At 42.0% G+C, this 439,284-nt stretch overlaps 4 protein-coding genes and 1 pseudogene across 12 annotated transcripts; 4 read left to right on the top strand and 1 right to left on the bottom strand.

Moving 5' to 3' along the window:
- Window positions 1-8,603: 8,603 nt before the first annotated feature.
- Window positions 8,604-306,722, top strand: Cmss1 (cms1 ribosomal small subunit homolog). 3 transcript variants are annotated; one of them, XM_021185162.3, is made up of 10 exons: window positions 8,604-8,812; window positions 280,967-281,046; window positions 290,741-290,815; window positions 292,409-292,538; window positions 295,970-296,029; window positions 297,320-297,422; window positions 301,245-301,305; window positions 301,769-301,856; window positions 304,935-305,023; window positions 306,439-306,722. In XM_021185162.3, exons 1-10 carry the CDS (start codon window positions 8,752-8,754, stop codon window positions 306,520-306,522), a joined length of 831 nt encoding a protein of 276 aa, XP_021040821.1. In that variant the 5' UTR covers window positions 8,604-8,751; the 3' UTR covers window positions 306,523-306,722. The 3 variants fall into 3 exon arrangements, with proteins under 3 accessions (XP_021040821.1, XP_029326143.1, XP_029326142.1); XM_029470283.2 differs by lacking the exon at window positions 8,604-8,812 and adding an exon at window positions 160,095-160,125; XM_029470282.2 differs by lacking the exon at window positions 8,604-8,812 and adding an exon at window positions 251,256-251,344.
- Filip1l (filamin A interacting protein 1 like) lies at window positions 12,196-251,017 on the bottom strand. 2 transcript variants are annotated; one of them, XM_021185160.3, is made up of 6 exons: window positions 250,932-251,017; window positions 99,522-99,777; window positions 98,673-98,846; window positions 92,997-93,175; window positions 35,079-37,854; window positions 16,497-18,023 (listed from the first exon to the last, which is right to left on the bottom strand). In XM_021185160.3, exons 2-6 carry the CDS (start codon window positions 99,765-99,767, stop codon window positions 17,832-17,834), a joined length of 3,567 nt encoding a protein of 1,188 aa, XP_021040819.2. In that variant the 5' UTR covers window positions 99,768-99,777; window positions 250,932-251,017; the 3' UTR covers window positions 16,497-17,831. The 2 variants fall into 2 exon arrangements, with proteins under 2 accessions (XP_029326140.1, XP_021040819.2); XM_029470280.2 differs by lacking the exons at window positions 92,997-93,175; window positions 98,673-98,846; window positions 99,522-99,777; window positions 250,932-251,017 and adding an exon at window positions 56,598-56,674 and having other exon boundaries at window positions 12,196-18,023.
- Window positions 306,723-322,651: 15,929 nt separating the features above from the next.
- Window positions 322,652-350,032, top strand: LOC110311735 (cell cycle control protein 50C). 3 transcript variants are annotated; one of them, XM_021185238.2, is made up of 8 exons: window positions 322,652-322,709; window positions 324,570-324,786; window positions 334,657-334,767; window positions 338,116-338,217; window positions 339,086-339,173; window positions 339,614-339,754; window positions 345,753-345,962; window positions 349,615-350,032. In XM_021185238.2, exons 2-8 carry the CDS (start codon window positions 324,595-324,597, stop codon window positions 349,797-349,799), a joined length of 1,029 nt encoding a protein of 342 aa, XP_021040897.1. In that variant the 5' UTR covers window positions 322,652-322,709; window positions 324,570-324,594; the 3' UTR covers window positions 349,800-350,032. The 3 variants fall into 3 exon arrangements, with proteins under 3 accessions (XP_021040897.1, XP_021040898.1, XP_021040899.1); XM_021185239.2 differs by having other exon boundaries at window positions 322,658-322,709; window positions 324,588-324,786; XM_021185240.3 differs by lacking the exon at window positions 322,652-322,709 and adding an exon at window positions 322,996-323,094 and having other exon boundaries at window positions 324,588-324,786.
- A 915-nt stretch (window positions 350,033-350,947) lies between these two features.
- On the top strand, window positions 350,948-351,366 carry LOC147000660 (small ribosomal subunit protein uS15 pseudogene; annotated as a pseudogene).
- Window positions 351,367-384,543: 33,177 nt separating this feature from the next.
- On the top strand, window positions 384,544-438,748 carry Tbc1d23 (TBC1 domain family member 23). 4 transcript variants are annotated; one of them, XM_085832462.1, is made up of 19 exons: window positions 384,544-384,772; window positions 397,405-397,516; window positions 401,376-401,481; window positions 403,092-403,296; window positions 407,632-407,755; window positions 410,570-410,694; window positions 410,783-410,829; window positions 411,159-411,262; window positions 416,438-416,560; window positions 417,600-417,692; window positions 420,102-420,272; window positions 422,840-422,882; window positions 424,681-424,787; window positions 426,246-426,385; window positions 427,688-427,732; window positions 431,266-431,354; window positions 434,466-434,601; window positions 435,838-436,032; window positions 437,131-438,748. In XM_085832462.1, the coding sequence occupies exons 1-19, from the start codon at window positions 384,720-384,722 to the stop codon at window positions 437,210-437,212; spliced, it is 2,100 nt and encodes a 699-aa protein (XP_085688588.1). In that variant the 5' UTR covers window positions 384,544-384,719; the 3' UTR covers window positions 437,213-438,748. The 4 variants fall into 4 exon arrangements, with proteins under 4 accessions (XP_085688588.1, XP_085688589.1, XP_085688590.1 ...); XM_085832463.1 differs by lacking the exon at window positions 427,688-427,732; XM_085832464.1 differs by lacking the exon at window positions 384,544-384,772 and having other exon boundaries at window positions 397,498-397,516; window positions 403,177-403,296.
- Window positions 438,749-439,284: the final 536 nt, after the last annotated feature.

Here is a 439,284-nt window from a genome sequence, read left to right as displayed (position 1 = left end):
AGACAGGGCTTTAACAGTTATTGTGAGTGACATCGTTTAGATCAATTGTTTCAACCTAAGGGTTGTGACCCCTTTGGTGGTATGCGTATCCTGCATACAAGATATTTACATTGGGATTCATACGTGTAGCAAAATATGTTACAAAGTAGCACAGCATGAGGAACAGCATAAAGGGTTGAAGTGTTGGGAAGATTAAGAACTGCTGGTCTAGAGCATAGTAACATTATGTGCTGCCTCTACTTCACAGGTGCCTTTGGTGGGAAGATGAAAGGTAGAATCATGAGGCTGGTAGGAGACCTACTGGCTTCTTTTGACAAAGAGTAGAGAAAAGGCTGACTTGAAATTCTTAGCACCATTCAGAAGTGTAAATGATAAAAATGCTTTAAACTTTAATTCTTCCATCAAAGATCCAGCAACCGTAAGCAGTATTACAATCAGCGGGGAATTACAGCGAATTCAAATACACAAAGGCAGTAAAATCAAACCATTCATATTCACAACATTTGGAAGTCTTTTCTCAAAGGGACTATGACTCTTAAAATGCAAATATTCATGCTCATTCCACATCATGAATGATTACGATGCCCTAACACCTCTTCTAGCAGAATTGGAAGGAATTCATGTTATTCTCTTCTATTGTCAAAATTAATTCATATGTCAAAGTACATTTTTTCTCCTACAAGTTTTATTATCTCAAAAGGCTATTAATGCATCATCATCATTATTTTTAGAAAAAAGTATTGTTATTTCCTAGAGTAAGTGTAATGAAATTTAAATTAAAATGGCCACATTGCCCCATTTTACCAAGCAATTCAGCAGCTTCTCTAGTACTAGAAAAGAAGTATATCTTGTCAAAATTTTGCTTTGAGACATATAGAACTTTTCCAGAGATTCTTCTTTCCTTTGGTATCTTATTTGAAGAACAGATTTCTTTGAGATTTGCTCAAAGAAAATTTTATTAGAATCAAAAGTGCTTCTGACTAAAGTTTACAGGTCCCATACGGAGGTATGTTTCATGTGTCTTCTTAAAATCGAGACTAAATTTGATTCTGTATTGGGCACAACCAGATTGCTTCTCAGCTGTCGAGTGAGCCACTGACAGCAGTTTTCAGGTCTGCTCTTCATTCCTGGGGTGAGAGAAACCATCGTGAAAGCCAATGGAGCTCCTGTAAGTCTCTGCCTTACAGGATGCTGCCAATCACATGCCCTTCTTTCCCCAAGACGATGATGGATGATGTTATTGTCCTCTCCCCCAATAAGAGACTAAGAAGAAAACATTGGAGGGGTCTGGGGTCAGTGGGACAGAGAGCAAATCTCAAATCTGAGCTCCTCTGTTTCCCAGGACTTGGGAATAACCCCCTTTCTAAGCTTCAGATTTTCTATGATTAATTGGTGGGGTGTGCTAGAGACAATGAGCTATCACTAGCTGAACATCAGCTGCAAAGAAGAAACTGCTTCAGTGGTCTTTATGCATTAGCTGAGCCAATCAGGGGTGCTCCTGGAGAAACTCAGCTTGAAGTTCTGGTTTGTCAAAACCAAGGCTTGGGGGCTGGAGAGATGGCTCAGCAGTTAAGAGCACTGAGTGCTCTTCGAGAGGTCCTGAGTTCAATTCCCAGCAACCACCTGGTGACTCACGACCATCTATTATGGGATCTGGTGCACTCACTCTTCTAGTGTGTGTCTGAAGACAGCTACAGTGTACTCATATAAATAAAAATAAATAAATAAATAAATAAATAAATAAATAATATTTTTTAGAAAACCAAGGCTTTATTGTGGCTCTGGCTCTGTTTGCTAAAAGTATATCCAGCCCTGGATCATAGTTCCATGCCTAGTCAGTTTCTCTCCAGCTTACAGTTCTTATAGGGTTCAAACCACCACAAGGATGAACCACTTCCTCACAATCAGCTTGGAACCCCATCTCCCATTTGTAACAAATACTGAAGGTATCAGGGCTTCGTTGAGGGAAAGCTACTTTTTCCTAGTTAAAAGAATGAAATCTGAGCCCCTACTTTATTTCTTGTCCTTGGTGTAGACATAATATCCAAATCTGTCCCTCAGATTTGATCTTTATGGCTCTTGTCACTCCCTTAAAAAGTTAATCCAACTGACCCTGTCAATCAATTGGCCAGAACACCCTTTCTCAAGAAAGTTGATCCATCTGAAGACATCGTAAGCATATGGATGAAGGCATACATTTTTTTGCAACCTACTTTTAATAAGAGTTCAACCTGTCCTCTAGCACACCATCCAGCAGAGGTAGTGGAAGAGAAAAGTTATTAAGATACGGGGGAAGTGGACCTGTTCAGCAATAGTTGTTTGGGGGTGATCTTTGATAGCAGTTCAGTCCCATAGAAAACACCAAATATGACTTAGCAGCTGTAAACCAGTCCTCTAGGCAGGCAGAAACCAGGCAAGAACCAGAAGCTATAGTCTAGACCTTTCAGCAAGCAGACACCAGACAGCTGTAGTTCAGTCTTAAAGAGACTGCCAGGCTTGCCAACCAGCCTGAGGCCAGGCTGCAGAAGTAGCAAGCTGCTGCAGGAACTTTGAGAACAATTCATGGTGAGTTTCTCTCAATGGCAGTGTTGTCAGGAGTTGATCTCAACAACACTGCTATGTAAGGCAATCCATTACATGTGTGTCATTCGTGAAGAGCAGGGAAGCAGAGCAAACCAAACCAAGGCTCAGTGCTCATCTCCCACTGTCTGTGGAGTCATATTTAAACTTCTTCATCAAGTGTCCTTTTGTTTGTTTGCTATATCCAAACATCCTTTCACCTATGTCTGCTTCAGGAACACAGTCTTTCACGTGCTTGCTTTAGCAAGATATCCTTTCACCTGTGTGCCCCAGCAAAACATCGTTTGATATAACTAACTTTCCAAAGAACTAGAAGTTTCCACTTCATGTGGAAGGAACAGTTTTTCTCCTAATTGGACAATGTGTTTAACATCTCCCTTGGGGCAGCTGCTTCTGAGCTTCAGTCATAATCCTCACTTTTCTGAGTCTTAACTCAAAAAACATAACTTCTTCTTTTCTCCCTTTTTGTATCATTTTTGGGCACAATCCAAAAATCCTAAGCATGCTTGCTTTGACACTCTGAGCTTTCTGTTTGGTCTGAAGGCCATTCCTCTTTTCCAGGGCTGCTTGACCAATTCAGAAGTTGGTACCTTTGCCCTTCCAAGATTTACAGATTGCATGTTCTGTTGGGTTTTTCTCAAACTCTAATGAAACAGTCCTTGATATTCTCTCTCTCTCTCTCTCTCTCTCTCTCTCTCTCTCTCTCTCTGTGTGTGTGTGTGTGTGTGTATGTGTGTATCTAACCAAACTAAGAAATCACAAAATGCAACTTACACTCCCCCAGTAACATGGCCACTCTTCTCTATGTGCTTCTGGCATTCTTAAGGTCTTTCTGTCATAAAAATAGAATATATCCCATTTTTTTCTCCTCCTCCTCCTCCTCCTCCTCCTCCTCCTCCTCCTCCTCCTTCTTCTTCTTCTTCACTCAGTTACACAGAAGAAGCTTCTAATTTGCCTGAAGTCTTCAAGCATTTGTATGTGAACAGAGATTCTATTCACCAATGATGTTCACAGCAGAGAGAAAGAGAGCAAGATTTAATGTAAAGCCCTGCTTACAACTCCTGTGATCCTGCTTGGCCAAACACCTCCCCCTGGCGGCCAGAAAAATAATAGCTGTTCAGTAAACAGGCTTTAGGCAAAGTTTGTTTGTTTGTTTGTTTGTTTTTGATTTGGTTTGTTTGGTTAGTTGGTTTTTGCTCCTATGCTCCATCTCTTAAATTTTATGTTTTTTTGAGTTATCTTTATTTTATAGGTCTTGTGAATGTTGACTGCCAACGAAGACCTAAGACAAATAGTGGGACAAAATACCTCCATGTTCTTTACATGGGGTTCGCTCTGCAGGCTTCTGTGGCTTTGCAGCAGCATAACACCTGAGATCCAAGTGAACATCCCAGGGGAACAAGATTAAAATGCTTAGAATTTCAGAGCTCTAAGCCTCAAAACTCACACACCAGCTCCATTGTGTTCTATTGGTTGAGTGATAATGTTCTATCCTCGTGCAAGGAAGAGGAGCATAGACATCACTAGTTGATGGAAAGCATTTCAAGTAAGTCATGCTGCATGGTAAAGAGAGTGCATGGATGGGTGCCTCTGCTTCAGTTAGAGACTCTGTTCTGACCATTTGTGTGGAAAGTGAGGAGAAAGATGGCAGATGTTCTCCTCTGGCCTCCACATGTCCAAATATGGGTGCACACCTGCACATTCGTGTGCATATACCACAGACTCATATACTGCCTACAACACACACACACACACACACACACACACACACACACACACACACACACCACAGATTTATATCCTTTGTATTGAACATGAGATAAAGCTAGATCAAAGGTGATGGTACACAATCCCAGGGCTAGTATTGGGAGTGGGTCTTCACTACTTCCAAGTGTGAAGGGCCTGAGGCTGTAAATATCCACCAGTGCTCAAAAAAGTAGATACTGAGCAGGAAACATGGTTTTCAGAAGTGGAAGAGGCCCAGCAATGGGGTGAAGCAAGCAGGCATATGGAGGCATGTCTTACTTTGGATTTAATTGCTTTGAAGAGATGTCATAACCATAGCAACTCTTATAAAGGAAGGCATTTAATTGGGGCTGGCTTACAGGTTCAGAGGTTTAGTTCGTTATTGTCATGATGGGAAGCATGGTGGTATACAGGCAAACATGGTGCTGGAGCAGTAACTGAGAGTTATATATCTGGATCGACAGGCAGCGGGAAGAGAGTGACACTGGGCCTGGCTTGAGCATTTGAAACCTCAAAGCCAATGCCCAGTGACATATTTTCTCCAAGGCCACACATACTCTGACCTGAACACTCCTAATAGAACCATTCCCTATGAGTCTATTTGTGCTACTTCCAATAAAACCCTGTGACATAACACTTAAGATGTTTCTCCCTCTGTTTCATGCCAGTGCTGAGCACAGTGTGTCATGACTTAGCTTCATTTTAGTCATACCATTGTATTAAACTGGTAAGAACAAATACTGCGCTTGATATTAGCCAAAAGGACGAGAAAAGACATGGGAATCATCTCTCTCTTGCCTCTCCTACCAGTGCATCTAATTCACTACCCCCCAAATTAAGGCTAGAACTTAGAGGATAGCTGTGTCTCTCTTTTAGGGCATTGTCTTAGTTAGGACTCTACTGCTGTGAACAGACACCATAACCAAGACAAACTCTTATAAGGACAATATTTAGTTGAGGCTGCCTTACAAGTTCAGAGGTTCAGTCCATTCCTATCAAGGCAGTAACATGGTAGCACCCAGGCAGTCCACATTAGATTCACCCTCACAGTCACATGCACCTTGTAAAGGAGTTCTAAGTAGCCACACCTTAAGCTTTATTGTGCACCTGGGATGGGAATGATTGTTGCCTGGAAACCTAGAATGAGAGTTAATGTTGCCTGAGATCTTTTTCTCAAATTGTCCTGTGTTTTAAATCTGCTGACAATGAACCACCATGCACTAGGCTCCCTGAAGTCTGATCCAGGTTGATGAAATCGGTCTGAACCGAATTTTCAATCTCGGATGGGTTTGCTTCTCTGCCTGGACACCTACAGAGTCCCCCTCAGTTGGTGTGATGAAATACTATGACAAGATCAACTTGAGGAAGATAGGCTTTGTCTTCTCCTTCCATAGGATTGTTCATCACTAAAGGAAGTCAGCACAGAACTCATGCAGGGCAGGAACCGGGAGGCAGGAGCTGATGCAGAAGCCATGGAGGGGTGCTGCGTAAGGCTTGCTTGTCATGGTATGCTCAGCTTGTTTTCTTTTCTTTCTTTCTTTCCTTTCTTTTTCTTTTTGGTTTTTCAAAACAGGGTTTCTCTGTATAGCCCTAGTTGTCCTGGAACTCACTCTGTAGACCAGGCTGGCCTCGAACTCAGAAATCCACCTGTCTCTGCCTCCTGAATGCTGGGATTAAAGGCGTGCGCCACCACGCCCGGCTTCAGCTTGTTTTCTTATAGAACCTAGGACTACCAGCCCAGGGCTGGAACCACCCACAATGGGCTGGACCATCCCCCATCAATCACTAATTAAGAGGATGGTCTAAAGGCTTGTCTACAGCCGAATTTTATGGAGGAGGCATTTCCTCAATCAAGGTTTCCTCCTATCAGAGGACTATAACTTGAGTCAAGTTTATAATAAAACTAACCAGCACAGTATGCTAACCTCTAACAGTCACAACGCTTTTATCTTCACAGCAGTAGTACCATCTCTTCACATCGTGGCATCCACAGGAATTCTTGGCATTTGTACAGAGGCAAGTACACAAGTAAGAGAAGGGTATTCCTACCTGAGGCAACAGGACAAGAGGCTCTGCTGGTTCCAAAGACAGAGAATCACTATCTTACCCATGCTCAAATCGGTTCTGTTCTGAACAGTAACGTCAACACAACTTACCCTAAACAATCATACTATCATACCCTTCAACTATAATAGTACTGTTCAGACTTCTTTGTATGGCACTTTAGATTTAGGAACAGAACTGGGAGAGCTCTCAGGGGTCATCTAATTTATTTACATCTAATTTATTTACCCCCCAAGCCCAGTAAGGTTAAAAGCTTACTTAAAACTTTTTCACTAAGGAACCGATTTTTTAAAATTACACTCATACTGCCAACTGATATACATTGACAAGCTAAAGTTTAAGTGCCTTGTCTTCTATAAAGGTTGTCCAGTTCAAACTCCTGAGAAATGAACCACTCATACCCAAACTCTAACAGTACTTATTCATATGCTATACAGGAAAAGGGGCTCAGGCAAAGCTCCAGTAGTTGTTTCAGCCTTAGCTTCCCTGTGTTCATGAGGTGATCAGGTACTCAAAGAAAAGACCCTCACTCAAAAACCACAGAGACCTCCATTGCTGAAAACCACAAGAGGTTTTTTATTATTCCAACATGTTGGGGACCCTCCTCAGCACCCAGGCAAGAGGAGAGACCCAGAACAAACAAAAAACACACTTTTTATGCCTTGTAAGGGGCAGATTTAGGCAACAGGGCTATCTGGCTTATTCTCATTGGTGTAGCAAGTAACCCTTTCAGGCATTAGTTGGCTTGTATAGGGTGACTAGGTAACCCTTTGGCCTAGTGACTCACTTTGCCTGCCCTTATGGTGGGTTATTATCAGCAAAGCAGCACTACATTTTGATCTTATGGGTCAGCTATTAACGTCACAGCTATTAATGTCACAGGGACTTCTAGAAAGGTCAGGGCGGTTTGTGGTCTTTCTCAGAATTCAGTGTGGGGCAGGGTAGGGGGATTTCTTTGGAAACTGCTATCTTGTTGTGGTTATTTTTCTAAGAACAGCTCATTTTGTTTTGGCAGCTGCAGACTCAGTCATTTTGACTGCTATGTTTCTGAAAGTCCCTTCAGAGGGGAAGGGGCTAGGTGGTCTTGAACTTATTTTGGATTCTACAGTACCAGATATGGGTGTTGGAGTTGGAGGTGGGGTTAGGGTAGGCTAACTTATAAACCCATATATCTATTTACTGGTAACAAAACAGTTAAAAGGAAGATACAATTTATATTGTTTACGCAATAGAGTTTGTATTTTTTTTCTATAAAGGGTGAATTAGCAAATACATGAAGTATGAATGCATAGATGCACCATATTAAAGCCACTCTTTCTTTCTGGTTAGTTTATGTCGTCCAAAGCGTTCTACTATAAAAGTAGCTTATGAGCATCAGTACAAACAACTCAATCGCTGCATTCGGCCTGTGGCCTTCCTGACCTCTTAATACCTGCTGTCAGGCAGATGGCTGATGGAGCTGACAGAAACAAATGTACTGTTGAATAAAACAATTCTCCTCCTCCTTCACAGGATGTCTCTGCAGAACCTTGGGTGTCCTGGAACTCCCCTGTAGACCAGGCTGGCCTTCAACTCAAGAAATCGGCTTGCCTCTGCTTCCCAGAGTGCTGGGATTAAAGGCGTGCGCCAACACGCCAGGCCCCAAGTTCTATTCGTGTTCCAAGGGCCATGGTACTGAATGGGACAGATCACAACCCAAGTCCTCTAAAGAGAATATCAACACCTGATTAAGTATTTTAAATAGAGAAGTGGTATGTTTCAGGTCTTCAGGATATTCGTCCCTCTTAAGTTGTAGAAAAAGAGCAGCAACGTTCACATGTACAACCAAGTTCCGACATTCATCGCCAGCAACTCTCAGGTGCGTTTCTAAGGACAAACTGCACAGGCGCTGGAACGCCAGAACCCTGACAACCAAGTGAAAACACATCCACGTGCTCTGGTCTCCTCCCGCGGTGCAAGCTCTTTGAAATCCAACAGAGCAAAATCGTCATAGCATCCGTTCTTGCACTTTCGACATCAGCTTTTCGGCCATAAACCAAAATAAAATACTTAAAGATTAAAAAAAAATAACCCAAACCTATGGTAACTCTTTCTTTGTATTTCTAGGCTCGACAGAGCATTTATTTGGAGTTTCTAGGCCGATCTTGACCGCCTGAGCCTGTGTGGAAACGGCGACACCCCTGGCTGCCGCAGCTGGAGGGGGGTGGCGTCTGTGACGTCATCTCCAGGGGCGCGGGCGACGGAGTTCCTTGGTTTTTCCGCGTGTAGCGTTGCTAACGCCGCCAGTGAAGCCGAGCCCAGGAGCGCGAGCGGCCGCCTTGCTTTCATCTGGTTGTCAGTTCGCGTCCGGGTCTCACGGGGATGGCAGACGATCTGGGAGACGAGTGGTGGGAGAACCAGCCGGCAGCCGCCAGCAGCCCAGGTAAGCGCTCGCCCGCCTCCCTCGTTCCTCCTGCCCTGGTCCTCGCCTCAGCTGCCTTGCCCGCGTGTGGCAGTCGCGGCGGTCTGCCCGGAGGTGGAGCCCGGAGCCGTGGGAGCATCGGGCGGCGGGGGAACTGGGGAGGGACAACACCGAGTCACAGGTGGAACGAGAGGGACCCCGTCGCCGCCTGCCAGTCTGAGAGGGCTCCTTCCTGCGCTCTGATTTTCTAAACTTTTTACTTTTTTCTTGAGACTAGATAGACCGTTTCTGTACAGTTTGTCGTAGTGGTTACCAGTAATCCCTGAACTAGGTTCAGATTGGGAATTCAAATCACAGACTCTGATACTCCGATACATTCTCCTTTTTCCTCACGTGTGAAAGAAGTAATTCTCTCCCAAAAAATTGTGAAGATGTAATGCAGGTAACACAATTTTTGGCGTGTAGTATATGTACAAAATATTAAAGTAGCGTGTGCTTTATCGTATGTAGTTCGAGCCAGCAAGGGGCTTAACTCTACTGCTTTACAGATAAAGGAATGTGATGTTCATTTACATACATGTTCACTTAGCTAGTTTCAGAAACAAAACTAGGATTAAGGTAAAACAGTTCAGTTTTTTCTTTTCCTCCTCCTCCTCCCTTGGTTTTTCTTTCTTTCTTTCCTTTTTTTTTTTTTTTTTTGAGACAGGGTTTCTCTGTGTAGCCCTGGCTGTCCTGGAACTCACTCTGTAGACCAGGCTGGCCTCGAACTCAGAAATCCGCCTGCCTCTGCCTCCCAAATGCCGAGATTAAAGGTGTGGACCACCACTGCTCGGCTCAAACAGTTTTTATTATGGTGTACTATGTGTACCCATTCTGTGTGCAGTAGGCATTTTACTTTCAAGTCAAGTAGCATTAAGTAACCCCACCCCCACCCCCACCCCAGTGGCCTTGAACATTTCATGCCCCATAAGACTTAACCATGCAATAACTACTTCTCTTGTTACTGTCTCAAGTCACCCTCCAAGGACCCAAGGCCCACCTGTCTCTAGTTTTTGATGGTAGGGTCAATGTCATATTTCCATTTATTTTGATCTCCGAACCATCACATGATAGCAAACAGTTACAGCATGGGTTTTGTGACTTAAGGGGAGCAGAAGAGTAGAGTGGCAATCCAGTGGCAAGTGGCAGTCTGGATCCCAGGGTTGAGACTAGACTAGGGATGACAGAAGTAGGAAGCTAAAAGTCAGGTCATCTGTAACTCCCAGTCTCCCCGTCGTTTGAGGAGTGTTTCTCAAATGACTCAGTAGCTTCTTCTGAGCCCTAGGTGCCCCCTCTCACCATACATGTAACAAGAGAACCGGAGTGTTCAGAAATACCAGGAGACAGTGGATATGACAGTAATGCCAGTTTTCATTTGTTGAGCTCTTAGTATGATCTAAATTCTGAAACTCTTAATTCTCCTGCCTCAGCCTACCTATTGCTGTCATGCATTATTTTTGTTGCTTTATGAGCGCTAGATTATTCATCTTTGTAAGTGCACAGAGAAGTAGTTATCTTTATCCCTGTTGTATACAGGAGGAAACAGAAGCACTGAGGTCTCAGAGATTAGCTTGGGCTTCTGTTGAGTGAGGTAGCTCTCCTTCACCATCGGATGATCTGAAGTCAGTCTGTACTCTTGCGCTTGCATTTTTCCTGATAACTATTGTGACCAAAGAGAAGAATCCCATCTCTAAGCAAACCCATTATTGATTTTAAAAGGTACACGATGTGTGCACATTATTATCAAACTGTGTCAGTTGACTCTCAGTCTGATTTTGTTCAGAACTAAATAAGCAGTTTTAACCTTAGTACACTTTATCTTTTTGTCAGTAATTGAGATGTAATCCCAATATGTGATTTATTTTGGAATTCAAACATCTGGATGGCTTCTAAAGTATTCAGCGGTTAATAGGAATATTGTTGTAAACCTGCCTTTCTCTAACTTCCATGTGTCAGTCTCACACAGGCTTGGAAGGATATGGCTATGCTTCTTTGTTTCTTTTATTTCCTGTTGTGTCTCCCTCCACAGGGTTTCCTGAGTCTGTATTTGCATTTTGCTCTGTTGACATATATGTTGTTCTAACTTGTATGAGCCACTGTAGCAAGCTCAAAATAGAGGCCTCGGCATCAATATTTGCCCCTCAGCTACCAGAGAATTCAGATCATAAACGTGGTGAAATCTTTACAGCTTTCTCCACACATAGCAAATCATCTCATTACCATGGCTGATTGCTTTCCAAGTCCACGAGTCCCCACCGGCTTACCCTGGCTCAGCAGCGCTGGTCCTCACTCGCTCTGGTGCTCAACAGACAGACTCCATTCCTTTTGTCTCAGGCTCTTGTAGTTCCTTGCTGTCCTTCTGATGTAGTAACTAGCTGTTAACACAGGAACTCAGTTCAGACCTCTGTTAAACACAAGAGAAGAAATGAAAGGTCTTCCACGTTTATTAGGGGTAGTTTTCATGAAACTCGTGGATACCGAGCAGGAAATGTACGCACGGTTTGCAGAATCATCACCTCCCTGAGAAGCTGCTCCTGGTTAGCCTAGAGGAGTGCTTGGGTGACTTCTCATTGTTGGCAGGTCATTCAGCGCTGGCTGCTGCTTGCCTCATTAAATCACTGTCTCCTGGCACTGGGATTGTAATCTCCATGGAAGCAGAGCTTAGGTTTCCCTCATTCTCTGCTTTATCCCAGAGGCTCAGAGCGGTGATTTTGTTGGTAGAAGGCATTCATTCAGTCTGTTAGTAAACTGTTAATAGTTCATAGCTTTATCTTGGCTGGAGACCTTATACCTCTGAAGATGCTTACTCTCATGGAAGAGCTGTCAAAATCCTGTGCTTTACAATAGTGAGTAATTAATCTTTATTACGTTTATTTTATTATTTTTATTTTAAGATGGGATTTTACTTTGTAGCCCAGACTACTGGCCTGAAACTTGAAATCTTCCTGCTTTGGTCTCCCGAGTGCTAGGATTATAAGTACCCACTACCACACTCAGCTGGATTCAGTGTTATAAATTATGTCATAAAGGGAAATAAATAGACGCCTGACTCGTAACCAAGGCTGTAATTCATACAGGTGACAGCTTCTATAGCTTAGAGTGAGTGCCCGATTCTTTATGTGATTGCAGAGAGGAGCATTATAGGTATTGTTCAAATCATGTTGCTTTATTGATGTTAAATTTCCTCTGGAATGACTTGGTCGGAGAGCACTGAGGATCTCTAAGTGAATAGCTCGTTTGTCTTGTTGTTTACCTTTTCCACCAAGATTAGACTGTTGTGGTATAATTTAATGTGCAGGCATTGTACACCACTGTGAAGCATTGTCTGTGCTGTGTGATTCAAGCTTGGAATAGCTCCTGTAGATGCTGGCAATATTCATAGAGAACCAATTCAGAGCATGATGTTTTCAAGATTATTTATTGAGGTCAGCCCAAATGTTGACACAGAGAGAAAAAAACACCATCCGTTTACATTATTGGATTGTATGTATTGGTGTGCTTAATAAATATCCAGATAACATGACAGAATGTTTAAGGACAAAATTCAGGATGAATAAACAGAAGAGGAAGAAAAGAATTAAAAAATTGTCAGTCATAGTCTATACTTGAAAACCAACGATGGACTGTCAAATAACCTAGGAGACTTGTTAGAATTCCCACAATTCTTACAAATATTAAATGAATGATTCTTGACAACAGTTTATGAAAGCTTGAAAGTACAGATAAACATAGCTTCCTCCAAATCATACGTACATTCCCTGCTATTATTTTGAGAGGTATCCATTTGTTTCATGACAAAAATACCCCTAACAAATATGTCAGACGTCTCATTTCCTCTTGCATTTAACAGTAATACATATCATCGTTTTGTAGTACAAATCCTGTGACATTTTGTATTGGTTTTGGCATTGTCCTGAGAAAGGATCTCACTGTCTAGCCCAGGTTGGTCTTGAGTTTTTATGTTTTGCTTCAGCTTGCCCATTGCTGGGATTATAGTCATGGGGGACTTTACCTTTGACCTGTTGATGATCTAACCATCTGTCATTGAATACTTAGATGTTATACATTTTCTAAACATTGTACAAACATCTTGAAATGTAGTTTTCTCATTTTCAGCTTTTATAGAATGCTGGATTGAATTCTTGAGTTGCAAGTGTTGCTTTGAGAAAGACTAGGTGATGGTAGTGTGGATAAACATTCTGTTCCTGCGTGCCTCCTGCTAGTCTAGTTCGTACCACCCCGCCGTTAGCAGACGTCTCTCCTTGTGTGTTTTATGTTTTTATTTATTCAGAACCACTCTACTCCTATACATGCTAAAGCTTTACAGATCCAGTCATCATGCTTTACTTACTCAGCTTTGACATTTTAGTGTAAAAGTAGATATAGATAATCAATGTGTAAACAAATGAAGGTAACTATTCTCTAAAAAAACTTTGTGAGGTTTAAGTACTATTCTTGCCATAAAATAGTCTTATTTTCATTTCTTTCAACATGTATAATTTTTTTTTTTAGATTTATTTATTTATTGATTATATGTAAATACACTGTAGCTGTCTTCAGACACTCCAGAAGAGGGAGTCAGACCTCATTACGGATGGTTGTGAGCCACCATGTGGTTGCTGGGATTTGAACTCCAGACCTTTGGAAGAGCAGTCGGGTGCTCTTACTCACTGAGCCGTCTCACCAGCCCTCTTTCAACATGTATAATTATCACAATCATTTTTAAAATTTATTTTATTTATATGAGTACACTGTTTCTCTCTTCAGACACACCAGAATAAGGAAGGCATCAAACCCCATTACAGATGGTTGTGAGCCACCATGTGGTTGCTGGGAATTGAACTCAGGACCTCTGGTAGAGCAGTCAGTGCTCTTCCCACTGAGCCATCTCTCCAGCCCATCACAATTATTCTTTTTTTTTTTTTTTTTAATTTTTGGTTTTTCGAAACAGGGTTTCTCTGTATAGCCCTGGCTGTCCTGGAACTCAACTCTGTAGATCAGACTGGCCTCGAACTCAGAATTCGGCCTGCCTCTGCCTCCCAAGTGCTGGGATTAAAGGTGTGTGCCACCACTGCCCGGCCCATCACAATTATTCTTAACCTGCTTGTCAAGTGAGATGAGCTATTAGGCCAAATTTTGGCCTACTTAGCTTACAGATGCTGCTCCCACTCAAACCCTGGCCTTTAGTTATATATTTCTTTGGAAGGAATTTGAAATATAGCTCCAAGAAAACTGGTTTTTATTAGTTCCCCAAGTATTTGGTCCACAGTTCTGTTAGATAGTAGACCAATTATATTCTGATTAAAATCAGATAATATGATTTCAAAAAGTTAAGAGTAGTATTCCAGAAATCACTGAAGCTGAATAAACAGTAGGACTCTAGCATAAAACTATCCATTTTTAGGAGTTTTCATTATTTTCATTCACTGGGAATTTTTATCTATTTCTTAAATTTAATTACAGTGACTCTAGACTTTTAGAATAGTTTCCATTCAGGATTTAAACAATTCACACGTTTCACATGTGTAGATGGTGTACTTTGTCCATGTTCACTTCACCCTTGTTACACTGCTGCCCTCACTCCCTTCCACTCTTGTTAAACACGTTCTTCCCAGTGAGCTGCCCTCCCACTTCCACAGAGGATAGCTTCTTCTATTTCTCTCTCCCTCCCCGCCCCCTCTCTTTTTTTAACCTTCAAAATGGCCCGATTTCTTGAGAAGGGTTATGCACGCTGAGGTGGCAGGATTCTGTGTCAGTTGCTTTGTATGTCAAACACTGTGTTGTTGAAATCCAGGTCATGTTCAGTTCTTAGTTCCATTGTGTGTCATGCCCTAGATATGTCTTGGAGTGAGCCTGTGTTGTAATTGGTAATTCTTTTGTTAAAATGGAACATTTTGTAAGACTTTTGTCTTAATGAGAGAACTTGATTACCATTTGTAAGTGAGTTAACTGCTGGTGATCATAGAAATGTCCATAATTATTTTAGTATAACAATTAATATAAATCTAAATGTATGCAGTAATACAGCAGCTGGTTATCTTTAGTCTAGATAGTTTCCCAATAATGACACAGAGAGACCAAGATTTATTTAATCAAGCTTTACTGAAGTACTTGGGCAGTCACTGATCTATTTTAATCTTCTAAGCTAACCTGGCACCTCCCTGCCAAAACCCCTGAGATCCTTACATTTTAGTTCTGGTTTGACTCTCTGGGCTTTAGATGTATTTTCCCATGATCTATCCTCTTGCCCTTGGCTCAATCTGTTTTATGTTCTCTCTCTCTTCCTCTTCCCCTAGCTGGCAGAAGTTCCACCTTATTTTCTCTTCTCTCAGCCATTGGCTGATCCACTTTTATTGACAAGACAGAGAATAAATGGTAAGCATTGTTTACACAAAGTTGAGACAGGAAACTTGAGATAAGCATTACAATGCTGTGTGCAAATTGAAAGAACATGGGGACAGAGAAGGTATCATGTAACACAGGATAATCTTTACACAGCACGCAAAACAGTATCCTGTCCTTTTGTTTTTGTTTTTAAATTTGCTCATGAATTTCTGCCACTTTGACATAAAACTCACTTGGAAGAGTTCCAGCATGGAAGAAAATGTTAAAAACTTCAATAAATAATATATTTTGTATAACTTTTCAAGGTAAAAGTTTCCTGGGTACTTTGTTTTTTTTTTTTTTTTTGAGACTACTGATAGTATATGTTCATTTTTTTCCAAAAATTCTAGTTTATATTGTTCTTATGTGTATGGATGTTTTTGCCTATACGTATATTTATTCACCATGTGTGCAGTGTCCATAGAGGCCAGAAGAGGGCATGAGAATATCCTGGAGCTGGAATTACAGATGGTTGTGAGCACACATGGGTGCTGTGAATCCTCCTGAAGAGTAACCAATGCTCTTTAACTGTTGAACTATCTCTCCAGTTCACTAGTTCAAGGAGTGTGTGTGTGAGTGTTGCTGGGAATTGAACCTGTGGCTTTGTGAATGCTAGGCAAGTGTTCTTTCTCTACCAAAGTTGTAGCCTGAGACCTGATTTTGGTGTAGGGTGGGGAGACTGGCTTCACACTCATGACCTCTTGCCCTTGCTTCAGAGTAGTAGGATTGTAGGCACATGCCCAGCTTGTTTATGCTTCCTTCTGATCCTTTTGGTTTTAACACTAGGAATTCCAATATCTTATCTTTCCATTAGCATAATGAATGGTGGCCAGGCATAACCACTTTTCCCCATCCCTACCTTACTTCACTGCTGTCTCTGAGCCGAGTTTCTCACCCGTGTCTTGATTGAAAGCTCATCTTGAGTTTGCTTGAGATGTAGTTTCCCAAGCATGCTGCTGTGCATGCTGGGTATGTGTCTTGCTTTTGGTGTCAGAGCTTCTTCACCTTCATTCATAGTCTCTTTATTCTATTTATTCTTTCTTCACTTCCTGTTCTCCTTTAACTTTGACTTTTCTGTTTTTTCCCTTAACTTGTTGGTCCTCCCCACAGTCTCCCTCTGCCACTTGCCTGATGCTGTACACCATTCCTCCTTAGCTTGTATAACAGTGCTGCCCAACCTCCTCCTCCTCTTTCTCCTTCTCCTTCCCCTTTCTTTTTTTTTTTTTTTTTCTCTCTCTCTCCCTCCCTCCCTCCTTCTCCTTATTAAATGCCTCCTGGGAAACACCCGTCACTGTACTGGCTGGCATCAGTGTACTCATTGAAACAGATTAGCTGAGTATAAAGCATGTCAGTTCCTTTGCTTCTGCTCGGGGGCTCATAGTAGAAAGCTAGTGGAAATGTAGTGTTTAGCCAGGAGGATTTCTTCCAGGCCCATGCCTCTAGTGTTCAGTGATGAGTGGATGAAATCATTGACCCCCCTTCAAACCCTGAGGATTTGAGAAGTGTGAAATGCATTTAGTCAAAAATGCCTCGTCTTAAGACTGTGTTCATAATGACTCCTTTCTCTTGATTCAGTGACACGACTTTTGAGTGAGATAAATAACAGTGACTATATGTTACTGCCAAGGTTCTGTATGCATCCTCTGGTGACTAAATGCAGTATTCTGTTATTGTCATCCTCCTGGGCTCCTGGTCCAAAGCTTTTGTTGAATCTACCAGTTTTTGTGTGTAACCCTGAGGGGAGGCATGTGAGTAAAGATGCCATATGAGATGATAACTTACTGCTCTTTTTTATAAGTACCCAGAACAATGGTTTATATTTTCCTCTAAAGTCTCAGTAGTAGTGACCATTGGTTCTCGTATGCTCTGACTACTATAGAAAGTCACAATGCTAATCTAAAGACTTATCTTACATGCCAATCAATATGACTCCATGATTCTTCTTTAGAGAGGAAATCTGCTACAGAAATAGGAGAGGAGACTGAATGTTAGCAGTCAAGTATGCACACATCAATGGTTATTGGGTAGGCCACACCAGGGACATAATCAACTATTATAATTTTGTTGTTTCTTCCTCCTTATAGCTAAGAATTTTTTTTTCTTATAGTCAGACAGAAATGATGGTTTTTAGACCTTAAACTTTGATTTTAATTGTTAATGCTGTTTTGATGGACCTCATCCTACTTTCATGAAGCAAGTTAGAAATTCTTGCTAGTACATTTCCTTAGGCAGTGTGAATATGTGGTAAAGTTCCATAGAATGAAGGATTTCTTCTTTGCTCACAAAAAGCTCTTGAGCTGTAGTAGAGTCCAGTCTTGTCTTGGGCTGATGCTACAGTCCAGCCTTGAGTTAGGTTAAAAATGTCATGGCGACTCGAGTGGTTTGCAGGAATGATCTAGTGTGTATGTATGCTCACGTAGAGAGTTGAAAATTGTGTGTGAGCTGTTCCTTTGAGCAAGCCCTGTACCAGGTCCATCAACCTGTGAGCCATAGCATAGCTTGCTGCTTCGCTATTTCCTTGACAGATGGCTGTTCTTCTCTGGCCTTCCATGGTGGTGATTAGAGCGTACCAGCTATTTCTGGAGATGAATCTTCCTAGAGACTACATAGGTATGACTTACCTTTTCCCTTTTATGTGGAGGAAAGTGTTAGAGGTGACAGTTCTTACGATGTGTAATTTCTCGCAGTCATTTTGTTGACTAGACTTATCCACAGGTCCCAAGGGTGTTTTGGTGCAAAGTCTACTGAAGCCTGTAGATTTGGGTTTAGGGATCCTTGTTGGAATTCTCTGCTTGCATACTCCCTTGATCTTGAATCAGACAACAGCAACAACAACAAAGACAAAAGGCAGTTATTGGTACAGGCAGTTAGAAGAACATGGTGATTTTTTTCAAGACATGTAGTTTGGGGTGTTTGACTTCAAAAGCACTAGGTTCTGGGGATCTATTGGATTTAAGATAGTTAGTTTGAGGGAAGATATTTCAGGAAACTGTTTCTGTAAACTCATTGTGTAAATGTGCTTTTAATCATAGTGTAATATAAACACAGAGTAAGCCTAGTTCTCCCTGCTGATCAGTGTAGGATAAACAAGGGTAGTATCTCAACTATTATCAGAGAGCTATGCAGTTTCCAGAGAAAGATTTCATTTGAACTGTGTCTCAGAGCTTCGCTTGACCGGACCCTCACAGACCTCAGGTCGGAAACTGCTGTTGGTAATAAGATGAGTGCTTTGCTCATGTCCTTCATGCAGGGAACCATCAAGTATAGCTGAGAAGTGGAGTGCTTCAAACTAGGTTGCTTATGAGAGGATGTGGAAGCAGTTGAGGTGGGAGATGGGTACATTGCAGAGGCAGAATTATCTATTTGCTTATTGGTTAACATAGAAGGACTTTGGAAGGAGTTACATAACCTGGGTGATGTATAGGCTGAAGGAGTAGATTAGCAGAACGTTGGTTACATAGATTGCTAAGAACTAATTTTTCCACTTTTTTTTTTTAAAGGGACAAATGAAAATGTTTAAGAATACTTGCCGGGCAGTGGTGGCACATGCCTTTAATCCCAGCACTTGGGAGGCAGAGGCCAGCCTGGTCTACAGAGTGAGTTCCAGGACAGCCCGGGCTATACAGAGAAACCCTGTCTCGAAAAAACAAAACAAAACAAAACAAAACAAAACAAAACAAAGAGTACTTGCTGGCAATAAATTGGAAGTTTTCAACACTGTGGATCTCTTATAATCCGGTTGATTATAAGATATATATTCTTTCTTCGTCATTTTTGTTTGTTTGCTTGTGTTGTTTGGTGGTGGTGGTGTTGTATGTTTGAGACTAGGTCTCACACTGTATTCCAGCCTGGTGTGAAGCTCAGCATGTCCCCACCCAGGTTTGCTTGGAACTTGTGACAGTCTTTCTGCCTGAGTTGATTACACCCCCCCCCCTTTTCCCCAGGTACATCATTCTTTTCTTGCTTTGAGTTCGTAAATGTAAATATTGTTAAATATCTTAAAAGTTCATTGTATTCAATTGTTGTAGACTTCTAGGACTATTTATATGAGAGACCATCTTACAATTATCCTTCATCCTTTTTATTTTGTTGTACTGATTGAGTACATTGAAATTCCTTTGTGCATTTGTTTATATTTACCTTAAACTACAGTATATATGATTCTCATCATATTCCAAAATCCCAAATTTTTATTTTTTACTTTTTTTGTTTTTTTGAGACAGGGTTTCTCTGTGCAGTCCTGGCTGTCCTGGAATCCACTCTGTAGACCAGGCTGGCCACGAAGTAAGAAATCCGCCTGCCTCTGCCTACCAAGTGCTGGGAATAAAGGTGTGTGCCACCACATCCGGCTATAATCCCAAATTTATAGTCTGATACTATTGAGCTTTTTAACTCCCAAATCACTGAGTATTTGATTTAAAATGTATATTAGATGTATCTCTCTTAAGTAGAGGAGTGTAGACTGGAATGCACAATATCAAATGTTCTGTCTCTGATATGACAAGTACTAAGTTATGAATATTGCTTCAGTTTATATATATATATATATATATATATATATATATATATATATATATGTGTGTGTGTGTGTGTGTGTGTGTGTGTATATGTATATATATATATATATATATATATATATATATATATATAATGTGTGTGTGTGTGTGTATGTGTGTGTGTGCACGCGCATACACATGCTCAGATACTTGCCTGTATTTGTTCTTAGGGATTGTGGATCATAAGAGAGTTTGAAGCCGACTGAACTAGAAGGGTAGAAGGTGTTTGATGTGGAGGGGATTAGACATTTATTGCTGGAATTGCTAATGAAACTTAATGTAGAGTTTTAGACATGGTTTTGTAAGGGAGTACAAATATGACCTTCAGATGCCTGTGCAAGTAGTTAGTTTAATACAGTAGTAATAGTCACTCACTTAAAACACACATATAGCCGGGCGTTGTGGCTCACACCTTTAATCCCAGCACTTGGGAGGCAGAGGCAGGTGGATTTCTGAGTTCGAGGCCAGCCTGGTCTACAGAGTGAGTTCCAGGACAGCCAGGGCTACACAGAGAAACCCTGTTTTCAAAAACAAACAAACAAACAAAAACCAAACAAACATATAGCTCCATGAATAGTTTTCAAATGCAAGTGCTGCACAGATGCAGTCGTGCTGTACATAGGTACAGAGGATGTTTGGCTTTACTATTCTCACCACCTTTCTGGTGTTAATCCTAGACATGCCAGGTGAGATGGGGATAGTCCCATTCCAGTCTCATGGCTCCTGACTTGGCTTCTTAGTCTCATCTAGCACTGACATGCAGTGTCTACATTCTTGCCTCTCAGACAGGCAGGTGTTTGTCGTTTATTTTAAATAATAATAACAACAACAGCAATCAATGTCCAAATGAACGAAGGAACAGCTTGGCACTGTATTTCAAGTACCTTAAAATTCATCTCCATTTTTTTTTTTTAAAGTTAGAGACCTTTTCTAGAAAGTAACTAGAGAGACGAGTAAAGGTAGTTATTTTGCATTAATTAGAATGAAAAAGTGGACATAGATAACAATAATGAGGGTGTAGTAAATGAATTAAAGTATGATTATATAGAAGCACTATGATGTCATTACATAGTAATGACTTTAATAACTTTTCAAGTTATAGGAAAATGCTTCTACAGAAATTTTTTTAAGAAACTAGATTTAAGACATGCACACTTAATATTTATGTGTGAAGGAAAAGAACTACAAATTGACTTCCTTCTCTGAAACACTGGGAATCAGAAGTATTTTGAATGTCTGAATATTGGGGACTTAATCTGCATATACACAATGAGATCCACATCTAATCACAAAAGCCATATATATATATGTGTGTGTGTATATGTATATATATATACACATACATACATACATATATATTATACAATAGAATGAATATAATTTTATACATTAGTTTTGGTGTAGCTGTGTATTGACCACTACATGTCATGTAAGATAAGGTGTGGAGTTGTCCACTTAGGACATTATAATGGCACTAAGAAATTAGACTTACAACATTCAATTTCAGGTTGGGCATGCAGAACCTGTAGATCAGTGGTTTGCAACCTTCCTAATGCTGCCCCCCCTTCATACAGTGCCTCATGTTGTGATGGCCCCTATTCCTGTTGCTACGTCATAAGTGCAACTTTGCTACTCTTAGGAGTCAAAATGTAAATATATGATATGCAGATGGTCTTAGGTGACCCCTGTGAAAGGTGGTTGTTTTACACCTAAAGGAACCAAGACCCACAGGTTGAGAATGGCTGTTGCAGAAGATTGTGCATCTATGACATTAGTGGTCCGCTCAGGTTAGTGGTATTGTAAGAGCTCTTTGTTATTCTCAACACTTTCTAAAAGCATATAATTACAAGATGCTATACTAAACTGTTAAGACATGAAACAGGAAAATTAGTAGTGATAAGGACATTTCTATGCGTGTCCCCTAAACACCTAACCATGAACGGCAGAAGCTTCAGTTGAAATCTGTTTCAGCCTTTCCCAAATAGCTTTCTGTGAAGCCCCTTAACTTTGTCAAGAAGTACAGACGTTTTCTATAATTTAGTGTCCAGAGTCCTTGGTGAGGGGTCACTTACGTTGTTCTGTAACCATATATATAGAATCCATATCTTTAATAAATTCTTGAGGGTAATTTGTTCTGGTGCAGGTAAGGGTAGCCTACCGCTCTTGGAGAAAAACTGCTGTAGCTGAAGCTACTATAGATGGATCCCAATGTTTTCTTTCACTGGGAACTCGGACCTGCCAATGTAGGAGAAATGTAGTCCCATGAGAGGAGTGCCTTGGCCCAGTGGTCACCTGGCAGGATGATCATCAGATTCTAAAGTGCATGGCATGCCCAGATACTAGCGCCTAAGCCCCGCAGGTCTCTGTCTGAAACACCCACCTAACATCACACATGGTGATCGTGGAGCTCAGCAGTAGTATTGCTGTGTATTGGTGAAGAAGAATGACTTACAGCTTAAAAATTGTCAAACGCTGAGCTTTATCGACTGATTGCATTATGCAGTTTTTACCTCTAGATGGCAGCAGAGACTAGTTGTTTTATTAAGACAACCCCAATTGTCATTCCTGCAACTGTGTTGGGGCAGAGAATATTTTTTTTTCTTTCTCACAGTATGAATTTAATACTTGGACTTGTTTCTGTAAATGAAATATAGAGCTGTAAAATGTGTCATCCATTGGATCATTTTTATAGAATGTTACGTCAAATAGCTCCAAGAAATTTTCTTTCCAAATTTGGAGTGCATATTGCAAGAGAGATTCATGCATGTGGCTCTTTTAAGACCACACAGTGACTGTTCTACTCGAAGGCTCCTGGGTTTCATCAGAAAGCAGATGTCTGGGAGGGAATTAAGCAAGTTGGAAAGTTCATTCATGGAAGAAAAAACTTAAAAGTTATTGAATCTTCAACTCAGCATGAAGGGCGCTATTTGGAATGGATAACAAGTCTGAAGGATGATGGGCTCAATGAAGAAAAGCTCTGTTTAGGAAACAATAGAAAAGTATATTTATAAAGTAAATTCATTACATTCTCAGAGAATTAGCTTGTTTTGTCCGCTGCTTCTTAAAAAGAAACGTTGCACTCTGTAGACCCTGGGTGTGCCACAGTCACTTAGATGGTTGTGCGTCTCAGTGACCAGAAAACTGCAGGTGCATGCGATGTTTTCAGTTTGGCTCAGTCGGAGTCTCTAGCCACTTTCCTTAAGAATCCTGTTTTGTTTTCTTCACAGAAAGCAAGCTTTGGTCCATAGTAGAGCAGCAGACTGTGGGGGTGCTGTTGGTGGTAGCAGATTCTGGGGAGACAGCTTCTCTCAAGGAAATTAGTGTTTAAATGCTTTGAACTTTTTTGGTGATGTATTGGCAACATAATGTATGAGAAGGCAGTGTGCCTTCTGTGGTGGGCTTGGTTCCAGGAACTGCAGAATCGTGCTGGTAGCTATAGATACTGAGGACACTTAAAGACTTCAGGCACGACTGTCCTTAGCAGGTGGGAGATGAATTCAGAGCTTCCTTTTCCCCTGGAACCCAGCTTTGGTATGCTTGGTCAAGGCTGTGCGTTTTCAAGTTAACGGTTTTTGTTTTTTAATTTCAGTGTTTGTTAGGAGAGCGCATACGTATTTGTGATAGGTGTAGTGGTGAAAAGAAGGAAATGCTGAACCAGGAAAAAGTGCCCTTGGAAAACGACTGCCTTCATTTCTTTTGTCTTATATCATCTGGCAAATCACCACTAATTCATGGGTAGGGGGGAAGGGTAGAAATAACAGGTAGTAAAGCTGGCAGATAGCCCAAATTTTCATATGCTGCTTTTTTTTTTAAGTCTCTTGATTTTCTTAGAACTTTCCATTATTCAATGAAACGTTACCCCTTAAAGTTTTAGTTTTATATGGCAAGGGGCCCTTCATAGGGAGACCATCTAGCTTGGTTATCTCATTTCCATTAACTTCCTGTGAAAGAACATTCGTTTTTTAAACAACGCCCCAGCACTGTGCTTTATACTGAAGAGTTGTTAAGTTTTGAGGTGAGGGGTAAATTGGTACCTTTGTTCCATAACGTAATGTGGGTTTTGGTTGGACCTAGTCACTCCCAGTCCCTCTTTCTGTGGTAATTACATGTGGGCACAAGGGGTATTCCAAGAATAAGCATTGAAATATAGTTTTCAAATCTTTCCTAACCGAATTGCTCACTCTTTGTGCCAAACACAGCATCACATTTAGAAATATGGTGGTAAAATAAACTATACTAACCCTAAAGGGCTTTCTTCATTGTTTATCTTGTTATTCATTTGCTTTTTTCTCTTGTCTCTGCTGTTTTCTTTTATTTATATATTATTTATGTTTTTGTTTTTGTTTGTGACAAAATGTCATTGTATAGTCCTGGTTGGCCTGGAACTAGCTTAGTAGACTAGGCTGGTTTCAAACTCAGAGATCTACTTGCCTCTGCCTCTGCTGGGATTAAAGGCATGTAGGCGTGCTCCATTACTAACTTCTTCTTTTCCTTTATCTTTTTTCTTTTAAATGTGTAAGAGTTTTGTGTACTAGTATGTATGTGCTTGTATGGGTCACTCAGGGGTAAGAAGAAAGTATCGGATCCCCAGGAACTAGAATTATGTGGTTGTGAACCACTTTGTTGGGTGCTGGCAAGTGAATCTGGGTCCTCTACAAGTGCTCTTAACCACTGGGGTATCCCTCCAGCTCCTGTTTTTCCTTTTGATAGCCTTTTGTTTCCCGTTTCCTTTTGAATTTCCTTATTTGCACCTCTTATATTAATTTTCAATACTTTCCCCCCCTTGATCTGAGTTTCACATCATTTAAAAGCTTTGGTTTAGTTGCTAGAGCCAAAGTCATTGAGTCAATCAGACTTCACTCTCTGTACTCTAGTTTTGGTACCAACTTCTTTTTCTTCCTGAGCATTTGACCCATGCAGACTTCTTGTCCTGGCTTGTATTGTTGTTGTTGTTGTTGCTGTTGTTAACATCACACAAGCTGGAATTATCTGAGAAGAGGAATCTTAATTGAGAAAAATGCCTCCATTCAAAATGCCTATGGATAAGTCTGTAGGGCATTGGCTTAGTTAACAATTGGTGTGAGCTCTGCCAGACTCTCAGCGGGTATTATAAGAGAGCAGGCCGAGCAAGCCATGAGGAGGAGCAAACACCAGCAGGCAGGTAGCATTCCTCTGTGGCCTCTGCTTCAGTTCCTGCTCTGAGCTCTTGCTGTGACTTCTCTCAGTGATACAGTTGTAAGCTGAAAGAAATCTTTTCCTCCCCAAGTTGCTTTGGTCATGGTGTTTTATCACAGCAGTAGAAACCTAAATTACCTGTACTCTCCATCTGGGGATTTACTTGCAAGTCTTCTTTGGGGGATAGAGATATAATGTAGGAGGAGGCCTCTTAAATAGTCAAAGTGCCAGCTATGTATTAGTTGTTAAAATTGTTATTATCTTTGTCTTTTTTCTATTTCTATTAAAAAAGTTCTTATTTTTTGGTTATAATGTCATTATATCTTTGCTTTATTTTTATTTATTTATTTTTGGTCGTTCCCTGGTTTATCCTCTGTTCTCTCTAATCTACCCTTATTTGTTGGAGGTACTGTTTTTGTAAATGGACGTTATGGGAATTGGATGATTAGTGCCCATAACTGGGCTTTATTTCTCATCACCTTTGGCCCAGAAAAATGATTCTTTGTCCATGTTCTTTCCTTACAGTGCCACTTTGTCTTGTTACTGTGAGCCTTTTATAGCCTCATGTGAAGGCAATTCTCTATTCTCTCCCACCTTTTCATAAAAGCATCTGTGCCCTGTGGTTTGTAGAGTCCAGGTGTGTTGTTAGCCATGGGGACTTTGTTTAGCACTTCCTATGGGCAATATTTAACTTTTGAATAGTGTAGGCCTCGGTTCTGAAAGTGTGTTGTTGTTTTTTTAACAGTCCCTGAGGAGCTGTAGTGATGAAGGTCCTCTGCAGTGTTGGGTTTCCTGAGATTAGAAACCTGAGGAGTTCTAGGTGATTCTGAACAAAGTGGGCACGAGCTGTTGTGAGAAACATGGATGTGTCTGAACAAATTCACAGCCGATTCCCGCTTTTGTGAGTGTCTTATAGGAGAGGTAACCCATGACTGGGTGAAGGTGAGCGCTGTGACGAAGCTGCAGTGTTTACAGTGCTGTGACGAAGATGCAGTGTTTACAAGTGGTTTTGGAAATGGCCGATTGAAAAATAGAAGGATGTTTACAAAGGAAATGTACTTGAGGAAAGAAAATAAATAGAATATGAGGAGCAAAGGCCGAACAACCCAGTCCCAGAACCAAAGGGGCAAAGAAGGCCAAAGTGCATGCAGTTAGGAGCATTGTGCTGAGCTTGAAGGGTGTGGTCAGTGAGAGGAGGATGGGGCAGCACAGGAAGCTAGCCTTGCTGGGAAGTTAGAGCAGCCATCATCGGGGCACCAATGGATGTGCTATTCCTTGGTACAAGGCTAGAGAATTGCAATGATCTGAGTGGTATGGGGGTAAAAGTTGATTTAGAAAGATGAGGATTATATACAGTAACTTTGTTAAAGTACCGTCTGTACTGAGATCTGGACTAAGGGAAGAGTAGCAGGGGCTGAAAGTGGTGGAGGCAGAGAAAGAAAGAATGGAAAATAGTGATAACTAGATCGTGATTGTGGGGGAACAGAGGTTTCTAGGTATTGAACCTGGTGATGAGGAAGGAGGAGGACTAGAACCCCTTAAGAGAAGCAGTGCAATTGGTGTGTGTGTGTGAGTGTGTGTGTGTGTAACTGTTAGCACTGAAGTTTGGGGGATGTTAATAGAGAACCCTTGTCGAGAAATCATCATTTAACTGTGTACGCAAACTACATAATTTCTCACCACACTCACCACACTCATTGCTCCCTCCTTTCTACTGTAAGTACCGCTACATCCTTTTCCTAGAATTAGAAATGAATGTCTGAGGAGCCCTACTTGTGTCTGAATCTTTTGTACAAGTCTGTACAACTTTATGGATAACTAACTAGTCCTGAAAAGACCCTTCTCATTACTTGAATACTGTGCTGTGATTGAACCATTATCCACACACTGATTGGCCTGCAGGAAAGGAAATCCTGCCCTCTCTGCCAGTGACCTTTCTGGCCACCCTAGCCATTGTGTCTAGACCAAGCAGACACATTACATAAACTTGGAGTCTGGGGAGATCTGCCATTTCTTGGCACTGAAGTATGCAGTGAGGACAGGATGTCCCCCTCGAAGCAGATTTCCTTCCTCATTGGCAGTCTGAGAAAAACCTGGAATGTGGCCATAGTTGATAGGTTTCACGAAAAGGTAAAGCAAAAGCAAACAAACCCAAAAGGAACTGTCCACTGTTTCCCCAGGGTTCTCAGTGCTTTCTTGGAAGCTTAAGTCACCAGTCACAGAAGCGTTGACATTTCCCAAAGTTTATGGAGTCAATTTTTCCGATTCTAATACTCACAGAAGAGCTTTATATGAGTAAGTGGACTGCTCGTGAATATGCTGTGAGAGACACCCTCAGCATGGCTGCTACCCCGTACATGACTTTCTCCACTGCTCCCTAAAGGATGGTCTTGGCCTGGGTATGTTCACAAGGTTCACATAACTTCTCCTTGACCCAAAACTTATTTGTTTGTTTGTTTGTAGGTGACAGAAGTATCTGATACACTATTTAGGCAAAACGTCATCAAAAGACAAAACAGAAAAGGAAGTAGCTTGCTTTTTTTTTTCTTCCCTCCTCCCTTTTTAAAAAGGGAGAAAACAAACCTATCAATAGAAAGAAATTCTCAAGGAATTATTTTGAGTTGTTTGAAGGGTGGTTGTGTTGAAAAGAGGCTGTTAACTGTTATGAGGGGGCATGGGAGGCCAAATTAGAAACAGAATTTAACGCTGATAGAATTGAACCATAACATGTTCCCTTTTCCCTGAACTGGGAAAGTAGACAAGTTGTTGTTGTTGTTGTTGTTGTTGTTTTTTAATGAGAGCATCAGTTTTTCCTTAGTAAGATATGACACTATTTGAAGAGTAGATTTCCTGATCTAGGAATGCAAACTAGGACAAACTTCTAGGCTTCTGCAGAGGCATTAGAAGTAGACTAAGTTGATGAGGCTTGTCTTTATGGATGATATCTTGAACCTTACTGGATAGTTCCACTTCCAACAGAGGTCATCATCTGGCCTTGAGACAGCCACCTACTTGTAAATTCCAGAGTTTGGGTTATAATGCTTCTCCTATTGGTCATGGTCACTCTTTTGCTTGCCATATTTGAAGCTCATATAATTCTATTATATAATAATTATGTTAATTCTCTATACCAATTGGTGGCCCCATCCAAAGCTCACTCTTCATGCTTGGCATTTGTGTACTTTGCCTGCAGAATCATGCTTTAAGGTAAGGATGGAGACTGAGACAGCCTTGTGTTCTTCTTGATGATGAGAAAGCCTTGTGGTCTTTCTCTGCCCCATAGGACATGTAGCCCTCCCACACCTGCTATTTGTGGGTCTTGACTTTTCACAGTCACTGGCTATTGGCCTAACAGTAGCTTTAGGATTCAGGAAAAGTTGGAGGGAAAAATAAATCACTATTGCCTGTTTTATTGACTGTTTTATAAGAAATGAACTCTGGGCTAGGCCTCTCAGGGTAGATTGTTTCAGTTGATGAGAATTGTGAATATTATCCAGATAGAACAATGGTGGGTGAGCCCTTCCTGTGTTTAAGTGCATTATTAGGGTGTTGGTTGAAATGGCATTTATCTGGGGTAATGTTAGGCAAACATGTCTGTCACCATAAGTAGTAGAATACAGTTTATACTGACTGCTTTACCTTGCATTGAAGTAGTTTCAGTGGAAAGAAAATGGGGCAGTGAGAGGCATGTCTTTACTGTGTCAGTTTTGTCACATACTAATGAAAAACTTAGAAAGTCTGTTTTAGTTTATCTCTAAAATTAACAGAATCCCCCCACACACACATTAGGGTTGTCAAAAAATGAAATATTTCATAAAGGACTCATTTCCTCTTAGTCCCCCTCCACTCCCCTATTACGTAGCTTGATTAGCTAGAAGCCTTCTGTGGAGACACAGAGCACTTCCTGTCACTGAATTCAAGGCCTGTCACAATCTAACTGGTCTGTTCCCTTCCTGAGAACCAGCTCAGCTGCACTACGTGTGTGGCATTTGAATGATGGGATATGGTCTCGCCTGCACGCGCTCCAGGTCTGCCAAGTGGGCCTTTAATAGAAACATCCCTGGACCACCTCAGCTTCTCATCCCTGTTAATTTCTCACCTATTCCTCAAATCATCTTCCAATTTGAGTAATACTTTAAATAGAAATTTTAAAATGAGGCTGTAGTTAAAGAGAATTTCCCTGCGATGGCTGACTGATGCCCAAAGTTAGCCAGGAGTGAATTCTTATGATAGCCTGTTGTCCTGATGAAATGACAATGAATTTGTCAATTCTGTCATAGGAACAGTTTTAATTCATTATCAAATTATTACAGTACTCAGAGGTGTTAGACAGTTCTCTCAGTGGACTCTGAGGATTCTTTGGGATACCTGCTTCTCTGATGCATTTGACCACTTACAGCTTTAAGAAGCTAAAAGTGCTTCTTAGCTTTGATAGTTTAAAGGGTCTCTCAGAAAGGAAAGGGCTTGGTGTTTAATCTAAATAAAAATCAATTTAACAGCACTTTTGTTTTGGGAACTTTATTAGCAAGTCACTTGTCTGTCTTATGTTTGCTGGGTTTTGTTTCTTTAGACTGCACTCTCAAGAGTGTGTTCTGGACCCAGGAAGAATAGGGATATAAATTCAGGACTTTGGATTTGGGGAAGAAATAGAGCTTGTTGGTGTCGGGCCACCTGCCACAGATCACTTTAAAGATTTAGTTATTTGTACTTTACTCGTTATGAGACTGGGAACATCCCACCTAATAAATACTAAACCTCATTTTCCATTACACCCTCTAGAGGGCAAACTAGTCTCATTTCCTGGGGCAAGTTTAAAATAATCCAAGAATAGGGGCAACACTTGCCAGTAGCAATATACAGATTTCTATAGCTGTGAAATTCCAACTTCAGGCTGCAAAACAAGCAGATTATTAGATTGTAGCTTAGGATAGATTCTTGTTTTTAGAGATCCCAGTTTGATTCCATTTGGGGACAGGGGTGGGGTGGAGAACAATGTTAACATTAGGAGAATCTCACAAGGCTGTCTTGGGTTTAACTTAGTTACATACAGATCATAAGAAGGTTGCTGTGGTTGGGAAAGTACTAAGGTGGCAGAATGCTTGCCTTGAGTTTAAGAGACCCCAGTTCAATGTCCTATACCACTAATGCCACAAGGGGAGAAAAGAAAAGCAAAGAAAAGCATGTTTGATTCCTCTATTTTTGCTACATGTGGTTTGTCCAATTATATTTTCTCTTGGCACTTCAAAATAAAGAATGAAATTCTTAGAACATAAGAATGTAGAAATAACAGAAATTAATGTAACTGAAGCAAATAAAGTCCTTTCATTTAATATGTCTAAAGACCTACTTTATATATATACTCAGTATGAAAGAAGCTATAAAATGTTTTCAATTTAGAGTTACTTGAATAAATAAAAACATCATAGAATCTTTGATTATAACAGTTTGAAAATAAAATTACCCTTCTAGAAGGAAACAAAATAGTCATAGGAGGCAGAGGCTGGAAGGGAACTGGAGGGGAGAGAGGAGCAGGGGAGGGGAATGAGAAGCAGGATCAGGTTTGGGAGAGAAGCCCAGAGTGCGGGGAGAATGAATGGAAATCTGCAGCTGGGATGGGAAAGGAGAATCTCTAGAAAATCCCTGAGACCTTGGATAGGAGAAGCTCCCATAAGTCAATGCTGGTGATCTTAGCTGAGATGCTTAACAATGGGGATATGGAACCTGAAGAAGCCACCTTCTGTAGCTAGGTAGGACCCTCAGTGGCAGAAATTCAGACCCACCCACAAAACTTTCAACTCAGAACTTGTCCCAACTAAAAGAAATGCAGGGATGGAGCAGAGACCAACGGGAAGGCCAACCAATAACCGACCCAGCTTGAAACCCATCGCATGGGCAAGCACCAATCCCTGACATTATTAATGATACTCTGTTTTGCTTGCAGACAGGAGCCTAGCATAACAGTCCTCTGAGAGGCTCTACCCAGCAGTAGAAAAACAGATGCAGGGACCCACAGCCAAACATTAGATAGAGATCAGGGATACTTCTGGAAGACTTGGAGGAAGGATTGAAGGCTCAGAAATAGATGGAAACCCCACATGAAGACCTACAGAGAGTCAACAAACCTAGACCCCTGGAAGCTCTCAGAATCTTAGTCACCAACTAAAGAACAGACACAGAATGGAGAAAGGGTCCCTTCTACCCCCAGCCTCCATCTCCCAGCACATTTGTAGCAGACAGGCAGCTTAGTCTTAATGACTGCCCAGTCCAGCCTCAGTGGGAGAAGATGCACCTAATCTGTCAGAGACTTGATGTGGGGGGATACCCAGGGGTACCACCCTCCCAGAGGCGAAGGAGGTGAGGGATAGGGGGAGGGACTCAGGGAGGGAGGGAGGGATGGGAGGAGCAGTGTTTGGTATGTAAATTAAGTAATTAATAATACAAAAGTACCCTTTTAGGATCTCAAAGACTGCATGTCTAAAGCCTCAGCATTGTAAAATAGAATTGTGGGGACCTTCTAATTAGAATTTATATAGTCCTGTCACCATTTTGCACAGGCCTAGGTTGAGAATCCCTAATTGGAAAACTTGAAACCTGAAATGCTCCAAAATACAGACCCCTTGAGCACTTAACATGACACTACAGGAAAACAAACCCTTCATACTATATCAGTTCATTTGTGCATAAAATTATCTCAAAATATTGTATAAAATTATCTTTAGGTTCAATATGTAAAAGGTGTTTCCATCGCCAAGCTATCTTACATGTATGTGTGTTTGCATATCCTTAAGGAAAAAAAAAATCCAAAATCTGAAACACCTCTGGTTCCAGCTGAGAAATCCTTTAATATATGTAAGGATGCATTCCTTATAATGTGATAACCTTTTAGTAAAGATGGCTATGTGATTTTCACCCATAAAGAACAATGACATTATCTTGGGAGAGGTTTTGCCTTTACTTGCTTTTATGTTTCATTAGGTTTTTGTTTGTTTGATTGATTGAGATACGGCCTTGTTCTGCAGCCCTAGCTGGCCCAGAGCTTGTCCTGCCTCAGTGTGCTGAGGGCTGGGGTTAGAGTTGTGCCATCCTCTGTTCTGGGTAGTTATTTAGCTTGCCATTACTTGCCCTTGCCCCCACCACAGAAACTTGTCAAGACTTTGCTACGCCTTTTAGATGACAAGCAAACTTGCCAGGATATTTAAGTATGTGGTAGAATTCTACAGCTTAAAAAGCTAATGAAATTAGTGGGGCTGAGTAAATGAAATTTGGCTTTGAAATAGGGACTCTGACCAATGAAAGAAAGTAGGAGCTCTTGGGGCTGAGGAGACATCTCAGAAGTTTCAAGCACCACAAGCACTTATCCATACAGAGACACGCATACATACACATAATTTTAAGAAAATAACAATAAAAGTTACAAAAACAGTCTTCAATCAGCCATTCATGGATAGTGCGCCTCTGCCTTCACATATTTCTTACGAGGAGTTCCCAGCATCACTTCCTTAGTCCTTGTGCCTTTGCAGGCATGTTCCAGTAATTCAGTGAATGGAAATTCTGTAATCTCCCACACAGACTCTCTCATTCCTCTCTCCCTCTACACACACACACACACACACACACACACACACACACACACACACATATGTATGTCTATCATACGTATGTACAGCTTATCAAAAAGTTAAAATTAGAGACAAGAATCTATATTTTATATGTAATCTTATTGAAAAAGAATCCTTTGACTTTAGATATTAGTGACAGTTGTAATAAACTTTGTGTGATTTAGTAACGAGAAGCTACTAAGTTCATTTTGATGTTTCTATGTTAATTATTGCACTCTTGTAAATGAGAGCTAGTCCTTAGAGGCTCTGCAAAATACAGTCAATAGAGATTAACTACCCAGGAAGCCTATTTATAATTGATCTGCAATGATGATTTCTACCCTCTCACAGTCGAGCACATATAGCCTTCTAAAACCATATTAAAAAGAATTTCTATAGATCGCGTTAAAAAAAAAAAAAAACCTTACGAACTAGTTGGGCTGATGGGCAGCCGGAGCTTCCACACTCTTACTAGTTACAATATGCCAAACGTGGATGCCCCTCCCCAGGATGCTCAGGACATCCATGTGGGACCCAGTTGATGAGAAGAATCCCTCAGCTGGTTCTCTCTGCTTGTTTCCCCCATTGCTGTGGAAATATGTTTTCATTCTGTGCCTTTGTGTTTTTGTGTTCTTGAATTCTTCCTGGTTTCCATTCATCATTTTGTGACTAGTTGTTTGATACCATTCAAATCTCACATGTGCCCTCTGGTTTAGTGACTTTAAAAGGAGCCCTTTTTTTCATTGTCGACTTTGAGAGGACTGCAGTGAGCTGTGTAGTTCCTTTCAGAGTTCTATCCTAACTCGACTTAAAAATAACTTTGAAAACAGTTAGACCATCATGTATTTTGTAATACAGTTGGGTCTCTGCCGATTCCCAACCCCAAGATAAATGTGTTTGAACAGAAGCTTCCTCATTCATCATCCGCCTCAGCTTTCTTCCACATTTATTTAATCATGATGCAAGCCCACAGCCTTGGTGTTGCAGTTCATCACCATGGAAGTGTTTCTGTCAACAAATCCTTGCTCTGTATCATAAAATTGATTTTACAGGGGAGAGGAAGATACCTTTGACTTTTGAGAGGTCTTCCCAGTTTGCCTGGATGTTGAGATGAACTGCATTTAAAACAATAACTGGCAGTAAAACTGACTACACCAAATTTTAACAGTTAAGCGTGTGGAACGGGAATGGAAAAGGGAAAATGGCGAATTAGCCGTTCTGAAGTCATCCTTTTAGAATGTGACTTGGGGACTCGATGTGTAATTTAATACGTTCCTTTAAAAGCTGTGCTCTCTGCCCTGAGGTGTGGAGTGTGCTCGGGGGCTACAAGGAGTTTGGTGTCAATCTCTAGGAAGCTTTGGCAGAGATTTTTTTTTTCATGTACCCGGTGAATGGCATAGCAACCACAGAAGAAATCACACGATTACCTCTGCTGCCACGTGGCGTGCTTATTTTTAAAAAAGTCTTTTAACTTGTGCTCCTAACTATCTGCAGCTTTTATTTGCTTCTTGAGAGTTCTTTCAGAAATATAAATTGTATGCTTCTGATTGTAGCCTTACTCACAAGCAGGGTAGGGCAGCACCCACATTAAGTAATTTTGGGAACCAAATAACACAGAACAAGAATTGCACTTTTGTTTTGGAGGAGAATGTCCAGAAGTTTATGTCATAGTGGCTGATTCCAGATTTAGATGTAATATATGCTGTATGGGGTTTCAGTCTGCTTGAGAAACCTAAGCAACCCTTGATAGTCAAGCTAACTTGTAGTTCCAAACTTGCTTTCTGGCTTCCTGTCACCTCCCAGAGCTTTTCATTTTTACCATCAGTGTATTTGTGTGCTCACTAATAGAAACATTTTAATATTATTTTATCCTGTCATCTGAAAACATTTTCTGACTTCTGATAGTTCTCTTTTGAGCACTAAAAATACTGAAGTACATCTCAAGCATGGCAGTAAGTTTGCCATAGTTATTTTGGTTCATTTTGAAGTCATGGAGCGGAACCACTTTTCCTCCTCTAATACGTGACCAGAACTATATATGACAAATAGCTCCTGCTTATTCTATAGGAAAAATTATTGGACATCTTAAACAGGAAATAAAATGATATTGTACATGCAGATATATAACACAGAATGATCAAATGAAAATTGAGCAAGCAATGGCAAAAGTAACAAACTATTTACTGTTTTATAATGTTAAGTAATTCACCAAGACAAGCTGCAGTCAAATTAAAGTGAGTTATGGAAAATGAAATACATAAAGATGTATTTATACAGGTGCAGACTAAATATTTTCCATACAGGTATGTAAATAAAAAGATATACAGTAAGTGCACACTTGATGTGACTATGCAGGCAACACATAGTTAGTTCCAGATACTCTTGTTCAGTCCATGCACAAATCTTCCCAAAGTACAGGTTTAGTCATTCTTCTAAGGGATTTGGAGGGGTGATTAAAAAGGGACTGAGTTCCTTGCAAGAATATCAGTATGAACTGGATGAGGGTGAGGGTGGTCAGTTATATATATTACTTACTGTAATTTGTGATTGTCGAGGAAGAGGTGTGGCTGTTGGTGTGATAGTAATACTGCTGGTGACTTTATTGGTTGTTTTGTTTAGTGCCCCATTAGTTAAGCCTTGAGTTCTGTTATCCTGCAGCGGTGCTGAAGGGCTGGCGGGTCTCATGGGGCCAGCCACAGCTTGCATGTAAGGACTTCCTAAGTGAATGTGGATTTTATTATCCTCAGTAGTTATCACACTTGAGCTGTTACTGTTTGAACGTTGAAACTGCCATGATGACTGCCGGTCTGGGGAGACTCTGAAAATTGCATGCTTGGCGCTGATTTCTATTGGCTCTGGGGAGCAGCCTTGCTCAGGAGAACTAGGTGAACCAGTCATAGCCAAAACCTGAATAGGTGACATTGTCCGTTCTGGAGTCACAGAACCACAGGACTCTGGGGTCTGTGCTCTGGCAAAGGTTGCCATGGTAACTGGGGGCATGCTTTGCTCTAAGTTCATAAGGCTTTCTGTAGAGCTTTTGGACTTAATTGGTGTTATAGAGGCATTTTGGAGAATGGTAATCCTTTGCTTTGGGGTGCCACAGTTTGGTATCACCGCTGTGCTGGTGTAGGAGTGAGGACTCTCTGTGGTTGGACTTGTGATTTCAAGAGTAGCTGTATTTTGAATGTGGTCTGGAGTAACCTTTATGTGAAGTGGCTGCCCAGGTGTGTGACTTAGAACTAGATCTCCAGGTTGTACAAAGTTGCCATTGGACTTGGTTTGTATTTTTCCATTCTGAGGATGGCCCTCCTTGGATTTCATCCAGGGAATCCATAGTTTCCTGTTCATAGGAAGAGAAGAAGACTGGCTGCATCTGAAGGACAGCACAGACTCCTCCTCATTAGGGTCGTCATCCTGGTCCTCGTTCTCCTCATAGAACTGACCATTGATCACTGCTCTTTCCAGAGGAATGAGGCTCTTGTAGTCTGGTGGCTCACTGTCCGCTGCTTCCGTTTGAACTTCTTTGGAAAATACTTGCGGGTCAGAGATTCTTCTTCCGTTGAGACTAGGCCGGAGGCTCTTACTAAAGTGCCTATATCTTTCTAGCTCTTTAGTGAGGTTTTCAATCTCCCTTCCCAAATCTCTGTTCCTGTTTTCTTGTTGGTTGAGTTTCTTTTGCAGAAGGGAGTGGTCTCCTTGGAGGTGACATATTAGGTCCTCTGTGGCCATGTACTCGTGAATTTTCTCTTTTAATGCATCCACTTCTCTGGACAGGTGCCCTGATTTTGCTTCTTCCTCCTGGAGCCTCCTAAAAAGCCACTGCTCGTGGCTGGACTCTGTCTTTTCGGCCAACTTGTACTTGGCAAGTTCCATCTTGGCATGGTCCAGCTCCTGAGACAGAAGCTGAGCCTTGTCTCTCTCGGCAGCATACCTCCGTTCTAAGGTCTCGTACTCATCCTCTGTTTTCATGAGGTCATCCTCAATGGCTTTCATATCCTTTAGCTTCAGTTTCAGCTTTTCCACTTCTTGAGAGAGCTCTTTAATCTTATTGTTTTCTTGGTGTAATGCTGCTGTGGACTTACTGGAGTCTTGGTTTAATTTGTTCTTTACAAAATCTTTCTCAATTGCTTCCAGCGACTGAAGCCTGTTTTTCAATATAGTAACTTTTGACAAGAGATCATGTCCTTTCTCTTCTTCTGCTTTCAGTTTATTTCTGAGGTCATCTCTCTCCTTGGTTACACTGTACATCTTCTCTTCTGCATCAGTTTTGGACTTGAGTGCCCTCTTGGTTTCCTCAATTAACTTCTCAGTCACTGTTGTTACTTTATTTTGCTCAGCTTGGAGCTGAGAGGTGGTGCTTTGTAACTTATCTTCCGTTTGCTTTAATTTTTCACTCATTGTTTTGCGTTCATCTACAAGCATCACAGTTAAAGTTTTCAGTTTAGTTAAATCATCCTTTAGTGTGATTTCTGTCTTTTCTAGACGACTTTCAATGGCTTCTAGCTCTTTGATTCTGGCATTTAAACTCTCCAGCTCTTCAGACAATTGCTTTGTGGTCATCTTTTCTTTTTCTAAATTGCATTTCAGAGAGTAGCATTCTTGTTTGCTTTTATCTAAAGCATCTTCTAATTTTTCCAGAGCCGTGATCCTTACACTAAGTTTGTCAACCTCTAGTTTGAAGTCTTTACTCTGTACTGTCTCTTTCTCAAGCCTCTTATTGAGGTCTCTGCACTGCTCCTCCATTTTTATGAGCTCTTCATCTTTCCCCTCCATGTCCAGCACGCGCTTCCTGAGCTCATCCACTTCATCCATGATGCCAGAGTTTCCATATTCTCCCTTGTTTATTTTGTCTTTTATATCCTGCAGCTCTTCCTCGGCTTTTCTTAAAGACCTGTTGGTCTCTTCTAACTCATCAATTTGCCGACTGAGTGCTGCCAGCTTCTGTCGGAGCTGGCGATTTTGACTGTCCTCGTTGGTGAGCTTCGCCATAATTTTGTCTTGGTTTTGGTGAAATTCTGTGGTCTGTGTCTGCAGTTCTTTTTCTAGTCTGGTTGCCTTCTGCTCTTCTTCCTGAGCTCTGGCCTCAGCAAGGGCTAGTTTACCCTGTGTTTCCTTTGCACTTGTGGTCAGAGCTTGGATTTTCTGTCTTTGAAGGGCGAGTTGAGCTGTAAGCCGTTGTTGTTCGTCCACCACCATCAAAGCAAAGGACTTCAGCTTGGTCAGCTCCTCCTTCAGGGCCTTGATCCTCTTCTCCTTTTCTTGCGCCTTCTTTTCCTGGGACTCAGTTTCTTGATCAATTAGTTTCTTTAATCTGAAAATACAAGAGCACAGACTGCAGTGAGTGCTTTAGGAATTCACCAGCTGTAATTAACCTTCTTTGTAATATAAAGCAATTGTTCATAGTTAGCATCCTGAGAAGTGTCTTGAGTTTGAGGGAAGAGACTCCTTATTAAAAAAACGAAAAACAAAACAAAAAACCCAGATACCTTGCTAAGGTATCTTTTAAAATTTGTTTAACATTGATTAGTAACAGTTCGAGTTCACCGTTAGGCTTAGAAGAGTATAGGCAATAGTATTTGTTCTAAATTGTGTAGCATGATCCCTGGGTAGTGCAACCTGAAAGCTGTAAAGGAAGGTACAGACTTAAGATTTCAGTTAGACTTGGCTTTGAGACTACACCGGCCCTGACCAGCTAGTTAACCTACATAGTTCTCCATTTCCTCAAATGATCTCGGGCTTTTGTGAAAGTGAGGCAATTCATCCATCTAACATTATCTCAGTCCTGGCATTTGGTAAACATTTGATAACTGTTGCCATGGCACTTTTTGAATTACTCATTCTTGCCCTGTGTTAAGTGGCTTGCTTGAGCCATTACACATGTGCTATATTACTAGTTACTGTTTAACACATTGATTATTCGGTAAAATAGCATTTTATTCTATTTGTTTAGGAGTTATGGACAGCATGGATACAAAAGTGTATTAAAATGGTGGTTTGCACTAATAAGATAGCATGTTGGGAACCACTTTATGTGTCTTTGTCTGATTGTCATGTAAGAGGGGAACTAAGAGGCAACTGAGTTAGGGTTTGGAGTGTTCTAACATGTTCAAAGGCAAGGAGCTTAACAGTAAAGAGCTTCCTGATAAGAAATCCAGTGCTAGAAATACAGAAACCCTGTTAGCAGGAACATAGAGAATTCCTCTTAAATGACTCTAACACACTACTTTTCTTCATTTAAAATTATCTATCGTAACAGGAAGACATGCAGAATATATGTTCTTTCCCATGCACTTGGCTACCTCTGTAGAGATGGTACAGTTAACTTGTGAGTCTCGTAATTATACTGGGAATTGGCTAATTATAGATGATGTAATTGCAGCGCTGTGGTATGGTGCAGAAGCTAAAATAGAATGGAATTACTGAAAAGTAAAAGGACTAACAACTTGAAAATATAAATATGTGCTTTTTAATCAAGCCTGTAGAGTTCATAATATGTCAATAAGCCTGTTTAAGCCAGCCTGCCTGCCTATTTATCTATCCATCCATCCATCTATGTGTCTTGTAGTTTCTGCTGAGGCTGGCCTTGAACATGGTCCTTTCTGCCTCATTTAGGATTATAGTACTTTACCATGCCTGGCTTAATAAATCTATTCTAAAATCTTAATTAATTAACAATCTGCTGTCTTTCATCCTTGTCCCAGAGTACTTGTAAATTAAGAATCTGAGAGAACTTTTTTTTTTTTAAAGTAAACAAATTTAGGGCAGTCTAGAGAATAAAGACTTCTTTATGAGACCCTAATCTGTTCTTTGTATAATATAGAAGAAGGAAAAGGGAGCATGTTTAAAATAATCACATAATGTAAGAATTCTTAAGCTTTTTGGGTGATAGGATCTTGTTTTAGTTTGTCCTGTTTTAAGGATCTGACAAAAGGCTGACATGTAAAGTTCAGAAGCTACTGGGCAGGATGCTGGGGTGCGGCTGCTGGTGAGCTCATCTGTGGTCTTGGCAGGAGACTTCATGACTCTCCCTGCCTGAGACACCTGGGAGCCTGAGAACCATGCTGATTCTTCCTGGAGGTTAGAGATGTGTAGTTCACGGCAAGGGTCAGGGTAAGCGGCTATGGTGGCAGAACAGCTCCACAAACGTGAGCAGAGAGAGTCTCTGCCCTGCCTTAGCTTCCTTTTCACACTTGATGGTGACAACAAGGCATTGCAGCAGCTCAGAGTCTTCCTTTACTGGAGAACAATTTCACAACAACTCTCAAGGATTTCTTCTCAGCTTTTTAAACAAGAGCACATGCTGTCCCCTCTCTCCGGAAAGGGGGATAGGTTTTCTTTTAAGTACAGTAAAAGACCCTTAAAGTGGAATAACTAAGTCCTGTCACTAGAGTAATCAGCTTATTGTGCTCAGTGTTTTAGTGGCAGGCATGGTGCACCTTTCCAGCATGATGGAAGTGCCATTCACCTTCTTCCTGGTTTTCATCATCTTGCTGATCTGTCCATCTCCCTAAGCTCCACCACCAATGCAAACATAGAGAACTGATGAGGCCAGGAGATTTGCTCCAGTCCGAGGAACATGTACACCTAGTAATACTATCCTCCCTGCTGACTAGGCCCAAGTTTTACACCCAATTTTTACATGACTCAAATTCAAGCCAGACTGCAGACCACACCCCAGAATTGATCCAGAAACATGATATCTGTGTCTATCAGGGAAACTATCTGAATTGGAAACTGGAGTTAAAGGAAAGATGTTACTTTTAATTGTATGGAAAAATATACATACACACATATATACACACAGTGATCTTATAAACCTTATTCTTTTAACACCTACATTTTTTAAAAGTTCAAGTTGAAATTGGTACAGAAGATTGGCACATTTTACTCTCTACCATACAATCTAAAAATCTCCATTAACAAACTAGGTAGTCAAGTCATTCTTTGGGAAGAGAGTCTAATTTTTAAGTGATAGCTGTGTAGGAATGTCCTAAAATTTCCCCAGTGTCCCCAGATGAGCTCAGATAACTACTGCTTTCTATCCAGAGGATCTGTCTTAAGCTGCTATTGTTCCTGTGCTCTCTTGGGATTCTCTATAGCTCATTCTAGAGGAGTTTTAAGCCTAGGAAAATTCTTTTGGTAAGCATTTGCTACATATGGAGGCTACTCTGAAAGGGTTGTTGGGAAGAGATAGCTCACTGGACACAAGCTTATCAGGCAGAGTATATGGGGAATGTGAATGTAAGCATTGGTTTCCTTTACGTTCCCCATGGTTGCAGCCCTGCAAAGTTTGTGTGCTCTTGGGTGTGCATGCACCTCCATTTGAAGACTACTGTCTTGAAGGACTCATGTTCATACTCAAATGCTGACATTACAGGATTACAGGAACATCCTGTCCAATAAAAACGGGTTGAGGAAGCTGATTTTATGGACACAAATGTGAGGTAAAGAAATCCAAACTGACTTAAAGCAATGCCTTATTACAGCTTTTGAGTTTCTTTTATGGCTTAAAGTTGTTTCAACTTACTGTGATTCATCATTCATTCATTACTATGTGCAATGCCAATTACTTGCTTTTTCAAAAATATCACATCTGTCATCTTGAGTGTTTTTGTACCAACCATAATGCTGGCTTTTCAATATGAATGACATTCAGAGAGTCTTTTCAGTTTTTATTTATATGCATATATGTCAACATGCATCAGCCTGTATTTTTCTTCTCAGTGTGACATGGTTAATAATATGCACCATATAATGCACACATAAAACAGATGGCGCCCATCTAAATACTGTACAGCCAGTCATACCCATAGGATTTATTTTACAGTTCTCACAATGTTTTGATATTATTTGTGGACATCATAATCAACCCCTCTAAAATATTAACTTCTTGAGAATACACCATGCATGTAAGGGATTTATTTATGTTTTTCACACTGGCTCTTGAGAAGTCGTATGTATGGAAGGAACCAAATGAGGAGTGTTTGAATGAATGAATGGATGGATGGTTTTTGTTTTTTGTTCTCCATCCTATGGAGAACGTTAGCATTGTCCTAAGCAGTTTTGTTTACTTTTTAAAGATCATTTTCTAGTGTTTAACATACAGGTTTTAGGTATTTAAGGAAATGTGGTATGAGTAAGTCTCTTCCTCAGTGTTTTCTAAATACATCATTGTCTCTATTTCATAATTATGGAGCCTCTAAAAAACCAAGACGGCTAGAACCATTTCTTTCTTTCTCCACATCTTCGTACCCTGACTCTGTCTGGTTAGTTGGTTAGGAGAGTTTCAGTGATCACATGCTAGCCCATCATGTTCCTTAATAGAGGCTACTCCGATACTTTTTCTTTCTGATTTGGTGCGCTGATCCTTAAGCAGAATACTGCATCCACACACTGCTTTCTTCACGTTTATATGTGTGTTCTCCTGGCTGTCAGTTCTGGTACTTTGGTTGTGTTATACCCCATTTTATGTTGTTTTTAATTCTTGCTTTATTATGTCATTTTAATCATTGCATTGTACTGATAACAAGTTCTAGCAGTGTGAAGAGTAAAACATGGAATTTGTTGGAAGGCTTCCTCCTTTTAAGATAGTTACTGTAATTTATGTTTCCTGCTGTGCTCCTTGCCTTGTCAATGGGACTTTTCACTGTTTAGTCTAATTTTTAGGAGCATTCATAAAAATACTTATGACCAGCCTTTTTTATTCTGTGTATGCCTTTTATTTATCTTACAAGTCAAAGGGTTGTTCTTTTTCCCCCCTTTTAATTACAGTTACCGCATACCACAGCTATGCTGTAATGCTCAGTTCATCTAACTTGGTCAGCAAGATCCAGAAGAACAGTCAGAATTTTTTTTTTTTTTTTTTTTTTTTTTGGCATCTGCTAGCCAAGTATGCGTGTACATCTGTGTCTGCTCTATGTCTCTGTTACCGAAGACCCTGTCATCATTGTTGAGATCATTTAGAGATACCATAAATGGGCCCAGATTCAGTAAGCATTAGAGTATGAAGTAAAGGAGAGGAGGTTGTTCGGGTATATATGAAAAAAGTGAGTTAGGATTCATAATTTGGACAATCTTACTTAGTTCTCTATTTGTCAGAGAGAGTGAAATAACAGAGCTTGGGAAATGTCATCAGATAAACAGAATTCTGGGAGGACCTCAGAGCAGGAACTGGTAAGAGAACAAAGTAATAAACTGAAGGTTCCCTTAAAGAAAAATGCTAAAAGGTTAGATTACAGAATTAAAATAAAAGGCCAAGTTCAGAGAGTTGGAGAGGAAAAGGCAGATGACTTCAAAGAGTATATTTCATCTTAAAGCCAAAGGAGGTACTTGTGAAATCTGGGCTAGCCCTGGCCCCCACACCAGGTGGCCACTTGGAAGCCTTGGGCTGGGCTTGGGAAAGGAAATGGAACAGGGACAGAAGACTACCTTATTGAACATGAGCTGAATTGTGTGTTGTGTGCTCCTGAGCTCTAGTATCAGGAACCTTTCTAGTTAGAACACTTGTGGTAATGAGTGTTGGCTTAATGGCACTGATGTGGGCCTGGATGTAGCATTTGTCTATCATGCCAGAGGTACTGGGCTTAATCCCCAGTACTACAACAAGATTAAACAAAAGATAAAACAAAAGGTTTTAAAGTGCTACAAATCTTGTGACCCAGCCATCTTTCAGTTCAAAATTTTTATACTAAGAACAGAGGCAGGCGGATTTCTGAGTTTGAGGACAGCCAGGGCTACACAGAGAAACCCTGTCTCAAAAAACAAAAACAACAACAACAAAAAGAAATACTTAATCTGCTATTTATGTGAACAGTTAGGGGAGGTTGCAGTAGCAAGAGAGAACTTTAACCAAAAGCATACATTACTGAAATGGTATGGAGAACCTACTAACTTGTGTAGGGTAAGGGGACAGACAGGGCCACCTTTGCTCACTCCCTTCTGAAATGTGCTTCTTAGCTATTTGGAAAAGATGCCTCACATCAAAGGTGTTCTCCCTTTCCAGACTTTACATTTTGGTTGATAGCATGTTCTCTCTTTCCAAGTGAACAGATTTTTCAGTCTTCACCAGACCAAGTTTCAAGTAGAGTTCTCCTTGAACTAACTTCCTAGGTCTGCTTGGGCCTGCCGCAGCCATGACAGGACTGCTCTGTGCACTTCTCTTTAGGGGAAAGCATTCACGCATGAGATGCTTTGGATTATCATGAAGCCTATGCCTTCCCAACAGTGTTGTGACACCTAGCAGAACTCTAAATGTCAGGTGGGAGTGGTGTTCAGGTTCCTAATACTGTGGCTGCTTGTTCTTATTATCCTTTCCAACCCTCCTGAGCTTCACCTTTTACCTTCTTTTGTACCCTCATGTTTGCCTTCTTTCACCTAGGGCTTGTTCCCCACTCTCCTTACTAGTAGTTGACAATAAGTAACGTAGATAGTTGAGTGACAGTAGCCTGTGCTCTGGTCAACCCTGAAACATGCGTTAGTGGTCTGTACCAACTAATGAGAAATGTTTGCACACATTATAAATGTACCAGCACTCGGGGGTTGAGATGGAGAATTGTCTGGCTAAGAATTGCCATTTAGGATGAGTTAATTTATGGGAAAACTTTTGAAAAATATTCTTGTAGTAGTTACCTCTGGTATTCATACCTTTTTTTTTAAATCTGCTGCTCAATTGAATTTGAGATCAGCCATTAGTTTTCATTTCTCTTTTTGTTCACAGATCTACTCCTCAGCTCTTCTCCCTTCCCAGAAGAAAGTGAGCGTACAATTTCCAGTGCAGTGCAGCGTACCAAATGGATGTCACTAGCTCACCTCCCCAAAGCCTGTCTGACACTCGAGTCAAACTGAGTCAAACTTATTCTTCCTCCTGTAAACGTGAAAGTGCACCTTCTCTGCTGGGCTCACAACTCAGACTTGATCTGTTTGGGCATGCAAAGGTGGCAGGGTGGGCCAGCTGACTTAGGACAGACCTGAAGGGCACAGACTTCTGTTTTTGTTTTCCTGTAAATATTTGGTAGGCTTTGCTTCTTGAGTTAAAAATAAATTGTTAAGACCACTAAGATTATTTATGTTTTGTGATCTGTTCAAAAAAAAAAACAACAAGGTTTGGAGGATGCAGCTATGCAAAGCTGCCTGCCTCCCTCCTGAGATCATAAGAGGTTGAAAGATAGGAACTGATAACTTAAGGCTTTTATATTGGGAGATTTTTGACAGGATCTCCCTAGAATAGGTCAAGTTGTCCTTGAACGTGCAATCTCCCTGTCTCAGCCTCTAAGTGTCTGCATCACCATTAGTGGCTCATATTGTTCCATTAGTGAAGTTGTCGTTGATTTTATATGCTTTTAATTCTTTGAGCAATATGGATTTCAGTCTTTGTTTACAGATTAGTATTTACAAATAAATATTTCAACATTTGAACATTAAAAGTTGGCATCCCACTTTATTATTTATCTTCCAAACTGTAACTACTGATGCTAATTTCTTCCTGTACTTTCCAGACTAGAGTGTCTAGAAACAGACAAACAAATGAAAGGTCCCCGGTCTCTCCTCTTACACGAATACTACTTAATCCATCCTTTCTGTCATACAGCCCTTCTTGGAGATTAGTCCAATAGATCACTGTCCTCAAGCAGGGGCAGAAAAGTAAATTAATCTGGCTATGAAATAAGTCATTTAAATTTGCCAGACTTTAAAAGACAAAATAATGGGTAAAGTTATGGGAAAGTTTTCAGTAGGGAGATAAATTCTAATAGTGAAAATATTAATGTAAAACAGCACCTTGCTGTATATTCCTGCCATTGAGCTTACAGCTTTTTGGTAGTCTTGGAACTGGACTCTAGGTCCCAGTGTGCTATGTGGCACCCACACAAGAGAATACAGACAGACTGAAGGTCTTTAATGTCTCACCTGATTTTACTTAATTCTTTTAGCTGTATAAGCAAGCACTTATCTTTACAGGATAGGGAGGAACTAAACATATATAATTTAGAACAGTTAACATACTGAACAGCACAGATAACCAAACCAGAATGAGAATATATTGGGAGCTAAACCTGTGCTTCACAAAGTCACATGCCCACCCCCACTTAACCATGTCACATGAGAGAGAACACACATAGGCCATAAAAGAGTTTGCTGTTTCTTCCATCTGACCCACTGGTCTCCCCTTTACTCAATATGCCCCAAGTCATACCAGGTTTTGAGTTTTCTGTGTGCCTTTGTTTTGAGTTTCCCCTTGGGAGGTACAGGACTCTTACCTTATCTAGTTCCATTTACCAGACCATCTATTGTTTATTTATGTGATTATTCCTTAGAATATAAACTTCAGGGTCTGCAGAAATGACTTAGTGGTTACGTGCTTTGGCTTCTCTTCCAGAGGACTCAGGTTCAATTCCCAGTACCTACATGATGGCTTACCTGGAGTTATCTATAACTCCAGGGGATCGGACACCCTCTTCTGATGTCAGTAGGCACAAGGTATGCATGTAGTGCACAGACATAGATGCAAGCAAAACACTCCTCCACTTAAAATTAAGCTAGAAAAAAGGATATAAACTTTATAGGTAGAGGTTTTGTGTGTGTGTGTGTGTGTATGTGTGTTCATGCATGTGCATCTTATTCAGTAAACTGGCCAATCGCTGGTATCTGTTATATTCAGTGCTTCATTTCCACCTTGAAAGCAATGAATAGTACTTACTTGATCTGCAGTAGATATTTGAACGGACAAATACCTGTTCTACTTTTGTATCAGATAAAATATTAGGGAGTTATAGGATAAATATAAATAGCAGACACACAGTGGTCCCTTTCCTCTATAGTGTGGAAATAATAGAAATGGTTGAGCAATTGTTTTATAGCATGTAGAATCATTGTCCTTACTTTATAAATGAGCACTCAGTTAGGCTCAGAAAACTTTAGTAATTTGTCAGAAGTCCAGCTTAGAATTAGCAGAACCGGAATATCAATAGAATTGATGCTCTGACCTCTGTTCTCATCGCTAAGCTATGTTTCCACCCACCGATCTCATGTATCTTGTGCACCATCCTGTCTGAATCTGTGTGTTAGAATATCCTACCTGTCAAAGGCAGGAAGAGTCACTACTACTACTAGCCATTGGTTTGTTCTCTATGGGCCCGTGGCACTTTGAACCTTGGTTATGGACGTTAACAAATATCCTCTTCTTCATTGTAATAATATAGCAAGTTTAGTCATTCAGCATAAATTTGTAATTATTTTTGGATGGTTTTAAAAATTGTGACTTTGCCAGTAATAACATCTCACAGTCCCTAGAGGAGGTAAGTGTGTCATAAATACCATTTCCATAGAACATTTTAAGGAACTTTTAAGTTCTCGGAAAGTATTTTTAACAGCATTTTCTCAGCGTCTTGAAGGGCATAATAACTGTATGCCCTTGGAAATGTTTGAATCATTTTAGCTTGTTCATAATATTTATATGTATTTCTCTTACTAAAAAATTATATTTAACTGTTCTTTTATATCTTAGTAGATTAAGGAAGTAGAAATGGATTTTCTAGAAAATTCTAACAGGTGTTAAATTTTTCAAAATCTCATTGATTACTCTTACCCCCCCTTTTAAAACTTTTCTAGACCTTGTTATTTTCATTCAGATATTGGATATATCTGAATAATTTATGGGTTGGTTTTGTTTCTTTCAGTCTCCTTAAAAATAGTTGTAAGGAGTATATCTTTCTTTGGGTGTTTTTGAGCATATTTCCAAAACCATTACCCCCAATTTTTAGCCTTTTTTCCCTCCCTCCCTCCCTCCCTCCCTCCCTCCCTCCCTCCCTCCCTCCCTCCCTCCCTCCCTCCCTCTCTCCCTCCCCTTTTCCCTCCCTTTCTTCCTGTTACCCTCTTCCTCAATTTTCTCTTTCTTTGACTTGCTTAATGAATTTCTTGGCATTAAGACATCCAAGCAAGGACCGGTCATGAGCCAGAGTGGATGAGTTCACTGGTTTTCACCTCCTCATGAGGAGCCTGGCTTTCCACACAGAGGCAGCGGCTAGCATGGTATGCTTGGGAAACCAAACATTTCCAAACTTGTTTGAGGGAAATTCAAACTTCAGAAACTTTAAAACCACAACAACAGAGGCTTATGGTTTACTGTGACTACTGAAATCATACAGTTTGCCATGGAAACTGGGTAGATAAAAATACCGAGAGTGTAAAATGAGAAACATTTCAATTCTTAGAGAGGACTTGGGGTTTTGGTTTGGTTTCATTCTTCATTTTAACTGTAATAAATTAGGGAAATGGGAACATTTAGTAGTATTTAGAGGGTAGAGTAGTTGAAGAATGGGTTGTTACTCTGTAGCCTGTTTTCTTGTTAAAAGGACTACAGTGGCCATTCTCTGTCTGCCATCACCAACTTTTCTTAGTTCTTGACGACCTAATCATTGCTTTATGACTTTGGAAGGCTGTAGTTTGAGGCCATATGTAAAACCAAATTACAGGCAGGCAGGAAACATTTTTGTTTCTGCTTTTTCTTTTCTAAAATATATTGGAACACAGGTAACTATTGTCTTAAGGATTTGTTTCTCACACCCTTTATACTCATTGTACTAATTAAGGTTGTGTGGTTATCAGAGCCTTAAATTCCCCTTGACCAATAATACTTCAGAGCAGTTTGGGTTACATTTTCATTTTCTAACACCATTCAGAAAACCCATGGGTATAAGCATTGGGTTGCAGCTGATGTCTAAGCTCAGGCTCATGACACGAATCTTGCTATACTCTAGGCACTTCCATCAAGATGTCAGTATTCAGCAACAGCTTTCCAACACATATGACCACAACACATATGACCTGACGTGTCTTGGTTGACTCTGTGTGCTAGTAAAATGTTAGTCACTGTAGTTATGCTTCTTTCTGTAAGGCATGGTCTGTGGCAGAATTAAAGAGAAGCCTCCAAGTGTATTTTACGTTTGCTATATGAATACCCATCCATAAAACTATAGTTTACATTCATTGTGAATTTTAAGAGCAGGCAAACTATTCATGTTTTCATTAGTTAAAAAGCTACTAGGTGTGGGGGAAGCAAAACTAAACTTTGTAAACAGTTGAAAAACAATTTTAACAAGTCCCATTTCAATAGGCAGGGAATGTGGACCAGAATGCTCTCAAGACAAACTGTTAGCCCTTCTTTCACCTGCCGCCCACCTCACAGATGCAGGAAGAAGGCAGTAGTTTTGTGACTAGGATCTGGAAAGCCTTGGACAATCCTCAGACCTCCGTTCCATAAAACAAAAGCCTCCAGCAACCTTTTGAGTTTTTCTTCCTTTCCTGTTTAATGTTGTGTGCAAGTTAATATATCAAGAGATCACATGGCTTAGCAAGCCTTAGTGGGTTGTAACTATATTGAGAACCTTATCTGGAATTTCATGACATTCAGATTTTTGCTCCTTTCTATAGAAACCATTTGTTGTAGTCAAAGTTACAGCTGTAGTTAAAAGCAAAGAAGTAAACCTTAGTGTTCTAACACTTAAAATGTCATGCTAAATTGAAAATACTTGAAACTTCATTTGTGTGCCTCTGGTGCTGAGGCTCGGTGAAGTTTCAAGATTAAACAGGTTCCAGGATAGTTTTTAAGCCTTTCGTGTTACTTGCTCTCTTCTCTACATTAATAGCTCAGTAACTTGGGTCTTACTTCAAGCGATGAGGCACCTTTGACACCTTTAGGAGAGCAGTGGGTTTTTCATGGGTTTTCATTGCCTTCCAGCAGGGGAATTGGGATCAAGGATAACTTCTCTCTCAGTGGCTGAGATTAGGTCAGAAACAGATTTTCTCTGGTTGATTGCTGGGTGTCAGAGAACCTGACCTCCTCTGGGCTGCATCCTACAAAGCATTTCTTGGGTCCTGAGGCAACCCCTCTATCTGAGCCCGGTAGAAGATAATAGTAAGCCCAGTCAAGTAAGGAGCCTTGTAGGAAGACAGGCACAACTTAGTCATAGGCAGCATTTACTGAACATCTGCTCTAGGGATGGAACCTTGCCAACTGCTTCCGCAGCACACATAATCCCTTCACCTTAAACACTGAAATCTTTGAAGTTGTCTTCCTTTCCATGGAAGTCCAGCTTGCTGTGAGGGCTAACTAGTGGGTTCAGTAATCACTATGTGTGTCTTGGCCCAATTTTAAACTTTTGTTTTAAATTTTACTTTAGGCTCTTTGTCTAGTAGACTTTTAGGGAATAAACCCAACCCCTCTACAGTGTTCAGAAGTCCGGTGACATCTCCCTTTTTGTGAGCAGTGCTTTGAGTTGTCTAACTCTGGCCTACCTCCATTCTACAGTTTTCACAGTCCTTAGTTTTATGACATCTATTCAATAGTGTCTTGAACTTCTTTTTAATTTGTTTTATATTGTTTGCTCTTAAAGGACTGATATACTTCTATACCCTTCACTAAGTTTGGACTCTATATACCCAAGGAAAAACATTTTCTTGGACTATAATAACCCTCCTTGAATGAGTGGGCTAAAACTCTGAGAACACAAGACACAGTGCTTGTCACTTCTTTGCTGTGAGGAGAGGAACACTGGGAGGCAAAGGCAGATGAGGTCAGGTAGGAGGACTTGGCCAGGAAGCCTGACCTTTGTCTTAGATTCCTTGTATATATGCTCTACCTAATGTGCTCAGTGAGACTCTACGGAGACTCCTGCAGAGTATAATGTGAAAAGAGGTGAATGGAACCACAAATCCCTTGACAAAGTTGTGGCCTTTATTTGATAGTTCCCCAAACTGTTGTATAAACATGCATGTATGTTTATATAAACAAGTTTTATATCTTATAAATGTTTTTTATTTTTATATAATGCCTCCTACCTATACCATTTCATACATGATGGATAGAATGTTTATGTTAACACTGAATGAAGAGATGCTATTTTTAAATGGTAATCCCCTGTAGCCAAAGTGGATTCATTGCCCACAAATTCCAGAGTGATTCACCTCTTTTGTTGTTCCCAATTAGCAGACTCACAAGCTAAGGCTAAGTGACTTAGACAGCATCTCTGCATTCCTTTGGGTTCAGAAAAAAAAAAAAAAAAAAAAAAACAGGACATTTCCCATGTGCTCCTTAGCCTAGCTGTTCCTTTCTTCAAGTTTAACAGTTGCAGACAGTCAGTCCAAATGCAATGAATATTGTACATTCCTCTTAGGATCTGCTCAAGAGACTGTTTTTGTTTTGATTTGCATTTTTAAAAATGTCAGAGAGGAAAAAAAAATCACCTTTAAACTTTTGTTCCCAGACTAGTGGGCTATGAGACCGCATAAATCAGGCCATTCCGCTTTTATAGGAGCAGCCTATCTCAAAAGACGTCCCTTCTCCCTGAGGCTGCTCCATCAGTGATTTGTAGCTCTTGCAAGGCTAATGTCCTTATGTTAGGCCGAGCTGCATTAATCTATTTGTATTGACAGATCGATTTTAAAATAAATTCTCTACTTGATCAGAATTCCTAAAAGGACTATTGCCCACGATTCAGTCATTGCCCAAATACTGAGATACTTGGGGTAGATGACATTGTTTCCTTTATTAGGTTTGGGGAAACAAGGGTACAAGAGGCTGGCCCAGTAAATGAATGGCAGATCCTTTTATTCCTAAATCTCTTTAGTTTCTCCAATGAGACCATATTATTTGTCTGTAACCAGTAGCATCACTAACAAGCAAACTCAGCAATGAACTATATTCTATTATTTAATTTGGGGGTGGGGGTGGGGTGGGAAGGAGGCAGCTGAGCTAAGAGTCTGTCCAGGTTGGCTGAACTGGCTCTTTAACCAAGGATGATTGTGAATTCTTGACTTTCCTTCCTGTACCTCTCGAGTGCTGGGGTCAAAAGCATGCACCCAGTCACAGCAGGCTCTGGTTCTGGGGTGTGTGTGTGTCTTTAATTCCTGTATTGTTTAATTTTTTATAAAGAGCTAATCTCTATAATCTACAGTGTTTCACTTAACTCATTGAGAGGCAAAGATGGGACCAAGGACAACTGAAGCCACAGGCACTGCTGAGCCTGTTCTTCATCATCAGTTCAAAAGCTAGGCTAAGAGGTTAAGGCTAGTGCTAAGAGGTTAGTGACAAGGTATGGTATATGGTGACCTTGCTTGCTGTCCCACCAGCCCATCTTATTCTTAGCAAGGTTTGCTTGCCGTTTCTGAAACAAGATATAAGAAAGACCTACACTGGATTCATAGTAGGCAGTGAAGTTGCCTAACTGTGGAATTGGGAAAAAATACCTCTCGTGGAAATTTAGATATAGGAAGTACACACAGAAACTCTGGAATCAAAGTGCAAAGGAAAACAGTCTGCTCCTTTCCAGTTACACGGAGTGTTAGTTATCTGACCACATGCTTGTACCTTCCAAGCCCACAGCCAAGGCACAGAGATCAGAGATTCAGAGGAACCCCTTCTTCATTAGGGAGAAACCACTATACTATGCTGTGTTCTTTCATGCCCTACGGCAATTCACCTGGTGCTCTTTCACCACTTTCAATCTCATTATTTGGGGGAAGGAGTTAAAGGCAATAGAGAGATGGGCCAAGAGCTAGGAAGCTGTTGACTGTAGTCTGTGTATACAATATATCTGGAAGTTTAAAGCCGTTTCACTGCCCTGACTCCATTGATTCTGGTTTGTTTTCTGGCCTTTTTATTCCTAAGTCAATTCTGTACTTAATTCAGATAGTGGCAGAGATGTGTTTGGATCTTGTGATCAAAATGTAGAAGGGCCCTCCTCAGCCCATCCTTGGCAGAGTCTACCAAAGTCTTCCAAAGTCAGGAGCTCCTGGGTTGTAGGATCATTTATTCACACTTGTATACAATATCCTTCTTGTCCTAGTGACACACCTAGTAACAATAGCTAGCTGCTTCCCTCGGTGCTAGGGAGAAAGCTGGTTGTAAAAGGATACTGAAGTACTTTATAGATATAGACAATAAACCCAGATATAGACAATAAACCAGTTAACGTATGATATGCTTCAGTGTGTGGTGTCAGGGTAAAGAAAGCCAGGTATCACCAGTCATAAATGGCCTTCCAAGGTGACTTTGCTGCATTTTATATAGGGGAGAGTGTTTTAAAGGCATTAAGTCTCTGGCTTCTGAGCGAGGGCTTCTTGACAGCTAGGGAGGTTGGTGGATTACAAACTGTTTGATACTAGCAAGTTACTTGTCCAGTTAGCTCAGTATGTCAGCACATACTCTGTCCACAGCACCTCTCGCCTTCAAATCAAGGGTGGGCCTTGCCATCCAGATGGCCTGGTTGAGTTGTATCAACCTCATCTCACTCCTTTCCCTTTGTCCTCTTATTATGTATTAATGAGACCGTAGCCACCCTTCTTGTTAACGAATTTTATGTCCAAATTACCACATACTGTGCTGAGGCTACTTCTGAGGCCTCTGTTTGCTTGTCTTTTGAGCCCTAATTAATGGAGAAACCAGTAGTGGGCTACAGTCCAACAGTGGAGGAGTCTTGGCTCTGCCCTGGAGTTGCTCAGCATCGCTGGTGCAGGTCACACTAGTTATCAGTGTCTTCCATAATGTCAGGCATCTAGACCAGATGACTACTGCCACAAGCAGCTGTGAAGTTCTGCCGGTACTCTTTGCTGTGTTAGCAGGCAGTGGGCACACACACGCTCTTGAGGTATCCTGTTGTCCCTTTAGAACCTACTAATCCATTTAGAACCTACTAAGGCCTGTTTTAAGTGCATTTCTGTGGAGTTGAATGTTTGCTATTCTGGTGTCTACTTAATGTCATTTGCTGATAATTGGCCTTTGGACAAGAGTAAGTAATTCCAAATGGAAACAAGAAATTGAGTGTGCCTGCACCTACCTGTCCCAGTGTCACCTGCCTATCTTCTCTCCTGTGCAGTGCAGACATTCCTTAACTTCTTCATAAAGGAATTGTATTAGACTTATTTGGGAACCAGTTGAGCATAGAAATGTGAGGCTGGTCAGGTTAGAGAAAGAACACTGCTACTGTGTTCTTTACTGTTCTTAAACTCAGAAGTACAAGTGTTCTGTGATCCTGTCTTAATCTGCTGAAACCTTTCATACAAGCATGAAGAGGGAGGTTTCTTCTCATGGCTAACAATGTTTGCTTAGCAAGGCCCCTCACCTTTGCTGGCCTAGCTTTCCCAGTCAGAGGCACGATTAATGCAGATTAATGAGGGAAAGAGAATCTCAAGTTTGTTTTTTAATGAAAAGGAAGAATGTGGATGTATTTACAGCTGCATTGGTGATGATCTATCAGTAATCACTTAACCTCATAGAAGAATGAGACAAATGTCACACACACCTCACTTCAAATAAGCGGCCAGAGGAGAACCTAATAGTCTTTGCAGTGTATATCAAACTCAAGTGATTGGGTTGGTGGCTCAGAGATGCTGTGGTGATACAGAAGCAGCCAGAGGAATACTTTAAGTCTCTTTAAAGATCATTTGAACATAGTTCACAGAAACTAGTTAATCAGTTGAAAGTGAAGCAGCATTCATAGTCCATCACAAACTACATAAACTTAATATCATTTTCCAAAGGTAGTGATTGGATGTACGAACAACAGGTGGCACCCTTCAGGTCCCCAGGGAGGCTGAGGCCAATGTTGCTTTCTGTTCCCATCAGGACTCTGCCTGGCCCACCCTTCTTTTTTCCTGTAAATAAGAGAGTTTGGGTTTTGTTTTCTTTGTTTGTTGTTTTCCTATTTACCTTGTAAAAAACCTTCTTCCTCATTGCTCATGTTTAAATGAACTCTGTTTATTACTAGAGGTACTTGTTTGATGGGAACAGACCAGAGAGAATCTTAAAATGCAATCCATAGTGTGTGTGTGTGTGTGTGTGTGTGTGTGTGTGTGTGTGTGTGTGTTATGGGAAATGAGTTGAAATTTCAACAAGACTGGAGAATGAGGACAAAGCACTTGATTCATGTATTAAGAAAATACAATGAAAGTCCACTGATTAACGGCTAGGATAATTGTTATAACAGGGGAAATGAATTTACAAGCCTAAAACTGCAGTGTGCTTTATCTGAAGTGTAAAAAAGCCGAGAGAGAGAGAGAGAGAGAGAGAGAGAGAGAGAGAGAGAGAGAGAGAGAGAGAGAGAGATGCTACCTAGACAGCCCACTTTGAGATAGTGTATCCATGATAAATGTGGTTTAACTTTCAGTTTAAAAGAGGTCTTAATTTTTTAAAGCATGCTTAAAATTGTCTATCTGAAAAAAAATTGTAATTTTAAAATATGTGATTGAAATGTTAGAAAAATGTTTGTATGCTCAAAAACCAAAGGCAGACTCTGGGACACAACTTCCAGGGCTTTGACAGAGGCTCCTGCTTTTCAAGAGTTGAACTATAGTTTATGTTACAGATGGTGCTTTGAAATAGCCGACACAATAATTGATGGTTTCTGGTTTCCCCTTCCACTACTATAGAAAATGCAGATACCTTTTCCCAAGGCACAGATTTTTCTCCTTCCAATCACTGTCCATAAAACACAGACAGACAGACAGACAGACAACAAAGCTCCTCTCTTCTGTTACATATCCTGAGCATCTTCACTGTGACCTGCGGCTGCTGGCCCCTCTTCATGGTGAGAGATTTCCCTTGGATTGCAGTAATGGTTTGGAGGAATCTTACTTCTTAATGCTAACTTGCAGTTTATTTATCCTATCTTCAGACCTGACAACATGTAACTTATTTTAGGATAGAAAAAAAATCAGCCTTTTATTTGTCCAAATAAAAGTAACACAAAACAAAAATCATATAGGCAGCAAAAATAGTAGGTGTGTCATATACTTTTAAAACTCAACTACAAGAACTACTAAAAACATTTCTCAATTTTGATCACATTAAAAAATGTTTCATTTTAAAATCTCATATTTAACTCCCCCCCCCCGACAAATACAAATAAAATAATCCTTTGTACCTCAAAATGGTTGTAGTTTGTTTCTGTAAAACATTTGAACAGTAGCTTGTATGGTCTTTCCCATGCCAACAATATGAAAGCGTTTTCAGCCTTTCAGCCTAAGTCAACACAAGTGGTAGCCTGGGGATCCTCAGCTTGTAATTGTGCAAATTTGGAAAACAGAGGCTTTTAAAAAGGGGAAGTGATTCTTTCAGTTCCTAAAGTTTTGTTTCACACTGTGTTCAGATCATTAAAAAAAGTACAGAAGTTTCCCACCACCTCTAGTGCGCTAAAATTGACATTAAAAATCCCTTTGCTGATCTTTATTTTGAAAGGTCCAGTAAATTATGTAGCTTCTCAGCATCTGCCAAATGTTCACTTGTACGGTGAGCCTTCATTAATCGCTATAGCCTTTTTAGGTTTAGGTGTAATTATTTTTGGCTAAAAATGCCAGTGATTAAGATTATTTTGTAGCTGCTCCCTCCCTTCCAGATTAGTTTTTAAATATAATTAGAGTACTAATTCAGCGAGGATAGCTTCATCTTTTCAGTGCAGCTTGTCCTACTCAGAGTCGAGCTGAGGGAGAAAGAACCAGAAACGGAACAAACTTCCTGGTATAGATTGATATGCTTTAGAGCCAGGAGAGGAAACGATTTTTTTGTATCATCACAAAGTTTTTTTTTTTAAAAGGTTAGTTTCATACTAATTCCAACCGTATTTCCACTGTTTTAAAAATACTTTTATATTCATATTTCTAAGGAAAAAGCTGGCATTAACAAATCCAGTCCCATGTGGCAGGATTTCGCACTCTACTCTTGGAAGAGCTGAAAGTTTTAAGTCCTGAGGAGATAAGATACTGGGCTGGAGTTGTTCCAGTGGAAGTCTCCTTTAGATTTCTCAGTACCTGTAGCCACTTGGGAAGCCTTGGAATCCATAGCCCGCACCTCCCATTTAAACTTAAATCGCGTCTTCTCCCCGCAGCCAAGAACTTTGAAGTCCTTGAATTGGGAAAGGGCTTGAGGCTGGCAGTCACTGAGCGCGCTCTGCAAAACCTGCCCGCCGCTTTGAAGCTGAGCGGGTGCTGGGCGCGACCCACACACTTGCCCCTGGCCCGGGGGCGGCGGCTGTGCGGGAGCCGGAGCGGCGGCTCTCTCGGGCTTACCTGAGCTGCGGGCGCCGGGCCGGGCCGGGCGGGGCGGCGAGCCGGGCCGCGGTCGCGCTGCGAGCGGCTGTGCGCTCTCCGGGAGCCTCCCGAACAATGCGAGCGGGACGCCGAGCGCGCCCGGCCTTGGGGCGTTACGTCACCGCTCAGCCTTATAAGGCGCGCGGCATGTGCGGCCGGGCGGCGGGGCCACGACAGCCCAGACCCTCACAGCTCCGCTGACACCGGCGTGGATGCCCCGTGGGTCCCCAGCTCCCCGTGAGGGTCCAGCGGGCCTGACCCGCAGCACCCTCCTACCAGGCCGACCAAGATCATGGGGGTCAAGTTCGACCCTCCTTCCTCCTATTGGGTCTCACAACTTAAGTTGCAGCTTTAAATTCTTAAATACACATCATGATTCTTGTGTAAACTTTCCTAAATACAGTTTGTTACATTTGTTTTGGGGCTTCTGGGGGAGGCAGGAGAGGAAAAGAAGTTGGGGTTTTGGACATATAAACTTCAAACCTCTTTTCTCTTTGTAGAGAGTAAGGGTCCTCAGAGGATAGTATTTTATTTCCTGATGATGTAACGACCAAACAATTCTTCAAGTGATGATGGGAAGGCCAGATGAAGTCTTATTTTTCTGTGTTTTTACTGAAAAGACCTCCTGTCCTCTCATTTCTACGTGCCTGTGTTTTAATGAAAGCAGTTAAAACTAATCAGATATTTTTGCAGGGAAAATATTTTTAAAGAAATTAAATGTTTTGTCCAGTACTTGCAGGACAATGTATAAAAATAGAACTTCAGAACTAATTTTAATCTGTCTTCTTCTTCTGACCAAATAAGACAAAACAAAACAAAAACAAACTCAAAGATACAAGAAGAAAAACATTGGCCAAATATGCTTGAATTAGATGTTACCCTCTGCTGTGGGACAGATTTCCTTGTATAGAAATCTTTACAAATGAGCGCTGACCTCCTAGTTACCTCGAACCTCAGTAATAGAACCTCTAAAGCCATATCCCAAGCCCGTGAATCTGCTAAATACATTAGAGATGTCGCAGCCTCATCTGCAGGCTTCAGAGGGGTGGCTTTAGAAGCTTGAGTCTATTTAAAACCCCTTTTAAAATCATGCTAGAATAGCAATGCTTCCTATTATGATGTACAGTACATGTCTATGGAGTTACTGTTCTCATATGTCTGCCAAGCTGGAACGATGAGGGTGCTGAGAGAGCGTGGTTACAGAGTATCCCGTTAGGGAAGGGATGTGGGGAGCAGGGCCCCCTAGTAAGCATGTGTCCCCAGCTTTATGGTGGCTAACCGGACAAGACAAGTGTATTCCTATTACAGCTCTTCCTGAGACAGTCAAGCTGCCTCTCATGCATCAATTTAAAGACAAGGGAATGGATATACCCTTCTTCCGAATTTACATTTTCATAGTGAATTTAACATTTGCTTGGCAGGATCTGGATACTTTAGAGGTGGCTGTTACCTTTACTGCTCTTCTGTATTTGACAAGCACATTTATGATCTTTTTCATTTTTGTATGCACCTCTGCTTATGAACTATACCCGCTGAGATGGCTATGCTTTTTTTTATTTGACATGAGATAAAGTGACTGATGAAAGCCACGGGGAACTTGAACTCACAGCTCACAGAATCCGTTTATCCTGGAGCGAGCCATTCCTGATTTGCTGGGTTTGCTGTGCTTTTGTCTGTTAGTGAACTGTTTCCTGACATTCGATGCTGCCACCTAGTTCCTTCTCGCCGGCCTGTGCTCAGGCTTCACACCCACTCTCCCGCTGACTCCCATGTCCCTGGGAAACTATCCCTCTATGTAGTTCTGTTCTGAACATGAAGGAACTGAACAGATACAAGGCTTGTCTGCAGTTCCTGAAGCAAGTCACAAGAGAAGGAAGGCTCCTTCCTGTCCCTCGAATGTCTGTCTTGGTGCCCTGTTGCTGTCTGAGGCACTGCTCTCTGGCCTCTATGATTCAGCTTTCCAACTAAGGTCATGGTATGTAAGCGCTTTCTTCAGTAACCAATAATAATCCTGGTTTTTGAGCTTTTACATCACGCCAGTGGCCATCCTTTGAGTTCTATGTGCATGTCATCATTTAATCTTAATTTACAACACATTTGAGATAGGATTATCCATCGTTTTCCGATGAACACCTTCAGACTGAAGTCTCTTGACTTCAAAGTTATGATGCAAGGACTTAAGCAATTTTTTTTTTGGCATAATCTTGGACTTCCTCTTCAGAGGCTTGCTCAGTGATGTCTGTCACTGGCAGGGGACTACTGTGATTTACTTGAGGCACTCACAACTGTTTTTTACAAACTAGGTAATAAACTAGGAAAGCTAAGTAAGACTCTCTCTGCACATTTTACACCAGTGCTACTCTACCTGTGCACTAACTAACCCTATGGGCATTGTGTACACTGGAGACATCATGGAACCAGTGGCAGGAACCTGACATGGGATTCTCTTATAGGTCAAACATTATAAGAAATGGACTTTCTCTGACACAACAGCCAGCTGTTGTATCTGCAAACTCCAACCAGCCATTTGTTGTGCTTCACTGACTCTCATGAGCTGATGAATAGATTTTCATTTCTTTCCTTTCTATGAAGTTTCTTCTTGAGCTGTGGCTCTTGTTTTCCCTTCTTACATATAACTTATTATGAAATAGTAGAACTAGGACTACTGCACTTCAAAATGGGCTGAGTAAATTTCACTTCCTGGCCTAGTTCTGGCTAATTAGCATATGCTTCTCCATTCTGTCATCATTGAGTTTTCCTGTAAATTAACATGGCAACAAATTAAGGTAAGGCCCTTTTCTACAATTAGCAATCTGCATTTGTAATCTAAATAAGCAGTTGGTTTAAGGTGTTATTTAGAAAAGGAACTGAGGAGTTTTCCTGTAGAGTTAATTACTTTCTGTATGGAAAAAGAGGTTTCTAGATAAAAGGGCTGAAGGCCAGGAAGGATTAAGTAAATTTTACCGTAGAAGATTACATTTTTTTTTTTTTTTGAGCCAGCTTACATAGTCCAGGCTCAAACTGCTGTGTAGCTGACTCCCTGCCTAGGACTACAGACATGTATGCACAGGCTTACACAGATCTGAGGGCCAAACTCCTAGCCTTCTGCCTGCTAGGCAAGCGTTTTACCGCCCGAGCTACACTACCAGCCTGAAAATTCCTTCTCATATAGTTACAAATAGTTTCCCATGGGTTCATTTCCTGTGGTTCAAGCAAATGAAGGTTATTGTGATGCTCGCAGCAACCCATGTCCTCGGTGAAGCTGGTCATGATTAGCTGTTACGGAATACCACCCTACTTAGTACAACTCATGTATGCTCTTAAGCATGCCAAGCCTCTTCGCTCTGTGACCTGGTCTTATTTCTCAGGTAATATTTCTCCTTGCCTCTGTTTCTCTATTGTTATCTAACCATGTGATTAACATCTTTTTCAAATGCCCGCAGTTTCCAGTGATGACTCTTTACCCTCAATGGGTAGTGTACTTGGCTACCTGTGAGCCCTGTCCTAGCCTATTGTGAGGAAGCTACACCTCTGATTATGTGGTTCTTTTGCCCCTAATATGATACATAGGAAAACACTACCCCTTCTTAACCATGACTCCGGTAACATTCAGTGAAAACAATCCATAAAACAAGCCTGAAAAGGTTTTACTATCATATATTGATACACTGTTGTTATTTTATCTCTATTTGCTGTTAATCTCTTGCTATACCTAATTTATGAAATTGATCAGAGTTATATATGGATAAGAAGAATAATATTTATGCAAAGTTTAGTATGACTCCACTATCCTTGGCTTCAGGCATGTGCAGAACATATTGGAACTGAATTCTCTGAAGATAAGGAAAGATGGATGTTAGGAACAAAGGAAAGCAGCCAATTTATTTCATTATGTACCTAGTCCAGAGTGGTAACCTGAACAGGGAAGGGACAGACTTGGATGGCTCAAGGAGGCAAAGTCCCCTAGCCCTCCTATTGTCTTTGGTTGAATTTGGATTGGCAGCAAGACTGTCCTCGGTCCTAATGTGTTATCCTCCTGAAACCTTTGTGCAAAGCCCCTCTGCCCCCGAGCACCAAGAAACTGCCATGGATCTGGATTATGGGACTGGTCCATCTTCTTGCTCCTACACAAAGGAGCCAGGGGACTGTGTGCTGTAAGAGCAGCTGTAGACTCCCTCCACCCTTCTTTCTGTTCTCCAGCTGGTACCTGCCTGGTTAGGCAATGTAGATACCCTCAAAACTATTTCTGTTCAGGGCAGCAGCCACTGTGCTCCAAGAGCCTGATGGCAAAGGTAACATTGAACCTGGATACACACAGAGACTATGGTGACTCTGTGTGTGTGTGCTTACTCTTATGTGCAGCCTGTGTTTTAGAGCATCCACAGTCTTTGAAGTTTCCAGAAGCCCATTGATTATCTTTCCCTCCCTCCCTCTCTCCATCTTACCCTCTCTCCTTTCTTCCCTTCTCTCTCCCTTTCTTCCCCTTCCCTTTCCCTCCCTCCCTTCCTTTCTTTTTTTTTCCCTTTCTTTTCTTCTTTTCCCTCTAAGACAGGATTTTTCTTTATAGCCCTGGCTATCCTGGAACTCCCTCTATAGACCAGGCTGGCCTCGAACTCAGATCAGCCTGTCTCTGCTTCCAGGGTGCTGGGATAAAGGTATGTTCCAACACTGCCTGGCACCCTTTGATTATGGTTCTCTGGAACAGCAACCTATACCCTTGAGAGCTGATGATGCTGAGTTCGGGAGGCAGCAGTGAGGCTGTGGGAGGCTTTGTGAGTGAGGGATGGGCTTTTTGCTAACTAAGTAGTTCATGTTTACTTTCATTCTGGGATTAACAGGGATCTTCATAATTTGAAAAGACAAAAAAGTAATCCGTCACATAATTCTGCCAGATGAACACTTCGAGTTGTTAAAAAATCCAATGTTTTCATTCTGTTTGTATACATTTTAATTGTGTTGGTCACAAAAGCAGCTACATCCTGCTATCCCTTACCATGACAAGGCTTCGTTCTTCACTGTATGAAGTATTTTGTGTGGCACAGAGATCTGTCCCTTTCCCCCTTGTAATGCTGTGAGATAAATGTGGTATCCTATGAGCAGGCAAGCATGCCAAGTAGGTGAGCAGAGTGGCCTGGGGAGAATGAAGAGGCATAAACACGATGCCACCATTGCATGGGAACAGGAAAAGCCTGCGATTTAGGGCCAACCCATTTGCTTATTTATCCTGACAAACATTTCGTTTCCTTGGCAACTAATAATAGTTTTGAGAAATTGTTGGACTCACAAGTATTACTGTAGGAATAAAAAGCCCTCAAATCACAGAAATTAGAGACGGAAAAGACCTATTAGTCTTCTTGTCTCTTGCCAGTACAGCTGTCCTCAGTGCTTTATCTAGTCCATTCTTCTAAAGGGATCTTGTCAAACAGATTACACTCTATGTCTTAAGGAATGTGTTTTTAAAGAAACTAGTTGACAGAGCTTTCATGGAGATATAGAACTTGTTATCAAGGAAAGATATTTGTAGAGAAAGAATAGCCCCTTTCTTGTACACAGTTTGTACTTAACAATTAAGTTCTAAAAGAGGTTACTTTGTGTAAGAATCTGAAAACACCAGTATCATTTGGATCTCGTTAGTTTTTCTGCCATCTGCTCAACCTATTCTATGCATGAAGGATATATTTTAAAATATATTATGTTGCAAGGTGGTGGTGGTGGTGGCAGCGGCAGCAGCAGAGGCACACACCTTTAATCCCAGCACTTAAGGGGCAGAGTCAGGCAGGGAGCTCTCTGGCCCTAAATGATGCATTTTAACTTCATTCTAAATATATTAAGTATCTAAATATATTAGATTTACTCCTTTTATGTGATAAAAGTTTTCCTGTATGTGTGTGTGTACTATGTGCATGCTTGGTGCCCATGAAAATCAGAAGAGGGCATCATCCCCCGAAGCTGGACTTAGAAATGATTGTGAAACACCACATGAATGCTGGGAATTGAACCCTGGTCCTCTGCAAGATCAAGTACTGATAAGGGATGCCTCCAGCCCCAAGTCAGCATATTTAGAAACAAAATCCAATGATTCTCATAAGAGTCTGTCCCCAAATAGGAAAGTAATGATGTTTCATTTAACAAGGCTATATATAGTATTGATGTTTGGGAAGAAGTGCTGTACTTTTGAAATCTCAGCACTAGAGAGGTAGTAGGAGAAACATGGAGAGGCCAAGGCCAGTTTGGGTTCAGTAGGAGCACCCTAGTGCAAAACAAGTCTGAGCAAGCAAAGGATGCAGCAGGTGAGCAGCCATGCTGTCTGTCTGGAGCCTGTATGCCTACTGAATGAGCAGGAACATTCCAGGAAGCTGTCTATGCTGTCTTTGCAAGTCTCTGTACTTCCTTATTATCTTCATGGTAGCATCGATGGTTTCCTCCTTAGTGGGACATTTGCAGTTAGGAAAGGATCACTCAGGAACTCTCTGTCCTGTCCTGACAAGGGCAGGGTTCTAGGACCTTTATTTCTTAGTCAAGCGTTCTCTAGTGGTTTGAATAAGAATGATCTGAGTAGGCGCATGTATTTGAATGCTTAGTCATGGAGGAGTGGCACTATTTGAAAAGGATTAGGAGGAGTGGCCTTGTTGGAGGAAGTATCTTACTGAGAGTGGGCTTTAAGGTTTTAAACCCCCCACGTGCCCTGCCCCTTTGTAGATGGTTTCTTCTTTACACTTCTTTTGTCTTCTGTTAATGTGGCTACCTACATAATTTTCCTTTGATTAGTAGTTGCTCAGTTTATCCCATTTTTCTGACTCTTTACCACATTATGTTCTAGCAAATCTCATTTAGACTACTTTTTTTTATTTGTGTGTGTGCCTGTATGTATGCCTTTGTGCACATGCACACACTCATTTGTACTTTTGCCAAATGTATGTGGGTGCCCTAGGAACCTGAAAAGGTACCAGATCTGGAGCTGGAGTTATAGGCAGTTATGAACTGCTTGTGGATGCTGGGAACTAAACTCAGCCCTCGGGAAGAACAGCCAGAGCGGTTTGTTTGTTTGTTTAGTCTCTTTTTTGAGACAAGGAGGTCTCACTGTATTTCCCTGGGTGGCCTGGAACTTTGACTTACAGATACCTGCCTACCTTCTGTGCGTGCCACCAAGACGCCTGGTGGGCTAGCCCTGTAAAGAACAGAGCTGTTTCTTCAGCCCCTGCCTTCTCTCTCTTCTTAATATTTATTCTGCTTTGTGTCTTATTTCTTGGCTTCTTTAGATCTTCACGTTTATTGATTTTTTTTTTTCCCTCCTTATCTGTTTTGGAAGTTACACGTCTGTATCCCTGTTCTGTTGGAGATTATTTACCCTGTAAAAATCCTTCTTCACATCTTGAATCCTAGTGTCTCAGGACCCCAGTGTTTTAATCCTCTTCCAAATTTTGTAGCTATGATGACACAGTCCCAGTTTGGTCAGATACCCTAGTTCTTAGTCCCACAGGGCGGTTTAGTGGACAGTGGCATAGATGCTCCAGTGTATTTATAGTCACTTGTTTATCATCCAGCTTTTCATCTGGGATCAATTTCTGTCAACACAAATGCATTCTTCTGAAGTCTTTAAAGGTGGAAGTCTATTCTTTATGCACTCTTTTTATTTATTTGATCTTCTCTTACCTCTGGGGTTAAGGTTTCTCTGTGTGTAGGCTTTTTGCATGACACTGGTTTTTTCTTAGCTCATGGAGAATATCGACCACTTCTGGCTTGCCATGTTATCTGGTGAACAGTCATCAATCTACTTGTCATCCCTTTACTTTTTTGTTGTTGTTGTTGTTGCTTTTATGATCTATCTAACCTGTATTTTTATTTTTCTAGTTTTAGTGTGGTGTGCTATAGCACCCATTCATTTTGCTTGTCCTAGTTTTCATTGAAATTTCACTGAATCTATAGATTGGTATCTTTAGTTCTAGAAAATTCTCAGCCAGCATTAACTTTTCAAACATGGCTTCTGAACGAACAATGCTTACTCATTTCCGCTTAGAACTTACTTAGACTAGACACATGTTAAGTTTTCTTTTTCCTTCTTCACATGCCGTTACTGCTCTTTCTGCTTTTGCATCTGCTCGGCTTTTCAGACTGCACTGTTTGGCTCTTCACAGGAGATTGGGCATGTTCCGCATGGTCATGTCTGTGGACTGCAAGCGCTTCAGATTTGTCCTGTTTGCTAAGCCCATTGCTTGATTGACAGTTAATGTACTTAATTTCCAAAGGTTTCTCTTTTCCACCCCTAGTATAGCAACTTGTTGGAAGGCCTTGTCTAGGCGTGTGTCGAGGTTCATGTGTTACTTGCTGGTTTGTCTCTGAGGACTTTGTAGATCTCCTGTTTTCTTGGGCTTCAATCATTTGTACCACTTTCAGGTGTATGTTTCTGATTTTTATATGAGCTTCTATTTGGGGAACTTTACATTTATGGCTTATTTGAACTTTGTGTTGCAAGAATTGTTTCCTAGTGAAGAGTTCCACTTGTTTGTACCAGGAGATATTTTCAGCCCCAAAGCTCTGTAAAGACTTCAATACATGCTATTGTTGTTTGGTTAATTTTTGTTTTGTCAATTGACTGGTTTTAATTTTGCACCACCCAAATAAATATGAATCTGGCTGCAGAACGATGTGGGTGACACCGTCCATACCTACGTCACTGAGGTAGCTACCTCACTGAGGTCGATACTTACCCCTCCAAGTTCCAGGTTGCAAGGAAAGCAGTTTTCCTTGCAGTCTACTGCAGGTGGTTTGGCTTCTAAATTAACATGATCTGGACAGTTGCTCTTTGCAACCCCAGCCTCACGTTGGATTAGGAGGACTGTGGGATTTATCAAACTTGGCCTGTGTCACTGTCACACCATGAAGTCAAAATTTAAGTTCCTATCGTTTAAAAACTACTCTTAAAGAAAAAGCCACATTTGGTGTTTTGTTTGCCTTGCTAGGGTTGTCCTGTCACTCTTTGGTCACCCTTAGTAATTTGCCGTCACATTAATATATTTTAAATATTTTAAGGTCTGTGTGTGTTTGGGTATAGCTAGTCTATCTCCCAATCAGCAATGGATATTAGATTCATATAATCCAATACTGAAAATGCAGTCTGAAAACTATGTAAGAAACATCCAAAAGGTTAGTCTGCTTGGGCCTTTTATATGGCCGTAAGGAAGTGCACATTAGGCTGCAGTCTCCAGGGTTTGTGTCTCAGTGTTTTCATTCATTATTCAGATTAGTAATAGATAATCAGTGGGCTTTTTTTTCTTGCTGCCAAATCATATAGCTATTGAACAGAACAACTTCTGTGGTTTAGTCTTTAACATAGGAGGATGAGTTATGAGAGGCCAGGAAGTTTCTCCTGGACTTTACAGTGAACCATCATGGGTAGGTGGTTAGGACTCGCTCTGAGCACTTCCGGGGAAACTTCTCACATAACTGATGCTTCCTGGAGGAAGACAGTTTGAGTTGGGCAGCTTTCATAGAGCCCTAGATTACTAGACAAGTGTCTGATTTTGTTCAAAGAATTATTTAATGCAAGATGGCTTCCTATCTCTGGAGAGTTCTAGGCTTTGGCTACTTGAACCTATTTCCCTCTACTGACTACTATCCTAAAAATGGTTCACCAGATTCTTCAAGTGGTGCAGAGCGTAAATGTCCAAACAAACGGCAGCGGCAAGTATGCCTCGAGCCGCAGTTAACAGATTAAGCAGTCTCCTAGTAGATCAAACAATGGTGAATGTATCACAATCTAACACACCCCACCACACACACACACACACACACTCACACCTGGGAGAGAGAAGTGGTCTCAGGTTCCAGGTTTAGCAAGATGTTCCTAAGTTCTCATGTCCTTGTGGCTCAGGCCTGCCCCCTTGATTGTCTTAATGTCTCACTGTTGGGAAAATTATCTCTGTAATTCCAAACATCTTATCCAATAAAAAAAGTGCCCCACCTTTTTTGTTATCTCCTTAGAAGTCTGGAAGCTTCTACCTTTATCTCACATTATCTAGAATTGCCAGAAGACAGGAGAATTACGGGACTGACCTGTAGGTGAATTACTATTTATCTGCAGCCAGACTGGATACATGCCCACGTTTGTGTGAGGTCTGTGGGCCTAAAGTCATTCTAAATTCTCTTTTGTGTAAGTTCTAAGTGTTATATTGCTCTGTCACTTTCTTTGTAAGGAATATAGAGAACCTGTTGGTGCTGACCACAAAGAGCTACATTAGAGATGATAAAAATATATGACTGACCTTGAAGGGTAGCTGTGCCTTCCTTGGGTGAAGAGCCCAGGACAGTCTGTCTGTTCCCTGCTGTGTCCTGGAGGGGACCTGAGCCTGTTCAGACACTCCCCTTTGTAGTCAGTGGATGTATACAGTATCTCTAGTGGTAAGTTTAGCATAGGACTTTTAACTATAAACTAAAGAATATTGTTCACTTTCTATAGAATTTTAAGTCTTTTTCTCAGATCTGAGACTAACTAGATTTTGGCTCTTTAAAATATGAAGATTTTTATGAATTTTCTATTGTAGTAGATCCCTAAGAATTAAGTTGTCTGATGGAAGCAGATAGCTAATTGTTTCATTGTACTTATGCTGAATTCACTGCCATCATAAAAGACTCTCCAGTTGTTTTAGTCTCCACAGCCACTTCTTGTCTATAATTAGTGATTTTCATATTGAAGTAGAGTTCTGTGGTGAATGAGGATGATTTCTGTTTATAAAATATATACATTTAAAAATCAAATTAAATCTTACTGCTCACACAAGACAATTCAAAGGTAGAAATGGCCTTACTCCCTTCTTTGCTAAGTTAACAGATGCTTCTATTAATTGTTGTACCCTGGAATTTCTATTAATTGATTTACCCTGGAAGCTGGCTGACTAGGCATTCTTTTTAAGTGCATGCTGTAGGACCAATTTTAGGTAGAGAAAAGCCAGTTCTCCCAGAGCCAGCATGTCCCAGGCATTACCCAACTCAGTTCCTTCCATGCTTACTACACCTTTCATCTACTGTTCTGTCATATCCTAGCCTGCTATTCACTCTCTGGTAGAAAGTAACACAGATCCCTAATTTAAGAAATTTACAAGCAGAAGTTGGCTGGAAAGGTGGGAACATAAAGACAAATAGATTGGATCCAATCTAATTCAATTACTCACAGCGTGGGAACCATTTGATGTCTTTTCCATGGGGAGGAAGAAGTTCAGTATCAGAAAAGTGCAAAGGAAAGTGGCAGTGTGTTCCACGGGGTGGGTTAGCTGGTGTGTGGATGCGGGTGTGTGCTCATTCTGGTGTCAGATCCTGGCAAAAGCATCCTGACCCCATTAATCTTGTAGCCTGGTCAGCCACTCCTTCCTTGCCAGTTATGATTCCTGCATCCCTTTATTCCTTTTGATTATTATTACCATCTCATGTTCTTAAAGGTTAGGCTCCCCTCACCCCCAACTTTCTTTTGCTCATGAAAGAAACGAAAGATAAGCAATTCTGAACTTCGTCTCACTTTAGATCTTAGGACAGTTTGCTTTCTTAGAGCAGAGAGGCAAGTAAATACTCTTCCAAACCCAGGAAGTTCCCTGTTTTGCAAAAGGGCCATTTGAAAGGTTCACTTGCAAGATCTTTCCCCAGTGCTGCTTTAACAGTGCTGCTGTCAAAGAGTGGAGTTGATTCTAACTCAAGGAGAAGGACACATTCTAAGCCCATGTTAAAACTGAGACCTTATACTTAGGTAACTGATACTATGGTGATTTTGTAATAGAGCAATAGCATAATTTAAGAGATTTATACATACTGTGACTATTACAACATGCACTGGAGGACAGTATGCTTGCAGATGTATAGGCTTTAAGCTATATTTTGGGTCAGCTTTGTGGACCAGCTGAGAGCCCATGTGCTACATGAAATATGATATTTATTAGCAAATGTGCTCCAGGTCCCCACTTTGGATCCCAGGTGACTGCCTCCCCGTCAGTCATTTCCATGGCAGCCCCAGGCCACCTAGGCCTGGCGAAAATTAAGTAGCTCTGGAAATGATCTTGTTCTTCAGATGTCATCTTTCTGAATGAAGTTTGAGTAGGCTTTTTATGTAGAAGGAACATTCACAAGTCAGGTGTTCGTAACCCAGAGAATGTGTGTGTAAATATTTTACATGGCCAGGATGACGGAACTTAACTGTGTCTTTGTATTTGCTGTCCCAGGCCAAAGCATCCAATCAAGCCATGTTCTTTTCAACAACTTTCAGTCCCCAGTGCTCATAATTCAAAGCTGCTGCCATCCTCTAAGGGATGATTCAGGCTCAGTGGGTCATCAGCAGGACTATGTTGTTTGTTTATTTGTTTGATACTGTATCTCATTACATTGAAGTGGTAGTATCTGTGGACTTTTTGAGGCACCATATTTGACTCATGAAGGAAGCCTAATGTTTTGGTTGACAATCTTTTCTACCAGGTCAAATTCCTTGTAGTGTCTGCTGCTTATCATTGAAGAGTTTTGTTTTGTTGTTTTATTTTAGTATAGTGACATAGCAATGCTAGTGTTTCTTGTCATACTGATTTCAGTAGGTCAAAATAGGACAATTGATGCATACTAAAATTAACATTTATTTCTTACTACTGTAAGATTCAATACTAGACTTCTGTATCTCCTTAAATTCCCTCATCTTTGGGGAAAACCCCTTACTCTTATCTAATCTCTTTCCTGTTTTTCCCCCTGTGGCCTGAGCCCATGGAACAGGTCCCATTAGGTAAGGCTGAGTTAATGCTGGCTGTACTCTAGCAGCAATGACTAGGAAAGAAAACCATGTTGAGGCTGATGAAGGTTGGGGCAGAGGAATCCCTTCACCTATGCTTGGTGAAGTCCCTTTAGGTCAAGCTCCTGTCCCATACGCTCCTTCTGTAGAACAGGGTTGCTGCTTTCTGGCAGGAAGGAGCCATTTGCTTTTTCAGGGAATGACTGTGGTTCCATATTCTAAAGCATGAGTCACGGATGTTTTTAAGATTACATATCCCTCCTAGCATATGAGGAATAAACTAGAGAAAAGGAAGTTAAGAGAAAACAGAAGTGTGAATAACTGCTAACGGTGCTGTCTCTGGCTCCATTCCGTCTGCCATTTCATCATACATAAAGAGTAGGTCAGAGATTCCTTTCCTGGCAAGTAAGTGGCAACATGTGTTTGAAATAGCAAATGGAAACTGTCGGAGAGATGGCAGGCACATGGCAGCAGGAAGACCAGGGAAAATTTGTTGCCCTGATGTTAGCCACCTAACCGCTATGCTTTTCACAGCGGTTCGGTTTTACTTTTAAAAGCTTGCATGCCCCAATAGTGTAACATTTCTGAGTATAAAATGTGTACTTCCTCAGTTGGGGTGGCGGTTTTTTTACTTCTCTCTTCATGAATGGCCGTCCCCTTAAACCTTAGGCATTTCACAGAGTCCTTGAGTAAAAGACTCCCAAAAGATAGAACCCCCTTAGGAGTGCTTCAGTAGTGCTCACAAGTTCCTGAAGTCAGGAAGAAGTTCTGTAGCCAACCCACTGCCGACTTTGTGTGGCCCACAACCTTCAAGTGTGTGTGTGTGTAAAATGGAAAAACTTTGGTTACTGGTCAGAAAAATGGGATCTGGCCCTGGGTGGAGACGTGACATTGTAAATCGTCTGAAAGGACTCGGTGGATTGTCTACTCCGAGGCTATCTGTAATAGCATGGAGATACCATGACTACTGTCTTACATGCTAATCCAAATGGGCCTTTAACCATGTGGACTGGAAAACCTCTCTCAGGAAAGCTGTCTGTTCTAGAGTCTTTAGAAAAACAGTACAGAGCCTACTATAATCTGTTTGTCAGCACAGTGATCGCTCGGGTCATTGTCTACTCTTATCCTGTGAGTGTTGTGTATCCTCTACCTCCTCACTACATTCTTGGTGTTGCCTTTGCATTCTTCCTGTGGCTCTCACAGGAACAGGGCATGGGGAAGGCAGACCAAGACCCTGGTAACAGTACTTTATCAATGTAGTGAGGTCATTTCGAGCACTGGAGAACAATCATTCCTATGACTACAAGAGAGAACTGCTCCACACTGGCTCTGTGTTCAGGAAGGCTCTATTTAAATAGTATTTTTAAAAAGACTATTTATGGTTTTGTTTTGTGACTATTGTAGCAGCTAAACCTTTGCTGTGTAGAGTGCTAGAAACTTCTGAAAGTACCTTCTTCTTTTTTCTTTCTTTTTTTTTTAGAAATGACTGTAGTCAAGAACATTAATAAGTTGTCCCATCTCTAAGATTTAGTTAACATTTAATTTTAGTTTTAATAAAATTTAACTGCTTATTTAAAAACTTACCAGTTGTAGGGAAAATTCGCTAGGTATTGTTGGTTAGGGTCTTATCTAAGATAATATTAGCATGATTGAAAGACTTGCTCAGACTAATAATACTGTATGTATTTAACATGCATATACCTAGACTATGCTTTATGTCAATGCTGGAGAACCCCAAAACTTTGCCTGCTGCCTTCTTTTTCCTGCCTTGTTACGGTTATTAGTATAAATGGTGTATTTTATGTTTTCATTATCGTGTCTTAAAAATAGATGTGTAGCTACTAATTTATGAAGGCCTCACTAGTTTCTGTAGCTAGCCCACTGCCAATTCTTAGGGCCCAGAAGCTACGAATAGGTTTTAAATTTGCAAATTAAAAAAATAATAATAAAAACAATCTTTTTCTTCCATTTTATGTGACCATTATATAAAATACAGATTTCAAGGTCCAAAAATAAAGAACAGAGCCATACCCCTTTGTTTACATGTCATCTGGCCACTTCCTGCTGTCACAGCAAAGAGGACAGCTGCACTAAAAGCCATCTAGCTTACAAAACCTAAACTATTTCCTACTGACTCCTTACAGAAAACTTTGCTGGGTTGCTCAATGGTGCAGATAATGACAACATACAGTCATGACAATACCTATAGTACATGGCCATAAGTAAATCTAGTTCAAAGCAAAACAGTGAGCAACCTAAAGTTTAGATTTATATATTTCAATGTATTTATGTTTGTTTACCTGACATCAAATTCTGAATTTTCTATTCTTTTTTTTTTTTTAAAGAATTTGAGTAGTCTGTATTTTCTAAAGGTTGATATTGTTGCCAAAAAATTGCCATAATTTTTTGTGGTATACTGAGGTACTTAGTGTACTATGGGAAAATCTGCCATAGTGAAAGCTGAAAACCAAACTCGTTGAAGACTTTGAGGAAGCAATCAGATTCTGAACTGGGTTTTCTAGTTCCTCATTTCTTCATTGTACCAACTTTCCTCAACCCCCTCAAGATGGGTTATGAGGATTTTAGAGATCTCACTACAGAGGGCCTGCTGTCATGTGTAAAAGTTGAGCAGATACTCATGAATGTCCAGCACTGGTGCTTAAATAGTTGTTTGTCCTTCTAGTCACCATGACTAATTAAAAACAGGTTATATTTGGTTTTGTTTTAATGTGACTTGGATGGTCCTATAAGAATGTCCAGAAAAAGGACTGGAGAGGTGGCTCAGTTGGCACATGGTTGCCCAAATGCAAGCAGGATGACCAAAGTTTGATCTCTAGCAACCATGTGAGAGCTGAGCAAGGTGGCATGTGCCTATCCCCAGTACTGTGGGGAGGGGAGACTGCCAGATTCCTGGGGTTCACTGAGCTCTGGGTTCAGTGAGGGACCCTGTCTCATAAAACAGGATGGACAGTGATTGAAGAAGACACTTAACTTCTGGCCTCCACATGTGTGCACACATTAACAGATATGCACAGAAAGTGAAGTCAAAAGACACTGTTCCGTGAACACTGAGTCTGATGAGCTCATAGAAATTTATGTATAGTTTGAGCTATTTTTGTTAGATAATTATTAATACTAATGTAAATCAGATTTCTATTGCAATTTCATGCCAACTAAGAAGGTCTGAACATATATACTAAAAAAAGGTATACACTTCTCTTTTTACGACATCTCCAGTAAATATGCTTTTGATTATATTTGATAGGGATTTTTATGTGTTCATTTCTTTAGAGGCCGAAACATAGAAGTCATTTCTTTTCATCTAAAAATATCTTTTAAAAGAAAATAATGTCTGATGTTTGTTAATCTTTATTTACATCACTTTTATTTTAAACAGAACATTTGGTTATAATTTAAAAACCTCATTTTTTGTTTCCTGTATCACATGATTATACTTTAGGGGTGTTTTGGTCATTTTGTAACACATACTTTAACCTTAATAAGGATTATTAATGCACTAGACTTAAAAGTAAAATTATGTCTTTTAAACTCATTGGAAATAGTGTCCCTAATTCTTTTTACAAACTTTTTCACAAATTAAATTGATTACACAATTTGAATGATCAAAAGCAATTGCATGTTTGTGAAATCTGTATGATACATATTTTATTTTGGCCACTTTTCCCCCTAGAATTTCCCTCATTTCTTTTTTTGTTGTTGTTGTTTTTTGTTTTTCGAGACAGGGTTTCTCTGTATAGCCCAGGCTGTCCTGGAACTCACTTTGTAGACCAGACTGGCCTCGAACTCAGAAATCCGCCTGCCTCTGCCTCCCAAGTGCTGGGATTAAAGGTGTGGGCCACCACCGCCCGGCCCCTCATTTCTATTGTATTCTTCAACAATCTCTTTCTAAGGCAAAGTACGAGGAACTTACACATGAGAGTTAGTGTTTCTGAAACTGGAGGGCAGACATTTAGAGTCGCATCTGATTTTGATACTGATTCCATTACAGTTGACCTTCTACAAACCAAGTTAACTTCTTTGGCTGTGGACAGAGACATCATAGAGTTCTTCATATCCCAATTGTATAATCTCTTTGTATTTCTGTTTTCCAGTTTATAAACTAAGGATACTCACATTCTCCACCCTTCCATGCAAGTCTAAAACACCAATACAGACTTTGCCACACACTGGAATTACAGAGAACTAGCATTAGTACGAGTGACTGACCCTCCAGATTCTGACCTGATTGCTGGACAATTTTGGTGTACAGAGAAGTTTTCGAACTACCGGTCCAGAGGCAAATAAAATTGCCCTTGCTTAGGTCCTCTAACATTCTCGGAGGTGTGAAGTGTGAGGATAGGAGAGTCTAAACTCTGTAGTATCTATGAGTTAAAATTCACATCCATCTAGCTTTTTTGTTGGAAATTATGAACACATGCAAGGAATAAGGAATCAACATGGTGGATGATCCTGGGTTTGAAATTTCCCAAACATTTGACTCTGTATCTTGTGTAGTAACATGTTGTAAGAAATAAACAATGATAAGCTTTAGCATTGTTAGGGACAGGGCTTCAAATGACTATTAACCTATTAGCTTTTTCCTGGAAAGGTGGTGTTGGGGAAGAAATGGCTCCTAATTAGAGTAGGATAGTGAGTGTTTTCTTGGGGACTGCATTCTCAATGCTTCTTAAGAAGAGTAGCCTTATTTTACTGAAAGGTTTAGGAAAAAATGCATGTGTTTAAAATGTTTAGGTTCTCTTTCTCAGAAGATTAATACCAAATCCTCAAAAATGTCGTGACAAGCAGTGACTCACTTTAGCTCATGTCAAAACAATGTGCTTTTGTAATTTTCCCGTCCCTGGAGAAGCTATTAAACACTAAACAAAATGCCCTGGAATGACACTGATGGAGTGTTTTAAATTATGTACTTTTGCTTGGCTATTAGCCAGCTCTTCATAGGGAAAGCTCACCGTGCATGAAGACCTATGATCTGAACTGACAGTAATGGGAGAGTTCACAAAGAGTAAATAGCAGCCGTGTGCATGCTGAAGCCGAAGTCAAGGAAATCCCCGCTAAACAATTATGTGACTCTGCCCTTTCAACTTTCTTCTTTGTTAACTGCTGGACAGGATGCACCTATTGAATTTTCTCCACATTATCTTGTAGATGCTCAGCACATATTCTAGCAAGGAGAAGAGCAAGCTTAAGACATAAGATATGTATTGGTTTTTGTTTAAGTAGCAGCACATATTTTGTTACAGTAGACCTCAGCATATTGTTACAAAGTATACAAAATATGTGTTGTTTATAATAATGATAAAGTGGCTTTTGAACTAATTTCCTATGCATGGCTGGCCTTTTGCCAACTATAATTAATATTTTAGGAACAAAATATATAAATGATTACACTACCTTCACTGACCTAAGCCATCAAGGAAAGGGTACTTATGATGTTAGATTAGACTTTGTTTTGTTTTTCAAAACAATTGGTTTCTCTGTTTAGCCCTGGCTGTCCTGTAGACAGGGCTGGCCTCAAACTCAAGAGTTCTGCCTGCTTCTGCTTCCCAAGTGGTAGGACTAAAGGCATGCATCCCCATCCTCCTGCTCTGAATGGACATTTTTAAAAGATACTTATCAATATAGCTGATTTCAATATCAGTTCCCAAGACACTTAGTTCTGTGCAGCAGCGTGGTCTTTGAGTAGGACTTTGGGACTTGATCTCCTGAGCATGGGGACTATGAGGTTCCTCAACAGAGTTTACAGCATACTCACCTAAGAAAAAAATAGCACCATAGATGGTTGTGGAATTGAACAGAGACACATTCTCACTTGCTCCTTTTCTGAAATACTCAGTTCAAAAAGAGGACGTGCCAATGGCAGTGAAAACAAGATGGGCTGGAGGGAACTCCTTAGGTTTTCATTCCTCACAAAAGTCTCCTGACACAAAAGCACACGTGCTTGTCAGCTATTCAGAAATGGCAAATAGTGTGGAAGGTAGTGACATGAAATATACCTGAAAGCTTATTAGATGCAAGAAAGGGATGTTGGACTCCATTCCAGTGTCTGAAAGAAGTTGGACAACTGAAGGGGTTAACAGGACAACGAAAGTCATGTCTGGAAGAGATTCACACTAAGTGCAAGGCACTGCTTTTGATTGGAGATATGTCAGTATTCTAGATATCCGTCCGACCCAAAAGTTTTAACAGAGATCACACATGTGTAAACAGAATGAAATAGGGTGACTTCCTTGGGAAGTTCGTTTAAGCATTGGAAAAACTGGAGGTGGAAAAATGGATATGATTAAAATCCGTTGATTGCAAGCAAGCATTGTGACAGGGAAACAAAACATTGCTCATTTAAGCCAAGACCAGCAAGAATGTCATGGCTACTAGTTGTTCACTTGTTTCCATTTCCTCATCTGGGAAGGAAGCGCTTTCCTTGCAGACCAGCCTCGTCTTATAACTGAGGGCATACGTATGTGGTCAGCACACTCAGCCACACTGGGCCTCATTCCCCCTCCCTGCCCATTTCTAGCTGATTTTCCTAAGCAGCTCATCATGTTCTCAGGCATTAGTTTCTCAAGTCATAAAACTTTGCTGATAAACGTATCTATCTAGGGTTATTTTTTGGGGAAAAAAAAGCCAGTAAGCTGTCACCTCCCTCCCTTTCTCTCTCTGTGTACATACAAATATAAATCTGAACATATATGTGCAATTTTAAAGTAGTAGGCATATTGGGTTGGTAGGCTAAAAAATAATGTTTAGAAAAAATTTAATTGATTGATAAATAATGTAAAATTTCTATGCATCTCATAGGTCCCTGTGTATAACATTCTTTATAGATACCATGAGAAAAGAGACCCTGGATTCATTGGAGCACTGTTCTGACACCTCCCCCCTCCCAAAGGTGTTCAAGCAAAACAAAACAAAACAAAACAAACAAACAAAAAAACCCTAAGGTGCTTCTCATGGAAATACTGCATAGACACTCCTTTCCCAGGTCGAGAGAATGTTGGGAGTTAAGGTCTCCCGCTGCTTCATTTACTTGTACTAATTTTTCATAAATGAACAAATCTTCATTTGATAATAGAAAAATATGGCCTCAAGTAATAGAAAACAAGGCTTAGCTAATTGAGTTAAGCAAGATTCTTGGCCAGGAAAAGTAACTGGAGATACACATCTTGTTTTCCTAAGCAAATGCTGGTTTGGAATCTAGCTGGCCCTTCACTTGCTTACCTGCTCTGAGCTGCCCAGTTTTCAGAGGCACACTTCCAGTCCTGGCAGCAGCTGTGGCGAGTGTTTTTCTTATTATTGCTCTTAATGACAGGTACGTGGCTTTTATTCCCACCATAAACAAAGGTCTGCGGGGGCAGTAGACCATACTGTTTCATCATTAGAATGTGTTCATTTTGTTAATTTCACCATCTGTAGTTTGGTACCTAATATTAGAATGGATCTTTCACTGGCAATGGAAAAGCATTGGGTTTCAGTCCAGTATTTGTAACCACGTTAGGTAATTCTACCTGCATGGTAATAGTTTTCTTTTGTTGGTTTGTTAGTTTTGTCTTTTTTTTTTTTTTTTCTCTGCAAGGTAGTATTTTACTTTCTAGAACTTTTTAATGACTAAATTTAAATTCCAATATGCTCCTATAAAATCAGACATCACTATTATAAGTAGCAGAACCTTCTGAATATTAATTTTTGTTAACTGGCTATTTTCTTCCTATTCTAAACCTAGGCCCAGGCCACACATTTCTTTCATACTTAAGTTTTTTCCTTTTGTAATCCTTTGCTGGTCTTTAGTCATCCTTAGGGTCATGCTTATCCTAAGTCCCCTTCACTGTGGTTACCCCTCCCTCTGTCTCCCACCCGATGGGATGGTCTCCTCTATGAATTGGCTACTTTGTCATGTCTGGTTTCTACACCCCAGTCTCACATGTCACATTCCCTTCAGTTTCCCTGCTTCCACAAATGACAGACCCCTGTCTTCCTTTCCTGGCAAATCTCTTCCACACATCCTGTCCAGATCTTCCTCAGCCTCTTTGGTTGGAAGTCTGGTCTCCCGGCTTGCCATACAGATGAGGTTATTCACCGCAATGTGCTGGGTAACTTCATTATCACATCCGACGGGATCTCTTTGACATCTTTTTCCCTTTCTGTGCCATTTACACAGTTGACTGCCTGCCTAGTCCTTAAGGTTTTTTCTTTTGGCTTCCAAGACAATGGCCTCTCTTTATCATATCTCATAGCACAATCATTCCTTCACACCAAAACCCTCTTCTCTTCAGACTCTGCCTCAAATAATAGTCTTGTCTGACTTCATAAACACTGGCCTCTTTAACTCTCTGTCATGTAGACTCATTTCTGTTTCTTATTCTCTGAATGTGCTCCTGCCACCATCACACTGCAGGCATCGGTTCCCTGCCCTGCTCCCCACTTCACACCCTCCATATTGTTTGGCTCCTCCATGTTATTAGAACCAGTCATGTCAGAAGTGCTCCGGATTGTGTGTGCTCCAGTCTTAGAATGGGTAGCGTAGACTTCTTTTTTTTTTTTTTTTTAACCTTCCCGTTTCTATCTGCTTTCCTTTTTTGGAAGTGATCAACACTTTGACCTCTGTTACTTTACATTATTTCTGTCTGTTTTGGATACAACATCAGTGGACTCATAGTAATGGAATGACACGTCTATAAATAGCAGTTACAGTCTCTAGAAATGTATGTATGCAAGTTCTACTTGCTCTACTTTCTCTTAACATTTAGTAATGTCTTTTCTGAGACAAGGTCTCATTTTTTAGTTCAGGCTGGCCTGGGATTCACTAGCTCAGGTTCACTAGCTCCATTACTATGAGTCCACTGATGTTGTATCCAAAACAGACAGAAATAATGTAACAGAGGTCAAAGTGTTGGTCACTTCCAAAAAAGGAAAGCAGATAGAAACAGGAAGGTTAAAAAAAAAAGAAAGAAAAAGAGCTTCCTGAGGGCTGGGATTATAGGCGTGAGCCACACACCTGGATTACAGTGTTCTTCTGATGTAGTCTTTCTGGCTGGGCTGAGTATAGTTTGGAGTTTTGTTGTTTTGTTTTTTGGTGGTTTAAGTTGGGTTCAACTTTTCTGTTTGCAGTGCTAGGGTAGGGCCTAGGGCTTTGCTCATGCAGAGGAAGAACTCCAGCACTACAGAGCTATTACCAGCCTGTATTTTAATAATCATGCAGAGAATTAACAGTCCGAAGCTCACTGTTTGCATTATTTGAATATTCTCTTTTATAAGGCACCTCTTCAAATCTTTGCCTTTTTATATTGGGTTATTAGTCTTGGTATGGTTGTTACTGCTCTGTGGGCGCTGTTTACATATTCTGAGGGTATTTTGGTTGGTTGTATATTTTCAAATAGATATTTTTTTCCAATCTGTGGTTTGTCTTTTCATCCTATTATTTTTGTGTTTTATCAAATATAATTTACTAATTTAATGAAGTCCATTTTTTCAATCTCTTATAAATGATAGTTTTATATCCTTTTGCGTTGAATCCCTGGGCCCCACATAGTATACAGAGAGAACAATGTCCAGAAATTGGTCTGCATCCATTAGACACTACACTGGGGCATTCACCCTCACCTCCACTAATCCCACCTCCATCAAAATAGGGGCTGACTCAAAAGTTCTCGCTCAGCAGATTTTCTCTGTTGTGTCACATTCACCTTCTGAAACATGGCTCCTACAGAGGTGTGTCTTGATCCTAGCTGCTGACCTATTATGACCATGACCTCATTTGGCCCTGCACTAACAAGACCGTCTTGACCATTATATAGTAAGAAAGAGGTTTGTGTGGAAAGGTTCTTTTGCTATTCTAGGCAGATGATTTGACTTAGGCAACCATTCGACACCTGGCCTCACTCATGTTCCCTTGGCATCCTGAAAGAACATCAGAACCATATTTGAAATGCCATTGTGCTGGCACCTCTGACCACCACTGTCAGGAATCTGCTTGATCATGTTTTAGGAGCTGGCCTAGAAATAGGCATTTCTATATATCTCTCCTGACAAACATGATCACCAAGGTTGGAGAACCACTGCAGAGAAAGGGTTAAAAGCAGTTAGTTTAGGAATTCCACCTAAGGCCTACTTTCCTTTACAGTGGCTAGCAGTGTGACCTTGGGCAAGTTACTTGTGGTCCTGAGAATGACTGAGTATCCTCTGGATAATAATAGCACCTACCTCAGAGTTACGGTGTGGACTAAATGCGGTAACTCAGCTCAGCGCACGAGTGTTTGAAGCTAACTGTAACCGTTGCCGTCACCACTGTTACAACTAGCTATCCGCTTCTTCTAAGGGATCTTTTCATTGTTTTTGTATAAAATACACAAATAGAATCTACTAACTCTTCAACAAGCAAAAATAAATCCCGGTATTTCCATTTTTACCGTTGCGATGAAATTTTACTGTCATGTGAGTGAACCTCCTGTGTGCTAGAAGCACAGTCAGGAGCTCTCACAGCCCCTGCACCTTTGCTCTTCCTAAGGCTTAAGGTACTGTGCTGTACTTCCCATGGGGCCCAGGGCCTCACATGCTAAGCAAGCGCTCCACTAACTGAGCTGTGTTCTAGCCCTTGACGTTCTGTGTGAGACACTCTGAACCTCTTTCCTCTACTTTTTCAAAAAAAATAACAATGGGAAACTCTTTCTGTGTGCCAACAGCACTATTGCAGAGAACTTGGGAATTCTCTAAGTTCTCTAACTGTTGCCTAATTTAGAAAGCCAGTGCTCAAATGGGGACATTTCTAAAACAAGGGGATGGTTAATGTGGCCTAGTTTGGGAACAGAGGTGTAAACCTTGGATGAGAAGAACGCTGAACAACTTTTGTGACCCTTCAGCATCTCCTCGTGAGTCCCTTTCTTATCTGACTCAGCATCAAGCACAGAATGAAAAGAGAAGGGGCTTAGAGCTAGGTTTGGGTGTGGTGTGGAACCTCCAAAATACACTTACTTTTTATATTTGTGTGTGTGCACGTGAAAGTGAACATGCACAGGATTGTGGACACCATGGATGTCTGATTCGGAACCTTTTAGCAGGAAGAAGTGGGGCATCAAAAAGTTTTAGAACCACTAACTTGTATCCTAATTATGTGTTAGGCATTAGCTCCCAAGGGTAACAATATGATGAAAAAATCACTTTGGAGCAGAAATGTGAACTCACAGCTGGGGCAGCATTTGTTTTAGGTGAAGCAGCCGTTCCTAATGGCAAGAGAGAAGAGGACAGTGGGTTTAATGGGAAGAGTTTCCTTTGTACGAAAAGCAATAATATGGCTAGCAGTGGGCTGTTAAAAGAAAAAAAAATTAACATTTGATCCATCTTGTCATTCTTCTGATAAGTTAAAAAGCGTGCGCGCGCGCGCGCACACACACACACACACACACACACACACACACACACACACACCCCAGACTGCACATTTCAGTCAGCTCTTAGGATCTACAGTTGCACTTAGATGACTTTGCTGCGTATTTTTACCACATTTTTATTGCATTTGCATTCAGCTGCCCATTGGATTCTCAGGTCGCCTGCAAAGTAGGTGCTGAGAGTCTTGGTCTGCAACCCTTCCCTGGTCTTTCACTAGAGTGAGCCCTTCAGACTCAGAGTTCATTTATCATTGTCAACAAGAGCTGTCGTCATCCAACAGGAGTGAATGGGAAATTTTACTTCTTTAGGCAAGAAGTCTATTGAGAGCTGAGATTTTAATTAAGAAAAGGGCTGATTATTTAATAGTTAAAGGCTTCAGTTTCGGATCAGCTTACGTTAATTGCTCTTTATAGTATTAAATAGTCTTAGCTATCCAAAATCCATGGAATTTTTAATAGAGTTTGTTTATATATAATTTCTGTTATTTAACTTAGATGAAGTTAAATCTAGTCTAAAAACCTGTATGGATTTCAAAGCTCACAGAGGATTAAAGTCTATAAAAATTCAAATAACTTCATCCAGTGAGCATGTTTACCGTAGTGTGTCATCAAACTTCTCGGTTTTCTGGTTAGAAAACCGGTTTGTAATAGACTGACTCACACTGTGGACTGATAGAATGCAAACACAGTCAGAGTTAACCTCAGCGAACCCAGGGCAGACAGAGTTTTGTGAGCTTTTTGGGAGGGAGGGGTGTGAATGCCCTAATCGTTACCCCTAATAGTCCCAGATAAGCTTCATGAAGGAAGGTAGAGCCAAGGCTGTTTGTGCCCATTTTGCAGATGGAGACTTTGTGTCATATGCTTTCCTCACATTGTCCAACCAACATGGAGTCAAAGCATGGCCAGGGACAGAGGATAATATCTAAGGGGGATTAGCCAAGTGGCTCTTCTGGAGGATGGACGATGGAGACTGAAATGCCTCCGTGGCAGAGCTTGGACATATATAATGTCCGTTATGCTCTGGTCCCTGCTTGGTTTTCATTAGAGTAGATCTCATTGCCTTTTGCTCACATGTTGCTGTAATTAGCTCATTTTGGGCCAGCCAAAAAGGATTAGGTAGCATATTACAACAGCTCCCTTTTTATGATTTAGGATAAAATGAGATTTGATTTTCCATTTGCTTCAGCCAAATGGAAATGTATTTCTCCAATCCCATTTTGCCATGAAGCCGTTATCAGGAAGTTGTACAGTAATGGGATGGCATACTTGGGATCCGTTTTTAAAGAGCTCTGCTTATAATTTTGTTCTGATTGTTAATCTTGTTGTTATTGTTACTATTCTTAGATTATCTCCAACTTTGGCATTAGACACTTAGAATGCAGGTATTTGTATATACTGTGGATTCTCTGACAAATTGGGGTGTCAGGTTGAGACTTTTGTGCATGGTATGAGTTCAAAATAAAGAGAAAAATCAGGTTTATGGCATACAACCTAATGTGTATCCAACCTCAAGCAACAAAAGTATTTCATAAACGGATTTTTTTACTTCTTTTGTTTCTGTACATGTAATTTCTATTAGCTAAATGCCTTCAAGCTAAATGTTGAGTGCCAGAAGGCCTTCCCACAAACTCCTATGGAACTAATCAGCCTGAAATCAGCCCTGCTCAGCCTTTCACAGGGGTTGTCTAAGACCATCCGCACATCAGATATTTACATTAGGATTCATAACAGTAGCAAAATTAGTTATGAAGTAGCAATGAAAATAATTTATGGTTGGGGGTCATCATAGCATGAGCATTAGGAAGGTTGAGAACCACTGCTCTAAATTTTTTAGAATTTATCAGTAAGCTTTTTCCTCTCTCCCTCCCTCTTCCCTGCCTTCCCTCTCCCCTTTTTTTCTTCCCTTCCCTTTATTCCTCATCCTACCTCTCCTCTTTCTTGTCTTCCCTCTTCCCCTTCCCTTCTTCCCTCCCTCTTTTACTCCCTTCCTTTCTTTCAACAGGATCACTTGAATACCAGGCTGATCTTGAGTTCACTACCTAGCCAAGGATCCTCTTGCTGCACTTACCTCCCATGTACTAAGATGTTGGTTTGAGTCACAGTGTCCTGTCTATGTATAGATGCTGGGGGATTGAGCCTAGGGTCTCATGCATGCTAGATAAAGTAGTCTGCCAACTGAGCTGCACTCCCAGAACAATAAGGGTTCTTTTTAAATACACACCCACAGAACTATTAACATATAATTTCCCTTCTCTCTCTTCCTGCCTGAGTGTCCTCAAATCACGATTCAGACAAAGTAGGTGCAGTGTATACTTGCCAATAGTCCTAGCACTCAGACAGTATCTCAAGTCAAGGCCACTGCATAGGAAGACCTTGCTGGAACAGAATAAAAAAAAAAAAAAAAAGATGTAGGTAGTTCATGCACTAAACTTTGTGGGAATGTCTTAATTTATTTAACATCATATATCCGCTCTCTGTTTGTCCCTTGTATTTGTTAAACAAGGTTGTCGTGTAGAATCGTCACAATGTTGACTGAGCCCCTGTGATCCCATCTTGTGGTTTTGATTGTTGTATTCTTCAGGCAGTGAGATTATGGATATTTTATATGTATATCTGCTCAAACTTGAAGCAATGTAATGTTTCTGTATGCATATAGTCTCTCTTCTGCATTTTTCCTTTACTTAAGTATACCCATGTTTCTTAGGGTACAGAGTGCCTTGACTATTATATTTGCCTAGAACCCAAAATGTAAGATATAAAATGCAAAACCACATCATCAAATCCCTCCTGGAATAATTCAGGTGGCGTGGATTGCACACATGGCAAATTACACTCAAGTCTGATAAATCTTATTGACATTCATATCACATGTTTAAGTGAGGCATTCTGCATTTTTAATGAAAGATTACAGAAAACATATCCGACTCTCACAAACCCTGGTCATGTCACTTTGGAAACTGTTGCCTGCTTGTCAGGTAGCTCGTTTATTTCAGGGTATTTTTGAGACATCCATGGAAGTAAGTGTATGAACATGATAAATATGGAGGGAAAGCAGGAACGAGCTGGCAGCAGAAATGGAGTTAGATTGCTTCATTGAGGACTCGCACATGGTCCTGTTTGGTTAATCCCTGCACTGACCAGAGCCTGATACCACATTCCCATGAGAAGACACTAAAAGCTTTTGGTTTCTCTCCTTGATTTCAGTAATTGAAACAAGAGCCAGAAAAGGATGGGCAATGTATGGGGCGCCATCGGCTGGGCGCTGACCTGTGCTGGGCATCTTTTGACCTGTTTTCTTCATTATCTGGAAATAATCTTGACTATGACTTCATTTAAACAAGATTTATCAGACTTGTGTGTAATTTGCCAAGTGTGTAATCCACGCCACCTGAATTATTCCAGGAGGGATTTGATGATGTGGTCCTTAAATCTCATATTGGGAAACAAAAGCAGGTTTGTTAGAATCACGTAAGGTCAGTAGTAAGTATTGTTTACTTCTGGCAAATATGTCACCTTCTAGGAAAAGTTAGCTGGGATCCTGGATTTGGCCTTAATGGCTTCATGTAGAATCTGTAAAGTAGTGGAGACTTCCAGCCCTTCAGAGAAGGACCAACAGAAGTGGTATTTAGGAGGACTATGGATGCTAGATGAAAAACCCGAATTGGATGGAGAATGGGGCTGAGGATATACTGAAATCATATGACCAAGATCAAAAATACTCTTTACAGAAAAATGTTGTAATCTTTAAGTGTGTTTTTGATGATGTATTAGGATTTTTCCTCAATAAAGAACTCTTCAGAAATCAAAGCCCAAGTCAGTGGGAAAGTTTGATTCATCTTATTGACACTCAAATATAAGCATGTTTTCACATCACATGTTTAAATGAGGTCATAGTCAAGATTATTTCCAGATAAATTTATAAAGTATACACTAAGAGACTTTATTATTGTTGATAGTAGTATAAATATCTGCAGATGGCCATTTAGCTGCAAATTTCAAACTCGTAAAATAGAAGAGGTTTAAAACTTTGACCCAGTAATCTGCTTCTAAGAATTTATCCTAAAGCAACAACTAGGAGTTAGCATGACTTAGTTGGAATGTGAAGCTATCATACTGTTCTTTATAATAAAGTAAAAGGACTCTACATGCTCACAAAGAGCTCTGTTAAATTGTAATAAATCTGCATGCTATAGTTAGGGACTTAGAAATATTTCTTGATATTTTGGTTAGTGAAAAATTATAAGACACAAAAATGTATAGTATAACTCAAATAGATTGTGGCTTTTTATTTTTGGTAGCTGCTGTTTTGGCAGAGATGACTTGAGACTCTCTTTGGGAGTCATCCTTTTCTCTAATTCCTTAGTAAAGTGCCCTCCTGCTCTGCAGGTCTCACACTATTCTGCTTTTCCCATCACAACTGATTGTCTTCTATTCTGTTCTCCCACAACCATGCTAATTGGCGGGGCTAACCTATGAGACTACATCAGTAGAAAATCACAGAAGCAGACAGATTGCCTGTTGTGTCCCATATGGGTCTTAGTTTATAATGTTAGTATGTAAGAAGGGAATAAGAATGGGTATGGCCTGTGAAACTAGAAGGACTGTGGCAGGGAATGACTTGTGCTGACAAAGGGGATGCAATAGACACACGTGATGACATCATGAGAGTGGGAAGGCTTAGGCTGAGTGAATTGGAACAGAGTGGAGTCAAGGGGAGAGAGAAGACTGGACGGAGGGCCAACATAAAGCCTTTTGAGAATGCCAGAAACCTAATATTATATATGGCAATTAACTTTCTTAGTAAAATTTTAAAATGTTTTAATGCTTTAGAATATACATGAGAAGAGCTATGAAGAATGTAGAACAAACGTAAGCCCACTTCTCAGAGAGTAGGAGTCTTTGATATTTTACAGTTTAGTTTATGAAAGAGGATGCAGTACTGTGTAGACACTTATGACTAGTAATAGGCCAGGGCGGAGAGCTGGGGTCTTGGATTCACTTAAAGCCATCACATTAGCTGAGATGATTTTGTGCATATAGCAGGCTGTGTGCTTCTGAATGCCACCACATTCAACATCTCTGCTTATCCGTGTGGAATGATTTCCTCAAAAGAGATCCCAGTAGTGTCAGGTTTAAAACAAACAGTTCATTGAACATTGTTCTAGCTCAGTTCATTGTTTTACCATGTTGGATTCTTGGGCTGTTTTAAAGCCACTCTGACCTGGAGGAAACAGGTGTGTCTGTGACTGGACAGTGACCCCACCTCTCTACCACCTCCATAGCCCCTGTGCTCATCCACCTATAAGTCCTTGTTGCTCTTGCCTACGTTTGTGTCTGTCCTCAACACCGTTTCCCTTGATAGGATAGTTCTCATTTGTTATCATATCCTCAGAGCCAAGCCAAGACTAATTACATTCTCTGTTGACAATCTTCAGAATGTCAATGGCATGGCCCAATATGTAAACAGCATTCTCTGAAGAAAGACAACCATAAAAGAACAAAATGTAACTCTGGCGTGTACTTTGATGTGTGCACTTGATTGGACCATTAGATGCAGATCAGCGGTTAGGCTGTATTTTGGGGTGTGTCTGTGTTAACAGAAGTTATGTTTGGAGCACTAGACCGAGTAGAGTATCTGGCAGTCCCCAGCATTGGAGGGCACCATCAACCATCTGAGAGCCAGAATAGAACAAAAAGTTAGGAGAAGGTTGAACTATCTCACTAAATTACTGAACTGGTAGTTAATCATCAGCCTTCTCTGAGCTGTGTCACTCCTGGTTTATAGTCCAGCAGACCTGGACTAGCATTTGAGTGATCTGCTCTCAGGTTTTCAAATTACATTGCTTGTCCTGGTCCAACAGTTTACAAACAGAAGACCATGGGACAGTGTAGTGTTTATAATTATATAATTCAACATATTGAAATAAATGTCTTTCTGGGTACATACTATATATATCTACATGTAATGTCAAACTTGTCTGGAAAATACTAGCCAACCCAATGGCAATATTTCCTTAGTGATTTCTGTGTGGCAGTCACTATTATTACACTCCCTGTATAGGATATCACTTTGTTATTACCTATAAGGTCCATAATTTTTTTCCTCATAAAGGAAGTTCAAGGGCAGTTTTATTGGAGTTTTAGAGAAAAACAACAGGACAAGCAAGATGAAAATATTGGCAGCTGTCAGGAAGAGGAGATGGAAAGGAGGGAAGAGCTAGTCAGCGCTAGCCATTCCTTTGTAGTAGGGTCGTAGAAAGCTGTCAGGTTTAGCACTAGAGGTGAAGAAGCAACTGTGTGGCAGAGGGAGGTGTATTCAAAGAATACATGCTAACCCAAACTGTCAAGGAAAGCGTGCTTTAGTCAGCATGCGAGAGAAAAAGCCATAGATAGAAGGAAAAGGTAAAGTTATACTTTTATGCGTAAACAGCTTTTACCAGAAAACAGCTGCCTGGACAGAGAAGCTCCATAACCAGCAGCTGGAGGGACATGTCATTTTTTTTTTTTTTAAGAGATCAAGTGCCCTGTTCAAGGTCAGATAGCCAGTGAGACTGTGTGAAAGGATGACAGCATCTTCTGGTCCACAGCTGTCCTAACCCAAGTGTCTTCTGTTAATGGCGCTCCCTCGGGCTTCAGGGAACCTCTCTGTGCTTGGAAATCTACTCGACACTGTCAGTGACCCTATGGTGATGGCCAGATACGTTTATATTCACATCTCGGGTTAGTATGCCTCCAAGGACAGTTTACATGCACATTATAGATTCAGGACACAGTTCAAGTCCAGCATACTACCTTGATGTCTGTGTTTGACACCATAATTGTCATGGTGGTATACTTTAATGCTCTTCTTCCTCTTTGTATTTTATAGTCTGGATGGAAGGGAAGTTTGAGGTGGACTTCCTACATTCCGTTCTTGGTTTCCTATTTTATAGGGCAGTTAAGCTGTTAACTGTGAGCCAGTTAGTAGATGTGTTTACCAGTACTTGCTGCATGTCCTGCATTCTCTTAGGGCGCTGCTGGCTGTTGAATAGTCATAGTTCTGAAACTCCCCTTTGCCTGACGCCTCGTAATTCTACTGCTTTGCTTTCTATACCGTAAAATTAAGAGGTGAGCTCTTCCTGAATTGTCCACACGTTACTTTATGACATTATGATATTATAGCACTGTAGTTAGGTGTCAGTCTGACTCTCCTACACCAAGGCCAAGGTAAGGGTGCATCGTGATGATGCATGCCTTCTGGGAGAATGGCATTGAGTATTCTGCTAGGAGACCTGGACCCAGCTCTGGCTTTGTATTTCTTAAGCAACAAGAATTTTTAACTTCTTACATGGAACTTTAGCAGGTCTTCCCCCCCCCCCTTTTTTTTTCAGTTCAAAGATCAGAAGGTTGATCTACGACTATTGGAGGTTAGATTGTAGATTCTGATATTTCTGTAACTTTTTATATATATCTGAATACCAGTGCTTTAATTGTAGTGGCCCTGGCGAGAGTAGAAAAGTTCTGCATGGCTTGGATTTACAGATATTAGGTTTAGTTATGAGGATGTGATACTTGAGAAACCTAGGTTGCCTTTAAGAATGGAAGCAGAGACTTACAATGGGAAGTTAACGTTCATGGCACTGTCACTCTTACCAGCCTCTTGCAGAGGTGAGTTACATTTCACAGTGCGGCTGATCTGATGGCAGACCCGAGTTCCCACTTTCTCGAGCTCCTAGTTCATCGTCGACCCACCCTGCACTTGTTACTGCCTTTTCACATCTCTAATCTTTTGAATAGGGTAAAGTTGCTCATCCGTCTACATCCACATTTACGTTCAGAATTATTTGTGAAGTTTCTCTTAGCTCTCTGGGAAGGAAAACGGTCAAACAGCATCAGCACTGCGTCCACCTTCTGGCCTCTTTAGCTAGGTGTAAAAGCAGCCAAACTGTACAGTTACAGGGCTACGGTTTAGTGGCATCTGTTAAAGTTAAGTTGCGATGTATGGTCTTAAATGGGTTTTTGGTATTCATGAGGAAGTTAATTTCTCTGATTCCCTGGGTAGCTGCTGTATTAGGTATCAAGTGGGGTACATGAGCAGAAGACTGATCGCATAATAATTCTCTATAGAATTCTATAGTTGTGGTGGCTCTCCATTTTGTTCTGACAAAGAACTGGGTACTCAGGACAAAGGCCAAGTGGAGATCTGTCACCCATGTTACTACTTGCTGACCATAGCCTAGAGAATCTGTAACACAGATAAGCTCTTGCCAGGAAACTGAGAACAAATGATGGCATTTGCATGCAGTGCACCCTACAACAAGGGCTTAGTCTGCATCAAATTTAAAACTGCTGCTTTTCCAAACACTACTTTTTAAAGGTGGGTTTTAAACCATTGTGCACAGGGTGTTTTTCTTTGTGAGATATTGGAAAAGCAAAGCTAACATTTAAAAACAAAGATGCTAAAAATCCTTATGGTTACAGTTGCAAGATATAAGACTCTTCTCCTGAGTGGTTGGTCCTTGTGAGCATCCATCACATATTATTTTATTATATGGTGACATTTTTGCTATATGTTAAAATGACTTAAAAGCAGCATGATTTCAAGGCTATGTTGGTCTGTTTTTTGGGGTTTTTTTGTTTTGTTTTGTTTTGTTTTTTTTATGGTAAACATATCTGGCTTCTAATGTAGATGAGGCTCTCACTCAACCCCATCTAGCCCAGGATTGTCTTATAGGTCATATAGAGTTACACGTTATACAAGCTAAGCACCTAGGTACTTAACTCATTTATGTAAAAATGTATATGCTTGATATATTCATTCATTGGTGTATTTCAAGGGCCTATATGCAAAGTATCCAGTGAATTTGATGTTTTTGGAGAGAAGGAGTTGAAAGCAGTCTAAGTTGTCTATTTAATGAGTGAGTTAACAGCAAGATCAAATGGGAGTCAACACTTCAGTTGTCTTGCCTGAAGCAAGTCTACTCAGTAGTCTTGTCACATTAGAAAGGGGACCTAATGGAATTTAGTTGCTTCTTGTCAAAGTTAAAATGGAAGTGGTTTGTTCGTCACTGAACTGGACAGTGAAGGACTGGTGCAGAGTGTGATCAAAGCACCAACCTTTGACTGCAGACCCCTGTCGACCTCCTCCAGTAGTGTGCACATCCCCCAGTCACTAGTCAAACAGGGTAGAAAGGGAATAGAAGTCAATTCTTGTGATGCCTTCTTCAGGGTGGCTCCTAAGAAGATAATGTGAGCTTCTGCTCTGTAAAGTTGGATTATCAGCATTAAGTGACTTGGCCAAGATAATCTGAAATGTAATTTAAGGCTTTAGAAACTTCTTGTGTTGAAGCCACCTTTTCATACAGTCACCATAACATTATCTGCTTCCTGACTTAGTAGTCCTTTCAGGAGCATAAATCTAGTAATAGATGTGGTTTGTTTTAGTCATAGAATGAATGGTTTTTAAAAAAGAATTTTTTTCCTCTTTGCATCCCCAACACCCCATTTACACTAAAGAAGAATTCTGCAGGGTTTTTTGAAAGCATATATGAAATTGGCATTTCACTCACAGGAAATTTTTGCAAAATTACACTGACTGAAAATGATTTTTGCTTGGCTCTCCTGTGATGCCGTCCAGAAAGGCCAACAATTCCTGGCATTGCTTCAGTGTAAAACTTTCACACGGACTGCACTTTAATTCATCCGAGTGTATAGAACCCAGGTCAGTGACACACGTGCTCCCTCAGCCGAACACATCACTGAGCAAGAAGCTGTCATGAAACATGGTATGATCAGGTAGTGTGGACCCAGCAAACCACATGATTTCAGCTAGGAAAATGCTACGTTAACAAGCTTGGGAGCATGCTTTTCAGAACTGATTCCTGCCCCACCCACCCTCAGTGGGAAAGCCAATTGGTTACTGATTACAACAGTGACATCACTTAGCAAACATTTTGGCCCAAACTTAATGTGTGACATCAGGCTCCTTTAGGCTTTTTCACATAAAATGAATTCTCCAAAGAAAACACAAAAATTGAGCCTTCATTTGAAATCTATTATTGTATCGTCTAAGGTCTCATTAATTACTTAATTTTTTTCTCTGTAGATATTAACTTATACTTACAATGAATGCTAAACCCTCACAGTGTTTTTTTTCCCCCAGACTTTTTAATCAGATAGTTTTCTCCCAACCTGCTTTGAAGTTGGATTTATATCTTGTTTTACTGTAGTACAAGAGTCTGCAAATTCTGGAGGGACCTACAACACTTGGGTCGAGTTGTGAACACTATTCTGTGGTCCTTTAGGTAAAGGTAGTCTTGCTTTTGTGAATGGGTGACTCTGTCACCACAATGTAAAGGATTCAGTGATGGTATGTGCCTTTCCATGCCACTTAATGTTTCATTCTCTTCTATGTAAACAAGTACCACTGCATGTGTGTTGAAATGAAACCACCCGGGTTCCTCCCACCGGAGTCTCTTCCGTGCTCCGTTTTGTGGATGGTTGTTCATGGCCTTAAAGTAGGTGGATGTCAGTCATGCCACACGAGGCTTGCAGCCTTTCTTGCAGCAGGCTGGAGCAAGTGTTGAAGGGAATGTACCAACAGTGACAAGAGACAGGGATTGTACATACAGGAGAAGCAAAGGAAGAAAACTTTGTGTGTTGTGTGAGTTGAGAGTAAGTGTGACATTCTCACACCCAAATGGTTCCATCTGGAAGCTTTTCCTTTACAGTAGAAACGGGTGAATGGCTAAGCAAGGAGTATGCCACAATCTGACCTCCTCATGTCTGTTCAGTTTGATTATCCTTTAAGAGTTTATGTCCTGTATGAAAAAAAATGAATCCATTGAATTCTTCCTCTTGAGCTCACTTGTTACCTGTAGAAATACCATCTGTAGCAGACTGCTTCCAAGGTGTACATGTCCCTCTGTCTTTCCCTCTAGCCCGTGTGCTATTTCCACTGATCTTTAATTCACATTTCTGTGTTTCGCCTCTTTGCTCTCTGGAATAAAACAGCCATGTGCACCTACCTCCCAGTGTTAGTGTTATTCTGGATGGCTGCCCTAGCCTTGCTCCAGAAGATGAGAACAGCGTGAACATGAGAACCCTACCCCATCAGCCCTTCACATTCCCAGCCTGAATCTCTGTCATCTTGCATCTCATGTGGTCAGCCCCTGGATAGGGTCAGTCTGCACCTCTTTGTTCTCTGCCCGGCAACACTCTGGCCATGCTCAGTGAATGTTCACAATATGGGGAGATGAAAGAAAGTGTCTGTTAGCAAGTCAATGCCAAGACAGTATGGGGGCCAAATTAGGCCACTAGTGCCAAACCACAGGGCTTCAAGATCATATTTAATATAACATTGTCTCATTGAATAATAAATCGTATATTTGTAATGTCTGAGTTGAATCTTCCCTTGGTGCCAGATTTCTCGAGCTTTTAAAATGTGTTCTTGCAGATACCTCAAGAGTTCATAAGGGTCAGATTCTCTAAGATATTTCTCACTTTTCCTCCCGTGTTTCAAATAAACAACCTAGGAAGAATAGAGTGCTTATAGGATACAGGGATGCTTTAGTGAGTGTTTACCAGGAAATTCTCTAAAAAGACATGAGACCTCACCATTAGCTAGAATGCTGCTGGAACTTTGGTTTCCTAACTAAAATACTAATTGGAAATTTCTTGGCTCAGTTTGGTAGTGTGAGCCTTTAATTCCAGCACTCTGGAAGGTGAGACAAGGAAGGTTGTCGCAAGCTCGATGCTAGTGTGTGTGACACAGTAAGACTGTGTCTCAAAACCAACACAAAACAAAACAGAAATTTTTGCGCAAAGCAGTTGAGATGGCTAGGGTTTTGATCCCTTTTTCTGTGTCATTCTGTGGTTGTGTTGCAAGCAGTGTACTGTGTGAGAGCTTATGGCTGGGTGTCCGTCTTTGCGTCTCTCCTCCTGAGCTTACACCCTCTTCTACAGCCATGTAGTGCACTCCACTTCCCTTAGGACTCATGCCACTTCTTGCCCAGCTCACACACTCATCTCCTCTCACACTGAAAGTCCTTTTGAACGTTTGCTTAGGGACACTTTCTCTCACTCCCTGAGAGAATTGGGAATTCAGTATTTATATTCCCATAGTTATTATTGTGCTATATTGATAATACCTTTGGACATTAACTTCAGATCTTTAAGACCTGCCAGGCCACTGTAACGTTTGTAACACTTTGCAGAAGGGGCCATTGTTTCATCCCGTGCAGCTTTTACCTCTCACATTCCTGCTCCAATAAGTTTATGAATTCATCACTCTTCTTCATATATTCTTTGTGTTTTCTCTTTTCTTCCTCCATCTCCATTATGGTTTGCCGGTGGGATCTTTCTACCATTAAGAGTTGTTCCAAGATCCGCCTGTGAGATTCTTTATGCTTTTCTATGACTTTATCCAACTACAAGAGAAAATGTATTTATTGCCTGTTAATTAGAAATTATTCACAATACTTTCATATTTCAGTCTTTTACATATTTTTGTGCTTTTACCAATTAACTTGATAGGTTTCTTAATCCTTAGATAGTTTTGAAAACATGATTTTACAGATTAAATGCAAGGTATAGCAACTGATAAAAATACTGATTTTTGCTTTGTTTTATCATATAAGATTGAAAAATTGTGACTTATGAATTTAATGTCACATACCATTTTATGATATTTAATGCACATCTTAAAAGGCATGCAATTAACTGAAAAATCCAAAGCACAAAGTAACCAAATGAAGAAGTAGTTTAGAGCCTGATGAATTCTCTCTGACATCTAAATTCTTACCTTGACTGTTCAGTTTTCTTATGTGGACTTATGATGACAAATTATCAGACATTCTCAAAAGATTTGACTATGCCATTGTTGATGATTTTAATAATCTTGGCCAGTCATTGTGTGACTATTAAGTTGTATTGCTTGCCTGTAGAGGCCTTGCTAATTGATATCTAGTTTCTTAAAAGGTAGTGTTGAGTTTTTTATAAAACAAGGTATTAAACCACTTATAGACAACTGAAAATTACATGCCATTGGCATGGAGAAATCAAGAGAGACTTGAACTGAAAGTGCTTATACTTTCCCTAGGAAGATAATATAAACCTAAGAAACAACTGGAGACAATGTAGGTGGCTGACCACTGAGTACTAAAGTACTATCAGGGAATGACTGCCTGCCCTCTCCTTTAGCTGGCTGTGTAGATTGGTCACTGCTTTGTTTGTTTGTTTGTTTATTGTGTAGAAGATTTAAGTTTAAGAGTTTAAGAGTAAAATAATGATAAGATTAACTTAATTTAAGAATCAGTTGATCTAGGAAAAACACTCAACTAAATTTGGCCCTCGATTTAGATCAATAAATAATCATAAATATTTACTAAAGGAGAAATAAATATCTGAAAGAAGTTCACTAACTGCAAAAGAATAAAATAAAAACAAGCCTATTCTTAGGTAAATGGTTATAATTTTCTAGATGTATGTATTAACTTTAGTTAACCAACATACAATATAGATTTATATGAAAATGTCCTTGTTCATGTACAATGTCCATGTACAATGAATTTATACTATGAAAGTTTTTGCTTTATAGGGAAAAGTCATCATATAATGTTTCATCTAGTTTGTAATGAACTAAAATAAAAATTGTATTCATTGCAAAGAGAGGCGATAGACTCATGAACTTCTTGCTTTCTAGTGTGTTTGATCCATCTTGTGCAGTGGTCACAGTGTTCATTTGGGAGGAAGGCTAGAAAGGGTCAGTGCCATGCATGTGTTCCATGGTCTCCTGGCACCTGGTCTCCCTCCCTGTTCTTCCCACATGGCTGATCGTGTTACCTTTCCCCAGTAGGACTGCTCATTCTCTAGCCTGTGGGCTCCACCTCTTTAAGGGTCAAGCAACCCTTTCACGGGGGTTGTATATATCCCGCATATTAAATATTTACATTATGACTCACAACCATCAAAACTACAGTTATGAAGTTGCAACAAAAATGAACTTCTGGTTGGCTGTCACAGCATGAGGGTTAAAGGATCCCAGCACCGGGAAGATTGAGAATCATTGGTGTATGCAGACTCAACTGTACCCTGTGTAACTAGGTTCTCATTTTCATTCCATTCTCCATGTCTCCCACCCAACTTTGAGCCACATTGGGTTCAGGGAGCTCTTAGAGTACACAGTGATACAAGATTGCTTTATCGTAATAGAGACCTAGAAGCCTTCTTTTCCTCCCTCCGCTCCAGACTTTATTCCCTCCATTTGCTCCTTGACAGAACTGTTTGCCTCTTCCTATCAAAGCCCAGTTCCCCCAGACTTCCTTCCCTCACATCCCCTGACTCTAGAAGAATGGTGTGAATCTCCTACATGCTGTTCAGCTCAGTCACCAGACAGTTTGCATTTGTGACAGCAGCATCAGAAAGCTGTTGCATAACGACCTCTTAGAGAAGATGCTCCCTGAAGAGGCTTGTTGACTCTGGAGATACTTTAGTTTGTGTCTAAAGCTTTATTCCATGACTTAATATATCGGTATGCCTCATAGAAAATATGACAGTGCTTCTTGCTTGAGTCTCTTCGCACTGCTGACAGATCACGCAATAGACCTGACTATTCCTGAGCACATGGAGTTTGGCTAAGTCACTCTTCTACTTTATACTTTAGATTCTTCATTTATAAAGAAATGAATGGACTTAATGATTCCTGAGATCAAATCTGCTGCCTTAATTTTTACAAGGCCACAAGTATTCAAGTGCCTCTTCTGTCATTCGAATGCCAAGTCCTCTGCTTTCACTAGGAAGAAAAAGCAAACTCTGGCATTACCAGGGACCATGGTAAGGCGCTATATCATTAAATACCAAAGGATTATCAGAGACTGCCCCTCTTTTTGTTCTGTCCTTCCTTGTAGATTGAGGCTGGGAATGAAAACAGCAATACTTGTTAGCCATTTTAAGGGGCACCAGGGTAGAAAACTTAAGAAGAAGTAGCTTCCTAATGTTTTATGTGCGTTGATAACTTCCAGTTAGTAAGCCCGACTCCTGCCCCTGTATCATCAAAATCCAGCGGGTCGGGTTGGAGTTCTCCTTTCCATGGTCTCAAAAATAAAGCACAGAGAGCTCTACTATTTTTGTTTGTTTGTTTTTAGCTGCTGACTTTTTAAAAGGAAATAATAATGGCCTTTGTTTTGCTATATACCGAGTAGCAGACCACCCTAGTATGGATTTGATGGATGGTTGTGTGGTTCTCCCTGTTCTTTTCATTTGGCTCTTGGTACATTGTCTTTCTTTTAATTGTCTTTCTTTTATTTACTCTAAATATACTCATTATGGATAAAATTAATTTAGACAATAGGGAAATTGTTTAGCAAGTTTAGTAAATTGAAGGTAGCCAAACCTGCTATTCATAAAACAGCACACTTCTTCCTTGTCTGGACTGACACCTGGTTTTCCTTGATAACGCTGGGATTCATCATCTCTGCACCACAGACCCTGGGACTGGGCCTGATTCTCTGGCCTCCATTCTGCCACTCCCCCACTCCTCTGAAAGCTCCTTTGTTTTCTTCTCTTCCCCTCTAGCCATTGTCAAATAAAGTCAAAAGGTCTCAGGTTGTATTTCAAACTGACTTTGTCCTTTAATGCCCAATACTGGCAAGTTTATGGGTTATACCAAATGAGAAGCCAGTCTATGGAAATTTTGCTCTTGGTTCTTAATTTCATGTTTATCTTTCTTTGGTGTAGCTCACCCATGCATTTGAGAATGGTTTTGTATTTCATCCATCATTCTATTTTATTCTTTAATGATGCAGTTTCATAATATAGTCTTCATTATTGCCAGAGTTGGGGATTGGTTATGTTCTGACTAATCCCTACCCATCCTTTGGATCTTGGCTTTCTTGGTCTATTTTACCTTCTTCCTGCCTGTTACAGCCCTTCACAGTACTCTGTTGTGCTGCCCTGTGAGGTCATCTGACCTCTTCTCGGTAGGCAGCATCCTGGAGACAGGAACCATGACAACCTTTATAGATTAGCCTTTTAGTAACATTTAATTAAGCAAATGAGTAAAGTAATATGTTAAGGTAAATTCTGCAAAATACTTTAAGAATTGCCTTAAGACTCTGGTACTTTCATTGCAGTATCTTTGAGAGTCTAAGTGTTAAATTTTCTGTGATGACTTTAAGAAGAACTAGCAATACTTTAGGCATCAACTGCAATATTGACTTCTAATACAAAACTCCAAAGTAAAAAGAAACACAAAGTTTCAGAGTTTCTGGAATGAGTTCTGGTCCTTTTTACCCTCTTACTCACACTGTACCACAAATCTGCTCCATCTTCCTTCAGGCTCACATGCCCCTCCTGTTGCCATTCGGTATCAGTGTTCATCCCACATCCTCCAAAAAGAGAAGTTGTTCTTCTATGTTACTATTCTTTAAGAGTTAGATAAGCCCCTTTTAGATTATCTGACACATGGGATCGTCATGCAGATTTCCTACTGTGTGACTGAGATAGAGACTATATATAAGATTTGTAATCTTAATGGTCCACTCTCCTGCCCCTCTTCCTTTTCTTCAGCCTCATCTAATGAATTCTTGTTAGAACTCCCCATTACTTTCTGGATGTCTCACCTACTAAATAGAGGAGCTATGTAAGTAGTTAAGTGGGCTTCAGGAAACTGATAACCAAGGACAAAAATCTAGAAGGGTGCAGTAGAAACCATGAAAGAGAAAAATTGACAGAACATGGAGGTGGCACCGTGTGAGAGATTGTGCATGACTGTTGGTAGGTAGAGGGATAGCTGTAGAAGTGGCCATCAAAGAATGTTGGATTGGTAAAGCAAGAAGAGATTAGGAGCAACATTCAGGGACACGTTACAGGGACAGGACTGCCAGTTGATGCGTCCTATTCAGTGTGCTTACACCAACCATGGATTTGCATTGTACCTCATGTAGTGGGGGTGTTTGTCAAGCCTGGCAGAAGCATATTGGGAGCCAGGATAGTTTCAGTGTTGTTGACTTGCATGCAGCCTCAGTTCCTTTTGTTTAAAATTTGGATTAAGGCATAAATCAACAGACTTTGGGTGGTCTCATCCTCACCACTTAGAAAAGTACATTCACATGACCAAACTACTTCAGAATTTGGCAAGATGGTAGCCTTCTCTCATGAGATTCCCAAGACAAGAGCATTAGAGGTCAGTCCTGAGCTAGATTGCCAGAGCAAGGGGGAGGGGATAATTTGTCCAAAACTTGCTTTCATTCTCCCAGCCTTAACTCATATTCTTAGCTGTTTCCTTTTATAAAAATGAAAATTTCCATTTAGGTCTCTGAGGAAAATAGAAGAATAAGAAAGGATGTCAGGGTTTTAGAAACTTCAACAAAGAAAAAAGGAGCAAGAATCATCTTATGTGTAGGCAGCGAGGGCCATGTTTGTGCCCCCACAGCAGGTAGGAGAAAGGTCTTCACTGTCGGGGTTTGAGGAACAGAGGCACCCTATCCCACCACCTACAACTCTGCTTTTTGGGTAGTTTAGATAATTTCTTTTTAATGATCAAACTTTGTATGACATAATACCTCACTTTTTTAACCTTGATAATTGAACTGGATCTGCTTTTTATTATAGTCTGGATAGCTATCAAGCCCCAGTACATACCCTTGCAGGACTTGTGCCTTATGTGAGCTCTTCCATCTTATGTTTCAGTGTGATTGTAAGAAACAAGAAACAAACAAAGGTGGAAGCATCTTGGCTATCATTCATCTTTCTCCACCATAGAACACGTAGTATTTATCGACTTGGGTAGGTTTTAAGAGCATCAGGATGTGAAACTGTGAAGAACTGAGAAGATGTGCATGCCACAATCACTGGATAGGCCCAGGCTCTTGGCTGACAGTGTGCTTCTGCCTTCTAAATGTCCACCACGCCTGTTGTGGTGCTTACCTCATTCATTGGTTTCTCATAGATGTCCTCCTGCCACGGGGCAGATTTTGCTTGAAAAGCATCTCTCTGGAGAGCCTCCAACACCTTTTTAGGAGTGACAAACCCATACTGAGCCTCCAGCAAAGCCAGGTCTATTTTTTCAGCCCTTAAAATGCCAATGACTTCATCTCGAGCCTACAAGAACAAACAGTATTTCAGAAAGATGGCTTTATCGACTCCCAGGCTCAGCACACAGGCTCTTGTGACAGCCGGTGGGATCTTGCCTGCTCTTTCAAATGTAAGTGATCCATAATTGGTACCTTTTGGAGGTGACCAAATCATGTCCCTTCATTCTTCTTACACTTACATGTTAACAGTTACCATTCTTTTACAAAATGTTCACTTCTCTGCACTGGGGGGCTGTTTCCTTGGTTTCCAACAGGAGAGGAGATACCCCTCAGTGGACTGCCATTTGGGCTTTCCAAAGTTAGGAAGTAAGATTCTTCTTATATGTAGCAGCTGTTCGTAGGTTTTTACACAAATAAAATGACCTATGATGTTGAGGGGCTAGTGTATTTGGGATACAGAATGCTCACTGTTATTTAAACCAATGGGAAAGCGCTGTGGCATGAGTACTGAGATGAGCCTGTAAGCAGAAGATGTGGCCCTTTATGGCACACATGCCCATTTCATGTCAGGATGAGATGGTTTTGAGTTGGTGGAAAAGAATTCTGTTTGTGTCGTCAAGCTTTGCTTTTGGAGGCGCCTGAACATGAACCACAGCTATCAGCTTCTCTAGCAGCAAGCACACCAAGTTCATAGGCAGGCTTCCCCTTAGATGGTGGTAGGGATGGCCCCAGCCCAGCTGACCTGCAGTTCTCCCTCCAGAATGCTGAGCAGAAATAGTAAGTCATCTCTTGAGAGGTCTTCTGTTTGGTGGCCTTTGCCAGTGTGTGACTTCTCTGACACAGGACGTGGAAGGACCCCTTCTGACTCACTCGAGGGGTCCTTTTTTTGTGCTCTGTGCTTCATGTCCTGGATACTGTCCTGGAATTTGCTATGTCTTGGGATTTGCTTTGGGGCTGAGCCCTCAGCATTGCTGCTTCTGGAACGCATTCTTCAAGGACTGGAAGAAGAGAAGACAATTTGTAACTCTTACTAGACATAGAGTTTTATAAGTACCTATTACGCCTTAACAGCACTACGTTCTTGTAATATTTACCACAGCCCCAAACTTGAGCTTTCTAATATGTGCAAGAGAGAAGGGTATTACCAGATTCATAAATCATGGTCTTATTTACACTTCTTTTAAAGTCAACATTTTAAAAGCTTGTTCTGCTGTGATTAAAGCCACTTACGTCCATGGGTAAACAGACTGTGTTTGAACTTCATCCACCACACATTCCACCAGAGGAACCCAGGTCGGACCTCCAACTGTGGCTGAGTGCTTACTTACATCAAGACATACTTAACATAATTGTGAAAGGATGAGGGTGCTAATGATTTTTGCCTTTCGTTTCATATTACTTCCTTTTGAAGTTGTTGCTACTTATTATTTTTGTCTTGTTAACGTTCGAGCTTTTGGCACATTGAGAAAGGCAGGTCAGAACGGCTGCTAGAGAATACTTTAGGTTACTTTGTTATTAAGGCAAAGTTTAGTATTAAAAACATCCAGGCTCGCTCCTTGACTATATTCCTAACAGCCTAAAAATTCCAAAAGCACAGCTGAGGTAAGTCACAGCTCATCCTTGGTATTCACCTTTGTTCAACAGTGGTATCTGGGCAGAGTAGCTGACAGGAAGCAGACCATATGAGCTCCGTTAGGTGAGAATAAGCTAGTCAGATTATGGACAACAAGAAAAGCGATTTTACTTTGAGGTTTCTGACTAGATTGAAGCTTATAGTAACTAACAGCCAGGCAGGTAACTTTCTGGTGTTCATTTTGTTGAGGAAGTCCTTTCACGATCTATAAAAATCATTATGTAGACCAGGCGGTCCTCACACTTGTGGCAACCCTCCTGTCTCTGCCTCCTGGATACCGAATGAGATTGCAGTCATATAGTACCATATCTAGTTGGAATACCACACACACACACACACACACACACACACACACACACACACCCAAATCATGAAATCACTGGTGCTGTATTGCTTAAGACAATAATAATTAAGACCCAATAACATCCTTTAAAATCTAGGGGAGGGGTCATTGCAAGCATATTAACTGCTGCCACGTGCTACCATGTGTGCTCATGAAACTTTAGGAAGTTACTGTGTAGAAGAGAAGACAGCTTTCTGTGTAGTGTATTGTGGAAGCACTTATGTGCATGTCACTGAACAAGATATAGTATTGCTTTGCATGTTTTAAGCCAATGCATGGAGCATGTTGACATTTTTCAGAAACTTGCTTTTTTTAATCCTAATATTTAATATTAATAATATTTTTAAAATAATTAACATTAATAATAATATTAATAAATTTTTAAAATTCATCTTTATTCTTTTTCTGTAGTTTATATTTTTTTGCTTGCTATATATAGAGTTTCACAGTATGAATAGTCTACCATTTACGTACCTATTTTCTCTTCAGAGATTTTTAAAATAATTTACCCTCCCCTATCAAACAGACACCATGAGCAATATGTCACTTGGGACATTCTTGCTAATATTTTTTTCTAATGTATATGCATTTTTTTCTTAGAAATATTTTTTAGGGGAAAAAAATAAGATTGGAATTTTGAGCTGTGAAGAATGTACGTCCTAAAGTATCCGTAGAGATGCTTGTTCCTCTAAATGGAGCATGGCGCAACACCCTTTGCATGCTACCTCAAGACCCGTGAGAACAGTGTAAAGTAGAGCGTAGTGTCTTCATTGTGTAGGGAGCATATGGAAGGACGCACAGCGAACGTCCTAGATAGAAGTTAGTGAAGTAGTGAAAGCACATGCAGTCCCTAAGCCCATGTTTTATCAAACGATGTCAAAACACTACTATGCTGTATTGCTTAAGACAGATATAGAACAACTGTCCAGAAAAGAGAAAGAAAGACAGAATGCTTGCCTCCTGGCTATAGGGAACTCCTAACGTAAATGCAGGACCGATGAGCAGTGATCTGAGGAGAAATTATCACTAGCTCTTCCCTGAGTATCCAGGGACAGTTCATTTATTTGAGAAAAGAAAAAGTACAGAAGTAGGGATGTGTGTGTGTGTGTTATAACTTGCATAGAATATATTTTGTTACTTTTTTACTTGGGTGCGCACCAAATACCTGATCTCTGACAAACCTTTGTCTCAGCCTCTAAAGTGACTGGAACTAAACCATATCAGGTAGACATTATGATGAATGGGAGATATGAATATGGAAAATTCTCCTATACACATACTAATTGTAAATGGTGTTCATGCACTCCTGTATTAACATAGTATGTGCCTTATGAAAATGGATTTAAGGATAAAAAGGGAAAAGATAAATGTAAATTGTGTTTCTAATAATTTCTCTCCAGTCATTGTATTTTCTTAAACACCTCAAGGATCCCCTTACTCTTCATTGTGCAAACAATGTATCTTATAATGCATATATTGGGTGGGGAGAGTTGCTGAAGATGGGACCAATTATTTGTTCTACTACAGAGCCGTGGCCCAAGCCCTGATACACTTAATCACTGTTGCTCCTGGGATGTCCCTTCCCTGATGCTCAATTCAAGTGAGTCTTCACAGGGTGACCAATTTGCTCCTTGTACTTTGTGGGCCTTCTGTCTCAGGTGTCTGTTCTAAAGTATTCTAAAACTACAACAGTAATGGCCACCATGACTCAAAATATGCAGTTCACTCTGCAGCTTCATCCATATTGCGCGGGTCTAAGATGCAGTGTTTCACATGCATCTAGCTATAGGCTATTTGGGATGCTGGGACTTTAGCCAGATTGCTAGATGGAGTTTCTCTATATAACAACAGTTCTGTTCTCATCCTTCAGTAGGCTAGATCCACATTCACCATTGTAGTGTCAGAGCAGCACGGCAACAGTGTGACAACTGAAACTCACGCTCTTGCTTTATGGGTGGATGTACATCACAAGGCCAGCCCCAGATACAAGAGTGGGAAAACGAATTTCTCTTTTGGATGGAGGAAGATGCACACACCAAAGAATCAGAGGCATTTGAAAAAGTCCACCTTGCCTACAGAATAAAAAAATCCTATTTAAAAGTGATAAAACAAAACAAAACAAAACAAAACCACTTTTACCTCTACATACTCCTGTAGGGAACAATTGCCTATGAATAAGAATCACCTTGTATTCTGTTATTAATCAATAAGTATTCGTCTTCCCTTATCATTTTCCTAAGGTATGCCCTTCCATTAGAGCAAGGTAATAGAAACTCCTAGCCGAGAGCTTGCCCAGCCTTGCTCATGAGAGCTGCTCTTTTTCTTAGACTGCCAGGCTGCAGCAGAGGCCTCTGAGCATCTTCTGTGCTTGCTGCTCTTCCCTCACTCTTAAGTGGCAAAGACGAACGCTGCCAAAAGAGAGCCAGTGACAATCTGCAAATAGAAAAACAACTCCAAAATTTTAATAGCATGTTTTTTGTTCTTTTAAACATGATTATAGTTTGTTTTCTTCTGAGACTACCAGGTCTGTTTGGGAACGAGGATGCGTAGCTATGTTATTGCTGATTAGTGGGGCAGTACTCACACTGATTGAGAACAGACCCAGCATGTATAGGTGCCTGGTCGACTGAGTGAATATGTCTCTACATGTTTACAGTGGTGGAGTTTCCTTCCCCCTCTGCCAACAACCACAACATGATCAGTAATGAGAAGTAATTACGGAGAGGAAGAAAACAAAGGCATGAATTTCATGATACTCATGCATTATACTATCAGTGACTTCATTGTTTCTCTTGGCAATTTTAAAATACATCTGTGCATGGCCCAGAGATACAGACTGAGGTAAAGAAAGATGTATTTGCAATGGTGGTTTAGGATTGTTTAAGTGTCATTTCCCAAAACTTGCAGGGAGGGTGGTGGATAATTGCTTTTTGCTTTAAATACTAAATGCCAAATAATGGTGACTTGCTGCTTTCAGAAAGCACCAATAGTATGCTACCTTAGCTGTCCTTCATATGATTGTGACCTTTGAGTTCATAGACTGAGGGTCAGGAAACCTGACTTCTGCTTCCAGTTCTTCCCTTAATTAGGCAGGCCTGACTTCCTGCTTACAGCATGAGAAATCAGATCATTCAAGATGGAACAAGAGTCAGGGGTTCTTCCCCTTGACCTCTACTTTTGTTTCTTGCTCAATAAATAATAGATCCCCTGACAGCAGGGCCGGGGCTTGAGACTAGATGAACTCTGAAGTCTTGGGGCTTCCTGCACTGAAGTTTTGTGATTCTCTGTTGTCTTGTATCTATGGATACAAATACCATGTAGTTGGCAGTGAGAAGTAAATTGGATTTTGTTTTCCTATGTAGTGACCTCGGTCTGTTTTTCTTTGGTTTAAGCTAGTTGAAATTATGGCATATTTTGGTAAGAATGTGTCAGTGTAAGAGAAGGACTACAGAAAATTTGCAAGCCTTTTTTCTTAATTTAATTGTAGGAAATAGGCATATGTAAATAGAAACTTATTCTATTCACCAAGTCCTTACCCAAAAAACTTTTTGAAGTCACTTTATTAATCTTGTACATCAAAGTGTTTATTCCACATAACTGAGTAGTTATTCAGAAATACACTTAGTATTAATGTATGATTAGTTTCACATGTGAATTATGAAACAAATATGATGATAATATTTTATTTGTATAAAGTAACTTGGGAAAGGCTCCAAAAATCAGTTTGGGTCTTTTTCATTTAATTGAAATATTAAGGTAACCAATCAAAATTACTTTGAGTTAAAAAATAATAGTAGCAGTGATAACTAACATTTACTGCTTACCCTGCACCCTATTCAACATGGTTTTCATTAGTTAACTAGCTTAATCATTACAATACTATTTATTTTTCCTCTCTCCATTTTGTGGGGAAGAAAACTAAAGTTTGGAATTGTTAAATAACCAGCCAAAGGTTATACTTCTAAAAAGTGTAATAGCAAAATTGAGTTCTAATTTGGTCATCTATGTACAGTGCCCATAAAATCACCACCCTGTAGCTTTTTAGAAGTTGTAAAAGTATAAAGGAAAATAGTAAAGGAAAATCCTGGTTCAACATCGAGTGTCCATGGTACTGCCGGACTTGTTAGTTCCTGAGCAGCCTGAATCCCACAGAACACCCAAGTAACAAATCCACAAGCCGTTAGCTTTGGAGCAGCTGGTGTACTCAGAAAGATTTGTCGTCTTCTGTGCATTATACATATGTAGAAACATATTTGAATATACGGTTATTCTCAAATATTCGTTTTCCTTCCTGACCACCTTGCTAACATTTTTGAATGGCAGGAAACATACTTCAGCACAGAATACAAGGCTTGTGGAATTTGGTAGCTCTGGGATTAAACCTTTGCTCCAAGGGGATGTTTCTGCAACCTTGGATCTGAGTCCTCCCTGTGAAATGAAGAGAATGGTACCTTCTAGTGGATTTATGGTGCACCCTGTGAGCGAGTGCACAAGACTCCTATTGTTGCCCGTGTCCCCATGTTTAGAGGACTTGAACCTCAGCAAGATTTGCTGAATGACTGAATCATGCAGTTAGTTCTTCCTCAGCAGAGCTGGTTGGGTGAGAGCTGCTTCCTGGTAAAGATGATTCATCTATAAGCCACGGGGTAGAAGTGCAGAAAGAGATACTGACAATCTGCTGAAGTGGCATGTAGCCATTCTATACGCCAGACACCAATTTAAGTGTGCCATGTGTATTATCTTATATAAGCTTAAAAGACTTGTAGGAAAAAGTAAAATCAAATAAAAGTAGGAATAGGCTTGATAAAGATGAAATGAAGTTGTAAACTCATGTCATCAAAGACCAAAGAGCATGCCTATAAGAAGTTGTGTGTGTGTGTGTGTGTTTATGTGCACACACGGTAATATGCTAGGTGGGGGCATGGCATTGGACCCTAAAGGCAAACTAGCCATCTCCTGTTAATCTCAATGAAATTAGAAAACACTTGGTACCACTTCCCCTGATCATGGCTTACTCTCCTCCTTAGATACATACAATGAGCTGAATGTCTGTCATAGTTTTTATTTGATCAGCGTTAGCTTTGTTTTGGGGCATGTCCTATTCATATTATGTTCTTTAAACTGGATTTAAACATCTGGAAAATTTTATGTGTGAATTGTTTATTTTGATGACTAGGCAACTGCATATGGTGTAGAACAATTCTATGCTACCTCATTGCTGGGAATGACCCAAAGTTTTAAGTTTGAATATGGCTAATAGCTCCTATCTTGATGATTTTATTATGAACATGTCTGATAGCTCTTCAGTTTCCACTTTCTCTGCTTTGAACCATTAAGCTAAAACTTAGTTCCCTCAAGGGAAAAGGGACAGAGCTGTAACAAGAGTGCAGGGTTCTCAGCAGAGCTGCTTAGGATTTTAATATCATCTGTCTTATGGTAAATGTGATTCATGTATGAAAATGCTTTCTATAAATAGATGTTAACAGTGCTAAGTCACAGAACAGCCAGGTCGTGCTTGCATGGCCCGATTAGGGAAAAAAATCCTGCTGGAATTTTATTTGGTCTCTGAAAAAAAAGAAAAAAAATTTTTAAAGTTTCTTTTTATTGCCCTAGTCACCATCATTGAAGACACTGAACTCAGCCAGCTGTACTAAACCTATTTGATGGCTGCCAAGACAAATCAAAAATCAGATAACCTAATTTAGCATTGAGCTCTCGTTATCTTTTTCTCTTGTTTTTAATTAAAAGAAAATTACCCACACATTCTCCTATTGATTTTTTTTTTTTTTCCTGCTGGGCATGGACCCGGCTCAGAAGGGAATGGAAAGTGTAGTCCATGGTTCCGGCCATGCCCAGGGATAGAGTTCTATGAGTAGACATTGCAGACTCAGATGTGAGCAGTTCCCAAAGCACCAGGAACTTGGGTCTTCCATCGCCTCCTGCTCAGTGGCACGAACAGAAAAGGTTCCCTCTTGTTAGCAGATGCAGCCAGCTCCCAGTATGGTCGAGTCATATATCTGGTTCTTCCTCAGAACTAAAGCAGAAAGCACCTTCCCTCACTATGGTGTCATACTTTAATGGGAAGGAGTTTTGGTTTGGTTTGGTTTGGTTTGGTTTGGTTTGGTTTGGTTTGGTTTGGTTTTTTCGAGACAGGGTTTCTCTGTATAGCCCTGGCAGTCTCTCTATTCTAAATTCACAGGTTTTCAACCAACTCCGTGCACCGTCAGGTTTCAGGCTCTGTCACCCAGCACACAAACACGCTATAATTGTGCCTGAGTCGTTCTGAGGAAATGTGTAGATGTTGTACACAATTTCTCAAATCTTAAACACCCAAAAACCAAAACAACAACAACACAAACATACACACACACCAACAGATTGGGGGGGGGGGTGTTTTTAGGGAGGATTTTAGCAACTCTTCAGTTGTCAGCTCTCAGTTGGAATTTTACATATAGACCCCCAAAACTTAATAAGGGGCGTTAATGAATACCTATTCCAGGTTAGCCTATCAAGTAGCTACTTATAAATATCTTTCGTGTGTCCATTGTTTACAATCAAATGATAGCTATTCATCCTATTTTGCCAATGAGGAATTTTAGATTTAGGAAGCTTAAATAACTTCATCAAACACTGGGCCAGTGATAAAAACACCTTAACACTCTCCCCACCCCAGCCCCTTCCTTTCTCTCCATCCATCCATCCATCTATCGATCTATCTATCTATCTATTGATCTGTCTCTCTCTGTGTCTGTCTCTGTGTCTCTCTCTCTCTCTCTGTCTTCCCTCTGTCTGTCTGTCTGCCTGTCTCTTTGATTATGTTAGACCCACTGGCATTCACTGTCTCCATTTTGCTCTTTGGTTCTTGTGTACTAACTGTTGCAGTCCCAGAAGCAGCTAAGCTGTAGGTACAGAATAAATAGCCTGCTGATGAGGTCTAGCGGGGCAAACTTACATCATGGCTTTTCTTAGCTCTGTGTTATGGGGAAAGGACAAAAAGAAATATAAAAATCTCTTGAGTATAAATAGTTGATTTATCCAAGTTTTCCATTACAAATCAGTGGCTCTTTAAAGAGTCTTTTCTCATTTAAGGTTGAAACAAGGCTAAGAATCATTTCCAGATCCTGGTGGAATAAAGGGGGAAAAAGAAGATTGTTTTCATGTAATTCAAGTTAGCTTTAAATGCCATACTCCCAGGCCTAAATCAGAGGTCTCTTGAAAATCATAGGATTCTTTTAAGTTTTCAAACTACATCACTTATGTTTCTTCTTGCTCAGTTTTTTTCTTAGAAAGTGAGGTAGTATTGTGCCAGTCATTTAACCTTTCTCTTCTCTTTGAACTTTTTGTCTAGTCAAGTCAACATGTCCAGTCTCCTTCCTTCTGTAATTAAGGCCCCTAGAAGTTAGCAGATGTACCTGAGGTCACACACAACACCAACACCAGTACACAGGTCTCCTGCCCACAACTCAGTTGCTGTGTCTGTTTAAATATTAAAATGTTCCTTGCTCATAATCCACTCTGCATTTCCAGCTCTAAAAAGATAAAAATCCTCAAACACAAAAATCTGTCTTTGAGAGTACTCCCATAAAGACTTGTTGGCTTTCTCAGCCATCTTCCTCATCCTTTACAAAGCAGGTCAGGTCACCCCAATGCCTTTGCAGTCAGACCAGTCCAGTGGAGCAGACGTTTAGGTCCAAACTCTAGACCTGTACTAAACAAGACAACAGAGGCTGCTGATTTAGAACAGTGTGCTCACCCAGTGGTTGGTGATGACTTTTAGAATCCATCATAGGAGTAACCCAGAACTTACTAGCTCCAGGGACCATGCTAGCACACTGGAGATGTATGGTCAGTCTATGCTTTAATATGAATCCTAAGAACCTAAGCCTTATGGGGTTCAATCAGCTTGCCCCAAGCCACAGAGATGGTAAGTAACAAAGCCAGAACTCTTACTGACTTCAAATCTAACCCAGTCTCTATGAACCTTGTATGTTGCATGAGTTCTTTCTCATTAGAATTAATGGCCTATGTCAAGTTAGGACAGATACCTTCTCCACCAGACTGTTAACAGCTCTGTGTCAGCAAAATTGAGGTGGCCCATCCTGTTCCATGAACCACCTGCAACTGGAAGCCGTGAGAAATTAAAACAGTCTGGTTTACATTCAAGGTATCATAGGCATTGGGAAGAAACATGGTACAAAGTCAGGAAGTATGTATAAGTACCAGGTACACAGGTTTATCAAGGAAATTCCATTAAGCCAGCTCAAGGTGATAAGGTACCATGGCTCCAGCTAGACCCTAAGAGTTTGGGTCAGGGATTGGGTCCTCCAAATGATGTGTTTTCTTTATGCCCTCACTGAGGAAGTGCCAGAGAGGGGAGCTGGCCTTTGGTAGCATAAGCTCCATCAGAAGAGCGATTACCCTGTGTTGCTGCTTTCTAGCCTGTGGAGTGGAACTCCAATTCATCCGCTCTGACATCTGTGGACTGCAGCCGGTCCTCTGAGGTTGCGACACATCAAGTTTGAGGAGTCTGCCTGTCCACTGTGTGCGGTTCCATGTAGCCCTTTGTTAGAAAGCATTCGGGGCTGCCAAGAGTATGTGTTGACCAGGGAGGTGGCTGCTGCTAGGAGCTGTAAGTAAATAAATGGATTGTCAGACGCTTACAATTAGGGGGGGGAACAAAGAACTGTTCCCCTCCCCGTGCGTGTCACCGTGGATGTTTTGGGTAATGATCATGAGGCCTTTACACACAGACTAAACTAAGCTCTTTGTATTCTTCGCAAGGTGGAGAGCTTGCCAAACCAATTTCAGCCTGCAAAGCACAGACAATTATTCTCTTGGCATTTAGAGGCCGCCCCTGTTTTTACTGGGGGAGGGATGAGTGCCTGGTTGATAGAAGAAGGCTTTATAAGGAAAGACAAGCCAACTTCACCCTGTATTCCCTTTCAAAGAAGCCCCTCCAACCCCAGTCTTGTTCCTTGTCTGTCTATGCAACCCCTCATCACAGAACCAACAGGAAGCCTCAGGCCCAGAAGTGTCACACTCACTGGTGTTAACAGTGTGTCACTTACTGTGGCTGTTTTCATATCTTCTGTCTAGTAGCTCTCCATGCAATTATGCTATTTCTTTTGTGGATATACGGTTACATATGGTTAGTGAGTATATTTCTAGTGGTAACCAATGAAAAGGCAGAATCCTTGATTATGGTCTGGGCCTATTGTGTACTATAAGTGTTATGATAATAGTAGCCTCTGTTCCCAGCTCTGCCACAGCCCTTCAGAGTTTTCAAAGGGCCCTCCATCCTTACTCCAAAAATATGTGAGGAAACTTAGGTTGCTGAGGCTAAGCCTGTGAAAACTCTAGGCTTCCCCCGACCAAAATGGGAACTGGCTTCTTGCTTAAAACTTTATGTACTTTTGATTTCTGTACTTTGGTTCTGGCTGGAAGGTCAGCTGCATAGCATGGTGAATACATACAGTGTCACCTTGAGCAAGCCACTACATTCTCAGTGCCTTTATCAGTTGGCAGAAAAACAAACAACCCTGCGATGACCTTGGGCTCCTTCCTTCTCAGAGTGCTAATGGAGCTATATTTCAAAGTACTTAATGTTTGCCCAAGAGGTACAAAGAAGTACATTGTACCTATTTTATAACTTCCTAAGCAAAAAGGAATAATAGCTAGAAGACTGAACAATGCAACGTTTTCAGTGATGCTTTTAGCCTTCCAAGTCTTAAGTTTAATTTTTGGTTTGTAATTGCTTCTAAGTTTTGAGAACCAGATTGAGAGTTAATTCATATGCAGGAAAAACTTTTTTCTTTTGATCTTGCTAATCTTTCTCTTAAAACCACATACAATGACTCTAAGGACATTCTTAAACAAAGGAACCATGTATATGAGTGTGAGTGTATATGAGTGTGAGTGTATGTGTATATGAGTGTGAGTGTATATGAGTGTGAGTGTGAGTGTATATGAGTGTGAGTGTATATGAGTGTGAGTGTATATGAGTGTGAGTGTATATGAGTGTGAGTGTATATGAGTGTGAGTGTATATGAGTGTGAGTGTATATGAGTGTGAGTGTATATGAGTGTGAGTGTGAGTGTATATGAGTGTGAGTGTGAGTGTATATGAGTGTGAGTGTGAGTGTATATGAGTGTGAGTGTACCTGTGCATGAGTGTGTGAATGCATGAGTGCAGGCGTTAAGGAAGGGGTTCAAGATGAGTTTTGTTGATGTTTTTAAAACTTAAAGAATTCTTATGTATATCATCTTTCCCCACAGTAACCCTTATTCTGTAATTATATTACATTTATACCTTTGCTTTTATGCCTTTTCTAACTCACTGAGGAAGTTGCAGATAGGGTCATTTTAAGGTTCTTTGAAGCAGTTAGAAAACAAAAGTTGGTAAAGTTTACTCAGCAGAAGGAGCCGACTGCAGATAAGCAAGGCCCGATGGGAAAAGACTCTACTCATATTTACACCTACATCTTCTCCTGCCCTTGAAGCAGCTTCCCCATGTTCAGTGACATGCGCCAGAAAAATAGAAGGAAGACAATTGTATCAGAAATTCTGTTATAAATCAGGAACTTTGAGATTCTCATTTACTCTTATTTAAATCCTAAAGATGCCCAGCTATCTGAATTTATAGATAGGAAAGCCAGAATTGAAAAGTTAAATTGCTTAAGTTCACAAACTTTATAGGTTCCTAGACCATAAGTCGTATGTTCTATTCCTATTCCTTAGGGTTTCCCCAGCCCCCACCTCACTATATGACCTTTAATTTTCAGGTTCTTGCCTTGGTGAGTTTCTTGGCCTCTTAGCTACCCAGTGCTATTTATGCAATGATATTATTGAAGTTGAAGAATGTGTCGTTTCCAGCAAGAGGGTACTCATAGCTGCCCATGTGCAACAGAAAAGGAATGGAGGCGAGCCCACATGCCTCTCTTTATGCATGTTTAATACAGTCACAAAAAGCTGTACTAAGAATTGTCTGCTATCATGGTTTCTAGTTTGCTTTTACTGATTGATTACATTGATAAAGACTTAAGGGAATGTTCAGAACCTTAGGTAAAGAGTAAAAAGAAAGAAAAAAACTGATCATAAAGATAATAGTGGCCCCAGGCAGGAGGATTGTCACCCAGGGATTAGTGGGTTTAACTCTCCTCTTAGAATAACTCTAAACTTGTTCATAGGGATCCAAGGCGCTGCTTGCCTTGAGCTGAGGCTTGATCTGATCCTCCCACTGCCTTCATCAGTCTTCTCTCCTCAAATGCCTCTGTTAGCGACCTAGCACTCTCCATTCTCCCTTCTGACTCTAGTGTCCTCTGGGCCTGTGCTCTCTGCTTAAGTTCCTCCTCTGCCATCTGCCTTTTTGCTATAACTTTTTCTTTTCTTTTTTGTTTTTGTTTTTGGTTTTTGGTTTTTAATGCAGATCAATTTATTTTTTATTAGATGTTTTCTTCATTTCTATTTCAAGTGCTATCCCCTTTCCTAGTTTTCTCTCCAAAAATCCCCTATACCCTCCCTCCTTCCTCTGCTCCCAAACTCACCCACTCCTGCTTTCTGGTCCTGGCATTACCCTATACTGGGGCATAGAACATTCACAGGACCAAAAGCCTCTCCTCCCATTGATGGCTAACTAGGCCATCTTCTGCTACATATGCAACTAGAGACACAGGCTCTATGGGGTACTGGTTAGTTCATATTGTTGTTCCTCCTATAGGGCTAGAGACCCCTTCAGCTCCTTGGGTACTTTCTCTAGCTCCTCCATTGGGGGCCCTGTGTTCCATCCAATAGATGACTGTGAACATCCACATCTGTATCTGTCAGGCACTGGCATAGCCTCACAGGAGACAGCTATATCAGGGTCCTGTCAGCAAAATCTTGTTGGCATTTGCAATAGTGTCTGGGTTTGGTAGTTGTTTATGAGATGGATCCCCAGTAGGGCAGTCTCTGGATGGTCCTTCCTTCAGTCTTAGCTCCGAACTTTGTCTCTGCAACTCCTTCCATGGGTATTTTATTGCGATCACTCTTAACTTCAGCAACTCCTCTTGAGAATCACTCACTGCCTTCATATGTTGTATGGGATAGCACCCTTATACACCCTCCCACTAAACTGTTATCTTCAAGAGTGAGTGACATAGTCTCTTTGCATAAGTACCACTGGCTTACTCTATCAAATGAATGGCGAAGTTTATTTTGACTATCATCAAATGACCAAATTTCCTTTTAGTCTAGTCTCCCTGATTTAAGTCCTACAGATTTGACCAAGCAAATGTCACATATTCACTCAGATGCTGGATATTAATTTGAGGACGATGGGAAATAGCAATGAACCAAGTACATGTATGACAAACACCATTATTCCATGACCATCTTGCCCCCAGAAGTTTGTTCATCTGACATCCTGTTCTGAATGTATTCGTTGATGAGTTCAACCAACAGCTCTCCTTAAATCAGAGTTCAATGTCCTTTTGCTATTAATGCCCACACAGCTTCTGACACCCCTCCTTCCCTCCCTCTCTCTCTCTCTCTCATACACACACACACACACACACACACACACACCATGTTTTTCATATCTCTGCCTTAGATGATGTTATGAAATAATAATCAAGGAACCTATAAATAAGTCAATCTGAAAGAATGGTTCCTCTGCCTCCTAGTTGGTATTTGTTCACAAAATCATTGTTTATTCTAGGTGAATAGAAGTTAACTGTGTGTATGACCTCGGGCCAACGTGGCAGCAGATACTGAGACTGTGTACATTTGTCAGTGACATTACCAAGGGCTAGAAAATCTCTCGGGGCAGTTTCCTGGAGATACGATTTTGTTATTGACTTAATGAAAGAAATAAGGTCAACTCCTATTTGAGATCCCATAGTTTCTGATCACAAAATGTGACTCCTAAATCAATCGAGATCAGTTTCAATAAGGTTATTTGACTCTTAACTAGCTGTCTGAAGTATTTCTATCATGAGAAAATTACAATTCTGTGCTGTAGAATTCAGACACTTTCCTCAGCTGCTCTTCAGCAGCCCCTTTGTTTGCTCAAGTTTAAAAAAAAAAAAAAAAGAAATTTTTGGCTGAATTCTGCCTCTGGTCCAGAAATGTCCAACTCTTAAAAACAGCATAAAGAATTTAGTATTGTAGGAGTCTGTTCGTGCTTAGCTCAGCTATGGTGGAACGGAAGCTGTGTGGAACAGACTGTTCACATTCTGTCATTGATGTTACGCTGTGCGGAAACACTCTCCTGGTCCCTTCAGATGTGTAAGCTTGACTGTGGAGAGAGAGAGAGAGAGAGAGAGAGAGAGAGAGAGAGAGAGAGAGAGAGAGAGAGAGAGAGAGAGAGATTGAGTTGGTTTTCACTTCCTGCAGTCCATTTCCACTATCTGGGCTTCCCTAGCTTTGAGTGACTTGGAGAGAGAAAGGAAAAGAGATGAAACCCGGGCTGACTATAAAGTTGCTTCTGAATATCCCTAAAAGGAAACACAAGAAATGCCTGCTAGGTTTTACTTGAACTGGTTGTTGTAGTTCTTATTCTTGTATCTTTGATTAGTTTTCTGGTCCATAGTAGAAGAGAGAATGCTGTACGGGTGTGTCCCTAAAAGTGGGCAGCAGGTTTGAAAGAAATCCAAAATAATATAATGGACTTGGTTTTTTGTCACAAGCTGCATAGCCTGCAGAAATGAGTTTTCCGAGAACTATCGCTTTTCCTTTTCAAATGCCAAAGGTTATTTTTATTTGTTTTAATAACCACTTTGGTGGAACTTTTTAGGATAATCCACACTTTTCAGTTTAAATAGTGGCCAGTGTTATGCATCTGACCAATGTTTGGCTCACAGAATGCAAACATTTTCTATTTTGTTTTCTGTGTCCTCTATCAGTCCTTCATCTGTTCAGGCATAGAGTTGTGTTCTAGGGGCAAGTGTTTGAAGGGGGCTGTCTGAGGGACAGTGGGAGTTGCCTCCTTTGGTCTTCATTGAATCTATGTGAAAACTGATTCTCAAAAATGTGGTCATTGATCTGTTTCCTGTCACCATGAGCCATTGTGCCTTTGATTGGAGTTCTAAGAGAACTAACTGAACTGCAAGCATCCTTTTCTAGTAGCACTTGTTTAGTACGTTCTGAGAGGCTGTGCCTAGCCTGCCCGTGTGAGGACTTACCTTCCTCAGCCTCTGAGGCGCCAGTGTTCGTTTTCACATTGTAGAGTGAATAAATTGAGCAATGTATGTGCCCAGCATCACAAAGCTAACAAAATACTTCAACTCCAAGCTCAAGCCGCCTATTTGTGCCGCCCAGGCAGGTTTTCTGGAACTCCATGCTCCCAGGAGAATGGGAAAACAGACTTATGCTAGCCGTGCTTAGGACTATTGTGTTAGCTCATATAATAATCCAGTCAGCCTGTGAAATAGCTATCACAGTTGTTTTGATTTTACACACCAAGGATATCTGGTCACATAAGGATGATCACACATCTGTTAATGGTAAAATCCGAGGCAGAATTGGTTGGCTCTCAGCTTTTCTGAGCCTCCATTTCCTCATTGGAAGATAAGGTCAATAAAAGAACTAACTTTTAGGATTAATGTAAGGACAAAATAAAATAATCCTCATCACATACCACTATGGCTGTCACATAATGGACTCTCAGGAAGTCGGAGCTATGGTCCCTCTATCCTCATACTGTAAAGTTGCTCTAAGTAGAAATATCCAGTCTTTGCCCCACCATGCATTTAACTCTTACAAAAGATTTGCTATAATAATGCTAAACCATAGGATATCTTCTCTCCCTTAAAGCAGGTAGGTAAAGTGCTCGGTAATTTGTCCTCCATCATCCTGGTTGTTACGTCAGTGGTTTTGGGTGTCCTTCCAATTTTGTGACTGTGTTGTTCTTACTGTGGCGGTTTGTCTTTCCTGATAGGAAACTTTAAGGCAGAGGTCAGTCCTCTCAACAGTAATGAAGTAGTGTGCTCACACAAGATGGAGCAACGCCCACCAGCACAGCGCAGTGAAAACTGATGTTCAGAGTTGTCAGTGACTAGAATACAAACAGTGAGGCCTGTAGAGGGTTGGTCTGGTGCTGCTGCTGTATCCTAAGACCTGGGTACCCCAAGCCAAGTTGAATTCTTATGTACACCAGCTTTTGTTGTGCAAACTTGCTCCCCCAAGTTCAGTTAATAAAGAAGCCTACAACTTGGCCTGGACAGAAGAGAGGGGCCAAAGCAGAGATTTCCGGGGTTGGGGTCTGAGGTAGGGACCAGGAGAATGAGAGAGGGGAGGAAGAGAGCCCCCACAGGGTAGATGGATGGTGAGCTCATGTCAGTGAGCGCTGCCCTGATGGAGTAGGAGCTGCCCAGGTAGAACATGGCCAGTGATATCTCGGGGATCGCCACAGGGAATAGCATAGACAGAATAGCATAGAAGGTTGACATCTGCCCAACTCTAGTGCTTTGAACCATATTTAAGTCTAGAGTCTTTTATGCCTTTTATTTGGGAACTAAATGACCTGAAGTGGGGTAGAAACCCCTAATAGATAGTTAAAGGCAACAAGGGCGTATATCAATACCCAGAATAATAATTACTACAACTGAGGCCTTTGTACTATTTGTGTCTTGTGAATAGGTGCAATACCTATAAAAGCTCCCAATAATAGAAGCAAAACAAGACAATGGGTTTTTGTTGGATGGGCATAATGAAGAAAATATTTGTCTTGTGTTTACTGCCAGGGAACCAAAGACCACAAGTAGTTTTTAAACTGGAATACAGTGGTGTTGGTTGATTCAAGAGGCAGTTGTACAGAATAAATCCCAGCCATGCCTAAATGAGAAGATAACAACCACAGCTAGTATAGCTATAGCTATGCTGCTAGCAGAAGACAGAGCGTTTCTGTTTAGATTGTCGTCCCCCTCCTAGCCCCCACATCCCAGAGCTGTTAGCCTTGTGTGCCTTCTGCACTGGTGATCAGAAGCATTGGTGGTCAGGAGTCTGTAGACCCCTCAGATGGACCTGCTAAGTTTCACATCGGATACAGTGTACACTGTCCCGTCACTTTGTGAGACTACAGGTAGATAGCCTTCAGCATCTCTCTCTCTCCAGAAAACACCCTACTGTTCCCTGATTAAATACATCTCCCTCCTCTTAACATACATCTTACATACATCTCCTACATAGCACTTACTACTTTGTGTTATGTTCCTGAATGAATCCTGGAATCCTTGGCTAGTGCTAAGAGGTACCAGGCACCTCAGTGTTGCTCACCAAATGTTTGTTGACTGAATGACTGACTGGCTGGCTTACTTTCTTTGTGGTCTTTGTGACTTATTAAAGAGCATGACTACCATATGATCCAGTTATGCCTCCCATGGGATAATACCCAAAAACCTCTCAAGTCAATAAACAGAAATACTTAAACATCCATGTATACTGAGGCACTGTACATAATAGACTTGTCACAGAATCAGCCTTGATATCTGTCAGCAGATGAACAGATATGAATATAAACACAATGGACTTTGACATGAAGCCATAAAGAAAATTTGAATTAGGTCATTTGCAAACAAACAAATGAAACTAGAGCTTATCATGTTAAGTGAAATAAACCAGATGCAGAAAGAGTCTGTGTGTGTGTGTCTGTATGTGTCTGTGTGTATATACATACATGTATACGTATGCATGTGTGCATGCTCCTGCAGTACGAATAGAAGAAGTACACAGAAAGGTGGGTGACTATGATGAAATTACATGTCGCACATGTGTGCATGGAAGTGTCCTAATAAAGGCCATTATTTTATATCGTGATATATACCATCCTGCAAAACAAATGAATTTTAAAGAACATGAGCCCCTAGGACAGTAATTTCCATCTGTTACGCCTCAGGTCCTGGCTCTGCTTTTCACGCCCTCCCTTCTGGTTTCTCCTTGCTCGCTCTGCCCCAGGGAAACCAGCCACTCCTCTGTTAGCCTCCCTCCTCAGCTTCAGATTCGCCTCCCCTCTTTACACATTGCTTTCCCCCTCAGCCACAGACGTTCAGCCCTCTTGGTTTTCTGGTGCTCGCCTGACTCTGAAGTCTACTCTAATAGGTGTCTTCGCTGCTTCCCTTTCACATAGTCCTAATTGGCTCTGTGCATCTCCTGTGTTCTGCTTCCCTGCACTGCCCCAGCCTTGTCCTCACCGGTGGCTTCACCATTTCTAAATCTAGGAACTTCTTTGTAGTTGCCGTATTTCTCAGCAGATGGATGCAGAAATCGCTAGTGTTGTCTTTTCCATGCCTCCCCAGGCTCTGCAGCCTGGTGACTTTTCTACCCCTGCTTCCCTTTAACATATTTCCTTCTGTAGGAATAAAAATACTACTTTTCCCGTTTCTAAACTCCTTTTGAATTTAGATCACAACAACAATACAAAGCAGAGGAATAACTTGCAAGCATTCAGCAGGCTTTCTGACTCAGTAGAGAACTTTTCATAATAGCAAAGGGCCAAGCAGCGAACAGGTAAGGGGAAGCATTAAGAGGAGTGAATGAAACGCACACACCGTGTGCCAGGCAGCTCTGCCACGAGGCCTGTGCTTCTGCACACCCTGAACACCAACAGAAGGGATCTAGTGAAAGATCGGCCAACAACACCAAGATTCCGAGCCAGAACAGTCTAGTTTTTCACAAAAGTATGATTTTTCCTTTGAAAAGCTAACCATAACTTATGTATTTATGTGTGTATACACACACAGTAGTTATATATCTTCTATGTGACCTTTATTGTTTCTGTGTGGTTTTATCATTAGAACATGCTTCAGTCACTTCCTCATTGCCCTGTGGAAGCATGGAGTCCCACCCTCAGGGCTGACCCTGAACCTCTGCAGTGCTCCAGCCCTCAGTCTAGAAGCTAAGCTCCACAGTTGGTGTGCTTGTCACTCTTCCTTTTCCAAAACTGTCTCCTGTACATTCTTGGTCTTCTTTGTGCCAATACTCTATATGCGTCTTTGTGTTTATTTTTTTGTTTTAAGTAGAATGGAGGTTTAGTTTAAATTCAGCAAAGTAAATAAAAAGAGAAGAGGGGGAGTAGCTAGCCATCTGGTGTCAATTTCTACTGCTTGTTTCTGGGCTGATTCGTGAAGATAGAGAACTAAGACTTAAACCCTAAAGAATCCACTCGGTGGGTGGTTTGCTACCGAAGCCTTGCACAGCTCCCTCCGTGGCACTTAGTCCGCAGTTAGCCAGTAAGAGCTATACCATGTTATATGTGCCACCAAAGGGTAGGAAGGTTCCAGGGGGAGATGGCCTACAATTAGTGTGGTTAATAGTATTTCAAAAACTACTTCATCAAAGGGGGTGGGGATTTGAATGCTGCTATTCACGCAGGGAACGAAGAATTGAAGCTACTGTGGGTTGTGTGAGGCTTAGAGGTATGAGCCAGTTGGCCCGGTGAAAGAATTAGAGTAGATCCTGGAGCTAGCAAGAGGCTGTGGGAAGCTGTGTGACATTGAAGGAAAGGTAGAAGGGACATGACAGACAAAAGAACGACATGGAGACAAAAGCCATGCATAGACATGTGGAGGAGTTTTGACTATATGCTTTGGCAGTGGAAGCCAGTGTGTTTTTAAGCCAGTTATGTGTGTAGCAGAAAGCATAACTTGTCAGTATTGATGTTGTGAGTAAGATCAGCCAGTTGGGACTGGAGAGAGATTGCATCAGCAGAAAGCACGAGTACTACATGAGGGCCCAGGATTGGTTCCCGCACCCACATAAGAGAAGGCCTTAGGGCTCTGGAGAGGTGGCTCAGGGAGAAAGAACACTTGCTGCTTTCAGAAGACTAGGGTTAAGTTCCCAGCACCTAAGTTAGGTAGCTCACAACTGCCTGTAGCTCCAATTCCAGGGGCTCTGATGTCTTCTTCTGGCCTCAGGCACACACACACACACATACACACACACACACACACACACACACACACACACACACAGAGAGAGAGAGAGAGAGAGAGAGAGAGAGAGAGAGAGAGAGAGAAATGGATTAATATTTAAAAGGCAGGTATTTTTGTCTCACTGTAGCTCTAGCACTGTAAAAGGGACAGAGACAAGCTTGCTAGCCACCAGCCTAGTTCTAGGTTCAGGGCAAGATCTTGCCTTAAAGGCCAGAGAATAAAGAAGAGAGTGGTCCCACAGAGGATATGATGTCTTCCTCTGGTCTCTGCGTGTAAGTGCACAGGTACGTGTACACTCATACAGAACACGCACGCGCTACACCCATATACACACATACACAGAATAAACCAGCTTATTGCCGTGTCAGGATAAGTGTTTGTTCTGTATTTTTAAGTGATAATCTACTGAAATAGGTTATAAAGGTAACAGAAATACATCGAATATATTTGCAACTGTTAGAAAATTTCATTGTAAAAATGTTCAAATAGTTTCTATGCTGCCTTTAAAATTTTAAACACACTCTAAAGAGGAACTGAGTCATTTAATCTTTATCGAGGTCCAATTCATTTTGTTGTCTTCATCATATATTTACTAATCTTTAAATCAAAATGCAATAACCATTTAGAGATAGCAGGAGAAATAAGAGCGGCAACAAAGGCATGTTCTGACACACAAAGTGAGATTGGCCTCATGGCACATTATCACATCAGCACCCAGGGTGTGGGGGCGATTGTGTAGAGAACAATTAAAGGAAATTACTCATGTAATTCTTAAAAAGACCTGCCAGCCTTGAGTCTGGGATTGTGGTCTTCTGGCCGTAAGGCCAAGCATGTTCTGTATGCGGAGAATACGACGAACACCACTCCCATAGGGACAGAGGCGATAGCAGCGTGGGCTTGCCTCTGTCACACAGGCAGAAAGACGTGTGCATACGACTAGTCATTTCTTTGGTCTCTCTTCCCCGACTCCCTCCTTCCTTCATAATTGTCTACAGTGTGTATTGTATATTAGAATATATATTGTGTAATACAAGAATTACGAGGCTCCACCACAAGGGAGGTTAAGTTCATTTTCAGCATTGAATAAAAAGATACAGTAACTCAATAAAACAGGGCAGATTTATTAGGTTTTTTTTTTCTTCCAGTCAACAAGCAAAGTCAATAAAGATTTCTTTCCGTCCAACTAATCAACTTTACTCACCCGGTTTTAATTATTCCTCTCAACAACTAGTATGAGGTAGAGATGTTTATGGATACCCATTTTACAGAAGGGAAAACTGAGGTTCCAAGAAATCAAGTAGCAGGACTTGAATGTGATCTAGATCTTACAACTCCCTACCCAGCCCTTTTCCACAGCTGTTCCTCAGTTAGAGAGGCTCAGGGAGAAGTCCTGGATTCGGATACTTAGAAGCACTGTTCCTGGACAGGTTGATGGAGGCCTCTAGGGCCGCCCCAGGTTGCACTGTGAAGTGGAAGCATCCCCTCTCTCCTCCGCAGGCCTTGCAAATCTTTACAGTACTCTAGCCCTGTCCGCTCCCCTTCCCACCCACTCCATAAGCTTTCCTAATGGTCAGCTTCTCCCCTGCAGGCGTCCAGCCGAGTCTGGGAAGGAGGAAGGTGATAGATCACTTTCACCACAGGCTATTGTTCATGCTTCTTTCTGGATGATGGACGAGTTTCTGTTATTCCTCTCATGTTTACTCTCTCTCTCTCTCTGAATCTATGTCAATTTATGTGCCTTTGGCTCTAAACCACAGTTTATATATTTTCATGTTGTTAATATTTTTAATTGGTGTTTTTAAAGTAAATGTACTCTGTGTTTGGCAGGCCAACAAAGTAGAATGAAGAAAGAGTCAGTCTTGAAAAGTAACCATATAAGGTGAAAAGTCCCGTTTTGTGTGGGTGCATGGGTGCATGTGTACAGACTGCAGGTTTTATCAGGCATGATGTTCATTAATATTTATTGTAACAGTTTACAGTGCAGCCCCTTGAGTCCCTCTGGATCGTGCATAGCCTCAATGACGTAACTGTGGAAAATGCAATAAATCTAACGTTGAAACTGCTTCTAATGGGAAGTTTCTTTATAGTTGTAAAGCTAACTTGCCTCCTCCAGGATGAGAGGCGGTGCACAAAGCCCCGCTGACCTTGATATTTGGGGGGTGGTGCTATTCACTGCACTGAAAAATTGCATTGTTCGTGAGACTTTTTCTTTTTGCTGTGTTATATTTAAAATTCTCTGTGTGCTCCTTGCTGATATTCAGTGAAGTGACAGGCCTTTGTATGTATTAAATATAACTCTTCATACTCTTCTTAATGTGTGCAGACTTATCATTTTCCTACTCGAATAAGCAATTGCATGAAAAAACTTATTAATTCGTTATAGAATCTAAACTTTGCAAAGAGCCTAGGTATCATATAGTTTAATTTTGCCAGTTGCTCCGTAAACCTCTTCAGTGACTTGTAGCTGAATTATCAGCCAAAAAATATCTCATGCTCTATATTTTAGGAAGTTGTTGTTATCCTATTTTGAAAGAAACTCCCAGAACCTACACACTTGGCTGTCATGGCTCTTTTTGAAGCTATGTAGAATAAAATATTCTTTCCCTTCCCTGTTATCTGTGATGTTTAAAGTTAAAGACATTATCTTATCTTACTTCTTTACTGGGGACAGTCTGTTTTCTTATGACAGTTTTATTTATATTCCTGGTTTGTGTGATTCAGATGCAGCTAGACACAAAGTACTGAGGAGGGACGAAGTGTGCCATGTCCTTGCCCTAGGGATCTTTGAGTCTCATAATGGTTGAAAGCTGAGGTGGGGCCAAAGGTAGGTCACCTCAATTAGCACTGAGGGTTGGAAGCAATGGTCCAATGAATGGTCCTGGAGAGAGTGCACCACAAGGCCAGTTTGGAAGGTATTGTGAATGGCCCTAGGGACCTAGATAAACACAGGAAGTGGGCAGCATGGAGAAACGCTGAAGAAGAAAGAATGCATGACAAGGTTAGCTGTTAGCTGAGTGAGGTGGTATGGTTGGGTACTGGCACTGAATGGGATTTGGGAGGGGAGAGACCAGGAAGTGCTCAGACTGAACGCTGAGCTGATGGGTGTGGGGATGAGGTCAGACAGGAGGGAGAGTGGAGAATAATGGGATGTCCTGATCAGAAGGATATTCATTGTTCTCTTAATTACACAAGTGTTTGGGCAACATAAAAAGGCACTATATGAGGTCATTTAGGTTTGGAAATATTGTGAATATTATGTTTTGTTATTAGAGCCTAAATGTGTCTAGTCACTGCAGTAGCTTAGAAATTTCAGAGAAGAGGAAAAAAACCAACCAACCAACCAACCAACCAACCAACAAACAAACAAAACCACTGTTAAACATTCTTATGGCCATCACAAGGTTTTGGGTGCTTTCTGCACCCAACATGATGATGAGGAAGAGGAAGAGGAAAAATACGAGAGGTGGCCATATTAGATGAAGAAATTTAAGGCTCAAGCTAATTCTATGAATTAACTAATATTCTAAAATACAGAGATTTAAATAACACAACAGAGATTAAAAGGGTAAATGCAGAGATAAAATTTGAATACAAGTCCTAAAAACAGGTATGGAAAGGTTGGGGTTCAAACAAAGAGAATACAGCACTCCTGTATAACGAATGGCTTCTAGAGACATGACTCCTACTTGCTAATTATGTTCCCAATTACACACAACGTTGGGAGGTGGGAGGGGGGGGCGGGGAGCGACTGTCCTGGGTAGACACAGCAATGCATACTACAGTGTAGCTGCAGGGGGCCATCGCTTCCTCTGCCGCCGTTCAGGAACTGACCTGGGTGTTCCTAGCACTTACTTACTGCTGTCTTACTTGCCACATCAGAGAGGGTTTATGTGAGCGTCTGTTCAGCAGTGCAAGTGAGATCAGAGACAATGAATTGAGTGAAGCATTTAAATTCCATTTTACAGGAAAGCTGAGCAGTCTTCTCTGCCTTTATCAGTATCTTCTGACTATGCATCAGTTAATGACGTGTGATTAGCGTATGTCATGGATTCAGCAGTCTCCACCAGCGGTCCTAAGCAAGAAGCTGATTCATTAATTCTCCCGAGTGTAATAATCTTCAGGCTCCTATTTAAATATTTGAACACGATATGCATTCTTCTTTGTGATTAGCTATAAACAAGTTATGGGCTGGTTCTATGATACACTTTTATACTGCACATGCATATGTGTAGAAGGTATTATAAGCAACCATTCTCAAACCTCCCAAACATACTATATTATTTTTATTTATTAATATTTATCTTTTTTTATTTTTTGCCGAGAGTGGTAATGTGCCCTTTAATCTCAGCACTCAGGAGGCAGAGGCGGGTGGATCTCTGAACAGTCAAAGCCAACCTGATTTATATAGCAAGTTGAAAGCCAGCCAAAGCTTCCGAGCTCTTCTTCTGCATAGTAACATGTTGACGTAGCTCGTCGAGTCAAGTTCTTGTGCCCATCTGCCGTATGTGTCAGGTGTGCCCTGAGTTCGTGTTTCAAAACCTGTGCTTCCCAGCATGGCTCTCAAAGTGGTAGTACTTTCTTAGAACATTCGATTAAGAAGAGACTTTGGAAGGGTAGCTCCTTTAAAAGCAGGAGGCTCCTAGGGACACTGATGGGCACAGACCCGGCCAGGCTGCCCAGGATCATATCTTCACACATGTATCTACTGGAAAACACTTTCTTACATTATTCCATGTCAATTTGGCTCACAGAATGCACAGCTTAGAAACTCCCTGGGCCCCCCCAGAGAAGGTGTATAGAAGCTGCAGGTCTTCAATACTTCTTCAATGAACTTATTAAAGTATCAAGTAGTTTGTAGATTAGTAAAGTACAAATGTATAAAATATGTTCTAAAGTAAAGTCAGTCTAAATTACCACCAGGAAAGACTGTATTGTTCCATAAGAGTATGTCTTAAATGCAGTGTCATAACATACAACTGAGGCCCCACTGAGAGCCTAAAACTGTAAGTTTGAATTGTGAGACTACAAACCCAGGAGCCAGGTGTTTTTCTTCTGCGAGTAAGCAGCTCAGGGCCTTCTTTCTCCTGTTCTTTTGTCTTGAAGGTGTTCAGAGTTTTGTTTGTTTTATTACTCACTATGTCTATCAGTAGTGGCCACCGTGTGAATCTCCTGAGAGAGGTGATATGACACATGCTTCGTAGTCTTGGGAGGCAGCATGCTTTCTCAAGTCATAACTCATTGTCCAGATATTTAGAAATGATGGAAACATTGAAGCTCTGATTTCTTCTGGATACATTTCTGCATTTGTTCGTGTTCTAACAGAGGGATTGTTGTTTACAGAGATTTATTGCATAGTATCTCTTAAATAAGGATAGAAAGTGTTCACAATGTGTAGATGAATAATTGTTCACAGGAGCTGCTTCCAGACCTTGGACTCCGTTGCAGGATTGTAAGTTGACTGCGCACCCTGGGATTGAGAGCCTGCAGTGCTGGGAGTTGGAGGGGTTAACTCAAGACAGATTGCCCAGAGTGAAACAGTCTCCTCTGCAAGTGGCCTTTGCTGACCACACTCTCCCCACCCCCACCCCCACCCCCTGCCACCTATTTTTCAACTCTTTGCCATTAAGAAGAGGTTAAAGCATGAAGATGTTGCTTAGCTGTACTAGCATCTTGAATCCAGTTGTAGCTAGTAATTGCAGCCCCATTTGTTGAAGCCAACACTGAGCGTTTGTGAAATCTAGAATGGAATGCTGCATCACTATCAGCCACCTTCCTACTAGAGGGGCAGTTCAGGTTCGTGAAACAGAAATGGACCCAGCCAACTTGGATGTAGTTGTTTCTGACCTTAGTCCAGAGTAAGTGGACAAGGACAATGCACTGCAAAGAACAGGTTTTTTAACCGGGGATCAAGATTACTACCTGCTCCTGGTGTGCCTATGGCACGAATCCAGTGAGATATTGGAACGGACCCTGACTAGCTCATGACTGTTTGGAAGGACTTCATGGCCTAATCTTTAAGCAGTTATCATCAACATTAAATCACTTTAACTTGTAACCAAATAAATCATTTTTAAAACAAAGATAGCAAGTACTCAGCTCCTCACTTCCTAATCGCTTCACTGCGCTTTATGTTTACCCAGGCTCGTGACGTCATTTCCATCTCCGCTCTTCTCATCTTATACCATGCGATAGCTTCCAGTCTACCATCTTAGAAATGGACGAGCTTCCAGTCAGGGTGTACGTTTTCTCCAGAGAGCCGACTGTTACTCATTCCCCAGCACATGTCTGGGTGCGATAATCGTATGCCAGTCAGTGTGGTCTTTGTGACAGTGAAACACAGTCACTTGGCTTAGGTTCAAATTGTCCCTCTCCAGTCTAGATGGTGCTGCCTAGCTGGACTGGTGAGAAGAGAAGAGGAGAGGGGAGGGAGAGGGGGAGGGGGAGAGGAGGAGAGGAGGGGAGGGGAGAGGAGAGAAGAAGAGAAGAGGAAAAAAGAAAAGTAGAGAAAAGGACAAAACCTTTTCAGGCGTCTTCTTATCTGCCTCTACTACATGAATATCTACCATCAATTAAAGTTGCTACCTCAATGAAATAAGATCACTTGTACTTCTGTTCAGTTTTTATCCCCAGAACCCAGAGTATAAATAGTGTTTACCCAGCTCTTGAATATTCTTATTCTCTTCCCTTTCGCATTATCCTCAAGCTAAACCCTGAACTCATTTAGAGGATTGTGACTTTTGCATGTATGTGGCTATTTAATTCCATCAGGAAGATTTCTGCTTTTCCTAAATGGCTGCTGTTACATAGGACACTATCAAAATAGTTTAGAAATTTTGGAGATCATGGTCTCTGGAATTACATGGGCTGCCAGTGTAAGACCTGCCTGCAGAGAATGAGTTCAGTAGACCATACTATGCATGGAGGACACCATGATCTACCATAAGTGAATTAACTCAAGCTGATAGGACTCTAAACTGCCTTGCCTGAGATTCCAAAAGAAAGAAGGTCGAGTGTTCCTGGCTGACCCTTGATACTTCCCAGATGCTATACAAGTTGGAGGGCTACCAAGTGATCATTTTATTCTTTACAGTTCCCCATTGGGAAGAAAATCATAGGAGTATGGAAAGAGGCTGTGTAAGAATGGTCTAGAAAGAATGAGTAAAGTTCTTAGAGACTTTTCATCCTCTGAGAGCGACTTTTTGAAAAGCTTGGATTAGGTTTGGCAAGGGATGTAAGCACTGAACTCTTGGAATATGTTCTTGGCTCTTACATTCATCTCTGACTTAGAGCAAATCAGCTGACTTCTCTGCCTGTAAAATAATACTCCCTCTGACATTAATACTTACCTCATGAGGTTATCTACAGGATAGTGCTGTGTTTGCGTCATTCCGTTCACAGAGAGCTCAGTGCACTTTTCATGCATTGAGAGTGAAGTTTCTTCTCAGGAGTGAACATGAGAATTGACTCTTGAGAATTGAACTTAAGCCATGAAAGCTTGACTCCAGTGTAAGCAGGAGGAAATGTAATACATTGTGATCTAGTGGGTCAGATGAATTTCCACTATAAGTCCTGTCTTTTTTCCCTATTTTTGAATTAAGGAACTATGGTGAGTCCTTACACCTGGATGGGAGCTCTCACTTCTGCAATCAGATCTCCTGTGATACATCCAGAACTTGGAAAACAGTCAAGACTGTTTTTTGATGACACACCTTTGTACCCTGATAATAGCTGAAAGACATCTGGGAAATCTTAATTCTGAACAGTAGAACCTCACTAGACAAAGAATCCCATGCCTAGAAGAAATAATGACATGGGGATGTTTTCTCTGTTCATTAGACTTCACTATACCCAATACTGACTGCCTCTTGTGTACATGATCTTGAGGGATGTAGAAAATAAAAGAGACACACCTGTCCAACAAAGGTAACTTGGTATGAGCAAGGAGATAAAGCAGCAGGGTTTACAAGTAGATATGTGTGGCCATTCTCAGGTGATCCCAAGAACATTACAGAATTACAGGTGGTTCTGTTGGCCAACCTCAGTATTACCCATCTACCAAGGAATATGTTGCTCAGTGGAGAAACATCATATCTGCCATGGGGGTCTAGACAGGAAGATTTCCAAACTGATGGTTTCAGCCATTCCAGTGAATTCAGTGATGAAAATATGGAGCTTTGATTAGAAATGCAGAGAAGGTTTTCTGTGGGATGAAACTTCTTCTAAAGTGTAAAAAATTGAAAGAAATGTGGAAAAGGAATTTCAGACTAAGAGAATAGTACATCACAAGCCCCAATGTTTGGACTACTATGGCAAACTATAGAAAGTTTGGCTTTATCATAGCCTTAACTATAACTGGTGGAAGTAGTGGAAAACAGAATTAAAAGTGCCTGTCTTGTTCTGCTGAGTCCTATGAAATTATCTGGAATTTAGGAGGTAAAATTAACCAAATGATTGACATATCTGGATATGAGATAGGGAATAAGAAAAAACTGAACCAGGAATATAGATTTGGATTTTTTTTCCATATCATTACTATTTAAAATCAGTAGCAGTGAAACTGGATGAGAAGAGTATTTAGAATTAGCAATATACCAAAAGTGAACCCTCTAAGAGCACATATGAGAGAGGTGAATGAAAGAACATAGGAGAGAATGTGGGAATCCAACAGAGAAGTGGGGAGTTTGCTGTTCTCAACTAGGAAGATATCTTGCAGTAAGCACAGCAGAGCAAGGCTGAGACTTCTTGCAGAATTAGTAGGAAGAATGAGTTGGTAAGATCTCTCTTGTAGTGGTTGCCATGGGTCAACCCAGACTTAAAAACCAAATAAATAGTGGATAATTTGATGAGTTATTAAATACATTGGCCATGAGAAGCTGGAGATTTAAGAACTATAATTGGAACACATTCCTTGGAGAGAAGAAAGAGGACTGAGGCCATGTGTGGAAGTTCTGGTCTTTCACTTGGAGGACACCTTTTTTTCCAAACTGGAAAAGCATACAGTGTAAGTGTGGTGGTTTGAAAGAAAATAGGCCCATAGGGAGGGGCACTGTTGGGAGTTGTGGCCTTGGAGTAGGTGTGTCTATTGGGAGTTGTGGCCTTGGAGTAAGTGTGTCTATTGGGAGTTGTGGCCTTGGAGTAGGTGTGTAACTAGGGGGTGGCCTTTAAGATCTCAGAAGCTCAGACTTGCTCTCTTCCTTCTGCCTGTGGATCAATAGTAGAACCCTACTTCTCCATCACCTTGACTGCCTGGACTCCACCATGTTTCCTGCATGCCATGATGAAATGAACTAAACATCTGAACTGTAAGCCCAGCTCCAACCAAATGTTGTCCTTTATGAGAGTTGCTTTGGTCATGGTATCTCTTAAAAGCAATAAAACCCTAACTAACACAGTAAGTCCAAAGTATTCACAAAAGGGAAACAAAAAATGTTAAGATAATCTTTGTGTTTCAGTCAACTGAAAATCATATCACTGGTGGAGAAGGGTGTGACTACAGTTGGAGTCTTGTGCTTTGTGGCAGTTTGAAATACTGCTGAGAGAAGTAAGGGCAAGGGAAGCGATAGCAGAGTAGGCAAAGTGGCTAGTGCTAGGCTTAGGACTGCATATTTCTAGTGACCCCAGTCTGAAAGCTAGTTTGTTTGTTTTTTGTTTTGTTTTGTACCAAAATATAGGATATGCATTTTAAAATTTATCTTGGAGTTTTATGAAATTATTAGGGAGAAAGGACTAGCGATTTGTGTAGCTTAAGGTTTTGGTGACAGAATGGTTTGGGCCAAGACCCTTGCTGTCATGGTTGGTAAAGCAGTGAGGCCAGGAAAGGGATCAAGGAACCAGAGTTTTTTGTTTTTTTTTTTTTCCCCTGCCATTAAAGAGCATAAGTAGCAAGAGCAAAAGGCATGGGAAGACTAGTCCAGTCCAAGAATGAACTGAGATGTGGGTAATCAAGAAGGTAAAAAGAATGAGGATTTATAGATTATCATGTGGGTCACCTAAATAATACTGTCTGTCAGATAGTAAGAGGACATCCATGGGAAAAGATACACCAGCAACTCAGAATTCAAAGTAAAGCTATTGTACCATGGATGTTAAGTTATATCTTAGACTTCAGCATCTCTGTGAAGGAAAGATTTCTGGTTCTAGAGCATGCCACCTGCTATTGTGTTCTTTATTTGTTTCAAAGATTGGACTAAACCATACAAGTTTAGTCCAATCTTTGCTATGTGACCTATAAAACTGGCAGTTGCACGTGGCTCACTGTCACAAGGCCTGGTCACTCACTCTTACAACTGCTTTAGACATGGGCTTCCCACTTTACAGCTGAGGACAAAAAGCACTGAGACCAACAATAATTTCCTCAAGGTCAACTATGGAACCCAGTTTCAGGCCTATGCATTGTGGTTTTAGAAGCCACAGTTGCTGACTGGGGGAGCAACGCCCCACTGCCACTCACTGCCTTTCAGACCTTGTGGTATGAGGTGGGTGAGGCTGAACTTTTGAATGTGTGATTTTTAACTGAGCTAAATACTATGAAGGACATAAACATGATTTCCATGTCATTCTTTTTCCAAACATTATTATTATTATTATTATTATTATTATTATTGTGAGTGTGATAGGGGGCTCAAACAAGCCAGCACACATGTGAAGGCCACGGGACCATTTGTAGAGTTATATCTCACCTATTTTTATGTAGGCTCCAGGGATCAAGCTCAGGTCATCACCCTTGCACACCAAGGCCTTTTATCCACCAAGCCATCTTATGGTCCCCTAGTCAGCCCTGATATCTCATTTCATAGGCTCCGTGCTTCCATATTCTTGTCTAGTTTTGTTCTCAATTTTCTTCCATTTGATTGATTGCAGAGTCTGTCCCCACCCCCATCTCTCTCTGTATCTCTCTCTCTGTATCTCTCTCTCTATCCCTCTCTGTCTCTCTCTCCTTTTTTTTTCTGGCTTGCTGAGTTGGAACTACACATCCCCAATTTCCGTGCAGGAGTTTACAGGCAGGTATGGCAGATGATACTTGATGCTCTGAGTCATTGGATTTAATGAGCAACAAACACTGTTCTGATTTGAAATGTGAGTCAGGGTCGGGGCAGGAGCAGGCTACAGAGAGTCAGGAGCTCAGTTAATTGGAAAGAATTTTACTATTATATAGATCTAAGCATTATCCTCTAAACTATAGCCAGCCATTGAAAAATATTTTACAAAATATTGTGCGACAATAAATGTTAGTGAGAAGGCAACTGAAGAGGAAACACAGTGGTTTCCTTGAATGAACGAACTAATGAATGAACCAATGAATGAATGATGATATTGGCGCTGTGGAATTTAGGTCACTCAAAAGCTACCTGTACTCTTTTTGTGGGCCTTACACAAATTCCTGACCTTGACATATGTATAATCATGATAGCAAAAGTGCATTAGTAATATAATTACTATATTCATAAGGAGTATATTCAGCAAATGGATAAGTCAGTTGAATACTGATAATCTGTCTAAGGAATAAATGAATTAGTGGGATACTATTGAGAAGAGTATGGTTGTGACAAGAAGAGGATAGTAATGCACATAAAACATACGGTCTCTTATGCAATGTACAGGAAAAGGTGCAGTTGAACAAGGTCTTTATGCGTTTGATAATGAAATGGGAAGATGACTCATTGCAGAAGCATAGGTCCTGATCCTATGGCTACCCTAATTTTGTTCATTTACAAAGTTGACTTAGATCTTAGGGGTTTGTTTGCATGTGGAAACTAATGCCATGGTAGGATTAGTAGGTTGCAAATCCACTGGGAAGCCTGAGGGCATCACAAGCTGAGAGGAGCCCATGACCTGCAGCAGCAGTGTCTTTGTGATGCAGTCAGAAACTTCCCAGTCTGAGGAAGCACTGGTAATCCATTTTATGCCTTTCCATTAGCTATTAAAATAATAACGGATTGGCAGTGTAGCTCCAACTTCTACCTCTAGCTCTGTCTGCTGCTGAGCACAGCTGTTCCCAGTCATTCTTTCCAGTGTAAATAATGGTTCGTGTTTCCATGGGCTGTCCCGAGATCTTTCTGTACTTGTAAAATGAGCCCATGTCACCACCCTGTTGGGGAAGATTGACGGTTTTGAAGAAGCCTAGGAGCTGCATGAGAAGGCCAGGCTTCACCCTCGCTAAGATAAGTTTTCTGCTCCTGAGGACATTCCTATTGACTGGGTGTTAATGATGTGAACTTCCATGGGTGTGGGCAAAAAAAAAAAAAAAAAAAAAAAAAAATTCTCTCCTGTGTCTTTGTGATGCAGACGTCCTACTTTGTGACTTTCTTTCATGTTTCATGTACATAATGGCCTTCTTTGTTGTGAGACAAAGTTACAAGCCACTGAGCACTTCAGCAAAAAGCCTCTTTTGATCTTCATGCCTTTGACAATAAAAGCTAAAGCCAGAAATTGGCAGAAGAATTTGAGAAGCCACTCAAAGCCTCCTTTTATCTATTCATGAGATCAGGTGCACAACTACAGAAGTAGTGACAGTTGTTAAGAAGGATGGAGAACAGAATAAGGCCACGTGCATAGTAAGGCGTGTGTTCTCTGTCTTCCGAGGATCCCTTAAGGAATCAGTGAATGTCTTAAAACTCTTTTAATTCTAGTGTGGAAATATTCTTTTAAATGTGTTCGGGCTAACAGGCAAATACTGGGGATGGAGAGGGAGTCTTGTTTTTAAAACCTAAATTTTTCTAAATCCCATGGGGAACATTGTTAATTAAGTCACAATTCCATATTTATATAAAGTATACAATTAAAACCCATTGGAAACTTCTGGGTTCTTTTTTTTTTTTTTTTTTTCTTGCTTATTTGAAAGTGTAAGTTGCACTGCTGGGCTTTGTTGGTAAATAAATAAATAAATAAATAGCTATAATTTAAAGCTTGTAAGCCTTCCTGCTTCAGAGCTTTTGGAGTCCGTACCTGTATCCAGGCCTTGAGGCAGAGGGAAGCCCTCAGAAATGTAGACATACTTCATCCTGAATGAAGAGCTAGGTTTACACTTAACATTCCTGTTTAAGGCATACTGCTCCAGTTTGGGTAGCAGTAATGGAGACAGAGATTAGAATAGAGACGTCGTGCTTCCTGTTCTGTTCTCATGGACCCAGTCTTGGAGTGGGACTAGAAAGACAGATCTAAATGGATTGTCTGCACTGGTAATGTATGGCTGGCAAGGTTTTAAAGTCGGGCACGGTTTCCACCAGTGCTTGCTTAGTCTACAGTTCTTCACAGACAACCAAGTGGATTGTTGTGATAAGAAGGAAATCTGTTCTCTCCCAGGATAAGAGCAGCAGATTTCTCTCCGAATTGTTTTCAGAGACAGACTGGATAAGTGAACTTTACTTTAATAGTTCTCAGTTTGAAAGTTGAACTCACTCCTAATTGCTTGTGAGTATTGGACAATATGAGTATTTCCATTGGATAACATAGAGGGGGCAGTTTATCACAGAAAGCCTGGTCACTTTTATCTTGGCTGAGTCGGTGCCAGTACACACAGATTATGCTGTCACACCTTGGCTGATTCATTGTGGTGTGAAGCTGCAGTGTTTAGGGCCCGCACAAGGATGTTCCTTCGAAACTTTCGCGAAGCCTGCTTTCACCTTGTTGACTTTGAAGCTCTCATTACCAAGTCAAACAGGTTGAAAAGAAAGTTACAATTTGGATATAATTCAAATACGTTCAGTTTAATTTCAACTGAACATGGTGCCTTAGCTGCTAATCTGTATGGGTGCTAATCTGTATGGGTGAAGTGAACGGAAAGGAGACGGACAGTGAGGATGTAGGCCCTCTCTTTCCCACCCCTTGGCATGAACTCTGGTGCTGGTTACACCCAGATCGATTCATCTCTACCACTTCTTAACTCTGAAAACAAGGGTGCATTGTTTGGTGTTTGGCAATGGTAGAACTAGGGAATAATTACCATACTAACAGGCTTGCTCAGACAAGTCCAAGGAGATAAGAAAAGCAATAAATATTTACAATCAATAATACTGTGCCTACTGATGTTCCAGCCATTGTGCCGAAACCTTCGCTGATCTAGGAGAAGCTAAGTGAGAGCCTTATTCACAGCCTTCTACTTTCTGCGCTTCTCCGCCCCTGTGAAGGGCATTTCTGTCTCCAACAAATCCATGAGCAACTCTTGGTTGGGGGAAATATTCTAGATATTGGAAATGCAGCGGAGACCAAGAGAGAAAGTCCCAAGTACCATGCATTCTAGTATAGGAGTTTAACTAAAAGCCAATTTATGTGATACTTCATGTGATAATAAATGCTACGGGGGAAAAATGGAAGTAACAAGATAAAGTGACTACAGTATTGAGATACATGGAGAAAGAAAAATTTCTGTTTTAGAAAAAAATGGCTAGCAAGAAGCTGATTTAGTAGACTCTGAAATGAATACATGTATATGTATTACTATATGTCAGTTACACACACACACACACTATACATTCATTCCCAGAACATACCAAAAATATATTCTCACCCATATGTTGTGAGCTTCAGAAAGTCAAAATGAACTAATGCCGTCTATTTATTATCTTTGGGGGAGCAGACAAATAGCAGTACAGTACCTGACTTAATATGTCTAAACAGCTCTCAAGTGTGTGCTGATGCAAATCTGCTTAAAGAGAGCAACAGGAAACTGTGGTCTAGGTAGCTTGTTCCTGCTTGTCTATAAATACACATAAAAAGAAACTGCATTTTACAATTGGATGACATTTGATATTCAATGAACCTCTTTTTTTTTTTTTAAAGAACTTTAAGATCTTTCTGGTTGTATAAACTTTGGGTCTGTCTAGTTTTAGTTTGTGATGCTTCTATTATTTATAAGACTTTCATTCAAAATTATTAAACTATGTCTAAAACAAACAGACCCTGTAAACTTAGACGCAGTAACCCTGTAAGACAACTGTGCAAGACTGCAAGCAGGACTTATGCTCTACCCAACTTCCAACAATCACCGTTCAAGTCAGTGGTTTTTCTGTAAGAACCTTGAAGATTGTACGTTATCATCTTCTACCTTACATAATTTGTATCAGAATGTTTGCCGTAGTTTTTCATTCTGTTTAATTCTGGATAATTCCACTGTTCCCTTTTTCTTGGCTACTTCTTCAGCAGTTTTATTTCAGCAGTTTGAATATGATGTGCATTTGTTGTTACCAATTCCACTCGCAGTACACTAGCTCTACACTTTAGGAAACGTTTGACCATGATTCGTGTTTCTTCTGTCCTGTTTGCACTCCTCTTCAGCCGTTCTTTTCCTGTTCCCCAGTCTTCTCTCCCTGTGGCTCACGAGCCCATGATGAAGTCCATGGAGAAGAGTTTAGTAAGTTGGCTTGAACTGCCCTGTGATGTCCGCTATCATGAGTCCGGTACTCTCACTCCTTCCTCTCAGTGTCTCTGACCAAGTCCTTAAATACACAGCACAGTGGTCTTACCTGCTAGTAGTTCCTTCTCAGTCTAGCTCGCAGTTGCAAGAGCTCACAGGGAAGGTGTTAGGTTTGCCTTGCTGCATAGGAAAGTCCCTAAGCTGCAATGTTTTTACGGTATTTTTACTTTGATGTTTATAGATTAGGGTGGTGTTCGTAAATAATTTTTTAGAGTGAAAATTTTAAGTAATGTGTCTTTATTGTTTTTTAAAGTAAAGCAGAATTTCCAAATGTTCTAGTCACTGAATCACATATCAAATCCAAGATAACTAGAATTTGAAAAGACTTTAAAATTCAGCTTTTTAAAAGTTTTTGCTCTCATGCTTTTATTCAGATTAACCAAGAGTGGGTAATTTATAAAGAAAAGAGGTTTATTTTGGCTAAATATTCTGGAAGCCAAAGAACATGGTGCCAAAATTGGCCTCTGGTGATGGCTTCATGCTGTCTCTTATCTTGGTGCAGACTATGAAAAGGCAGTAATTATAAGAAGAATCCCAAGACAACCAAAAGAATGTGCAGGGTTCACTTTAGAACAACCCAATCTCACTATAACCCAGGCTGAAAGAAGCTACTTTAAGCCTTTCAAGTGGGTGGATCACTCATGATCCAAGTGCCTCTTAAAGACCCCAACCCCAGTGCTGCTACATGGAGAATCACGTTTCACTATGAGTTTGGGTGTAGAAAATTATATCCAAGTCATAGCATAGCTGGGTTTTCTTTTTGTTATACACGTGGAGCAAAAAGGTGGGGCCACCACGGTGTATGTCACACTAGTCTGTATTCACTCTGCATTTTCATACATCTTCATTCAGACTGCTGGAAGTTTGTCGTAGACAGAAACATCACCAAATAGTCTTTAAAAAGGAGGGCACTTTCTAGAAATCTATCTTTTATATGAAACATCAGAAATTCTCTCATCTACTGTACTAGATTTATAATCTTCAGGCTCCTTAGGATTAGACAGCTTATGTTGGTTCAGTTCCATGGAAATAAAGAGTCCATCGTGGTGAGCATGCATGACAGGATCAAGCCCAGTGTCAGGAGCAGGAAGCAGAGAGCTCACATCGCAGCCACCGGCAAGAAGCAGAAAGGAGTAAACTGACCTTTCCTGTGTTACTAAGCTCTCCGTCCTTAATATGACAGGTTTTTTTTCTACAAACTATGTTCTTCTTTTTTTTCTTTTTTTCTTCTTTTAAAAATTCCATAGGAATTTTTTTTGCTATAGTTACTCCTTTTAAATAATGATAGAGAAACTTATTTATATTGTCTAGCTTTGTTAATAAGTGAAAAAAATTTCTCCAGAGGTGTAGTTTGTAACTCTAAATAGTACAGCCTGTGAAGCAAGTCAAAAATAATAGCACGGAACACTTACACCTGAGCTGGTTTGAAATCCCAGCAGTTAAGGGGCTCTCCCCCTGGTGGGCTTTTCCTAATTATAGACTTCTCATTACACATCTGGCTTTGAGAACATTAATTAAAGTGATTACTACGAGTTAGCCAGTGACAGACACCAGTAATAATATCACCACAAAAACCTGATCAGGGAAGCCAGAGCCTGGACCTATACAGTTAAATGTCAAAGTTCTACATCCTTGATCATTAAATGCTGTCATTTGCTGTGTTTTCTTGTCTCCTGGACAGAACAGTTTGGACAGTGACACAGAGGGATGAAACAACCTGCAGACATGGTCCATGATTCCTTACAAGAGGTAGAAGGCTGGGGGACAGGCAAGCAGCCTGGCGTAGAAAGAAAGCCCTTGGTACAGTGGAGCTGACACCTTGTCATGGGGCAAGAAGGAACCATGAGTGGAGTGAGACACAAAATAACATCATGGCATTAATCTCAAGAGGCACACAGCAGCCGAGTCAGGGGCAACTCGAAAGATCCCAGGCATCAGGAAATGGTATTGCAGTGGTTCAGCAGGGATGATAAGGGCGTGCAGTCGCAGGGTTAGATGGATCAGGCATAAGGAAGGCAGAGAAGGGAGTTGAAAGGGTTTGAATTGTTTTTGAGGTATTTTGTTTCTTGAAGGAACGAAATTCTTTGATTAATCTATGAAAGTATTTTAAACAAGAAAATGGTCAGTTATCAACACTAGGCTCTAAACTGAGTAGCACAAATATATCTTAATCTTGGTTACTGAACCTGGGAGGTTTACTACAAACAAATAGAGTCAATGGATTTCATTGGCTATAACATGACACTGCAGAAGTCAGCACTCTTGACAGCTGGGGCCTCCATAGACGAGATAACTTAGTGTTTGGGTCTAAAGTTAGCCACTCTCTTAGTCGTGGATGGGGAGAGGAAGAACCCATTGCCATTACTCCAGAGTCAGTTCAAAGAATATAAGATGCATATAGACATCAGAATCCCCAAAGAAAAAATCATAATGAAAATAGAAACAGGCCAAAATTCCATGTATAAATTATTATTCCAGCTGGTCCTCCTTACGATTAATAAAGCTATACTGAAGTTTTTTTATAATTCCACCTAAAGTCTTTTTGCATAAAACAAGAAATAGACATTTCAAAAGAAAACATTTTATGACTTACCTCTGGAAAATATTATAAATTCTTAATATAATAGTAAAGAATTTAGAATTTATAGACCAAAAAAACAGTATATAAAAATAAAATATTGTCTTCAATAATTCCCTCATGGAAAAAGAATAAAAATCTTTAAGCCAATCATCTCTAAGAACCTACTCAGCCTTATAGAAGATGAGAGCCAAGGAGGTAGCTCAGGGGTAAGAGCCCTTGTACAAGTCTGAGGGCCTTGAGCTTGAGGCTCCTGCACCCGTGGAAAGCCAGGCGTGACAGTGCTAGCCCAGAACCTCAGCACTGAGGGTGAAGATGGGAATACCCGGGAGCTCCCTGACCCGAGGCTGGGCAAACCAGTGAGCTCCAGGTTCAGTGAGAGACCCAGTTTCAAGGCAGTAAGGTAAGGAGCTATGACAGGAAGTGTATCCCATTCCCTTCTGGCCTCCACAGCTCACCCCCCATGCACTTTCGAGACTACATGCACATTAACTAATTAAATAAATGAAAAGACCACTTAAAGTTTCATTCTAGTCTCTGATTATGGGCATCTTTAAGGAAACATCAAAAAGGCAAAGTCTGAGTTAAAAGGTATTAAGCAAATGCATCAAAAGAAAGGGAATGTAATGCTGCAATATATGTTCCCTTCCCTAATAGGGTAATTTCTTTGGGAAATAAATTTTGAGAGAATGAGCCAGCACTGAAGCCTAATGATTCATACTGTATCCCCTTGTTAAGCCCCACCCCCACTCCCTTAGTTTTTCCTTAAAGCTCAGGGTCATGAGATACGAAACCTATTTAATGAGAAGTCCACTTGAAATTGTCATGTTGGTAAAAGAAAAGTATTAAATCTGTCAGCACAGGCGTGTTAAGCATCACCTCTGTATGCCAATACAAAAAGCATTAATTGAAATAGTTTAGCCTTTTCTACTTGCAGCCAACATTCATGGAACAACGACGTCATTCACAGTACCACTCGGATGTTATAAAGATCTGATGAGGAACGAGATGTGGGCTCTCCTTGCCCAGCAAGGAAAGAAAGCACAGTTTAGTTGGGCAACGAGTTCACAAGCAGCCAGCTCTAAGGTGGAATTTGTCTCTTGCCCTGTCAAGTGGGAAGCCAAGTACTGTGAAGCATGAGGTGAAGCCTTGATTCCTGAGGAAGCCAGGAGCATTGGTTTGAAGGAGGGGATACTTAGCTGAGCCTTAAAGCTTGAGTAGAAATTGCTAAAGCAACAAGGATTACTTAGAAATTGGAAAATAAAGGGTCTGTCCTTAGACAAAGAGAAGCCTGGTTGAGCTGCACTGTTTAGAATGGTAAAGGGAAGAAGTGAGACTCAGCCTTGTAGTTCTCGAACGAGAGCTCTAAAGAAGCTGCTGGGTTTATTGGGCATTCAGCAAGTCTAAATGAACTTGACAGTCTGGTAGCTAATGTCAGGTCTCTAGATCGGTTAATCTCAACTCTCTGACTCTGGAAAGGTCACCTAGTTTCTTTCTTTTGGTTTGCTTGTCTGTAATCTCTGAAGCCTTACATCAGATATTTTCAGTTTTTAGCAACATAGTAGCATATAGTACTTTGTCTATGTTAGATAAACTCAACAAGGTCTGAAACAGTATAACCAGTGCATTTGCATTTATATGGGAAACCATTTAGGACTGTATGAGAAATGAAATAAAAAAAATAACATATACCTCTATATGCTTTTGGCTTAGATTTTGTGTAAATGAGATTGTAACACACTCTTGAAACATTACCAGTTCCCCATTGTCTGACCTGTGTGCTTTAGGTCCACTGGTGTTGTACCACTCATGTGACATGATCAAGAGAATCACCTGGGACATAGTAGTATGGACTATGATGCCTTTCATCCTGACTGGCTCTCTGGGAGCCCTTCCTTTCTTCTTTCTGTGTCGTTAGTAGCTCCAATTGTGACTTGTTAAAGAAGAGCCCATGGAATGGGGTGACAGTTTCAAGGTGTCCAGCTATTCAGGAGCTGCCCAAATTGGTCTTCCCTTACTCCAAGTTAGGTTCAATACTGGCCCAGGGCTGTGCTTCCAAGACATCTGGGAGCCATTCAAACAAGAGAGGCATAATGAAGATGTGAAACTTGGTAGAATCGTGACAATGACAAGCTACTGGGCTCATCAGTAAGACATGGGAGTAACCCTTCCATGTGTGCAGTTCCATGTCCCCTGCACTTTCCGAGCACTGCCCGACCTGTTACCGAACCTCGCAGGCACACTGTACTGGAGAGTAATACTCATGGTACTTTGGCCACAAACTGGTTCTTTCATGCCTCCTGCATAGGTTTAACTGCTGCTTGCAGCTTGCCTTAGTCTGTTGGCAAAGTACTGCATAATCTTGGTCTTCGGAGCTAAGCCCACAGGTCACACCAACCCTCTAGGAAGCTTAGGGCCCACCCTCAGGTGTCTGAGGGACTCTTAGCTGCCACAGCCTGTAGACGCTGCTGAAGTACCTTGTCTCCCCAGTGGTTCCACATCACATGCCTATTGTCATTTATGCAACCCAAAGAGAGGAAATGTGTTGATTCACATAAGCAGATGTGTAAATAGAGCAAAAGATACCTGAGAAGACATTTTAAAAACAAGCAACTTTATGCCTTTTCAGTGGTTGTTAAACAGATTTGTGGCTTCTTTCAATCTCATGCGGTTGTGAGTTTAAGGATCTAAAGTAACGTAGTGAAGTGATACATGTTTGGTATGTGTACTTTGGTGTATTTTTAATAATGTGTGTGCTTACATGTTTCTGTCTCCTTACACCATAACTCTCCTTGAGCCTGCCACATGTAAATACTGCTCATCCAGCATTTTAATGAGTAGCTGTGTAATTAAGAATGAAGTGCACATTTCATTCAGCTAATGTTCAAAGCTATTCGAGTCACTGAGATGGTTAATCTCGGAAGTGCCCCTGACCACCATCCATTCTCAAACCCTGTTAATACCACACGCAGTATTTCAGAGAGTGTTCCTTTCTCATTTTTCAAAACTGTGCTTATAAAATTTGATGACAATTAAACATCTACGCCATGAAATAGTAATTTATGCAGCAATAAAAAATAAATAAATCCATGTATTGTAGGCTTGCCACAGAAGACAGCTGCTCTAAGCATGCTTTGTAGTCTGTTCCATCAAAGCAATACAGGGCTTTGCAAATATTTGCAGGGCGGATATCCTTCAAGTATCAACGGACTGTGCTTTTGTCCCTACTATGTGAACATGGGGGAGGCAATCTTCTACTCATAAGTGGTAGTAAATACAGCAGTGAACCAATCAAAAATTGCCTGAAAAAAGTAGCCGGAAACTTTTTACAGCCACACCTCCCTTGCCTCTCCCACAATTTGAGAAATTTCTAGGGACAGTGCTCCCTAGCTTCCCTAGTAAGGAGACCAAGAAAGAGGTCCCTAGTGCTGTCACTAAAAGGTGAAGCCCGCATCATCATGATCCCCACTCAGCACGGTGCTCATCAGTGCTCCCTAGGACTCCACTATCCCTGGCAATAAAGTGAGATCAGGGGACAAAAACTAAGAAACAGAACAATTTCAGAGTACAAAACACTTCCCAAAGCAAGCAAGGATGCAGTTCAGTTAGAAGACAAGCTGGGGCGTGGCCAGGAGAAAATATATGATCAGATGTCTGAAATACTTTATAATATCAGTTAGCTGAAATACTTTTTTGTCTTGATTAATCTCTTACCTTTTATAATATTGTTCACCATGAAAAAGGTGTGGGTGGGGTAGTCATACAGAAAGTTTTAGAAAGTTCCAGATATCAAGTGTTTATGTATAAAAATTAACCCATATTTCTGTAAATTTAGCTTTCCTTCTTCATTTATTCATTTGTTTGTTGTAGTAAAGTTGGAATTTGTTTGGGAGGCAGAGATGTATTCTTTGCTAGTAGCAATTTATTTATTATGTGGTATGCCATGTCATTGCAAATTAAAGGTTATATTTTGTCTTTTTCACATGTGTTCTGGAGCCAGGGATGAGAAATTCATGATATTTTAGAATTAAGCCATTTGCTACTAATAGGTAATGACAGGCTAGAAGCAGGAGGCCCCACTCAGTCTACATTAGATCCTGAGCCCTGAATCACTTTCTTATGATCCCTAAAGACCTTTGCCATTCTGTCACTTGCACCAAGTTTCTGGTAAGCTCCTGATGTGGTCAGTTGTCCTCTGCCTCTGGTAACTGAAACCCATTCTCCATACAGTCCAGGGGCTTCTGCTCTTAGAGTATCTTTGCCAAAAATCCCCTTCTTCATATACTTCTTAGGAAGAATGAACATGTTTGTGAAAACATGTACCTTGTCTCTGGCCACCAAGGAGAAGGGAATCCTGGGAGAGAGGGAGGGAGGGAGGGAGGGAGGGAGGGAGGGAGGGAGGGAGGGAGGGAGGGAGGAAGGAAGAAGCAGTCAGGGAAGAAAGGAAGTAAAGAAAGGAGGGAGAGAAGGAAGGAAGGAAGGAAGGAAGGAAGACAGAAAAAGATCTATTGTCCACTCCTAATTCTTTTTTATTAAGATTTTAGATAATAAAATCTAGGTCCACATTCAGCTAATATTGAGTACTTTGCTTACTGCAAAACACCAGTCCCAGACTATAGATGAGGGATTGGAACAATGCTGTGGTTCAAAGAACATAGGGAATGGTGCATTACCATGTTCTTAAGAAGAATATTTTAACAAACAAATGACCATAGTGACCAAGGATTTTAACTAGTGTAGTTTCAGGGCCAGATAAACTGATGGTTTATTGGTGGGAATGGGGTAATTCTTGTTCAATATAAGTCTTTAAAGGATTGCACACAAGGGCATAAGGAATTGGGCTCATGTAATTAGAAAATGCATATTAGTCATTTTTTAAAGACACAGATTATCAAAACTAAAGGTCACAGATTAATTGAAAGAGAGAAGTTTGAGTAACAAATGATCCTGAGTGCTAATAGTTCTTAAGGCATTTGGAATGGAGTAAGATGCTAAGTTATCTAAACCACATTCATAAAATTAAAGTAGGAGCTGAGCATGGAGGCGCAAGTCTTTATTCCCAGCACTTGGGAGGCAGAGGCAGGCGATGTCTTTAGGTTCAAGGCCAGCCTGGTCTCTATAAGGAGCGCCAGGGCATCCAGGGCATTGTAGAGAGAACCTGTCTCCAAAATCAAAATGAACAAAAACAGCGAAGTCTGAAGTTTCTCTTCGGTCTTCTGGGTTTTCTTATAATTATCATAAAATGAACTGTGTCGTAAACATGGATTTTCAAGCCTGCTTGAGTACCTATCACACACTTGCCTAACACAGTGCTTTGACACTAATAGGATCTCAGACTATGCAATCTATACATGAATCTAAAGCAGTAACTGGAAGTGTATTCATAAGTAAATAAACTGTTGTGAGACGTTAAAATTTTATTTCGCATTTTTTGTACCTCAGTGTTGACAGTATAAAGTCTAAAGCTTCATCAGCAGAGGGGCCGATGCTGCGTCCTGGTGTAACTGGAGGTGATGCATCCCAGAACCAGGTTTTTGCTTTTGTTTTTCTGTTTGATGGAGTGTGTATGTTGGGAGTTGCCTTTGTTGTTGTTGTTGTTGTTGTCTTTGTTTTGTTTTTGATTTTCCAAAACAGGGCTTTTCTATATAGCCCTGGCTGTTTTGGAACTCACTCTGTAGACCATGCTGGCCTGTAACTCAGAACCACCTGCTTCAGCCTCCTTAAGTGCTTATAAAAAGTCTGTGCCACCACCACCTTGCTAATATTTTTGTTTGTTTGCTTTCTAATAAAAGTTGCTACATTGACTATATGGCTCTCCATTCCATGGCCATTAAAGGATATTACTATAAATTTTTTATAACGTGATTTTTCTTATGCCTACTGAGCTCTACATATTTTTTAAAGAAAAGCACATCCTTACTGTAGGGCATTTTTAACAAAAGAATGTGAGAAGGTTGTTGGGGGGGGTTGTTTTAAGTTCAAAGGGAAAGAAAAGGAACAAGATGAGGTATCTTTTTGGTTGAGAGCCTAACCTTTAAGGGCTGAGCCATCTCTCCAGCCCAAAGGTCTCTTTTTAATGAGAAGAATTACAATGTGCTTATGCTAGTTGAGCAAGACACAAAGAAATACTAAGTTCAGAGGCAGGTCCCTGAACTCAAGTAGTGGTAGAATGATTATTCTTCTTCTTGTCCTCATGCTGATGACAGGACTTGGTCCTCATGAGACAGTTAGCAATGTCTGGAGATATTTTGGGCTGTTCCACTTCTGGTTGGGAGACTTCAAGGTATCCACTCAATAGAAGCCAGAGAGCCAAGTCAACCCCATACTGCAGAGGACATTCCTCTACAGTAAATAATCAGAGTCCAAATCACCCAAAGCATTAGAGTCGAGAAACCTTCATCTAGTTAGAATTTCAAGAAATACTGGAAGAAGAGCCAGGTATAGTAGTGGCACATACTTATAGTCCTAGCACTCGGGAAGTTGAACAAGTAGATGCTGAGTTTAAATCCAGTCTGGACTATACAGCAAGACATTCTGAAAAATCCAAAATTGAGAAAGATAATATCAACTGTATACAAACAAACATGGAAGTGTAAGCGGTGATCTGACCTCCATCTGATTAAAATAGAAATAGCCGCATGTCCTCCAAGACTAAAATTCTGTTACCAAAGTGAGCCAAAATTAAAAATTGCTTTTACACAGTTCTGAGGTCTGAGTTATTTTCTCCGTGAATGAATGTAATGAAAGTATTTTGAAATTCCATTTGAAATTGCATGCACATGTCTAGTAAGCAAGGCTCACAAAATGCTTTTGTTAACTTAAAAATAACACTGTACTGGTAAACATTTCATTAACTTGATATGGAAAAAAAAACATAGTAAACAGACATTAAAATAGATTTGCCAGTCTGTCTTCCTACTGGCTTCCCAAAAGATGGAGAGGGTAGTGTTCTTCTGGGACATTATTTCTGTTTCTGGGGAACAGCTCTATTTTCCTAATCAAATAAAAATTTCAAAGGAAATGTGCTCCATGAGAATGCAAGGATGAGCAGGGATTTCATTGCTTGTCAGGACACACTTGGGAGAATCTTGTTTCAACTATCATCCCATGTCAACAACTGTTTTGTCCTATAAAAAAAAATGACTAAAAATAAGAGAATTATCATGATAATCCAAACCAGCCTTTAAAAAAAAAAAAGAAAGAAAACGAAGTCTGGAATTTTTCTTTAGTTTTCCTTTTAAGAGTTGCTCTGTCAAAAAGATCTGAGAGGCACTTTTAGCCTTGCTTCTGAACTCCTACCAGACAGGTGTCTTTGCATTTGGATCGACAGTTCAAAGAGACATACAGCAGCAGCAGCAGCAGGGAAGGGAGCTAGCTCTTTCTGCCTTCTCCCTCCCAAGCACAGTGGCGGGTTTTCTGGAAGGGCTGTTTGGGTTGTAGTGACGCCAGCCAGCCTTGCTGGTCCCAGGAACACTTTTTCCATCTTGTCAGTTTGCTCCTCGTTCTGCCTTCTTTCTCCTGGCCACTTCTACCTCAGTTTCTATTAACATTTGTTCTACAATCCTAAACAACTGAGACTCCCTGCACCTCCCCCCCGCCCCGATTCTGTATGTAATTATTAGGCATGTGCCTTTAAAGTGGGTACTGCTTTTTTTTTTCAAGGACTCAATAGGAAAAAAAAATCAGTGATTTTTCTCAACAGATTTTTTAATCTAATGGTTAAGAATGAAACAGTTGATAAAACACTTTCATATATGGTATCAATCCTTCTTTAGTCCAAGAATAACTGAACAAAATGAATATTATTCTTTTCCTTGAGAGAGTGGGGTGGGGCCAAGCATCCCTAGCCAAGGGCTGGGATTAAAAATACCTACTACCATGACCAGTCCAAAGGCTTTAGTGTGTGTGTGTGTGTGTGTGTGTGTGTGTGTGTGCCCCACAGGACAACCTTAAGTGTCATTCTTTCAGGATCTCTCCACTATTCCTGGACTAGCCTAGAACTCAAGTTAGTTGCCTAGGCTGGCTGGCCAGTAAGTCCCAAGGATCCACTTGCCCCCCCCCCCTCCAGTGCTAGGGTTATCAATATGTGTCTCATAAGCAGCCTTTTCTATGGATCCTGGGTATCCAACTCAGGTGTTTGCTATACAATAGTTAAAGCCAGTTAGTCTCAGATGAAAGTTCAGAGAGTATTGGAAGAGCATTTAACATAAGGTAGATGTCTTTCAATATATATATATATATATATATATATATATATATATATATATATACACTTTGCTTCCTAAAACAATACCAATTTATACAAGAAAAAGTATCATAGGTATTCTATTTCAGACTTGAAAATGATATTTTCTTACTACAAGATGGTCTCCAAGCTGTTCTGCATAGGTGTTTTAATGTCTGTGTGCTAGCACCTCCTCTTAATAGAAGAGAAAATATATGTATATTTTTGGAAATAGACATTTACCAACACAGCTGGCAAGAGAAGTGGACCTGTGAGCTGTACCTCTGCTCCAGGAGAGACGTGCCACAGTCCTGGCATTCAGTTGTTCCGTAGCTTTCTGAGATTCTAGTCACTTCTTCCCCTTTTCATCTCCCAGCTACCTTTTGAGTGCATAGTTCACTGATATTTCTGTGATCTACTTAAAGGCAGATGAAACCTTACACTCTCCGTGTTCTATACGGCCACATAGTACCTTGTCTCTAAAGAGATAATAGCTCCTACCCGGGGTGAATTCACTCCATTTGTATCCTATACCCAGTCATTGATCTCCCCTAGAGCAGACCTGTTGCTGGCCCTCTTACGTATGTGTTCCCAGCCATCCCCTTCAGTCCTGACTTTCCTTCCTTTCAACCTTCTTATGCTTATGCTAGCACTCTTCTGTTTAACAATAAATAGGAGGTATGAGCAACCATTTCCTCCTGTCGCTGCTGCCCCTGGATCTCCCTGCCCTTGCTTTCCAGAGGGTCTGTTCCCTGTCCACCACGTCCCATTCACTCTGTGTCTGTCTTCTCGTCAGTCCTCCCATGTAAGCACAGGGGAAATCCTATGATCACAGCCACAGACGATCCCCAGCACACACTCACCTTAGCTTTCCAACAACAGCTGCAGTGGACGCTACTTTATCAGTCTTGAAATAATTTTTTTTCTGTGGGCTTCTCTGATCCCTTTTGTTCCTCGTTTGCTGTATTTATTGAGTGTGGTCCCCCGCCCCATCCCCGTCTCTCCATCACTTCCTCATCTTTATCCATCCCTTAAAGGCACACTTTTATTTCCAGCACTCTTTGCTTTTCATTTGTTCATCCTTAGCCTCAGCTACAGTGGGTTGGTGCCAACTCCTAAGAACCAGCGTTGCACGGCTCTTTTCTGCCCTGTGTACCGACCGTCATAGATAGCTAAAAGATCATCCAAGGTAAGAATAGCATCAGCTCCTGCTTCAGCAACAGCCACAGGTCAGGGCTTTAGTACTACAGCCGTGATAGCAGCAGAACACTAGCCTCGGCAGGGCATACTCGCCAGTTTCTGAAAGCGTCTCACACTTTCTGAACTCCAGACATCATTTCCACCTGATTTCTAGCCAGCTCATCTTGAACACCCAAATGTCGAATGGAATTTATTGTCTTCTCCTAAAGCAATCCTGGCCTGCCCTAGCCAATCAAATCCTAACAGTCCCATTGCTCTCCTGCTAATACCCTCCTCTCGCCCATCTAGCCACTGTACCTACTTAACTGATAGGTATGTATCCTCACCTCATCTCATAAAGATTGACGTTAGTTCAGTAAGATACATGGTGGGGCACTGCAGAGTAAATTCTCTACCAGTGAGCATAGAACAGGGTATTGGAACAAAGAAGGAATGAGTACCAGAAGAGCAGATGAATCTGGAAGTGACACAGGCATACAAAACACATGTCATGGAGACCAGCCAGCCACATGTTGCCAGTTAATTCAACATCCAGAAGTACTTTAGATTCATCTTTGCCTGAAAATGCAGTATTGCAGCCTCTGTACCCTCCAAATGCCTGTCTACCTCACATTCATTCTCCACTGCGCTTCTAAAGAAGTGATTCTCACAAGACCCAATCATGTTACGCTTGCCCCAGCGTTGAGATTTCCTGTAGCTCTCCAAAGCCTTTGAAAGAAAGTTCAAGTGAACACCCAGAGAAAACCTCCTGCCAGGAGAATTTCTGGCCTATCCTTTAAGACTCAGCACTGATATCTCTGAAGCCATCCTTGGCTTTCATGGGCACTTCTGCTGTGTACTCAGGGTATACGACTCAGGATGTAATTATTGAACATCTGTGTCATAAATTGTGCTTGCACAGAAGAGTACCTTTGAAAAGGTAATCCTTTTTAAAGCATTTCTGTTTGAGAAAACATACTTAAGAAATTATACAAAAAAACAGGAATTCCAGTACTCAAGAGAGTGAGACAAGAAGATCCCAACTTTCAAGCTAGCCTGAACCAACACCCCATCTCAAGATATAAATAAATAAATAAGTACTAAAAAGTGACTTTAAGGGGGGAGGGGGGGCTGAATAGAACTTATCTACTTAGCCTGATGATACCCTAGTGTCAGTCCTCTATGCCTAAAAGAAACAAGAAAGCAACAAAGTGAGAGAAGGTGGGACAGAGGGACAGGGACTGAGTAGGGTTGGGGGTTGAGAAGGAGGGAAGGAAAAGAATAATTTCCACACTAGAAGAGAATACTAAGTACAAAGTAGGAGACAGGAAGGAAGGGGGCCCTGTCTTGCAGACAGCATATATTACTTTGTCTTAGGAGATTTACTAGCATTCTCTCCGCACCTCAGTGAGAGGTACAGAGGTGCAGTAGTATCTGTAGGATAGGTGGAAGAAAATCCTAACAACTGCCCAGAACTATATGGAAGTTTCTTCTCTTGTTTCATTTAGATTTGCGCGAGCCTGGAGATGGAACCATGGACACATGTATCTTTAGTTTGTATAGGCCACATTCCCTGCCCTGGGAATTGCTTCTTGTGGTCCACAGAGTGAATCTGCTGGACTTCAAGGAAAAGCTCAGGGCCTAGCCTATTCAATCAGCCCTTTGCTAAACACATAAAAGAAGCCTGCCACTTGATGATTCATTTGCCTTACAGTTTGCCAGAGGCTCAAGCAAAAGGTCCTAATTAAAAGATCTGTTGTTTCTGTGGTCTCTTGCTCAACGGTAAGGAGAGAATCCCCAGGGCTTCATCCCATCCCCACACAGTGAATCCAGTTAATCTTCTAGATTAAAACAAAACATGCACACCACCCTCAAAATTTATAGCTGAGTTTCACACATAGTCTAGTTCCCTCTACTCTCTGAGGCCCTCTATTCATGTGGATATAAAGATGCTGGTCAGTCTCTCAACTCTAGTGGCTCTCAGTCCTGGAGAGGCACTGGGGTGGGGAGCCTCTGGCCAGCAAGGAGTCCAAGCATGCCTATTGTTTGAAAGTGTTCCCAGTAATTCTAATGTATGGTCAGGAGTGAAGACACTGTCCTAGAGTCAAGACAGTATTCACTGCACTCCACCCTGGATTGCTTCATGTCCCCTCTTCATCCTTCACGCCTCTGCCCTTCAACTTCCCCGGGGTTTTCCAGCCTCCTTGCTTTTAGAAGGAAGACAGTTGGCCAGAGCCACAGCAGAGCACTGCCCACACTCAGAAAACAGCATGTGTCTTTGTGTTCTTGTTCACTATCTAGCTCTCACTGGACCTGAGGCTCGGATATTGGCACTGCTATGGAGTCCCTTTCAGCTGCAGATCCAGGAACATGTGATGGCTAGGCTGAGGCAGGGGCAGAAGGAGCTGGAAGCAGCAGTTAGACATCTGGAGGAAAAGTCATGCCGACAGCACCAAAGTCACAGAATGCCTAAGCTAAGCAGTGCTGAATAATCACCACATCAAAGATTACCTACTCTTGCTACTTCTTTATGAAAGAAAAATTAAATCCACAAAACAATATATGCTTATTAAAAACAACCTCAGTGTTGTTAAAAGTGAAAGTTCTTTGGTGCTTGTTATTTGAAGTATTTTATATAGTCTACAGAATTAATATGTAGGTTGATTTTAAAAGAACTGAGCTATTTCGAGTGTAGTATAAAGTAACTGTGTCCTCTATAAACATGGTGACAATGCCTGTCGTTTGCTCTGTAGCAAGACATGGGTCTGGGTCTGGGGTAGGGCAGGGATTTGGCCGGAGCCATATTTTCCTAGACAACCTGTCTTCTGAGTGTTACCTGTTTCAGAGCACTTGCTTTTCATTAAATCATCCAATATTTCATATTCTTTCTCTTTTACCCAAAATGAGGTCTGATTGAGTCTAATATTAATAATGCTACTTATAACAGATGCCAGTCCTCTTAATGGAGGCTTACAATTAATCTCTGTTAAGGGTGGTAGGTAAATTTGGTGACAGCTAGGATAGCCTCTCATTTACCAGAGTGGCCAAGAGGCTAAATTCCACCTGGTTTTTCTAAATAAGTCTTAATGGAACAAAGCTGTAACTGTTCGTCTATGTATCGTCTAGAGCTGTTCACATCCTACAATGACAGGGGAGAGGCATCGTGACAGAAACCATATAGCAGCAAAATCTAAAATCCTTGCTGTGCGGGACTTTGAGGCAAAAAATTGACCAACTTGTGTTTACCTGACCAAAAGAATCGTATTATCAACAATCAGAACAAACCCAGTAAGGTCTGTGTGTGGGAATGAGGATGCTGGGATTTTGTCTGTAATGCTATGCATGTCTCACTGTTTTCAGTAGAGAGAGACTCAGCAAGGACACAGTATAGGATGGCCCAGGGAGAGGGTATGAAGACATGTTCCATCAGAAAGAGGCTCAGCAAGGACACGGTACAGCATGGGCCAGGGAGAGGGTATGAAGGCATGTTCCATCTAGTTGGGTCCTGTCTTCCCATCCAACAAGTCACATCTTCTCCCTTTCTACTCTGTCCCCTCCCAGGAGGTACAGTGCTTGCTGAAAATGTGGCCAAGATTTTCAGAATACCTATCGGTTGGAGCCTTTAAATTTAAACCAGTCTGCCCTGTCTTTGCTGCCAAACCTCATAAATCATTCATCTGAACAATTAAAGGCTGGGCACCTGTTGAATGGTGGCCCAGGTGCAGTAGGTTAACCCCCTCCTTCCAGCTGCTTACAGAGAAAGGCAGGGGACCTCACACCAAGTCAGCTGTGAAGGAAGCATTAGGCATTTGGTTTTCATCTCCATTGGGCTTGTATTCTGCCGCCCCCCTCCCCCAGTCCCACGTTATTTAGGGAACACCCCTCGATGGAGATCCCACTGCAGCTCTTGCAGTGATAGGTGTCTGAATGTTTGCACTGGCCACTCTTAGAAAGGTTCCCGTCACTGCAGGTGGAAAACGTGGCGACAGGCTTACTAGAGCTGACCTCCTTCTCTTGGCGGTGGAGACCTGGTTTCTAAGAAGTTTTTCCTTCTGCAGAGCTTGGTCTGTGTGGTTACATTCTGTCAAGACAGTGGGTGTTTCATGTAAAGGCCAACTCTGAATTTGGTTTAGAGTAGGCTTTGAATATCTTTTGATTTGTTGCACACTCTTCTAAACTCAGATGGGGTTAAAAGTAGCCTAAACATTGAGTGACCTACACAATTGAGAGGAAACAAATTGATTCTGTGTCTGGCTTGTTTATCTACCCACTGTATGGCTGTAATTAGCCCGAATTTTTAATAACAAAATTGCAAAGCTGAGAGGGACCTTGAAAAATATCTAATTTTACTGATGTAGAAATGCGAACCTGGAGTAATTGTTCACAGTGATGAAGTCTCCTCCTTTAGGCCTTCAAACCAAACGGCTTAATCCATAGTTAGGCATCCCACTTGTAAGACTGCCCCACTAAAGCATTATTTACACAAAAGGAAATGCCAGAAGCTTGGGTTTGCATTCAGATTGCTTTCTTCGATGTGTGTGTGTGTGTGTGTTCTGAGAGTGCTGCTTTCTGCAAATCAGACATTCTTGGTGGATTGCATCAGGGTCCAGCGACATGATTGATGCATAAAGGGCAGAGGAGGGATGACGTAATGGCTCCGATGGCCTTTACCTGAGAATTATCTCTAGCTGTGTCTTGCAGAGTGTCTGTGTGACTCAGGCACTGAGGTGCTGCCATCCCTGTTATTCAGCTCGATAGCCTCACACTTACCTCACCCTGTCTCTGCTTTGCTTGCCAGATCTGATTAGAAGGGCTTTTGTCTTAAGCTCGTGTTTATGAAGCCTAAGTGCACTTAGCACCAATGACCACACTGACTCAGTCAGAGCAGCTTGGCGTTTATATCAGCTTAGATCAGGAAGTACTTGCACAGCACCTACTATGTGTCCCACATGTTCAGCATTCTCTTACATAATTTTTTGTCTTTCCACATCAGTTTGACAAACTCATTCCAAAAGAAACCTGAAACAAACGCCCACTGTGAGCCATAATTATAGCGGATGCTTTCAAATGCCTTTTTTTTCTTTTAGCCACAAACCAACAGTGTGGGACAGTTATTACCTGTGCCATTTTAGGGATGAGGACACTGACCTAGTTAACTTGGGTAATGTGTGTCTGAATTGAGGTTGAAACCCTACTTTCTTGGCATCGAGTACAGTACTTTTTCCACTGCATCACAAATGCTTCTAATCTATGGACTCTGGGAGCTTTGCAAAAAGTATGTATGTATAGTTCTCTTGAGTTATATTCATACCTGATTTATGATCTTCATATTTGATATACTGTCTATCTCTGTCTTTATTGTTGGTGTGTTACAAGTCAAGAGACCAGGAATAAATTGATTTATCAAACAATACTTATTGAGCTCTACAGTGGAGTTTTATCATAAAACACTAATTGGCTTGAATTCAATTCTATGTGCAAATGAGTGGAAAAAGACAGAGTGCGTTCAAACAAGTCTCCCGAGCTTATGCTCAGTGAAGCTATACTGTGGCCCTAACCTGAGATAAAATATACATATATATTGATTGATTTTCCTCAGTCCATGTGTATTCCCATTTGCCTCTCGGGGTAAGCATCTTGCCTTGCCCAATGTAATGTCGTTTTGTACAGCATGTATCGTAAACACAAGCCAACTATTCCATTCCATCTTTTATGCAACCAAAGACATGTTATCTATGCCAGAGCTTTAGGGGAAATCCATCTGGGTCTAGCCTACTAAGAAACATTATATTGTCTTCCTGCAGGAGGCCGTCCTAACACAAGTTGAAGGGTTTTTTTCCTTTAAGTGGTCTCTAAAAATCCTAACCTCCAAATGAAAATCAGACTGTTCATATTCAAATAGGAAATTTTAATTAGGGTGTTCTAAAATTTTCTTAATCTCGAGAGCATATGTCAGTTGCCGAATGTATCGTCTGTTTTCTCTGTAATATGCCAAGCCATTAGGATTAGTAGTGAACAGACTAAATATCAGTGTTCCCATAACAAAACTGTTAGACCAACTGTGGTAGCGTATACCATACTAAGTATGGGTAGCCTGTGCCCAGCCTTTGAGAGGCAAGAAGATGAGGAGTTCGAGGGCAGCTTTGGTGACATGTTAATTTGAGGTCAGCTTGAGGTACATAAGACCCTGTTTCCAACAATAACAATAAACCTGTGTTACCACTGAAGGCAATGGAAAGAAGCCAAGAGAAGGAACTGGTGAGAACAGCAGTGAACGACCGACCCATCAGAGACGAGGAAAGGCTGAGTGAGGAGATGTTTGTGCTATGGAGCCTGATCAAGTCAATCCCAGGCTCCCCATGGAAGGATAGAGCAAATGTCTGCAACTTGTCTTCTGACCTCCACATGTGCTGTGGTGTGTATACACAAGCACTCATGTGCACGCGTGCATACACACAGAGAGAGAACAAAAAAATTTAAACAAATTTCTATGAGTGGCCATACCCCCCTCCAAAAAATACCCTAAATTGTAACATTCTAAAATGATAAGTTATTTACAATATATGTCTAATAATTCTCAATTTTTCATTTAAATACAAAACACATGCAAGAGGTTAACAGTCATAAGCACTTGAGTATGGGGAGAAAGAGGTTGTTATACATTCGGAAAGGTTTTGGGTTTCTTCAGGTTTTTCTCCTGTCCCAAGAGGAAGAACATAAGGATGGAGATCACAGAGAGAGGTAACCATGACGTCAGGCTGGACCTTTGTTCCGCTTGCCTGATGCCTACATCCAGTTCCTACCACAGTCCCTTTGCCCCAGCCCAGCCATGTTCCATTCTTGCCCACCCCCAGGACCCATACATATTACAGCTCATATGCCCAGAACCAGAGTCGAGAGCAGTAGGATGAAGACAAAAGAAGCCACCAAGAAGTAGAAATCTTTATAAGAAAAGGGGAAGCAAATTCTAAGATACCCTAAGGCGGTGGGCCAGAATGCCTTTAGCACCTCTGCTAACAGCTGGAGCCATGCAGCTGTGCAGGCTGGAGGGCACAGTGGCTTCTAGAGGTGGAGGCCGTCTGAGAGGGTGGCTGCAGTTTACTGCCTCCAGAAAGACAACCACAGAAACAAACATATTCTCCCCAGTGGCTCTCCCTCACTTCACGCTTGCATCCTTTTTGATGGTTTCTCTTTGGGTTGTTTCCTTTGGGTAAGTCATTTCCCTAAATAATTTCCAACCTTCTTCATGACTGAAAAAGTTACACGCTCCTTTTGAGTATCTTTGCCAACACCCACTTTTCCTCATGTCCGGTACCCCGTAATTACCATAACTGCTCCCCACAGATGGCTGTCTTGAGTCTTGTCTTTCAGCCTTTTCTGTGAGGTGATCGTCTGTAATTTTCTCCTCCAAAGGCTCCTTTAAAAGACATATACAAAGAAAGTCTCTCTTCTCTATAGCCACGAAGGTCATCATTCAAATCCCAAAGTTTTTGTTTTGCCTCTTTTATTGTGTATTATTAAAACTCAGCTCTGGAATGATGAGAATCCAGCTTGTTTATTTTATGTCTGTTCTTCCCGTAAGAAAATTTCAACTTGGGTTACACTTGGTCTGCAGACACTTAGAATTTTCTTGTAAGTTCAAGAAATTAAAGCTAAGAGCAACTGCTCCTGATGATGTTTTGGATCAGATAAGCAAACTAACAGTTGCAGCATGTCAGCCAAACTGAACAAGCTTCTTGGTGGGTAGGATCCTGCATCGCGCGGAACTCCTTGACTGCTTCACCACCCAGGGCCCTGTTCATTGAACTCTGTGTATGGTACATGGTAGAGGACATAAAATACGTTGTTTTAAAGTAAACGTGTTTGTCTTGTTTATGTAGACTTGATCCACCCTATGTTCTTCATGGTTCTTTGAGCATTTACCTGGTTGTTTAGTGCGATGCGTTATAGTTTGTGCATCAGGCTAACACCCGCTTGTGCTGTGACTTTCTCTGCTGGGCTCTTTCTCCGTCCTTGGACTTCATTACTCATTGGTCGGTGTTAGAAGAACAAGTCACCTGGTTGTTCTCAGCTCGGAAGTCTGATCTCTCTGATTTTCTCTGTATGACCATGAGTGTGAATGATTTGAGCCTATCTTGGTTACCTTCTACCCATTGTGAGGAAAATACATTGTGGCTTGAATGTTCCATTTAACTAGAGGACTGTGTCTTAAAACAAACATTAACATAAAAACAAAACTGATTCTCAATAGATCATTCTTGTGTTAATTATGGAGTTTTAGTGACCTGTACTTGAGTGCCCCCCACCATATGGTGAGGGGAGGAAGGAAGGAACCAGATCATTTAAAAAAAAAAAAATTCTGTCCCGGGCTGGAGAGATGACTCCGCAATAAAAAGAGTGTTTCCTTTCCTGCTCTTACAGAGGACCTTTGCCTGTACTCACACACAGAGGTTCACAACTATCTGGAACTCCAGTTTAAAGGGATCCAGTTTCTCCTCTGGCCTCTGAAGACTCCTACATGCACAAAACGCACACAGGCATATACAATGCTTATAAAATTAAATAAATTCTAATCTATTATGCAATAGAGAAGAGCATCAGAAACGAAACTCCATTCCCAGTAGGGTGACTGGTACTGAGCAACCTAGAACTGACCCCCCAAATCACACAGATTTTGTTGTAATCACAATTTAAGGCCATACTCAAAGTGTTTTGTTTATTTGCTTTTTAATCCAACATATTCGTTCATTTTTGAGCGTTTTATATATTTTTATCATATTCTCACCCCCACTCCACTCAGTAGCTCCTGCCAGATCCATACCGACCTCCTTACCCTCCCAGCTTCTCCCTTTCCCCGATTCCCTCTTCTCCTCCCCTCTCCATTAAGTCCAGTTTGTGTTACCCAGCTATTCTTAGGTGTAAGGCATAGGGAGTGTGGCTGAATACCAGAGCTCACACCATTAACCAGAACTGTGTATGCCTTTCCCCATAGCTATCAAATGCTCCTCAGCTAAGGATGGGGCTACATGTCCACCTTCCCCACCCCTGTGATTTTGTCTGGTTTAAGATTGCACAGGACTTGTATATGTGGTCACAAGGTTTTGTGTTTGTTTGGTTTTTAGTTCACATGTTCATCCATCTGCCCTGTTGGGTTCAGAAAACACTATTACCTTGACTATTATCTACCACCTGTGGCTCTTATAATCTCTCCATCACTTCTTCTGAGAAGATCCCTGAACCTTCAAAGGAGGGGTGACTACAAATGGCCCTTTTAGGGCTGGACATGCCAAAGTCTCATATTCTCTGCATGTTCACTAGTTGTGGGTCTCTGTGTTAATCGCCATTTGTATAAGAAGAAGCTTGTCTAATGAAGGTTGAGAGATGCACTGATCTATGGGTATAACATTAAGCCATTTGGTATTCTTTGAGTCTGTGTCCATTTTACAGAATAATATTATTAAGCTCTCCTCTACAGCCTGTCTTGCCACAGGTCCATGGCCTCCGTAAGAGTGCAGCCATCCTTAAGCCAGAAAGTGGTTGGTTGTTCCCATAACATCTGTGCCACTATTACACACATCTGTGCCACAGTGTGCCTTATCTTGCCAAGCAGATCAGTTTTGTATATTGAACAATTCATGGCTAGGTGAAATCAACGATACTTTTTTGCCCTAGTAATGTGCCTAGAACTTTACAGAAATGTGAAAGCTAGTCAGTAGAGGTGAATCATCCAGGTCACTACCCAGTCGATTTCTTCATGATTATGACTCAAATGGGTGTTTTCAGCAATTGGGTCTCCTTGATTTCAATTTCTAGAAGGTATCCAAGAGGAGAGTAGTAATAGCCTGCCATATTGGGGATTTATATGACCCCAATGGTGAGCAACTCAAAAAGATGTAATAGCAATAACTCTTTCTGTCCAGTTTGTGTGGTCTGTCTACCTACCTACCTACCACTGCACCATTAAAGAAAAATTGGCTCTTTCCCCCCAGAAGCCATCAGCAGTTCATAGTTCCTCATAAGTCCTTCCACCACTCCATGCTAGAATGGTGCCTGGTTTGATGGTGTGCAGATAGCCACAGTTGCTGAGAATTCATCAGTGTAGCCACCCTGTAATATCCAGGAGATACTATTCAACTCCAGTCCTCCTCAGCACTGGCTCTTAGATGTCCTTTTGTCCTTCTCTTTCACGTGGCCCCTGAGCCTTGCGGGTGAGGGGAAGTCATACATATAAATGTTCTGTCTATAAGTATCCCACCAACACTTCCTCTCTGTGCTTTAAGTGACCAGCCTCCACTGCGCGAACACACTTCTCTCATGAGATCTGAGAGCTGTACTAGCCCAAGAGTACAGAGATAGGAGTTTGAAGGAAGGGCAGTGTCAGACTGTGTTTGTTTACAAGGCTGATAGTGGTGGGGCCTCTGAGCTCCCAGGCGAGTCCCTCACCATATTTTCAGTACCTTACACATCGTTTCTCATGTGGAGTGGAGCCTAAATCTATCAGCATGCTACTGGTTAACCCAGTGACCTTCATTTCGCCCTTGGCACCTGTGGCCATATCTTGCCATGTTGGTCATTACTGTAGTTCACAGTGTCCACAGCTGAGTGAGACTGTTGGTGGCCTCTTCACTCAGTACCCTTAGCCTAAGTAGCTGCCAGTACTATGAGAGTAGCCATCCAAGTGCTTTAAATCAGACAAGTGCTGCATGCTTCAGTCTTGTTTAGGGAGACTGCGCCTTGTTGCTTCAACTGCTATTGTTAACATATAGGACTGACAGGTGACACTGGAAACAATATAGAGCGAGCTAACCAGTGACGAAGGAAGGAAGAGGTATCTGTCGGTGCCTATATCACGTAACATAGCATCTGGTTATTAGTTTTCTAACTGGTTTCTAGTTGTCTTGGGTTATGGGAAACAGAGACCTCCCTGGAGATTAGGTTAGATTAGGTTCATTTCCTTGCCTGGGACTTATACACAGGGTGTGGCCCACTACTAAATCGGCATAACATTTTCCACCTCCCTGATGTTTGTACTAGCGTAATTACAATAAATTGCTGCTGGTTTTGGAGATAATCTCCGCTCTCACATCTGGGTTTCAGGTTTTGAGTAAGGCGGATGAAGCAGAGGGGAGGAAGGAGCCTTTCCATAATATTAAGGTCATTCCTGATAAAGGTGATTGCCCCACCTTTCCCCGTTAGATCCCCTGCCAGCAACAGCATAGCCTTGAGCCAAAGCCAAAGGTTTTAATACTGTATGGCCTTACTTGATAAAGTCTTTGCATGGCAAAGGGGGAAAAAAGCCAAAGTTTCCCAAACTAAAATTTTCCAAGGTTCCTCTCTGTGATTTAGGCAGAGCACCCTCCGTCTAAGTATTACCATGTGTTTGCTGGAATCACCAGGAGCCTGGGATTCGCATTCCCCAGTGCTTCTAGAGATTAGAGATTACAGGAAGTGCTGGTCACATTAAGATGGAAATCTACTGGAGCTGTGCAGAATTGTGATGTTTGATAGAAAGGACAATGGCAGAGACGAGGAACAACCAAGATGAATACTGTGATCTTTCCAAGTAACACCGAGTTATTATGGTCTGTTAGTCAGCAGGCTTCAGTGCTGTGCTGCATCGGTCCACTAATGCTTTGCATGTGTTTACCAGACTTGCTTTCCCTACCGCTAGAAACCCTGGCCTCGGAACTCTTGTCTGTCTCTGGCCCTTGGATTTCATGTGGAGAACTAGCATGGTGAGGCCAATAAATAGTTGCTGGGCATCTGAGTGGTTAAAGCCAAAGCATTGCATATCCCTTGGCAAGAAGGAGACTGTGTGATAACAACCACATGCTCAAGCGGGTCGCAGACCTGGAGCACCTGCGGGTGTAGGAAGGAGATGGTTTTCTCGATTTGCACAGATTTTCAAATTTTATATGTAATATAACATTAGCTTTAACACCTACCAAACCTTTACTGTAATTACTAACAAGTGATGAAATTCTTGAATAAGCTTAGTAGAGTGAAAAGGAACTAAGGTCTCTGACTATGTCGGAAGGAAAATTCAAATTCATTTTAGGTGACCGAATTTGCTGAGACTGGTTTCAGTATGATCACTCAAAGTTTTGGCTCCTGTTCAAAGCCAAATTAATGGATATTTACCAAACTTAGAAAATTACCAAGAATTTGAGATCTGTCTCAAGTTCAAATTATTCTTCTGTTGTTCTGAAACAAATTGTCAGCAAATATAAATTGTTCCCAAGGGATCAGAACTTTGTAGTATTAACACTAATGGCAGCAGCAAAGCAGAAACTAGATTGTCTGCCCTGGTTAGCAGCCTGCACAGTGAACGACCTTAATGGACCATGAAGACTGGAGGGCTGGGGTGACGTGGGTCACAGCCCAAAGAATATAGGCAAGCACAGCACAGGGGAACCTTTCATCACCTCCGTGACATTGAACATTTTCTATCCATAGAGCAGGCGCTTAATTTCCCCAGGTTGTTAATCTGGCACCTTTCATGAACATCACTGTTCACTCTGGGAAATAAAAAAAGCAAATAGCCAAACATCTAAGTGTTAAAGGGAAAGAAAACCAACAGAGGAAATTGCCGTAGCGTTCGGTGTACTGGCATCTTTCCCTTGTGTCTGAGGAGGCAAAGGTAGTTTGAAACTTGCAGCTTTGGCAGTCTCTTTAACAGTAACCAGAGGTCTTTGGAACAAAGGTGCTATAAACACATACAGAGTTCAGCGCGCGCGCGCACACACACACACACACACACACACACACACACACGCGAGTAAAAACTACATTCCAAATCCATTTGAGAGCCAAGTAATATGAAAGTAAAATGCTTGCCCCACCTGGCATTGATTTTTGCCAAGTTTGCCTTTGTGTTCTAAAGGAATCGGTGTTTCCCAACCTGCTGTAGTATGTTCCTTTTGCTTTGCCCACCGGTTGTTAGAATGTCTGCATGTCTTAGTGTGCTGAGGGGTGGACGTAGTACCAAGTTCTTACTTGTGTTTTCTGTCTCTTACTTTTAGGTAAGTCCTTCTGATTGCAGTGATGCTTCATTTGATGGAATCTGCCACTTGGTAATGTATTACTGTCTGTGTCACATGATGTCCACTGTCACTTTTGTGGTTTCTCAGTCTGTTCTTCCCCACTGCGTTAGAGTAATATACTCTGCTGTGGAAGGCAGTGGCGACCATCACAAGAAAGCAAGCAGGCCATGGGGAACAAGGAGAGGCAGGCACTGCATATGTTTGCCCATGAAAACACACCTTTGAAAGAGACCTGTCCGTAGCTGTTGTCGTCCGCTTTGTCGTTTAGATCCTCAGGAAGCTGAAGAGTTTACGAATGATTGGGTTTCCTTCTGAGACCGGAACCCCATTTACAGTAGTGATTTCTGCTTATGTTTGATAAGAATCTGCCATTCCTCCGATTCCTCAAAATGTTGCTGAGCATGTTACCTGCTTGTGTCTTATGGAATAGAAATTGAATCACAGTTTGTCTTAAAATGTCTATTCACTTAAAGCACAGTGTTTCATAGACAGAAGAGAAAACGAGTTTCAGGAGAAACCTGGGCGCCAAGGCTTGGAGATTATATGGGGCTGTGTTCTGTGAATGTCAGAGACAAAGCCTCTTAGAGTGAGCAACATGGTAGGATGCATAAGAACAGCAGCTGCCTCTGCCAGCTCATTCCGGATCTTTCCAGTAATGAGAAGGATGTCTGTATCTGAGACAGTTTCTGAGAAGTAGGTAGGTCCTGAATCCCAGCAATAGTTTACTTTCGGACTTGTGCTGTGCTTCTAGAAATAGACTAGACACACAACCAAAAGCCTAGTGTCCTTCCTCCAGGCATCACCTTCTCAAAGTATCTCTTGGCATGCTAGACATCACGTATTTTCTTTTAGACACAACTTGGTAAATGGTTAAGATTCATAATGCGCGGCCTAGGATAGTCAGTGCCTCAAGCCCTTCCAGTCTTCCACATTAGTGTGTTCTGCGTTTCTTAGTCTGCAGCGTCTGGCAGCTTGTAGTCGTAAATCATTCAAGACTGTTGAATACTGTCCTATGTTGTCGCTGACTCCCACTGAGTAAATAATACAGCCCTCAAGTATGAGATGCAACAGTGATAGACTGACTTTGATGTTTGCCTTAAAAACACTTAGTGCAGTGGGTTCTTAGCCTTCCTTATGCTGCAGCCCTTTAACACCGTTCTTCATGCTGTGGCGACCCAGCCATACATTAGTATTTTGGTACTTCATAACTGTAATTTTGCTACTGTTACAAATGGTAATATAAATATCTGATGTGCAGATGGTTTTAGGTGTCCCCTGTGAAAAGGCCATTTGATCACCACCAAGCGATTAAGAACCATGGTGGAGTGGTTGAAGCAAGTGTCTTCTTGCACAGGAGGCAGTCTCTGCTCAACCACAGGCTCTTTGAGGTCCCTAGTGTCCCAGGAGCATGCAGGACAAGGATTGTTCTTCTGGAAGCACTACGATTAGCTGTGTGTGCGTGGTAGTTAGCACCTGTATGTAATTCCAGCATATTGAAGGCTGAGGCAGGAAGATTATCTGTGATTTTTTTTTTTCAGGTTCAAACCAATAGAAAGTCTTTATTAGCTGTCCGGTAACTATACTAGATGTTTAGGACCCCACTGTAGCCCTGAGCCTTTTTCAGGATGAGCTTTTAAGCACAAACACCACATGCTGGATTATCATACCTCAATTAGCAAAACCAGGTATCAAGAAGCAGAAAATGAAAGTTACTACATTACGGTCTTTCCCAGAACTGTGTACTTTGATGGAATAGATGTCCGCTAACATTTTGGCAGGCATTACTACCTACTTGCTGGGTTTCAAGGACTGAATGGCGCATCCACCAGGGCATTAGCTGTGCTGAAGTCTAGGGATCTACTAAAGTCTGAGGGCCAGTTTTAACTTCCAATAGTATGAGCTAATATTTACTGGATTTTCTGTGAATTTGAGTCCATCGTGGGCTACATAGGGAGTGACAAGTCAGCCTCGGCTAGAATGACATGCAGTCCGAAAAAAGAACAAATAGTACTATGTGTTGGTGAAGTGAATGGATAGATGGATGATGGATTAGATAACCCAAGTGCAAATGCATGTGACCTGGAGAGCGAGTGTCTACATTTATCCCCGGTTGTGATTGACAGCCTATGCTATGAAATGATACTGTGCTCATATCAAGATGCTGATCGTGTCCATGTCAGCTAGGATGGACCTAGAGCTATATAAAAACCTCGGTGGTGATGTGCTGTATGGGAAGCAAGGGATGAATGCTCTCCCTTAACTCAAACTATTCATAAAGCAATCCCCAGTCTACACAATTGCATGTTGGCTGATTATATACTTGAATAGAAGTTTTAGTATCTGACCTGCCTTTAGAATATAAACGGCAGAAATTTCTAAAAATTCTTTCATAGTTCTAAACCAGGAAAGGACTACTAGAAATGATGGTATTTAGCCAAGCAAGAAGTCTTCTAGATATGTCCTATAAAAAGTATTTCAATGTTTTTTTTTCCCCATTTTCCTTCCTGAGAATGTAATTTCTCGTCAGTAATCATTGAAAACTCCAACCAAATAAGACATTTTTTCTTTTTCTAAGAAATGACCATCCAAAGACCCCCCCCCCCATCTTTCTGACTTAATGATAGAGTAGGGAGCCTTTAAAAGAATGCGGTTTCTTAGAAAAAGAGTGAGAGTTTTTCTCAATATTTGGGCAGCCTGGGGGCAGGGTCATGCCTCAGCAGGAACCCACTGCACTGCCTGAACGGTTGTTACAGGCTAGCCCAGCTTCTGTTTAAACAAACTCTCCTTAGAAAAGGCAGAAGCATGTGGTTGGCTCAAGTGTCAGTAAGTTCAGATCAAGTTTTCCACAATACATTTCCAATGATCGATTGATCCCTGGCTCTACTAAGCCCCTTTTGATAGCAGAGTTTCAAGGCCGATAACTTACAGTACCTGGAGTATACTGACAATGCTTGAAGTTAACAGAAGATAGAATGTCCATATTCTTTTTCTGTTTCTTTTTTCTTTTTCTTTTTTTTTTTTTTTTTTTTTTTTTTTTGGCTTTTCGAGACAGGGTTTCTCTGTATAGCCCTGGCTGTCCTGGAACTCACTTTGTAGACCAGGCTGGCCTTGAACTCAGAAATCCGCCTGCCTCTGCCTCCCGAGTGCTGGGATTAAAGGCGTGCGCCACCACGCCCGGCTTTCTTTTTCTGTTTCTTAAGTATGTATGATTGTGGGCATCTGTCACACTGCCAGGTACAAGAAAGGCACTCAGTGGGTATATGACAAACGGAGTTTGCAAGCATACAATAGTCTAAGTCGTATATGATGATTGAAAAGGATTCAAAAATATTTTTTATAGAACCCAATTCCTACTAACCAATTTTTCCTCTCTCTCTCTCTCTCTCTCTCTCTCTCTCTCTCTCTCTCTCTCTCTCTCTCTCTCTGTGTGTGTGTGTGTGTGTGTGTGTGTGTGTGCTTGCCTTTCAACCTATGGTTTCTCTTATTAATTTGCAATAGATGGCTCTTTATACCTTATCCCAGCCCGAAAATTCCTTGTACCCATTTATCCTTCCCTGCTAACAGTTGTGTCTACTCAGGGTGACAAACTGCACTTACTGCTGACAAGAGACAGAAATAAACTATGAGAGGCTGGTCCGGTTTCCTTCTTCATATAAGGTTTTATTTGAAACACAGACCTTACTATCCTTGGATGGTGCTCATACCCTGGCAGGCTTTATAAAATACTTTACTTTCTGTCACCGTATGACAGCCTTCATAATATGTTTAAAAAAGTATTCTCAAAATATGCAGAAGAGGTGTTTACATTCATCTTTCTCTGTTCCTAAGACTGTGGTCTTATCTAGTAGCCCAGGCTGGCCGTGAATTTACAGTTCTCCACCAGCCTGGCCTCAGGGTTTCAGTGGCCCTCGCTCTCCACCTTGGAGCTGATGCATTTGGGAACACACAATCTAGAGAAAAATAAGGACTACAAAGATGCCTGGGGAAGGTTCACTTATTCTGTTGTTTTTAAATTCTTTTTTCATTTCCTCTTCCTAGATTCTCTATATAATTAAGAATCCCTCCTCACCTTCCATGTTTGCCCTTGCCAAAATGATATGACCTAAAAAAAAAAAGTCTGTCATTAAAAATCAATACTTGTAAATCTTTGTTACATTACACGGCTCTTACCACCAGTGGAGCTGGCAATGAATTGGGTGAAAGAGAGAAGTCCCAATTAGTCAACCCATTATATAGAACGGCAAAAGCTGTTCGAAATGTTTAGCTCAGCAGAGAAGCTGCATGAGAAATATAGCGCCTCCCAGCAATCATGCTAATGGTCTCTAGACCACAGTTACGCACCACATCCCTCCAGACTTCCTCTGTCTTCCCTTCTCATATTTGCCATATCAGACAGAGTGGGAATTACCACAATACTTTGAGTCTTAGAATGGTCTTAGAATTCTATATGTTCATTTTTACTGATCTAATTTAAAAATTTCAAAGGCACATTTATGTGGCCGGATTTTTTATTAGTTCATTACAAAGCCCGTTTTATTAGGGGATAACGGGTTTGGGGTTTTCTTAGAGCCAGTGTGCTCACTATTTCAAGCTTGCCCAGACCTCTAATCATGGTGCAGAATTCCCCAGCTTAGTGCTGTTTCACTCCGCACTGAAGGATGCCTTTTTCCTGACATCACTGCCTCCCAGAGCATCCAACAGAACTGCTGAACATACTTGGGTTGAAAGTTCCCTTTGACACTCTGCTCCTTAAGCATTAAAATCTATAAAACAAAGACTAAAAGTTGGGGGTTAAAAAAAGGACTTAAATTTCCATAATTTCATACTGTTCCCCCCACCCCTTGCTCATTATTGTTTTCCGAGCTGATACCATAGCACTTTTACTCTACACACCAGGCTAAGGGTGCACAGGATTAAGAATTCTAGAGAGATGGAGTCCTACCCTGAATTTCAGCATTGCCTTATGGGAACAAAAGCTTCTATAATGTTCAGTTGTGCATAGGTGGCATAGGTGTGTCTGAAAGAACAAAGACAGGACGAGGGATCTAAGGCAGGATCTGAGCTGTGACCTCGGTCTAGAAGACTGTTCTTGCCCCATTAAGCAGGGCCTTGAGCAGAGCAGTAAATTTGGGTTGCTTGTGTTTTTAAGGTCTTAAAACACTTAAAACTGAATAGACTTAAAACTGAATATCTGGGAATTTCAGAGAACAAATTAGAAAAAAAAAAATGATTTGCATGTTAAAGAAGAAATTCAGTACTGTATGGAAGGAACTTTGTCCTTTTATATACTTGTTTTTAAAATTATTTTATTATTGTAGACCAGGCTGGCCTTGAATTCACAGAGATCCGAATACATTTGTTTCTCAAGCACTAGGGTTAAAACTGTGTGCCACCATGCCAAGCCTATCTGTCTGTCCACCCACCATCTATCCATCTATCATCTGTCTGTCTGTCCATCCGTCCGTCCGTCCATCCCATCCATCTACCTGTCATCAAACTCCTGGCATCCTCACCCTCTACCTTGTCTGAGGCAGGTCTTATTTGCCACTGTGCTGTGCCTTCCTGCCTAGTTGCTCTACAAGTTCTGAGGAGATTTTCCTGTGTCCACCTCAGTGTAGAGATGCCAGGGTTACAGACACCAGCTACCATACCCAGATGTTACATGGGTTCTGAGGATCCAACCTGGCAATTTCCTGCCCCTCAACCCTGTCAATTTTAATGCAGATGGAAAAAAAAAAAAAAAAAAAAAAGGCTAGATGGTTGTTTTGTTTTGTTTTGTTTTGGACTGGAAAGCGGAGGGGAGGGGCCAGAGCAATGAGAAGAGAAGAATGGACTGGAAAAGACGCAGAAACAGACATCAATATATTCATCTTGTTTTTCCATGAAACATTTACAGCAGCTTAAAAGCAAAACTTAATATCAGAACTTTTAAACAGAACTAGAGAGCAGGCCAGGGGAAAGCGCTGTGGGAGTGGCTGATGTGCATAGGAGTCCTGAGGCCTTTTGATTCAGGCTCAGCAGCAGCAGCAGATTATAGCATAGCGCCGTGTGGAAGCAAATGAGCAGTTTCCACTGGTATCCTTCCAAAGGCTGCCTCAACGGGGCCAGTGCCAAGTCCACAGTCAGCCTTGGGGCTTCACCTGGCTAGGCATCCACCTGGTTCATCTGAGTTTACCTGCAGATGTGACATGGCACCACCATAGTATTTGTTGCGCTGCTTGGGAAAGGCCCTCGACCTCCCTCACACCTCACTACAGACAGCACTGGGCAGGATTTTGGAAGAATAGCACATGTGTCTCACCCTGAGTCTCCCAGAGACCTTCAGCTTTCAGTTTTGGTGTGTGCATCCTGGCTTCTCAAGTTCCCAGAGGATCCGAGATACTTGGAACAACTCAGGTCCCAAGAAAAGGAAAGTCCGTTCTTCCTAACTCGGGGCGGGGCGGAGGGGTAGGTCCAAGTGTGAGTATCTTTTTTCCTTCAGCAGTCAATCGTTTGCTCCCTTGGTTATTTCCGCAGCCAGTTGTCATCTGCATTTATTCAAAAATGTCAGTGAATGCAAGAGGCAAAAAGACTTGAGGTGGTAGACTAGAGGCTGAGAATATTGTAGGATTTTGGCCTACCTCTGAGCTCAGACTTTTTTATTACTCCGTATTTGGCTGAAGATCTGACAGTGGAAACACCATAGCCATCGCAAAGATCACATGGGGCTGCTTTGTAGCTTTCTCTCCGGCATGTTTGCATCTTGTTGTAGCTGTCCCTTTCCTCGAGTTTTAGATGTTTTAACCATCGTGGGGAAGGTGATGGTGTGAAGAAAGGAACTGGTAAAGAGAAGGTCCCTGGATGGCCAGGTCACAGTGAAAATGGAGTGTGTGCTACTTTCTGTCCTAGGCCAGGTGCTTGGGTGTGGATGTCATGTGCGTCCCCAGTGCAGTGGTAATTCTCCCAGTTTAGCTACAACAGAATATTGTCCTTTGTTTTCCTATAGTGCTTGTCAAAATGCTATGACAACTGGCTGGCTTTATGCAAACAGAGCCTGGCTCTCTAGAGACAGTGTGTCTGAGAGTCAAACATGGATGGCAGCCATTGGCACTCAGAGGAGTCAGAAACCACAGATTGTTTTCTCGTTGCATGAACAGCTTAAAGCAACGTAAAGTTAATTGAAGAATTCCTTGAAAGTGAAGTCAGACTAGAGAAACGCTCTGAGTCTATAATTTAGTAAATGTGAAAGATCTGTAAGTGGTAGGAAGACTAAAAGTTTGGGGGTTAAAAAAAAGGACATTTTAGTAAACAGATCTGGCTTTCGTTATTGCGAGGCTGTTTTAATTATTTGCTCTAATAGTGTAGATCTGCAGAGGAATCTCTAATTAGGTAAGGCTTGATTTATGGAGTTGGCCTCATATAAACCATGATGTCATAGTGTGCTGCAGAAAATTACAGGCCTGGTCTCGCCGTTGAAAACTATTATTTTTACCTAGAACTATTCCCGCTCTGTGCATCTTATCCTGAGGAAGCAAAGTGTTCTTTGCTCTTCACAGTGGGGTGAATTTACCTGAAGTTACTTATTGAGTAATTTTATCGGGGGAAAAAAAACCCAGAGCGAGCCAGGCAAAACCTTGTGCCTGATTAAAGCAATTTGGGCTTGGTGAGAATTAAATGATTCTCTACAGAAGTGAGCTCATGTTTCCTTTAGCTGATGCAAGCAAGGATATGCCAGCCTATCAAAATCAGTATCTGCCCTCTGTCCCTCCCCCTGCAGCCCTAAGCCCACCCTCCTCTCTCCATCCCCTTCCTGGAAAGCAGCTTCCATGTCCTGTTGCCTATTTTGTCTGGCTTCACATAAGAACTGGGGCTTCCATCTAATTCCACCGTGCTGCGGCTCAGTCTCTTCTCAGCGTGGTAGACTCTCTGTGGTAGGGCCAAGGCCTTTTCTCCAATTATAGGTCTGCTGGTTGCAATGTCCTAACATTTTCCCTACGGTAATGATATCTTAATGATTGTATTGTCTATGGTTTCTTATTTCAGTTTTGTTGAATTCTTGCTCTTGCGGAACAAGATTATAGCAAGAATGGCCCTGGGCTTTATTTTTTTTATAAGCACTTTTCCTGCCTTTCACATTGTCTAATCTACATCTACATCAGTAGCTTTCAAAGTCATGTTTCCTTTATCAGGCTTCCAGATAGTATTTAATGAGTTTATTATATAGGTTATATATAATAAATTTCATTATGATACTTTCATGTATACACAGATAATTCTGATTGTGCTCACACACACACACACACACCTGTTCTTCCCCTTTGCACACTCTGAGGTGTACTTTTCATAGAGATCAACTTCTGCCCTATTCCTTAATACTCCACCAAAGTATAAAGTATGCCAATAACTGCACTAACAAGTCCAGGAGGCACACGCGGATTTAGGAACAGATAGTACCCTGGGAGGGTGGGAAGTGCCCACATACCCTGGAGAGCTGACCCTCTAGCTAGCTCACTGTAGACTCAGTCCCAGGTTAAGCACTGAGTGGCTGGGTAAATTGAAGGCCCATTTGGAAAGCTTGTGACTCTCCACTCTCCACACAACTTCATTACCCGGATGGCAGTTAGGGCCGGTTCCATGGCTTGTTCAGGATCAGAAGCCGGTCGGTAATCAGGCTGGATATACTGACTCCCGTGCTAGGGTCTCGCCAGAGCACCGTGATATCCCAGCTGATGACTGCAAGTGGCAATGCCAGTTTGAATCATCACCAGCCATCACTCTTGGTAATTATCTAACCCATACTTTTAATATAATAGCAATCCCTTTTGTAATGTAGTTTTGCTTTCTAAGGCTTCTTATTTATGGTCAGATATGGGATAAAGTTAGTAAGTGGAAAGTTCCAGAAATAAACATTTCATACATTTTAAGTACTTTTCTCACATTATACCATCCTATTTTTTTTCCGTGACTGTTGTTAATACCTTATCTGATCTTAATTTACAAATTAAGATTCCACATATTTATTATTTCAGTTTCCTTCTCTGTTTCCATGATAAAACACTGCCCAAAACCGAGCACAGAGGAAAGGATTTGTTTTGCTTACAGGTTACACAGGTTACAGTCCATCATGAAGACAGACAAGCATGGGGACAGGAATTCACGCAGAGTCCATGGAGAGGAACACTGCTTCCTAGCTTGCTCATGGCTGTCTCGGCTTCGCTTCTCTTCTCCTCTCCTCTCCTCCCCTCTCTTCTCTTCTCTTCTCTTCTCTTCTTTCTTTCTTTCTTTTATTTTATTTTATTATTTTTTTGGATATTGTATTTATTTACATTTTAAATATTATCCTCTTTTCTGGTCTCCCCTTCAGAATCCCCTACCCCCTACCCCCGCCTCTATGAGGGTGCTCCCCTACCCACCCACTCCCACCTCATCGCCCTGGCATTCCCCTACACTGGGGTATCAAGCCTTCAGAGGACCAAGGGCCTCTCTTCCCCTTAATGCCAGACAAAGCCATCCTCTACTATATTTTCTAGCTTATTTTCTTTAGCAACTCAGGCCCACGTGCCACGAGGTGACACTGTCCATGGTGGTCTGGGCCTTCTCACATCAATGATTAATAAACAAAATAAAAAAATTAAATATCCCACAGAACAGTCCTATGGAGGTCGTCCTCAACTGAGGGACCGTCTTCCCAGGTGTCTCTAACTTGTGTTAAGTTGACCAAAACTAACCAGCACAGATATGCATGTAAAGGAAGGGGTGTACTGCCTACAATCTGTGGTAGGGGCAGGGGAGACACCTTGGAACCTCTGCCCCATACATAACAGGGAACTACCATACAAAATAACATACTTCTCTTTAAATCATTTCTGACATTTTGTCTTAGACTGTTAACCTGGGCCATGAGATTTTATCACTCACGTGTGTGAATGACCACACATCAAGAGAGCAGCCATGTGGAGGAATTGCCCCAGCCTCACAGAGGGCTTATTTTTCTTGCCTGTCTACAGACCCCCCATGGCCTGAGGCTACGTCTCTGGCTATAAACCCAGTTTCTAACAGGCATAGGCCTCTGATGCAGGGGCATGATGACTTTTCTATTTATTTAATCACTTTGAGAAATCACCAAATGCTAACTTTCCTGAGACCATGATGGGCAACTTAATTCTTTTTTAAAAAATCATGCCTTTTATCCTCTCTTCTTCCCAGTTCTTCCCTCCTGATCTTTTTCTATAGGTGAAATTGTCTTTGTTTAGTCAGATATGTGGCCACAATGACATTAAATGTTTTCCATAATGACTATTCACAGGAGAGTTAGGGGCAGGACCTAAACTCCAGCTGTGTGCAGTTGCCAAACAGGTACAAAGAGCTATTTATCACCTAGAAGGCCAGGATAAGACAAGGAACAAGGACCTGTGCCCTGCTCAAAAGGGCCACTGGCTTCTTAGCTCCTGCTTATTTTTGTCATGTGAAGAAATGCATCTATGTGGTTGGCAAAAATTTACACTCCTTTGAGAGAAATTCAAAGTCTGTATTATTTCATTAAACCTGATTTTTCAGGTGGGCAACTTCTTCCATCCACATGCTTTAAGCCAGAAACCTTGAAGTTGTCCTCGACTCCTTGTTTCCTTTCAAACCCACATCTAGTCCACCAGGAAATCCTGTTGGTTCTGCCCTCAGACTCTACTCAATGTGATCACTTCCTGTGGGTCTTTACTGTGCTGCTGGAGTCAAACTGCCACTCCCTGCCCAGGACTGTTACTTCCCCAGAGTCAGGAACTCTTGAAGCTGAGTCAGGTCATGTTGCCCTGTGCTCACAACTCTCCAGGGTCTCCCAAGCCTCCTGGTGAACCGTGAAGCACTCTGGCCTCAACCCTGCAGCTAAGTGGCCTCCTGCCTCTTTCTCAGATCCACCAGTTGGTTCCCACCTCAGGACCTCTGACATTGCACTTCCTTCTTTCCCAGGTATCATCATGACCCCTTGACCCCTTCACCCTTCACTCAGAAGGCATCTTTTCAGAGATGACTATGCTTCAGTGGACAGTCTAGGCTTCTACTAGACAGGTCTGTTCACATGACTATCCCCTTCTCTCTTGTTGCCTCTCTCCTCAGCACATTATTATGATCCAGTATACTACATATTTTCTTCTTTATTTTCTGTCTTCCACATTACGGTGTAGATTACACAAGAGTAAGGACTTCAGATAGTCCATGTTGGTTCAGTGCTGTATTCTTACTATCTAAAGCTATGCCTCATTTCTGCATCCTTAGTAAATATTAGGTGACTACATGAACTTAGAAGCGGCTTCTTTCATGGTTGGCCAAGCCAAAACCCTCTAGTGAACTAAACTCCGTGTGTTCCCCTTTGCTCTGAGATCCAAAAAGGAAAGCAGTTGTTTCTCTAGTGGCATCTTGTAGCTTGCGGGCAGACTTCAGCCTCGTTTACGCCTGCCCTGCTCCAGAAGGTACAGAAGAGCTCTTCCTTCCCCATAGCTCACATTCAGTCTTGCTACCCCTCTGCTAGGCTCCACTGTATACAGTCATTCAGTCTACCAAGATTGCTTTCCCAAGTTACTCATGTCTGGAATATGGAGAATGAGCTAATGGCTCAGTGAGGAAAATCCGTGCAGCCTAGCATAAGGATCTGATTCCAGTCCCTTAGCCCATGAGGTGGGGTGAGAGAGCCATTCCCTTATGTTGTCCACTGACCTCCACAAGTACCCGTGCCATGCAAACCCACACACGTATATACACAAGCAGTATAAATGATTGTTAAGACGAGATTTTTTTTTGTTTGAAAAGGTGATATAGAAAATGAATGTGAATGCACGTCTAAATCTCCAAAGGTGGGGAAATAAATGAAGAACTTGACCTGCTTTCTACAACACCAAGTAAATTGGGTAGGAGAAAGAACACTGCAAGGTCAAGATACTCAGGTGGAAGAATCTTGATGAGTTGGAGACAAAGAGAAGCTAGAGGGAGGAGGGAGCACTTAGGAAAGACACGGAAGGCAGGGCAGGATGGAGCCCTACAAGGCTTGAGAAGGAAACTGCTAAGAGTTTTAAAGTCTCCGAATGATGAAATCTTACTTTCCACACCACCAGGCCACATTGTCTGATCTCCTTTGCAGCCAGGTACACTGAGACTCTGAAGTGACATCATCCTGGAATTCCTTAACCCATTCATGCACTTCCCCCTTTATCTGGTATTTCCTTAGACCACTCACTCTGAGCACATGGCAGCTTTCAGTTATGTTCCAGGTGAAAGGGAACAGATATTTGGGCTTTCTGTTAATATTTGTTTTCTATTGATAGTTATAACTTTTATCTTTGTAGATAGTCTGGGATTTAACTCTCGTTGAGATCAGATCTTAGCAAACATTGTACCTTACCACTGACGTTAGAAGTTTAAGAGCATCTTTCATTTTTCTTGGATAATTTCATAAATGTATTCGGTGTGCTATGATCTACCCATTCTCTACTCTCCCCAGACACTCTCTGGTACTTCTCTCTCCCACTTTCAAATCCTTTATGTTTGTGTGTGTGTGTGTGTGTGCGTGTGTGTGTGTGTGTGTGTGTGTGTGTCTGTGTGTGTCTCTGTGTGTCTAGTGTTGACTGATTTTGGTGAATTGGTCTTCTGCAGGTCTTATGCAAGTAACCATATAAAAGAAGAATGCTTTTATGGAATGTTTACCTCTTAAATGCTGCACTTTTACCCATGAGTAACTCAGTAGATAATTTTACATTATAAATATAAAGGAAAAGATAAAGTGATCGTGTTGGGTTTATTTGCAATAATGAAGTACTTACAGTAATGTATGTGGTTAGAAAACAATCTTGACTCTTGTGCAGTGATAACAGTGTGACAGCTGCAAGTTGATAGTTCCTTAGTAAGAAAACTCTAAGCTAGGTGGCACTTGGGATACTAACATTCAGGAAGTTATCATGCATGATGACAAACTCAGTAAAATCCTGGGCTACGTAGTAATGGATAGGGTCATAACTCACTACTGGGAACTCCATAATGATTGGTTTTGTTTTGTAAAATACGTTTTTGCAGGTGACTGTGACACAATTAGGCTTCAAGTTACACACCCACATACACCCACACACTTTTACCAAAGTATATCATAAATGTATCCCTTTTGATGTTTCATTGACAGATCAGTCATTTATTAGCAATTATTTCAGCTCTTAGACTCAATTCATTTTGATTAAAATAATGGGGGACTTATTTGACACAAAGAAAAATATTTGTTTTCATTTTTTACAATAAAAAGACTAATCAAGTGCCTTAAAAATAAATGCATGTCCTTATGCAGAAAATAAGCCTGCTTTAGTCATTCATAACCTGGTAAATTTTGATCACAATTGCTCTCCAAGTAAAATCACACCCAAATATTTTAAGTTTAGTTACTATATCAAATGCTAAATAGTTATTCATTTTGCTATTTGGTGTGTAACTTCAATTCCCATCATATTGCGTGTAGTGGTTTTTGTTTCTATAAAAGAATCAGAAATGTTACAATGAAAGCCATTACTACATAAAATTAATAGGCATAAGTAATTTTAGTAAAACTTTTCAAAGAATCAACATTGAATCTCTGAGTGACTACTCTTAAGCCTTAGCTTAGTATAAGAGATCACACACATATCTCATAAGTTAGCTTAGTATAAGAGATCACACACATATCTCATAGGAGCTTTTTGGTAATGTCACAATTCTACAATACAAACTGCTTCTAAAGGGCTTTTGTGTCTTAGTCTGCCACTAATCGCCAAAAAGTGAGATTCCCAGTCATTAAAACATTTTAGATTGCAACAGTCAAAACAATACCAAGACTTAGGTGATCTTGAAAGCTGATGTGGAGCCTGAGTGTTGGAGTGAAGCTTAGGAAGTGTTGGCACCTGCAGATGCAGTCGAGGTGTGATGTAAGTGAGAGCTATAGGACAGCATCCCAGCTCTTTCTGATGCCTTCACGGCTGCCTTTCAGTTCTGTTAGAGATGGAAATTACAGGGGAGAAGTACAGAACTGGAAATGAGCAGAAAGACCCCTTCTGTAAGGAAGCTTACAGTAAGGAAGTTGACCTTAGAGGCTACCCACACGCTGCTCTGGGCCCCACGATTAAGGGAAAGACTGAGAGTAAATTCAGAACCCCTATCTTACTGTAGCTCAACATTCTTGTCTCTATCTATTCTTGGGTGTTTTGACCATATAGACACCAGAGTTGTACCTAAATTTAAAAAGCTGGTTTACAGACTGGCCTACAGGCTAATCTGATGGAACCATGACCAAGACAGGAATGACCTCCTGAAGTGCCTTTTGATTTTCCAGGAAAGAAACTTGGACTTGGGGTTCCCCAAGAAGTTTCCCACCTCTAACATTGAGTTTGGATCATATTCACAACAGTAATAATTTTCCCCTCTATTTAATCATTTTTTAAATTCTCACTTATGCATATTTTATACAGACTTTCCTTAAAAGTTACTTTCTCGTTAGTTGTACCAAAGCTTCTGAGTAATCCACTCTTACCCCCACGCCCAAGCACTGTCACCACTCACCATGACGAGTCTGAGTGCCCGAAGCTAGCCTTCTACATCACACCAATATCCAGTAACTGTGGGGCTTCCTCTACCATAAAATACAAATAATTTCATAATTAGCAATAAAAGATCTGTGACAATGAAGCCGATCAGCCATCCTTCCCAACAGCAAGGTCATGTGTGGTAAAAGCTTACCTTTTCATGACCCCGAAAGGAATAAATGTCTTTAAAGTAAACGGTTTGCAGTGCACCTGTATAACTAGCTAATCCTGGCTTAGGTTGAAAATGTATACATTGATACTATATGTATGAAATCTATGAAATAGGAAGTTTGACCAGAAATGCATTTGTCAACTGATGTTGCCTATATGGATATAAATAAATTTTTATTTTCTGAACATGAAATGATGCCGCCCATCCTGTTTCTATCTTGTAGTGGTTATTTTATTTCAGCTAACACAGTAGAGTCACCTGGGAAGAAGGAACCTCAGTAGAGGAATTGGTTCCATCAGATTAGCCTGTAGGCCAGTCTGTAGGCATCTTGTCACTTAGTGATTGATGTGGACAGGTGGTCTTAGGTTGTCTATGTCCCATCGAGAGCAAGCCAACAAGCAGCACACCTCCATGGTCTCTGCTTGGGATGCTGCCTCCAGTTTCTTGCCTTGAGCTCCTGCCCTGGCTTACCTTAATGATGGGCCTTGTAAGCCACATGAACCTGTCCCTCATCCAGGTTGTTGCTGACCAATGGAGTGAATCCCAGCAACAGAAAAAGAGCCTGAGCACCTCTGTCTGTCTGGCCTTTAGGGCCTGAGATCATTGTTTTTATACTGTAATCGAGATGCTATTTCCCTGGACATCAGCATTGTTAAACTATGTGCTGAAATGACATCTTCCTGATGAGGAATTTCCAAAACCTAAGTAATTCAGTGCCATTGGTGTAAGTGCCCCATTCTCCAGTGGAGGCCGCAATGAATTATTCATATTAATCATTACATGGTCGCATTACAGCTCTATCTCCATAGGTTTAGATGAGTGGGTTTTAATTTTTAAATCAGTGTACTGGGCAGGTTTACAAAATTCTTCTCCCCCTCCTTCCTTAGATCTTGGGTTGACTTGGGACTGACAGTAAGAGATGAGATAGTGATAAGATTTCACATATTTATCATAATGATCTAGTGAGTGAGTACAGGATTTTTTTGCCCCAAAGGCAAAAAAGTTGAAACCCCAGCAAGAGAAACAAATACGTTGTGAGCCTAGAAGGTCCAGGGTCAACGTAAAAACTCAGTGTCTAAAGAAGACCCTCACCTTCTGGTCCCCGTGCCCTTCTCTTCTTGTTGTCTTATTCGGCTACCAGCCTTCAGCTAATCTTTCCTTCCCAAGCCTGGGGAACTGGAACCGTGAAGCCAAGAGGCAGGGAGGACAGTGTAACACAGGCATTTGCTTTGCTTCCATGGGAAGGCCTTTTAGGGCAGCATCAACAAACCTTTTCTGTGAACAGTCAGTTAGTATATCTTACAGTCTGTGCTAGCCCTACATCAGTGAATCACTCACCAAACTCCACTGACATAATCTGAATCAACATGCCTGGCCATGCCTTCATAAAGCTTTGTTAGCACAAAAAGTTAGCCTTGTTCTTCATGAGTCTTCCAAATGTTCAACTTATTCCAAAATGTAAAAGCCATTCTTACTGTTGACTCTACAGGTTGGGGGCTGATTTGACCTACTGACCATTGCTTGCTAACCCTGCCCCAGGAAGCGAAATAGTGAAAAGTATGGGGACCTGAAGATGTTGATTCATGGGGACGGGGGAGGGGTGGCATCCATGATAACTGAAGCACAGGTGCCTTGAGTGTGGTGGGGAAAGTCCTGGTGGGTACGCAGATGCCAGGAGAAGACGGTGCCCTGCTCCCCGGTTCTATTTTAAGTAATGTCGGTTAGTGCTCTGTCGAATTCCAGGCTGGTTACTTTGATTTACTCTCTTAAGATTTATGAAAAGCAGGTTTTAGCTGGCCTTAGAGAAGAAAAGCAGAAGGGAGAAGAGGACATATGACTTACAGCTTGCCAGACGGTCTGCAGAGCCAGCAGCGGGTTTTATTAGGAATGGCAGCTGATGGTATGCATTATCAGGGGATCATCAGGAAGGCTGGTGGAGGCGAGGAGGAGCCTGCTAGCCAGATCCCCCTTTAGTAAAATCATCTTGAAGCTATTGTAGAGCTTCTACAGAAAATGTCTCCTGCCATACTGATAGAACCCCCCAAAAAACATTCCTATTTTTGATATAAAGTCTATCACAATAAACTTTATTATAAATAACCTGTAAATTCAAAAACATAAAGAAGATTACTAAAAATAGTATTGATTATTTACAGGCAGCTGGATGCAGTTTTTCTTGTTCTGTATGTTAACTTTACATATAATTACATAGATGGTAGAGGGGGGTAGCTACTTGTAACAGGAACTTTAGTAGGTGTGGGTGTGGCACTAATGACAGTTTAGGGGGGGTTGTTGTAGTTGTTGTTGTTGTTTAGTATTTACCATCTGCTACTTCATAACATTCATTATCTTATTTTCCCACCCTCTGCAATGATCTTGCTAGATAAGTCTGACTCTTCCTATAGGAAATAAAACTAAGGGCCTGGAGAGATGGATTAACCATTAACAGAGCTGGCTGCTCTTCTAGAGGTCCTGAGTTCAATTCCCAGCAACCGCATGGTGGCTCCCAGCCATCTATAATGATATCTAATGTCCTCTACTGGCATGTAGTGTACATGCAGAGTGAGTATCATGTACACAAAATAAGTAAAACCTTACAAAAAATAAAATAAACCTGAGGTCCCGTCACACAACCGCAGGAGATTAGGTCCACATACAAATCCACATCCACCTACCTGAAAATTCACCCCTTCCACTGAAGCATTGCTGGCCGTGCGTGAGACAGCTGTCTCCCTATGTCCTAGTCCCTCTTCCCACAAAAGGGTAATTGGAAAAGCTAGCCTCGGTTATGTTACTGGACAGCATTGTTTTATAGACATGAATTTTATTCAGTATAATGGTTAGATAGTAGTAGAATGGTTTCAGCTGTTAAAACTTTGGAGAAAATCAAACCAATTGTGCCTTTAACATTTGTGGTTTGTGTGTCCATTCCCTGCTCCCAGTTTCATAGCAGCCTGCAGCCTTGAACTATTCACTGTCTGAACTTGCCCTCAAAGAATTCACCCTCCCATTTTTTCCCCTATCAAATGGCAGCCAATGAAAAACCCACAGGCTTGGCAACTGCTACCCTGGAAAGCGTCCACTGAAACCCTCAGTTCCAGATCCCCTTTGAAAATCAGTTCTTAGAGCCTGCTGTTATCTTCTTGAAGCTGGTGACTAACGCTTGCAACATTGTAAAACCCCACAGCCAACGCTGTCTGCAAGTCTTGGATTCTTAACTCTGACTCTGGACACCTCCTGCCCAATAACTTCTCTGCACTCCACTCTTCCCCAGTAACCCAGAAAGCAGGTGTGAAGATGGGAGCTGGTTAGATTGCAGAGACCTGGAGAGCTTGGTACATTTCATAAACTGCCTCTGAGAGACCAGAGTTAAAGTCAGACACAGAGCTGCGGTTCGACAAAGAGGCAACTCAGCCCCATTCCTGCTCCCCTAATGCTGTTATTTCATGAATTACTTTATAAGATTTAGTGGTCAAGCACCCATATGCCTCGCTCAAGAAAAAAATTATATTTTCTTCCAAATGAGATGTGGCAGTATGGAGGAAAATGGCTGTTTTGTGTATGACTGAATGGTACCAAAGTCCAGGGGTTTTTGCCAGCCATTTCATATGTAAAGCATGTTAGTTCATCCGTGTTTCTTTGAAAGCACAACCTGACTCACAGCGTGAACATGGAGAAGCACCATTGCCATTACCTGCCTGCCCACTGACATTAATGACCCGTTATTGGAATTGGTGGACATGGGCCCCCATGCAGAGATAATTTCCTGAGGGGAATCAGAGCACTGATTTTTCTAGATAATCCCAAAAATATATCCAATAACAACTCAGAGGAAGTGGAGGGGGGAGTGAAAACGCTGCAGGCAGGAGACAGCGATGGGCTAATGCACGGCTTTCTGTGTAGAGAGAATGTGTTCGCAGGGCAGATGTAGGGGATTACCGGCTCCTTCTTTCTTTACAGCGTGCAGCCTGCTTGATGGTGGCATTCTTACTGTGCTCGGATGTCATGGAAAGAATCCACTGCATCTTCCCACTGACTTAAACAAGCAGTGCACCCTTTGAGTTGACTTTGGGCTAGATGCCGTCATGAGGTGAATAACCCCCAAGATTCTGAATAATAGACGGGTTATGCATGGCCTCAGCTCCCATCTGGACTGACCTACCTCTTCTGCTGAGTTACACACGTTTCCTTATCAGTAAAACTGAGCAGACACATATATATTCTTTTAATTTGACAGAAAATGTCTACTATTGAGGTAAGGCATCGAACTTAGATTTTTGGTACAGAAACACTCATAATTCAAATTAGGCTTTTTAAAGGTGATGCTGATGATAAAGAATGTCAGTGTTGGCTTTCACAACAGGGACAGGGGTGCAGCTCTTACAAGGCTTTCATTCAAGCAATGCATGCACACGAGTGTATTTACTTAACAGGATTTCTCCCAGAGCAGGGGGTTCAGGACTGCAGGTTTATGCTTTTCTGGCGGGACATTTTCACTGCTGGTCATTTAATATAAGGCAATGGCTTGGTCTGTAAAGCAAAACCATCTTCATGTAGTCATCCAGGAACTGGTGGGTGCACCCCAGAGGGTCCAAAGGTTGATATTGGACTTTATTTGTATAGGTTGACTGATATCTCAGATCCATATTTATGCCAAATTCATGTTTTCTAAGGTGATTAGACTAGTCTCACTTATAATAAAATTTGCAGATATTTTCAAGTTCCTTAGACCAAAAGCATTAAAACAGTGAACCCCAGAAGGCTGTGGGTATCCCTTGCTTCCTTTCAACCTTCCAAATTGACAGGTAATGGCTTCTTGCGGGCTACCCATGGCGCCTCACATCCCGAAGGACCTGGGCTCTGCCCAGGTGTTCAAACAGGCAGCAAGATAATTTTCAGCATCAGAAAAGGCGGGGTGTAGAAATATATATGTTTGTAAAGAGCATGCCTGAAGCATTCATCCAGCATATGGTCCAAATGGAATGAATAAAATGTTCATCAATCACCTGGAGAGGTTGTTCATGACAGAAGATGCAGTAGCTATTTCAAGAGCAGTAGATACACACAGCATCCTGCTGCAAAAAATGGTTACAGTGGCCTCTTAGGAGGAAAAGGTTTAACAGCACAGACTTTGCAGTGGTGTGTGCTGGAGCGCTCTCTGCTGCTGTTATCTAAAGACCATTGTAAGGATGACCTATTGGTTTTAGATGCTATGGGGGGGGGGGTCTAAAATAGCATACTGAAAACCCCAGGAGATTCCTAATGAGTCCTTTGCTCTTCTGCAAAAACCCCTTGAGGTGCTGATGAACTCACACCTCTGCTCCTGTGTCGTCCTAATGTTAGTAACCCTTCCCGTTAGAGTATGTGTATCTGGTTTTCCTAATTTCAGCAGTTTCCATGTTGTCACCATGATGAAACATGACTAATACATCCAGCTCTGTCTGTCACCTTGTCACGGCCACCTTTATAATGTCAGGACTTCTTTATCCCACACTGGATTCTTTGGAAGCAGGTCTCAGACTCAGAATTCCTGTGGATTGTCTGTTGTGAAATTTGAAGTTTGTTAGGCTCTGCGAATGAATAAGGAGACAGATGTGGGATATGATCCTGTTCTCTGGGATCCCGTCAGAGCTGTCTGCAGTAATCAATTACATTTAGCAGTCAATGCAGTAACATGTCTGTAGTAACACAGAACCAAAACCTAAAACTTTGTAATTTTTATGGCTGCACACACCACAAACCTAACTTAATTTTTTTTTTTTTTTTTTTGTAGAATAGTCCTTGAATCTGATTTTGTGACAACATGTTAAAACAGGAGACATTTCCTAGGTCTGTCTATTAAGAGGAGCCTGCTACCTTAAAAACATGATCCTGTACAGCCTCAAAAGCCTGCACAGCTGCTCAGTCTCACTCCCTATACAGGGGTCTAGGGCTTGTTGCAGAGATAGCTGACTCCATGGATAGTGACGAAAAAGCACATGAACTTGGGACACTTTCCATGCCAGGATGTTATGCAGTTTCCTGGGAAATGGTTTGGGAATAAAGAACCTGCCAGTGACCCCTTAAACAAAGTGATTGTTGCACTGGCATCAGGACAAACTGAGTCATGTGCACCTTGATGTTATGAACTGAGAAAGAGGTCTCACTAAAACGCATAATTTAGTACTAAAGAGTATCAGACAGTTAGTTGTAAACCAAAGGCATATCAGAAGTGTATCGTAAATACTTGGAAGCACAGTATCGATCCAGTTTTTACGGCTATAAGAAAGTGCACGAGGCTGAGCCATTCATAAAGGAAAGAAGCTCATTTAGCTCACAGTTCTAGAGGCTGTAAGTCTGAGGCCCAGCCAGGACCTCACGCTGTGTGAGAGATAGAGACAGACAGAAACTGCAGTATTGAAAGGAAAGAGGGAGCAGGCCTCCTTACTACAGCATCCCACTCAGATGGGAACTAATTGAATTCTTGGAGGGTTGACCCACTCTTAAGAGCCTGACCAAATCCCAGTGCTTCCATCTCATCTCAGCACTGTCTCCATGGGCTTCTGGGAACAACACATCAGTAAGTGATCCTCCATGTTATTAGAAAACAAACTTTGGCTATTTGGGGACAAAGGCACATGATCTCTGCAACTTGCTCAAATGGATTTTTAAAAAGCAATGTGTGTATGTTGAAAGAAAATATAATGCAAGAGTGTTAAACTTTTAGCAGTTTGGAAAGTGTGGAAAGAGTCAACTAATTTAGTACCCTCCCTGCAACTCTGAAGCTGGGAGTTATTTTTTCAATTATTAAAAATAGACTAAAACAACAAATACACATTTAAAGTTATCTTCACTGTAAAGCCAACTCAGCAGAAATCTAAAAAGCATCCCTAGGCAAACTTAGAGAGCAATTTTTATTCCCTCAGCAAAGAGACCTACAGATGTCCATTAATAGACTTCATATCCAAATTACAAAATGTATAAATGTGTCAGAAACAAAGTTCCCAACTGTTCATCTATTACCAAGGCACACCTGTGCTCTGTGTCTAATCTGAATCCACCAGTGTTCTATGTCTATTCTGAATCCATCTGTCTAATCAAAGTGTGTGTGTGTGTGTGTGTGTGTGTGTGTGTGTGTGTGTGTTTCAGAGCTTTGTGCTGATGCTGATGGATGACAAGTCGCTCCAAAGCCTGAGCCTGTGCCATGTGAGCAGCTTCTCGGTCACAGGAAGTGAGTTTCACACCAGCTCCCTCTGCACATCGGGCCCCAGAGCATTAGGTTTTCCTTCATCTCTTTTCCTCACAATAAAAATATAACTAATATGGGAATATGAAGTGGAGTGGAGTGAGGAGTCTCTGATACCGAGACAATCCAAAGAAAGTTGTTTTACTAATGACAAAGAAGAAAAAAACATGCAATTGTCCAAATTCTAGCTAGACAAATCACCGTTTTTTCACATCTCCCCCACTGTTGGTATTCTGTCTGCCAGTTACCTGGCAACAGCCAGGATGGCTGCTTGCCCCCTCCTCTCTCTCTTACTCCTACTTCCTGCTTGCTTCTCTGGTGCCCTCGTGGGCTCTTCCCTTCCGCTCTCTCTTCACGTGGTCATGGCCAGCCACTACTTCTCTACTTCCTCCCTCTCTCTTGGCCTTGCTTCTCACTCTTCAGTTTGTGTTGTGGAGACTCACTAAGCCACACAGGCTGACCTTGGCATCTCAGGCCTTTGCTTCTGCAAAAATACAGTTCTATGCAGCCCGGGCTTTCACTGGTGTTTAATTCTATGGAAATGACTATCCTAAAATTATGGTTCATCAAACACAGATCTTCTCTTTGCTTTCACTGTAGTGCTGAAAAACATTACACACTCTATCTAACTCAGTTAATACTCTTTACTTATTAACTTGGCCTCAAAAAAATTGACCAGCTTCTTTCTCCAAGTGCTTTTGATAGTATGGGAGAGGGGGCTGTTAACGAACCCAAGATTTCCCTGCTACCAGAATGTTAAAGAGCTAAAAGGTATACAGTTGATTTTGGGGGCTCCTACTGAAACAGCAATTTAGATTAAGATTTCATGGGAAATAGAAAAATTAAACATATTTCAAATTAAATAACATGAGATTCAATCTTGCTGTAATTTGGAGTGGCAGAAGCATCTCAGGAAAGCCTGAGGTATCTGGCAGAATCTAGAAGAGTAGCTTCCCTAAGGTTGATATTCTTCAAGTCACTCTTGAGCCAAGATCTCAGTTTATTCTTGAGTAGGATATTAAACAAGACATGGTAAATTTCTTCCCGATAGCTTTCTTTGTAGTCAGCAACTTTATCTGTCCACATCCTTTTTATGTAGGACAACTAGAACCTCTCCGGACTGCATGAATGTTCCTTTTCTCCCTGCCCCTCACCAAAGTTGATGAAAAGTGCAAACCCAAGCCAGTCTCTGGTGTGAGTAATCACCTGCAATAAAACTAAGTCAAGACAAATCTCTGCCGCCTATTTGCATATTTCATGGTTCTCCTGTTTAACTTCCTCTTTCAAAAGAATCATTAATTAGTCAGCTAAGCACTCAGCCTGTACGCAATAAATGAACGCTCTCTCTCCTGAGAACCATTTGTATCATTTCCGTAAACAGCATTTCTTTTTAATGTGGTAGAGTACACAGATGTGACCGTAGCTTACTCCGGAGTAGTTTTGGTAGCACTGGGAAACATCTGCATGGTTTGCTCGCAGCCTTAGTAACTTAAGTAGTGGCTCCTTGGGACTTCTCTGTGCCTGCTCTTATCCTTTCCTTTTTTTCAAGGTGAATTCACATCCAGGTGAATAATGCACCAAATCCCCCCTTGAATATTCATCTTGACAGCCCCTGGGCACTATCTGGGTTAACAGTGCATACACAGGCCATTGTTTGGGCTTACGTATTGTAAATGGGCTGAATAGTATGTGTTCTACCTGGGGTTGTGACATTTGTACAATGGTGCTGGCAGCCATGGGAATCTGCCCGTGAAGGCCCAGTTGTGGGATTGTAGGATTGTTGGGCTATAGAGACACAGACTTTGGATTAGTGCTTAGAGTGTCGTCCCTTCAAGTCTGGGCTATACACTTGAAAATTTGCCTTTTTTGACCTAGGAAGGGAAGACATAGAGTTTTAAAAAGAAAACCGCAGTGTTCATAACCACTTCATTCATTCTGCTGTGGCTTTTGCAGAAAGCACGTCTCCACTGGCAATCCCAAGCATCCCAGTTACAGAGCAGACTCTGTATGACCTGTTCTGTTTTCCTTAGACAGTGGGATTTGATCACACAAGGCTGGTTGCCAACGTTTTCTTTGAGCTCAGATGTGGCTCAAATGCAAGAAGTCACTTCCTGACACCTTTCCCCTCTGACCACTCCACCCTAAAAATCACCATTTTGAGACAAATTCTGGGATCTACAAAATGTACTGCCCGTGTTCCAAGTTAATTTGGAGAGTGGCTTTTTATGGCTGGTTTACAATCCTTAGAAAAGCCTGGCTGTGATGGAAACACTGTGACATCCTAAGCTGTAACAAACGATCTGTTCTTGAAGATAGATGTAGCTTTGTGTCTGGGAACCTAAATATTTACTTTCCCTGATGATTTAATGTATCTTTGTTCCTTTCCACACTAAGCTTTTCTTTTGGGCATCCCTGCATCGCTAGGCTCCTTTTTTTGTAGCCCTGTTATATCAGTGTTTTGTGATGTTACAAAAAAGCAAAGTGTGAGGTCAAATTTTCCATTACATACCTCAGCAGGAATGCCAGGGAGTTTAGCCAAACTAGGGCTACAAAAAAATAAAAAAATAAAAATTACAGGAAAGATGATTCATTAGTCAACAATTGCCTTCCCAAGAAAATACAATTAGTTATATGTAGTTGGTTTGGGGAAGGGGGACGAGTTCACACAGACTGGTGGGGGAAGGGAGTGGGGACAGTATCTTAGGACTCTACTACTTGGTTTCAAACTTCATGATGTTTTCAAGTCTAACATCAGAGAAAAGAAAGCTGTCTGTGCTTTGATTCCTCTCAGTATCTTTTTTTTTTCCTTCTGTTCACCACATGTTGTCCCTGACTGCAAATTGGATCTTTTGCTGGAGAGGCCCAGCCTATAGCTCAGTCTGGACAAGAAGGGGCTACAGCACCCTCTTTCCTGGCTTTCCTCTGATCCAGGACTCTTCTTCCAGTTCACAGTACTTCTCTTTCCAGTTCACAGTAGGTCTTCTTGCAGTTCACAGTAGGTCTCCTTTCTCTTCCCCTTTGATTGCTTTGACTATAAGGTCAAAATCTCTGACCTTTAAAAAAAAATATTTTAAGATTTATGAAACCCTAGAACTTTGTCTTTAAATATAATTATAACTACATATTCAAGATCCAAAATTATGACAGTGGGGGCGGGAGGTGGGATGGGATTAGTATCAAAGTTAGGAAGACCCCAGACTCCTAACAGTCATCTTATGAAGAAAATTTTATAATTATAGCACTCAGTGCTATAAATGCTTACTCACGGTGAGTCTTCTTTTAAAAAAAAAAAAAAAAACTAGTGAGAAAACCAGCCGGTAACAATAGCCAGCAATAATAGATAAGGTGACTCTGTTGTCTGGCGCTCCATTAGCCAGCCAGCAAGCACCATGATTGTAATGAAATATTAGCCAATATCTCCCAATGCTGCCAGATCCCTGTTCACCTCTGGTTCACCAACTGAAAATGTTAAAGCACCCTATTTTATTTTAAGTTTTTGGAAATTGATAATTTGTGTGTGGTTTAGACACTGTTTGCCAGATTACATAATTATGCATTCCTAACCCCTCTGGATGATACTAAATTCACTAAAGAATTTGATTTCCTTTTATGGAGAAAATGAGGGAAATATCAAAAGGAGTTTTTGTTTTTTTTTTCCTTTTGCCAAATAGTTGATAACCCAATTGCTATATTACCATGTCATCCACACAAAGGGATTGAAACGTGAGGATTAAACCTTTTAAAGTGACTTTACACTTGATTGTTTCCTGCGGACAGTTCAAGGAAAGAAATGGGCTGAAGATGAGAAACCGAGCCAGAGTCCCCAGGTCTTGAGAACTGGGACAAATGTAACAAGTCTCCACTCACCACAGAAAAATGCGAAGCCTTGTACGTCAGTACAAGCCTGACAGAGCAGAACAGGGAGGACAAGGAGCAGCAGACCTGTGTGCTTGTCGCCACAGCCTGGCCTGAGGGTCAGTGACAGACCACCCAGTGGAGGATGTCCAGTCGCAATGATGAAAGTGAGGTCCTGGATCGAAAATAAGTACTAGCCAGTCCTCACAGCCTAAAGAAACATTGTTTCAAGCATCTTTAACAGTCTATTCTTTCCTCTCTCCTCCCTTATCTACACCCCTTCACCCCCCACACACACACAGGAGGGGGGGAAGGAGGAGGAGGAAGGGACCCCCCCACACACACACACAGGAGGGGGGGAAGGAGGAGGAAGGGACCCCCCCCCACACACACACAGGAGGGGGGGAAGGAGGAGGAGGAAGGGACCCACACACACACACACAGGAGGGGGGGAAGGAGGAGGAAGGGACCCACACACACACACACAGGAGGGGGGGAAGGAGGAGGAAGGGACCCACACACACACACACACAGGAGGGGGGGAAGGAGGAGGAGGAAGGGACCCCACACACACACACACAGGAGGGGGGGAAGGAGGAGGAAGGGACCCCCACACACACACACACAGGAGGGGGGGAAGGAGGAGGAGGAAGGGACCCCCACACACACACACAGGAGGGGGGAAGGAGGAGGAGGAAGGGACCCCCCACACACACACACAGGAGGGGGGGAAGGAGGAGGAGGAAGGGACTAGTACACTGTTTTCTTCCATTGCGAAAGATTTGTTTTGTCTTTCCAAAATCCGTCTACTTGTGTTCCTTCCAGTAGATTACATAAAGATTTTTATTATAAGAGTTTTATGGCAAACACTCCAGCTCCAGGAATTCCATTGGACCAGGTACTACCAAGTAGCCCCAAGATGCCAATTAATAAGATAGAAGTATTGAAGGCAAAGACAGCCAACCAATCTGGCTATAGTAAAAAGGCAAAGGACTAGCTTCCTGAGCTATGCCTTCTATGCGTACTGACATTAACTCCCAGGTTACATAGGAAAGGATTGAAGTGGAGGGTCAGAAGCATGCATAGAGAAATGGCCTTAAGTCAGACTGAGGTCTGATCGATCATTAGTTCAGGATAATCAGAGAGCCTTGTCAAAACCGCTGCTGCACTTATCAGACCTGTGGCTCCCTGGAATCCAAAACAGTCACAAGAGAATGATACAAACCAAGGGTCACTGATACTAACTGCAGGGAAGTGCTTTTGCTAGTCGCTGGACATCTGCAGGCCCACGTGAGAGTTGATGCATTTTAGCAAAAGCATCCAAGTGCTTGCTGCAGATAGCCTGCTTTATTCCTGACTCTCATTCTGTTCAGACTTATTGCTACTCAGAAAACTCTAAGGCAGCGAGCGTCCTTAACTTTCCTCATACGGTGACCCTTAAGTACAGTTCTTCTTCATGTTGCAGTGACCCCCAAATCATAAAATTATTTTTCTTGCTACTTCATAACTGTAATTTTGCTACAGGTACAAATCCAATGTAAATATCTGTGTTTCCCAATGGCCTTAGGGGACCTCTCTGAAGGGATCAAGACCCACAGGTTGGGAACTACTGCTCTAAAGTCTCCTTTCTCTTAGCGACACCCCCTTTTCTCCCCTGGACTACATGCAGGCCAGTAGATGCTGGCCATGTCACACTGGGGCGTAGGAAATGGGATCCCTGCCCCGCTTACCATTCCAACCAGTCTCTGCTCCTTTTGCTATCTTAGTCTCCAAGCACATGGATGAGGAAGGACTTTGAAACTTCAAAAATTCACATCCCTAAAGCTTATAGAACTCATTTGCTTTAAAAGATATTAGAAAGGACTGTGTTTGAGGGAAGGGGGAAAAGGCCTGGTTAGGCATGGTGATTCATACCTTTAATACTCAGTTTCAAGAGGCCCTGGGATCCCCTTGAGTTCAAGGCCATCCTGGTCCACATAGCAAGATCCTGGAGAGCCAGGACTATGTAGACAGAACAAACAGTAAGAAAACTAAGGATTTTGTTCAAACCCTATGACGTTGAACAGATTTCTTTAATGATATGACAAGTGCTGATTGAGCACTTCACATATGCTAAGCATACTCAGTACAACATAAACTTGGTCTTTGTCCTCATTGAATTGGTATTTAGTTGGGCAAGGTAAATAAATAAAACCTTTAATAGATATTATGTGAGCATTTCAAATACAGAAGAAATGGGAGAAAATTGAGGGGAGAGGCAGAGAAGGCTACTTTGTGAGTAGTAATAGTTAAGTCAAGGCTCTCACAGTGGGCAGGTGCCAGCCAAGCATAGGGGGTAAGAGCTACCCAGGTTGTAGGAAAACCTATCCCTAAGGCACTCGTGCAGGAGAGGACCTGGGTCAACAAAGGAGCGCAGAGGCTGGAGCCCCTGAATGAGAAGAAAGTGGAAAGATAGATTTAGTAAGACACTGTAGACATGGGCAAGAATTTTGGTCTTTTCTAGTAGCAATGATTAGCCACTTAAGTTAAATTACATGCACACACACATAGACAAGACAGTTTCAGGTTCTCAATGTACAGAATAGGATCTTAACTTATGAACTGAAGTGATTCTCCCATCCCTGCCTTCTGAATAGCTGCACACTAGGCTACATTCTGTACGGAGTAAGCCACCATATGAACTGGGAAATATTTGGGGATAAAATGTGATCACAGAGGTATTTAAATTCCTCTCACTGTATTTCATCAAGTGGGTGGATCCGAGACAGCTCAAGGGCACGGTTGGAGCGCTTGCTTTCCCTCTGGATTTGAAACATTGCAAGGAGGAGAGTGGTACTTAAGACTGCACTCTTCTAGGGTGAGGTGCGATTTCCAGAGGGGAGAATTCACATCTGAGCAGTGGTCCCGCATTCCGTTTGTTGATAACCTCAAGTGGAGGCATTGCAAAGCCCTTGTAAAGACAGTCCAGAGCTCGGGGTGTATGTGTAGGTTGTAACCTGAGTTAGGTAGCAGTTTAGAGATATTTAAACGTGAGCATGGATGTGCTTAGGAGGAGGTCCTGCCTCTAAGAGAGTGCTCAGAAGACCTCCAGGCCTCTGTTGCCACAATGATAAGTTTGAAATAGTGGTATCTGTCTGAGAAAAAAGGTTGTGAGCAATCCTTAGAGAAGACAGCCTTGAATCCAGCTACTTATAAGTGTTTGGTGTATAGTAATTATCAAAACACTTAACAAAATCTTAGAGCCTCATTCTGTTGACTAAGATGACATTGCCTAACAGCATAGGAGTTCTAGTAAGGAGTGTGTTAAAGAGTGAACATGCCTCTGTAAGATGTGAGGTAAAGGCATTAGCTTTCATTATATTCATATATATATATATATATATATATACACACATATATATATACACACACATTTTTCTTCTCATTTCTATTTTCCAGGCAGTTCTCCTCCTGGAGACAACCTCCCATTCTGAAAAGAATCAAGGGTTTTCATTTTTTTCTAGTTGAAGTGATTGGATCCCAGTAAGCCTTGTGAGACTGTGTGACCAGGTTTGCGGGTTTCTCATTGCCCAGTCAGTGGCTGATTGATTTGTTAAGAAATATCTGGGTGTTCTTTTGTAACATTAGTTTTAGGAAGGCAAAGCCTTTACAATTCCAGACAGCAGCTCTGCTGTGAATGTGGGGAGACCACAGAGCTGTAACACATTGCACATGTCGGCAGGACCGTCTGGGCTTCTTGGCATTACTAATGATGGTAATGATCCCACTTGGTGCAGGCAGACCCTCCCTGCAGCTGGTGTCCTCTCTGCATAGGGATGAGGTCATGTGGGGTGGGGGAGGAGGTGGAGCTGGAGAGGATGAGAGAAGAGAAAGGGAAGTTGCCCTGTCTGCATTCCTGGTGGAAAATGGAAACATATTTACCACATGCTTGCTTTGTTCATTTTTTAAGGAAAAGGAATTAAAAAGACAAGGGGACAGAGAAGGATTGTAGGAAGGTGAAAGCTTGGTCTACACACACACACATGCACACACACACACACACACACACACACCCAAAGGCTGCACAGCTGCCCTATTCACAATCACTGCCCAGGAATCTTCCAGGATGCTGATAACCCTATAAGTCCAATCTCCCAGATATTTGAAACTGCTCAGAGCGGGAAATGCCACCTATTTAGGTGCTGGGAACAATTGTAAATGGTGGGTCCCAATTCTATGAGCTATACTTCTTGTTCTGCTTCAGGTATGCTGAAAACTGGAATGATCAGAGTTCCTTCTTCATTGACAGTGAAGTTAAAGGTACCTGACTGTGCTCCATTTATCAACATTGTCAATGAAAACAGAAACACCCTCTCTGTAGTTCACTTGTAGTCCAGCTGCTGCCCATTTCCCCAGTTCTGGAGTTTGCTCACTTAGAACTTGTTGACCTGCAATGCCCTGTAAGTTCTCTGCTTGGCACTATTGTTATAGTAATTGGATGTTTGAGATTGTGCAGGGAGAGGGGGCAAGGGGAACTGAAAAACACTCTGACCTGTGTTGAGTTAGGGTCCTCACAGACAGCCACTTGGCCATCTCTGTTCTGGGCCAACCCTGACCAACTGGGAGATGACACTGAAGCTCTGTGGAAACGTTCTGAATGCCTTACATGGAGAGCAGATCTAGTTCACCTTTGTATGCTCTGTACTTCATCTTGGTCCACCCACATAGTGAAGGGTGAATGTGTGGTGTAAAACTGTCTTTTATTCTCCTGATGTAATTGTCATCTCAGAGGCTTACTGCCTCACTCTACCTAGGCCTGGTCCTGGAAGCTTCTATCCTCTATGCAATCTTATCTAGGCCTAGAGTGTTTTCAGCCTCAGAAACTGCTAAGTCAGTTAACTGTTTTTTGTTCTTTCTAAACTCTGGGGCTCTGAGTGGTTCAACTCAGCTCTTCTGGTTTAAACTCCTCTTCCAGCTGACTGATTCAATCCGGCTTCTCTCCAGACCTCTGACTGACTTCTCATCTCGGCCTCTGGCAATCTGTTCTAATCTGTCTCATTCTCTGACTCATTTTGTCTTCACCTGTGTCTAGCTTGTTCTCTCTCTGCAATCTGTCTCTGTAAAATTGTCACAGTAAAACTGCCTTCTCTCCTTTTCTGAACTGTAGAAGCCCTCAAGTAGCTTCCCTCTTCTCTCTCTTCTTGTGAGAGAGTTGGGCACATCCTATTCTGTCAAATCTTTCTCTGATTCATCACTTTGTCTGCCACTCAACTAGACATCACTTTCAAACATGGGTGCTTCCTTCTACAAACTAACTTTACCTTCATTGCTTGGGATTAAAGGGGTGTACTAATGGTGTATCTGGATTCCAGCAATCAGGTTAAAAGTGTGTGCTAAGGGCTGAGCCACACCACAGCTAGAAATAGTTTGTTTTTTCAGTAATAACACAATCTCAGGGATCACATTGTGATCAAATGTCCTGCAACAGGATGGAGAGCCAGTTTACCTGTTTTCCACATTGTTAATTGCTGCAGCAAATGAGCATGAGTTAAAAAACCACACCCCTTAATGCTAGAGAAAGAGGCTGTTCTTAAATATAATCACACAGTACTGACTCCTGGCTTGATTTTTTTTTCAGTACATACTGTAAATAATACTGTTTCAAAACTGCAGAGGTCCAAAATTTTACACCCAAATTTTCTAGGCACTGAAGTTTCACAACCTAAGTTTTATTTTGTTTTTGTTGTTTTGTTTCATTGTCAGTAAAATGGATATGATGATAGTTTCCCTGCCTACATCCTAAGATCATGTTCAGGATTAAATATTACTAAGGAAGTGAAACCATAGATGTTAAGGTGTTATTGGGACTTCAATATCTCTGAATGGCTTTAAAAGAAAATTAAGTGCTTTGAATTTTTGAAAGAAAAAACTAGACGGTATTTATTAGTGCTGTTGTTGTTAATCCATCCTTACCCTTTGTCCACCTTTAATCCTAACTCTTGGGAGGCCGAGATGGGGAGATCTTTGTAAACTCAAGGCAAGCCTGGTCTACATAGTGAGACCCTGTCTCCAAACAAAAGCTAATGGAAACTCTCCTCTCCCTTTGTGTAAAGCTTTGATAAGATTGATTTGAATTTTGTATGTTTAAAAAAAAAAGAAAGAAAGAAATCTAAGGTCTCGGGCATTCCTTTAAAACCACCCTTATCATTCATTAATTAAAACCCCCTGAAAAGAGCAAGCTTGATAGAACTGCCAGCTCAAAGATCCAGTGCCCAAAAGAAAGCCCTGGAGTTACACGTGAGACTCTTACTATAGGCTGTGTCTCTGTAAAGTGTGATTCAACTGCAGGTGCCCATCAGGAGGCACAGGACGGTACACTCCAGTGACAGCAGCATGGAGTGCCTGCACAGTGCCCCGCTGCCACCCTGATCAAATCTCTCACCTTTCCAAACTTAGGAATCCTTGTTTTCTGACTGACAGACCATTTGGTAGCTTTACCCAGGGACCTTCTCTGCTCTTCCCAGAAGGCACTTGAAAAGATGGAAGGCATAGATTTGGTTGGCAAAACGACAGAGCAGATTTATTGTTTCCATCTTGTACATTGAGGTAGATGTGGTTCATAATTCCCCACTAAGCAACGCTGGGCCATAGCTTAAGAAAGTGAGGGAGGTTACTGTTAATAATAAAAGAATGTCTGGAGCAAAAATGGAGTTGGATCTATGAATCAACTAGCCATATCCAAACCTACTTTTGTTTGCATTGTCTTTTCTTCCATAGCCTGTCTCACAAACATAAACTCTGGGCCATGCTAACCTAAGTTCATAGCTCACAGAGCGGGACCATCTAGGTCACACCACACACCTTCTGTTGTCTGTTTACCTTGAAAGTGAGCTATGACATTGCCTCGAATTTTCACCTCTTTAAACCAGAGGCCCCACTTGTTTCTTCCCTTACCCTCAGAGCCATGGGCTCAGTCAGCAGCAGTCCTGTGGCAGCTGCTTTGAGCATTTGTTCAAGGTGGGTGGGGGACGAGAGAGAAAAAGAGCAGAGCCAGCTCTTCCCTGCAGCTGTAGCTAACCAAAGCAAGCTGCAGACACAGCTCACCCCATTTCAGTCAATGGCCACCCTGAAGCTTTGTGTGTGTGTGTGTGTGTGTGTGTGTGTGTGTGCGCGCGCGCAAAGTTTCTGTGACACATTCCTCGTGGGGTAGGAGGGAAGAAACTGTGCATGGTGGTGGAGATGCCAGATGGTTCTTAAACCACTTTGGGAGGCTGTCACTTAGAGAGAGAAAACAAAACACAAATCAGGAATCCTTTCTTCTGGCCACCTCAGCTGCAGGAAACAGCAGGTGCAGGGATTTCTTAGCCCCTGTCCATGGACAAAACTACGTTCCAGCAATGTTTAGCCCTGGGTTCTCCTCCTACTTAAATTTACCTTAAGCCTCCTAAATTGTATTTTATTCTTTGAAGAAAATGTGTTGTGCGGAATTGTATAAAGCTTGACATGACGTCCTAGAGTGGGCTAATTGTTTAAATATGGGCGTAGACAATTGTTGAAAAGCACTTTTGTTTGTATCCTGGAATGAAAGTTTCCACATACACAATAGTCTATTTTCAAACCAAAATGGATTTCATCTTCAAGGGATTAATGGAGCATCGCAAAAAGAGCGTTAATTTCCGTGGGGTTCCTTTGTGTGTGTTTATGTTTGTATGTGTTTATGTATGTATGTGCAGTGGCTGGAAGCAAGAGTTCAGCATCTGGTGTCTTCCTCAGTTGTACTCCACCTCATTTTATGAGACAGGATCTGTCCCTGACCCTGGAGTTCATTGACTGTGCTCAACTGGCTTCCAGTGAGCTCCAGGGAGCCGTTTATCTCCCCTCCACCCTTCCACACACACACACACACACACACACACACACACACACCTCATGAACTAGGATTACAGGCATATACCACAGCACCTGGAATTTTTGTGAGTCCTGGAGACCAATGCTCAGGTCTTCACACTTGCATGGCAAGCACTTTACTGACAGAGCCATCTCTTTGGCTCAAACATTAATTATTTATCCCCAAACCAAAGCTGCTATCTGAGTTCAGATGGAGGGAGACCTGGGCAGGTTTGCGTCTGGCTTTCCTGGTTGTCCAGCTTCATTCTCCCTTTCCCTTAGGGTTGGAAGCTGTGCCTTTGGGAGTGCAAGGCTTCTCCATGTGGCAGCATGACAGCAGGCTTCATGCTGGTGTGCAGGCCCTTTTCACCTCTCTCATGCCTCTGCCAAGACTAGAATCTCCTGACTTTACCAAGAAGCTCAGAATCCATAGAAAGGAAAACATTAACTTGGAGACAATGGGGTTTGGTTTGGTTTGGTTTGGTTTGGTTTGTCACCCTGTATTACAAGAAAGATTAATAAAGCACCAAAATGTCATATTTTTGGAGTGGCTTTTCCTTGTACTAACGCATTTTTCCTCATCCCTAAAACATATGTAGTACAGCACAGCAAAATTGTTACTTGAGGTAATCAGGGTGTTTGAAATTCAGAGCCAGAGGGAATAGGAGAAAACTGAAATGCATACTATCTAGCCCTTTACACTGTGTACTGGCTGGTTTTGTGTGTCAACTTGACACAAGCTGGAGTTATCACAGAGAAAGGAGCCCCAGTTGAGAAAAACCTTCCATGAGATCCAGTTATGAGGCATTCTCTCAATTAGGGATCAAGAGTGGGAGGACCCATTTTTTGTGGTGCCATCCCTGGCCTGGTGGTCCTGGGTTCTATAAGAAGGCAAGCTGAGCAAGCCAGTACACAGCACCCCTTCATGGCCTCTGCATCAGCTCCTGCCTCCAGGTTCCTGTCCTGTGTGAGTTCTAGTCCTGTCTTCCTTTGGTGATGAACAGCATTATGGAAGTATAAGCTGACCCCAACTTGCTTCTTGGTCATGGTGTTTCATTGCAGCAATAGAAACCCTGACTAAGACAACACTGTTAGGAATAAGAGCAGTTTAGTTCTAAGCTTTCTGGAGTACTAAGGCAAAAAAGAAATAATATATGATTCACCACTTATTAAGAGCATCTGTTCATTCGTCTACCAACTTTTTTAAGATTCATGTGACATTGTCAGTTTGAAAATATATACTATCTTACAGTTGATATTAAATATGGTTCAACGCTAAAATGGGACAATAACCTAGTTATGGTTAAGATCTAAATTAAATCATAGTCATTTTAATAGATCTCCTTTTTGGTATGTATAAGTGTGTGTGCACACACATGCATGCATATGTGCATGTGTTTGCAGGAATACAAAAGTGTGTATGTGTGGAGACCCAAGGTTGACATCAGCTACCTTCCTTGATCCCTTTATACTTTATATATTGAAGCTTTATATATTAAGCTCTGAACCCAAACCTTAGCAGTTGTCTAGTCTAGGTAACGAGCTCACTCCAGGGATCCCTATCTCTGTCCTCCCAACACTACAGATGGGCCACCACACCCATCCAGCATTTACATGGGCACTTGTTACCCTGATTGCAGTGCCCCTCCATACACTGCAAGCACTTATCCCACTAAGCCACCTCCCCAGTCCCTGGGTTTACTTTTTAAGAGGTCAATAAATTTCCCCAGGTCGTAAGAGTTCATTTTGGAGCACAGCTAGCTCCTCCTGTTGAGTTTTTACTCTTAGAATATGGTCAAAAGACAGCTTTGAAATTCCTTCTGCCAAATTTGCTGTCTCTACATGCTTTTGGTAGCAGAGACTCTTGAAAAGTTATCTTCCCACCCTCCATAGAGAAAGGTTTGTTTGTTGGTTTGGAATAGGCTCTCACAGTATGGCCTAGGTGGTCATGAAAATTACTGTGTAGCCCAGGTTGGCCTCAAACTAACAACAGTCCTTTTGCCTTAGCCTCGACCTCTGAGTGTTGGGATAACAATCATGTAATGTGTTTTATTTTTAATTACATGATTAGTATATTTATTATGAAGATAGGCTAGGGAAGTTAGTGAACTTTTCCTAAACTTGAACAAATGACAATTTCCCTAGCATCTTAATTTTTCCTGCATTTTGTTGGAATTTTTAAAAAAATCATTTTCATACCTCAGTATACATCTAGTCTATACTAAACTAATACAGCAGTTTTAGACTAACCCAGCAGTTTGGAGGGAAAATTGTTTATATTGCATTTTGTAATAATTACAGTTCAGAAATGAATAATAAAAGCTAACAGCCCATATTGCCAAAATATTTATAACATATTAAACATTGTTAAAGCATAATTTAATGTAATGTGCCTTATATTCATATATTGTTTTGTTAAATTATATACTCATGGTATAAATATTTTACATATTGTTAATAATAAATATAAAATATTTTAAACAAGAAGGACCTATAAGATCCCATTTGTCCTTAAATGATAGGTACTATTGCCACAACATGTGTTTCATGTCTCACAAGTCATTTGGATTCCAGTGAACATTACTCATGATCTGACCTTGGTGCCATGAGATGTTCTTGTAATAGGTAGGTAAGTTCAGGATTTTCTTGACATGTATGTAAGATACAGGTGTGTTGTAGTAATAGCAGTGTTTAATATTGGGGTTTTACATGAGCAGACCTGCACAGTACTAATGAAAGACTGGTAGAGAGACAGCAAGATGGTGCCAAACAGTAGAAGAGAACTAACTGTGGAAGTGGTCCTCTGACTTCTGCATGTGTGACATGGGATGCTTACACACACCAGATAAGTGGGATTTTAGTTTTTTTCAAAGCCGGATTTAGAGCAGTACCATTGCTAGTATGCAGCATGTTTATGAAGCATTCATAAGTAACTTTTGTTTCAGGGTCTTTGTAGTGATGGTAGTTGAATGTTGGGTGTGGTTCTATAGAACTGAGTACACCCCGTCGAATGTGAGTCCCATGTACTGCATGTTGTTAGAGACTGGATTAACTGAAGGTCTATGTGAGTCAAGTAAGGGCTTGTCTGTCATCTTGGGCTCAAAGTAGAAATGTAGGCTGTTATAGAGCCTGAATCTTGAAGGTATAAAGCCTACATCAAATTATTAACAATGAAAATCCTTGACTAAATTAAAGTTATGTTTCTTTCTCTAACCAATTTTTTAATATTATATAACATTTTTACAGAGATGTAATATTAAAAAAAAATTTTTAATGGCAGGCACCTAGCCCCACAAAGTCATACCTGGTCTTGTTTTTTAGATGTATGAAGATCCCAAATCTGCCATGCTTTCATCTCATTCTGCTCAAATAGAAAGTGAGTAAGTTAGGCGCTTGCCAGGGGTAAGGTGGCTGAGATTTGGAAAGCTGGCAATGTATAATTTCCCTTAAGTAAAATTTAGTTCAACTCTGAGATAAATTCTAAAGGTGGCAAGCCTTCATATGCTCCTGAATGCTAGAGACTGTGTGTGTGTGTGTGTGTGTGTGTGTGTGTGTGTGTGTCAGGGAGGAGATGGGGTTAAACATGCATGCAGAGCCCTGCACTTGGAGGCCAGAGAAGCGTGTTGGGTGTCCTTCTCTGTAACTCTCTTCATTCAGTTCAGTTGAATGTAGACCTCATGAGTTTTGGCTGGGCTGGCAGTCAGCAAGCCACAGCAATTTGCCTGTCTCTGTCTTCATGCAGCACAAGGATTTCAGGTGTGCCCAAGACCAAACACAGCTTGTCCTATGGGTTTTAAGATCCAAATTCAAGTTAAAGTTTCTGAAAATACAAGCTTGGAAGAACACAATCAGACCATAGTATTTTTCAGTTATAGTCTCTCCTGAGACCGTGTATTCACCCTTTTATGACACTGTGGTTCCTGGGCCTTTATGTCTTATACCCTACCTATCGCACCAATGTAGTGTGATTGTAAGTCATTGTATAATCCATGCTAGTAGCCTTTTAGACCAACAATAACTTGGAACGACAGCTTGCTAGAGCTTCACCAGTAAATTATCGTAAGTGGCTTACAGGAAAGTGCATTTTTTTTTCTCTTATAGTTGCAGAGGCCAGAAGTTTGGAGTCATAGTGTCAGCTAAGCTGTACCTCTACCAAAGGCCTGAGGGTTGAATGCATGCTTGGCTCTCATAGCTTCTGGTGGTTGCCAACAGTCTTTAGTGTTTTTGATTGTGGCAATGTAGCTCTACAATCTGTTTGTCTGTGTGAAAAGTTCCCTCATCTTATAAGGAAACAAATCCTTGCACTGGGGCTTACCCTAATCCAGTATGGTGGAGATTGTAGTTGTTTTTTGTTTTTTGTTTTTAATTTAATTACATCTACCACAGTCTGATTTCCAAATAAAGTCACACACACAGATCTCTAATACATAAGTGGAAAACAGAGCAGACAACCTGATACTTGGGTATTTATTTATGTACTCTCAAGCAAAGTAGCCTTGAGCTCTCATCCATTTGTGGTATGGGTGTTTATTTTCACTGTTGATATCTTTCTTACCTGAAACACTTTCCTATGCCACCGAAACCCTAGCTAATCAATTACATGGTCGCTGCCATAGCTTTTCCTAAGCATATTTCATCTTATAAACTTGCCCCTCGGGGCCATCGTTTTCTTCCTCGGCATTCATAGTCAACTTCCTATTAGAATCAAAGTAAATTACATCCAAGTGTTTTCAAGCATTGAGTCTGGCCCACGCTTCACAAGCCCTGCACTTTGTTCTACACATCTGGATGTTAGGCTTACATCATTGTGTGCCAAATTCTCTTATTCTAAAGAGCTACATTATCTCAGATTCTCTCTACCACTTGAACCTCCCTAGGATGCTAAAGGCAGACCAGGAACCTGACACCTGTGTGCTCTCAAGACCATGCCTAGCGATATGTTGAATTCTTCTTTAACCAAAATTATGAGAGAGGCTCAAAGCAGCTGTCACACACTAGCTCAAGTATCACGTTCATCCCAGATGTAATTTCTTTGACTTGCATGATGACCTTTTTACAAGAAAATTAATTATTTGCTAATAATAGTAAAATTCGCAAAGAAATCAGAATCCCTGGCTTTTTGTGAAACCAAAGGATCTACAATATGGGAGTCATATTTCTGCACTGGCTGGAGCTACAGAATAGCTAGCTAATAAGACAAAGCGGTAGGCTGTTTCGTAGGCCAACCAGAACCACTCCCTTCTTCTATGTTACTTGTAGTGGCCCCTGCTTACATGTCTCACCTGTACCAGGTTTTAGGAATTCAGGCACATGTTCTTATTGATGTAACCTGGGGTCAGGGGCATATTAAACATACTCAAGCAATTGAAGGGAAGGCCATTGGTTTCTCCCTCTGCTTTACACTGCCTTTTGGTGATCTTCACCAGAACCTTCAAGCACCACAAGTCATTGCACAATTTCAGTGAACACTTTCAATCAATCAATTCAACTCCCTTTACATCTCTGGTGTGACCCACAGAACTGAATTGTTCAAACATGAGAGGTGATTTCTAGTTCAGTCTCACGTGTCTCTGTTAAGCTTGCTTTCATTGTTGTAGCACAAGCCATTCCAGAACTGTCAATGTCTTTTGCTAGCCAGTCTTGCCTCTAGTATCCTTTCTTGCTTCCGTGCCTTACCCTTTGCTCCTTGACTTATAGGATTTTTTTTTACCTCAGGCTAGAACTATCTCTATAGAAATTCCATATCTGAGATTCTTACCAACATCCTTATGGTTTTTCCATTCAGAACATCTCTGATCAGCCCCTGATCATCTCTGATCAGAGTCTCCTGTATCTTGTTCTGTTCATTTCCTGTAGAGCTTTCAGTAGAGGTCTCATATCTCAAACAAAGACCTCAGCATTCCAAACAAGGCCTCTCTACTCTAGCCTTGCCCAGAATCCTTAGCATCCACAAACACTCCCTTGGCTCTCTATTATCCTCTACAACATTGGCATACTCCAGCCAGCCAACCCAAAGTCATGACCACATGACCTCGTCAAAGGACGTATTTTAAAACATGCACAAGTGATTTCGTCGTGATAGCTCTACTTAAAAAGTGGTACCGGAGTGGATCAGGGGTGCGGATTGTTGGTGAAAGCTGTGGAGCTTGGTAGAAAAGGTCAGATGCAGGCAATGCCAGTGTTTAGCTGTATGATCTTCATATATCCTATGGTTTTCTGCCCCTGCAGGGGACTGGGTAATTCCATAGAGTCCTCGGTGGCTGGCTCTCCAATGTATACAATCGGTTGATAGGACACCAGGTAGGCAGAAAGATGTTTCTTTAAGAAAGATGACTTGATCTTTAGGAGCAAGCCCCTCCAGTATAGTCAAGTCAGTTACCTCAGATGCTTACTACCTCATCATGGAAAGGGGCCAATAAAAGCTCAGACCTTTCAGGCCGTGGAACTGGCTTATAAATTGGGATAGACAGAGTAGCTGTAGTTTCTCCAAATTTCGAAATGTTACATGTTCTCTGGTAACACTAACGTGTGTTCTGTGTTCTGCATCTTGTTAAAATTCTCATGATGTGTCCTTGTAAGACTGCTGGCCTGCAAGCAGGGAACATGTTCTTGGTTATCTGTTACCAGTTAGCTCAGCTGGTTGAGATCCAAGACTTTGGGATCGGGCCCCACATGAGACAGTTGGCTTTGTGCACAGCAGCCCCTGCCTGCGCCCACGTTCACTTGAGTGAGTGCACTAGGTCAGGGAGCATAGGTGTGAGCAGGGCTCAGGATAGCCTGGCCTTGCTGCTTTAGTCACTCGGGCCATATTCTTTTCATGGGGTCTCTGACCTCAACCTTGTTTCAAATTACCAATGGCTAGCATAGTGCTAAGCCAACTATTGTGTGTTCCTCAAATATTCTGATGGCCTTTCACCCACCCGACCATCCTCTGAGTCGATTAACATTGTGGAAACTGATAGAAATGTGGCATTCTCGAAACTGGCTTCAAAGTGCTTTGCTATGTGAGTGAGTCCATTCCCTCACTCATGTCCAGATAGTATGTGATTTATACGTCCCCTTCGCAAAGAAGTTGGCTGAGGTTGTTGCATGACTTTGTTTAGGGTCTGATTAACAAAGCAGGGCTGTTTTCCATGTCTGTCAGACCTGAGAATCTAAACTGTGACCCCGTGTACCCAGCAGCCTCTGCCCCAGCACAGTGCAGGATACTGAGCAGAGCTGGGATTTCAGAAACTCGGATAAGACCTGTTTGGGTTATGAAACTGCCCCGCTCCAGGCTCTTATATGGGTATGGTTTTCATGAGGTCACTTCTGCAAGTAGGCGGAGACTATTTGTCTCATAGTCAAGTGAGTCAGATGTCTGTTCTTGGATGTCCCTGAAGACTTCCATTATCGACCTCCTCTCTGTTCTGGTAGCTGGGGCTGTGCAAACCCGAAGTCCTAACTGCTCAGCCATTGGTTCCTCTGGCTTGCAGTTCAAATACAGATTTCCAAAATAAACAGGTTAGGAAGTCTCTCTCATCTTTTCTCCTCTGACTTCCCAAGCACCTTGTCACCATCTCAGTTCAGTTGTCCTCAAACTCGGAAGCAGAAGCTGAAAAATGCCTTTCGTTAGAACACAGTTAAAAACAACTCTTTCTCTTGAGTCTCTCTGTCATCAGAAGCCGAGAGGATGAAATCCAGGGCCCTTTGCAAGCCTGGGGGAGCGAGGCACCACTGAAGTACTTGCAGTCCTTCCTGGATTTGGAGACTGAGCTTGACTGTGTGACTCAGCCTGGCTTTGAACTTGGTGATCTCCCCCGCCTCAGCCTCCCGAGTACTGAAATTGCAAGCCAGCACCAACATTCCTGGGTTTCTCTGAAGTTGAAGTGTGCTCCTTAGGTATGTTTAGCATTGAAGGAATCCTCTTATCCTGCCTCGCTCGTACTTGAGTGCCAGAGTCAGCTGCAACTGAAGCAAGGCATCTGGTATAAATTCATGGACGGCCCTTAGCCACGTTCCTGTGATTTTCTTTTGCGATTTCACGGATAGATGGGACATGAAGGCTGCTTTAGGGTAATTGCTCTGCTACCTACTCAGCACTGCAGAGTAAGGCTTGGGGCTCCACTTGACTGCGGAAGCAGTGAGATTCACCTGGGAGTGAATGACTTCATTAGCCAGTCCAGATTTGTTGTTACCTAGCTTCAGGGAAGCGATCATTTTAAAACGCATGCCCTTTTGAAATCTTCTTACAGGGATTTAAAACTTACCATCCTCTGAAGCTACAACAGAACAGGGTCTGCCCTCCACATCCATTTGGAAAGAGTAAAAAGCACACTTGTCATTTGTTCCCGTGACTTCTCTTTATCCTCATTTCTCTGATCTGTCACTTCTTAGCATCTGCTTCTTTGCTTTTGGACTTTCAGGAAGAAATGTTTTCACACCTGATAGGTCAACAGCACTGTGCTAGACAAAGGTTTTGTCCTCTGTAGATGTAGGATGTAGTTCAGAGGTCACAGATTTAAACAGCTGAACAAGCAGGAGTTCTGGGAGTGAGCTAGAAGGAAACAGGCCCAGGAGAGACTGGGTGGGACCTTGTCACATCTGAAGAGCCCCGGGTGATTTGAAACTACCTAGAACACTGGTCCAACAGCATCAGGGCTTCCTGGTTGTCAAGACAAATCAGAAACCCAGATTTTGTGTGTGTTCCACCTCCTGATTCTGGGAGGAGGTAGGGGAGGCATGCTAGCTACTAAGTCCAGTTCTTCAACTGCATCACGTGGGCCCAGCAAACATATATGTGGGCTGAATTCAACCGATGAGCCGCCACTCGAAAAATTATGTTCTGGTTAGTGAGGTAAATTACACATGTATGAAGTCGTTGATTTAAAATGTAGCCCACGTGACTAAGAGGCTCAGTGTGTGACAGGGGATTTCAGAGAAAAGAGAAAGAAGGCTAAGGAGGGGCACAGGCACTCCAGGAAGTGTGACCTCAGCCTGCCCAACACGCTGGTGCTGTATCCTCAAGACGAGATTGCAAGGGCCTCACAGGTGACACTGGGCTCTGGGAACTGCTTCTAGTTGTGACCTAGTGTAGTGGAAACTTGGCTCCCACTCTTCCTTCTTTCTTCCACACTCGCTGCTTGTTGACTCTTAAGGCAGCTCACCCAAGAACTCCACTTGTGCCACTTGTTTATAGGTCACCCATACTATTTCCTCTTATTTTTCTCTTTTTCCTCCAATATAATTTTTTTCTTTAGAGAAAATGTAAAGTTATCTCTACTCTCAATAGAACAGTAGACATGGCTGACCATGAAGCGTGAGAGGAGGACTATTACTGTGGATGTGGACGTCTGTGCTGTATATGGTAGCGTGTCCTTACCATCTGTGAGTCAGCAGCATGCCATCTGACTAGCTTGTTGCTCAGACTCCAGACATGGCGATTGTGATTTCTCACTTTAAATTCCTTTCTTCTTTAAAAGAAAGTCTAACCAGATTAAATTAAAGGCTTTTAAGCTTCTGCCTCACCCTGAACAATTAACAATCAATATTCTGATCAGAATCTCCACTTCCCCAGAGTCTGGCCTTCCTTAAGGGCTACTTTAACTTGGAGACTTCATTCACAATCCTTGTTTTACTTATTTCATACAGTTTTCAAGCTTAGAGAAGAAGTCACCTACATGAAACTTCACCAAAACTCTGGGCATGGGGCAAAACACAGAGCACATTTTGAAAACATGACATTTCTTTTTTTCTGTAAAAATGACCATTTCAAAGAGATGGACTGGTATATTCTGCTATTAGAGGATACGAGTCCATCTAACCAAATGTGAAAATCATGCTACATGTCCCCAGAACTTAGAAGTAAATTCTCTCTGTCGGAGCCCTTGCTGCCAGTACTGAGTGTTCACACTTGAGGGTGGAAAAAATACTTGTAAATTCTCTCAAACCCAACTGACTTAAGCTTCTAGAAGGGCTGGTGGGAGCATTGCTCAGATTTGTTTTTTCTTTCAGCATGTCTGTTCTCTGAGGTCCAGAAACAATGGAGACTTTGAAAGTGAGTCTGAGGTCTGCTCTAAACCTTCAAGGGCTCTTTCCTTTTAAGGCTACTGAGCTGTCTTCTCGGAATGTATTTGGGATTTCACGGATTGGGGAGGAGGAGGATGTATCAAGTAAACATTTCGTGAATTTCTGCTTTGCAATTTAACTTACTAAACAGACAGAAACCTCTGAGTATTTCCTGTGTATCTTAAAGGATCAATTTGTCACCAACTCCAGGCCTCCACTGGCTTTTTCCAACTTCCCTTCCCAACAACCTCACACAAATGCAGTACACGCTGCTCCTTTTTTTCTTTCTAACTTGGAAAACACTTCTCAGGTGTGGCTTGCCAGGACCATGCTGGATTCAGTGCTCTGGGGTCTTTTGACTTCATTTATGACATAGCTGGTTTTCATTCTTTAAGGTTTAATAAATACAACCCTAGGTTCACAGAACTTACTTAAGGTCCTCGTAATCCTCCACAGGCTACAAGGGTCTGGAATGGAGGAAGGAAGACACTGATCAAAGACTTGGAAAATGTTCACAGTTCAAACGGTGCACGTGGTTTCTGCTTGGTGCTTTTCTTTAACATCAGTCATTGAGGGAAGGCTGGCAAGTGGCACTCATGTATAAGAATACTTCTAGTAAGTTCCATGTTGTGATCTACCACATACAACTCAAGTGACCAAACAGCTAAGTTTTGAAGAAATTCTGCTGAACTTTCACAGAGTGACTAGTTTGGAAATCAAAGGTTTGGATCTTGATACTGCTTGTGCAAGAGATACCTACAAATATATGTTGAGCACACATCCAAGCCATGTGCATAGCAGAGTCTGGTGCCATACACTATGTATTGTAGAGATACGTTGTATGTAGACATACAAGTCTAATGACACAGAGAATGATAAGGCTAAGGGAATAAGGTGGGGCATATAGACAGGAATGCGGTGGGGATACACACTGAACAGTTAGTGTGATAGTCTCTTGGCAACTTGTTGCGGATGCTGCCTCTCTGTTGCTCAGAGTGTGGGTGATGCTCTGCGTGTCAGCATCGAAAATGCAGATTTTCAAGGCCCATCCATTCCCCGCTGAATCCAAATCTCTGGAATGGAGACGAGCTAGCCATCAGTGTTCTAGTAAACTGCTGACTTTTTGCCCCTATAGCTTGAAAACCACTACTCAGAAATCCTCCGGATGATTCTAAGGCATACTATAACCTCCACCATGCACAGTGTGGAGAGCATACGTGGCTTTTCCGCTCAAAGAAATTCTTGTCTCTTTTCCTTGACTATGTCTCCACAGCTGACTTCTATCTCGTGCTTCTGATAGTTAGGAGCTGGCAGGGCTCCCTTGATTTTCTGTAGTGTGTGTATAATACCCAAAATGTCCTTCCACCGCTCTTTTGGAGAATTTTACTTCTCCTTCTCCCTTTTTGAATGAGAGTCAATCACTCACTTATAGAATCCCTTCGAGAAAATTCAGTGTGGTTCAGGTAGCCATTACACATTTCTCTCCCTCCAGGGGTCTCAGTCGCAAAGAATTCATAGAGCACTAAAGTGTTTTGTTTATGTGGGCAGTTATTTGCCATGTGGTGAGATTAAAAACAGACTAAATAAATGTTTTGGTGATGTCGTGGGTAGTGGTGATTAAAGCAAGAATCGTGTGAAGCTGCCTGTTAGCCACCCGGGGTCCAGATGGAATTCTGAAGTCCTGGGGTACACTGGCCAGGCTACTTTATGACTATCTTCATAGACCGTTATCTTATTTACTCCAAGGAGAGTCTGCTTCAAGAGACTGTTTTCTTTCTTCAGAAAAACACATGAAAAATACATGTCCCAAACAGACTTGCTCAGGTGCACTTTTGCACGGAAGAGCAAGCGTGGAGTCTAACTCCCCCTCACAGGACGACTGAGAAAGTCACACAGAATATGGGAGCTGTGCAGCCAGAGTATGCCTATGTTTCCAGATCTCAGCTATGAAATGGGAAAAACTCCTGGGTTCACAACTTGACCCAAAATAGGGGGTCCTACTTCAAACAGAATAAACTGTGCCATCACCACACACACACACACACACACACACACACACACACACACCCTTCCTGTCCCTTCTCAGCACATCTACAAGTTATCACTGTCTTGTCACTTTTCTGTCGCTGTACAAAGCACGGTGAGCAAAGGCAGCTTAAGGAAGAGAGAGTGTATCTGTGCTTGCAGTTCCAGAGAGACGAGGGCATTGTGGTGAGGAGGTGTGGCAGCAAGCAGCAGGTATACCACAGCAACCAGAGAAGGAGGCTGCAGGCTCCCATCTTCAGTGCACAGACACAAAGCACGGAAGGGGCAGAGGAAACCGTGATCGCCTTTCAGTCCAAGGCCTGTGCCCAGAGATATAGTTTCCCCACAAGGCCACACCTCCTAAACCTTCCGGAAAAACACCAACAGCTGAGGGCCAGGTAGTCAGATGCCCCAAACTATGGGAACCATTTATCATTCAAACCATCACATCCTCCATTGACTGTGGATCTTTGTCTGTTGAGCTCACAAACCCAGTTAATGTCAGCAGCTACCCACACAGTTCTGGCTTGAGTTCAGCTGTGAGGGTCTGATAGGATATTTTGAACTCGAAGCTTTTTCTCTCAAAGTCGAAAAACTTATGTATCATGTTAAAGGTTAAGCCAAAATTGCTTCAAACATGGATTAATTTTTTTCTCTTCCTCACTTTCTAGGGAAGGAACGTAGGACTTCCTGGCAGTTGACCGTGTTGGGGCTGAGAAATTAATGTTTCCCTGAGGAGGGTTCGTTATGAGAATAGAATAGAATTATCTTCTCCTTAAAGGAATATTTTTGGGTGTCTTACAGACAATCATCTTTTACAGGACATAATTCAGATGACCCAGGTATGGAAAAGGACATGCAGTTAAGTGTTCAGCGTGAGAGGAGAGACACATCATGTGCATCATGTGCACGGATGCAGGGCACTCGTGTCGCTATCCTAAAGGAGGTGCTCATGACAAGACCGTGGGAGACTAGAACAACAGCGAAGATAAACCTGATAGCACAGAGAACACTATCAGAATTCCATGAATTAGTAATATAGAAACATTGCATTTTTTGAATCCATAGGTTATCAGTCCAAGAAAAAAGTTCAGCTTGTTCTTACCCTCATCCAGCAGATGGTGCTATAAAACAGACGGATCCGATAGATCAGGAACCAGCTTGTGATCCAGTCCTAACTTTACCAAGTATCTACAAGATATCAGTTGACACACTTGGAAATCTCCACAACAGTCCAGTGCCTCCACACTTTGGTTCCGTTTAGTTTCTTATCTTCTGTAAGGCTGCTGCTTCGGTTAAGACTGGCAGTGTTAGGTACTTGCACAGCCATTAGCAGAGTGCACCAGCAGAATCAGTGGTGTCCTTTACAAGAGTGCAGCTGCATTTCTGCACCTGGCTTTAGAATGGAGCCTTTCTTCTATCTGGGGAGAAAGCCACCGTTCTCATGATCTAGGTGTAGGTCTGGTTAGCCTCCCTGCTTGAGAACGGATCTATTAACTGCTAGAATGAATTATCTTATTTGTGCAACGCTCTTACCTCAGCCATTTGCTGCCTACTCTACTTTGGACAAGCAGGGGATTAGAAGACAGGAACGGAATTGCCCATTGTGTCCCAAATCTTTCTTTTTAGAAAGACAGTCTACTGTTCTCTAAGAGAGAGAGTGTGTGTGTGTGTGTGTGTTGACATGCGCACAGTTGAGACAGTGGCCCAGTCAACAGGCTGGTGGCTGCTTGCACTGCCTCCTCGGGTACCAGACAAGCTTGTACTCCTAAGAACTTTCACTGCTGCTTCACGGCCCTTAATAGTTTCCTGGCACTGCCTCTCAGGGAATGTCGTCATGGTCTGGGGGAACCAATAAAAATACACCGAACCTGTTTTGACAGAAATTTCACAATTTGGGGTGGGGGCGCAGAGTAGAGAGCTAGTCCATTTGTGAGGGTATAATCAGAAATTCGCTCTAAGAGAGCAGAAACAACCACGCTGGACCTGAGAGGGAAGACACAAGGCTATCCAGCTCTTTTTGACAAACTCATACGGCAGTTTGTACCTGCTCGACCCTGCAAGTGTGAGTGAGCATGCTCTCTCCTGTTCTCGCTCACGCTCTCCCTCCCCCCTTCTCAATTAGCATCCTTCTTAACTCTTGATCCTCAAATAGAAAACCCACGCATTAAAATTAGCCTCAGTTGGTTACGGATGCACACTTGACCATAATAAGGTCAGAATAAGAGATTGAGGTAATTATTACCAGATGGCTGGTCCTAAGTACTCTGGGCTCACCGTTGTTATAGCCAAGCATGATCCTGAATCTCATTAATGTGAGAATCATTGACCTCTGCCTGCAGAATAATAATTGGGATTTGATTTGGGGAGGAAGGGGCTCCAGTTTTTTCCTCTTGCAAATTTTGGAGAATCTTCATCACCATAAGACTAAACAAGTGTGAAGAATATAGAATAAAGCTAATAAAAACATCAGTAGTAGTTACAGACTCTTCTCCTTGGATGTGCACTTGGCCATGCCGGCGCTGGGTTGGCACACTCTGCTCCTCCTTAGGACCAGAGTTCAAGTCCCATGGCCTCGCTCTTCTCCACAGCCTCTGCCTCATTCACCACCGAGTAAGCTCACATGCTAGCTTATGGCAGTGACTTCCACCGCAGCACCATCAATCACTGCGCGTGAGTGGAGGCTTTATCTCGGGGTTTTGTCTGTGTGTGATGTTTCCTTTTTAGACACCTGTATGATCCCATCTTTTGCTCCTGTTTCTTTTGCTTTTAGTTGGAGTTCTTTCTGTAAGAGAAAAGGCTTGCTTGACGGCTTCTTACTGTGAATGGTGATGTTTTGTTGTTTTGTTTTTATTTTGTTTTTCTGAGACAAGATCTCTCGTAGCCCAGACTGGCCTCCAGTTCATGATGTAGCCAAGGATGCCCTTGAACTGTTTCTGATCTACTGAGCTCACAGGCCTCGGCCACCTCTTCTTTTATGGTTTTATAAAAGAGCATGCTTTTTTACTTACATGGACCTGCATCTCCAAACTTCCAGTTTTGGGCTTTTCTCCTGTTTCAAACATGTTACTATCAACTTATGCCGGAGAAATAGAAGAAAAATGCACTGTTTCATCCTGACTTTCTCTTTCTCTGTCTGAAAAGGATTTGCTTTTCTCCAGCTAGCTGGGCGTGACGACGTAAGTGGAGAAGAGAGTAAGGGACAGGGACCGTGACCTCCTGTTCCCTGTAGGAGAGCTGCCTGGGCAACCATCAGTTCCTTGCTGTCAGCCTCTGCCTCCTGCCGAAGCTGGGTCCCTCCCTAAGAGAAAGAGGAAATGGGGGTACTGGGTCCTCCCTGCAAGCCTACCGGGGTTTCCGAGCATTCACTAAAACATATCAGAAAGAAAGAATAGAGGAAGTTCAGAAAAGCTAAAGCATGAGGTTTCCATACTAATGTCTAGTCGGAGGCCAGGCCAGCTTTAATGTTCTAGAGTCCAAGATGGAAACCAGACTCCTGACAGATCTTTTTAGTCCATGTTTAAATCTTCATTTTACTGAATTCCAAAAGTACCGTTCCTAACCCAAGCTATTTGTCTCAAGTGGTCCTTGTCCAGTGCCCCCCACTTATTTCCACTGTCATGTTGTTCTTCCCACTTGGTGTCTTCCCCTCACCTGCCTCTGGTTCTTAGCTTCCTCCTTGGTCGAAACCTCTCTGACAGCTTACACCCTGGAGAAGTGATGAGACTTCCAAAGGATGCAGAGACAAGGGGCATCCAGCTGCATTATTTCCCACCTGTGAATCATAACCCTTTAGTTGGTGTCCTCAGCAAAGCTTTGCCAGATGTGCTGATTAAATTGTTGTGATTTGACATCCTGAACCATAGACTAACACTGAACATAAACGCCTCTTTCCTGCAGAGGTTCACAGGATCATCTGTCCCTGTAACAGTCGAGTGAGCTCAGGGTTACCTTTCCATCCTTCGATGCTAATCCAGATGTGCAGGCTGGATGTGTGACCCTCGTAATGTTGTATGGATCATACTTTAGAATTAGGCACCAAATTCTCAGCTAAAGTACAACTGCGAGCCTACCTCTGTCACCCCACGTCTCCAGGCCTTTGGATTAAGTGCGTTAGAGACTCAGTCTGACACAGACAGACGTTTCTCAGTGACCACCTGGCCCGGTTGTCTCTGTGAATTCCTCTATACTGGGGCGTGCTTGACTTTGGCCCTGGGAGCTTAGGAGGGAGTTGCCTTTGGTCCTAACTCACTGGCTTCTGGTCTCCTCATGTGACAGATTGCATTGACTCGGAGTTCTCAGCAGGGCTTGCCTTACAGTGTTTTTAAAGCTGTTTCACCGTTCTCTGGCATCCAGTTCCAGATCTCAACTACCAATACTGCCACATTCTACCTCCAGATAATACAGTCTTCTTTGCAATAAGAGAGAACTGTTTCTTGCTTTCTGAAGTGGGATAGCATAGCTAAGGTAAAACACAGGAGAAGCAGGATGGGAAGAACTTTGGTCACTGGCCTCCTGTAATAATGTGCCCTTATTTTCAATCCTTACCAAAGAAAGAAGGTCTCCCATGCTGAGAGACCTATGACAGTTTAATTAAGAAGTCATCTAGCTAAGGGAGGAAATGTCTATTTTGACTCATGGTTTCAGAGGTCTCAGGCCACGGGCAGCAGGCTCCGTTGCTTTCAGGCCTGTGTGAGGCAGTACGTCACGGTAGAAGGCGTGTGGCAGATCAGAGCTACCTTGGCAACTAGGCATCACAGAAATAGCATATTCCGGTAAACAACATTCACCAAGCGGGCCTACCTGCCAGTAGTTCATTCATGAATTGATCAATGGTTCACTGATGGATGCAATTATACCCTTAATGACCCAGTCACCTCTCCAAAGCCTGCTCAGTTGGCAACCATTTCCTTAACACATCAGCCTTCAAGATACATTCTTGGTTTCAAACCATAACAACCCTAGCCTGCTTCTTCTAACTTACAATTGAAAACTGAACATGCTTGAATAGCACTTCCAGAAGGTTCTTGGGCTCATTTAATTTCTATGTCGTAAGCCACATCAGAGCCAAAGTATAATTAATGTATATGTTTGAAACTTGGCAATTTTCATGTTCCATGTATCTGCCTGCTACTTACTAAGAACCCTTCCATACAATAGAGCCCTCCCCTTTTCAGAAGAGAACGTGGATTATGAGAGGGGGTAAGGTGAAGGAGGAAGTACTGGGAAGAGGGGGAGTAAAGTTAATTAATAATTAATTAATCAAGAAGAACCCTTCCATAGAATAAGAGAGAACTGTTGGGCCTGGAGTCACAGGCCTGTAATCCAAACTATTCAGGAGACTAAGCAGGAAGACATCAAGGCCTATTGGCCAACTAACTGTGAGAGACACTTTGAGAGTCTCAAAATCAAAACTAGGCTCAGCAGGTTAGGGCGCTCGCCACCAAGCCTGCTGACCTGAGTTTGATATCTGAGCCCACATAACTAAATGGAGAGAACAGGTCATCTCTGATCTCCACACACCTTCTGTGGAATGCACACACACACACACACACACACACACATACACACACATATATAACTTACAAAATTTTAAATAGAAAATAAAAGAAAGTTGGGATGTAGGTCAAGAGTAGAACAGCCTACGATCTGTGACTACTTTGGTGCAGCAACCACAGAAGCTGAACCACTCACCATCCATTATGTGACCGTTAACATTTGCTGGATTGGGACCAAATGAAGCCAATGTGTACGTTTAAGTACAAATGTGGTAAATTAGAAGATTTGGACAGAAAGGGGAGAGGGGCACTGGTAGGCTTAGTTTAAGACCAAGAAATCTGGAAGTCTTTTTCCTTCAGATTTTCAACTGAACTCTGAATAAGGAACTCTGGCCAGTGGGAATTCTATGAGTACCTTCATTCAGTGTGTTTGGTCAGCCTTTCTCAAAAGCCAGAAAGTTTCAGTGCTACTAAGTACCCAGCTCGTGTTCTTGCTACTGTGGCAGCCAGGGCTCTCATCCCAGCACAGAGCAGGATCTACGGCGGTCTGCAGGACTTCCCATTCGGCCCTCTGTGGATCTTGGCAAGAGAGGACTTTATTAAGAACCTTCCTACTCTTTTTAAGCTTGTGTCCTTTTCCTATTAAAACCCTAGAGTCCAGCATTCATTAACTAGCTTTCTCCACCTCGCTTACACACCAGTGTTCTCACACATGGAGGACGTAATGGCTTTCCTGTTTCCGTTCAGGGCGACAGTTTGCACACTGGTGCTCCTTCCGCCTTTTCGGTCTTGCATGTATTAAAGCAGATCGTCTTCCACATTAACTACAGTGAAAGGTTTGGACAGGCTTTCCCCACCCCCCCATCCCTCCATAACTGGAAACTATGAGGCAGATCCTGTTTATAGATGTGTAGCCTCCAAAGCAGCTAATATGCTGTGGTCCTTAGAGACTCAGAGCTGGTTTCCCAGCAGTGGCAGCAGCGCTCTAAATCTGAAAGCCCCCATGAGCCCTGCAGGCAGACGGGAGCCCTGTGCAGCTTTCCCAGGGCTACCCCAGACTGCAAAAGTGTGACTTCAGAGCTTCCACACCGCACTCGGGATGACAAGATCTCAGAGCTGTGACTTCAGTAAAAATTGGGGCCATCTTCTTTCTGCATTAAATATCCTTTAAAATCTGTTTTCCAGAAGAATTTTTCCACTCTAATATGTAACCTAAATGCATCTATATATCTTCCTTTCAGTATTTGCTCAGAATCTCTTATCACAGTCCAGAAATCCTTTTTACAAAGTTGTTCCATAGCCATTATGCTCGGCAACTTGTTTAAAAAACAGAACCCAAACCTTTTTCCCTTAAAACAAGTACAAACTTTAACTAGAAATATATATATGCAATTTTTGAAGTTTAGTTTTTATTTTTTTTAATCTTGATTTGTATGCCAAATAATTTTATTTTTTCTTTTCTAAAATGACTACTTAAAAAGCTTTGTTTATAGCCTATGTATCTTTCATGATTTATTTCATTGGTTTTTATTGGTTTCTCTTTGTTTAGTTTGCCTTGGGGACAAGCCCAGATTCCCCAAACAGGGATATTAGTTGATAGAAACCATTGAAACCAGAAGTGGACAGCCTGAAGCACTCCCTAGCCAGTTTTTGCTAAAACAGGCAACATTAATGAAACATGGTTTACTTAACAAATAGCAGACTCTCAGTAAACCAGTGTGTGTGTGTGTGTGTGTGCGTGTGTGTGTCCCATCCACACATACGTACTGGGACAAGAGGTCCGTGTTGAATAGTTTCTGTGATCACTGCACCACAGCTTGTTTTTTGAGACAGGGTCTCTCGCTGAACCTGACACTAGACTGGCTATCCAGGGAGCTTCACGGATCCACCTGTCTTGGTCTCCCCTCTGCCCATTGCCAGGATTGCAGAGGGGGCCACCATGTCCACCTCCACCCCCAACTCTCGGGCCCCCTTGCTCATGCAGCATGAGCTTTTCTGGCTGAGCAGTCCCCACAGACCCAGACGTTTTCTTTCTAGTCCTGGGGATTGTATTCAGGTCTTCCTTTTAAAAGTCTCTCTTCCTTTGGATGCTTTATAGTTAATGCTGATAGTTAAATGCTAAAGAAGACAGACATTAGAGCTTGTTACGAATCAAAGAAACTAAACTAAACGGCAACAAAATGTTTTAAAGTTGCCCAACAATTGTAGGAAATAGGAATATAAAAGACTTGACATCTTTAAGAACTCTGGCCAGCAATTCTCAAGTTGTTGAAACAATAAGTCTGGGAGAGAAAGGTTAAAGAGATATGTTTGAGTACTGAACGGCACTGGGTCTTCTGTGTTCTGCTAGTTATTTTGCATTTAATTACAGTTTAAGACCAGCTCAGAGGGTAGTGGCACTTATGGGTAGAGGCAATTTGGCACAGACCTGATGACCAAAATTCAGTGTCCAGACCCCACCAGCTGGCCAGAGAGAATCCACTCCAAGGGTTGTCCTCTGACCTCCACACACACGCCATGCCGTGCACGCACAGACAGACGGACACACACACTAAATGTAGAAGTAACTTAATATTTGAAGGGAGCTCCGTGTACTGTTGTCCTTGTGGGATATCCCAGAGATTTGCATTTACCTGTCCCTCATCCATCCCCACCAAGATGGCAAACTCAGGCTTAAGACCTAAGAGAACCAAAGCCCTTCCTCTTTCAAGGCGAATGCTTGCAAGGCACATGGGAAAAGCCAAACTTGCTCATTAGCCTGAGGTCGCTTGCTGAGCCAGTTACTTTTAGAGTGGTTTTTTTCCCCCTCTCGATCTATGCATTTGGCAGGGAGAGTGGAAAGGACTGAATGGTCTCTCAGTGTGTGAGGATGTTATGTCATCCTGTCCAGGGGCTACTTACTCATTCTTGCTCCTGCTCCTGGCCTGTCTGACCTACTCCTTTTACCTCCTCTTCCCCCTCCTCTTCATCCTCCTCCCCCTCTTCCTCCTCCTCCTCCTGCACTTCTTGCTCTGTTTTCTTTCATCTTAACCTCCTTATTACACATGAACCAAGTGAAGCCATGTCTAGTATATGAATTAAGTTATTAGGAAACAATCACATAATGTGATACTAACTCATCTATAAAGATACAATTTACAGATACAGAGAATTTCAAAACAAAGGGAACAGAAACCAGGACCTGTTAGTGCCTGGCTTAGGGCTGATTGGCTCTGCACTATAAGGGGGTGGGGGTGGGGGGGGTATTTGAACTGTTAGCTTCTTAGGCTGACACTCTTGAGCATGAAGATTCTGCGGGCGGGGGGGGGGGGGCGCGGGTTAGGGGCTGAACTGGAGCCCAGAATTCTTCATTTCTAGTCAGCTCTACAGGCAATTCCAAGATGGCAGCCTTTGGACCTCACTTTGAAGGCGTGGTGTTGTGTTGTCTCTTAGACCCCTCCTGTGTAGAACTCTTGGTCCTAGTCTTCCTTTAACCACATGGCTCTGGGAAAAAACTATGCTTCCTAGAAGTGTACTGTTTTGTCCTCCCTGTGAATATCTGTGAGTCATCTTGCCTCTAAAACTGTAGCCAGTAATTTCGATCAGAGTTAAAAATACCTCCCTTTATCACTGGTGACCAGAATTCTGTCTGCTTTAACTCTCGCCATATGCCTCTCTGCCTCGGTACATATGCTCCCCCGTTCCGAATTCTTAGATGCTCCTGAGAGAGTGTGTAATGCAAAATCAGAACTCCAGATGTCCCTTTCCGTTTTGATACATACGCACCAACATCATCAGCATCACCCAGGGCTTCTGGTGGCCCGTCCAACATCAGTTCTCCACTTTGCTGTATCTCCCTTCCATTACAAAGTCTCATCTGACTTGTGGAGTTGCGACAGTCACCCACTTGCTCCTGACATGCTTTTGGGGTTTCTTCCACCCACTTAGTTGGGCCTTTGAGTGCAAGGCTGGTCAGAATACGCTTACATAAGTTTGTTTGCAGGTTCCCATTGGGTCTCTCAAGGTCACAGACAGCAGTCTTTTGAATTTTGTATCCTTTAAAAGAATAGGCACTCAGATACTAGTACTCAGCAGCAAGACCTTAGGAAAGTAAGAAGTTCACATGTATGTGCTCTCCCATTCTGAGCACACCGCACACACTGGAATTCACTTCCCAAACAGTGACGCATGCTATGTTTAGGAAAAAGACTGCAATTTTTAAAAATCTTTTAACCCCTGTTGTAATCTGTGAAGCAGAAATGCTTTCACCTCACTTGAATCTCTTAGGACAACCACTAGATTCAAAGAGAAGCTGTCAAGATGTTCAGTCGCACTTGCCTGGTGAATTCATGAAAAGTTACAACACAGGTTGGGAACACCTAGTTTTTTATATTTTGACTCTAAAATAGCATTCCGATAGTTTGATGGCCAACTTAAAGTATTGTTTTCTTTCTTTCTTTTTTTTTTTTTTTTTTTGGTTTTTCCAGACAGGGTTTCTCTGTGTAGCCCTGGCTGTCCTGGAACTCACTCTGTAGACCAGGCTGGCCTCGAGCTCAGAAATCCGCCTGCCTCTGCCTCCCAAGTGCTGGGATTAAAGGTGTGTGCCACCACGCTATTCTTATCTGTAGAATTGAGGAGTTTTTTTTTTTTTTAAGATTTATTTATTTATTATATGTAAGTACACTGTAGCTGTCTTCAGACTCTCCAGAAGAGGGAGTCAGATCTTGTTACAGATGGTTGTGAGCCACCATGTGGTTGCTGGGATTTGAACTCAGGACCTTCAGAAGAGTAGTCAGTGCTCCTTAGTCCCTGAGCCATCTCTCCAGCCCCCGAGGAGTTCTTTTAAGATGCTGTATTTTATATGCTGGTTTAATAACCATTTTGTCTCAGCATTTTAAGATACACACATAATATTGAGGGATATAAATATTTAGTCTCACTCCCCAACTTAAAAAAAAAAAGAAAGTAAATTATTTTTCAGTCTCCAAATATATTGGAAAATAAGATCTTATAGAAATGTGATTTTCACTGTAATCTTGATATTATCTTTAGTATCAACTTATATGTAAAAGTCTGTTGAATGATCCAGAGCAAATATAGAAATTTGTCTAAATTTTTCTCCGGCTTGAGTCTAAGACATAGAATAGTGACTAATACATGGTGAGGGGAGATGTTTTAATTCTGTGTTGCTGCATAACAAACCATTCTAAAGCCTAATGACATAAAACAACCGTAGTTTATTATTTACTGAATGGGACCAGCTAGATGGCTCATGACCACATAGTATGCTAAGCTCTGGCATTGTGTTGATATTTCAGTTGAAGCTAAAACATACAGAATGACCCCTCATCATCCAAGGTCTCTCTTCCCTAACCCCTCAGCCATCCACAGTCTAGGACAGATTATGTTACAGCACAGTATCTGGCTTCTGAGAGGCCAGAAATTGAAGTACCCAGACTATTTCAAGCTTAAACTTAGAAGCTGTAGAAAGATTCCGCACGCCCCCCACCCCCGCGCGCGCGCACACACACGCGTGCGCACACACACACACACACACACACTTTCTCTGTTGGTCAAAACGATCACAAATCCAGGCTACATTCAAGATGAAAAAAATCTTTACTCCTTCACAGGATGACATACAAGGATCTTTAATTTATTATAATTTACTTAGTAAACTTTTATTAGGTAGTCATATGAATATTGCCTTAGAAAATGTTTGTGTCCTTAATTAAACTGAAATGATATTTGTTATCATTTTGTAGAAGAATTTACATTGTACCTCATGGAAAAACAAGGGATATTATAAAATGTCAGCAAAAGAATGGTAGATTTTTTTATCTTTGGATTGTTACTAGAACCATATCACTTTTAGTAATGAAAACCCCACATAAGTGTATGAAATCAGAACCTTCTGTGTTTTTTTTTCTTTCCTGTGAAGTTCTATGATTTTTATGAGATTATATGAATTCCCAAAACATTAGACATATTTTTGAACAAAAATAAGACCATGGAGAGCCCCAATTTTTCAGGTAGGGTAACTGCCAATTTATAATTCCTTCACATTGTTGGTCTCATAACTTTATGGTTCAGTGGGAAAAGGTACTTGTTGCCAAGTCGGGCCTGAGTTCAGTCCCTGGAACTCACAAGGTAGAGAAGAGAACTGACTCACAGAGTTGACCTGTGACCTCTCCATGCGTGCTGTGGCATTTACACACCCACATCGTCCACAACGATGATGTGGAGGGGTCTTTCTTTTTATTAAAGTACAATACACTTGCAGAGTGTGGTGGCTCATACCTTTGGGAAGAAAGAAAAGGAGGAACAGAAGGAAAAAGGAAGACAGAAAAGTAGTCAACAAAAAAGGAGGGGGACACCAGGCATGGTGGTGCCCGCCTTTAATCCAGGCACTTGAGACTCAGAGGAGGAGGAGGATGTCTCTTGAGTTCAAGGACAGCCTCAGCCTGGTGTATACTGAATTCTTGATCAGCTGGGACTCCTGAAAGAAACCCTGTCACCAAGGAAGAGGGAGAAATATTGCCCACTTCCTGTTGTTGCGCCAGATACCTGAGGCTTGGACAAGGCAGGGGCTTATTTGGGATCGTGACTACAGCTAGGTCTGATGAGGAACCCATGCTGTGTCAGCTCATGCAGGGAAGGAGAGAGGACATGCAGAAAAGAGAGCAGTGCAAGATGCATGCAACAGTTACTAAGCCACGCCCGTGAGAGAAGACTTGAATCCATTTGTAAAGGCTCTTTCCCGTATAATCCAAACACCCTCCCCTCACTCCCACCCTGACGCTGAGGAAGCAGGGCTCCGATGCATGAACTAAAACAATGGTGGATGCACAAAACCATCTGTAGCAAAAGTTCCCTCAGAGAAGAAGAGTGGCTTGGAGGAGATGGAGCAAGACATTCAGACTTTACAATGTGAGAAATTAAGTTCACCACCAAAGCGACTAAGTGTCCCAACCCTTAGCTTTATGGGCTCTTTTAACGTTCCTCCCTGCTGAAGTATGCTAGCCATTGTTCTTAAAGCTCTCACTCCTAGCTTACGGCAGCCGGGAGGAGACTGTAGCTGTGACTTTCCCTGGGTCCTTTCATAAAGGGCTTCTCACACTTTACTGACCATGGAAATCTGTCATGGAGTATCAGTGTGCCGATGCCTTAGACTCCTTCATGGGCATTTTCAGTTTAATAGTGGGAAGTTTTGATGGTTTGGATCTGAAATGGACCCTGAAGACCTATGGGATTGGGAGTGCTGACCTCAGTGGATTAGTCTACAGATGGATTCATAATTTGATGACGTTACTGGGAGTGGTAGAAATAAGCAGGCAGGACCTCGTGTGAGGAGGGCAGTCCTAGTGGTCCCTTGGAAGAGCGGATTTTGTCCCAGGTGCCCTTTCCTTCTCTACATCCTGTGAGTCCTTCGGTAGGCAACTCCTCCATGTTATTCCATCATAATGCTGTGCCTCACACAGGCCAGAGATGAAGCCAAATGACCATGGATTGGAACTTCTGGAACCAGAGAAAGTCTTTCTGCCTCTGTGTGTGTGTGTGTCTCTGTGTGTGTGTGTGTGTGTGTGTGTGTGTGTGTGTCTGTGCATGTGTATGCATCAATTTGTGTGTGTGTGTGTTCTCTCAAGTATTTTGTCACAGCTACAAAAGTGATCAACACAGACATGGACCTCACATCAGAGTTTAATGCCCTGGATGGTGGAGACAGGCAATTTGTGGTCTGCATTCTGAGGAATCCCACTTAGCTCTCCTAACATAACAGACCGGGAAGACGGGTAGTGATGAGAGTTGTAGGGACGATGCCTTGTCCTGTCCTTTCAGTAGCATAGGGAAGCTGAGGTAGAAGGAAATAGTCTATAAGTTAGATAAATAATTCAAATCTGTGTAATTTCTTGACCAATAGGAAGTGTGTGGTGGCTTTTTGTTGTTTTGTGGTGCTGGAGACCAAGCACGCGATCACGAAGTCCCCATGCTTCAGGTCCTTACGTGCACCGGAGCTGGAAGGCTTGTGCACATCTGGGCTGTTGCACCAGTCCTTTATCACTCAGAGAAGACCTTTGCTGCTTGGCCCTGTTTGAGGATAGATGCATGTGCCCGGCACATGGTTACTAGAACAGTTCCTTGGAACCCGTCTCATACCACCCCGCTAAATGATTATTTTGAGTAAAGATAGTCAGTTTTCAGTTGTACTTTTACAAGATAGATAGAGAAGTCACAGATTTGCTATCCTTCATCAGTTTATTCAAGGAATGTTTATTGAGGATCTTGAAAGAGGAAGGCCTTGTTCCAGGCCTTGTTTCTCCATTAGTCTTGATATCCCCAGCCCCACCCCCAGCTCCAGCTCCACTCCTCCAGCTCCAGCCCCACCCGCAGCCCTTGCTCTTCAGTTCTTTAAAAGATTCCTCTGTGACCCACAATTTTTTCTGCAGATGGAAGGTAAACTGAGCTACTGGAGAGCACCTCTGGCTGTAGTGATTCCAAGAGATGAAGTGTGTCATGTCTCCCAGCCTTGGTGTCTATTTCTGTTGCTGTCAGCAATAGAGAGGAGAGATAGCAGCGCACTCCAGAATGAGTTCTGTATGTCATGACTGCCGCCGTTCTGGAGAGCTCCGGTGTTTACTTTAAATCCTTGAAAGCCTCAGCACATTCTTTGAAAATCTATCCTAATATCATAGTTTTGGGAAGGTTTTAATGTTTCTTTCTTAACACTAGACATTTAGAGGAATCTGACCATAGCATGGTGGTTATGACCTCCTTTATAACCCTCCTTAAAGCCTATATGCTGTGGGCTTTGATGTTATTCATGTGACAATCACAGACCATTTTCCAGGAAGTGAGTTTTTAATATGTGTTAGTATGAGTAAATAATAGAATGTCCACAGGGATAGTTAGTTAAGCTGGCTTGCTATAGTACGTTGCGTACTATTTTTATAGTTAAATTTTTTTCTTAGTTGTTTTAGAACCAGGTTCCTCCGCATGTGCATGCACTATTGACATGCTATGCTAGACAAGACTTAGTTACAGGACTGTCAGTGTGTTGTAGCATGTTTAGCAAGATACCAGCACATCTCTGGTAAATATCATTTGGCAGGCATTCTGAAGTATCTCAAGACACTACTAAATGCCCCCCCCCCAAAACAGAGTGCCCTCTTACTTAGGAATGCTTCCTTGGCAGTATGAACACTAGCACAGTTAAACAGTAGGCTGCCTCAAGAGCCATGCAGCTTCCTAGGACAGGCCCTCCCCATTTTCCAGTCAGGGCTGCTAAGGTTTTGAGGGTGCTGATAAACACTCTTAGGGCCATGGAATCTGCTCTGGAATTGCAAAGTATACGCACCTCTTGACTCTCTCTCCATTCCATTACTTAAAACAGGCCAAAAAATAGTTAAACTGAATCGTCATATAAAGTGTGCTGTATAGGAGTCCTGCTATCCTAGACATGTACAGATCTGCTCCTTAACATAGGGACCTAAGATAGATATGCGTGTAAAAAGTAAAAACCAAATAGCCGTAGCTCAAAGGGAAAAATTGACAGGTAGGGTATAGCAAAACCAAACTCCTTTGTGCGATAGGGAGTAGTCAAGTGTTTTATTATTATGGATGTGAAAATCCATCTTCACTCTACTTTGCTGCCTAAGGCTGGTGGTTAGTAGATAGCTTTTCCATCCATCAATGAGAAGCTATCCACTTCCAGGACTCTCGCAGAGATGGCCCATGGCATCTGAGTGAGCCAGCGAGCCAGCTTTTCAGGCCATAAACAGCACTTGGCATTCCTGTTTCTGGTCAGAAGAATGCTGTTCTAAGAAAGACATGCCCAGGGTAGCCAGATTTGGCTCAGACTCAAGGTCCAATCAGTTTTCTTTCAGGAACCTTTATAGACACCACACAGACCCTCCCGTTTTTATACTCTGGCTTAAATTTATTGTTACAAGTTTCTGTTTCTGTGAGGTCCATAAACGTCACAAAATCTGCTTGTCAGCATGGTAGTCAGTCTTCCTCATGTTGATTTAAGGAACCGCCTAGGTTGAAGAGATATAATTCACCCCTCAGGCTGTATTTTGTGAGAACGACCTAGTGTGCATTCCACAGTCTGTAGAATTAGCTCGCCTGTGGTTTCGAAAGAATAAATTGAGAACTCCTGTTTCTGTGGTTTTATTTAATGTTTAGAAAAGTTCAGGTTTAATCTGGTAATTTGGAGTGTATACATTTGACTGACTGGGTATATTTATGAAATTATAATTCTTTAGCAGCAATTTCAAACTCTGAAAAATTATGTGTGGGTTTTATTGTTCAGGGTCAGGCATGTTGGCAGTCAGTACCTGACAGTGTCAAAGAAAGAATTTTTATACAACCCCTCAGGATATTTAACATAAGACTCCCCAGAACAGTTGACATAAGAATTAACCAAGTAGTTTTTCTTTATCTCGGCCGTGCTTAAATGATTGAATCTGTAGCTACCTTTCCTCCCTTAAACCTTGACCAACTAGTTTAAATAAGCAGCTCTTACTTTATATTTTCTTAAAGTATATTGCCTGCAAAAGAGCTTCAGCACCTCCTGGGAGCCTGTTAAAAATAATTCCAGGGCTCAGCCCCAGGTCTACTGAATCAGTACTGCTACGGCATGGGTTATGCTCAGAGTTAGAATACTTGCGGAACATGTGCAAGGTCCCGGGTTCAGTTCCAACTGGGGATGAAGTGTGTGTGTGCATGGGGGTTGGGAGGGAAATACAAGCACAATCTCTGTAGATAAGGTCTAGCATTCTGTGCTTGAATAAACTCACCAAAGGAATCCCATGCACGCTGATTTGAGAGACATTTGTTTATATGATCATAATCACTGGGACATAACTTCCTGATGACCCTAATTCTATTGAAAGGACCTAGTTTGTCTAAGAAGTAGAGATTGTTTGATCAGAAGCATACTCTATCTCTTTTGAAATAAGAAATCTCAGGGTTGGCCGGGCGTGGTGGCACACGCCTTTAATCACAGCACTCGGGAAGCAGAGGCAGTCGGATTTCTGTGTTCCAGGCCAGCCTGGTCTACAAAGTAAGTTCCAGGACAGCCTGGACTATACAGAGAAACCCTGTCTCAAAAAAAAACAAAACAAAACAAAAAAAAAACCAAACTCAGGTTGGAGAGATGTGTCAGTAGATAAAGGCCTGCCATACAAGCATGAGGATCTGAATTCATGCCCCAGCACCCACAGAAAAGCTAGCCTCAGTGACACATCTCTGTAATTGCGGCACTGAAGAGGGTGGTAGGGACAAGGCAGGGACACGGTGATCCCTGCACTTCACTAGATAGCCATCTTGACCACACTGATGGTTTCTGGGTTCATTGAGAGGCTCTTTATCAAAAAAGAGTCAGTGGTAGAGACGTTAAGGAAGACACCAAATGTGGACCTCCAGCTTCTACATGCATGTGCATACAAGGACACACATACGTGAACACATACCATACTACTTCATACAATAATGCAATACTTGTACCAAAACGCCAGTCTGCTTGTTTCAGGACATCAAAAAGAATTCAATCCTAAAAGAAAGTGCCGGTCCATTATGTCTACCTCATCTGCTACACAGATAGGCTTCTCAACTCTGCACTGTAGCCTGGCTAGCTAGAGACACCATGCTGTGGTTTTGTGTGCATGTATTAGTTTCAATCCCAGCCTTCTGAACGATTCATTCCAGAACTTACTTATAGGGTGCAGTGTTGGTTTTTTTCATACTACCCTTTAAGAGACTGTAAGTATCAATAATCTGAAGCCAGCCATTATAGTTTATCTGTGCCTAAACATGAATTCTGATCAGGACTGCTTGATTCACAGAGAAGGGATAAAGCCTTTTAAAGACTTGTTTGAAAGGAGCAATCACTAAAAACTGAAAGCCCTTATGAGAACAACAATGGTAGCCATGTCTCTTCAGTGAAGCTTTATAAACAGGAAGAGTTTGTGTGTGTGTGTGTGTGTGTGTGTGTGTGTGTGTGTGTGTGTGTGTGTTTTGATCATGAAATCACAACTTGGTGGTGTACAGAGTAAGTTCCAGGACTGCCAGAGTTCCACAGAGAAACCCTGTCTGAACCCCCTTCCCCCTTCCCCAAATCATAACATAGAAGAATTACCATTTATATAAATGACACAGCACATATGGATGTTACAAGTGGACCTCAAGAAGTGGTAGAATATTTAAGATATAGGGAACACTGGATGGACGTTAAGTAATTGGAGCCATGACTTTGAAGGAATAAGGAGTCCTGCACCCAGCACACACACACACACACACACACACACACACACACACACACACACTGCCTGTTTCCTGGACATCATGAGATAGCTGAGACATTCTCCCTTGTCTTGGACCTTGAGGCAGGGGGCTGATTGACTGTAGCCCAAAACCTGTGAAACCATGAGCAAAATAACCTTCTCTCCATGTGCATTGTGAATGACAAGCAATTCACTACGGATATTTTAGTGGTGGAAATGGACTAGCACAGTGGTAGGTATAATATGATCCCTTTAAATATACACTTATTTTTCATTATATAAGTATGTGTGTTGTCTTTGTGCAAGGTTTGTGCTCTTGAATGCAGTGCCCATGGAGACCAGAAGATGGAATCAGATCCTCTAGAGCTGCAGTTACAGACAGTATGAGGCACCCAGTGCAGATGCTGGGAACCAAATGTGGGTCCTCTGAAAGAGTAGTGTACACTCTTAACTGCTGCCAAGACCCGCCCCCCAGCCCCTGCAAACCCACTTGAGTATATCCAAGAATTATTTCATAATACCTCTGCATTCCCCTTCAGTCTCCTTCTTATCTTCAGGATGTCTGTCAAGATTGTAGAATTATGGCACTTTAAAATATATAAAGATCTTTACTAAGCCATAGCCTCTCAAGCTGTGGTTCATAGCCCCAACTTCTCCATAGCCTCACAGACAGGAACCGCACATCAGGTGAAAGAGAGTCACGTAATGGAATCGTCTTGGAACTGTTTACGTTAATTCACCAGGCAGCTAGAGCCAATTACCTACAGTTTGCCTGGAAAAAGCATTACCAGTGTAGAAGAGCTTATTGTGCTACATAGCTTGATTACAAAGTAATAAAACATACTATACCGAGATGGCTGATATTCTGGGCATCCTACCTCCTCCTGAAGGAATTCATTCCTTACTGTCTTCTCACTCAAAGGAAAATGGTTCATTATGATAGTAGTCTTGTAATTCATGTTACCCGTTTAGGAAATATGCTTTTTATATGTACTTGTAATTTTTCCAAACTAGATGTCAACCTTCAATTTCTTTCCTCTCGTCACAGGAACAAAATTGTTCTCATTCCTCATTCCTTCTTCTCTTGTCACCAGGGCTGCACAGTGGTCCCCTTTCATGTGTCCTCTGAACACAGCCTTAAGACTAGGGCAAGCATGCTCCATTGTAGGCTTTCCAACTCTCGTGAGGTAACTGAGCACCTTCCTGCCAACGTTTCTGAAATAGTCCCCACCCACCTTGGTATTCTGCCATGTTTGTCTGCCCCTTGGGGATCAGAGCTATGCATGTTGATGACCCCTTCCTAGTGGCCAAAAAGAAGTTACATATGCATCCATTCTGCCACTATTTCTCTGGAGACTTCCACAAGAGGAAAGAAGGTGGTCATGTTGTCAGGAAGAGTAATGCATTCCCAAGTTGGATTTTAATGGATAACTTAGCTCCGGGTTAGATTCTTTAGGGGGAAAAAAAGTCACCATTTTTAATATAGCAGGTCACCAGTTTGGTCACTGGGAGAGTTAATCAAATAGCTGCTATAGTTCAAAAGTACATCTGCATTTGAATAAAATATGATTCTTGTTAGAGACCTAAACCTGACATGTTTTCCCCCAGGTAATAAAATGGCTCTTAATGAAATAAACGTGTGCCTTTCCCCCAGCAAACATGCATGAAAGACACCACACAGTTACTTTTTTTTTTTTTTTTCAGGCAATGGTAGGGAACTTTTGACCTACCCCGGGCTGCTTCTTTTTAATCATTCTTGCATAGTTATCAACTGTTAACCTAATGAGCAGAAGAACCCATGGCTTATCAGTGCCACAAATGAAAGGAGTAGAAGAAGAGTCTTGAAGCCACTTCTGCTGGTCAGCAGGCTTGATTACAGTGTTTGAAGGATTAGTACTGAGACATACTTGTGACATACTCGACTTCCCTCTTTGTATACCTGTTCTCATTCGGCCTATAACAAGAAACAGGTCCCTGTCACACCTGTACTTTCAACAGTGCCTAAACCCTACTTGAGATAGTCATTACTTCTTATGGTCAAATGATATTGACCATGATGTGCTGACGCCCAGAATCTCATGCCTACTTCTGTGGATCATTCAGCCTTTCAGTGAGGAGCCTCTTAGCATGCTTAACAAATATCTCTGGACAGCTGGAAACCACGAGTGACTCATTTCCTTGCTTTTTAAAACCTTAGAGGCAGTAGAACTTTGGTATAACGACTGCAATAACCAAAATAGAGAATACTTTCATGGTCCCACAAAAGTCCTTCATATTGCCTGTTTTATTCAACTTTTCCCTTCATTTTCAAATCTTGGCAACCACCAAGCTAGTTCCCCTTCCTTTTGTGTCACCTTCCCTGGTTGCCATATGAAGAGATTCCTCATATTTGAATCTGCTTCAGCTCACTTACCAGAGTATGCCGAAGATACATCCAAATGGTTATGTTTACCAATAGTTTGTTCCTTGAAGGGACAATAGTGCTCCATCATATACATGTACTGTATTTTGCTTCTCCACTCACCAGTTGATTAACATTAGGTTGCTACCTATTTAAAGGCATTGCAGATGTTCAAGTACAGATTTTAAGAGAACCTAACTTTCTGAGTGTTCCTCTGTGAGTGGAATTACTGCAGCTTGTTGTAAATGGATGTTTAACAGTTTGTGAGGACCTCTGATTTCTAACCTGCACTACACTGCATTCCTGTCAGCAGTGTGAGAAGTCCAGTTGCTCTCGCCCTCCCTAACACTGAGCATTGTCTGTGGAATTTGGCTGCGGAGAAGGGGGTCTTGTTTTGTGCTGTTGTTCAGCTGAATTGTGACTTACTGCTTAAGCTTTTTAGTATTCCTAGTACCCTAATCTCATGGAGTTAATAGGAATTGCTTTGGGTTTGTGAATCCAGTTTATTTTTTAAGAGATTGTATGGAATGTACTTTAGCATCATTCTAAGAAATTGTTGCTTACCCTCCCAGGTCACCATGATTTCCTCCTGTGTTTTCAGCTAGATGTTTTGTTTTGTTTTGTTTTGTTTCGTTTTTAGCTTTAGCATTGGTGTGGGCTTTTAAAGTGAAATTTGGTAGCTTGTCAATGGAAGAGGAAACGCAGAGGTTCTCAGTATGCGTGCTCCCTGGCTATCACTTAACTAAGTTAAAAGCTTGGGTTGACATGCAAAAGTAGTTTCATGACTAAAATTAAGGGAAGTTATAAGTTGCCCATGTAACCTTTAGACATTATTGAATCAGGACAGCTTGATCCTTCCAAAGTTAAAAATCATGCAGGTAATACCTTATTTCCAGAAATGCACATGATAAGAAGTGTAGTTAATACATTGGCAGACACCTGTTTAAAAGATTTATCTTACATGTGTGGATGGTTTGCCCCCACGTTCATCTCGGCACCATGAGGTTATCATTAGGGATCCAAAATCTAGAAGACATCAGTTCTCCTGAGACCAGAGTTCTAGATGGATTTGAGGTGCCATGTGGGTGCTGAGGACAGAACCTGGGTCCTTTGGAAGAGCAGCCTGTGCTCTTAACCACCAAGCCAGCTTTCAAACCTCATGTTTCTGCTTATAAAATGCATTTCTGAAGCATAAATCATTCCCGTACAGGTATCCGAGTTTTTGTGGAAGAAAAATATTATGTATCCTAACTGGAGAACTTGAAACAGAACCAGCATGAGGGCTGCAGTCTGTTCAGGAGCCACAGCTCAGAAATTCTGCATAGCTTCAGATATTTACAGTACGATTTATAAAAGCAAAGTTACAGCTATGAAGTAGCCATGAAATAACTTTAGGGTTGGGGTCACCACAACATGAAGAACTATATTAAAGGGTCACACATTAGGAAAGTTGAGAACCACTGCTCTAGACTGTACTAAGTGAGGGCTTTTGTTTTCCTTTGCTGATGTCAATGTTAACTTTTTGGCCCTCTGATTTATACATTTGGTTAAAAGAACCAAGACACTGTTATCATTCATTAATCAACCATGATTTGTATACCCTCCAGGAGAGTAGCCTTTACTGAGATAAAGAAGTTTCTGATTCATACAGTACCAAGGAGTAGCATCATTGAGGACCCTGTTATCCTTGTCCATGGGAGTAAAACACCCCTGCTGATACTTACATCAGATGTCTAGACATCTAGACATAGATACTTTTTAGTATATTCCAGTGGCCTTCGCTTCCTTTGTCTTAAAGGATGGCGTATAGATTTGCCTACAAGCTTTCCGACTTTATTTGCACTACAGGACTGATTTTATTAAGTCGGGTTCGGCTGCATTTACCCAACACTACAACTTGTACATCCACAAACCGAACCACCCAAGGAAATCCAGTTACTTTTCCCATACAAAGTATCAAATATGATATCGAACAATAATTTCCCATTCTTTTTCGCTTAGTCATACTTGGTAACATTTTGAATTTGCCAGCTTTACACAAGTGGTGATTGACTTAGTAATCAACCTTAAGAGCATCCATGGAGATGAAGTCCAGCAAAAAGAATAAGGAGGAGAAGCATTTCTTCACTGATTCCCCTGCTTAGACTTAACAGTGTGGAGCTAAGCATTCCTCACTGGATCTGGTATTTGGTGCCTGAATAACACTATTGATATATAGCCTTTGAGAGGAAGGTGCCTATCTGGGGACACGGTGTACATGAATTCCCTCATGTAGTGTATGAATTCATCATTCCAAAATGATCTGGAAGAGAAGACCTCCTGTGAGTATCAGGACAATTTAGGCACATTGTTTTGTCAGCTAGGAATGGAACTCAGGACCTTGCACATTGTGGACAGCCACGCGGAGCACAACCTCAGGCCCAGAGACAAGCCTTTTAAGTACCGTGTTATAACGGAAACAACTGGATTCTAGGCTTCCCTTTGGCACTTACTACTAGTTAGCAGACCACAAGTCATCTTGTCCTTCACTTTGTTTCCTGGGCTGTGGAATGTAGGATCTCTGTCAAGTGTCACCCAGCTTTGAACAAACGTTGAGAGCGGGAGAAGTTACACTGTGCCTGCTCCAGCCATCTTCTCCCTCAGTCTGGCTGCATGCAGCCACAGTCACCCTACAGGTTCTCAGTGTGTGTTGCTCACTCTCCATGGCTGCCTGCTGGAGCCCCATCTTTCTGTGCAGTACTTGTTCCAAGGCAGCTGTACCTGGACTATGAGATGCTCCACAAGTGCCATTTCTGGTAAGGCCCTGGTCCCTTCATCCACACGGGCCCACGTGCAGCTGTTTGCTATTGGTTCTCCCCTCCCCCCAAGAGCCACATTTAATTGTCCAGCTCTTCTAAGTCTTTAAGATAGTCCAGGGAGCATTAGCTCACTAGAAGTAATTGAAAACACCTTGCAGAACAGGGCAACTGGGGATGCGAGCATGGGATTCAGTCAGGCTGATCAGGGTAAAGGAAGAAGTTATTCATCTACCTTGTAACATTTTCCAGTAAATTTACACAAAGCAGTTCTGGAGGCATACAGTTTGGAGACATGACAGGGCCCAGGACAAGTGTGGCTAACCTAGGCCCTCCTTGTGAGAGGTGATTTCCCTACTCCCAGCCCCCAACCCCTAACAGAGAGAGGGGTTGGGGGAGAGAGGGAGAGATGTACACCTCTCTCTCTTGCTCGTGTGCACACACACACACACACACACACCTGGGCTCTTTCTTTGCTACACTTTCTTTGCTTCTGACTTTCCAAGACCCCCCAGAGCATCCTGTTAGATCTTCTCTCAGGTACTCCCCTTTGACCTTAGGTCTGTCCTAGCGTGGGATGTGTCGAAGGGACAGGCACTCTGTATGAGGGAGCCTACTCAAACACTAAGGGAACATATTCAGTGGGACTGCAGGAGTTTATACTCTGCTACTCTGCTAGTTCTTTTTTTTTTTTTTTTTTTTTTGGTTTTTCGAGACAGGGTTTCTCTGTGTAGCCCTGGCTGTCCTGGCACTCACTTTGTAGACCAGGCTGGCCTCGAACTCAGAAATCCACCTGCCTCTGCCTCCCGAGTGCTGGGATTAAAGGCGTGCGCCACCACGCCCGGCTCTGCTAGTTCTTTACAGGTACTCCAGTGGTGACAGGCAGACCATGCACGAGTCATGCTGCCTCTAAATGCACCAGAGCGCCCCTGCTTCCTTCCATCCCACATAAGCTATGCTATATTTTAGGAAAACTTGAACTTAGTACCAAGGTTAAACATTTATGAAGTGACTTAGGCTTGCAAGTGATTTTTTTTTAACTCAAGATCATTCATAAAATATTATTAGAACCTATCTTTAAGGAACGTGTGTGTGTGTGTGTGTGTGTGTGTGTGCGCGCGTGCGTGTGTGTGCTCACTCCCATGTATTAGTCACTTGTGTCATTACTGTGACACAATATCTGACAGGAGTAACTTATGGACAGGCTTATTTGGGTTCAAAGTTGAAGACGCAGCCAGTCTTAGTAAGAAAGTCATGGGATCAGTAAATGAAGACAGCACCATCGATTGGAAAACAGAGAGCAATGAATGCTTGTGCTGAGCTATTTTATGCCATTTTATGCAGTTCAGACCCCCATATAAATGGTCCACCCACATTGAGGGTGGGTCTCAGTTAACCAATTCTAGAAGATCTCTCTCTCTCAGACATAACCAGAAATTGCTTCCATAGTGATTCTAAATCCCATGAGGTTGACAAGGAAGATTAACCATCAAATCCTCCAAAGCCACATGTTTCAGTGGAAGAGCTCTCTGGAGAGACTCTAAGGTGCTCTTATTCTGTAAAGGGAGAAGCAGTGTAGAGCGCAATGTAGCAATGAAAGAGCATCCGGCTTTAGACACTGGACGTTATTCTGTCAGTAAGATTATAACCGTGGTCTAACGGAAATGCCTGACATACATTGAAAACATAGCAACTCCTCATCTATTCAGGAGCTTGCATTTGAACTGAAGACACCATCTGAAAATACTGTTTCTGCCGTCCTCTGGAAGGGAAGGAACACAATCCTGGAACACGAATTGTTTCCTATAGTCCCTGAGGATAAGTAATTTGTACTAGACACTTTTCTTCAGAGAGGATTCCTCTCACTTGGTTGATGCAGGGTTCTGCTGTTCTCGTTCCGTGTCAAATTAAGCTAAGGCAGTGTGGCAGGGAGATGAAAAGCTCTGGTTGTGAGACCAGATCCCTAGGTTAGAACCTTAATCGTGACTTTTTCTAACTCTATGAGCTAAAATATGTTGATTGTTTTTTTTTTTTTTCTGGATCTTATTTTGTTGTCCACATCTGAAAAATGAGTACGAAGATATTAACATCTTCCTCATGGTCATAATGATTAGTGATCTTCAAATAAATGTATTCCCAAAGGCGCTTGGAAAAACTGACTGCTTTCTTGAACATTTTAAAGTTGGATCAAAGCTTTTCATCATTGGTTTTAAAATGTATTTTCACTAATGGGAAGTAGAGTACAGTAAGTATTCTATAACATGGCTAAGTAATAAATTGATTGTGGCTGAAATTGCTCCTATTCTGGCAGAAGCTGTTCCTAATTAAACATGGGATGGAAAATGGGAGAATAAAGCTCAAGAAGGAAAAGACAGCTTTAAAAGCACTTTATATAATTGCCCTTGATTGCTTAAAAATCTTGGGATTCATCTCCACATATCCTGAAACCAATAGCATTTCTACTGGTAATATGTTTGAATTCCAGGAAATGTGCATACCCCAAGATAGTAACGTACAAAACATAATTAAGATTTTCATTTTAATGTTTATTTTATAAAATAAAATAATTTAATGTTTCAGTAGATTAGAATTTGCCTTCTAATAAGATGGGAAGCATGAATGTTGATAGATTCTCGGGCACTTAAAAAATAAGATCCAGATAGAAATTAAGGACTGAAAATGATTTTGCAGACATCTTTGATGTCCACTTCTTCAAAACATTGGCATGCTGATCTTCATCCCCTAGTTTGAAGGTCACAGAGAGGAAATTACATGTAAAGATATGTTAATCCTTTAGGACAATGCCTAAGATACAGTAAGCACTGAGCAAAACAATATGTTACTAGTAGTTATTGTAGCTCTGCAATTCAAGCATAATTATACGCACATTTTGAGTTCCTTTCTTGTCCTTACTACCTATATGCATTTGCTTTCCTTCAGAATCTGTATAGGATCAGGAAAATATGTTAGCTCTATAGAAAACCCAATGGTTTCATCATGGGACAGAAGAACTCCAGAGATAACTGCTGAGACTGTCCTCTCTTCTTACACGCCCATGTTTATTGATGTTCTACTTATCATAGCAAGGAACTAGAACCAACAGAGATGCCCATCAACAGATAAATTAGCATATACAAAGCAGAATATCATCTTTCAGCTATAAAGAAAAATGAAATGTGGGGAGGTGGGTGGATATGGAAAATATAATGTTAAATGAAATGACCCAGGCTCAGAGAGAAACAATGACATGTTCTTCTTCGTATATGGACTTTAACTTTCAACGGCTACATGAAAATAGGTATGTGCATGTGTATAGTATAGTGTGGCATTAGAGCGGGAATGAGACCAAGAAAGGATGCTAGGTGGTAAGGAACAACAAAATGTAGAGAAAGGAGTCAGAAGGGGGGTACAAAACTTTTGTTTCCCAATCTCAGTTGTATTATGGGTTTTTCCCCCAAGATGGACAATGAGTTCAACCTTCTGTTATTGAAATAGCTAAACCATTAAATAAACAAATAGAGTAACTTAAAAAAATCATAATTTCCTAGAAGTCTTCAGCATCTATAGTATTGGAGACTTGCCAAGAAAACAAACCATTGGCTAGAGTCTCTTTTAGAAATGGCTTCCTTGAACTAGGAAAACATTGTAAAGATCACAGATGTTAAGAAAGACTATACATGGCCTGCAATTAGATAGGTTGTAAATCAGATTCTGCTTAAGGCTGTGCTGGGTCAGATGCAAGAGGATGCAGAATCAGTCATGCAAGGAACACTGTTTTCCTTCAAGAATTAAAAAATCCATACTATATTAAAAGGGAGCTTTCAAAGTGTCATCCTGTGAATTTTATCAATCCAAGATTGAATTATTTAGACTGCATGATTTTGTTTCTAAATTCTTCAAGTATTTTATTTGGGAGAGGGGACATGTATACTACTGCACACACATGGACGTCAGAGGACCACTCGTGGGAGTCACTTTTCCCCTAAAGTGATAGGAAAATCCCAGTGAGCCTCTCAGGATAAAGACCTCTGATGGTGGTCCAACTGAGCCTCCCTCCGGAAGCCATTCAACTCTTCTCATCTCACACAGGAAAAAATGTAATAACGTCTCTACCTACCTACCTACAGTCATATTAAAATAAAATAGTGAGCAGGGAAGAAATTTTAAGCTCAGAACACCTGCCATGGTTTTCATTCCAAAACTCCCTTCATAAATGGCCACAATGTACCACATTGCCAGACTCTGCCCTAGCAAAAAGGATAAAAATAAAATAAAATAAAATGAGTTTCTATCTATGGAGACATAGTTTACCAAGATGAGATAGACATATGAGCCACTTCCTTAAATACAGTGGACTGTGTGAAGAGCACAAAGGTAGAACCCTCCCAGGATGCCAGCCGTAGGACTGGGATGTTGAGGTAGGGAAATCTGAAGCCTTGGTGTTATGAAGACCATCCATGTTCAGACTGAAGTTTGCCCCAACAGAAAGGGAACGAGGCAGGAAAACACCATGACTCGGTGGGCAAAGTCCTTCTTACAGAAGGAATAGAGGGAAATGGGTGTCAGGGTTGAGGACTCATCCAGGAGCATGGACACATGGCTCAACCCTTGAGAGATGAGACGTGCTGACATATTTATTCACGGAAAGGAAGGTTCTGGAGGCAAGGGAAGTGCAGCTTTGGAAGAATGCTGTCAATTTAGGATTGAACGAGGGCTCCATGGCCCTGGGGCGGGGAGCCTCTTTAAGAGACTGAAAGGTTGTATGTCCTTGGTGGGTGAGCAGTTGACAGGAAGTGAAACAGGAGATGTGCTGTGTCTAAGACAGGGTAAACATTCGAGGGACCCATTATAGCAGTGTGGCTAATGTTAGATATTTAATCAACAGAGTCCATGGAGTAATTACTGTCATGTGGACTTTACAGGGTGGAAGGCCACAGAGAAACCATTATTTCAGGAGGTTCATTTTAAATCACTGACCCCAGATCAGCCTGGCGGCAGAGCTGTGCGTTTGCGGTATACTGTGTGCTTTCAGAAAGATTGGAGAGCGCTCAGAGGAAAGGTAGAGAGACCAGGAAGAATGGGGACAATAACAGGTAGATAACAATGGGAGGACCGTAGACATGACTGTTGGCCTAAGTGTGGTTGAGAATGCTGTAAAAACCCAGATTGTTAATCTGTGGTAGAGGCCAAGGTCTGTCAAGGTTAGTAATTGCTCTGTTGTAGGCACAAGTGTAGCCTCTGGGGAGAGGGCATTCCAATGCCAGCCAAAGAGAATTCTCCCAGTTAGCAGAGAGATCAGCTTTCCCTGGCCCTTCATTCCTGGCAGAGTGGTCAGCTGAGGCTCACTTACATCCATGCCAGTTAGTCCAGTACATGGAGAGCAGAGAAAGAAGTGTGGATGATGTGGGCATCCAACCAGAATGTGGTGCGAGACAGCACGGGGTAGACAGTGCCTAGAAGACATGGCTGTACCACACGCACGCACATGTACCACCCTTTCCTGCTCATGGATTGCAATCTGAGGTGCTTGTCCTGGAGAGAGTGGAAACTGTTTCCTACTTCCTGGTCAGCCAGCCAGGGTGCCCTGCTTCCCTTCAGGGTCATCATCAGTACTCCAGCTGAAGAGCACCTCCCACTGTCTGGTAGCAAGTAGCCAGCTAAGGGCACAGGCAGGACCAGAGCTCCCTGGAAGGAAGCTTTGCTATTTGAGAAGAGATGTTCTGCTGTTTCGGCAAGGTAAAAGTGGCCTAGGTCCAGGGTAGCAGGCTAAAAGAAGTACAGGGTGGACAGTTGAAAGAGAGGTTCATTTTCACAGCCTCCTCCTGGCACCTGTGATTGTAGAGGAAATAAATACATCCTTCAGAATAATGTGTGCTGTCTTGACCCATGAGGCCTGCAGCCATGGGTGGGTAAACAGATGCTCTCAGAAACAACCTAATAAGCAGAGAAGAGTGACAGTGGTATGCCTTTATTTGCAGCTGAGTGTGGGGTCATATGGTTGCAATCCCAAGTCATGAAACTGGACCAGGACAGAAGTGAGTTCAAAGCCAGCCAGAGCTACATTTTAAGGAGAAAGGGAGGGAGGGAGCAAATCCTTCATTTGCATAAAGTGCTCATGGAAGAAATCTGGGTGTGAGAGAGAGAGAGTGGAGAGACAGGGAGAACTACTACTGATTATTGAACTCAGGGTCTTTCATGTGTTATGTAAACATTCTCCCACTTAGGTCTGCCCCCGACACTTTATACTATATTTTGAGACAAAGTCCCACTGTTACTCCAACAGAACTCAGACTTTCAATCCTCTGCCTCCAGAACTGTCTGGGGTTGCAGGGCTGTGCTCCTGGGGTTGCAGGGCTGTGCTCCCAGGCCTAGCGTCTGTCTCCCTCAAATCGACCCAGAATTTTTCCATACTTCTCCTGTGACCTACTTAATATTCCATAGTATTTTATCATTTTAATGAGAAGTAATTGTGCATCTTGGTTTGCATTCTGTTACTACTCAATACTTGTGTGAACATCCTCTCCTGTGAACAGATTCTCCTCCATTCTTCAGCTTTTTTCATAGCTACTAAACATAGCAATTTGTAAATCCAGTTTTCTCCTTTGGGGAGTTTCACAAACTATTACCTTTAAGTATATTTTTATTTTATTACATCTATGTGGGGCAAGGGGGTAATGAATGGATACACAGCCCAGTGACTATGTGGCTGTTAGAAGACAACTCTTGGGAACTGGTTCTCCCCTTCCACCGTGTGCGTCCCAGGGATCAAACACAAGTATCAGGTCTGGTGACAGGAGTCATTACCTTAGCCATTTTCCTGGCCTCTAGAGTATATTAGATTTAAGTGCTTTGTAATGTTTCAAGTGTGTGTGTGGTGGGGGTGAGGATTCTTCCGTTTGGGAGATATTGCTAAGTCTTTTTATGAAAAATACTCTGCCCACCTCCTGCCAAGCTCTGCCATGGCAGAGCCAGTTGGCAAGAGCAGTTAATAGGACAAAGCAGTGTTATACCCTCTGTCCCAGCCTACAGGACAAAGCAGCGTCATACCCTCTGTCCCAGCCTACAGATGCGAGTGGAGGAAGGGACAGTATAGTGGATGCTGAGTGCTGTTTAAAAAAAAGCAGACCAGCTGACGTGGGCACAGACTCCATGGAACACCTTCCTCAGAGTTTATATATTCCTGTGCACCCTGTAAACCAGGCCAGGTGTCTTTAAAAGAAAGCTAGTGATCTTAAGTTTCTTTCACCACATAAACAAAGGAACCAAGCTCTTCTTTAGGGCTGCTTTGTCCATGGGGAGGGCAGCCACTCAGGACTAAAGAAGAGTCAGAATTGGCCAGAATTTGGATCCCTGAGTTGGGGCAGAGCAGTGATCTGGGCAAAGCCACTCCAATCTAATGACTATGTTGCTTGTATGCCACGCACAGTTCTAAGTGTAAGGCCGAATGTGTGGCTAAAGATCTGGGTTCTTGGGAAGTTTATTCTTTGTGTGTGTGTTTGCATGTGTGCGTGCATGTATTTGTGAGAGAATCAGACTTTTCCCCCATTGGAAGTTGGATGTAATGGCGTACCAATAACTCCAACTATTCTTAGCTTTGAGCCAGAACAAACCAGCCCTGGGGAACAAGAAAACTCTTGGATTTAGCATAACTAGCCTCCTGCAGTAAGAATACTTGCCGTATTAAGATGATCCCACAGGAAAGTCTATACCTCTTGGCAACCTTATCAGTGAACCAGCTGACCTTCATGAGACAGCCTTATTACTAAAGAGAATCACAAACCTGGTTCTATCAAGATGACCAACAGCCCATTTCATCAGCCACCCTTTAGTAAAGAGGTTTTCGATTAGTTGAAGCATCTATTTACACCCCTAGTTTCCCTGTGGAACCAGAGCCCATGTCACCAAAGTGGGGTGTCTAGCCATTTTCGAAGAGGCAGCTTCTCATTTCCCGGCAGTAAAAGAAGCCCTTTCTCAGGGGTTCCTGCCACAGCCGCCTTACAGCTGGGGGGCTACAGAGCTTCTCCCTCCGGCAAAACACTCAGATGCCTGGCGGGAGGCTCCTGTGCTGGTCTGCTGTCGCTGACCTCTGCCTGAAGCAAGAAAAGGGGCCAGGATGACATAGCTGTGGTCACATTCAGCCTGTTCACTGCATCGATAGTCTTTATTTGTTTACTCAAGAACTCTGAGCAGCTTTTCTTAACAAGAAATTTGAACCACATTTTGTTTGAGATAGTCCAGAGAACTGTAGCAATGTGGTTCCCATTTTATAAACTTTTAAATGAAACTGTTCGCAGCTCACATCTTTGTTTAAAGAACAAGAACTTGGAACGCAGGCCTGTATTCTCAAGACCCCAAAAGACAGTGACCAAGGCAGAGAAGAATCCGGGACAGAGTCACCATCCAAAGCTTGCTTTGTATTGCCAGGAATTCAGTGTTCGTGTGAAAGCCTCGTTCCATTGTGAGGACTGCTGGTGAATTTGGCAGTGTTGCAGTCATGATTTACAGAACTGTCTATACTTTTGTTGTTTCTTCTCTCTGTAACTGGAAAACCTCACCTAGGCTCATTGCAATCTTTTGCTAACATGTCGGCCTTCGCTTGGCTTCCTCCCTGAACTCAGTCTATGTTTACAGGGCTCTCTGCTTGCAACTTGTTTCCCTTACAGTAGTTAGCTGTGGCGTTGTGCTCTTATTTATGTCTTTGAAAACATTTCCTAAGCATCCCTAAAAAAGCATGCTGATGTTTATGCCTTTGTCAGCTTTTCCATACAGTTTGCAAGGGTTATTTGGTAGATGATATGACCCTTCTAGGTAGTGAAGTTGAAATTATCTGTAAAATGATACATCCAGTCCCAGACCACATGAAACATGCACTAGCTAAGGAATTTAGACTAATACCTTTATACACATATTTTTGACAAGTCAGTCATCTTCCCTGAAATCCATTCTCTTTTGGATTAAATTTATTTCGTATCTAGCAATTTTATAGTTTCCAAGAAAGATTATGGCTAAAATGTTGACTAATTCTAAGGCAAAGGGACTTTTAGGCTTAATAATCACGTAACAGGAGAGTTGAAGGGCTGTGAGATTAACCAGAGTTAGCCTAAAGCATAGCAGTGCTCATGTACCCTTTAAGCAGCACTGACAAGGTATTTCCTGGAGATTAATGACAGTCTGAGTTAATGGGCTGAAGGAGGGCCATTAATCCCTTGCACAAAGGTAGTTCTGAAAGTAGCAATGAGAAACAACCGCTGGGTCAAGGGCACTGGATCCCAGGAGATGTCTCAGAAGATCGGTTACTCTACGGAAGGCCATCTTAACTACTGTTCTCAGCCGCTTCTCCTCCCAGCAGAGCTCAGGCTCGGGCTGTCGCCAGCCTGGCACACAAGGACTGTTGGGTAACTGGTTTTTCATCTTTCATCAGACAGACCTTTTTATTTTTAATAAATAGCTGCGCCTTCCCACTGAGAACTCAGCAATGCTACCATCTTAGAGGTCATTCTTCACACGAATCTCTTACCATCACAAACATGATAGGTGAGTGAAGCTGTGCTTAGGAGTCAAGAAACCAAGGCAAACAATTACACAAAAATAGTGGTACGCATACGATGCACAGGAGAATCTGAAATGTGAATGGTTGGGTGGGGTTGATGGAGTAATCAAACAGACATGACATCAATAAATCAGACAAGCAAACTGTGTTTGCAGATTTTAAAATGTCAGACTAAACTTCCACAGACTCTTTCTCCAGACCGGCCTAGGCTTGATGAATTTGGAGTGTATGCTTAATTTAGCCAGGATTGGTAGTCTCGGGATTAGTTAGGCGAGGTATATTACGTCCCAAAAAGCAAGTCTCTGAGATGTCAGAAAGGCATAAAATCTCCTTGGGTTCCCTTAGTCACAGACACATCTGCCTCTGTGCGTGCACCTCCTCTGTTAGTGTTTCAGGATCCAGAGCTTGCCTCTTCCCTGGGTGCGATGCTGCTCACCTTCCCACTTTGTGTGTCAGCGTCCTGTGAATCTAGAAAATACTTTTAAACCCCATTCAATGCATGAAGTTGTTCTGTCCTAAGACTGTGATGGCTGCAGTATGCTTTCATATATTTGAAACAATTACGTTATTTTGCTGCTTAAAAAATATTTATAACTCTGCTGATTAATAAGACAATAGATGATTACGAAGGGAAACTAAGAAAAATGTTTTCTGGTCAGTTAAGTAAAAAGTACAAATACTAAAGTTCCATTAAAATAGTGACCAGAGGGGAGGAGGCAGACCCGTGGTTAAACCTGCTTACTGCTCGTGCAGAGGATACAGGTTCAATACCCTGCACCCGTGTGCAAGTGCACACACACACATATACACACACACCACAAAACCCCAGACAAGCAAACACAAATAAGTAAATAAATAAATCCTTTACAAAGAAAGCATACATGCATACATACATGCATACATACACACACCAAATGGTGACTTGTATCTTGCCACTAACAGGAATCTGATGTAATGCTAAAAGCTGTCATTCTCTGGATTTGGAGTCAGCCAAGAAATTTGTAACTACCTATCCAAACTGGTAGCGCTACTGTTATAGGAAAGCACGTGCAGGTGAATATCACTATATTATTCCATACTGTTAAATAATCCTTACTTTATATGCACTTAGCTATGGCAGACCTAGGTGGACTTTTCAGCTGAAGTTGCCTAGTGTAAGGGAACCATCCAGGTGTAGCTGGACACATAACCAAACTAGTGCCCAGATAACTAGATTGTTTATGTCATAATTGTGGCTTTGTGATTCTATCTGGGGACAACAGTTTGAGTCGGTTTGAGTAGAAGGTCCCCTTCCTTCAGTAGGCACACTGCTCTCTTTTGACACTTCCATTGGTAGTGAAATGTCCTGGTCACTTTGCTTACTTTGGAAGCAACAGATCCACTATGATTTGAGCTGATGTTTTTCCGTCTTCTGTTTAGCAGATCCACATCCACACAGCCTTTCTGCCACTTATTAAGTGAATGGGATAGTAAAGCTTGCTTTCTAGTGTGTACAAATGCTGTCTTTCCAAATAGGAAAAGAACTGAATGAAACCTGTGGTGGAGCCTTGTTTCAAAAGGAGTAGTTTAACACCCCAGCACTAACATTCTTCTGAGGTTGCATTCCATAAATAATGACTGCTGGGCAGGAAGACTCATTTCCTATTCTGGAATAAATTGAACACACTTGAGATTTTTACTGTCTATTCAGAATCCTCTGGGCTGTGAGGCTGTAAATTATCACCTTCTTGAGTATGGAACTTACATTATATAATTTAAATTTTATGACAGAAGTGAGCAAGAGAATGATAATTTTTTAAATGTTTCTTGCATAAAACCAGAGATCCTCCAAGGAGAGAAAAGGATATTTCTGCTCTTTAACATTCATCAAGGAAATTTCAGGTTTGTTTTGAAGAATTGACTTCCTGGAGATTTTCTTAGTGCTCAAAACATGGCATTTTGCTTTCCAAACTCATACCTGTTGGCAGGTGCGTAGAGTCTGGAGTCATGGTCGTAACTTAGGGTCCAAAGAAAGCACCCTTCATGTGCTTCCCCGACCACCCTTCTATAGCCTATACCATTAATCAACTTCTCTGAAGGGGCTAGTATATCATATATTCACACTGGACTACTTAGGCCCAAACTATAGCTAGCATCATGATAGTTTTCTGTATTAGCAATGGTGGTGCCAACACCCGATTATTAAATACTTTTATACCATTATAAATATGCTCCCTACCTTATATCTCCCCTTTATTGCCCACAGCAAAGGCAGGTTTTGTTATTATCTCCATTTTGCAGTTCAGAAAACTGAGGCCTTTTGTGGGACAAAAATGGGGTCCTTCGTCCACTAGGGCTAGGGCTTCTGGGCCAGGCAGACACGGGGAGTTTGACTGCTCATGGGTTGGACTGTGAGAAACCTCAGGATCCTGCTTTGGGGTGGGGAAGGGCACAGTCTGGGGTTCCAGAGGACCTGCGGGAGTTGGATTCCGACTCCGCAGATGCCGCTAGGTACCGTAGAAGGGCCAGTTTTGGAGTCCCTGGGCCATACAGAGGCCAGATATGACAAATTCTCGCTCTTGGGCACCTCAGATGCCGCTGGATGTCTCAGAAGAGCTGAGAACAGAGTGGGAACCCTCGGGTGGACTCTGTCCTGGGGGCTGAAGGGAAAGGGACAGAGAGGAGAGGGCTCCAGCTGGGTCCCCAGGGGTGGAGAGAGTCTGGCTTGCTAACCAGCGCCAGCGGGTAGGTTGGCTTGGATTAGCTGGCAGCCTTGGCTTTGTGCACAGGGTGGCCTCTGGCGGGTAGATGCAGGACTGTTTAGAGGGAAGCCTGCTCCATTGCATCAGCACAGCGGTTCCGATAAGCAGAGACAGTCCGTGGTTTTAAGGCGTTTATTGCAGAAAGACAGAGAGGGAGAAAGTAGAGAAGCAGAGGGCAGCTGTGGCCATGTGGAAAGAGGGGGAAGGGAAGGTGGAGAGAGGGGGAGCAAGGGAGCAAGAGGAAGAACAAGAGAATAAGAGGTAAGAGAGGCAAGAGAATGAGGAGGGGGCAAGGAGCCTCTTTTATAGTGGGCCAGGCCTACCTGGCTGTTGCCAGGTAACTGTGGGAGTGGAGTCCAGACAGAATACCAGGAGCTTGGGGCATTGCCTACTTGACTGATGGCCACACGCCTCTGCAGGGGGCTGTGGGAGGCAGTAGCTGTGACAGGAGCCAGGGGACCAGGAGGCGTGGCCAAACACCTATCCGTCCCTTAGGGTCACCAGGGTTCCAGGCCTGTGCTCGGCCTGGGACCAGGCCATCTGTGCGCAGCTCACCGCCCCACAGCCTTTGAGGTTAAATAGCTGTTGAAGATGGAACGGAACTGAAGTGGGAAGTCAGAGCTGCAATCTGGGAGAGTCCATGCTCCCGGGCATTACACACTACGATGCTGAACTCCCGGACTTACTGCTTTCATTCCGGTTTTGTGTGGCATTTATATATTTTCAACTCAAACAGTCCTTTCTCTGTTCTAATGGTTGGGCATGGCTCCATATCTAGATGCTAATATGTTAAAATTCCAAGATCAACAGCCGACTGTAGGATCCACAATAGTGTTTTGCGTGCCATTTGTTTGTAGCATAAATAAGCAGGAGCAAGCACACCCTTCCAGGCTTGGCTGGGCCTTCCGTTGTGATATCCCTACACTGACTGCAGTGTGTGGTATTAGAGGCTGCAACAGTGGTGGTTTTGATCTTCTTAGATGAGTCAGGCATGTAGTGATGTCTGAAGAGGAAAATCAGATCAAATTAATTTGTGACTGTTTTTTGAGAAGCCAGCAAGCAGCCTTGAGCCAGTTTCTTAACAGGAGAGCAGCTACTTGAAGAAAAAAAATTGCATAGATCTTTCCCCCCGGGATTTTTTTCATTGGACAGTGTTTTATAAGTCAGTATTACACAGAAAGTATTTAGAGTTGAATTTTGAGGGATTCTAAAGGTTGATAAATTTTACTATCTCTTAAAAACACTGGCAAATTTCTCTGCCAACAGTTTCCTCTGCCTCAGTTCTTCATCTGAGAACATGGTGGGTAAACTTCATCAGACATTTTTCAAATATTCTTTTTCCTTTGTTTTAGCATCCTGACTTGAGGTTGGAGGGGGGAATAGAGGGAGGAAGACAGAGGGAGGGAGGGAGAGAGAGATCTTTTTCCTTTTTCTTACTTTTTTATTGATTCTTTCTGGATTTCACATCATGCACTCCAATTCCACCCATCTCCCCTTACCTACATATCCTCCCTCTGCCCTTGCAACCTCCCCCGCAAAAGAAAGGTAAATAAATAAATGAAAATTAAAAAACAGAAACAAAACCATCTCAGCATGGAAGCTGTAGTATGCCACAGTGTGGCCCACATCTTTTTTTGCAGCTATTCATTGCAGTGAGTCTTTGGTCTGGTCCGAGGCCTCTGGCTTCTGCTACACTATCAATACTGGATCCTCCCCAGGACTGCTCTCAGACATCCTAATGATGCCCAGTGTCTTGGAGATCCTGCAGCTTTGGGTCTGCAGGATCACCCCTTTCATGTGCTTTAGCAGTTCATAGATAGGGTAAATGTTAGAGTTGGCTACTCATAGCCTTGAATCTGGGCCTGGCTGGGTTGGTCAGCTTACAAGCTCTCCAGCACGGCCGGCCGGCCCCAGCTAAGCTCTCCCGCTCCCCTGCTCCCCCTCCTCCCGCTCTCCTGCCCTGAGGGCTCTGCTGTACCGTCCAGGTGAGATGCCAGTTCTCCCCAGTGCTGGAACAGTGAGGAGCAGGAACTGCTCTCTTACTCCATGACCCTGGGGCTGGCTCTCCTGCCTGCTGCAGGTGGCAAGCAGGGTGGAGGGGTGTCTCCCTCACCCACACCATCTCACAACAGATGAATGGTGGGGCCAGCTCTCCTATGATAACACCCTCAGGGTCAGCTTACCTCACCCTGCCACCAAGACCAGCTTTACTATGCTTCCCAGGTAGGGTGCAGGGTCTGCTCGCCTCTCCAGAGAGCTACAGCCAAGGAGGGGCGGGGCCATCCCTGCACAGCCCTTAGACATCAACATGTTCCCAGGCAACAGCCCAAAACAAGGAAGTCCAAATGGCCTTTGGTGAAAATGTGAGCCACGGACATGTCCACCTGCTACTGCAAGGCCATGGACCCAGACATCACCCTAACCGGGAGTACAGGAGGGACTTCGTGATCTCAGGTGGCAGTGTAGGCTCCTCACATCAGGCTACTCCTCTCCACCCTCTGGTCTCCAGTTCACCTCTCTTCATCATGCAGAAACTATTCCACTTCTCTCCCATGTCTCTGCCACATGTTTGCATATCATAGTGGTGCCCAATGCAGGGGGCCATGTGGCAGGTGGGCCTCTGAGTACCTCCCACCTCCCCATGTAGCATGTGTCAGGTGGACTGCATCCTGGCTTCTCTAAATTAAGATTTTTTTTTTATTTGTATTTTGTATGTATGGTGTTTTACCTATATGAATGTCTGTGTACCACATGCACTCAGTGCCTATGGAGGTCAGAAAAGGGTGCTGGATCCAGGGAACTAGCATTACATTACAGGTGGTTATAAGCTGGCATCTATGTTCTGGGAATTGAACTCTGGATCTTCTACAAGAACAGTAGAGCATTCTAAGCCACCAAACCATCCCCCCCACACCCCCTAACGTGTCTTCAAATGAAAACAACCCTGTTCAAGAACTCCATTATATCAACACCAAAGCAGAATACGACGTTTGACGTTTGAGGCAGAAGGCTCTCAGTATTCAGTCATACAGATCTTTAAGATACACTTTGCCAACAGTAAAATTTACCCTTCAGATAATGTTCTCTTCTACAAATCCCGACAAACACAAGAGATCACAGATGTTACCATTACAGTCAAGACCTACAGAAGTTCCATCACCCCAAAACAGCTCCCCTCTCCCCCTTTACAGAAACTCCTCCACTAGGTCCTAGAAGCTCGCAGTCGCTGATCTGCCTTCTGTCCCTGTAGCTTTTCATTTGCTACAGTGCCTATAATTGCACTTAGGCAGAGTCCGGCTTCTGGGGTCTGAATTGTTTCCCTTAGCCTAGCACAGTTGGGGTTTGTCCATGTTGCCGTATTGTTAGTGCTGTAGAGTAATTCATCCTACAGTGGTGCTGTAGTTTGAATATTCATTCAGCAGTAGAAGGCTGTCTGAATTGTTTCAAGGCAATTACAATGAAACTGGTAGAAATATGACTACTCAGTCATATGCAAGTTGCCTGTTAGGTTAGAAAGCATCAAATTCAAGAATCATTGGAGAAGGAAATGACTGTTCTATTCTGTGCCAACAGACACATTTCTAGCCAGCAGGGTGGTTCATGCCTGTTACCCAGCACTCAGGCGGCTGAGGCAGAAGGATGTGTTTTGAGTCAGCCTGGAGGTCCCTGCTTCAAAATCTATCTCTCCGAAAGCAATTAGTTTGTCTCCCCCATCACACTCACAAATGCAATCAAGAATGGAGTTTTTAATAGCCTCCTTCCGGAGCCACTCTTGTAAGTGGGTGGCCATGTGTGTTCTTGCTGGAAGACTAGTTCCCAAAGTAGCACAGCTTCCACGCCCACCTTTCCATTCTCTCCTACAACCCCACGTGGCCTGTACCATCAGCGTTTGTCCTCCCTCACTTTCAGAATTCACGTGATCTTATGTGCCTACCTCTCACTCAGGAGGTGCAGTGGGGGGGGGGGGGGTAGCAATCGTGTTATTTTGCTGCTCTAAAAGCGTAATTATGAAGAAAGGCTCCCTACAAAGTATGGCTTTTCTTTGGACGCATGCTTAAATGTGGCTCATCTTGCAGATGCCGACTCCACTATACGCACAGATTGGTTCGGTCACATACACAAAATATCCATTGATCCCTTTAGGCTTTTTCCCAACATGGCTTAATATACAATGACAATGTATTATTGGGGCCACTAATGTCACTTAGTGCAGTCATCATCACTGGAGCCATCACTGTCACCTAATGTACCTGATGCCAGATAGGCTGAGAGCAATCACTTAGTGCTGTGATTGTAATGTAATGTAATGTAATGCTAGTTCCTGGATCCATCACACACACACAATTAATATGATTTAGCGTGTCATGTATCAACCTGTGCTGGTCTGGAAACTTGTTCATCTGCTACAACTTAGACCAGAAATTTGATGTAATCATTTAGGAGTTTTTACAGCAGTTTGACTTTACTACAGAATCTTTGCCTGTGATCTTCATTTAAAAAATAAAAATAAAAAATTGTTGCAGTCAATGATAAATGGACCATGACAAAAGTTTTGTTTTATGCCACAGGTAGGTGAAAAGCACAGATATAATATGCTTTTCAAATGCTAACCTACAAAGAAGTCTCAAAATGTAGACTCAGTTCTAGAGCCTGATACTCTGTGTTTCAGACATACTGTGGAGTGACATCCACACTGATCATCTGCCAGCAGACTTGAGGAGGGGAAAATCAGAGGAATTATACACTTTACGTAAACATTGTCTCTGTTTAGTTGGTTTAAGCACACACCCACATTTCGTAAGTGTACACAAGAGAGCATCTCTATAGTGCAGAGCCTTGCTTTGGGTTATTGTCGGTGAGAAGCTGGGCCTGCTAACATGCTGTATACCAAGTGTTATTATCAGTCCCTCGGTTTGACAAGGACAGAAAAGCCCAGTAAACAGATCGTTGACCAAATCCCAACCTACCTGTCTCCCTGAACTAGGAGGTTGCTTGTATATAATATTCTAAGTTATGGACCAGTGTACCTCATTTCTTAGAAATGAATGGGTCCTTTACATCAATAAACTTCTACAACTTAATCCTGTCAGAGAAAGTCCCATTTCCCAGGAAACTCTTCAATCCTGGGTATGCTCACCCTATTGATTACCTATTTCTTTTTCTTTTCTTTTCCTTTCTTTTCTTTTCTTTTCTTTTCTTTTTTCTTGAGTTCAGCCCAAGCATCAGATGTCAGCATATCTTTTTGTTGAAAGAATTGCATGAATCTATCTTTTGAATTAATGGAATAGACAGCTCTAATCTGGGTGCATACACGTGAGGTAAGCTTGCAGTAGATGGTGGGGGGGGACCTGTATTTTAGAAGAATTTGCAGCTACTAGGCTTTAGACAACTTGGAAAGATTTTGCTTTGCTTTGCCTTGCTTCCTTCCTTTCTACTCTCTACCTTTAAGAAGAGGTGCAATTCCCAGAGGATAAAATCTTCCCATCTCTAAAAATTCAAATGATAAATCACAGTTCCATATTGTCACACAGGCCATTTGCCATATGGTGTCAACAGTCATACGCCAGTCATGAGAAATAGAACATAGGATAATCTTAATGGGATTAGCATTAGCACAAATACTTAAACACTATACTAATTCAAGCCAAATGTTATAGATCTATTGTATAATAGAACTAAAATCTATTGAATTGAAACAAAAACTATGGTAGAAATGACTGATACTTTAGAGCAAGTCCTAAATCATGTTAATTAGATTTAAGGAATGAGTTTGTGTCTTCTGTTTGTTTGATGTGAGATAGTCTCCCTCAAGACTCGGAATGTCTTGGAGCTCCCAGACTCCGTAAGTCCAGTCTTTATTTAATGCTACCTCCAACATGAACTTATCGTGTCTTAGTGGTTAAAAAGAAGAAGACTTTAAAAAAATATATTTTTTTTTGAACTTTTAACTGCAGCACCTGCTTAGGATCTAAAAACCAAAGTGGAAAACATAAGGCTTAGCCCCACATGCTCCCTGATCAAGTGCAGAGTTTCTTAAAATAGCCTCATGTGGAGCTACGAGGAGCAGCTGGTGTCACTGGTGTCCCCAAGCACAACCTGGCAGGCTCACACTGCTGCACAGGCAGCCGCTCTATGTCTCTCTCAGGCCCAGGTGCAGACGCTCAAAGGAGAAGCACAGAACCAGCTTCACTTTGTTACATTCCCTCTAATATATTAATCATGTAATTATTAATTTATCATATTCATTAATATATTATATTTATTATTATACTCATAGCACTTTGCTATGAACTCCTAATTCCAGTTTAGTGGCCATGACACCCCAAGATCTATGTTGATGATCTGGGATCTCCATCCTCACCTGCAACCTGGATAGAAATTCATCAAAGCATTTAAATGGACGAAATGAGGAAGCCAGGTGAGCAGCAACGCTCCTCCCCGCTTCCTAGTCTCAGGAGCAGTGTGACCAGGCCCCTCCATTCCCATGCCCTCCCACCATGATGGTCTGACCCATTCTTAAAGTGCAAGCCAAAAGAAACGCTTCCCTTAAGTTTCTTCCGTCGGGTATTTTGTGACAAGGAAAGTACGGAGTACAGCAGCAGGTCAGCTCACTCCCACGTGTCATCAGAAAGGCTGACAAGCACTCACACACTGCTGTGTTCAGCAGGCTGCCCTGCTCTGCAGTCTGTTACACTTAGCTCTTTCTCATGCACAGGCCTTGGTCTGTTCTGTTCGCTGGTGGTTTTGTTTTCTTGTGCTGTTGTTTCTTTTTCCTGATAAAGGTCCCATCTGGATCTAGAACAGGTGAGTTGGTGTTTCACATTGCTAAGCTGATGGCACTAATCACCAGTTTAAATCCCATTCACTTTTACATGGAGCTGAATAGCTAATGTGACCTATTGTCCTTGTCACAAATGATGTCAGGCCTTTTTTTTTTTCCCCTCAGTCCTGAAAGCTGTGATAATGATATTCAGAATATTTTTATTTCATTATGATACTAAGAGAGGTTAAGTTCAGAATTAACCTTCCTAGTTACCCAGTGTCTACAATGAAAAAGCAGTCGCCTTCTTTAGTAAGGAGGCTGATTTTTTTTTAAGAGTGGGGGGGGGGGAACTCTGGTCTAAGGAAAATGGAGACAGGAAAAGATGATGGGGTGATAGGTGTTGAATCTCTCCCGGTTGCCATAGTTTCCAGTTTACCAATACCATCTCCAACCAGTAGGTACCCCGGGCATTTGCATTCATGTTGAAAAATTCGAATTTTCTAACCTTTCACTTAAAAAATTATTCTGAGGGCCTACATCAGACTGAAAAAATAATTGTACTAACCCCTTAAGTACCTAAATCCTACTCCGTGATCTGCTGAGCCAGAGATGATACTATTGAATATCAACCTCCCCTAACACACAGGATCAAGGGGTTCATGTATGAGTTCCATGAACAAAACAAACATTCCATAAGTGTGTCATTGTAAGATATTGTTTCCACAGCCATGGGGCAGCGTTGGGGCTCTTGCAGTATGAACACAGTGACTGACTGTCACTTGAGCATAAACACTGGGAAACCCTGATTTCTCAGGAAAAGGTTCTACTCTAAAGTGTTCCTTAAGGACTTCCCTGTCCAACCCAGTTCTGAGATAGGCAGATTGTCAGTAAGTGAACCTTCATCTAGCATCTTTTATTTGGTCCAAACGTCAACATCTCTTCATGATCCTCAAGTATTTGTGCAAAATGTATATTCCAGCTTGCTTATCTGATGCTGAGATGGTCTCTGGGGTTGTTTCCATATCTTATCCATACTAAATAATCCTTTTCAGAATACGTAAACATTTCTGGGTCTGTTTTAATTAGAAATAGGGTGAAAATACTTAAATCATAAACAATATGCACATAGTACAATAGTATTTAAAGTACTAGTGATTTCCTTCTACAGAGATGCTCAGAGCATTAGCCTCAGTGACTATTGCACCCTTTAATAAACCATGCAGGGCCTAGGACAGAGGCATTTCAATAGTTAATGAATGAATTAAAAGCTGAGATAACAAGTTAAGTGCTTTACCATAAAAGTATTACCCCTGATACTGAAGAAATAGCATAATTCTTTTTTCAGTGTGAATAGTTACTATAAACACCTGTAATCACTAATTCTAGACTACAGAAAATAAACGGTTTTAAATACTTTAATACAGTGGGTTAGGCAAAGCATATTTCCTTGATACTGAAATTTTGTTTTAGGTTAAGATGAAGAATAATATGAACTCCATTGTGAAGGAAAGAATAGAAGGCTCATTTATTTGGGGATTTTCGCATCCTTGGACCTGCCCAACTCTTGGCAAGTCATACTCTCAGTCTCTCCAAATACATCATCATTTTGAAGCCACAATAAAATATATCTAGTTACAGTGCTTCAGCCCGAGGCTAGTTCTTGACTGAAATTCTAGTTGAGTGAAGTTTAAAAAGAGACAATTACCCATGCGCTTTAGTAGATGCTAAAGTCTGGGGATAAATCAGAGTTCTTTCTTCGTAACCAGTGCTTGCTTCTCTTGGCCCTGGTATTTTTTGAGTGGTTTTCCATTGGCTGTAATCAGTATCCAAACCCCACGTCACTTTGGGAAATTACACAGGAGAGTCTCCTCAGAGGACATATGTGTTAATTACACTGCATATTTGTTTTTAGAAAGTGGAAATAGCAAGTTAAAATTATTGACGCTTCTTGGGGGTGGGAGGGAAGCTCTCATCTTGCTGACGTCTGAGTTTTAAAGTTAAGCATGAGGAAAGTTTCCTGAGTGTCAACTGATGACTACAGAAGTAACGAGTTACTTGGGACATTTGTTTCTAAGGGGTTGACAAAAAGATACCTTATCTGCAACAGCATTACACAGCAGGCCTCATTTACCATGGAACATAGGACTGTAATTTGGCAATATTTGCACTGTACCAGTTCTAATATTTCCTGACACTTTTATTTTAAAAATGTGATCATTGTTCACTATGAAGAGAACAGAGGGTGCATAAAAACTCCTGAACATCTTAAGTTAGCATCCATTCGGTTAGATGGATTCCTTTTCTTTATACAACATTTCCCAGCCTCCCAGCACATCACATGATACTCCCATTGAGTACACAGAGCAGAGCTGACATGGTGTTCTCTGCAGCAGCCTGGAGTCACCTCTCCTTTACACCGGGGCATGTCGTCCCTGTGGATATCCATCCAGTGCTCTGTGTGGTGAACTGCAGAACAAGCCCATACCACGTATCGCTGGAGACCTTTTAAACTGTAAATTCCAAAACCTGCTCTGTTCTCTGGCTCCCAATCAAATCCTAACATCACAGAAATAAATGTGAACATAGGAAAAAAGAATACATTCTAGTTGTCATCTGAAAATGCTAATCCCTTCTACTGTTTCTCATGAAAAGGGAATTCCTCTCTGACCTGGCAACTTCTCCATTTTCATCACAGGGTGAATCAGAAATTTGTATTTACAAAATGCAACTGCTAACAAGAAAAGCCATGCACTCAAACATCTCGTATTACTTTTTACCATCTGTCTTACTCTTAAGAGAATAATAATGTAATATTCCCTTTAAATTTTCTTTCATTGCCCACAATGTAACAAAACTTGCCAGCAGAATGGGACCTCTATTTTGCAGTTGGCTTTCACCTATTTTAACCTGAAAGTCATCCTTGGTAAAATTTTAATCACACCAGAGACTTTCTCTCTCCTCTTACATAATATCCCAAGGCTCTTGCTTCTGCAGTGCCTGTGGCCATTCCCAGGTGTTAGATAACACAGAACATCTCAGGGCCCTTCTCAAGCAGTACAGGGCACTTAGCTTACCATGCAGGTACCTGGGCTTCGTCACGCCTGGCCGTTCTCTCTTCTGATGCCTGTCAAAATCCAGCAGTGGAGCCTGAGCACCCAAAAGCGTTTTCTTTTCTTTTTGGGCACCCTCTCGCTATTTGCCTTGTGGGTCTCAAAGTCACGGAGAGTATGTAACCAGGGACCAGGGACGGTTCTGCAAAAGGGCCGCAGCAGGGAGCCCAGCACTGAGTGGGCCCAAACACTAAATATAACTTTCTTTCCTTGTCGGGCAATGTCCTTCATACTCTGAAGACAGGCGACCTTGCCGAAATGCTCACCCCACAGCTTTGTCAGTCTCCACTGAAGAAAGGGGCAAGCTGAACTGAGCTACAAGATTAAACGACCCTAAGGCCAAAAGCCTTCTGTCCACAGCAGACAAGTAGAGGCAGGTAATCGCTCTCGGAGTGTCTCTGCATGTGTGTTCGAGGATGTTTGTGTGCTTGCATGCCTGTGCCCAGCAGCTGCTCTCCAGATTAAAGGACAGCACTCATTGGCAGACATCTCTGAAATCTCCTCCTGGGTCCTTCCAAACTCATGTGCGTATCCTGGATGAAGAGAGAACTGCTGGGCACAGCCTAGGACCCCTTCTCTGCCACGTCGCTGCCTCAAGTCCACTGTGAGCCATGAACAGCAATGCCAGCACATTAGGAGCAGATGCCCAGAGAGATATTAGGTTGCCCCTGATTTTGTACCCTGTTGCTGTGAACTGATGGCGGCTTTGCTTGACATTTAAGTAACAAAGCTGTGACCCTTACTTGACAGCCGTAACCCAAGGCACTGTGTGCAAACATTCACTATTATTAACGCAGTGTTGCTCTTTAATTTGAATGCCTGCCCACTCCATTTAGTGTTACAGAAGACGGGGGAGCACACTGCTAAGAAAACAGCCAAAAGTATAATGTGCTTTTATTGTTATTATATATTATTCAGGTGCTCATGAAATTTCAAATTTCAGAGTACTGAAATTAAAAGGCTCAATGTAGTTTTCCCCAGTTGGTATCACTTGTTCCAGTGGGGGATGGGGGGAGCTTGTTCGTTTCCACAGACACACATCGCAGCACTAATTAGATAACAGATCTACCTCACATGCCTGCTAGCTGCCTGAAGGCCAGTCTGTGTGTGATCTTATTTAATCCTCGTGGCATTCTTCTAAATGAGCTTCATTCCTGATGCTCAACTGAGAAAGTCAAAGGGCACAGTCGTCAAGTACCTCACTGCCCAGGTCTTAGAGATGATAGAGACTACACGGCAAAATGGGATGTGAGGCCCTCTAAAGAAACCATGTTCTTTGTCCATTCATATGTGTGTGTGTGTGTTTATGGTGTGTGTGTGTGTGTGTTTATGGTGTGTGTCTATGGTATGTGTGTGTTTATGGTGTGTGTTTATGGTGTGTGTGTGTTTATGGTGTGTGTCTATGGTGTGTGTGTGTTTATGGTGTGTGTTTATGGTGTGTGTGTGTTTATGGTGTGTGTGTGTGTTTATGGTGTGTGTGTGTTTATGGTCTGTGTGTGTTTATGGTCGGTGTGTGTTTATGGTCTGTGTTTATGGGCTGTGTCTATGGTGTGTGTCTGTTTATGGGGTGTGTGTGTGTTTATGGTGTGTGTGTGTTTATGGTGTGTGTGTGTTTATGGTGTGTGTGCATGTGTGTGTATGTGTGTCTGCGTGTGTGTGTGTGTGTTTATGGTGTGTGTGTGTGTGTGTGTGTTTCTAGGTCAGAGAACAATTGTGAGAATCCATTGCTCCTGCCACGTAGGTTTGAAGGATCAGATTCAGCACCTTTACGCTCTGACCTTCTCACCAGCCTGTGCTCTTCATTTTTAATTAATACACTGAAGTGAGTTCAGACTCCCAGGAAGTATATGTAACATAGATAACCTGTACTAATTCTCTTCTTTGAACACTTTATATTTGCATCTTCCCTCCCCCCACCTGTGTGTGTTTTTTGCATGTGTGCATTATATCCTGAATTGATTTATATACTTCAGTGTGGCTATCCTGAAAGACAAGTACACACACCTATATAATCACAGCAGAGCAATCAAAATTGGTAAATTAACATAGATTTAGTTCTAATCCATTAATCCTATTCAGGTCTTCACAAAAGCCTTAATGATATTCCTTAGAATATCTTTTGGTCTGTTAGGGGTTACATTTAATTATCATGTCTAGTTCAAATTGAATTATACTATGATTGTGAAATATACTGTGAATTTCAACAGTTAGCAAAAAAATATCAAATGTCTCAATAATTTTTATATTAATTGTATATAGAAGTTATAAAATTCTGATATATTAGGGTACTTTTTTGTCCAAAAAACAGATGCAAATCCAAGTATTTTCTAGGTGGCTAAGTAATTACAATGTCATAGATACATACAATGTAGAATTACTGTGGCTTAAGAAAGGAGACTCCAATACGGGCAGGCTACAATACAGATGAACTATGGAGACCTTATCTTCAGTGAAACAAGCTAGGTTCAAATTGACAAGCTATTAGGATCATGCATCAGTGAGTTACCTAGAATTGTCAGATTGACAGACACAGAAAGGAAAATGGGGTAGCCAAAGATTTGGGAGAGGAGCAAGAAACGACAAGGGTTGTTTCATGAGAACAGAATCTCGTTCCAAATGATCACAAAGTCATGGAAATTCACGGCAGCAATGGTGGCAGGCAGGTGTGACTGTACATAATGCCAGTCACTCGTGCATGCAGATGGGCTCCTGTAGAAAGAGCTGAGGAAGGGTGTCTTTTTATTGAAAATTGTAATAGCGCTATAGACTCAAAAGATGTAAGCCATCTGTGAAACAGCCACCATTCATTGATTTGCCTGTTTTGCATTTCCACCTGTGCAGAATCAGCTGAACCTCTGTCCAAAGACCAATTGTTGTCACTCCTTATATACCTTCTAAAATGAGATAATCCTAATCTCAGGTTCAAGCCGGAACTGGTATTCTGTCCATTAATTCAGTTTTGAAACTTGAGACCAAGGACAGATGCTCCAAGTCCTTCCAGCAGCCTCCATATCACAGTAGCTGCTGGAAATGGACATCTGCACAGGATGGGCTTGTACGAATGCTCTGGGCTAATTCCTGGGCATGCTGCCACCTGCTCAGTGACCAGTCAGCCAGGTAAGCAAGAATCAAAGAAAAAGTGTTTATAGTCTTCATTAACTCTCTGTTCTTGTCTTCTTTTCTGTGGTCGTTTTGAACTGAAATGACAATATCTTAGTTCTATTTTTAGCATTGATACTTTTCAAGTCTGTGAATCGATGATCTAAAATGATTCCTGAGAACTGCCCATTGCTTCTCTTACTAGACTTAAACAAGTGATCACTGCTAGCTCTAGTACAGTGAACTTTACTTAAACTACTTTGTTATCCATCTTTTTTCTTTCTGTGAACTGTAAAATTTGGGGAGTTTGTCCTGGAGACAGTTCCCACACACCCTAATGCCTAATTTCTCTTATTTTAAATCCTGCATCTCCTCTTTCCCTTTGTCAGCTCTGCACTGCAGGGTAAAGTGCCCGCCACTGTTCTCCCAAAGCCTGATACACACTCCCTCCCTCACTCCCAACTTAGTGCAATTGCCAGCATACTTGTCTTTACCAAACTAGAAGGGGGCGGGGCTTCTGGAGTGCACATTGCTCCTTCCTGGTCCCCAGCAATCCGAAGAAAGACTAACAGAGCATCACAGACTGCTTCAACAGGTAAACAAATGACGTAACAACTCCAGAGCTAGAGAGCTTTGAGTCACTCTCTGGGCTGGGCATGTGGTACAGGGGTGTAGCACTTGTCCCCTGTGTGCAAGGGCCTGGTTTCTGTCCCTAGCACTCATAAAAAGTGGTAGCTGAACAGCATCTCAGTGACCTAAAAAGTAAGAAATAGGAAAACTATGCAATGTTAAACTTTTTTTCTAGCAGTTTATTACCAGCAAAAGTTATAGATTTAAAGTTCTTTTATGACCCTTTTTCCTTGCTGTTTCATAAGTGTGGGATCAGAGAGATTTGTAAAAATAAAGGTGTGGATAAGACACAGAGTAGAAAAATACCAAGAGAACAGTCTGCTAAGTAAGAGAGCCTCTGTCCTTTGGCTTGTACCTGAGGCAGCTTTGTGGAATGATGAATATGATAAGAGAGGCCTCATATCTTTTTGAAGTAGAAAATGATAACAGGTTAAGTTCTTGTGGTTTTGATGAGCAAGATGTGTCCTTGACCTCTGAAAATCGTTGTTGCAAATAATCTGCACACTCGGGTTTCCAAGGGCAGTGTCTTCATGTCTCTCTGGAACACCAAGACACCAGGTGGCAGCTGCTACAGCTCTGAGGCATTCCTTAAGTGACCTATTTCGGGGTCATTATGCAATGGTCTTCTCTTGGCAGAGCCACCATCACTCCATAGCCTTGCCCATTTTGTGTCAGTACATAGTTCTTTCCCATCTGCATCCGCGCACCCTTCCAGTGGGCCTTGGTTCGTTGAAAATTAGGGCAAAGGAGAGGAAGAGACAGTGGCAGCAATTGTCCCTAGTGAACCAGCGTGTGAATACAGATGTGCATGAGCTCAGGCATTCTCGTCCCGCGTCCCTTTTAGAATGACGTCTTTTTCTGGTCTTATTTTCTTCCTTACACAGATGATAAAGAGAAGTTAGGCCAGCTGAATCTCTCCAAACTTTGCCTTAACTCCTATTGATTCTAATGACCAGAAACAGGTCTGCATATCAATAAGCATGTGTTTAATTCACTTAACAGAGACTTACTGGCTCCCCATAACACAGTGTCAGCAATTGCACTGGGTGTTGATACTCCAAGGACAAAATAAAATGTCATCCTGTCCACCGTGAACTTGGTCCAGTGCAAGAGGCAGTCATGCAAATCCCAGGTTTTAATGGGCTGTACCTTTCATTGTGGGGGCTGAATAACACTGGTGGAACCTTTTAGAGGTAGAGGTAGCGAAGTCTTCATGGAATGGGGTATAAATATTTGAACACCCTGGGAAGAGGACCAGGTCTCTGCCCAGGAAGTAAGCGAGGACACAGTAGAAACCAGACACCCTGGCAGGTACCATGGATGGCTTCAGCAATAGCAAACTGCTCCTTTGCCTCAAGAACAGGGCCACCGGGACCAGCTTTGGACCAAGTAGACTCTTTGTCTGGGCTTGGATGATTGGAGTCGTTTATATGCATGAAATCTCCTGTGCTGTGTACACAGTGGAGAGCCACCAGAGGCATTTTCACAGGACATTAGTCAGGGAACGAGAAAGAGGAAAACACATAAGATTAACCCTCCCCAAGAACTTTTCTGAGGACTCTGAATGTTTCCCCTGAAGTGGAACTTGGATTTCCTCTAATCCTGGTCTTGTGTTTTACCCATGAAAACTGTATAACCATCTTCAGTACCACTGGGTATCCTGTATGGTGGAAGGCCTTAAGCAGACAGTTACATAAGAACCTCCTCACAGCAATCTCTGATGAGCAATGTGTAGTGACTGAGGAGGCCAAACCCCATGGAGACAAGGAGTGGGTGAGGCTGTCACGAGCCGGGAGACCAGTGATATTCATTGCAAGTAGGGTATTTAAACACCACAAGGAGACTCTGGGCTGGGGGTGACAATAGCCTGACTCCAGGTAGTCTGCACTGTGGCCTAATGGAGAACTTAATGAATCACATACACTGCAGCAACCAAGGGGACGCTTGTGGTCAGGGCTGAGCACAGCGGTAGGTGACTGAAGGAAGGCTGCTTGTCATCAGCATAAGGCCTCATGGCCCACTCCAGAGGCCCTCCAGTGAGTACCCGGACAATTCTAGACCTGGTGCCTGGGATCCTAGTAACCTGCCAGGCTTGGTTTCACTGGGCCCAAAACCAGACCCAATATAGTCTTGGGATCTTCCATTTTAACCACTGGGCAGGGTTGAGAGGCAGACCTGGCACCAGGGTGCCACCGAAGTTGCAGGCAACTGCACAAGGTGATGGCCCAAGACAGAGTCAAATGACAAGGACAAGGGTGTACCCTTCGAGTGGCCTCACAAGACTCTCAACAGTCCATTGTATTCTCTATTCTTGCTGGACTTTAAGGTTCTTTCTAATCCCCCCCCCCCAAGTTCAGGAACACCAAGCCACACACATAATGGCAGCTTTGCCTTCAACCACAAATGTCTTTAAATAAGAAAGAATTGCCCGGTCCCCATTCAGACCATATTGTGTGCCAAACCTGGTCTTTTAAAGCAGTCCTTTTGAAATGCTCTAATTGTAGCCATACGTTAGGTCTCCATTCTCTCAGCCTCAAGTCACACAGGGTGGTCCTAGTTAAAATGAAGCCATGAACAAAGTCTCACAGCAATGCAAGATTTACAACGGTATAATTGTATTTGTGGTAGTCAAAACACAATAAAAAAAGATGCTCTTTTGTCTTCTAACTTTATTATTTGCAATTATATTTATTCATCCATTCAGTGGTTACTTATTGTGTTTAGACACTGTCCTGAATAGTAAAAATATGTTTCAAGGAAAAATTATCCATCTTACCATTTTGGAAATTGGAGTCTGTAAAAGAAATGAAATAAGTAACTGGTCTGCATAGCGTGGTGGGTAGAGTGCTTGCTTAACATGTAAGAGGTCTTGAGTGAATATACACTGGGTATTGTATACTCTAATCCCAGCATTCACAGGGATCCGAAGTTCAAGGCCATCCTCGGCTACATAGGAAGTTCAAGACTAGACTGGGCTACCACACTCTGTCTCAAAACATAAAATGTAACCATAACGAAAGTTCCCTCGTAAAAAAGACAGGGACATGCCTGTTCCAGTTGCCTGGGACTTCTCTAAAGAAGGTACATCTATAAGACCAGTGCTATATAAAAACAAAGAAGGAAGCACCTTCCAGGCATAACTTGTAAGGCCCTGAGGTCACAAAGGGCATGGCTTACTGTAGGGGCCCACGGAGGTCAATGTGGCTGGAACAGGTCAGCCACACTCTAGGGAACAAAGGAGAGAGGACCTGAAGAAACAAATGGAAGTCAAGGCCTGGGAAGCCTTCCTATAGCTCCTACTGGAAATAGTGGCCTCACTGTAGCACAAAGGAACACACACCATGGAAGCAGCTCGGCCGAACCACGACCCAGCCCTGCTGCAAGCGCCCTTAGTGATTATTCAAAGGCAGAGAGCGACTGAATCTTCCCACACTGGCTAGAGTCCTGTCTCACAGTCTTTTGCAGTTGGCTGGTTTTAAAAGAGTTAGCAGGAAGGAAAGTGGTCTGAGGTGAGAGGTAGAAACATTTGAATAGAGGTTGGTTGTATAAGGGAGACGGGAGAAACAATGTCTTACAAGGTGGGAATTTCATCAGAGAGCTCTATAGACACAGAACTGGTAGAATGAAGAGAAGTGGAGGGAGAGGGAACTTTTAGAGTGGCTTTCAGGCTGTGATGGAGCTAAACCAACACTGGCTGTCTATCAATGGAAAATCTAAAACCCAGTAGTTGTTCAGTCCACAAGACTGGATGTATCAGCCGGTCTTCTGAAGAAGCAGGCTCTCATGCCAGTGAAGGAATGGACTCGTTAGCGAAGCCAAGAGCAAGCAGGCAAAGAGCAAACTCTTCCTTCTCCCATGTCCTTTACCCAGGCTGCCACCAGAAAGGGTGGCCCAGATTAAAGGCAGGTCTTCCCACCTCAAAAGATCTGGATTGAAGGTGGGTCTTCCCACTTCAAATGATTTAGTTAAGAAAAATCCCTCAGAGTTGTACCAAACTGCTTGGGTTTTACCTAATTCCAGATGGTGTCACGTTTACAGCCAAGAATAACTATCACAAGCAGCCCCTGACAGCATGGCACACAATCATAGCTCCTGATGTCATGCTTAGTTTCCAAATGAAAACAATAACCAGGTAAAAGCTATGCCTAACATGATAGCTGTCCCATGTATAATCACATATTATATACTTAACCAGGTCATAATTATGCATAAGATAACTACCCTTGTATAACTACAAATGCATTGTAAATTTTAGAATAGATAGAAGTGTTTTTGAGTAACATTTTTGGGGGATTATCCTAAAACTGACATTCTGTTCATTGATATTTTATCACCTGATAAAGAAATTGAGGAAAGAATATACAAATATATTTTTAACAAAATATGACAGAAATACTTGTGCCAATTATAATCCTCATTTAGCCTTAGCTTATATTTATAACTCCCTTGCTCTACCACCCATTCTGTATTCCCTCCACCATCACCAAGCACCTCAGCAGGTCTTGGTCTCCTGGGGAGTGATGTATGTCATTCCTGAAGAGTCTATGCCCTTTGTCATCCTGTCTGGATTAGATTGTCTACTTTCACGCTGACTTTAATCTCAGTACATGGTAGTACCAGTGTCTCCTGCACTCCAGATATAACCTTTCTAACTTCCATTGTGGAGAAACAATCCCCATTCATAATCTGGATCAATCATCCTTCCAAAACTGTTATTTCCTGTTGGCTCACGTGCATCAGAAGCCCAAAGTGGCTAGAGGGGGAGCCTGAGCTTCCAGTTCAATGGAATGTTTGTTATGGCTCCTGGCAAGAGTGCTCCCCCTTTGGAACCAAAAGTTCTAGGCCAGCAGAGCTTCAGGTTGCAGGAACAGGAAACAAACATTTTCCTACTGGGGTTACTAGGGGTGATAGTGAGTGAAACTGTTTCTTTTTTCCACCCTTTGATTCCTGGACCCATGGTTCCTGGGTATGGGAATAACCATAAGGACTCAAAACATTTTCTACCTTTAGGAGGACCCTGCCCCAGCCCTCCATGCTACTGCTACCAAAGTGTCACTGTAACTGTGTCTTCAAAAGGCCATGCCATCTTTCTATCAGGCCAGATGCTTCAGGATGGTGAAGAACATGGTAAAACCAGTAGATTCCATGATTGTGGGCCCATTGTTGTACTTCTCTGTGAAGTGAGTTCCTGGACCAGAAGCAATGCTGTGTTAAATACCATGATGGTGGGGAAGGCATTCTGGTGGGTTTGGTGGTTTGGGCAGAAGCATTACGTGCAGAAAAAGCAAATCCATGACCAAAATAAGTTCTCCAATAAAAAGAGTGGTATCCATTGCATTCACTAGCAAGATTTTGCTGAAAGGACCCTGATATAGCTGTCTCTTGTGAGAATATGCCGGGGCCTGGCAAACACAGAAGTGGATGCTCACAGTCAGCTAGTGAATGGATCACAGGGCCCCCAATGGAGGAGCTGGAGAAAGTACCCAAGGAGCTGAAGGAATCCGCAAACCTATGGGTGGAACAACATTATGAACTAACCAGTACCCCGCAGCTCTTGACTCTAGCTGCATATGTATCAAAAGATGGCCTAATCGGCCATCACTGGAAAGAGAGGCCCATTGGACCTGCAAACTTTATATGCCCCAGTACAGGGGAACGCCAGGGCCAAAAAAATGGGAATGGGTGGGTAGGGAAGTAGGGGGGAGGGTATGGGGGACTTTTGGGATAGCATTGGAAATGTAATTGAGGAAAAGATATAATTAAAAATATTTTTTAAAAAAACTGTATGAAACATGCAAAAAAAAAAAAAAAGAGTGGTATCCTCTCCATGAAGGAAGTGGTTCAGTGTAAGTCATCCTGACATCAGGCCACTGGCTGATCACCCCAGGGGATAGTACCATATCTGGGGCTCAGTGTTGGTCTCTGGTATTGGCAGATCTGGCATTCAGCAGTAGCTGTAACCAAGTCAGCCCTGATGAGTGGAAGTCCATTTCATCAGTCTCATGCATCTCTGCCACCATGGCCATTCATGGCTGGGCAAAGAGACTGTTTTCTGCAGAGTAGGCCATGCTCTCTACTTGATTACTGAACTCCTCCTTAGCTGAAGTCACCTTTTGATGACTACATAAGACACAATTATCTTCACATCCTTCACCTATTTGGCGAGATCTATCTACATATTTCTTCTGTTGACGTCTTTCTCATCAATTTTCCAATCATGCTCTTTCCAAGCCCCTGACCATCCAGCCAATCCGTTGGCCATAGTCTATGAATTGTTGAACAATCACACATCTGGCCACTTCTCGTTCCAAGCAAAACTTACAACCACCTGTACTGCCCAGAATTCCACCACTAAGATTTCCCTTTGCTGGTGTCTTTCAGGGTTGTTCCAAAAAGTGGTTGTAATGCTGCAGCTGTCCACTTCTGCAGAACAGTCAGTAAGCCAGGCCTTAGTCTTCTCCTCAGTCAACGGATCATAGGATGATTCTATAGATCATAGGATGAGACTATACACGCATGCTCGGCAGCAGATGGCATAGAAAGGAGAGTAGAAACCATAGGCATTGGCAAATACAGAAGAGGATGCTCACAGTCATCTAGTGGATGGAACACAGGGCCCCCAATGGAGGAGCTAGAGAAAGTACCCAAGGAGCTGAAGGGGTCTGCAACCCTATAGGTGGAACAACAATATGAACTAACCAGTACCCCCAGAGCTCTTGTCACTAGCTGCATATGTAGCAGAAGATGGCCTAGTCGGCCATCATTGGGAAGAGAGGCCCCTAGGTCTTGCGAACTTTATATGCCCCAGTACAGGGGAACACCAGGGCCAAGAAGTGGGAGTGAGTGGGTATGGGAGCAGGGCGGGCGGGGGCAGGGGGGGTATAGGGAACTTTCAGGATAGCATTTGAAATGTAAATAAAGAAAATATGTAATATAAAAAGAGAAAGGAAGGAAGGAAGGAAGGAAGGAAGGAAGGAAGGAAGGAAGGAAGGAAGGAAAGAAAGAAAGAAAGAAAGAAAGAAAGAAAGAAAGAAAGAAAGAAAGAAAGAAAGAAAGAAAGAAAGAAAGAGAAGAAAGGAAAGAAGGAAGGAAGGAAGGAAGGAAGGAAGGAAGGAAGGAAGGAAGGAAGGAAGGAAGGAAGAAATTAAGGGAACCATAGGCATCTAGGCAACTTCTTCATGCAAAGAGAGAATAGTTGTCTTCAGAAGATGATTGAGGCTTGCTGCAAAATCCCAAAGGCCTCTTCTGTGATTCACCTATAGAGGCCTACCAAAGACTCCAAACAGCATCCCTGACTGCCACTGACAAGTATGCTGGATCATATGGTCTAAGTGATAAAGCAGTCTGAACCTGTTGAAGACTCTTCTCCTGTTCCAGGCCCCACTCAGAGTTAGCAGCTTTCCAAGTCATTTGGTTTATGAGATGGAGCAACACCCCCAAGTAAGGAATGGTTATGTTTCCAGAATCCAAGCAGGCCCACAAAACTGTGCTACTTTCTTAGTGGTTGGCAGCACCAGGTTCACCTTAGAAGGAATATCTCTGTATGCCCCATACCTACCACTGAACTTCTTAAGTTTATAAAATAGTTCACACCATGGCTTTTAGTACTCTCTGGGATTCTAGGTGAGGGGTCAGTATGTGTAGATGTTAGCAAATTGAAAATACTATTCCAGATACTTTTTAAAATCTTCCATATACTTTTGTTGTTCTAGAACCTCTTCTGGTACCAAAATCTGTACTGTTCAAGTTTCTCTAGAGGAACAGAACTTATAGAATACACACACACACACACACACACACACACACGGGATTTACTTGAATGACTTACTAGCCTAACAATGGCTGTCTACCAACAGACTGTTCAAGAATCCAGTAGTTATTGAGTCCACAGGCTGCATGTCTCAGCTAGTCTTCAGTATATGCCAGAAACCCTAAAAAGTAGGCTCTATGGTGCCAGTGAACTAAGAGAGAATTCTGGGATTTTGGTTTCTTTAAGAAACAGAAATATTACAAAAATATGTTTTTGTTTTAATCCCCGGTATGGGGATATGGCGCTGCTTCGCACCAGCTGACTATAATTTGCCTCATGCCCTAACGGAGGCTTGGTTTGCCAGCTGCAGATATTTCGACGGTTGTGTGACATTTTGGAATTCTGAAAAATTTTCAAAGGGGATAGGTGTGGGGGTGTGCTTGGGGTGTGTGTGTGTGTTTGTGTGTGTGTGTGCCCTAATGGAGGGTTTGTTGTTGGTTAGTACTTGTGCATGCTCAAAGAAGAAACCAGAATAAAGAAATATACCTGTCCCAAGTATCCCAGACTGGCCTCAGGTTCATTAAGGAGCACACGTGGCCTGAACTCTGAGCTCTCCTGCCTCTTCCTCCGCCTGCCTGGTGCTGAGAGTACAGGTGCGCTTGGGATGCGGCTCCATTGGTGAGAGTGCTTACTTCACAGGCACATTGCTTTTATTTTAAACACCCAAACCCGTTCTCCCTTTGCTTCCTGTTAATAGAAGGAAAAGAACTGCCACTAACTTTGGCCACTCAAGTGGAAACCTGGTGTCAGCCTTTCTTATGAAAATCCTAGACAGATGTCATTTTCAGTTTGTACGTTGATTAAATCCTTGCCAACTTCCCGCTGTTCTTCAGCACTGTTCCTGGCTCTCAGAAGGCATTCAGTAAATGTTAACTTGATTGTGCTTGGAATCCCCACGTTCTGAGGAGAGAGGAGAATTGGAGAGGCCAATAGGATCCTCCTTTTCTTCCTCTTTGGAGATGCAATGTGTCAGTAGGCTATGGTGGCTCTTAAGGGTACTGTATTTCCAGTCTGGTGGACACATTTCCTCTGCTTTGTGCCAGGGTAAAGAGTGATGTGTACACGCAGAAACTTTAAGAGCATCTGGTTAGAGTTTAATGTGGCTGAAACATTGCTCTTTTTTTCATGTTTCAATTACTCAAATATGACTAAAAGTGTGCTTTGGAGTTCTTCCAAAATAAAAGCTGCAAGGTGAGAGAAGTCTCAGCCCCAACAATAACTTGAAAATTAGAACTTGGAACAGCAACTGATTTTTCAACTGTCTTAACTCTGTCACCAACACTACGTTGATTTGATTGCATGTGACAAGTCTGGTTTCTGGCCATTAAGCTGTACAGTTCAGCTTCGGGCATCACTAGACCCCTTTTCTTCCGGTGTATAAACTGGAGAACAGAAATGCAAATGGGAAGAGAAAGGATGCTGAGACCTTTGCAGTGACCTGGAGGTCACAACTGCCGACCTTGATTGACCTCAGCACCTCATGTGATGTAAAACCTGCAACCAACCAGTCATAGAAAGGCTCTCTTCCCACAGAACCCAGCACTCAATGCTGTTTTGCAAGTGCTGGTAGCAGTAGTAGGGAATGGGTATTCAGCTCCAGGTGACAAAGGGGCTTCCTAAGACCTGTGCAGGAAGGAGATGATGACACCTCTGAGGTTGTAGACAAACCACGGAGCAGTCAGAAGCTGGTGGTTTCTCCTGGTATGCCTTTTAGTCCTGATGCTATGTTTTATAGTGGTTAGATGTGTGTGAGTCTCGAACTGTCAGGAACTAGCTTCACGATGTCACAGCCGCCCCTGCTCGTAGCACTTGGCAGTATTTCCACTGCTCCCTCTGGCAGTCACCATTGCTTCTTAGTGTTGTTCTGAACCTTGAACTGCTGACACTGCATTGCTCAAGCCATGTATTCCCTGGCTTCTTCCTCTTTCCCGAGTGGATGCTTTTGTTGTCTTCTCACCTCGGTGCTTCCCACAATAGCACACATCCGAAGAATCTCTTCAGTGATCCTTTGTAGCTTACTAAAGAGCTGTGGCCTGAGGTGCCTTGTTTTGCTGGGAAAAGGAGAAAGCGACACATAGGATCTCTCACTTAGGCAAGACATAATCATTTCAGTTAGCAGCCTATTAGGCAGGTCTGTTTGTAAAAGGAGAGAGTTGCCATTTGTCTGGCTGTCTCCTTCCTTCCTTCCTTCCTTCCTTCCTTCCTTCCTTCCTTCCTTCCTTCCTTCTGCCCCCAGCCCACCCTTCGAAGTCACGGCTGAGTGTCTCTCAATGAAATAAGTGTTGTAATGGTTCGAGCAATTAGCAGCAGAATTATGGTTGCACTGTAACCTGACTCTAATCGCTGACTTCAGAATTAATTTCAAATGACATAGCTCCTTAGATGTGTGCTGCCTTCAAAGTTTCCACTCATCTCTCCTTTTTAGCCAGATTGCCTTTTCTGTTGCTAGGTTTGTCCTGCCAGTGAGTCAGGTGGCCCCAGCCTCTTCCTGTGGCTGAGAGGAGCATCCTGACTTGGATATATGTTCAACATAGTGAATTATGAGAAGGAAAAACTCTCTGTCTGCTTTTTGGCATGAAGGTGAGGGAAACTGGAGCGGTGGGTGAGAAGGTGTAAAGCAGCCAACATAAATAAACTCTAGCCCTGGGGCTTGATGTACAACTCAGAAAGCAGTGTGAGGACATGCCGGCCTGTGGTAAAGCAGTCACCGTGTGGAGCATGTGATGTCCAAGTTGTCATAACCTTTCCACCACGTTCTAATTACCAAGTTAAAATAACTTACAAAATAAGGTAAACCGTTTCTGGGAAGCTTTATCTGTGCCTATGCTGCAATCAGTGGAAAGAGACATTGTACACATCTAAAAGTCTTGGAACTGCTTCTGTAACTAGTGACTTCATCTGGGGGGTGGGGAGGTCTCACCTGCTTTCATTCTCAGCAACAGTTGCCACCTGACTTCAAGGAGATGGTGTACTATTTCATGTTCTTTAAAATGTGACAACATGAATTCTCTTGTATACTAAAAGAGTGATCTAGAAACCAAACTCACCTTTGGACACCCAGCCAAAAGCTGCTCACCAGTCAGAGGAAGTCGCTGTTCATTGAGGTATAAGAGCTTTGATTCTTCAGTGAGAGATGGTTTCTAAGGATTCCATTGTGTCGGTGCCATTACTGTGAACTGTGGCTCTGTCTGGGGGAAAATTAAGAAACCTGGGCAGAGAGTGAGAAGAGTGGCCTTTGAGTCGTCAGAGCTGTGGGTGTCAGCAGCAGCCATGGCCTCTCACTGGGAACTGCTGCCCTTCCGCTTTTTTAAGGGGCCCAAAATCATTTTCAAGTCAAGAACATGAGTATACTCTGTGCTTTTTCTTGACAATGCTTTCAGGTCCAGGTAGTCTTGCCATTGCTGTGGTCTTTCGTTGTATGAAGATGCCCTTTGGCATCAGATCTCTGTTCATGAGCATCTCCTACACTGTATGTCTTAATTTTTTAATTATCGATGCTAGTAAAGTGAGTTGCCTTTCCTTTTGTATGTAAACCTGAATTTTTACCAGCAGTATGCATACAGGTCTTCCAGCTTAGATAAATCTCAGTACATCCTTTAATCAACACAACTACATGCTCCTGACAGCCAGCCTCGTCTTTTGTCCACCACTGTAGTCCCACGCCACGTCTCAATCGCCTGCACCTCCCCACCTTTTCCTCTACATTGTCAGTGTCTCAGAGTAAGAGCGGTGTCTTGTTTCTTCTGGCTACCTTAAGGCACAGCAGAGCACCAGGTATGTAACAGGTGCCTATTAAATATTTAAGGGGTGAATGAGTTCATATTCATATGGCCACAATGAATACTTTCATCATAAGCCATAGGAAAGAGAGAAGGAAAACAGAATTGAAGGAAAACAACATTAGCTTTGTTCTCTTAAAGAAAGAATTAGGTCATTTTCCCCAAATAATAATAATTGTATGCTTTTAGGAAATGCCAACTGCTACTTGAGAGAATATGGTGCATAATACAAAATGTGTGCTCCTTTCACTTCAACAAATGCTTGGTTATACTAAAAATATCGATGCTAGTAAAGTTTAAGCATGAAAATGTCAATGAAATTTTAAAACATGCTTCTTTGTCTGTTACCTGCTTCTAAGTATATCCGAGCAGTGTAAAATTCTCCCCTGGACTCTTAATATATTTTCCAGATACGCTTCTATAAAAACCCCTCCCATGGTGCACAGAGAAACTTTTTATTCATGCTGCTACTGGTGACCAGGGTTTCAGTTTCTGTTCTTCTGTCTAAATCAGTGCCGTCTTCATGTAAACTTTGTTTAGTGGAAGTCATTATGACTGTGAGTGATACGTGGGTCTTCCAGTGAGTGTCTTCCCTGGAGTACATACAGCTCTCTTTAGTTTCAACCTCCCTCGTGTCTCTTTTTCCTCCTCCTGCGTTTAATGGTGTTTCCTTTCTCTTTAATCACGGTGCTGAAGTGACTCCACATGCCCTTCTTATCCTCTTCATTTCACAAACCACGACGTTGTCGTATAAACCACGCCCTTTGCCAGCTCCATGTCACATTTCCCTAAGCAAATAAATTTCCCCTGTATGCTTAGGATATACCCTTGAGCCCTGTTACCTGTTTCCCCTTTTAAAACAGAAACTGGGAAACAGCTGTTTCTTGGTTCCTATAAAGTGTGTCCTGTTTTATAGATCACAGTGGGCAGCTCTGTTTTGAAGTCTTCAGTATTAGTCTTGAGATTGTGGAGTTCCTGGACTTGAATCCTCCTTACATTTAGGAAATAATGATTAATTCTACAAGCTGCTTCCTTGTACTCTGCAGGCTGTGAGGTCTTCTTCATAGTCTGTTCTGATGGTGACTGAAGAGCCCGTGTGGACATAACGGCTTCTTCCATATACCACACAAACTTGAACCACTGGTTCATGTTATGTGGTCCCTTCATGCAGGGTTTCAGCAAATGTCAATGGAAAATCTGCCAGATTCTATACTGTTATGTGTATAACATGCAAGGATAAAAGGATGCCCCGCTTAGCTCACAGTCCAGCAGGGAGGGCAGCTGTAGTGTGTTGAGTATTCTAATTCATAGCTTCTTAAATTGTGGGTTGTGACCCATTCATTATAGGGGCGCACATAACTACACCCATGGAACTCAAGAGTTGTCAGTAGCACAAGGCTTCTGAATGTGCAGTGACCAAAACCTAACTCAGAATAGAACATGTTAATAAATTTGAGGGATCCCCCACCCCCAGTGAATCTGAGGTATATGGTAGCATATATCCATGCCATATCTCACAACTTAAATGCAACCTTTTAATCTGAGCACTTTGTACTACTCAGGCCTTCATGCCATAACAAATGCTGCCTGAAACACCTCTGCTCACTTTTGACACTATTGTGTGTTCCTACTATAATACAGACTTTTCTGTCATGAAAGAAGTACAGTACACAGACGGAAACCAAAGGTTTGAGGGTTTCCTATCATCTTCCTCTGCATATAAGTATCAGGTTAATGTATCTTTGTACCAAATTAGTCTATAATGTTTGATATTTTTTTAACCTTCTTGCTTGGATTGCTAACTTCACTTTCCTCTAAAATTGCTAAGGGAATTTTGAATTGGGATTAGGACAGAATTTTAGCACTTTCTAAACAAACTTCTGCAATTTTAAACTCTGTGTTGATGTGAAGTGGAGTTCTCGGCCACTGTAATTAAAGTATTAACTCTGGGAAAATGTTGAAAAACGTGTGTTCTGCAGTATCAAATAGTCAGAGAACAAATATGTGTATATTTTACCAAAATGAGTATTTGGCCTGTCTGCATATATATGTGTGCACCCTGTGTGTGCCTCATGCTGGCAGAAATCAGAAAAGGGCACTGGATCTCCTGAAACTGGAGTTACCAATGGTCATGAGCCACCAAGGGGGTACTGGGAATTGAACCCAGGTCCTCTATAAGAGCAAAAAGTGGTCTTAACCTTGAAGCCATCTCTCTAGTCCCAGAATTTAGTTCTTAATGAAAAAAAAAAAGCACATCTGTCTAACTAGTATGCAAATTTGTCTTTAATAAATATATGTATACCAAAGAATTGCTTTAAACATTTTTGTGATTCACCATCAGTAAATGATTGATGTGTCTGTGTGTGTGTGTATCTAGAGTCAACATAAAACCCCTCAGGCAAAGCTAGATCTGGCAGCCTAAGCATAGAATTCAAGGTGCTCAGAAGACCAAGACAAGCGGATTTAAGGCCTTCTGAATCATGGAATGAATTCAAAGGCAGCCTGGACATTTAGTGAAACCATGTCTCAAGATTAAAAATAAAAATGGGTCTAGGGATGTAGGTCATTGGTAGAACATGCCTCGTGTATTCAAGTTAGAAAAGAAAATTGAGGAAAAAACCTGATAACACTTTAAGTTTGTGACTTTGTTTTAGGCCCACTCACAGCTGTCCTTGACTGCTAACAGCCCAGGCCTCGGGTTAGACACCTCTGCATTTATCCATCAGAAGGAATTTTCTAAGTATAATGTCAATAAAAGTACATAATTATTTGATCTTAATATAGTTTGTTTCTATATACATCAAAATAATTTCAAAACAAAAATGAAATCAATTTAAAATTTAACTCTAACATCAAAAGACTTAAACAAATGGATACTGAAAACATTGAAATCTCCTTGACAAAGAAATGAACAATGGTTTAAAAATTCTACTCATGTAAAAATGTACATGACTAGTAAAACAAGTAAAGGCTGAGCCTCACACACAACCAAATTCAAATGCTGTGTTATTTTACCGATTGTAGTATAAAGACGGTAACACCCATTGTTTGCTGAGTTAGCCTACCACAGGTAATTTTTTGCAGTGTTAACATTGACCCAAATATTTTACAAAATGGAAATTAAGGCCTTAGTTAGGTGCTGAAGAGATGGCTTAGCAGTTAAGAGCACTGACTACTCTTCCAGAGTTCCTGAGTTCAATTCCCAGCAAACACATGGTGGCTCACAACCATCTGAAATGATATCTAATGCCCTCTTCTGGTGTATCTGAAGACAGCTACGGTGTACTCGTGTACAGTAAATAAATCAACAAACCAAAGGGCCTTGTTTAAAAAAATTCATGTCTTGTTCAGCGTAGTTTCTCTTCTAAAAGATTTTTATGAGCATACATAAAATATATAAGGAATTAAATGTAGTGGCACAGTATCATGAGCAGAAAAAGACATGTTTGTGTCTTTTGACAATTTGATTAGTAGTCCTGATTTTCCTCAATAGTTGGCCTTTGGGAAATACAGGTTCTTTATTCTGATCATAAGTACTAATATTTAATTCTTAGGTCGTGTGTGTGTGTGTGTGTGTCCATGCATTTGTCTGTGTGTTGCAGAATGGGTACAATAGGCCACAGCAGAGTTCAGGGAGTGTCTGAAGGCAAGAGGAAATCTATGGTGTTACATAATAAACCTTTACCAGTCTGCAGTTGTTGGGTCAAGCCATGTGCTTGGAGTTGTGTTGAACTTCAGAGTCCAGGTCAGCTGCCCAGGCAAGGTGCAAAACCCTGGATGCTGTAGAGACAAGTCCAGAACCAGTATCAGATAGTCAACTGAGTAGGCAACTTGAGTTGACCATTACAGCAGTGGGGCAATGAGATGAGCCTGAAGCCCAGGAGTCAGTCTGGAGGTCTCCAACTATCTGTCCCCTGCTCCTGTTTTTCACTCAACACGTTGTTAAACATCGCTTGTAAAACAGTATCTCGGGGCAGCATGCAGCTTTTTTAAAAGACACCAAGTAGCATAATACGAAGTAGCATAGACCTGAGCACAGGCTGATCGCATCACACAGTCCCAGGGTGTGGGAGACCGAAGCAGAAGGGGAATAAATCAGAGGCTATCCTGACAGTGTGAGAGTCCTTTCTACAAAAGAAAACAAAAAAACCATCTAGTGGCATAGGAAAATGTTTATATATAATATTAAAGGGTATAATATACAACCACCAAACCCAGACACTATTGCATATGCCAGAAAGATTTTGCTGACAGGAACCTGATATAGCTGTCTCTTGTGAGGCTATGCCAGGGCCTAGCAAATACAGAAGTGGATGCTCACAGTCAGCTATTGGATAGAACACAGGGCTCCCAATGGAGAAGCTAGAGAAAGTACCCAAGGAGCTAAAGGGGTCTGCAACCCTATAGGAGGGACAACAATATGAACTAACCAGTAACCCCCACCCAGAGCTGTGTCTCTAGTTGCATATGTAACAGAGGATGGCCTAGTTGGCCATCAATGGGAGGAGAGACCCTTGGTATTGCGAAGATCATATGCCCCAGGACAGGGGAATGCCAGGCCCAGGAACCGGGAGTGGGTGGGTTGGGGAGCAGGGAGGGGAGGGTATAGGGGGCTTTGGGGATAGCATTTGAAATGTAAATGAAGAAAATATTTAATAAAAAAATGCCTTAAAAGTATTAAAGTATTTGTATCAGTAAATAATTCTAGGTATATAAAATTGAGTGTGTATATATAAATACACGCTCAGAACAAGGCAAAATATGAAAACCAATACATTAAATTATAATTTTGCTTTATAGTAAAACCATCTTCTTATAGTAGTAACAAATTTGTGTTCCTTTTAAGTTTTCTTTATTTTCTGTAATTAAAACATGTTCTTATAAGAAGGAGTAAACAATGTTTTTTTCTTCAAAATGTTCCTGTGTCTTGTTATTGTTGTTGTTGTTGTTGTTGTTGTTTGCAAGGTCTTGTGATGGACTTGACAGTGGCTGGCCTGACATCCTTAAGCCAGTTTAGCAGAAACTTTAAGGACAAAGCAGTAAAGTACCTTGTCTTGAGTCCTAAGAAAGGGCTTTGGGGGAAGTATGAGTATTTATGGAATTGCAATACTTACAGCAAGGGTATGCAGTAAGTAATTCAGCACACAGCTGGAGTCTCTGAGGGCCATGGGGCGATCCTAACAGAAACATCCCTTTCACAGGAGTCTATTTCTTCCCTGAGATAACGTGTTGTAACAAGTGGGTTGCAGGGCTGACTACAGACTTAGGTGTGTTTCTTAGGAAAGTTCTTTCTAGAAGAAAATGACCTAACTCACACACCCGCATAAAGAGCCATGGTCACCTGTATATTTTAAAACACTCCCCTCCCTTCAGTGCTATGTTCTATCACACTCTGGAAATTTTGACATGTCCAGGGTGTAGACCATTCCAAGAGAACTTGCCCTAAACCAAAAGAGAATCATAATTCAGAGCAGTATGACTTCATCGGTCTACAAATGAGAAAACTGCAGCAGAAAGTAAGTGATTTGCCCAAAATCATAAAAGTTGGAACTAAAACCTTAGGCTTCCTAGTGTTCTCCATCACTCGTCTGTGCTGACACCTCTTAAAACAGCCCCAGAGCACTGTCCTGGGAGCCATTAGAAGGTGTCCTGCCGAGGCCAGGGAGATGACTCCGTCAGTCAAGTGCATCCGGTGCAAAGTCTGAGAGCCTGAGGTCCGTCCCAGACCCTGGAGTAAAAAGCTGGATGTGGTGACATAATGGGAATGACGGCCTCTGTCTGTGATGTCAGAGCTAGGGGCAGGGAGGTGGCTGAGACGTGACCTCAGGTTCAACAGGAGACCCTGTCGCAAAAGGACATATAAACAACACTGCAGATGAATCTCAGACATGCATGTACTCATGTGTGTACATACACACACACACACACACACACACACACACACACACACGTTCTCATCAGCATGCCTTCACCTGTAGAGTAGCAGTCCATATTAACGTGGAAATGAGCTCCTATGGGACACAGACACTAAACTAGACAGATGATGACATAATGCAGTGCTAATGTGTTTCCTACACATAGAACACAGCATACGGAGAAAGGTGCTGGCAGAGATCGTTGGTTTGGGGCTTTGAGGAAGAGAGGAGCTACCTGTACCTTCTCCCTCGAATATGTGTAATTGTTAAAAAAAAAAATGTACATGGTCATACTACACTGTGTTCAACCCCCACAGACACTCATACCAGTGGAAAGGAGCTTAATTTACTTTCCAGCTTAATGAAGCAATTTCACATAATGGGTAGGGCTTTGGATTCATACTGCCTCTGTCTAAATCCTGGCACTGTCGTCAGCCTTGCCTCAGTACAACCAAATGTACAGTTATTTTCAGGATTTAAAGAAAGAAGCACGAACATGCAGCACCAAAGTTGAATCCATGTCACTTAAGCCATCATTTTTCCCTTTAAGCTAAAAAGAAGGTATGTAGGGGTGGGGGTAGGGGGGATGCTTTATTACAGGACAGAAAGGAAACAGATCATGGTTCTCCAGACAAAGCCATCCCCTGATTCCTGTATGACCCACTCCTAATGTTTATCACCAAGGTAGCAGAAGCCCTGAGGCCCCTGGGGTTTGGGCACTGAAGGCCCTTCTCCCTGCCGCTGAGGCTAGATGGGAACACAGGAGTTCACAAGTCAGGTGAAGATCCTATGTTCTTGACTTAAGCTGGTGGTTCACAGGAGCTTTTTCTGTGTGCATTTCACATAAAGAAACACACTGAAGGAGCTAGAGAGATGGCTTGGTGGCTTAGAGCCCTTGCTGCTCTTGCAGAGGACCCAACCAAGTTCATTTCCCAGCACCCACTTCAAGTGTTGGCTTACAAACACCCAACAGTACATCTAGTTCCAGGGGTGCCAACTCGTTCTTCTGGGCTCTATAAGCATCTGCATACATGTGGTATAAGCAAACACATACATAGAAAATAAGTATCTATCTATCTATCTATCTATCTATCTATCTATCTACCTATCTATCCATTTACTTATTTTGAGGCAGGGTCCCTCTATGTTGCCCCAGCTGTCCTGGAACACTGAAAACCAACCAGGCTGGCCTCAAACTCACAGAGATCCATCTGCTTCTGCCTCGCAAGTGCTAGGATCAAAGGCATGTGCTACTATGCCAGAGTTCACATTTAATTTTTTTTTTTTAGAGAAATAAATAGTGTACTACTGAGCTAGAGTTAGCCTTTCTAGACAATACCCAAGGTTTAACTCAGCTGCCTTACAAGTGGCAGGAGAAGCACGAGCAGTTAGCACTCAGACTCTCCTTCAGCCAGCTTTCCTCTGAGATGCTCTTACTGGTAACAATACTCTATGCCTGTCAGTCCCAGGACCTGGAAAGCCATTTCATTTCATGTTTTGCTACCCTGCTCCAAATTTCTGGCTTTAAAGTTTCCTGTGGGAACACAGGGCATGTTTTGTAAACAAAAACTCTAAGTCTGTTGCTGGGGACATCCCAGACTAAAAATAGCACCATTACTGGACTGTAGATGAAACTGTAGCTATTGCCATTTGAAATGACAAAATAAACGGGGGGGAAAAACGGCCCCTGCTCCCCTTTTACTTCAGAGCACCAAAATACCTTGTGTTACTGAGTACCAGCACATAGGCCTTTGTCTAAAAGGGTTTCTTCTATCAGATCTTTTAAACAAGTGACCTTAAGGAGCTTACGAGATAGAGAGTACTAGATCTTGCCCAGTTCTTTGCTGTATATAAAAGATTATCCAGATAAAAGACGATGTAAGGTCTTGTGGGGTAGGGCACAGAGTAGCATAGGCTAGCCCAGCATAAAGACTGATAAATCACTGCAACTCTTCAGAAGTCTTTGGGGGCCCTATATACTGACACATACACAGACTGGAGACCAGCCTGCTGCCTTGAACAGCCTTTCCTGTCACAGCAGCCAGATACTCTGTACTAGCATGGTAGACCTGGGCTTGAGCTGGCGGCTCTCTTCCTCCACCTCCTTCCCAGGGTCTCCATTTCTCCAATGTCTTTCTCTCTGTTTCTCTTTTCCATTGAAAGTTGTCATGTAGCTGCTGCCTAACAATCTTAATTCTGCTTCCAGAAGGTCTAGGGCAGTAGTAAGATGCTGGTAGAAAATAAGAGCTAGTACTGTTAAAAGACTGTTTCTGGAATAATTGGAGTGAGATGCATTTGTGGATAACATGTTTTTTTGTTGAGGGGCCCAAGTGGCTGCCGAGCCTCCTGTTTAGTCACAGTGCATCTATATGAACTGCTCTATGGATGTACAGAGGCAATGAAAACAAGGCACCTCCCTTATTGCAGGCCTCTCTACTTCCTTAGCATGACTTCCGACTCCCTCGTCCCCCTCTTCCCCTCACCGTGTCCTGCATGGCTGAAGTGCCCTGAGGCCTTCACAGAGTTCATTCTTGGGATGTGGGAATGTGTGCTTGCTCAGTGATGCTGGTGGGAGTCTCTTAATGAGCTGGGAACATGGCTCTTGAAGAGAGTTCTGAGCCCTGTTTCTCCTGGCCAAGTAAAACAATCCGGCTCCAAGGGATGAGTAATTTTAGCAAAACTCTTTAGACCGTTTAGGGCTCTATACGCAGCATGACTTTTCAACTTATATGATGTAGCTTTCCCAGAGAACAGCCAAACACTTCGAGAAATATAAAAGAATCGTTACAACTCCCCATGTGAAAAGTGTCAGAGCATATTTGTAAGGGAGCAGTTCAGCAGGAAGCCACGAAGGGTTCCTGAACTGCCGTGCGCCAGTATTGCCAAGTTGTGTGTAATTTACAAATTCTTAGAATTGCTATTAAAATCGGGCTGATGTCCGCATGCATGAGAGTGATTGATAGATATGTGTTCATAAACAGAAACGTTCTAAAACACACATACACACACACACAAGTTGACCTGCACCCAGGAGACTAAAGCAGAGCCCTCTCGATGTAGTTCAGCAGTTAAGAGCAATTGTTGCTCTTGTAGAGGTTCTGGGTTCTGTTTCTAGCACCCATATGGAGGGTCAAAACCATCTATAACTCCAGTTCCAGGAGACCACTTTTGACCTCAGTGGCACCAGGTGTGCATATGACACACATTCATGCTTGCAGGCCAAAAATCATAAATAAATACATAAATATTCATAAATAAATACATGAATAAAAGTAAATAAATAAGCAAGAGAGACGCTAAGGTAGGGAGATTGTGAGTTTGAAGCCAGCCTGGATGCCTAGTGACTCAGAGGCCAGCCTGGGTTGCATAGTAATGTTGAACAAAACTGAATTACTGTAAAGTTTATTGGGACACAACTACTTGGATTTGTTCTACTCTGCCTAAGACTTCTTATACACAATTGCAGATTTGAGCAACACCCACAGTGGCCATGATTGTCATGCGGATAGTTTTTCTATCAACTTGGCAAAAGCTTAGGTCGTCTGGGAAGAGGGGACATCGGTTGACCAAATACCTCCATCAGATTGGCCTTTGGGGAAATCTGTGGGACATTTTCTTAATTAATGGTTGATGTGGGAAGGCCCATCTCATTGTGGGTCATCCTGGGCAGATGGTCTTGACTTGTGGGCAAGCCATGGGAGCAAGCCAGTAAGAATGTCCCTCCATGGCCTCTCCCTTAGTTCCTGCCTCTCTCGGTTCCTGTCCCAAATTCCTTCCATGATGAGCTTCAACTATAAGCTGAAATGAACCCTTTCCTCTCCAAGTTGCTTTTGATCATTGTATTTTTACCATAGTGATAGAAACCCGAACTAGCACAGATGCTTTCCAGCCCAGCCCCTACTCACTGGATGTTCCTTTTCCTACAGTTTGCAGGTTCCTGTACAAGACAACACAGAAAATAAGTTATAATAAATATATATGGAATGTATTAGAGTGCCTTACAGGATGTGGTCCAACTAGTTCAACAATGGCTGCCTACAGACAGAAAAACCCAAGAGTCCAGAGCTCAGTCCACAAGCCTAGATGTCTCATCTCGTCTCGAGTATATGCCAGAATCCCAAAGTAGGATCTCACTCTGCCAGTGAGAGCAAGCAGGCACATTGCAAAAGCTTCCTTCTTCCATGTTCTGTATATAGTCTGTCACCAGAAGGTATGGCCCAGATTAAAGGCAGATCCTCCCACCTCAGAAGATCCAGATTAAAAATGGGTCTTCCAACTTCAACTGATTTAATTAAGAAAAATTCCTCACAGCTGTGCCAGGTTGCTTGGGTTTTAGTTAATTCCAGAGGTGGTCAAGTTGACAACCAAGAACAGCCATCACAATTGGAAAGGGTGATTTAATTAGCCTTCTTTCACAATTTAGGGCACTGTCAGCATCCCTCTTAAGGCCTGGATGCTGGGAGATTGGACTTATATAGAGATAAAGGCAAACACTGAGAGAAAGCTGAGCAACCTTCTGTTTGTAATTGATACTGTTGCCATGGGTCGAAAAAGGACGTTGTCCTTGCCTCCTCTTTTGGAAAAATCCAACCAATCCCATCTGGCTATGTGGTTTTTAACTAGTCCCTGGGGAGCTGGAAAAATGCAGCCCTGTCCTGGTGCCTCTGCTCCACAGGCTGAGTGACCCACTGGGACTGAATGGGACAGGCCTGGCGTCACCTCATATCCCAGCAGCCCTGAAGACTGGCTAGCTTGGACGGCTATCCTTCTCTTTCACTGTTCCCCTAATGGAAATCACAGAGCTACCATCCTTACTTCAGAAGAGCAGTTTCCTCTTTGGAACCAAAAAATGTCAGACTAAGGAAACGGCTAATGTGTTCACGCCACGGCGACGAGATGACCTCATTTTGTGTTAAAGGTTTCAAAAGATGAAATAATTTTTGGAACAAGAAGTAACTCAGATTCAGAGTATTTGATTAACAAGATATTTTTAATATTTCCCATGGGCATACAGACTTTTAAATATATTACCTATTTTTCAACTAGATTAACCAAACAGACTATATTCTGCAGCTAGCAAATTCAAAGGAATGGAGAAATATAGAGTTCATAACTCCCCCCCACCCCCGTTTATTTGTAGGTCATTCTTTTTATTTCGAAGTCTCTGCTAAAGCTAACAATCACATATGAAAATATTTGTATTAGAAATTTAACATTTTCGTCAGGACTACGGGCCGGAGAAATGGCTCAGCTGTTAAGAGCATTGGCTGCTCTTTCAGATGATGTGAGTTCAGTTCCCAGCAACCACATAGTGGCTCATACCATCCATAACTCCACTTACAGGACATCTGCCCTTTCTCTGACCTCCTTCCACACCAGATATGCACAGATAAACAGACAGAAAGGCAAACCTCGTATACATAAAATAAATCTTTTAAAATGTAAATAAGATTTTTTTTAATAGGTTGGGCACTTGAGCATATTCACAGACAGCGTATGGTTCAGGTAGAGAGAAAGCCTAATGTGTATTTAATACCATCACAAGCCATGAAGCAGAATACAATCATGTGGTAATCATACATGCTAAAGGCCAGAGCCCAGGTGGGAAGATATGCCGAGACTGATGTGTTTATAAAAAGATAAAGAGATAGCGGGCCCATGCCAAGGCATCCCTTCCCCCTGAGGAACCAGCCACACAATGGTATAGTATAGAACAGAGTTTATTCAGGGCATGGGGAGGGGAGTTAAGAATGTAGCAGAGGCAGAGAAAGACAGAGATTGAGTAGAGAAGTAGAGGCCGGCCATGACCACGGAGAGAGGGAAGGGAATGGGGAGAAAGAGGGAGCAAGAGAGCAAGAGGCAAGAGAGGGAGGAGGGGGCAAGCAGCCTCTTTTATAGTGGGTCAGGCCTACCTGGCTGTTGCCAGGTAACTGTGTGGTGGAGTTTAGACATTGCTAGCAGAGAAGAGAAAGGAAGGGCTGTAGAGTCAGCCAAGGCCTCACTGAAGGATCTCAATTAAAGGCAGGATGGAAGATAAGAAAATGAGGCCCCAGTGATACAACCCAATGTGAGAATTTGTGCGTGAAAGATGAGCTTTAGCTCCTGGATATGTATGTATGTATGTATGTATGTATTTTTGTGAGCAATCAGGTGGTCTGCAAACTGGTGTCACTTGAGTCCTTTTCCATTGTGTATGCATCTTACTACCTTTTCTTGCCAGATTGTACTTTGTCAAACCAACAGTCATCCTCTGAGTTTGAAAGGGAGAGGATCAGAGAGGGGGAGAGAGAGGGGGAGAGAGAGGGAGAGAGAGCTCTGGTAAAGCTGTGCTGGTTTGTTTTTGGTTGTTGGTTGTTGTTGTTGTTGTTTGGTTTTGTATGTTTGTCAGTTTGAGAAAAGCTAAAGCTACCTGAGTCGAGGGAAGCTCAGTTTCAAAACTGCCTCCATCCGATGGCCTCTAGGCCAGCCCTGTGGGGCTTGTTCTGGATTAATGCCGACATGGGAGGACCCAGCCCACTGTGGACATTGCCACCCCTGGGCAGATGATCCTCGGAGGTGTGTGTGAGAGAGCAGGCGGAGCAGATTATGAGAGCAAGCCAGTAAGCACCGATCCCTCGTGGCTGCTTCTTCCGTTTTGCTTCCAGGTTTCTGGATCCCTTCAGTTGTATATTAGGAGTTGTAAGCTGGGGGAAATAAAACAAAAACAAAACTTTCTTCCCTGAGCTGGTTTTGTTCAGCATTTTATTATAATTGAAACCTAACTAAAACAACTCTCTGATAACTTGTGGGACTATTCTAGCTTTCTTTATTACCAATATTTGCATGTCTGTCTTCTAGCCCTTTGAACTTGCCAGTACTGTTATATTTAGTTTAAGTTTCTTACGAACAACATATAGTTATGTCATATTCTTTAGGTCATTCTATTATTATGTTTATACCAATCACTTTTTTAAAGATTGTTTTTTTCTTTCTGCGTGTTTATGTGTGTATGTGCACATGGGTGCCAGTGCCCTCATAGGACAGAAGAGGGCATCGGGTCTCCTGGAGCAAGAGTTACAGATGGTAGTGAGCCACTGAATGTGGGTGCTGAGAACCGAACTCAGGTCCTCTGAAAGAAGAGCAGGTGCTGTTAATAGCTGAGTCACCTCTTCAGGCCTAACACCTTTCATTTGTAATATGATGATTGATATGTGAGAGTGTACATCTGCTGTTTTATTTTTCTCCTTTCTGCTTACTGGTTTTTCCCACGTGTTTTCTATAGGGAATGGATGATCTCACTTTGTTTTCTCTTTATGTTATTGTGTATCTACACATGCTCTTCAGAGGTTGCTGCACTGAATTATTAGTACAGATAAATATGACCCTGTTACTACTCAGTTGTGTGGAAAGTGCTAGCTCTAATTGGTATCCTAACTTTAAGAAGTATAAATAGGAAACTGCTGACTGCCCACTAGTCTTCCTCCAGTATCGGCCCAGTGGGGTGGGAAAAACAATTCTTTTACACCATGGGAATTTAGAAGTTAAGGCCCCCACAGTGTCTCTATTGGTGCTGCAGAAGTAGATGAAGAACCCACCACTGGGGGAAACTCCCAGCTCCTTCCCTGATCATCTCTGAAAATACCCTTGTGGTAGGCGGAAAAGAATTTAAGGCATCTTTCCCGCCTACTTAGGTTAGAATCTGGGCCTTTGCTGATAGGGATGGGGACATTTTCCCATAGCATTTCATTTAGCTTAAGTAAAGTGGTTATTGTATAAAAGCTTTCATTCCTTCAAAGCCTATCCTTCAGTGGGTAGGGGATGGTTGTACTTGATCAAGCACACACCCCAGAGCTTCCTTTCAAAAAGTAAGTGTATTAGTCAGGGTTCTCTAGAGTCACAGAACTTATGGGTAGTCTCTATATAGTAAAAGAATTTATTGATGACTTACAGTCGGCAGCCCAATTCCCAACAATGGTTCAGTCGCAGCTGTGAATGGAAGTCCAAGGATCTAGCAGTTACTCAGTCTCACACGGCAAGCAGGCGAAGGAGCAAGAGCTAGACTCCCTTCTTCCAATGTCCTTATATTGTCTCCAGCAGAAGGTGTAGCCCAGATTAAAGGTGTGTTCCACCACACCTTTAATCCCAGATGAAAGGTGTAGCCCAGACTAAATCTCCTTAAACTCAGAGATTTAATCTTCTGGAATCCATAGCCACTATGGCTCAAGATCTCCATACCAAGATCCAGATAAGGATCTCCAAGCCTCCAGATAAGGGTCACTGGTGAGCCTTCTAATTCTGGATTGTAGTTCATTCCAAATATAGTCAAGTTGACAACCAGGAATAGCCACTACAGTAAGTCCCAATTTCTAGATGTTGCATCACGTCTCACCATCATCACCACCACCAGAAACAAGGTCTCTCTTTGTAGTCCTGGCTGTCCTAGAGCTCACCGTGCAGTGTAGACCAAGCTAGCCTCGAACTCATAGAGGTCCTTCTTCCTCTGCCTCCTAAATGCTGGGATTAAATGTGTGCACACCCTACTCCTACCCTGCCTCCTTGTTGGACTATTTCCTAATCACACCATAGGGGACATTTCAGACCCAAACTGTAACACATAATTAAATATTTCCTAATGTTAGGTGATCTTTAGTTTTTCAGATTCTAAACAAGACAGGCATCTGAATGCTTCAATTTTGAAGCAAAGAGATTAAACCTCCAAGCCAGTCCTACCAAGGTTGCATCGAATGAGAGAGACACTCTAATTTTGAACTTTGTATCCCCTTTCAGAGCAATCAGGTGGTGAGGAAGGAGGGGACACGGAAATGACGCAGCAGGACACAGCTCCGGTTCCTGAGAAAACCCAACAGGTAATGGTCACTGTGAGCATCACAGCTCTTGGCTCTGAAGTCGACCACAGCCACTCCACACCATTTTCTTGACCCTAACGTCAGCTGTCACTGGAATCAAGAAAGCTTTTACTTTCTTTGCCCATGAAAAGACCATGTTTTCCTGACCATAAACCAGAGGGGTTTGTTTTCTCAGTTGCTTTTCTATTTTAGTGAGAAAAATAGAATGTATTTAAGGGGCTGGAGAGAAGCCTCAGTGGTTCAGAACACTTGTTCTTGCAGAGGACCTGGTTCAATTCCCAGAACTCACATGGTAGTTCACACCATCTATAACGCTAGCTCCAGAGAATGCAACTCCCTCAGAACTCCATGGGCAGCAGGCATGCATGTGGTGCCCATACAGACATGCAGGCAAGCACTCATACAGATAAAATAAATATAAGAAAATGTATACAATGTAAACAGTTACATTGACTAGGATTTTATATCATGTCCCCATTAAAAATTCAGCCTTGTTCTTGTGGACTCAGTCTTCTAATACCACACACAGCATAAGGAGATGGAACATTACCATGCACACAAAAGCAGTATTACAGTCCCAGTTGGTATCTCCATGATACTGCTGTGTACAGAGGACCCTTGGAGCCTTGAGACCTAGTCTCACCTCTCAGACCTGTTTTAACTTCCTGCCACAGATGCCTCCCAGAAAGGCTCCACATGGACATTAAGGACTTGGATCTCCTCTCTTTTCTAGACTGTCTGTGCTAGACATGTACTCCCATGGCTCCCTGTGAGTCCTCTTCATTTGATTCTTCCTCTAGAATTCATCCCTGTTTTGCTTGAACTGGACCACACATTTGTTTTACTGAGTCCACACCTCTAATGTACCAGTTTGTTTGTTTGTCTGTTTGTCTGTCTGTCTGTCTGTGTATACCTGGCTGCCCTGGAACTCACTCTATAATCCAGGATACTCCTGAACTCAGAGGACCACCTGCCTCTGCCCTGAGTGTTGGTGCTAAAGGCATCCACCACCATGCCCATGTGCTGCACCTTATCTGAGCATTTTTTCATACTTAGTTTCCTCTGTATATCTAAAATTCTTCATTCTTGTTAAAACAAGAAACAGTCCATTAAAACATGTTTGTTCTCTGTTTCTGTTATAATGGTTTAGATACATGGGTCTGCTGTCACATCTTTAATCAGATACCACTGGGGTTGTGGACTGAGTGGGGTCTCCACTGGAGAGTCTACCCTGAAGCCCACTCATGTGCTTTTGACTCAGTCCTCTCTACAAGAACCCAGTGCATTGCAACTGGCTTCCTCTGTTGCTCAAAGAAGTGCTGAGCAAGAGTCCTTAACCCTGAAGTCTTAATGACATAGGCTTGGAGTTGATGCCTTATTATTTCTGCCATCTTCTGTTAGTCTACTTCCAAAGGGGAGAGCCACAGAGAGGCCTGAAGACACTTGAGGATGATCAGGAATAGACTTAACTCCTCCATTTCTTTCCAACCATGAAGCTAAAGGGGAAGCAGAGCCAACAATGGCGGTTGAACGGGTATAGGTGGTATAGGTCGTTTTGTTCACAAAGGGGAAGCAGGGAAATAGCACAAGGAGTCATTGTTCAGAGGAACAATTTGACAGTGTTTCTCTCTTTTTTAAAATTTTTATTACATTTATTTGTTGTGGTCGTGGTGGTGGTGGTAGTGGTGGTGTGTGTGCATGCATGTGTACATGCCACAGCATATAAGTGTGGAGCTTATAACTTGAAATCACTTCTCTCCTTGCTCCATGTGGGCTCTGAGAATTGAGTTCAGGTCGTCAGACTGAATTGCTCAATTAAGTAGTGAAGCCCAGAACTAATTCTTCGCGTCTTTGTTCTGCTTCACGTTATTTTTTTCCTGCAAAGTCTTGTATTTACAACTGGGCAGTGTTTCTAGTCTGCCTCCCGACCAGAAGCGAAGGCTCCCAGGAGCTCTCTCCAGTTTATCCTCTGACCCTGTTAACACAAGCTAGTAATGCTAGGAGCCATGGGACTCAATGGTGGTTAATCCACAGGTAGAAACAAAAGACTTTCCCCCATAAGCCCATAGAAGGCTATGTTAGGCCCTTGCTGAAACAACAGAGACCATAAGGGCACATGGTTTGGGGGAAAGACCAATCTGCAAAGTATAACCTAAGTTTATTAAAGAGTTCTTCCGTGACTGAGTAATGCATAGCTCTCCTTTACAAATGGTTTTGTTCTCCGTGCTTTGAAGTGGATAAATCTAGAATAAGTTATATTTTTTTCTCCAAAAATCATATTTTGATCATATTCACCCTCAGTTTCCCCCCAACCCCTCTCATATCTACCTCCTATGTCCCCCTCCTCTGTTTTTACTTTTATTACAAATAAAAATTAGCCTACCAAGTCCAATTTGTATTGCCCATATACTCATGGATGTGGAGCAATCCACTACATGGCCAGTCCTCCTGGGAACACATCTGAAGGAAAAGTCACTCCCCCTTCATCAGAAGCCATCAGCTATCAATAGCTCCTCAGTTAGGAGTTGGGGCTCAGGAACCCAACCTCCATGCTAGAGTGCTCATCGGCTTAATCTTGTGCAGGCAGCCACAGTTGTGAGAATTCACGAGCACAGCAGTCCCATGTGTCTGGAAGACATTGATTTACTCCAGTCCTCCGAGATCTCTGGCTCTTAATAGTCTTCCTGTCCCCTCTTCCACAATGATGGTTCCCAAGCCTTAGGGATAGTGACAACGTTCCATTTGTGGCTGAGCACTCTATACATTCATTCTCTGCACTTTGGCTGATTGAAAATTTATTAATCACTGTCTTCTGCACAGAGATGCTTCTCTGGCAAGACCTGTGAGCTCCGATAACCTGTGATTACTGATATATTAATTCAGGGAACAATTTGATGCTTGGGCCATTTACCAACATAATAGAACTAGGTTCACTCTTGGGGTCTGTGAGCACCACAGTTATACATCTAAGTGGTATACCATTCCAAGTAACAAGATGAACTGTTGTGCCACCTCTTCATTCACCATGTGAACCATCACTTTGCCTGGTGATGTCAATACATCCATGCGGAATATACTGCCTATCCATCACTTACTACCTGGCTCGGTTGTCCATGGACCATGGTGGCAACACAGTGCCTTTGTTGCAGTATCCCTTACAGAGAGCCTGAAATACAGCACAATGCCTATGCCATCCACCTCAGGTCACAGAGACATTATATCATCATCTCACATACAAGATGAGAGAGAAAGACCACACTTACATAACTATTTCATTTTGTTATTATTTTAATCTAACTGTGCCTGCTTTTAAACTGTTATACACAATTAAAGAAATAAACATGTATGTCCTGAGTTTGGTTCTGCCCTTTAGCCTTTTAGTTTGAAGGATAGCTTTTCTGGATGTGGTAATCTAGACTGACAAGTGTTTTTCCTCGGGGCTTCTTTGCTTTCCTTCCATGCCATGATTTTAGAGTGTCTGCTTAGAGATCTTTGGTTATTCGGATGGGTTGCTTTGATGTGACTCAGAGCCTTTTTATCTCACTCTTCCTCTGATGCTGCTCTTGTTCAGCACACTTGCTATGCTAATGAGACTGTGGAGGTGAAGTGTCTTTTTTAGCCATAACTGAGAGTTCTCGGAAGCCTCCTGTATCTGGATATCCATCCATTTCCCAAGGTTTAGGGATTTTCCTTTATTCAACCTGTTTTCTATCTGTTTGTCACGACCTCCCTCTTCTTCTATACTGATGGCATCCACAGGACTTTTTTTCTGTATTCCTGTATGAATGCTTGCATTCTTCATCTTTGCCTTTAACCCCTGACAATCTGCCTTCCACCAGATCTGTGCTACTTAGGAGACTCTCCTCAGTTATTTGACCTATTGCACTTCTCTCTCCCAAATTTCTGCTGTTTTTAAAAATCTCTTTATTGAATTACTCTTTAAAATCCCACATTATCTTTCTTACTTCACTAAGATATTTGTTTGTATGCTTTTTTAATTCATAAGTCATCCTTAAAATAATCGCTTGAATTCTTTGTCTAAACTTTCTTCCACTTTGCTGTTGGAAGGCCTTAAATCCACTCAGAAGGCTGTTCGTTAGACCCACAGTAGTCATGCCATCTAATCTGGCACATAGCAAGCAGCAATGGCAATAGTCTTAGAGATTTCAGAATGTATCTGGCTGTACCTGCCAAGTCATCAAGGAATGGCACTATTTGAGGATTAGGAGATATGGACTTGCTGGAGAACGTATGTCACTAGGGATAGGCCTTGAAGTTTCAAATGTCCAAATCAGGCCTAGTCTCTGTCTCTGTCTCTGTCTCTCCCCCACCATCCCCTATGGATTGGGATATAGCCTTCAGCTACTGCCCCAGCACTTGCCTGTCTGATGCCATGCTCCCCACCATGATGATAATGGACTAGACCTCTGAAACTATAAGCAAGCCCCCAATTAAATGCCTTGATCATGGTGTCTCTTCACAGCAGTAGAACAGTGACCGAGACTCTGTTGGCTCTGCTGTGACCAGACTTTACATGAGCCCAGTGAGCAGCGTCTAATGGCACCTGATGGCAGATGGTTCATACTTTGGTAAGGGCATCTGCGTCCTGATTTCAAGGAGGAATCAACGGGCTGTTAGCTTCCATGTGGACAACTGCTAGAGTACCACAACTTCTGATTCCTGTTGTACTCTGGTATATCTCTCCTTTTGCATCTGTTGTTCCCATGGTGTCCAGTTCAGAACCTGCCAGTTCTCCTTCCCATTAGATAACCCACGAATTGAAGTCTCTAAGTATTGTCCAACTATTAGTACCAAGTATCCCAGGCCAACCCTCAGAAATCACTACTACCTATTGCTCTAAACTCTGCAGAGTGGCTACTTTCACTTTCTCATTCCTCCAGCCATGCAGTCTCTATGATGACTTGTAGCCACTCGCTCCTGTTCTGTGTTCCTACCCATGCTAAACATGTAACCTGCATTTGTAGGGATGAGTGATCTCTTCTCCCATACTGTGCGTAGCTTAGCTGTTTGTTCAGCCATCAGAGGGAGCTCAGTGGCTTGAACATCCTGCATGGCATTGGTGATAGAGCTTGTAGATGCTAAACCACATTGCTCTAAATATGTATGCCACCATTATAGGATTTGCTTCTGTTTGTTTGTTTGTTTTGTTTTGTTTTGTTTTTTTCGAGACAGGGTTTCTCTGTATAGCCCTGGCTGTCCTGGAACTCACTTTGTAGACCAGGCTGGCCTCGAACTCAGAAATCCTCCTGCCTCTGCCTCCCAAGTGCTGGGATTAAAGGTGTGTGCCACCACGCCTGGCTAGGATTTGCTTCTGTGCTGTCTCAGAAAAAGCTTTTATCAAAGGCCTTCGATCTCACCCTTTCTTGGATAAGCTCTTTGTGTTGTTACTGAGGTGGGGCCAGTGGTGGAGTCTATCTGTTTTAGTGCTTTCTATACAGCCAGCCTTTGCTTTTCTAGCATTGCATATTGAACTTTGCCACCTCGCCTGTGTCTGATATTAGAACTCTATTGGAACCATTTGCTCTGGTTGTTTTGCCATAGCACCCATATGTACATTTCTGAGCTTCTGGTAATCTCTCACATAAAAGGACATTGGCAATAGGACATTCAGATGTTTGCCTGTCCTCATTAGTATAGGGAAGCATTTCAGGTATCTCCGTCGTTGGCTGAACAGGCACTTATCAGGAGAAAGGAAGCTGATCCTGGAATCTAATGGAGGCTATACGACATTCAACTGGTAGAGTCATGTGTTGAGGGGAATCCCCCATTGTGTGCCACATGTTAGCTAGAGTAAGATGCTGAGAGTGCACTGGGAATGTCAGGAAGCTTTTAAACCTCCAAGTTTGCCTCTAGTGACACTTTCTCCAGCAAGGCCACACCTCCTAGACCTCAATGGGGGCCAGCTGTTCAAATACCAAGCCTATGGTGCGGATGAGGGGTGCATTTTGTTCAAACCACTACAGTCTTCTATATAATGAAACATTTTTTGTAGAAGTTAGGCAAGACAACAAAAGGTCCAGGGCCACTATCTCATGACATGGAACTGTGACCGCAACCTCAGGAGAATACTCGGAAGGTCTAGTGTTGACCACTGAAAGTAAATAGAGATTGGATTGAAATCCAGTAGCTCAGGGAACCAAAAAATATGTCAGCCAAGTCTAGGACAGCATAGAAAGGCTCTATCACTTCTCTATTGTTCAGTCAGAAAAGCAGAGCTGAGCCAAGTGTCATGAAAGGGGGAAACTACCTTATTTAGCCCTCGGTAATCTATGGTCATTTTCCAGGAACCGTCTGTCTTCACAGGCTTTGGGCTTGGTGAATATGCTCTATGCCTTCTAATTCCTCTGTTGCTATAATTTTGTCATAGCTCCCAAGCAGTCTATACTGCTTGGTATCTGCCATGTATAAACACTTACAATAGATATCTTTATAGAAGAAGATACAACCCTAAAAGGAAAGAGACATTAAAAGAAAAAGAAAGGTAAATGTTTCCAGTCCCCCGTGGTGACCAGTCTTATGGGAAGCCAGCTCAATCTGCATGTCTGCTTTCATCGGCTCCCTCGTCTGTGTACCACCTGACCAGGGGGCTCTCGGTGCTGTTTGACATCCTCCTCTCCCCTGTGGTTTGTAGATAGGACTGGCTGTAATTCCTGTAGATGGTCATGCACCTCAGGACAAAATGGGAGGAGCCGCAAGCTGTCTGCCCTCTGGTCCTAGTACTGTGGGCTTTCAAACCTCTGGTTAAAGGCAGAGGAAGCCCTGAGAGGTTACAGAGATCTGTACTACAGTGGATGTTCACCTTCATCATCCTCTTGGGAACTTTCCTCAGCTCCGACGAATGCATAATCACCTGCAACCACTTGATCCTCCCCTCCGCCCTGAGCTCTTGGGGACCCTAAAGAGGAAGTGACTTCTGCTCTGCTCTCTGAGTCCAGCTGACTTCCTGCCACATGGACTCTCTATACCTCTGTCTTGCAGCGAGACCAGCTCTCCTGACTAAATTAGTGGAGAAAATTCTGTGTATGACCCTGGCAGTTGACAGTGATAGAACAATCCAGGGAACTTCCCTAAAACCCCAGGCTCAGGTTTCAGGTTTCTTTTTTTTTTTTTTGTCTAACTTGAGAGTCAGAGTTCCACTTATTTGTAACTCCAAAACTGAAGCGCTCGTACCCTTAATAAGTGAGCTCACTTTTAGATTTAACTTGATTCATGTTTGAATTAATCAGCTTCTAAGCCTAATTATACATACGTAATCAGTCCATCTAACCCTCTTGAAGGCCAGCAATCCTGAACCGTGAGCCTCACGTGACTCCTTTAAATGACCCTTTCACAGGGGTTACCTAAGAATATCAGAAAACTCATATTTACATTATGATTCATAGCAGTAGGAAAATTACAGTTGTGAGGTACCAATGAAATAATTTATGGTTGGGGGATTAGAGGACTGCAGCATTAGGAGCATGGAGAACCAGTGCAGTGGGGAAAATCTTCATATGCTAAATAAGAAAACACAATAGGTGCCTGAGCCTGCTTCCTGAACACTTTGATAATAGCTAACAAATGCCAGACTTACGAATTGGAGGTGGGGGTAGAGGGGTGTTTGTTATGGGTTTTGTTTTGAGATAAGGTGTCTCTCTGTGTGTCTCTTATCACTGTCTCTCTCTCCCTGGGTGATCTGGAACTTACTGTGTTCTGTTAGGTCTCAAACCCAGGACAATGTGTCACTCAGCACCTGTGGCTCTTTGCAGAACTTCTCACCCTGCCCCCGCCCTAATCCTCTCTTCTTCTTCAGCCTCAGCCCTATATAACTCATGTAGCATTTTGGCTACACTGCTCTCAGGCCCATGTGGCTCTCTTGTTCGGCAGTTCCTCTCTTGCTCTCCCTCCCCTCTCTCCTCTCATAACCCAGTTAACTTACTGGCCATGTTCAGCCTGGACTCTTCCCTTGGCCTGCTTTCTCCCATATCTCTGCAGTACAGATCGTCTCCATACCTCAGGAGCAGTCATGGCCTCCTTTTTCTTTCAGGTTTTCATTCAGGAACCTCATGGCAGCCTTCCTGCCTCGGCCTCACAAGGGCCGGATTGTAGGCCTGGGTCCGGTGTATGCTTTAAGGGCTTAACTAATTACATCCAGACCTTTGCTTAGAAGAGCTGAATGCTCCCTTGTTCTATAATTGGATGCTTATGGCCATCTGGCATCTTCTGTGACATATTAGTGGCCTTGGCCCAGTTTCTTATTGGCAATGTACGAACATTAAATTGACATTAATCTACATCCACAAGACAGCTTAAGTTTCTAAGTAAGTGAGACAGTATCTTTATTTTCTTAAGCTGCAAGGCAATTAGTCTTTACAGGTTTTTTTGTTTAAACTGTAAAGAAGCTAAAGATTAACGATAGCCATGTTATTTTAATCTCAACCCTTTAAAATCTACTCTACTTCCTAAAACTGTATCCAAATACTGTGTCACTGGTCCAATGCCTTACGTGACAGTCACTATATCCCTCTTTGACTTGAGGCTATAGGCATTCCTAATCTGTGGGTTCTGTTGTTGTTGTTGTTATTGTTGTCATTGTTGTTGTTATTGTTGTTGTTTGAGATAGGTCTCACTTTGTAGCTCTGGCTGTCCTGGAACTCACTATGTAGACCAAGCTGGTCGAGAACTCACAGAGGTCCTCTGCTTCTGCTTCTTGTGCAGCGATCAAAGGTATGTGCCACCATGAACAGCTTCAATCTGCTCTTTTTCTTAGAAAGATTCATCTGTGGTCATTTTGAGCAGCACAGTAGAGACACGGTTGCTCTCGCTGGTGGCTGACTACTTGGAATGAATCTAACATAACAATTCCACTTTGCATCTTACTTGGCAACCTGCTTGAAATGTTGCGTAAACATCCAGCACAGGAAACATTTTATTTTGCTGCTTATGATTAATACATGTGGAACCTGCACATTCCGTTTTATAAATCAAGGCTTTAGTCAAAATTTCCTGCTTTTCTACCTTAAAAAACAAAACTTACTTTAAAAATAGCATGGAACGATACACAGTTCTTAGGGTTAAGGCCACTGGCAAATCAATTACTCTTGGTGCTATAGTGTGGAACCTGTATTCAGAGCATCAGCAGGAATGTTCATTCTGTAGTCATCTTGAAATGACTACATAGGTACAGCTGGTTTAGTGAAAGCCTAAGTAAATACGTGCTCCTTCAGATTCTCTTTGTGCTGTTGAAAAGAGGGAAGGAGAGGCTACTACAAACAATGGCACTCAGGAAAGCGCAGGCTTCTGCATGAAGCTCATGGAAAACTTCAGCTGCTCTAGTCAGGGGCTGCCTTGCCACATCACCATTTAAACACATCTATTTCTGCCCTTGGCTTCCATCTCTAATCATCTGCACACATCAAGCACACATAGACACTCATTCACTCACACATTTTGATGTCTGTTCAAAGATTTTTTTTCTGGCCTTACGTCATCTGCACTTTTTGACTTTCTCAAACTCTGTCGCCTCAGCTGCTGCTGCCTAAGGGCTCCAGTGGGCTGTGCAGCATCTCTGTGGAATGTTCCCAAGGTCCTCTGAGGAGGATATGCTGAGCAGAAGGTGCTCTGGGAGTCATGCCACTCACTGACACTTCATTGCCGCAAAGATGAAAGCTCTCTTGTTTATATTTCTTCACAGCCTACTGAGTGTTTCTTGACACAAGCAAAGGAACCCAAAGCAGAGGACTCTCGGAAGACCAGGAAGTGGAAGAAGGTACCAGCAACAGTTTGTGACAGTGGTGTGGCCACATGTGGCATCCATGATACTTCACTCTGTCATACTTCCGGGAAGCTATTTTTCAGTCCCTGACTTAGTGATTCTGAATCTGTAAGATTCAGTGATTCGAGATCCTTTGAACTTTCCGCAGGCCACTAGGAATAAGTTTTCTTTGGGGAACTAAAATGAAACTTTCCTGACTGCCATTTCACTCCTGTGAAACACAGGACTGGGTTCTCACTGAGACTTCTAGAAGGAGCCTGGAGTGCCTCCTGTGCTCACCCCTCTGCTTTTATCCAAGTCCATCACCACCCTCCTTTTCTCATTTATTCGGTCTTTTAAACCTTCGACTCAAGTAATAATGAGAAGAAAACAAGCACACAAAGGTACTGTAGTGTATTTCTAACTCTGATCCAGGCCATAAGTTAAAGGCAGACACTCTCCCTTGCTTCTAAATGATGTCTCTGCTCACAGGGAAGCCTCTTGCTCCTGGACAGACTTTCTAATTAGCTTTTCCCTTCTACCACAGCAGTGTGGTTTGCCCCCTGCCAAGCAGGGTGTGCTGCTGAGGTCACAGAAGGAAGTGCTTGGGATGAGAGAAATGGAGGTCTCAGCCAATTAGCTGTTTAACAGCAGGTGTTCAGAAAGAAGCAGGCCACTCTGGTTTCTTCTCTCACAAATGGTAAAATAGGAAGGTGGGACGTGCCAGATTGGCTGAAGTTTGGCAGGCCTTTAGAGAAGTCCTTCACTTCACTTTGACTGCTCACTCCCTCTGGACCTTAGGAAGCCTTAGGTTCTGGAGGTTTGAGGTCAGAGGTCTAGCTAGTTTAGCTTGGCTAAGGCCATGTTAAAGTGCTAACCAAGGTGTCACTGGTAGGTCAGCACCTTTGATGGAACCTTGAGTAGTTCTGACAGTGCTGTAGAAATGAGCACATTGGGGCAGAGGAATATCTCTTTCTGGGTCTTTGGAGAAACATTAGAAGTAAATAAAGGAAGTTTATGATAAAAATGGATAATCTTGCTTCCCTGTATAGCATGCATGTAATAAGTTCTATACAAAGCAGTCCACATCAAAAGAGATGTGACATCTGTTTTCTTGTGTCTCTGTGAGGCCTTCGGCTTGTCTCCGAGACCAGAAGAGTCAATGGTCATGTCCACTTTGCATTTGGCACCCATGCTCAGCTTAATCTGCAGAAGTCCAGCCTGAGGCTCGCCATCTAAACAGGGTGCACGGGAAGTTCTCCAAATCCCATTCTTTCAAGAGTACAGACCGTATAAGAGTTAAAAAGAAGTTTCCATATAACAAGACTTCTAAGACTTTTAACAGAAAATATTTTGTGCTGAGTGGAAAAGTTTCATGTCTAAAAGATGCAAACCAGATATTACAGGGAGCCCACTAGATCATCTCTTCATTTTTCAAGCACTCACTATGTCGTGAGGCTTCCCATGGGGGATTTTTTAAAACTCAAGTTCTTTCTCGGCTATCACTAAATGCTATATGCCTTTTAAATGCCAGAGTAATGAACCTATACCATAGGCCATTCTAAAGTCTGTGTTCTGCTTTCTTCCACCCCCCTTCTCTTGTTTTAGAAGAAAATTTCTGATATTCTTGCAAAATCAGAGCCCAAACCAGGGGCCCCTGAGGACCTTCAGAAGCTGATCAGGGACCATTACAGCAGCAGCCGTTCCGTGATTGAATTAGAAGAACTGCACCTACCAGGTACAGCCAGGCTTCTGTTTTCCTAAGGAACAAACTGGGTTCAGGTTTTGACTGTTTTGTAGTTAGGTGCTCCACATTGAAAATTTATCCCTTTTCCACGCACACACTCTTAATCCTTGTCCCTCCATCTAGACATTTTTAACTGTTAGTGATTTATATCGGACATTAAAAATGTATTTGCAGAATTGAATACCAAGATTTATGAATGTACTTTATCTTTTACTGAAAAGATTAATTATTCAGCATACAATCTTATCAGATGCTTCAAGGGGTAAATGTCTCCAATGAAGAGAAGATATTAAACTCACAAAAGGACATCTCACACCTTTAAAAAGTGTTGCTGGAGAACTTGATTGACTCTTCCTGTAAATAAGAACTTTAATCTTGGCAAGTCTGTTAGAGCGACTCCTGAATCCCAGAACTCCAGACATAGTAGGATCACAAGTTTGAGTCTAGCCTGGGCTATAGAGCAAGTACTCTATCCCCCCCAACTTTTTTTAAATCTTTATTAATTATTTTAGTTTTGTTGTTGTGGGGTTCCAATTGTAAAATAGTATTTGGGCCGTACCCCAGACTCTTTCAAGCCAACTAGCTAAATGGGGTGATAGAATTCTGCATTTTCACGGAAGCAGCTAGAGTTTGAGGTCTGTTGCCTTTGTAGAATGAGAAAGTGCTGCACAAGTCAAGTCACTGCTACTCTGAGCTTTTAGGTTGTGATACATCCATAAGGTTCCTTCCTCAGCAAGGATAGAAGACAGATGTTAACCCGAAAGCCAACCAACCATAAGGAGCTTTGGCACTTGTGTTGCAGATAAGCTGTTTCCAGACTGCGGGACACAGCTAGTGCCACGTTGGGAAAAGGTCAACAGAAGCTGACTTTCCATTCCAGCTTTATGCTTTCTAGAAGCCTGAGAAGCTGAAGAACAGCCTGTTCCTGCATAGTTACAATTCTTCTGGGCTCTTTCTTAAGTGTTCTTTGGGGTTAGCAGAAGGGGTTCCAAGACAGTTGCCCTCTGGGGAACTGGAAGCATACACTTAGATATAAATAGGAGCAGGATTCTAAAGTTTACTGAGCCTGGAGGGCCGCTCCTCTCTTGGAGGGCTGTGTCCTGGCTGCTCTAAATGAGAGCCGGTGTGTCCCCCAGGCTCTGGTCAGCCCGAAGCTGATCAACAAACCTCGAATCCTCTGCAGAACTGTTAAGAGCTGAAGGTTAAAAGACATCCTTGGGGTTCAGCTGAGCTCCATATTAAGTCTGAGTTATATTATTGTTCTAAAGCTCCATAACACGGCTGGATAAGATCATGGGCTCATGGATGCTCTGGGGAGGTGGGAGTGGGATCGGGGTGGATATGTTAGAAACAGCCAGAAAGAACAGGCTTTGTTTTCAGCTAAAAGATGACTACTTGAGGCATAGTCAATTAAGGCGTATGAGAAGGTTTCAGAGAAAAGGCCCTGGTCACCACACAAAGACCAATAACAGCCTCCAGAGGCAGGAGCCATGTTAGCTGCAGAGATAGAACACCACTCGCTGTTCAGAATCAGCTAAAGAAGGGGTATGAATGTGAAAGTATTGTTCCAAATCAGTTTGTCAAGTGTCTGACTTGATTTTAATTGCCCTGTGTCTGAAGGGCAGGGACATGTCCTGTTAATTACTGTTAATTGTGCTGCACACTGCTAACATCTTTCATGTGGGGACTTAATTAGGGATTTCCAGACCAAAGACTCTGGGAGCTAATTGACCTCTGCTGTCTTCTGAGAGCTGCTTTGGTTTAGATCAGTGACCCTAAGTAGGCTCGCTGCAACCAACTCACCCAGCAACGCAAACAAGGGATTCAAGCCAGAAGAGTTCGTTCCTGCTCTGCTTTGGGTAGACCTCTCCACATGAGTCTGATCTTGTCTCAGCTGAGAAAATTATATGTTTAAAGGCCTTCAAGGGCTCCCTGCCTCTACAGAGGCAATAACTGCAGATATTACATAAAATGAGTTCTAGGTATTGGGTCACAATACAAATGTCAAACTTAAGTTGGTAATGCTTCACTCCCTAACACTCTTATATTTACATAGAAACTTTTTTCATAGAAAGAGTTAAGTTGATAACCGTATTACACACACACACACACACACGTATGCGTGTGCTCAGAGTTAATATTGTTACATATCCCATGGCTGTCACAGAGCAACAAAAGTCCTTTTTATTCTGGTGTGCTACATTATATTTTACAGCTAGGCTGAATTGTGTTATATTTTGGTACATCATTCCCATCTTTTCAAACCGTATACTATAGTGCCCTTCTCCATAAGCATTTCCTCTAAATAGTCACTATGTTTTTATAAATGTATTCTTCCATACCATGTTACATAGGATGTACATTGTTAGTCTTATCTAAATTACATTTGCAGATCCACTCATTCTGTTTCCTCACATCAGGCTCACTTCAGATGTGCCAGATGTGGCCTTGTGCACATCTCCAGCATCTGAGATGCTACACAGTGCTGCAGCCCTTTTATCTGTCACAGAGCCCTCACCCAGCTTCCCACATGTAGACACCTGTATGGCCTCCCACAACTCAAGATCCTGAACATTGCCAAAATTAATCTTTTTTGTGTATCCACTTACAGCACACACCAAAAAAATTTCCTGCCATTGTTTATCCAGAAAATAAATCAGGGGATCACAGAGTATACAATCTTAATATTATTATTTTCCAAAATAGACTTCCCACTTGACAGTTCTTCCTGCAGTTGGCAAGTGTTACCATCACCCCACGTTCTCCATAACTCTGACTGTTGTACATCTTTCTAATATTGGTCATTCCTCAGATAGTTCCCTCCCTGCTGTATCAGTTTGTTTTCCTGGATAACTAATGGACCTGAGGTTCTTTCACATATCTCGCCAGTTCAGCTTTCCTTTGCATATTGCCTCTTTCATAGACTTCAAATGTAATATGCTTCGTCTCTTGTAAACGATATGCAAAGCCTTTACTTCACTATTCTAGAGTTAAAGGTGCCTATCCCACGGATGAGCCTTGGTGATCCAGGACACAGTGGCCCGCCCCATATATGCGCAAATGACAAAGAATGTGCTCAATGGGTTACATACATATATTTGTGTACATTTGTGTTTAGTAATAAAAATAACAAAGAGGCTATCAGTTTGAGAGTGGGGGCATGGAAGGGGCTGGAGGGAGGAAACATAAGGGGGAGGGGAATGAGGTGATTATGTTTTCAATAAAAATGTAAAAATAGAAATAACATATGAGGAAAACAAAGTCTGTTGTTGCTACTGCTGCTCTTTTAAATAACACTTTAAACAATGAGCCTCAGGTCGCTCGCACTTTGTAATCCGAGTAAGAAGGCACCCTTCACGTTTAATCTGCTTTGGTCGTGTGCTTACAAAGCTCTCAGCAAAGCGTGTTTCTCATATTTCTAGACTCCTGCTTCCTCAAGGCCAATGATTTGACTCACAGTCTCTCTTCATACCTAAAAGAAAGTAAGTAAAGTCTGATTTTTAAAAAAAACAAACAAACAATTATGAAGCAGGTGATTATTCTAAAACAGGAAAGGGCTGAAGTCGGGTGCAGGAAGATCAACACTTGTTCAAGGCTACAGAGGGGAACTCAGAAACCCAAAATAAGTAAATAAGGTTCGTCTCTCTAAATTAAAACAACAAAAAATTGTACCACATTTAAAAGTTTCTAGCTTAAGTAGATATGGATTTGGTGCTATTTTCTTCCTTTCCTGGGTCGTGCTCTGTGGCCTCAAATTCATGATTCCCTGCCTCAGCTTCTCAATGTGCTGAGAACATAAGCCACACTATCATGCACATTATCTGATGTACAGTTTTACTGTTTGAGTGTATTCCTGTTTTGCTCTGGTTTGGGGCCCCATCTGGGGTTTATAATATACTAAGATTAGTCTAGGGGCCCAGACAGTGGCATCCTAACCTAGTGCCTCCTCTGAACAGTCCTTGAACTTGACCTTGTTATTGGAATGATCAGGAAATTGAACTTTGTGGTCTGTAGGAGCTGTGAGAACTTCAGGTTCTGTGTACACGTTCAGAATCCACACCTAGCTATTACAGCCAATCTGATTTGATAGTTTAGCTTGTATTGTGTACCAATAGAAAAAAACTAAATTATTCATATCACAATATCATTTCCTTGTTTCTAGCAATGCAGTGACTTTTGAGAGATTGACTGTCTTCTCTCAGCCTTTCAGTGGTATCTTGACACCCAGTTCAGTTCATTAATCATTTCTCAGAATTTAACCTCACAAATAAAAACCTAAATTATAATAGGAATAATATCCTGGCATTAAAAAGTTAAAAATATTAAAAATTCTAAGCCTATTTAGTAAACATAATAACTAAATATTGAATTTGAGGCATTATTCTCTGCCCTATTTTAGGTCATGCTGGATATCTCTTTAAAATTTAGCATAGGCTGGGTTTGGTGGTTTGTGCCTCTAATCCCAGGCAGGTGGATTTCTGAGTTCCAAGCCAGCTACAGCTGTGCTCTGTCTTTAAACAAGCAAAAAAGCTAAACTGTACTAAAATCTAACATAATTGAGTCAGAATTTTCCTATTGGTCAACGTTGTCTTCAAGCATTAAACATAAATTTTATCTGCTTTCTAAAGTAGCAGAAAATGTAACAACAGTCAGTTCTTGTTTTGTTTTGTTTTTATATTCTTAAGCACTAAGAAATAAACAATTGAAGAATATCCACCATTGGCAGTGCTATTTTGCTGTGTTCAGAATGGTTTTTGTGATCTGTGTTTCAGTCTGTCCTAAGTGGGTAAAACTTCGGAAAACCCACAACGAGAAGAAGTCGGTCCTGATGCTGATCCTCTGCAGCTCCGCTGTTCGAGCCCTGGAGCTGATCAGGTCAGAAATCTCCCGTTATGTCTCCTGAGTGCGTTCTGCAGAACTGATACTTGCCGCCTCTATATTCTGTGTGCAACAAGTAAAACAGAGCCCCGCCCTATGGGATTGGCGTTCTGTTGGAGAGGCAGAAGACAGGCCAGTACAATTCGTGACAGTATCCTACACAGTAGTGCATTATGTAAAGAAAAGTAAGGCATAGGATGAAATATCCATGGATGGCATTCTTTTAAAGGGGATGGCATTAGAACGGAGACTTAAATGAAGCGAAGGGCAGAGCTGCGCAGCCTTCTTAACCTTAAATCAGAGGTGGACTTTCAGGTGTGCAGCAGTGAGCCCTGAAGTAGGATGCCATGGGAGGATTTGGGGCAGAGGAATGCTCTGAGTCATTTTAGAGGCCCAGTTACACTGCCATGTGGAGAACCACACTGTCCAGGACAAGGGCATAAGCAATGAGAGGGCACTAAGCAGAAAGACAGGATGCAAACGGAATGGTCCAACTCAAAATAACAAGGAAAGGCAGGGTACCAGGGAATCAACTTACCAAACCTACATACAGGAAGCATCATGAGATGGAAAAGCTCTTAGATTCAAGTGGGTACCATGTTCTCGAGAGAGGAGACTCGGTGTTGTGAATACGCCTGCTTTACTTGGGATCATCTACAAATTTCACAGGTTCCAAGTAAAACTCCAAGAAAATTTGTTCTGTTTAACTAGATAAACTATTTTTAAAATTTTTCAAAAACATACAACTAAAATGGCCAACAGAGGATTACAAGAGACCACTTAGAAGAGGCCCATCCCTTCCAGACAGTCCATGAATTACAGAGTCTCAGTGGTGCCGTGTCTGGGACTGTCACATGTGAAACAGGCCCAGGTGCGTTTGACAATGTAGCATACAGAAAAGTTGACAAATAAGAAATCAGCAGAGGAAGACAGACTGTTCAACAACTGTGTTGAACAACTGATTAGCCATCTGGAAAAATAAAGTTGGATTCATATCTCACCCCTTCTACCAAGATAAATTCCAAAGAGACCAAAAATCTAAAGAAAAAAATTATGTATTAAAGGTAAGTTGGTGCTTTATTAAGGGCTTTTACAGGTGTCTTCAGTTGATGAATTCTTGGGGGAAAAAAAACCTTCCACTGGACCTGTGTAACATTCAGCTTACAGAGAACAGAGGACAGATGTAGTAGGTGGCACTTACAGGAACCAGGCTTTAACAGGAGACAAAACAAAGGAAGTTTATGTCTTGAAACAGGAGCTTTGTCAAGAATGCTAAAGTGCAAGTGCGGGGACTCCACGGTGACTTAACATCTGTTTTCCTAGATGAACTAATCGAATCATGGTTTTAGAAAAGAAGTTGTTAAACTTTACTAGTCCTTCAAACTCGTCTTTCCCCACCTCAGCACACACATTAAACCTTACCCCACATTCCCCAGTAAAGTGAAATTTTCAAGTACGTCTGCTCCAAACATAACTGCATAACTGATCTTCAGCAACCCAGTCTACCTGGGTAGACGCCTATACTGGCTGGCCCTGAAATCAGAGCATCTCACGTGACATTTCAGCATTCTATTGGACCACTACAGAACCCATTGCAAATTGACATGCTAATGGCAAAGAAGCTCGCCTGCCTGTGACCTCTTCAAAACGAGTTGTCATATTGATGTGAGCTTCTACTCTATATAAATTCCTTTCTAAGGGGCATAGAAGCACCGAGTGGTCACATTTCATTTACCAACTGTCCCAAGCTCTGTTATGATCCATTTCAAGGTTAAATGAATTACAAAGTGTCATTTGAACAGGCACACACACCAAAAAAGCCTATTCACAAAGACCAACGTTTAGTAATTCTATCTTAAGGACTTCTGTTCCCTTGATTGCCATGATTCCTGTTGTTCTCCTCATTACCCTTGCAGTGGAAAATGCTATGTGTAATTAAGAATTTACTTGCAATACAAACTGGATTGTATGTCTCACTGTCTTGCATATCAGTATGTTCCCCCTGGTCAACATTGTTTCTCAAAACATAATGACATATTAAGGAAAGCGATATCCCTATCTTCAGTATCTAAATCTTAACTAAAAGCTTATTTGTTCATTAAACCCACTTTAACTCAAAACAGAATTTTAAGTGACACACAGAAATACATGAAATGAAAAACAGGTGGTTAAAATAAAGAGGAAAACAAAAACACCAGAAGATCAGATGAAGCCAGCTGGAACTGGTGTTCGTTGAGCCCTTCCGTAAAGCCTTCTAGGTTATAGAAATGGCCCCAACCTCTGTGGACAGAATGTGTTCAGAAACTTCAGTTCCCAGATCCATGGCATCCTGTGAGTTCAAATTAAAAAATAAAAACTGGTCCCAGGGTGACATCGTGGTACCGCCATTAATGACATCTATCAAACAACAAAATGAGCAGATGCTGTAATCTGGCTGTTCATAGGGCAACCATTTGTCGAGTCTGAGGCCCCACTGTCACAACAGTCTTCATAAAACCTGTCCTCTAAGGTACCAGCAGACCAGCCTTGACCCTCAGAACTGATCATCTGCATTGCTGTGGATAGATCTAAAGTGTTGAATGCCTAGAACTAAATGGACTACCTTACCTACATACCAGATGTTATAAGTCAGCAACCTAGGCTGATTTTAGCCCATAGCACTCGGTCCCTAAAATGTTGAAACGAAGCTGAGCCTACTGCTGCCTGCATGTGATCCCAGCACTTGGGATTGGCAGCAATGGGGGCTTGCAAGTATGAAGACAGCCTGCATAACAGGTTCAAGAACAGCCTCGGGTATAGAGCAAGACCCTGTAAAGACTTGGTGTGTGTGTGTGTGTTGGTAGGTAGAGTGATTGATTTTCAATTCATTGGACATATAAAAATATAGATGTTTGGTGTCTTGAAAAACCCTTAATGCTGGACCCATAACTCTCATCTTGGTAACTGGCTTAACAACTGACCCCTTTAGGGTCCCTGGTTCCCCCCACTCACAGCTGCCACCTAAAGAATCGCCTGGCTCCTTCACGACCCACTCCTGCCCTCATGGATCAGGATATAGGCCTGCATCCTTTTCCTTCCTTCCTCCTCCCCTTCATTCCTTCTCTCTCTCTCTCTCTCTCTCTCTCTCTCTCTCTCTCTCTTTCTCTCTCTCTCTCAGACTGGAATTGTTTCCCATATGAAATTTTACAGAGAAGTTCAGTCTACAAAGTATGAATGTGGGGGCCGTTGTGCTACGACATGAGTCCTTCTCGCTGGTGGGCTCATCCTGTGCTTCTCTGTCTGGCCACCCCAGCATCCCCAGGTCACAGCAGAAGTTACTGCTCTGAGATTTCCTCCTGTGACCAGGTTTTTTTAAAAGACATATCACGCAGAAATACATGGGAGATTCTCTGCCACACACCTGAAACACAGAAATTCTGTTTAGAGAACAGCAGATACACATGTTTGAATCACCAAAGAGGCCAAAGTAGGCTGAATTTGAGCTCAGAAGCACACCCAGATGTGGGCTTGAACAAATGGCTTCCCCCATTTCTGATTCTTTTTTTGAGATAGCATTTTGCTCTGTCACCTAGGCTGGTCTTAATATAACCACAATCCTCCTGCCTCAGACTCTTAAGTGATTTCACACACGCATGCCTGAAAGCCCAGTCCAATTTCACTATAGAGACAGACTTGCCTAATGATCTTCTTGTGTTAAGATATAAACATGACTGTCCACATTTAGAACATTGTTTTAAGGGATAAGCTATAATTTGTAAATTCTTAAATGAGTAAGTTGTTACAATCTATTAAATGCATTAATTCATCCCTTTTCATTAGGTCTCTGACAGCATTCAAAGGAGATGCCAAAGTTATGAAATTATTTGCAAAACATATAAAGGTAAGCAAGGGCCTGTAGCTCTGATAAGAGGTGAGTGGTCCCCAGTGGCTCCTGGGACCTTCTCATTTCCTTCCAGCCTCTTCAATCTCCTTGGAAACCGTTGTCCTTTATCCATTCTTGATATGACAGCTAACAACTGTTAAGGTTTCCTGCATTTCATGTCTCCACATGGCTCCCTTGACCTATGCAGTCATGCTCTCTGCCTTGCTCCACTCCTGATCACTCCTGAACAAAAGCTGACCTTTCTTTCCCAATTCCTTGGGTATTGACCAGTTTTCTTTAAAAAAAAAAAAAAAAATGGCCCTATTTGGGTTTGGGTGGTTTTTTGGTGGTGGTGGTGGTGGTTGGTTGGTTGGTTGGTTGGTTGTTTGGTTTTGCATAGAGATAAAATGCTCTAATATAGCCTGTGGTTACTCTTTCTTAATGATTCTTCCTTTTCTTCCCTATCTTCCATTTTGAAAAGGTCCAGGAACAGGTAAAGTTGCTGCAGAAGCGTGTGATACACCTGGGTGTGGGGACTCCTGGGAGAATCAAAGAACTTGTCAAACAAGGTATGAGATGGGGATAGTGAGAATCCTGTTAGGAGCCAGACCTTTGCCTTACCCTGTGTAAGTCTGGGCAAACACATTTGCAGTGCAAAAAGATAAACAGGAGGAGGACTGTGGCCCACTGAAATGCATTTGCCCAACTGAACATGGTCAGATTCCAGTGGCTGGATTGCCGATTGCCAAGGGGTTCCACACGGGCTTCACCCATCAGCTAGTTGAGAAACTGGTAGAGCCCGCTATGCTGAGAATTTCCTTCTTGGATAAATGAGGCTTGATCCTCAGAGATTCCTATTCTGGTCATAATGGGATAATAAACAGACTGAAATGAAAACATCACTTCTGGCCAGGCGTGGTGGCGCACGCCTTTAATCCCAGCACTCGGGAGGCAGAGGCAGATGGATTTCTGAGTTCGAGGCCAGCCTGCTCTACAAAGTGAGTTCCAGGACAGCCAGGGCTATACAGAGAAACCCTGTCTCGAAAAAAAAAAAAAAAAAAAAAAACCAAAAAACAAAAAAGAAAACATCACTTCTGTAGATAAAACAGGGATATTCCAGAATATTCTTTCAGCATGTGTTTCCCTTTTAGTGCTTTGCACAGAAAATATTCCAGAGACCTGCTGACCTGCAGGTAATCCTAGTTCCTGCTCTTACCAGACCTTCAGGATGCTAGGCAAACAGTCCCCTGCTGAGTCCGGGCACCTGTGCTCCTGTCACTGAGTGATGTGAGACAAAGCTCCTTTCACTGAGCGGCCTGTGCTGACCTTTCTCATGGTCTCCATCCCTTGCCACCCGAGCTGCCAAAGTTATACAAGAGCCTGGAGACCAGTTCACATTTACTGATTTCATTCTTCATTTTCAATTTTTTGTACAGTAATGTGAACTTGTCTTCTGTCGGATCTATTTCTGAATTATTTTGTATTTGTCAGATGTTGTATCACCTGATACAATATTGTATCAGGAGGGATCATGTAAAACCCCTGCCATTCCTCTCCAGATGACAATGATCCGCAGCTAGTTAAACCCACAAACTGCAGGGTTCTGTACAGACAGATGGCGAAGAATTAAGACACTGGAGGTCTCTGACAGAGATGGGAGACAAACATTTTTTGAATTCCTACTTGTAACTGGTGTTATGCCGAACATCCTTTGTGTGTGCTATCTAACTAGTACCCAGAGCATCCTTGCTAGCTAGGACCTGACTTTTCTGGGATAAAACAGAGCCTCAGAAGAGATGAGTGACTCCCACAGTCTCAGGCCAGGTCTTCTTAGTTCCAGAGCCATTTCCTTTTCTGTCACCAGATCCCCCACCACCTACCAACAGGGCCCTTTTTAGATTTAAAATAGGAGCAAGAAAGGAGGGAGACAGACAAAAAGAAGCTGGCCTAGATGTTGATTAGATTTCTACAGAGTTGGAACACTTCAGTATGAAAGCCTGTTTCATACAGAAAAATAATGTTAAGGAGCTGTCGATTATTTGTGTTATCAACGAAAGCTTTTACTTATGACTCTGATTAGATAGATAGTTTAAAATATATTAGCCATAGTGTTAGGATACATGTAAGGTATTTATAACTCATTTTGTTACTGTTATGACTTAACACGACAAAAAGAGATATCTGCGATACTGGGATCTGTAAAACCACCTTCAGAATTGTGGTGCTTTAATTTAGCAATTATGGAGACTTTCTGACTATGAGTCCGTGAGAAAAGCAAGATGATACAGAGTGGGTGGACAAGATGGCTAAGATGACGGTAAAGGGGCTTGCCACAGAACCTGAGTTTGATTTCTGGAAGTCACAGTAGAAGGACTGACTCCTCCTCTAAGTTGCCCTCCAACCACCGTATATACTCACCTTAGCATGCAGGCACGCGCACACATACACACACGTACAAATATACATACACTAAATAAATGCATGTTTTAAAAAATGTGGATAAAAAATAAGTTACTTTAGAGATAAGTTCTTGTTAATTATAACTACTATACTGCCTTTCAGTCTTACTTCTACATAACTATATATTTGTATGGAGCAGAGATCATATTACATCCCACATGTTTACAGTGTGCTTGTTTTGTGTGTGTGTGTGTGTGTGTGTGTGTGTGTGTGTGTAAGAGAGAGAGAGACTTTATGTTATAAATATATGTGTCTCACTTAAATATTTATATATTATAAGGACTTTCCTTGTCAGGAAATTGATTTGCTTCTCACTTGTAATATCTATGTATTACATTGTCTGCCATTCTTTTGGGATTGATATTTGAATTTTATCCAGTTTTTTAAAAGTATGCATAAAACAGTGATCATTGCAAGTAGCTTTAAGCTTCTGGTAGCTTTTTTTTAACTGAGTCATCACGGAAGGAAGGCTATTTTGTCAATGCTTGTTTTAAAGCTCTGGGTAAAGGTGGTTCCATTTAAGAGGGGGCTTCCCTGTTAGCTTTTTCCAGCACTGGGTCTCTTTTAAGGGAAGACTGTCAACCTGTTCTCCTTTCGCAGTTTCCTATCAGGATTCCAGTGAGAGTGTTTTAAATAAAAGTATCGTAATGATAAAAGGCATGAAGAGTCTCTGGGGCAGAGAGGGGAGGGATGAACAGGGAAAGGCCATGGGGAACAGCTGAATGGAGAGATTCTTCAGGCACACAAGACCTGGCTCTCCGACAGTCTTGCTGTGCAGTAATCCTAGGTAAAGCCCGTAGCAGAGTGGGTGCAGTCCTTACATGGTTTACCAGCCCCATCAAAGAGCCTCCCCAACCTCATCCTTCTCCCCATCCCCTCTGCCTCAGAGTCCTGCAGAGTCTGCTGCTCTCAGCTCCTCTGCGGCCCACGAAAAGCGGGTCCTCAAATCAGGAAGATGGAGACCCCAGCCTCCACCCGTGAGGATTGCCGGGCTTCACCAGAGTGGCTGCTCTGTCCTCAGAAGCAGGGGCGAGCTGCTGCACGTGTTTCCCATTAGGCAAGCATCACTGTGCAGAGGCCCGCGGCTGGGGGGAGAGGACAGCAAGTGAGGCAATCAGGAAGGCGAAAACCATTTTACTAAGCTGATGTCGGGGCTTCACGACCGCGACTCTCACTGTGTCTTTCAGATGGCCTCCATTTGAACCCCTTAAAGTTTCTGGTGTTGGACTGGAACTGGAGAGATCAGAAGCTGAGGAGAATGATGGACATTCCCGAGGTACTGTGTAATCAGCACTTGTCTTTCATCTTTTCTCTTCTCCGATTTGAACTTTTGAGTTCAAACACGGTAATAAAGCCTTTGACATGGGAAGCCAACACATTCTCACTTTGGAAATCATTTCTGTCTTTAACGCTGAGGTCACTACTATAGAGCCGTCTCATCCGCTTACACGTAACTGTATCCTTTCCATGTGTGGTATGGAATCAGCTTGGTTGCTCACTAAATGGCCATGGCTCCTGCCCCACCAGGACATCTGTACTTCAAAGAAGCCAGCCGATCTGGAGAATTCGTCCTGTCCCCATCCCTCCCAGAGCAGACAGTCATCTTTGCCATTCCTTCTCATATAGACATTTTTGGCCAGAGAGGGGGAAGAGGGGCTGATCATCGCTGCTGGCTTTGCCACATTTTCACAAAACTACTACATAACTGACAAAGACGTGTTTGTTTTGTGGAGGGTTTTTGTGTCTCCATAGATTCAAACTGAATGCCGGAGTGCCTTTGTGGGCACAGCACAGCTCCCTATATAGCTATGAAAAACTGCTCACTGCAACCATCATGTAGAAATTTTATTTTGCCACCCACCATGTTACTTTGGAGCAATTTTTCAATCTAATCTGATGGGGGGGGTGGGAGATCAGTGGTTATGTAATAATAAACAAGGCTGTCGATCGCCTACCAGAACTACTATCAAAGAGGCTTGGGATTACGCCTCTAAAGCATGCTGTGAGTTAATTTACCACATAAAACTGCTTCCCCACACTGAACAAAGTTCATAATAATTGGTTGGTGACTTATAATAGGCATTAATTCAAGTTAAAAAAAAAAACATTGGCTTAGTTTCCTATGCATGCACCCATATGTGAGAAGGAGCATGTAAGCACGCGCGCGCGAACACACACACACACACACACACACACACACACAAATACACACGGAGTTGTCTCTGTATCCATGAATAGTCTTTTAAACAAGAAAGTACTTAGCTGTGAGGCATGAGTCCAGATTTGATGATTTCCATTATAATGTTAAATCTGAATAATTCACTATAACAGTGTCAAAATATTGTAGTCATAGACATTTTTGTTACGTCCCTGCCATTAACAGTTATCTCAATCCTGCATTGGGTCTTTGCATGGAATCTGGGCTACCAAAAGCACCCTGTGCAGTCCTTGGGGCACGTTAAGCATTTCCTTCTGGATGCTGCAAACATAAGGGCACTTTAATGAAACTCGTGTTTTGCACAGTACCTCTCTCTCTTCTGCCTTTTGCCTAGAACTAGGACTTTCGTCCTCTCTGATTCTGGCCACAACAGCTGTCTAAATACATGGGACCCCAGGGGTTGGCATTGTTCACCAGGACTATTTTTGTTTGATCGTAACCTTTCTGCTGTTTTGTTCTTTTCTCTCATTTAGATAAGAAAGGAGGTTTTTGAGCTTCTAGATATGGGAGTGTTCAGCCTGTGCAAGTCAGACTCCTTGAAGCTGGGCCTTTTCTAAGCCTGGGTCCTGATGAAGAGTCCAGTTGCCAACATATTGCAAGCACTCAGTAACTTACTCCACCGTAATTATGATAAGTTCATCACCCAGTGGATCCCTGAGGCTGCCTTGTGGGGATTCTTTGACAACTGTGAGCCTGTCTTTGGGCTCATACCCTCAGATAATAAAAGCTCTGCCTGTGTGTGTTGTCTTGTTGAGCAGACAGTTTCTCTTTCTCCTCTGCTTTGACTCTGCAGGAGACAAGAAACAGCAGCTGAGACACTGAGCCACTTCCCTCTCTGAGCTTCAGTCTTGTAGGCTGCAAAGTAGGAATGCTATCTCAGAAAACTGGCAGAGACCAGGCGGTCATGCACATGGAGCAGGTACACTGAAGCATGAGGGCAGGGCTGAAGCTCAAAAGTAGGCTCCACAGTGAATACCAAAACCCCCACCATCCAAGGAAAGGACTCCGGTCTTAAGTGCCTTTACTGGCCTGGGATGAGCCCCACTTCCCTCATTTAGGATTGGTCAGGTTAGACAAAGAGAAGCGAGCTTCTGGGCTCACAGCCCTTGTCAGGCAGGTCATCGGGAAGGGAACCCACAGTGAGGAAATGGAAGCCTGTTGGGTCTTTGCCACAGCTGAAAACAAAGCTGGAAGTGCAACAACGTGTTAAGGTCTCTTCACATCTCTCTGCCTGTCAGGCGATGTCTCCTGCACTCCCTCACTGTGAGACATTGTCTGGAGCACAGTGTGACCAACAAAACTAGAAAGAGCAAGTATACCTGCTGCAGGCAGATATAAATACAGCAGCCATATTCATTTATATGTTTTGACCCTTTAATTTGAAATAATTTCCAATGTGCACAATTTTTCCCATGTCCCCTTCCCTGGGTTCCCCCAGTGTCACCATCTAAGATGATACCCAACGCACAGGTGTACCAAAACTGGCACCCCAACGTCAGCACAGTAGAGTTAAAGAAGCTGTAGATGTCACTCCGATTTCCCATTGGAGAGCCATGCCACACTTGTCATTCTTCCTCACGGTGACAGTGCTTGCTCTTCGCATCTCGTGACGTCACGTGATGGGAGTGTCTCTCTTGACATCACGTGATGAGCGCTCATCAACCCTGTTGTAAACGATCCTAAATCCGGATTTGTCTACCTCATAACTTGAGGTTTTGTGAGTGTGGGTCAGACCCACAGTGGCGGAATGTCCATCTCCCTGTGTCCTGTCAGGAGATGCATGACGTTGCTGTGTCGTTACTGTGCCTCAGTACCAGCACGAGCAACCTTGAACACCAGGTAAAGGCGGCATCTGCCACTCAGTGGTAGAAGTATGTGCCGGTTTCCCCTTTGTGGTTGATATTTATCTTGGAAGAGATACTTTAAAGATATAAATACCCTTTTCTTCAAACCACCCAGTAATGTTCAGCAGCCACAGATTATTATTATAGCTGCCATTACGGTGGTGCCTTTCCTACTCCTTTCCTTCTTGTGATCTTTATTGGAATCCTTGTGAAATAGAGTGTTCCCTTTTTCTCAGTTCTTTGCTCAGTAATTTTTTACACCACTGAGGACACATGAATGTATGTTTTATTCTTTTTATTTTATTTTTTACAGTCCAGATTTTATCCCCACCCCGTCCACCCTATGAGAGTTCCACATCCCATACCTCCTCCTCAACCACCACCCCCAACTCCACAAGGATGTCCCCAACACCCACCAAGCCTCCCCATTCCCTGGGGCCTCCAGCCTCTTGAGGGTTAGGTACATCTTCTCTGATTGAGTCCAGACAGGCTGTCCTCTGCTGTATAAGTGTTGGGTCCTCATATCAGCTGGTACATGCTGCCTAGTTGGTGGTCCAATTTCTGAGAGATTCCGGGGGTTCAGATTAATTGAGACTGCTGGTCCTCCTACAGAATCACCCTCCTCTTCAGCTTCTTTCAGCCTTCCCTAATTCAACCACAGGGTCAGCTGCTTCTGTCCATTGGTTGGGTGGAAATATCTGCATCTTACTCTTTCAGCTGCTTGTTGGGTCTTTTGGAGGGCAGTTATGATAGGTCCCTTTTGTGAGCACACCATAGCCTCAGTAATAGTGTCAAGCCTTGGGACCTCCCCTTGAGCTGGATCCCAATTTGAGTTGTACCTCCTTTTCCTCAGTCTCCATCCCTGCAGTTCTTTCAGACAGGAACAATTATGTTTCAGAGTGTTTGACTGTGGGATTGCATCTCCATCCCTCACTTGATGCCCTGTCTCTGCTGGAGGTAGGTTCTACAAGTTTCCTCTTCCCACTGAAGGGCATTTCATCTAAGGTCCCTCTCTTTGAGTCCTGAGAGTCTCTCACATCCCAGGTCTCTGGTACATTCTGGAGGGTCTCCCCACCTCCTACCTCCCTAGGTTCCTTGTTTCCATTCTTTCTGCTGGCCCTCAGAACTTCAGTCCTGCTCCCCCCACCCAATACCTGATCATGTTCCCCTCTTACCCTCCCTGTCCCCTTTCTCATCCAGGTCCCTCTCTCCCTTCCCTCCCCCCTCCTGTGATTGCTTTCTTCTCCCTTCTAAGTGGGATTGAAGCATCCTCACTTGGGCCCTTCAGCTTGTTAACCTTTTTGAATTCTGTGGATTGTATCCTGGATATTCTGTACTGTTTCTTTCTTCCTTCCTTTCTTTCTCTCTCTCTCTCTCTCTCTCTCTCTCTCTCTCTCTCTCTCTCTCTCTCTCTCTCTCTCTCTCTTTGTTTCTTTCTTTCTCTCTTTCTGCCTTTCTTTCTCTCTTTCATTCTTCCTTTCTTTTTTTATCTAATGTCCACTTATTAGTGAGTACATACCATGTATGTCCTTTTGAGTCTGAGTTACCTCACTCTGGATGATATTTTTCTAGTTCCATCCATTTGCCTGCAAAACTAAGGATATCCTCATTAATGGCTGAGTAGTATTCCATTGTGTAAATGAACCACATTTTCTGTATCCATTCTGTTGTGGAACATCTTGGTCATTTCCAGCATCTGGCTATCACAAACAAAGCTGCTATGAACATAGTGGAAGATGTGCTCCTGTGGCATGGTAGGGCATCTTTTGGGTATATTCCCAAGAGTGGTATAGCTGAGTCTTCAGGTAGATCTATTTCCAGTTTTCTGAGGGACCTCCAGATTGATTTCCAGAGTGGTTGTACCAGATTGCAATCCCACCAGCAATGGGGGAGTGTTCCACTTTCTCCACATCCACGCCAGCATTTGCTGTCACCTGAGGTTTTGATGTTAGCCATTCTGATTAGTGTAAGTTCAGGGTCATTTTGATTTGCATTTCTCTGATCACTAAGGACTTTGAACATTTCTCAGCCATTCAAGATTCCTCAGTTGTGAATTCTCTCTTTAGTTCTATACCCCATTTTTTGATTGGGTTGTTTGGTTTTGGTTTTTGGTTTTTTTGTTTGTTTGGTTGGTTTTTTTTTTTGTTTTTTTTTTTGTTTTTTTTTTTTTTGGTGATTAGCTTCTTAAGTTCTTAAAATATTTTGGATATTAGCCCTCCTCTATGGATGTGGAGTTAGTGAAGATTTTTTTTCCCAATCTGTAGGCTGCTAATTTGTCCTATTGACTATGTCCTTCGCCTTATAGAAGCTTTCCCATTTCATGAGGTCCCATTTATCAATTCTGAACCTTAGAGTGTGAGCCCTGTTCTGTTTAGGAAATTTCCCCCTGAATCAATGAGTTCAAGGCTCTTTCCCACTTTCTCTTCTACTAGACTCAGTATATCTATCTGGCTTTTATGTTGAGGTCCTTGATCCACTTGGACTTGAGCTTTGTGCAAGATGACAAATATGGATCTATTTTCAATTTTCTACATACAGACAGCCATTTAGACCAGCACCATTTATTGAAGATGCTTTCTTTTTTCCATTCTATATTTTTGGCTTCTTTGTCAAAGATCAAGTGTCCATAAGTGTGTGGACTTATTTCTGGGCCTTCAGTTCTATTCCATTGATGAACGTGTCTGTCTCTATACCAATACCATGCAATTTTTATCACTATTGCTCTGTAGTGTACCTTGAGGTCAGGGATGGTGACTCCTCCAGAAGTTCTTTTATTGTTAAGAATTGTTTTTGCGCTCTTCCGGTCAGAAAAGCACCGGGGCAGCTAGGGCGCAGGGTCGGCTGACACTCGCCAGCTACCCACAACACCCGCCACAGGATCTTAAGACTTCTGGTGAGTGGAACACAGCTTCTGCTCCAATCCAATTGCGCGCGGGACCTGAGACTGCATTAGTTAGGGAAGCAGAAACCAGCCTGAGTAGGGCCACAGGCCTCATCCGGCCGGATCAGCACAGGGGTAGCTAGAGCGCAGGGTCGCCTGACACCTGCCAGCTACCCACGACCCCCGCCACAGGATTTTGAGACTGCTGGTGAGTGGAACACAGCTTCTGCTCCAGTCCAATCACGCGGGACCTGAGACTGCTTTGGTTGGGGAGGCAGAAATCCGGCCTACCTAGGGCCACAAGCCTCTTCCGGTCAGAAAAGCACCGGGGTAGCTAGGGCGCAGGGTTGGCTGACACTCGCCAGCTACCCACAACACCCGCCACAGGATCTTAAGACTTCTGGAGAGTGGAACACAGCTTCTGCTCCAATCCAATTGCGCGCGGGACCAGAGACTGCATTAGTTAGGGAAGCAGAAAACCGGCCTGAGTAGGACCACAGGCCTCTTCCGGCTGGACCAGCACCGGGGTACCGCCAGCTACCCACGACCCCTGCCACAGGATTTTGAGACTGCTGGTGAGTAGAACACAGCTTCTGCTCCAATCTTTAAACAGTGACAACGACAACAACTAACACCAGAGATTACCAGATGGCGAAAGGTAAACGTAATAATCTTACTAACAGAAACCAAGACCACTCACCATCATCAGAACCCAGCACTCCCACTTCGCCCAGTCCAGGGCACCCCAACACACCGGAAAAGCTAGACACGGATCTAAAAGCATATCTCCTGATGATGGTAGAGGACTTCAAGAAGGACTTTAATAACACACTTAAAGAAATGCAGGAGAACACTGCTAAACAGGCAGAAGACAATAAAGAGGAAGCACAAAAATCCCTTAAAGAATTGCAGGAGAACACTGCTAAAGAGTTACAAATCCTTAAAGAAAAACACGATAACATAATCAAACAGGTAGAAGTCCTTACAGAAAAACAGGAAAACACATCCAAACAGATGATGGAAATGAACAAAACCATACTAGACCTAAAAAGGGAAGTAGACACAATAAAGAAAACCCAAAATGAGGCAACACTAGAGATAGAAACCCTAGGAAAGAAATCTGGAACCATAGATACGAGCATCAGCAACAGAATACAAGAGATGGAAGAGAGAATCTCAGGTGCAGAAGATTCCATAGAGAACATCGGCACAACAATCAAGGAAAATGTAAAATGCAAAAAGATCCTAACTCAAAACATCCAAGAAATACAGGACACAATGCGAAGACCAAACCTACGGATAATAGGAGTGGATGAGAATGAAGATTTTCAACTCAAAGGACCAGCAAACATCTTCAACAAAATTATAGAAGAAAACTTCCCAAATCTAAAGAAAGAGATGCCCATGAACATACAAGAAGCCTACAGAACTCCAAATAGACTGGACCAGAAAAGAAATACCTCCCGACACATAATAATCAGAGCAACAAATGCTCTAAATAAAGATAGAATACTAAAAGCAGTAAGAGAAAAAGGCCAAGTAACATATAAAGGCAAGCCTATCAGAATTACACCAGATTTTTCACCAGAGACTATGAAAGCCAGACGATCCTGGACGGATGTTATACAGACACTAAAAGAACACAAATTCCAGCCCAGGCTACTATACCCAGCCAAACTCTCAATTAACATAGATGGAGAAACCAAAGTATTCCACGACAAAACCAAATTCACACATTATCTCTCCACGAATCCAGCCCTTCAAAGGATAATAACAGAAAAAAACCAATACAAGGACAGGAACCACACCCTAGAAACAACAAGAAGGTAATCCCTCAACAAACCTAAAAGAAGACAGCCACAAGAACAGAATGCCAACTTTAAAAACAAAAATAACAGGAAACAACAATTACTTTTCCTTAATATCTCTTAATATCAATGGACTCAACTCCCCGATAAAAAGACATAGACTAACAAACTGGCTACACAAACAAGACCCAACATTTTGCTGCTTACAGGAAACTCATCTCAGAGAAAAAGATAGACACTACCTCAGAATGAAAGGCTGGAAAACAATTTTCCAAGCAAATGGTATGAAGAAACAAGCTGGAGTAGCCATTCTAATATCTGATAAGATTGACTTCCAACCCAAAGTCATTAAAAAAGACAGGGAGGGACACTTCATACTCATCAAAGGTAAAATCCTCCAAGAGGAACTATCAATCCTGAATATCTATGCTCCAAATACAAAGGCAGCCACATTCATTAAAGAAACTTTAGTAAATCTCAAAGCACACATTGCACCTCATACAATAATAGTGGGTGACTTCAACACACCACTTTCACCAATGGACAGATCATGGAAACAGAAACTAAACAGGGACACAGAGAAACTAAGAGAAATTATGAATCAAATGGATCTGGCAGATATCTACAGAACATTCTATCCTAAAACAAAAGGATATACCTTCTTCTCAGCACCTCATGGCACCTTCTCCAAAATTGACCACATAATTGGTCACAAAACAGGCCTCAACAGATACAAAAATATTGAAATTGTCCCATGCATCCTATCAGGTCACCATGGACTAAAGCTGATCTTCAATAACAAAATAAATAATAGAAAGCCAAACTTCATGTGGAAACTGAACAACACTCTTCTCAATGATACCTTGGTCAAGGAAGGAATAAAGAAAGAAATTAAGGACTTTTTAGAGTTCAATGAAAATGAAGCCACAACATACCCAAACTTATGGGACGCAATGAAAGCATTTCTAAGAGGAAAACTCATAGCTCTGAGCGCCTCCAAAAGGAAACTAGAGAGAGCACACATTAGCAGCTTGACAACACACCTAAAAGCACTAGAACAAAAGGAAGCAAATTCACCCAAGAGGAGTAGACGGCAGGAAATAATCAAACTCAGGGGTGAAATCAACCAAGTGGAAACAAGAAAAACTATTCAAAGAATCAACCAATCAAGGAGCTGGTTCTTTGAGAAAATCAACAAGATAGATAAACCCTTAGCCAGACTCACTAGAGGGCACAGGGAAAGCATCCTAATTAACAAAATCAGAAATGAAAAAGGAGACATAACAACAGATCCTGAAGACATCCAAAACACCATCAGATCCTTCTACCAAAGGCTATACTCAACAAAACTGGAGAACCTGGATGAAATGGAGAAGTTCCTAGACAGATACCAGGTACCAAAGTTGAATCAAGATCAGGTTAATGATCTAAACAGCCCTATATCCCCCGAAGAAATAGAAGCAGTCATTAATAGTCTCCCAACTAAAAAAAGCCCAGGACCAGATGGGTTTAGTGCAGAGTTCTATCAGACCTTCAAAGAAGATCTAATCCCAGTTCTTCACAAACTATTCCACAAAATAGAAACAGAAGGTACTCTACCCAACTCATTCTATGAAGCCACAATTACTCTGATACCTAAACCACAAAAAGACCCAACAAAGATAGAAAACTTCAGACCAATATCCCTTATGAATATTGATGCAAAAATCCTCAATAAAGTTCTTGCTAACCGAATCCAAGAACACATCAAAACAATCATCCATCCTGACCAAGTAGGTTTCATCCCAGGGATGCAGGGATGGTTCAATATACGGAAATCCATCAACGTAATCCAGTATATAAACAAACTCAAAGACAAAAACCACATGGTCATCTCGTTAGATGCGGAAAAAGCATTTGACAAGATCCAACACCCATTCATGATAAAAGTCTTGGAAAGATCAGGAATTCAAGGCCCATACCTAAACATGATAAAAGCAATCTACAGCAAACCAGTAGCCAACATCAAAGTAAATGGTCAGAAGCTTGAAGCAATCCCTCTAAAATCAGGGACTAGACAAGGCTGTCCACTTTCTCCATACCTATTCAACATTGTACTTGAAGTCCTAGCCAGAGCAATTCGACAACAAAAGGAGATCAAAGGGATACAAATTGGAAAAGATGAAGTCAAAATATCACTTTTTGCAGATGATATGATAGTATATATAAGTGACCCTAAAAATTCCACCAGAGAACTCCTAAGCCTGATAAACAGCTTCGGTGAAGTAGCTGGATATAAAATTAACTCAAACAAATCAATGGCCTTTCTCTACACAAAGAATAAACAGGCTGAGAAAGAAATTAGGGAAACAACACCCTTCTCAATAGTCACAAATAATATAAAATATCTTGGCGTGACTCTAACTAAGGAAGTGAAAGATCTGTATAATAAAAACTTCAAGTCTCTGAAGAAAGAAATTATAGAAGATCTCAGAAGATGGAAAGATCTCCCATGCTCATGGATTGGCAGGATCAACATTGTAAAAATGGCTATCTTGCCAAAAGCAATCTACAGATTCAATGCAATCCCCATCAAAATTCCAAATCAATTCTTCAACGAATTAGAAAGTGCAATCTGCAAATTCATCTGGAATAACAAAAAACCTAGGATAGCAAAAACTCTTCTCAAGGATAAAAGAACCTCTGGTGGAATCACCATGCTGGACCTAAAGCTCTACTACAGAGCAATTGTGATAAAAACTGCATGGTACTGGTATAGTGACAGACAAATAGACCAATGGAATAGAATTGAAGACCCAGAAATGAACCCACACACCTACGGTCACTTGATCTTCGACAAGGGAGCTAAAAACATCCAGTGGAAGAAAGACAGCATTTTCAACAAATGGTGCTGGCACAACTGGTTGTTATCATGTAGAAGAATGCGAATCGATCCATTCCTATCTCCTTGTACTAAGGTCAAGTCTAAGTGGATCAAGGAACTTCACATAAAACCAGAGACAGTGAAACTTATAGAGGAGAAAGTGGGGAAAAGCCTTGAAGATATGGGCACAGGGGAAAAATTCCTGAATAGAACAGTAATGGCTTGTGCTGTAAGATCGAGAATTGACAAGTGGGACCTCATGAAACTACAAAGCTTCTGCAAGGCTAAAGACACCATCAATAAGACAAAAAAACCACCAACAGATTGGGAAAGGATCTTTACCAATCCTAAATCAGATAGGGGACTAATATCCAATATATATAAAGAACTCAAGAAGGTGGACTCCAGAAAGTCAAATAACCCCATTAAAAAATGGGGCTCAGAACTGAACAAAGAATTCTCACCTGAGGAATACCGAATGGCAGAGAAACACCTGAAAAAATGTTCAACATCCTTAATCATCAGGGAAATGCAAATCAAAACAACCCTGAGATTCCACCTCACACCAGTCAGAATGGCTAAGATCAAAAATTCAGGTGACAGCAGATGCTGGCGAGGATGTGGAGAAAGAGGAACACTCCTCCATTGTTGGTGGGATTGCAAGCTTGTACAACCACTCTGGAAATCAGTCTGGCGGTTCCTCAGAAAATTGGACATAGTACTACCGGAGGATCCAGCAATACCTCTCCTGGGCATATATCCAGAAGATGTCCCAACCGGTAAAAAGGACACATGCTCCACTATGTTCATAGCAGCCCTATTTATAATTGCCAGAAGCTGGAAAGAACCCAGATGTCCCTCAACAGAGGAATGGATACAGAAATTATGGTACATTTACACAATGGAGTACTACTCAGCTATTAAAAAGAATGACTTTATGAAATTCCTAGCCAAATGGATGGACCTGGAGGGCATCATCTTGAGTGAAGTAACACAATCACAAAAGAACTCACACAATATGTATTCACTGATAAGTGGATATTAGCCCAAAACTTAGGATACCCAAGATATAAGATACAATTTGCTAAACGCATGAAACTCAAGAAGAATGAAGACCAAAGTGTGGACACTGTGCACCTTCTTAGAATTGGGAACAAAACACCCAGGGAAGGAGTTACAGAGACAAAGTTCGTAGCTGTGATGAAAGGATGGACCATTTAGAGACTGCCATATCCAGGGATCCATCCCATAATCAGCTTCTAAACGCTGACACCATTGCATACACTAGCAAGATTTTGCTGAAAGGACCCAAATATAGCTGTCTCTTGTGAGACGATGCCGGGGCCTAGCAAACACAGGAGTGGATGTTCACAGTCAGCTATTGGATGTATCACAGGGCTCCCAATGGAGAAGCTAGAGAAAGTACCCAAGGAGCTAAAGGGATCTGCAACCCTATTGTTGGAACAACATGATGTACTAACCAGAACCCCGGAGCTCTTGTCTCTAGCTGCATATGTAATGAAAGATGGCCTAGTCGGCCATCAATGGAAAGAGAGGCCCATTGGACTTGCAAACTTTATATGCCCCAATATAGGGGAATGCCAAGGCCAAAAGAATGGGAATGGGTGGGTAGGGAAGTGGGGGGCGCTATGGGGGACTTTTGGGATAGCATTGGAAATGTAATTGAGGAAAATATGTAATAAAAATATTAAAAATCAAAAAAAAAAAAGAATTGTTTTTGCAATTCTGGGTTTTTGGGCTTTTCCTGACGAGTTTGAGAATTGCTCTTTCCATGTCTTTGAAGAATTCTGTTGGGATTTTGATGGGGATTGTGTTGACTCTGTAGATTGCTTTTGGTAGGATGGCCATTTTTACTCTATTTTGCCAATCCATGAGCATTGGAGTTCTCTCCATTTTCTGAGATCTTCAATTTCTTTCTTGAGAGACCTGACATTATTGTCATAGAGATCTTTGGTTAGAGTTACCCCAAAGATATTTTATATTATTTGTGGCTATTGTGAGGGGAGTTGTTTCCCTAATTTCTTTCTCAGCTTGTTCATCATTTGTATGAAGGAAGGCTACTGATTTATTTGAATTAATTTTAACTCAAATAAAAAAAAAGTTATATCCAACCACTATAGGTTACAGTACATTACTTTTTTTATTGTTCAAATTTCTTTTTCATTTGTTGTTGGATTGTTTTGTTTTTCAGAAAGGGTCTCTCTGTGTAGCCCTGGCTGTCCTAGAACTCACTCTCTATATAGACCAGGCTGGCCTAGAACTCAGAGATCCACTACCAAGTGCTGGGATTAAGGGCATGTGCCAGCATGCCTGGCTACTCTTAAGGCCTAGGTAATTTTTACCTGCCTAGCCTGCCATTTTGTGCTGTTACTGCTGTTACTAGGATATTCTGTGCTTTGGTGCTCTTGGAAAACAATCAAATAGCAGTCTCTAGAACTGCTTTTATAATTAGCCACAATAAGCTTGTACCTGAACCAACCTCCCAGTAGCACTTCCTGCACCTGTGTATGAGCTTTTATGGGTTCTCACCCTTATAAGCTGCCTCTGAGATGGACCCCAACATAAGAGAAACACCTGCATCATTATAAGAAGCTATTTGGAATAAATCTTCCATTTTGATTAGGGGGTCGTGAATTTATGTGATGGCCAAAGCAAACCTGTTACTCTTATCCCTTGCCAATGACCGGCTTTGGCATCCACGTGGTGGGTAAACTGAGGCAGGCAGCAGGGTCAGTGCTTAGAGCCACTGAAGTGAGTAGATCCAGATACCTACAGGGACTGCTGCTGATGGCAGCCAGTAACTAGAGAAGATACTCAGAAGTCTTTTCTCTGAGGTAACAAAACTTGATTTACTACTGATACTCCCTGTGGCCAGTGGAAAAACTAGGAACTCTTAATTCCGCATACAGGTCTACAGACAGACATATACATATTCACACATAGAATGGTTAGAGCAAAGCTTCAACAAGCAGGCTCCAAGCATTTCATGTATACACATGCACACACGCACACACATAACCAGTAGATGGTGGATGGAGCAAGCTCCAACACATGCCTAGACAAACTTAACATACATACATACATACATACATACATACATACACACACACACATAGTTAATGGGTAGAAGGAACAACATGCAAATACCCACTGATACAAATCTTACACATATACATGCATACATAGAGTTGATGGATGGAAGGAACAATGTTCCAGCCACCCATTCTTTATTCTTTCTTCCATAGCTTATATATCCCAGCAAAATCTTTCAAGCAGTATAAAAATACAATGTGATTACGTTTTAGTTTTCTTCTAGTAAATGACTGTGAAAAAAAAAAAAACAGTATATTCCTCAATACCTTTAGAAGAAATAACAGTATGTAGTACAGGTAAAGAGAACAAATTATTCCCAAAACCCCATGTACATTCGTAACTAAGCAACTTGTTATAGATTAACAAAGTGTGAGCAAGCAAGGGAGTTTTCTCAGCCAGTTTCTCTTACTGACAGGCAGTAATGTTTGGTTAAAAAGTAAGGAATAATCATTTTATTATGTATCTTTAAAGGTAATCTTCTAAGAAACTTAAAAGAATCATAAATCTAAACTTTTATATAAAAGTCAGTCATATCTACCTTATATTCTTAGAATTCATATCTATTCCTCAGCAGTGCTTAATAAATCATATCTGGAAGGTGAAGGCAAAAATAGCTATAAAAATGGGTATCGCTAGTCCAGCCTCAGTGAGAGTCATGCCAGCCAGTGCTGCCATTGTTCTTGTTCCCTGATCATAAAAGGCCCCTAGCTTAACTAATAAGAGTGTGCCTTTCTGAACTTCAACTTGTTTCCTAAGGTTTTCTACATCAGAGACAGTAGTAAAAACATGTCGACTTAGCTTCACTGCCAGTTTTATTTTTCCCCATGCTTTCTCAGGGTCGTTGCTGATGCTCTACATTGTCTAAGTTCTTCTCTAGGATGGTGATAGAATCAAGCTGTTCCAGTAGCAGTGTCGGAAAGAGATCTAACATTATTATTGTAAGTTTTCATATAATTCTTAAACTAAGAGGGATGTCAGGGCAGCAAGCAGAGCAGAACTCTACAACAGCAGGAAGTCCTCAGGGCCTTGGGGGTCATGCCACACCAAGGCTCCCCCATGTGGCTACAGTAACTGGTGGAACATAGTCCATGAATTCTAAAGCAATGTGCCGTTCTTCCTTCATGACCCTTGGCAATCCCTTAACACTAACAGGTGAGATTTCCTTCGCCTGTTGGTAAGCAGAATGGAACACATACCTTCATAATCCAGGTGTGTAACTTTTTGTCAAGTGGCATATCTGAGATAATGTAGAAAAATATATACCAGACATACTTTCATATGGAGACATTGCAGTCTAAGTCTGACAAAATTCAGAACAATCCACTAATTTGCCCTTAAAACTAAGACCATTGAGAATACTGTAAACACCCACCCTGCACACATAACCACATTCTGACTCTACCCTTACATTTACTGTATTTCCATCCTGTAAGTAATTCAAGACATTTAAACATAAGGCAGTCCAAACATGTAAAGTGTGTGGTATTGCCAAGAAGGTACTGTGATAGCCTTCAACGTTAGCAGACATCACTCTCTTCAGAACACCTGTACTGACTGTTGACATTCTTGCACAGAATAGGAACTTGAAGAGTCATTAGACCATCCTAAGGTTGCAGCCCCTCCTTTCCACACCCTACCTGTTGCATGAAATATAAAATGACACCATCCCACGCTAACGCCGGCTACTTCCTGGCCCTGATGTTCTCTCCACCTCCATGCTAGCCCCATGCAGTGGCTGCCCATCTCGTTGTTCTCTTGCTGTGGATTCTGTTCCTATTCCCAGGCATCTGCCCCCTGTGGTTAGCGGTCCCAAATCCCAGTAACCAGATAAAATCAAAACTCTAGAAGCTTGTAATTTCTCAGTCAAGATGAATAATAGTAAATTCTCAACCCACAAAACGCCCACACAATGAACTCAAAACTCAATTAATATAAACACAAGCTACACACCTAGATGGGGCAAACACACCCTACTTATTATTTAATCATCTATCTAAGAAATCCCCAATACTTATGGCTCCCAGGACTGTGTGGTTCTGGCTCCTCTTCCTCTCCTATAGGTTCCATCTTATCTCTTCCTCTCCTTTCCTTCTTCTCTCCCTCTGTACTCATCTCTAAAATTCTCAGCCTGCCTTCCTTTTCCACTGCCCATTCACAGGCTCTCACCTTATCTTGTGCCTTCCCTCACCTGCATATAGACAGCAATCCACACCTACCCCCATCTGTATGTAATTCTGCCCCAACCTCATGTGGTTTTAGGAGTTACTAACATATAGCAGGTAGATCAGTTCCTGAAGAGTACACTCTACCTATGGTTCTATGACAGAGTTGACTCAAGCAATGCGGCTGTTTGGGGGGGTCAGTAACCCCATCCTCCTTCAAGTAAAATCAATAGGCTCATTGATTCAGTAAGGTACAATGCATTGGAATCATGACTTTGGTTGGCCATTGGTTCCCTGTCTCCAGTGAAATGTGTCCTCATAAATAGTAGACATGCCATGGTTACACTATCATATGTATGGCACCATGGTTACAGAAAAATAAAGACAAGGGTTTAAGAAAGTCCTTCAAGCCAGGCATGGTGGTGCACACCTTTAATCCCAGCACTCAGGAGACAAAGGCAGGCAGATCTTCAAGTTCCAGGGACAACCTACAATTCAAGTTCCAGGATACCCAGGATTACATAGAGAAACCCTGTCTTGAAAGAAAAGACAGCGGTGAGAGAAAAATCACTCACCCAATTTTTCTAACGATACCACCACTACTAGCAATGATGGCTCTTAGACAGGGAGTTTTCCTCTTAGTGTATATTTGCAATGCTTAAATTATGTTTAGCTGCACACTGAGGTAGAAGGCTACTGTTAACATCCAGTGGATCCCGTGGGACACTTAGTGGGTAGAAGCCAGAGATGCAGCTAAATATTCTGTGCTACCCAATAGAGAGCCAACTGTCAATAGTGATGTTCTTGTTGTTAAGGAAACTTGTTTATTAAGAAACAAAGTGTATGAAGTGTATTTTCTTTTTTTTTTTTAAGATTTATTTATTATATGTAAGTACACTGTAGCTGTCTTCAGACACACCAGAAGAGGGTGTCAGATCTCATTACGGGTGGTTGTGAGCCATCATGAGGTTGCTGGGATATGAAGTCAGGACCTTCAGAAGAGCAGTCAGTGCTCTTACCCGCTGAGCCATCTCGACAGCATGAAGTGTATTTTCAAGCATAAGTTGTATTGCATAAAATCAGGCTTGAGGTTCACTCCATGAGATATAGAACCCATACTTGAAACTGCTAAAGTGACCAAGAATCTGAGACTAGGTAGGTCATGGGCCCTAGGGGAAAACCTATTGCTATTATTATTCTAAAGGAACATAGCAATAAAGTCACTTCTAATAACACCCTGCTAGCAATTGGGGGAATTTGTTTTGTTGTTATTGTTTTTGTGGGCTTTTTGTTTCATTCTGATATTTTTTTTGTTAGTATTAGATTTTTGTTTTTTCATTATTTTGTTTTTTGAGAGAACATGAGGTTGGATGGTTAGGGTGTTAGGGAGGAGTTGGGGGGAAAGAGTGTGATCAAAATATATAATATAAAAAAATAATTAAAAAAAGACCAAAAATTTAGAAAAAAAGTGAATATAATAGGTAGATATAAAATGTGTTTCTGGTTATCTCTCTTAAGAATACTGCCCCTGAAAAGTTTGCACTTACTGCATATGATGAGATTTTTTTTTTTTTAGATTTTATTTATTTTTTGTATTAGTACACCATCATTATCATCAGATACAATAGAAGAGGGCATCAGATCCCATTACAGATGGTTGTGAGCCACCATGTGGTTGCTGGGAATTGAACTCAGGACCTCTGGAAGAACAGTCAGTGCTCTTAAGTACTGAGCCATTTCGCCAGGCACCATATGATGAGATTTTAATTGTCTACTTGGCTGAACCACATGGTGCCAGAGAGTTGGTGAGGCACAATTCTGTGTGGTTGTCTGTGATGAGAGTAACATTTAAATCAATGGATTTAATTAAAGCTGATTGCCCTTCATGATGTAAGTGCGATTCATCCCTTCCTTTAAAGACCTGAACAGATAGGCTGCCCCTCCCTTTCTCCCAGTAACAGAATTCTAACGGAAAAACTGGCTCTTCCTAAGGTTATACCAGTCTCTTGGTCTTCAGAACTCTACTGGGACACTGGCTGGACTCTGCAGATTGGGACTTCACCTCTATACTTGTGTGAGACCATTCCTTATATAATATATATTTATGTATCTAGAGATTTGATTTCTTGGAGAGCCAGGACTAATACACTGCCTGTGAAACTCTGTAGTTTGCCACCTTGTCTTATAAGAAGGCTAAGAAATGCTGTTCTTAATGGTTTGTTCTAGAGATAACTCTCTTACAGAGCATTAGCTGTTCCAACATGGGACCAGGGACTTGTGTCACAAACGTGCCTGATGCCTTGTGAGACAATTTTGCACACATAATCTAATCTCCGGTCTATTGCTGCCCAAGCCCTTAGCCAGGCTCATTTAACAACAGTTCATAGATGTTGACTGCAAGTGTTCCCTGACATCTCACACAGTGGGCAGCAGCAGCCTGGCTGTCAGCACTTGCAGGTCAGATTCAAATTTGCATTGGAACTTTTCCATGAGTAATTCGCTTTTGTTTTGCTTGTTTTGCAAGTATAAAGGTTGATTCTGAATTGGAAATCTACTGTATGTATTTGCATTCTCTTGATATTCTTTTAAATCCTGGTACATTTGTCATTGCCCTCTCTCTCTCTCTCTCTCTCTCTCTCTCTCTCTCTCTCTCTCAAAAACACACACACACTATGGCTTCTCTGCCTACTTTATAAAAGTCTTAGTCTGTATCCTCTGGCATTTTTAAATGAATAATTATAGATTGTTTACAGCCATCGCAGAAAACCCTCAGAACAGAGCCAATGCTGTACGGCAAGGCTGAGTATCTGATAATACTTCACTAACCTACGAGTAGATCAAAGAGAGCTTAAGAGAGACTTTTTCTTTCAAGATTTTTATTTTTATGTTATGTGTATGAATATTTTGCCTGAGTAAATGTCTGTGCACTGTGTGCATGTAGTGGCCAAGAAGGCCAGAAGAGGGCATCAGATCACCTGGGACTGGAATTACAGACAGCTATGAACCACCCTATGGGTGCTGGGAATCAAACCTGAGTCCTCAGGAAAAGCAACCAGTGCTCTTAAACACTAAGCCATCTCTCCAGCTGCAAAACGAGATGTTGTGATCTACATCTTCTGCCTGGGTCTTTCTTGTATATGAAAAAAGAAAGCAAACCAAACAAAAAAGAAAGCTGTTGGACTCAGTGGTTAAGAGCACTGACTGACCTTCTTGAAGGTCCCAAGTTCAAATCCCAGCAACCACATGGTGGCTCACAACCATCCATAACAAGATCTGACTCCCTCTTCTGGTGTGTCTGAAGACAGCTGCAGTGTACTTACATATAATAAATAAATAAATCTTTAAAAATAAAGGGAAGAAGAAGAAAAGAAAAAAAAAGAAAGCTGTTGAAGTTACTTAAGTGCACACATATATATTCTCCAAATCCCTGTTTGTTTTTCCTTCTGTATCATCACAAATGGCAAAGCTAGCTGTAATTTCAGAGTGTTTCCCCTAATTTAGTTCATATTCCTGTTAGACTGTAGCCACATTCGGGCAAAGTGGATAGCCCTAAATTTGCTTGTAATAATCACCAACGATTTGCACAGGTTTCTAAAGATAAATTTGGGAAGGTTTTGCCTTGACGTACTCAACAAATCTCTGAAACAAGCCGTGACAACTGCTTCCAAGCAATTGTTATAGATGTTGGTTTTTCTAGACATTAAGGGGGAGAACACTTATAGCTATGGCGTTTAGCATGGCAGCCTTTCTGAGCCTCAATAAAATACACCCAGGAGCGCCTGGAGAGAGCTGCACTTCCTGTACGTAGCAGGTCTGCTTAGAGAGAAAGATCAGAAAGCAAAAGTGAATTCATGGCTTCATATAATTCTTCATGTACCATTAGCATTATGTGATAATAGTTTTAAGTATGAATGTTCTATATGTCCCAAAAGTATGTGAGTTACCCACAGGACCAAGATGGAGATGATGCCCCAGTATGACCTGTCCAGACTGCCAGAAAACACAGCATTGAAACAGCAAACGTTGCCCACCCAGCAACTAAATCTATCTGCCTCCGTGGTCCTCTCTATCTTTTTCATCACAGGAGGATTCTGCCTCTCTATAGGCATCATCCTTCTGTTGTCTGCAAAGAGCACCAAGAAAATTGAGGTTTGTCCAGTGTTATGTTTTTAATTTCCAAAGATTTTCAGTTTGGGACAATAAATGGGAGCGATCACTTTAAGGACATAGCCCTTCTGCAGGAAACGAGATATGACTGGATCCACCCAACTTTGGGCTGGCAGGGGATGTAGACAGGAAGAGCCCACAGTGATGACTTCACTCATTCCTATTGTCATGTTGGTCATCTCTGACCTTCTTGAAGGTCCCAAGTTCAAATCCCAGCAACCACATGGTGGCTCACAACCATCCATAACAAGATCTGACTCCCTCTTCTGGTGTGTCTGAAGACAGCTGCAGTGTACTTACATATAATAAATAAATAAATCTTTAAAAATAAAGGGAAGAAGAAGAAAAGAAAAGTACAAGAGCTTGGCCAAGTCAGGTGACCATAAAGAAGTGAGCAAGCAGCAAACAGGTGAAAGAAGAGAGGCAAGTTCAAAAGATTGCCATGCTCCAGTAATCCTATACAGGTTACATTATTGGATACAGAGCACAGAGCCAGCAAAAAGAAAGATCTTGGGTTCTTAAAAGCATGCACATTTTTTAAATGTTATTCCTGTGAAGTTAACATGTCATGGTTGTAGTAATTTACTAGGCGCAGTGATTTTTTTCAGTACATGCATGCATGCATACATACATACATGTATATATGCCAATTAAGGGAGTTATGATTTTCCTCTCCTTGCCACTTCATTGTGACTACATTCTAGGTCCTCTCTCCTATTTATTCATGAAGTATAAAGGAAGGTACTGTGAGCCATGGGCACAATGCTATGCTAGGCAGCACAAGGATTGTTCTTTTTTTTTTAATTAGGTATTTTCTTCATTTACATTTCAAATGCTATCCCAAAAGTCCCCCATACCCTCCCCCACACACACTCCCCTACCCACCAACTCCCACATCTTGGCCCTGGCGTTCCCCTATACTGAGGAATATAAAGTCTGCAAGACCAAGGGGTCTCTCTTCCCAATGATGGACGACTAGGCCATCTTCTGCTACATATGCAGCTAGAGACACGAGCTCTGGGGGTACCGGTTAGTTCATATTGTTGTTCCACCTATAGGGATGCAGACCCCTTTAGCTCCTTGGGTACTTTCTCTAGCTCCTCCATTGGGAGCCCTGTGTTCCATCCAATACCTGACTGTGAGAATCCACCTCTGTGTTTGCCAGGCCCCTGCATAGCCTCACAAGAAACAGCTATACCAGGGTCCTTTCAACAAAATCTTGCTGGTGTGTGCAATGGTGTCAGCGTTTGGTGGCTGTTTATGGGATGGATCCTCACATGAGGCAGTCTCTAGATGGTCCATCCTTTCATCTCAGCTCCAAACATTGCCTCTGTAACTCCTTCCATGGGTGTTTTGTTCCCAATTCTAAGAAGGGGCAAAATGCCCACACTTTGGTCTTCCTTCTTCTTGAGTTTCATGTGTTTTGCAAATTGTATCCTGTATCTTGGGTATTCTAAGTTTCTGGGCTAATATCCACTTATCAGTGAGTACATATCATATGAGTTCTTTTGTAATTGGGTTACCTCACTCAGGATGATACCCTCCAGGTCCATCAATTTGCATAGGAATTTCATAAATTCATTCTTTTTAATACCTGAGTAGTATTCCATTGTGTAAATGTACCACATTTTCTGTATCCATTCCTCTGTTGAGGGACATCTGGGTTCTTTCCAGCTTCTGGCTATTATAAATAAGGCTGCTATAAACATAGTTGAGCATGTTTCCTTCTTATTGGTTGGAACATCTGGATATATGCCCAGATAGTACTATGTCCGGTTTTCTGAGGAACCACCAGACTGACTTCCAGAGTGGTTGTACAGCTTGCAATCCCACCAACAATGGAGGAGTGTTCCTCTTTCTCCACATCCTCACCAGCATCTGCTGTCACCTGAATTTTTGATCTTAGCCATTCTGACTGGTGTGAGGTGGAATCTCAGGGTTGTTTTGATTTGCATTTCCCTGATGATTAAGGATGTTGAACATTTTTTCAGGTGCTTCTCAGCCATTCGGTATTCCTCAGGTGAGAATTCTTTGTTTAGCTCTGAGCCCCATTTTTTAATGGGGTTATTTGATTTTTTGGAGTCCACCTTCTTGAGTCCTTTATATATATTGGATATTAGTCCCCTATCTGATTTAGGATTGGTAAAGATCCTTTCCCAATCTGTTGGAGGCCTTTTTGTCTTATTGATGGTGTCTTTTGCCTTACAGAAGCTTTGTAATTTTATGAGGTCCCATTTGACAATTCTCGATCTTACAGCACAAGCCATTGCTGTTCTATTCAGGAATTTTTCCCCTGTGCCCATATCTTCGAGGCTTTTCCCCACTTTCTCTATAAGTTTCACTGTCTCTGGTTTTATGTGGAGTTCCTTGATCCACTTAGATTTGACCTTAGTACAAGTAAATAGGAATGGATCAATTCGCATTCTTCTTCATGATAACCGCCAGTTGTGCCAGCACCATTTGTTGAAAATGCTTTCTTTTTTCCACTGGATGTTTTTAGCTCCCTTGTCAAAGATCAAGTGACCATAGGTGTGTGGGTTCATTTCTGGGTCTTCAATTCTATTCCATTGGTCTACTTGTCTGTCACTATACCAGTACCATGCAGTTTTTATCCAATCCATGAGCATGGGAGATCTTTCCATCTTCTGAGATCTTTAATTTCTTTCTTCAGAGACTTGAAATTCTTACCATACAGATCTTTCACTTCCTAAGTTAGAGTCACACCAAGGTATTTTATATTATTTGTGACTGTTGTGAAGGGTGTTGTTTCCCTAATTTCTTTCTGTCTGTCACTATACCAGTACCATGCAGTTTTTATCACAATTGCTCTGTAGTAAAGCTTTAGGTCAGGCATGGTGATTCCACCAGAGGTTCTTTTATCCTTGAGAAGAGTTTTGATATCCTAGGTTTTTTGTTATTCCAGATGAATTTGCAGATTGCCCTTTCTAATTTGCTGAAGAATTGAGTTAGAATTTTGATGGGGATTGCATTGAATCTGTAGATTGCTTTTGGCAAGATAGCCATTTTTACTATATTGATCCTGCCAATCCATGAGCATGGGAGATCTTTCCATCTTCTGAGATCTTTAATTTCTTTCTTCAGAGACTTGAAATTCTTACCATACAGATCTTTCACTTCCTAAGTTAGAGTCACACCAAGGTATTTTATATTATTTGTGACTGTTGTGAAGGGTGTTGTTTCCCTAATTTCTTTCTCAGCCAGTTTATCCTTTGTGTAGAGAAAGGTCATTGACTTGTTTGAGTTAATTTTATATCCAGCTACTTCACTGAAGCTGTTTATCAGGTTTAGGAGTTCTCTGGTGGAATTTTTAGGGTCACTTATATATACTATCATATCATCTGCAAAAAGTGATATTTTGACTTCTTCCTTTCCAATTTGTATCTTCTTGATCTCCTTTTGTTGTCGAATTGCTCTGGCTAGGACTTCAAGTACTATATTGAATAGGTAGGGAGAAAGTGGGCATCCTTGTCTAGTCCCTGATTTTAGTGGAATTGCTTCCAGCTTCTCACCATTTACTTTGATGTTGGCTACTGGTTTGCTGTAGATTTGCTTTCATCATGTTTAGGTATGGGCCTTGAATTCCTGATCTTTCCAACACTTTTATCATGAATGGGTGTTGGATTTTGTCAAATGCTTTCTCAGCATCTAACGAGAGGATCTTGTTGCTTTTGTCTTTGAGTTTGTTTATATAGTGGATTATGTTGATGAATTTCCGTATATAAAACCATCCTTGCATCCCTGGAGTGAAACCTACTTGGTCAACATGGATGATTGTTTTGATGTGTTCTTGGATTCGGTTAGCAAGAATTTTATTGAGTATTTTTGCATCGATATTCATAACGGAAAATGGTCTGAAGTTCTCTGTCTTTGTTGGGTCTTTCTGTGGTTTAAGTATCAGAGTAATTGTGGCTTCGTAGAATGAATTGGGTAGAGTACCTTCTGTTTCTATTTTGTGGAATAGTTTGAGAAGAACTGGAATTAGATCTTCTTTGAAGGTCTGATAGAACTCTGCACTAAACCCATCTGGTCCTGGGCTTTTTTTTTTTTTTTTTTTTTTTTTTTTTGGTTGGGAGACTATTAATGACTGCTTCTATTTCTTTAGGGGATATAGGACTGTCTAGGTCATTAATCTGGTCCTGATTTAACTTTGGTACGTGGTATCTGTCTAGAAATTTGTCCATTTCACCCAGGTTTTCCAGTTTTGTTGAGTGTAGTCTTTTGTAGAAGGAACTGATGGTATTTTGGATTTCTTCAGGATCTGTTGTTATGTCTCCCTTTTCATTTCTGATTTTGTTAATTAGGATACTATCCCTGTGCCCTCTAGTGAATCTGGCTAAGGGTTTATCTATCTTGTAGATTTTCTCAAAGAACTAGCTCCTCATTTGGTTGATTCTTTGAATAGTTCTTGTTTCTACTTGTTTGATTTCATCCCTGAGTTTGATTATTTCCTGCCGTCTACTCCTCTTGGGTGAATTTGCTTCCTTTTGTTCTAGTGCTTTTAGGTGTGTTGTCGAGCTGTTAGTGTGTGCTCTCTCTAGTTTCTTTTTGGAGGCACTCAGAGCTATGAGTTTTCCTTTTAGAAATGCTTTCATTGTGTCCCATAAGTTTGGGTATGTTGTGGCTTCATTTTCATTGAACTCTAAAGTCTTTAATTTCTTTCTTTATTCCTTTCTTGACCAAGGTATCATTGAGGAGTGTGTTGTTTAGTTTCCACATGAATGTTGGCTTTCTATTATTTATGTTTTTATTGAAGATCAGCCTTAGTCCATGGTGACCTGATAGGATGCATGGGACAATTTCAATATTTTTGTATCTGTTGAGGCCTGTTTTGTGACCAATTATGTGGTCAATTTTGGAGAAGGTACCATGAGGTGCTGAGAAGAAGGTATATCCTTTTGTTTTAGGATAAAATGTTCTGTAGATATCTGTTAAATCCATTTGTTTCATAACTTCTGTTAGTTTCACTGTCTCTGTTTAGTTTCTGTTTCCATGATCTGTCCATTGATGAAAGTGTGGTGTTGAAGTCTCCCACTATTATTGTGTGAGGTGCAATGTGTGCTTTGAGCTTTACTAAAGTTTCTTTAATGAATGTGGCTGCCCTTGCATTTGGAGCATAGATATTCAGGATTGAGTGTTCATCTTTGAAGAGTTTACCTTTGATGAGTATGAAGTGTCCTTCCTTATCTTTTTTGATAACTTTGGGTTGGAAGTCGATTTTATTTGATAATAGAATGGCTACTCCCGCTTGTTTCTTCAGACCGTTTGCTTCGAAGTTGTTTTCCAGCCTTTCACTCTTAGGTAGTGTCTGTTTCCCTGAGATGGGTTTCCTGTAAGCAGCAAAATGTTGCGTCCTGTTTGTGTAGCCAGTCTGTTAGTCTATATCTTTTTATTGGGGAATTGAGTCCATTGATATTAAGAGATATTAAGGAAAAGTAATTGTTGCTTCCTATTACTTTTGTTGTTAGAGTTGGCATTCTGTTCTTGTGGCTGTCTTTTAGGTTTGTTGAAGGATTACTTTCTTGCTTTTTCTAGGGTGTGGTTTCCGTCCTTGTATTGGTTTTTTTCTGCTATTATCCTTTGAAGGGCTGGATTCATGGAAAGATAATGTGTGAATTTGGTTTTGTCGTGGAATACTTTGATTTCTTCATCTATGGTAATTGAGAGTTTGGCTGGGTATAGTGGCCTGGGCTGGCATTTGTGTTCTCTTAGTGTCTGTATAACATCTGTCCAGGCTCTTCTGGCTTTCATAGTCTCTGGTGAGAAGTCTGGTGTAATTCTAATAGGCCTGCCTTTATATGTTACTTGACCTTTTTCCCTTACTGCTTTTAATATTCTATCTTTATTTAGTGCATTTGTTGTTCTGATTATTATGTGTCGGGAGGAATTTCTTTTCTGGTCCAGTCTATTTGGAGTTCTGTAGGCTTCTTGTATGTTCATGGGCATCTCTTTCTTTAGGTTTGGGAAGTTTTCTTCTATAATTTTGTTGAAGATATTTGCTGGTCCTTTAAGTTGAAAATCTTCATTCTCATCTACTTCTATTATCCTTAGGTTTGGTCTTCTCATTGTGCCCTGAATTTCCTGGATGTTTTGAGTTAGGATCTTTTTCCATTTTGCATTTTTTTTGATTGTTGTGCCCATGTTCTCTATGGAATCATCTGCACCTGAGATTCTCTCTTCCATCTCTTGTATTCTGTTGCTGATGCTCACATCTCTGGTTCCAGATTTCTTTCCTAGGGTTTCTTTCTCCAGCGTTGTCTCACTTTGGGTTTTCTTTATTGTTTCTACTTCCCCTTTTAGGTCTTGTATGGTTTTGTCCATTTCCGTCACCTGTTTGGTGTGTTTTCCTGTTTTTCTTTAAGGAATTCTACCTCTTTAGCAGTGTTCTCCTATATTTCTTTAAGTGAGTTATTAAAGTCCTTCTTGATGTCCTCTACCATCACCATAAGATCTGCTTTTAAATCCAAGTCTAGCTTTTCGGGTGTGTTGGGGTATCCAGGACTGGCTGAGGTGGGAGTGCTGTGTTCTGATGATGGTGAGTGGTCTTGGTTTCTGTTACCGAGATTCTTACGTTTGCCTTTCGCCATCTGGTAATCTCTTGAGTTAGTTATTATAGTTGTTCTGGTTGGAGCTTGTTCCTCCCGTGATTCTGTTAGCCTCTGTCAGCAGACCTGGTAGTCTAGCTCTCTCCTGAGTTTCAGTGGTCAGAGTACTCTCTGCAGGGAAGCTCTCCTCTTGCAGGGAAGGTACACAGATATTTGGTGTTCGAACCTGCCTCCTGGCCGAAGATGAAGGCCCGAAACAGGGCCTGTCCCAGAAGCTGTGTAGCTTCTGTAGTCCTCACTCTCACCTGCACAGACTAGTATCTGAGAGATCTAGGACCAGAGATGACTCCCCTAGTGTTCCAGCAAATACCTCTCGGGTGGGACGGACACCTCTCCTCTGGCGGGGAAGGTGCCCTGATGTCTGGAGCCCGAAACAGGGTCTGCCCCAGAAGTGGTGTTGCTTCCGCCTGTCCCAGAAGCTGTGTAGCTTCTGTAGTTCACACTCTCACCTGTGCAGACTCATCTCTGAGGGATCAGGGAACCAAGATGGCTCCCCCATGTGCTCAGGCAAAGCCCCCCCGGGCAGGGTGGACACCTCACAAGGATTATTGTTTCTGCGTTCAGTTTGCCTCATTCAGCTACACTCCTGCCACTGGCCTTCTTGGCCTCTGGCTAATGAACTATTCTGTCTGCAGATGAACCGAGTAAATCTGATATATATAAGTGAGACCATGCAATATCTGTTATCCTACTATTCTCTGTATGCATTCATCTTGCTGCAAATGACAAGATTTTTATCTTTATGACCAAATAAAGTTCTGTTTATTCATCTGTCAATGGACAATGAAATTGATTCCATAACATTATGAATAGGACAAAAAATATATGGGTACCTCTTTGATGTGCTGATTTCATTTCCTTCAGCTCTATACTTGGTGAGATGGCCAGATCTTATGACATACCCACCTGTTTGAAGGATCCCTACACTGTTTTCCATAGTGGTTTTCCATAATTTACATCCCCGTGGTGGTATATAAAAATCTCATTTTCATCCAACTATAGTGGCACAAACCCTTAATCCTGGAACTTGGGAGGCAGAGACAATTGGTTTTCCATGAGTTCATGGCCAGCTTGTTCTACATGGGCAATTCCATTCTAATCCATGAAACTTGTCTATGCTGACAGAGATGAGTGATTAAGAAAGCCGTATGTTTACAAGTGAGGTTGATCTTTATTTTAGAAACAGCACATTTTATTTGCCTCTCCAGCAGGTTTTTTTTTTCCTATCTTTTTTTCTCTGGAAGGAAGACTTGGCAGTGTGCAGGGAAGGGGGAGTCTTCACTAAGAAGCAGTCATTGCTGAATTATGTTATCTTGGGCATGAGACAGTGACCCCATCTATTATTGACTGTTGACTAAGGCCAGTCTTCAAATAACTATTAACAAAATGCTTTTATCCCATGCCTTTGTAGGGTATTTTTCAGTAAGTCCGCTTGATAGTTTGTTTTGTGTGTTTCAGACAGGTTTGCCTCTAATACCTTATTAGAGAACCAGCAATGGCTAGAGGGTAAATCTCCATTTGCACAGAGAAGTTTTGTTTTTGTTTTTAATTTCACCAAGTAATAAAGATAAACTGAACACCACAAGCCAGGATGTCCAAGCTCTTGCCTAGGAGAAAAGAGTTCAAAGTTGGCCTTCCCTTTTTTCATTTAGCCTTGGAGCACAAGGAATCACTCTTTACAAGTCACTTTAAGTACAAATGTCACCCGCCTCTCAGATTCTATAATAGCAGATTTCATTCTTTGTTGTGTTATTTTTTAATCTATAGACTTACAAGTTCAGCTGAACACCGAATTGCTCATACATTCATTACAGTCACAGTATATGAGGGATATGCACTTCTCACCTGTTCTTAGAGGTAGAAAGCAACAGAGATACCATCTAATCAAAACTTGTATGATCATGAAACATCTCTTCTAATTCTGTTTCCATAACTCAAAATGGAATCTATGAGATAAAGTGCACTCCCGTGTGACATCACTTGTAGACAAACTGTCACGTGAAATGTACTGGTGATCAAAATGTAGGCATTGGAGGTCAAATATAATACTCCAGTCCAACAAGAGTTTGGGCCACCTTGGAGCCTCAGGTCCCTTGGCTCAACTCAGTGTGCTTGCTCTCTGTGCTGGCTCTTGGCTGGCGTACTGTCCTGTTCCTCAATGTTCTTTATAAATTAAAGTATCGTCTACAGCCAGAAAAGGCATAAATATTATCAAAGTAGCCATTCAAGCCATGTCATGTGTATAAAGAACGGTGACTTAAAGCCCTCTAGTACATTACTGAATTTATACTTCAGCTCCTTCAGGGGCTTTGCACAGTTCAATATTTCTTCTCTTTCCCATTAGTTTTCTCTTCAAAAGAATCCTTCATACCATCGGCACCTGACCAAAGAGAAAGCCACACCCTTGCTCTTCTGCACTTCCATGCTCCCAGAATCCTCTCATTACTCTTCTTCATGGACAGGGAATCTGCCCACGGGGCTGGGGAGGGTGCAACCCCTGGGCCCTTTTCTCTGAGCTCCCCCTGCCCCCACAACTCCCACACTATCTTCTGGCTGCATCCTCCCAGAACTGACTGCTGGCTGCTTTGCCAGAGCACACGGGAGTCACCCACTTGGGACATGTGACTCTTTTTAAAATAATTCATTACATAATTTCTCAGAGAACTTAACTTTGAAAAAGCAGAATACAACACCTTCTCGGGCTGAGAACTATTCCACATACATCAGTAATATAGTCTGGAAATATTTGCTATCCCGTTCGGTCGCTTTTAGTAACTTCTTTCAGAGGACATGTAAAATAATTAATATGAATATTTTCCATACAATAAAATGGAAAATAGAGAATGAGTTCCCTGCGAAGGTGATTAGACTCGGGCTGTGGGCATAGTGTTCACAAACCCTTGACTAATACCTTCCTAGTAGCCACTCCTATGACTAAGAAGGGCAGCCGCGTCACCCCAGCAGATCACATAAGCATGCCACAGACACATGGAGTTCCCGGCCAGTGAAAAATGCCTTCAGGCGACTTCAAATGAGAGACTGTGAGAAGGGTTCCTCCCATGTACCCCAGAAAAGCTCGCCCACGCAGCAGACTGCCCTCTAGCCCTGTCGCAGGATCCATCCCAAAAGGGGGGGGGGGGATGGAAGGGGGAGGGAGGCTTGGGCATTGAATTTTAAGATGTGGACTCATATGACCTTTAAGTGAACTATTGTTTTTCGATTCTGACAGATAAATTACACAAAGACGTGTGCGAATTGCGCTCAGCTCCGGGAAGATAGTTCTAATTTTGACAAAGCATGCAACTGCTCTCTTCCCTTTTACCTTCCAGAGAAAATGGAGGTGAGTTCCATCAACTTCATGGTCTTGTACTTCCTCGTACCTCTCCATGCCCGGTTTGCATTTTCCATCAAATCCTTTCCAAAACCTGAAAGAGACAAGAAATAGAGAGGTGGAAAGGGTGAGTCTCGAACCCATGATGCTACACACCCTCAGCATGCCCTTGTCTTTCTTGTTTTTTTTTTTTTTGTTGTTGTTGTTTTTTTTTTTTTTTTTTTTATGTTTCTAAACTTGAAGATTCTTAACTTTCCAACATAACTTGTGAGATCGGCCACTCGGTTCTGCCATTGTCTTCGACCCACAGAGACAAGAATGACACGGACAACAAGTTGGGTTTACACAGCAGCTTCTTTACTTGGAGCTTTTTCACTTACAGCTCTCTCCCCAGCAGCTTCTTCCCCCTTCTCCTCTTACAGCAAGCGCTCTTCTCCTATATTCGCAGCAACTGAACTCATCTCAGTCCACCCCACCTCATCCAATCAGAATCACACAAGCTCCAGGCACGAGCTCAAGTAGTCACAGAGTCACAGATAGGCTGATAGATCTGGATCATGAGGAATATGCATGCAGTTTCACTGCGCATGCTCCAGCAAGGCAGTAAACATGCAGGGTTCACGGGCCTGGCAATGGGCCAGAGCGCCATCTTGGCCCATGTGGCGGTACCCGCTTCCCGCAGGGTTCTACCATAAATATCTGCATGGGCAGGGCTGTAGAATTTGTTCCGCCGTAACACCTCGAGTTAGGGGAAAACGTTACTGGACTAAGAAGCTTTGCGAGTTGGGCAAAGTCACACATTAAGTTGGTGTCACTCACCAGGCAGTTGGATTCAGCAGCCCCATGTCATCATAACATAGTAGTCGTTCGTGTTCAGTCCCAAAGAGGATCTCAGCCTGGCTCTCTGGCAGTGGGAGGAATGCCAAGAAACATAAAGGGAAGTCCCTGCTGTTGCGTTAGTTAAACTCCGGTGTTAACATGCCCTAGGAAGGACCAGTGGAGAAACCTCCTGAAACTCCTGGCAAGGAGAGCTGTCCACTCTGACCTTTAAGAAAGAGGGGGCGAGGGGAGAAGTATGTCGGTTTTCAGGAACTGATAATGGCTTGGGTTTGGGACAAGCTGAATGAGTTGTAAGTAGCCCTAAGGTAAGGAGTTCAGTGGAGACACGGAACAAAAATCAGCTGGTACCTGGGTTCCTTCAGGGACATTCCGAAAGAAAGGAGGGAGCCGGGTATGTGGCAGGGCAGCAGGGTGGGAATGCTGGAGGTGGAAGGGCACTGAGGAAGAGGAGAAAGAGTTCAGAAGGCAGAGCACAGGATACACCTTTTGAAATATCTTTGGGAAGCAGAATAAAATACAGTTCTCATTTAAGTCTTGACTGCTAGATAAGACCATGGAGGCATAAAAAAATATCCCTTCTCAGCTTTTACTGCTGGGATCAAAGCTGAAGGGTAACCCTAGCTCTGGGATCTGAAGTCATTCTGCACAAAGGCCAGGGTTCCAGGGAGCCTTGTGAACCAGGGACTGATACATCAGAGTGACTAAGGTAAGTTCTCTCCAGGAGAGGAGAGTCCTGTGAGATATGGCATGCCATAAGCCTTCCTGTCAGCCTGCTGACCTTTCTTGATCTAGTCTGTACCCAGCTCCTCCTACCCTTGCATCCCTCCTAACTTCTAAATTCCTCTTTCCATCTTGAAGGTTCAGAATAGTTAACTATTTGAAGGAAGAAAGGAAAAAAAATAAGTCAAAGATAAAACGTAGTATGACTTCCCATTTGTCTGTGTCTTTGGGGAAAGCAGAGAACTTGTGGCTAAGCTATTGACATACTTTACCGCAGCCTGAGCGCAGGAGCGTCCATGTGTCTAGCGCGCATACTAACCTGCACATGCTTGGTGATTCCAGTTTCAAGTTACATCACCTAATGAAAGATAGAATTCACCATCAAACCACCGCCTGCAGCTTTGGCAGAATACAAAGATAAGCACAGGTCCATTATCCAATCAGGGGTATACACACACCCACAGTCAGCCCAGCCAGCCAGCCAGCCAGCCAGCACCTCCTTCTGGTCACTCCATGACAACTGTCCCACAAACTCAGAACCACACCCCATATAATCCTCCTAGGGAGGTTGTTCAACTAAAACCAAGTCACTACTAAAGCACTCAACACACCAGACTCCATCCGTCCCAAAATAAGCACAATAATGCTATCTACCCTATTGCTCCCAGACTACCATTTAGTGCAACGAGACTAGATTCCTCACAGGTTTTAACACATCTCCACAGACAGGAGGTCCCCATCTCACTATGTCATAGTATAAATATACTGCAGGACAGCACAGTCTCCAGCAACACCTTAATACGCAGCCTGTTCTTCACTGGAACATTGTTAACAGCTGTTGACTGCTGGACCACTAAGAGCATTAGCAAATAATGGATGGGCAGCAGCTCCCTCTTAGTGGAGCCACACATACACCCCACTCTTACTGGGAAAATCCCCGGGATGTTGTTGGACTTTGATGTCTCAAATCACATCAGCTACACAAGTCTCCAGCTTCCTGATGCTGCGACCCTTTAATACAGTTTCTCATGCTGCGGTGACCTCCAGCCACAAAATGATTTCCCTTGCTACTTCAGGACTGTAATCTTGCAACTTTTATGAATCATAGCATAAATATCTGAGTATTCTGATGGGCTTAGGCAACTCCCTATGAAAGGACTGACCCTTGAAGGGGACGGTGAGCCGCAGGTTAAGAACTACTTCTGCACCTGGAGCTACCACACCGAAGAGGCAGCTGGGAAAGTTTATACCAGTGCTGCTGATGTTCCGACTGTTTTAGATTGACCAGGGACACCCAAAGGGAAACTTGAGTTTCATCAAGGAAAAATATCTAGGTATTGAAATCTTGTGAATAGTATTTTTTTTTAAACTTTAGAATATGCTGTGCAAAGCATTTTTCCTGGGGCTACCAAAAAGAGACGGTATTTGTAAACCTGAAGTGAATGTATTGAAGCCACACAGCCTAAAGCTGAGCATGGTGGTGCTTGCCTTTAATCCCAGCACTCCAGAGGTAGAGGCCGGCAGATCCCTATAAATTCAAGGCCAGCCTGCTCCCACATCAGCCAGGGCTACTCAGAGAGATGCTGTCTTGTTTTGGTTTTGGTTTGATTGATTGATTGATTGATTGATTGATTTTCTTTTTGAGGTTCTAGTTTCTACTTTTAAAAAGAAGCTTTCAGTTCCCATCAGTGTTTTGTGTACTGTTGTCTATTTTAATCGGGTGTGGGGTGTTAATGCTTACTAATGTTCCAGTTAATTCATAGTCATTGCTTCTTTTTTTTTCCTTCTTCTATGCAGGGTGATGTTTATATGTACTACAAACTGTATGGTTTCTATCAGAATCTCTATCAATATATCTTATCAAGAAGCAATAGCCAATTGGTGGGTAAGGATATTTGGGTAAGGCTCAGTTCCATTTGGTGCAATGTTCTCTTCTTTTGTTTTAAGCCAGGTGGTTATTTCCATCTAAAAGACAGGCGTGGGGCAGGCCTCGGCATCTAGGTTTTTAAAGATAGAAACGTTTGCTTCATTCTTACTTAAGGTGAAGGGGCTGAGCGTTTTGGGTAAATATTACCAGGAGAGAGAGAGAGAGAGAGAGAGCGCTGTCCCCCTTTAAACCAGGTATTGTTTGGCAACTGAGTAATTAGCCTTTCATGAATTTTAAGAGACCTTGGTCTCTATTTGGCTCACTTGCTAATCCTGTTTGTCTGTCCTTTCTATAACTGAAGCCCTTGATCTATCCTACTTAAAGAATTTCCTGAATAAAAGCCTTTGTTGAACTGGATATCTTTGTGGACCTAAGTTTTTATTGTCAGCAGTTCACATATGTTAGCGAGACTCTTCTCTTGACGGTCTATGGAAGTGATAACCTAAACATGTTTAGCGAAGCACTTCCCAGTGAAGTAATCTGGCTCTGGAACCTGAGCCAAGGGGCCCTCTGAGTATGGTACACTTTAACAGGAAGGTTTTAAAAACTGTTTCCATAGAGACCTGATGTGATACTCAGCATAGCAAGGTAAAAATCCTTCCTGCAAATACTTTTGACATTCTCTGTACTGTTAACAAGGAAACAACATCTCTAGACACCCACAAGCGCACATATCTCCAAAGAATGAGCATTTTGAGGTCTAAGTGAGCCAGAAAGCCTGAGAAGCACAGAGAGCAGCCCATCCACTAGTGACGGTTGATGCACCTTGCCAGTAGCCTCTCTTTCAATAGTCTGAGTTTGCCAAAAACACTTCTAATTGATGCATCATCTTGCATACAGGATACTACGAACTGTGATCCGTTCCAAGTGTCCCACAATGACACTCCCATCATTCCTTGTGGTGCAATTGCCAACAGCATATTCAACGGTAGGTGACTTTTACCTACCTCCTTCATAACTATGTAACCCCACCCCCTCTACATCTGGGATGTTACCCGGGAAGCAGAGTAGCTGGTTTAATTTACTTGCTTAGTGCCAAATATTTTATCCAGGATAAGCCAGAACATTAATGTCTGGCATTTCGTTTGTAAATAACTTCTCCCTCGCCAGCAATCTGAAGGAATAATCAGGGAACATGAGTTAAATGGAGCCAAAGAATATTTTTCAATAATTGGCCCAGTGTTGGTAAAGGAAAAAATGATCTCATGAATCAGCATGTATGGCCTGTAGGCGTGTTGAGTGTCTAGAGAAAACAAAAAACAAAAACCAAAAACCACCCTAATTTGTTTTTCATCTGGGTCTGGGTCATTTTGAAAGGTGGCAAAATGGCTACCTAACATGTCCACTGTGATTTTAAATTTATTTCAGATACCATAACTCTTTCATACAACCTGAATTCATCTACACAGATAGACGTCCCAATGCTAAAGAGTGGACTTACATGGTGGACAGATAAGTATGTCAAATTTCGGAATCCAAGATCCAGTAACTTCACCAGTACGTTTGCAGGTATGATCCAGAAAGATGTCACACCACCCCCACCCCCACCTCCATCCCCACCCCCATCCCTCCCTCTCACTCTGTGTGTGTTTTCATGATACAGGGTATCTCTGCGTAGCTGTCCTGAGCTCACTGTGTAGACCAGACTACCCAGTTCCTGTATGTTTTTATAATTGGTCCAGGGGTGGGGTATGCCCTGAGGCACCTTTTTTTCTTTGACTCCTGTTCTAACTTTCCCCATCTTGGGCACCACCATTGTCTCCCTATTCGAAACTAAAAATAATTGGTTCTGTGCTTTGTTCCAATTAGCTGTTAAGAAAAAAGTAAGTGGTTTAGAAAGTTTGGGTTTAAGCTGTAATTTATTATGCAACTGGATACATTTTTTTTTTTTGTCTGATGCTTTGTTTGTTATTTCAAGGCAAGGTTTCTCTGTGTAGCTTTTGCTGTCCTGGAACTCACTGTGTAGACCAAGCTGGCCTCAAACTCAGAGATCCATCTGCCTCTGACTTCAGAGTCCTTGCATTAAAGGCAAGCACCACCATGCCTGTCTTCAACTGGATACATATTTTAGAATAAAAAAAAGTATGTTTCTTATTTGAAGTTTTCATTTATTGATTAATAAATTGATACAGTATTGATTAGCCTATAAAATAACTCTACACAAGCCCACTTAAAAAATTTAAATCTAAAAGAACGAAATGAAAAATAAAAATAAATAAAGAAAGAAAGAAAAATAAATAAATAAATAAAAATTTAAATCTACTTTTAAAATGCTGTTTTTCCAAATTTTTACATATATAAATGTATATTAAACATTTTAAAAAATATTTCCTTTGTCATTATCAAAATATTTGAAAATAATACTTCAAATAATTTTTGAATATCTATTCACAAGCTAAATTGATTTTTTTGGCAGTAAGTGTTATGGCCTTATTATTTTTAATTGTTTCAAAAAATTGTTTGCAACTTTAAAAGATGAATTCTGTAGGTAATCAATTTGACATTGATTTGACCTTTAAATGAGTCTTCTCTTTTGACTCTGAGTAAAGACTGTCTCCATGCTCACAGCCTATTTGGTTAAATGGAGGAAAATGGAGTTGTCTGTCATTGTAGAGAAGTATGTTAGCATTTTTTTATTAAAGATTTATTTATTTTATGTATGACTACACTGTCTCTGTCTTCAGACACACTAGAAGAGGTCATGAGATCCCATTGCAGATGATTGTGAGGCACCATGTGGTTGCTGGGAATTGAACTCAGGACCTCTAAAAGAGTAGTCAGTGAGTATTCTTAACCACTGAGCCATCTCTCCAGCCCCATATGTTAGCATTTTAACCCAAATATTTTTGTGGGAAAGTTTTATTTCATAGGATTTTTTCTCCTATTTTTTGAATTTCTCATTAAGTTTAGATGCTATCATATAAATCCTGGACTTTCTCAATATCACTTTTTTTCTGGCACAAAAATCTTTTTAATCAAAAGTACCAATAGTCTTTATAGAAACCAAAATAATCCAAGGCATGATTATACTGAACTATCATTCTATAATGTGCTCAATTATTCCTTTGCTGCCATATAAGTACATACTAATGTTTCCTCATTCGGAAATTTAGTTTTCAATAAGTATTGTTCACAAAGACTTCCCAAGGTATCTTTCTGACATTACCTATTTTGCATACTTTAAGAAAAGATTTTCAATTAACTTGCACAAAATGCAACTGAAAGTTAAAGGGCTCATTAGAAAAAAAAAAAAAAAGTCCGGGATCATTGTGCAACACATGAGTTGTTGGTATGCAGAAACATTCCTTAAGATGTCAGGTCCTCTGAACATCCTGTTTAATGGATGATATTCATGCTGAAGTATGTAATGTCTTGTAGCATTCATGTGATTTATGTATGTACCATACCTGTTTAAAGACATTTCCTCTCTGTTGCTTTCCTGTTTAACTGAGGGAATTAGCTTCATTCACTCTGGGGTTCTGCTCCACCAAATAGACACTTCTTCTATCACTACAAAAGCAAACCATTTAAAATTTTCACTCAAGTTCTTAACTGAGTTTACAGTAACATCTGTAATAAATGACAGGTTGTTATCTTCATGGTTGACCTTCCAAGAGCTTTGCTTTGATTCTATGAGAAATTAAACCCAGGGGTTTATTATTGCCTGAGTTTTCCGGTCTGAAGACATTCACATAAAACTGGCTTCATTTAACAGTTCGCAGTTCGTTCTGTGCTAATGAAGGCAACAGATCATTTCTTTGGCTATGAAAACAATTTTAAGTAAAAACTTGGGGACTAGGGAGAGAGCTCAGTAGGTAATGTGCCTGCTGCACAAGCCTGAGGACAGGGGTTCGAATCCCAGCTACCCACAAAAAAACTAGGTGTGATAGTGCCTACTTGTGACTATGTGCTGGGAACAGGAGGAAACAGGTAGGTTCCTGGAGCCCCTAGCCAAACATTTTTTTTTAATTGGATATTTTCTTTATTTACATTTCAAATGTTTTCCCCTTTCCAGGTCTCGGGTTCAGAAACCCGCAATTCCATCCCTCTCCCCCTGCTTCTATGAGGGTGCTCCCACTCCCATCTTCCCGCCCTGGCATGCCCCTACACTGGGGCATTAAACACCCTCAGGCCAAAGGGCCTCTCCTCCCATTGATGTTCAACAAGGCCGTCCTCTGCCACATAGACGGCCGGAGCCATGGGTCTCTCCATGTGCACTCTTGGGTTGGTGGTCCAGTCCCCGGGAGCTCCACTAGTCAGACAGTCTAGCCAATTGGTGTATTCTAAGTTCAGGAAAGACCCTACCTCAAAAGATGAGGTGGAAGACAACCAGCAGTGCTTATGAGTGTACACATGCTCATATATATATATATATATATATATATATATATATATATATGTATGTATACATGCTTGTGCATATATGCACAGGTACATCACACACACACACACACACACACACAGTGGAATGGCATACAGCCATCCCAGGTCTAAGGAATCTGGAAAAGGAGGACCACAAACTTCAGGCCAATCTGAGACACAAAGTGAGACTTTGCCTCAAAAGCTATATAAAAAACAAACAAACAAACAAACAAATAAATAAAAATAAAAGTGAAGGCATTTATTTCTTATTTTCTGGGAACAGGGTCTCACAGTCTCACTCTGGCTGACCCTTGGACTCGCAGAGATCCCCCTACCCCTGACTACTGAGCCTTAGGACTAAAGGTGTGTGCCACGGCACAACCAGCTTCACTGAATCCCAATGAAGGCATGCTCCCAGGAGGATATATAAATGGACCTTCTGTAGGAGTTAAAACCGCTGTCTGTACGCAGTCCTCACTCACAGACTTTTCATAAGTTCAGAAGTCCTCCTCATTTCTATCTTCTGTTTTCACACGATCAGTAGCATCACTGTTGCTGCCATGTGGAATGGCGTCAGCCAGACCATGTCATTCCCATCAACTGAAGAAAATGCACTTATTTTACACCAATCATGCATCCAAGCTCTTCACAGTTAAAAGAGTTTCCTAGCAAATAAAAGTCCGGTATCAAATAATACCTAGTGATCCATTTAGAGCATATTGCAAAGTGGCTGTTGAGAGCACGTACGCATCAGCAGGATGGCTCAGCATCTATTTCCTACATAGGCAAGATGAACATAGACCTGGATCTATAATTGCCTGGACTCCGAGCCCTAAGCACCAGCCCCTCTGAGTTACAGCTTGGCAGCTTCACACATCTGACAGGCAAAGTCAGAAACTGTGCAGTGGCTGGCTCGAGTGCTGAGCAGCTGGCAGGGGTCACAGGGATGCCTTACATTGTGTTTTGATTAAAATGTCTCTGCTTATCAGTCACAAGTTAAGGAAGTCACCCTATTCACGGCACATGTACATCTCACCAACTTCAGGGCCAGTCCATGTCCAGAGGCTGAAAGAATGAAGTCACAGGCATGCATATAGACTGCTTGGAATAAATTCTAAATGGCTTGGGCTCCTGCACACCAGCCATCAACTGGGGCTGTCCTGTGCTGACAAGCACATCTAGTCTCTGAATTTAAAGTCAATCATTAGTTCTTCAAGGAACGAGACAACATCATTCTGTTGTTTAGTTTTACCACAATATCTTCAGGCCTGTACTATAGAGTCTTTGGCTTTCTCTTATTTCTTGCTGTCCCTTGTTCCTGACTTAAAGAGTTATCACATTATACTCTGCATAGTAGCTGTCTATAAGTTTCTTCAAGGAAATTATGCAGTTTTTATTTTATTATCCTTGAACTTTGATACATAGTAAATTGTATGGTCAAAATTGTTATTGAATGGATGCATGCATGGATGGATGGATGGATGGATGGATGGATGGATGGATGGATGGAAACAAATGACCCAAATTAACTTGGAAAATAAGAAAGCTGATGTCACAGACCATCTAGACACATGGGAAGTGGTAGGATTAGGTGATAGAGAGGTCTTGAAACCAACCTTTCGTCGTCGTTGTTGTTGTTGTTTTAAGATTGGTTTATTTTATGTGCACTGTCACTCTCTTCAGACACACAGGAAGAAGGCATCGGACCCTGCATTTCTAACAAAGCTGTATCTGGCACGAGTTATCCCTGACATTCACTGTCTTGGGTCATGGGTACAAGACAAATTTGAAAGTAGCTGGGGACTGTAATGTGAGCCCCAAACACATTTTTTAACTAGAGTGAATGAGTGATGTCTTGAGAAGGGCCAAAATGGAGGGTGGAGGTTGCAAAATAGATGTTTGCAGAGGAAGATTCTCTAGCTCAGGATTATTTCCAAAGGAAATATTAGATGAATGTACTATACTACACTTAATGTGGCTTTTATAAACACCTTTTATAAAAACACCTTTTATCAAAACAAAAAAAAAAACGATAAAATGAGCTTATAAAAATTGTAAGCTCATGTCTGGGGGTTTCTGTGAGAAGCCGACAGTTCCAGCTGAGAAAGAGTGGTGTTTTAGTTTTGAGCTTTTGTTTGTTGTTGTTGTCTTTGAGGCAAAGTATCACTATGTAGTTTTGGCTGACTGAGAATTCACTGAGTCACCTGTCTCTACCTCCCAAGAGGTGGGATTAAAAGCATGTGACGTCACAGCAGTCTAAGAGGCTTCTTGTTTATTTTTTGAGTTTCCTGTGGGTAGAGGAGCTAGCCTTAAAGTAGCAAAAAAAAAGTTCCTCTCACAAGTTGCTGTTGTTGGTTAGCTATCTGAAATTCAGCATGGATTCTATCAACTGTGGCAGACTGAGTAAACCTCTTTGGTCCCTTCATTGAGCATTCATTGAATACCTGTTGTGTTCCAGGCACTGGGGAGTAAATGTTAGCGGATGGATGAGGTGATTCTGTTCTCAAGAATGCTCTGTAGAGTGGGGACAACCATGCTCTCTGTAGAAAACAGACTTGTAAGAGTTGGTGCAAAGTCAACATAGATATGTCTCCTGGCTTCTTCTACTAGGCCTGTGGTTCCAGTGCTGGCCCCTTCCTTCTCTTCCTTCCTTCCTTCCTTCCTTCCTTCCTTCCTTCCTTCCTTCCTTCCTTCCTTCCTTCCTTCCTTTCCTTCCTTCCTTCCGTCCTTCCTTCCTTCTTCTACATTTATTTATCATGGGGTGAGTGTGGGTGTGTATATGGGGCAAGAATGAGTGTGCTACATTCATCTGGGAGAAGTCAGAAGCCGAATCTCTTCTCCCACTTTGTGGGTTTCAGGAATTGAACTCAGGTCTGCAGTCTTGACAGCACTCACGCTGACCACTGAACTATCCTACAAGCCCTGATATCATCTCTCATTAGCCCTACATAATTATCTTATACGTCCCTTAGAATGCTTAAAGCCAATATAATTAATGATTGCTTGTTAAACTCCTATGCGCACTCGGTTTTTAAAGTCAAATTTCTATTTCTCTTTCATTGGGAATGCAGTTCTTTCTTGTTGGAGAAACTGAAGGGCGAACTGACTCTTCTCTGTCCTATTCCTCATGCCCCGCCCGCCACAGGAAGTTCGAAGCCTCTGCACTGGGCCAAACCTATCTATGAACTGGATCTAGATGACCCAGGGAACAATGGCTTTATCAATGAGGACTTCATTGTGTGGATGCGGACGGCTGCCTTTCCCACTTTCAAAAAACTGTACCGCCGACTGAACCGCGTGCACGCCTTCGCCGAAGGCTTACCTGCTGGTAACTACAGTTTGAGCATCTCCTACAGTATCCTCCTATGCCACGCCCCTTCCTCCGAGTGAAGGCAAAATCTGGCTACTAGTTGTAGAATTCTTTTTTTTTTTTTTTTTTTTGGTTTTTCGAGACAGGGTTTCTCTGTGTAGCCCTGGCTGTCCTGGAACTCTCTTTGTAGACCAGGCTGGCCTCGAACTCAGAAATCCGCCTGCCTCTGCCTCCCGAGTGCTGGGATTAAAGGCGTGCGCCATATTCTGTGTGTGCCCTCCGGGCAGATAGGTGGAGCACTGAGAAACAGAGAGCTTGTCTTGTGGGAATGCCCGCAAGAGGAAAGCACCGCCCCTTCCATTCAGGGGGCTGGGGGTGGGGCTTGGGACTGAGGTGTCAGGGGAAAAGGTACAAATTTTGATAGATTACACTACTGTATTTTGGAACCCTCCCAAGAAAAGGAGCCCCAAAGAAGTGATGACTGGGTACATTTATATACTGGTTTTAAAAGGAGTTATCAGTTGTGGAAGAACACCTGAGGGTTGGTGTGACCAAATTTGTTTGTGCAGATTCCTGATGGCAACAATATTTCTTCCTTACTTCTTTGTTTAAATTCCTTTTTTCCTTCCTTCCCTTTCTTTTTTTTCTTCCTTTTTCTTTCTTCCTTCCTTCCTTCCTTTCTTTCTTCCTTCCTTTCCTTTCTTTTCTTTTCTTTTCTTTTCTTTTCTTTTCTTTTCTTTCCTTTCCTTTCCTTTCCTTTCCTTTCCTTTCCTTTCCTTTCCTTTCCTTTCCTTTCCTTTCTTTCTTTCTTTCTTTTTTTTTGTGACAGGGTCTCACTATGTAACCCTGGCTGTCCTAGAACTCCCTCTGTAGACCAGGCTGGCCCTAACCTCTGTCTCCCAAGTGCTGAGATTAAAGATGTTTATCCCCACACCTGACTGAAAGTCTGTCTTCACATGTCTGAGGGCATTTGTCAACTCCCGCTACATTTTCAGGAGCGAGTGGAAAGGCAGTGTGCCCACCTTGTCCTTAATGACTTTCAAGTACCTTCAGCCAAAACAGTGTGCAGAAGTGGCAGATGCAGGGTCCACTATCAAATATCATTATGTAACTGTGTCCAGATTAGATACTTAATATGTCTTTTGGTTTTTTGTTTTGTTTTGTTTTGTTTTGTTTTTTTAAGGACCAGCAGCCAGTAGCACTGTCAGGTATGGATAAATAGGGGAATAATTTGTCCCCAAGAAAGACCAATAAATGGTAGAGCCTAGACATCTAAAGCATTGGGGTAAGGCACTGTCGTATAGAGTGGAATGAGATGAGGGAGTTAAGAAAGTAGAGGGGGAGGGGATAGTAAGAGTACAGTTGGAGGGTAGACTAGAATAGCAGAAACTGACAGAGACTATAGAACTTTTAGACAGAAGTGTGTTAGAGTGAAGGAAGCCCATCTCCCCCGCTTACCACCCCAGGAAGGGTGAAGCTTCTGTTCGTGGCCAACCCTACCTATGAACCAGATACAGACGAGCCAGCAAGCAACGGCTTGCTCGATGAAGACTTCACTGTGTGGCTACGGACAGCTTGGCTCAGGCCCTGCCAGGAGTGCTGTGAGCTGTGTGCTGCACATGTGTACGCTTCCTCTCTTCGGATCAGAGCCAGCAGTGGGAGTCGATGTCTTAGTAACAGACATGTGGGCCAAGTTAGGAGACATATGTTTGAATAACAGATTGTGATTTTTTTTCCCTTCAAATTCAAAAACACAAATGTGACTCTTGATTTAAAAAAAAAAACAAAAAATGAAGATTTAACTATAAAGTGTAACTAAGCCTTATCTTTAAGAAGTTATAAATTTACACATAATTTATATTAACTGTGGTCTTCAGAGCTCATGTCCCCAAAGCAGGTAGATTTCTTAGGCAGGCTCACACTCAGCTTTGAAACAGCCACCCAATTAAGCACACACACCTCTTATAACATGCCAGGGTTACTGGCTGAGATTGTTCTAGAGGACACCCAGCAGGCCAGAGCTGCTCCACACTGAACTGTCCTCTTGTGTAAAGTCTCTCTAGCTCCCAGTGAGGCTGAATGAGAAACTCCTGTTTCTCTTTTTCCCCAGGACAGAGCAAATGCTCTTTCCCTGAGCTCTATCCCTAGTCCCGGGATGGAAAACCACAATGTGAAATTTCTTCTCTCTCTCCTCCATTTCTTCTCTCTCCTGGAGCAGGTTTGTAGAACTCTCCAATGGAAAAGTAGAGCTGCTCCTCTGTGGGATCCCTGCTGACTGACATCCCTGTCCTATCAACCTTTGCTTTCTCTTGCAGTGGTTGCTTTAAAACAGGGATAGAATGTTGCCTGGTGTCTCTCAAGTTGAATCTCCTGATCCCACAGACCTGTGTCGACCATAACAGTAAAGTAGAGGAGAGATAGCACAGACAGAAAACAATGCTGCCCTCTCCCTTGGCTGTAATGAGTCTGGGATGAGAATGACGAAAGGAAGCCATACCCTAAAAGCGATACACTGTTTCTATTCTCCTCTCTGGACATGCTAAGTCTCCTCCATGACTCTCCTAACAGCCACACTTGGCCGCTGATTGGAAGCTGATTGTACACAGCTTCAATGCTGAGTGTCAGTCCCTGTTTGCACTCCCCCTGTGTGATGGCCAGGCTAAAGAAGTAAACCTAGCCTGCAGCATCACTCTCTCCTACTGAAAGGGAAAAGGGGGGTCTGGAGGTGAGAATAGGACTCTTTCAATTGAACTGGGAGAGAACACAGGTAAGGCAACACTGGAAGATAAAAGACCAAGTGATAATGAAGGGAGAGATAGGGAGGGAGGGAGAGAGAGAGAGAGAGAGAGAGAGAGAGAGAGAGAGAGAGAGAGAGAGAGAGAGAGAGAGATATTTGTTCCTAACATAGTTCCTTGCGCCTTTAAATAGTTCATTGCCAAGAGATTGGAAGCCCTTTAAGGGCTTGGCTGGGAAATGCCTCTGTCGTCTGTGTTGCTATGAGAAGGCTTTGTTTGTTTATTTGTTTCATTTACAAAAGGCACCAGATGTTTAAAACCCTCAGGCCACAAGCCCCATGAAGATGATATCATTACAATGCTACATAGCAAGCCCACTTCAAACACTTTCTCACAGGCAACAGGACACTGACTTTTCAAAACCCTGACAAGCACCCTTCTTTTAGATTTAGAGTTCTCACCAAAAAATGTTTCTGTGTTCATCCTGAGGCTTTATTTATTGTTCTTACTCCTCGGAAGGAATTTTCTCTGTTGAAGGGACTCAAGCCTTAGCCAGTTAAGGAACTTGGCCTTTTCTGAGTCTTCCGGTTCACGAATAAAGCCTCAGGTTTGCTGTGAAGAGCGCTGTCTCTATCCTTTGTGCTACCTTGGACTCATCAAAGGGAGTTAGATTATCCATTCACTAGCCAGCTATTGACAAGTCATCCAGATCTATTTGTGTCCACATCTTCTTTCTACACTATAGATATGTTGAAGAGAGCCTTGTTATGACTAATTTTATTCTAGCAAGATAAGAGTTTTATTTGACTGCGTGGAAACACATGAAACAGAATAATCACCTAGGTTGGGTTTTTTTTTTGTCTGTGAAAAAGATCAATTTTATATAACTTAATTTAGTGTGTTTGCATATGCTATGGTATAGATGATAAATACTGAGCCAGGTCCTTAACAGATCTTCTTAGACTTTCCAGTAACCATGTTCCAAGGAGAAAAGTCCGTTGTCCTTTCCACTCTGACATGGATCGGGGGAGGAGGCCTTTTCCTGGGTCTGACTTACACAGTGACGGGGGTACTGACGCTGTTGGCCTCTTTTGCCATCCTGACGATTCACTTGATGCTGAAAAGGAGTAAATTGAATTTCCTGTAGAGGTGGCATCCAGATTTAAAGAGAAGAAGAGCAGAAGGCAGCAGCAGACAATGGAGTGATAGACCCAAAGATCCCTGGCAAAGCTTGAAGAGTTCCTGAGCCATCTCAAGGAAGGGTGCTGGATTGACGGAATCCAATATAATCCTAACTACAAGGATAAATGACGAGGTTCCCAGAGTGGGGGGAAGAGGAGGAGGAGCAAATAAAAACATATATGTACAGTAAAATGTTCTTGAAATAAAGATGAGAATTGTTTTTGAACTCTAGAGTGAAAGACTCTAAGACTCCCAAAGGGAGACACTCACTCAAGCCTCGGGACAGCCGCGCACCCAAGAAGACACTGAGACCGAACTTAAGGTGTAGAGAGTAAGATTTAATACAGCAACGACAAGAAAGCACATAAAAAGCACATAGACCAGAGGCTCTGGGGTCGAAACTCATACACCAGGCATGGTGCAGAGGAGATTCGGCACCCAGCCCAAATTTTCACAGGCTTTTATAAGAAAAGGGCAAGGGGAGAACAGGGTGGAGAAAGTACAAATTTACGTCACTAAGGGGTCTTGCCAAGGGGCTTTACATAACCAAGGGGTCGTGTCCTATATTTTGGCAATGTACCTGATCCATTGGAACATTCTGGGGTAGTACCAGGAGGCCCCTATCTCAAAAATGTTCTTGGAACAGTCTTCAGTTAGGAGGGGGTCGGGAAGAGTTCAGGAATGTACTCTGGGGTGAGAAGTTCAGGAGTGTTCCGGGAACAGTCTCTGGATGGGAGGGGTAAGAGGACCTGAGTTGAAAAGTTCAGTTTTTCCTCTTTCAAGAGCAAGTGCTAAGAATCTGTTTGGAGTCCTTGTACCTCAGAATGGTTGAGTTCCCTAGGGGTCTGCTCTCAAGGCAAGAGCAAGTGAGCCAAAACTGAGTCCTTTTAGCCATCCTGTCAGGCTCAGGCTGGTGGCTGGCTGGATGAAGTTGTAGACTTCCAAAGACCAACTGTTGAGCTGAGCAACAGAACTGAGTCACAACCAACTTCTTCTGTTTAGACCAAGCAGTTCTTAGCCACGTCCCGAGTATCCAAAATAAAATACACCAAAAAGCAAGTTTCTTTAATGTTACCCAAGATAAAAAGCATTAGGAGTGAGACCTCCGCCATCATGGGTCACATGCATGCTCCCAGGAAGGGCCTGTCCCAGTCAGCACTGCCCCACGGCCACAGCATCACATGTGGCTAAAGTAAAGGAATGGATTTACAAACTGGCCTGATTCTCCCAAATAGGTGTGATCCTGAGGAACTCTCACGGTGTGACACGGGTCCGTCTTATGATTGGTAATAAAATCTTAAGAATCCTGAAGTCCAAAGGCCTTGCCCCCGATCTCCCTGGGGATCTCGACCGTTTGACTAAGAAAGCAGTTCCCTCCTGAAAGCATCTTGAGAAGAACTGAGATGATAAGAATGCTAAATGCACCTGACTCTGACAGAAAGCAGAATTCACTGGTTGGCCACTACAGGACTAAAGTGGGTAGGTACTCCCACCCAACTGGAAATGTGAGTTGTCCACAGCCTCTGCTCTAGTGACATAAACTCTCTAGTGTACACGATAAAATAATTTTTGAGTAAAAGAAAAAGCACTAGGAATGACTGGCTCTTAAAACTGCATTGAGCCAGTTGAGGACACAAACTGATACTAAAACGACACTATCTGGAATACAAATGATAGCTGGCCTCAAACCCACTCTCAGTCCAGGCTGGCCTTGAACTCATAATCCTCTGCCTTCAGTATCCCTTGTGCTAAGACTGTAAGCCCGAGCGACCACACTAGTTACATTACATATTCACCCCCTGGTGACGGGTGACCGAACACCTGGCAAGAAGCAATTTAGAAAGTGGTCCTGATGGGGCGCCATCTTTAATCCCAGCGGTGAGGAGGCAGAGTCAAGTGGATCACTGTGAGTTTGAGGCCAGCCTGGTCTACATAGTTAGTTCTAGGGCAGCCAGACTTAAAAAGAAAAAGAAGATGAAGCAGCAGCAGCTTTTGGATTCGGGTGAGGGGGCATTGGTTATTTTGGCAGAATTGGGGGGTTGGTTATTTTGGTTTATACTTCCATCATGGCAGGGAAGGCTTGACGGTAGGATTCAAATAGTAAGACATCCATGTTAAGACTGGTGTGCCGGGTTATACTGGCAGGTAACGTCTTGCTTGGGACTTAGACTTGCTTAAGAGCCGGAGGCAGCTGGCCACGTCACATCCATCAGGAGTCAGAAATCAGAGAGAAAGATGCATGCTGGTACTCAGCTGGCTTTCGCCATTGGTGTAGTCTGGGACTCCAGCCCCTGGAATGGTGTTTCCCACATTTACTTTGGATCTTCCTCCTCAATTTGAAGTAGATAATTCCTCACAGTAATTCCCGGAAGTTCGTCTCTTGAGCAAGTCTAAGTCCCAATATGTTACCTGTCGGTATTAACCATCACACCGGTCTTAACATGGACATCTTACTATTTGAATCCTACCCATAAATATAAAAGATGTAAAAGAATAAATGTATTATTCTAAGCCCAGAGCAAGCGGCAGTAGAAGATCACCATACCAGCGTTTGGCAAGGCTGTAGTCAGTAGTTGTTTCCGGTGCTCGTGTGCCCTGTCCAGAAGACAGCAAGGGGAAGCGCACCACTTCAGTCATACCCACTAACTTCTGACCTTGTGTTCCTGGTCCTTTGGCCCAAACCCTCCTTTACAGTGCTAATTAGGAAAGGCAAATACAACCGTTGTGTCTCAAACTCATAAGGATATAAGGTATAAAGATGCTATATCAGACAGGGATCAAGAGATAAAACAGGAAAAATTTGGGTTGTGTGTGTTAGGTTGGTAAATAAACATTTACTTTTTAAATTTGGCTTGTGTGATTGTTAGGAACTCTACATTCTAATAAATGAGTCCTGCTCAAGAAAGGGGTTGCAGTTAAAGGCCAAAGAGTCCTCTTCTGGGAAGAGTTATTCTGTAGACAGACTCTAAGGGGCCCTGGTGAGCAGTCTGTCTTGTTCAGGGCTTCTCACGCTTTATAGGACAATCTGCTTTGTAAAGAGTCCACTAGTCTTACGTCAAGTTGATGTACAATAGAGTCATCTGAAAGGAGGGAATCTCAATTGAGGAAATGTCTCCATAAGATCCAGCTGTAAGACTGATTTTCTTAATCAGCAACTGATGGGGGAAGGCCTAACCCACTGTAGGTAGTTCCATCCCTGGGCTGCTGCTCCTGAGTTCTATTTAAGAAAGAAAGAAAGAGAGAGAGAGAGAGAGAGAGAGAGAGAGAGAGAGAGAGAGAGAGAGAGAGAGAGAGGGAGGGAGGGAGGGAGGGAGGGAGGGAGGGAGGGAGGGAGGGAGGAAGGAAGGAAGGAAGGAAGGAAGGAAGGAAGGAAGGAAGGAAGGAAGGAAGGAGGAAACAGGCTGAGCAAGCAGGCCAGTAAGCAGCATCCTCTATGGCCTCTGCATCAGTTCCTGCCTCCAGATTCTTACGCTGTTTAAGTTCCTGTTCTGACATCCTTCGATGATGAATCGCTAATCCTAAGACACTATACAAAAACACAGTTTTATCCACAAAAATTATGCCTTTTTCTTGCTTTTCCAGAGCCAATACCCCAAAGCAGTTTGTCCCCACAGAACTCTCACCCTGGGATAGTCTGGAAGTCCTCCTTATTCATATCAATCTCCCCAGTAGTGAGAAACTAGAATTATCTGACTTCTGTTGTCTCCCATTCATTCCACACCCCCAACCCACATCCCTACATTATGACTGACTCTCCTCTTCTGCAGGTTTTAAAAGTCTTCATGTAAGTGTCAGGATCTCACTGTGTTCCCCAGCCTGTCTTTATTGTGTATGCTCAAAATGATCCTCCTGCCTCAGCCTCCTCAGTGTTGGAACCACAGGTGTCTGCCACAGTGTCTAGCTTATCCTGAAATTACCGTGAAGCGTTTAGTGAAAGCTTGGGACAACTGCTGCTCTAACCTGTCCCCAGTCCTAGCAACAGCGCTGAGAACAGAAGGAGAAACTCACCAGAGACCAAGAGAGAAGGAACAAACTGAAAAATCAGAGAGTTGTGTGTGTGTGTGTGTGTGTGTGTGTTTGCAGGGGAGGGGAGGGGGCTACACAAGAGCTTAGGAAGAGGAGCTTAGGACTGTTTGAAAACTAAGATCTTTAAGGTGTTTCTATTTTGGTGTGTATTTCACGTGCAGGGTCAGCAGTGTTAGGAATAGAACCAAATGGGTGGAGTTACGGGTGAATGACAATGTAGAATTGGGTTGGGGATGTAGCTGAGTTGTTGCTGGTGCTCAGGTGACCTGTCCTAGGTAAGGCCCTAAGAAGGTTTGATTGAAATCAAGCCTACCAACTTCAGATCCCAGGCCCTCTATCCTTATTCCTCCATTACAGGACTAACTGGTGCATAACTACAACTGTTAAATCTCAACTTAATTTGTCCAAATATAATAATACTGATTCAGCATACACGAGGCCTTGGGTTCACTCACAGCACTGCATAACCTGCATATATGATGGTGTGTGTATGCCTGCAACCCTTGATCAGGAAAGGCACAGGGTCCTGAGTTCAACATCATTATCAGCTACGCTGTGAATTTAATGCCAGCCTGGGATATACGATACCCTGCGGTAATTATGGTGATGAGGTAGAGTTGACCTTTATTCAAACTTCACTTATTATACCCTTACCTCGTGTGCCAAGCACACGGTGCTGAGTGGACCAAAAAGAGGCAGCTGGGAAGTCTGTGGGGAAGGGTTTTATCTTACATTAACCCCGTCCATTCAACTCAACCCATGCCCACCGCTGCCTCACTTTCAAACTGAGAGTCTCTGTTCCTTTATTACTGTTACATGCACACACACACACACACACACACACACACACTTGTATACACCAATATATAAATACAATCTGCTGTACACATTTTTGTTTGTGTGTTCATGGTGTCAGGGCTGAGCCCTTCGTCTTGGATAACCAGTTAGGGGGCTTATCCCCAGGAGAGGCTAATTCACCCTCTCAATGGTCATTAGTTGCCTGCAGTGAGATTTTTCTCCACGCCTCATTAGATTACCAACCTCCGTAGCCCTCCACAGATGTTCACACTCACGCCATGGTTGACCAAGACCCCTTGATGTCCTAGGTTTTTCTCAGTTCCCTTACACTATGGACTAAGGGATACCCCCCAGAACAGCACCAGTCTGCCAGCTCCTTCCTCAGAACCTCAGAACCTTAAACTAGAAAACCCACTGCCTTGGATGAGCCATCATTTTCCCAGCCAGTGTTCCAGCCATCACAGTGAGAGCGGCCTAAGACTGGAGTTCTCAGCTGCCGTGTGACATGGCGCTGGCTTTATTAATGCAATATTCATAAAAGGAAACAGCTTCAAGCCACTGCTGCTGATTTTGCTCTGCAATGTGTCCAGCAAGCCCACAGCACCGTGGCCTGTGGTTATCAGCATTTTTTGGTCTCTGAATACCCATAGCTGGTTGTACCATGGAGCAGATCCTTGCTGGCTTCTCCACAGGAAAGCCCATTTCCAGTCCTCAGAGCCAAGGGAGTTACTCAAAGGTTCAACCCAGAGTCTTTCACCAGGATTGGCTCAGCATCCCATTGTTTTTTGTTTTTTTTTTAAGATTTATTTATTGGTTATATGTAAGTACACTGTAGCTGTCTTTAGACACTCCAGAAGAGTGCGCCAGATCTCGTTACGGATGGTTGTCAGCCACCATGTGGTTGCTGGGATTTGAACTCTGGACCTTCGGAAGAGCAGTCGGGTGCTCTTACCCACTGAGCCATCTCACCAGCCCAGCATCCCATTGTTAACTCTGCTCCTGTTTGCCAAATACAGTTGACCTTAGAAGGCCAAGTATGGTTGAATATACCTGTAATCCTAGTATTTGGGAGGCTGGAGCAGGAGGATGGACAATATGAGGCCAGCCTAGACTATGCAGCAAAACCCTGTCTCAAAAATAAATGTTTTTTTTTTAAGTTTCTCTAAAGATTTTATTGAGCAGGTTGCCTAGTAACTATGGTTTTTGGTATTGTTTTTGCTTTTCTTCCTAGTTAACAGGTCAATGCTTCATTGACTCAGCATTTTGAGGTTAAGCCTTAAAAAAAATCCTCTTTCTCCGTTCTCCCCTGAAAAATGATTATGTGGTGAAATGATTGGGAAAGAAGGAAGTGAAATAACAAGGTTTGGATTACAGTGGCCCACTCAGAGTGGGAGCCGTCCACTCAGAAGCAGGGAACTTGGCTGCACAGAGCCAAGTGGTCCAACATCGCCATTCTGCCCTGCCATCTCCATGGCGTGATTCAGAACTACTCTGTCAAACGTAGGAAACCTTCAAAATCTGGAGCGTGAGACATTGTCTAGCAATGGCTCTACCTTCTGTGAGTCTGGAGCCCAAGTCCCACCTCCAGCGCTAGGCTCTGGTTGTCATTCTGATTGCCATTCTCACCACAGTTGGAAGGGAAAAACTGACGTCATTGCTCTGATGGTAAAAAAGTATCCTGTGGCTCTCAAGGCCTGCAGCATCAGGGGCAGACAAGGAGGGCAGGCCTCGAATTTCTCAAGCTTTTCACTGCAGGCTAACACTGGGAAATTGTCCTTGATTGGTTTGTTTTGTTTATAAACATTTTCAGTTCTTATTCATCATCGGCATCAGTGTATTAGGCCGTGAAAAATGTATTTTCCATTCTAAGGCCAGCAATTCTCCTGAGAATTCATGGAGCCTCCAGTTTGTTTGTTTTTTTTTTTTTGTTTGTTTTTGTTTTTGGAAATGGGTGCTGTCCAAAGGATATAAAGAAGGCCGAGATTGAAGTGGATGCTGGACTTTCATGTTTTTTCTACAGATGATGATGATGATGATGATGATGAAGGGACACTGAAAGAGACAAAGGGGGAAGTGAAATAAAGAAAGCTGAGAAGGACCTGGCTCCTTCTGCGTGTGGTGTAGTTGGAAGTGCCTTACCCAAACTACAGTAGTTAGCCCACCACGGCAGCTGCGGATGGAGTGGCTGTTTGAGGGACTCTTTCCTCACCCTCTTACCTCCTGCCAGAGCTCACCTCGAAGTACAAAAGCCATGGAAGTGCTTGGGACATACTTTACGAAGCGGTGAAGCTCTCTGTGAAGTCTGTAAGATTGATGCAGGGAGCATCTCCCTCTAAATCGGAAGATGAAAGGAAAAGAAGAGAGGGAGGAAGAGCAAGAGCAAGAGGAAGAAACACTCGTAAGAGCTCTCCTGTAGAGACTGGGGAAATGGCTCAACGGGGAAGAGTATGTATCTCCAGCACCCATGTAAAAAGCCTGGCATGGCTGGGTGTGTCTGGAACCCCAGGGTTGTGCTGAGAGGGAAACAGAAAAATCCTGGGAGCTCACTGGAGGCCAGCATAAGAGAAATGAGCTTAGGTTCAGTAAGAGACCCTATCTCAAAAAATAAGGTGGAGAGAAATACAGGGAAACAATGTCATGTGTGCACATACTACAACATGCCCCCGCGTGTATACACACACACACACACACACACACACACACACATGCTCCATCCTTAAAAGTCCCCTGCTTCCCACATATGAATGTAACTGTATGATGATGTTATGTCTGGAGCTGTTCCAATCATCTTACTAGCAAGAAGTAAGCAATGGGGGTCACCGATGTTTTCATATTGTGGATAAAGGAACGAACAACGGGAAGAGCCCGGCTCCTCACAACATTGTGGATATCACTGATTCAACCCTAGAACCATCTGCCTCTAGACAGCAAAAATAAGCCCCTCACCTCAGGTATGTTTAGCTGTTCTGTTAACTTGAAACCAAAAACATTCTAATATATACAGTATAACTACTTCATTTTACTCTACTAAATGTATTTCATTATGTAGGCCAGAAAAATCAATCCACTGGTTATTGCAGAAAAAACATAATTATTTATAATCTATCTAAAATAATCTTTTTTGCAACTCCTTCAGTTTCTAACGTACACATTTCTTCCTCAGTGTTATTCACGTATAGAGGATAAACATTACGACCCATGAAATGACTGTGCACCCCAGATGCTGACATTGCATCTTGAAGCCAGGAACTAAGTCTGATGGCAGCCCTCAAGCACTAGTCTTATAATTTGGCCAACACCCTTTCCTAACAGAAGTCAGAGACTGCTATGTGTTCAGAGGCTGGTACCCTGAACCACTGGAATGCGTCATACCTATGGTCGCCTACCACGGTGTGACACTGGTTTACACTTTGGGATGACTCTCCTCAAGATGGCTCCTAGCAAAGCCATCAGTCCCCTGTATGTGTCTAATCACAGAAGTGTTATACACTTTATGACATTCTCAAAACAGAAGAACTAGAGTTGAAGGTAGAAGAGGGATAGTGATAGAACTGCCCTAATCTTGATTGTAGTAGAGGTTTCCTTGGTCTACCCATGCATTTATTATGCATCAAAAAAGTCAACTTTTACTACAATAAATAGAAGTGATATTTTTACTACTAGAAATAGAACTGACATTATTCCATTAAAAATGGCTCCCAATCAGCTGTCAGCATCAATTAGTCCAAACTGCTTTTATTTCCCCTCCAGTTCCTATTCAGGAAGGAAGCTGCCTTCAGCTCTTCCTAAGCTTAGGAAAGCAGTGGGCAGACCAGGGAAGGAAAAATACATTGATCTTACTGCCGCTTCTGATAACAGCGTGAGGCCTCACCAAGAAGTATGAGAAAAACGAGTTTCATAAAACAATTATAGTTTCCGATCTGCTAAGGCCTTTCTCAGTGTCTTTATAGCCTATGAATCAAAGTCATGATATTCAATCATTTCTATTCATGTAAAAAGAAATTTTAACAAATTTCCATTACTTTCTTGAGAAAAGACCTCAAAAAAAAAATTAGACCTGGAAGGACACTATCTTCATGTTATAAAGGCCACACATGGAAAATGCACAGATAACATGTCTTAGTTACTTTTCTTTTGCTGTGATAAAACATTATGACCAACTTATAGAAGTGAAATTATTCCACTAAATATGGTAGCTTATAGAAAGAATGGTTTACCACTTATAGAAGTGAAATTATTCCACTAAAAATGGCAGCTTATAGAAAGAATGGTTTATTTGAGGGGTTTATGGTTCAGAGGAATAGTAGCTCATCATTATCATCATCATGGCAGGAACCAAGGCAGTAAGCAGGCAGCCAAGCAGTAGGCAGGCAGGCAGGCAGCAGGCAGCAGGCAGCAGGCAGCAGGCAGCAGGCAGCAGGCAGCAGGCAGCAGGCAGCAGGCAGCAGGCAGCAGGCAGCAGGCAGCAGGCAGGAGGCGGCAGGCGGCAGGCAGGAGGCGGCAGGCGGCAGGCGGCAGACAGGCAGACAGGCAGACAGGCAGGCAGGCAGGCAGACAGGCATACAGGCAGACAGGCAGACAGGCAGGCAGGCGGCAGACAGGCAGACAGGCAGACAGGCAGACAGGCAGACAGGCAGGCAGGCAGGCAGGCAGGCAGACAGGAAGGCAGCAGACAGGCAGCAGGTAGGCAGGCAGGCATGCAGCAGGGAGGCAGGCAGGCAGGCATGGAGATGGAGCAGCAGTTGAGAGCTCACATCTCTATCCACAAACAGAGAGCAGAGAGCACACTGGAAACAACACAAGTCTTTTGAATCTTCAAAGCCTACCTTCAGTGATGCACTTGTCCCAGCAAGGCCACACCTCCTAATCTTTTCCAGTTTCATCAACAGGATCCTGTATGCAGAAAAACATAAGGACTGCACCTGCCAGTGCACACACAGGAAAAGTAAGAACTTCAGCAAGCTTGCAAGCTACAACATACACAAAAACCAGCTGTGTTTTTTAAACTTAAGCAAGAACTGTTCCAAAAGGAAATTACAAAAATTTCCATTCACAGTATCACAAACAGGAGGCTAAAACAAGGAAATAAAAAAATCACTTTTACACTGGAAACTATAAAACGCTGGATAAAGACACCAACAAGAGGAAAAAGCCCATGTTTATTGTGTAAAAGGCTTAATGCTTATTTTTTTAAAAGCCTGTAATATTCAAGGTGATCTGCTGATCCTATCAGCACCACAGTGGCCTTTGTGCAGAAATAGGAAAATCTAGCCTAAATGTGTATAGAATCTCAAAGAGCCTTAAATAGCCAATACAACCTGGAAATTGGGAAGAAGAAAAAAAGCCATACAAAACACAGAGGTCTCAGATTCCTGATTTCTGATAACTACAAAACCATGGTAATTCCTAAAGATAGACACAGATCATCAGCTCAATCACAGAACACATAAACTCCTACAAAGATGATCAGAAGACTTGCAACAAAAGCTCACTTTTATTGTAAAGGAAAAGAACTATTTCAACAAAAGGTGTTGGGGAAACTGTATATCTGCATAACAAAACAACACAACACAACAAAAAAACCTCTCTCTGCCATTTGCAAATGATGGGACATTGAACAAACTGCTTCTTACTAAATCATTTTCAAAAGAAAACACTTCGTAGGCTAGAAAGATGGCTCAGCCGTTAGGAGCACTGACTGCTCTTCTGAAGGTCTTGAGTTCAAATCCCAGCAACCACATGGTGGCTCACAACCATCCGTAATGAGATCTGATGCCCTCTTCTGGTGTGTCTGAAGACAGCTACAGTGTGTTTATATAAAATAAATAAATAAATCCTTAGAAACAAAAACCCACTTCGTGTGTGATGGTTAATATGGCCAACTTAAGGTACCTAGGAGACAAGCCTCCATTCACACTTATGAGGGACTGAAATTTAGGTTAGCCTCTAGAAATGCCTGTGAAGGCTTTCTTAGGTTAATTGAAATAGAAAGACTTGGCCACAGGGAATGGCAGTATTCCCCTAACTGCATAAAATGCAGAAAGTGAGCTGAGGACACCACTCGCTGTCTCCTGAGTATGGGCGCCATGTTACCAGCTCCTACAGTTGACTTTCCATCATGGAAGACCATGTGCTTGAACTGTGAGGCAAAATAAAGTTTGTATACCCGTCAGTAGCTTTTGTCAGAGTACTTTATCACAGCCACAGGAAAAAGTAACCAAGACAGCTTGTCTCACAAGATTGGTAAAAAAGCAAGCATTACCTGTCAGAATAAATGACATCTAAGATGGGCCCAACGTGTACTGTCAGTTATCACCTGGGAGATTCTCCATGGCCTTTTGAAGACAATTTTGCTTATAAATTGCAAAATATCTATACACATAAGTTTTTTACAAAATAGAAAGCAAGATCTCAAAAACATCTTTGTGCACAAACTCATAGCAGTAGCCAGAAAGCTAGACGCAGGGCTGGAGAGATGGCTCAGCGGGTAAGAGCACTGACTGCTCTTCCTGAGGTCCTGAGTTCAATTCCCAGCAACCACATGGTGGCTCACAGCCATCTTTAATGGGATCTGAAGCCCTCTTCTGGTGTGTCTGAAGACCAAGACTACAGTGAACTCAAATAAATAAAATAAATGAATACTTTTAAAAAACAGTTAGAAGCAGCCAGGTGTCTGTGCACAGAGGAGGGGATAATGGAATAACTGTCAGCCTTTAAGGGATGGGAATTCTTTTTTTGTTTTGTTTTGTTTTTTTTGTTGTTTTTGTTTTTCGAGACAGGGTTTCTCTTTGTAGCTCTGGCTGTCCTGGAATTCACTCTGTAGACCAGGCTGGCCTCAAACTCAGACATCTGCCTGCCTCTGCCTCCTAAGTGCTGGGATTAAAGGCATGCACTATCACTGCCCGGCTACTTTTTTTTTAAGATTTATTTATTATTATATCTAAGTACACTGTAGCTGTCTTCAGATGTACCAGAAGAGGGTGTCAGATCTCATTACAGGTGGTTGTGAGATACCATGTGGTTGCTGGGATTTGAACTCAGGGCCTGCTGAAAAGCAGTCAGTGCTCTTACCCGCTGAGCCATCTCGCCAGTCCAGGGGATGGAAATTCTAAAACAGGGATGGGCAATGAGGACATTGTCACAACTGACATAAGCCAGTTACAGAAACAAGACACACACTGGATGATTCCACTAACATTAGATAGCTAAAATAGACTCATGGAGACAGAATTTGGTTATCAGGGGCTGGGTAGAGAGAAGGATACATGACTGCTATTAATGGGCAAAGGGGAGCACTCATATGCTGCTGCACATTTGTGGAGGTCAGAAGATAATTTGTGGAGAAGACTTGTAGGTGATTCACTCCTCAAGGGATGGGGCTTGGGTCATTAGACTTGGTGGCAATCACCTTTATCTCCTGAGCCACATTGCCAGCCACCTGAATTGAATTTCTAAACATTCATTAAGGCAAATGCAGGCACACGTATACACGGACACACCCTCCTCAGGACTGGCATGCTGTACTTGCAATTTGGAAGCAGATGCCAAAAGCCACTTCTGAGGGGATGCTTGTGCATATCCTAAGTACTATTACAGGCCAAGAATCAAGAAGGGAGATGCAGTGGCAAGGTCTGGGGAGGTGTCTCAGTGAGTAAAGTGCTTGCTGTGTACAATGATCCAAGTTTGTATCCCTGGCACCGACATAAAAGGTGGGTATAACAGCCTACACCTTTATCCCCAGTGCAGAGACAGGCAGAATCCCAAGGGCTGTGTGACCAGTTTAGCCAAAATGATGAGCTCCAAGTTCAGTGGCAGAGAGATTCTGTCTCAAAGCAGTAAGGGAGAGAGGGATAGAGGCAGGCCATTCAACAGACACCGTCATGAGGAATGCATCCCTATCCACACAGGAATGTTTATGTACACCACACAGACACACACGTGCACAGACACACAGACCACACAACCCATCACACACACATACATATCACAAACTATACTCAACACTTCACCTCAAACCACACATACATACACACCACAACACCCACACTCAGTACCCCACACCCCACACCCCACCAAACACACACACAGAGAAGAGAGACAGACAGACAGACACAGACACAGACATACACACAGACACACACATAAACACACCACACAACCCAGGCACAACACCCTACACCCTACCACATGCAACACACAATACACTTTACCCCAAACCACACATACATACACACTGACCAACCCACACTTAACACCCCACATCCCACACCCCACCAAACACACACGCAAAGACAGACCATACTACCCACCCTCAACATCTCTCCCCGCACACACAGAGGCGATGGCAATGAATGTAGCTTTCAGCTGTATATCCTAACAAGTTTGGGCAGCAAACATTTTTGTTTTAAGACTTCTGTCTTGCTAGTTTCATTGGAAATAAGCAGTCTTCATATCAATGGCTAGTCTCGTTAATTAGGGTTTATTGGGTTCACTGAAACAGTCCTGGTCTTTACGTGCTTAGAGCATCTTTTGGCCACAGACATGCCTCTATATCACTAGATAGAGCTCTGTGAAGGATTCTCTGTAGATAACTTCTCAGCACAAGGATTGCATTCTCCTGAGAACATGCTCAAGTGTCCACATGGCTCTTAAGAAGACACTGACCTCTTTGAAACCAGAACAGAAAGGCCCAGTGAACTGGGGGTGACTTGTGGTTGCACAAATTCTTTTCAACTCTGGGTCTCAGAAAAGCTAAGTGAAAAGAGTCGTTGGAAAATTCAAAATAGACTCTGTCACATTCCGATCCTGTGAGATAATGCATGGTCTTGCAGAGGCATTAAAAAGGAAGACAGATAATCTAGGGCTCTGTTTAATGTGATTTATTAGCTTCTAAAGACTCAAAGACTATAAAAATAATTCACATCTAAGAATTTATTGATGTATGTATCTACCCTGTTGGACTCTGTTAAACTGAAAGGAACGGTTAAATCCTAGGATCCGGGAGTGCCAGAGGGTGGAGGGCCTTCCTTCCAGCCAGTATGGAGCAGAGTTTGTATTTAAAGACTATTGTCTTTCAACTCCTTTTGTCTACAAGGTAAAGTAGCACAGCGTTGTCAGGAGCTTTCAGATGGCCCATAGCTTCCTCCAGACTTCTTTGGTACACACCAGTGGAAATTTCCCACAAGGATCAAGGTCATTTCTTGACCTCTAGAATTCTCAATGTGTTTTCTTCAAGGCAGCTGCCTTCTTCCAAGCCTCTTATAAATTAGCTGTGTATTTTCTGGGATCAACCACATCCTCAGAAAACTGACTGCAGCTCATCCAAGAAACCTGACCCCCATCCCTCCCTCTCCTCTCCACAGGCAGCTGTGTGGAAGTTACAGGAGCAATAACTCACACAGAGACTCCTCTGTGGCCCCAAATTTGGACACATTTTTTGCACAAATATTCAATGGCTTCAGCAATTTGGCAAATATAAGAAAGGACTCCTAATTCCATGGGGTCAAATATCCTCTCCAAACTAAAACTGAAAAGTTAACGGACTCAAGGAAAGAACTTTGTGATATACCTAATGTTTTGAGGTCACTCTCATAATGGTGCCTCCCTTTCTCATCACCCATCTCCTGTGTGACCCCTGTGTGACCCTTTAATAAGATCATTTTCAACGATCTAACAAGAATTGTGCCAGTAGCCCAAATTAAAGACCCTAGGGAAAACAGAAAAGTCCTGCCCTGGCTCCCTGTGCAAATGGAATGTAAGAGCCAATAGAATGTAAGGGACAACATGCATACTGAGGACAGCCACAAGGCAATGGCACCTTTGGTGTAGAATGAAGCCGTTTAAATAGACTGTGTGTGGATCAGCAGCTGGAGAGATGGCGCAACAGCTAAGCTGTTCTTTCAGAGGGTCCTCATGGCAGCTCGCAATGTCTATACCTCCAGTCCTGGGGATTCCAATGCCCTCTCGTGGTTTCTGTGGGCACCAGGCACACACACAGTACACAGACATACATGCAAGCAAAATATTCATACACATAAAAGAAAGAATTAAGAATTTACATAATAAATTATAGAGCAAAGGAGATGGGAGTACTAATTCAGTTCAATGAAAGTATTGATATTATGGTTATGTTTTGTTTTTTACTTAAGAGACTAGTGTATTTTTTGGGAGAAATCACAATGTCTAGAATTTGCTTTTAAGAAGTCTACCATAGAGCCAGTGAGATGGTTCAATGAATTAAGACTATTGCTGACAAGACTGGTACAATGCCCGTGTCCAACATGATAAGGAGAGATTGTTATCCTTTGACCCCCCCCCACCTACATGCCCATGCGCACACACAATAAATAAATAACATAATTTTTAAAATTCTGTCATAAAAAAGAAATCATGGTAAGATTACAGATGACATACAATGGGTACAGTGTTGATACCAAAAATAGGATGAATTTGTTCTTGGTGTTTGGATGACTTTAGACAATTAGATTTACATACAATTTATTCCATTTGTTGGCTGCTAAATTTCCCAGCCCTGGCTTACAGAGTTAAAGTCCTCCAGGTTCTACAAATAGGAAGGAATTTGTTTGCTATTTCTAGGTCTAAAGGATACAACTAGCTTTTCTGGAAAGCATCAAAGGAAATTAGGAAACTTAAATCCAATTCACGGTTACTTTCTTGTAAATGTAACTTTTATTTGGCAAATGTGATTGTTGTCTCCAAGGCTTACTACTGAATTAACTCTTTCTAACTCCTTCTGAACTCTGGCTGACTGGTTCAACTCAGATGATGGTAAAACTCCTCTCCACGCTGACTGATTCAAGCTGGCTTCTCTCGGCTTCTCACTAAATTGCTCTGTTTGGCCTCAACTAAGTTTGAAAATATATTCTAATCTTCTGGCCCCTTCTCATTCTCTGGCTTGGTTTGTCTTTCCCTTCATTTAGCTTGTTTTCTCTGTAACCTGTCTCTGTAAAACTGTCCAAGTAGAACTGCCTACCCCTCCTCCACCTCTGCAGTGCTTTAAGCCACCTCTCTTTCCTGTGCTGTTCTCATGAGAGTTAGGTGTCCTATCTCTCTCTCATTCAGTCAGATCTTCCTCTGATTTGTCACTTTGTCTGCCTTCAGTTAAACATCACCTTCAAATATGGCTGTTTCTGTCTACAAACTAACTTACTTTCATTGCTTGGGATGAAAGGTGTGTAGTAAGGGTACATGTCTAGTCTAGTCAGAGGTATGAAAGGTGTGTCTTCCACTCAGTTAATACAGACCCAGGTCTTTGGATGTGATCCCTTGCCAGAGCAGCCATGATGCTGAATTAAAATTCCTTTACACTTACTCTTGCAAAGGCAGAGCCTAAAACAGCCCACTGGAGAGTAGTGGCCGTCTGAAAACGAGCTGCAAGGAGAGAAGCTGCGTGGTCAGTTCTTCCTGGTATGTTAAACACAGGATTCTTTCTCAGAAGGAAGAGATGTGCAAACTGTTATCCAAAGCCCAGAAGGCTGGGAGCAGACTGATGACTTTTGCTCTATCTGTGTGGCCAGAGACTTTTCCAGCACCAGACCCTTGCCATAGGTCTGAGAAACACACTTATACAAAATACGTAAGAAGAAAAGTTATCTCTGAAATGCTTCCCCCTAACTGGAAATTCTGAAATGTCAACTATATTATTCAATTCTCAGCATCTGCTTCAAATATTCTTATTTTTTGGGATCTGTGAGGTGCCTTAGACGCTTCTTTCTGGTGATAACCACATGTTAACAACACCAATAAGTGATTTTAGTTGACTAAAGGTCAAATTATAGAAGAAAGGAAGATTAAGGATCTAGTCATTCATAGAATGAACTAAGCAGGGCTCATAGGGGCTCTATCAGATTGCCAAAGAGGCAATCACCAAGTCTCCTCCTCCTCTTCCTCCTCTTCCTCCTCCTCCTTCTTCTTCAAACTCAGAGCCTCTGGAAGAGCAGTTGATGCTCTTAACTGCTGAGCCATCTCTCCAGCCTGCCAACTCATCTTTTTTTTTTTTTTTTTGCTAAAAGGCATGGTAAAAGGTGTGTGTGTGTGTGTGTGTTTGCCTATGCTGTAGCATGCATGTAGAAGACAGAATACAACCTTTTGGAGTTGGTTCTCTCTTTCTATCATTTGAGTTCCAGAGATGAAGCTCAAGTCATCAGCCTTGCCAGGACAGGAGTCTTTTGCCCACTGATCCATCTTGCCAGCCCTAAAAGGCACTTAGTTACCCCATGCCTCATAATTTTGTCAATAATGTTAGTTTATATACTGGCTAATATAAGACGTGTGTAATTCCAGTGGCTTGTAGATGCAGGGTAAGGAGTCACCAAGGAGTTCACATCAAGATAAAGAATTAAAGGAGCGAGCAGATGTGCTGGTGCAGGCCTTTAATCCCAGCACTTGGGGGGCAGAAGCAGGATCTACATAGCAAGTTCCAGGCCAGCCAAGGCTATGTAACAAGGTCCTGTAAAAAAAGGAGGAGGAGGAGGAGGAAGGAGAAAGGAGAAGGAGAAAGAAGGAGGAGGAGGAAGAAGAGGAGGAGGAAGAAGAAAGGAGAAGGAAAAAGAAGGAGAATGAGGAGGAGGAGGAGGAATAAACAATTATGGTCATGCTTCATGTTTGAAGAGAAAGCAGAAAATTTGTGAACTGACAATGATACTAAGTACATTCTTTAGAAGGAAATAGAACAAATGATACTACTTCTGTCACAATCATGAAGTGAAATGTGGCACTGGAGACGGTTTTCTTCTCTATCAGATTTTGTCATTAAGTTGTTGCCTCCGTGGTTGATGATAAACCTTAGTTTAGACAGAACTAAGGGCTTCTATGTCAGATCTACTGCCCAGGAAGTAAAGACAGGAAGCTCAGAAATTCATCAGATAGACTTCCTTCAAGGAGTTATAATTAGTGGTGAGAAATATGTAAGAGATAAATGTATGTCAGATGGGGCTAATTAAAACTTACAAACAAGAGTATTAGTGAGGATTAAGGACTAAGTGAGAAGATATACAAAATCTCGACATTGTCCTGAGCATAGGCATGCACAAGTTATTTTTTTCTTCATTCAATTACTAGTTCACTCAGATTTTTTGTAGTGTCAGCATTAAACAAGTCCTCAGCACTATTCTGGCATTGAACAAGAAGAGTTAGGCTTGTTCGAGTCATTGTCTAGCTCTTGAGAGTCACTACATAGCAGCAAGAGGGAGAATGGGAGTGAGTGTTTTTTTTGAAGTGCACAGATACCCACAGCACAGGGCAGTATGGCAGTGCGCAGGGCAGTATGCACCGCAGTACGGTGGGATGCATGTTAATGACCTCCTAAAGCCTCTCGAAATGTAAATGATCAGAACTGGATACGTGAATTTTAAGTAAAAGCTTCAGTGAAACAGCCTGTCAGGTGGGGTTTACTGTGCAGATTTACATGAACTTCTCAGAAAGTGGAATGTGTGTGCACATCTGTGACCCCAGCACTCTGGAGGCTGAGGGAGACGAACTGCTGTCGGTTCAAGGCCAGCCTGGGTTACATGGCCATTTCCATGCAAGCCGAGCATATGGTAAGGCCTGTTTCAGAACAAAACAACCAACCAACCAACCAACCAACCATCCAGCCAACCGAAACCACCACAACACAATAGAAATCGATCAGTCTGCCAGGCATACAAAACAAAGATCAAACGAGCAAGAGAAGGCAACATTGAAACATCAGCCGACTGAGTCCCAAGTAGTGAAACTTGCTTGAAAACAAAGAGAAAGACAGGGAGAAATCAGAAGGAAGTAATACATTGTCACAATGAGGAGAAAGTAGCCCAGTATGGCTGGCACACATCTGTAATCCCAGGAAGATCGAAGTCTAAGGCCACACTCAGATACATAGTGAGCTTGCCGCCAGCCTGTCTTGAAGCTGGGTAAGAAGTTATTTCTTGGAAAGAGGAAGTGGAGGGTACAGCTGATGTCTGACACAAGCGACAGCTAGCGTGACTCTGCCTTGAGACAGTTACAGATTGTGTCTCAAGACCATGACTTTCCGTGCTGGCGTGAACTTGCTGTTCCTCCAGAGGATCTGAGCTCAGTTCCCACCACTCATGTCTGGCAGGTAACTCCAGCTCTAGGGAATCTGATACCCTCTCCTGGCCCCCACAGGGGCCCACACAGACATGGCAGACACAGACACATATTCATAAATAAATGTAAAATAAATCCTAATAGGCAGAGTTTCCTTTCTCTGACTATAAGCCTCTGCCCTTTGCTGTTGTCCAGCCCCACTCTCAGAATCAAAGACAGCTCTTGTTCCCCCCCCCCCTTTACTGTGGGTTGAACCTAGGGCCCCATACTGGAAAGTTCTCTATTCCTGTGTTCTCTGCCCTTTTGGAACCTCCACACTCCCCTCCTCAATGACTGGGCCAGTTCACACTCTCACCAGCAGATAGTAAATACAAGGAGTGACAACAACAAGGACTGGTGGAAGACACAATTGAGTACCTGCCGACCTTTGTAGAGTTGGCATGAAGATGAACAATAAAAAACACAGTAGTCAAGAGACTAGAGAAATGCAAGAAATGTAATCCCTCGCGGAACGTATTCCACTTTGATGGAGGAAAATCATTACCCATGATCAGAGTCGTAGTGATGGCTCAGAGGTCAAGAGCAAGCACTGGTCTTACAGAGGATGCTCACTTACCTGTAACTCCAGCTCCAGGAGACCTGGCACCCTCTTCTGGCCTTCAAGAACACCATACTAACCTGTACAACCACACACACACACACACACACACACACACACACACACACAACCACACACACACCACACAATTAAAACTAAAAGTAGGGGAAGGAGAGATGGCTCAGCAGTTAAGAGCACTTACTGTTCTCCCAGAGGACCTGAGTTCAGCTCACAACCATGTATAATTCCAGTTCCAGGTGATCTGATTCCCTCCTCTGATCTCTGTGGGCACAAAGCACACAGGTAGCATACACTCATACACTCACACACACACACACACACACACACACTCACACATGTGAACACACATGCACATGGATAACAAATAGATAAAAATTTAAAAAAGTTATAAATGACTTGACAGTTGTATATCCTGCCATCATTTAAAGCTTCATATTTTGATGGACTGTGGAACCTTAACAATGTTTGACAAAAGCCTTTCAGTGCCCGGGTGCAGTCACTTGGTCAGATGCGAGGCAGATACTTCCTGTGTCCAAAGGAAAGACAAAACCCCTCTTGAAATCACACTAGCTGTTTAACCATAAACCAAGGTCATTTACAAATAATTGCTTTTTGTTAGAACCCGCTGATCATTCTTCTTTCCTTTCATCCTCTTTTCATTTTGAAGTAATTTTTAAAAATGATCTTCAAACTTGAAAGGTACAGAAAAGTAAACAGGCGGCCACGTGAAATCTGCCCAAATGCCACTGAATGCTTTTAAGTAGGCTTTAGGTGGCTCAGCCTTTCACCTGTGAGCGAACATGTGAGCTTTGAGCCCACCGCAACCCTAACACACTTCATACCCCACCCCATGACATCTCAACCTCATGCAACTCAAAGGTCTGAAAGTCAGAATTTTCCTCTCCGACTCTTAGAACGAATCAGTAATGTGGAAATGCTTAAATCTCTTTTCAGATCTCACAGCTATACCCCCAAATCGCTTCTTGTATGTTTGTTCCTGTTGCTAGGTTCTTAGCTGCTGTGTCTGTCCGTGTTCAGGGACAGAAGGAAAGTGGGACTGGTGACTTGGATGGCTTTGGTCAATGAAGAAAGTGCCATCTTAGGGATGTTCTGATTTGGTTGAACAGGACTGAATTCCTGAGATGGCCTGGAGTTGGGAAAAAGCTCCCCTGGGGACTTCAGATGCCTGGACAAACAATATTTAGGAGTGAGGCTTTGAACAAGAACCATGTCAAACTGACCCTGCATAGCGGCAGGCAACCCACTGCGTGAAAGAGAAAGCGGATTTCTCTACGCGAATGGCTCTAAAGTCTACTGTTGGTGTAGCGGAGCTCTCTCAAAAGCTACAGATGAGTAACTTAGTTATTGCCAAATTAATTTTAAAAAAAGCTTAGTTATTGCCAAAACAATGCTGTATGCTCTTATGTCACACACAAAATTCCAAATGTAAACTAGATGGGCTACCTGAATACTTGGGTGGCTAAGACAAGATTTCAAATATGAGGCCAGCTTAAGCTACATAGTGAGACCTGGACTGAATACCAAACATAAAAAACAACATACCAAATATGGCTCAGCTTGAGAAACAGTTTCTATTCAACGTTTAAAAACTTCAGATTTAAGTAAGGGGAGAGGACTGTGAACACAAGGCATAATTAATAAAAGAATCCGATGAAAACACTACAGGCTATCACAGACCCCAAAGTTCCTAATAAAAGGTACTCCTGTCCTAGGTTCAAATCCCCACACCCACATAACAGCTCACAACTGTCCATAAATTCCAGGTCCAGGAGACTCTATGTCCTCATTCATGCATCCACTGCAGGTAAAACACCAATACATATAAAACAAAAATTAAAAAAAAAAAAAGGTCCTCCTGAAACTGTCTTATTTCTCAAATTGTTCCTGGCAGATCCCTGGGTCTTTTAAAGAACTCAAAGAAGGATCCTGGCAGCCAGCTAGCGCCAACTGCTCCCCACTGAAGTTCCACGCGCGCCACCTAGTGTCACATGTTAGAACTGAACGGGATCAGAAGAAAGTGAGATGGGAGCAGAGGCGATTTAAATAAAGGCCACAGGTGAGTCTGGTTTGTGACCATCCTAGATCTAGGGATCCGATGGCCTGATTCGCAGTCTTCTCACCTGGCAATAGGTTCAACGCTTTGGAAATCAGGATTCCTAACAGCTGAACAGTTCGAAAAACAAAGCCCAAATGTCCCAGAGCCTCAGGAACCCCCATCCCTTAACATACTGAAATAATATTTGCATGCTATTACAGTCTTTAAGTCATGTGAATGACAGAGAAAGGAATGTCTGGGTCTCCATAGGCACCGTGTCTGCTCCTCTTTGTGACAACTGTCCCCAAACCATCTGCACATGTAATCAAATTAGTCCTACAACCAGCTGCAATGATTCAAAGTCCTCAGCCTTAACTCTGCCATAGAGTTTCCTGCCTTCAGCCTTTGTTAGAAGATGCAAGTCTGACACCATCTGGAGACCGGTCGCAAGGAAGCATTGAGTGGAACCAGTTAAGCGGCCTTCAGTTTTCCAGATAGAGTTGCAGCTTCAAGGTGACTTTCTGCCAGTGATTCTCCATATGGTCTACACATTAGAAACTGCCGGAGGAAGTTTTAAACCACACTTGGGTAGCAGGCTTCTTCCTGTTGTTTTGGCTCCCTCTGTTATTCCGATGTACAGAGGACTGGAACGGAAGCTAACAAGCTACAGATGACTTCAAGATTCTCTTACAGCCCATCTGAAAACCATTCATTGGCAAAGAACCACAGATAGACTTAGTCAAAGGAACAAGGCCAGGTATGGTGGCTCACACCTATAATCCAACCCTCGGGAGGTAGAGGCAGGTGGATCTTTGTGAATTTGAGACCTGCTTCGTCTACATAATGAGTTCCAGAACTGCCAAGGCTATAAGGGGAGGCCCTGTTTCAAAAAACAAACAAACAAACAAACAAACAAACAAAAAAGTGAAAGAAGCAGGTAGCAATGAAAAGAAAAGAAAAGAAGAGAAAAAGAAGAAATGTAAGTCACGTGATCTGCTCTCATTTTTCTCATTCCCAGGTTTAGTTTCTTGACTCCTCTACTCAAATCACGTATGACAGATAGACACATAATAGTAAGCAGGCCTTCTAGCTCCAAAAGTAATCCATGACACTTCTCTGAGGAAGCGGAGGTCTGGAGAACAGTGGATAACTAGACTCTACTCGTGTTGAGGCCGGTGGAGTAGGGGGAGTCTCTGAAGGAAGAGGAGAGGAAGGTCAAGTGTAAAGGTCACATTTTGGGAGATGGGACTTACTCAAGGGACAAATGGGAGCCAGTGTGAGAAGGAATGAAAAGGAGTTAGAACGCTTTAGAGGTGGCCAGCCAATGGGTGGCCTCCCATTCCCTTGTATATACTTAGATCCCACATGCCAGTGTCTCTCACAGTTATGACTGCCTGTCTTGCTCCAGCAAGGTATCTCATCTTTAATATCAGTGGCTTACTGATAGCTGGCTTCCCAAAAATTCTAGTTCTTTTTCTTAAAGGATCTTTCTAATATTTTATCCTCATTACAAATCCAATACATGTTTATTGGGAAAATATTTTAATCAGTTTATAAATGTATAAAATGAATGTTCTAAATCAGACTCATCAAAGTTTAAAATGTTGAATATATCCTTTTGTTGTTCTTTTGAGACAGGATCTCACTACAGAATTCAGAGATCTGCCTCCCTCTGCCTCCCAAGTGCCATGACTAAAGGCATGCACCACCACGCCCAGCAAGCAAATATATTCTTTCAGACCTTTCTATGTGCATGTGCAATTTGAGGTGAACATGGGGTTGTACTAGATATGCTATTTTAGTACTTTTTCATATATTTAAAACACCTTTCCACATCCTCTTGCAAGCTCTAACTTATTTTGTTTTAGCAACAGATTGGCATTTCATTGGATAGATGAAACATTCAATGATACACAATTAGACCGACCAGCTTTGTTCTTTTGGTTTTGCCTGTTGTAAGCAAAGTACAACCATCTTTGTATATACCCTTGCCTGCTGTGCAATTATTCCAGTGATTCTATAAGGTAAACTAATGGAATGGAATAGAATAGAGTACAATGAAATAGAATCAAGTGGAGTAGAGTGGAGTGAAGTGGAGTAGAGTAGAGAAGAACAGAACAGAATAGAAAGATACTCCTGAAGCCAGGAGTATGTGTCTGAAGTTTTGAAAATATTTCCAAATGTCTGCTCCCTAAAGGTTGACTAACTTGTGCCATTTTCTGTTCCTTGACTGACTAAATGAATAGGTGTCAGGATTTGGATCTTTGGATGTTACTCCTGTTCTGATCCGCATCGCCTGCTGGCAACTGTCTCATATACTCCTTTTCTATCACACCTCCATTTAGAAGCAAATCTCCTGAGGACTGTTATCTGGGCTACCCTTGCTATCCCTCTCCTGGGTCTCACAATTAAACAGGAACTCTATCCTTTATACTCTTTCTCTGTTTACAGCTTTTCTCTCTTTCTTTACTCTTCTTTCTGCTCTGTAACCATCCATCTCCCTAGTTTAGGATCTTAATTAAAAAAACAAAAACAAAAACAGCTGTGTGTGTGTTTGTGTGCCATTGTGTGTGTGTATCTTTGTGTGTGTGTGTTTCACATGTGGCTGCAGAGACTGGAAGAAGACATCATATCCCCTGGAACTGGAGTTACAGACAATTTTGAGCCACCACAGCATACTGGAAATTGAACCCAAGTCTTGGGATGAGCTTAATTTCTGAGCCATCTCTCCAGCTCCTCGGGTTAGAATCTCACTATTTTCTGCCGTAAGATATCTTTGGTTCTGTTGACTTGCACATTCATATCTGTAAGAATCTCCTTTAGGTCACGTGGCTCCATCTTATTTGAGAACCTCAACCATTCACAATTTAACTCCCTGTTTAAAGAAACTCACAGTGAACATCTCTCAAATTGTAGAAATAGCCTGGCTACTCCCGGCTTCCATAGGAGAACAACACAGAGGAGGTGGTGAAGCACCTGTTACAGATATCACCCCACTCTGGCCAGGTCATTTGCTCCTTTGTGCATTTAATGATTCTTTTCACCAGTATGATAATTTTTGTAGAAAATATAATCTACATGATACTATTTTGGTTTTATCTAGGAGAAATGTGGGGCTTAAGGGAGAATTTCAAAATGTTAAAAAAAAAATGTGTTTTAACTTTGGTATCTCTCGGATGCCTGCCTTTCACAGCAGGTATTTTGGGAGAAGTAAAGCTGATACCGAATTTCTTATGCATGGCTTTTCATGGTGTGATTGAAGAAGCTAAGCCTTTGAAGTCATAAAGCCAGAATTCCAAGGCTCAGAGAATATCTTGGGATAGAAGAAGGAAGAACGCAGGGGCTGGAGGATGGGCAGGAGTGCCGTGGGATGCTGCTTTCTGGACATGAGATGGCCACTGAACTCACAGCAGCTGTGGCCACCAGCACACGATCAAGCCAACAAGGCAAACCAACACACCAACAAGCAGCACTAATTGGACTCACTGGGTTACAAGAACAAAACAACAAAAATAGGAGAGGACTGTGAAGTACGGAGGGGGTCTTGGGGGCCCGAGTGGGAGGAGGAGTTGGGGCTCACGTGATCAAGATGTATTCCTTACGTGTTTTGGAATTGCCAAAGAATCAGTAAACATGGTCTTTAAAAGGAAAAAAAGAAAAAAGAAATCCCAGCTGAGCTGCATCTTCCCATCACTTCTATAGAGAAGCACGTCTCACCAGGCACGAGGGGCTTCTATCCCCTACACCAGAATACCTGGCCCTGAAATACACAGGATTATGTCATTCAATATCTGATGTTCTTTCTTTTCCCCTGTCTTTGGCTGTCTGAACACTGTTTACTGTAGACATGAAGGTAAGGAAAGTTGCATTTGGAGACAATGTTATGGTTACAGGCTAACTGGAGCCTCACAGGCCAGTGAAAAGACTTTGGCCTGGAAAACGTTAAATTATTATGCAATATACAAATAGAGCCATTATCTCAGCTGATAGACGATCACTCAATGTTGTACAAATACATTTGAAAATAATATTGTCAAGGCAGAAGAACTTATTTTGCTTGAGGTTAACAAATATGGCACCAGATTTTGCCCTTTGCCAGTAAGAATTTCATTGTGTAGAACGGGAAGTAAGCTGGATTTCTGAGAAATTGTTTTTACTTCTTATGATTAAAGGACTCTGAACTCGTTTCTCATTATTTTATGTCTTCATTTGCCTTTATCACTTAATACAAACACATAATACAAACACTCTTTCTAAAGAGATTCTTCTTAAATCACGAGAAAAGAAATGACTTGGCTATTTTATTTACTTGAAGTTGGCCTGCATATTCATTCATTGCTGTTATAAATTTGTTGTTAAGATTGCATGTGTTAGCAGTGCTTCGAACAACATTTAACATATAGTAATTGCTCTGTGAGTGTTTACAGAATGTATCTTATATTCATACAGCAAATCATAATTATGTGTCAGGCACTATTCTAGGCTTTAGCAATGTAATACCTAGTCCCAAAGATATCACGTGTAATTGGGAAACAAATATAAGAGTGATAAATAAAATAATTGATGTGTGTTAATGAACAGGGGTGACAAATGCAGGAATTGATTTGCCTAGGCAAAGGGTAAAGGGGGAAATGCTGCCTGAGTCCTAGAGTTAGGAGAAGCTAATGAGTGAGGCAGGTAGGTCGACTGCAACATGGCAGAAGGATGAGGCTATGGCAAATGGAAAGGCATGGTGTGCCAGGGTATAGCTGGGGCATCTGATGCACCGTGGCTTGTGTGGAGGTTTAAAGGGAAGCTGGGAAATACTTGAGGCAGATTGCAAGAGCACTGGTATCCGTGGTGAGGAATTTTAAACCCTTTCCTAGAGACTGTCTCATCATTGAAGGATTTTAAGCCGCCTGCCATTCCAGAAGATGTACAGCAAGCGGCACACATTCATGAGGTTCCATTGGACAAAGCAAGTACCAGATGTGGAGCCTGGAGTCTGCTCTAAGGTGATGGAGGGATGTCAGAGGAAGAACTCTGAGGCATGTATGGAGATGGTCAGGGGTGGCAAACAACAAAATAAAAACTGCTGTGGAAATTGATCCTGAGGGCTGCCTGTTTCAAATCCCAGAGAAGAGATCTTGTTATCTACACAGAATGTGGAAGAAGACAGAGACTAACTAAGGAATTTGTGTGAACCATGATGCAGAATTTAAAAACAAAAAACAAGCATAGGTGAATAGGAAGAACCCAACATAATAAACACTTAGGGGGCAGACATTCATAGTTCCTGATTATTTATATGAAGGAGAAGGAAGGAAGGCAGAATAGTGCCTAAGCCTCTAGTTCATGAGCTGACAAACAATGCAAATTCCTTAACACTGTAGACATGGCAGGAAGAGCCTCAGGAAGGTAGACAATGAACTTTGCTTTAGAAATGTTAGTTTCAGAGCATTTGAGTCACCCAAGCACAGCAACCAAGTAGATGGCTAGATATATTGATAAAGAACACTAAAGAAAGCAGAATTGGAAAAACAAATTCAGGGGTTATCAGTTTTTAGGAGAAAAATAGTGGTAAAAATGAGTTATTGATTATCAGAAAATTGTTAGAGATTTATTTATTTTATGTGTGTCTTAGGGTTTCCATTGCTGTGCAGAAGACAGCATGACCAAGGCAACTCTTACAACGGACAACATTTCATTGAGGCTGGCTTACTGGTTCAGAGGTTCAGTCCATCATCATCATCATGGGAAGTATGTCAGCATCCAGGCAGACATGATGCTGGAGGAGCGGAGAGTTCTACATCTTGATCCAAAGGCAGCCAGAAGGGGACTGTTTCTTTCACACTAGGTGGAACTTGAGCATAGGACCTCAAAGCCTACCTCACACAGTGACACATTTCTCCAACAAGGTCACAACTATTCCAACAAGGACACACCTTCTAATAGTGCCACTCCCTGTGGGCCAAGCATTCGAACCCATGAGCCAGGGGTGGGGGTGCAAACTTACTCAAAGCATTAAAATGTATGTAAGTATTTTGCCCATGTGTTTGTATGGGCACTGTGTGTGCGCTTGGTGTCTGAGGAGATCAGAAGAAGAGGGTAATGGGATCTCTGGAACTGAGTTCTGGATGGTTGGATGCTACCATGTGAGTGCTGAAAACCAAACCCAGGCCCTCTGCAAGAGTGAGTGCTGTGTCAGGTCCAGAAGAAACCTGGGACAAGGCTCACTCACTACCTGCTCTTCCCAGCACTTGTCACCCTTTACCCTAACTTCTCCAGCCCAGGGGCCGACTTTGCTTCTCTTCCCCCAGCTTCTCATTCCTATATAAACCTGCCATTTCACCCGCATGCTCTCTTGGTCCTCTTGGTCCTCAGCTCCTCTTGTGGTCCTCTGAAGCTCTCTCCTTTTTCCCTTCCTCCTTTTCTTCTTTCCTCATCCCCCACATCCCTGCCTCCCTCATCTCATGGCCATGTTCAGTCTGGACCCTTCCAGATGTCCCTGGCTGACCTCTCCCTCATATCTACAATAAAATCCTTCTCCTCAACCACACCTTGGAGCAGTTATGGCCTCATTTTCATTCGCTCTTAACCTCTGAGCCATTGCTCCAACCCAGAGGAAAAGATTCTTCATGGAAACCAGAGGTGTTCAACCATTTGACTTTGTAACAGGAAGCTGTCATATATAGACATGTTGGACCACATCTGTAGCTACGTTGGACCAATACACATTTTGCCTCTGTTGTCATTTTTATATTTATGATGTCTTAGGATTTTTCTTTAAATTATTTACTATTTTCAAGTCAACCTGGAATGTAGACATGATGATAATAAGCTGTCCAGTTCAGCATGAGCATTAAAGCAATTAGCTTATAAATAAGCATATTTGTAGAAACTAGGGTATGCACATTTTTAAAGCACATATCATATAACTCCAACTACCTTTGGTTACTCATTGATAACTTTCTTATTTTGAAGGGCGTACACCTAAAAGAAAGGGTGTCTGGGGTTATTGAAGACATTTTAAAAATACGTGCATAAAAATATCACTGCCATGTTCTAAAAGACATTATTCACACACTGTATGTCTTTAGAGGTATTAATTCACAAAAATCCAGATTCTAACTCTTTGAAACAAGTCTAGTTTCACTTGATATATGGTTACTACCCCCGTTTCCAACCAGGAGTGGCTCAGACCCATGAACAGGAACATTTTGCTTGGAACATTTTGGAACAGACTTGGGATAGAGTAAAACAGATTCACACATTAGACACTCCAAACTCAAGAATGGATCTGTCTCTTTCCAAATGCGTGCTTTGCTCTCATCTACATAGTCTACTAAAGAGTCAGCTTTAATTGGGAAAGCCAACTACTAGAAACATAATGGAGAAGTATTGTGGTTTCCAGCAAGTTGTTTTAACCACCGTTTGCTTGATACTTTTAACTTGATTAAAAACAGACGTTGCAATGACTGCCAACTGTTTCCTTCTCATCTGTGAATGGGAATTAACTTGGTTTTGGTCATTGTTAAATTGTAAGCATCAGTAGTTTAAAGTGTCTTGGAATGTGACTCCTTGATGGGATTTCAAGGTTACAAATACTTGAAATTCTTTTGATAACTGGGAAAATATTTGTTCTTTTTAGATAAAAAGGAAAATTCCCGGACATGTTTAAATTCTTGAAACTCTCACACGGTGTCTTCCCAAACAAAAATAAAAATTTTGGTAGGTGGCCAGAATGTTGAGTGACATGCATACTTTCAGCTTTGTGTTACTGGAGTCTAGGACTTAGAAGTGGTTGTCATTTTCAGAGCTAAAGAATTCAAGATGCTATCTTACAAAAGAAAGCAAACAGCAAAGAACCCAGAACGCCATGTATGCCCAGATGAAAGGGCTTGCTAATAATCTTTCACAAGTTTGGAGGAGGCAGAACATAACAAGAAGGCTGAGATGATACGAGCTGGGACCTCAGTAACAAACCTGCCGGGACAATGACAATGTGCAGAATTTAGAGAGCAGCCAGACTCACCTATGGGGATTCTTGTCTTTAGCATCTAAGCTCCGTGTAGTTTCCCTCCACACAAGAAAGCTGACAAATAGGATATTGTGGAGAATAACAAGGATATAACGGAACTCTGACAGCTAAGGAGAAATCATAAAAAAAAATGTGCGGTTTTGATTTTGGTTCCTATTCAATTCTTTTTCCTTTTTTATTAAACTTATTTATTTATTCACTTTACAACCCAGTATCAGTACTTCCTCTCCTCTCAGTACCCCCTCATGTGAGACCTCTCCCCACCCCATTAGAAGGGGAAGCTCCCTCTGGTCGTCAACCCTCCCTCCAATCCCTCCTTAATTCTTTCCTTATTTTTTATTACATGGTGTGTGTGTGTGTGTGTGTGTGTGTGTGTGTGTGTGTAGGTCAGAGAACAACTTGAAGGAGTCTGTTCCTTCTTTCTCAGCTCAAACTCAAGTTGTTAGGGTTGGTGGTGAACCCCATTAGCCTCAGAGCTATGTTGCCAGAGTTATTCTTGGGGCACAGCAGACTGCATGTTAAAGAGGAATCAAGCAGGCCACGAAGAAGCTCATATAGGGTGGGCCTAAGACTTGTCAGCTGTAGGAGTGACCTACCATGGAAGGGAGTGACCACTTAGCCCTATGAAGCCTTCCTTTGACTTCATGACTACCACCTTGTGGGATCTTGATCATGACTTCAAAAGACCCTGTAATCCTAGCACTTGAAAGACCCCTGAAACAGGGGGACCCTCACTCAAGTCCCGGAATGACACGATGCCCAAGAACTCACGAGAGACAAGAGGTTTATTCGGGAAAGGCCAGTGCACTGGGGACAACTCGTATCCCACACAGGGAGTAGAGGAGTCGACCCTGAGCTCAAGGGGTAAGGGGTTTATAAAGGCAGAAACTGCAAACACCTGACATTGGGCTATAGCATTTGGCAAGCATAATGGGTTCGAGGAATGGTTAGAGTATTTTGTACAAACATTTCCTGAAACAACGGGGCAAGTTAAACTTTTACTCCCTGCCATTAGTGAGGTCTATTTTGGACACAGTCTAGAGGCTTAAATACTTTTTCACTCTCTCTCAGGATCTTTCACACTCAGAGGGTAGAGGCAGATGGATCTTTGTGAGTTTCAGGATAGTCTGGTCTATGTAGCCAGTTATAGGCCAGCCAAGACTATACAGTGAGATCTTGTCTTAAAAAAAAAAAATCCAAGCCTTAACATGCAACTAAACCGTATCTAAATTTCTGATGCACAGAAATTGAGAGATAATAAGTGCTTCTTCGTTCAAGTTGAGTTCTGAAGTAATTTGTTACGTGGAGGTAGACTACTGTATCTTAGTATGTCATCATTACCTGAGCATGGTCATGAGTCACAACAGTGTTATGTGAATATGGGGTAAGTGATCAAGAGTTGTAATACATATATTCCCCCCCACACACACACAGTACACTACAATACTATAATGAAATGCTAAGAACGCAAGTGTGGTAGAGTGTGCTTATATTCACAGCTACTTCAGAACCTAAAGCAGGTGAACCAGTTGAGCCTAGGAATTTTAGGCAGACAAGACTTAATTCCAACAAGTAACTAAGTAAATAATGAATGCATAAAAATCAATAAATGAACCTACCATATAATTCAGTTACTATGACCACACAGATCAGTTCATGATTCTAGTCATGATACCAACTAATCATTTCTATATAGTTTAATGGTTTCATCTATCCTAGAAATACTCCCCCAAACTCTTTAGTTCATTTAACAAATATTTATTGAGAATTTGCTGTTATAGAATATACACTTATGAATTAAGTATATTATACAACATAAGTCACATAATGATATGACCCCAGATACCAAATAATAAATAAAAATATTTTTATGTTTTCTACAATTCATGTAAAATGCTTCCTTTGAAAATAAAATTTGATTTTCTCCAAGGATAATGTGAAAAGTATTATTTATACCTTTTTGTTTTAGGATGTGAGGACCACAATTAGATGCATAAATGCAGGCTGGGGACACAACATCTCACTGGATGATGTTGTGAGTGGACAGACAGCATTAGGCACAGGTCACTGAAGCCACATAAGCATAGAATCAGGTTTATGGAAACAATAGAAAAGGATTTTACACTCCTCTGCTCCAGAGAAAGATATATAAATGAAATGTTATAGTTAACAGAAAAAAATACCATAAGAAAAGTGCTGGTATATTTCATTATGGCGTCTCCATCTCTTAAAAGCTTTATTTTTTGGTTTGGTGTGAAGCAGAGGTCTATTGCTAGAACTTACTACACTCTTCTTGTGCTTTCCTGCTCATATTTTAAACATGGAATGATCCCGGTAACTAGAAGGACCTTTTGAGTAATGGAAAGAACACTCACAAAGACATGCAGCCAGCCTGACAATGTTCTGCAAGCAGTAAAGGCATTGTCATCTCAGGGAATGAGGCGTGTTGGGAGACATGGGACACTAGAGCTGGAGCCAGAGCAAGGGCCAAAGCAAGGCCTTCTGATGAGAGGACTCACAACCAGAAATATCCACACTAGCTTCCACACTAGCTCAGCTGCCTCCTCACCAATAATCCCTTGTGTGTGTGTGTGTGTGTGGGGGGGGGGGGTTCAGAAGACCAAGCAAGGTAAAGGAAGATGATGCTGAGAAAGAACAAAAGTAAGATTAGAAAGGGCAGAAGACCTACGTACAGCTGAAATACACGATCTCCCAGCAGCTTGCATATTAGCAACCCACCATGAGGCAAACACCAGGGAGAATGAATCAGAGGAACCTATTCAAGAATGACAACCAAAAGCATATTAATGTTGTGAGACTTGCACAGGTTGGATGCCCACATAGTTGGTTCCGAACAGGTTAAGGAGAAGTCTAAGGAAGGTTTGAACTATTTGCACAGAGTGAAGAACTATTTGAAAAAAAGTATATATATATATATATATATATATATATATATCTCCATATATCTATCCAGATATCATCTGCTTTTGAGACAGGGTTTCACTGTGTAGTCCTGGTTGTCCTGAACTTACTTTGTAGACCAGGCTGACCTCGAGCACATAGATCTGCCCTGCCTCTGCCTCCCAAGCACACCTCCACCATCTGGAATAAGTTAATATATGTTAATAGAATATTTTACCAAACAGACTATAACATAGTCACTAATTTGATTACAATAAAAATGAACCTCGATTGAAGGCTAGAATCACCTTGAGTGGTGAACAATTGCTTGCATGTCACTGAGTAGCTTTTGAGCCACTTCTCTGCAAGCCTTCCAGAACAACTGAAGGGATCCATCAGAGGACGTGTGACTCAGAATGGCCATCTGACCTAGGGTCACACCTTTCATTTATTTTTTCAAGGTTTATTTTATATATATATATATATATATATATATATATACACACACACATATATATATATATATATATATACATACATATATATATATACATATATATACACTGTAGCTGTCTTCAGGCACCCCAGAAGAGGGCATCAGATCTCATTACAGATGGTTGTGAGCCACCATGTGGCTGCTGGGATTTGAACTCAGGACCTTTGGAAGGGTAGTCAGTGCTCTTAACCACTGAGCCATCTCTCCAGCCCCCACACCTTTTATTTTTTTAAGATGGTCATCTACAGCCACATTCTAGGTAAAATTGGATTTTCACAATGAAGACCTGCACTTCACACATCTCCACCAGGCTTGGAATCGAATGTTCAGCTTTTTATTGTCTCTTTTTGGAAGGAGAGTCATCATGTTTTGGTTTATCACTGGGACAGCTGTGCTACATTGTTTAAATAGTTTTTTTAAAATTCTGGAGCATTTTAGGTACCAAAGTATATTTCAGGAAAAAAAAAAAGATGGATACCCTTGAAGGTACCTCTCAACTTCTAAAAGTGAAATATTAAACATTAGAACCAATATAGTGGCCAACACCGGTCGTACTGCTTCTTTGAGTGGCGGAGGCAGGAAGAACACTTGAGCTTAGGAGCTCACAGACACCAGCCCCGGAGTCAAGCCAAACCTGGTCTTGCCTGGTCTCCAAAGCAAATTCTAAGCTCCTCAAGGTTACTAGTGAGACTGTCTCAAAAGACAAAACAAAACATAACCAGCCAACCAATCAGAAACTTACTTTACTTAGTTAAAGCTATTTCTGGACATTTCTGCCCCATCTAAAACTTAATTGTTTTCAGTTTTTCTACACATTACCCCTGCATTTCTCAGTGTGCATGCATCTATTGCTAATATATTGATATCAAACATAAACGATGCCTTTTGTTTGTAATCTGTTTAGTTCATCTAACAATGACATTTTCGGATTTATCCATAAATCTCATGTAGTTAACTGCATCGTTGTTCCTGGGCTTAAAAATATTTGTTCAGGTCCTCCCTGAATCTGTACTAGGCAAAGGTAGCCCAGGGGCTAGTGTTTTGGTAATACTGGCGCTGTGGATGAAACCTGGGTGCGGAACAAGGAGGCCCATTTAGGAGGGGCAAATGGGACTTTGGCTAGGAAGGGAAGGATCTCGGCAGCTTTCTTAAACTGTTTTTTTTTTTAAACTGGAATTTCAGTTTCAGAACTACAGTTGATTCTCCTGGCTGTTAGAAGACATATTTAAGATAGAAGACTAGAGTATAATTTTCTTAACTGGATAGCTTGACAGAGTCCTTCGTGTATTTTTATTTTTCTTGTAGCTCTGGTGATTGAATCTTGAGGATGCTGGGCAAGTGCTGTATGGTTTACTAAGTCCCTGGCCTTTTTATTTTTTTGAATGGTCTCTACAAATGATGTGGTCTGTCCTTTCCTTTCTTTCCATTCAGCCTACCTTCTCTGTGTGGATTCATACTTGCCCTCCTCTCTCCACTAGCTGGGATTCTCAATTCTGGCTCACACCGGACAGCCAAACCGAGACCCAAACATTAAGACGCCAAGCCAGGATGCTTCACTTTCAGAGTCTCCTCTGAGCCACGCCTGGCCGCAGCCCCGCGCCCCGCCCCATCCCGGAGAACCCCGCCCACAAGCCTTGTGCCCCGCCCACTCTGTTCGCGGGCCCTTGGCATCCTGGGATTTGTGGTCTTCCATAATCTTCTCCCTCTCGCAAAGCTCCGGGCTCCGCCTTTCGCCCTAGAGACGCGGTGACGTTGCATCCTTCCAATTCCTCGCCTCCTCCCTCTTTCGCTCTGGTGAGTCTCAAGTCTCAGACTTCATAACTCCTTTTACGACACTGAATCTCTGAGACAGTCTCGGTGCCAGGTCCACTTTTCGGCAAAGTGACGTGGACGTCAACAGCAATGGCGGAAGGAGAAGAGCTTCTGCCACTGTCAACGTCGGGCGGGGACAGCTGGTGAGTGCGAGCCCAGGTTTAATTCCCACTGGCCCCTTCTCTTCCTGTTCTCCATCCTGCCTGTCCCCGAGGTGCTGGCTGGCGGGGCGTGGAGCAAAAGGCACCTTGTCCTCCTCTGAGCCCCCTGCCCCGCCCCCTCTGCTTCAGGGTCCCCTCTGCCCGCGGGCTTCTGCGGCTGGGGCAGAATCCCGGGGACTCAGGGGCCGTCCTGGATCTGCGCCTAAGTCAGGTCCTCCCGCTTGGCCCAGCGGAGAGAGTGGCTTCCACACTGAGTTCGCCGAGTCCCTAACCAGGGAGTTGGAATGGGCGCACTAAGGAGGAAGTTCTTGGATGGAGATCTCAGACCATTTGAAATGAGATCTTTTGAAATAACCACCGCGACCTTTGACAGTGCAGAGGTCGTGAGATACACCCAGCAAGATTCCTTCTACGTAGTTCAGGGTTGTCTTTTTTTTTTTTAATATATATATTATTATTATTATTAATTTTGTTTGTCTCCCAACAGTTTCTGACATTTGTTATTATTTTTTTTTTCTTTCCCACCACTTTCCTTACAATTTAATTTCATGGCTTTGGATGGCGTTTTGAATTTTGTTACTGTTTCTCCCGGACATTTGCATGTGTCTCTGGGGCTGCGGGAAGATTTGGGTTTTAAAGGAACTCATGTAGCCCAAGGCTGGCCTCGAACTTTCTGAGTGGCTGAGGATGACTGTGGACTTCCAATGCTTTTGCTTTCTCCTCCGGAGTGCTGGCTTGTAACCGAGCTCCATCCTGCCTGGTTTGTGTCGGGCTGTAGATTGAACCCAGGGCTTCCTGTGTGCTAGGACAAGCACTCTACCAACTGTGATACATCCCCAACCCTGCCAATACCTTTTTGGTAGGCATTATTTTTTCCACTGAGGGTCATTAATTTTTGGTGGACACTTCTACTTTTGAAGTTGTGTGTGTGTGTGCACACGAGTATATCTTACAGTTGATCTAAGTGTATTGACCAGGTGTAATACTCATGGATTTTTGCTGTTGTTTTTCACAATGTTTATATATCACTGTTACTGTGTACCTACACACAGTGCAAGCCTTTGGTAAATTTGTACTTTACTCATTGAGGACAATAGAAATAGCAGAAAGGAATACACGATATAGCAGTTGAGTAGCTGGTCTTCTGGGGACTGACAGGTACACATCTAGCAAGCTAAAGTTAATTTTGTTCTTTGAGATTGTAAATAAATGTTGTGGGAGTTGAGAAGAGGCAGAAACCATTTCAGCACGCATTACAAAAGCTCATGGAGGCACTGGTGTGTGCGTTAGACTCTGAAGCATCAGGAAGACTTAACATTGATCTGGGAGGCTAAATCCCAGATCGTGCTGTTAAGAGAATAAAGAAACGGCAGAAATGGAGGCAAAGGCAGGAAAATTAAGGATTTATTTGGGGAATAATGACTAGCACTGCTTGACTTAAGAGAAAGATAGGTCTGGAAAATCTGTACAAGTTTTTGAGGGATGGGTGGGTATATAAGTTGCATTCCCTAAATGCAACTTAGGGACTTGTCCATGGTAAACAGGTGCTCTACCTACACTGATCTATAGTGTCAGCTCAGTAAAAAGATTCCAACCCATTATGGAAACCTTTTAAGAATCAATGATAAGGACTGTCTAGAAAGTGACCTAGCGGTTATCGTGAAGTCCCACAGTCTTTACATATTCTTAAAATTTCAATCTCTTTAAAATATCCATCTCTTTTAAAATCCAAAGTCTTTTTACAATTAAAAGTCTTTTAACTGTGGGCTCCACTAAAACAGTTTCTTCCTTCAAGAGGGAAAATATCAGGGCACAGTCACAATCAAAGTGAAAATCAATCTCCAACCGTCCAATGTCTGGGATCCAACTCATGATCTTCTGCATGAAGTCGGGAGCTTGGGAAGAATTTTTCTGAGTTAAAACATCATAAGGAAGTTCCTAGTTCATGTGTGTGTTTGGTTACGGGCAAGGTCTCTCTAGTGGATGGTTGCTGGTAGCAACATTTGTTCTCTTAAAGGTCCCATTAAGGTCTATGTCTTTTGTTGCTCTTTTTGTTTTTCAAGATAGTTTAGTTTCTCTGTGTAGCCTTTGTTGTCCTGGAAATCTCTCTGTAGACCAGGCAGGCCTCGAACTCACAGAGATCCTCCTGCCTCTGCCTTCCAAGAGTTGGGATTAAAGGAGTGCGCCAGCACTGTGGGGCGAGATCTTTGTCTTAGGGTGACTATTGCTATGATGAAACACCCTGATCAAATGACCTTGGGGAGGAAAAGGTTTATTTGGCTCACACTTCCGTATCATTGTCATCGCTGAAGGAAGTCCGGACAGGAACTTACACAGGGCAGGAACCTGGAGGCAGGGGCTGATACAGAGGGCATGGAGTGGGGCTACTTACTGGCCTGCTCCTCATGCTCCTCCGCCTGCTTTCTTATAGAACCCAGGACCACCAGCCCAGGGCTGACTTTTTCATCATCTCCTATCAATCGCTAATTAAGAAAATGCCTTCCAGGCTTGCCTACAGCTGGAGGCATGATATCTCACCTCTCAGATGGCTTCAGCATGTATCAAGTTGACAGAAACCTACCCAGCACAGTCTGCGTGTTTGGTGTGGGCTCCTTCTTGTTTTATTTCTATGAGATGTTTGTTGAGATTTCTAGTCTCCCCCCACCCCCATCCTCTTCTACCCTCTCTTCTCTCCAGTCTCACTCTTCCTGACCAGTTTCCATAGAGTCAGGAAAGACTTTGGGATTGGGGGGCCATAGATTAGTAAGCCCACTTTTCTTTGAGTGTTTGGTAAATGAGATCCTTGCAGAATGGTTTCTAGTTTAGCTGTCATGTTTTAGTTTGACTTTGTCGCTTGTAAAGTTTTCCACAGTGCATTTTGCAGGCTACCACCAAACTCATCTTGATGGCTAAGGATCATTCAGTCTACAAATGGAAGTGTGTAAGAGTTAAACTAGGCTGGGTGTGGTGGCTTGCTGGTGATCCCAGCTTCATTCACCCAGGAGAGTGAGGCAGCGGAATTGGTGCAAGTTCAAAGTTAATCAGAGCTACATTGTGAATTTTAGGGCAGTCTGGGCTGCTGAGTGAGACCCTGTTTCAGAAACATGAAATAGCTAAAGTGAGAGGAAAAGAGGGGTCAAGGGGATTGGGGCAGGGGAAGGGAGGAGAGAGAGAGAAGTGGGAATGAAGGGAGGGAAGAGAGCCGAGAGAAAAACCTAGGCTCCTGTCCTCTAGGATTTTATGATCTAGATCAGAAGGCTAATTTAAGAACATCAAGAAACATGGGCCTGATTGGGCATATCCTTAATCCCAGCACTCAGGAGGCAGAGGCAGGGTTTGACCCCACCCTGATCTACATAGTGAGCTTCAGGCCAGACCTGGATTACATGGTGGGGCCCTGTCTCAAAAAACTAAACAACAAAAAGAATGTCAAGGTAGTGTGATACAGTGACACATTTGGGTCTTTTTTTGTAGCTGATTGGTGGTATTTTAAATAGGCCAGCACTGCCATACCTGTCTGTCACTGTGTTTTACTATGTTTTCCTGTCTTTTTTCTATGTGGACAGTGATCAGTATTTATTATTCAGTTTCTTTCCTAATAAGTGGAACTAGATAGTTGAACTTGTTAGAAATATGTATATACTCTTTAAAGAGCTCAGGAAGGGGCTTAAAGTCTTTTTTAGTGGTTGGAGAGGTTTACTGTGGCTAAGAGCACCCACCGCTCTTGAAGAGGCTGGATTCAGTTGGTAGCATCCAAAAATAACACTGTGTAACGCCAGCTTCAGGAGATCCAACACCCTCTTCTGGCCTCTGCTGGTTCTAGGCCCCGAATGCTTCACGTGTATGCAGGCAAGCACCCATCCACATGGCAGTAAAAACAACTAAGTCTTTGAATACTTAGATTCTTTGACATCACTTTTACCGATTTACTGGTGTTTAGTTATGCTTTAAGTCACCAGCTCTTCCTAAAATTTAAACGTGTTGCAATTACCTTGAAGCTTGTTAAAAAGGCAAACTGATTCAGTAGGTGTTAGGTGGGATCTGAGGTTCTTTATTTCAGAGCTCCTCTGTGTTATCAGTTCTGTTTCTTCATGAAGTACACTTCAACTAACAAGGTATGAGTAGTAGGTATCTCAGAATGGGAAGTTGGAGGAATTTATCTTTTTATATTGTGTTACATTGTATAACTTAATATGCTATAATTTATATAATCACAAAGCTCTTTATTTATTTAAGATTTTGTGTGTAGATGTGTGTTCATGTGCTTAACATGTAGGGGGACATGTGGAGGTCTGTCATGAGTCTTTCCACCATGTGTGTTTCCATTATTGAACGCAGGAAATGAGGCTTGGCAGAAAACCCATTAAATGCTGAGCTGTCTCACTTATTGCTTTATAGATAGTGAACTTCTCAAGGGGGAATGACTGATAGCAGGCAGCTCGGTAAATATTTGTTGGATGAATGTATGTATGAACGAAAGCCAACGATTGTGTAACCATGAGCGATGCATACCAAGGCACCATTTCATATATAGTACCTAACATTAGTGTTCCCATGAGCTAATTGCTGGCTGGTATAATGCTTATTCCCTTTGGAAAGGTGATCAGAAACTGTCTAAGCTCCCACTTCTTTAGAACTCTAGCCATGTGAGCTCAAAATATGGTACAAAAAAAAACTAGTCTAGAATTTATATTGATAAAGTTAAGAGTTTTTGGTTTCATTTTTGTTTTTCATGACAAAGGTGGTTTTTCTTGGTGGTGGGTGGTGTGTGTATAGCCCTGGCTGTCATGGAACTCCGAGATCTGTCTGCTGGTGCTAGGATTAAAGATGTGCTGTGCTGCCACAACAAAGTTAAATTCTTTTTTTTTTTTTTTGGTTTTGGTTTTTCGAGACAAGGTTTCTCTGTGTAGCCCTGGCTGTCCTGGAGCTCACTCTGTAGACCAGGCTGGCCTCGAACTCAGAAATCCGCCTGCCTCTGCCTCCCGAGTGCTGGGATTAAAGGCATGCGCCACCACGCCCGGCTCAAAGTTAAATTCTTAAAATTCAAAAGTTGGTAATGCTCTCCTTGACATGATAAAGAAGCCAGTCTTGGGGTTGTACACATGCTTTTATGACCTGAGTCTTTTTTTTCTTAAATAATCCTTAGAGACCCAAAGCCATAGTCAAACTTTTTCTTTTAATTATATAATTGTTGGCATTCTGAACTTACTTAAATTGATAAATTTTACTCAATATGCACTTTAACTTATAATTCTAATGTTTTGCTCAATTCTTCTTAAATTCTTTTAGTTGTAAAAGGATCAGTTCTATTCAGAAACATCTACGTATACTGTAATATACAGCTAGTTATGAAGAGGACAATTTTGAATAGAGTTGATAAACTTTACTCGGCAAAGCATTTCTTCTACATAATGCTGAAATGTGTCTTCTGTTTGGTGTCAACCAAAGACAATAGCTGCCCTTATGTATCAGAAAGCAAAATCGTTTAGCAAAGCATTCATGGCTCAGCAAACATCTACTCAGTGCGGTTTATATTCAGGCTGCTGGGTAAGGCTTTAGGGGGAAAAATGAAAGCAGTATTAAAGCCAGAGCTGTGCACTGTAGTGCTTTGTTTTAGTTGCTTTAATTCGCCATTTTGTCAGAAGGAATAATACAAAATAGTGGCACAGTTTGAGGGCCAAGTGTTCAAATGTGAGTCTGTGAGAAAACATTTCAGAGACAAGTCATAAGTTAAGCCTTGCTTAAGGATTTTAGCAAGGAAATATAAGAAATGTTGCTAAGCATGTACGTAGAGCTTTTCCAGTTACACACCCATGTGCACACACACATGTGCATCTTACAGCAGCTCTCTGAGACAGGAATTACTCAGAATTACTGTCCGTGCCTTCTTAGAGGTGAGAGGATGGACTTAGAGTGGTCATTTGGAAAATCCTGTTCATAAAAGATCTGTACTTAGTCAGCATCTCCCTTCTGTAAGCCCCGTGGTCCTTCTAATACTGATTGCATTTATGTCATATATGTCACATATCCCTTAAGAGACTCCTAAAGCAATTCCTCATAAAAATGTGGATCAAATGTTGAATCAGCTATGTATTTTGGAAAGCACAGTATTCAAAGATGTGCATTGTTGAGCATATATTGACTATTCGTAGACCCTATGTGGATATGAGGATATGTATGAAATGTGTATATCACTGAACTCGCTTGTATCCATGAGAAGAAATAAGTTATGATTGATATGATAGGATAATAAGGAGAAATTATATATATGTATACTATATATACCTTTATAAATCTTTTATTTTCATAATACTGTGCTCTCATATGTCTACCCCAAATCACTGTTTTTTTTTTTAACTTTAATGTATGGTTACCTACATCATCTAAGTGGAAAATAAATTATTTAATGTTATATATTAATATATGTGATTAAATACATGTAATGCATTTACATTATACTACATGCTAATATGATACTTAATCTATCATATATTGAAAGATTAGTGTATTTATTTGTGGTAATATATAGGACATATAAACATGCGCACTGTTTTGATAGTCTTAACAACTCAGCGATTTTTCTGTTGCTTTAATTCAATGATAGGGAAGTAAGTAACTTATTATGTATTATTTCCCCTGTAAAGACTTTCTAGTCTTTCTTTATCTCCCTACCCCTGCACTCGTGTGTGTGTGTGTGTGTGTGTGTGTGTGTGTGTGTGTACAACTTTGTGGAGTCGGTTCTTTCCTTCCTTCCACCTTCATGTGGGTTCTGGGGTGGAGCTCAGGTCAGCAGGCAGGCGTATGCGGCAAGCATCTTTACCTGCTGACTCACCGCCATGACCCCTTTTCTTTGTTTTGAAGGGTAAAAGTTATAAAATGTGCCCTCTCACGAACATGCAGTTGAATACAGAAATCCTTTTTTGTTTGAGACAAGGTCTAGGTTGGCTTGGAACCCATAAGTAGGCTGACCTTGAGTGCGGCAGTCCTCCTGCCTCAGTGCTAGGATATGTAGGCACCATCAGAGCCAATGAACCCCAGACCTGCTTTAGGTTTGTTTTGTGAATGCCATACGATTTAACAGCCACGATGAAGATAAGTGAGAATGTCTTTTATCAAGTAAATCTCTGTCAGTGCTTGGAATCCAGTTTTGAAATGTAAATCTGCCATATACTTCTCTTGCCAAAGTATGATTTTTTTAAGTCAATAAAGTATTTTTGTGAATAATTGCCCAGATGTAGCATAATGATGTCACTTTTTATTTTTCATGCAGACTATTGTTTTTTAAGATAGTGTTTTCAGGAAAAATAGTACTTTTTTTAAAAAAAAATCATATTTTGGGTAAAGTAGAAATTTGTAACAAAGCTGCGTGTGGTGGTTCTTGCTTTTAATCCCAGTATTTGGAACGCAGAGGCAGTCGGATCTTTATGAGTTCCTGAATATCCGGAGTTGTTACACAGAGAAACCCTGTCTCCAAAACAAAAAAACCAAAAAAACCAAAAACCATCAACAAACAAACAAAAAAAAAATGAAAGAAAGAAAAAAAAAAGAGAAATTTATAACAGATATGCATAATGTCTCTGCAGATTTTTGTCTTTTTCATTCCATTACTATTTTAGGCAAACAATGTGCACTATTTTTAAATCTCTAAGTACATGGCTTTGGTTGAAAATACCTCCACGGAAAGTGAGCTAGTGAGGTGGCCCAGCAGGTAAAGGGTAAAGACGCTTGCTGCCAAGCGTGATGACCCGAGTTCGATCCCCAGGATCAGAAAACTGAAAGTTGCCCCGTTGCCTCCACACATGTGCTGTGGCGTGTGCACGTTCACATACACAGGTACACCAGGAAGTAAATGAGCAGGGAAACAGGGAGATGCTGGGGACTTTTATCCCTTGAGGAGCTAGAGCAGTCCGAGGCTACTGTTCATCAGTGGGGAAACTCTTCCGTAGATCAGTGTGGAAAAGGCTACAGCTGAAATGAATCGTTTCAGCGTTACCCATGCATCTGTTAGCCCTCCTCACTGCCCACTAAGTAGTAATCCCTTGAAGTTTTTCCTTAGAAGAGGAAGAGCTACTGTGGGTACCATTTGGTAAAATGTGATCTTCATGGCTTGTGGATAAAAAAAGAAAAGTTTAAAAAAAGACTTAATGGCATTTATTCTATTTATAGTTAATTTCTAATTTTACAGAACTAAACTTTTGTGACCTCCATATCCTTTTCCTGTGCATAGTGATGAAATCTTGTAGCTGTCAGGTTTGTAAGGGATGTCTGTCCAAAACAACTAACTATATTTAGCATCTTCTTTACTTGATATAGGATTCCAGGAAAAATGAGACATGAGTGTGATTAGAGTACATTGTATGGAGTTGCCAAATAATTAATAAAAATATTTTGTTGGGGACAAAAAAGAAAAAAAAGAAGTTTGGGGCTGATGTCTCATGAGCTGTGCAGTAGGAAAGACTCAGCAGTACAGGGTACGAATTAAACTTTGAAATGGTTTGAGACACGTTCTGGCGGCTTGTCATACTGTTTGCTGGAGCTTACAGGTGGTTACTTAGCTATTTTAGAAGTAGGAACAATTGGTCAGACTTAAAGCTATCAGTTCTGAAGATGCGATGCATATACTGAGCTGTCGTGGCTTAATCTGTGCACAGGCTGCCTTACCTTTAAACAAATCCGAATGAACTGCCAGCTAGTTAGAGAGCCACTCCCATCCGTAGAATAGATGTAATTCTTACATTCCTCCTCAGCTCTTTAAGGATAAACTGTACATTTAACCTGGTGAATTCTTGGTGTTTATTTTTAAGTTTAATAGTAATCATAATATCCAACTCGAAACAACTCCATCATCAGGTGGTAAAGAAAATATGATATACTCATGCAGTGGAAGAGTATTTGGCAGTAAAAGCGTTTGCTGATCCATAGACCATAATACGAGCAGAGCTGGAAACATAATGCGAACAGAAGAGGCAGGCATTAAAGGTCATGATTGCATTTATTTGAACTATTCCAAATAGGTAAATGGAATAAATGAATTGTTACAGGCTGGGGACAAGGTGAGGACGGGCTGGTGGGAGGAAGTAATGAGTGAATTCTAGTGGATGTGATGTTTCTTTTTATTTTTTATTTATTCTTCTCTCATAGACTATAACCAGTGGTGGTTTGAATAGGTGTGGCCCCATAGACTCACATGTTTGATTGCTTGGACCATAGGGAATGGCACTATTAGTAGGTGTGGCCTTGTTGGAGGAAGTGTGTCCCTGTGCAAGCAGTCCTTGGGGTCTTACATATGATCAAGCTATGCCGAGTAGAGCACAGTCTTCTGGTGCTGCCTTCGGATCAAGATAGAGAACTCTCAGCTTCTCCAGTACCATGTCTGCCTGCATGCTGCCATGGTCGCAGTGACGATAGTGGACTAAACTGCAATGAAACCTAACTAAGAAGCAACCCAGCCAAAGTTTCTCCTCCCAGTCCCTCCCCACTACTCCTTCCCCTCCCCCCCCCCCCCCCCCGAGAATCACTCCTCCAGCTTCCCAGGGATACCAACCAAACATGGCTTACCAATACGATATATAATACAGTAAGACTAGTCACCTCCCTTCAGATTGAGGATGGACAGGGGAACCTAGCAGGAGGAAAAAGCAGACAAAATGCATACTAAGCTTGGAAGTGGCTGGGGGTTCTGCTTTTGTCTCTTGTACAATTGTGCACGAGTTCCAAATGTTCCAGCTCCTGTCTGATGGAAGAGGTTCAAATTCAGCTCATAGCTGGAGTAGAAGCCGGTGTCTGCCTGGCTGGAATTCTAAAGCAGCTGGGGTTAGAGTGCTCGCAGGATTTTGCCACAAAACATCTGATGATTATTGCATTTGAAGGTAGTTCTTACTTTCTGTTTTTAGGGGTGTGCTGTTTTTGTTTGTTGTTTGTTTTTGAGACAGGCTACCTATCACTCTGTAGTTCCCCGGCTGACCTTGAACTCCCACAGTCCTCATGAATCCTGAGATCACCCATTGCTGGAATTTTACTTCTATGTCGTTAGCTTGTTATTGGCAGCTCATTGAAACACCCTGCTGTGTGCTAACACGTGTTATAGGTTCAGAGTTACAGAGCCGGGAGGGAGGTTTTCAGTTTCCAGTCACAAAGCCTGATATTTGCCGTGTCTTGAACTTGCCGAGCAAAGGGGGTCATTGTTTTTATGAATAAAGCCTATACTTTTTGGGGACCTTGTCTGCCTGTCTAGGACGTTTGTCCAACCTGTAGCTCATAAGGTCAGTTCAAAGTATCTTAGAGCCAAGGAAGACTAAAAAACTATAGCCTGTCCACTCACAGGTTAGACGTGTAGATATTGCGTGCTCAGAGGCAGAGACACGAGCCTATTTGAGGGCTGAATACTACGTAGAGTTCTCATCTCCGCTCATCCTGCACAATCTTTAACTGCAGCGTTTGCTGCTGTCTGCTACAGTTACAAATGATCATGTATAAAGTCTGAACCCTGAGCCTTTGCCTCCCTCAGAAGACACTGTTATTTTTAATTATTTAGGTGGGAAGTGTCTTTTACTACTTGAAGTATAGTATTTACTGGATTCTACGGTACTTGCTTACAGTTACGGTGGTCCCCTGGGCACAGCGTCACGGAGTCCATGCAGCGGCTCCATCAACAGGTGCACTTATGCGTTACTATGACGCCACAAGTATTTGGAAGTGCTTGCTATGTCTGATGGAGTAGTAAGGTATTTGGCAGAGCTACTTCAAAAAGAAAATAAGGTTTTGCACTAAAAATTAGAACAATTCTAGTTCATTTATGATATAAAATTCCATCTCAATTAAATGATATTTTCCTCATTTCATTTACACAGTTGACAAACATATGGTATTTATTCACCAGACATACATTGTATTTTCTTAATTATATAGTTACAAACCATATTTTAAATTCTAATCATCTGTCTTTTCGAGCTTAGTTAGCATGGACTAGACAGACAGACTCTTGTCTTCATGAGGCAGGCCTGCACTATCAACACTAAACCTGACATTTCTCATGCTTTTTCCTTTTCTTCCAACTTTTTTTTAGTGATTATTTGCTAAGGACCAAAATATGTCTTGTCTTGTGTTGTCACCGGTGTGCTCACATGAATTTGGACTTTGTTGAGGGACACTTGACAAGTGCTTTACTGTTGATCGTACCCAAGCGATTACATTTTCATCTAATTCCTTTCTGTGAAGGGAACAGTCTAATGAAGTGTGCACACTTAAAGAGCCGTCTTAGGGTCATATAGGTATAGGGAGGCTTACATTAATCAGAATAATTGATTTTTCTTTACAACTGCTGAAGAGAGACAAGATCCTGGTTTCCTTGTTTTAGCAACCCAGCTGCCCTTCTCCTTACGTTGCTTTAAGAATGTTAGAAATTATCTGTCCGTATTACCTTTTTTTAAAAACATCTTTACAGAATTTAATGTATGACAAAATAATAAACTATTGGAACCGCAACCTTTGAAATCCGCAGGGAATTGATTGAACTGGTGTTTTAAGCTGCAGAATAGTTCACGCATCGTGGAAGTCCTTAACTGACCATCTTAATCATGCACAGCGGGAAGAAGATTCATGCTCTGCCTTTTCTTCAGACATGGTAGATTGAGCGTAGTTGCCCTCTAGTTTGCTTAATGATGTTTCCTTATAGTTTTGCTTTAGCCTAACAGTGGAGTCTTCTTTGTTCCACTGACATTTATCAAACACTTTTTGTACATCAGGCTGTGCTCTGGGCATAACATTTATATAACTATGTATTGAATAGTCTCGAACTACTGGGCTTTGAATTCTTGCTTGAATTTTAGTGTTTCTCATTTTTTCCGCTGATTAGTATAATATTATGGGCATAAATTTGGGATCTAGACTGCTAAAATCTGGCTCCTGGGTTTGCTATCAACTATAGCCATGTGATGATGACACATTAAACGCAAGGATACGGAATTTTAATACCATAGGATGGCTGTTTCGTGTGTCTCATAACTGTCCAGGACCCATCTTTGCCTCGTCTTGTGTCCTAACTGCAGCCAGTGATGTGTGTGGCTGTAGAGGATTAAGAAGAGCACATGCAGACTGGGATGGTGATGCTCTGTAATCCCAGCTCCTGGGAGATGGAGGGAGAGGGAACTGGAGTTTAAGTTTGAGGCCAGCCTTGGGTGTATGGGGTTCTGCTTTTAAACAAACAAACAAACAAACAAATGATAAATGAACATCTGTAAAATCTTTAGAACAGACCCTCACACATGGTGAGTGCTGCACCAAGCCATCCCTACCGCCATGAACAAGTTACTGTGATTTGTCTCCATGGATTCACAGTGCTATCAACATGCCTGGGCCATCTCCTGTTGAACACTTCTGATCGATAATTTCTGATAAATCATTTATGCCAAGGCAGAATTGTGTCCCTGAAGCAGAACTCATGGAGGCTGCAAGTGCTTTACATTGTTGCTTTCTGACTGCCGAGAACCCTTGTCTTCTGAGATATACCCTTTACCTACCATGCTTACGTATGGGGGAAACGAGTCCAGTAATTTTAATGAATTTTTTTCTTTTTCTTTTCTTTTTTCTTTCTTTCTTTGTTTCTTTTTTTTTAGGGAAAAAGATCTTGAAGAAGCCCTTGAAGCAGGAGGTTGTGATCTTGAAACTTTGAGAAATATAATTCAAGGGAGGCCACTGCCTGCTGAGCTGAGGGCCAAGGTTTGGAAGGTAACTAGAAGCTCATAAGGAAAGTGGAGTCACTTGGAAGACGTTTTAATAATTGGTTTTCAGCTCTCTGAAAGACTGTTTATAAATATGTTGCATCAAGCAAATTGACTTGAGTAACTTTAACTAACAGTGCATTTCTGACCCAGGTATAGTTACACATGCCTTTAATGCCTGTCTGCAATGGGAGGCACAAACAGGCAGGTCTCTGTGTGTTTGAGGCCATGTTGGTCTATATGGTCAATTATAGGCCAACCAGGAAGACATAATGAGACTGTCTCAAAATAAATGTTTCTGCCGTGTTTTCTATACTTAATAGTAATGTTTACAGTGGTAATATTTTATAGCCACTAGAAATGTCTGTGATCCTTATGAATATTGTTTAGCAAACGGTAGCAAGTGAGGAAACAAAGGCAGAAGGCGAAATGGCATACACGCAGACTCACATGGAATCACCTTAGACGTGCTAAAGGAAATCTGCCTGTGGGGGCTGCTCACAGCTTTTCTTTGTTTTGCTTCCCAGCTGTTCTCTAATGTTTGTGGGGGTTTTGTTTTTGGTTTTCACTTTGTTTTTTGAGACAGCATCTTGCCAAGCCTTCGAGCCTCATTCCTCAACCTCTGTTCCGTGGTGCTGAGATGACAGGTGGGCACACCTCACATATGTGACTTTTTTTCACAAATGCTTAGCCGCTATGCTGCCACACTGAGCCTGCTTAAGAACGGGCTCAGCAGCCAGCCAGAAATGGGGAATTGGAGCCCTACCCTCTCCACTGAACTATTTCTTAGGGGAAGTTAAGTAATGGGGGAGTTAATGCCAGTCACGTGCCCACTGGTGACCCCAGCAAGCCTCCACTGAGCAGTTCACACAGAAGGCCCAGAGTGAACCAAACGCACCCTCCAACAAACCAAAAATCATGAATCGGGGAAAGGGAAGGTAGGGAAGATGAAGGGTGATAGGGGTGGGAGATTGAAAAAAAGAAGAAAGAAAATTTTGAATTAAGAATGTTACTTATTTGTAGCCGGGTGGTGGTAGTGCACACCTGCGTTTGAGGCCGGCTTCTTGTACAGAGCAAGTTCCAGGACAGCCAGGGCTACACAGAGAGACCCTGTCTCAGAAAAAGAAAAAAGTTACATATTTGTGCAAATTATAAGCACAAAAGGATGGAATAAAACTCATGTTACTCCCAACAGGTAAAGCATGTAAGAATGTGGAGAGGTATGCTCTGTCCTTTCCTTTTTTTCTCCTCTGCATATATATTTAACAGAAATGTGATTATTACTGCACATAGCATTCTAAATGCTTTATTTCAGGAATTTAAACATGTACAATAGTGTGTGGCACACATGAAATTATTCTTAGTGTTTACATTTCAGAGATGGACATTCAACATTCCTACCATGATGGATAAGTGACTGCGATTTGTTTTCACAGTGCGATCTTGCTTGGGCCATCTTCTCTTTAATAGTTCCTTTAATCTAATAATGTCTGTGAAGGCAGAATGTCTGTCTCCTGAAGCAGAGTTTACACATGCTGTGTGGAGGCTTATGGAATGAACTGTCACCTATCTGTAGCCCAGCTTTATTTAACTTTACCAGCATCTGACTAGTCTAGTTGATTGACTAGTCTTGTTTGACTAGTATGCTCATCTGATCCTCCTAATCCCTTCATGATGAATCCTTTTAAAGCAAATCCTTAGTAGCATACTAACATTCATGAATAAGAAATTCCCCATAGTTTCAAAATAACTCTGAGACACACCAGAACAGTAGTTCTTACCTCTTGTCAGTGCATGTTAATTATGCACTACAGTGCTTTCATTGTGATAGTTTCACAATCCATATTATACATTTTGATCATGTTCACCTCTACTACCCTCTCTTGTCACTTCCTGTTTCTGCTAATCCTGCTTCTCTTTACAGATGGCCTACTTCTACTTTCATGTCTTTTTTTCCTTTTGGTGGGGGATGACACAGTATTTCCTTAGAGTTACTTACGGGAGTAGGAAGTCTTAACCAGTGACACTCCCCACTAACCAATAGCTAAAAGCAGTAATTCTGTAGTATTGAAATAATGTCTCCAGTTGTCTTACAAATGTATTTTGATAAGTAACTCAAATTCAGATGCTGGAAGGACCACTTGTTGCACTTGGTTGAGTTGTCCCTTGCATCTGTTAATTGTACACCTTTAATCCCAGCACTCAGGAGGCAGAGGCAGAGGCAGAGGCAGGTGAATCTCTGAGCTCGAGGCCAGCCTGGTCTACATAGAGAGTTCTAAGGCAGCCAGGGCTACACAGGGTTTTGAGAAACCCCGTCTCAAAACCAAACCAAACTAAAACAGAAACACAGTAATACTCTTGGTTGGGTGGCACAGTCACATCCACTGGCCACAGTGGAAGTCATGAAGCCAGCACAGTGGCTTGACACAGTTCCAGAAAAGCTGAGCCAAATGCTGTGATGGCTGTCATTCCTCTCTCACTTTTAGGTTTCAGTCTCTGTATGTTGCATTCTTAGAGACTTTCTGCATTATGATCCATTTTCTATTTTCTTTTTTGAAAAAAATTCAGTCTGAGTCTTTTTAGGAAACTGCTAAATTTAGTATTCCTTCTTCCTTCCCTTCGAAGTCTTCCTTATGCTCTAGAGATAGATCAGAAGCACAGAGCCGCCCAAAGCTGGGAATTGCTAAATGAGGCCATGACTCCAGGAATCTTCTTGGGTTATCTGCCCTTAAGCAAACTCAAATGTATAATTGGAACAGGATAAACTCAGAAATAGTTGACAAACTTGACTGGCCAGGTAACAGATTCAAGGTCTCTTTTTCTGATAGATTTAGAACTCTTTATCTCTTGTTTAGAGATAAGGGATCATACAGGGTACATGCCTAGAGGAATAGAACTCAGGAAATAAGGTCGATTGACTAAAATAACCTTCTCCTATTTAGTAGCTTGGATGATCAAAGGATATAAATGCAAGGAGTTAGGTATTAGTATTTGCTATAGATAAAAAAAAATAGTTTAAATATTTTTCTATTTGTCTGGAGTGCTTTAAAACTTCAAATACTGCCAGTCTAAAAGCAGGCTGTCATATAATGATGTGTTTGTTTTGGCAGAGACATTCTTTAGATTCTTTGGATTGGAGTTATAGGGCTAATAATAAAATTAAAACCTGTTGTATTTGTGTCTTTTAATTGTGGCTGCACTTGTAATCCACAAGTAATGAAAAATCAAACACATGTCCTGAGTCAAAATGATATAATCTGTGCTTCTTGGATAATCATTAGTCTGCCTTTGTTCTGGGAAACTGTATAAATAAAGGAGTAACCCGATTGCTGGTCTGAGTTGCAAGATTCCTCTAAGCACTGCTCTGACCCAACAGAATAAGTTCTGTGATAGCCAGGGCTACACAGGGAGACACTGTCTCAAACAAACAAACAAACAAACAAACAAACAAACAAACAAACAAACGAACGAGTAAGTGAATAAATAAAATAGTTTTTACACATACCTGAAAAAATTTACAAGATCACATTTTCTCAGTTCATTAAATATTCTTTATGTTTTAAAAATTGTACATGGTATAGGTATATTTTTATTTGACAATATCATGTTTTAGTTTTTACATTTCAGAAAAGTTGGCTTTAAATAAAGCCATGTTTGTAAGTACACAAATATTTTGTAATTAATTCTCCCCACTGAATCAACATGAAGTAGGAAAATGTGATAAAGGAGCCTTTTGTTACGTGGTGGTGGAGACACTTGGTGGTGTGCGGATACTGGAGCTGTTTTGTTATTATTCCTAAAGTATCGCCTTTCTTAACACAGCATATTTTTAATATTTGTGATATTTTAATATTTTTTTCTTCCAGATTGCTCTGAACGTTGCAGGGAAAGGTGATAGTTTGGCATCATGGGATGGTATTTTAGACTTGCCCGAGCAGAACACTATTCATAAAGATTGCCTTGAGTTTATCGGTAAGTTTGATAACCGTGAACAATGTTATCTAGTTATAATTTGGGATATCTTAAATTTGTAAATGTCTTGTAAATAGTTTTGCCCTTTAATAAACAAAATCTCGAGATACATAATTTTGAGAAGGAGCCAGTTTTTACTGTTCATTTTATAATAATGATTTTTCTTATACATTTATAGCTTTGTTATGCTCTTTACCTTGTTTCTCAGAATTGTAGGTCCACGTGATTATTTGCAGCCTTCAATTAGAAGAGCTTGTGTTCTGAACGTTTATCTATAAATAACAGGTCATGAGCTACTGTTTTCAGTTATTACAAATCATAGATGAATAGTTTTCCATCCACTCTACAAAATCTGTTATAATTCATGGTACAGATTAAGCTAATTCAGTTTATACCTGTCTTTCTAATTCATTTATAGTATCTCATACTCTTTGACTTTCTGTTACGTCTTAGTTAATTAATGCATTGGTTAAATAGGCTTCTGGGCACTGACTATTCAGAAGCCACAGTTTCTAGAATGTAGCTCAGTGGTGGAGTGCTTGCCTGGAATATATGTATGCAAGAGCCTGGGTTCTATCACCAGCTCTATTGACTGTCAGACAGACAGACTGACAGACTTTATTACTAGTATGGACAAAAGAAAGGAAATTTGGACCAGAGATTTGAAGACTTTAAATAATATGTATCCTATATTTCTGAGATCACCTTCACCTAAATAATAATGATATAGTTGTATTCATATTTAATTTGTATTTTATCTATTTATTCTGTATGAGAGCTACCAGTATGAAAAGTCAGAGTTAGTTTTGCATGTGGATGTATGATTAGCATTAGTATAAGATAAAAACTAAGATTTAAAACAAAGAAAGGGAAGGAATAAAATACTGGATTTAATGGTAGAGAGTGAATTGCCCTTCTGCTTGCCAAAGCTGCACATGGTGGAGCAATTGGCAGTCTCCTTCGGAAGCACCCTTTGGCTTTCCAGCAGCTTGAGCTATGCCTGCCACTCCCTCCTGCCCTGCTTCACACTGGCCACTCCTGTGTTTAGCATACATATGGTCAATATCACTGAGTACCATTTGTTAGTAACTGTCTTCTGTCTTCCCTTTCTCTCAGGGCTAGGTAAGAAAACACATACACGAAACTGATAGTTGTTCTGTAACATCTGTCTTGCTTTCAGTTAAAACGAGGATTGGGGAGACTGTATTTCAGCATGCAGTATTTCACTGTATGATGACGTCCTCATGTAACACAGTGCCATGTGAATGAGTATACACAATGGCAGCTTTAAAATGAAAACTAAAATGTTACAAAGGACATTGTCTATGTTTTTTCTTATGCTTTGCCCATGTGAGCCAGTGTCTGTTAAATACGAGAAGGGTTAGACATAGCTCAGTGGGGAAGCATTTACTTACAATGTGTAAAGCCATGATCTGATCTCACTACTACAAAAAATAAAAATGAAACAGACAATCACGAGACACAGTGCTCAGACAGCGTTCCTGTTTTTTCATAGTTTAATACACTCCCATGATGAGCGTGTGATGTAGTGTGCCCAGTCGCTAAGCCCTGTAGTTCCCTGATAACTTTAGTTTGATGCTTTATTCTAGAGCAGCTCTCAGTGCCAGAGGAGAAGGCAGCAGAATTACTCCTGGATATTGAATCTGTAATTACTTTTTACTGTAAATCACGCAGCGTTAAATACAGCACATCCCTGAGCTGGACTCATCTACTGAAACCATTGATCTGTCTCCAGCTGCCTCGCAGTGACCTATACAACTGTTTCTATGCCATCATGAATAAGTACATTCCCAGGTAAAGTATGACTCAGTGGCAGTTATAAAAGTCCGTTTCACTTTGAAATAAAGTTTGTTAGTTTTTTTTTTTTTGATGGTAAGGTAAAGCGGTCAAGTAATTTCTGAGGTTGCCTGAGGTATAGTTGCTCCTTGACTTTGTTCTTATGACAAATACTTAACATTTTCATTTATCATGTGTATGGGTGCCTGCATGCATCTATACCACATGAGTTCCTGAGGAGGCCAGAAATGGGTGTCAGATTTCTGGACGTAAATTATGCTGGAAAAATACACTCACAGTGAGCTGCACTCCAATCTCTTGTTGAGGCTTTTTATTGGATAATGATATTAAAAGTCTATTCATCGCCTTTAATCCCAGCTCTTGGGAGGCAGAGGCAGGCGGATTTCTGAGTTCGAGGCCAGCCTGGTCTACAAAGTGAGTTCCAGGACAGCCAGGGCTACACAGAGAAACCCTGTCTCAAAAAAATAAAAGGAAAAAAAAAAAAGAGAAAAAGAAAAAGAAAAAGAAAAAAAAGAGTCTATTCATATGTTTCTTGGTAAGTCCTTTATTGTCTTTGGCCACAAAACAGATCTATAGACAAAAATGATCTAGAGTAGAAAGAAATGTTGATTTGTCTGAAAGTCCCAGAAGTTTAAGTCTCAGTACGCTAAACCCATGCATATGTTTTTGAAAGCTCCCTAGAGATTATTGTTAGACCAGAGCAGTGAACTTCTGTGCTTCCTTGAACTGTACTCCTCTATAGAAAGCAAACAGGCCACAGTCCCGACAACGCTGAAATCAGGACTCCACGTTAGGACTAACTCTGGCATACTATAAAAAAAAACAACCAACTAACCAATATCAGCAAAACCAGAGAGAGGGAGAGGGAGAGGGAGAGGGAGAGAGAGAGAGAGAGAGAGAGAGAGAGAGAGAGAGAGAGAGAGAGTGTCTGTGTGTGTGTGTGTGTGTGTGTGTGAGACATGGGTAGTTATGTTGCCCTGAGTCACACTCTGCCTTGTCACATTTTTCCAGTTCCTATTTCTGTGAGTTCTGCATTTAACATGGTAGGCACTCTAGCTATTGCTGGTAGAAAGAACATTGAACACTGAGCCCATAGAATGCTTATGGAAGAATCCCTTTTCACTATATCTAACTACTGGCTGGATTGCAAGATGGGTAGAGCTGTATCCAGCACAAGCCCTTGCCGTTAGAGTGACATTGCAGTATACAGACAGCCCTTAAATGTGTACTGTTTCAGTGGCTCCCTCCCAGGGATGTTCACTGGTCCAGAAGATGAGGCTAGTTACCCCATGTTCCCCTGGTTTCCTGCCTCTGTGCTCTACCTTAGCATTCGATTGCTCTGCAGTTACCCAACTGGGAACGTGTTCAGACTTAGAACTACTCTCACCAAGATTAATCCAGTCCTGTCTCTGGCCTTCTGTGCTCTGCCATTTGTAATATCTAAGTGGGGAGATTTGAGCGGTGGGCATAGGGCTGGAGAATTATGGCTCAGCAGGTAAAAGCACTGGCAGCTCATGCAGAGGACCCAGGTTCTACTCCCAGTGTCCCATGGCAGCTCACAACTGTCTGTAACCCTAGTTCCAGGGGATCTGACACCCTCTTCTGACCCAGGCATGCCACATGGTACACATGTAGCATGCACACAGTACATAGACATACACATTCAGCTACACACCCAAACACATAAAGTATAAAAAAACCTCGAAACCCAAAAAAGCCAACTTAAATTTAAAAAGCGAGCAAGCAAGCTGTGCATGGTGACTCACCTGTAATTGCAGCACTTAGCGGTGATGGGTGTGTGTGTGTGTCTGTGTGTCTGTGTGCACGCACATGCGTGTGCGCACATGTGTGTGCATTGTGTGCGTGTGTGCTGGTGGTGGTGGGGGGGATTGCTGTGAATTCAAGCATAGCCTGGACTGCATGGTGAGTCCTACTCTAGCCAAGACTACAGAGTGAGACACTGTCCCCCAAAACAAAAATAACAAGGTAGTGATAGCTGAAAGTCATAACAAACCATGGCAGGGATATAAAATATTATATTTACATAAGTAATTTTCATTTATTCCCTTTGGATAGCATTTTTACTTATTTTTACTTTTGTAGTTCTGAGAATTGAACCTATGTCTTCACACATACCAAGAATATGTTCCATCACTGAACTAAACTCCCATCTCTAAATAATATTTAAAATATCCGTAATGATGCTTTTAAAAGTATTTTATTACATTTATTTATTGCGCATGCATGCATGCTCATGTGCAAGCTATGTCGTGGATGTGGGGAAGTCCAAGGACAGTAGGTGGAAATTGGTTCTCCCTTCACATCATGTGGATTCCAGGGATTGAATTTAGGTCATGAAGCTTAGTGGCCAGCGGCGCTACCCACTGAACCATTGTGCTAGCCTTAATGATGTTCTGTAGTAAGGCTGTGATAGTCACTTAGTGGCTATTGTAAGCACAACTTTTTACTTTGCTTCATTTTCTGTACAGTTTGCTTTTAAAGACTGTACCCCTGCAAAAACAGCTTGTTGAATTATGCCCAGTTTCATATGTGGAAAGATGGCCATATTGCATAATGAGCTAAGGCCCAGTGTCTGGGTTCAAGTCCTTGCTCTCTAATTTGTTAATTGCTAGTTTGTGGCCTTCAGTGGCAGACTTGACCTCAACTGAACCTCAGTTGTAATGAGTATGGTGATCAATAGGGTTGCTTGTGAAGACCAAATGAAGTAAGTCTGTGAAATACTTATTACAGTGTTTGGTAATGTTTCTTCAGTAAGTAATTGGCTTTTATTACGATGGCCTGGGCTTTAAATACGTCACTGATACATCAGAGAACAGGCTTGCCACGTGTCTTTGTACGAGTAGTGTCTTTGTACGAGTCTTTGTCTCACTACAATAGCTGAAGTAGTGTGGAACCTACTGGCTTAAGTGAAGAAGGAGTTCGTCACCACTGTCGGTGGCAACACCTGACTCTACCACCAGGCAAAGTAGCCATGTGTCAGTGTTGCTTTTTGTTGTTGTTTTTACGGTGTAGTGAATAAAAAGTAATGCTATCCCTTGGATCACCACGATCAAGATATTGAAAACCAGATATCCTGTAATACACGATATAACTCTTCAATTTTGAGGTTTAAGAACACAAATAGGGCCGGGTGTGGTGGCGGCGCACGCCTTTAATCCCAGCACTGGGGAGGCAGAGGCAGGCGGATTTCTGAGTTCGAGGCCAGCCTGGTCTACAGAGTGAGTTCCAGGACAGCCAAGGCTACACAGAGAAACCCTGTCTCGAAAAAACAAAACAAAACAAAAAAAGAACACAAATACACCAAATAAAATATGACTACCAGAGTATTGCCAAATAGCGCACAAATTATGTCAGAGATGCTACCTAGGTCAGACTTAAAGATGTGGTGTTCCTGTCAGAGACAGCATTGTAGTTAGAGAGAAGCAGCCTGTCTCCTGAGTCCTGAGCTAGGATGCTAACCCGTCTGGACCTGCTCCAGATGGAGCAGATGTGTGGGTACCTTTTGAGGTCAGGGTTTGGGTGGCTCCCATGACCATCGTAGGCAGATGAGCCTTCTTAGAGCTGATTAGCTATGAGGAGCTTCCTCAGGGAAGTCAAGCATCAGTACACATTTCTGTCCTTTCACAAATACTCTTTTGAAGTATCTGCATAGGGATATGATATTTCCTTGGGAGAAGGCCTGTGTTAATAAAAATGGCAGATTATGTTTAATAACTTTGAAACAGTATATAGATTGAACCTTTTCATCTTATTTGAATAACAACCATTTGAAGCCAGGCATTTTTCTGGAATTTACTCTGGGCACCTGGTATCAAGGCCACTTTGATGGGTGTCTGAGGTGTCTCCGGTTCATTGTTCTCAAATGTCATCTGTAGTCTTCAGACTTTTACCTTTGCTGAAAGACATTCCTCTCTTAATATATAAACAGTGGCATACACTTGAAGTAGTCCAAGGAGTTTCTCCTTACTTAGCAAGGAGGGAGGAGGCTGGACTCAGTCAGGCCCTCTAGATCTTTGGAGACCTTAGCTGTATCACGGCAACCTAAGTGCTAGTTTTAGTCACCTCTGAAGTCCTCTTACTCGAGTGTTCCTGGGTTTGCCTGGAAAACCTCCCTCAAGTGGTTGTAGTGGCTGTAAGCCAGGTCTTCTGGAAGGTGTTAGAAGAGAGCTCTGCCTGGCTGTCAGGTGGGCTTGCTGGGGATGCTGGCGTGTCCTCAGGGTGCAGAGAGGAAGTGGGTCTTTCAGGAGGACGGAGTGCCAGTGTAAACATGTCTGATCTAGTAATGAGAAACTTTGCTTCTCTTTCTTGTAGGGATTGTTCCCTGAAGGGGAGGCCATTTCATCTCTTCCGGTTGCTCATCCAGTACCACGAGCCTGAGCTTTGTTCTTTTCTTGACACAAAGAAAATCACCCCAGACTCCTATGCACTCAACTGGGTAATAAAGTGAAAGTAGGAACCTTTAATGAAAAATAGTTTATATAAAACTGTAGTTGGCTAGAGGCTAGGCTGGACTGGTAAAACCTGAATCCCCAACGGACCACAGCATTGGTCTTTTGTTACTTTATACACTTGTGGAAATAGCGATAATATATTTCATGTATATTAGTGAATATTATGTATTCATATACTTGTGTATGATATATCAAAACTAATAGCTATATGTTTGTAAATATAAAATATTTATGAATATATATGTATATATGAGCTTTTCTTAAAAGTCTCTATGTTCAGACTGTTGATAGTGTCTGTAAGAATTGGCAGATGATCATGAAGAAAGCTACAATTACCACATGGGTAATATGGAGGACTGTGAAGTCCGCCTGAGCATTGTCCCTCTGCACTTAGTCTTTTCAGTGGATGCCGCAGTCTGGCTCTCACTGTTTGCTGGAATCTCTGAGGCTGCAAACCCTGTCTGCTCTTACATGATTTTGAGATCCATCGTTCATATGTATTATACTGATTAGGAGCTAACACTAAAGAATTTTAATGATTTGTCTTTAGATCATTTAAAAGTAATGTTACATCTACTATGTGCTATAACATAACTAGCCTACCTTACGATGAAAAATGAAGTGAGTAGCGAGAAGAGGGCAGTTATTTAATAGTTTTGTGTTTCGTGTTGTTGCTGAAGTCAGATGCACCTGGGCTCATCTAACTGCTCCCAGAGTTATTCAGATTGTAATGTTGTCTTAGAGTCTTCCGAGACGCCTGCTCACTAATGAGGGATGGGTGTGACAATAGGCAAGTAAAAGTTCTAGAAGTTATTTTGAAAATGGTGACGAGTTACAAACTTCCCAGTACGGAATCTTGGGGGTTCCTCAGATCCCACTCAGGGATGCTCCCCTGTGCTGACGAGAGCCCTGGCCACAGAATTGGTCAAGCAGGCCATTAAGGAGTTAAACATAGTCTCTGGTCATGTTTTCCCTACCATTTCTGCAGGGAGCTTCCCATTTCTGCCTCTCGGTGACTGTGTGAGCCAAGACACTTGGCTCAGAGCTCCCGCTTCTTTATCTGTAAACTGGGAATAATAATACAGTAATGTCTCACAGGACAATGGGATGCACTTAGAAATCATAAATGGTAATTCCAGCATCCTAACTAACTGGTTTCACTTGCAGACACACTAAATCTCACTGGCCTCTTCTTTAGTTCTTTTGGCTGGTCTTGTTATTTTGAGTTAAAAATGACATAATTCATATAAAAGTGTAGCATTCCTGTTTATATGTTGCCATTAAATCTAATTGTTTTTTATTAAAATAAGGAATTATTTCTTAAGCATTTTAGTGATTAATGTTGGTCTCTGCCTAGGAAATGAGATCTCCATTGCCAGAACTCTATAGATTAGTACTCTGTTGTTTTAGAAGTCTAATGTGCTAAAACAACCAATTTCTCTGTAGCTGGTCTGCTGGATAGTTTGGTCTTGCTGCTAGTATTATGCTGATCAAGTTTAAGGTTTTGGTTTTGTTGTTGTTTTATGTTTTTATCATGAGACAAGGACATTATAGTTACCTCCAGAGCCCGTGACTGAGGGAGGTAATGGTGGCTTTAGTTGAGCTGAGGTTAAGGCTGGCTGCACATTGTCACACCGTCTAGTCTCCACTTGTCATAGTCATTTGTCAAACAGGGTTTGCAGCATGTTGTGTTTTAAAGCCTTCTGGTTAGATGCTCAGGCCTGGGCCATGGACTCTTGGTCCGTTCTTAGTCCCAGCCTACAGCTCTGCCCTGTGAACAGAGGACAGCATGTCATCCTGGGCTGGTCCTTGTCTAGGAGAGATGCCCACTTGTGAGGCCTGTTGTAAGAACTAAGGATAATTAATGCACAATATCTAACAGCCAGTTAGTGCTTGATACAAAATCTGTACAAAATCATTTATGTTCTCTTTAGCCATGAGAAGTTTTAAATATAATTCTTTAGATATAGTTATTTCTGATTCTAAGGAAAACTGAGTAGCCAGTGAAATTAGATCTTTGTATGCTTTAAAATACAATTAGGTGCCGGGTGTGGTGGCGCACACCTTTAATCCCAGCACTCAGGAGGCAGAGGCAGGTGGATTTCCGAGTTCAAGACCAGCCTGGTTGGTCTACAAAGTGAGTTCCAGGACAGCCATGGTTATACAGAGAGACCCTGTCTCGAAAAACAAAAGAAATACAATTAGGTAGTAAAGAAAATTATAAATTAGTAACTTCTATTTTTGAAACACAAAACCCAGAAAGCCCCTAAAATCCACAAAAGAAAAATGAATTTTTTTTGTCTGGGAGCAGCTAGTTGACATTGGTACTGAGTTGCGGTTTGACTAGCACCCTTAAACTGCTTTCCCAAGCCCCATAATTACCTTTTAAGCCGAATGCTTGATGTAGTAGTAATAGGGTGCTAAGGAACCTTATAAAATTCTAAATACCACTTGTAATTCGATGGCAGAGACGTATCTTGATCACTTGAGAATATGCCAAGTTAGTCATCCCTTAGCACTGGGGACAAGGCGTGCTCTCTCGTGCTGTTTGTTTTTGTTGGTCACAGAAGTAAAAAGGGAAGCTTTAATGAAGTTAAGTGACATTGCTAAGTTAATGACGTTAAGTCACACAGCTAGTTAAGCCACCCCAGTTAAGTCACACAGCGACCCCAGTGTTCTGCCTTTGGATGTCATATGCTCAAGTGCAGATGATTTCATGTGCTGTCACTGACACGTTTGCTTCACTAACTTGAAGTGGCAGCTCCAGTGGTTTATCTCTCTCTCTCTCCTGACTGTAGCTCGGGAGCCTTTTTGCACATTACTGTTCCACTGAAGTCACCCAGGCGATATGGGACGGATATCTACAGCAAGCGGATCCGTTTTTTATTTATTTCTTAATGTTAATTATCCTTGTTAATACAAAGTAAGTACCACGTTGGTTAGATTCTTTTTTCAACTTTTGATATGGAGCTTTAATATTTAACTCAATTTTACTTGATTCCTTTTTACAGAGAAGTTATTTTAGCACAAGAGTCTGACAGCAAAGAAGAAGTTATCCGTAAGTAGTATCAAATAATATTTGAGGTCATTTGATCTCAGCTCATTCGGGTTGTTGCAAGACTAGTGTAGAAGAGTTCTATTCAGGTCTCATGTTCTTAAATGTTCTAGTCTAGACAAGGCCTTGGGTCAGTTCCCAGCACTGTGTGAGGGATGAGAACAGCCCCTCGAAGAATCCCTGCCGAGGTGTTACTTATGGGTCACCGCCGAGGGGTTACTTATGGGTCGCTTATGTTAGAGCTGTTTTAGCTTGAAACTTAAATAGTTCTTATTACTATACTTTCCACAAGTAATTTGTTAATTGCTGTCATGTCTATGATCACATTGCAGGCTTTTTGGAAAGTACCCCGTCCAGCCTGAATCTGGAAGACATAGAAGACCTTTTCTCTTTGGCTCAGTATTACTGTAGTAAGACGCCAGCTTCTTTTAGGAAGGTAAAAGACAAGAAATGGCCGATGGGTCTGTGTTGGATATTTTGTGTCCTTTTCTTATTTACATTCACTTATTCACTTTGGATAAAATATTTCAGTTATGGTTCTCTTCTGCTCTTTCAAAACTGTGATAGTTTGCCTTTGTGATCTTTTACTGTAAATTCCCTCATTCGTAGAGAAATAGACTAAAAACTGTGCCAACTGGTGACATGGCTGCTGCTCCACAGTATGGTTAAGGGGAAAGCTTCTACTTTAGATATGAGAGAGAGAACAGCTAGAGACACGGGAGAGTCCAGAGTGGAGAGAGAAGATGGTAGATGAACATAGTCAACAGACTGGACCTGACCACCAGAGAAGCAGAACAGTGCAGACCAAGGGGGCACAGAGAAAGGAGTCGGGGAGAAGAGAGCAAGCGGGAGGATGGACACATGCACACACACACACACACACACACATACACACACACACAGGGAGATGGAGACACAGAGAGAACATGGGAAGATGGAGACAGAGGAGGACAAAGGAGAATGAGCGTTCTCATAGTGGAGACAGCAGGGTTGTAAGGAAAGCGAGTAACTTGCAGGGAGGGGAGCTCCTGGGCTGGAGGGAGTTTGGGTAGGGAAGGAGGTAGGGAGAGCTAGGCTGATAGCAGGAACTTTGAAAGGTGTAACAAGTACTTGTGATGCTGAGGGAGCCTGGAGGCCAGCCCACTGAGGTATGCTAATAGGCACTACAGGTTTGTCCCTTCTGCCCTTGCTAAGTGAGATGACTCCTTGGTAGAGGAGAGTGGCCTCACAAGTTCCTGAGGAGTGCTGCCTTTTGTTGAACTGCCAGAATCTGGGGGAGTGGAGTTTCCCTTAGACCTGGCAAAAATAATAGCAGGAAGCATCTTGCCTTTGTTCTGATTCTTAGTCTCTAGTCATGTGGAGATTGTTTCCTCAGTTTGTGTGTTTGTAGCTTCAGAGCTTCTCTGACAGAGATCCAGTGGTGGGATAGGTTTCTGTAGTTAGGTTTCTGTTATGTGGAGTCTAGCCTGGGTGACATAGATCTGCGTGATATGTCTTATTAATGATGGCAAGGTCACTTTACCTCTTGGAGGCATATATTTGTATATAACTAAAGAAGTTAAGTACAGCCTGGTCAGTCTATTTCATGCTACTTGTGTGTATGTTTTCAGGGCTGACCACTTGGCACTAGATAACTGATAGGCGTCCTCTTCTTGGGGAAGGTTTTTTTCTCCCACACGCGACATTCCTTAGTGGCTGGAGTTTTTGGTTTTTTGTTTGTTTTTTGGTTTTTTGTTTTTTTTAGAGTTGAGGCCTCACGAGCTTTTCCCCTTCCACGTTAGGGTGTGTCTTCCTGACCTTGTTCAGGTCATGCTTAGGAAGTCATGTGGAGGTTCATGGGTGTAACTTTGGACATTTCCAGGAAACACACTCTGACAGTAAACTTTCTGTCCCTCTGGCTCTCACAGTCTTTCTGCCCCCTTTGACAGAGGCTCTCTTGAGCCTCGGGTGCCTGAGTTGTGTGTACGTGTGTCCACTGGGACTGGGCTATGCAACTCTGTCCTGATGAGTTGTGGTTTTCTGTCATGGTCTCTGTCACAACGGGACATTTCCTCAGAGAGCATGGAGAGCTACACATGCCTGCAGATTTTGTGATTTATTCTTCCTTACAGCTGAGTAGTATTCTACAGTGTGTATGTACCATATTGTCACTCTCTGTCAGTTGGAGGTCACTTAATCTGTTTCCATTTTTTTTCTGCTTTGTGACTAGAGCAGCCATGCCATGCCATGCTGAGTGAGTGTCTGAAGAGGAAGGGGTCAGGTCCTCTGGGCGTAAGCCAAGGGGCGCTATAGCTGAGTCGTATCATAGATTTACTTTTAGTTTAAGAATTCTCCACACTGATTTCTGGAGTGGCCGCAGTAGTTTGCAGTCCCACTAACAGTGAGTGAGGTTCTCAGTACTCACATCCTCTCCAGCATTTGCTGTCAGTTTTGATCTTCGCCATTATGACTTCGATAAGGTGGGATCTCAAAGTTATTATGATCTGCAGTTCCTAATTGTTAGGGATGATTAAAATTATTTGAGATATTTCTAACCACTTTTATTTATTCTTTTGGAAGCTCTGTTTAGAGTCCAAGCCTATTTTTGAATGGGTTATTTATTGTTTTTGAATCTTTGTTTTGTTTGAATTCTTTATGTATTCTGATCATTAATCCTGTCAGATGTACAGCTGGCAGTTCCCTCTTAGTCTGTGTCAGATGTATAGCTGGCAGTTCCCTCTTAGTCTGTGTCAGATGTATAGCTGGCAGTTCCCTCTTAGTCTGTGTCAGATGTATAGCTGGCAGTTCCCTCTTAGTCTGTGGGCTCCCCTCCCCCAGGAACCTAGTTCTTTCTGTAGCTGTGGAGAGCTTTTTGGTTTACTGTGCCCCACTTGTCAACTGTGGCCTTAACTCTTGGGCAAATGGAGTCCTGCTTAGAAACTCCTTTTCTACACCTGTCAGGGATGGAACTGCCTTAGTTTTCTCCTTGCAGTTTTGGTGTTTCAGCCTTCATGGTTAGGTCTTGATACATCTGATGCTAGTTTTTGTGCAAGGTAATAGATATGGGTATAATTTAATTCATCTGCATGTGGACACCCAGTTTTCCCAGCATCGTTTGTTAAACATACTTTCTTTTCTCCAGCACAGACTTTTAGCATCTTTGTCAGTACTCAGTGGCTGCAGCTGCGTGCACTCAGGTTTGGGGTTATTCCATTGCTCTGCATGGCTTTGGTTTGTGTGTAGTGTGCCATTAGCATATTGTGTTTTTTACTATGGCTTTGTAATATATTTTGAGATGTAGGATGGCTTTCCCTTGAGCATTATTCTTTTTGCTCAGGACCGTTTTGGTGATCCAGGGTTTTCTGTGGCTCTTCATGAATTTTATAATAGGTTTTTTCTTTTTGATTTTTTGAAGAATGAAATGGGGATTTTGATTGGGATTGTGTTAAATCTGTAAATAGCTTTTGGCAGAATGGTCACTATCATAATATTTCTACCCATGCCTGAGCATGGGAGCCTCTCTACTTTCTAGTGTCTTTTTATCTTTTTCTTCACAGGTTTAAAGTTTCCTGAGGTTTTCATTTCCTTGGTTAGGTTTATTCCTAGATACTTTATTTTCTTGAAGTTGTTGTCAGGGGAAGTGTGTCCGTGATCTCATCCTCTGTCTGCGTGTTCATGGGGTTCTCTGTGAACAGACATTACCCACAGAGTAATGATCTGTGGAAGGCAAGACAGTAGCTACTGTAGTTAAACACTACTCAGTAGCTGGTGTAGATTCATACTTTGGTAGTCTGACTTGAGTAGTTTACACACAGTTAAACACAACACAATTTTTCCTGGTGATAGGTAATCGAATGTTGTGTATACAGTCAACCTTAAGACATGACTACATTGAAATTCTTTATAAATTACATGTGATACTTTCAGTAAAGATGACCCCTATAGATTGATTGTATGTGACACCTGCTATAAAGATAGGTTCCATAGATTGACAAACTGATTATAAGGGCCTGGGGAAGGATCCAGTGTGGTTGTGGCCTCCCAGATAGCACAAAGGTCACCAGACTATTAACTGTGTCCACTAAAGCAGCTCTCCCTATGAAGAGCCAGTCCGGGTTTTTAACATTCCTGGTTCCTGTAGTGCTTCTCTGTGAACACGAGAACCTCTGTTCTTCCTGCATTTGGTGTTGATACATAGAAAAAAACGATTGAAATCAATAGCAGGTTGATTCTGTATCCTTCCATGTTGTTGGATTGATCATTTTTAGAAGTTTTTTAGTAGAGTTTTGGGGCTCTCTTGTGTATGCCATCTGGAAATAGGGCCTGTTTGACTTCCTTCTCTACTTGTATCCCTTTAATTCTTTTCTCTTACCGTATTACCCCTGCTAGTGCTTTGAGTACAAAAGTTTTGGTTAATTGGCTCAAGGATCCGTCCATCTTATTTATCTTCTTAAAGAACCTGCTCTTAGGATGGCCTAGTTGGCCATCAGTGAGAGGAGAGGCCCTTAGTCCCAGTATAGGGGAATGCCAGGAAGTGAGAGTGGGTGGGTTGGGGAGCAGGGGGAGGGGGAGGCTATAGGGGATTTTTTGGAGAGGAAACTAGGGAAGGGGATAGCATTTGATATGTAAATGAAGAAAATATCTAATTAAAAAAAAAGGAACCTGCTCTTAGATTTGACGATTCTTTGTATTGTTTTCTGTTTCTATTTTATTCGTTTCTGCTCTGATTCTTATAATTTTTGCTAAGGATTTGGTTTGTATTTGATCTGTTCTTGTTTTTCCAGATTTTTGTTTATTTGTTTGTTTTTTGAGACAGTGTTTCTCTGTATAGCCCTGGCTGTCTTAGAATTTGCTTCATAGACTAGGCTGGCCTTGAACTCAGAGATCCACCTCCCTGCCTCTGCCTTCCAAGGGCTGGGATTAAAGATGTGTGCTACCACTGCCTGACTCCAGATTTTTAATATCATCATTAAGTCATCTCTTTGTGCTCCTTTGGTTTTTAATAAGTCAGAACTCTAAGCTCCCCCGTAGGGCTGCTTTCCTGCTGTCCCAGAGGCTTGGCTGTGTTGTCATTTTCATTTAGTTCCAGGAAAGTTTTCATTTCTTTTTTAATTTCTTCTTTGACCCATTCATCATTGCACTCTTCCTCAGTGCTAGAGGTTGAGCCCCGCAGCCTTTATATCCTCTTCTGGGAGAGATCTTGCTATATATTATAGCCTTACTAGTCTGACACTTACTATGTACCAGGCTGGTTTGTAACTCAATCAATGCCCCTGCCTCACCTTCTCAATTAATGTTGTGTACCCATATACTTGGCAGACCCAGTGTAAGCTTATTCTACTACTGACATTTTCAGCTCCAACCGTTAATATTTAATGTGGGTATTGATATAGAACGGTGTAGAATTATTTTTTTAGTTGTTTTGTGTGAATTCTGACAGACTTTGACTGCAACACACACACACACACATATATCCTATACAATTTGAGATTATATGATACTAAGTTTTAAGAGAAGTCAATTAAACTGAGGTGGTGACAGTTAGTTCACATTTTATTATATCTAATAAAATACTTTCCGGAAGAACGCTTTGATTTTTCTTTGTAATGTTTACAGTTTTCTCTTTGTGTAGGATAACCATCATCTCTTTGGTAGCACCCTCCTGGGGATCAAGGACGATGAGGCAGATCTGAGCCAGGCTCTGTGTCTGGCTGTTTCAGTATCAGAGATCCTTCAAGCTAATCAGCTGCAAGGGGTAAGCAAAACCGCCCATGCGTCGGGGACTCGGGGACTCGGGGAATGTGCCCTTTGAACGGAAGGGACTGGAGCAGTTGTAGCTCAAGGTTAGACATGTGCTTCGCATGCCTGAGGCCCTGGGTTCCATACCTGCCACCAAGAATAAATACGCACATTCCCCCAGTGTCATCGATTCCTGAGAAATTAATTTGTCATTTCCTTGCCTTTGTGGACTAGTATGCTATATCTCCTGCCCATGTGGCCATTTTCACGTCCATCTTGTGTGCTACTTTGATTGTCACCAGTTCATTTTTGTCTCTCTAGACACCAGTTTTACAAATTGCCCTTTCTTCACGTTTGTAAAGCAACTGAACATGGCATAGTATGAAGAACTTAAAGGGGGTATACGTAGCCTCTGACAGTTAATTCTGGACAGCTACACAGCTTGTTGAATCACATGGTTTAATGCCATAAAGAAACTCATAGAAAATTATGGAAATATGTTGTAGCCAGGCAGTGGCGGTGCATGCCTTTGGTCCCCGCACTCGAAAGGCAGATCTCTGTGAATTTGAGGCCAGCCTAGTCTACTGATCAAGTTCCAGGACAGCCAAAGCTACCCAGAGAAACCCTGTCTTAAACAAAGAAAAAAGAGAAGAGGGCACATATGAGCCTGGCTCCCCCATACACAAGAGAAACAGTTCTTTGGATGGCCTGTAAGTCTGTGGACCTGAAAATAATGGTTTGTCGAGCATTGAGTTTAAGGAAATAAAGTGTCTATTTCTAACATAGAACTTCTGTTCAGATTGCCAGAGTCTTGCTACATAGTGAGACTTTCAAGCTTAATACATAAGAAAAAAAAAATGTATTTACATCTTAACGGTTCCCTTTTTGTGTGTGGATAAATTGGGCCCTCCTAATTCCCTGTGAGATCCATTTAAAAACCGCCTGTCACCTCCCCCCCACACACACACACCCTGTTTGGTTTCTTTTTTACTATCTGGTGTGTTGTGTGGACTTCATGTCTAATCCCAGAATGCCCCGTGTTGCTTCCTTTTCAGGAAGGGGTCCGGTTCTTCGTGGTGGACTGCCGTCCTGCGGAGCAGTACAACGCTGGGCATCTGGCAACCGCCTTCCACCTAGACTCAGACTTGGTTAGTCCAAGTGCACGTCTGATGTTTTGGGAGAGACGGGATCTCCCTCTGGCTTCTAGCTAGATCTATATGACCCTATACCCAATGGGGTGCTCTCTTCTGGCAGTTGCCCTGTGGGACTGGCTTGAGGTCCCTTTTCTTCTAGGGGCAGTTGTCATAAAGTGATGTCTGTTACCTGTGGCTCACGCTCCTTCCATTATTATGTCAGTAAATTCTACACTCACTGTGAGCTATCTCCCAGGTAGATCACTTAGCATTGTGCCTTGCACCTTGTAAGTACTGTAGAAATAGGAGCTCTTAGCATAAGTGGATAAGAATCCTACAAGTTTTTGCTATAAGACATTTTTAAAGTTTATGAGTATTTTTATAACTAATATGCAGACAATTTTGTATCTGACATATAATTGCTCAGTTGTTAAAGTCACCGGAGCCTAGGGTAACTCCCATTGTAGAATGAGTAAAATAAATATGATCATAAGAGGCGCTTAGAGCTGTTGAGGCACTGAGACTGGCACCATGTAAGCCTCAGAGGTGGAGGACAGCTGAATAGGGAGGTACCCTCTACCCCCACCCCACCCCCTTCCCTCCAGCTGAATACACAGCCTTCCATTCCCTCCTCATCTTGTCTAGAGATAGTGGTCCTGGAGCCGGAAGGCTGGGTTTAAGGGCTAGGTGGTATGGAGAGGAAACTAACAGAAAATGAAGGTCCTACTTAGAATTTGGGCATTGGGTGAGAAAGGACATGCTAGCCTGTCTGTGTCCTCTGAGTGAGAGCTGTGCCTGTCCCTCCTTTTACTCATGATTCATGGGTACCTTCATTTTCATCAGTTAACGTTGCACAGAATATGCTGAATCAGCACTGTCATCAGCTTGCTCAGTCTTCACCTTGAATACATACTCTTTCTTTGCCACGTTACCTTTGCTTCGTGGTTTCTTGGGACCTTTCCCTTTAAGTACATTCCCTTTAATGTTTCACAGAGGGCCATGGTGCAGGAATGATCATAGTTTGTTGTTCGGTGAATGTATATTTAGTTTACTTTCAGTTTTGTTAGGAAGCTGCTGAGGAAAACTTTCCACATATTTTGTGTCGTTTTCGAAATAGCTCTGTAAAGAGACTCTTTAAAGTAGAATACTTGGGTTGGGGGATGTGGCTTTAAAAAGCCTGACGATCCTGTACCTCAATACTGGCTCTGTAAGGCTCTGTGTCATCAGCATTCTGGGGCGTTATCAGTCATGGGTTTTTGTTTGTTTTCTAGAATAGACTGAAAATAGAGGTAAGCAAGCAAGGAGAAAACTCCTTTTTCTCTCTTCTTAAAGTTGCTTTTTCCTTGGGTGGAGAGATGTCTAAGAGGTTAAGTGCACATGCTGGTCTTGTAGAGGACCTGAATTTGTTTCTCAGCACCCACGTGATGCTCATAGCAGCCTTTAACTCCAGTTCCAAGGGCTCTGATCCCTCAGGTAGTCACTCAGACATAACAATCTTCAAAACTATTAAATTGCTCTTCTCTCTAATCTGCCCATTTTTCTCCTGGATTTTTTTGCTGTATGGGATTTTAGTAATGAGAGCTTAGAGTTTTTGTAGTTTTTGGTATACTTACTTCATTGAAGGTGAGCAATGGGTTTTGATTTTTGTTTTATTAATACCTAAAGTAAATGATAAGTAAATGGTCTCTACTGTTTCTGATGTCTTCTAAGACATACATGGACTGCCTTGTAAGAGGAAACGAAAAGGAAAACTGTTTGGATCCATCCTTGTTATTTCCTCTGTTCAGAACTAGACTCTGTCATCATGACTCAGGACTACTGTAGCTGGGCATTGGTCCATGTGAAACAGTTCTTCCTTCTGATTGAGGAGTGTTTGTCCACAGAAGTGGATGCTCACAGTCAGCTATTGGATGGATCACAGGGCTCCCAATGGAGGAGCTAGAGAAAGTACCCAAGGAGCTAAAGGGATCTGCAACCCTATTGTTGGAACAACATGATGTACTAACCAGTACCCCGGAGCTCTTGTCTCTAGCTGCATATGTATCGAAGGATGGCCTAGTCGGCCATCACTGGAAAGAGAGGCCCATTGGACTTGCAAACTTTATATGCCCCAGTACAGGGGAATGCCAGGGCCAGGGGAATGGGAATGGGTGGGTAGGGAAGTGGGGGCAGGGTATGGGGAACTTTTGGGATAACATTGGAAATGTAATTGAGGAAAATACGTTATAAAAAAAAAAAGGAGTGTTTGTCTCAGCCTTTGTTCCAATATATACATAAACATATCCCTGCAATTTTACTTATTTATGCCTTTGCATTTTCCATCCCTTTAATGCTTGGTTTTTAATGTTGGTAATTTGCATGGATGTAGTTTCCGGTTTTACAAATACATGCTTGCCAATTTTCTAATTTTTCAAAATAATCTAGATGCTCCAGAATCCATCTGAGTTTGCACAGTCAGTAAAGTCCTTGCTAGAAGCACAGAAACAGTCCATTGAGTCTGGCTCCATAGCTGGCGGGGAACACCTCTGTTTTATGGGCAGTGGCAGAGAGGAAGAAGACATGTACATGAACATGGTCCTCGCACACTTCTTACAGGTATGCTCTTGTTGATATGTCTTGTTTGCTTGTGGCTGACACCGTGGAGAAATCCACAGCTAGCGTTCTTTTACTTTTATATCCATGTATCCATATATTTTGTAAGCTTCTCAATTTTATATCGTAACATCTTTTTCTCAACATTTTTCTTACATGCTCATATAATACTATTTTAATTATAAGTTTTAAACCATATGGAATCTATTTTCATGTAGAAAGTGAGGTAGGAAAATTACTGTGCCATCTATCACTGTGTTGATGGGTTTTCTTTCTTTTTTTATTATGTTCTTTATTTATTTATTTACATTTCAAATGTTATTCCCTTTTCTGGTTTCCCCTCTGAAAACCCCCTGTTCCATCCCCCCCTCCCCCCCCCCCCACACTAACCCACCCACACCTACTTCCTGGCCCTGGCATTCCCCTACACTGGGGCATAGAGCCTTCACAGGACCAAGGGCCTCTCCTCCATTGATGACAGACTAGGCCATCCTCTGCTATATATGCAGCTAGAGCCACGAGTCCCACCATGTGTTTTCTTTGGTTGGTGGTTTAGTCCTAGGGAGCTCTGTGGGTACTGGTTAGTTCATATCGATGATCCTCCTATGGGGCTGCAAACCCCTTCAACGCCTTGGGTCCTTTCTCTAGCTCCTTCACTGGGAACCCTGTGCTCAGTCCAGTGGTTGGCTGCAAGCATCCATCTCTGTATTTGTCAGGTACTGGTGGAGCCTCTCAGGAGACAGCTATATCAGGCTCCTGTCAGCAAGCACTTGTTGGCATCCACAATAGTGTCTGGGTTTGGTGGTTGTATATGGGATGGATCCCCAGGTGGGGCAGTCTCTGGATGGTCATTCCTTCAGTCTCTGCTCCACACGTTGTCTCTATAACTCCTGCCATGGGTATTTTGTTCCTCCTTCTCAGAAGGATCAAAACATCCACACTTTGATCCTCCTCCTTCTTGAGTTTCATGTGGTCTGTGAATTGTATCTTGGGTATTCCAAGCTTCTGGGCTAATATCCACTTATCAGTGAGTGTATACCCTGTGTGTTCTTTTGAGATTGGGTTACCTCACTCAGGATGATATTTTCTAGTTCTCACCTAAGAATTTTATAAATTCATTGTTTTTAATTGCTGAGTAGTACTCCATTGTGTAAAAATGTACCACATTTTCTGTATCCATTCCTCTGTGAGGGACATCTGGGTTCTTTCCAGCTCCTGGTTGTTATAAATAAGGCTGCGATGAACATAGTGGAGCATGTGTCCTTATTACATGTTGGAGCATCTTCTGGGTATATGCCCAGGAGTAGTATTAGTGGGTCCTCATGTAGTACTATGTCCAGTTTTCTGAGGAACCGCCAAACTGATTTCCAGAGTGGTTGTACCAGCTTATAATCACACCAGCAATGGAGAAGTGTTCCTCTTTCTCCACATCCTAGCCAGCATCTGGATTTCTCTGTGCTCAGGATGTATTCTCAGATTACATTGTTGTATTAACCTTTTTTGCTTCATGTTCTCGAACTTTTAATAGCTATATGATTTATTTTAATTTTTTACTTGTTTTGATTATATGTATATGTATACACACACTATATATATATATATATATATATATATATATATCCATTACCCATAACATATACATATACACAATATGTGCATATACATATCTGTTACCCGTGACCTGAGCTGGCTCTCTTTAGCACTTGGATTGGTGAGTTTATGCAGCCTGACACTCTGCCACTGACGGCTCTTTATAGAAACAGCTGGTAGAAACACCCAGTTAGTTGTCTGTGCAGCTTTCCATGTTTGGAACTTTGCTCCTCATGTTCATCTGATGTCATTTCTTTCTCCATTCATCCCTGGCTTGCCATTATTTAGATTCAGTATATATTTTTGTTTTTTAATTAAAATATGACATTTTAATTAACATATAGTATGTGTGCAGAAGTGGGCACAGCTTGTGAGCTTCCACCATGTGGGTCCTCGGAACCAAAATCAGGTCATCAGGATTGGTGGCAAATGCCTTTACTTGCTGAGCCATGTTTCTGGCCCTAGTTTTTTGTTGTTTTTGTTTGTTTGTTTGTTCTTTTATGTAGACTCAGATTTGAGATCTGAAAACTCGGCCTTGAAAGTAACACATCTGACTTTTTAATAGTTTTTAATAGTTTGCAAAATGGTAATTTTGTTTTTTTTTTTTAAATAACCAACTATGATATTTTTATATTCTTTTTAGGAAAAGACAAAAAATTGAAACTTTAAAAACCTACTTTGATTAAAGTCTAAAATGTAATTTCATTGAATTTGGTTTGACTCTCGTACTATGGAGACTGTAACACAAATAAAAACAGTCTTAATAGCTATCAAGCTGCCTCCCTCTTTGGATCAAGCCCATACAACATGAAAGATCAATACATGTGCAACTCCATGTGCTAAAGTCCATACTGCGAAGAACACGCGATATGTTAGAAATTAATATAGAACTGTGTATGTGATTGCCATTGCTTAGGACCATCTGGGGGCTTTAACTAAATGACATTTCACAATAACTTAAATTTTGTCTTTTATTACAGAAAAACAAAGAATATGTTAGTATTGCCAGTGGAGGATTTATGGGTAAGCCTATAATACATTCATTTAATTGTGTCATACTTTTCAGATAAAAAATAAACTGATTACCAGTGAGCTGATTTAGCGTTATGAAACTGGTACCTTCTGTCTCCAGTCATTTAGCACTGTCAGAAAAGAGAAGGCAAGTAGAACATATAGACACAAAGAACAAGGACAACTGAGATGAGGGAATACAGACTAGTCACATTTTAAATTGTGCTTATTTCATTTAGCTTCTATTTCAAAACTTTTTTGTTTTTTATTTTGTAAGGTGCTTGGCATTGAAACCAGGGGCTCATACACACAAAGGAAGCATTTTACCACTGAGCTCAGTCCTCTAACTCCTAATCCCCCTGCCTCAGCCTTTTAAGAGGATCAGGAGTTTGAGGGCCAATTGACTGTACTCCATGTTGAGTTCTAGGCCAGCCTAAGCTATATAGCAAAACCCTATCTCAAAAAACAAAACCAAACAGGAGCACCCTCCAAATAAAACCTCCAACAGACAAACTCAACCACCATCAACAACAACAACAAGAAGGGGAGTGTGTGTGTGTGTGTGTGTGTGTGTGTGTGTTTCTGTGTGCGTGTGTGCGCATGTGTTGGGGCTCTGGCTTAGTATTTGAAGGGCTTGCTTACATGCGCAAGGCCCTTGGATTTACTCCCCTGCCCTCCTATAATCCCAGTTCTCTGAAGGTAGAGGTAGGAGGACCAGGAGTTTAAAGTCATTCTCAACTACCTAGCAAATTTGAGACCAGCTTGGGAAAAATGAGACCCTGTCTCAAAACAAACAAACAAACAAAAACAAATAGAAACAAAAATACTCCCAAACCAAAACACTGTTAAAACTACATTGTTGCCATTCAAGGTTGGACACCTTTTAGTGCAGCATTTCCAAGTCATAGGTAGGGGGAATCTCTGTGAATTTGAGGCCAGCCTGGGCTACATAGTTAAATCCTGTCCAAAAAAAAAAAAAAAAGATATTGTTAAACAAGTGTTGACCCCTTGCCTGCTATTATTAGAAATCCTGATAACACAATATAAAAGTTGGTTACTAGTCATAGAATTCTCAAGAATGTTCAGGGAAAAAAGCATTATTTTACAATGTATACACAAGTTAAAAAGAAACTAAGGTCTTGCTCTGTGTCTAGCCTCCAGGTGACTTGGGCTGATGCTCTTCTGTCCTGGGGTCCCCGAGAGCTGATTATTAGTGCACATCACCATGGCCACAGTCTAGAGTTCTAGAAAGCTTTTTAAAACTGTAACTTTTTTCTCTCCATTAATCAATCTTTCATTAGTGGCCAAGTCTGTGTTGTTATGGGAAAAGATTGACGTCTCCTAGCTTTGCTGTGAAGTCTCCATGTGTTGAAATTCTACACATTATGTGTTAGTACTTGAAAGACTGTTCTCGGGCCGGGCAGTGGTGGCGCACGCCTTTAATCCCAGCACTTGGGAGGCAGAGGCAGGTGGATTTGAGTTTGAGGCCAGCCTGGTCTACAGAGTGAGTTCCAGGACAGCCAGGGCTACACAGAGAAACCAAAAAGAAAAAAAAAAAAAGAAAAAAGAAAGAAAGAAAAACTGTCCACTGATCATCTCTCTGGGGATTCTGAAGGGGGCTTTAGACAGGTGGGAAAGGTTTGCTGTGACCTGGAGTTCTCAGTGGGGATGCAGGGCAACACTTGTGGCCATTATGTCCTTGATCCATTTTCATTTAGCTGTGATGTGTTTGTTACACTTCTCTGGTATTTGGTCTTGGCAGAGAGTCTCCTATTGCAGCTTTTGTTTTGTTTGTCTTGTTTACTTTCAGCCCTTCAGCAGCACCTGGCAGACATAAATGTGGAGGGACCAGAAAGTGGATACGGCCATTGGATTGCCAGTACCTCAGGGTCAAGGGGCAGCATCAGCTCTGTTGATGTAAGTACCTGCATGGAGCATGCTGGATCACTTTCCAGAGAAGATGCTTAACTCCTGGAACCCCAGCAGAGCAGAAAAGATGCTTAACTCCTGGAACCCCAGCATAGCAGAAAAGATGCTTAACTCCTGGAACCCCAGCATAACAGAAAAGATGTCGGAAATACTTAGTTCGCAACGAGGAATCATTATTGCAAAGTTGAGGACATTAAGGTGCAGGTAGAGAAAGGGAAAAGTTAGCCAGCCTCGTGTATTTGATGTTTAATGGTTGTGATGTGCATAACTGTGAGGTTTTGCTATAGGGAGTAAGTTCATCTCAGCAAAAAGTCTTGACAGTTGAGTTTGATGTCATTGCGTCAATTTAGTAGTATCAATCAAAATACATTAATCAAAATAGTAGTCATTACATCAATCAAAATAGTCATGTACCAATGTTTATTCTGTACAACAGAGACAGAAAACTGCTGTACAGGGTGACAGTTACTCACTTGGACTTAGGTAGAGACCATTCCCTCTTCCTCTTTTATGATTTCCAGTAAGGCCTTTCAGTGTAGTTTCTCCACCTGTGCAGTAAAATGCTAACAGTGTTTCCCCTCAGGAGGCCTGAGGGCCAGGAGAGCGAGAATATGCATGGTTGTACACTGTAGATGCGTGGAGGTTTATCTTCAACCACATGATCAAAGCATCGTTACAGTGTTTGCAGATAAGGCTGCTCCGAGAATTTGCTTTTACCTTAATCCTCTAGGTATACAAGAAAACTAAACAATATTCCGTTGTGTGTGTTCTCATTTGTTGGTTAACACCCTGTTGCTAAATACTTACATTGCTTTCCACCTTTCTTCATGTGTGTATGCTAGGCCAGAGGTTGACATGTGTCTTTCTCAGTCATTGTCTACCTTACTGTCTTTAAGCCAGGGCCTGTTGCTGAACCTGGAGCTGACCAGTTCAGATAGATTGGGTGGTCAATGACAGGCATCCTCCTGTGGGCCCTGCCCCTCCCTGTCCCCATGCTGGGGTCACAGATTCCTACTGTTGTGCCTTGATTTCACCTGGGTCCTAGGGACCCAAACGCAGAATGTCCTGCTTGCGGGGTGAGCACTTTACCCCAGGTCTCCATCCTCTAACCCACTCTTTACAAGAGGAGAGACATAGATATGTGTGTATAGAACAAAGGCCATCTAAGGGTAAGGTGGGAAGGTGAATATCTGTACACACGTGAAAATATGAAAATGTATGCCCTTCCCCAGTGAAGAGAATTGTTCCTGACCTAAATGAATTGCAGTTGTTTCTTTACCGGTGCTTTGTTCAGATTCAGTGGCATTCAGAGATACACTGAATTTTTGTACTTCAATACTGGAATTTGGTGGGGGATACAATTCTGTCTGTAGTGTAGGGAACTTTTAGCAGTCATGTATGCATTAACTATGTAGAGAGTGGTTCATCTGTGTTCTTATTTTTCAGGGTGAATCCTGTAATGGTTCCAATGATAGAGGGATGAAATCCCTCGTCAATAAAATGACTGTGGCTCTAAAGACAAAATCCGTTAACGTTAGGGAAAAGGTCATTAGCTTTATTGAGAACACATCGACTCCTGTGGACCGGTGAGTTTCTTACAGCGTGACCTTCTGATGGGTAATTAGTTAAACTGAAGAAATGTTCTGTAATGGATTTCAGTTGGAGCGCTGGAGAAGGGGTCCCACATCTGTCAGCTCAAACCACGCCGTCACTGCTGCAGGCTGCTCGTGTTTGCTCCGCAGATCCTTTTCTGTCTCAGAGGAGGGGCATCTGAGTTGGTCCCTCATCCCATTCGTTACAAAAAGGCCATGTCCTGTGTTTGTAGTTCATAGAGCAGCTGCTTCCCAGTCCAGCAAACATTTACCTCATAGCAGGGCCTTGTGCCTCAGGGACTTAAAGCCTGGGTAATTTGGTTATGCTCAATACAACAGAATCCCACTTTACCAAGTTCACATCTTATAGGAATTTGTTTAAAAATATAAACAAACACCATTTTCCCCTGAATTAAAAAAGGGACATGGTAAACAACTGGCAAGCAAATTTAAGAACATTTGCCTTGCTGTTTGTTCTGAGTGTGTGCTACAATAGAATATTAATCTAATTCAGGTGTGTACCTTCTGCAGCCTGGGATAGCTATGGGTGTGGCCAGACCCAAGTTGTGAACATACTTAAAACATGATGAGATACTTTGTGATGTGTGTAAGTTGATTGCACAGTTCTCAAGTGTGAACTTTGTAGATGACATCATGTCACAGTGACAAAAGCTGATATGGAACTTGTTTCTGAGCAGGCCTGATCGTGAGGACATGCTAGGGTTTCCCTCTCCTGTCTCCCTGGCAGTGTCATGGGACAGCCGAAACAGTAGATTCTAAGAACTGACTGTCCCTTCTACTCTAGTGCATATGCACACAAAAGTACGTCCTAGTTAGTAAGTACAGAGATAAGGAAGGAAGAAGTTATCGTCACTAACCCCCAAGTTGTACCTCACCTAAAGTAGCCTGACATTGAAGCATTTGAGCAAACTTGAAGGATTTGTGTGCTCCATAAAGTTACATCTGCTCTCTAAAGGGAAACTGTTACACACTGCTTCTGAGTCCCCAACCTTCTGTTGCTGCATTTGTGGTGTGAACATTAAAGTTTTTGTTTCAAGTGCACTCGCTTACTTTTAAGGTTGACTAATGATGATAATAAGATGAAAGGACTGCCGTCTGGTGCGGTATCATGTGAGACTGGCTTTTCTCCATTCTCCTCTGTGCTTGGGATGACTGATAGAAATCCTTTCTTTATACTGTGTTTAGGGTTGAAAACTGATTTTATTGTGTCTTTTCTAAGGCTGCTGCATTTTTTATAATCATTTTTGTTCTGTCCTCTGCCTTGATTTGCTATAGAATGTCTTTCAATCTTCCCTGGCCAGACAGATCATGTACAGAGCGGTAAGCCAATGAGTAGGGCAGCTCGCCTGAGCCGTCCATCCCCCAGCATGCCTCGTGCGGTCTGTGAGCCTCGCTTGTGCTGACTTGGCTGACTCAGATGCTGTTGCTTGGGAGCTTCCCTCTTCTGAGTCTGCTTATGGGAGTGTACCGTGCTGACGTCATGCTTCCCCTTTTGTCTTGTGCCTGAGTTTTCTCCCCTGCATGTTCCTATTGCCTTGTTCCTCAGACGGCAATCAAACGTGCTCAAATCCAAGGACTTTATAAATTCTCCAGGCTTTATTCTGAAACAGTGAGGGGGGAAGTGTCCACCGAGTCGGGAGTCAGTGGGGCCTGAGTGTTCTAATAATTGACTGGTCTCCTGGCCTTATGGAAAATGACAGAACTGAAGTCCAGAAACAGTTCATGGTCAGAACCTGATGCTGGAGTTAAACCAAGGGCCTTGAACATGCTGAAACTTGTTCTTTATCAGTGAGCTGCATTGCCAGCATCCAAATTTTAACATGGACTTTATGGAAATTTTTAAATTTTCAGAGTTTTCTTATTAAGATGTATGCACTGACGTTGATGAGTTAGCATGTATAAATCTGTTTGAAAGCGATATAGTTCTAGGTTCTGCATTTGGATTTTCCATAAGGAGATCATGGGAGACATGGTCTCTACTGTCCTGTCCATTTCCTTCTCTGTCCCCAGTAAGGATGCAAGGGCTAAGTTTTCAAATTAGGCTAATCCAGTGAGCCCTGCGAACTTAATAACCACATGCAGTGTTGCAGTTTATATTCTTGCAGGATTTTCTTCACCTTAAATTGAGATGTTAGTATGGCAATAATTGAGTATTTACAAAAGAGCATGCAGTTGGTCAGGTGGCTGAGCAAGTAAAGATGCTTGTTTCTGAGCCTGGTCGCTTGAATTTGGTCCCTGGGCCCACATGGTAGAAGGAGGGAAGCAGCTGCCACCGCTTGTCCTCTGACCTCCACATACACTCCATAGCTCATGTGCAAGTCTGTGTACACCCAGCAAATGATGAGAGAGAATTTTTAAAGAGTCTGGTCATACTTTGAATAGAAACTCAGCCATGTGGGGTTAATTATGGGTTTACTTTTTCATCATTTCAGTATTTCCAGTGATAGGAAACAGCATTTTTAAAGTACAGTTGAGTAACTTGATTTTTTTTTTTTTACTGTTCCTACACAAGGCAACTATAAGAAAACTATTAATTTTACCTTAGCCTGTTTTAAAGAAACTTGTTCTTTTTGAGAATTATAATCTGCTATGAGTCATCCTTTTTTAGGAATTTGAGGTCATGTCTGGGAAGTTTGGTTATATTTTTCTCTCAAGTTCTAAACTTTCTCTTTAGTTTTCTGTGGTCCACATATAGGTGTATTGTTTTGAAAGTGTAATTGAATTAGCACTTTGAAAGAATCAAGTTATTTCTGATTGTGGCAAGTTAAAACTTGTCCAAACTATTTCTGTAGTTGTTTGTGCAAATATCAATATACGGCCTTTTAAAAATAGTCCAATCTAACAAGTGTAAAAAAAAAAAGCAATTTTAGTAAGAGAATTTGAGGACATGTCACAGAGTTCATATGAACTTTCACTGTAGGGTGGGGGAGAGTCTTAGGGAGGGAAATGCTTGCCTTGTAAGCATGAGGACCCTAATTCAATCCCAGAAGCTTACATTAAACAAGACAAAACAAAAACCAAAGTTGGGCAGGGGCTGAAGGGATGGGTCAGAGGCTAAGAGCATTGACTGCTCTTCTAGAGGTCCTGAGTTCAATTCCCAGTACCCACATGGTAGTTCATAACCATCTGTAATGACATCTGGTGCCCTCTTCTGGCCTGCAGGCATACAATGCAGTCAGGATGCTGTATACATAATGAATAAATAAATCTTAAAAAAAAAAAAAAAAAAAGAATGACTATGGCCCCAGCCCTAGGGAAGCAAAGACAGGTGGATCGCTGGGACTCTGTATGGCCAGCCTAGCTACTTGGTAATCCCCAGTCTTGTAAGAGACGTTTATACCATAAAGCAAGGTGGTCAGTACTTGAGAAGAATAGCCAAGATTGTCCCCTGGCCTCTGCACGCATGCACATGTAGGTGCATATGGTGTGCACATGTGCACACTCACAAAATACACACACAGACAGAGAGACAGAGACATAGAGAACATACCCCAATGTTTGAAGGCCTTCCATTAAGCCTTGCCTCTTGAAGTTTCTCCCACATTCCAAACAGCACTACACCAGGAATAAACTTCACTGTAGGCTTCCTTGGAGACATTTCAGATCTAAACTCTGACACTTCCTAATGATCACAGTTTGGTAGCTTACAGGATGATTTTGCATTACAAATGTTTTATTCAACACGATTCTAAGTACAGGTTAACCTAACTTACAATTCTAAGAGGGTTTGTCATACTAAACTCATTTAGTGTTTGCCTGCTCCCTTGCTTTAAGGAGGCTTGGTTTAAAGGTAAATATTTCAGTCTACTTAAATGAAGAATTTAAAAATTTTTATGAATTTTTTAAATGTAGGAGTGCTCTGCATGCACACTTGCGTGCCAGAAGAGGGCATCAGATCCCTCTGCAGATGGGTGTGAGCCAGCATATGTGGTTGCTGGGAATTGAACTCAGGACCTCTGGAAGAGCAGCCAGTGCTCTTAACCACTGAGCCACCTCTCCAGCCCACAATGATTTTTCTTTCAAGATGAAGATTCTTGAGAAAATGGAAGAATCTGAATGGTTTTATGTTAGGTGAAGAAAGAACAAGTCTCGCCTTCTTTGTAGTGGGTAGTTATCCTACAAAGGAAACAGTTTTCCCCCAGAACTATGTAATATTTTACTGAAACATTTTAATTTATGTAAAAGAAGTAGAATCATGGCATGGATTAAAACAGAAGCAGCAGGGATAAAAATGGAGGAAAAGCTCTGAGGAACTTGCAGCTACCAGAAGAGCCGTGGGCCCTCCTGTTCTTGCGCTGTTTGTTCTGTGTAGTAAGCTCGTATTGCATGTTCACTACGTGGTGTGCTGAGGCTCTGTAAAGGGGAGAGGATAGCCGCGTTCTCACAGTTATCCTGAAGGGTGAAGTCTCTTGTAATTACTATGTTTCCGATGAGGAAACTGCAGAGGGGTAAGTTCCCCAGGCCCAGAAGCGCCTAACCACTGGCTTAAATGGGAGGAGCATTGAACTGCTTTACCTTGGCTGGATAGAGAGGCACATGGCTGGATAGAGAGGCACATGGCTGGATAGAGAGGCACATGGCTGGATAGAGAGGCACATGGCTGGATAGAGAGGCACATGGCTGGATAGAGAGGCACATGGCTGGATAGAGAGGCACATGGCTGGATAGAATGGCACATGACTCTTAGCTTACATCATTTATCTTCTTGCAGTTTTCTCAATATAGTTGTCCTAAAGCTGTGGGTGCTCTGTGAAGGGAAAAGAACATTGACATTGTGTTCGAACATTCAGATGAGTTAAAAATCTCTGGTTACCTCTTAGTGGTGTCTCCTTCCTACACTTGTTTTGATGCAGGCACGTGAGCAGCAGCGACAGAGTGGGCAAGCCTTACCGTGGAGTGAAGCCTGTGTTCAGCATCGGCGATGAAGAGGAATATGACACAGGTTGAGTAGTAATACACTTACCTGCATTCTTTCTGTTCAGCCCCTAGAGCTCGTCGTCGTCCTGGGACTTGCAAACCAAGGCTTATCAGGAGGACTTCCCTAGCAGGAAGTGTCTGTGGCAGTGGTTCTCACGCTTCCTAATGCTTTGACAGTTAGTTGCTCATGTACTGATCCCCAACCATAAAAATTATTCTTGCTACTTCATAACTGTAATTTTGCTAGTTATGAATTGTAATGTAAATATCTGTGTTTTCCCGTGGTTTCAAGGAACTCTGTGAAATAAAGGGTCCTTTGATTATCAGAGGGCCTTTTAGTAATGCTTTTGCTTTAGAATTCTTGAATGGTGCTCATGAGAAATCTACGCAGACATTGTGCATAGGCCTCAACTACCTGTCATCAGCTGAGGAGCAAGCCATTGGTGGAAGTTGTATTTAAGCCTTTGAACACTCACCTGCTGCCTGAGAGTTGTGGGTCTGAAGGAAAGTGCCAAGGCCCTAAAAGGCCACTAGATGGCACTATAGTACCTAGTAGATTTAGTTTACCTAGGATTGTCATGTTAAAAAAAAAAAATCAAAGTCAATGTATAATTTTTACTTATAATTCCACAGCCTAAATAATGTAAGTAACCATAGTTTATATGTATATTGAGTTAGAAAAAAGTTATGTTGGTAAAAATAGTTAAAAATATAGTTAAAAAAAGGTTAGTAAAAATATGAGAAGCCTGTAACTGTAAATGTCATTGTCCTTTCCCCTCCACAATATCCCATATATCTGATTATTCTCTTTTTTAAAAAGTGATGTATTTACTTTTATTTCATGTGCATTGGTGTTCTGCCTCAATGTCTGTCTGTGCGAAGGCATCAGATCCCCTGGGACAGGAGTTACAGGCAGTTATGAGCTGCCATGTGGGTGCTGGGAACTGAACCCAGGGCCTCTGGAAGAGCAGCCAATACTCTCAACTACCTAGCCATCTCTCCAGCGCAGTTTATTCTCTTTCTGTTGTGGATAATCACCCATTTGCCTCGTCGTTAGAGTCAACTTTGGTAGTCTTCTGGTATTTTTGTCTATTTAGAGTGGCTCCGTTTTTATACATATATCAGGATGAACTGTGAAAGTATATCCAGAGAGTTCGCTCTTAGCAGTAAGATTGCTCAAGAGAAGCATATTTGATGCTTCAGTAATATTACAAATGTGACTGCTAGAAAATTTGCAGTGAAGTAAATATGGTATTTCTAGCTGTTCTTTTTCCTTTTTCATCTCTGTCACCATCTTCCTGTTGCTATGTATTTCTTTGTCCTTCTGATTATTTTAACTTCCTTCAGGAGCAAGAGGGAGAGGATGGTGGACTGTGAATGAGTCCACTGTGGTCTGTTAACACTTCCCTGCAAACACGCCTACGTATAGTATGGAAAGTAGGCGGTAGCAAGAGGAGGAAACTAGAATTGTGTGTGTCAGCGTGCATGAATGCAGCAGTGTGGGGAGACGGAGGCAGCTGCAGAAGTCTCTAGTGTACTCACGATGCCTCCCTCCCTCGGGTAGATGGCAGGTGCTCCTGCCTTCTGAAGATGAGCGCACTGATCTCCCAGCACTTCCCAGGCAGAGGCAGGGGATCCCTGGGTTCGAGGCCAGCCTGATGCATAGAGTGAATCCCAGGACACCTAAGCTACACAGAGAAACCTTGTACCATCAAAGGAACAAAACCGGTTAACTCTGGTGACTGTCAAACTTAGGTTCTCAGTTCTGGGATAAAACACTCTGACAAAACAACTCAGGGAAGAAAGGGTTAATTTTATCCTTCAGTTCTCAGGTCATTTCATCTCCGAGGGCAGAAACTCAGAGCCAGAAGCTGGAGGCAGGAACTGAAGCAGAAGCCATGGAGGGGGTGCTACTTACTGCCTTGCTCTTTATGGCTTGCTCAGCCTGCTTTCTTACAGCACTGAGAGCTACCAGCCCAGGGGAGGCACCAGATACAATAATCATCAGCCATCAGTGATAAAATTCACCACAGGCTTGCTCAGGCCAACCTAACGGGGCATTTTCTCAACTGAAGTTTTCTCTTTCATAATTAGTTGTCATAAAACTAGTTAGCAGAGTGGCCTATGCTGGTAATCCCAGCAACCAGGATGCAGAGACAAGTGGATCCCTGGAGTTAATCTACAGCCAGCCAGCCTAGTCTGCCTAGTGAGCTCCAGGGCAGTGACAAACACTGCCTCATTTTCATTGCCGGGGCATATTTGGGTTGGAGATTTACTGAAACAACAAAGGATGTTGAACATTTCTTTAGGTGCTTCTTGGCCATTAGACTTTCCTCAGTTGAGAATTCTTTGTTTAGCTCTGTGTCCCTTTTTTTTGGGGGGGGGGTTTCAAGACAGGATTTCTCTGTGTAGCCCTGGCTGTCCTGGACCTCACTTTGTAGACCAGGCTGGCCTTGAACTCAGAAATCCTCCTGCCTCTGCCTCTCGAGTGCTGGGATTAAAGGCGTGCGCCACCACGCCCGGCCCCCATTTTTTTTTTAATAGGGTTATTTGATTCTCTGGAGTCTAACTTCTTGAGTTCTTTGTACATATTGGATATTAGCCCTCTATCGGATGTAGGATTGGTAAAGATCTTTTCCCAATCTGTTAGTTGTCATTTTGTCCTATTGACAGTGTCCTTTGCCTTACAGCTGCTTTGCAATTTTATGAGCCCCATTTGTCGATTGTTGATCTTGGAGCATAAGCGTGTTCTCTTCAGGAAGTTTCCCCTGTGCTGTTTATTAAGTCAGAAACTGGCAAAGGGGAACACTGCTTTCCCTGCCCTGAGAAAGGTGCTTCTCACTGACATGCCGGACCACACTTGTGACATCTTTTCTCAAAAGTGCAAACTGTACTCCCAGGTGTTTGACTGGACTTGCTTACTGTAAGGGTTGTTTCCCTGTGGCTCTGTAGCAGAGCCAGTAGGATTTGAAGTGCTTCCTTTGGTTCTCACTGTCATGCCCTACGTTCAGAACACAACCAACAGTTTGTGGTTGCTAAGAAGTGTGTCCACATGCTAAGAAGTGTGTCCACATGCTAAGAAGTGTTCACAGGCTACGAAGGTGCTGATGGCCTCAACCCTTCTCTTCCCTCCCAGATGAAATCGACAGCTCATCCATGTCAGATGATGATAGAAAAGAGGTTGTCAACATCCAGACCTGGATCAACAAGCCGGACATCAAGCATCACTTTCCCTGTAAAGAAGTTAAAGAAAGTGGACATATGTTTCCTAGGTACTTTTGAACATGTTTTTACAAGTAAACTCGCATTGGACAAAGTCAGTATAGACGTAAAGTGCTAGGGACTTTTTATTCAAGTGCAAAAGACCTCATTTCCCACTGTCAACTCCTGTTAAGTGTCTGTTTTTAAAGGTCTTAGGCACTTTGTATTTTGGAAATTCTGAGACAGGACATCGAATAGTACATTGAACCCTCTGATGCCCCTCTCCTGGACATGTTGGCTCTTCACAGTCCCCATAATAAGTGTCAGGCACACCCAGGCCATCCGTGAGCAGCTCACCCTAAGTGCTTCAGCGTACAACCCTAAGAGTAGCAGCAGTTTCTGATATAACTCTGATGCTATCACTTCACCCGAGTGTTACCAGTGCTGCCCACATTAGCTCATCCCCAGGGTTTCCAGTGTTCCCACATTAGCCTTGACGGTTTCCCTTCTCCCCTGGGTCCATCCTGCACTGCCTGCCTATTCTCACGCAGTGGATGGTGGGACTTTCTCTTTTCTCCTACGTGCCTGTTCTTTTCATGAGTCTAGACCATATGTGGCCAAATGTTTCACATTCTAGGCATGTTTAATAGCTTGCCTTACTGTTTGTCGTGTTAAAAGTGAGCTAAGGTATAAGAGTTTTGAGGTTTTCTGCTTTGTTTTTAAGCCACGCCCATTTGCCTTCGGGATTTAGTTGCAGAATATTATAAAATATGTAAGGAAACCCAACAATTGCCTAGTGGACTTTATGATATTAGACAGAGAATAGTTTTGAATACATATAATCCTGTTAAAAATTCTGAGAATGGAGCCGGGTGTGGTGGCACACGCCTTTAATCACAGCACTTGGGAGGCAGAGGCAGGCGGATTTCTGAGTTCGAGTCCAGCCTGGTCTACAAAGTGAGTTCCAGGACAGCCAGGGCTGCACAGAGAAACCCTGTCTCGAAAAACAAAACAAAACAAAACAAAACAAAAAAAATCTGAGAGTGGTCCATTAAAGTTAAAAATTATTTACACATTACACTCAACTTCTCATTAGAAAACATACCTTTATTCTTAAATAATTATGGTATTATCTGTTAATAAAACAATTTTACATAATATTAGATGAAAAAACATATAGCTTGTTTATCAAATATATTCATAGATAACTCAAAAATAATTCTTTAAAGTTGAATTTTTTACACTGGAGCTGTTGAACTGACATGTCTGTCGAAACCCAATTCACTTAAACTTCTTTTTCTTTCAAGCCATCTGTTGGTTACCGCCACACATATGTACTGCTTACGGGAGATTCTTTCGAGGAAAGGACTGGCTTACATCCAGTCTCGGCAAGCACTAAATTCTGTAGTGAAAATTACGTCCAAAAAAAAACATCCCGAGCTAATTACCTTCAAGTATGGAAACAGCAGTGCTTCCGGGATAGAAATCTTGGCTATTGAAAGGTAAGTTGTTTATTTATTATTATTACTGAGGTGCTCCGCTCCTGGAATAGCGTCATCTGTAATCATCTTCCTAGTATCTGTGGCTTCTACACTGGTGCACGATTTCAGTTACGCTGTAGCAAATTTCACACCAGAGTCGTTAATGATAATCTAGGGGTCAAGAGAGACGGCTCAGCAGTTAACGGCACTTGTTGCCAAGCCTGACAACCTGAGTTCAGACTGTGAACTTACCACTTCATGACATAAGTACTCCCCACCCCCACTGAGGAAGTGCAATATAAGAACAAAACAAGAAGCACTGTAACAGTCTAGAGACTCTGCTCTGTCGGGAGGGCTACACCTCAGTTCCCAGCACCCAGAACCCACGTCCAATGGCTCACAGGTGTTATACTCCAACCTGCAAGACATCCAGCTGGTCGGGGTACGCTTCTAGTCACAGCAATGGGAGACAGAGGCAGGGGGATCTGAGTTCAAGGCCATCGTGGCTGTTCTAGAACAGCTAGGACTACACATAAAAATCAAAATAAAACCCAAACAAAAAAAGACATGCAGCACCCTCATCTGGTATCTGTGCACATAGATACACATGTGCAAAATATATATACACAAATAAAAACAATGTTAGAAAAAGAATTATACAAATGCTACACTAAATACTGATTTGTGGGGAAATAAATTTGTCTTAGAATGTTAAGTTGGTATTTTATTTTCCATCATCAAAACTTCTTAACCTGGAGATGGTTTGAATCTTGTTTAGACGACAACTTAATGTTTTGTTTAAGGTCAAACCAGCAAGTCCCGGAGTTGCCATTGTCTTGGGAAGTGCATGCCATCAAATCCTAATTGTAGCAGCTCAAATCCCATCTGTACTAGACAGCAAGTGCGGTGATTTATACAGACTTAGTAGTTCAGAGATTCTTAGCTGTGTGATAGATGAAAAGTCCCAAGGCTTTGACTTTGGATTTTCTAGTAGCATTTTGATCATCTGCTGAGGTAAGTTTATGGAGCACATAGGCATCTCTGCTACCTTTATGTGACACCTCAGCAGAGATCTGAAGGAATAGTGCTGTACTAATCCATATGTCTTTTCCCCCATAGGTATTTGATTCCAAATGCAGGAGATGCTACCAGAGCCATAAAACAGCAGATCATGAAAGTGTTGGATGCTTTGGAAAGTTAATGTAAAAGAAAGTTATTTAAGTGAAATTAAGGCAACGAAGAGAAATATGAAAATATATTTCCTGACTCAATACTAACCAGAGACCTTTGATTTGCTCATGGGGTGCCTGAGTATAGGGTCTAAATGCAAATTATTGTAGTCAATACTGGGATGAGTACACTTTTTTAACAATTTCTTTTGCATCTTTGGTTTTATATAATGATTTATTATAAAGGTCAGTTATTAAATGACTTTGAAGTAACTGGCCTTGTGCCCTATGGATCCAAGGGCACAGACTACAGTTCTGTTTTGAAGAGCTGTTTTAAAGGACATGCATCATTTTCAGGTTTTAAAACAACTGTACACATACATATTTGCAATGTCTTCACTGAAATTTAGGGATAGAATTAGTTGAAGAGATTTAATTGCTACATTGAGTTTTACTACAATGAGCATTATCGAAAATAAATGGTTAGACTAATAATTAGCTCACTGTTTCTGTTCTTAAAAAGATTGAAGTCTGTTTGATGGACTGGATGGAGATCATAGCAACTCAAAACACAGCCCATAGTGAGACACCGAAGTGTCAGCTTCCCCCATCTTCCTCCAGTGGGTAATTATCCAGAGACTAACTGCCTCAGAGATAGTGAGCCTCACCCCAGGTTGCTAAGGAACAGTTAACAGCACTAGAATAAGTAGGCATGTTAAGGTTAAAATTAGCATTTGGGGGACAGAATTGTACCTGTAAAAATGTCCTTGGTCTTTGTTACAAATGGGTCATTTGGTCTAGGCTGTTTCAAAATGCTTTGCACACACTGATTATCCTCCTTGACATGATCACCTGTGACCACACTAATGTCCAGTTTAAAAAAAAAAAGATAATCAGAGAGCTATAGAAATTTTTCATTGTTTTTCTGTCACTTTCTAAAAGTTTCCCTTGGGTTTTGCCTTCTCAGTAACGTTTGAGTAGTTGGCACTTGTTCCATCCTTACTCTCTGAAAGAACGGACATGGTCTGCTTTGTTTTACAGCTTGCTCAGATTAATTTCTGTTGCCCATATTAGTCACTGTGCTGAGAGAGCCAGAACATCTTCCGACCATGGGATGATTTTTATAAAATCTGTCTGAAAAATAGTAAATAGAACCTGCCATGTCATAACATGTAATACATTTTTTCCCAAGGGGTTGGTTGATAGAAATATCTAGATGTACCCCATCAGTAGCCAGTGTTTTAATTTGCTTAATGGAAATCAAGTGAATGAACAGTAACATAATTAAAAGAACTCTATTCTGATATCTAAATAAAAACAATGTATTTGAGTGGTTGAAGACATTTGCATGAAATTGCACCTTGTGCGGTACTTGATATTTATAACTCTCCCCCCACTGTTGTATGTCATCTCGTCCATTTTCTCGACGCCCTCATTGCGATGTCCTGAGGTCTCATTTTTCCACCATCTCAGCTATGGGACTTTTTTTCATAATATTAATGTAAAGATGTTTGTGTTACTGTTTATAAATTACAATTGTAAATAAACTGATACAAGTTTGCTCAAAACTTCTGCTCTGGAGGATGTCTGTTCTCTTTATCTGTATTTTGTCTGCAGATTAAACATTCGTCTTATATATGTACCTTAGGTAGGCTAAAACCAGTGGCACTAGGTGGGTGCTGGGGTGCTCATAGCCCCAGCTATTGAAGGAGGAAGGAGGATCAGTTGAGCTCAGGAGGTGAGGTTTCTGTGGCCTTTCCCTCCTCTTTTTACTAGAGCAGGTCAATAGATCTGTCACCATAGACCTGGCTTTTTCTTCAGTAGTTGCCATGGCTACCAGGCCACTGCAGTTTCTAATGCAAGATGAAGATGGGGTAAATATGTTAAACCTGGAAGACATAAGGCCATACTGCAACCCACCCCACACCTTCCTCCAGCCCATACATTCTTTCTTCAACCCGCTTCCCCAGTGTTCTCAGATTCTTGGAAGAAACAATTCTGTGATCCCCTCAAGACACAATGTAGTTGCTTAGAATCAAACCCAGGTCCTTTGCAAGAGCAGTAAGTGCTCTTAACCACAGAGCCATCTCTCCAGCCCTGCTTT

The sequence above is a fragment of the Mus caroli genome, unplaced genomic scaffold (assembly GCF_978045245.1).
Source record: "Mus caroli unplaced genomic scaffold, Mus_caroli_1 scaffold_17, whole genome shotgun sequence".
Taxonomy (NCBI): domain Eukaryota; kingdom Metazoa; phylum Chordata; class Mammalia; order Rodentia; family Muridae; genus Mus; species Mus caroli.
The sequence above is the reverse complement of the archived record's forward strand: the minus strand, read 5'-3'. Positions and strand labels throughout refer to the sequence as shown.

What these genes read in the sequence shown, in the direction of transcription:
- Cmss1 (XM_021185162.3), top strand. Translation starts at nt 8,752, where the DNA reads ATGGCAGACGATCTGGGAGACGAGTGGTGGGAGAACCAGCCGGCAGCC. An exon ending in TATTTGCAAAACATATAAAG is followed by an intron (nt 301,306 to 301,768) that starts GTAAGCAAGGGC and finishes CATTTTGAAAAG; the next exon opens with GTCCAGGAACAGGTAAAGTT. An exon ending in CAAAGAACTTGTCAAACAAG is followed by an intron (nt 301,857 to 304,934) that starts GTATGAGATGGG and finishes TGTGTCTTTCAG; the next exon opens with ATGGCCTCCATTTGAACCCC.
- Filip1l (XM_021185160.3), bottom strand. Translation starts at nt 99,767, where the DNA reads ATGCGTTCCAGAAGCAGCAATGCTGAGGGCTCAGCCCCAAAGCAAATC. An exon ending in TTCTGGAGGGAGAACTGCAG is followed by an intron (nt 98,847 to 99,521) that starts GTCAGCTGGGCT and finishes TTGTTCTTGTAG; the next exon opens with GCTCGAGATGAAGTCATTGG. An exon ending in TTGGAGCAGGAATGTGAGAG is followed by an intron (nt 37,855 to 92,996) that starts GTAAAAGCTGCA and finishes TTGTATTTTCAG; the next exon opens with ATTAAAGAAACTAATTGATC.
- LOC110311735 (XM_021185238.2), top strand. Translation starts at nt 324,595, where the DNA reads ATGGAGATGATGCCCCAGTATGACCTGTCCAGACTGCCAGAAAACACA. An exon ending in ACCTTCCAGAGAAAATGGAG is followed by an intron (nt 334,768 to 338,115) that starts GTGAGTTCCATC and finishes TCTTCTATGCAG; the next exon opens with GGTGATGTTTATATGTACTA. An exon ending in TGGTGGGTAAGGATATTTGG is followed by an intron (nt 338,218 to 339,085) that starts GTAAGGCTCAGT and finishes TCTTGCATACAG; the next exon opens with GATACTACGAACTGTGATCC.
- Tbc1d23 (XM_085832462.1), top strand. Translation starts at nt 384,720, where the DNA reads ATGGCGGAAGGAGAAGAGCTTCTGCCACTGTCAACGTCGGGCGGGGAC. An exon ending in AGATTGCCTTGAGTTTATCG is followed by an intron (nt 401,482 to 403,091) that starts GTAAGTTTGATA and finishes GCTTTATTCTAG; the next exon opens with AGCAGCTCTCAGTGCCAGAG. An exon ending in TGCCAGTGGAGGATTTATGG is followed by an intron (nt 422,883 to 424,680) that starts GTAAGCCTATAA and finishes GTTTACTTTCAG; the next exon opens with CCCTTCAGCAGCACCTGGCA.